Source organism: Hemiscyllium ocellatum, chromosome 16 (genome assembly GCF_020745735.1).
Source record: "Hemiscyllium ocellatum isolate sHemOce1 chromosome 16, sHemOce1.pat.X.cur, whole genome shotgun sequence".
NCBI classification, from domain to species: Eukaryota; Metazoa; Chordata; class Chondrichthyes; order Orectolobiformes; family Hemiscylliidae; genus Hemiscyllium; species Hemiscyllium ocellatum.
The window spans coordinates 58,855,753-59,372,016 of NC_083416.1; the positions used below are offsets into that span (position 1 = coordinate 58,855,753).

The 516,264-nt window shown below is 40.1% G+C and overlaps 2 protein-coding genes across 8 annotated transcripts; both read right to left on the reverse strand.

Annotated features, from left to right (window-relative positions):
• Window positions 1–34,648: 34,648 nt before the first annotated feature.
• Window positions 34,649–149,809, reverse strand: LOC132823229 (sorbin and SH3 domain-containing protein 1-like). Of its 5 annotated transcripts, XM_060836861.1 has the most exons (20): window positions 149,721–149,809; window positions 126,908–126,986; window positions 123,787–123,822; window positions 119,814–119,923; window positions 114,591–114,870; window positions 113,709–113,869; window positions 96,655–96,727; window positions 91,132–91,332; window positions 90,888–91,038; window positions 86,329–86,443; window positions 84,526–84,575; window positions 80,743–80,894; window positions 69,457–69,563; window positions 66,115–66,161; window positions 58,277–58,391; window positions 58,071–58,175; window positions 56,624–56,827; window positions 49,049–49,098; window positions 41,100–41,206; window positions 34,649–37,769 (listed from the first exon to the last, which is right to left on the reverse strand). In XM_060836861.1, exons 3-20 carry the CDS (start codon window positions 123,794–123,796, stop codon window positions 37,702–37,704), a joined length of 2,106 nt encoding a protein of 701 aa, XP_060692844.1. In that variant the 5' UTR covers window positions 123,797–123,822; window positions 126,908–126,986; window positions 149,721–149,809; the 3' UTR covers window positions 34,649–37,701. The 5 variants fall into 5 exon arrangements, with proteins under 5 accessions (XP_060692844.1, XP_060692843.1, XP_060692841.1 ...); XM_060836860.1 differs by having other exon boundaries at window positions 69,457–69,560; window positions 90,888–91,332; XM_060836858.1 differs by having other exon boundaries at window positions 90,888–91,332.
• A 61,271-nt stretch (window positions 149,810–211,080) lies between these two features.
• Window positions 211,081–464,483, reverse strand: atp10b (ATPase phospholipid transporting 10B). 3 transcript variants are annotated; one of them, XM_060836863.1, is made up of 23 exons: window positions 464,424–464,483; window positions 308,231–308,549; window positions 306,777–306,971; window positions 280,120–280,324; window positions 279,689–279,774; window positions 278,852–278,955; window positions 277,603–277,734; window positions 275,437–275,564; window positions 274,171–274,423; window positions 273,305–273,537; window positions 258,450–258,635; window positions 252,559–253,153; window positions 246,930–247,021; window positions 243,482–243,608; window positions 240,227–240,411; window positions 224,316–224,619; window positions 222,382–222,458; window positions 221,550–221,675; window positions 220,228–220,428; window positions 216,226–216,306; window positions 215,342–215,446; window positions 213,224–213,411; window positions 211,081–212,128 (listed from the first exon to the last, which is right to left on the reverse strand). In XM_060836863.1, exons 2-23 carry the CDS (start codon window positions 308,509–308,511, stop codon window positions 211,855–211,857), a joined length of 4,158 nt encoding a protein of 1,385 aa, XP_060692846.1. In that variant the 5' UTR covers window positions 308,512–308,549; window positions 464,424–464,483; the 3' UTR covers window positions 211,081–211,854. The 3 variants fall into 3 exon arrangements, with proteins under 3 accessions (XP_060692846.1, XP_060692847.1, XP_060692848.1); XM_060836864.1 differs by lacking the exon at window positions 464,424–464,483 and adding an exon at window positions 419,692–419,751; XM_060836865.1 differs by lacking the exons at window positions 211,081–212,128; window positions 213,224–213,411 and having other exon boundaries at window positions 215,361–215,446; window positions 220,228–220,289.
• Between the last annotated feature and the right edge of the window lie 51,781 nt (window positions 464,484–516,264).

The following is a 516,264-nucleotide window of genomic DNA, read 5'->3' on the forward strand; positions in this document are numbered from 1 at the left end:
ACAATCCCTGTCACAATCCTCTTTCATAACTCTCAGAATCCTGTCACGATCCTCTTGCATAACCATTTTACAATCCCTGTTACAATCCTTTTACATAACTGCCTTACAATCCCTGTTACAATGCTCTTACAAAACCCTGTTACAATCCTCTTATGTAACCCACTTACAATCCCTGTTACAATCCTTTTAAGTAACCCTTTTATAATCCCTGTTACAAATTCTTACATAATCCTTTTATAATCCCTGTTACAATCCTTTTACATAACCCTCTTCCAATCCCTGTTACCACTCAAACAACTGCTTCACAACTTTCCTTGCAGAGCTGCAGACATCATCCACATGACCCTTTTACAATCCTGTTGCTACTCAAACTACCTCACACCCTTGCTCCCAGAGCTGCAGACATCACCCACATAACCCACTTCCAATCACCAATCCCTGGGGCTGCTCAAACAATGCCTCACAACTTCCCTCCCTTTGCATCAGCAGAGTAGGTGGAGGACTCGTTGTGCCCATTGTCAGAAGTGTGCAAAGCCAGAGAACATAATTATGAATAAAAACCTGAAAGAACTGCAGATGCTGTAAATCAGAAACAAAAACAGAAATTGCTGGTAAAGATCAACAGGACTGGCAGCATCTGTGAATTGAAATCAGAGTCAATGTTTTAGGTCTGGTGACTCTGCCTAACTGAGATAGGGTCACTGGACCGAAACGTTAGCTCTGATTTCTCTTGCTGAGCTTTTCCTTCAATTTCTGTTTTTGTTTTTGAACATAATTATAAAGCAAGTGACACTAATGCAAATGCAAAAATTACTGCAGGCACTGGAAGTTTCTGTAGAAATGAGCAGAATTAATGTTTCAGGTTGATCATCTGTGATCAGAACTGCCAGTCAATGAAGATGTTGCCTGTACTGCTGAAATTTTCCAGCTTTTATGTTGTTCATTACAGTCTTCAAGTGACTGGCAAATAAACTAAAGGCAATATTATCTTGCAAACATAGAAATTAGAAGCAGAAGTAGGCCACTTGGCCCCTCGACATGGGTGTGTTTTTTATGCAATAATTGGTTACAATCTGCAGCATATTGCCTGAAGATATGGTGGAGACAAATTCATAGACACATAGAGTCAAACTGTAGTTTCCAGAAGAGAATTGAATAACATGTGAAGAAATAATGAAAAGGTATTGGGAACAGCAGAAAACTGGGACTAAATAGTCTCTGTCTGTGCAGTGAATATTTTCTGATTCCAGGGGAACAGTTTTACAACTGAATTGATGACAGGGGTATTTGTAAAATGCAATGAACATCTAAATGCCCATCCTTGTCTCTCTCCTATTTTATGCCAGGCAGTGGAACCATTAGATGGTCCATTTGCGTTTGGGTTCATTGATCCCCTTAAGTGACAGGTTAATGGTCATGGTCTAATCCCACCACTTCTACTATTCTAACCATGGCACATGCCAGGCAGGTAGCCTGGCTACACAGACTGGTATTAGCAAGGTGGTCCTCCTCTTTTGGGATCTCTTATAGGAGGTAACCCCAGAGTAATACATGTAAGTAGTTCCCAGCTCTAGCCTCATAAATACAGTCTGTAAATTCCATCTGTCCTGTCACTGCGGCCTTCCAGCTGGACCCCACCAAACCACAAAGTTACTTTCAATTCAATCTCAATTAGAAATCTGACACATCAGATTGGCTGGCACCACTATAATGTTGAAAATCCTCCACAGATGTCTTAGTAACTTGATGCCTCTTCAAATGTTAAAGGAATGTGGGGTGGTTGGTACCACCAATGATGCATTCCCTGTTAACTTTTCACAACTATGTCTCACAAATTTGATTGAAGTTTTTGAAAAAGTAACAATGAGGATTGATGAGGGCAGGACTTCAGTAAGGCATTCGACAAGGTTCCTCATGGGAGACTGATTAGCAAGGTTAGATCTCATGGAATACAGGCAGAACTAGCCATTTGGATATAGAACTGGCTCAAAGGTAAAAGACAGAGGGTGGTGGTGGAGGGTTGTTTTTCAGACTGGAGGTCTGTGACCATTGGAGTGCCACAAGGATTGGTGCTGGATCCGCTACTTTTCATCATTTATATAAATGATTTGAGTGTGAGCAAGTGAGGTATAGTTAGTAAGTTTGCAGATGACACCAAAATTGGAAATGTAGTGGATAGCGAAGAAGGTTACTTCAGATTACAACAGGATCTTGATCAGATGGGCCAATGGGCTGAGAAGTGGCAGATGCAATTTAATTGAGATAAATGCGAGGTGCTGCATTTTGGGAAAGCAAATCTTAGCAGGACTTATACACTTAATGGTAAGATCCTAGGGCGTATTGCTGAACAAAGAGACCTTGGAGTGTAGGTTCATAGCTCCTTGGAAGTAAAGTCACAGGTAGATAGGATAGTGAAGAAGGCATTAGGTATGCTTTCCTTTATTGGTCAGAGTATTGAGTATAGAAGTTGGGAGGACTCTATGACTCTATGAAGAATACAAGCAGCCAATGCATGGGAATGCCAACATCTGTAGGTCCTCCCTCCAATCACATATCATCCAGTTACGAAGATTGTAATGTTATCATGGCTTGGAACTACTTCTCTGATTTATTATAAAGTGGAGGAATGAAGTGGGTCTGTGACCTATTCAAAATTCAGCACAACAACAAGCTTAGTGGCTGATTTATTAAAGGTTAAAGGGGGACTTTGATTGTTTTACTTGGAAGAAGGTGCAGAATGTTCACACTTCCAACCAGTGATCTTGGCAGCTGTGCTGATGGTTCGTAGACCATTAGGAATGGACTTTTCTAACCTAGATGGGTGGCTTGATTCAGGAATTTCCTGACTTGGCACAATCGCTTCAGTTTACAGAGTCCATTAAGTGTAATTTTCACTCTAGGGAGGTTTGCGGCAAGATCAAATTAGGCCTGCTAATCCCAGAAGCAAATCCAAGACAGCCATCAAGGAAGGCAAGTGCCAATGTGAGATTGTTATAAGACCTGCCTCAGTTCTCTGAGATTTCAGCCCAATCTTCACAGAAAAGTCTGACTTCTCTTACACCTGAAAACCATCTCTCTTTGCCTTTGTTGTCATTTCTGAGCTGAAAATGTGTTGCTGGTTAAAGCACAGCAGGTTAGGCAGCATCCAAGGAACAGGAAATTCGACGTTTCGGGCCAGAGCCCTTCATCATTTGTTGTCATTTCTCCAAGTTCATTCAGAGATTAAATTTTATCTAAATGTAAAAAACAAAGGGAAGTAAGCTTTTAGGAGCTGAGTACCTTTGGACACGATGCATTCTCCTTTTGAAAAATAGTTTGTTTTTTTCTCTTCAACTTTAGACTTCCATGTTCAATAATCCATCATTAAACACATTCATAGAACTAGCCAGAATACGGAAGAGAGCTTATTCATCAAATGGTCTTCCTTACTGTCAAGGCATGCTTAAATTCTAAGACATGCTACCAGCTTAAATTTATATCCTATCATCCCTTAAATTCAGTTATTAATATCAATATGTTATGCAATGAAACTGAGTTGTCATATAAACCTTGTTAATAAAGGTGAACATTTAGTCTCCTGACCTGTATTGGCTACAGCGTGGATTGTTTATTATTTATAATAGTGTAATTTATGAGAAACTGCTATACACTTCTAAATTCCAGAATAAATATACTTACCTTATACTTACACCCATGAAATATTCCAGAAAAAAATCATTATTCTCTGTTAATAGTTATACACTTCTTTTCAGTTTCTAAGAATTATTTGTCTAACGATATTCAGTAATTTTCATGGTTCAGTGAAGATTATAAATATAAAATGTCAAACCATTACTTGGACAGCTATTAACTTCAGACCAGTACCAGCAGTGAGATTTTATGAGCATTGACTGAGACAGATTCCAATCCATTTAAAACACAGAGACTTCTGTTTATTTTCAAAAGAATGAGACACAAAGGAGCATGTTACGTTTTCAGTCAGAAAGTTGTACTTGAAAAGACAAGAGACATAGCAGAACAGTGTCTGGGCCACTGGCATGCATCAAATCAAATATATTAGATTTAGATAAATCCTCTGGTTGCCATTTTCTGATTTAATGTTATTTTAATGCGAGTATCACCTCATTTAATTTAGAAGGTTATCAATGGTGTTAAAATAAAATTTTTGGAAATCTCTTTTTATATATTAATTTAAGAAACAGGCTTTAGAATATATCATTCATAATTTAAGAAATGTAATGGCTAAGATCCCCGATTGTTCACTGGATAAATGTACTACACACTTTTTCACTGATGTCCATTGAGAAAGCCCTAACCTCGATTCATGATCCTGAAGATTCTAAGCAGTGTTGGAACTGCTTTGGAAAACAGTAAGGGTTCCTTTTATGTTAACTATGACCTACATTAGAATATCTTCTTGCTTTTTTCATGCATGAGAACCAGCCAGACCCATTTTATTACCCATTACCCTTTGTCTTAGAAGGTAGTGAGCACTATTTCTGAACTGCCGCGAGCATTTTAACATGTATGGAAAGTTGAGAATGCCATTAATACAGTCTAGTAATCTATGATATGTCAACAACAGCTCAATTAGTAACACTTATTTCTGAGTTAGAAGGTTGTGGGTTCAAGGACTTGAAGCCTGGCACTCGATGAAGAATTGAGAAAGTATTATACTATTGGAAGTGCCATCTTCAGATGACATGGTTCCTTCTGCCCACTCAGTTGGTGACAAAAAAAATTAATTGCACTATTTCAAAGAGGATTGGGGAATTTTGCCTAGTCTCCTGACCAATAATTAAATTTCAATAACCATCGTGAAGTCAACATTTTGGGTCAATATTACAGTGCTTTTTAAGGGAGCTTGCTGTGCCCCATTTGAAAATCTAAGAGAAATAATCCTTAGCTGAATGAAGAGGGACAATGTCATTCAGGGGGGCCACCACACCCAGTCAAGGAAATTGCCTGATCTCAATCCAGAAAGTTGACCATAGTCACTTGGGTGCTTGGTGTGATCAAGGGATCCATGTCCTTGCAATCTGGGTATTGAGCCATGGTCAGTTCTGTAGATCAAGTCCAACTAGCCCAGGAAGTCCAGGTGAGTCAGCCAAGAAGATGGAGTGACATCAGTTTAGGTTTGACCTTGGGGATGATCCAAGTAAATCCTGAGATTTCATTAATAGTTGTCAAGTCAGGTTATCAGGCAGTCAATCCATGCTGTGCTGAGAAAAGTAGGAAACACATGCATTCAAATTTGAGTCATTACACTGGGTTGGAGTAGGTATATCGAATGTGAAAATTCCCTCTTCATAGACAAAGGTTGAATCTGATACGGTTTGGGGAGCGTGCAGGGTACTGAGAGAGGGGGGGTTTGATAAGTCAACACAACTTTGGCTTCAATGGGTGAAATGGTGGCAGTGGATAACATTAGTAGGCATGGTTATCTATGTTCCTTCTCATGTTTCCTGCAGCTGTTTGAATCTCTGAGGTCTACGCATAGCAGCAAATGCTGAAACTGGCAGTAAATGCATGGCAATCATCATGCATGGAGAACCCTCTGAGTGGCTACACAGCTGAGAGAATGTTGATGATAATGCAGTAGTCCAGCAGCTAAGAGGGTAAAAGGAGACATTAATATGACCAGACATTGTGCGGTGATGGTTAAGGTTGAAGATAACAGGAACTGACATGAACTGATAACAGGCTTAACAAGGTGCTGCTATATGAATGGAAGTACACTGAGTCAGTCAGGTCTGTTAAGAGTTAAAACTGCAGGAAATCAGGAACTGCTGTCAAGTATACATTTGGACAAAACATTTGAGATTGCTCATGTGCATGGATAAGCTCAAATATGGCATGCATTTGGCCAAAGTGTTCAGGATTGGTCACGTGCACTGATTATTCTAAATAAGGCACACACTTGACGCAGACACTTGTATATAAAGAGCGGGAAGAAATCCTTTTGTTCCGCAACACTTTGAAGATTAACGTTGTGCAAGAAGTATCCTAAGTCAGGAGGCGTGGTGAAGACATCGAGCAGAGCTTTAGCTGGCCAGCAGCAAACTTTCCTGGTGAGAACATTTGGGGTTCGTTACAGAAATCAGGGTAGTGAAAGACAGTGATTGAGATATCTTGAGTAGTAAAAAGTGTATGCTATTTGTTTAAGTACGTAATAAATGAATTGTGATTTTATAGAGCTCTAAGCGCCTCCACTATTTCTTCGTCTATATGTATGCTGTTGTCTCTCAGAGACAGGCAATAGCAGGGTTCCCTAATTCATTATGATTTCAGACCAGATTTCCTATAATTTTAAGATCCCAGGTGAGAAGGAATATGCTACTTCCCCTCCTTTATTCACTCCTTTTTTTATTCACCCCCTCAGTTTATTGCAGCAAGATTAATTTTAAAACGGGGTAACTGGTGACTTTGATGTTGACCGTTGAAGAGTCAATTTCACAATCTTTAGTTTTGCAGATTGGTTGAGATTCGGTAGTTCTGATTCATTTTGATCGTGGTTAAATTCCAGAGAGAGTTGTTTGTGGTCCTTCATCCTCTTATCTGGTTTGTTGTACTCAATGAGCGAGGGCTTTCCTTTACTTGCAGCAAAGACAGGGGTTAGTTCTTAGACTGTGATTTTCACAGCATGCTAACATGTGACCCCAGGCTGGTATCTCACCGAGGGTCAAAGGGCCTGTTCTGTGCTGTATTGTATGTACAAGAATGTTCAGACCCACTAGTATTCTCCAGTAGATTTGATACTAGTTCTTCAACCCTTGTCCTTGTATATACTTAATAGGGGGAAAAAAACACAAAATGTGCCTGAAATTTGAAGGGAATCTGCTAGGTGCCTTGCTGTTGAGCAGGAGGTTTCAGCCTCTTGTTACATTTGTAGTCATAAGAAATCACAGTCCAGTCTGGTATAACTTGCCTCTCTCCTCAACTTTGAAGGGCTGTTGCTTGATATTCACTTTGCAGCTGTATTTTTTCATAAAATCCCTACAGTATGGAAACAGGCCATTCAGCCGAGCAGCTCCTCGGATGCTGCCTGAACTGCTGTGCTCTTCCAGCACCACTAATCCAGAATCCACCTCTCATGTCCTATTCACACTAACATGTGCCATTTCATGCCCTGTACTCATCTCGAATCAAATAACACCTTCCATGTGAACCTATATCCCTCAGTCCTCAACTTGGCCCCATACTGTCAACAGCAAACTATGCCATCTAGTCACTCTATGGACTTTTACAAGCTCTATGTCAATTTAGTGCTAGCTATGCCTTCTACCTACCTCCACCTTTTAACCTTATATCAACCATGGCAAATCACCTAGTATCCAGCATGGAAAACCAGATGTCAGGATTCTTGTAGAGAATAGATAAAATAACATTTTGATGTACATTTCTAAGTATATATTGCAGACCATAGTAGTGTTCAAATAATTTAAATAATGCTGTTTCTATTACTTCAAAAAAATTCAGTGAAATTGCTCAAATATGACTTTCCCTTTTGAAAGAAAAACTGATTATTCCTTGAAGAAACTCAGCAGGTGTGTGAGCAGTAAGCAGAATTAACATTTTGAGATTTATATTTATTGGAATTTTTTACATTGTTTTGCATAATTCTCCACAACTGAAAATGTGTTGCTGGTTAAAGCACAACAGGTTAGGCAGCATCTCAGGAATAGGGAATTCGACGTTTCGAGCATAAGCCCTACATCAGGATTCATAATTCTCCACAATTCAATTTTGTGGCTTCTTTCTGCCTTCCAAGATGATTTTATAATATATTTGCGAACTTTATTTCAACCTCCCTTTGTGATTGCAAACCTGGTATAGTAGCTTAGTTTTTTTAAAAATCATCCATGATGTGCTATTACTGGCTAGTTTGTTCTTACCATTTTGGTGGGATATATTCTCCTGGGCTCTTCTGATTCACTTAAGTTTAGAAATCCTTGGAGGTTTTTTGGAATCAAGGCCAACCGATAGTTCTACTGTCTTTCAGAAATAGAAACTCTGTTCTTGCAATATTATCTAACACATGGATTTTATTTGATTTGTCATTGTCACGTATATCAAGTACAGTGATAAATGTTGTCGTGCGTGCTTTACAGGCAGATTGTCCTATAAGAGGTACAACAGAGTAACAGAACAGAGTGCAGGATACATGATGTATTACTCAACAGCTGAATTGCAATAATCCAAAAGTGACTGCAGGCAATACTATAATTGTAGTTGTCAGGTCACTTATACATTGACTAAAAGATAGACATTCAGAATTATGGATGCCTGCACAACTCAGACTGTTAATCCACAGAGTTTAATCCACCCTTTCTCCTCATGTAAAGACACTGAGTTATAAATGATATTAACTTGTCTTTTATATTGGATACCAGGAAATTATATATCTTTGACATAGATAAGGTGAAATAAACTCTTATTTACCACAATTATTGTTTCTGTAAATGGTCAGTCCTGTCAGTATGAAACCAAAGAGTACTATATCAAAATTTTGCTCAAGGGACAACATGTAGAAATGAACAAAGCAGGGTCCCAAGGTTAGATCCTCCAGGGTCTCTGTAGATTGCAGCATAGTGGCTGGAAAGAGATTATCTGGTTGTGACTGGATGGGTACAAGTGGAACCAATCATGGCCAATTCCCCTGACCACAGAATGGAGGAATGAAGTTGTGATCGATCATGGCAAAAGCAGAAGAGAGCTTGTGAAGAATGAAAAAGTGCATTGTCAAGTGATCTTTGTTGTGAAGTGTGTATTAATGATTGACAGGTGAGGACAAGATAGACTTAGGTTCAATGACAACCAAATGTTCCTGTTAAGGTGTACATCTGAAGAATTGCCATTTGGATAAATTGCTAAAGGCTGTGAGCATCTAAGGAATTGGAACAATTATGAAGTTTTTAAGTTGTCTGTAGAGAAACACATCACACTAAGTTAGAGGGTTGGATCTGGGATAAGGTGGGGGAGGGGAGATCAGGAAACTGGTGACATTGACATTGATCCAATATGATTAGAGGGTACCAAGATGGTAAATGAAGTGTTCTTCCTCCAGGCGTTGGGAGCCTAGAATTTGGCAGTAGAGGAGGCTCAGGGCTTGCATGTCCTTGGAGGAATGGGAGGGAAAGTTTAACTGTTCAGCCACAAGGCAGTGGGTTAATTGGTGTCTGTGTCCTGGAGATGTTCTCTGAAGCATTCCACAAGTTGGCGTCCTGTCTCCACGACCATATCGAGAGCAATGGACACAGTTGATGACGAGTGTGGAAGTACAGATAAATCTTTGTTGGATGTGGAAGGTTCCTTTGGGGCCTTGGACAGAGGTGAGGGGAGAGGTGTGTGTGCCCACACTTCCCCCCTCACCTCTGTCCATGGCCCCAAAGGGTCCTTCCAGATCAGGCAGAGACTTTCCTGCGCCTCTAAACACCTCATCAACTGTGTCTGTTGGTCTTGATGTGGTTTCCTCAACGTCGGGGAGACAGGATGCTGACCTGCAGAACATTTTAAACAACATCTCTGGGATACACGCACCAATCAATCCCACCGCTCTGTGGCTGAACACTTTAACGCCACCTCCCACTCCACCAAGGACATGCAAGTCTTGGGCCTCCTCCACTGCCGAATTCAAGCCACCCAACGCCTGCAAGTAAAACATCTCACCTTTTGCCTTGGACCCCTCAAATCACACTGTAATTTTCACCAGTTTCCTGATAGCTGCTCCCCCTCTCAGATCTTATCCCAAATCCAGCCCTCCAACTTGGTACAGCCCTCATGGACTGTCCTATCAATCCATCTTGCTTCCCACCTATCCACTCCACCCTCTTCTCCAAACTACCACCATCATCCCCCACCTTCATTTACTTATCGTATTCCCAGCTACCTTCCCCCCAGACCAACCCCCCTCCCATTTATCTCCTAGCTCTCTTGGGCACTCCTACCAACATTCCAGATGAAGAGCTTATGCTCGAAACATCAACTCTCCTGCTCCTCAGATGCTGCCTGACCGGCTGTGCTTTTCCAGCACCACACGTTTTGACTATGGTTTCACTCCCCACGAAAAACAAACAATTTGCCATGTGTGATCCTTGAGATTTAAGTGCTAACAGATTATAGGAGCATTATAACTCAATTTGATTATTTCCTATACTAACATCCATGCATAAATCTAGCAGGGAGCAGCCAGGAGCAGAAACCCTCACGAATTTCCTCTTCCTAACCCACGAGCAATGTAAACTTTAAAGCACCCCAAACACTGTTCCAGCTGGGATTAGTTAATTCAGCACCGGTTTTGGATTGAATCAATATACATATGAAATTGAGGGACAGAGAAGAAGGACAGGCAGACCACAAAAAATAAACTTGGAAAGTTAATTGTCAACTTACCAAACTAGCCACTGGATAAACTTGCCAAGTTTCAGGACAGCTTTAAAATTAATTGATTTAGCATCACAGCTAGATGTGAATAGAAATCCACCTCCCTCACCACCCCCCCACCCAAAACTGTATTCACTTCCATATATTTTCCATATTTAGGAAGCACTTCTACATACAAAGTGTGATAGATGTTTAGAAGTCTCTACCACAGACAGTAAATTCTGGATCAGTTGTTAATTTAAAATCTGAGACAGATAAGTTTTGAACAACAGAGGTATTAAAGGATTTAAGCCAGAGTCATATGGAGTTAAGTCCCAGATCAATCATTGAATGGCTGAACAAGATGAAGGCACTGAATGGTCTACTCCTGTCCCAATGTTCCTTTTCTTAAGTTCTGTTTCTCTTAAAAGTAGAGAATCCTACTGGATGAATGAAATGACCAAGACTAACCAGCTGATCATAATTCCAGAAGCTTCTGAACCAGCGACATTGTATAACTAAAGCCAAAACAAAGGATTCACTGCCTGCATTCACCCAGCTCTATAAACATCAAGGCCCATTATACTAAAATAAGTGCTAACCTTTCTATAATTACCTCAGCACTCACAGTGGAATCTCTAATGAGGAGGTAAAGTACAACCGGAGTGGAGTAAGAGTTGAAAGTAGCTACGGAAGACTGTCTGAGACAGCAAGATACTGAAAAATATCGCCAGAGGGCTGTGAGAGTGCACTCCCAGGTACTCCAAAGCAGCAACTGGGATCTTGGTATTGGAAGTGAACAGGAAGAGAGTTTCTCAGGTGACAGGGAACTATGGGAACCTGCATTTAGACACTGTGGAGCAGTTAATTGCAGTGGGTAATGCTAGTTATATAACACTAAGGACAGGATGCAGTGTGCAAGGCATTCGATGGCTTGACCTGAGTGTTCAAGGTCAGAATTTATTTTCAAATACCATATCACATTATCTACTCCCTTAGCATCACACTGCTCAATTTATCACCACCCTTTCATACACATAAATATGATCTATATAACTAATTCCTTACATTCCTGACTGCACTTAACCAAAGAATACAACTTGCACATGATGCCAACAACTCAGTGATGTCATCCACCTCACCCAAACAGATTGCAACATACCCGCTGACACATTTTCCCTGTCTCTTGCAGGACAGGACAGGGCCAGACCTAAGGCAGCAGCACTGAGCTAGCAGTGGACAGACAAAGCTGCATATCCTCATCCCAAATTCAGAGATGTTACTCACCATCATTGGAGCAACCAGGACTGATATTGTGGTCAGCAAGAGGGTTGAAAACATTGAAGATGATGATGTGGTCAAACTTAATCCTCTTTCTTATGTTCCATATACTCTGATTTATAAATCTAAGCTGGTGCAGGTATTGTTTTGCTTACTTTTCTCACTGTGCCAGTAACTTTTGCACTGAAATTGCATGTGCAGTTTCAAGCACGCAGCCACCCACCCAACCAAATGCTGAGCCTAAAACCTTCATGCATCTCTTTGCCACTTGAACAATGTCACTGAAACAGCTAACAGAAGGTAAGGGTCCACAATGTCCCAACATGAACATCCAAGACAAAAGACAAGGCTGAAGCATTTTCATCTATACGTAACCAAAAAGGGCCAAGGAGATAATCCACCTTGGCCATCACCTGAGGTTCCCAGTATCACATTGGTATTTCATTGGCCAAAAAAGAGACTCCAGGATGATATATTGTCTCCCTGGTACCAGGGTCAGGAATGTCGCTGAGTGACTGCAAGGCATTCTGAAGGAGGAAAGCAAATTAAAGACGATTGTGGAGCACATTGGTTCCAATGGCATCGGTAGAAAAAAAAGAGCTCCTGAAAACAGTACAGTGCTCCTGGGGCAGCACGATGACTCAGTGATTAGCACTGCTGCCTCACAGGGACCCAGGTTTGATTCCAGCCTCAGGTGACTGTCTGTGTGGAATTTGCACATTGTCCTTGTGTCTGCGCAGGTTTCCTGTGGGTGCTCCGGCTTCCTCCCATAATTGAAAGCTCTGCATGTGAGGTGAATTGGCTGTGCTAAATTGTCCATAATGTTCAGGGGTGAATTTAGAATAGGAGAATAGGTCTGGGTGGGTTACTCTTTGGTGGGTCAGTGTGGACTTGTTGGGCTGAAGGGTCTGTTTCTACACTGTAGGTATTCTATTTTAAAATAAAATTTAGGGAGCTGGGAAGTGGATTACAAAGTAGAACTCAAACAAGAATCATTTCTAGATTACTTGCATTGCAAATTGCAGGTGAGAATAGCAATAGGAGGTAGTCTAGATGAATGCATGGCTGGAGAGATGGTGTAGGAGGGAGATCTTTTGGGACGATGGGACAATTTAGGAGTTGAAAAATGTGTTGCTGGAAAAGCACAACACGTCAGGCAGCATCGACGTTTCGGGCATAAGCCCTTCTTTAGGACGATCCTGAAACATCGATTCTCCTGCTCCTTGGATGCTGCCTGACCTGCTGCGCATTTCCAGCAACACATTTTTCAGCTCTGATCTCCAGTATCTGCAGTCCTCGCTCTCTCCTACACAATTTAAGAGTTGGATACAAGGTGGGCATGATGTACCTGAACCATTATGGGACCAGCACCTTGTGTGGTTGTGTTGACCCATAGTTAACTCATTGGTAAATAGTGTTTTTCCTCTTTACAATTTCACTGCCAGACAATAATAACATTTTTGTAACTTGATCAAGAAAGTTTATTGCATATTGGGAACAATAATGAAGACAAACTGCCACTGAATGATTGATAGGAAATGTTTCATGATATCATCATGCACTGGGCATGCTTATAAGTATGAACACAGGTAATGTGTTAAAGTGAAACAGTGTATTGCAATCTAAAGGGGAAATATGTAATGAACATTTTTTAAAACAACCAAACTTTCAAATTTTTGTATATTACAGTTCTTTCAATAACTGCAGAATTATTCATTTAAACTGAGCCTGTGAGAATAGCAGTACCTATTTTCCAGAAGATTTCCAAGATTCTGTTCAAAATATCATATATCAAGAAAACACTGTCTTCAGTGGCTTCCCACTGCTTTTACTTTTAGCTCCACAATATTATGGTGCTGCAGTTAAGGAACACGTTTATCTCTCTCCCAATAGAGATTCTTATTTTAACACACCCCTTATGAGTGATCAACAAGATGAACATTTGTACTTGGCAAAATGACAACAAGCTCTTTTTCTCTTTAATTTATGTCTATAAATTAAGGCTAAAGACTGTTTAATATATATTCTGTGACTGATGTTCGGTACCTCAACACTTTGATTACATGGGCAGGGATTATTTTTGGGATGGGTCTCATGAAATGTAATTTTTTAAATACCACTTGTTATTTTCTATTTCATGAATAAATGATGTTTTAATTAAAAGAATGAAAGGCTGTCAGCAAACGCTAGTTTAGCAAACTGTTTCTGTACTTTATCATTGTGTTATATTGAAGTAGGAACAGCTCTTTGGGATAAGACTCACTGAGCATTCTGTAAATATGTCAACAAGCTTCCATTTCTTCTTGTGTAATTTTAACCAGCCTAAATATGACCAGATTTTCCATCTATGGACGCATGTAAACAACATTGCTCACCTAGTGTGAATCTGAGTGTGCAACAATTTTCAAGGTTTTGCTGGAGTCCAAAGGAAGGGTTCATTGTCATGATGACGTGCTGGCATTGTAGGTGTGCATGACTAAGTTTCTCCTGTCAAAAAGATCACTTGCCAGCGCTGCATCACACAATATAACAATATTCCTTTTGTGCAAAAATGAACCCATTAAGCATTCAATCATTCAACTGCCACATAAAGACAGCATTGTTAAACATTTCCTATTCTGGCATTCTGACAATTATTGCAAGAGATAAGAGGCATAAAATAGAAAGGTGAACAATATAATGCATAATTGCCATAACAGCAATCACAACAGTAACAAACAACGCATTGTTAGTGTTTCCTCTGTAGCATTGGTTTTCAGCTGTCAGTAAAAGACCCTAAAAGTGTTGAAAATCACAGCTTCGTAATTTATTGAAGGTTTACCGGGTCCAGGTTGGGTTTCTGCAGCATGAATTTTGATAGTTCCAATTCACTGGCCTTTCCCAGTAGTCCTGCAAGTTGTTTCCCTTCAGATTTTTATTCAAATTCTTTATATAAGGCCACAATTGAATTTGCATCTGCCCTTTCATTCCAGATCTTAACCCAGATACTTCAAAATATGTTTTTCCATATAATGTCTTTGTATCTTTGCCAATTTCTTCAAATCTGAGACCATTGATTCTTACTCTATCAATTGACACAGATTCTTTTTATCTATTTGGTCTAGTCTCTCATGATTTTGAACACCTCAATCCAATCTCCTGCCAACTTTGTCTTCTGTGAGGAGGACTACCCCAACTTCACTAATTGAATCACCGTACTGAAGACTCTCATTCCTGGAATCATTCTCCTGAACATTTCCTGCACCTTCTGTAAATCCTTCACATTGTTCACAATGATTTGCGCCTAGAATTGGACACAATGGATGAATATTAAAGTTTTTTAAGCGAAGTTTGAGTTGCATGGAGCTTCTATGGTGGTCATTTGCCATGAGGTCTATTGAGGTATTTATACATTACTTTAACAAACCTGCCTGATTAACTACATGCCCTGCCTCTATGGAATCTCTCATGTTTGATTTCTGCCTCATTTTACCATTCACCACTCCCACAGGATCTCACCTCACATTGGATATCTGCCAAAAGATGGCATTCCTTGCACCAGGTCACTTTTGAAAGGCTGCTGTGCACCTGGACAAGTTTTGGCAATCCAGTGGTGCCCCTCATTGGCAGTATCATGGCACAGCAGCTCCAGATCTATGCTGCACATGGCACATACCTGGCAAGACTGGCACTCACTAAAACGCCAATCTTAGTCACTGGTTATCCACGAGGTCACATTCTTCAGCTACATAAAAACAAGGACTGAAGATGCTGGAAAAAAGAGTCTAGATTAGAGTGGTGTTGGAAAAGCATAGCAGGTCAGGCAGCATCTGAGAAGCTGGAAAATCGGCTTTTCAGGCAAAAGCCATTCATCAGGAATAGAGGCAGTGTGCCTGCAGAGTGGAGAGATAAACAGCCAGGGGGTGGGGGTGGGGAGAAAGTAGCATAGAGTACAATAGGTGAATGGGGGTGGGATGGAGGTGATAGGTCAGAGAGGAGGGTGGGGGAAGGTAGCAAAGAGTACAATGGGTGAATGGGGGTGGGGATGAAGGTGATAGGTCAGAGAGGAGGGTGGAGTGGATAGGCGTAAAGGAAGATAGGCAGGTAGGACGGGTCATGGGAGTGGTGCTGAGCTGAAAGGTTGGAAGTGGGGGAAGGGGCAATGAGGAAACTGGTGAAATCCACATTGATGCCCTGGCATTGAAGTATTCCGAGACGGAAGATGAGATGTTCTTCTTCCTGTCATTGGATGGGGAGGGAGCGGCAGTGGTGGAGGCACAGGACCTGCATGTCCTCGGCAGAGTGGGAGGGGGAGTTGAAATGTTGGGCTACAGGGTGGTGGGATTGATTGGTGCGTGTGTCCTGGAGATGTTCCTTAAAGCACTCTGCTAGGAGGCATCCTGTCTCCCCAATGTAGAGGAGACCGCATCGGGAGCAATGGATACAATAAATGTTATTGGTGGATGTACAGGTAAAACTTTGATGGATGTGGAAAGCTCCTTTGGTGCCTTGGATGGAGGTGAGGGAGGAGGTGTGGGCGCAGATTTTGCAATTCCTGCGGTGGCAGGGGAAGTTGCCAGGAAGGGAGGGCGGGTTGTTGGGGTGTGTGGACCTGATCAGGTAGTCATGGAGGAAACGGTCTTTGCAGAAAGCAGAAATGGGTGAGGAGGGAAATATATCCCTGGTGGTGGGGTCCGTTTGGAGGTGGCGGAAATATCAATTTTCCTGCTCCTTGGATGCTGCATGACCTGCTGTGCTTTTCCAGCACCACTCTAATCTAGACCCACATTCTTCAGCTATCTGTTGCTACATTTAGTTTGCATACCCTCTGTAAATCACTGCTTCTCTGTGCCAATACCACTTGGACACCCACACCTTGTTATTGTCCAGTAGGAGAACATCACATGCAGGCATCCAAGCGAATAAATACAAAGAGAAACATGAGCTTCTGTTTACAGAAAGGAAGAGAGAACACAAACAAAGCCAATAGAAGCTGAACATCATGCCCATAATCCAAATGAAAATCCAGTATTATGAACAAAGTTACTTTATGGTCAACAATTGTCTATTGCACTCAGCTCTCATTATTTGGAAATGGATATCAATTAGGCTCTGTCTGCAGAACATTGCACACCAACATGATGCAGCACATTCTGTCCAGGCTATATGGCCTTTCCAGATCAGTCCAATCAATGGAGTCATATGTTCATTAGTCCCATTGTCTGCTTCACTACGTTCCTGGTTGAGGCACAAACGGCAATAAACCTCTGCTCTGTAGCATTCAGTAAGTTGTGCAAAGGTGCCATGAGTCCTGGTTGCAATGGGTTGGCCCTTGCCCCCAATAACCAGCTTTTTAAGATACCCTGACCCATAAAAACACCAAGTATGTGAAAGTGTTATAAAAGGAATTCTGGTTAATCCAAGATGGAGGACAGAAAAAATTGTGCTTCTAAGAGCTGATCCTTTCTTGATGTGTTTTAGGCATTGGAGATGATTTCCTTGAATTCAGGAAGCAGTAATTACTGTTTTATATATTGTTGTATTGTTTTGGAACTTTGAGGAGAAAAGATCAAAACAATGGCACTTTCAAAAGGAGGAACACAGACAAAAAGCAGCAACCACATGGTCAGTGCAGGAGAAAGAGAGAAAAAGGCGTACATTGCTAACTGACCCAGCATTGAATCTGCAGTTACTGCCTTTTCTGACATCGGAGTGCATTGAGGAAAAATGAACAAACAGTGAAATTTACAGTGGACCTTAGAGGAACCTGTGTGGGAGAGCTCACAGTACAGAAACAAATAAGTGAATAGGTTTTATGTGTAACCTTGCTGTCCAGAGGAAGTGGTGGAGGCTGGTAAAATTGCAACAATTAAAAGGCAACTGGATGGGTTTATGAATAGGAAGGGTTTAGAGGAATATGGGCCAAATGTGGGCAAATGGGACTACATTAGGTTAGGGTTTCTAGTCAGCATGGACAAGTTGGACCAGAGGGTCTGTTTCCATGCTGTACATCTCTATGACTCTAACATATGAGACCGGGTAGCTGCCAGTGTAGTGGGCACTTCCAGGAGATGGTAGATCAGCTCATGATTAATTGAATAGATGCATTCCTTTTGATGAATTAGGGGTCAGTTAGCTCAACTGACTACTCAACTGATTTGCAACGAAGAGTGATGCTAAGAATATGGGTTGAATTCCTGCAATGGCAGAGATAACCATGAAGGTTGCTCCTTCTCAACCTTGCCCCTCACCTCAGATTAAACCACAACCAGTTTTGTCTCTCCAAAGAGAGTAGCCCTATAGTCTAGTAAGACTATGCAAGTCAGGTCCTTTGTGCTGCTTGTGAAGACCAGATAGTGGAACATTGATAGTTGAATAGTTGGTTTTTGGATTCTTGTCTTGACAGTTTAGTGCAGATCCTTTTCATGGTGGCTAGCTTGCAACATTCAGAGCAAGATAATCCTTCTTTCAGCCTATTTCTATTTGACTGTCTTGCTGGATCATTGTCTTTTAGCACGAAGAGTGATAGTGTCCTTTACTTGCAATGAAAAAAGTGACAAGTGACTTCAACTGTGACTGTCACTCAAGCTCAAACCTAAGTTAGAACATATGTGTACCTCAGTCCACTGACATACATGTACACCTCAGCTCAGTAGCCCACCTTCTTTCACACAGACCAGGGCTGAACTAGCTTTTAATTTCTGTGCATAAATATTCTTGAAAGGGGAAGACAGAAACATATCGTTCACTTAGACTGTGAAGTTTACACCCTGGATGTTCACATTTTAAAATAATTCCCAGGAGGTTTCGATCCTTCTGAAACTTCCTTGACACCTTGTCAGGTGTGACCTTCTGGGATCTCTCTGTCATCGCACAGCCACTGAATTTACATCCGCAATCATGTAATTTTCTGTAGCCATCTATTTTTAAAAACAAAATATGTTAGAATTAAAAGTTTGATGCTCCTGTGGCTGATTCAGCGTCATAAAGCATGGTCATGACAATTGTTTGGGAGTGTTGGAGAGGAATTGAGCAATGTGTGAGGCGAATGATGAACTTGTTTGAATGTGACTTTTCAAAGTCCATTTACTAACTTTGACCACTTTTTTGAGGTCACTGAATTTCTTTTGCCATTGCATTCAGGTCCTCAGTGCAATACTCAAATTGGTCATGATGACTATCTACTCCTAATAACTTATCAAAATATGTTTGGGGTCTTCTGTTTCATTTGAGATGGGGAAGATCTTTCATTCTGTTGGCCTCCTGCACTGAGTACATCAAACAAATAGGGTGGCTAATCATGCAGTACAACTCTTGCAACTGCTTTCGAGTCTTCTTCTGCCTTTCTCTCTTTAAAGTAATGCAATAACAGGAAAAAGACTGTCTGAAAAGTTCGAGTCATTGTATTAAATTTCTGTCCTTGGAGTTTCCCAAGTAAGTTTTAACCATTTCCTGCCAGTCGGCAGAAGTAGATAATCAGTTATCATCATTCAATGTTATTATCATTGAATCCCTGGCTATCAACATCTTTGGGGTTACTATTGAAATCAACTGTACTCACCACTTAAACACAACAGCTACAAGACCATGTCAGAATCTAAGAACTCTGCAGCGAATAACTCACCTCCTGACTCCTCAAAACTATCTACAAGGCAAAAGTCAGGAGTGTGATGGAATATTCTCCACTTGACTAGATGGGGGCATCTCCAACAACACTTAAGAAGCTTGATACCATGCAGGACAAAGCAACCCGCTTGATTGGTATCACATCCACAAGCATCCAATCCCTCCACTATGATGCTCAGTAGCAGCAGTGTGTACTATCTACAAGATGCACTGCAGAAATTCACCACAGATCCTTAGACAGCACCTTCCAAACTGATGACTACTTCCATCTAGGAGGGAGTAAATACATGGCAACATCACCACTGACAAGTGCCCCTCCAAGTCATTCACCATCCTGAGTTGGAAATCTATCTCTGTTCCTTCACTGTCGCTGGGTCAAAATCCTGGAATTCTGTCTGTAAGGGCATTGTTGGTCAACCTACAATGTCTGGACTGCAAAGGTTAAAAAAGACAGTGCACCATCTCCTTCTTAAGGGTAACTAGGGACAGTAGTAAATGCTGTCCAGCCAGCAAAGCCCACATCCCACGAATGAACATAAAACAAAGTTACACAAACCTTACTGTCAACAAGGAGTCTTAGTTTATGCATCACAATCAACAACCGGTGGTACTCAGAAAGAGAACTACTTCTACCTTGCTAAGGTAAGCTGTTTCAGATTCAAATCAGCTACACACAGACCTTTCTTTGACCAGAGAGTAAGAGACAGAGAGAGAGAACCAAAAACTGAACCTTCGTTTGGAGACAAGAATTGACTCATCAAGTTGGCAAGACTGCCACCATAAACCTGTCTTTTTTTGGAAATCACATTGCTTAATGATTTATGCTGTACTGGCACCTCTGAATGGAAACAAATGAATGAAACCAATCCAACTTTAAAGGTGTAACCATGGCTGAACCTCTATCTCAAACAAATCTGGAATGAAAGGAATAAAATTCTGTTAACTCCATCATCTCATAACTCATTAAACTGACACATCAGCATTTTTATTGCTATAATTTAACTTTCTTATGGTCCAATAGCAATATGATAACACATAGTAACCTGAAGATCCTTTTAGATCATATAGAATAAAATCCTCGTAATGTTGCATTTTTAAAGAGTATGTAATAAGGTGAGCATGCAGAACAATTATCTCAGTTGGATAGGTAACGATTGTGAGGATCAGATTAATATCAATAGCACTTAGGTCCCCATTCTGCTTGAGGTAGACCTGCTTTCTCACACTGCCCATGACTAAAGTTAACAGTACTTTGCCCTGGACTGACTAATCACCAAGGACTTGCTTTCATACAGGAAACTCAAGAAGAATAAGCTTGGGATGTGAATGTAATTATGATGCCAGCTGTCTCTTAAGTTTCTGGTTTACTTCAAAACGATTGGACAGAATCTCTGAAGCATTTGAGAGGATGGTTTTATTTATAAGACAGCTGGGTTACAAAACAAATAAAGATTTATAAAGGATTTATACCTCATGGATAGATATTAAAGATTGCATGACATTACTGGAAGAAGAGCTGCGTACTTCACTGGTGACCTGACCAATATTTATCCCTCAAACAACACCAACAATCAATGATTTGTTTGAAGGATCTATCTATACAAAAATTGGCTACTGGATTGCTGTATTGCAACATTAAATATATTAAAAAATAAAACATTTTGAGTTACATACAGTTATGATAGCTGCAATAAATGAGCAATCTTTCTTCAAGCAATAGTATGTTTCAACCTAGGAGACCCGACAGAGCATTCACTTAATACTTCATCTGAAAGACAGAGCACCTTTAACAACACATTATTCTATCAGCTGGATTTTATTGTTAGGCTCTGCAGTGGGATTTGAAGCTATAAATAATTCAATCAGATTTTATCTGGTATATGAGAGCAGATTTCAATATGAGGACAATTTTTTTCAAACATTACGAACACAGATTGTAAAGGCATCCAGGGTTATAAAGAGAGGAAGTGGGAATATGATATTGAGATAGATTATCAATCATGATCATACTGAATGGCAGAGCAGGGCCAAGTATTGAAAGCTGAAAATGTGTTGCTGGTTAAAGCACAGCAGGTTAGGCAGCACCCAAGGAATAGGAAATTCGACGTTTCGGGCATAAGCCCTTCATCAGGAATTCCTGATGAAGGGCTTATGCCCGAAACGTCGAATTTCCTATTTCCTGATGAAGGGCTTATGCCCGAAACGTTGAATTTCCTATATTCCTGATGAAGGGCTTATGCCCGAAACGTCAAATTTCCTATTCCTTGGATGCTGCCTAACCTGCTGTGCTTTAACCAGCAACACATTTTCAGCTGTGATCTCCAGCATCTGCAGACCTCATTTTTTACCCCAAGTATTGAAAGGCCTACTCCCGCTCCTAGTTTCAATGTTTCCACAACACAGAACTAGAATGAGTAATTTAAATCCTTTGACACCCAAAACTTTGAATGTAAATTTATATTTTTTTAGAATAGGGTGCAAGACTTGTATTTTCTAGTGCTTTGCATGTGGGGTAAATCTATATCAATTGGGTGTTCAAACAAATGTTTGAGAAAATTTGCAAATAGCTAATACTGATAAATAGCTATAATGAGCAAATATTACTTAAATGAGAATCTCCTTGGAAAGACTTTCTGTTTTGGCACCAGGAATGAATAGGAAATTCTGGACCATTTTTGGAAGGAAGACTGATTTTGAAACTGAGTGGTGAATCAAGTTTTATTTGGAACTGTGTTTACCATTTTTAGAATGACTGTAAGGCAGATAAAGGGTTAGACTTTAGTTTCAGGCAACCAAGAGATATGGTGGAAATTAATTCCAACCCTCCACTAACATAATCAGGAATATGCAGATGTATTGCCAGGCCACACACACGCACTGCAATAACAAAGAACATCTGGTTCAACAACTTTACAACAGATAAGTATGTGTTTAAGCATGCTCCTTAGTATTCAAAATAATATTGTTTTCATTTACTATGTATCGCACTGTAATGGAATAAATTGGAAATTAGTTCTTCAAGACTTATCTTATACAGTGCTTCATTGTGCAAGCAATAAATCAAGCTATTGGTTTCAGATGTTGCAGCTTTCAAATTATGCATGAAAAACCTTCATAAACATGGACTTTATATAGATCGTTTATTTTTAAAAATAGAAGTCACTGGTTCATTAAAATTACAAAGACTTAAGTAGTGATTTTAAACTCCAGGGCAGAAAACAGGGAAATGGTGCTAAACCTCTCACTTGGGAGTTGTTGTGAATGGCTGGGCTGATTTTAGCAGCCAGGCATCATTAACATTTTGTTGGCAAATTGCCTGCGTAAAACAATCATTGAGAAGTAACAGGCCAACTGCCTGCCTGAAACAGTCGGAGAGAGGAAACAGACAAACTGCCTGCCTGAAGCATAGAGTGTCAGGCTTTCAGCTACCTCTTCACAGAGGGCTGAAATTTTCACATGTAGAAACAGTCCAGCACCTCCTGGCTGCAAAATCTTTTACATTGGCAAGGGTCATTTTTTTCCCAGTGTAGTCTTTGGGAGTCCAGCTGGTGGAATGAGCTTTCTAGCTAGGGACAGAATTTAGCAAACACTGAAACATGAAAATAGGATCATAGAAATAAGAGTAGGCCATTTAGCCTCTTGGGGCTGCACTTCCATTCAATATGATCATGATTAATCATCCAACTCAGTACCCTGTTGCTATTTTCTCCCCATTCCCTTTCATCTCTTCAGTAGGAAGAACAATATCTAACTCCTTCTTGAAAGCATTTAATGTTTTGCACAGAATCCCACAGGCTCACCTGACCCTGGGTGAAGCAATTTCTCCTCATCTCCATCTTAAATATTCTATCCAATATCATTTAACTGTGATGCTTTGTTCTGGATTTCCTAGTACGTTGGAACATCCTTCCTTCATTTTCCCTGACTAGGCCTGTTAGAACTTTGCAGGCTTCTAACGACATCCCCTGTCCTTCTTATTTCTGATGCAGTCTGTCTTCATATGATAGTCCTGTCATCATAGGAATCGCTCTGATCTGGTAAACCTTCATCGCACTCCCTCCATAACCAGAACATCCTTCTTCAGAGAAGGGGTCTGAAATGACACACAATAGTCCAGGAGAGATCTCACCAAGGCCCTGGACAATTTCAACAAGATATCCCTGCTCCAAAATGTTAATCTATTTGCAATAATGGACTATGTAACGTTTGCTTTTTTCATTGCCTGCTCCACTGCATGCATAATTTCAGCAATTGGTGTACAAAGATACTTAGGTCTCATTGCACCACCCCCTTTCCCAATCTATCGGTATTCAGATAACAACCTGCCTTGCTGTTTTTGCTAACAAAGTGGATGACCTTACATCTATTTGCATTGTACTTTATTTGCCATGCATTTTCTCCTTCACACAATGTGTCCAAATCACATCAAGCCTCACTGTCCCACCCAGCTTTTTGCTGCTTGCAAACTTGACTAAGTTACATCTATTCTCTTATCCAAATCATTAATACATATTATGAATAGCTGGGATTCAAGAACTAAAACTTTCAGCACCCCGCTAGTAACTGCCTGCCATAAAGAAAAAGACCCATTTATTCCTAGTTCTTGTTTCCTGCCTGACACGCGTTCTTTATCCATGTCAGTATACATGCCCCAATTCCATGCAACTTAATGTTAAACATGAAAGGGCTTAGAATAGATTTACTAGGATGTTGCCAGGATTGGAGGGTTTGAGTGATAGGGAAAGGCTGAACCGATTGGGGCATTTTTTCTCTGGAGCATCCAAGGCTGAGGGGTGACCTTATTGAGATTTATAAAATCATGAGGGGTATAGAGTATAGAGTATAGAGTCTTTCAAGTTCATTAGCTGCTGTTTTAATGTGTTGGTGTGTTTGTGGGCTAGCATGATGCCAAGGCACCTGAGTAGTCTGGCAAAAATACCCTACACAGACAACAAGCAAAACTAATGTAATTTATAATACCTTGCAAGAACTGTAGGAAACACTACATTGGACAAACAAGCAGAAAACTAGCTACCTGGATACATGAACATCAATTAGCCACAAAAAGATATGACCCACTCTCACCAGGATCTTTACATACAGATGAGGAAGAACGCCACTTTGACTGGGCCAACACATCCATCCTAGGACAAGTCAAACAGAAACATGCACAAGATTTCCTAAAAGCATGGCATTCCAACCGGAACTCTATCAACAAACACATTGACTTAGATCTCATTCACTACTCCCAAGAAAAAGCACAAGAAATTACATCACCACAGGAAATGGCATCACTACAGGAAATCTCATCACCAGCCCAAGGAAACATAAACACATAAATAAAAAGCAGGCCATACCACCAATGCTTCACCGGAGGCCCACTGATATTGTTACCTGGCATGGTGACAAAACGTCTAAAAATGAACCTTCCAACTCAGTGAGCAAGCTTACCCAGAACTTTAACCTGAGCTACAAATCTTCTCAAAGCTTGCTAATGAGTGTGATGGCTTAAATAAATCTCACTCCAATTTTGTTTAGTGGCATGAGCAATTTAAAATTACAATCATCAGCAGGAGAGTATGAGGTTAGTTAGTAGTTCTACTGATCTGTTTTATCTGCCAAATGGTATGAGAATTAAAGTTTTCACAATTTCCCTTGCCAGACGGCCTCTCTTCAGCCAGGATTAACCCTTTGCAGGTATCTCTTCTGGCAACATATAAAATAATGTGACATTACATTGGACTGTTCTTCAATTGCCCTTTCATTTTATTTTTACTGGGTGCAAAGGAAAGCAGCAATTTCCCTCGATTCAGTCAGAAAACACTTGACCCACTAGATAACAACAGCTGTATAAAAACAACTTTTAACATAATCTAAGAGGAACTGTTGTAGACTTTTAATTTATTTTGAGGTGGACATAATCAGAAACCCCTTCCCAGTTCCAGTAACAAAACAAGGAAGTTGCTCTTTCATCTATTAGAAACAATTTAAACAGAAAACTTTCTGTTGTGACTAAGTAAAAAGAGATGAGTCGGCTCTTTTTTTAACACCCTTGGCTGACTGCAAGAAAGATTTTAAATTATTCTTAGCATGCAGCTTTATCACACTTAAAAATTAGTACTTGTCAAAATTAAGCAGTCGATTACAAAGTTTTTTGAGTGAATTTTATTATCTGCTAAACCAAAGAATATTAAAAGAATGTAACATCAAGTAAGAAACATATTTACAATGTTAAACAAGGGAGAATTCCTTATACACAAAAGATCAAAAATTAACAATTTAAGAAAGTATACTTGAAGTTTTATGTTTTAAGCTGAGACCATGTTTGTTTAATTGATAACTTGTATCCTCAGATTTATGTGGAAATTTATGTTCTCGGTGAATGAATCTTTCTCTAATTTGTTGTTTTAAAGGAACATCATTTTCGAGGGACTGAGGGACACAAGAGAGAGCAAACCTTCCATTTCTGCTATTATGGGTTTGGTTTTTTTTTTGCCCCCTCTTTTTCTCTCTGTTATAGCTGTTGCCTGAAATACAGTCCAATGTGCACTCTCACATATGCCTTCATCGACTTTTTCAAACTAACCAGTCTGCAGGTGATTTTTATCCTATATATGAAAATTTTAGGAAGGTATGAATTAAATAGGAGATGTAGATTTGAGTCACTGCTTTCGAGCAGTTCTAGAAGATGTTAGATTCAGTTGAGATAGGGTCTTGTATACAAACTGGCTCAACCTATTAGTGGGTGATAATTGCAGCCATCTATATTCAACACTTCTTCGTTTTTTAAAAATGAATGTAAATTCAGGGTTCAAGGTATTGATATCAATTATTGAAGTTTAATAAAAGCAAAATTCTATGGATACTGGAAATCTGAAATAAAAATAGAATTTCCTGGAAAAACTCAGCAGACTGGGCAGAAGCTGTGGAAAGAGAAAGAGAGTTCACATTTCCAATCTGACATGAATCTTCTCCAGAGACTGGAAAATGATCATTTGTATTCAGTTGAAGACGAGGGAAGATGAGCTAGTGGAACAGATAGTGAGGGTACCCAAAGTAAATATTGAAGTGTGTGGTGCTGGACGGGCAGCACCTGAGAATCAGGAGAGTCAACATTTCAGGCATAAGCCCTTCATCAGGACAAGGGAATACTATTGATAGTAACGGAGTGGTAGAAATATAAATTAGATGTAATTGAGATGTATAAGGAAAAGATGGGCGCACTCCACTGAAAACTATATCAACAAGACACAAACATGACTTGGGCTTAGCAAATTTTGAGAAGATTTGTAGCTCAGGTTGAGGTTCTGGATGTAGGCTTGCTCGCTGAGCTGGGAGGTTCATTTCCAGATGTTTCATCATCCTAATAGGTAACATCTTCAGTGGGCCTCCAGGCGAAGTACTGTTGATAATTCCTGCTTTCTATTTATATGTTCGGGTTTTGTTGAGTTGGTGATGTCATTTCCTGTTCTTTTTTCTCAGGGGGTGGTAGATGACGTTTAACTCGATGTGTTTGTTGATAGAGTTCCGGTTGGAATGCTATACTTCTAGGAATTCTTGTGCATGTCTCTGTTTGGCTTATCCTAGGATGGATGTGTTGTCCCAATCCAAGTGGTGTCCTTCCTTATCTGTATGTAAGGATACTAGTGAGAGAGAGTCATGTTGTTTTGTAGCTAATTGATGTTCATGTATCTTGGTGGCTAGTTTTCTGCCTGTTTGTCCAATGTAGTGTTTGTTACAGTCCATGCAGGATATTTTGTAAATAACATTTAGTTTTATTTGTTGTCGGTATAGGGTCTTTCAAGTTCATTAGCTGCTCTTTTAGTGTTTTGGTACATTTGTGGGCTACCATGAAGCCAAGGCATCTGAGTAGTCTGGCAGTCATTTCTGAGATGTCTTTGAGGTAGGAAAGAGTGGCTAGGATTTCTGGATGCATTTAGTCAGCTTGTTTGGGTTTGTTGCTGAGAAATCTGTGGACTGTGTTCATTGGGTACCCGTTCTTTTTGAATGCACTGTATAGGTGATTTTCCTTTGCTCTGTGTATTCCTCGATGCTACAGTGTATGGTAGCTCATTGGAATAATGTTCTGATGCAGCTTCCTTTTTAGATGCTGGGGTGATTGCTTCTGTAGTTCAACATTTGGTCTGTATGTGTTGTTTTCCTGTAGATGCTGGTTTGAAGTTGCCCACTGGCTGTTTGCTCTACTGTGACACCTAGTAATGATAGTTTGAAGTTTCCTCCTCTTTAGTGAGTTTTATGCCAGTTAGAGTATTATTGATGGTCTTGAAGGTTTCCTCTAATTGGTTTCATTTAATGATGACAAAGGTGTCATCCACGTAGCGGACCCAAAATTTGGGTTGGATGGTTGTCAGAGCTGTTTGTTCAAGCATGGCATTCCAACAGGAACTCTATCAACAAACACATTGAGTTAGACCCCATCTACCAACCCCTGAGAAAAAGAACAGGAAATGTCATCACCACAGAAAATGATGTCACCACAGGAAATGACATCACCAACCCAAAGAAATCCAAAAATATAAATGGAAAGCAGGAATTATCAACAGTGCTTTGCATAGAGGCCCACTGAAGATGTTAGCTAGTAGGGTGATGAACCGTCTGGAAATGAACGTTTCCTGCTCAGCAAGCAAACCTACATCCAGATGACTTGGTCAGACAAAGGATGGAAGGGTGAAATAAAAATGGAGGACATTCATCATCCTCTAAAACAAAGATAGAAATTGCTGGAAAACTCAGCGGCCTGCTAGCAACTGTGGAGAGAAAGCAAAGTTAACAATTCAAGTCCAATAACTCTTCCTCAGAACTGATTTTAGCTAGGAAAACTTCGCACATATGCTGAAATTGGGTGAGGGAGTGGAATAAATGATAGTTGGAAATGTTAATGGGTACTATTAGTGGCTAATAATGGTTATTTTGTGGTAGCAGCCCATGTGATGACAAGGTCTGGTGTGTGGGGTTTGGGGTAAGGACATGAGAGAAGATACTCAGGCTCTAAAATCATGGAACTCATTATTGAATTCTGACGGCTGCAGGGTCTCAAAGCAGAAAAAGAGATACTGCCCCTTCAGTTTATGCTGAGCTTCACCGAACAGAAACTTTCTCCAGCCATGACTCAGCACCAGGAAGAACCAATCTGATGCACCTATGTGTAACTTAAAACCTGTTGTGTTTCTATCTATAAGGATGTCCAGTAGAATCCAATTGGTTCCTTGATCTCACTGAGGAAAGATATTTCTATATCACTATTTCACAGACCTTTCAATTTGTTGAGGCTTCACTTTTTGCTGATTCTGTACAGGCTACTTGTTGTGATATGTAATTTGGATATGATGCTTCTCTTAAAATTTGAAGTTGACTTCTTTGAAGCAACAATTTTTTTTCTGCAAAATTGATAATTGTTAGCTGGGGTAGATGATGCACACCCTTCCATTTTTGCAAATACAGTTCTGTGCTTTTGAAGTATAGATACTGTACTAATTCAGTAATTTAGAATCCCTACAGTGTGGCAGCAGGTCATTTTGCCCATTGAGTCCACACCAATCCTCTGAAGAGCACTCCTCCCACACCCATCCTTCCCACCCTACCCCTGTAATCCTGCATTTCCTACCAGCTTGCACATTCCTGGATACTATGACGATTTAGCATGGCAAATCTTTTAACATGCACATCTTTGCACTGTGGGAGGAAACTAGAGCACCAGGAGGAAACCCACACAGACCCAGGGAGAATGTGCAAGCGCCACACAGACTATTGCCTGAGGATGGAATCAAACCTGGATCCCTGGCGCTGTAAGCAGCTGTGTTAATTGCTGAGCTACCATGCCAGCCATTGTAATCTGTGTTACACTGAATCACTTTTCATTTTGCTCCCTGACCTCAGGTTCTGAGTTCAGTTGAATTGCCTTGTTAATGTGCAGTGAGAAATTTAGAGTTTATTTTTAATTTAGTTGGAATGTGGAGTTTAGTCTATGTGTTTGCGAGCGTTAAAGACTAACTAGTCAGCATTTCAAGCGCCATGATTTTCCTTAAATAGTAGTGTGACAGAAGGAGTTCCTGGCGTGATAATTGGAGGTTTTTTTTGCATGAGGAGAGCTTTACAAGTGGACACATTAGACATTGAAAAACCTTAGTTCATTTCCATTAGTTCATTTCCATTCCAGGGCAGCATTTACTAAATAAGAAGAAACAGAATTTGTTTGTTGTTAAGCTGTTAGATGAAAACAAAACAAAGCTTGACATATCAAATCAAATTTCAGACTGGGATCGGACTTGTCCATTAATAATATCAACTGCGATGGTAACACCTAACTCCCTCGTGTTGGTCCATCATATACAAGCCACAAGTCATGAGTATGGTGGAATACTCTCCACTTGAATGTGGCTCCAACAAGACTCAAGAAGCTTGACACTTTCTTGGACAAAACAGCCTGCTTGATTGCCACCTGATCCAGCACCTTTAACATTCACTCAATTCACCATCAAAACGCACAGTGACAGCAACGTGTACCAACGCCAAGAAACATTGCAACAACGAAGCCAACATTCTTACAAATTGCCTTTCAAAAGGCATGACCTCTAACACTTAAGGGACAATGGCAGGAGATGCACTGGAACATTACCACCTGCAAATACCCTTTAACTCTCTCATCATTCTAACTTTGAATGATATCACTGCTCCTTCATTGTCACTGTGTCCAAATTCCTGAACCCTGTGCACCTATAAAACAAGAACTGCAGTCGTTCACTCACTACTGCCTTCTCCCGGGCAGATGTGGATGGGCTGTGACCAGTCAGTTGCCCTGGTCCCATGAATGAGTAAGGAAAATAAATTAGTTGGTACAATTGGCTTCCTTCATCTGCAACACATACAAATCATGTTAAAGATTTCGACAACAAGTCAGTGGTAACCTTTTATTATTTGGGTTAAAAGAAATTGAGAAAGTAATGGTTTTTCCACTTCTGGTAGTTTCAAACCTTCTGCATTGGTAGTATGTTTTAATTTACAAAGCTGTGCATGAATTGGCTGACTTATATTTTCCCATACCCCCCAAAAAACCAAAAGAAACATAATGACAAGGTTACAATCCTCACTGAGTACTGTATTTTGCTGGCATAGAGGAAGAGAAGTCTATTACTCCAGATGGTGTTCCTGCAAAGTGCACAAAAAATTCTGCAACAAGCAATGGAGAATGGCTGAAAATGGAAAGAAACCAGTCCATTTGTCTTTGTACTGCCGTTATGGACATTTTAATATCCTAGAAGCCAATGAAGGAGGGATATTTTTTAACAGTGTTGTCAGTGTAAGCCCTGACATTCAAACAATTCCAGAAAAGAAATCATAATAGCAATTTGTTTTTCTATGAAGCCTTAAGGCCAAATTAATTTTTGAGGTAAAAAAAGGGTAGTTCACACAAAGAGTTTTTTTTCATCCTTCTGAACACAGTATGATATTGAGCTATAATCCCTTTTATTGAATCTTGATGTTGAAATGACATTCATTGTTACATAAAAAATTAATTTGCAGCAACACCCAATAGTATTGTTTTCTGGAATTCTCTGATCATTGTCAGTTGTAGGCCTGCTTTCTCCTTGAAATAAAGGGACATTCAAAAAGAGAATCATGTGGGCATTGTTAGCTAGCCAGCATTAATTGCCTGTAACAAAAATAGAAATTGCTGGAAAAACGTAGCAGGTGTGGCAAAATCTATGGGAAAGAAAGCAGAGATAACATTTCAAGTTCGGTAAATGTCTTCATCAGAGTCAACAAACTCAAAATGATAACTCTGCTTTCTTCCCACTGATGTTGCCACACCTGCTGAGTTTTTTCAGCAATTTCTGCTTTTGTTTCAGGTTTCCAGCATCAGCAATTCTTTGTTTTAATTTATTGCCTGTCTCTATTTGCCCTTGAAAGGATGGTGGCCAGCTGCCTTCTTGCCCATATGTTGTAAGTAGACCCACAATGGTATTAAGGAGGTAGGTGTATCGGGTTACATAGAAATTGAAAATAGAAATAAGGCGATCAGCCCCATTGGCCTGTATAACTGGTTATTCATCACTTTATTCACTGTGGCATTCTCAAATACAGAGGAACTTCAATTATCTGAACGGGATGAGCGGGCACTGTTTCACTTAGATAATTGATTATTTGGTTAATTGATTCAATGCCTCTCCTCTGGGGCTCGGAGTTTTCGGAAGTTTCCTTTTTCCTCGCTCTGCCTGCCTTGCTCCCTCTCTCTGTCCCAGAGTTTGTTTCTGAGCAGTATTACTGAAGCCCCCTCCCCACCCCCATCTGTTCAATGGGATTGACACAATGAACACTTACTAAGTCCGTTCCCCGGTTAGGAGGCGAGGCAGAAGCACAGCGCATGCAAGTTCCCACAACTCCCCCCTCCATCCGAACACTCATCACCATCCAACCCCGCTCCCTGTCTGACCCCCCACAACCCCGCTCTCCATCCGACCCTCCCCAACCCCGTCCCTGTCCGACCTCCCCAACCCCGCTCCCCATCCAACCCTCCCCAACTCCGCTCCCTGTCTGACCTCCCCCAACCCCGCTCCCCGTCTGACCCCCCCACCCTGCTCCCCATCCGACCCTCCCCAACCCCGTCCTTGACTGACCACCCCCAACACTGCACCCCGTCCGACCTCCTCAAACCCTGTCGCCGTCCGCCCCCCCAACCCCGTCCCCGTCCGACCACCCCAAACCCCGCTCCCTGTCTGACCTTCCCAACCCTGTCCCTGTCCGACCAGCCCCAACTCCACTCCCTGTCTGATCCCCCTGACCCCGTCCCCGCCCGAATCCCCCAACCCCACTCCCCGTCTGAACCCCACAACCCAGCTCCCTGTCTGACCCCCCTAACCTCGTCCCCGTCTGACCACCCCCCAACCCCATCAGACACCCCTCAACTCCGCTCCCTGTCCGACCCCCCCCCAACCCCGGCCCCATCTGAACCCCACTCCTAACCCCGTCCCCGACCGACTACCACCAAACCTGTCCACGCCCAAACCCCCAACCCCGGCCCCGTCTGACCACCCCTCAACCCCAACCCCGTCCCCGACCGACCCCCCAACCCCACTCCCTATCTGACCCACTCATCTTCATCCCCGACCGACACCCCCCAACCCCGTCCCCTTCCAACCCCCACAACCCTGCTCCCTGTCTGACCCCCCAACCCCATCCCCGATCGACCCTCCCAACCCTGCTCCCCGTCTGACCTCCCCAACTCTGTACCCGACCGACCCCCCCCAACCCCGCTCTCTGTCTGACGCCCCCAACCCCGTCCTTGACCGACCCCCCCCAAGCCCGCTCCCTGTCCAACCCCCCCCAACCCCGCTCCCTGTCTGATTCCCCCCAACCCCAACCCCCGTCCGACTCCTCCCAAACCCATCCCCGACCGACCCCCCCCAACCCCGCTCCCTGTCTGACCCCCCAACCCCTTCCTCATCCATTCCCCCCAACCCCGCTCCCTGTCTGACCCCCTCAACCCCATCCCCGTCTGACTCCACCCAACCCTGTCCCCATCCTCCCCACCAAGCCAGTCCCCGTCCGCCCCCCTCTGGACCCCGTCCTGTCCGATACCCCTCAACCCCGTCCCCGACCAACCACCACAACCCCACTCCCCGTCCGACCCCTCCCAACCCCGCTCCCTGCCTGACCCCCCCCAACCTCACTCCTCGTCCGACCCCTCCCAACCCCGCTCCCTGCTTGACCCCCCCAACCCCACTCCTCGTCCGACCCCTCCCAACCCCGCTCCCTGTCTGACGCTCCCAACTCCGCTCCCTGACACCCCAACCCCGCTCCCTGTCTGACCCCCCCAACCCTGCTCCCTGTCTGACCCCCCCAACCCCGCTCCCTGTCTGACCCCTCCCAACCCCGCTCCCTGTCTGACCCCTCCCAACCCCGCTCCCTGTCTGACTCCCCCAACCCCAATCCATGTCTGACCCCCCAACCCCGCTCCCTGTCTGACCCCTCCCAACCCCGCTCCCTGTCTGACCCCTCAAGCCCGCTCCCTGTCCGACCCCCCCAACCCCGCTCCCTGTCTGACCCCTCCCAACCCCGCTCCCTGTCTGACCCCTCCCAACCCCGCTCCCTGTCTGACCCCTCAAGCCCGCTCCCTGTCCGACCCCCCCAACCCCGCTCCCTGTCTGACCCCCCCAACCCCGCTCCCTGTCTGACCCCCCCAACCCCGCTCCCTGTCTGACCCCTCAAGCCCGCTCCCTGTCCGATCCCCTCCAACCCTGCTCCCGGTCTGACCCCCCCAACTCCGTTCCCGACCGACCCCCCCCCAACCCCGCTCCCTGTCTGACCCCCCCATCCCGTCCCTGTCCCCGTCCGACCCTCCCAACCCTGCTCCCTGTCTGACCCCCCCCAACACCACTCCCTGTCCGATCCCCCTGAACCCTGCTCCCAGTCTGACCCCCCCAACCCTGCTCCCTGTCTGACCCCCCCAACCCTGCTCCCTGTCTGACCCCCCCAACCCTGTCCCCGTCCGACCCCCCCAACTCCGCTCCCCGTCTGACCACCCCAACCCTGTCCGACCCCCCCCAACTCCGTCCACGTTCGACTCCCCCCAACCCTGTCTCCGTCTGACCCTCCCAACCCCGCTCCCCGTCTGACCCCCCCAACCCCGTCCCCATCTGACCCCACGGCGCCTCCAGCCCCCTGCTTCCCCCCCACCGTCCACTGCCCTCCATCTATGCCACTGTGCACCCCCCCCACCCCCATCCTCCCTCCACCTTCAGGGCAGCCAGACCAGACACCAACAGTAGGACTGATGTTGCCTTTGTGGGGGGTGGGGTGAGTCTTCAAATAGCACACACACACGTGCGCAGCCACACACACAACTTTTTACTGCAACATTTTGCCAAGTTCCACCATTGCCTTGTACAGGACAATATTGGAGAGATTATCTGGGGAAGGAGGAGTTAAGGGTATATCCTGTGTAGAACTCCAGGAAAGTGTGTGAAGGGGGAAAGGGAGAGGGTGGGGATGGGGGGGGGGGGGTGGAGAGAGAGAGAGAGAGAGAGAGACAGTGCCTGGGCTCCCATCGATGTCCAGGACTGTTCTCGGCAGCATTTCAGTAAGCTGAGTTCACATTTAATAACTGTAAACAAAAGACACGATCAGTGTTGGAAACAGCTCTTTGATGTAATGTTTCTATCAGGACTTGGAGATCGCCTTCAGATAATCCGTTATTCAGATAATTGATATTCGAATAATCAAGGTTCCTCTACATTTTTAAAATATAGATCTTTGTCTCATAAAATTGACAATTTCACTACATGTACAAACAAAATCACACTGTTTGAAATTGTAAGCACTCAATATACTTTTCTCTTTCCTGTTTTTTATTAAGAAACAATGTTAGTTATAAATTACACTCATCATTGCCTAATACAGATTACATCTAGTGACAAGGAAATTGCAATCAATGCAAATGATGTGATTTCCACAATTTATAAATACAATGCATCTTCACAAATAAAGTACAGATTCTTTATCATTCACTGAAGTATTTGGGACAGGCAGCCTTATGTAAATATTTTGCTAATAAGTGCCTGCTCTGAAGAAGTAGAGCTTGAGGGAGATAGCTATGGAACGAGTCCATCTCCATGGGATAGCAACTTGAGTTAGGTCTGTTTGAACAAGTATCCAACTCTACAGTTGAAAATGTAATGTTTAAGGGTGCGTTAATCTGTATGACTCTGGTGTACATTAGAAACTATTAACATTTGAGATTTGAATTGTGAAATAAAGTTAAATAGATTCATTAGTTCTGTGAATGCAGTTTGGTTTTGTTAGGTCAGAAATTTATTTGGAACATGTTATCATATTCCGAGAGATAGGAGAAGGCATAAAATGGTCTATTAAGGATATTTCAATTTAATTTCCTGAAGTACATTGATATGAAATTGAGTAAAAACTCATGTTAGATGAACAGAATCAACACAAAAGGTCAGAGCCTGAGGAAGTTACAGAATATTTTCCTACTTTCTTCTTTAAGTCATTTTTAATGTTATTGTGAAAACTAAATTGAAAGGCATCAAACTATCCCTTTTGCACATTAAACACTGTTTTTTAAAGAAAATACAATTGCTCCCAAAACATATTCAGAGATATAATGCTCTTGGAAAAGATGAGATGAAGCACTTTGGAAGTTGTAGTAAGACAATGGAATACTCAATGAATGGCACCCATCGAGAACCAAACCGAAACACCAGCCGCGTCACTTTCCCTCCTGTGGACACAGCCAAAAGCCCCACTTCTGTCCCCTTTGTGAGTGTCACTTTTGTTGGTGGCGTCAATCCTGACCGTATAATCATGCCCACTCAAGCAACTGTCTCCACCCCACCTCCAGGTCCAGCCCCACTCCAGGTCCTAGCTCCCAGCTTGTGTGTTCACCATTCCCCCAGACCTCCCCCTCACTGAGGATAAATGTTTAGTCCTCAGCAAAGCCCACACCTTTATGCCTCTATGCTCCCAGATTAATGAGATTGATAAACACTGCAATCTTGAATGTTTTTCCGCTGCCTCTGCCTCCGGGCCTACTTTTTCAACCAGGACACCCGCCCACCCACCAAGGATCCCTTCGTCCGCCTCCAACACACCCAATCCACCTGGACACCCGGTGCCGGTCTGTTCTCTGCTCTTGACCTCTTCATCTCAAACTGTCGCTGTGACATCGATCACTTCAACCTGTCCTCCCCCCTTACCCACTCCAACTTCCTGCCCTCACAATGCGCAGCCCTTCACTCCCTCTGCTCTAACCCCAACCTCACCATCAAACCAGACAAGAGGGTGCCATAGTAGTATGGCTCACTGGCCTCTACACCACTGAAGCCAGGCGCCAACTCTCAGATACCTCCACCTACTGCCCCCTTGACCACAACCCCACCTCCCATCACCAAACTATCATCTCTCAGACTATCTCTCATCACCGCTGGGGATCTCCCATCTACAGTATCCAATCTTATTGTCTGTGAACCCTGCACACCCCGATTCTACCTCCTTCCTCTACATGGGATAAATATGGATTTCAACATTTCCCCTCCCCCCACATTATCCCAGTCCCAAGACTCCAACTTGGCACCACCCTCTGGACCTATCCATCACTCTCCCTTCTGACCTATCACCTTCTCCCTCACCTTCATCCACCTGTTGCTTTCTCAGCTACCCAGCCCCACCCCCTACCATTTACTTTCAGCACCCTGGCCCACAAGCTTCATTCCTGATGAAGGGCTTATGCCCGAAACATGGATTCTCCTGCTCCTCGGATGCTGCCTGACTTGCCGTGCTTTCCCAGCAACACGCTCACAACTCAAAGAAAGGCAGCATATTCAGAAGCTAAGAAGTTCAGAGGAACAGAAGAATTTGGAGTTCTTGTCCACAAAGTCACAAAGGTTGAAGGACAAGTTATTAGGATAGTTAAGAAGTCATAGTGGACACTTGCTTTTATCAGTTGTGGCTTTGATTGGAAGAATAGGGAGACAATGTTGAAGCTGTGCAAAACTTTGGTTAGGCCACAGCATGAGTACTGTGTGGAGTTCAGGTCAGCATATTATAGTAAGGACGTGATTGCACTGGAGGGGATGCAGAGGAGATTCAACAAGATGTCACCTGGTTTGGAGCATTTTAACATGGAAGAAAGGCTGGATAAACTCAGGTTGTTTTCTTTATTGCAGCAAGGTCTGATGGAGGACCTGATTGAGGTGGATATTATTATGAGGAGCATGGACAGGATGATAGAAAGCAGCTATCAAAGGGAACAAAAACAAGGGGCATAATTTTAAAGTGAAAGACAGGAGGTTCGGAGGGATTTTGAGGAAACATTATTTCACCAAGAGGGTGGTGAAAATCACTTAGAAGAGTGGGAGAAGAGGAAGATCTCATAACCTTTCAAGCACACATGGATAAGCCCTTGAAATGTGGTCACATTCAAAACTATGGGTCACATGCTGGAAAGTGGGATTCAATCAGGTCTCAATAAGAAAGAATAACTTTTAAAACTTTTAAAAACTTTTAAAAATAAATTGTTAAAGAATTACAATCAAGGCATGATTTCAGTTCCAGCTGTTCCCAAAGTTTTGCATCGAAGCTTATGTCTGGAGAACTTAGGAAAATGTAACAATTCCTGTTTCCTGATATTTTGCACAGCCATTAATGAGTGAAGTGATATTGCAGTGAATGTAACATGGAAGCTTTCATATAGCCGTGACTTGAGATAAGGGACAGCATAAATCAAATGGATCTAGACTTCTTTAAAGAAAAACATATGCATCAACCAAAATCTTCCAGTTAATTCTGGGCCAAATTAATCTACCACTGGGACTTCACTTTGCCTACAGAATGTTCACTTCAGTGCATGTCCTGACCCATTTAGACTTGGAATTCACCCAGGATATTATCTTGGTTGAATTGGAGAATCAGTTCTGTTGGTCATAAACACAATTTTTCCACATAGTTTCCTGGGAAAGTGCCAAACTTCTTGGTTCTTCTGGATGTACCTATAAAATATAGATATCAATGCAATGAATAATTTAGGCAGTACACTCTTCAGTTAAGGTTAGGTATGCAGTGAAGCATGCGTATTATTATTTAAATAATACAGTTGAATAAATATTGCCTGCTACATAAATATGGTGACATTGTAATTTAAAAAAACAAATAAAGTTGATGTGACCAACTATAACTCAAAAACATTCCATTGGCTATTCATTGACTTACACCCCCTCATAACCAAGTGTGCTGTAAAAATATTGTAAATTAATGACCAGACATTTTTTAACATTGAGCCAACTATGCTCTACACTTTAAAAAAACCCCATAAAATAGTCCTTGTTTATGAGGGGTTTATTAAAATTACGGTAATAGCATAACTATAATAAGAGGCTTTCAGTTAACATTGACAAACATTCCACTCTTGTGTCTATTTCATCTTAAATAAATGACCATGATGATAGATTATTGCACTTTAATACAACTAATGCAACATGACTTAAAATATCTAGTTCAATAATATAGAAGATACAGTATCTTACTTTTTCACCAGTTAGGATTTTTTTTTACAAGCAATGCTCAAGTTCAGTTTTCTCTTCCTTGTATTTGGATGTTACTATGAGTTTTAGTTGACTGACACATAACCTATTGTTAACCATTTGAAAATATTACTTCAGGAAAGCAATGATTATCTACAAACTGCCTCCCTGTTAATGAATTTGGCTGCATAAAAGGGGATTTCAATGCTGCCAGTACGTTTTTGTGTAAAAAATTGAGTAAGTGCTGTGTAGCATATAGTAGGTGTCCTGGATGCTATTTTGCTAAGATCTAAATAAGGAAGACAAATATGTGCAATAAAGGTGTTTAATGCATGCTCTGCTCCATTTTGTAACTTCAACTTGCTCCTGAGGCCAAAACCATTGCTGATATTCCTCATCCAAAGTTTCAAGGTCTCTAAACCTTAGCATAATTCTGACTCTGACTTCCAGGTAACAATGCATTCCACACATGCAGCTCGCAATCACTCCGTCTATCTTTTTCCAAGTCCCCAGTCTCACTTCTCACCAACGATATTCTTCTTCTGAGGTCCAGCCAACAAAACTACAGACTGATTTTATTTTCCTGGATTCCTCAACCTCACAAAATCAAACTGAAGCCCCAGCAAGCAACAATACTGCAGACCCCCAGTAATATTTTTCATGGAACTCACCCCCAAGGTACCCACCACCATCTTTCTCCACGACCACTCTTTTGCAGTCACTCCTCCGGCTGATTACTTCAAACTTACCTAAACAAATAGCTGAACCCAGTCAAGGTCCTACTGTCTCACCTTCCAGACAAAAGTGAACACTGAAGCCAGACATTGCATGTTTCTTTGAGTCCAATTTGAGCATGGAGTGTTAGTGCTCTGGGTGTGCATGTCACTAAATCTCTTACCGCAGTTCTAGCAAGAACATTTGAGTGAGTAAGACCCAACATCTGTTCCATGGAAGGCAGCCCAATTGTAAGATATTTATTGTATTTATTTCCAATTATTTTGGGGCACTGGACACACAAAAAGTAATTTGGCCCTTTATGCCTTTTCTTTTGCCAATTAGGATAATTGTCACCAATTGATACTCACTTTCTCCCCTCTTATTTACCCTTTACACAGTAAATGGTAGCTTAAATTAACTTTTGTGCCCGAACTACAGTGCATCAGTTCTGAGAATCTGCAGGTGACACAATGTACTGACTCAGAGTCAATCTCCAAACTAAATAATTAGATGTTGTTACAATATATTGAAATAAAAGAAGAAAGTGAAGAAATGTTCAACAGGACCTTGAGCCTATCATCGATCTTCCTCTTTGTTCTTTCTCTTTCTCAGTCTTTTCAATGTTATAAAACATTTCAGCCATGTATAACTCAAAATGTTAATGCTCTTTCTCTGTCAACAGATCTGCTGAATATTTCGAGCACTTCATGGTTTTATTTCTGATTTCCAGCATCTGCTGTACTTTTCTTTAATTTTTATTAGATGCTATTGTTTTCTATTTGTTAACTTTTCAGTGTCATGGCAGAAAATTGCAAAAAAAAGGGGCTGCTAATTTCCTCCCTTACTTCTATTCAAATTAGCTTTCAATCCGATATCACTTGGGATTCAACTGATTTAGTAGTTAATTAAATTGAGTTTTTCTCTTCAGTTATTGAACATGTCACAAAATTCCAGTCATACGAGAGTATTAGTGTACAGTTGTAATCAATGTAATTGCACGTACCCAATGTGAAAAATATGTAATTATTTAAACCAGGAAATGAAGGGAAAGGTGAAGGGAAATAAAGGCCGCATATGTGGAGAGAGAAACAGAGTTAACACTTCAAGTCCAGAATGACTCTTCTTTGAGAACTTGGGATTGAACTTCTGGACTTAAACATTTGCCTTGTTTCTCTTTCCACTGTTGCTGCCTGACATGCTGGGTTCCTCTTATACTTCCTGTTTTTTATTTCAGATTTCCAGCAGGGTGTTAGTTGGAGCCCTGAGCTCCAAAATGGTAGCACTGCATGAAATCATCATTCCATGATTACCATCATCATTGGTCATTCTGTTCATACTTCAAGTCAGCTCTGAAGCAGAGTCACTAGACTTGAACCATTAGCTTGCTCTCTCTCCACAGATGCTGCCTGACCCACTGTGATTTCCAGCAATATTTGTTTTCAGTACAGCATCTGCAGTAATTTGTTCCTAATTCTGGCATATTTTCCCTTATCACAACAGTGCTCCTCCCATTTAGTATCAGAAGCATGCATGCAAATATCATGGTCCCCATTATGAGGGCAAAGTGAAAAGGTGGGTTTATAGTCAAAGTTCTTGGCCTTATTTCATGAACATTATTATTCAAATTGTCACAGTATGCTAAATACCACAACAGAAACAAGTATCAGCATAGATAGAACATATGTAATGTTCAATGTGATATACAGGATATAACCTACTCTGTAAGTAGTATTTTGACATTCATAAAGTGCTGATTAATTTCAGCGTTCCGTTGGTGAAACAATGTACTTTAATTCTTTTGAGGAAAATATGAAATCAATTTTGATATTTCCATTTTCATGTTTTGTAGATGCATAGGGAGCACATAAGGAAATTTGGATTACACTGGAAGAATAATGAAAGACATAGTGAAGTTAACTGGAGATCTCCACAGTGTGAAGCATTTATGAAAGGCATCGACAACATCATGTAGACACCATTTGTCTCGTATTGTATCACTCATGTCAGAATGAGTGAGATCTTCTGAATTTAACTTGAATAACACACTGAAGTATAGGTGACATTTCTTATTTTGTAACATACCGAAGTACCAACCATCACCACATTTCTTCACAACGTTAATGATGTCTCCTTGTTTGACCTCCAGTTCATCTTCCTTGTTGGGAGAAAATGAATATAAAGCCAAATATCTGTAATAAAACATCAGCTTTACTATTTGTGTTGACATTACCAATTATTGAGGTTTCAAAATAAATTTCTTATTTCATTTGTCTTAATGGTCTAGAGGAATGTGGCAACAACTTAAATCTCTATATCATTTCTGAGCTATCAAGAGCTCACTTAGTTGTGTTGTATGTTGTGGTATCAACCACATATTGTAACTGGGTGGAGTGCTGCCACCAATCCTCCTTTCTATTCTGTGTCTGAGAACCTAAATTATTAACAATGGTTGATGATAAACAATCATTGAGTCTTAATAGAAAGAACTCCTCCAGTCTATAACATAATGCAATTTAACGCATGACACCGTAAGGTATGAGTTATATTGGCTAGTTAGGAATAATTATGAAGTTTACGAGAGAGATTTAGTCCATCAGGACTTTGTGTATGAATCCTTGTTTGCCCAAAGACAATGTGATACTATCAGATCAGATGGATTTCATGAAGCTTCTTACAGATCTATACCTTGTTCAACAAGTAGCATTCTTGCCTTTCAGTCAAAGTTTTCCATACAAATTCATTCCAGAATTAGACACAAAAGTCAAAGCTGATACTATTAGGTGCTGACGAAGTGCTTTGCTGTCACTTTACCATCTTTAACTGAGATGTAGATTGAGGATCTGGTTGCCCAATCAGGTACATGTAACATTCTGTGACACTATTTTGAAGAAAAGATTGAGACTTATTATGATGTTTTGGCCTCAATCAACATCTTAAAAAAGAATATCAGGCTATTATGATATTATTGTACTGGGAATTTGCTGTGCACGAAATGGCTGTTACATTTCCTAAACTGCAACAATAAACTGCACTGTACAAACACTTGAATTTATTTTTTCATGAGACCTATTATCCTATTATCCATCCCTTCCTGATGAAAAGTGCTGTGGACTTCCCTCTAATTTTACCATGTGATAAATTTGTAAGCTTAAATTCACCTTCTTTCACACTGTGGCATGACATGTTATTATATCAGCTTGGGAATTTAGTAATACATGAACCAAAACAATTGTTGAATCTCCATATGTTAGTTAAGCTAGTTTCAGAGTGGGAACTGTATTGTCAGCAGAAAGAGTAGGATTACTATACACTGTACCACAACACGCCTGGGTCTTACACCACAAGCATTCTCTGTCATCTCTCAGTCATCTATCTTCCCATCTCATCGCTATGCGCATTGCTATTTACACAATTCCTAATAATACACCATATGCTGTATTTTGAAGATACATGGATTTGTTTTTATGAGATTATAAACAGGTCCACAATTTAGTAACACAGACAAGAAGTGCAGACATTTTATTTGTCAACGGGGAGTAAAAAATGAGGTCTGCAGATGCTGGAGATCACAGCTGAAAATGTGTTGCTGGTCAAAGCACATCAGGTCAGGCAGCATCTCAGGAATAGGGAATTCGACGTTTCGAGCATAAGCCCTTCATCAGGGCTTATGCTCGAAACGTCGAATTCCCTATTCCTGAGATGCTGCCTGACCTGCTGTGCTTTGACCAGCAACACATTTTCAGCTGTCAACGGGGAGGCCAGGATGTGAAAATCCTCATTGTAAAAATTGTTGGCAGGTTTTCCTGTTGAAAAAAACATGCGAAAGAGGTTCAGTAAAATTGCAGAGTCAAACTGGCAAAACTTCAGTTATACTGAAATTGTTAGCCCTTCACATGTAAGAATAGGAAATCCAGTAAACGGAAGCCTGCTTTAAAAATGGTCTCAGATTTAAATTTAACAATTGAATTAGCTTGGAGAAAGTGAGGACAGCAGATGCTGGAGATCAGAATTGGAAGTGTGGTGCTGGAAAAGCACAGCAGGTCAGACAGCAACCAAAGAGCAGGAGGATCGATGTTTCAAGCATAAGTTCTTCATCAAGAATGAGGCTTGTGAGCTGAGGGGGTGGAGAGATAAATGACAGTGGGTGGGGTGGGGGAAGATAGCTAACAGTGTGATAGGTAGAGGTCAGGGTAATGCTGATATGTCGGAGAAGAAGGTGGACTGGATAGGTGGGAAGGAAGATGGACAGGTAGGACAGGTCATGAGGACAGTGCTGAGTTGGAAGATTAGAGCTGGGATAAGGTGGAGGAGAGGAAATGAGGAAACTGGTGAAATCTACATTGATGCTGGGGGTTGGAGGTTGACAAGGTGGAAAATGAGGTGTTCTTCCTCCAGGAGTTAGGTGGCAAGGGTGTGGTGATGGAGGAGGCCAAGGACCTGCATGTCGAGGCTGAATAGGAGGGGGAGAGTTGAAGTGTTCAGCCACAGGGCATTGGGTTGGTTGGTGCAGGTGTCCTGGAGATGTTCTCTGAAGTGCTCTACAAGTAATTGTCCTGTCTCCCCAGTGTAGAGGAGACCACATCGGGAGCTTAAGATACACGGAATCAAATGTGCAAGTGCAGGTAAAACTCTGATGGATGTGGAAGGCTCCTTTGGGGCCTTGGACCAAAATGAGGAGGGAGGTGTGGGGCAGGTTTTGCAATTCCTGTGGTGGCAGGGGACGGTGCTGGGAGGGGAGGGTGGGTTGGGGAACGGCGTGGATCTGACAAGAGAGTTGCGGAGGAGATGTTCTTTATGGAAAGCGGACGGGGAGGGAAGAGAAATATATCTTTGGTGGTAGGGTCTGTTTGTTGGTGGCAGAAATGGTGGAGGATGATGCGATGTATGTGGAGGTTGGTAGGGTGGAAGGTAAGAACCAAGGGGGATTTGGCCTTGTTCTGGTTAGGGGTGGGGTTTGAGGGTGGCAATGCAGGAAATGGATGAGATGCACTGGATGGCATCTTTGATCACATGGGAGGGGTAATTGTGGTCTTTGAAGAAGGAGGCCATCTTGTGTGTTCTGTGGTGGAATTGGTCCTCCTGGGAGCAGATGTGGTGGAGGTGGAGGAATTGGGAATAAGGGATAGCATTTTTACAGGTGATAAGATGGGACGAGGTGTAGTCCAGGTAGCCGTGGGTGTCGGCAGGTTTGTAGAAGATATCCATGTTGAGTTGGTCACCATTGATGGAAAAGGAGAGGTCCAGCAAGGGGAGGGAGGTGTTTGAGATGATCCAAGTGAACTTGAGGTCATGGTGGAATGTGTTGGTGAAGTTGACGAACTGTTCAACCTCTGATACAGTTATCAATGTTGCAGAAGAAAAGGTAGGGAATGGTACTGGTGTAACTACAGAAAATGGACTGTTCCACATAACCGACAAAGGGACAGGCATAACTGGAGCCCTTGCGGGTGGGCCATGGAAGTGGGAGGATTCAAAGGAGAAGTTATTGAGGGTGAGGACCAGTTCAGCCAAACGAATGCGAATGTCATTGGAAGGGTACTGGTGGAGGTGCCGGGAGAGGAAGAAACGAAGGGCTTGGATGCCTCATTATGATGGTTAGAGGTGTATAGATGAAGATGAAGCATTGGGGGCCAGTGAAATGAAAGTCTTTGAGGAGGGGAGGGCTGGGTTGTGTCCCAAACATATGTGGGGAGTTCCTGGACTGGGGTGGGGGAGGCGGGCAGTGTGGGGGAGGTTAGGACAGTATCAAGGTATGTGGGGTTGTAGTGCAGGGTTCCTGAACAGGTTGGAAGCTGTGGGTGGGAGATCCCCTGAGGTGATGAGGCTGTGTACTGTTGAATTAGGTTGAATTAGCTTGACCACTATTTGAAGAGGACAGTTCCAAACCTCCACTACTCTTTGCACGTTCAATAGCCTTCAATAGTTGAAGTGTTGAGACAGAGAACACCTCTGGGACACCTGGACCAACCAACCCAACTACCCCATGGCTCAACACTTCAACCCCCCCTATCACTCCACCAAGGACATGCAGGTCCTTGGACTCCTCCATCGCCAGACCATAGCAACACGACGGCTGGAGGAAGAGCACCTCATCTTCCGCCTAGGAACCCTCCAACCACAAGGGATGAACTCAGATTTCTCCAGTTTCCTCATTTCCCCTCCCCCCACCTGATCTCAGTCAAATCCCTCAAACTCAGCACCGCCTTCCTAACCTGCAATCTTCTTCCTGACCTCTCCGTCCCCACTCCCACTCTGGCCTATCACCGTCACCTTGACCTCCTTCCACCTATCGCATTTCCAATGCCCCTCCCCCAATCCCTCCTCCCTACCTTTTATCTTAGCCTGCTGGACACACTTTCCTCATTCCTGAAGAAGGGCTCATGCCCGAAACATCGACTATCCTGCTCCTTGGATGCTGCCTGACCTCCTGCGCTTTTCCAGCAACACATTTTCAGCTCATACCTTAACCTTCTAAATTCAATAGAATAAAGGTCTGCTTTGTCTAAACTCTCCTCATAATGTAATCCCTGAAGTCCAGATATCTTCTTTGTAAACCTGCATTAAACTCCTTTCATGACCAACATATTCCCCCCTAAGGTGTAGTGCCCAGATCTGTTCACAGTACTCCAAGTGGGGTTGAACCAGGGCTTTGTATAACTGCAGCATAACTTCTGCATCCTTACATTCCAGCTTCTTTGATAGGAAGGTCAATGTTCCATTAACCTCCTTGTCTATTTTCTGTACCACTTCATGGTATTGTATAGAGTGATGCACCTGTATTCCCGAATCTCATTGGACATCGGCTGTTTTTAATTTTGTGCCTTCTAAAGAAGTACCCAGACCTATCCTTTTTGGTCTGAAATGGAGATCAGTATCCTGTTGCAATTTTGTGCTGTCATCAACACTGTCGACAATACTGCCCGATTTAATGTAGATATTGCTTTATTAAAAACTTGCTACATTCAGTTCTCCTCAAATCTAAGTGTAATTTTCTTGGCTGACACAGCAGCGAAGTGGCCAACCAGGGCCATTTCTTCTCGCGCATGAGTGCCTCTCTCTTCCTTCAAAGCTTTCCCTCTTGCCTTGTCTTTTCTGTGTCTCGGCACAATTACTACTGGATTCAGCGACATACTTGCTGTATGGGGACACAGAATTAAAGTCATCTTTTTTACAGTCTAAATGGTTTTAATGAGGGTGCCTTAAAAACCAGTTGCAAGAAATGTTCAACATACAGTGTTTTCATGAAAATGATTTGCCATATCATCTGTGTGAAACAGACTTCATGACCACATTACTTATGCATGAAATCATCAGAACTACAATGACGCAGTTCTGGCTTATTTCCCTGTCTGAATAAATAAAGGTTTGTCAAACATTTCTTTGTGGTGACAGTGTGCTTCCTTAGCAACAACTTGCGAGTTAGATAGTGCTGATGATTCATTCGGGAGTATAGACATGGAAAAGTAATATGGTTAGACTTGCAATATATCTGAATTAGCAACCACAGTCAGTACTGAAAATTCCTGTCTTTATGATTATTTTCCCATTAATGATAATTTAGTACCTTGACAATTTAATTGATGCCTTCAAGCGAGGAAATATCATAAGATAATTAACAATCCATATGTATATAGATTTTGATAAACAAAATGGATGGGAAAAAATTAAAAAGAGATCTACGTGAATCATATTTATTGGTAAAGTAATTTGCTTTTATAATGATCAAAACAGTGAATTTCACTTTTCAGCAAAATGTAATAGAATTGGCAGTGTACTTGGTTCCTCATTCAGTTTGGAAGAACAACCAAGTTGACTTGGAGAAGATGGCTTTATATAGAAGGTGACTTTTTGACTGTTGTGCTAGCATTTTGAAAGAACTATCCAATCAGACCAAGTCACCTGCATTTCTACCATAATTGACATTTTGGTTGATCATTCTGGTAATTAATGAAAATAGCTAATTGTTATGTCATGCATAGAACTTATGCCCTTACTTATTGTCGGTCATCACTATTTGAATTTCTATAGAATGTACCTAAAGTTAAAGGTCTCTATTGCTTCTTAGCTCTCACCAAATAAATTCTTCCCTTGAGCCCTTTAGGATATCCTGTCTTCCATTACTTTAATATATTCCTTAATTAACACTGCTACCACATCGGGAGAAAGTGAGGACTGCAGATGCTGGAGTACCAGACTTGAAAAATGTGGTGCTGGAAAAACACAGCAGGCCAGGCAGCATCTGAGGAGCAGGAGAATCGACATTTCGGGCATAATCCCTTCTTCAACACATTTTTTAACACTGCTACCACATTGTCTTTCTTTCCTTTCTTATACTTCTTGATACCTTGTACCCAGAAAGATTTTGTACCTAGGTCCACCATTTATTTTAAGTTAGATGTCTATTATCATAATGATATCATATTCCCAGAGAAAAATCAGAAGCTGCAGCTCACCAATCAAATATAGCATAACATTCACTCACATATATTCATAGGAAACTCAATTTAGGTCTTTTTGTGTTCCTTCTTATTTCATCCAATGACTAACTATTGCTAACTGTTGTGCTTCTCATGTTAGATTAAAATGTCCACAATGGAACATTAAGACAACCTACAAGGGCATTGATACCCTCTTGATGTAAGTATAATCTACATACTTTTCTTAGAATGACTCCCAATGTCCAAGGAATCAGAAGCCCTCCTTCATGCTTCAGCTATGCATTCATCTTCTTTAAGCTCCTTTTTTGTACTCTTTAGTATGTGGCATAGGAAGTAACCTTGAGTTTACTATCTTTTCAGTACGCTTGCTCGTTTCTTGTGTGGATCCTATTTTTCTACCTGAAAGGTCACATCCCTCTTTCAACATATGTGTACATAGCAATATGAATGATAATTGCTGAACATTTACTCCATTCCACCTTCAGAATGATCTGCAAACACGCCATAAACATTTGATCCAGGAACCAAAAAGGCGACATGTAATTCTGGATTCATGTCAGTCACCACCGAATTGCTTATTTTTTACCTGAACTATAACGTTCCCTATCAACATTGATTTTCAAATCTTCTTCCTGCTTTTGTCCAGTTGAGTTACTGATAGTGTTGTGATCTTGACTATGTCTGTACTCCCCAAAAGAAGCATTATTCTCAACAGTGTTACCATCCAGGGAAGAATGCTGTCAGGTAATTGTTGCATTAAATATCTGGTCCTCTTTGACTGGTTGGTGCCAATCATTTCTATTCCACCAGCAAACTCCTAAATCTGGTGTTAACACATGCAGGGACTTCTGAAGTACATAGCTCTTGACCTCATGGATACACCAAAGTGATGTCAGCTGTCAGAATCAAGAGCTCAAGCATCTCCAGATGTAGCTACTTCCTGTTTCTCCATTTGTCTAAGATCTTCAAAATATGAGAAACATTCGAAGTTTTCACACATTACAGATGTGTATTCCACACAATCAAAATTACCAGCCAAAACTCAGTTTTTTAAACTAAATAAGCTTAACAATTATGGGAAATTATTTTTAAATAGAAGATCACCAGTCAGCACCCTCCCTTGGTAAAAGATGAATTTAGAATTTTTTTAAAAACTATAGTCCTTGATGCTTATACTCACTCTGCTCTGCTGTTCAGAGGTGAGGCTATTTTCCTATTATGTTTACCACTTACAGTTGCCTAGATATTTACAGACTGGTTGATCTTATCATCTCAACCAAAGTGGACAGCATTGATCCATGGGTAAGAGGAATGTTCCCAACTTCTGTCAGAAAAGGCACATGATGACCTGGTCAGTTTGCTATGCTTCCTAATCATATCCAGCTGTTTAACATCATTGATGATTAGGAGATTATCAAATTTCTTCCCCATTACCTACATGTGAGTGTTTGAAACATGAAATAAAGTTATATTTTTTTGTTAAGAAGCAATGTTGCTAATAATTCCTGAGGTAAAACTAACTAGGTGCTCATGCAGATCACTCAGTGAGTTTTATGCACTGTATGTGATTTCCTGAGGAAATTAAGTACTCACATTTCTTCACCAGACTGAATGTTCTCATTATTCATGCTCCTTTGCTGAAGCTGCAGCAAAAAAGAAGCATATGATCCTTTAATGTCTTGGACAGGCAGATGAGGACTGATTTAATTAACAATCAGATTTATCTTATAAAAATGTCATATCTGCATTTTATTAATTCACTTTGAATAACATGTTTCGATAAGATTGCGCTCTGAAATTGTCTGCATTACTATGAGAACCATCAGTGTACATGCCAGTGAATCAAAAGGTTTTTTTTTATTATCCCTCGAGATCTCAGTGAGAAATTTGATAGATTGTAGCAATCTCACAAATATTTCAAATTCTCTGTCAAAATCCAAGAAATTATGTGGCAACGGTTTAGGCCAAGTGACCTGTACAACACTGACGTTTGACTAATCAAAGTCTACAGCCTTCTTTAACATGTCAGAATATTCAATTTTATGTATTTGCACTGAGTCCCAGGTGGAATCATGTTTTGATGTCTATTAAATTGTGTTGAGTTATGACCCCAAAGAATTAAGTGCAGCCATTTATCTCTTCTGCAGAGTTGGGGAGTTTTATTCTTGTTCAAAGGGAAAGCACATTCTATTGATCTTAACATGAGTAATGGAAATCACTTACATATTTATTGGTACCAAAGCAAAATAATATGATTGCTGGAAATCTGAAATATACAGTAGAAAATGCTGGAAACATTTAGTATGGCTGACAGCATCTGTGGACAGAATACTCGCAGATCAACGGTAATTTTTTTTTCCCTCCAAAATGTTTCTTGCCCTTTTGAGTATTTCTCCCATTTACTGTTTTGATTTTAGTTTTCCATTACTTGCAATGTATTGATTTTGAATGATTGTTTAATTCAATGGCACTGTTTTTTCAGGAATTTCATCTTGAAGTTCTACTCTTCTTGCCAGTTAGATTTCAGTGTGTCTCTTTAGAACTATGTCATTTGGTCCACCAAGTCCACACTGACCCTCTTAAGAGTACCCCCCCTCCCCCTCTCATTCTTGCAACACCACATTTTCAATGGCTAATCTATGTGGCCTGCACATCCCAGGACACTATGGACAACTTAGTATGGCCAATCCACCTAACCTGAACATCTTTGGAGCACCCTGAGGAATCCCATGCCGACAGGGGAGAACATGTGAACTCCACGCAGTTGCCCGAGTCTGTGATTGAACCTGTATCCCTGGAACTGTGAGGCAGCAGTGCTAACCACTGAGCCATTGTGCTGCCCTATCTTCTATCTTGTTCATCTCCATTGCTTTCTACTTCCAATCTCATATTTGATAAGGTAGCTTAAAAAACACCCTCCTCAGCCACATCCCCTTCCTTAGCAACTGTCCACATCTGAAACCTTTTCCCTGTGGATTCCAACTGAATTTCCACCCTTGATAGCCATACATGATTGTAAACATCTTCCAGACATGTAGCATTCCTCACTCTGCTGTTCTCGCTATATTCTCAAATCTCAATGCAGTGTATTACCCAATACAAACTCTTGATCTCTCTTGTAAACAGCACTGACTCACTTTATCTCAAAACAGTCTGAGTCCTCAGTTTCATTTCACCTTTCATTGCATGTGGTGCTTTAACACTTCTTTTCCTTTTAGGTGTAAACAATTGCAAGATTGAATAACTCATAGATACCAACACCCCTTTGATATATCTTCTACTTCACTTTCCTCAGTGCCCATCTTTTTCAATATCTTCCTCTTTTCAAGTATCCACAGAACCTTCTGATCTTCCCCTCTCTGACTCTGGATTATCTCTCCTCAGCAAAGGCTGTACCTTTATGCCCACGTCAATAAGTTTTGAATTTGTCAGTGGTCAGAGTATTGAGTACAGGAGTTGGGAGGTCATGTTGCGGCTATACAGGACATTGGTTAGGCCACTGTTGGAATATTGCATGCAATCCTTCCTATCAGAAAGATGTTGTGAAACTTGAAAGTGTTCAGAAAAGATTTACAAGGATGTTGCCAGGGTTGGAGGATTTGAGCTATAGGGAGAGGCTGAACAGGCTGAGGCTGTTTTCCCTGGAGCATCGGAGGCTGAGGGGTGACCTTATAGAGGTTTACAAAATTATGAGGGACACGGATAGGATAAATAGACAAAGTCTTTTCCCTGGGGTGGTGGAGTCCAGGACTAGAGGGCATAAGTTTAGGGTGAGAGGGGCAAGATATAAAAAAGACCTAAGGGGCAACTTTTTCACAAGAGGGTGGTAGATGTATGGAATGAGCTGCCAGAAGATGTGGTGGAGGCTGGTACAATTGCAACATTTAAGAGGCACTTGGATGGGTATATGAATAGGAAGAGTTTGGAGGGATATGGGCCGGGTGCTGACAGGTGGGACTAGATTGGGTTGGGATATCTGGTCAGCATGGACAGGTTGGACCGAAGGGTCTGTTTCCATGCTGTACATCTCTATGAATCTACGAATCTATGTTGACACCTTCGTTCATCATCTCTACCTTTTTTGCCCACTTCTTTGGCTTGGAGACTTTCCCGAACACAGCAAAATCTTTTACTCATCTACAAAATTCTTGATATACCTCTACCACTCCTTAATTTCTTAACATCTCTAGATCTTTTCATTAAAAACTGTGTTGTGGCATTGGTGTATTATCAATTCTGCTGCAAATGTGTTGCTGGTCAAAGCACAGCAGGTTAGGCAGCATCTCAGGAATAGAGAATTCGACGTTTCGAGCATAAGCCCTTATTCCTGATGAAGGGCTTATGCTCGAAACGTCGAATTCTCTATTCCTGAGATGCTGCCTAACCTGCTGTGCTTTGACCAGCAACACATTTGCAGCTGTGATCTCCAGCATCTGCAGACCTCATTTTTTACTCACTGTATTATCAATTCCTCTGTTCTCCTCGCTCAACCTAATTCTGAAGTGAATCTCTTTCTAGATTCACAAGTTCTGCTTGATCTGTTGAGTTTTTTCAGTGCTCTGTGTTCTTAATTACAGATTTAATGATGTTGAACTCCTTTGCTGGAGTTCTCATGGTTCACGAAAGATAACTGCAATTTAAATGTTCATATTGCTTCGCATGACAGAACACGAAATTCCACTCCAACAGTATTACATTTGGGAATAATCAGCTGTGGGCAGAGGTTTCCAGTATGGTATGTTCTATAATCTTTAACAATACAATCCAATTTCGACACAAGGGCTCAAAGAGTCTTTGCACCTTCAATTTGCTTGTACAATGAATCTAATCCTAGTTTAAGGAGCAGGCAATGGAAACATACTGACTACTCGTAATCAGGATGGCAGACAATGTTGAATGGTGAACTTCAAGCCACCTTCTTACAGGCAAAGGGCAATCCAATATTCTAGACCATAATGGTTTATTTATTAAATTATTGGTGGCAAAAAAGTTTTCTATCTACTAAAATTGTAGAGTTTTTGAATGAAGGAAAAATAAGACTGGCATACAGTGCATTTACGGTCAAAACTGCTGATTTAAAAAAAAATCTAATGTTGCTGTCACCCATGAGAGTAAAACACAATACCCTCTAATCACCGGATGAGAGAGAGAGCTATGATGGCTTCATGAATGATGTAATGACGTCATGTTTGTTAAAAAACCGCTCTTGAGTTTCTCAGCACACAAAATATAAGCAGTTCACTGACAGTTGCCAATGGTTTTCATGGTTATAACCACAACTGGGTTGAAAATGTATTTATGGCTCATGATTTTTTTTCTTAGATTAAAATCTGAATTAACTGTTCAACAGCTTGTATGATAGAAAGATTTGCAGACTGTCTTAGCTTTGTCTGCAGTTTACAACAATCTAACACTATTGAAGCAGAATGTTTCTTGGCGTAAATCTGTATTTATCATGATTAGGCTGCAGGCACAGCACATATCAGCTTTATTTTGCTTGAACTTGTATAGACAGTAGTTCAGTTCTGCGAGATTGTAGACATAGGTTCAACATTAATGCATTAGCAATGTACTGCTATAACATAACACAAGTTACAAACCATCATAAGAATGAGAATTATATTATGGAGCAGACCAGGCCCCCCTCAAAACATATTGAGAAGATAGCCTAGATCCTCATGTTTTCTTATTTTAAAAGCAATTGCCAGTCAATTTAGTCTGGATGCAATTTAATTGGTCAAACTACCAGACTCGAAGCAAAACATACTTTTTTTGAATAGAGTATAGTTAAAATGCAACAGAAGAATTAAAAAAAAGGAAAGAATTGCCTTAGCTGTAACTCTATTACAAAATGTAACAGAGTAAAGACTATGTTACTACTAAACAGTAACTGTTCCAATATAATAACATCCCATAAATACTCTCTTCAAAAGGTAAGTTCAGAAAAACAAATTGTCTCGCATGCAACCTCAGCAACAGGAAGAGAACTCCCAGCTTTTAGCTGAAATTTAGAGAGGGAAAAACAGCTTTCACTTCTTCAAGAACCCAGCAGGAACTGAGAACAATAACTAAAAATCCTGGTTCTGCTTGACCACACCCATTCAGGCTGCTTGAATTGTTCCAACTTAAAAAAACTTCAAGGCCTCACTAACTATTTACTCTGGCTTTGCTTAGACTGCTCACTAACTCTGTCTTAAAATTTCTTTTAAAAAAAGGACAAAATATATCTCTTAAAGATATTATATCATCACCATTATTCCTAAGAATCATGTACGTCTGTAAGGAGCCTTAGTCCACAAGAAGCTACAGGTATCCCTCTCAATCAGAGAGACAATTAGTTCTGCACAGCTTAAGGGTAACCCCTCCACAAATATTGGGTACTCTGATGTGGCAGGCTTCCAACAACTACCACAGCTAGTACTGGGATTGAACCTGCACTGTTGGCTTTAATTTGCACCACATTCTAGTCATCCAGCTAACTGATTCACATTCTAAGAATAATTATATCATGGAAACACATGGTATTTGTCTGTTAGGCAGGAAGAAGTGATCCAAAATGCCCTTGAAAATAGTGATAATGCACAAGTCCTATGAGACTCGCAGAAACTCATTGAGATGCCCATAGGAACTAAAAATTAACTTACATTTTCATACACGTAGTGGTACAAATTTAGAATGATTAGATAATTTTTTTTGGGATAGGAAGGCTGTGTTCCAAGCCGGTTCTACAATTGGATGACAATCACTCAAACATAAGTCATGTCCACACGGGATAGAAGCCTATAACAATCAGCCAATATCAGGGTAGAATGGTTTGAATAAAGAGAGCTCTGAGGGACGTGGAGGGAAATGAAACGGTTACAGGATAACAGGTTCATATAAACATGATGAGCTGTCATGGTTAGTGAAAGCAAGTATAGACTTTGTTGCACAGCCCTCATTTTCCCTTCAAAACCTTTCAATTTATGTTGCCATGGACCATGACAACATAAAAAAGGAGTGTGAGCATCTCTGACTAAACCAGAATTATTGTCCATCTCCAGCTGATCGAAGGGTGAGATTTGTGAAGGTCAGATCGGAAACCAGATGGAGGGGAGAAGTTCTTGCAGAGGATGTCAGAGACTTTGATGGGAATGAAGGTCACTAGGGACCTTCAAGCCTGAGGGTGAGCATGGTGGGGGTGGAGATCAGAGGCCTTCAGGCAGCGGATTTTGAGAACTGGGTGTGAGGAGAGGATGGGGTTATTGAGGGTCTCAGACGTGTCTATCAGAGACTGGAAGGGATGGATTGGTGGATTCAGAGGGAAATGGACTCCTCTGGGAAGATCAGAAGCTTGAAGTGTGGAGAGAAGGTGAGGAGAACTGCTTGTCTGTGGTGAGCATGGTGTACTGTTGGAAGCAGAAAGGTAGGATGGAAGAAATCAAAGACCTCATGAGAGGGGACAATATGAAGACTTGTGTGTAAGGGGGAGGGTGGGTGAAGCACAAAGTAACGAGAAGGCTTGTGGAGGAAGGGTGGAGGAAGGGTGGAGGAAGGATGGAGGAGCACTCCAATGGGAAATTTCTGTCAGCTATTATGGTGGTTCAAGGAAGGAGATGAAAAGGAACTCACTTCAAGGATCCACCAACTTTTCACCTGGATATTGCTGCTATGTTTTCTAAAGTTTAGAAAATGCTGTTATTTTCTGCATTATGTGGAATTGTATGGAAATAACTTGAAATTGTGTGAGAATTATTTTTAGATATTGCTCGATTAGTTCATATATCGCTTACCAAATAAGTAAGGCAAATCATTTATAATTAATATCACCACACCAATATGTTCATTAAATTGTCCATTGAACAACTTGACAAGTGAAGGGGGATTACAGTATCTGCTTTCTAAAACAAGTGGTTACATTGTTTTGATTTCAATACACATTATTGTGGGCCTAGATACTGGCAGTAAAGAGAAGCTCATGAATTATTTAATTGCCTTTTCTTTTGTGGCAGTATTGACAGATATCAAAAATATAGCCGTAAACTTAACTCTCTGCTGAATAATGAAAATGCCTTATCTACAAATACAAGGCAGCAGCAGCCTGACACCTGTTGCCAAATCCGACTTATTGAACAATATAGCTACAGCGAAGGGAATCTATGATATAGTGATAGATGTTATTGAAATGGTGGTGAAAAAAAATGAGTTGGCCATTAATTGGGGCATTAGACACTCTGAAAATGAGAGGGTAACAAAGGAAATGGAAGTTGAACAACCCTTGGTCAAATAGTCTCAGAAAGTAACTAAAGAAGTCGTGGGACTGAAATTAAATGCTAAATTATACCTTTTGCACATTAGTCTTGAGAGCAATTTTGTAAATTACTATAGCATTTCAAAAAGAAAGAACTTGCGCATATACCGTGCTGTATATCGTTCAAATAAACTGTACAGTATTACGCAAATGCCGAATTAAAGTTGCCGAATTAAAGTTGCAATTATTATGATAAATCATGTCCCATTTAGTTTTGCAAAGTCTAGTTCACAATGACACCAGAGGTAAAAATATAAATAAGGTTGCATCACCTCAGATGTTTGGCACACATACCTACTTAGATGACACTAAGTGTTATGACATTAACCATCATGTGCATAGATGTTTTATTAACATTTCTGTCCTCGCCTTTTCACTTTTTGTTTAGAAAGAAGGGTCCCACTGAAGGGTATACACCTCATTTCTTTTCCTTACTGTTCAAAAATCTGACTAAAATCTTCCATGATAAGTTGGGAGGCCTAGATGGCTTTATTCTAGATTTGTACAAATGTTGTTTTCTAGCTAGCAACATACAATAATTTAAAGGTAACAGTCTCAACTACTTTGTTGCTTCACTTAACAGGAATACAGTGTTCCTCATTTGACAGTTTGATGTAATTCAGTCTTGTCTTGAAGGAAGGGGCAAGGGTTTGTGGAGAGTGGTGGGTGTGTGAGTGTGGGGATTAAACAATCTCCCCCTTATCTGTCAGTGCTGTCTGTCAGTGATCCAATGCTCAGTGAGTTTCAATCTTACTTTAGGTGCATTGGTACACCAGCACTGGAAGGTAATAAAGTGCCTCTTGTCACAATCACACTCTCTCTTTTATTTCAATTAACATCCTGAAAATCAAGTAAAATCAGCCCCTGTGCTATCTTACCTGTTGAACAGGCCTCTGGGAAGTCATTTTTATTTTCAAATCATTCTCAGATGTTGGAAGATGTTGGTGGAAGACAGGCACATCAGTTGATTTACCAATGACTTCAACATATGTGACAGGAAATATCCCTTTCCGATTTGTCCCTGGATATTTTCCTTCATACCAGTTCTCATCTATTCTCCTGAGCAGGACGACTGACTGGTTCTGAAACAAATCATCATTATTTAAAGCTTCAGTACAGTATATGGACCTTTATGACAGATTTCAATAACTTGATTCATGGCATTTATAGCCAAAATAATATTCTCTTTCCTCCCCATCTCCTTGTGACTGTTGTAAGCACGCCCTAGTCAATTTAACATCTCTGAATTCAAATGCATTCTGTGAAGAAGAGCATTGCACACAAGTGACCTGCTGTGTTTCAGTAAAATACACTTATACTCCAGTAGGCAAAACCACTAAGCTGGATTGGTATTGGACGCAATATTGCAATTCAAGCTATCACTATAATCATGATGTTTCTCTCGAAGTATGAAACCCATGTTTAGCTACCATTTGTTTCACAATTTAAGCAGTGAAAACGTAATGGTCATTTAACAGTTTAACATAAATTAATTATAATTTGACCATATGTGTGCACAATGTCTCATCTTTTCACTTTTGACCAATAATATACTGTCACAATTGTGATGTCTATGTGAGATGGTCTGGTATTTTAAATAGGGTTCTCACTGTGACTAAGGGATAACATATCTGTATACATGGTGCAGCTAGTTATAAAGGACAGGCTGGCAGAACTGCAGAGTATAGAATTGATAGCTATATGTTAATAATGGTCAGGTGGAGGAAATGCTAAGCCATAAGTTTATACATTATTGTTGAATGGAATTCTACTGCTACTGATGGCCCACAGACTCTCATGGATGTCCAGTTTTGAGTTGCCAGAACTGTTCAATGTCTGGCCTATCCAGAACGGCGGTCGTATCTCCACAAGACTATGTGAGGTGCTCATTCCTGTCATCTAGGATCTACACATCAGATGAGGTCAAGTATGTTTGCCCCTCTTATTGGTTCCCTTACCAACTGTCACAGATATAAGCTAGTAGCCATGTCCTTTTAGAAATGGGCCAGCTCTACCAGTAGAGGTGTTACTGAGCCACTCTTTGTGATGGACATTGAAGTTACCCACCCAGAGTACATTCTGTGTCCTTGCCACCTTTATTTCTTTCTCCAAGTGGTATTAAACGTAACAGAATAATGATTCATTAGCTGAGGGTGGGCAGTAGGTGCTCATCTACTGGAGATAAGGACAAATTTCCTTCCCTAAAGTGCATTTATGAAACTGCTGCATTTTTAATATCTTCATTTATACCAGGTTTAATTCCATAAAACTTTATAAATTAATCAAGACCTTTGGTTAAAAGCTTGATCGACATGGGTAGTTTACCTTTTCCAATGGCAGTTCTATGTTAGTCAAGGCAGCAAATCTGAATCTAGCAATGGCAATTTCATCAAGTGCTTTTTGTTCATCTCTCTGTGGGTCAGAAGCAGACTGACAAAAAAAATGTTGCAATCAGTAATATCTTAATAAGAATAAAGCCTGTTACTGAAATTTGTTTTCAAAAAAAATGAATGCATTAAATTTTCTCCAACCTCTACGTAGCAAATTGGGATTAAGCCACTCTTTCCATTACATTGGCCTTCATACCAGTTGTGATCCCTCTGTCTGTGGATGAAGATGATGTCTCCCTTTCTGACAGGCAATTCTCTGTGGAAATATTATTGAGTTTCATGTGATTGTGCAACTGACCCTTAAAAATTATCATGTTACCACATCAAAAGAATCCATTATTTAGAGATGGACTCTCTCAGATGTGTTTGCCAGCAATTAAAGAATGAAACTATTTCAATATAACTTCCCTAATGTGAAAAGCTTGTGTGCTGTCCTGGAATGTTATTATGTGATCCAATGAAAAGCAAAATGGCCATATATCTGATTAAAATGTGTGGATGGGTGGCCAAAGTCTGATTTTATAAGTAGTCTTAGGCGCTCTTGCAGAGTATTAACAGAGCTAAAACTGTTCAATGTTATTCCATATATGGCCTCTGCAGTTACCCTAAGAGAGTGAAGGTATTTTCATTTTGTTTCAACTGAGCAGGTAGGAACAGAGGTGAGGGAATTGAAAATCTAATAAAAGAATTATGTTCCGAACTAAACATCAGCCCTTTTAGAGAGTTGAAAAGAATTGATAAATGAGGTATTCATAGAATCCCTACAGTGTGGAAACAGGCCATTTGGCCCAACAAGTTCACCGAAGAGTATCCCACCCAGGCACTTTCCCCAGTTCTATTACTTTACATTTCCCTTGACTAATGCATCAAGACAGAAGTGGATACTACAGATGCTGAAGATTAGAGTCAAGATTAGAGTGGTGCTGGAAAAGCACAGGAGGTCAGGCAGCATCCGAGGAGCAGGAAAATTGACATTTCGGCCAAAACCGACACATCCCTGAACACTATGGGCAATGTAGCATGGCCAATTCACCTAACATGCATATCTTTGGACTGTGGGAGGAAACCTGGAGGAATCCCATGCAGACACGAGGAGAATGTGTAAACTCCACATAGATAGTCATCCAAGGGTGGAATCGATTCCGACCCTGGCACTGTGAGGCAGTAATGCTAACCACTGAGTCACCATTCTTTGTCTCATTTCTACTGCACATTCAGGATCAATCAATGGCAGTGGAAATATTTATTTTTTAGTTAAATGAAGATGCATAAAATTCTATATCTCTTTAACTTTAATCTACTCTGTTAAAATAATACCTCAATGATGACAGTGCAGATCAAATTTAATAAACAAACGTTTTATATATTTTGGGTTGAATTATTCCAGTTGCTGAGCCACATGGGCATTGGCAAGAAAGTTAGGCAATAAGGAGATTCCAGACGTTGAGAACAAAATGCTCCATTTTACAACCAAGTGTTGAACATTGAGACAAGATTTTCACTAGTGACCAGTGAGAGGTTCATTTGCATGTGTTAGCATTAGCATGTGCCTCGTTATTAATGTCATCTCGCTTTATTGATAAGCATATACCCATGACTATCTGCATTCAGGGTATTTTACCAGTGACAAGGAAGGTGGTCAATCTATCCTGAGTCTAACTTAATCTCTACTGCAATCTCAATTATTTGTCATTTAAGTGCCTCTTTCCTTTGTTGCTGGAACTTTACCACTGGTTGGTCAACTGGGATGGGCACCCAGTAAAACCAGACACCATCCCTGCAGACATGGTTGGGGGTAACTCCAGATCAGACATTCTCTGACCCATGGAGGGGTATGGGTTGACCTTTCTTGGTAAAGCTCTTCACAACATCCTGGTCATCTGCCCAACCTTGCCTGGACCTGCCTCATTGGCCCCAGTGAGCCCTGAAACCCACTCCTGTTCTCCATGTTTCCGTGATGGCCATGCATCGGACGTTTTCTGTGATCCAAGCAGTGTTCACCACTTCCAGAGGTGCTGCTGGGGACCAAAGAGCTACTGAATGTCTAATTGGCAGATTTTGGAGGCTAGATATTCTTTCTCAACTGGTCCACAGTTTTACATTAAACAATGTAAAATTTGAGTTTGAGTCGCAAGGACAGCAGAGCAGGGCTTGGCCTTGACTTCCTGGCTGTGGCATAGAGTCATCACTTCTACATAAAATCACAGTCTGTGTCTCTAGTCTTTCCTTGATTCGAATTGGTTTCAGTGAGCTCATTGTTCAGTCATGTGAACACAGATAAAAATAGAAGAATGCCTGAAACATTTGCCTTAGGCTCAATTCTGGTTTCTCCAAAATGGATATGATGTCCTTGCATGAACTTTTTGAGGGATTGTAGAGTGGATGTTCTATCTACTATTTTGACAGGAGCATGAGATCCCCACTCTGGTGTAAAATTTAGCAGCAGACCTCTCTTTGGCCAACTCAACACCTCCCCACCCATGCTAGTTTCTGGCCCCTTGCCCACTAATCGACTTGAAGGGTGGCTTCTGCCTCTTTCTGAGAGATAGCCCTTCCTTTGAAAGCGGCTGACCAATTAAATTGCTGGCAGTTCTCTTCTTGCTGTGAGGCACTCAGAAATGGTAACTCCAGGGAGCCCAAAGAGGAGTTGCCGCACACCAGGGCTTTTAAATCAGGATTGAAAATGTGTTGCTGGAAAAGGCAGCATTCAAGGAGCAGGAGAATCGACGTTTCGGGCATGAACCTTTCTTCATGAGCTCCTGAAGAAGGGCTCATGCCTGAAACATTGATTCTCCTGCTCCTTGGATGCTGCCTGACCTGCAGTGCTTTTCCAGCAACACATTTTCAACTCTGATCTCCAGCATCTGCAGTCCTCACTTCCTCCTTTTAAACAGGATGGCAGCTTCTGGCAAGTGTAGGATGGATGGGGTGTGGGGGTGGAGATGATGGGATCACACGCTTAGGGTGAAGGGTGGATGGGGGGGGTATTGTAGGCAGCATTCAATGGGCATGGAAGTCCTGAACAGCAGGTAGCCCCTGCCCTGTAACAGTGCATCCAGGTGAAACCTGGTAAGTCTGACACTTGACAATGAGCATTTTGTTCTCAATGTCTGGAATCTCCTTATTACCTAACTTTCTTGCCAATGCCCATGTGACTCAGCAACTGGAATAACTCAACCCAAAATATAGAGACACTTCTGGCAAAAAATAAAACTCCATCCTGGGCTGGAGGAGCCCTTTCCCTGGTAATTTGGGCCTCAATTTGTCCATGGTCAGCCTGGTACCCTCTCTCGCCGGTAGTAAAATATCCATGGGGAGGAAAGGTAATCCACAATAGTCTGCTATAATTTGATATCTAGCCCACCCATCCAGTTCTATCCCATCTTCAGGGCATAAAACAATCAGGGAACTAAACAATCAGTACTTACTAATAAATCAATTCCAGCAACTTTATCAACAAACTAAATCTTTAAAACATTTTATAAGGCTTACTGTTACATTAATCATTGCTGATGAACATTTAAAACTCTAAGTTTATGCCAAAGTAAATCTCTGAGCTAATTTTTACCTCTCATCTGGTCAGTCAGTCCTCTTTCAATTTGTTTTAATCGCCTGAAGGAATGGACTCAAACCTAAAATATTGCATCAGCTTGGAATTTGGATTAAAACGTTTGGTTTATCCACTGTTTCAAGATCAGCATTTAACAGGAGTAGACAAATCACAATGTCAGGCAAACAATCTATGGGTTTCTACTGACCACTGTTATGGGGATTTCCAGCACAAGGACTGCAGAAGTTCAAAGCTAAAGCTCACCAATATCTCCTCAGGGCAGATACTGATGGACAATGGGTGGAACTTTGTGTTTTATAGATAGCAGGAGATGCATTGAATAGGGAAGGAGGATGACACATAGGGACCTGCCACCTCCCATCTCCACTCTTAGCCTATGGCAGGTAGGTCTGTAACCAGCCTTCCTCTCCCACTGTCAGTTCAGATTTTTACATAGCTGGTTAATGCCTAGTCCAGGTTGATATCCTGCAGCCACTGGTACTAACTCAGTGGAGGGCAGGAGAGGCTTGCCATATGGGGAATATGATAAGCAAAGACTGGAATGTTTTCTTTCAGGCTCCTGAGGCAATGTGGATATTGACTGGTGGATCCATTTAAACATCGAAAATAAGAACAGAAGTAGGTTCATTTAATCCTTCCAGCTTGCTGCGCCATTAAATGTGATCAAGGCTGGTCATCCAAATTAGTAACCTGCTCCCACTTATGTCACATAATATTTAACCCCTTAGCCCTAAGAGCTGTATCTTTCCAATTCTTGAAAGCATTCAATGTTTTGGCCTCAAACACTTCCTGTGGCAATGAATTCCACAGACTCACCATTCTGTGGATGAAAAGATTTCTCCTCACCTCAGTCCTAAATGGCTTACCCTGTATGCTTAGACAGTGACCCCTGGTCTGAACTTCTCAATTATTGAGAACATCCTTCATGCATTTACTCTGTCTTGTCCCTTTAGGGTTTTGTAGGTTTCTTTGAGATACTGCCTCATTCTTCAAAACTCCAACGAATAAAGTCTTAACCAATCCAATCTTTCTTCATATGTCAGTCCAACTATCCCAGGAATCAGTCTTTTAAATCTTCATGACACTCTCTGCAGAGCCAAAAACATCCTTCCTCACATAAAGCTGACCAATGCTGCACACAATACTCCAGGTGTGGTCTCACCAAGGCCCCAGTTGCACCAAGACATCCTTATTCCTATATTTAAATCCTCTTGCTATGAAGATCAACACACTATTTCTTCCTTCACTACCTGCTGCATCTACTTGCATATTTTTAGCAATTGGCCTACCCTGTATGCTTAGACAGTGACCCCTGGTCTGAACTTCTCAGTTATTGAGAACATCCTTCATGCATTTACTCTGTCTTGTCCCTTCAGGATTTTATAGGTTTCTATGAGATACAAGGACACCCAGGCCTCATTGCACATCTCCCTGTCCCAATGTGTTGTCATCAGGTAATAAATTGCCTTTTTTTTTGAACAAATTGAATAAGCTCCCATTTATCCACATTTTGTCTCATCTGCTGTGCACATGCCCACTCACTCAATTTGTTCAAATCATCCAAGTTCAAAGGCTCTAACTTCCTGATCAAGGGACCTAGTATTGGGGAGCGGGGCTCTGTTGAAAAGTACTTCTGCTCAACCCCACCCTGATCCAATCCCACCTCCTTATAGGTCTTTTGAAATGCAAATTCCAATGCCGATAACAATTATCATGTTATTGTATTGGCGAGCCACCACTCCCCGGACAGAGCATAGCTTACAGTGAAATACCGTCCCTGCTGTCTGCTGTGTGAATTCACATCCACCATCCTGACAGCAGTCTACATCCCACCCCTATGTGGATGTGAAGAATGCCTTGGATGAAATTTACACCACTACAAAAACTCTGAAATTCCCCAAGGTCATGTTTATCGTGGTCGGTAACTTCAACCAGACCAACCTCAAGAGGGTGCTTCCAAAGTACCACCAACACATTTACTGCCCCACCAGAGGACTGAACAGCCTGGACCACTGCTACACAACTATTAAAGACGCCTACCGCTCCATCCCCCATCCACACTTCAGAAAATCAGATCACAACACTGTGTTCCCCCTCCCAGTTTACAAGCAGAAGCTGAAATAGGAAGATCCTTCACAGAAGGAAATACAATGCTGGTCTAAGGCAGTGGAACAGTCTCTGAATTGCTTGGAATCGTTATACTGGACCGTGTTAAAGTACTCAGCAGAAAACCTAAACAAATATGCCACCACTGTCACGGACTTCATTAGCAAGTGCATAGAGGACTGCATGACAAACAAGTCAATCCGGGTATTCTCCAAGCAGAAACCCTGGATGAACCAGGAAATCCACTCTCTACTGAACACCACACATGCAGCAGTCAAGTCGGATGATCCAGACTTCACGGGAAATTCAGATATAACCTCAGCAAAGCCATAAGAGATACCAAAAAGCTGTACTGGACCAAGTTAGAAGCCCAAACAAACCAGCAGACTTCTGGTCCTGTGGCTAGGTCTAAATAACATAACAGGATACAAAATGAAGCATAACAAGATAGCAGACAAAAACACATCCCTCCCTGATGCGCTTAATGCTTCCTATGCTCAGTTCGAGCAGAATGTCAGTGGAGCGGTTTTACCTGCCCCAACAGCCCCAGACGCACCTGTTCCCCTCTGTCACCGCTGTAGATGTTGGACCGATCTTCCTAGGAGTCAACCCAAGGAAAGAAACGGGCCCAGATGGAGTCCCCGGCTGTGCACTCAGATCCTGTGCGGACCAGCCGGTGAAGGTATTCGCTGACATCTTCAACCTCTCCTTGCTGCAATGTGAAGTCCCCACCTGCTTCAAGGAGACCACCATCGTCCCAATACCAAAGAAAACACAGGCAGCGTGCTTCAACAGCTACCGCCTGGTGGCTCTAACCTCCATAATCATGAAGTGCTTCAAGAAACTGGTCATGGCCTACATCACCTCAAGCCTCCCAGCTTGTCTCATTCCCCTGCAATTGCCTATCAATACAACAGGTCCACAGGGGATGCCATTTCCCTAGCCTGCTCTCATCTCTGGAACATCTGGACAACAAGGACACCTACGTTAGATTCCTGCTCATCATCTACAGCTCTGCCTTCAACACCATTATCCCCTCTAGACTGATCTCAAAACTTCGTCCTCTGCAACTGGATCGTAAGCTTTCTAACCCACAGACCGCTATCAGTGAGGATAGACAACTGCACTTCCTCCATGATAACACTCAACACTGGAGCCCTTCCGGGATGTGTTCTCAGCCCCCTAATGTACTTCCTCTATACCCATGACTGTGTAGGCAAATTCCAAATCAATGCCATCTGCAAGTCTGCTGACGATATCACTGTGTTAGGCTGGATATGAAACAACAATGAGTCAGAATACAGAGAGGGCTTATTATTATGCTGCAGAGATAACAACCGCTCTCTTAATGCTACCAAAACTGAAAGAATTGATCATTGACTTCAGAAAGAAAGGAGGAGAACATCGAGTAGAGGTTGAGAGAGTCAAATTCACAGGAGTGTCAATAACTGACACCCTGTCCTGGATTTCCAAAGGAGATGCGACAGTCAAGAAGGTACAATAACACTTCTTATTCGTCAGGCAGCTGAGGAAATTTGGTATGTCCATAAGGACCCTCACCAACATTTACAGATGCACCATAGAAAGCATTCTATCTGGCTGCATAATGGCCTAATATGGCAACTGATCTGCCCAGGAATACAAAAAGTTGTGTGTACAGCCCAGACCATCACAGAAACCAACCCCCTGCCCACTTCCCCCCTATGACATGGGCTCCATTTACATTTCTTGTTGCCATGGAGAGATTGCTAACATCATCAAAGACCCATCCTCCCCTGGTAATGCCCTCCTACCAGCTCGTCCGTCAGGCAGAAGACACAGAAGCTTGGACAAAGTTCAAGAACAACTTCTTTGCTGCCATTATTAAACTGACGAATAGACTTTCTGACTTCAAGTAATGCTGATCTTGTTAATGTTGTTATTACCTCACGCACGTGTGCAGTGTCACCTGTGTGTCTCACTCTGTCTAAGATCTTTGCACCCTATGATCTGTATCTCCTTGCTTACTATGATCTGCCTGTACTCTTCACAAACAACGTTTTTCACTGTACTGAGGTACACTTGAAAATAAATCAAAACAAATCAAATATTGCTTTGAATTTCTGTGAGTGAAGAGCTGAAAAAGGAAATGGTAATACATAAAATATTTTTGACACACCGTTAGGCAGTTGTACAAAATCTTTGTTGAATGTTTACTGAAAAGGAGGTTAGCTTCATTCTCTGCAGATACATATATATGTCAATACATGTAAAAATTATGCTAGACATTTTCTGATTAATAAAAAAATGAATTAAAACTCACTTTGACGTTTGACCATGGAAGTCATACTTCGCTCTTACAGTCAATTCCTAGAAGAATAAAATTCAAAAATAAAAGATATCGTTGGTCTGATTAACTGGTCTAGTAATTAATCTGGAGTGGTGACACATCATCAACATGTGTGGAACAAGTCAAGGAATAATGGCCAGTCATCACAGGTAACCCATCTGTGCAAAGACATCAATGCTGGGTGTCCTGTTTCCCTGGCAGAGGGCCTTAAGGATGTCATGAGATGAGGGACTGGAGTGATCTAGGAGACCAGGAGCCTCCCCTCCTCACTCAAGAAGTGGTATTTGAGTGATCATATTGAATGACGGTGCAGGCTCGAAGGGCTGAATGGCCTACTCCTGCACCTATTGTCTATTGTCTATTGTCTATTTTACTGAACTGGTGTTGGCAGCTGTGGGAGTAGGGAATGGTGCTGGACAATCCTCAACTGGGCCAGCCTGACACCTACCCTGCTTATTTTCAGCGAGTTGCTTGAAGGGCCCCATTGTTATGCAATAGATGTTTAAATATTTAATAAGAATAAAATTTGCTTGGGAAATCTGAATGAAGATCCACAACTGGGAGAAATTGTGCTAGGTTTAATTAAGACAGTGCATTGCTAAATTAGTGTGCTTTGTTCCTCTTTTCTCCCCTGACAAGTTAGGTACAACAAATATCACTTTCTATTCTGCTTATTTTTGTTTTTGGTCATTCAGAACTGTAAGAATCACAAGAGTCAAGTAGTACTCTGGGAAATTATAATACTGTACATTATTTGATCTTCTATCTAGTCACCTTTTCTTCTTGATTATCAAAGAAGTGTGTAATTATTAAGACCTGCTTAATGCAATACTATAATAGTTATGGATATCACTAAAAGGGAATCATGCTTATTGTAGTAATTTTTAAGTTGCTGTTTTAATGGTTCTCCCATACATCCACTTCAAATTGACCTTCAACACAAAAAGCTGCAATAGACTTCCTAGTTTACACCTTCAATAGTTATTGAGAATTAATCCTTAAATTATTTGAGTGAGAATCCAAAATTAATGACTTTTCTATCTGAAGTGTGACTGACAGCTTCTAAACTCTAACAGTACAGTTTATTAGACATAGATAATTGAATCATATCTGAACTTATGTTTCATATTCCATTGCCTGGGTGCTTAAAATATCTGCTTTCAGAGATGATTTGGAGACGTTGGTGTTGGACTGGGGTGTACAAAGTTAAAAATCACACAACACCAAGTTATAGCCCAACAGATTTATTTGGAAGCATTAGATGAAGGAGCAGTGCTTTGAAAGCCAGTGCTTCCAAACAAAACTGTTGGACTATAACCTGGTGTTGTGTGACTTTTAACTCTACTTTCAGAGAAGTTGCTTCTGGGAGATATGTCTACCATTGGAACAGTACGATCTACAGGCACCAGCAAGTTGAAATATATTCATACAAGAAATTAATTGTAGCTTCACTGAATTTCCATTGGTGTATGTGTATGTGCTCTGCATTGAACATTCTTGGACACTTCTGTCATAAATGAATCAGTATGTCTTTGAACTAACAAATTACATCATAAAGTGGTATGTTTATAGGGTGAGGCTGGATAGTTCACTGGAGGGTAGGCAAAGCCAAAAAAAGTTGACTCAATTGCATTCATGTAATTGTTTCCTCATTGGAAAGTACAGAAAATTATCAAGCTTCAATGAAAATAGGATTACATGGAAATCACTGCTGCATGGGACTGTGTTATAAAATACGATTCTAACCTTGGGATTTTGATGGTGACATGAACTTCACTGGGATCTCAAACTCCCAGATTTTTGAGATGTGTCTTTGAGTGTAGCACTCTTTGGGATTCCAGTACTGTACCAACTTGCCAAATCTTAACAAAGGTTGGGCTTCAACATCACTAAATTGTATTTCATGCTGTTATGATGGCATTTGCATTATGAAAGTTTTTGAAGACTCATACTGAGAAGATTGTGAAATCTGATTCATTTGGAATATGAGGATATCCCATGACAAAGTGTGGCAAAGTATCCTTTCATTGACTTTTTCTAAATAAATGTTACAGAAACAACACTTTGGGTCACCATGTTTAAAGTCTATTTCTGGAAGTCACATGACTTAATCTAATTGCTTGAACTTGTTTAGTGGAATTTATGTGGTTTCAGTTAACTATTCGGACTGACTGGAAGTCACATGACTGAATTTATGGCTGTCAGGAGTTGTGGTTGTTTGGTATGGTTTTGGTGTTCAGTTGAAGTATAACCTACAAAGTGATAAAACAGCCAACTCAGCCTTTGTTAATTATCAGAGAAATCCTCTTGTGGATTCTCAATGAGAGCTGAAGAGTGAAAACAGCTATTCTGCCTGAAAGGTTTCTGAAAGATTGCTTCTCATCATTTCCTGAATGAACTGTATCTGAAAAGATCCTAGTGACAACCATATCTGTCTAGTAAAAAAAAATCAGTATCTCGTGACACCCATCCAAATGTGCAAGGATGCCCAACTGAAAGCCATTTGGAACATTTCTTATCTTATCCTTTATTATCTGAGAATTAATACCTGTGTGTTAATGTATTTGGCCAATGTGCTCTTTTCCAAAATTAATTTTTGCAAAATGTCTCTTACTTTTTGCTTTAATCAGGAAAATTGTGTGATCAGTGATTTGTTGGGTATAAGTTCAAGGGAGGAAGACGTGGGCCTGAAATGAAAGTTTTAAAATGATCAAAACTATTGAAACACTTTTGGCCTTTGATTTGGCTCCCAGAAGATAGGATCTGATCGAATTCAATCTGATCTGAATATAGAAGGAAAGATCCCACTGTCTTCTTGCTGTTGTCTATTTGACTGTTCAACATCTGTCTGATCAGGAAGGCAGCATCATCAAAGGCGCTGAGTCTCTGGTCTCATTCAAACTGGTGTAAACCCAGGAGAGTAATGCAACTTTAAAGTTGAATCACTGTCTGTAATCATGGGCAATTTAGCTAAAATATTTTAACTTGTAGGATGCGGTTTAAAAAAAACTTCCACATTGCTGCCATACTTCCCATTCTCTCAATAAATCAAAAGAATATTAAGATTACAATGCAAAGTGACATAGAACCTCAGAAAAATTGGGTGATTTGAGATCCCATGAATTTTCATTTATCCTGAATAATATAATTCAAGGATAATGTGCAATGTGTTCATTTTTCAACTTGGAGAAAGCACAGAATAAATTATTTACACAAAATGCCTTTTGTAGCAATTATGACAAACAGCAACTGGCAAATAATGTGAAAGCAGCTAAAGATATTCAATCTAAAAAGGTTTGAGTGAGCATCAATTACCATTTTTAGTTGCTGTCTTTGATCACGTGTCTCCTCTGTCACCTTTGGCTTTTGGGACTGGAAATGCTGATCTGAAGGTTTGGGTGCATCAGCCAGGGGCAGTTCTGCTTGATGAGGAAATAACATAAAGTCGATTGTACTTTAATTATAGTGGCATGGATGAAAATCCACTTGAGTTATTAAAAATGTTACTAATTAGGAAAATTCTGTAAGGAAGTTCACTTTGCCATGATCTCAGCTCCCTCCGTCTGCTGGGAATTTCATTCTGTGGAGAGGAAGTTGATTGAATGTTAACAGCTAACAGTTTGATGAAATGCTGAAAGTATCAAGTTCAAGTTCAATCATCAGCAATGATCTTGCTCTAATATTCCCGAAATTTCAGGCAGTTTAAATATATGATTTTGCAGTCACTAGATTTTGGGTTATATGTATTACAGAAAAAAAAACTGAGCATCTGGTTCCATTTGCTCTGTTTTCAGGGGGCAGAAAGAAAAATAAGAGAGACAGAAGCAATTTCTGGGAGAAATCTTTCTTCTTCAACTGGGCTAGCTGCCAAATGCAGTTTGCACTTTTTTTTTGATGCTTAAAATTAACTGCTGGATTCAATATTGAGGCAGGAGAAACAGGAGTCTTATGGGTTGGTGCCAGACTTCACTAAGTTTTTTTCCTGTTCATCTCCAACCGCACCTGGGGACAGCTAACCTTGTACAGAAGCCAACAGGAATTCCCAGGAATCTGACCGAATAGTTACATCAGATTGCCTGACTTGCATCACAGCTCACCTGTTTATGTACCTACAGCCCGAAATAGACACAACTCAAATCACATCTTTGAGGGCCCACTTTAAATATGCTGCACATTTGCAACAGTTTTCGGTACAAAATTAATGTTTGGCCCTCATGCTTTCAGGATTTGTGGTCACTGATGTTAATGAAAAGGTCCAAGTGGGCGGCACGGTGGCACAGTGGTGGGCGGCACGGTGGCACAGTGGTGGGCGGCACGGTGGCACAGTGGTTAGCACTGCTGCCTCACAGCGCCTGAGACCCGGGTTCAATTCCCGACTCAGGCGACTGACTGTGTGGAGTTTGCACGTTCTCCCCGTGTCTGCGTGGGTTTCCTCCGGGTGCTCCGGTTTCCTCCCACAGTCCAAAAATGTGCGGGTCAGGTGAATTGGCCATGCTCAATTGCCCGTAGTGTTAGGTAAGGGGTAAATGTAGGGGTATGGGTGGGTTTCGCTTCGGCGGGTCGGTGTGGACTTGTTGGGCCGAAGGGCCTGTTTCCACACTGTAAATCTAATCTAATTACAACTAACTACAAATCCAATTTCTACATTTCCCACTGGCACCAATTTTATTGGTCACATCAGGAGCTGGAAGAAAATATATCTTTTTGTGACTTGAGACCTTTGTTCCTAACGATATTATGTTCTTGCCAACTGTACTTTGCAAATGACTCTCTTCTTCTACCATCCCTAAGGTGCCAATTCATTGGCAGAGTATGGATTCTCAGCCACCAGCTATCCTATGATACAAACAAACACAGAAATTGTTGGAGGATCTCAGCGGGTGTGACAGCACCTGTGGAGAGAACACAGAAATAACTTTTCAGGTCCAGCAACATTTCTTCAGAACTGAAAGCAGCTAGGAAAAGGTAGTATTTATGCTGATGATGGGGGAAGGGGGTGGAAGGAGTGAGTGCATAGTTGGAGAGAGAAGAGAGAAAAAGAAGGTTGGGCAAAGAGGTTATTGACAGTAAGCCAGGAAAGAAGAGAAGCTAGATAGGTGATAATGGAGACCATGAGTGCGTCAAAATAAATTCGTTGGTCCTGTCATGACATGGGTTGCTTTCAGCATCTAACGAATCAAGGCACTGACTCATGGAATGGTAGTTAGTATGAAGACAGACTGGATTATTTGGGACTATATTTACTGGAGGTTAGAAAACATAATTCCAACAGAACTAGGCAGGGTAAACACAGGAAGGATGTTTCTGATGACTGGAGAGTTCAGGACCAAAGGTGATAGCGTAAGCGGATGGAGGAGGACTGAGATGAGAAGAAATGTCTCCATCTGGAGAGTGGTAAACCTGTGGAATTCACTGCCACTGAAAGCAGTTGAGGCCAAAACATTGAATGTTTACAAGAAGGAAAGAAATGCAATTCTTAGGACTAAAGGATCAAAGAGTGTGGGGAGAAAGTGGGAACAGGGTACTGAGTTGGATAATCACTCAGGGTGAAGCAGATTTGAAGGACCCTATTCCTATTTTCTGTTTCTTTCTCTGAAATTGCACCTGCAATTAGCTAGTATCAGCAAGTACTGCAGCAACCACACGTCACTCCCACTATAGATTGACCGATGTGAGAGCTCCATCCACAGACCCCCTCATTGCCAACAACAGTGCAGTACAAGTTGAAGTGTCAGGATTTAGCAGAATATAAACAAGAGAAATGACAGATCTTTACTACAACTATAAGGTTTGTTTGCTGCATGATAGACTGTTGTAAATTATCCACCCAAGGAGATACAAAATAATACTTGTCATCTTGAAGTATTAGCCATGAATCATTCCAACACTAGCACTTAAAAAGCTTGACAGCATTCAAGATAAAGTAGCCCACTTAATTCCCTTCCCAAAAACCATCTTCAACTTTCACTTCCTCCATTGTTCACACAAAGTGGCAAAATGTACCATCTACAAGATGCACTGCAGCAACACACCAAGTCTCCTTCAACAACATCTTCCAAAGGTGCAATGGTCAGCTTCTAAAAGGACAAGTCTTGATGATGCATGGGAGCAGCACCACCCATACTGTACATTGGTAACAAGCTAAAGCCAGGGATCAGTCCTTGCATTTCAGCAAGTAGGCATAAAGCATCCTTGATTCTGTAGTTCATGTCTTAGTTCAATTATATTGGTGAGATCTGGGCACCTACTGCACATGCCCAGGCAACTATAGGAACAAAGAGCTTTTGTGTTCAAAGTAAGTTTTTAAAAGGGCAGGGAACTGGGAAGTGAAGTTCAATCAAGATTGGGAGGGAGACAATTGTATAGAGCCAACTGGGTGAGGGTAGAGGTGCCAATTTGAGATGAGTGCCATGTAAATTCACATGATGAATGGTGGTCCTCAGTACCCAGTGATACTACTCCACTCCGATTGCATAAATGTGAAATTTCAGATCACAATAAACAATTAAAATATTGCTGTAGCATAGTTTGCTTGATTTCAGTTTCACATAATTCTCCCATCTTTATTGTAACTGGAATTTAGATATAATAATAGGAAAGTAGGAAGGCAACTTAAGTTTTTAATTATTATTTTCACTTTGGATTCAAGTCAAAGTCTGTTTCAATTTGGAAACAGAGCATTTGGCCCAACATGTTTATGCCTGTCAAGTTTCCTTGCCCTCACTATTCCCCCAAAGAGCTAATTTAGAAGCACTGAGATCACAAAATGCTAGCATGTTCACTTTTTAGGCCAACTCTAACTGGCCATTATCAGTAAGAAGTCCCAGTTCTGAAACTAAAAAATATACTTGATTTCTCGAGGAGTTTGCCCATATCACTTTGCTTGCTGCAACTTGCTGAAAACCACTCCTGCCTTGAGCAAAACACCCTTGCTACCTTTTGCTCCCCACTCTGCAAGTAAAATCTTACTCAGATCCTGTTTGGTAACTCCCTGCTATGCCCCAGCCACTGCTAAATATTAGTTCCATGTCACACTCAGCACTGGTTCTGTACCACTGAAAACCCTGCTCCCACAGGAAATGGCACTTCCCACATTCTGAGTGTGGGTGGTTGAACTGTTATTGTATGAAACATTTCAGGAACCATATTTGTGCAATCCAAGAGCCATAAGTTTATTAACATCAATCTTAAAACAAATCTGTGAAAAGCTGAGGCTCAAACAATCTGCTTTTAAAAATTCAATTACAAAATTAAATCTCTAATTGTGTTACTGCTAATAAAATTACACATTTTAAATCACATTAAAACTCTCTCTCAGAGACTATACCTCTTTCTGAAATATTATCTGGCATTTGGTATTAACGTGACAAAGAACCAGTGTCAAAGGACTGCAAACTGCAAATATATTTTATGATTTCAAGAAGAGACATGGAGAAACAGATGAATTAACTAACGTCAGAGCCAGGGAAAATAATTGAATAGAAATGAAAAGAAACACAAAAACATAGAGCCAGAAAATAAAACTAAACATTGCCAGCGGAGATCTTCAAAGAAATTTCATAGTCAATCGAACTGACTGAATTCTTTGAAGAAAATGGATGTTTTATATGTGACCTTCAGAAAATCTTTGGTAAGATGTCATGTGAGACACTGAATTGTGTGGATTCAGCTGCCAGATTGCATTGAAAGATGTTTACGAAGCAGAATCAAGAGGATGACATTGAGCGAGGTTTTTGCATCAGTTGAGCAGAAAGTGAGCTGTGCTAGAAACTCAGTTCCCCGTATGCAAAATGATTCAGAGAGCATGTAGACGATGCAAAAATTAGGAAATGATAATAAGGCCTGGCCCTCAGAATGGACTGGGCATCATGTAGGCATAGGCAAAAGTGAGGACTGCAGATGCTGGAAATCAGAATCTAGATTAGAGTGGTGCTGGAAAAGCACAGCAGGTCTGGCAGCATCCGAGGAGCAGGAAAATTGACGTTTCGGACAAAAGCCCTTCATCAGAAAATTCCGCGCTCAATGTCATCCTCTTGATTCTGCTTCATAAACATCTTTCAATGAAATCTGGCAGCTGAATACACACAATTCAGTGTCTTACATGACATCTTACCAAAGATTTTCGGAAGGTCACATATAAAACATCCATTTTCTTCAGGAATTTCCTGATGAAGGGTTTTGCCCGAAACATTGATTTTCCTGCTCCCGACTGCTGCCTGAACTGCAGTGCTTTTCCAGCACCACACTCTTGACTCTAACCTCCAGCATCTGCAGTACTCACTTTCGCCGCATAACTAAAGCATATCTAGTGTAATTCTTCAATTGGATTACACAAGCTGTTGTGTTATGTCTGATGATCAATGTTTCAGTACGCCTTTGAGAGAAATACTCATATATCATCACTTTATCAGAGCATGTAACCTGAGGGTAAAAAGATCTAACACACCATCTTATCCCAAGAATCATTCAAAGCATAATATGCAATTGGAAGCATGCTATTTGTATTGCTATGTCTAATTTACTAGCTTAATACTAGTCCAGACAGTTATGCGCCTGGGAGTATATAATTGTAGCAGCAATAAATGTCTGTTGGATATTTCAATACCCAGCATAGTCTTGTTTCTTATGTTATGAGTGATAACATAAGCACTACCATGTCAGGTTAAATATTCTGCTGGAGGCAAAATCACATCATGAATTGTTCCTACCTAAACAAATCCACAAAGATCAGACACATTCTTCCCATGCAGAATCTTAGCCTCCTCCCAGGAACAAAAGGAAGGGGCTGTGGGGGATTCAATTATACAAAAAGCCAAGAATCAGGTTCCTGACTACAGGATGAAAGCTTGTAATTAAATTTTTGGAATTTTAAAGGTGCATTATGCTAACTGATAGTAACGTTTTTGCATATAACACATGCTAATTAAAAGTCCCCTTTGCCAGAATTAAGTTTCCTTTCCCAATTGCGTTCACTATATGTTTTAGTTTCCAACTGCATAGGAGAGACTCAATTGAGTGAAGTGCAAGTAAATCTGAAAGGATCATAGCCACTGCTTCCCTACCTTCATTGGGATGCCATCAGCAGACACATACTTGCCTCCCTTCCCTTGTGAACCTCATGACCCCTAGTAGTAGTTTGCTTTCTACTCGGTTCACCATTATGCTTTGTCTTGCTCAACTGCTAATTTCTCTCCAACTACTTGTTTACTCCTTTCTTTCTCTCCAACCTCCTGTCTTTAGCAGAAATACCATCTTTTCCTAGCTACTTTGAATTCTGAAAAAGGGCAAATGGTCTTGAAACATTGACTGTGCTTTCACACCATGGATGTTGCCAGACCTGCTGAGTTTCTCCAGCAATTTATGTTTTTGTTTTCAATGTGTGAACTTCAGATTTCACACTCTGAGATTATCAGGATTTCACTTCCATGAATTCAGCTGATCATTTTAATGGATATCTGCCTCTATGAACTGCATATACATTAATCCAGACTCAGTCTCATTCTTGACCCTGCAAAAAATGGGAACAGCCATGATCAGTGGGGGATACTTACGCTTCCCAGCTACTTCAGCCATCTTCACCACGAAGGAGAGGCTGTCTATTTGACTAAACTCCAGGCCAATATTTCCATTTATAAAGCCCAAGATCTCAGGATATGCTTTGCTAAATGCTCCCTCAAAACATTCTGCCACCTTCAAAGATCTAAGTTATCTGAAAAATTCAAAGACTACTATTTGTATACACCATCATGTTATCATCCTGATACTTATAGTAAGGAAATAAGTCTGAGTGCGTGACAGCAATGAGAAATCTATTATTGGCTTTAAAAGTCACCTTGAAAACTAACTGAACTAGTTTGACTTGCCAAAGGATAACATAGTGATCCAAATCAGTGTAGGTTGCCAGACTGCATTTTCTTTGTAATAGAACATCTTTTAAATATATTAGAAAGACATATACTGTAAGTGTCATTGCTTTTCTGGAAATAACCCATCTAAAATTAGTTTCCTGGTTACAGAGTATGTGTGGAGAATGAGTTCCCACATTCTGGGTCAACTTCTAATGGGCTTAAGGATGAAAAGATGCAATGAGCAGCAGATAAATAAAGAGGTAAAGGTTGTAAAGACAGCTTTCCTTCTTCAACTATTTCTTTGTCTTCTCTGTTCTCTTCCTCATCTGATCCACACTTGTCTTCTTGTTCTATCTCTGTAAGCCATACTGTACGTCAATTTTGTGAAATATGCAGTGGATCACAAGGATGCAGACAATTCTTTGTGGGGAATTTTACAAGGAGACCCTAAATCTGTCCAGGTTCCTGAACATGTGATTTTACAATGTTATGATATATTCAATAATCAATATAATTGGCCAACAGTATTGGTTTTGCATAATTTTGCCTTTAAGCAGTTAATAAGTATCAAATATTGGTAAGATTTCCTGGAATAAAAAGTGAGGTCTGCTGATGCTGGAGATCAGAGCTGAAAATGTGTTGCTGGTTAAAGCACAGCAGGTCAGGCAGCATCCAAGGAACAGGAAATTCGACGTTTTGGGCCAGAGCCCTTCATCAGGAATGGGAATCTGTTATATCAAATATTGAGAAATCGAAATACGATGCAGAAAAGTGATCCATTTATGGCCAAACAGAAAGATTAAGGATAGTGTAAGATGATGACTGGAAAATAACAGAGATGTTAAACAAATATTTTCTGTCTCTCCTGACACAGGAAACAACCCAGAGATAATAGCATTCAAAGAGTGAAGAACTTAATGTAATTAAAATGAGTAAGAAGTAAAGTCTTGGCAAGATTAATGGCCATAAAAGCCAAGAGATCCCTGAGAGCTACATTTTAAGGTCTTAAAAAAGCTGACTGCATAAAGAATTAGTTGTGACATCTTCCAAAACGCTTTAGATTGTTGGTTGACTCCAATGAAGTAAAATCCAGCAAACTATATACTTACATTCACAAAATGATGGATAGAGAAAATGGGGAACTTCAAACACAACAGCCTTATTTCAGTGTTCAGGAAAATACAGGACCCATTATTAAAGAAGTGGCACCAGGGCACTTAGAAAATCATAACATGATTATGCATAGCCATTGTGATTTTAGGAAAGAGAGAAGCTGTACTTAACAAATTTATTAGCTTTTTTTTGAGGATGTAACTAGTAGTTAAAGAGAAAACAGTGGATTCAGGGTATTTGGACTTCCAAAAGCATTCAACATTTTAGGTGTGACCTAAAAGTTTATTACAGAAGATAAAAGTTTATTGAGCTAAGGGATAATATGTCAGCATATGGATTAGGCTGGTTAATGGACTGAAGGGAGTAGGGATAAACAAAGCAGTTTCAGGTTGGCAAGGCCTGTCTCTATGAACCATGCTGTACAGGTTGCTTTAAGGATCAGTGCAGAAGCCTCAGCTATTTGTAATCTGTGGTGTTGATTCAGAGGAAGGAAGTGGAAAGGATCCTTGTTGTGCAGTGGTAATGTCCCTACCTTTGAGCCAGGAGGCCTGGGTTTAAGTCCCATCTACAACATGAGGTGCATAATAACATTTCTAAACAGGTTGATTCGAAAATATCTGGAGGAAAAGACTAAGTGCCATATGGCACAGTGTGGTGTCTCTACCTCTGGTATGAAAGTCCTCAGTTTAAGTCCTACCTGTCCCAAATATGAGCCATGGAATGTCTGAACACACTGATTAAAAGTATATTTAGAGGAAGGGACTAGGGGTTCTTGTGCAATAGAGATGGTGTCCCTGCAACAGAGTCAGAAGATCTGGGTTCAAATTCCAACTGCACTGGAAGTGTTTCACAGCATGTCCAATATAAGCAGCAAGTTGCAAATTTGAGATTCTATAAGAAATGCGCAGTGATCCTACAACCAACAGATCAGATCTAAGATCTGCAGTCCTGCCACATACAGTTGTGATTGGTGGTGGGCACCACACTCAATGAGGAGAATTCACAAATATCACCATCTTCAACTCTAGGGTCACCCAACACATCAGATTTTCAAAAATCTTCAGCCAGAGATGTCATCTCGGCCTCCTCTAGTGGTCCCTAGATTTATAGATGCCAATCTTCAACCAATTCAATTCACCCAATGTGATATCAAGAAATGATTGGAGACACCGGGTACTGCAAAACCCAATGGCTCCTGACAAGATTCTGGCAATATAACTGAAAATTTGTGTTCCAGTACTTGCCACCCCCCGTAAGTCAAGCTGTTCCAGTACAGCTCCAAACATCAATGCACTCGATAATGTGGAAAGTTGCCCAGGTATGTTCTATAGGTGAAAATCATGACAAATCCAAACAAGCTACTTATTGCCCAATCAGTCTAGTCTCAATCATTAGTAAAGTGATGGAAGTGTCATCAACAGTACGATCAAGTAGCACTTAATTAACATTAAACTACTCACCTGATGCTTGGTTTTGGTTCAATCAGGACCATTCTGCACCTGAATTCAGTTTAGACTTAGCTCAAATATGGACAAAAGTGATGAATTGCAGAGAAGAGCTGAGAGTAATAGCTGTTTACCTCAAAGTTGCATTTGATTGAGTATGGCATTAAAGAAGCTAGAATCAAAGAGAATCAGGATTAACTCTCCAGTGGTAGGAGTCAAACCTCGGACAAAGAAAACTGTTTGTGGTTGTTGGATGTCAGCTATCTCAATTCCAGGACACCTCTATAGGGATTCCTCAGGGTAGTGTTCTTGGCTCAATCATCTTCACTTGCTTCATCAATGACCTTCCCTCCATTATAAAGTCAGAAGTAGGATGATCACTGATTATTGCACAATATTCAGCACCATTCACAACCCTTCAGATACTGAAGCAATCATATTTAAATGCACAAAAATCTGAACAGTATCTAGGCTTCAGCTAAAAAGTAGCAATAAATATGTGCACCACACAATTGCCTGGCAAAGACCATTTCTAACAAAAAAGAACCTAACCATCATCCCTTGACATTCAACAGCAAAATCATTGTTGCATCCTCCACTGTCAACATCCCTAGGTATTATCATTGACCAGAAACAGATCTAAACTTGCATGTAAATACAATGGCTTCAAGGGCAAGTCAGAGTCAGAATCCTACAACAAGTAACTCACATCCTGACTGTCCAAAAATTGTTCCCCATCCAAAAGGCACAAATCAGAACTGTGAATGAAATATTTCCTAGTTGTCTGAATGAGTGCAACTCCAAGAGCATTCAAGAGGCTTGACACCATCAAAGACAAAGGAACACATTTCATTAGCACATATCCACATATTTCCAATCCCACCCCCATCAATGCCAGCTGCAGCAGTGTGTACTGTCTACAAGATACACCACAGAAATTCACCCAGGGTCCTTAGATAGCATCTTCCAAACCCACCACCACTTCCATCTAGAAGGACAAGAGTATCTGCCAGTTCTCCTTCAAATGACTCACCATCCTGAGTTGGAAACATTAGGAATCCTTTACTGTGGCTGGACCAAAATCCTGGAACTCTCTCCCTAAAAGCAATGTGAGTCTACCTGAAACACAGATTGCAGGCTTTCAAGAAGGCATCTCTTCACCACTTTCTCAAGGGCAATTAGAAATGGGTAAAAATGCTGGCCCAGTCAGTGCCTCCTACTTCCCATTAATGAATAAAAACAACATACTCAGAATGGTCTGTGTCTTTTAGAGGAACTTGAAGTTGATGGCATTCCCATGCATGTTTCTAAGTGGTAGAAATTGTAAGTTTGGAATTTGCAGTCGAAAATGCCTTGATGAGTTGTTGCATTACATCTTGTACATGACACACACTACTGCCACTGTGTTTCAATAGTCACAGAAGGATGAATAATTAAGGTGGTGGATGTGGTGTCAGTCAAGTGGACTGCTTTGTCCTGTATTTTACCAAACACTTTGAATATTGTTGGAGCTAAACTCATTCAGGCAAGTGAACAGTACTCATCACACTCCTTTGTAGATGGTGGTCTGTCTTTGGTGAGTCTGGAAGTGAGTTCCGCAACACAATTCTCGGTCTTCCCTAATCTCATTACCTCAACATTTATAAGGCTGATCCAGTTATGGTTTTGTTTAATGATTACCAACAGAATATTGATGGTGGATGGTTTAGTTGAAGGACAGGCTTGAAGGACTGTATTCTGGATCAGTGGTGCTGGAAGAGCACAGCAGTTCAGGCAGCCATCCAACGAGCAGCGAAATGTGCTGCTCATTGGATGCTGCCTGAACTGCTGTGCTCTTCCAGCACCACTGATCCAGAATCTGGTTTCCAGAATCTGCAGTCATTGTTTTTACCTCACTGAAGTACTGTATAGTTTATGCCTGCCCTAACATCTTGTGTCATTATGTTCTTGCAAGTACTTTTTGAGTTGGTGGTAGAGTACAAAGGCTGTAGTACTACTGGAAAACAGACAGGTTTTTAAAGTCATGCTAATGTGATCTCTGGCAACACCAGACACATCAATCTGTAACTTCAGACACAGCCACATTTGAAACCACACACACAAAATGTAACACTCTATCACTTTCACTGAACATGAATTTGGCTATTTGTTTTTATCTTGACTTTATCCTTTTTATTAGAATAATGTTATTTTACCATTTTCACTGTTTATGGAGATTTGATCAGCAGATGAATAGCGTTGGATTTCCATGAACTTCAGCTGAGGTAGATCTATGTCTGAACCATTGCATCGCCTGGTTTCATTGATAGTCAGCTGACCAGCTGATTCTGCCAACATCGGGAGTGATCTAGGGAAATCAACACAAAAGCACCATTCTGTTTTAGCAAAATAAGCAACTATGTTTTCAAATGTAAACTGTTAGGATTGAAAGTTAAATATTTGGTCTATGACCCATGAATAATGAAATAACTTTACTCCTAGTTCAGAAGTTACAAGTCATCATCTATTGTCTGTACAACAGCTAAGAATAAGAAATATTTCAGCTTTGAACCCAAATAACTCAAGGGACAGCACAGGTGTAATGTGAGACTGTGCAAGTGAACAGTTCAGCCTCAGCAATGAACAGTTGCCTATTACAGAAAGTTAGAGGGAAACTGGAGCACAGATCAATTGGCATTTATATTTCTAGCTCTCAGATTTTGATTTCTAATGGAACTCTTGTAATTCACAGTTGAAAATATAATAATAGAGATTAAAGTGGCAATCAAGAAGTGAGGATCATAAAAAATACAAACTGAAACAAAATTGAAGATGAACATATGTAAGTCAATATTCTAAATGACTAATTTTTCTATGTACAAACTAAATTTCTGCATCAAACCAAGTTAAACATGGCAAATATTAAGTAAATATCAATCAAACTGGAATCCAAAGCACATTGAAACAACTCTAACCAAATAAAGCATATTTAGCTCCAAGTCCAAAAATAAGATTCAGGATGGATTCTTATAAGGTTCTGAATGATATGCGTTTTGGGAAGAAATTTACAACAATCATGTGAGAAATCCACCAAGGCCTTGCTTGATGTCAGGAAAACCACAGTACATTTTCCAGAGCTATTGGTGTGAGACAAGGTTCTCACATGTGACAACATGCCAATTAGTGTGGATTATTGCTTGTTGTCACCCTCACAAACTGCCCCATAAATATGCCATGTCTGATTCTTCCATCCAACATGAGGACAATAGACGCTGAGAATTCTCAACATGAATATCTGAGCAAGTACCTAGTGACTCCAACTCTGAAGTGCTTCCACCTTCAGACCTTGAACACCCAGTACCAGCATCCAAGGGCATTCTCCATGGGCAGCAGCTGTGCACGCCCCTTGTCTACATCTGTCAGTCTCTCTGCATCATCAAAGCACATCTTTGATATATTTCAGCCTCACTGCTGCATGGCTATGCTGCACCAAAGGGCAGACCAGTAACTAACATTGCAATGCTGCTGCAAGGACACTTTGTGCACAGGGACTGACTCCAAGTTCTGGATTGGACTCGGCTGCATGTCAAGGCAGCTCATGTGCTCCCTTAGTGCTCACTCCTGAGAGCCGACCTGAATGCTCCCAGTCTTGGTATCTTGCTTTGTCTTTTTGCAATTTGCTCCCTTAGCCACAGGTACGAGGTTGACAGTACTTCTGTCTTCCCTTGTCATTTAGCACAAAGATCAAACCAGAAAGCTAACATTCCTTACCAGACAAGTTTGTCCCTTCCCCCAAAATATTGGGGTCTACCTGTCAATCACCTAACTTTTAAGGATTTAAAAAAAACATTCAAAGGGTATGTAGAACTAGTTGCAAAGGTGGAAAGTATCAATTTAGGGGGGTAGTTCAGGAGTGGGTAGGGTGAAACTACTGAGCATGGTGACCCAGTATCAATGATCTCAGCTCAGAAATATAATGTGTATATATAATATATAATATAATGTACATAAGAACATAAGAATTAGGAGCAGGAGTAGGTCATCTAGCTCCCTCGATCCTGCTCTGCCATTTAATAAGACCATGACTGAACCTTTTGTGGCCTCAGCTCCACGTACCCGACCTCTCACCATAGCCCATAATTCCTTTATTGTTCAAAAACAATAACTTTAAAAACATTTACTGAAGTAGCGTCAATTACTTCACTGGGCAGGGCATTCCACAGATTCACCACTCGCTGGGTGTAGAAGTTCCTTCTCAATTCAGTGCTAAATCTGCTCCCTCTAATTTTGAGGCAATGCCCTCTTGTCAGTGGAAACATCCGCTCTATGTCTATCTCATTTATTCCCTTCATAACTGTATATGTTTTGCTAAGATCCCCCCTCATTATTCTGAATTCCAATGAATTTAATCCCAGTATACTTAATCTCTCCTCATAAACCGACCCCCTCAACTCCGGAATCAATCTGATGAACCTTCTCTGCACCCCCTCCACTGCCAGTACATGTTTTCTCAAGTAAGGAGACCAAAACTGCACACAATATTCCAGCTGTGGCCTCACCAGCACCCTGTACAGCTGCAACATAACTGCCATGCTTTTAAACTCAATCCCTTTTGCAATGAAGGACAAAATTCCATTTGCCTTCCTAATTACTTGTTGTTCCTGCAGACCAACCTTCTGTGATTCATGCACAAGGACACCCAGGTCCCTTTGCACAGCAGCAGGCTGCAACTTTTTGCCATTCAAGTAATAAACCTCTGCCAAAGTTTTCTGCTTGCACAAAATTAGGAGAGGAAACTAAGAGGGAGCATCTTTAAAGTTACAGAATGATCTGGACAAGGTAAGTTTTTGGACAGAAAGCAAATAATTTGAAGCCAAAGTGAAAAGATTTGAAAATGGGAGTTCTGAAAAGCAACACACATATTCTGTGAATAGCATTGCAAATACCTAAACATTATATAGAAAGAAACCAAGGAATCTGAAAAGATTCTGCGCTTAATAGATGGAAACATGCAGCTATCAACAAAAAGAAACTAAAGAAATGCTGAACTACACAATCAAAATAGTTGAATATGAATCAGAAGCACTCATGGTCAATCTGTAAAATGTTTTGGTCAAACCCAGAGGTAGCTAGAGAAATAAAGGAAATCGGCAGGTCTGGCAGCATCTGTGGAAAGAGAAACAGAGTTAACATTTCGAGTCCAATGACTTGTCTTCAGAACTAAGTTCGGGGTCACTGAACCCGAATCATTACCCTGTTTCACTCTCCTCAGATGCTGCCAGACCTGCTGAGTTTCTCCAGCATTATGTGCATTAGTTTCAAATTTTCAGTATCTGCAGTATTTTATCTTTATTTCAGAATTAATACCCCCCACCCCCACCCCCACGTGGTTCACTGTGGTTCCTGGCCCCCAGCTTCACAACTGTCCCTCCACCTGAGCATAGAGGTCCCACTCCTAACCCCAAGCACAGAAAGCCCCCAGGAGTTAAAGATTTGATGTAAGTTTTAAAAATTATGAAGTTCTGGAATGAGTAGATGGAGAGAAATTGTTTGTCTTCACTATTGAATAGAGAACCAGAGGACACAGTTTTAAAATGCTCTGCAAAAAAAACAAATGAAAACAGTGTGGAAGTGTGGTGGAGACAGGTTCAATTGATGTGTTCGAGAGAGCATTGGATTATTATTTAAATAGAGATACTGTGCAGGTTAAGGGGAAAAAGCAGGAGACTGGCACTAAGATAAAACGATCAGAAAACTCGTAGAGATTCAATGGGCTAAATGGCCTCCTTTTATACTGTAACAATTCTGTGATTCTTGATCTAGAGCTTTGAATTTAACTGCCACCAACAACACAAACCTTTTATCTATAAATTGAACTTGCAACAAGATTACATTTACCAATGATTACACATCAAATATACTCTGTCTACAAATTTGTAGAGTACTACAAAACTGAATATATAAGTTACCTTTTTATAAACAAATGAACAATTACATACCTAGATTTACTGAGAAATGCAGCTCCTGAAGTGTTGCTGTGTATTGGTCTCTGAAATCACAATAAATACAGGCTTAAGGACAATACCAGCGTACTATTGTGTTCAAGGACAAAGGATTACACTCCATAGCCTTTAAACACCCTTGATGCTAAGATTGACATGTTAACAGCAGTTATTTCTGTCTTCTGAGGTTCAAAATTATGTTGGAGGATCTTGGAGCAGGTTTAGTTCCGAAAGAGCCAGCATAGGCTTGCGTGAAGATTTTGTAATCATAATTTCATGCTGTTAATGAGCAGGATTCCTGCCATTCCAAGAGGAAAGGGTTTGCCTCATCCTGCAGGTTTTTTCTCTTGTTCAGTGGAAAGTTACTCATTTCGGCTGATCATTGGGATGTGTGTGTCCATGGATATCTATGTGAGTAAGGGATACTGCCAAGCTTAGATTGAATGCTCAGTGGCTGAATAATCAGATAACAGCAACTAAATGGTGCTGGGATAAGAGGACATTAGGCAAAGTGGCTGTGATCACTGATCATTTTTGTGAATTTCATAAAGGTACATGCCTGCCCTTTTCCTGACCATAAAAATAAATGAAAACTTGCACTCCAGCTCGATCATCAAGTAAACTGATCAGAGCGTGTTTAGCATGTGTTCTGACTAATTTGGATAGATGTATGTTACTTACTCATTGAGAGTGATGTATTACTTCACACAGACTTTGCTTTGATACCCAATGGTAAGTGCCTTTAAACGTGACTTGTAATCCCATTCATATTTATGATGTCAAATTAATATTGAACTCCTGTTGTAACATCTGAAGAATCTAAGTCTCTCTTTGGTAATTATTTTTATCAAATGGGTGGTACAGTGGCTCAGTGGTTAGCACTGCTGCCTCACAGCACCAGGGTCCTAGGTTCGATTCCAGCCTCGAGTGATTGACTGTGTGGAGTTTGCACATTCTCCCTGTGTCTGTGTGGGTTTCCTCCAGGTGTTCCGGTTTCCTCCCACAGTCCAAAGATGTGCAGATCAGGTGAATTGGCCATGCTAAATTATCCCACAGTGTTAGGTCAATTAGTCAGAGGGAAATGGGTCTGGGTGGGTTACTCTTCGGAGGGTGAGTGTGAACTTGTTGGGCTGAAGGGCCTGTTTCCACACTGCAGGGAATCTAATCAAATCTAAAATAATAGTAACAGGAGATAATTGTTTTGACTTTCTCTCTACCAGTTTCATTGCTCTTCACAAGGATACAGTAACATTTGTATTATCTCCTTCATTAACAGTCCTGGTGCAAACTGAATACCCTTATGCAATTGAGAAGAAAGTGAGGACTGCAGATGCTGGAGATCAGAGCTGAAAATGGGTTGTTGGAAAAGCGCAGCAGGTCAGGCAGCATCCGAGGAACAGGAGATTCGACGTTTCGGGCATAAGCCTTCCTTCAGGAAGCCCTTCCCTTTCAAATCTCCTGTTCCTTGGATGCTGCCTGACCTGCTGCGCTTTTCCATCAATACATTTTCAACCCTTATGCAATTGACATTCTCAAGGCAGGAAAATGTTTTGGAAATAAATAGGAATTCCAATCAAAAATATTTTGTTCTCTTATTGCTTTTACTTATTCCACGTGTCTATAAATCTCTGGTTAAACTAGGTAAATACTTTGACTAGAATACAGATTTGTAATTGTTTCCACTTATACATTAATTATGATATTTACCATCCGACCCTCTCCCAGAACTGTTTCCAAATATCTATGCCTTGGATATGATTTGCTTCTTTTCAACAGACAACTTATACAGAAAGCACTTACTGAATGGTCATGATCTAAAATGGATGACTTTCCAGGCTTGTAATCAAATACACTTTTTGGTTCAACGTGATAGCCACAGGTATCAAATTTTGTATTTGGTTGTGACCGATTGCACCTAATGAAAACAAAAAATGAAATATTAACAACAGACATCTCAGATTACATGTTCAGTTTTAAAGCAAGTTTTGCATTGGTATTGTCAGTACACTACAATGATGTCATGTTGGTGCACAGTTTAGCAACCCAACACACTATGATCAATAATTTGACGTAGCCAAAGTTATCATTCTTGGTTGTACTACAGGGAAAAGCAGAGAAGGTTTAATAGATCCTAGGTCTTTCCCAAAAGTGGAATGTCAGGAAGGCTGAATCTTTTTCTTGTCTTTGGAACAGATAGAAATTCAATAGTTGAATGTGTTGGTAGAGGGCTTAAGGGAAGGAATTGGAAGGTGGTACTGCTTTTCAGATTTCTGTAGTTGGTAAGTGTTTAATTGTTTTAATTAGTAGAGCAGTGTTATTATCACTCCAACAAAAGCCATGTAATACTTTTGATGACCTTCAAGACTGAACCAATGAAATTGGCAAAGGTGTCCTGGAAGATGAGTTTGGAGATTCCCTTCCTGACAGTGGGTGGAATCAATCAGGGATGATTCTGGTGTACTGCTATCCTTACTACCACCGTTTTCAATTAAAAATATGAGAACATGGATGTATGTCATGGAAGATTAAAGTACCTCTGGTCACATAGGGGCTTGAATGAAATGAACTGGGTCAGCATAAACTCAATCTAGTGAATGTGGTTTTTCAGTGTAAAAATACTTATACTGTGTTAAATTGGCAATATGCTTCAGGCAATAGAGAAGCATAGCTAATGTAGGAAGTTGGAAACTTTATGTTGACATAATGTTGAACCAATACTTTAGTTGGCCTTTGGGGTCTTGATGATCACATTGTTTGGAAGAAATGTTTTAACAATGGTTCTCATACAACTTTCTCTCATACAATTTGATCAGCAAATAATGTCATAAAACCCTCTCAAAATTATAAATTAATAGATAATAGTAACCAAGTATTAAAAATGATTCCATCATTTTTTCATGAATAATTTGGCCATTGCAAGGTTGCTTCAAATAATACATTTTTTTCACAATATGTCATGGCTGCTCACTCTACATCAGTGCTCGATTAAACAGATATGATTGTAATGGAAATAACCCACTCCAAACTCCTTTCGCTAATACTGCAAACAATTAACATGATGCTTGTCTGATCTGAACTTGTCTGATCTGAGTCATGTTTGATCTTGAACTGAGCATCCAACTTCAGACTTATGCATCCAATAAAGTCAACTTTCACCTCCATAACATCACTTGGGTTTCTTGAGTCTTGTGGAGGTGCTGATGTTGGACTGAGATTAGAGTCTGGTACATGTATTTAGCATGAAAGTATAATAAATAGTGTTACTTTAAAGTTTAAACCTTGAAGATTGTTCTTGATTTGCCATCATGTCAACCTGTCTGTGTCAAATTTAACTCATGGGAGGCATCAAATCACATGACTCAAGGTCAGATGTCACACGACACCAGTTATAGTCCAACAGGATTTTTTTGAAATCACAAGCCTTCAGAGCACTGCTCCTTCATCAGGTGAAGTGAAATGAAGATACACTTCATCAAATGAAGGATCAGCGCACTGAAAGCTTGTGATTTCAAATAAACCAGTTGGACTATAACCTGGTGTCATGTGACTTCTGACCTTGAGTCATGTGATTTGATGTCTCCCATGAGTTTAAATTTGACACAGTAATGGCAAATCAAGAACAATCTTCCAACAACTTTAAAGTAACACTATTTATTATACTTTCATGCTAAATACATGTACCAGACTCTAATCTCATAGTTACATTAGGTAAGGACTAATTTAGCTTCTTTGTATGTTAGGTCCATGTGCTCTCAAGATTCTAACATTCTCCTCCAGTTAGTAGTATACTTCTTGTCGAGTGTACTTGACTATTATTTATGGTCAATAATGGGCAGCTACATTACATTGCCTCGATTGTTCCAGAGTCCTGAAGCCCTTACATGACTGATTTTGCCCCTGTTTCATTCATATGTGTTACCTGTAGACCCAACTATTGCAATGCATCCCTGGCCAGTCTTTCTTGTGCTACTCTCCACAAACCTACAGAAATACAAAACTTTTCTGACTGTGAGTAAACTGTCAGCAAATCCTTTTCCTCTATTATTCCTCACTGACTTACTATGACTCCCAGTCAAAAATGTATTGATTTTAAAATGGTAATCCTCATTTTCAAATTCCTCCCTAGCCTTATCCATCCCATTTACCAGACCATCGGCTCTGGAATACCTCCACACTCTCTGAAACCTATTTCATTGCTTGGACTTCAGATAACACAGGTTATTCTGATTGTGATTCTAATCTGATCTAATATTTCCATATGTGGCTTGGTGTCATATTCTGTTTTATAATACACCAGTGAAGAATCTTGGGATATTTCATTGTGTGAGGATACAAAACAAAATAAGCTAAGGTTGTTGTTATAGTACTAAAATGGAGGAAGACATTTCAAAGTTTTCTACATTAAGGAGGACAAAATGAAGCAAGTGTTAGAAAGGAAGGATTAAAGTAGAAAGTGATAGGTATGATAGATTAAACAGATTTTGATGAAACTTTTGAAAAGGGATCCATGTGGAGTAAATAGACCAAAGGACAGGATCACAGTAGTGTAATAACAGCCTATGGTGAAATGAAGTAAAGAAGCCTAAACCATAATCTAGGAGCACCCAACAGACATTTCAATGTTTTAAATTCCAACATGTCTTTTTTAAAAAAATTGATCTCATCCAGCCAAAATGACTATGCATGTGCACTTCATGGCAGTCTGGACAGGGTATCAAGGAGGATTTGAAGGGAAAAGTACACTACAAACTGAATTGTAATCCATTGTGAGCATTTCATATTGTGGACATGATGGTAAAAACAAGGAATCTGGGCAAGTGATACATTTACAATTTCCCCTTTTCAGAACTCAAAAGTAGAAGGACGAAAAGCAAGTTTCAACTCTGGTCTGTGTGCGTCAGTGACCAGATGACCTGTGTGGAATTGTTACTGAGAACACTCATCAAAATGTCCCTGCAATAGATTTACCACTGAACATTTTTTGGAACTTTTAGTTCCTATAAAAATGAAGCTTAAAGCATTTTCAAACTGAGTTGCTTCATATATTTACCATGTTCACTATATCTCCTAAATTAAGCAATTCCAGACAAACCATTGTCTACCTACCCTAGACAGTTCTTTCACTAAAATCTGGTAAAATTGGCCAAGCCATCGAGAATAAAAGCATGCACAGCAATTAAAACCAAGTCCAACCTCAGCTCTTCCATCTGCAAACTGGCCTACCAATCTGGAGCCATAATCAATTTCATTATTGATGAAATGAATTAACCTAATCTTGGTATTTTAAACCAAACATGGACACATTTGTAGGAAAAGATAGGATAGCATATTGACTGAATGTTGTAAAATCATAATTGAAATTGATGACTCAACTCAAAGAGCATTGATCCTTAACCATGCTCTTAACAATAATGAAGTTACAGCATAAAGTTTGAGAGCCATTTCAATGTTTGAATCTGTACAGTCAGACAATGTAATATTCAGCTCCAAATATTTATTTCAGTGTGTATTAACCCACTCTAAGTAAATAGGTTCTCTCTTAAATGTCAGTGAACACTGGTAATGAATGGACACCACTCCTTCACTAGAATCAAGTTAATTAAAATGAAAAAAAAACTTCATTACATGACTACATTTATAGGACATGGACAATCAAACATCGCCATAAATCCATTTGCTTCTTCTGTCTTCATCAACTGGCTTGAAAAATTTAAATGCATATATCTACTTCCCCATCAGATGCTTGAGTTTAAAATAATCAAAGCTTAAAAATGTGTTGCTGGAAAAGCACAGCAGGTCAGGCAGCACCAAAGGAACAGGAGAATCGACATTTTGGGCATAAGCCCTTCTTTAGGAATGAGGAGGGTGTGCCAAGCAGGCTAAGATAAAAGGTAGGGAGGAGGGACTTGGGGTAGGGGCGTTGAGAATACAGTAGGTGGAAGGAGGTTAAGGTGAGAGTGATAGGCCGGAGAGGGAGTGGGGGCGGAGAGGTCGGGAAGAAGATTGCCGGTCAAGAAGGTGGTGCTGAGTCTGAGGGTTGGGACTGAGAAAAGGTGAGGGGAGAGGAGATGAGAAAGCTGGAGAAATCTGCATTCGTCCCTTGTGGTTGGAGGGTTCCTAGGCGGAAGATGAGGCACTCTTCTGCATGCACAGTTGCAGCAGATGATAATTTCCCCTCAGTCCCAACCCTATACCCACCAGTCCCATAACACCAATGTGGTGCAGGAACTTATGAGATATTAAAAATGGTGATAGGAAGATGTCACTCTTCCCCTGTGCATGGCCTATGATCTAATCAGCTTGTAATACCTAAGTCTCCTGCTCAATAAGTTATTTAGTGCAAGGGATATAGAACTCACTCTTCAGCAGTAGCTTCAGTAGAACAGAGAGAATAAAGTTCTTTTGCTGCCAAAAGATTGCAGGGTACTTCTGTAGATTTTGTAGCCTGATAATCGCTTGCAGGGGTCGCATAATTTTTCAAATTCCAATCCCAGGAATCATGAAGGTTGTCTGAGAAAGGGATGGAGTAATTTTGAACATTTTCGCTATTAGGAATGCTGGAAGGTAGATATTGTGATTGAGGGTTACAATGTTGCTTTTCACCATTAGAACTGCTGAGTGGTTCTGATGAAAGTGCCTGTTTAATTGTGCAGTTATTCCTTGTTGATGAATTATAGGGCAGTGGTCCGGTTAGTTGAGATCTTGATGGATAGCCTGTGGTAGAATTGAAAAAAGGCTGTTTTGATGAATTGGGCTCCCATGTCTTCTTCCTGGCATCAACTATAGGAGATACCCCAGATTTATCTACAATGAGGAGGCAAAACATAATTAATAATTTCATTTAATTGCAGAATCTCCAAACACTTCTACATACCACTCAAAAAATTTGAACATAAAAACTACAATTTTCAAGGAAACGAGCTTTGACAATTTAAAGACAAAACTGCATTACATTATTATATTTTTGAATGTTTCCAAGTAAACTGCAAACATGATCACTTCACTTCTATATGGGAGTGAAAATAATTATTCTGGAATTGGGAGTTTTTTGAATATTACCTTCATTGAACAGCATGAAGTGGGAGGAGGTGGAGTACTGATAATATCACTGGACTAGTAATCCAGAGGAAGGGTTATGCCTGAAACAGTTTCTCTGATGCAGCTTGACCTGCTGAGCTTTTTCCAGCTTCACATTTTATCGACTTTGACTTTCCAGCGTCTGTAGGCCTCACTTTCTCCTTGTAATCTAGAAGCCCAGGCTAATGCTCTGGGGACATGGGCTGCAATCTTACCATAGTAACTGTCAGAATTTGAACTCAATTAGTAAAACTCAGAATGGAAACCGAATCTCAACAATAGTGACCATGAGGTTATCATCAATTGTTGTAAAAACACACTTGGTTCACAAATGTTCTTTAGAGAACGAAATCTGCCATTTATTACCCAGTCTGATCTACATGTGATTCCAGATTCACACTAATGTGGTTGATCCATAACTGCTCTTAACTAGCCACTCTGTTCATGCACAATTAGGCATCAGCTACAAATTGGACCCTGTCAATGTTGCCCAAAACACATGAAAGAATTAATTGAGGAAATATAGGCACAAACAAGTCCAGAATTCTAAAGCAAAGAAATCCCTGAGTGGAATTACCCCCTACTTTGTGTGGTGCAAGCTCAGTGAGAAAGCTGGGAAAGTATGGTGAGAATAAAAATTACAGATTCTCGACATCAAGAGATTTTCTTCTCAAGCATTAAATGTAACTTCAGAATCTTACCATTGAGAGGCAATTACCTGAGTTCTATACATTTGCAATTCATTATGCCCCAACTTCCCTTATACTTTGCCTTTGCCAATTGTTTCTTCACAATGTCCTAATTTCTTCATGGCCAATATCCTCCTTGATGCATGTGGCAGTGGCAAACCACCACTTCAACGGATCAATACGCCTGCTCCCAGAACAACTCAAATGCCACTTCAGCCCTTCAGCACTTTACTTGGAGCTCAGTGATGTCTATGACATGCATGTTTCTGCCAGATTGTGAAATAACTTCGCAGTGGGCCATCATTCCATCATCAGTCACCCTTTATTCACAAATGCATAGCCTTTGACAATAGCACTGCCTCTCACCAAGTCAAGCATTCAGGGAGCCCAATATCCCTGGCATTCATCCTTTTATGTTGCCACGTCTTCCTGATTGGACCAGTGTAAGAGCCCCAATCAAACACCCATCTTCTTTGAGGGCCAGCTGGCTGACCTCATTGAAATCACTATAGGTTGCTTTGAGTGCCAAGCCTCACATGTGTCTAACGTTTCTGAACAGAATGCCAATCCTGGCTCTTAGCTTGCTTTCTTAGCATTTAGTCATATTGTACTTACTTGGAAACTGACAGCCTCTGTACAGTTCACATAGAGTCATATAGCATGAAGCCAAGCCCTTCGATTCAATTTGTCCATGTTAACCAAATTTCCTAAACTGAATTAATCCCATTTGCCAAAATCAGGTGTTTATCCCTCTACACCTTTCCTCATCATGTTCTTGTCTAAATGATGTTTAAATGTTGTAACTCTACTTGTCTCTACCACTTCCTCTGGCAGTTCATTCCATTTATACACTACCGTCTATGAAAATTTGCCTCTCAGATCCTTTTAAAATCTTTCCCCTCTCGTTTTAAACCTATGCCCTCCATTTTTCAACTCCCCTACCATACAGAAAAGACCTTTGCTGTTCACCTTCACCCTTCATGATTTTATAAACCTCTATAAGGTTTATAAACCTCAATCACCTTTGCTCCAAGGAAAACCATCCCAATCTATCCAGCCTCTCCTTTTCACTCAAATTATCCCATCTTGGTAACATCCTTGTAAATCTTTTTTTACACCATTTCCAATTTAATAATGTCCTTCCTATAGCAGGGCAACCAGAACTGTATGCTGCACTCCAAAAGTGGCCCTAAAATGTCCTATACAGACACAAGAATGATGACCAAACTCCTATACTCAATACTCTGAGCAATGAAAACAAACATGCTTTCTTCATGCAAACTCACTGGGTTTAAGACTAAGTTAACTGTTGCCACTGTCAGTGGTCTGCATCACTTCTTAGTGCAGGGAGATTAACAGGCAGCTTGTGACAGTGGGGAGTTCTGAACAGCCAAGTGGGTGCACATGACGCGGTATGTTACTGTGCTGTACCAATGTTACACCTGCAGCATATGTCAACATTTTATATGGCAAACACACTGCGTGAGCTCTATGAAAATGTCTGTATGTGAAAGCCAAAGGGAGCAAAGCTTAGTGGTGCGAAAATACAGTCAATTATGGTGCACTGCCACAGTCAGTCATGGAGCTTGTCTTATACTAGCCTAGGGGGTTGATAATGGTCCTGCTTGAAACTATGTCACAGAGTCACAGTCATATAGCATCGAAACAGACACTTCGGTCCAACTAGTCCATGCCGACCATGTTCCCAAACTAAACGAGGTGCACTTGTCTCCGTCTGCCCCATGTCCCTCCAAACCTTTCCTAATCATGCACGTATCCAAATGTTTTTTAAACATTGTAACTGTACTTTCATCCATCACTCCCTCTGACAGTTCGTTCCACACACTAACCACTGTCTGTGTAAATAATTAGCCTCTTATGTACTTTTTAAATCTTTTTCCTCTCACCTTAAAAATATGCCCCCTAGTTTTGAACTCCCCCACTTTCAGGAAAATACCTTTGCTAATCACCTTATCTATGCCTTTCATGATTTTATACATCTCCATAAGGCCACTCCTCAAACTGCTACACTCCGGTGAGAAAGGTTCCAGCCTAAATGTCTTTTCAGTCCAGGGAATTGGCCATGCTCAGTTCTTGAGGTCAAGTATAATCAGCCATCTGTCCAAGGGTTGGGATGTCTTGCTAAGTATTACAACTGGTCTCCAGATAATGGCTCTTATTCGACTCTAAACATGCACACAGATTAAAAGTGTGAATTGAACAAAATGAGAACAGTTACAAAAGATATACTAATCTGTCTCTCGATTCTGTGAAGGTATGTTGCGCTGTTAAGCTGGAAGATCACTATAATGCTGACAATTGTGGTGAAGCAGTTGATTTCAAGATTCTTGGCTCTCAAACGTAGCTGGGGGGCTTTTGTCCTGTTTCCTTTATAATGGTGACTTCACTGTCTTGTCAAACCACTAGTACACATAGGCCAGCATTTGCAGTTGGTTATTATCTCATTATTTAAAAATTCCTAGAATCATAAAACAGAAACATGTCTGCATTTGGGTCTTAAGCCATGGGAGATGGCTTTCTACTGAGAGGAGTAGTCAGTCCCTTGTTACCTCTGTCATCACATGAGATTGCAGCCTACGTTTTGGTTTTTATTGTAACTCTCCATTTGAAGGAATGGTTACTGTTTGAATTTTCCCTGGTACTTCCCTGATATTCCATAGATCCTCTCAGGATTTTGCCAGACAATCACTGAAGCACACAACAAGTTGTCCTTTGTGCTATGCCTTGAATGTTCAGGAGGTGACATTCCTGGCTGGCAGCTTCTAAAGTCGTGTTCAGCTGTTTTAAATTTGGTGCTGGTGATGTGTCCACCTGAATGCTGGTGGCAAGCACTTCCACCTCTCTGGCTGCACGATTGCATGAGAATCACATCCAAGATTCTGGGTGCATAATTAAGAAGGTGAAGAGTGGAAGATTGTGTGAGAAAAGTCACTCCAAATCATTGTGGACCAGGCACCACTAAACTTTCATCAAAATAACTGAAAATGGGAATATTTCACCCAATATATCTTTGGACCGTAAACTAGTGGGCTGGGTAAAATGTGAAATAAGTCTTATGTGCTGCTCATAAGCACACTGCCTTGAGCAGACAATGTGCTCCAGATCACTCCAATATATGAACATTCCACACACTGACAGATTATATCTGGCAGACTCTGTACATTAAGTTTATTTAAAAAAGATTAAACAGAAGCAAGACTAGGCTGCAGCAAAACAGAATACTTTAGGTGATTCCAAAGTTCCTTCGAAAATAATGAAAGTCAGGAAACTGTTAACAGTTTTCTGCTTAATGTAAACAATTTGTGTTTTTGATTGAATGTTTCTTGCCTCCACCCGAATGGTAAAGCCCAGAAAAAAGAGTTGGTGAACTGGGAATTGTTGTAGTTTATTCTTTTGTCAGACAGGCTCTAACTATGACATTGTCAATCAACACCAGCTCCAGACACCAAGGCTGAAATGCCGAGTGGAATAGACTCATAACCCCTGGTGAGTCAGCGTTAACACATAGCTCTGAGCCTCTGGTGCTGCCTGATATTCACATTTTTAAACAATGACATCTTTCTGAACAGGCACTGCATGAACATTATTCTCTTACCCCTGAACCAATAATTCCCATCTGAAATGAACAAGTATTGCGGTAGCAACTTGCAAACAACTTAGTAAAAATGTTTCCCTCTGCCATGTATAGTTTTTGTCCGTGCATGTTTGAAGTGTACTGGAATTTATCTGAGATGAGAAGACTATCTCAGACACCTTATTTATATAACAACAAAGTAAAGACCGTATGTTTTGAAAATGATTAACTAGTGTTCAGTCAAAGCAATGATCAATTTAAAGTAGTCACAGATATAAATCCGTATAAAATGTATTCACGTAAAGTTTATTATCATAAAAAGAACAGACCTCTGATCTATTATAACCATCATAATAAACGTGATTGTTTTTCATTGTTAGTGATAAATTATGCGCCATCAAATGTGAATGGAACAAGCTGGCTTGGCAGCTATAAGAATACAGTATTGAGCCTCTCTGCTAAGAGATCAGAGTTCATATTCCAGCCAGGGTTGACATTTGCACAAAAGGTGTTCTCCAATCTGTCTCTCACGGCTGAGCAGATGAAAATGCAGGCCAGGGATTGGGAATGGGGGAGGGGGAAGGAAAATTAAAGAAAGAATGGAAGATATATTTGCAACATTAATATTGAGTATAAATTCCCATCTCAAAGATGAGAATATTCAGTTTTGGGAGATATGACATTGAACCATAATTCTGTCTTTCGTCAATATTCACAAATGCAATAGTAATTAGGTGGAATACGATAAAGTAAAATGTTGTTTACCTGCTTTCAGTGCATTGTAATCATCTTTAAACATCGATTTATACCAGGTCTTTGGTTCATCTTCAACTAAAACCTGAAACAGGTTAGATTACATTAGTATTTATATGGTTATTTTATTGTATAAATATAAAACATAGGAAAGATTTGCTGGGTATGCTATTTAGCTTCTGTTAGATTGTTATAGTATTTATTATAGTCACTGAAGAATTTGGGGCAGTGTAATAGTTGTTTAATAGCTGATAGTAAAAAGATAACATAGAACATGACTGGCTGCATTATTATCACATTGACCAGCTCCTTTTAACAGACCAGGTTCGATTTCTAGATCAGTGGTGCTGGAAGAGCACAGCAGTTCAGGCAGCATCCAACGAGCAGCAAAATCGACGTTTCGGGCAAAAGCCCTTCCTGGGTTGGATTAGGGCAGGGTTGGATGCTGCCTGAACTGCTGTGCTCTTCCAGCACCACTGATCCAGAATCTGGTTTCCAGCATCTGCAGTCATTGTTTTTACCAGGTTCAATTTCTATTCCTGATGAAGGGCTTATGCCCGAAACATCGAATTTCCTGTTCCTTGGATGCTGCCTGACCTGCTGCGCTTTAACCAGCAACACATTTTCAGCTCAATTTCTATTCCAGTCAGTTCCAACATAAACAAGACAATGTAATGAATGTATGTTGTCTTCTAAAATCAAGCATTTAACAAAGATATGGATATTGGTCTTTTTGCATAAGAAATTGATTGAATCAAGGCAGAATTCAGGTAACATTATGGTTTTCAAATAAAACTCTTGTACCTAGCAAGGTTGGATAGAACCTTGATAGTCATGTTTTATCAACCATCATCCACCTTCCTTCACCCATCCGGCAGAGTTTTCCCACTCACCTGACACAGGTACACACTGGCTTCTCTGCCCTGTGCCAAACCCTGGAATGGGACTGGAATCTAGAGACCTCTTGCTCAGAGACACAAGAGCTACCCAGTGGGTTACACCAGTTCTTTCTACTTCACAGTGGGACAATTTCTGGGGAGAAATATTTTCTTCCAATTCGGTGACAACTGCATTTTCAAAGTTTAATTTACATAGTCAGCTTAGTTGGCTCTGGTATACATTTGCTTTTCTTCTCAGGCTTGCCTGTATATTGGTGAGGTCAGAGGTGAAGGGTGGGGTCAGAGGTGGAAGGTGGGTTAGAGATGGAGAGTGGGTTGGAGATAGAGAGTGGGGTCAGAAGTAGGGGGTGGAGTTGGAGGTTGAGGGTGGGGCCAGAGGTAGAGGGTGGGGTTGGAGGTAGAGGGCAGGGTGGGAAGGTTGAAGAGTGCTTTGTGAGCAGTCTGCCCTTTCTGATCCCAAATTGAACTTGTACGTGTTTGCCTCATCTCAGATATTTTCAAAAATCACTCTAATCACTCCTTTCAATAAAGCAATTTCGAACACTTTCTCTCTGCTCTGTTTCCAACCCTGTCTTCCTCTCCAAAAATCCTTGACATCCTTCCACTTCCCAAATCTATTTCCATCTCTCCTACAGGTTTGAATACCTTCATTCAGGGTCACAGGACCCAAAACATTAACTCAAATTTTTCTTCACAGATGCTGCCAGACCTGCGGGACTTTTCCAACAACTTTTGCTTTTCTTCCTGATTTACAACATCTGCAGTTCCTTTGGTTTTTATTTTTCCAAGGAATGCATTGATCAATAAGCCAGCATCATATGACTGATTCCTCCACTGCATAAGTGCTGCCCAGTTGTTGAGTTAAGACCCAGTCTTAAGTAAGACATAATTCCTCCAGAAAAACTCTTGAAATTCCAGATACCAATCTGTAGCTCCCGATACAACTCAACATCTGTGCCATTGATTCCATTCTCCTCCCTGTTGCAGTCTCATTCTGAATCAGACTGTTTGCAACATTAATAAATCTGTCAAAACAGAGCATCACTTCTGTCCCTGTAACTTCGCCATCATAATATCATTGGCAATGGGTGCTGACATTTGTGTACAAACATCACTGAAAAGTTTTATGTCTTAATACTCAGTAAGTGCCAGGACTCTAAAATTACACAAAAATGTAGTTCAAAGAATCATGGAAATCAAATAGAAGGAGGCCAGTGGCCTTTGAAATCTATGTCAGTGCTTTCAAAGAATAGTCCAGTTAGTCATTCTTCCCAAACCCTCGCAATAATTCTCTTTCAAGTACTTATCAAGTACTTTTTATCACGTTCAAATTGTGTCCTCTCATTATCCATCCTTCAGTCACTGGAAACAATTTGTCTTTATTTACTCTGTTTAGCCCCATCATAATGATAAGTACCTCTATCTAATCTCCTTCTAGCCTGTATCGCTTTAAGGAGAACAAACCAAACCTCATCCCATCTATTCATGTATCTGTAATTCTTCAATTTCAAAACCTTTTGAATAAATCGATTCTCTACCTTCTCCAAAGCCTTTATGATTTTCCTGAAGTGTGGAACTCAAATTTGGTTACAATACTCCAGCCAAGGCTGAACCAACGGTTTATAAAGATCTGGCATAACTTCCTCATTTTTGCTTTATTGACTTATATTTTAACTGTTTTATTACTTTCAAAGATTGTTGCACATGAACCCCTAGATGTCTATTCACATGTTCTTTAAGATTGCATTTTGTTTATTCCCTCACGGAATATAGCTGTGGCTATCTGAGCCAGCCTTTACTGCCTATCCCTAGTTGCCCTTGAGGAAGTCGTGACGACATGCCTTCTTGAAGTACAATGTCTTTTGAGAGAGAGTTCTAGGATTTCGGCGCAGCAAGACAGAAGGAAGTCTGGATGGTGAGTGCCTTGCAAGGGAGATTGCAGTTGGTAGTGTAATTGCTGCCCTTGTCCTTCTAGATGGGAAAGACTGGACTGTGTGCTGTCTAAGGAGTCTTATGAATTTCTGCAGTGCATCTTGTAGATGGTACACATTGGAACTGCTGAGTATTGGTAGCAGAGGGAGTGGATATCTGTGGATGTGGTCCCAATCAAGCAGACTGCTTTGCCTTGGGATGATTTCAAGCTTCTTCAATGTTGTTGGAACTGCTCCCATCCAGACAAGTGGGGAGTATTCCTTCTCAATCTTGATTTATGCCTTGTAAATGTGGACAGGATTTGTGTAGTCAAGAGGGGAGTTATTCACCTCAGGACACTTAGCCTCTGACTTGTGTTTGTAGCCATATGGCTAGTCCAGTTCATGTGCTAGTCAATGGTAACCTCCAGAATGCTGATAGAAGGGTATAATGATGGTGATAGCATTCAATGCCAAGTGGCAATGGTTAGATTTTTGATCTTTCTGGATATTGTAATTGCCTAGAACCTATGTGACATCAATGTTACTTGCCATTTGTCAGTCCAAAGCTTGATAGTGTCTAGGTCTTGGACATGGACTTTTTCAGTATTTGAGGAGTCACAAATGGTGCTGAACATCATACAAAGATCCCTACTTCATGATGGAGGGAAGATCATTGATGAAGCAGTTGATGTTGGTTTGGCCTAAGGTACTCACAGAGGAACTTCTGTAGAAATATTCTGGATTTGAGATGATAAATCTTCAATAACCACAATCACCTTTCTTTGTCTAAGTACGAGTTCAATCAGGAGGAAGTTTTATGTCTGAGTTCCATTGACTCCAGTTTTGTCATGATCCTTGGTGCCACATGCTATTAAGTACAGCCTTGATTCTCCCTCAATACATGTCTGGAATTCAGGCCTTTCATCCACATTTGAACATAAGCTATAATGAGCTGTGTGGCGCTGGTAGTACCCAACTGAACACCAGTGAACAGGTCATTGCTAAGCAAGTGCTATTTAATAACATTATTTATGAATCTTTCCATCATTTTACAGATAATTGAAAGCAGTCTGATGGGGGTAGTAATTGACAGGGTTGGATTTGTCCTCCTAGTTATGTACCTGGGCACTCCTCCACATTGTTGTACCAATTCTAATGCTGCAGTTCAACTAGTACAGTTTAGTTTAGGGCATGGCAAGTTCTGGAGCACACATTTTCTTGTCCATGTTTGACCTGATGCAGTGAGACCTCATGGAGTCAAGAATCAATGTTGAGGATTCCCACAGCAATCTGCTCCCAACTGTGTATCACTGTTTCGCCACCTCTGCTAGGTCTGTCCTGCCAATGGAAAAAAACTTACCGAGGGATGGCGATGGTGTTTTTTGGAGTATTGTGTGTAAGATATAATCCTGATTGTTGTTGTTTGATGTGTGTGCGTCAATTCTCCCAATATTGGCACTCATCCCAGATGTTGGTAGGGTGAAAGTTGCAGGTTTGACAGAATTGTATTTTCTACTTTTGTTCCCAATGCCTTTGTTGATGTTAGGTTGTATGTCTAGTTTCATTCCTTTTTTGAGACTATCTAGCAGTTGATAAAACTGAGTGCTTTGCGAGGCCATTTCAGAGTGCAGGTAGAGTCAACCACATTGTAGGCTAGACCAGGTCAGGCCAGGAGATATCCTTCCTTATTGGGCATTAATGAGGTAGATAAGTTTATATAACAAGCAACAAGGGTTTTAGGATCATCAGTAGACATTTAATTTTAGATATTTATTTTATTTAAATTTGAACCCAAGTCCCCAGGACATTACCTAGGTCCCTAGATCACTAAACATCAACACTATCACTTTGCCAATGCCTCTCCTTGTAACTTTGCCTTGTCTCATTGTAGTTGAAAAATGTGTTCAGGAATGAAGAAGGGCTTATGCCCGAAACATCGATTCTCCTGCTCCTTGGATGCTGCCTGACCAGCTGCGCTTTCCAGCAACACATTTTTCAGCTCTGATCTCCAGCATCTGCATTTTCTCATTGTAGTGCTTGATCAAAATCACCTTGCACTTTTCTGTCTTGAATTTCATCTACCTATTTTTCTGACTGTAAGAAATGAGCAATAAAACTTGTGTGCCATTTGCAAATATGCAACCTGCATAAATTACAGCTAAATAAATTACCATATCACAGAACCTTAAAGTGAGGTTCAGCATCTTTTCTCAAAGAAGCACATGATTCTAAACAATTTCCCGATTGAACTCTGTGCCCATTCCATTTTATTAAGATGATTGAATGTAAATGAAATGAAACACATCTGTCAAAAATGACTTAGAACCTGTAACAACTGAACAGAGAGTTTTTACACATCAAGTCCTCTTGTTAAAAAGAAAATTTGACACCTCACTGAAGAGTTTCCATCACTAGTACCTGTTCAAAAGAATCAAATAGTTTTAAAAAGCACGTTATATTGATGGTATCACACTGATCTATATCAGCATGTTAATATCATGAATCATCATGGTGGTTTTGAATAGCACATTATACTGTGTGGTAAAGATGAAGTGCAAAGTATTTCTTTGTCACAGTTTTGACCCAGGACAGCATGTTATGTTGCACAGTAACATATTGACCTTAAACAGTATATTGTGTGGAAGAGTATCACATCAGTCCAGAACAATGGACTATCTGATTAATCTAGAACATTATGTTACAGTACAGGATATCCCAAGGAGTAGATTTAAAAGGTATAGATGGAGAACATACCTTAAGCAGCTGTTTTTAAAGAGAAAGCAATTCTAAAAATATAATATTTATTTCAAAATGCCCTGCCGGTGTACAGTCAGCCAATATCCAGTTAGTGTTTTCAATTTTCCCTTTCTGTCCATAATTATTAAAATTTTAACCCTATAATTCTATAAATTCTTTCCATGTCTTGGTTCAGTGTAAGTAGCATACCTAACTTTTTCTTTCTGCTCTGGAAGTTCAAAATAACTGTACCATTTTTTAACATTTTCTTTTCCTGAAATAAAATAACTTAGATTTATACCTACCATGTCCTTAACATGCCTAGTTCAATTCATCCATATTACCAAAGCCCTTTATGCTTTCCTCCTCTTGGTCACTGTAACCTCCTCCAGTACTACATCCCTCCAAGATATGTTTATTCTTCTAATGCCAACGTTTTATGTGATCTTGCTTTCAATGACTTAATCAATGGTAGTCATATATTCAGATACATAGTCTATAAACTCCAGAAATTATTCCCTAAACCTCTTTCTCCTCATTTAAGATGCTCCCTCAAATAATATCCTCTCATGTGCCCTACCTTTAAAGACTGGGGAAAAAGTCTGGGCTACCTGATGATAAAAGAGATAGAAATTAAAATGAAGCAAAAGTGTGCTTCCGACAGCTGTGAATTGAATCATACTGCAGGCATGGCGAAAAGAGAAGGTTCCGAGGGGAAGCGATAAAGAAAATACAAGAAGCAAATGGAGAATATGAACAAAAAACACTGGTAGCAAAACATAAAAAGGAAACTCAAAATCTTCTTTGACAAATAATAGAAGTAGGAATTGAGCTAAGACAACCAAAAAGGAGAATTACATGCACAGAGGGAATAGCTGAGGTATAAAATGAATATTTTCCATCTGTCTTTAACAATGATGAAGATGTTACCCAGGTGCATATGAAAGAGGAGGTACTTAATACACTAGGCGGATTTAAAGTTGATAAGACAAAGGTGTTAGACTAGCTGTCTGGCCTTGATAAAGTATCTTGCATGCAAAGTTAGTGCCAGAAGTGAGATTGGAAATTGTGAAGCTACTGCCATAATTTTCCAGTCTTCCTTATATTCACACATGATGCCAGAAGAGCACTGAACTGCAGTCACACCCTTGATCAGAAAAGGGTGCAAAGATAAGCCCAGCAAATACAGGCCAGTCTGTTCATCTTCATTGGTGGGGATACTTCCAGTAGTAATAATTCAGAACAAAACAAATAGTCACGTGGACAAATGCAGAATAATTAAGCAAAGCCAGCATAGATTTTCAAAGGCAAAAACATGTTCAAATAACTTACTAGAATTTGATTGATGTGATGAGTTAATGTATTATACATGGGCTTCCAAAATTTAGATGGTACAGTGTCATACAACAGACTTGTAAACAAATTTATAACTCATGGAATTAAAGTTTCAGTAGCAATATGATAGGAAATTGACTAAGTGCCAGGAACCAGAGGGTAGTGGTTAATGGATTTGTTTGGCGAGGAGAAGAATTGGCATGGTGCTCGCTGGGTCACTGTTGAGGCACTTGTTTTATAACTTTGACCTTGACCTTGGTGTGCAAGGCATCATTTCAAAATTTGTGAATGATATGAAATTTAGAAGCACAAAAAACAGTAAGAAGACAATAATGTAGACCTTCAAAAGAAAATGGACAATTTGACGGAATGGGCAATTTTGTGGCAGATTAAGTTTAAGTGAAGAAATTCATTTTGGTAGAAAATACATGGAGAGACAATAAGGAGTGGAACTCTCAAGGGGTATAAAAGCAAATGAACTTGGGTGCATATATGAATAAATCAATGAAGGTAGCAGAATAAGATGAAGGAAAAGAGGCTTTATTAATGTCACCACTGCCTCAAGCAACCATAAGGTTGCTCTTTTGTGAGAGAAAGATGATTGGTGGTGATTTAATCTGAAGGTCACCATGCCTCAGGTTAAGGTCAAGGTTGAGAAGGTGGAACCCATCACAGTGGCCTTAGCTGGTGTGGGAACTCAACCCTTGCTGTTGGTATCACTCTGCATTGCAAACTAGCTTATCCATCCCATTCAGGATTTATTAATTGGGGAATTGTGTAAAGATCAGAGTTATGTTGAACTTGTATAATATACTAGTTCAGTTGCAGGTGGAGTATTTCATCCAATCCGGAATTCCACGTTTTCAGAAAGATATGGAGGTGGTTGAACTTCTTTGTCCTTGGAAAGTTAGAAAAATAGGTTGGAGAAATTGGGACTGTATTCCTTGATGAAAAGAAGGCTGAGCGAGTAATTCATAGAGGTATTTAGAATCATTCAATCATTTTTGGACAGAGAGGAGAAATTGTAGCAACTTGTAAAATGAGCGCGGTTGTGATTAGCGAAAGAACTAAAAAAATTGCCATGATGAGAAATCCTTTCACGCATTGAGTGATTAAGGACTGGAGTGTAATACCTGAGCCTGTGATAGAGCCAGTTCAACATATGCATTCTAAAGCAGATTTATTAGGGGATAACAGACAGGGTAAAGTGGAGAACGCACTAAGTGAGATGATCATTTAAAGAAATGGTATAGGCATGATGAGTCAAATAGCCTCCTTCCTAATTCTAATAATTTTGTGATTTTGCAGCTTGTTGACAAACCCGTCCCTGTGGAGCATCTTGGGGATGTTTACTTTATTATATACGCTATATAAATGAAAAAGTGGAATTTAGCTTAATTGGCTAGATGGCTAGAGTTTGGTAAAAAAGCTTGGTTTTAACCTCCATACTGGCTCTTCCAGCTCATGGAGGGCTACAGCATTGCTTTGCCTATGTTTAATGTGACAAGGTGTCCTTCAAACTATGTAACCAGTAGATTTCTCTAATGGTAAGGTAATAGGAGCTTGCATAGTCCAATGGGTATGGAATAAAAGCAGAATTGTTGGAGAATCTCAGCAGGTCTGCCAGCTTCTGTGAAGAGAAAGAAGTGTCTACGCTTTGAGTCCAATGGCCCTTCTTCAGAACCACTCTTCAAACAGAAGCCCCAATGGGTATGGTTCCTGCCTCTGAGTCAGGTCAAGTCCCTGTCTAGGATTTCATGGAAAGGAATTTGCATCTATAATATGACCAAATGGGTTGAACATCAACTTATAAATCTTTCCAATATATGCTAAAGGTAATGGCAAACATTCTGGATCATTCACATGATGAAAAGATTATAGGTATCTCTATGATCACCATCTTGATTTCCAGGTTACCACACACACATGTAAAAATGCATATTGCCATCATCTGCAAAAAATCAGAATGGTGTGTTGCCTTCCTGGTGCCAGGATCAAGGATGTCTCAGAGAGGGTGCAGAATATTCTCAAAGGGGAGCGGAACCAGCAGGAGGTCATTGTCCACATTGGACCTAATGACACAGGAAAAGAGATTCTGAAGGGAGAATATAGAAAGTTAGTCAGGAATTTCAAAAGGACATCCTTGAGCGTAGTAATATCTGGATTACTACTGGTGTGTCAAGCTAGTGAGAATAGGAATAGAAGGATAGAGCAGATGGATGCGTGGCTTAAAAACTGGTGCATGGGAGAAGGATTCACATTTTTGGATCTTTGGACTCTCTTTTGCAGTAGAAGTGACTTGTACAAGAAGGACGGATTGCACCTGAGTTGGAAGGGGGCTAATATACTGGCAGGGAGATTTGCAAGAGCTCGGGAGGATTTAAAGAGGGGGGTGGGGGGGGTGGGACGCAGGGAGATAGTGAGGCAAGAGATCAATCTGAGACTGGTACAGTTGAGAAAAGAAGCGATTCAGTCAGGGTAGGCAGGAACAAAGCAGAGAACAAGGCGGGACTGATAAATTATACTGCATTTATTTCAATGCAAGAGGCCTAACAGGGAAGGCAGATGAACTCAGGGCCTGGTTAGGAACATGGAACTGGGATATCATAGCAATTACAGAAACATGGCTCAGGGATAGGCTGGCAGCTTGATGTTCCAGGATACAAATGCTATAGGAAGGATAGAAAGGGAGGTAATAGAGGAGGGGGAGTGGCGTTTTTGATAAGGGATAGCATTACAGTTGTACTAGGGAGGATATTCCCAGAAATACATCCAAGGAAGTTATTTGGGTGGAACTGAGAAGCAAGAATGGGATGATCATTTTATTATAGATCCCCTAATAGTCAGTGGGAAATTGAGAAAAAATTATAAGGAGAATTCAGTTATCTATAAGAATAACAGGGTGGTTATGGTAGGGGATTTTAACTTTCCAAACATAGACTGGGACTGCAGTAGTGTTAAGGGTTTAGATGGAGAGGAATTTATTCAATGTGACCAAGAAAATTTTCTGTGTCAGTTTGGAGATGTACTGACTACAGAAGGTGCAATACTTGACTTACTCTTGGGAAATAAGGCAGGGCAGATGACTGAAGTGTCAGTGGGGGAGGGGGGCACTTTGGGCCAGCACCCATAATTCTATTAACTTTAAAATAGTGATGGAAAAAGATAGATCAAATATAACAGTTAAGTTCTAAAATGGAGGAAGGTCAGTTTTGACGGCATTAGGCAAGAACTTTCAAAAGATGATTGGGGACAGATGTTCGCAGGCAAGGAGGTGTCTGGAAAATGGGAAGCCTTCAGAAATGAGATAACGAGAATCCAGAGACAGTATATTCCTGTTAGCATGAAAGGAAAGACTGGTAGGTGTAGGGAATGCTGGATAACTAGAGAAATTATGGGTTCGGTTAAGAAAAAGAAGGAAACATATGTCAGGTAAAGACAGGACAAATCAAGTGAATCTTTAGAAGTGTATCAAGGCAGGAGGAGTTTACTTCAGGACAGCAAAAAGGGGTCATGAAATAACTTTGGCAAATAGGGTTAAGGAGAATCCATAGGTTTTTTACAAATACACTAGGGACAAAAAGGTATCTAGGGTGCGAATAGGGCCCCTCAAAGATCAGCAAGGCAGCCTTAGTGTGGAGCCACAGGAGATGGAAGATACTAAACAAGTATTTTGCATCAGTTTTGACTGTGGAGAAGGACATGGAAGATATAGAATGTGGGGAAATAGATGGTGACATCTTGAAAAATGCCCATATTACAGAGGAGGAAGTGCTGGATGTCATGAAACGCATAAAGGTGGATAAATCCCACGACCTGATCAGGCGTACACTAGAACTCTGTGGGAAGCTAGGGAAATGATTGCTGGGCCCCTTGCTGAGATATTTGTCTCATTGATAGTCAAAGGTGAGGTGTCAGAAGACTGGAGGTTGGCTAACATGGTACCATTATTGAAGAAAGATGGTAAGGACAAGCCAGGAACTATAGACCAGTGAGCCTGACATCAGTTGTGGGCAAGTTGTTGGAGGGAATCATGAGAGACAGGATTTACATGTATTTGGAAAGGCAAGGTCTGATTAGGTATAGTCAACATGGCTTTGTGCTGGAAAATCATATCTCACGAATTTGACTGAAAAAGTAACAAAGAGGATTGATGAGGGTAGAGTGGTGGAAGTGATCTATGATAAGATAGTGAAGAAGGCATTTGGTATGCTTTCCTTTGTCGGTCAGAGTATTGAGTGCAGGAGTTAGGAGGTCACGTTGCGGCTGTACAGGACATTGGTTAGGCCACTGTTGGAATATTGCGTGCAATTCTGGTCTCCTTCCTATCGGAAAGATGTTGTGAAACTTGAAAGAGTTCAGAAAAGATTTACAAGGATGTTGCCAGCGTTGGAGGATGTGAGCTATAGTGAGAGGCTGAACAGGATGGGGCTGTTTTCCCTGGAGCATCGGAGGCTGAGGGATGACCTTATAGAGGTTTACAAAATTATGAGGGGCGTGGATACTGTAAATAGACAAAGTCAGAGTGTGGTGGCGGAGGGTTGCTTTTCAGACTGGAGGCCTGTGACCAGTGGAGTGCCACAAGGATTGGTGCTGGGTCCTTTACTTTTCATCATATATATAAATGATTTGGATGTGAGCATAACAGATATAGTTAGGAAGTTTGCAGGTGACACCAAAATTGGAGGGGTAGTGCACAGCGAAGAAGGTTACCTCAGATTACAACATGATCTTGATCAGATGGGCCAATGGGGTGAGGAATGGCAGATGGAGTTTAATTTAGGTAAATGCGAGGTGCTGCATTTTGGGAAAGTAAATCTTAGCAGGACTTACACACTTATTGTTAAGGTCCTAGGGAGTGTTGCTAAACAAAGAGACCTTGGAGTGCAGGTTCATAGCTCCTTGAAAGTGGAATTGCAGGTAGATAGGATAGTGAAGAAGCATTTGGTATGCTTTCCTTTATTAGTCAGAGCATTGAGTACAAGAGTTGGGAGGTCATTGAGTACAAGAGTTGGGCTAGGTTGGTTAGGCCATTAGGAACATTGCATGCAATTCTGGTCTCCTTCCTATCGGAAAGATGTTGTGAAACTTGAAAGGATTCAGAAAAGATTTACAAGGATGTTGCCAGGGTTGGAAGATTTGAGCTGTAGGGAGAAGCTGAATAGGCTGGGACTGTTTTCTCTAGAGCATCAAAGGCTGAGGGGTGTCCTCATAGAGGTTTATAAAATCATGAAGAGTGTGGATAAGATAAATAGACAAAATCTTTTCCCTGGGGTTGGGGAGTCAAGAACTAAAGGGCGCAGGTTTAGGGTGAGAGGAGAAAGACACAAAAAAGGGACCTTAGGGGCAACTTTTTCAAGCAGAGGGTGGTGCATGTTTGGAATGAGCTGCCAGAGGAAGTGGTGGAGGCTAGTACAAATGCAACATTTAAAAGGCATCTGGATGGGTATATGATAGGAAGAGTTTGGAGGGTTATGGGCCGGGTGCTGGCAGGTGGGACTAGATTGGGTTGGGATATCTGTTCGACATGGATAAGTTGGACCGAAGGGTCTGTTTCCATGCTGTATATCTTTATAACTCTATGGCTCTAAATCAGGAAGTCAGTTGCATCAATTGACTGGTTAACTGTTGTCGATCAGATTGGTCCCACCAGCATGGGGTTTGTTCCCTGGTCTCACTGGGAAGGATTCAGGGATGCTACGCACAGTGCCAAAAGACTTCCGCAGAGCAGTTTTTTACTTACCACACAAACAAACCTGAACCAAATCATATAAAAATGAACAGGCTCAATAATGAGAGAAAAACTTTCTGTTCTTGCTGTCTTAATCACAGCTCAGTGTTTATGTCTCCTGGGCTCAAAATAAAAAAAAAGCAAATTTTCATAAAATAATGGAAATTATAACAGAGCAAACCTTTGAGTAATCGGAACTCTCTCCTGCAGCTCCACTTGACTTCATACCCTTTTAAGTTCCTTTTTTTCAAATATTTGTCCTTTTAAGCCTTAGTTTTTATTCCAGTCAACCACTCCATATTCAGCTTTGACAACAGAATCAAGAACTTTCTAACCCATGGTGTAAAAGCTTTTCTGCTCCTTTTCCTCTTAGTGCCATCCCTGTCACTCACCATTGGAAAGAGTTCTTTTTTTACCTATTTTTCCCTGGTAAAGTCCCTTTGTTTCACTCATTCCTCTGTTGCTGCTCCTTGCTCAACATTGCTCTTTTTCCCAACTTTGTTTGCTTGTCTCTCTGCCCCATTACTCAAGCCTAAAAGCCCTCTTTGTCTTCTCCCCACTTTCTTCATCTTCTAACCCAGTATCCTGATGCCCAATCAGCCACCTTTGCTTAAGTTCACATCCTCAACTCGATTTCCCCTTTCTCTGCCTTTTTGCAGTGTGGGTAGGTGTGAAAGGATTTCTTGGGTAGGAATGACATCACCATGAGCCAGCCATTTCCCTGTAGTTACATGTTACAGAAGCAGAGATCATCTAGTGGACAGAAAATGTAAAGCATGGAGGTCTCCCAGGATACAAGACATATCCATTCCACGAAGCACCCATCCAATCTAGGAGAATTAGCAACCCCAGTTAAGAGTCACAATGTATTTGCAGTTTGCGACAGCTAGTCAATGGATAGTACTGCATATGTAAAGAATATACTAGCTAAGCGTACAAAAAGTGGAAATTCAGATCTAATTACATGCAGCAGGATTGCCTTCTGGTATAATCTTCAAAAATTACATTTGGCTATGACTAGATTAGATTAGATTAAATTTTATTACCACGTGTACTAAGTACAATATACAGGAGTACAGTGAAAGGTGTACAGAGTTACCACTCTCCGGCTCCATCTTAGATTATGATAGTTAGAATTAAAAACGCGAGCTGAAATTAAGGGAACAGAAAGAAGAGGAGAAGAAAGTGTCAGATCACTGCTGCTGCTGCCAGGAGTCTAGAGCTGGGCTCACCAATGCCACCTGCGACAGACCACCAATGTCGAAGTTACCATGCTACAGCACCATCACTTGCCAACGCCATCTTGGAATCAATTGAAGTATCAGAATTCACAAGCTTCCTGAACAAATGCAGGAGTGTAGCCAGTGCTAACATAAGAGCTGCAGTCGATACCAATGTCACTGCCACCATCACTACTTCAAGTTCTGCGCTGGGCCCACCAGCATTGAAGTTGCCACACTTCAGCACCGTCTCTCACTGCTGGGCCCATACTTGCTGCTGTCACTGATGCCAGTGGTTCTGCTACAGTCAAGCTCCCCAAGGGCAAAAGGTAAGAGAGAACAGTAGAGAGAGGAAAATTGGAAGAAAAGAAGAAAGAAAAATCACACAACACCAGGTTATAGTCCAACAGGTTTATTTGGAAACACTAGCTTTCAGTGCACTACTCCTTCATCAGGTGGTTGTCAGCAACGCTCCGAAAGCTAGTGCTTTCACATAAACCTGTTGGACTACAACTTGGTGTTGTGTGATTTTTGACTTTATCCACCTCAGTCCAATACTGGCCATTTTACATCAAGAAAAAATGAAATAGAGAAATGGACGGAAGAAAGCAGTGGATGAGTGAACACTGCTACTCCATCACCACCATCCTTGATGAAATGTGTTTACAATTCAGAGCAATACATTAGCTTCAAAGTGTTTTGAGATATCCCAATTAACTAAAAGGCATTCCGTAAACACAAACCATTTGATTCTCTAAGCACTGTTGAGGTAAATTGATGCTTTACTTCCCTCTAGTGGTTTTACACAGTCTATCACTGTGAACTGAAACCTGGAGTTATTATTTTCCCACCAATAATTTTGTCATAAAGTAATGAGGCTGAAATTGTGCTATATTAGTAGAAATTGCCTTTGGATTATTAGACTATATGAATCACTTCCCCAAGCATAATTATAACTTTGTTAAAAGGCAGCCATTGTTAGTTTGTGCAGAATTGAGTCACAAAACAAACAAAGAACTTGGATAATTAACTTCTAAGTTAGATCCAATATTTGCAAGTTAAATAAAGAACAAGATATTGAAATGTGTAATATGGGAAGAAGAGAGAATAGGGTGGAAGGGTCGGAGGGAAGAAAGGAGGGAGGAAAAAAGGTCCTTTTTGTAATTTACAAATGAACATTAGTGATTTAAGTAGCTGGTGGGCATCTCGGTGCCATAATATGAAGAAGAAAACAGCCTGAGAGTGAACAAAGTATTGAGTCTTGGTCAGTCTTTATCAGAAGTGGCTGAGTTCAATTTTAGCCATTGTTCCACAGGCCAGATCGTGAACTTAGGATGCCACGGATTTATCTAACCAGGGACTTTATAGGATAGAAAAAGTAAAAAAAAAACTAATTTCCCCTGGAAAGTGAAATGGGGAAGGAAGTGGTGTCAGGGAAGTCCTCAAAAAGTGGGAAATAATCTTAAACTCATAGCCAGGCTAGGTAGGAGTGAAATTGAAAGAGATCTTGTTGTGGTTCTGTTCGCCGAGCTGGGAATTTGTGTTGCAGACGTTTCGTCCCCTGTCTAGATGACATCCTCATTGCTTGGGAGCCTCCTGTGAAGCGCTTCTGTGATGTTTCCTCCGGCATTTATAGTGGTTTGAATCTGCCGCTTCCGGTTGTCAGTTCCAGCTGTCCGTTGCAGTGGTCGGTATATTGGGTCCAGGTCGATGTGCTTATTGATTGAATCTGTGGATGAGTGCCATGCCTCTAGGAATTCCCTGGCTGTTCTCTGTTTGGCTTGTCCTATAATAGTAGCGTTGTCCCAGTCAAATTCATGTTGTTTGTCATCTGCATGTGTGGCTACTAAGGATAGCTGGTCGTGTCATTTCATGGCTAGTTGGTGTTCATGGATGCAGATTGTTAGCTGTCTTCCTGTTTGTCCTATGCAGTGTTTTGTGCAGTCCTTGCATGGGATTTTGTACGCTACATTGGTTTTGCTCATGATGGGTATCAGGTCCTTTGTTCTGGTAAGTTGTTGTCTGAGAGTGGCTGTTGGTTTGTGTGCTGTTATGAGTCCTAGTGGTCGCAGTAGTCTGGCTGTCAGTTCGGAACATAGGAACATAGGACAAACAGGAAGACAGCTAACGATCCGCATCCATGAACACCAACTAGCCATGAAACGACACAACCAGCTATCCTTAGTAGCCACACATGCAGATGACAAACAACATGAATTTGACTGGGACAACGCTACTATTATAGGACAAGCCAAACAGAGAACAGCCAGGGAATTCCTAGAGGCATGGCACTCATCCACAGATTCAATCAATAAGCACATCGACCTGGACCCAATATACCGACCACTGCAACGGACAGCTGGAACTGACAACCGGAAGCGGCAGATTCAAACCACTTTCAATGAGGGAGGAAATATCACATAATCGCTTCACAGGAGGCTCCCAAGCACTGAGGATGTCACCTAGACAGGGGCGAAATGTCTGCAACACAAATTCCCAGCTCGGCGAACAGAACCACAACAACGAGCACCCGAGCTAACAAATCTTCTCACAAACTTTGAAAGAGATCTTTGCGTGCAAAAAAACATGCATACTTAAATAGCCACCCTAGAAAATGCTGTGGGTGAATTGACATTTTCCAGTTTGAGTGATGGATTTTTTTCATTTCAAAACATCAACAGGTATGAACAAAGGTGGGTAAATAGGTTTGAGATACAGCATAACCATGAAGGGCAGAAGAGTTCTGAGGTTGAAAGACCTATATTCCTGTTCCTAGGTCCCTATTTACCAGAAAGGAAATAAAAACAAAAGAATTGTGGATGCTGGAAATCAGAAACAAAAACAGAACTTGTTGAAAAAACTAAATGACTCTGGCAGCATCTGTATAGAGAAAACAGATTTTATGTTATGGGTCCGGTGACCCTTCCTCAGCCATTTATGTTTTTCTTCCTATTTATCACTCCCACTTCCATAGGTTTCGTCAATGAAAGTGGTGAAAAAGTGTGACCAAGTCAGTTAGTGGCTAGCTGCACTGACTGCCATGCATCCCTTTCACCATCTCTCAGGGAAATCAATGTAAGGTATTCCAAGGTGTTACATAAAGAATGTTTGGAGAACTTTCATATGTTTAAGTTCAAATCAAAAGGTTGACAACACAGCTGAACATCAATACCTAAGCATACATCACATTATTTCAAAAATATTAATTTTACCAAATATACATAATTCTTACTTTTTTTGCTATTAAAGGTGGTGATCTTTTCTCTTCTGAAGTCAACAGAGCATTAGAAGACGACCTGATGATCATCTTTTCACTAACTGTTCGCAGGTTGTCTTTGTAGACTGAATCTACATCGATATCAAGTGAATCGATCTCTGTGATCTGCAGTCCTTCTAGAATGAAATATGCCAGTGGTAGCTAGAAATTATAATTATTTGCTTATAAGACAAATAAAGAGCATAAAGCAATTAGCACGCATGTTTGAGTCAGCTAATGGTTACAAATGTGGCCTGAGTGTCAAAACAAATTCCTTTGAAGTAAGTCATTATTTACTTCCTTTGATTCCTCTCACTTTCATTCACAATGACAAATAATCATTGTAGCACCACAAGAAAATCTTTAAAGATTTTAGGAGAAATCAAATTAAAAAGCCTTTCATTGGTTGTTAGTTAAGTATTACGTTTTCCAATTTCCTTGTAATCTATTATCAGGCATTTACAAGTACCATGTTGGAACAGTTACAGGAACCTGGAATTACGTGTTAATTTCTTATCTTTTTTGTGAGTTGTGGTGTCACTCACTGCTTTCTTGGATTTCACATCTAGCTCACTAGTTTATGCTCTTTAGGGAAAGAGATCTGCTAAACTAACTTAGTCAAGTAAGGTTAATGTGATCAACAATGTAGTTGATTCTTAATGATCCTCCATTGTGGATTAGCTCGCCCCAGTTCAAGGGAACACAACAAATGGTGACTTTGCAAGTGAAATCCAAATCCCATTAAATGATAAAATAAAATAATTGCATATGGAAGGTAGCATGTGAGGAATTCTGAAGATGAACCACTGGGGCACCAGTCCAACTTGTCTTAATTTACAGTTCATTAGAAAGGCTTACCTGTCTTGGTGCCTCCTAGTTGCCTAGGCTCAGCTGAAGATGCAGAGTTGTCTATGTGTGTGTTACGGAAGATCTTGCATGATGGGCTGACTGGAGTAGGTTGGCTTTCACTTTCCGAAATGCAAGGCACATTGAGATTAGGACCAAAAGCAGAAGGTACATCTTCTGTTTCAGTACCACATGGGATGTTGGATTGAGATATTGCTGAAAAGCAAGCCTCTTTTGACCTTGCATTATGGTTGTTTTTTCTGATCTCCACCATCCCATTGTTGATTGAAGGCTGGAATTGACAAAGATGTAAGCCAAGTGTTTTATTCAGTAGACGTTTAAATCCAAGAGTTAACATAACTCAGAAAACATTAAGATTAGAGTTGGAATTAGATTTCTTGACCCATTGCAGTTGCATAGGTTAAAAGATCCACTCCATATATATTTTTCATTATAGAGTGATGCCATAGTCTAAGTAGAGTCAAGTTTGCTGTGCTCCCCTGGATTTTTGGCCAGTTGTTTAGAAGCTATTAGGCTCTCTAGTCCTCAGCCTTTATATCCTCTCAACTCCATCCCCACTTAATGCCCCTCACAAGCTTCAAGTAACTCACCATTTTTCCTACCATTTCCATGTTCACTTATAGTCCTCATGTCATCTGCATAGCTACTCACCATGTATTCATCGCAGACAGATATCAGGGGTCACATGGAGCTAAAAAAAATCTTCAAACAATCTAAGATAGCTCTCAGTCATATATGATTAAAAATGAAAAATATCATATTTGTGATACCTATTCAATTATTTTCAACCCCATAACTTTGCAGTCTATTTCAAATGTGAGCAAATTTCTGTTCAGATTTCACACCAAAGAAAATAATCCTTTCATAGCCTTTATAAACTGTCAACCAAACTCTGAACTCTGAACTCCAAACTCCATGCTGAGTTTGTTGTAGCTTTTGAAATTGAACCAATCAATCTTAATGCTGTAATAATAGCCCTTGGAGAAATGTCGACAAATAACTCGATTGAAACTGTATGGCCAGATGAGGCTTTATTTCTAGCATACTGCAGATGCTACTTTGTCAATGCATTCTAGCTGAAGATCTTTTTTAACTTGTACTGATAGCTGTAGACTGTTATTATTAATTTTTGTAGAGCAGTGAATTTTTAAAAATCTTCAGTTTATGACACTTAAACCATTTGTATTATCCTTCAAGAAGGATTACATCTACTCCATTAATTCATGATTTCCCATATTGTAAGTTCAGGCCCTTTCAGCAGCCAAAGTAGGATCAGTTTGAACTCAGTATTAAGCTCAAATGGTTATGCTGAATTTGATTTTGCTTATTTGTGAATCACAACAATCTTTTTTTCCCAGGCAAACAGGATTGAGACTTCCTTATCCAGATTCCACAAGTGACTTTACAGGGTCTGTGGAGTTTTCCCAATTCAGCGTAATTCCAACAGATAGTGTAAATCCTGGGCCATGCCCCCCTAGAACCTTCAGCTATTACATCCACTACCATACCTACTCATATAAGACCATCGACTATTTTAGAATTGGAAAGACGTTGGCCTGGTGGTGTAATCACTGGACCCAGGTAATGTTCTGGGGACCTGGGTTCGAGGCCCACAGTGGCAGACGGTTGAATTTGAATTCAATAAAAAAAAATCTGGAATTAAGAATTTAATAATCAACGTATGGGAAAAGCATAGCTGGTTCACTACTGCCTTTTAAGGAAGGAAATCTGCCATCCTTACATACATGTGACTCCAGACCCATAGCAATGTGGTTGACTCTTAACTGCCCTCTAGGCAATTAGTTGTGGTACAACTAGTGATACCCACATCCCATGAATAAATAGCAAAGAAATCAACTTGGAGGGTAAAAATGCAATTTTTCTGTATGATCCACATTCTTAAAAACAGTCCCCTGTTTCCTCCATACGCATCTCTTAGACCAACAATGCAATACTCATGGATTTCTTTGTAAACAAACTAGACTATCATTCATCTGCCTCTTTGTACATTCCTTTTTTCTGATAAGCTATATCCTGTCAATCTCCTCCCTACCCCTCAATTGTAATCTCCATATTTTGTCCCCAGTTGTCACTTGCTCTTCTAGTTTGAGCTACAAAAACCTCATCCCTTGAAACCATTCCCACCAAATTCCTAACCATCCATTTTCCTTTACCGGACCACATTTTAAATAGATCCCTTTTCTCAGGCACTGGCCCGTACTTTTGAATAAATATTGTCACTTTTTCCCATAAGTTAGCGTTGGATTCTAGTCCAGCCACCTTTTCTACCAAAATACTAAAAGAGCTAAAATGTTCTTAGATGTTCAGATTCACAGTTCTCAATGGCAACTATGAATGGGCAATAAATGCTGTTCCAGTCAGTGATGCCCAAATTCTATGAATGAATAAAAAAGAAAATATTTTCATCCATTAATACTGTACTTGCTGTGCTACATTGGCTCTTAAAGTGTAAAACGTAACTTTCTTATTTCAGTGTGTACAGGCCCATATCTCTTCCTATATCTGGAAATCCTACCAAACCCTCTGAATTTCTTGAGTCTGTGACTGTAGTCACTTGTGCATCCCACCTTCCCAAGATCCCACTTCCTGGAATTTCCTCCAAAATTCTTTTCGCCTTGATACAACCTTTTCCTTTTTCTCAGCCAACTTTACGGTCACCTTGTCTGATTTCTAATTTATTGGCTTGATCTTGTTTTTCCCAAGCTTTGGTGTGGCATTTTTCTCTGTTGAAGTTTCCATAATCCAAGATATTGATGCAAAGGAGTGCTACCTGTGTGGTCTATAGTGAAGATGTTGACCAACTGAAGCACCGTGACCATCAACTTAGCACAGACACAGTATACAAGCATTTATCTGAAATAACATGCCTTTTTAAAAACCTGTTGTTGTTATTTTAGCAGATCCATTGAACTGAATGACTTAATTTCTTCGCTAAAATTGAGCTTGCTATTAAAAGAATCATTCATGTGCTGGTATCCTAATGTAATTTGTGAGACTATACTTTTATCATCTTTTATAATTCATTTGGAGTCATTAGAAATTACAGTATTTATTGCTCATCCCTTACTGTCATGGGAAATGTGATGATAAGCCATATTCCTGAATCCAACAGGCACTGAATTCACTGAGTTTCCAGGCACATTTTTGCATATCTGGGATAACATATATGCCACAAAAAAGTAAGAGCAGCAGATTTCCTTCCCAAACTTGAAAGGTTTTTAAAATGACCTGACCAGTCACCATTTATGATAATAATTTTGATTTATTTTAGATATTAACTATTTAATTTCTTTAGTCAGGGATGCAATGGCCTAGTGGTATTATCACCGGACCATGAATCCAGAGATCCAGGTAATATTCTGAGGATATGGGTTTGAATCTTGCACAGCAGATTATGGAATTTAAATTCAATAAATATTTGGAATTAATGATATCCCATGAATCCATTGTCAATGATCAGAAAAATCCATCTGGTTTACTAATGTCCTTTAGGGAAGGAAATTGTCATTCTTACCTGGTCTGGTCGACATGTGATTCCAGTCTTATAACAATGTGATTGAATCTTAACTATCCTCCGGGCAATTAGGGACGGACAATAAATGCTGGCCAAGTAAGTGACACCCTCAACTCATGAATGAACAAGCAAAAAACATAGAGGGATAGTCTATTGTATTATTAATGAAGTAACGTAAATATGATAGTATTATTAATAAAGTAACATAAATATGATACTATCATACTCCGTAAAATAAACAAATATTTTGGCTGGAATTATCAGCACCTGAGCAACATGGGCTGTGATGAAAACGTTGGAAAAATCAATAAGATTTTGAGCAAATACATTTTTAATGTTGAGACCAATAATTCCCATTACCAACAAAAGTTTAAAAGCTCCAGATTCTGCCTTGCTTCACCCTTCACCACAGATACAAAGCCAAGCAGCTTATCATGGTTGTCAGGACTCGTCAGTCAAGGAGGTGGGCATGTTGCTGTATGGCACCTTGGTATACCATTCTTATATCTCCACCATTGACCAACTACATACATGTCAAATGCATTACACGTGCTTCAACTGAATGGCCATGTTTCAAAGTCTAAGAGGAGTAATACTCACTCAAGTTAAGAGAGAGATCCTACAGCCGGAGGGAGGGTGGAAGGGCAGCACAATAAGTCAAAGACATCATCTGACATCAGGTATGGGACACTGGGCACAATCAGTCCAATGTTTGGGTGATCATAGTTAGGAATTTTCCCCTGTAAGGGTGAGGAACCAAATGTTGAATTCTCCACCACCCTGGCCCTTTCTGCCATATAGTTGGCGGTGTTCTCCTGGAGTGAGGGAAAGGGAGGTTTGGGTGAGATGAAAGTGGGTAGCATGGATGTTGGTGCTGATGCAGTCATGGGAAAATACTAGGGTGCCCCAAGTGAGTGAATAAGAGATATTCAAGCCAGGTTAAGAGTCTGGAGGGGTTAGGTTCGGTGATAGAAAGTGAGGGAAGATGTTGCTTGCAACAGTCAGGGTGTTAGACCGTGGGTCTTGATGGGAGGTCTGTAAAGTAGCAGTGATAGAACAGCATGAAGTAGCAGACAGAAGATGACAGCACTTCCCTGTTGAAGCAGAGAAGTTCATAAACTTCCCCTTATACTGCTGAGAATTCCTTCAGTCTGTGGAGACGACACTGCCCAGATGACAATCTTGGACAAGGCTGGCAGGGTCTGGTGTGTGGTCACCTTTGTTTGTTCTTGGCAAAGAGGATGACTCCGTTCTGCACCACCTCATCCACCAGGAACTGCAGTTCCCTGTCTCTAAAGTGAGTCATCAGTTTCCCTCTGTCTGCCATATCCAGGACAAATGTCACAAAACATGCAGGGCAGCTCCAGACTGCCAGCACTTGCCTGGATGGACAAGGATATCCTGGCAGTAGTGAGTACCTCTACTTACAGTGTGTGGGTGAATCAGGCTAACATTGGCAAGTGGGGGTCTGGTACAGAGTTAATGATGCATGGTTGGGATGATTGCATGAGAAAATCCACGAAAGCATTGTGAACAGAAACTCTCTATGAAATTCAACAAAAATGACACTTAGGTAATTAGGGCGAAATATTCTTTTTCCAATGAGTAGGGTGTCGAGTGATGTTGTCTGGTTACTGTAACAAACCATTTCGGTTAATAAGCAGATTGTTACTCTTTACCTGCACTGGTGATTTGCTGCTCGGTCTAAGGAATTTTGGTCGGACACTACGGAATCCTTTTGCTGCAAGACTGTTTTGGGGTTTACCTTCCGGAAAACGGGGATTCCAAACTGCAAAATAAAGAGAAAATGAAAAATGGAAGTGGGCACATTGGTTTGAACACCATACCTGAACAAGCCTTCACTGGGTAAACTGAACAAACCATCAGCTACCAATATATTTCTCAATAGCCTTCTTTTCAAAGGTTTTTCCAATAGCACTTGCTCAAATATGAATTAAGACTTGTTACATTGTATACAGATTCTCCGCAGCACAACTGCTGATACTAATATGAATTCAGGACTAATTTGAAAACCAGTATTGAATGAATATCTTAAATCCATTATGGTTACTATGAATGTTAAATGTAAAATCATTGAAAGATTTATAAAGGAGACCATTATCCTATTGTTTACACGACAGCCAGTAATGAGCCAATCAATTAGCTTGACCCTACAATTCTTGATTCAGGCTAAGCATCTCAAGATATTGCTTTAAAATGCATTAAGGGTTTCTGCTTCTACTATCATTTCAAGCATTGAATCCCTGATCTTCTATAGCCTCTGATTGAAAAAAAATCATATTTATTGCTTTTTAATACTTCCATCAATAGCTTTAAATCTATACCGCTTGTTATTATTTTCTGCACCACAAAAAATGGGTCTTTCTTCTTCATTTTATCTAGATCTGTCATAATTCTGCATATTTTGTTGAATCTGTCCTCAGTCTTCTCTTTCCAAAGAAACCAACACTAATCTAATCAATCTTTTCTCAAATATTTTAAAATAATCTTTAAGGATAACTTAGTTACTTGCCACAGGGAGAGAAAAGTTATATGTATTTCTACAGTGACTAAGATGATGGCTATAAAAATTTGCAAGATGAGAGATAAGTCTTGCAATGCTTGCTGACGCCAACCTCACTCTCAAGGGAATATGTTTTTCCTTTGTTTTTATACCATGTTATCCAGATGCCTTGAGGCCCAGTCAGCTCTGTTCCATCATGATCAAGCAGATAATCCCAATTTTGCTGATTGATTTACTTAATTCAAGGGGCATTGCACGTTCTTGTGTTTGTTAATTACTATTCTCAAATGTCAGTGCAATTACACTTCAACCAGATGGTCAGTATTAAGTCTGGAAGGAACTTTTAAGTCCACTTGTGCAGGGACAAATCAGCTAGGGTGAATAAGAAAGAATAAAGTGATGGCTAGAGAGTCAACAGAGTACAACGTATAAACTCTACGTCCTATACTATTAACAACCTGTGATATGTTCTATACCATTAACAACATAGTACAAACTGTGATAGGTCACACTGTGTACAAATGTTACAGCTAATGTGGAATTCAAAGATACTTTTAAACTGCATTGCATCTGTAGAAATTGAACCTCTAATTATGGTTCAATTTCTACAGATGCAATACAGTTTATGAGTATCTTTGAATTCCACAATAGCTGTAATATTTGTACACAGTGTGACCTATCACAGTTTGTACTATGTTGTTAATGGTACAGAACATAGAGTTTATACTTTGTACTCTGTTGATTCTCTAGTCATCAAATCATTAAATTAATTTCTGGGATAGAAGTTAGTTTTGTTCATTTTTAGATCAGAACCATGCAGTGCATGAAGAGCAAGTGACATTTTGCATTAAAAAATTGAACACTTGGGTGATAGTTAGGAGTTAGAGATCTGTAAGGCTGCATCCTGGGAATAAATCTATTAGCAAGGAAAGAAAACATGAGACAGCAGCTGGAGACCCAAATCCCAACTGAAACAGAGATTCCAACCTCATCTGCATAATGCTAGTAATTTACAGGCACCAATCCTGATTCCACTTAAGGATCAGTTGGACCAGTTGCTTCTGTGGCATTTAGGTAAGTCCTGTGAGGTGGGGAAAGCCATAACTTGGAAAAGGAATGAGCAAAGAATGGCAATGCCTACTCCAACCTCTGGGCAAGTAATCTTGTAAAGAATTACACCTTTATTGGTGCTGCCTTCCTGTAGTCATTTTAAAGATTCCTGGTTAGACTGGATAGAGTCAATAATAGAGTCATAGAACATAGAAACAGACCGTTCAGTCCACTATGTCTAAGATGACCAATAAACACCAAGCTACACTAATCTTATTTACTTGCACTTGATCCATAGCATACTATGCCCTGGCCTTCAAGTGCTCAGCCAGATGCGTCATATATGTTGCGAAGATACCTGCCTCCACCACACTCCCAGCCAGTTTCATATTTCCAACACTTCCTGGGCAAACATAAAAAAAGCCCTCAGATCTCTTTTAGTCCTCACCTTAAACTTATGTCACTGGCCTTAGACACGTCTGCCATGGGGAAAATACTCTCATGATCTACCCTGTCTATGTCTCTCATAATTTTGTATACTTCACTCAGATCTCCCCTCAGCCTTCTCTGCTGCAGGGAAACAAACCCAACCTAACCACTCTCTCCTCATAACTCCGACTTTCCATTCCAGGCAACTTCCTGGTGAATCTCCTTTCACTCTCTCCAGTGCAATTTCCAATACTGTGGTGATCAGAACTGCACACAGTATGTCTAACCAAAGTTTTATAAAAGTGTAACAGTTGTAAAGACGTTTTTGTTTCTATTTTCTATTCCCTGGCTAATGAAGGAAAGCATCCCGTATGCCTTCTTTCCCAAATTGTCTACTTGTGCTGACACCATCAGGGATCCATGGGCTTGTACACCGACATGCATTTGTTCCTCAGTAATCTCTAGACACCTACCATTCATTGTGTAAACTTCTCTTATTCGACCTCCCAAAATACATCACCTCCCTCTTATCAGATTTAAATTCCATCTGCCATTGCTCTGCCCAATTTAGCAGCTGATCCAGATCGCTGTGGCCTGAAACCATACTCCTCATTCTCATCAGCTCCCCAAATTTTGTGTTGTCAGCAAATTTACAAATTAAACCATCTACATTCACATCCAAGTTGTTAATGTACAAACTGGGGATTCCAGCACCGAACTCTGTGGTGCACTGCTGGTCACAGTCTTCCAATTATAAAAACTTCCCTCCACCATCACAATTTGCCTCTTATTTGTAAGCCAATTTTGGATCCATTTTACAAACTTGCCTTGGATCCCATGGGTTCCTTACCTTTTGAACAAGTGCTCCATGTGTGTCCCTGTCAAAGCCCTTAAATCCATGTAAATCACACCCACTACATTACCCTCATCAATATATTTAATTACCATTTTGGAAAGCTCAACTAAATTAGTCAGACAAGATCTCCCTCTAACAAATCTGTGTGGACTAACACTGATCAATCCCTGCCTTTGCAAGTATTGATTAATCCTGTCCCTCAGAATTTGTTTCAACAATTCCTTACCACTGACATCAGACTAACTGGTCTGTAATTGCCTGGCCTATTTCTGCTGCTCTTCTTGAACAAAGAAACCACATAATATATCCTCGAGTCATCTCGTCCCTTATCTGTGGCCAGCAAAGTGTTAAATATCTCCATAAGGGCCCCACAATCCCCTCCTTTGCCTGTCACAGCAGTGTGGGTTACATCTCCAGAGGCCCTGAGGATTTATGCACCTTTCTATTCACTAAGACACCTAATAGCCCCTTGTATTTGATCTTAATATATTCTAGAACTTCACTTTCCCAATTAAAGTCCCCAGCTGCAATGTGTTTCTTCTTTGGTAATACAGTTGAAAAATATTATTTGAAGTCCTCATCCACATACTCAGGTTCAATGCACAGAATGTTCCTTTAATATTTGCACATGGAATTGATTATCCTGAGTGTATCAGACCCACTTTTGATTAAAATGAAAACATTCAGTGCATGGAGTATAAAAACAGAACAACACTAAATGAATATAAATGTATTAATACAGCAAGATAATAGTGAGAGGAGCAGGTTAAATTTATAACAACAATAAACACACCTGATTGCATCTTGTCACCTCAACGTTCAGCTTCACCTGTATTAGCAAGATGTTACAAAATAAAATTAATGCTTATTCTTCTGAATCCTTACATGTATACAACTTAAAAAGATCCATCTCAGATATCCCAAAACCCCTCCCTGAACACATTCATATACACACAAACATCCCCATTTACACTTTAGTAATATCAGTACATGAGAATTTACTCATTTGTTGAGAGAAGACAGCAATCTTAAAAATAAATAACATATGGTAATTCAATGCTTTTCACAATCTTTGACATTCAACAGTGTTTAACGACTAATTAAGTGCTTTTGAAATGTTGGATTGTTGGAATGTAGGATAAGTGGCAGCTGACCTGCTCCCAGCAATATTCATCAAACAGGCATCAGATAACTGCTCAAATCATCTATTTTTGAGAGTTTTGCCTGCAGGATCAATATTGGTCAGGAGAGCAGGAAAACTCCCACAGACTTTCTCAGAATGTGTCATGGGACCTTTTTGTTTTTATCCGAGAAGTTAAAATACATTCCCCAGGATTGCAGCAACCCTTAGGCCACTGTACAAGGCAATAGTGGCATAGTGCTTGGGTTCACAGAGAGTAACCTAGAAGTGTGGACTAGTAATCTGGAGAAATGAGAACAAGTACCTTGATTGACATTGCAAACTTTAAATTTAGTGAATTAAATAACTCTAGAATAAAAATCTTGTTTTAGTTACTGATAGATTGTTGCAAATATATATTTGATTTTCTGTCCTTGCCGAGTGTTGCTATAATGTGAATTCAGACCCATTGCAAAGTAGTTTACTCTTAATTGCCTCCTGTAATGGGTTAGCAAACCATTCAGTTCGGTCAATTAGGAATGAGTGATAAATACTAGCCTTACTGGCGCTGTAGGAGAAAGTGAGGACTGCAGAAGCTGGAGATCAGAGCTGAAAGTGTGTTGCTGGAAAAGCACAGCAGGTCAGGCAGCATCCAAGGAACAGGAGATTCGACGTTTCGGGCATGGCTCATGCCCGAAATGTTGATTCTCCTTCTCCTTGGATGCTGCCTGACCTGCTGCGCTTTACTGGCGTTGTGTAAATCTCGAGAGCAAACACAAGAAAAACTGAACTAATAGCATAAATCACATACTGTAGTTTCTGAAGTGAAGTTTGAACCCGTGACTTTGAGGATTCAGAGCGACCACTGAACCATGACAAGCAGCTCGACAATCGATTACTGAAACTATAACAGCAGCGCATATGACATGCAAACAGTTAATGTTACAACACTCGATAACAAATACCAATAATTTCCTGAATGCATTGGTGCAGTTGCTGAAATAACTATCTTGGAAACATGAATACATAAATACCATTTTATCAATAACTAAAACCAAGATAGAATAATATAATTTGGCTCCCGGGGGCTCATTCTCCTGGGTCTTGTAAGTCTCCCAAAAAGCTGATCTGAAATGTGTAACATCTAAGATGACCTCTGGAACAGTTTTATAATTTGAGCTCTATAATTAATACTTCAGATTTTTCTGAGTCAATCCTACAGTGTAACTGTGGAAATTTGAAATGTGGAATACCTGCTTATATGAAAGGATTACTATCAATAGAAGCAGTTGGGGAAGGCAACTCCACTGGAACAGTAATCTTGAACTGTCAGGCTGAAGTTATGGGGTCTTGGGTTTAAGTCCCACCATAGTAGATGGTGAAATTTGAGTTTAATAAAAAACAGTTGTTAATATCAAGATGGTAACACTTTTGATTGTCATGAAAATCCATCTGGTTCACTGAAGTCCTTCATGTGACTCTAGACCTACAGCAATGTCATTGACTCTTAATTGGCTTCTGAAATGATCCTGACAAGCCACTGAGATCAAGGTTTACTTCGGGATGGGCAATAAATTCTGGCCCAAACAGTGATGTACATGATCCATGAATGAATAAAACAGAAACAGATTGGTAATTAGGTTTTAGATAGATGTAAAATTATACAGATGTGCCTGAGTCCTGAACCATTGAATTTGATGGCATGCACAATGTTGCTGACTGAGGATGTGGTGCTTGATATATACGTGAGGCTAAAAAATGGCATGTCTGTCCTTTCAGGTGTAAGTACAGGAACCCATGGCCCAGTTTTGCAACAATGGCCATTAGTCATCCATCACCATCAAAACTGTTAATTACGATAGATTGCTGTACAAAGCAAAACAGCTGCTTCCTTTACCTACACAACAGTGGAGCACACTTCAAAATTATTTCATTGTTTATAAATAATTTGGGGCATTTTGAAATTGTGAAAACTACCATATAAATAAGTCCTACTTTAGGAGATTCTAATCACTGAACTGACACAAAAAACCAGGTACTGTGTAACATTTCAGTTATTGGTTAAATAGTGATGGTTTGAGTTCCACTTACTGATTGACTGCAATTTCTACACTCTAATGTCTTTATGCACTCAAGGTTGCAATGACTGTAACCTCTATTTATTAAAGTAAAGAACCACCCAGAAGTCAAAGTAAACCAGGAATATTGTCACAAGGCCCTTTCAGTGCTGTTGCCCAAATCTGGACCTGGTTCAAATGAAAATGACCATAGTTTTAAGTGAGATGCAATAATATGAGTAGTATATATGAATTTTATATCTTCATTAATTTAATCTTTGAATGCAAAATTTATGCATATATAGCTGACTGTTTAGAGAGATAGGATTTAGAAGCAGGTATATACTTATCAAGCCTGCTCTGTTATTCGATAAGCTGACTGTTTAATCTGACTGTGGACTGAACTCCACTTTCCTGTTTGCTTCCTAAATCCACAAATTTACATTTCTAATGCAATTTGTGATGGTAACTGAAATCAGAAAAGCTGAAAGGTCTTGTAAAGTCAGGTACAGTATCCATGGAGACCAACAAATCCACAATTCAGACACCCTATTCAGGAGAAGGATTTCTGGTGAAAGACAAAGCATGGAATGTTGATTTGACAATTCTGTTTAGTTGTTTTCCTGGAAGCTTCATCAAATAACATCTTCATATTTTCAATTCAGACAAACAACACCAATATCAATATTTATAAATGTTAATTTTTTTTTAATATAAATGTTACAGTGATTTTTCACCTGTGTTTCAGTCAGAAGCATCCAGGAGATTAAACTTCAATTCACGGAGATGCCAGAATAATTCTGAAAGCATTGGCGTCTGTAAGAAAGTAAGATTTAAAACATAGCAGCATTAAGAGAATGGCCATGAATAAGTGAATTTGAGTCACTTTTCTGTTTGGGTGTTTTGCCCTAAGCTGTTGTAGAATTCTTTTTTAAAACAAACTTAAGTCTGTCAGCCTGCAGCACATTTTCAACTTACCCCAAACTTCACAGCAATTAACTTTTACAGAATTTAAAACCTTGAATTAAATGCTGTAATCTAAGATAGTGAGTGACTGGAGTTCAGATCTCAAGTTTTCTCTGTGGTTACACAATACTTATTACAGTTGTTTTGAAGTGTGCATCGGTATTCAAACATTTGAGTAGGATAGAAAGAAAGGGAAGATAAAAAGAGAGTAAATATAAAACTCAAAATATACATAGAAAATACTACTTGGTTATCTTTAGTTTTGATACCTTATTTAGAACTATCAGGAACAACAATATTGCAATCATGTTTCAATTGAAGATCATGGATTAACAAAATTACTTTTTGATATATTGTAAGTACAAAACATAACATGAATCTAAAATCTGTGTAAATGGTGATGGTTTGTTCTTGCATTTTCACAGTTTGTCCTTGTCAAGATATAACCAAATCTATTATTACTTTACATTCCACCTTCCCAAACACAATGATTGAGTCAAACATTATTAGAAATAAATGTAAAATTTTAAGCTTACCAACATTTGATTCAGGTTTAAAAACACCAGCAGAGATTATTACTCCTTCCTTTCCTTACACCAAATTCCAAGAGTAAATCAGTTCCTATATACAATCATTTACTGTACTTAAAAGCCATTTGCAGTCATGGGAATAAAGTCAATGAAAGTTAGATAAACAACACGTGTAAACATGGTCAAGGTAGGACGTTTTGACAGGACTTGCAAGCCAGGTATATTAGAGAAGAATGTCAGCATAAATTCCAACAATAGTACTCATCATTCTTAGATAATTAAGTCCATTTTTCCTATTCCCTTTCTTTGCTAAGATTACAATAACATATACCATAGCTGAATCAATTGGATGAATGAAATTATATGATGTTAGTCATATTTGGGAGAAATTACAAAGCTTTTGAAAAGTTGAAATTATCAACCAGGACAGTTTAACCGAAGCAGTTTTTGGCTTTCTTGAGTATTCTAACAAATTACGAAAGAACAATGGAACAAGACGATGTTGTTTAGCTCCTTGAACCTATTCCACCATTCAATTAAATTATAACTGATTTGATTCTAACTATCCACCCTTGCTCCATATCCCTTAATAATGTTGGCTTACAAAAATTAATACAGCTTAATTTTTAAACTCAATACAAATAGATTTGACGTTATTCTATTTTGAGACTATGGGTTGAATCTTAGTATTTGAAATTAAATGTGAGTTGTATCAAATATTTTGAAGGGAATCTTGCCACGCAAGACAAATTTCATATAATATCTTATCAAACTCAGCTCATGACCAACCTGCCCAACTGCTATATTAGCTCCTCCATCCAATTATATCCCTATTTTGCAACACACCATTTCCCAGAACAACTCATCGCTCAGCAGATATCTGCTGAAAATAAAGCACCCTAGCATTCACAGCATGTTTGAGAAACTCTACATCCAGACAAATAGTTGAAATTTAGTGTTGCTCTTCAACAAAGTTGCTCTGGCCATTTCACATAGATCACTCCTCACATATCCAACGCCATTTGCTCACCCTAATCACTGTTTAACCAACGGCCCAAATAGTTCACCTATTTTTAGAAACATCCCATCTAAATACTCTCTTTGAGGCCTAATACCCATTCTCCAGTACCTCGCGATCACTTGAATCGTGTCCAGGGTAGCATCACATACAGGCACAATTTTGGACACATCCAAACAAAACATCTATTTTCAGCCAGTGAAAATGAGCACAAAGGGCATGATTAGGGTCTGCTGATCTCCCCTACCATACAAACAAATGTTGGCACATTGATCTTGACAGTCCATGATGCTATTTTATACCCACATCCTGTCAATTCGAACTGGGGTATTAACCACGTCCCCTCTGTCACTTGGCACCTAATATAGCTGAGCTCTGTCATCAATAACTTGATATTTTTCCAGCTCAATGTCCTCATCCTCCTACTTGGGTGACTGCTCCCATTCTCCAGGCTCCTCAGTATCTTTTACAATGCATCATTGGTTGCTTCAATTATGAAAAGCAAGGAGGGTGTGACACATTCTAGAGGTACCTATACTATACAAGAGGGATCCCCCGAGACCTTCTCCAAGCTATGGAACTAGACCTTCAGCAGCCTTGTTGCCAGCTCTACCATGGCCCTGGCCAGAGCAAGTGCACAAACCTAGTGAAGGTGTCACACTAACTGAGTGATCAATATATTACAATAAAATTGAGTTCCTACAGCACTCCAACTCCACTTTCCATTCCGTTCCATCAATCATTCCATTTTTCATTACATTTATTACAGTCTATCATCATAGTTACATGAAATATGAGTTAACACTGTCACCTCTGTGATGCGGAAGACAGGGGAAATGATTAAAAATAGACAAATAATAGTCAAACGTGTCCCAGCACTTGTGGAACTTCTCAAAGGTGCTGTGGAATAAGGAGAACCTTGTTAACTCACATGTCATGTAACTGTAATGATGGCCTCTAATGAATAGACTAGGAAGTGGAAGATGGAAGTCTACACAATGTTTTATGTTCCCTTATTCAGCCACGATAAAGCTTCCTGCTTGTATGTCACAATGAACAGGATAGCTTTCACTCAGACGGAGTTAGAGTATCATGAGGCACTAAGGGTGTTGACTCTCTGTATCTCCACTCCTGTCGTTGCTACTAAAATAATATTCACTTCCAAGGCTGATGATTAAAAATGAGCACATATTTACAAATGCACGACCATTTTCACAACATTCTATGGAAGACAAGTGACTGTGGCTTTTCTGCATCTCTGATACATCATGGCGCTGAGGGCCAATGGTTAAGGTGAGGAAGTGCAACTGTCTGCATACATCCAGTAGAACCTGAGGATGCTGGACCTGGCTACCCTTGGCAGGCACCAACCTGTCCATGGAGGCAGCCAAACGTCTGCTTATTATCTATATATTCTCACATGCATAATGAAGGTGCAATATATTCAGATGTTAGTGAAAGGCTGTTAATGTTATTGGCTTTTATATTTCCAGTGTTCCCACATTAAGTGTTTATTTCCCCAGGTTACCCCCTGAGCCCCAGGCATACTGCGTAGCCATACTAGACAGTCGTGCATAGTCCACCCATCAAATACAGGGTGGTGCTATTGATGACCTCCCTCTCCCAAAGTATTGCTTTCTTGTCTATGTTCTATTGCCTTCCCACCTTATATGGAAGTCATCCAGCTTCAGAAGTATTATCACTATTGTGTCCTAGAATTATATCTACAATCCCCACAACTGAGTTCCCTAGCTCCCCTGCCACAGCAAGGGGTCTCTGATAAACTCTTTGAACTTTCACAACCGGTCTGACTTAGAGAGATCTCACAAATGATGAATGAACAGACCTCTAACTGATTTCAGTGCACATTTTCAATTGACATAACAGCCAATGGGAAGGCTAGTTGCATTGGACCTGCAGAACTGACTGTGGCCCACTCCCCAGATTCCAGTGATATGGAACCGCTGACCCTGGTTCATTCCCAAATCCCCAAACTGAAATCAGATGATGTCTTGACTTACGGTGCTAATATTCCTGACTGAAGACTATCTTGGTTGATACGAGTGAGGAGTGGTCCTTTCGGTTTTGTGACATCACTGTTTGATTAAAGTATAAGAAATGTATTTGTCCTCTATGCTGCTGGCACATGCTGTAGGTATAAAATTGATGTAGCATGTTGTCGTGCAACAACATGTCCATCCCTTTGACTGATCACTGCTGACAATCATTACAAACTGTCTGGCTTTATGTCTGCAATAAAGAGGAAGGCTTAGCAGTACTGCAAACCTTTAAACTTTGGCTGAGGGAGCAGCACACTAAAAAGAAAGGCAAGGCAGAAACCTTATGAGCATCCAGGTGGACAGAAAGTGAGTGAGTGCCATGAGATTAAGTGAGGAGTGGTGAACTGTATTGTAAGTGTGGTGGAGACATATCATGAAACTGCAAAGAGGCCACTATGTGTCCAGTATTGATGTCCATGGATAGTACCACGTGAGCAGTCTCTGCCCTTAGACTGTGCTAAAATGCTTGTGACTTCAATCCAAGGTAGAGGCCCAGAGGAATAAGTGGCGAGCTGGAGATGACAGGTACCTGCTCTGACATTCCAAGTTGGGAATTGTCACTGTTTTTTTTCTCTGGTGCATGGGAGAATTGGAAACAGCATGTCAATCAGGCAGGATTTGGTGGTAATAGCATGAAAATGCATGTAGATATTCTTCTCACAACAGTAATTCTCATCTTGCTTTTCAAAGTTTGATTGCAGAATCAAACTTTCTCTTCTTAACATTGAAAATTACATTTTTGCCAAACTCACCACAATTTCCCAACTGACTCACCATTGCTCCTGTCATCTATGGGTTGGAAAGTTTGTATCCAATGCTTCAAAGCAGCTACATTCTCACACTCAACTATAAGTATGCAAGGACATGGTCTGTGATATTAAAATATGGCATATGTTTTGGGAGGGGATGCTACTGGGTTAGGTATCTGTCTGAATTCCACTCGTCTACAGTAGCATTAGCACTTTGGACCTGCAACACGCATCTGTATAAGGCTACATAGCTCAACTCAGCCCTATACGACTTCTGCAACACACATTGTATCAAAGCACAACTTGTCCAGTTCACTGTGATTGATGCATGGGATCAGGAGTACTATTAATATGACGCTCAATTCTGACATTCCCCACACATATTTGAGATGGCACCTGCGGCTGAAGTAATCGTTGTGGTCCTGTTGGAAATCCAGAAGTGAGAATTAAAGCATTGTCCTCCATTCCAGTGTGATATCCAATAGCTGGCTCTCAAGGACTTGCAGCAGGTGAAGATCCTCCAAGGAGGCAATGGAGATTGATCAGACACTGAATCAATCAGCTTCACTTCTATTATCTAGCCCTTGGAACCCTGTGTCAATGGAGACTGAAGTACCACCAGTACATCACCAATGCTCTTTTCTCCAGGTGACTCTGGTCTATATCCTTCTCCATGATGAGTGTCAAGCTGTGCAGCCAATGAGATTCTGTGACATCTCTGGATTTCCCATGGAATAGGATGTTATAGACTACATCCGTATCGCATAGGAGTACACTCTCACCAATCTGCTAGTGCTTATAAAGCTCAAAGACTTCCATTTGATCAATGTCCTGCTTATCTGTGACCATTGGTGCCAGGATTTAGAGAAGTGTGCTAGATATTCTAGGAGTTGCTATGATGTGTATGTTCTAAGGAAGTCCTGTTGGCAAGTTTCTGCCTCTTCCAAGTTCTTTGGGTCATACTACTGGACATTGAGTTTGACCCTGGAGACCACACTAACATTGGCCACTACCTTTGTCCAGCCTCGCTGCCTCTGATGCTGTGTCTGTCTTTGGTGATCTGGAGGAAAATGCCCATCTTTTGAAAACTTGATCCACCAGTCCTCCAGGGTCCTGTTGGTAAATCAGGGGTGCCAGCTTTCCTTTCTGAGCTGGTTACTGAGTTAGAGTGGTACAGGATCACTGTGTAAGGGACAGTTCCTGGTTTGCAGCATCTGAGGTGCTGTGGAGCTGGAGTTCACATCCTGCTCCATTGGTGAGAGCACGCCAAGACTCAGCAGTGGCAAGTCCTTCCTCCTCTCTTTCTGCCCAATTCTATCCAATAGATGTACGGAGGTTGGTTGCATACTTAATGAGGATGTGGGCACCTGTGTGAGAAAAGTTGCCATGTGCTATAGTGGATCACTCTCCATGAATTTCACCAAAATAAATATTTTGCCAAAAAAATGGGAAAGTTCAACCCTTAATGTCTTTTAGAATTGTGCATGAAGGAGTCACTGGTAATTTAACTTTTGGAAATAATTAGCAAATTTGGCAGCATCATTGGAGAGACAAAAAAGTTAGTTTTTTAGAATCTTTACAGTGTGGAAGAAGACCATTCAGCCCATTGAGTCTGCAAGACACTTCAAAGATTATTCCACCCAGACCTACCTAGAGTTGAATATAACTTGACTTACGATTTGATATTTTACCATCTTTTAATGTTCCTTGCCAAAAATGATGACTTTCTATGTCCTAAAAAGGGATTTCAAGGGATCTCTGTTGTTAAAAATGTCAGTTGCACTTCTGCCACTGAACTAGAGATATGTAGAGTCATGCCCATCTTCAGTGACTTCAGATTAAATTCCACATAATGAGGCAATGCTACACTGTCAGGGTACTGCTTTTACATGAAATACTCAATTGAGACCTTGTCCCCTCTTTCAGATAGACATTTATAAAACCCCAAGGCACTAAAACTAGCCATAATCAACACCAGTTTGAAATTTAACTTGAAGGCAGCATGCATGGTCACTGTACAAAATTAAAGCATACACTTCTGAGGTTTGATAGAAAGCAAAATCCTTTAGCAAAGTACATGCAGCATAAGTTGTGCCCTGCTTCACTGGATGTGGGCTTGTTGGTGATATTATGTGTCTGAAATGGAAACGCCTCTAATTGGTCAATGCAACAATCACTGGAAAATGTCAAATTTAGTCAAAACTGTAATACAGTAAATGAAGCTTGTTCAAAAAATACACCTCCTTTAAATATTCTAGCACATTTACATTTAGTGTAACAAGAAACCAACATTTCTCTCACTGTCCCACCCTTCATATCTGTGGAATCTTGTTATATAATGACTGGTTTTACAATCTACTCCCTTGTTTACTTCACAGTTGATAGTGTTTCCTTTTATCATAGCAGATTGAAATGTGCCTGAGTTTCCCAATCAAGGACACACCTTTTCATGTCTCTCATTATCTATAGCAATCACTGAAAACAAGTCTTCACATTTCTTGGCAATGATTTTGACATTTGGACGGCATGAAGTCATAACTGGTTCAAAACTCAAATTCCAATTCAATTCCAATTGTGACACATTCTAAATCAGAATGCTTAGTTTTTCGCACCCTTACAATTTTATTTTTGACAGCTACGTTCTTTTTTTGATTTGTTTTCTTATTCATTCAGAGGATGTGGGAAATGCTAGCTGGGCCAACATATGTTCTCTGTCCCTAATTGCCCAATAGAATGTGGTATTACGGTGTCTTCTTGCAGTCAAACAATTAAGCACTCACAGTACAAAAATAAGCTTTAACAGATCAACAACTATATCAGATAAGCTGGCCTGGGGGCCACAAAATGCATAGTTTTGTCTCATGCTGATAAAAAAAAGTAAGCATTTGCTATGCTACCTCATGAAATAGACTATCTCCAAAAGAATTAAAGCATAACTTTGTCAAGGTTAATTCAATGACCTGAATCCCTTTACACCATTACCAAATTCTCAAGAATATTAGCTGCAATAATACTTTAAATGGTTTAGGTGATGTCATGGACTATGAAAGAACAAATTAATACAAACTCTCAGCTACTGACATGGGGCTGAATCTGACTCTTTTGGCTCAAGGTTAAAAATCGCACAACACCAGGTTAGAGTCCAACAGATTTATTTGGAAACACTAGCTTTCAGAGCACTGCTCCTTCATCAGGCATTGTGTGGCTCAGTGTGAGTTGTGCTGAGAGTTTTGGTGAGTATTTCATTGCAAGGCTAAAAGAGATTTCTTCGTAACTTTTACCAAAATTTCTTCATTAATGGGCTTCTCCAAATGATTGGCAGATTTGCTCTTTCTGTAAAAGGCTACTGTGCACCTGGAAAAAAGTGTCAGCGTTTCCCCTTACTGGCAACATAATGGCCCAGCAGCCACAAAGTCGATTTGCTCATGGCATATCGGCAGTAAGAAGGATGGACAACGGTCATCAACCTCATTTCATCAGGTGCTTACCCCTCACTGCCTCCAAGCTGATAGTCTCCCAACCCCTATACAACTTGCTTCTACTTCCTTCCGAAAATTCACAAAAAGGGACTGCCTGGGCAGACCCATTACTTCATCCTGCTCCTGCCCCACTGAATTTATCTCTTCCTACCTTGACTCAGTCTTTTCTCCCCAGGTCCAGTCCCTGCCCACATACATCTGCGATTCCTCAGATGTTTGATGTGTGTTTCAGAATTTCAAGCTTGCGGGGTCCAGCCACCTTCTTTTTACCTTCTTACACATCCAACCCCCACCAGGATAGTATCAGGGCTCTCTGCTTCTTCCTGAACCATCTCCATCCACCACCAATCTCTTCCGCCTGGCCGAGCTCGTCCTTACCTTCAACAACTTCTCTTGAACATTTCTCATTTTCTTCAGGTCAGAGGTGTGACCATAGGTACCTGCATTGGCATCAGTTATGCCTGTCTCTTTGTGGGGTATGTGAAACATTTCTTGTTCCAGTCCCATTCTGGCTCCCTACCCACACCTCTTTCTCCACTATATCGATGATAGCATCAGTGCTGCCTTCCTGTGTGTCCAGAATTAGAGCTGCAAATGTGTTGCTGGTCAAAGCACAGCAGGTTAGGCAGCATCTCAGGAATAGAGAATTCGACGTTTCGAGCATAAGCCCTTCATCAGGAATAAGAGAGAGAGAGCCAAGCAGGCTGAGATAAAAGGTAGGGAGGAGGGACTAGGGGGAGGGGCGATGGAGGTGGGATAGGTGGAAGGAGGTCAAGGTGAGGGTGATAGGCCGGAGTGGGGTGGGGGCGGAGAGGTCAGGAAGAGGATTGCAGGTTAGGAGGGCGGTGCTGAGTTGAGGGAACCGACTGAGACAAGGTGGGGGGAGGGGAAATGAGGAAGCTGGAGAAATCTGAATTCATACCTTGTGGTTGGAGGGTTCCCAGGCGGAAGATGAGGCGCTCCTCCTCCAGCCGTCGTGTAGTTGTGTTCTGCCGGTGGAGGAGTCCAAGGACCTGCATGTCCTCGGTGGAGTGGGAGGGGGAGTTAAAGTGTTGAGCCACGGGGTGATTGGGTTGGTTGGTTCGGGCGGCCCAGAGGTGTTCTCTGAAGCGTTCCGCAAGTAAGCGGCCTGTCTCACCAATATAGAGGAACACAACTACACGACGGCTGGAGGAGGAGCGCCTCATCTTCCGCCTGGGAACCCTCCAACCACAAGGTATGAATTCAGATTTCTCCAGCTTCCTCATTTCCCCTCCCCCCACCTTGTCTCAGTCGGTTCCCTCAACTCAGCACCGCCCTCCTAACCTGCAATCCTCTTCCTGACCTCTCCGCCCCCACCCCACTCCGGCCTATCACCCTCACCTTGACCTCCTTCCACCTATCCCACCTCCATCGCCCCTCCCCCTAGTCCCTCCTCCCTACCTTTTATCTCAGCCTGCTTGGCTCTCTCTCTCTTATTCCTGATGAAGGGCTTATGCTCGAAACGTCGAATTCTCTATTCCTGAGATGCTGCCTAACCTGCTGTGCTTTGACCAGCAACACATTTGCAGCTGTGATCTCCAGCATCTGCAGACCTCATTATATTTATCGATTTCACTTCCAATTTCCACCCCATTCTCACCTTCACCTGGTCTATCTCTGAATTCTCCCTTCAATTCTTCGGTAGCACTGTTTCCATTTCTGGGGATTGACTGGCCATCAATATCCTTTATAAACCCACAACTCCCACAGCTAGCTGGATTAGGCATCCTCACAGTCTGATTCCTGTAAAGACTCTATTCCATTATCCCTGTTCCTCCATCTCCTTGGCATTTTTCCAATAATGACAACTTCAACAAGAAAGCCTCCTAAATGCTCACCCTCTTCCTCAAACGAAGATTCCCCAGCACTGTTGTTGACAGGGCCCTCAGCCGAGTCAGACCAATATCCTGCACTTCCACTCTCATCCCCTCTCTTCCTTCCGGCAACAGTGATAGGGACCCCTTGCCCTTCCCTACCATCCCCCCAGCATCCACATCCAGAGCATCATTAGCTGTCATTTCTGCCACCTTCAGCGAGATACCACCAGCACACTCATATCCCACTTTCCTCCCTTGTCAGCCTTCCATAGGGACTGTTCTCTCCGGGACACCATGATCCATTCTTCTTTCACTTCCAACTTAATCCTCCCAACAGCCTCATGGCACCTTCTGCTACGATCACAGAAAGTGTAACACCTGCCCATTTACTTCCTGCCTCCTCGCTATCCAAGAGCACAAACATATCTTCCAGGTGAAGCAGCACTTTACCTGCACTTTACACAATCTAGTCTACTGCATTCGCTGCTCACAATGTGCTCTCCTCTACATTGGGGGAACGACACATAGACTGGGTGATGGCTTTGCAGAACACTTGTGTTCTATTTGAAAAAAGGCCATGAACTTCCAGTTCCCTGACCAACATCCCTATCTCAGGCTTGCTGTAGTGCTCCAGCAAAACACTGTGCAAGCTGGAAGAACAGGAACTCACTTTCCTCCTGGGGACCCAATATTGAGTTTGATAATATCAGGTTTGAGCTGTCCTCTATCCTTACCCCAATCCCCACCACCAGACCTTGTTATCACATAGCGTCCTGTTAAATACCACTATTATTAGTCACCTAAAAGTCCCCATTGATAAGACCATAAGGCCATAAGACCTAGGAACAGAAATTAGGCCATTCAGCCTGTCCACTCTGCTCCGCCATTTAATCATCTAGGAGAAAGTGAGGACTGCCGATGCTGGAGATCAGAGTGGCTCTGGAAAAGCACAGCAAATCAGGAGGCAATCAAGGAGCAGGAGAATCAACATTTTGGGTATAAGCCCTTCATCAGGAAGGGGCTGGGGGTCTGAGAGACAAATGGGAGGGGCGCTGGGGTTGGGGGGAAGGGAGCTGAGAATGTAATAGGTAGATGAAGGTGGGGGAGAACCGCATGGAATCAATGTAGATTTCAGCAGTTTCCTCACTTCCCCTCCCCCCCAAGCCTCCAACTTGGCACCACCCTCCTGACCTGTCCATTATCTTTCCCATCGATCCGTTCCACCATCCCCTCTGACCCATCACCTTCTCTCCCTCCTTCATCGACCTACTGCATTCTCTGCTACCTTCCCTCAAACCCATCCCCCTCCCATTTATCTCTCAGCCCCCTGACCCACAAGCCTATTCTTGATTAAGGGCTTGATTAACGTCGATTCTCTTGCTCCTCAGGATGCTGCCTGACCTGCTATGCTTTTCCAGCGCCACACTCTCGCCATTTAATCATGGCTAATAAGTTTCTCTATTCTCCCTCTTTCTCCCTGTAACCCTTGATTCGCCCTAACAATTCAGAACCTATCTACCTTTGTTTTAAATATATTCAATGTCCTGGTCTCCACAGCCTTCTGTGGCAGAGAATTCCATAGATTCACCACTCTCCTGCTAAATACGTTTCTCTGTTCTAAAAGGTCTTCCCTTACTCTAACAGCTATTCACTCTCCTAGCATGATTGTTATGCACTTCTTTGTCTGTCTTACTGCATTTCTCTCTTTCTGGGCTCTATCCACACCTAACATTTACTCCCTACCCCCTCCTCATATCCTATCTTCTGCATATAAACTAACGTTTTCCTAGCTACCGTCAGTTCTGATGAAGTGAAACTCAACTTGACTCATTAACTCTGATTTCTCACCACAATGCTGCTAAACCTACTGAGATTTTCCAACAATTTCAATTTTCGTTTCTGATTTACAATATCTGATTTGCTTTCGGTTTTAATTTAAGGCTGACATATAGCCTCATTCTCTCAATCTAGTCACTTTTAACCAGACCACGTAGCTTGCTTGTCTTTAGCTATATCCCTCCCAAACATCCTCTCTAAGCAACCACTACTTTGTTCCTAATGCCAATTGGACACCTGTGTCTTGTCATAGTCCAATGGGGGAGCATCACGTACAGTAAGACAATTCCAAACAATAGCTTTTCTCACCTCCATAATACAAACCAATGCTGGCATGTGACCAATGACTAATTAATGTTCTGTGATTGTCTGTTGCATCCTCCTCTCATCTATCAGTCCAGTTCTCTCTGGCTTATAATGCCCATCACAAGGTGATTATTTACAAGAGGAGCTTCATCCTCCCCAGTGGCCTCCTCCTTCTCCTTATCAGAAGACTTTTCCTGGCTTCAAATATCTACCACATGATCTTGTTGCCTGCTCCAGGTTACAGAGCAAGGATGATGCGGCATATTCTGCCTGGACATGACTGGAGGGCTCCCACAGGCTGGATCGAGCAGCAGCACCATATTTTTGATTGGCCTAGCACCTGCTGTGTCATGGCCCAGGTGGCAGATTCACTGTGAAGGTAAATGTGCCACGCCAGTTGAGAGACAAGTACATTATGTCAAAAAGGGACTGCCTGTTGTGTTCCAAACACCTTCTCATCCCAGATCCTCACCAACCTTTAACTTGCTTTCAGTAAGGTCTATAGGCATTCTTATGTCACATATAATGAAGCAATGTTTCCTTTGTCACACAGCACCTTTGGAAATGTTATTATCAGTGACTAGCATTCATCTCCTTTTAAGTCATTGTTGCTAACTTAGTTAAACGAAGAATTCCAAGGTGAAGAAAGAGGCCATTCAGCCCATTGAGCCTGCACCGCCCCTCCGAAGAACATCCCATCCACATCAAGCCTTCTCACCCTATCACCTCACCTGCCTTTTATCGTGGCTAACCCAGCTAGCCTGCACGTCCCCAGACACAGTGGGACAATTTACCATGGTGACTCCACTTAACTGTATAACTTTAAACTTGGGGAGGAAACTGGAACACTCAGTGGAACCCATGCAGACACTGTGAGAATGTGCAAATTCCACATAGTAACTTGAGGCTGGAATCAAACGCAGGTCCCTGTCTCCATGATGCAACAATGCTAACCACTGAACCAGTTTGATGCCCACATTAAGATCCTAATGTTATATTTGCAAGTATTAACAGAATGGGTGCAATTTGCTTTTGACTAGTGTTTGAAGTTTAGGGACTTTAACTCTGCATGCATTGCAAATGGCCAAAGAGATAATTCTAAATAAAATATAGCTCAAGTTTGCAAATGCATTCACGTGTTTGCCTCTCCAGTATCCAACAGACCTAAATCCTGCACTCTCAGCTATCAAACTGACATTGACCATGGTACTTACTGCCAATTAATTCCCCTCCTGCAGCCTACAATGCACTTTAATGCTGTTTTACCTATCATGTCCCCTCAATATACTTTGAGTTTCACTCCATCTCTGCCCTTGTCACCATCTAAAATCATGTCTCCAGCAACACACACACACACACACACACACACCTTGACAACGCTACCCCTTTTGGTTGTGACCCCCAGTCTGTCCTTACAGGCACTATTGGACCATACTTAACAGACCCACAGGACTGTGATCGCTCAGAACTGTCACCGACTTAATTAAGCAACCCCTAGACATGACTGACCAGGTCCCAAACTGACAATATGCATTGCACCTGCCTGCTTGTGATGGCCTTACAGGCCTCACCATTTCCCAATGTGCTCAGACCCATAACCTGACCGTGCCCAACCTGAACAGATGACTGACCAGCCCTGGACTGCATGCAGACAGTGCCTATGACAGATGGTACCAGGACTCGCTGAACAGTTGACTGGACTGAGGATGAACACCTACCTACCTTCTGCTATGTTCAACTGGTTGAATGAACATGCAGTAAGCTTATTGTGCAGATAGCTGGTACTTGCTGTTGGTGTTAGATTCACCTCTTAGTATATTGTAGAGCAAGGTACCATTGCCATCGCCATATCCCATCCCCTCCCCAGTCAGATCTCTCTGGACATACACAGCAAGTAGCCTGTCTGTGTGACTGCACAAAAGAACATGTTGTTACAGAAGTACTGATAACATGTTTATGGCCAGAATCCAAGACTAACTGGCATGGTGCAGTGAGGCAAAGCAAAGCGAGGAATGAATGCTGCGAGCATTCCCAAAGGAGTTAAGTAAGTCCAATCTGTGAGCTATCTGTCTCTGCTTGCAAAGTGTACTTGCTTCAGTCTTTTCAATACTAGTGCAGCCTGCAATGCTGGTCTTTACTTCCAAAATGTCCTGTAAGTGGATTGAAGAAATATCATGAGGATCGTATGGGATTCGCCAATGTCAGATGCCACTGGATGAAGGGTGTGTGAGGCTGGAGTCCATGGATTATACCCTGAGATGCTGGTGGCTGCTGAGCAAGCGAATGTGTCTAAGTATAGGCTCTGATTTCCATGTCGAGTATTCTCGAGGTTTATCCTGTTGGTGCACTTGGCAAGATAGGCAGCTGAATATTGATGAGGAGAATTGTGGTGATGTTATGACATTGAACAAGGTATGATTCCCCCTTAATTGATAATCACTGCTGCCTAGTAACTCACCATGCTGCCCAGCAGATGCATAAAAGATGCAGTGAGTTGTTATAGAGTCAGAGTCAGAGTCAGATAGCACAGAAACAGACTCTTTGGTCCACCTCATCCATGCTAACAAAGTTTCCCAAAACTAAACAAGTCCCATTTGCCTACATTTGGCCTATACCCTTCTAAACCTTTCCTATTCATGTTCCTGTCCAAACATCTTTTAAATGTTGTAACTGTACCTGCATCCATCACTTCCTCTGGCAGTTCCATCTTCTGTGTGTAAAAGTTGCCCTCAGGTCCTTTTTAATTTTTTCTCCTCTCACCTTGAAAATATGCCCCCTGGTTTTTAACACTCCCAACCTCGGGTAAAGACAGTTGCTGTTCACCTTAACTATGCCCCTCATGATACTATAAACCTTTTGTAAAGTCACCTCTTAACTTCCTACGCTCCAGTAAAAAATGTTCCAGCCTATCCAGCCTCTCCTTAGCACTCAAACCCTCCAGTCCCTGCAATATCCTTGTCATTCTTTTCTGAGCGCTCTTCAATTTAATAATATCCTTCCTAAAGCAGGGCAACCTGAACTGTACACAGTACTCCAAAAGTAGCCTCACTAACAACCACAACATGATGTCCCAACTCCTGTATTCAACACTTTCTTAACCACTGTGTCTACCTGTGATGCAAGTTGCAAAGAACAATGCACCTGAGGTCTCTATGTTTGACAACACGACCAGGGCCTTACCATTAACTGAATAAGTCCTGCCCTTGTTCATCTCACCAAAATGTAACAACTCACATTTAGCCAAATTAAACACCATCTGCCATTCCTCAGCCCATTGAACCAATTGATCAAGATCACTTTGTAATCTTAGATAATCTTCACTGTCCAATATACCACCAATTTTGGTGTCAGCTGCAAACTTACTAATGATGCATCCTAACTTCCCATCCACATTGTTTCTATAAATGACGAGTAACAGCACCAATCCCTGCAGGACACCACTAATCACAGGCCTCCAATCCGAGAATCAATCCCTCCATCAGCACCCCGTCTCCCATTGAAAAGCCATTTTTTAATCCAACTGGTAAGCTCTCCCTGAATCCCATGTAATCTAGCTTTATTAACAAGTCCACCATTCAGAACCTTGTAAAGGGCTTTCCTAAAGTCCTTTCCTGATATTGACATAGGTGTTACCAGACCTCTGGCATGATTCTGCCAGAATTCTCACCCACATTGTTCAGGTCCCATATAAGATCCCAGCAATAGGATTTAACAACTAATAATGACTATTAGTTTTTCAAGGTCTTAGCCAGATAATGAATCTTAATAATTTGGTATTTTAGATAAAGCCCATATTATTTTGCTGAGTATTAATCAAATGCTTCAAATAATATAAAGCCCAATTTCCTTAAAGTATAAAGTATCAACATATTATCTTCATGGAATTACAAACTATTGTTTTGTTAAGTTGATTTTCACATACCAACTAGGGCTTCTTTTTCCTTGTCTCTGAATTTACTTCAAGACTTACATTCCACTCTATCATTCCTTTGATCTATTTTGATCCTTTTTCCCAAACACCCCATTCCTCAACAACACCCTGGCATCGTTTCTAGTTCAAGGACTTCAAGGCCTTTTTCTTAATACCCTTGATGCTGGGAAGGGAAGGGATGACAATGGACTAGTATCTTGTTTTACACAGCAGGCAATTTTTTTCGCTATTGGAAGGAAAGATCAGAGGATATTCAAAAAACAGCTGAAGGAATGACATTTGGTCACTGGCCATGGAACCTGTTAAAACTAGCCTTAAACTATAAATCAAACCTTGAGTTCATGTGGTGCGCTGGCAGTTTCCCAACATTTGCATCATGAAGGTCAGGGTTCAAGTCCCACCTACTCCCAGCATATTGCATCGGAATAGGTTAATTAAAAGTGTAAATAAAGAAAGCCTCTTACTGCTGCTGCAAAGTACTGAGTTCCATTTACCTCAAAGGGTATGGGTTACATGTGTGCAAGGGCCAGTAAACAGAAGATTTTTTTAAAATCAAAAACTACTTATCATTAATTGAAATTTTGAAAGCTTTCCAAAGAGCAAATATATTTCAATAAGAAACTGGTCAACTTTTGAACATTGTGCTAAGAAGTAACTTCAAATATTGAATGTGTCACGGGGAGAATGCCATTTAAATTTTTATGTACGCAAATAATTTGAAAGGACTTGTCTGGTTGATTTTTCACTTCTTGTCCCTCACATTTATTTTAAATAAGGTTACACAAGTGAAAATGAAGAGTAGTTTTTAAGTTTTTTTTATTCTCTAAAGATTGTGAAAAGCAATCAGGAACTGGTAAATGTCTTTCATCTATAATATTGGGAAACATGGAGTTCAGCACTTAGAATCCTGAATGATTTAGCTGCTGGTTTCTTAGTGACCATTGACCAATCAACATCAGTGTAACATCAAATGAGTTGATGCCATTTGCCAAGATCAAAAGGAACAATCACTAGAACTCAGATACGTTACAGGATGGAAAGTTTGCCTTGCAAAGTGACTGAGGTAGAGGAACCTGGGTCAGGTGCATCCTAAATACCACTGCTTTCTGAAGAAAAATAGATACAATGCCAAATACCTTGGCACATAGATCTTTAATGGCATACACCTTCTATGCTTCCTGTTATCCTAACCTAGTAGGACAAACTCAATGGCATTCCAATTCAAGCCATGAGTTAAAATTGTAGTGTGGGGCTCAATGGCAATTTTAGAGCAGGTAGGATTAAGGAAAACCCTAAGGTGTTCTACACTTATATGAGGAACAAGAGGATAGTCAGAATGAGTGTATGACCAATCAAGGATAGTGGAGGGAACTTGTGCCCTGAGTCAGAGGAGATAAGGGAGGTCCTTAATGACTACTTTGCGTCAGTATTCATTACTGAGACAGACCTTGATATTTCTGGAACAGCGTGAAACAGACTAATATGCTAGGACAGGTTGATGTTAGGAAGGAGAATGTGATGAAATTTTGAAAAACACAAGGATAGATAAATCCCCTGTGCCAGACAGGATATAATCAAGGTTAATATAGGAAGAGAGGGAAGAGATTGCTGTGCCTTTGGCAATGATCTTTACAGCCTTACTGTCCACTGGATTAATGCCAAATGATTGGAGGTTCACAAATGTTAATCCCTTGTTCAAGAAAGGGAATAGGGACAATCCTGAGAATTACAGACCAGTCAGTCTCATGTCAGTGGTGGAAAATGTATTAGAGAGGATTCTGAGAGACAGGATTTATAGTTACTAGGAAACTATACTTTGATTAGAAATGGTCAGCATGGCATTGTGAGGGGTAGGTCATGCTTCACATACCTTATTAAATTCTTTGAGGGTGTGATAATACATGATGAAGGTAGAACAGTGAATGTGGTGTACATGGTTTTTAGCAAGTGTTTGATAAGGTTCCCCTTTGTAGGCTCATTCAGAAAGTGAGGAGGCCTGGGATACAGGGAAACCTGTCTGTCTGGATACAGAACTGACTGGCTGAAAGAAGACAGAGGGTGGTGACATATGTAAAGTATTCAGCCTCGAGCTCAGTGACCAGTGGAGAGCTGTTGTAGGTGGCAACGAAACATTGACAGGATGCAGAACTGGGCCGGTAAGTGGCAGATGGAGTTCAACCTGGAAAAGTGTAAAGTAATTCACTTTGAATTTGAATGCAGAATACAGGGTTAAAGGCAGGATTCTTGGTAGTGTGGATAAACAAAGGTATCTTGGCATCCATGTCCATAAATCCCTCAAAGTTGCCACCCAGGTTGATAGGGCTATTAAGAAGGTGTATGGTATGTCGGTTTTCATTAGCTGATGGTGGTGGTGGTGGTGGGGGGGGCGGGGGGGAGGTGGGGGGGGGTTACGTTTAAGAGCCGCAAGGTTATGCTGCAGCTCTATGGAGTCCTGGTTAGACCACACTTGGAATATTGTGTTCAGTTCTGGTCACCTCATTTTGGGAATGACATGGAAACTTTAGAGAGGGTGCAGAGGAAATTTACCAGGATGCTGCCTGGACTGAGGGCACGTCTTATGAAGAAAGGTTGAGGGAGCTAGGGCTTTTCTCATTGGAGTGAAGAAAGATGAGAGGTGACTTGATAGAGGTGTACAAGGTGTTGAAAGGTATAGATAGAGTGGTTAGCCAGGACGTTTTCCTACGGCGGAAACTTCTATGATGAGGGGGCATAATTTTAAGGTAATTGGAGGAAGGTTTAGGGGAGATGTCAGAGATAGGTTCTTTATTCAGAGCGTGGTGGGTGTGTGGAATGCACTGTGAGCAGTGATAGTAAAGTCAGATACAATAGGGACATTTAAGCGACTCTTGGATAGGCACGTGGAAATTAGTACAATGAAGGGTATGTAGGTTAGTCTGATCTTAGAGCAGGATAAAAGGCCAGTACAACATCGAGGGCCAAAGGGCCAAAGGGCTAAAGGACTGTATTGTGCTATGTTCTATGTCTATGTTCTATGTAGACCCCTCCCTGCCCTATGGATTTGTAAGCAAGGACTCCCTCAGTTTCAGTCTGGGGTCCTTACCGATTCTGAAATAAGGAAGTGAAAATTGAAGATTGTAGGAATCATGCCAATTTAAGATGTCTGATCATCTTTATTTTTATAAAATTAATTTATATGATGTCAGCATTGCTTGCTGGATCAATATATATCGCCCATCCTGAATTGACAATCATGTTGCCATGGATCTGGAGTCACACATAAGCTCAATCCAGGTAACAATGTCATTCTCAAAGATTTGGCTATTTCTTTATTTTCTGTTTGCTGCCTGTACTCACAGTAGAAGATCTAGAAAACTTCCCAAAGATATTTGAAAATCAAGAGATGATAGGGAAAGATGAGCTTCAAACAAACCCTGGAAAAGTCTGGACAAATCACTTGGATCTAATGTCTGTCAAATCCCTAAGAATAGATCGGCTGCTTTCTGGGATCTTAAAAAAATTGTTTACCCAGGTAGCAAATATGTTGATTTTAATCTTCTAAAATACCTTAGATCTTTGAAGAGTCCAAGGTGATTGGGAAATAGCAAATAAAACATTTTACTCAAGATAAAATTGAATCAAGAAACTACCTGTGAGGTGATGTACTTTGGAAGAAGTAACAAGACAAGAGAGTACTCCATAAATGATGGAATACTGAGATAGCTCAGAGGAATGGAGGAATTTTGGGTTCTTGTCCACAGATCCCTGCAGGCAGTAGGACAGGCTAATATGGTGGTTAAGAAGGCATACCAGAACCTTGTCTTTAGTAATTGTGGCATAGATTATTAAAGCAGGGAAGTTATGTTGGAGCTGTTCAGAATTTGGGTTAAGCCATTGCTGGAGTAATGTACACAGTTCTGGTTCGTTCACTATAGGATTGCACTGGAGAGGGTGAAGAGGCAATTCACTTGGAAATTGCCTTGATTGGAACATATTAGCTCTGAAGAAAGGCTGGATAAGCTCCTGTTGTTCTGTTTAAAGCAGAGAAGGTTGAAGGAGGACCTGATGGGAGTGAATAGGATTATGAGGGCTATGACAGGATGGGCAAAAAACAGCTGTTCCCCTTTGTTAAAGGGTCAACAATGAGGGGGCATAATTTTAGGGTGAAGGGTAGGAGGTTTTGAGTGAATTTGGGAAAATCTTTTTCATCCAGAGGAAGGTGGGAATCTGGGATGCACTGTCTGGGAGATTAATAGAGGAGAAAATCTTCACAACCTTTAAAATGTTCTTGGATGAGCACGTGAAATGTCAGAAAATTCAAACTTTAGGTCAAGTGCAGGAAAGTGGGATAGGTGTAAAATGGCAGTGTAGATTCAAAAATAATCAATATAATCAAGATAATCAATGGAGCTAATGGAAATCTGTCCTTTTTATCATGAGGACTGGAACACAAGGATGCAAAAGTTATTCTGCAGTTGCACAAAACCTGCTTAGACCCTACTTGAACAATTCTGGACATCATACCTTTGAAAAGGATATATTCACCTTGGAGGGATAACAACATAGGATTCCAAGAATGATCTTCCATGCTGAATGACTGATTCAGCATCCACTGGCATTTGTGAATGAGAGTTCCAAACATCTACTGCCTTTTCTATCCATAAGGGTTTACAAACATCTCTCCTGAATGGTGTGGTCCTAATACTCACGTTATGACCTTCAGTTCTACTATCCCAACAGGTGGAAATAGATTATCGTTATCTACCCTGTCTCTTCCTATTAATATCATGAAAACTTTGAACAGATCACTACTTAGCTTTCTAAAGTATAGAGAAAACAGGCCTAATTTGTATAATCTCTCCTCATACCTTAACCCCTGATATCCAGGTATCATTCTTGCAATCAAGTCAGTGACTGCAATTAGCCTCATCTGTCAGGGATGCTTGAATTCCAACTTCAAGGATGGTAGGCAAGGCATTGCATGTTAATATGGCTAACACTAGGTGTAAAAATGATGTAAAAGAAAGATTTCAGGGCCTGTCCTCAACACATTGTTCAATATATCTCATAGAGAAATGTTCTGGATTAAAAAGGCCTACACAGTGCTAACATTTGCAGTTAAACACCAGCATAGAGAATTGTCAGGCATATCAAGGCTATATTAAAGTCACAGCGCATACTGGAAGATTGCAGAGAGACAGCTAAAGGAAGGATCAAAAGGATGTGTATTAATCTGGCATCTCTGATCAGGAAGTGGACTACAGATCAGGCATTTGTCATAGCCTCGTGGATAGATTCACAGCCAAATAACTTTAGATCCAAGTGATGCACTATCTTACTGTTGCCTTTTATCCCTAAAGCTAATGTAGGGCAGTTTATGCATAGCTAATTTTACATTGGTTTGACTGATAATTTCATTCAGACATCAAAAAGAATAATTTATTATGGAATACCAAATGTGAAGAACAGCAATAAAACCAATTAGTTCTTTCATATTTAGAATGTAAGGTGCCTGCTTGAAGAGCAACTTCCATGTAGAAAGAAGTCCCAACTCAGTTCAGTCATCCTGGAAATGAATGGTAATTAAGCTGTGTCTGACTATTTAGGGTCTCCAAAATATTTCTGTTTCTGCTTCTCTTGAATGGTTGTCCTGGACATTCTATAGATTCTCAGCCTTATCTTTATCTTCAGAGGATAACTCTCATTCCCTGATTTCAACCATATCCAAGCTATCTGGCAGCTTGTTCCAAACACACACACCAACTTCTGCATGAAAAAGTTGCCCCTTAGATCCCTTTTAAATCTTTCCCCTCTCACCTTAAACGTATGCCCTCTAGCTGTGGACTCCCCACTCCTGGGTAAAAGACCTTGTCTATTTACCCTATCCATGCCCCTCATAATTTTATAAACCTCTATAAGGTCACCCCTCAGCCTCCAATGTTCCAGAGAAAATAGCTCCAGCCTACTCAGCCCCTTCCTAAAGCTTAAACCCTCCCAACCTGGGAACATCCTTGTAAATCTTTTCTGAACCCTTACAACATCCTTCCTGTAGCGAGAGACCAGAATTGCACACAGTATTCAAAATGTGGCCTAATCAATGTCTTGTATAGCTGTAACATGACCTCCCAACTCCTATATCCAATGCACTGACAACGTAGGCAATCATACCAAATGCCTTCTTCACTATCCTATCAACCTTGGACTCCAATTTCAAGGAACTATGAATTTTCACACCAAAGTTATTTTGTTCAACAACGCTCCTCAGGACCTTGCCATTAAGTGTAAAAGTCCTGCTCTAATTTGCCTTTCCAAAATGCAGCACCTCACATTTATCTCAATTAGACTCCATCTGACACTCGTTGGCCCATCCGATCAAAGTCCTGTTGTATGCTGAGGTAAAATTTATCGCTGTCCACTTCACCTCCAATTTTGGGGTCACTGTGAATTCACTAACCATACCTTCTATGTTCACATCCAAATAATTTATTTATATGATGAAAAGCAGTGGACTCAGTACCAATCCTTGTGGCACACCACTGGTCACAGGCCTCTAATTGAAAAACAACTCTCCGCCACCATTGAGCCAGTTCTGTATCCAAATGGTTGGGTCCCCCTGGATTCCATGTGATCTAACCTTGCTGACCAGCCTACCATGCAGAACCTTTTTGAATGCCTTACTGAAGTCCATATTCTGAACATTTACAACACCTTTGGCAATATGACTTTCTTCATAATTTATTTGGCTGGAATGACCATGTCATAATAAATCTGATGTTAAGAACTGTAAAATATTATTGACAGTGTATGATGTAGTAGAGCCAGAGGCATCATGTCACGTAAGAAGTAATGGCCACTTACCTTACAATGTTAAGTATGTTTCCAAAGAGGAGCAAAGAATGTTTCTTTCAAAGATAAAAGATATGGAAACTTGAGGTGATTGTTTCAACAGTCTGGGATTCTGTATAATATCTAATTTTGTTTTCCCCCTAAGTTCAAATAAGTAAGCTTTTCTGTGAAAGTAGAAAAATTCATGTGCTTGGTTCTTCCGGGTGCTTGCGTGAGATCTGAATTGCTTTGATTGCGAAAACCAAAGTAGTATTTCCGGATTGCTTAGAGGCAAAGTTCAACCTTTTTTACGATGTGTAAATATTAGAATCATTCTCTTTGCTGAAACAAATTACCTGTGGAAAATCTCCCAGCAACATTTCAGCCAATAGATTCCTTGGAACATTGCAACAAACGTTGATGGATAGCTATGTCTGTGTTTAAGAACTTATTAACAATTTTAGCGTTGATTGTCCTTCATTGTTGTTCAAAATATCTGTACTCACTTTTTCCCATTAGATTTGATGGAGTTTCCATGTAAAAATGTTACAAAATAAACATACAGGAATGTGGTGCATTAAGCCATAGGCAGATGATAGGAATTTACAAGTATAAACTTGAGTTTTGAGCATGCTATTAGGTTAGTAAGGAAGTGAGAATACATTCAGCTTTTCACTAAAGGGAACTGAGCAGCTTACACAAAAAAAAGGAGCAGAAATGGACCTTTCAGTTCTTTGAGCTTACTCTGGTATTTAATATGTTCAGTCAACTCAGTACCTTGTTCCCGTTTTCTCCATGTACCCATTGATCTTTTAGACCTAAGAACTTTAAGTAACTCCTTCTTAAAAACATTCAATGTTTGGCAGAGAATTCCACAGGCTCACTACTCTCTGGATTAAATGATTTCTCCTCATATCAGTCCCAAATGGCCTACCCCTTATCCTTAGATTGTGATCCCTGGTTTTGGGCTCCTGGCCAGCGCGAATATTCTTCCCCCTTTTACTCTGTCTAGTACTGTTAGAATTTTCTAGTTTTCTATGTGATCTTCCTTCAAGCTTCTAAACTCCAGTGAATAGAATCCTAACTGACCTGCCTGTTCTTTCTTATACCAGTCCTGGTATAGTCTCGTGAACAATTGCAACAAGACATCTCTTCTCCTGCACTTGAATCCTCTCACTGTGAAGGGTAACACAACATTTGCCTTCTTCACTGCCTGCTGCACCTGAATGCTTACTTTAAATACAAGGAGCACACCCCTCTAGGTCTCATTTCGATTCCCTCTTTCCCAATCTATCACCATTCTAATAATAATCTGCCTTCCTGTTTTTAATACAAAACTGGTTAACCTCGTATTTATCCATATTATCCTTCTTCTGCCATGCATTTCCCTACTCACTCAACTTGTTCAAATCACACTGAAGCATCCCTGCATCCCCCTCATAGTTCATTCTCTCACTCAGCTTTGTGTTGTGGATAGAAACAGAGGTAACAGGTAAATCATTCAGGAACAGCTACTGTTTGTCCTCTTCTTTTCTCTTCTTTGTAAATGTACTTATTAGCTTCTCACCTGATAGGTGGTGGACAGAGCTGTTCTTTCATGATGACTTTCAGGCTGTGCAACTGTTCATTGTATGACCACCAATCTAAAGATGCACGTAGTCAAGCACTGCAGAGTAGTGTACACAATGGAATTGATTGTCCAGCAAGCAAAGGTCTGCCTATCAGGTTTTCTCTGGTAATATACAGGCTGTGCATGTATTATCACACAATTTCCCTTGTGAAATAACTCCAAGGAGGTAGGTACCCATCATTGTCACCCCTTATTTACATCTGCAGAGTACATAGGTTCTGACCAGCCAGCTCTGTGCCAGTCTCTTTGACAAGAAAGAAGGAATGAATACAGAGTCTCTGTGTCCTGCTGTAAGCATCAAGGCATGTCAAACTGCAAGCTGTTATGATACTTTGAGCAGCAGCCTAGAAGGAATCTCCATCACAACTGGGAGTGTAGCCCTTGGCTTGTTCTGAGGTCACAATTGTAGTTGCTGTAGGTGTTAGATTTCAGTGACATTGTCCTTAGTAATACACAGACATCACAAACATTGCTGTCATTGAGGTATCTAGGCATGGAATGACAAGTGAGCTTTTCTCTTAGAAGACTGAGTCTTTGGAATTCCCATCCTCTAAAGGCAATGGATGCAGAATCTCAAAATATTTTAAGGGAGAGGTTGGTAGATTTTTAATTACCAATGCAATGAAAGATTATTAAGGATATATGGGAGTATAGAGTGAAGGTTAAAATCAGGCCAGCCTTGATTTTATTGACAGGTGAAGCAGGCTGAAGGGGCTGGCCTCCTCTTGTTCTTTATTCATATGTGAGACAAGACTTGATCTAACTATGTTGTATCCTGAAGGCTCTTGATGAGACAGGTTTAAAAAGGGCTACCTGTAGTTCCTCTCCAAATGGACTACAGCTGTTCAATAAGGCTGTTTGTCACTATCTTCTCAAGGGCAATTAGGAATTGGCAATTTATTTGGTCTCTCAATGCTCTGGTGAGTGATGGCTGCCTGCTGATAGATTTTCCTCACCCTTCCTCCTCCCTGTTTTTGTATGACCTGGTCATACCCCCAGACACGGAGTCCATGGGGAGACAGGCCGCCTACTTGCAGAACGTTTCAGAGAACACCTCTGGGACACCAGCACCAACCAATCCAACCACCCTGTGGCTGAACACTTTAACTTCCCCTCCCACTCCGCCAAGGACATGCAGGTCCTTGGCCTTCTCCATCACCAGACCATGACAACATGATGCCTGGAGGAAGAGCGCCTCATCTTCCACCTAGGAACCCTCCAACCATGAGGGATGAATGCAGATTTCTCCAAATTCTTCATTTCCCCTCCCCCCACCTTTTCTCAGTCCCAACCCTCAGACTCAGCACCAGCTTCTTGACCTGCAATCTTCTTCCCGACCTCTCTGCCCCCACCCCCTCTCCGGCCTATCACCTTCACCTTAACCTCCTTCCACCTATCGCATTCCCAACACCCGTCCCCCAAGTCCCTCCTCCCTACCTTTTATCTTAGCCTGCTTGGCACACCTTCCTCATTCCTGAAGAACGGCTTATGCCCGAAATGTCGATTCTCCTGCTCCTTGGATGCTGCCTGACTTGATGCGCTTTTCCAGTGACACATTTTTCAGCTCATACCACCAGACACACTTAGTTCCAAGAGAAAGGCCTGTTTCAGCACCCAATGTTGGGAACAACAGATTTGTTTAGAAACCATGAATTCAGCAATAAAGTGTTTCTGCTTCTGCTTGAGGAAAGGATGCAACTGTGTTAGATGTAGGTGGGTGAAAGTTTAGTCAAGAGATAGCCTAAATAATTGGGTTGGTTTATGAGGATGGGTTTGACAGACTGAGCTAATATCTGTTGGAGTTTAGAATAGTAAGAGATGATTTCATTGAAACGTATTGGATCCTGAGTGTTCTTGATAGGGTGGATGCTGAAAGAATAGTATTGTCATTGAAAAACATGGGGGAGTGGGGAGGATGAAACTGGGAAAGTGTGAAATGATTCACTTTGGAAGATTGAATTAAATGCTAATTACAGGGTTAAAGGCAGGATTCTTGGCAGTGTGGAGGAACAGATGGATCTTGGGGTCCACATCCATAAATCCCTCAAAGTTCCCACCCAAGTTGATAGGGTTGTTAAGAAAGCACATAATGTGTTGGCTTTCATTAGCAGGGGGATTGAATTTAAGAACCACAAAGTTATGCTGCAGCTCTATAAAGTCCTGATTGGACCATGTGTGGAATATTTTGTTCAGTTCTGGTCAACTCATTATAAGAAGCATGTGGAAGCTTTAGAGAGGGTGCAGAGGAGATTTACCAAGATGCTGCCTGAACTGGAGAACATATCTTATGAAGAAAGTTGAGAGAGCTAGGGCTTTTCTAATTGGAGTGAATAAGGATAAGAGGTGGCTTGATAGAGGTGTACAAGATGATGAGAGGCATTGACAGAGTGGATATCCAGAGCAGAAATGTCTATCATGAGGGGGCATAATTTTAAGGTTATTGGAGGAAAGTTTAAGGAAGGTATCAGATGTAGGTTCTTTACAGAGAGTGGTGGGCATGTGAAATGCACTGCCAGCAGTGGTGGTAGAGTCAGATACATTAGGGACATTTAAGCAACTCTTGGATAGTCACATGGATGATCGTAAAGTGTGGGATATGTGGACTAGTCCGATCTTAGAGTAGGATAAAAGATCAGCAAAACATTGAGGGAAAAAGGGCCTGTACTGTACTGTTCTATGTTCTTTCACTTACTTACACGTTTAACAGATTACGAGGTGAGGCGAGCTTTTATGGGTGTTTGGTTTTAATTAACAGAGGAGTTTGACCTCTGTGTAGTAACAAATAGCACTGCAGGGAGTTTCCTTCATGCTTTTTAAAATCATACCCAACTTTGCAAGGTTAAAAATCAGCATTAGCAGCTGTAGGGAGCTCTAAAATGGTGGAGCTGATGTCAGGTTATTGTTGTAGATATTTTCTAATTAACCAGTTCAGAGATGCTATTATTCACCTTTGAAATAGCTGGGACTTGAACCAGGCGTCATGGCTCAAAGATAGGGGCAGTACCACAAGATATATGCTGATGAATATTATAATGTGCCTATGGAGGTAATCTGAGCATACACTTCCCTTTATGAATATGGTGCTGTAGGAAGATTTCTTTCAATGTCACAAGATGGCTATTATGGAGCATCAGGATGCCTTTTACTAAAAAAAACAATAGGAATATTTGAGCCCAATTTCATCCTCACCATTCCCCCATGTTTTCCAATGACAATACTACGCTACAAAGTTTCTAACTATCTTTGGTGGATGCATGAAGTCAATTCATTTGTGTCAAACTTATTCATCTGGAACCTTTGCAACAAAGAAATGATATCAACAATTGCCACTAATTGTAGTTGAGAAATAAACAAAATTTCACAGTAGAAATGGTTCATACTTGGACAGCTATTTTGAATAGAAAAATGTGAAGTTTATCAGTTTTGATTGAATTGGAAACACAACTCAAAACAAGGAAGAAACAAATCAATTGACTTGTTATTTAACATGTATGAGAGACGTTGCCAAGTAAAATTATTCCTCCTTCACTTCAATGCTTATGTAGTAAACTATTTTCTAAGTACTTGTCTGTGAAGGAAGCAAATGTCAATGGCGCATTTGTCACTACATTGACATAAACTGAGCACAAATGGAAAGTGACAGGCATTAGCTTGTGTATACATTTGTGAATAACGACACAATTGAATTAGATTTATTGTCACATGCGCCTGCATGAGTACAATGAAAAGTTTACAAGTCACCAATTATGGTGTCATCTTAGGTACAAAAGTACCTAGATATAGAATCTAAGGCAACATATCTTAATGGTAAAAAGTTCAATCTCTGCACCAATCACCAAGCCTTGATTACATTTGGTAACCACATCATAGAACATAAAAAAGCACAGCACAGAAAGGCCATTTGGCCCATGATGTTATGCCAAGATTGAATCCTAATGCAAAATATAGTAACAACCTACACACTCCTCAACTCACTGCTATCCATGTGCATGTCCAGCAGTCACTTAAATGTCCCTGATGACTCTGCTTCCACTACCATCACTGGTAACGCATTCCATGCATTCACAACTCTCTGTGTAAAAAAAAACTATCTCTGATGTCTTCTTTATACCTTCCTCCTAATATCTTCAAACTATGACTTCTCGTACCAGTCTATCCTGCCCTGGGAAAAAGTCTCTGGCTATTGACTCTATCTGTTCCTCTCATTATTTTGTACACCTCGATCAGGTGGGACAGTTCAAGATTGCAGTGCCAAGCTGGAGGATTGGATCTGTGATGAGGTGGGGGGGGGGTGGGGGTGGAGATGAGGAAACTGGTGAATGCAACATTGATGTCATGTAGTTTGAGGGTCCCTAGGCGGAAGATGAGGCATTCTTTCTCCATATATCAGGCGACTAGGATTTGGAGGTGGAGGAGGCCCAGGACTTGCATGTTCATGGAGGAGTGGGAGGGGAAGTTGAAGTGGTTGGCCACAGGATGGTGGGGTTGTTTAGTGCATGTGTCCTCAGACATATTCTCTGAAATATTCCGTGAGTTGGCCTCCTGTCTCCCCAGTGTAGAGGAGACTGCATCGAGAGCAACAGACATAGTAAATGAGGTGTTTGGATATGCAGGAAAGTCTATGCTGGATGTGGAAAGATGGTGGTGGAGGAGGCCCAGGGCTTTCTTGTCCTTGGAAGAATTGAAGTGGTTGGCAATGGGGTGGTGGCATTGTTTGGTGTGTGTCCCAGAGATGTTTGGAGAATTGTAAGCAATCCTTAATAACTAACTTTTATTTTTGCTTGTTATTCATGATCTACATAGTAAAATGGCTGGAAATTGTGGCAACAAATAATTACCATTTTGGTCATTGACATTTTACACAAACAGTTTACAAGGTAGGGCTTTTTGGAATCCATTGCTGTGGACAACTGATCATATTTTGTTCCAGTCAGTTTAATCACTAAATGTTAGTGAGTTCATCACCATCTGACATTGCAAAACAATCCACGATTGAATGGTGGCATACAATGGTGATGACTGTTAACTATTCTTTTTATCTATGCTGAATATTTAAGCCTGAGTATGGTTTGAGAAAGAGAAATTAACTGAGTTAACAGGCTGTAAACATGGGATAAGCAGACATTTTAAAAATATTTTAAATAAAGTTCCTGTTCAGACCATACAAACTGTTGTCATCACAAGGTATCTGTGCCTGCATCTTGAGGCACAGAACACAAAACTTCCCACGCATATGATAATAGTACAGTCATTATTAACTATCAAAAGCATTCACAAGCCTTTCAGATTCTGTGCTGTGCTTTGACAAGCAAATTCATCTAAATTCAGCTAGGGGTCAGTAAGGTTCTTTTGTAAAATTTTAAAGTGATGACACGAGTTAATGAAATAACAACAAATAACAATCTTGTACTTTGTGTACATCAAAATCTACATTAATAATTGTTACTAATAAGAGATATGTTGTCTTCAGAGCTAAGCAGCATTTTTAATAGGCAAAAAATAGGAAACCCCTGCACTTAAGGGTATATGTAAAGACCTTGTAGCTCACTTTCTTTTATTCCTTTCCATCACAGCAGAATGTAACTAACCACCAACTCTGCATAAAGTTCCTATGAACCATCCACTAAATTGAACTTGCCTAATTGGGTCACAGATTAGCTTTAAAAGAGAACACTTCATTATTTGTTCTTCTGAAGATTCAGTATGTGGTGAAAAAGATATATTATGTATCTGGGTCAAAACAGTTAACGGAGACAATGGAGCTAAGCATTTTATGCATTTTATTTTTCTTTAAATGTCCTGGTCTATGCTTAAGCCTTGTCAAGTGCCTTTCTAAACTGACCTCTGGTGTGACCTACTATTCTGGTTTGTTTACTAAGGTTCCACTCTACTAATTACTTAAAATAGAAAAATATTTGGCAGCATTTGTTTCATTATTTAATTTTACGGGTGCAGTTATCGAAGTGAGTGATGAGCCTCTGAGAATCATAATGCTTCTCCTTGTGTACAAAGTGCCATTCTGAAGTAAGAGAAAGTGAGGACTGCAGATGCTGGAGATCAGAGCTGAAAATGTGATAAAATTGCAGCAGGTCAGGCAGCATCCAAGGAGCAGGAGAATCGACGTTTCGGGCATGAGCCCTTTTTCAAGAATGAGGAATTTGTGCCAAGCAGGCTAAGATAAAAGGTAGGGAGGAGGGACTTGGGGGAGGGATGTTGAAAATGCGATAGGTGGAAGGAGGTTAAGGTGAGGGTGATAAGCCGGAGTTGGGGTGGGGGCTGAGAGGTTAGGTTAGGAAGGTGGTGCTGATTTCGAGGGTTAGGACTTATCACCCTCACCTTAACCTCCTTCCACCTATCGCATTTCCAACACCCCTCCCCCAAGTCCCACCTCCCTACCTTTCATCTTATCCTGCTTTGCACACTTTCCTCATTCCTGAAGAAGGGCTCATGTCCGAAACGTTGATTCTCCTGATCCTTGGATGCTGCCTGACCTGCTGTGCTTTTCCAGCAACACATTTTCAGCCATTCTGAAGTAGTCCAAGGTCAGATAAAAACCAGGTTAAAAACAATTCAGAATCTCCCTCCCTGCTCTCTACCTCCAGCAACTACCCAATTCATTATGAGCAATAGTCATGCGACATTCACAGGACGTCATAGTGAGACTGGCAAATTGTTGCCAAATCATGGACAATTTTGCGTTTTGTGTTATCTCAAACAAAGAAGAAGCAAAACTGAAACAGTCCAAGAAAAAGTGATTTAGGGATCTTGACGCAGCAATCCGCAAATTAGAAGATGTGATTTTGTTTTGGTGAGGCTTTCAGTGTGGTTTTGGAGAAGCTTTCCCTGTCTTTGACACAGAAAGAGTCCAGTGGACCCAAATATTTGCTTTATTTTTTGCTGTAACACAAAAAATGATTATCCCAGATCCAGAGTCAAAATGATGTAGAATACTAACCTAAACCATTTGTTTTGAATCAATTCTATGTCATTACTATGGAAACAGAAATTCTACTCAAATCTTTTTCACCTGCACAATAATGACTGCACTTGAAAGAAATTCATTGCATGCAGAATGCTTGAGGTTATTTCAGAGACACAATCATATGTTACTTTTTAACTGTACACTCCTGTTATTTTAAATTTAATATTTGTTCAGTAAGTGCACTGGGTATTATGATGCATGCATTGGGCTTTATTTGATCTTGACAGTTCAGTTGATTTTTGTTGCGTCCAAGATATATCTTACCTGAATATGTTTATTGCAGTGCACAGAAGATGTAAATAGGTCATGGATTTTGACAATAATGGAAATGCTATGCTGTTATACAATTTTAATTCTGTTATTTCATACTATCCAGTTGCAGCTCCAAGCACACATTGAGACTTCTGCGTTAGACAAAATGCAAACATTAAATGAAGTCCAGTTTCATTTTCAATATCATCAGATATAGGGAAATAGGCCAAATCATTACGTAGAGTACGAGGTGAGGCTGACAACCCTCTCATTCAAAGATTAATGGGAATTGTCATCAGTGACAAATTAATTGGTCTTTTTTAGATCTATTACTTTATTGATCTTGCTTTTTTTATTCCTGGAGCTTGTCTTCATCATCTGTTGCCCTGAGGCCAGGGTTCTGTAGTCCTATCACTCAGTTTCTTGCCAGACCTTAACAGGATGCAGGAAAAACCTGTGTACGACGTGACAGCTGTCCCGAGAGAAATCCTGCTGTGTCCCATCTATTAGATGAGCAGTTGCTCAGGTACTTTGTGAAGCCATCTGCGCTGGTAGGTGACATTGAACTGAGCACAAATGGTACTTGTTTATCTGTTTGTGAGCACAGGGAGAAAGGGAATTGAGAGCTTTATTCCAAGAATAGGTGAATCCATAGCTTTCAAAAGAGATTTACTCAAGTAATTTCAGTTGAAGTGAATTATTAATTTAAAAGGTGGCCCATGTATAGTATTTATTGATGGTTTGTGAAATTTCAGCAAGCTGACCTGGATTTTCAGTCATAATCTACAAATCTTAATGCCTTTCATTGCAGAACACTCTCTGAGTATTTAAATATTATTCAATGTCAATATATGAATACTTAGACCATAATATTTACGTCCTTTGAATCTATTTTTTCAGCACTAGATCTTCAAAATGGCACCTTCATCATGCATACACACGTCTAGTACTACCCATATTAGATGCTATGCCTGTAAGTGTGTTAGTGTGTCTGAAGGATATGTTCTTCAATTGTATACAGAGTAGACAGGTCATTGCCAATCAGAGTGTAGTGCTGGCTTGATGCCAGTAATACCATTTTTTTCTCAATTCGCTAATATCTTTGTCTTTCCTAACACAGCCTCACATTCAGTGAAAGGAGTGAACTTCGGCAATGCTGGTTAAAGAATTGATCAGGTTATTTCAAATTATTTGCTGACAGATTTTTTTTCTGTTTCTATGAGTGCCAAAGTTTTTGTGGTTTCCAGTGATGTTTAAAGTTGTTTAATCCAACGGGAATGATGGTATATGCTGAAAGGCTTTGTCCTAACTTCAAAATTATGCACAAACTTGGTATAGGCTTAGAATACAACATGACAGGGAGAATGAGTAGAGGCAAAACTGAGCAGGACATACTGATGGAAGAAGGAGGTGGAGATTGCGGAGAAGGCTTCATGTAGATTGCAGGCTTTCCCTATATTGCAAGGGTGTCAATAATTGCACACTTTCTTTGCAAGTGCTGCATGTCAGCTCTGAAACTTATTGCAACCAGAAATAATGCCACTTGTAATTATCCAGCTGGTATGATCCCATCTGAAATATACCACATAGATCAATACCAAGTATCCAGCAAGCAATGCTTTCCCATTGTGGTGCTCCACTTTGTATTTGCATTAGAGTGATCGTAACAAATCAGAGGGTGGTCACTTAGTGCCAAGCACAACCCTTTTACAAAGTGGCTTAACTCATGCACACATGGGCAACATGTAATTAGCAAAAATCATGCTGCCACACACATTTCCGATTCCACTACTAGCTGTCAGATTGCAGCTTTTGGGGATGGGAAATGGGGAAGGTTTGTGGTGATGGATGGGGACATAGTGATACTGCATTTCTAAACTATCTGCGGCCAGTATCTTAGACGGAGTTCAGTGTTGAAGGGTAACAGAGAATGAGAACAACTATTAGACATTGGGACTTTGTCTTCAAATGTTTCAATTGCATGCTCGTCCCAATCTCAGCAATGGCCTTTCCAATGAGAGTGACTACTGTCTCTGCCGATAGTTTTAGGACCAGCAGTTGTGCCTCTAAGTGTGGGTCACGTGTCCTGCAAAAACAAAACACAGATTGTGTCAGTGAACATGAAGCTATAAATTCAAGATATAGACTGTGACTGAGAGAGATTGTGAATAGGTGAGTGATAGGTGTCTGTTGTATTGATCAGTGTGGTAAACTACTGATATATTTGATGGGAGAGAGCATTTGAAGATGCATATACTGACTTTGATTATTCGTGAGATATCATAGAATTTCTGTGGTACTGGAAAGAGGATATTGAGGCTAGGCGGCTAGATTGAGGAGCTTGATATCTGTTGCCATTGTCTTACCCAGGTTGTCTGGAGGATATCTGGGGTATCTGCAGATACAGGACATCTTTCTCCTGTCCATCCCTGCCACCAAACCATGCACAGCAGCATCAGAGAACCTTGCAACATGATCTCTGTCCTGTTATTCCATAGTTCAATATTTTCCAAACTCATGATCACTTAATCAGTTACAGTACTGGTTGGCTTTACGTAACACAGGGGAAGGGCTGCACAATGGTTAGCATTGCTGCCTCACAACAGCCAGGATCCAGGTTCAATTCCAGCCTCGGGCAACTGTCTGTGTGGAGTTTGCACATTCTCCCCAAGTCTGCGTGCGTTTCTGCAGAGTGTTCTGGTTTCCTCCCACAGTCCAAAGATGTGCATGTTATGCGGATTGGCCAATGTAAATTGCCCATAGTGTTCAACGATGTGTTGGTTAGGTGCATTAGCCATGGGAAAAATGCAGGGGTATAGGGATAGGGTCTGGGTGGAATTTTCTTTGAAGGGTCAATGTGGACTTGTTGAGCTGAATGGGCCATTTTCACACTGTAGGGCTTCTATTCTATGGTATTTTTAACTGGTGCTAAGATTACATAAAATTGGGCCCCTGTTGATGCAGCAGGTATTCATCAACATGTCTTGCGCTCACTGTAAGTTAACAAGTAACAAGTAAACCAGCAGACAAAGGGAGTAGAATATTCATGGTGACACTTGCTCTTTTAACACGCCCTGTCTAATTTTGCAGAAATTGGACATGATATCAAAATATGAGTAAGAACATCAAAGTCTTAAATATATAACTTCGAACAATAATCGGAAATATTCAACCTAGGGTTATCAGATATATAATACTGTACTACTGTCCAACTATAAAAAACTGAAAGGTCATTTTTCAATGAATTAAAGAATTGTGCATAATTGCCATCCTGGGTTGCATAAGTTAATCATAGACAAGGTACCAGTAGGTACTTTCTACCATTGGTTTTCATGCCCTGAGCTTGATTTGAAAATCAATGCTTTTGTTTCTAATTTTGATGGAAGTATATGAATATTTGGTGAAGGCTGATTGGCTCAAGCTCTGACACCTCTTCCATCCAAATATGTATTATTAACTCCTAATTTGAATAATGGCTAATTGTCCAATGTTCCACAGAGAATCTGTGTCATAAGAAATGATATCCAGTTAATCAGGCAGCACAGTGGCTCAGTGGTTAGCATTGCTGCCTCACAGTGCCAGGGGCCTGCATTTGATTCCATCTTCAGGCGACTGTCTATGTAGAATTTGCACGTTCTTTTTGTGTCTGCATGGATTTTCCTCCATTTCCTCTAGTTTCCTCCCATAGTCCAAAGTTATGCAGGTTTGGTGGATTGGCCTTGCAAAATTTCCCATAGCATCCAGGGAAATGTAGGTTAGGTGGATTATTTATTGAAAATGCAGGGTTACAGAGATAGGATGGGCATGTGTGGAAGGATCGGTTTGGGCTCTCTGAGCTGAATGGCCTGCTTCCACACTGTAGGGGTTCTATGATTCAATAACACAAAGGAATTAGTAACAAAGATCAAATGCATTAAAAAAAAACAAATCAAACTTTCAATCATATTCTGCACTCAGGGAAGACAGGGAACAGCATTTTCAGTGGTATGTTTATTTAATCACAGAAAGTACCTCTGACATGCCCATAGACCTACTGTGCTTCCTTTTAAAAATTGGTTATAAAATAGGCCACTGACAGCTAGTTGAGCAATATGTTATTATTTTTATCATGGAGATGTTATTCATGACTTCGACGACAAATAGAATAACTCAAACCTCATCTCTGAAACACTGTTCAGTAGTGTGATATTTCCATTCCAAGTGATTATTATTTTAATCTTTGAAAGTAAGATTGATGCTATTACAGTGCATGATTCCAAATCTAAAAACAAATGTAACATTTTGTCTTCACCTTAAATTGGAAATTGGAGCAGAATCCAAATAAAATAGAAGACAAAATGAACTTTCAGTAAATAGAAAACTGATTTCTAATTAATTTCACCTTTTTTTTGTTTGAAGTATCCAATGCAGTAAAAACTTCTGAAATGCTGTGCATAGCACAAATGAAGTGGATATCATTGCCATGTGTCATGAGGATTGTAATATTATATTTTTTGCACAGTGTAAAAGGAAACTATGATAATGTACCTTAACGTATGACATTTTTCCACACCAAAATACATCAATTTCTGGTCTTAATATTCAGTGGGAGAGGTTTTACAAATTCACACATCCAGTGTTGTGGCTTGAGTCAAGTAAATTGGCCTAGGGCTGTGCAAAATTTGTTCATATGTCCTTGTTTACTGATATTTCCATGAAAGGGGAAAAATTGTAACATAAATGCTGTCATAAATATGTGATAAAACTTTAGCGCTTTGACATGATGGACATATGCTTAAATGCACAAGAAACCTTGCTTTCACTCCACTGCAACAATAAGTTTGATAACATTGTTGCAACCAGTGCTGTCCTCTTCTCCTGTTCAAGACAGGCACTTAAATGGAGTGGACTACACTGATTGTAGACTTTCATTCACTAGCAACTAGGATTGTCAAGAGATGTTTCACTTGGTGAGACTTTGCTTCCATCAGGAATTGGGTTTGACTCGCCTCAGGTGACTGACTGTGTGGAGTTTGCACATTCTCCCCGTGTCTGCATGGGTTTCCTCCGGGTGCTCCGGTTTCCTCCCACAGTCCAAAAATGTGCAGGTTAGGTGAATTGGCCATGCTAAATTGCCCTTAGTGTTAGGTGCAGGGGTCAATGTAGGGGAATGGGTCTGGGTGCGTGCGCTTCAGCGGGTCGGTGTGCACTTATTGGGTTGAAGGGCCTGTTTCCACACTGTAAGTAATCTATCTAATCTATCTAATGTCCCTAATAATCAAATGGACTGTTGACTGTCACTGTTTCTCTACACTGGCTTTACATTTGTAATGAAATTGACAATCAATATTCAGCCTTCAACATTTGAATTTAATACCTCAGACTTCCTTGAATTAAAAAATGCTTTTGAAAAGGGCAAGACTGACTTCAGCTGAAAATGTGTTGCTGGTTAAAGCACAGCAGGTCAGGCAGCATCCAAGGAACAGGAAATTCGACGTTTCGGGCCAGAGCCCTTCATCAGAAGGGCTCTGGCCCGAAACGTCGAATTTTGTGTTCCTTGGATGCTGCCTGACCTGCTGTGCTTTAACCAGCAACACATTTTCAGCTGTGATCTCCAGCATCTGCAGACCTCACTTTTTACTCCAAGACTGACTTCATCCCAGCTTAGTGGGAACATTGGCTATGATCTATTATCTTGAGATTACATGGCAGTGCCCAAGTAGTAAAAGGGTGCTGATGGAAAGCTGCTAATCTTCACTGGGGAGACAGCAGATAGAGTTGGAGAGCAATTTTGTGGAGCTCTAAGCCTAGCAGGCCCAGTTTCTGACTATGGCATGTTGACATTGATATAGATCCTAGTTGGTTGACTGAGAAGTAACAGCAAGGCCATTGACAGAGTAGCAGTGGTAGAAGAATGAATCCCATCATATTAGGAGAAGCTCGCAGTTTTTATGATATAAGGCATTGCCACACCCTTGATGTGCTGCTTCAGTAATCCCTGTAAGTCATGTTATACCAGACTGGTACTGGACTATTCCAGTGCTGCTTGACAATGACCGCTGTCCTGTCAATGGACCAGCTGTTCGTTGCACATATTTATTTAGCTTTTTCTGCAATTTTCATGTACTGACTGCACTGTGCTTGTCCCTGATGTCTCACCCTTGGACAGGTCCTACCTCTGTACTCACCTCTAAGACAATGTGGGAAAAGCCAAGATGAAGCCAAGTCACAGTACTGTGTTTTCATCATCATCCTATTTTGATGTTCTGCCAAATCTGGGGATGACTAAATGATTGACTATTGAAATACAAAAGGTAATTTTGTGTAAAGGGGAACAGAAGACGTTATGAATAGCACACATTTCATCAACTGCAGCTTGTAAACTGGAAATGATTGTGGGATGAGATGGTGCTGGTGAGTCAGGAACTGAATGTGATAGGAGAGAAAAACATTACGATGCAGTCATTAACAATATTTTCAGTGTGGGTGCTGGCGACAGCTTCAATTATGGCTGTTCTATAAAGAGCAACACTACCTCCTCCATGGGCATTAGGACATACAACCAAGCCTGTCCCCCTTGGTTGGCTCCAGGCAATCTCTGGTCATGTGCTACTTTGTCTTACTTGTAAAGAAGGATCAAAGCATGTCAGCAAGTGCTGTGGAATCTGTGGGGTTGTTATAATTTGGCATGTTATAAGTTGAAATGTGATGTGAGGCCTGCAGAAGTGCTACATTAATGAAGTGATTGGTGGAGAATATGAATCTTGGGTATCTGATTGATACGTTATTGGCAGATCAATGTCGGGAGTGTGGCAAATTGAAGAATTGCAAGGTCAGTAGTGGGATACGCACAAGTAGTGGATTGACAATGTGCAGAGGAAACACAACTATTGACTTTATCTAGCAAATGCTCATGCTTCTGTAGCATACACTTCAAGATGAGCTGACAAGATGTCAACCATACTTGAAAGTCTGGTCTAGAAAATAGAGTTTCAAAATACTAAGAGATCTTTCTTTTTCAGTGCACAAGAATTAAACATCTTTTCAAATTTGGTCAAAAAGACCACTTTCATAGATAATGGAGCTGAATTATTGTACTTTACAAACTGTGAACACTCACCCTAGTTTTAATTTGCTCAATTAAGTATGTTAACCACCAGCGACCAATTGACAAATGTCAAAGACACTTGACAGTGTTCAGATAAATGATTTTTACACTGCCGGTTCAACATCTTATCCAAAAAAGAATTTCATAGTGTCTTAGTATTGCACTGCGATGTCAGCCTGAATTTTTGTTCTCAAATCATGGAGTAGGACTTAAAGAATGAAGTTTGAATCAATCCATATTTTGGGTAAATGTCATTTTGGTTGCGTTTTGTAGAGGGCTTCTCTCTGCGATGCCTCTTGGATTTTCTCATGCTGTTATCCCAAACTCATCTCTTTAACTATCTACCATGATTCCTATGATATGTTTCATTCAATGCTAGCCCAATTTTCCCACTCACTGTACCAAAAGTATTTAACATTGCCAGGTTATCCCATTATACATTGGCATCCTTGGCACTGATGTCATCCTTGAGCCTGGCCATGCACCCAGTCAAGCATTGGATGTCCAGAGTTACCTTTTACTGTCAACGTAGTGGCAAAGCTGGCACAAACCAAGACTTCTCAAGGCACTTCAGTGGAAAGGCTGACAATTCCTTGCTCATACAATGTACACCTCTGGCCGTTTATGCACCAGGCCATGTAGCTCCCCAGTAACCAGCCACGCTTGCCTAAATGCCCACCATAGCCCACCACCTTATTAGTGACGAATGTTGGGCCATTGTGCCCAGGAAAACCATCAAACATTCTAGAAGATTAACCTTTATTTGCAATCATCAAAAGCAAGCCGAAATCAAACCAACAAAAGCCATATTTGTCCCTCGGAGCGTATGTTTAGCCCCAGTTTACATAATTGCCAACATTGGTATCTTCCCTCAGTTTTCCCCGACCGACAACAGATTCTGCCCCCACCTCTCCCATTCAGCTTTGAGATGTGGTCATTTGGTTGATGTGCTTGTAATGTTCTTGCTGTGCTTGCTCTTGGCAAATGCTGTAGGTGTGAGATTGACATAGTACAGTGCCATGCAGCAGCATGTCAACCACCTTGACTAATGTCTGCTGAGTATGACAAACTGCTTGGCTTTGTGTCTATGCTAAACAGTGAGGGATGACTGAATTCTGAGAGCCTTTAAAGTGCTGTTGAGGGGACAAAGCAATAAAGGGCAAGGCAGAGATACTGTGAGCATCGAGGTAGACATTATGTGAGTGAGTGAGTGTTAAAAGACCAAGACAACAGTCATTAAATGTGGCCTAGAGCAATCCCTGAGCTACACTTCTGTCACTGAAGTGTCCTTGCAGTAGCATCTCATCGCGAGGTACTGGTGTCTTCCAAACTGCAACATTAAAATATAAAAGCAGACTGTAAGTGGATTGGAGATGCACCATAATGGTGAGAAGAGGTTAGCATGAGTTTGATGCCTATGTCCATGGACATGGGGTACTTATGGCTGCAGCTCATTTCACATACCCTTAGACATTAGAGCCAGGTGGCCAAGATGGAGGTCCAGATGAGCAAGCAGTGAGCTAGATTCACCAGGTACCTTCTCCAACTTTCACGTCGGGAATGTTTGTTATCCAGTTTCTATCTCATGATTGGTAGAATGGGAACCTACAAGTCAATTAGGCAAAGTTAGGAAACAATGGAAATGATAGTGAGTTATAATCTCTGTTAAAAGTCCTTTTGCATAACAAGAAGACTCTAAGACCATAAGATACAGGAGAAGAATTAGGCCATTCGGCCCATCAAGAATGCTCCACCATTCGATCATGGCCTTACATTTCTCAACCCCTTTCACCTGCCTTCTCCCATAACTCTTGATCCTCTTACCAATCAAAAACCTATCTATGTCTTAAATGCACTTAATGACTTGACCTTCACAGCCCTCTGTGGCAATGAGTTCCACAGATTAATCACGTTCTGGCTGAAGACATTCTTCCTCAACTTAGTTCTAAAGGGTTGTCCCTTCACTCTGAAGCTGTGCCCTTGGGTTCTAGTCTCATCTACTCATCGAAACGTCTTCTCCATGTCCACTCTATCCAGACCTCACTGTCTTCTGTAAGTTTCAAACAGATCCCCTCCTTCATTTTCTTAATTCCAATGCTCCTCATATGACAAGTCTTTCATCCCTGGGAATCATTCTTGTAAACCTACTCTGGACCCCCTTTAGGGCTAGCACATCCTTCTTTAGATACAGGGCCCACAACTGCTCACAATATTCAAAATATGGTCTGACCAGAGCCTTATACAACATTCATGATTTTTCATTGTGATCCTTTTATTCAAATCACTATTTGAATGTCAAAACTAGATGTATAAATCTTAAGTGCATTCTGCAATGTGGATAAATGAGTTACAGCCATACTGCTCTGTAAATGTAGTGGAATATTTCTTTGTGATGCATGGGTATGTATTAAGGTTGATCTATTTTAAAGAAAATGTGCTGCTGTTCTTTAGGGATATATTTGTGCTATAGCTGCAAATCAACATCAACAGTACATTCCTGCTTTTGTATCTTTGCCCTCTTAAAAAGAACACTAAGACTGAATTTGCCTTCCTAACTGCCAATTGAACCTGCATGTTAAACTTAAGAGAATTCTAAACTAGGACTCCCAAGTGCCTTTGTGCTTCAGATGTCCAAAGCCTTTCCCTATTTTAAAATATGCCTCTATTCTTCCTACCAAACAGTATAACCTCACACTTTTCCACAGTGTATTCTAATCCTTTGCCCTCTCTCCTAGCCTGTCCGAGTTCTTCTGCAGTCTCCCGGCTTCCTTAACATTCCCTGCCCTATCACCTATCTTTGCGTCATCTGCAAACTTGGTCACAATTCTCTCAGTTTCTTCATTCAGATTGTTAATGTATAACGCAAATATTTGTGGGCCCAGTAGTGACCCCTGTGGAAGACCCCTAGTCATCAGGTGCCATCCTGAAATTCTCCCCACTTTTTTCCCTCTGCCAGTCAGCCAACCCTTGATCCATGCCAGTACCTTGCCCCTAATGCCATGGGCTCTTATCTTTTTAGATGGATATTTAGATGGATATTTAGATAGATATTAGATTTGTAGCGATCTAAATGAATCATGCACACTGATTCTTCCTTGTCCAACTTTGTTGTTACTTCCTCAAAGTATTCTCAGGAATGACATCTCCTTGACAAAGCTGTGCTGACTCAGCCTTATTTTACCATACACATCTAATTATTTTGCAATCTCATTCTTAATATTGGACTCCAAAATATTACCAACAATTGAGGTCAGGCCAAGTGGCCTATCGTTTCCTGTCTCCTGCCTGTCATCCTCCCTTCTGAAACAGGAGTGTTACATTAGCCATTTTCCAGCCCCCTGGAATCATCCCTGACTCAGATGATTCCTGAAAAATCACCTCCAAAGTCACTACAATCTCCTCAGATACCTCTTTCAGAACTCTGGGGTGTAGTCCATCTGATCTGGGTGATTTATCCACCTTCGGACCTTTCAGCTTCTCCAGCATCTCCCCATTATTGATGACAACTACACCCATTTCTGCCCCCTGACTCTCTTGAAGTTTTGGTATGCTCTGGTGTGTTCCACTGTAAAAACACCAGAAGCAATGTGCCTATTCAGTTCCTCTACCACTTCTTTAGTCCCAATTACTACTTTTCCAGCCTCATTTTCCAGCAGTCAATGGCCCCCTCTCTCTTACCTGTTAGATATCTAAAAAAACTCTTTTAATCTTCTTTTATGTTATAAGCCAGCTTACCTTCATATTTCACCTACTCCCTGTTTATTATTTTTTTATTAGTTATCCTCTGCTGACGTGTAGAGGCTTCCCAATTCTCTGGCTTCCCACTAGTCTTCACCATATTGTATGATTTTTCTTTTGTTTTTATGCTGTCCCTGACTTTCCCTGTCAGCCATGGTGGGCCTCGTCCATGTCTTAGTATGTTTCTTCTTCCTTGGGATGAATTTCTGCTGTGGCTCTCAAATTACCTCCAGAAACTTGTAAGACAAGAATCTTGTTTTGATGTCCAGAACTTAGTTAAAATAAGCGACTTGTTGCTCCCATCTTGGAGAAACGACTCACTTAGCATGTTGTAATTCTCTGGAATTTCACACTATTGTAGATGATGTTCATGGTCTGGGAAGATGCTGCTTTGAACCTCATGAATCAAAGATAAGAGCACAAGCAACTGAGCAAGAGATGACAGCATTAAAACAGTACAATACAAATTGAGCTTTCTGGTGGACTTGGGAGTTATTGCACAATAGCTTCATCATTATTGATTTAGTGTGATTTTTCGTGGTGATTTTTTTATTCCAATCACTATCTGAATGTCAAAACGAGGTGTATAAATCTTAACTGCATTCTGCAGTGTGGATAAATGAGTTAGAGCCATACTGCTCTGTAAATGTAGTGGAATTTTTTTTGTGATGTATGGGTATGTATTAAGGTTGACCTATTTTAAAGAAAATGTGCTGCTGTTCTTTAGGGATATATTTGTGTTGTAGCAGCAAAGGTCAATTCCAGAAATATGCAGATTGATTATTTAAAATCTTCTCACTGCTGGGTTTCTTTCAGTAAGTGGGTCCTCAGGGATGAGGTGCATGGTCAAAAGTGTGAAGGAATGAAATTCATGTCCTTTGTGCTGTCCTGTTATTTATGTTTTGTCCCTGTTTACTCAATTGCCATCACTGGCATATCCACCTTCCTTTCCCATAAAATCTGCTGATCCATTTTTTAAAGTTCTGATGACTAAAGCTGCTGGTTAACAAATATATGAAACAAATGAAGGCAAGAATAATGAATACTTTTACAGAACATCATCCAGGGTAATTTTTAAAAGAAATGAAATATTCAATTAAACATTTCTGCTCAGACCACACTGTTTGACCTTCTTTTGAATTAAAACAGAATTATAATATATTTCTGTTGCTTCATGTAATTATGTTAATGTTAGAACTTCAGTTTTTAATTTTTCTTCATTCCCTTTATCAGGGAGTGAAACTGTAAAAGTGTGAAAAACTGTGAAACTCTGAATGCTTGAGATGAATAAATCAGAAAGGATCCTTGCAGACACATAGATGAAAGATTATTTGGCACAGCTTGCAGTAACTATGCCTCTGGAAAATGTTCCAGGTGTGAGTCTCACTGCAGGATTTTTTGATCAAGGAACGTGCATTTACAACATTGTCAATAAAGTTGATTATCAATCAGCAGGTCCTTGCAACACACAACAATTGCAAACTTGAAGAATGAGAACGATTCCTGTTTAGCCATGGGACGGAAAGAAAGGTGGACCTTTGGCCATCAATATCCATAACTGCAAACCACAGCATGCCTGTAAAAGGACATGCTGCCATAGCCTCTTAGACTCCCTAAGTGATCTGCTGCTCTTAAACAAGGTCATCGTTGAAACTTTTGATTGAAAGTTAGCTTCTGTGATCCTTAGCTTACCTTCATTGCTGAACCGAGATTCTGGGCACAATTGTCAACGTGTGAGATTTAAACTCACAACCTATCCACAGTAAAAGCATCACAAATTGAGCCAAACTAACATGTAGAAATTCAAATTTGCATTGTTGTACTTATCAATTTACTAATGAAGTTATCAGTTTTTTCTTAATTAATCATTTTTCTCATGCTTTCTAGCTAATGATGTAGGCTGCTAACCCTGGACCATGTAACTGGTTTCTTTAGATACCAAGTGGTTTATTCGGTTATCATTAGCATGCAGTACCTGGTGACTCTCAGCTGGAAATACAATGCCTGCCATAGTACAAATCATTTGGAGATGCTGGTGTAGGACTGGGGCGTACAAAGTTAAAAATCACACAACACCAGGTTATAGTCCAACAGGTTTATTTGGGAGCACTAGCTTTCAGAGTGCTGCTCCTTCATCAGGTGTTTGTGGAATGTAAGATCATAGGACACAGAATTTATAGCTAAAGTTGAGTGTGATGCAACTGAAATTATATATTGACAATGTTTGTTAAGTCTCTCATCTTTTAGAATGGGTATGTTGGTTTCAATTCGTTCATATGTACATTCTCGAACTTTCTTAAAGTTACACTCTCAAGTGAACTTTAACAATAGGTGTCATGTTGGCCCAGATAATGCATTGAAGGTGCCCTGCATGAGACTGTCTGTGCCCCAATGTTCAGACTGATTCTAATCTAAAAAATGGATTTACAGAATCTTACATGGATTCATGCTGTTTTTGAGCAAAATGAAATGTAATTCTGCAAGTACAAATTCCCTCCACAAACCGATATGTGTGTGTGCATGTGGGTGTGCATATGCACAGGGTATGAGTGTCTGTGAGAGAGTGTGTATATGTGTGTGTGTATATGTGTAAGCATAAAGGGGTATAAGTCTATAAAAGGGTCCATGTGTGTGCGGAGTGTATGTATGAGTGTATGAGATGGTTGGACTATAATCTGGTATTGTGATTTTTAACATAATACAAACAAGCGTTGTCCTTCATCTCACCTGATGCAGACACTAGTCCTTTGCTTAAGCAAATAAAAGGTCGAACTTCTGTTTACTCTCCCCTTTCTAAGAGAACTTGTTCTGATGCAGACAGAAATTATCAGCTGTACTCAAAGTAAACCACCCCAGGAATCACCAACAACAAAGCAGCTTGCTGAATGCAGAACCAGGATGAGCAAATTTATCATCACAAGCCTTCTTTATACCAATGTGTTCCCATACACCCTCTGATCTTCCTCCCTCCATGCAGCCTTTTTATCTCAACTCCTGTCAGTGACACTCACGTTCCTCCTTAACACCCAGTCCACAATATGATCTCCTAGTGCCTCTTCTGCTGACCCCAAATCTGGACACATTTAGTTGAGGACCATTGCCAGCAATATGTCACTGGTCCACATTCGTGGTTGGTTAAGCAGTGTTACTTTCATAAAGGTAAAGTCAAAATCACCACATTCTTTAGAGACTGCTGACTGTTGGTGGTTTAATCTGAGGGCTTTCATTATACGGAGACCTGAGATCCAAAATCACCGTTTTGCATAATGATTGTAACACATGTCCACAAGTTAACATGCATGAAAATGTCCTACTGAAATGTTGCATCATTACCTTAGCCTGTAGTTTCTTTTGACATTTATGGCAGTACCCCTTTAACAATTAGAAGACATAATTTGACAGAGAATGCTGGTTGCACATTGATTTACATCAAGTGTACAGAACAGCATTTCACATCAGCTGGATGATGTATTACACTCCAGAACAAAATGCCTATCTGCCTCGAGCAATACCTATTTTGCAGGTGTTGTCATAGAATGACCAGTTAGTCATTCTGACAGTAAATAATTTTGTTGCACAAAAACACCCTAAAGAGACCAATAAGCAACATAAAAGAAACTCTCTGATAATATTGTAATGTTATAGAAATGTATAAGAAGTGCCATCTGTTGCTAGCTATTAAATTATTGTTCAATAAATATGTCACTAAATTATCTGAGCTCAGGTTGTTCACCAGCTGTTATTGAACATCAGCTTAATTTAAGGACCACTAAATGATAACACAATTCACAACAACATTCATCAATCAGCAGTTACAACTCTCTTCTTCTGTTGACTCTGGAATTAAAGTCGATAAGGAGCTGGATAGTGGAGCACTTCATTACCAGTACAACTAGCAATGTCGTACTGTCATATGCACCATCCTAACTTTCCCCACGTTTTCACATTTTTTGGTCGTAATCATGATGTAGAACCACTCTCGTTTATTGCACTCTTTAATTATCCTGAGAAAGTGCCACTTACCCTTTTTGAACTGTGCCTTAATGGAATGCTAGGTCACCAGAGAGGACTGCAAAGAGTCAGCCAAGTTGGTATGGAACTGGATAGATAAATTAATTAGGATAACAAAATACTTTCCCAATGGCAGTTGGTGAGTCAGTTATGTTAGCTTTGTGGGATTGTGTTCAAATAATGACCGGAATCAGTGAGTCCAAAAATAGCCTCTTTTATTCAGTTGTACAGCACAAGTTTGAGGTGGCAATAGAATCCCGAAATACAGTTCTTAAATGAGCCCCTTCATACACTGCTCTTGCGCGTATTAAAATTCCATCACGATGGTGTTACAGTGTTTTACCTATAAAACACAAAGGCTTGAAGAGCTTCTGTCTTGGGAGACAGGAGTTGGCTTAAACTATTCTAAATGCTGGTTGTTACTTCTGATAGGATGACGAGGGCCTGTCCGGCCTGCATGCATAACTAATGAGTGTTAGTCCTTTTGTCTTTTAAATGAGTAAATATTAGTGAAAATACAAGGCCGATATGCTGTAAATAAGTTATAAATTAATAAAAGATTAAAAGATATTAAAATGCTTATTGCAGCTGGGTTGTGAGTTTGGTTTACTATTTGCCAGTATGAGTTTCATTCATTCATGCAATTTCATGGAAGCGCTGTTTTGGCAGTTCGTTTCTTAAAAGGGTAATGGCCCAGTTAAAAGGTATTTAACAGGTACTTGCTGAATTGGGGTATCTATTCAGGTCCAGCAGATAATTGGTAAGGGCTGATTAATATTGCAATGCTTCATGGTGACTTGATGGGGATGGTATTGTTCTGTGTGTTACACTTATTCAGAGGTAAACAGTGCTTGTAGCAAGGCCTGATAAGGTGTAAAAATGCAGTACAGTAATGGGTTTGAAAGGGTTGTTTTGATTAGAAAGGATTGTTTTAAGTTTGGATAGTAAACTATTGTACAGAACCACGGTTTTATGAATAAATGAATGCAACCGTGTTGAAGTAAATAATGGGTTAGTTAAGGGGTATGAATGAATGAACAGGAACCTGGTATTAATGAATATAGCAAGCAGATGAGTGAGTTACTAAAAATAACCTAAAACACAATATCTCACAGCTTACAACAGTATTTTACTTGTTAGATATGTTTAACAAACTGAATTAAAATTCTCAAACTGTCACAGTGTGCTTCTACAGGAGAATTAGTTTAGACTTCTGCGTTACTAAATAAGCAGCATAACCATTACTCTTCTGTGGATGTTTTTGATCAACTTGCCCAAATCTGTTACAACACACTTCAAGAGCAGGTGGGACTTGAAAATAGGGAGAAAGTGAGGACTGCAGGTGCTGGAGATCAGAGTTGAAAAGTGTGGAAAAGCACAGCAGGTCAGGCAGCATCCGAGGAGCAGGAATTGATGTTTCAGGCATAGGCCCTTCACCGGGAATGTGATAATGAAGGGCTTACATCTGAAACGTTGACTCTCCTGCTCCTTGGATGCTGCCTGATATTTTGGGACTTGGAAACAGGCATTCTGGCCCAGAGGTAGGGGCATTACCAGTGCATCACAACAGCCCTTACTGCATTGCTGTATACTTGTATTCAATTCCAACTTACTTGATTCCTAACCAGAATAGCACCGAGCTCCTATTCAAGTTACTAATAAAATGATTATTAACCTTAGAGTCTACTGTAAATATAATAGCACAAACAATTATTTTGAAGATTTTAGTATCTTAGGACACTGCATGATTGGGAAGGTGGAACTAGAGATAATCAACACTCAATTTTGCCCTAAACTTTCAAACCAGGAACCCTACACCCTGGCATCATCTGGAAGTGGGGTGATTGAAGTATAAAATTCTCCCCAGACACCCTCATTTCCATGGTCATGGAGTGAAAAGCTGTGATTTCCATGCTTGCATTTTCTACATACTTTAGGAGAGCTCAGTTGGGTCCAGGGAGCCTTCCTTATTTGAAGGAACATCTCTTGGTAAAGAGCAATTACAGTAAAGCACAGGAGGCTGCTCAGTAATTGTCTTTGGCCACTGACAAAGAGAAGCTCTTTCACAGCAAGGAAAGGAAAATGATCTCATGTTTAACATCACTGCCAAGAGGTTCAGGCCGGGAAGGAAGCCATGTTTCTGCTGGGAACACAAAACCCTCCAAAGTGACCTGAAGAAGTGGGTGGAAGGGTTTGGAAAGAGTCCTAAATGCCCAGAGCATTGAATCATTAACTTGGCAACACTGCTGAATGAATTTTAAAGACATCATCTCTTGTTTGGTCAAGGTGAGTGAGTTGCCCATGGAAGCATAGAATTGTTGCAGTGCTGAAGAAGGTCATTCAAACCATTGTGTCTAGGATTGCTCTCCTAAAGACTGGTTCACGCATTGGTCATTCCCACCCTCTCTCCACAACTCTGCACAGTCCTCCTTCACAGGCACTCAGGCACCATGTTTGGAAAACATGGAAAAATTATGGCAGAGTAGGAGGCCACTCTACCCATTATACCTGCAACTCCTGAGAAGTGAACTACCCAGCTTAATCCCACTTTCCAACATGTAGTAAAATGGGCTCCAACTGCGACAACATTCAAGTTGAACAGACTAAGTGTACCATTGAGTAAAAGGATAGAATCCACGAGTACTGCATGCTCAGAAATAGAAGGAACAAATACATACAGTATACATTTGCAATCTCCAGCCGCATTTAATTTCCAATAATTTCTTTGCTCACTTACAATGCATGCAAAGTTAATGTGCTTCATGTTTGAATGCTGGTTCAAGCCAATTTACACCACTCCACTGGTGCTTGCAAATGTAACACTGATATCTTCATGCTCCAGAAGTTAACAGCGATAACTTTAAATAAGGCCAATGCTGAGCAAAGCAGCGTATTGGAAATGAAACTTCCAAGGATGATAGGAGAAGAAGAAATATTCTTGCACCATGTTATTATGGGCACAAATATGTTATGGAGATAGCCTAGACCCTAACTTTTATATTTCTATAAAGGCAGATGTAAGGCACTGTTTTCCAGATAGAATTTGATTATTTCACCACTAAGCTTTAATGAAAACACACTTTATTCTAAATAGTTAAAATACAGCAAAAAGAACTGGCATATCTTTATTAGAATATTTAACAAGATAGTGTATTATTTAACTAATTGCCAACTGTTCCAATATAGTCAGCATCCCATGAACACAACCTTGACAAAGGCATTTCAGCAATGCATCTGTTATTCTCACATTCTGTCTCGCTCCAGTCCAATAGAATAAAAAACCAAAAGGACCAATCTTCCCTTTTGATTTTTTTAGATGGAGCCTCCCTGCCTTAGATTTTACTCTAGCAGCAGCAAACTAAAACTTTCAGCTCCAATGTCCAGCGAAACCCACCAACTAACTGAAAGCAAAAGCAAAGTCCTTTTGGGTCTGTGTGAACCTAACCTTGCCCACTCATGATTGTTTTGTACAGCTTTGGTTTCCCTATTCAGCTGGGGATAAATTTACATTACATAAGCATTTCAGAGAAGCTTCACTATTTTGAATCTTGGGCTGGAGAGGTTGTGTGCTGAGGAAAGTTTGTGAAATTTGAGTCTGTATTTGTTGGAGTTCAGAGGAATGAGAGGTGATCTTATTCAAACACCTACGATTCTGGGTGTCGGCTTCACATTATAGATGCTACAAAGCTGTTTTCTCTCGAGAAGTAATCTAGAATTTGGGAACTAATCTAGAACAATTAAAATGGAAGATCTTTTATTTAGACAGAGATAAGAAGGAATCTTGTCCTTCAGAGGAGGAAAGAGAGACATGTTCATGTCAAGTATTTGTTTTCAATTTATTAGCTGGGGACAATGAATTTTTTTGACAAAGACAGTTTAATTGAAACAAGAAATTGAACTGAAAATGAAAACTTCATGCCAATTTGCGTTACTGTGTGATCCACATTCGACTTCCCCTGGATAGAGACATGGGATGCATGAGGATCTCACCAGAAATAATAAACCCCTGGTGAGGTGTAATCTGTTTCCTTCTTGACTTATCAAGTATGGGGATTCGCAGTATATAATGATTAGAAAAATGAACCATGCAGGAAATGAAACATTTTTATTTTTTCAATATCATTATGTAAATGTGAACTGATTGAAGCAACTTTTTGAAATACAGAGGAACCTCAATTATCAGTCATTCGATTACCCAAATTTTGGATTATGCAGCAAGATTGCAAGTCCTGAAGCTCGGCTAAACTATGTTATCCCGCATTCCATTATCTGGTATTTGAGTAACCGAGCGAAATACTCCCTGCCTGCGTCTTTGGATAATCGAGGTTCCTCTGTATATAATGGATTTGAAACTTTTGATAGCAGTAAGTTAGAACTCATGTGATCGCTTGAGCTTTGTGAATGTACTTGGACCAACAAAATATCACTATTAGCTATGTGAGGGAGCTATTTTCTCTCTTTCTCTCTCTCCCTCTCCCTCATCCTCTCTCTCTCCACTCTTCCATTCCCACACCTCCTACTCCACCCAGCTCAATTGAAGATAGCATCTTATTTGTTGAGTTTTATTCCACCTTTTTTTTTCTTTGACTAAGCGGTCTGGGTGTTGCTGGTTGGGCCAGCATTTATTACCTACTTCTTGTTGCTCTTAAGACAATGGTGGTGAGTTACCTTCCTGAAATGCTGCAGTCCATTTGGTGTAGGTAGATGCACAATGCTTTAGGGATGGAGTTCCAGGATATTGGCCTTGGGATACTGAAAGAACAACAAAATATTTCTACTTCTGTTTGCTGAGTGGATTGCAGATGAGTTTGCAGGTAGTGGTGTTCCTATAATCTCGAAAGCAGGTAGAGTACATTCAGAGAAAGACTTCTGTTTTTATTGTATCAATTCCAGAAGAAAAATACATCAGCGAAAGTTTAAATGACCAGCTTAGGATCACAGCCTTTGGATAGAAATAGCCAAACCAGAGAGCCGATTATAAGTAAGGAACTATCATTTAATTTTCTTTTTTTGTATTAAAAATTTAACTTGGCCAAAGTCATCTGTAAATTACATTACTTACAGTATGGAAACAGGCCCTTCGGCCCAACAAATCCACACCAACCCGCAACCCAACTAGACCCATTGCCCTATATTTACCCCTTCACCTAACACTATGGGTAATTTAGCATGGCCAATTCACCTAACCTGCACATTTTTGGACAGTGGGAGGAAACCCACGCAGACACAGGGAGAATGTGCAAACTCCACACAGTCAGTCGCCTGAGGCAGGAATTGAACCCGGGTCTCTGGCGCTGTGAGATAGCAGTGCTAACCACTATGCCATTGTGCTTGGTTCAAACATGTGCATTAGAACACAAGTTGTGGAAGTCAGAATATATTTTTATATTTTTAATATTTTAGCTGAATGGGTTTTAGCACAATAAAACTAATCCGTTACTTGTTGAACTCAAGAAATCCATCTAGTGATTTCTGTATTACCAGTGCAAAAATGTTGAGTACACATACTGAGTTGGCAAATGCATCCTTTCTAAATTCAAAATTCCGTCTACCATCAAATGAAGCGTTGCAAAGAGTGGAACCATTCCATTGTGCTTATGTGGTCATTAATCTTTGACATTCTGTTCCAAAAAAGTCAGTGCAGGTTGGATTGTTGAACATATTCAGAACTGGGTTAGATATATTTTTGTTGCTATGGGAGTTCAGAACCAGAGGGGACAGGCAAAAAAAAAATGGAGCTACGTTTGCAGTCAGGCATCGTCTTATTGATTTGGAGACGCCAATGTTGGACTGGGGTGTACAAAGTTACAAATCACACAACACCAGGTTATAGTCCAACAGGTTTAATTGGAAGCACTAGCTTTCAGAGCGCCTGATGAACCACCTGATGAAGGAGCGGCGCTCTGAAAGCTCGTGCTTCCAATTAAATCTGTTGGACTATAAACTGGTGTTGTGTGATTTTTAACATCATCTTATTGAATATTGAAGCAAGCTTGATGGGCCAAATGACATAATGCTGCTCCTAACTATCAGCTACAATATAGAGAATTAATTTTTAAAGAAATCAGATAGCTATGAATGTCACTTTGAAAGGAGATCAATTGAAGTTAACTTGCTTTGAAGGACTAGCTGATAGAGCTTATTAAATGCAAATGATTCAGAGATGCAATGACTTCTTCATTTCTTCAGAGTCTATTCAATTATCATTTCATAAATTTCTGTGCAAAACCTTAGCTGATTTCTTTGGTGTAGCAAGCTAGCTTAAGCACACTTTGGCTTCAAACATGGTATGCGTCAGACAATATCAGAAAAATGCCATCACCCTTTGAGGACCGACGTTTTGGGCATCAGCCCTTCATTAGGAATAATGCTCGAAACGTCGATTCTCCTGCTCCTCGGATGCTGCCTGACCTGCTGTGCTTTTCCAGCACTACATTCTTGACTCTGAACTCCAACATCTGCAGTCCTCACTTTCTCCATCACCCTTTGAGGAACTGATAAAGATTTACCTCTCAATACATTTTCCTTCAAGGTGCTGATAAGGTAACTCCCAAATATTCTGAAGAAAATATGGAATTAAATTTATTATTTTGCTTTATTTTAGAAGAATAATTTAGTTAAGCATATAAAGTTACACTTTAGTTATCTCAGAAACCATTTTTTCAATTTTACATTATAAAGCACACTGACAATCACTTGCATATTTGCAATTGTCTTGATGAAAAATGTATGGAACTAATTTCAAATGATAATAATCTAACAAAATACTTTATAACTGAAGGATGGAAGATATGAGAAGCTGATATTTTTCAAAAACTCTCTGGTTAATGTTGCATGATTTAATGGTTCTGGAAAAGTTAATGTTGAAGTTGCATTAGCTTTACACCAATTGAAGATTTCACAGTCTTTGGGCATAGAATTTGTTAATCTTTCTCAAAGGCCCAATGAAGTCAGATGTGCTATCCACACCTTATATGCCATATGTAGGGTAATGACTACTTTCACCTACAACCTCTTCCCCCTTCACATATTGTACCAAAGCACCCAAAAGAAAACATGGAGTTATATTTTTAATGGGTCTATCTCACAGACTACAATCTATTGAGAAAAACATTTTCATTCATAAAGAACATACTTTGTCAGTTCTTGACAGGTACTGCCACTTGGCGACATGTTGATATTTCTTTATGTTTCATGATGGATGGAGGCTTCCCTACACATCTCCAAACTTCCTGTAAGTTCTTGACAAGGTGAACAGTTTTAGTAGACTTACACACTTTTTATATAAAATCTTCTCAACCGTTTACTGTTCCAACAAACACCTGATCACACCTCCAAAAGAATACCTGACCCCCTTTTCCTGAGGATATCTGATGCCATGCCCCACCAATGGGTACATGTCCTGTGACAATATCAGCAGAGGTACTCTGACTATCCAAAAGAAATTCGTTTAGATCATATCTGTTTTTTTTCTGATCTGATCCCAGCTTCATCATGCATTTCTACCACAATGGAGACTCTCTCCATCATGGCAAAATTCAAATTCTAGGCCTGAAACTTGACAGATTAATACATTATTGTATTGATTAAGCCCTATAACAGATGACTTTATAAACAGCCAAACTATCAAAAATGGAACAGATATTTTTAACAATAGTTTAAATGTCTTTGATAATTACTTTAATGTGAGATCAATTAAAATTCTTTGAATGAGCAAGATTTAACAGAGGAGTTCAGCTTCCATGGAAATCTATACACAATTTCATTAACGGTCTCACAGATTAATAGAAATTGTTTGGAATTAGTGATGAATCTTTTTCAGATTTCTTACTGTTCAAAGAAGAGTTAACTTTGAAGAAACCCATTCAAATCATGCTGGAAGCAGAAACCAAAAAAAGCTCTTAAAGATCATCAGGAGAGAAGAATGATCTGATCTCAGGAGAATAATATAACTTATTCACTTTTTAAATTAAGGAGACTCTTAAGAGCCATGTGAGAAGTAAACATGGTGAGTAAGACAAATATTAATTATTAAGAGTTAATGTCAGTATTGTGGAATGACAAAGCCTTGCAGGCACAGGCATGGCCCAGCCTTGACACTTCCAGAAGTTGTGCAGAGTGTAGGACACAGTTTCAGAACATCAAAATCCAAATGCTTACTATTACAAAGAGGTTAATGCAGTTGGACTCTATCCCTTAGAAGATACCCACATTTGATGACACATCTCCATTAGAAAAAATTCCAGATGTCTGTGTTCAATCTAACATTAAGCTTGTTTACATCAATGAACATGATGTTATTTTAAGTTTGATACAGGGATGAATGTTATTATCTTATCAGAACGTGGCTGAAGAAATAGATGTTATAGCCTGCAAAGTTTAAACAATATGACCCAGGCAGAATAATTCCAAAAATTAAGCTGTGTTACAAGTGACACTGCAATACAAGTGAAGCAAGAATTCAAAATGGGCATGTGGTTTACAATCAACACTTCTCATATTTGAAACTACATGCACACCTTGGCTTCACAGTCTTCTAGTAGCAGAGAATTTCAACAGGCTTCAAGAAAACAACTGGTTCAGAAATAAACTGTTAACAACGAAGCTAGTGCGTTTTATTTGGCTTCCTTGACTCATGGCAGAACATAAATAGAAACACAATTTATTGAGATTACAAATGTTTGCATCAGAGAATTGGTTAAACAATCAACTGCAAGCAAGTTACAGAGTTGGTGGAAATATTTTTAATTCCTATCATCACTAAACAACTTTTCAACCTCTGTCACAATAGAATGGTCAATGCTTGTGACAAAGATAATGCTGAGAGAGCTACAAACCTGCAATAACGCGACTAAGGGTGTGAAAATGTTGAGTTCAGGAGAAAATCAATGATACAGCATGAATTACTGCATCCAGCCTAATCAATAAAGTGAAACAAACATGCATCAACTCAGCAGATTGAGAGTCAAGATTTCCTTGAACAAAATAGAGATGAGCTGCACATGATTTCTTGGAATTCAAACCAGGATCTACAGGCACATAAATTGCCTGATTTGAACATCCAGGTTAAAGCAAGGCATAAAAGGAAGTACCTGTTCAAATAAAAACAAAGTCGCAGCAAAAATTCTAGGATCCTACAAGAAAGAAAGTGCTTGTGACAAGAGAATAGCTATATTCCATGATTCTCTTTCATGTGAATAAAAGTGGATGTTGTGAGGAGTTAGCATAGAAAATTGCACCTGTAAAGTGAATTCCAGAGATTAAAGGTCCTCTAGATAATGTAATGGACCATCAGAGGGTTTAATAGGAAAAATAGCCTCCAGAAAGGATATCCAAGAGATAAAAGGTACTCCAGCAGAGAAATTATTCACTCAACCAATCATTGTCAAGAGTCCTCAAGCCAAAGACAAAGCAATCTTTCAAGTAAGAGGAGAATGCATTCAGGAAGAGTTGTCCAAACACCAAATTGCCTGCATTTGTGAAGCAGATAGTTGGGAGATGGAGCAATGATTTTGTAAGGTAGTTACATACACAAATGCATAAATGTTAACAACGGAGACAAAAATTGGGATTAAATGTTATATAATATAATAGATCTGAAAAAGTTAATGTTGAAGTTATATTCACTCTACCCAGCTTGATGGTTTCAGATTATCTTAGAGAATTGGTTAGCCTTACATAAGGTGGAGACTGATGTGACATATGTGGTTCTTGATAGCTGCAATTCTGCTTAACCAGTTAATGTTAATAGTACCTGCTGCTACATTGCAAGAAACTATATCTTATTACGAATTGAAAGTGCCTCTTCTTAAGTTGAATAATTGATTTTTGGAGTTTTGGTTTTGAAGTTAGTTGAAATCTTCTCATCTTGTTTACTTTTTATGATGTGACTGGCAAGATCTTTCTTCTGTTATCCTGCTTTTTTTTTAGCTTGGTTCAATCAATCAAAGTGAAAGAGTCCTTTAGTCTGCAATGCAGGGGTGACTAATGGTAGCACTTAAACTCAGGCCAATATACACAAGTGCCTCAGTTTAGTACCATTAATAGACACAGCCCACAGTTGCAGTCAGTTTTTATCTGTTTTTTTCGCATATTCCTGGAAGAGCAAAGCTCAAGAAATATCTATAAAATGGCTTCCTACTAAGAGGCAGAGACAATCAGCACTTCATCTCTTCTTGCTATGTTTCTCTCTTATTTTGTCTCTCATTGACATCTAACAGATACAGGCTGCTGTGGGTTCCGCACAGATTGTTGCCAGGCAGTGACTGAATTTGCATCCACAGTCTTTTATGTTTGAACCAGTCCTCTTAAAAAAAAATGTTTTGGAATAAGAAGTGAAAAATGTACATAATTTCTTGGGGTTATGATTCACTGTTGTGACAATAGAAACTTAGCAGAAATACTAGATCGTGGGATGATCAGTAGAAGTCAGAATCTGGGACCAATGCTTGGTGTTCTCCTTCCTTCAATGCAATCTATTTGCTGTTACTCCTCATCTACAGAATTTGTATCCTAAACACATGGGTTACACCATGCATAACGCAGATTTTCTGATTACTATTGGAACAGAATTGACTGACAGTAATCTTACTGAAGATTGCCCCCTTGCCTGACATTAACTTTACAGCCAGCTCTCCGAGCCTGAGCCATTCCAGATACTTCCATCATAGGAACACAGCAAGGAGGCTACTTAATACATGATCAGCAATGGAAGACCTTTTTGTCATTTTCCAGTAAGTGAAATGTTTAAGAGTTACAAAACATCTTAGACAGCTACTGAGAGAAGGTATGAGTGTGAATTAAATGAAAGAGGAAATAATGTGGCATGTGGTTGGGTAATGGTGTAGGGTGTTAGGTAAGAAGAAGAGGAGGATGGCTAGTGACAAGGGAAGTGGAAGAGTGGCAGATATGTGGTTGAAGGGTTGTATCCCAGGTAGGAGAAATTATGTGAAGGTGCCGGTGTTGGACTGGGGTGTACAAAGTTGAAAATCACACAACACCAGGTTATAGTCCAACAGGTTAAATTGGAAGCACTAGCTTACGGAGAACTGCTCCTTCATCAGGTGGGCGAAAGTGTAGGTCATCATGTGATTAAGGGAATACTGTGCCAGTTGGGTGAGGGAGCAGGGTGGCAGATGGATAAAGCAAAGAGGATGCCATGTGGGTCAAGGATTAGAGTGGTTGAAAATGTGTTGCTGGTTAAAGCACAGCAGGTTAGGCAGCATCCAAGGAATAGGAAATTCGACGTTTCGGGCATAAGCCCTTCATCAGGAATGAGGAGAGGGTGCCAGGCAGGCTAAGATAAAAGGTAGGGAGGAGGGACTTGGGGGAGGGGCGATGGAGATGTGATAGGTGGAAGGAGGTCAAGGTGAGGGTGATAGGCCGGAGTGGGGTGGGGGCGGAGAGGTTAGGAAGAAGATTGCAGGTTAGGAGGGCGGTGCTGAGTTGAGGGAACTGACTGAGACAAGGTGGGGGGAGGGGAAATGAGGAAACTGGAGAAATCTGAGTTCATCCCTTGTGGTTGGAGGGTTCCCAGGCGGAAGATGAGGCGCCCCCTTCCGATTACTTTTTTCTTCCACCTGGGAACCCTCCAACCACAAGCGCCTCATCTTCCGCCTGGGAACCCTCCAACCACGAGCGCCTCATCTTCCGCCTGGGAACCCTCCAACCACAGAGCGCCTCATCTTCCACCTGGGAACCCTCCAACCACAAGGGATGAACTCAGATTTATCCAGTTTCCTCATTTCCCCTCCCCCCACCTTGTCTCAGTCGGTTCCCTCAACTCAGCACCGCCCTCCTAACCTGCAATCTTCTTCCTAACCTCTCCGCCCCCACCCCACTCCGGCCTATCACCCTCACCTTGACCTCCTTCCACCTATCACATCTCCATCGCCCCTCCCCCAAGTCCCTCCTCCCTACCTTTTATCTTAGCCTGCCTGGCACCCTCTCCTCATTCCTGATGAAGGGCCTATGCCCGAAATGTCGAATTTCCTATTCCTTGGATGCTGCCTAACCTGCTGTGCTTTAACCAGCAACACATTTTCAACTGTGATCTCCAGCATCTGCAGACCTCATTTTTTACCCAACGATTAGAGTGGCAGACGAGTAACATGGCAGTTGAATGAGGGGTATGGCAGCTAATGGTTGATGGGTTAATATGAGTGATGGATGAGGGGGTACAAGTAGCATTAAGTGGGTGAGAGATGATCAGATGTTGGCTGTGGGATGATATACCTTGGAAAGGTTAAACCTGCTCAGCAATTCTCATGTAGTCCCTGTGATGGGATTTCCAAGAGGTCCCAATCTGCACCTTTCAGGATTTTTTTCAATCTCTGACTATCAAGAGATCAGAAGATCTGGGCCAATTTTCAATAAGAATGATTTTATTGATCAGTTAATAATATTGACATAAATATTGTAGTTGTGAATGAGCCATCTGCAAGATGATCTAATCGTTAAGAAGTGTTCTTCACTGACTAAGTAAAATATCAATCATTTGCTTTTTAACTACAGGAATTCTTTTCCACTGCAGACCTTAATCAGGGTAGTGATGTGCCAATGGATCTTTGATGTTTTTTGAGAGACTGGTGTGGAGGGATGTGGAGGAATGCTGCTTTCTCCTTTTTGAGTGTTAGCCATCCTGTTTGCAATCATCTTTTTAGGCACACTTAAGACTGTCAGTGCTAGAAATGCAGGTTCTTTTAACGATCAAACTAAACTGCTCCACACACGATTGAGAGCAATAGATACTCATTGGATATTGTATTTAAGAGCTGAGCTCTCATTTAAAGAGGGGTGAGCGTCACAGTGGGTGGAGTGACTTGTTTTCCCCTTCACCTCTATTTTGATATAGGTCTGTTCTCCTCTCCCTCAACTTTGGTAGTTTGCATCGATATGGCCAATCCAAACTATTCAGTTGGAAAACACAGGTGATTTATTGGTGGTGGCAATGGTTAAAGATGAAATAATACAATGTTGATTCAGTCATAGAAAGAAAATATAACATCCAGTTATGTGTAAGAGCTTTTGTGGATATAAAAAAGAGAGCTTTAGAGAGAGGTTGGCACTTCAGCAAGTGGAATGCCATGTTTCCCCATGCAGCTCCATTTTGATTTAGTCCACTCTCTCTCCCCCCCCTCACATGTCATGGTTTGTATTGCCTTTAACAGGCTTTGCATATAAATTGGAAACACAGATGATGCTAAACAAGGAAAGAAAAAGTAATGTGGCTGATTTAATGATGGAAAGAAAATAGTCAATTGTGCCTGAAAGCAGTTTTGGATTTAAAAAAGAGAAAATAAGAAATAAGTGCAAAAGAGCTGAGTTCCCTATCCTCCCCTGTATTTATTATTGTTGTGCTGCTCCTGATGGATAATGCTTGGTAATTGTTCTTTTAATTAGCGACAATAGTTGGTGGTAGAATAGAAAGTCTCTCTGATGTGTGCAATATCATCTCTGAACAGGAAACATACCATTGACTTCTCCTCTCTTTTGTAGTTTCATTTGTACCTGGATGTCCTTGAAGAGGGGCCACACAGTGTTTACTAGCACATTCAAAGTCCATCAGAGAGAAGCAGGCAAAGCAGGTGTTGGAATGCATTATTTCTCGCCTCCAATTAAATCTCCTATGCCTTTTTCGGCCTTTCACTGTTTTTGTTATTGTTATGCTGCCTCTAGTGGACAGCACTTGTTATTCAGTAACTGTTTAGTTGGTCACAAAGGTGATGGGTGGTGGTTTTATTAAATGAAAATCGAGTGCTGAGTTCTTCTATGGCTACATTTGTACCTGACATTCTTAGAAAGGGAGCATACGTTGTCCACCAATACCCTGGATGCAGTTAGGGAGAAGTGGGTGTCACAGGGGTTGGAGTGCATTACTTCACCCTCTAACTCAATTTTTCCTTACCCTTCCCTTTAGTTATTGTTGCACACTCCCTGATGGGATGAGCTTGTAATTCTTTAGTTTATTCAGTAACATGGAGTGATTTAGTGATGGTCTATCAATGACCTGATGGAGAAGCAGCATTCCGAAAGCTAGTGCTTCCAAATAAACCTGTTGGACTATAACCTGGTGGTGTGTGATTTTTAATTTTATCAAAAAAAAAAGTTGAATTCTGCACCACCAACTCCATTTTAATACAACCCGCTCCTTATCTTCTCACTCTTCGTATTTCTGTTGTTGGTGCTCAATGCCCATTGGGCAGTGCTTGCAAAGTGTTAGTTTACATTATGACATGAGTGAATTGGTGGTCGTTTAATTAAACCAAACAGAATTCTGATAGATGGACCTTATGTGTGCAGGGGTGCCTCATTTCTTTCTCAAACACTTCTGATTTAGCACTGCACATGACCACAAGAACTTACAGAGTTGTGAACACAGCCCAGTCCACCATTAAAACTCAGCTTCCTTCTATTGAATCCAACTATACTTCCTGCTGCCTCGGGAAAGCAACCAACATAATTAAAGACTAGTCCCATCCTGGTTATACTCTATTTCACGGTCTTCCACTGGGCAGGAGATGCAAAGGTTTGAAAACATTTACCAACAGATTCAAGAGCAACTTCTTCTCCATTGTTATCAGACTTATGAACGGACCTCTTATATTAGAGTTGATCTTTGTCTGCACCTTCTCTGTAGCTGTAATTCTGCATTCTGTTCTATTAGCCTGATGTAAGGTATGATTTACTAGATAGCGTGCAAAACAATATTTTTCACTGTATCTCAGCTCGTGACAATAATGAATCAAATAAATCAAATCAAATTTAAATCTCACTTCTGACTGTGTGGCTACAAGTTCATCATTTAATTTTAAAATGTTGGGAACAGGACATATCAATTGTTTTGAAATTTCTACAGCAAAGCTTCAAATTTCACAGCTTTTGGAGGAAAGGAAGCCTTAGAAAATGTAACCTACATGTTATTACCATGGCAACAATATCTCAATACAAGAAAACATTTACTTTTACAAGCATCAGTTTATAGCATAGCAGTTAAAAGCATTTGATTATTTAAAAAGAAAACTTGCAAATTGCCATTTCCCTGAGATCCCTTTTTAGGAATAAATGTAGAATGCACAGTATATGATTTTCACATAGTATATTCATTGGATACAAAAACACTTCATCACCTAGGGAGCATCTGTTTCACTGTCCTCCTGCCAGATGCTTGGAATATCCTTGGAGTTTCAAAAAAAAACTATAGGGCCTTCTTATCACTCACAAATTGCATTTCCATCTTTCAAGTATAGAATTTTTTCCCCCCAAGTTAGCTGTTTTCCACAGAATAGTCAGACAGTTTGTTTGAATGACAGGTTCCCTTTAAAATTGCCAGTTGATTACATCTGAATGATTCACGAAAACAGGGGCTACAACAAATTAATCAGAACTGTCAAATTTGTTCATTCTATCAATCAAGACCAAGGAAGTAAGGCTTGCAATACTCAATGACTCAAAAGAGAAATACACCTTCAAAATATGTCTGCAAGGTACATAATGACACTTTTACAAATCCTTTATTGATGCCAATTTTATTGCCTCCTGGCCTATTTGTTTATTTGTTGATGGATGTGACCACTGCTGCATGGACCAACTTTTCTTGCAAATCCTTAGTTGCCCTTGCTCATGAGCTGCCTTGAACTGTTGCAGTTATAGAGCCCTAGAGATGTCCAACACGGAAACAGGACACTTTGGTCCAACTCATCCATGCTGACCAGATATCCAAAATTAATCTAGTCTCATTTGCCAGCATTTTAAACTCTTCCTATTCATTTACCCATCCAGATGCCTTTTAAATGTTGTAACTGTACCAGCCTCCACCATCTCCTCTGGCATCTCATTCCATACATGCATCACCCACTGCGTGAAAACATTGCCCCTTACGTCCCTTTTAAATCGTTCAGTTCTCCAGGTGAAGCTATTACAGTGCTATTAGGGAGGGAGATTCAGGATTTTGACCCAGTGGTGGTGAAGGAATGGTGATATATTTCCAAGTCAGGGTGATGTGTGGCTTAGAGGAGAATTTGCAGGTGGTGGTATTGTCCCATTTTGCTATTCCAGTTCTTCTCGATGGTAGAGCTCATAGAAGCAACTATCAGAGAAGACTTTGGTGAGTTACTGTGGTGTATTTTGTAGCTGGTACTTACTGTTATCACTGTGTGATAATGGTTAGTAAAGGAATTGTTGAAGGTGCCAGATAGAATACCATTTAAGCTTTGTCATGTTTCTTGGTTTGTTATAATTGCATTCATCTCAGCAAGTGGACAGCATTCCATTACACCTCAGACTTGTATCTTATAGATGGTGGACACATATTAGGGAGACATGAGGTGAGTTACTTGCTAAGGAGTTCCTCGCTTCTGACCTGTTTTCGTGGACACTATATAGCTGATCCAGTTCAGTTTCTGGTCAATGATAAACCCAGGATGTTTGTAGTCGTGGATTCAGAGCTGTTATTACCATTGATTGTCAATGAGATGCTCATTGTTTTACCACATAAATAGCAAGTAACATTCGCATCACTCATCAGCCCAAGCCTTGATGTTCTCCAGGTCTTACTACATTTGGTCATGGACTACTTCAATATCTGAAAAGCTGCAAAGGATGTGCAATCATCAGCGAACATCTCCACTTCTGATCCAATGATGGAAGGAAGACCATAGGCCAAAGGAGCTGAATATAATTGTATCTAGGACATCACTCTGAGGAAATTCTACAGTGATGACTTCAGCTGATTGATCTCTGACATTCACAAGAGATCTGGATCATGCCCGAAGCACTTCTGACTGGGGATGGATGCAAATGCTTCTGGCTTGTCTTTTGCCCAGACGTGTTAGCGTTGCCCTCACATCTGTCCCTTATTGTCGAGGATGGAGGTATTTGTAGAGTATCTTTCTCCAGTAATTGTTTAATTGTTCACCACCATTCATAGATGTGGTGTGGCAGGATTGCAGGGCTTATGTCTGATCAGTTAGATGTGGGATTGATTAGCCCTGTCTATTGAATGCTGTTCCAGTTGTTTGGCATGCAAGTAGTCCTGTGCTGTAGCGTCTCCAGACTGATGCCTACTTTTCAGTTTTGGTTAGTGCTTTTAGCAAGTCCTCCTTTACTCATTGAACCTGAATGCTTGTAGCATTCGTAACAAAGCAGGTGAACTAATGGCACAGATCATGGTGAATGATTATGATATGGTAGGCATCACAGAGACGTGGTTACAGGGGGGTCAGACTGGCAGTTAAACCTCCAAGGATTTTCAACTTATCAAAAAGACAGGGAGGTCGGCAGAGGGGGTGGGGTTGCCTTGTTAGTTAAGAACAAAATTAAATCTATGGCACTGAATGACATAGTGTCAGATGATGTGGAGTCTGTGTGGGTGGAATTGAGGAGCCACAAAGACAAAAAAACCATAATTGGAGTTGTGTACAGACCTCCTAACAGTGGTCAGGACCAGGGGCGCAACATGTACTGGGAAATAGAGAAGGCATGTCAGAAAGGCAAGGTCACAGTGATCTTGGGAGACTTCAATATGCAGGTGGACTGGGTAAATAATGTTGCCCAGTGGATCCGAAGAAAGGGAATTCATGGAATGCTTACAGGATGGCTTTTTGGAACAGCTTGTCATGGAGCCAACAAGGGAGCAGGCTATTCTGGACCTAGTGCTTTGCAATGAACCAGACTTTATAAGAGATCTTAAAGTAAGGGAACCCTTAGGAAGCAGCGATCATAATATGGTAGAGTTCAGTCTGCAGTTTGAAAGAGAGAAGGCAAAATCGGATGTAATGGTGTTACAGTTAAATAAAGGTAATTATGAGGGCATGAGAGAGGAACTGACAAAAATAGACTGAAAGCAGAACCTAGCGGGGAAGACAGGAGAGCAAAAATGTCAGGAGTTTGTAGGTATAATTGAGGACACTGTACAGAGGTTCATCCCCAAGAAAAGAAAGATTATCTGGGGAGGGATTAGACAGCCATGGCTAACAAAGGAAGTCAGGAAATGTATTAAAGAAAAAGAGAGATCCTATAAAGTGGCCAAGAGCAGTGGGAAATCAGAAGATTGGGAAGGCTACAAAAACAAACAGAGGATAACAAAGAGAGTAATAAGAAAGGAGAGGATCAAATATGAAGGTAGGCTAGCCAGTAATATTAGAAATGATAGTAAAAGTTTCTTTCAATACATAAGAAACAAACGACAGGCAAAAGTAGACATTGGGCCACTTCAAACTGATGCAGGAAGCCTAGTGATGGGAGATAAGGAAATAGCAGGAGAACTTAACAAGTACTTTGTGTCAGTTTTCACAGTGGAAGACATGAGTAATATCCCAACAATTAAAGGGAGTCAGGGGGCTGAGTTGAGTATGGTTGCCATTACAAAAGAGAAAGTGCTAGAAAAGCTAAAAGATCTTAAAATTGATAAATCTCCTGACCCCGATGGGATACATCCTAGAGGTCTGAGAGACGTGGCTGAGGAAATAGCGGAGGCATTGGTTGAGATCTTTCAAGAGTCACTGGAATCAGGGAAAGTCCCGGATGATTGGAAGATCGCTGTTGTAAACCCCTTGTTCATGAAAGGATCAAGACAAAAGATGGAAAATTATAGGCCAATTAGCCTAACCTTGGTTGTTGGTAAATTCTAGAATCCATCATTAAGGATGAGGTTTCTAAATTCTTGGAAGAGCAGAGTCTGATTAGAACAAGTCAACATGGATTTAGTAAGGGGAGGTCGTGTCTGACAAAGCTGTTGGAATTCTTTGAAGAGGTGACAAGTAGGTTAGACCAAGGAAACCCAGTGGATGTGGTCTATCTAGACTTCCAAAAGGCTTTTGATAAGGTGCCACACGGGAGGCTGCTGAGCAAGGTGAGGGCCCATGGTGTTTGAGGTGAGCTACTGGGATGGATTGAGGATTGGCTGTCTGACGGAAGGCAGAGAGTTGGGATAAAAGGTTCTTTTTTGGAATGGCAGCCGGTGACAAGCGGTGTCCCGCAGGGTTCAGTGTTGGGGCCACAGTTGTTCGCATTATATATTAATGATCTGGATGAAGGGACTGGGGGCATTCTAGCGAAGTTTGCCGATGATACAAAGTTAGGTGGACAGACAGGTAGTACTGAGGAAGTGGGGAGGCTACAGAAGGATCTAGACAGTTTGGGAGAGTGCTCCAGCAAATGGCTGATGGAATTCAACGTGAGAAAATGCAAGGTATTGCACTTTGGCAAAAAGAATACAAGCATTGACTACTTTCTAAACGGTGAGAAAATTCGTAAAGCCAAAGTACAAAGGGATCTGGGAGTGCTAGTCGAGGATTCTCTAAAGGTAAACGTGCAGGTTGAGTCCGTGATTAAGAAAGCGAATGCAATGTTGTCTCTTATCTCAAGAGGGTTGGAATATAAAAGCATCGTTGTGCTACTGAGACTTTATAAAGCTCTGGTTAGGCCCCATTTGGAGTACTGTGTCCAGTTTTGGGTCCCCACACCTCAGGAAGGACATACTGGCACTGGAGCGTGTCCAGCGGAGATTCACACGGATGATCCCTGGAATCGTTGGTCTATCATACGAGGAATGGCTGAGGATCCTGGGATTGTATTCATTGGAGTTTAGAAGATTAAGGGGAGACTTAATAGAAACTTACAAGATAATACATGGCTTGGAAAGAGTGGACGCTAGGAAATTTTTTCCATTAGGCAAGGAGACTAGGACCCATGGACACAGCCTTAGAATTAGAGGGGGTCAATTCAGAACAGAAATGCGGAGACATTCCTTCAGCCAGCGAGTGGTGGGCCTGTGGAATTCATTGCTGCGGAGTGCAGTGGAGGCCAGGACGCTAAATGTCTTCAAGGCAGAAATTGATAGATTCTTGATGTCACGAGGAATTAAGGGCTACGGGGAGAATGCGGGTAGGTGGAGTTGAAATGCCCATCAGCCATGATTGAATGGCGGAGTGGACTCGATGGGCCAAATGGAATCCTATCTTGGAATCCTCTTAATCTTCTTTACTTCATGCCATGATGTATAGTCACTAGTAAATGCTTGGACAACTTAAAAGTGCAATGTTGACCCTTTTCTAGTTGCATAGCAGCAATCAGTAACTCATGAGTACCAAGTATAGCACTACAGTTCATTGTAAAATCTGAAAGGGCAAAGCTATCATCTCCCAATCAGAACATACACCATAATGCATCAAAAGGCAATTCCATCAGTTGGAGGTGAGGAGATTCAGCATTAGTTGTATTCTATTCTACTTTCAAATCATGGGAGACAACTGCAGAACCATGCTTATATATTCTGAGCATATTGACTTTGATTGTAATGTCCACACTACTATTAAATAAAATCACTAACCCAGACTGAGAATGTGACTTGGATTTTTTTCTATTCTGCAAACCGGAGCTCTTCATAAAATAAATCCATTAAACATTGCTGAAAAAAGACACATACAATGTTGAAGCCTTTTGTTTTTTATACAACTGAACGATTTGGAAGAACTACCAATAATAATGAAAACAACATTTTTTTTTCTGTATGAGAACAGACTGTTGATTGTTTGACATGTGGGCTATGGTTATAGAGGAACTGTCATTGAGACTGCAACACTTCATGATGACCAACATTTAATTAGCAAACATATTTTAAATTTTGAAACAAGCAGGTTAACTCTGGTCAGGGCATTACACTGAGAAATAAACCAAAGATTTTATAACCAATTAATTAAATCTAGTAACCTCAGATAAGATTTGTCCTACTAAAATCTTTGTAAAACTAACCTTATTTTCAATCTAATTTTTGCTTTTCTTCTTATTTAAAAAAAAATGCATTTTTTTTTGCTTGAGGTGCAATACTGAAAATTCATTGTCTGAGTTTGGTTCTTTTAACAGAATGAATTGCTCAATGTAGTCCAATTGAAATTAAACAGAGCAAGTAGTGGTTATAACTTTAATGCTATTATTTAGGGATGTGGTGGTTTGGTTCTGCTAATGTTGCTGGACCAGGAATCCAGAAATACAGGAAAATGCACTGGGAATGTGGAATCAAATCTCATTCTGAGGGCTGATGGAATTTAAATTCAATAAACTCTCTTAAGCAAAAGTAAGTTTCATGGTTACCATTACTGAAGCTATCATGAATTGTCGTAAAAACCCATCTGGTTTACTCAGGCCTTTTAGGGAAGTAAGGTTGGTCTTAACTCAGTGTGCCCTCATTCTGACACTAGACCCACACAACATGCTTAATTCTTAACTATCTTTGAAAATGGCCTGGCAAGCCACTCAATTGAAGGGCAATGCTGATGGGCAGCAAATTTAGGTTCTGCCTGTGATGTCCTCAACCCATCAAAGAATAAAAATAAATTATTTTTCAAATCTAAGTACAACAAAAGCACAATAATTTCTTCTCCATTTTTGAATTTTCTGTGGGCAGGGTGTTAAACTGTACATCAATCTGATCCCTCAAATGGATTTAGTAAAAACCAAGGTTCTATTTACAGTCATAGGTTCTTGGAGATGTACGGCACAGCCACAGATCCTTCAATCCAATTCATCCTGCCGAACAGATATCTTAACTTAATCTAGTTTCATTGCCAGCATTTGGCCCATATTCCTCTAAACCCATCCTATTCATAAATATATGCAGATGTCTTTTAAATATTGCAATTGTATCAGTCTCCACCACTTCATCTGGCAGCTCATTCTATACATGCACCACCTTTTGCATGAAAAGATTGACCCTTAGGTCCCTTTTATATCTTTCCCCTCTCACCTTAAATGCATGCCCTCTAGTTTTGGACTCCCTCACCCCAGGAAAAGGACCTTGTCTATTTACCCTATCCATGCCCCTCGTGACCTCTATTAGGTCACTTCTCAGCCTCTGACACTGCAGGGAAAATAACCCCATCTTAATCAGTCTCTCTCTATAGCTCAAACCCTCCAAGTCGAAAAGTGTGGTGTGTAAAAGCACTGCAGGTCAGGCAGCATCTGAAAAGCAGGTGAGTCAATGATTTGGGCATAACCCCTTCATCAGGAATGTTTCATTACTGATGAAGGGCTCATGCCGGAAACATCGAGTTTCCTGCTCCTCAGATGTTGCCTGACCTACTGTGCTTTTCCAGCACCACACTTTTCAACTCTGATCTCCAGCATTTGCAGTTCTCAAATCCTCCAACCTTGGCAATATCCTTGTAATTCTAATCAAATCCTCCAGTCCTGGCAGTAGCATGTCAATCTTTTCTGAACCCTTTCAAGTTTCACAACATCCTTCCTACTATGGGAACATCAGAATTGCACACAGTATTCCAAAAGTAGCCTAACCAATATCTTGCACAGTCACAACTTGACCTCCCAACTCCTATACTCAGTGCTCTGACCAATAAAGGAAAGCATACCAAACACCTTCTTCACTATCTCCCCTTCAACTCTACTTTCAAGGAAATATGAACTTGCACTCCAAGGTCTTTTTGTTCAGAAACACTTCCTAGGATGTATCATGAAGTGTGCAAGTCTTACCCTGATTTGCCTTTCCAAGCTAAAGCACCTCACATTTATCTAAATTGAACTCCATCTGCCATTCCTCAGCCCATTGGACAATCTGATCAAAATCCCATTGTACTCTGAGGTAATCTTCTTTACTGTCCACTACACCTCCAATTTTGGTGTCATCTGCAAACTTACTAACTGTACCTTTTATGTTCACATCCAAATCATTTATGTACTTGACAAAAAGCAGTGGACCCAGCATCAATTCTTGTAGCACACCACTGATCACAGGGCTCCAGTCTGAAAAGCAACTCTCCACCACCATCCTCTGTCTTCTATCTTCGAGCCAGTACTGTTTCCTAATAGTTAGTTCTTCTTGTATTCCATGTGACCTAACCTTGCTAACCAACCGACCGTGAGGAACCTTGTTGAATGCCTTACTGAAGTCCATATAAATCAAGTCCACCAGTCTGCCCTCAACAAGCCTCTTCATTACTTCTTCAAAAAGCTCAATCAAGTTTGTGAGACATGATTTCCCACACACAAAGCCATGTTGACTATCCCTAATCAGTCCTTGCCTTTCCAAATACATTTAAATCCCGTCCCTCAGGATTCCCTCCAACAACTTGCCCATTACCGTTGTCAGGGTCCCTGGCTTTTCCTTACCAACTTTCTCAAATAGTGGCATGACATTAGATAACCTCCAGTCTTCCAGCACCTCACCTATCGATGGTACAAATATCTTAGCAATGGCCTAGAAATCATTTCCCTAGCTTCCCTCACAGTTCTAGAATACATCTGATGAGGTATTGAGGATTTATCCACCTTAATGAATTTTAAGATATCCAGCACCTCCTCCTCTGTAATATGGACATTTTTCAAGATGTTGCTAATTATATTCCCACATTCCCTATCCTCCATATCCTTCTTTACGTAAATTCAAAATACTCGTTTAGTATCTTCCCCACCTGCTGCAGTTCCACATGTAGGAAGCCTTGCTGATCTTTAAAAGGCATTATTCTCTCCTCAGTGACCCATTTGTACTTAATGTATTTGTAGAATCCTTTTGCGTTCTCCTTAACCCTATTTGCCAAAGCTATCTCATGTCCCCTTCTTGCACTCCTGATTTCCTTCTTAAGTATACTCCTACTGCCTTTATACTCTTCTAGAGAGTCACTCGATCTCTGCTGTCTACACCTGACATGTGCTTCGTTCTTTTTCATGACCGAAACTTCAGGTTCTCCAGTCATCCAGCATTTCCTCCATCTATACCAGCGTTGCCTTTCACGCTAACAGGAACATACTGTCTCTGGACTCTCGTTATCTCATTTCTGAAGGCTTCCCATTTTCTAGCGGTCCCTTCACCTACAAACATCTGTAACCAATCAACTTTTGAAAGTTCTTGTTATTTTGAAGAAGACCATGGATTCTCTCCCAGGTATCTAAGTTAATCTTGATTCCTTGATCAGCATCATTGACCATACTATCTCATATAAACATTATAATTTTTATTTTTAATTGTGGGTTGTTTTTGGAAAAGGGCTATCTTAGTAATCAAGTACTGTGGAAAAGGATTACTGCTCTTCTTAAAAGTAAGTTATCTGACACTCATTGTAAATGTTGTCAATGCTGCTGCTTGTTCAAGCAGTGAAGATGGACTGTAGATGGGCTGGAGTTTGGGGATGTGTACAAAGAGATAATTGGCCAGCAACAAATGTGAAATGATGACAGTTGTCTATGACAAAGGCCTTCTGTCTGCCAGCAATTATGCCACTGACTTCCACGTAGCTGAACAAATTACAGGGGTGAATGGTCAAAAAGCATTAAACCTCTTGAAGGGAGGTTTTTTTTCTCTGCTGTCAAAACTGTCTCAGGTCTGTAGAAAGATAGTGTATTTCCCATCATCAGGCTGTGGCTTTTAACCAATCACCAAGTGTGAACTGGCTTTGCTGCACCTCCTGCAAGCAAGTGAAATACCTAAAGAAGGAAAATACCTAAAGAAGGAAAAGCTTGTTGTGGTTCTGTTCGCCGAGCTGGGAATTTGTGTTGCAGACGTTTCGTCCCCTGTCTAGGTGACATCCTCAGTGCTTGGGAGCATCCTGTGAAGCGCTTCTGTGATCTTTCCTCTGGCATTTGTAGTGGTTTGAATCTGCCGCTTCCAGTTGTCAGTTCCAGCTGTCCGTTGCAGTGGCCGGTATATTGGGTCCAGGTCGATGTGCTTATTGACTGAATCTGTGGATGAGTGCCATGCCTCTAGGAATTCCCTGGATGTTCTCTGTTTGTCTTGTCCTATAATAGTAGTGTTGTCCCAGTCGAATTCATGTTGCTTGTCATCTGCGTGTGTGGCAACTAAGGATAGCTGGTCGTGTTATTTTGTGGCTAGTTGGTGTTCATGGATGTGGATCATTAGCTGTTTTTCTGTTTGTCCTATGTAATGTTTTGTGCAGTCCTTGCATGGGATTTTGTACACTACATTGGTTTTGCTCATGCTGGGTATCAGGTCCTTTGTTCTGGTGAGTTGTCTGAGAGTGGCTGTTGGTTTGTGTGCTGTTATGAGTCCTACTGGTTGCAGTAGTCTGACTGTCAGTTCGGAAATGCTCTTGGTGTATGGTAGTGTGGCCAGTCCTTTGGGTTGCGGCATGGCCTCATTCCGTTGTCTTTCCCTTAGGCATCTGTTGATGAAATTGCGGGGGTATCCGTTTTTGGTGAATATATTGTATAGGTGTTCTTCTTCCTCTTTTTGCAGTTCTGGTGTACTGCAGTGTGTTGTGGCTCTTTTGAATAGTGTCTTGATGCAACTTCTTTTGTGTGTGTTGGGGTGGTTGCTTTCGTAGTTCAGGACTTGGTCTGTGTGTGTGGCTTTCCTGTATACCTTTGTGGTGAATTCTCCGTTCGGTGTTCTCTGTAGCAAAGCTTGACACAGCAAAAAGAATCAACTCAGTGAAGAAGGGGCACCTGAACTTGAAACATTGACTCTACTTTCTCTCCACAATGTGCTGCCAGACCCACTGAGTTCCTCCAGCAATTTCAGTTTTTTGGATTATTAAAGGGTCTGAAGAATGCTGAGTATTTCTACTAATTTTCCAAGATGTAGGAGAGATCTTGCATTAACTCAACAAAGTGATTTGCCCAGTTACCTCTCCAACTTCTTATTCTTTAGGCAGAATCAGGCAAAATTTTGATCATTGCATTAGCAGATACAGACTCTCTCTACATCACAATATTAAGCAGAAAAAAGGTTTCAAAATTAATGTTCATGACTTGCTGCATCCACAGGGACTGATTAAAAGCAAAGTATGATGAGCTATGGGCTAGATTTATTATACCTTCCCTGCACACTTGGTAAATGAGCTTGCAACAAGACTGAATCAAAATGTTCTTCTCAGCATTCTGTTCCTGCAAGATAGGGGTTTTGATGATCTAATCAGATTCCTTGTGGGATATGATCTCTCAGTACAAAAAACTGTGCACAATTCAGCAACAATTGATATTTTATTTAAAGGAGCAGTAGAAACATTTCTGGCCTTAAATGCAGATAGTTCTGCAATAACACATGTTTCCTCAATGCAAACTCATTGTAATGCAATTGACGAATTGGGGGCGCTATTTGTAAAGGTTAGATTAGGTTAGATTCCCTACAGTGTGGAAACAGGCCCTTCAGCCCAACAAGTCCACACCGACTCTCCAAAGAGCAACCCACCCCTCTCTTTCGTAAAATGCAAACTTTTAAAACCTGTGTCAGCTGTAACCTGATTACATCACCAATACTTTAAGTGCTGTTCCCAAAGCATGTTTTTTTCTATAACATGGAGTTGCACAAGAACGCAATCATCGCGTTACAGAAAAACTGACTATAGGTCAATGTCCTAGTAAACCAATTACTGCAACATAATATCAAAGCGTGGATGAATGCAATAGGAACTCGGCCAAATCAAGTGGTAAGCAAAATTATATGATGGCCTGCTAGAGTTTTAAAGCACTTAAAGGAAGGAATGAGGAAAGTACAAGAGATTTCACAGTTTTGAGGTAATATGGAAGAATATGTTACAAAATAGATGGTGCAATACAATAGATGAAACAACAAGAATATTTCTACAAAATGACATTTCTCTAGGGAGGAAAAATACATAAAACTATGCCTTCAGCGATCAAGGGTAGAAGACAATTAGGTGTTACTTTAAACTATAAGATGGAGGTGCAGTAATAGGGTATTGATCCCATCGAGGTCATTCAATGAGATCATATCCAATTTGATAGTTCTCAAGTCCACTTTCCTGCCTTTCCCCCATAGCTCTTGAATGCCTTATTAATTAAAACCCTGCCTATCTCATTAATATACTTAATGACCCAACCTCTATTGCCCACTGCAGTAAAGAATCTCTGAGAGAAAAGAAGTCCTTTATCACTGTCTTCAATTAGCGACAGCCTGCTCTGAGATTATACTCTCTGGCTCCAAATTCTCTCACAAGGAGAAACAACCCCAATGCTTCTACCCTCTCTAACCACTTAAGAATCTTATTCGTTTCCATCAGGTCACCTGTTGTCCCTTGATATGCCATGGCTACATAGTTATGTTTACAGATGAATAATAAAAAAATAAAGAAAGCCAAGAATTGAGAAGGTGGGAAGAGATTGAAAGCTATTGAGGTGGGAATAGACAGGTGATTTGAAAACAAAACTCTGGATACAGCAACAGTATCAAATACTCATGCTGGAGATAAGAATTTACAGGTTTGTCATTCAGTTATCTTCCAATGCTAGGTGTTAAGAAGTAGTTTTCCTGGGTTGGGAACCTTTGAACTAGGGGACACAGCACCAGAATGAAAGTACAATATGGACAAACTTTAAAGAATTTAAAATATTCAAAGCTGTAGTTGAGAGACTACAATCTTCTCAGAAATCAAAAGATTGAGGTCAAAATCAATTACTCCTCCTTGTTCCTCACCCCTAGGAATGAGCAGGAAGCTGCAGCATGGGGACCCAACTTCTTTCTTACTTCCGGTATATAAACTCAGAATGATCGGTGGACTTCCTGCCAGGAACCCAATTAAAACGCTGAAGTACCCATCACTGCTGATATTCAGCCAATAGGTTTGCCAGAGATAAAGAACACTGGAGAGGGCACCCTTGCTGAAAGCCAGTTGCCTGCTGTTGTTGGTAAAACCCACTCTTCCCCACAGCCAGTTACCCTCATTCTTGTCCTGAGCCCCACCTAAGGATACCTTGTCAACTCAAACTGTGGGACAAGATTTAGACTAAACCTATGGATATATGATATAGGAGCAGAATTAGCTCTCTAAGCCCCTGAGCCTGCTCTATCATTCAATAAATTCATGGTTGATCTGTTTGTGTTTTGAATTCCACACTCTACCTCAATCACCTATTTCAATAGCCTTTTGATCCCTGGCCTAACAAGAACCTCGGCCTTAAAAATATTCAATAGCTTCAACTTTCATAATTTTCTGTGGCAACAAGTTTCAAAGTTGCACAACTCTCTGAGAGAAACAAAAATCTCCCCACCACTGCCTTAAAAGGTCAACCACTATTTTAAGATGGTGCCTCTTAGTTTTGGACTGACTCAAAAGAGGGAACACCTTTTGGATATCTATCTTGTCGAGATCATAGGATCTTATATGCTTCAATTATGTCACCCCCTCATTCTAAACTCCAGTGGAAACAAGCTCAGCCTGTCCAATGCTTCGTCAGACCAGAGTCATTCCAGGTATCAATCTAGTAAATCCCCTCAAAACCACATCCAATGCATTTAAATTATTCATTAAATATAGAGACAAAAACTGCACAGAATATTCAAGATATAGTGTCACCAATGCCATGTATAATGGAAGGATAACATCCTCAATTTTATGCTCAATTCCTGCTGTAAAATATGATGTATCCACAAACTTACTTTTTTATGGTTCATGAACTAGAACACCTAGCACCTCAGAATTCTATAGTTGTTCTCCATTTAACTAATACTCTGGGCTGTGTCTTACATTTCAGTATCGATTTTGCCGAATTCCATAGAGGGTTTCTCTCCACGAGGGCTCGTGAATTATCACCCAAATTCACTATATATTTTGGCTACATGGTGGCCCTCATGACTGATAGGAGCTGGATTTTACCACTGTTTGGATATCCAGAAACAATACTGGCAGCCCTTGGGCTGACACCATCTTTAAAATGCTGTGTTGACATTCCAAAGCTTCCCTGTGTAGTTGCAGACACTAGCAGAGGGCAGAGTAGATAAAAGGAAATTCACAAAAACGCTCCAATCTTATCTTCATGGGCTCTGAATAATCTGTCTTAACAAAGGACTTAGTTTTATCCCTTTACCCTCTCACCTTAATTAATCATGTGCTTGGTATAATTTTAAACTTTTCTTCTGTTGCCTTTAGGTCCGATTCTACTTCTTTGGTTGGAAGCTTTTGCACACACAGTGGAACCCTTTGTCATTTACCAATATCCTCTCTATTCCTGGACTCCTCTCTCAGGTCTTTTACATGCATCTAATCCTTTTTTTTGAGAACTCCCAATGTAATACCAGCAATCTCCATTTCTCAGCTCCCACCCCCCACTCACTGTAGCCAGTCTCATTCTAAGCATGCTACATTCTGTTCTCTCAGGTGTTGGAGATACTGGTGCTGTTCTCTCTCCCTGGTGTTGTCATCAAACTCACTGACGGGAAGTGCCAGGGTGGGGTGCTGTTATTGCTGCATGAGCTGACCTCAACTTAGCTGGTGCTGAACGCCAACTTTCTGACATCATTGTCAACCCTCCCTGGACCAGCACCCCACTATGAATATCAAGTCATCACTTCCAGTACAGTATTGACTTTGTATTCTTTTGTTACTTTCCCTTCATGGCTTCCAAGATCCTTGAACAGAACTGCCCTGGTAGACCTGTCAACTCAGGACAGTGGATCCACCCTCTGGCCTCAGGGAAAATCACAGGTCAATGAACATTTCCTATCCACTAGTGTTTCAGATCCCCAATTAATTTTGATGGTGAGGTCCTGAAGCCAAGCAAATATTTTGCCTCAGATGACAGATGAAAGGTGAACATGCTTAACTCTGTTCTTATTTTTCTTGTTTTGTGAAATTACTCAGATAACACGTGATCATCTCAATATGACCGTCTTTATATTTTCTGGACTAGGTCAGAGAAGAAGCTACTTTCATTTGTATAAAGTGAACTTAAAGGCATGAACAATGGGACAAAGTACGTAACCCGTCCAGGAGAGTTAAGAAACAGGCAGAACCCCTTCAGCCTGAGGATGGGAACCTTCCTGTTCAGTAGGACAAATTGGGAGTTAACAAATTGGAAATGAGAATCAGTTTGGAAACAAGGCAGTCGATTCAAAATTGCCCGTTCTGGTTGAGTAATTTCACCCCAACCTTTCCAACCATTCAACAAAGAAAAGGGTTAACTGTTTTACCTTCATAAAACCTGCATACCTTGTCAGTATGTACTTGAACACTTATTGTACTCTCAGAAACAAGATCCAGAAGCTCCTGAAACTGAGGACATTCTGCATTTCATTTTTCTTAAGTGACTGAAATTGTTGAATTGGCAAGCTGACCCACCGTTAATAACTCACCAACATTTCAGTTACTGTTTCTGATTGCTACAATTTCAACAGTGAAGGTCAATTTAAATTACAATTCTGTTAAAGAAACTTATTTTTCAATACCGTAAACAGCTTGTTTTGTTCTTTCAATCTCAACAAAATAAATTAAACAATCTAAGCCAGATAAATTGATCACACAAGTTAAAAATTGAAACCTTGTTTCCCCTGTGAATAATATTTCTTTATTTACTTCTTCATTCATGATGTTACTTAGCTGCATAGATTACTAGTGAATTTATTTTTGAATTTGCTCCAAATTTGATTTGGAAAACATTGTTCAATTTCAGAGGTAATTTGCAGGAATATTTTGAATAATTATGAGCTTACATGTCTTTATTTTTAAAGAAACAGGTTGAATGAAGAAAAACAGTGAAATAAAATAAATGTTTTGGAAAGGAAAGCAACTCCAGACCAGTTATGATGCTAGTCACTGTCAACATTGTGTGATGCCAAGAATGAGTGTGACTAACTGTTATGTACTAGGCCAGACCCCCTCAAAACATTTGAAGAAAGTAGCCCAGACCTTAACTTTGCTAGTTGTTTTCATCAGATGCAACGCTGATATTCCAGGAGGGATGTAGCAGGTCAAACCACTTAGTTTTAAATAAAACAGAATTTATTTGCAAGATTACCAAATAAAACGCAAACAAAAGAGAACAGAGCACAGAATAATTTAACCTATCCGAAAACTTGGCAGATCATCCCAACTTATTGATGCTGTTCCAAATAATTGCAAGAATCCCCATAAACACCCCTTGGCACAAAAAGGTAAAATCAACATAGAGTCTTACAGGAGAAATGCCAGAGAGAGAGTGGGTCAGCATGGACCAGCTTCTTTGGGTCCAACAGCTTTTCAACTGCCTGACTGCTTTCAGTGAATACACAGATAGCCAAAAACCAAATCAAACCAGAAAACCTTTTGCTTGAGGAAGTATCTGTTAGCTATAATCAACTTGGCCCTAGAACCATCCAAGCCCAGACTTTTTGGAATCTGTGTCTTTTACGACCCCCTGAAAAAGAAACCAAAGACAATTGTATGCAGTTCTGGTTTCCCTCCTATAGGAAGGATGTTGTGAAACTTGAAAGGGTTCAGAAAAGATTGGGTTGGAGGATTTGAGCTATAAGGAGAGGCTGAATAGGTTGAGGCTGCTTTCCCTGGAGCTAGGGGTGACCTTAATGGTTTATAAAATCATGAGGCATGGATAGGGTAAAAACACAAGGTCAGGATTAGAGTGGTGCTGGAAAATCACAGCAGGTCAGGCAGCATCTGAGGAGCAGGAAAATCGACATTTCGGGCAAAAGCCCTTCATCAGGAAGGGGTCCAGGAAGGGAAGGGAGGTGTCAAAGATAGTCCAGGTGAATTTAAGGTCGGGGTGGAATGTGTGGTTAAGTTGATGAACTGCTCAACCTCCTCGCGGGAGCACGATTGGCGCTGATGCACCTCTTCAATGTAGTGGAGGAAGAGGTGGGTACTGATGCCAGTGTAACTACAGAAGATAGACTCTTCTACCTAGCCAACGAAGAGACAGGCATAGCTGAGGCCTATGCAGGTGCCAATAACTACCACTTTTGTCTGGAGGAAGTGGAAAGATTCGAAGGAGAAATTGTTAAAGGTGAGGACCAGTTCAGCCAAACGAATAAGAGTGTCAGTGGAAGGGTACTGTTGGGGACGTTGGGAGAGGAAGAAATGGAGGGCTTGGTGGCCCTGGTCATGGCAGATGGAGGTGTAGAGGGATTGAATGTCCATTGTGAAGATGAGGTGTTGGGGCCAGGGAAACGGACATCTTAGAGGAGGTGGAGGGCATGGGTGGTGTCTCAAATGTATGTGGGGAGTTCCTGGACTAAGGGGATAGTACAGTCTTGAAGTAGGTGGAGATCAGTTCAGTGGGGCAGGAGTGGGCTGAGACAATGGGTCAACCGGGGTGGCCAGGCTTGTAGATCTTAGGAAGGAGGTAGAATCGGGCGGTGCTTCGTCCCCGAACTATGAGGTTGAAAGCTGTGGGTGAGAGTTCTCCTGAGGTGATGAGATTGTAAATGGTCTGAAGATGATGGTTTAGTGATGGGGGGGGAGGTGAGGTCATGGTCAAGAGGGTGATAGGAGGATGTGTCTTTGTGTTGGCGCCTGGCTTCAGCGGTGTAGAGGTCAGTGTGCCAAACTATGACTGCACCCCCCTTGTCTGTTGGTTTGATGGTGAGGTTGGAATTGGAGCAGTGGGAGTGAAGGGCTGCACGTTGTGAGGGTGAGAGGTTGGAGTGGGTGAGGGGGTAGACAGGTTGAGGCAGATAATGTCTCGGCGGCAGTTGGAAATGAAGAGATTGAGGGCAGGTAATAGACTAGCATGGAGTGTCCAGGTGGATAGGGCGTGTTGGAGGCGGGTGAAGGGGTCCTCGGCAGGTGGGAGTCCTGATTGTAAAAGTAAGCTTGGAGGCGGAAGCGGTGGAAGAAGCGTTCAAAGTCACTGTTCGGCGTATGGAATTCATTGATGTGTGGATGAAGGGATGTGAAGGTAAGGCCTTTGCTGAGGACTGATTGTGCATCCTCAGTGAGGGGGAGGTCTGGGGGGATAGTGAAAACTTGGCAGGGCTAGGATCTAGGACCTGGTATATGTGTAGAGATGGGAGTGGGGGCGGAGCCTGTAACTGGAATGGGCGTGGTGGTAGTGGAATGGGGGTGGAGTCATTAGCAGGGGTGATGTTCCACTCAGGGTTCTGAGGAGGGGGATGGTGACAGTGGTATCCATGTGGAGGGGGCATGTCAGCAGTATGCAGGTGTTTGGGGGGGTGGAAGTGGTGGCGACGACAGCAGAAGAGGACGCAGAAGTCGCAGAACACGTGATGTCAGTGATGACGTGAGGGGCAGAAGTGATGTCACGCGTGGTGCACTTGAAATCATTAGGGGCGGAAGTGGCTGCCGAGCAGTTCCGAAAGCCGGGGGAACCTTCTGGAATTTTTGAGGAGTGCAGGTTATGGAGGTGTCTATATTAAAGTTTGCTCTACTTACAGTTTTTGATGTTTGAGATGGTGTAGAAATACTGTTTGTTGAGAGCATGAATTCTTCTTAGGATATTGTACAGAAAGGGTCCTTTGCAGTTCTGAGAGAGTGTGGCCCTTAGTTGGGGCATAGCTGACTGTAGAGAGGTTAGGTGGTGGTGCATGGCTGTGAGTGTGGAGTGGAGGATCCTGAAGGAGAACCGTTGCTGGTGGTTTTGAATTTGTAGTCTGTACTGATTGTCCTGTTCGGATCCAACGTGCTGGTTTGAATGTAATCTGAAGTCCATGTGGGATCAGTTGGTTGCAGAGGCAAGTACTGAGGAAACAATGTGGCTGTGGTAGCGAGTCTGTTTCAGGACATGGTTGAAGAGCTTCAGGGCAGAGGAGATGACTTGGGGGTTGCAGTGAGAAAGAGACTCACTGAGATCTTTGTAGAGAGAGGAGAACTTCTTCAAGGTAGGCATCCTTGCAAGAGGATTTGCAGTAAGGTTAAAATCAACTAGGTGGAAGTGAGGATTGCAGATGCTGGAAATCAGAGTCAAGATTAGAGTAATGCTAGGAAAATCACAGCAGGTCAGGCAGCATCCGAGGAGCAGGAAATTTGACATTTCGGGCAAAAGCCCTTCATCAGGAATAGACAAGGTGTTTTCTCTGGGTTGGGGGAGTCCAGAACTAAGGCCATAGGTTTAGGGTGAGAGGGGAAACATTTAAAAGGGACCTTAGGGGCAATGTTTTCACGCAGAGGGTGGTGCGTGTATGGAATGAGCTGCCAGAGGAAGTGGTGGAGGCTCGTTCAATTATAACATTTAATGGACATCTGGATGGTATATGAATGGGAAGGTTTTTGAGTATATGGACCAAGTGCTGGCAAATGGAACTAGATTAGGTTAGGATATCTGGGTGGCATGGGTGTGTTGGATCGAAGGGTCTGTTTCTGTGCTGTATGTCTCTATGACTCTATGACAACATAATCTTGTTAAAGGACCAGCATCATCACACTAACACAGCAATGTTAATGAGTGGGGCAGGGAATACATAACATTAACAGCTACAGCTTCAGCAGTTAATCAGAGAATGGACAACATTCGTGACACTGTTCCAACTCTAGTTTGATTTAACCCCAACCCACTCCCCCTCATCTTTGATGGTTTGCATTGCCCTTAACACACCTTGTCCACAGGTTCATTAATTGGAAAGTTTGAGTAATCTACTGGTGGTAATGAAAAAAAAAGTACTACGTGTGATTTGGTGATGGGGGAAATGTATTGTTTAGCTGTGTGTGAGATCACTTCTGGATATAAAAGAAAAAGACAAATGTACAAGGTTCTTGACCCCTACTGATTCAATTTTGATTTAGCCCTCTCTCACCTTTGATGATCTGCATTGTTCTTAATGGGCTCTGCATGTAAACTAATTAATTAGAAAACACAAGTAATTTATTGGTGGTGGTTAATAGATGAAAAAAAACACAAAGGTGATTTGAAGATGGGCAAAAAAAATTGTGCGTAACAGTACTTCTGAATGTTAAGAAAAGAAACATGAGGCTCTTGATGATCTGTTTTGCCCTTGTCAGGCATCACGCACAATTTAATTCATGGGAAGATATGGGTGATTTAGTGGTGGATTACAGTTGAAAAGTACCATGGTCAATTTGGTTGTGTGAATAAAAAGCCACTCAGTTATGTGTGATAACCTTTCAGCACATAGAGAAAAAAAAATGGCTCTTGTTTTACCAGCCTCGTGAAATTCTCTGGATTGCCTCAATGGCAAGATATTTTTTCATATATGAGGGCCCTAAATCTGCTCAAGGTCTGACTAGTGCTTTGTAGAGGTTTGGCAAAACCTGGCACTTTCGTATTGTATTTCATTTGAAAACATTCCCAAAATTCTACTTGGCTTCCCTATAACGTGTTGATCTCGGATGCTAGTTTTTTTGTGGTCCATTGAAGAGGACTCTCAAATTCCCCTGTTTTGCAGTTTTCTGCATGCTTTCTCCATTTAAATGACATGCAGTCCCTCTATTCTTCCTGTCAAAATGCATGATCTCAGAGTTTCCCACACGTTAAAATGGTGCAGAAAATAATCAAGAAACCCAACAGAATGTTTGTCTGGGGATGGGAGTATAAGGATACAGCAATGATGCTGCAGTTATGCAAAACCCTGGTTAGACCCCACTTGGAGTACTGTGAACAGATCTGGGCACCAAATTTTAGGAAGTCTTGGATATTGGATATATCAGCTTTCAAGAAAGTACTATGTAGGTTTACAAGAATGATCGCTGGACTTCAAGGGTTAAGTTATGTGGAGTGATCATACAAATTAAGCTTATTTTCTCTTGAATTTAGAAGGTCATAAAATGATCTGCTTGAAGTCGTCAAGATATTAACAGGAAAACACAGGCTAGATGAAGATAAACTATTTCTAGAATTTGGGTGGAGGTGTGCATAGTCCAAAAATTAAGGCCTGACTTTTCAGGAGAGATGTTCAGAAGCAATTCTACACACAAAGATCAGTAGATGTTTGGATCTCTCTTCCACAAATGGCAGCAGATGCTAGATCAATTTTAATTTTAAATCTGAGATAGATAAATTTTTGTTCCACAAACTTACTAAGGAACTTGGGCCAAAGGCAAGTATATGGAGTTAGACCACAGATCATCCATGGTTTCATTAAATGGTGGAACAGGCTCAAGGGGTTGAATGGCCTACTCCTATTCCTATTAAATTCAATCTGCCAAGTTTCTGGTTACTCACTTAACCTGTCTATATCCATCTGCAAGTAAAAAGTGAGGTCTGCAGATGCTGGAGATCACAGCTGAAAATGTGTTACTGGTCAAAGCATAGCAGGTCAGGCAGCATCCAAGGAACAGGAAATTCGACGTTTCGGGCCAGAGCCCTTCATCAGGAATGAGGAGAGGGTGCCAGGCAGGCTAAGATAAGAGGTAGGGAGGAGGGACTTGGGGGAGGGGCGATGGAGATGCGATAGGTGGAAGGAGGTCAAGGTGAGGGTGATAGGCCGGAGTGGGGTGGGGGCGGAGAGGTCAGGAAGAAGATTGCAGGTTAGGAGGGCGGTGCTGAGTTCAAGGGAATCGACTGAGACAAAGTAGGGGAGGGGAAATGAGGAAACTGGAGAAATCTGTGAAGGCAGATGCAAAATATTTATTCATCTCCTCTGCCATTTCCTTATTCCCCATTATTATTTCCCCAGTACTATTCGCTAAGCAGCAATGCTCACTTTTACATCTTTCTTCCTTTCCATGTATTATATAAACTCATTTTTATTCCTTTTGATATTACTTGTAAGTTTTACGTTCAAAGTTTATCTATGTTTTAGCTCATTTTTTGTTGTTTTTTAAAACTCTCTGAATCCTTTAGCTTACCACTAATGTTTGCCAAACTCTATGATTTTTCTTTCAATTATTCTTCCTGTTTCACTAGATTGATCCCAGGGATGAGGGGTTTGTCGTACGAAGAGAGGTTGACCAGTTTAGGCCTATACTCTCTGGAATTTAGAAGAATGAGGGAAGATCAAATTGAGGATTCAAGATGATAAAAGGTGTGGATAACATAGTCTGGAGCGGATGTTTCCTCTTGTGGGGCATGCTAGGATGAGAGGTCATAGTCTTAGGATAAGAGGTCGCAAATTTAAAACAGAGTTGAGGAGAAATTACTTCTCCCAAAGGGTTGTGAATCTGTGGAATTTACTACCTCAAAGCGCAGTAGATGCTGAGACAGTGAGCAAATTTAAGGAGGAGTCAGACAGATTTTGAATTGATAATGGGTTGAAGGGTTATGGAGAGAAGGCAGGAAAATGGGGTTGAGGAGCATATCAGCCATGATCGAATGGCGGAGCAGACTTGATGGGCCACATCTGCTCCTACATGTTATGAACGTAACATCCTTGGTTAACCATGGATAGCTTATCACCTCCTAGAATAATTCATCCTCACCGGAATACTTCTTTGCTGTGAGCCATGAACTATGTTTCCTGTCCTGGGGGCCCCAAGAGAAGGCTATCCTCCCGGACTTAACTGAAGCTTGCTGATGATCGTGACAAGCTTCCTGGCTTTGTGTCTGCACTAAGCTGAAAGAAAAGACAGAAGTCTTATGAGCCTCGGAGCTCTGGCTAAAGTGGCAAAGTACACAAAGGCAGGCCAGCAAGGCAATACAAAGCAGAGATGCTGTGAGCATTCAGGCAGTCTCGCAGTGGGGAGTGCACACTATGACAGCAAGTGCAAAGCCCAGACTTTCAGTCTGGTTCAGTTCATGAGCTGTGTGCGTATCCCTGAGTGCAGGCAGTGTCCTGTATGCAGATTGGAGATGTGACATGAGAGTTCTTAGATGCTGGCACATAACTGATGCCAAAGTCTATAGATATGGGATTTGTTTGAGTGATGCCCATGAGGCATGTACTGAGTTGTTCATGCTCCATGTCCAAAATGGTGACTCTTTGGAGCAAGCAAGGAGCTGAAGTTGTCAGGTGCCGATATTGAATTTCCATGTTGAGAATATTTGATATCAAGTTTGTTTGGCACACTTGGCAAAATAGGAAGCAGAATATTAATGAGACAAGTTGAGACATTAACACGCAATAATCCCCTTTAATTTATTAACTCAATACTATCTTGTGAGAATCTCACCACCCTGCTTGTGAAAAGCTTAAATGGCATCACATTTTGCTTCCACCATAGAGGCTGACTTTACTGGACCCTTACCATGATTTGGTCACAAATCTTTCAATAAAGCATGTCACTCAGTCCATGATAATATTTCCCTCACTGAGTTCACATTTCTTGAGTGTGACTTTACCTCAGAACCAGAACATGAAGCATTGACTCTGCTCCCCATGCAATAGGTACTATCAACCTGCTCAGTATTTCCAACACTTTTTGTTCTTGTTTCAGATTTTATTATCCACAGTCATGTGCATTTCAATGATCCTGCTTATTTAAGTTCTTATGAAATCAATGAACTTGCACTTAATTACTTTGGGCAGAGTGTTAAACAAAATAATTTAAATTTGCACAGTTAAGAACCAGTTGACTGTCATAAAGACAAACAAATATTAATGGCACATTTGGTTGATCAATTCAGTTCATGTTATCTTCTTTACATGAAAAGATAGAGAAAACTCAGACTCGCAGATTAGGTCTTTCGAAACTTTGCATGTGGGCTGAATGTTTTGTTCATTTGACACAATGACAGTTCTTCTAAAAAGGCAAAATGTTCTTTAAAGGTTTGTAGCTGTTTTTATTCCCTATACAACACTGACTGAGAGGGAGGAGAAAGAGTTTCTCTTCTTTCCAAAGGTATTTGTGAATGCGTAGCTTCATTAGAATCCACATCATTTCCATTTCGTTATCTTTCTCCTATGACACCTGATCTTCACATGCTATTGGTAGAATTCTGCATTTTCGCTCTCCCCTGGACTGGAAGAAATAAACTGAGGATCATAATTACTTGACGTTGGAAAAGGGTGGTTGATATTTTCAATTGGTGATTGATCTGCAGAACCTGTTGAAGACGAAGTATCATTTTCTGAGGTGTAAAGGCCTTTCCACTGTTTAATGGTTCGAATGCATTGTTCCCAGTCCAATTTGTCCAGTTGACGAGCTTTGAAAATGCAAGACGTAAACAATGTCCCTTGAAGGCTACGAAATAAATACCTGACAATATAAAGACACACATTAAAATTGTTTCTTACGTTTAAGAGGAGAGCTACTAACATGTCATCCAAGTTTAATCCAACCGCTATAAATTCATGAAGCTTACACTAGCAATTTTTTTCACTGTCAAAAAAAGTTCCTTTTTATAAAAGCATTAAACATATAATTCCGTGACAAATGTGATAAAGCCCAGCAGATCTGGATATATATGGGGTAATTTTAATCACCAAAATGGGTGAGTTTGGATCAAGTGGGAAGTTAAAAAAGATTAAAAATCTGAAACAGGAACCCAGCCTGCTTTCAAAAGGGTCTGGGTATTAATGGGGAAACTGACCCACTCACTGGAAATTGTCAGTCAGGTGTCTGTGTGTTTCTAGTTATGTAGCATTTCTTCTGCAAACTTGTGCCAACTAAACTCCCCATGCCTTGAGAATCTCAACAGGTAAAATGCATGTAAAATAATATATTACATTGGGTTCATTAAGCAAGTGCCATCTCATTGTGGGTCAAAGTGAAATTTCAGGCCCAACAAAGCTGTCAATAAACATTGCCCAGTTCTGCCATCTCTCTATGACAGCCGTCCAACATATCTCTGTGTCCCTGTAAATACTGGCCCCTACTGTGATTGCTGAAGTTCATATCGCTTCTGAATTCCCCACAACTTCCGGCTCTACCTGATTCTTCACATCTTCAATCTACAATCCCGCCATTAAGGCAAAATCTTGCATCTCCCCACATAATCTCTGACTTTGCTAAAATTACACCCAACAACATTCTCACCCCTAACCATGAATCCTCCAAACCCACACCTCATCAACCTTCAACATGTCACAATCTACTCAGATGCAAAACAATTAGCTGGATTCACTTTTATGGAGAATTTCATGGCTGGTTATTTAGGCCAGTTTCCCAGAAGGGAATCTGTTTTTTAAAAAAAAATGTTCCATGGCATTCAGAGTTACAAAGCACTGTCGCCGTGCATTGTTGGAGATGTAAAGTAGCTAAGTTAGAAACTTCCTATCAGATTTTGAACATTCCTCTGTTGGTTATTCATCCGCTAACAATGTCCCCATCATGAATTCCTAAATAGATTACCTTGGTAGCAGGGCTAGAACCGGTGTGATGAGACAGATGAGGTAAAAGAGTGGATCGGTCATCTGACGTTGCATTATCCAGTAGGGATTAGATGGAGGGTTGCAGATCACACATTTGGCACAGTATACAAGAGTGACCAAAAAGTAGAATGCGATACTCCCAATTATTGAACTCCAATGCAGCCAAGTCTGTCGGAAAATGGTTAAAAATGTAAGATGTAAAATAGTCTAAAGGATACAGACATAGATTTTCCTGACCTTATCTCTGGTAAAAGCCTGAATCATCAATCGAAAACGACAGAAAAATTACATTGAGGCTTATTTCACTGAATTTCTGTGCTCTTATTTTGTCTCAGAATTTCTAAAGTTGTCCAAAGGAGGATAGAGCTAATAATGTTATGATCCCTGATCCCATATCAATCAATGGTCCACAACTTTTCCACAATAACCCAAAATTATCTGTACAATTATTCTTTTTCAATTGTTCAAATCCCTCCAACATAAATGGATGAAATTCCAATGGAAGCTAGCAGACTTGATCATAGTGGCCTAACATGCATTGTATTTATATATGTGGTTGATACAGCGTGGCATTGGAAAAAACACAGCAGGTCAGACAGCATCCAAGGAGCAAAAGAGTCGACATTTCAGGTATAACCCTTCTTCAAGACTGGGGAGGGGGAAGAGGGCTGAGAGATAAATGGCGGGGGGCGGGGGGGGGGGAGAGGGAGGGGGGTTTCTAGGGGAAAGGTAGTTGGGACAGCGATAGGTGGATGAAGGTTGGAGGTGATGGTGATAGGTCAATGGGAAGTCTGAGGTGGATAGATGGGAAGGAAGATGGACAGACAAATCAGGTTATGAGGGCGCATCTGAGTCAAAGGCTTAGATTTGGGATGTGTTGAGGGAGGGGAGATTTGGAAACTGGTGAATTCAATGTTCAATCCATGTGGTTGTCAGCTCCTGAGGTTGAAGATGAGGTGTTCCTCTTCCAGTCTGTGGGTACATGACCTAGCCACTGGTCAGCCTGCTAAATCGTTAGAACAGGAGAAAAATAACTTACATACCTGACCTAGACAGATGCAATGCACATTTGGTGCTCTGTTTCCTCTCATGAAGATAATCACTCCACTGTACTTATTTAGTGATCAACAAGGTACAGTGGTTCAATAGAAAATAAAAATAATTTTGCCTTTTTGTTAATTTTTCAGAATTTACATTTACTCTATTCACTTTAAATTATTTTTGCATTTTCACAGTCTTTGGACAATATATATTGAACAAAACCGTTAAAGTAAATATTTCACTCTTTACATAACCTGTATTTATACATTCTGCTCCTTTATTTCTCCTTCCTTAGGTTTGGAATGCAACGTTCCTACATAGGGACAGACAGAAAGCTGCCAGGGTCCAATTGGGTGAAATCAATGGAAAACAATATGAGGCAGTTGGAATATTGTTTGATCCCATCTTGATAACTTCATGGTGTTTTGGTTCAGGTTACGGTGGCTGAAACCAGCATCCACATTGATTAACAAAAGGCTTCACTTGATCAATGTAAAAATTGGAATGGTTACTTTCTCTCTCATACAATCTACAGATTTAAAATCAAACTCAAAAGTCCTTAATAATTACTTTTTGATTCTTCCGTAATTCAATTTTAGTTTAATATGGATGGTGATCATCAGATGCAGCTAAGTTCTTAAAAATAAAAAGTCCAAACGTCAATACCTCAATTATCAACTTCATTATCCTCTTCACTCTTATAGTCTCTCCCAAACATGACCCAGCACATCATCAGATAACCTCCTTCCACAGAAAATATTAAGGCTTAATAACTTTAAAAGCTATTAATTATTACTCAGTTTCTGTTGCATTCTACATTTGCAGAACGAACAGTGATTATCTTCATTAATTATAATTATTTCTCAAAACTAAAGCCTGGAACTAAAATCTGTTTAGACATCCTGACGGTAAAACTAATTTCATATTCATATCCTGTGCTAGTATGACAGACAATGTTTGCTTCTATCATAGCAAGGAGATTTACTGGAAAATACTCAATGCATTTTTCCACTAGTTGAAGGACGATATAGTACGTATTTCTGAAATCTGTACTTACCCATGTTTTGGTTTCAATTGCCAGATGTGCTAGGATTGTAAAGATGGACAGAGTATTCATGGGTATTCCAAATGTAAAGACATCAATATTTGAATCACGATAAGTCTTAAAAGAAAAGATTAATACAGTTATTGAGTCATACAGTCTGAAAATTGACCCTTCATTCCAATCAGTCCATGTGGAACATAATAATGCGGAACAAACTAAACTAATTCCACCTGCCTGCTCCTGCCCTAATCCAATAAACCTCTCCTATTCATGTACTTATCCAAATGTCTTTTAAATATTGTAATTGAACCCATATCCAACATGTCTCAGGAAGTTCATACCACAAGTAAACCACACTCAACGTAAAATATTTTTCCCTCAGGTCTTTTTTTAAATCTCTCTCTTCTCACCTTAAAAATGTGCTCCCCAGTCTTAAAGCTCCTTGTCATGTGGAAATGACAACTATAATTTAACCCTATCCAGTCTTTCTTGATAACTCAAATCTTCCCTACCTGGCAACTCCCTGATAAATCTCTTCTAAATCCTGTCCAGCTTAATAATATCCTCCCTATAACTGTGTGACCAGAACTGGACACAGTATTCCAGAAGAGGCCTCATCAATGGCCGATACAAACTCAATATGACTTCCCAACTCCTAAACTCAAAGGACTGATAAAGGCAAGTGTGTTTTTATGTGACACAAACTTAAAGCAATTATGCACCTACACCCCTAGGTCCTTCTGCTCGTCAATACTACCCAAGGGTCCTGCTATTAATTGATTAATTCCTACTGTTAGTTGTACCAAAATGCAATTAATGTTTAAAAAAGTTTATGGAGAAGATAAAATGTAAATCTGATCAAAGTTAGCAATGAGTAGGTTGGCTCAAATACTTACAAAGTATGGAATGAAGAAGCAGACGAGACTCTGATAAAAGGCATCCATCATGTTGATCCCAAAAATACAGAGATTGGAGACCTGGAAAGAAGATGGGTTTGAGATGAAATTAACTTTGTTTTTCTGTGTGTTTTGAAGTTAGCAGTTTTGGAAAAGTGGTCAGCTGCAGATTGTAACAGTCAGGGGACAGTGTATTGCAATAACTGTTACATTTGATCCTGTCTAGAAACAAGGCAGGACACTAGAATACTTTGATAAGGTAACCAGATCCGATCAAGGGCCAGCCAGTCAGTGGGAAAAAGGGGCAGCCAAAGAAGGTGGCTTCATACAGCAATGTACCGCTGTTAGCTCTGAGAAGCTGCAGGCAGACTGATGTTTTAAGAGTCATTCAACACAGCTCAAGTTGGGGCTTAAAGAAAGCTCTGACCAGCTGTTGCTTGGTGTATCTTGAAAGACTGGAGTTTGGAAAAACTGAGAGGCAGTGCCAGCTTGGTGTGGCTAGCCATCAGTGAAAGAAGCTGAGATTGTGCCTTTAATAAATATTGGAAGCAGTTTAGAGAATATTGAGGGACTTAGTCTCATAAGTAGGGATTGATTTACCAGAATCAATAAGTATTTTTGAAACAGTCTGGGTTGAAGCAGCTTTGAGGGGTTATAAAGGACTGATCATCAAAAGTAAAGAATTGAGATGTTTGTCATGAAAATGATAGTGTTTTAATAATCACCACTAATGTTTTTCTGAATTGCTAAGAAATCAATGGGATTGTCTTGACTGTAATTGCCATTTGATGTGTTTTGTGTGGTGTTTGGTGCTGTTAATCTGTACTTACCTCATGTTGATTCTGGATTTTGGATTGTTTTATACACATGTATTTAGTAAATGGTTCTATTTTTATAATGTAATGTAGTAAAATTTATTTCATTCAAAACTATGAATTCTTATGGCTCTATTCTCTTAATAAGTGCATTGTATTTTAGACTTTGTCTATTTTAGACAAAAGTATTACTGGTTCCCAATGAGATTATAATATCAGTTTGGCAGACTTGTTGAGGATCATAATGGATAGTAAATGTTTCTACAATTTTGTTTTTATAAGTATCACATGTTGCTCATTAATCATTAACAATTAAATGGAGTCATAGAGATGTACAGCATGGAAATAGACCTTTTGGTCCAACCCGTCTTTGCCAACCAGATATCTCAACCCAATCTAGACCCACCTGCCAGCATCCTGTCCATATCCCTCCAAACCCTTCCTATTCCTATACCCATCCAAATGCCTTTTAAATGTTGCAATTGTACCAGCCTCCACCACTTCCTCTGGCAGCCCATTCCATTCACTGTCTGTGTGAAAAAGTTGCCCCTGAGGTCCCTTTTATATCTTTCCCATGTCACCCTAAACCTATGCCCTCTAGTTCTGGACTCCCCTACCCCAGGGAAATGACTTTGTCTATTTATCCTGTCCATGTCCCTCATAATTTTGTAAACCTCTATAAGGTCACCCCACAGCCTCCGACGCTCCAGTGAAAAAATCCTCAGCCTGTTCAGCCTCTCCCCATAGCTCAAATCCTCCAACCCCTTGCAACATCCTTGTAAATCTTTCCTGAACCCTTTCAAGTTTCACAGCATCTTTCTGATAGAATGGAAACCAGAATTGCACACGATATTCCAACAAAAATTGAACTCAAATTTCTCCAGTTTCCTCATTTCCCCTCTCCCCACCTTGTCTTAGTCCCAACCCTCGAACTCAGCACCACCTTCCTAACCTGCAATCTTCTTCCTGACCTCTCCGCCCCCACCCCCACTCCGGCCTATCACCCTCACCTTAACCTCCTTCCACCTATCACATTTCCAACGCCCCTCCCCCAAGTCCCTCCTCCCTACCTTTTACCTTAACCTGCTTGGCACACTTTCCTCATTCCTGAAGAAGGGCTCATGCCCGAAACGTCGATTCTCCTGATCCTTGGATGCTGCCTGACCTGCTGCGCTTTTCCATCAACACATTTTCAGCTCTGATCTCCAGCATCTGCTGTCCTCACTTTCTCCATCTGATCAAGATCCTGTTGTAATCTGAGTAAGCTTTTTCACTGTCTACTACAATTTTGGTGTCATCTGCAAACTTACTAACTGTATCTCTTATGCTTGCATCCAAATCATTTGTTTAAATGACAAAACGTAGAGGACCCAGCACCGATCCTTGTGGCACTCCACTGGTCACTGGCCTCCAGTCTGAAAAACAACTCTCTACCAACACCCTCTGCCTTCTACATTTGAGCCAGTTCTGTATCCAAACGGCTAGTTCTCCCTGTATTCCATGAGATCTAACCTTGCTAACCAGTCTCCCATGGGGAACCTTGTCGAACGCCTTACTGAAGTCCATATAGATCACATCTACCACTCTGCCCTCATCAATCCTCTTTGTTACTTCTTTAAAAAACTCAATCAAGTTTGTGACAATGATTTCCCAGCACAAAGCCATGTTGACTATCCCTAATCAGTCCTTGCCTTTCCAAATACATGCACATTCTGTCCCTCAGGATTCCCATCAATAACTTGCCACCACCGACATCAGGCTCACTGGTCTATAGTTCCCGGGCTTGTCCTTACTCCCCTTCTTAAAGAGTGGCACCACGTTAGCCGACCTCCACTCTTCCGACACCTCACATATGACTATCGATGATACAAATATCTCAGCAAGAGGCCCAGCAATCACCTCTCTAGATTCTCACAGAGCTCTAGGCTTCTAACTGTCTGTCTAACTGATCCATGCAATCTGATAAGATTCACAACCAACAGCATTTATTGCCAATATAATCCACAGCAACCCTTAAACTCTATTTAAACTCCCACATCTGACAAGAAGCGCATATCACTCTACTAAAGGCCATTTTTGCACCTTCACAATCTACAGACCCAGAAAATAATACCGTTTTATTCCTCTCCAAAACAATGCCCCAAATTAAATTAATAGTTATGGCTTATATTTTAAGTTTAATCAAGAGACATATCTCAAAAAACATATAATCAAGAAAGAACCCACTCTACTCACTACTGCAGATTTCTGTAGGTCCCATTTAAAAACAAACACTTATCTGTTTTTATGCTATGAACTTCATCCAAACAGTTCCTCCAAGATTAGTTGTGAATTTCCCTGTTTGTTAGTTTTCCCAGATACACTCCGATGTCCAGCGATACATGAATTCAAATAGCAAAGGCAGTGACTGTGCAGATTCACTGCTGTGTCAGTTTCTCTCTCTCTCTGTCCTGCACTGACCTCACCATGTGCTTCCTTTGTCTGTACTTCTCCCTTTTAATACTGCTGTTGTTTTGACTTTTTTTCCCAAAGTTCCAGAACAATGCAACAGCATATAAAACAGCAATCGCTGCTCCTAGAATTTGAGGAAATCACCTCCAACACCTAAAATATCTCAATAAAGGAACAGTTGTTACAGCCAGAAATTTGGATTACCCAGAAATGTTCTTTTTACACATTGATATCCTCTAACACCTTTACTTTCCCTCAACATTATTTGATTGCACTGTAATACAGTATCTTAGAAAAATAATGCACAATGAAATGATTCACGCAACCCAATGCTCCTCTGAAAAATAACCCAGATATAATTTCTGGAGCATTTGAGAGATCCTAATTCACCCTACGACTCACCCACACAAAGTAAGACCAGGTTTAAAATTGATTCAGAATCTTTTAATAACTATTTTCACAGCATGCAAAATTTTGGCTTCCTTCTCCAGAACATCTTAAAGGTACATTGTTAAGCTTTGGTTTTGATCTTGAGTCCAAAATAGTTCTAGACTTTCTTTTTGAGAAACAATGCATATGACAATAAGATGTGTAATTCATTTGGTAAATTAATTTTTACAAGTGAAAAACTATCAAATAACATTCAGGACTCAATACACTTAAATGAATTTTAGCACAGACTTTACTTATGATTTTTACATATAGTAGGCAATCATACTATAAGTGTTAACTTTACCGCAGACTGCTGACCACTTTTATACAGCTCAGGGAATTCCAAAAGCAGTCCTGCAGAAATATCTTTGTCCAGTATTCCACACAGTAATGGAGGCAGGGAAGTGAAGAAAAGATTGAAAAAAATCATCAACCAATAGTCAATCATTGTTGTCCCAGTAAATCCACAGAAAAACTGGTACCAGAATAAGAGATTCACATAGGCCTGAAGGGATGAAGAAATGGGAAACAAAATCAGAACATAAACATTATTGAAAAAGTGATACAAAACTACTAGAATTTTAAAATATAATTTTATGGGAAACTGCGGAAGTGAAAAGTTAACATGTTAATATTCAGTGACACATAATGATGCTTGAAAAAGATATTGCCAGTTTGATTGTACTGAACTTCAACGTTAGGGGCTCCAACAATTTACATAGTGATCTAGATGCAAGGTGAAGTCCCCATCACTCTGTTTGAATAGTTTCACTTCAATCTAACTTCAATGCACTTCTTGCATCACTCTACCATTTCTATTGCTAACACAACTATAATGTTTGTTTTAATTGCTCCAGCTTTCCCTGAACTGCGTTTTCATTCTAATTTGTCTCAGAGTTGTCTTCGATTGTGGCTTACCATAATTCTTCACATGTCAATTCAATGCTGTCTATCAGGTTCGGTGAACTGACCATGCTAAATTGCCCGTAGTGTTAGGTGCATTAGTCAGGGGTAAATGGAGGGGAACGGGTCTGGGACGGTTTCTCTTCAGTGGGTTGGTGTGGACTTGTTGGGCCGAAGGGCCTGTTTCCACACTGTAGGGAACCTAATCTAATCTAAAAAGAGGCCTTCATGGGAAAACATTTAAGCAGCAGCCACAAAGTATGCACTCAGTTGTTTTTTTTCATGATGCTGAAACATGAAATGATGCCATGCAAAAGTTCCTCGAGTTGTCATAACAGCTATGAAACTGGTTTCACAATTTTATGAAAGTGTGTTTAAATATATGGAAACAATTGGATAAACAAGCACTAAAGTGCAGTGTTACACTGCCTTCTTAGTGATAACGGCTTCATGTTTTTACTTCTGCTGTCTGAGGGCAATTTTGAAATTCTATCATCTCTGTGTTTATTTAAAACTGGCAACAGAATTTCTGATACACTTATATATTTAAAAGTTTGAGGTTGACTCTGCCAGAACTGTCATGATGGGACCTGAAGTTTAATGTTTTGGTCGATGATATCAATAACCAAATAACTGTGAGCACAAAATGCAAAAGGCTTCTGATGGACAATGGACTGGTATGTTTGGGAGGGATATGGAAAAAGGTTAACTTTATTCACTTACCACATTCTTGTAAAAGAAATAAATAGTCATGTTGGACAATCGAGTGTAGCACCAATGACCATGCACCAGGAGCAGCTTTTTTAGATGTTTGAAGTGAGAGATTGAAAAATCACTGGCCATCACAGCCTATCAATACAGAATACGAGTGGAATGTCAGTGTTTGTTAGGTACCATGCAGAACTGCACAGCATACGCAGCAGAGATATGCAATTCAACACAGCCATGTCCAAACCAGTTTATGCTCCACTCCCGCCCTTCCTCACTGAACTCTATCAACATTGCTTTTTGTTCTCTTTTCCCTCACATCTAACTGCCCTGAAAAAGCATGTCATCCACCATCATTGTGGTCACGAGTTTCATATTCTAAACATTTCTTATTTGATTTCCTGATGCCTACCCTATATTGATCTTCTCTAGTTTTTCTCTTCACAAGTGGAAATATTCTATCTGTGTCTACCCTATGAAAACTTCTAATAAGATTAAAATCCTCATTTTGGTCACCCCTCAGCCATCTCTTCTCAAAAAAAGAGAAATAATCTGTTCACCCTTTCCTCATAGATATAACTGCATTACTACATACATCTACATAAATCATGTTTCACCTTCTCTTGTGTCTCTAAATCCTTCTTATTAAATGATCAAGATCTGTGCAAAATATTCCAAAGTGTTATTAAAGGAGGACAATTCAGCATGAATGTACAGACTAATTTGGGGAGTAATTCATACCATTATGGAGTTGGAAGGGTGTTATGCTAAACCACTGTACCAACCAACTTTTCAGCAGTATCCATTTTTGATTTGATTAGCACAGGGAATTTAGGAAATACTGTACCTGCATTCCTTCTTGACCGAAGAGTCCAACACCCACATCAGCAGCTTGGATCATGCTGACATCATTGGCCCCATCACCTGGAAGGTGAAATATATTGTTGCAGAGTTTATTCGTTATGCACAGAATGATCAATAATTACATATGCTTTTGCCCTGCATTTTCAGTATTTCCAATAACAGCAAACAATGAAAGGTGTACAAATTCAGAGATTGTGTTTTGCACAGCTTTCATTGGGTAACATGATTTAATAAGATACTAAACTTGTTCACTGTGATACAGAACAGAATTTCTCAAAATTACATGAATAAACTTGAGTTAGGATTGACTTCCCACACAACTAATTCTGATTTTTAATTTAATAATGGTATTTAGATTCAAGAGGTAAATAGATATTTTACAAACATTTTTCACATTGATTAGCATAAAGTAATAAAGATAGCCAGGAGCAAGTCACTTGCACATGCTCTCATTGAGAAATGTATGTTATGTTGGGATGAATTTTCAATGTCTTTAACATTTGCAAACATTGAGAAATGCATACATATAGACTCTTGTTTTAATTAGTCACCACTTGAGCCATATTAACTAGATTCATCAGGATTTTGGTCCAAAACACAAAACTATCTTCAATTTACCACCAAGTGGCAGCCTTACTCAGAGGCCAGATGATTGCTGGTGTGGGAAGTTGAAAAGTACTAAAGTACTCCTGACAGAACTACAATAGGATCTCAAGTTGAGTTGGTAGATTTTTATTCAATAGCAGGTTAGAAATATCTTTTGCTAATATTGTGTTGTGGAATGGTTAATTCAAGTCAAATTGTATGTTTTTAACCTCATGAATTTTAACCAATTAATTGCAGTGTTGAGTATTATACATTGCTAAGTGCTCTGACAACATGATTTTATTAAAACAAGGAACTGTGGATTGCTGGAGGTCTGGAACATACTAAAACAGAAATTTCTAGAGAAACTCAGCTGGTCTGGCAGCATATGTGAAGAGAAAGAAGAGTTCTTGCTTCAAATCATAGAATCACCCCAGTGATCGAGGCCATTTGACTCATTGCGTCTGCACTGACCCTCTGAAGAGCATCCCACTCAATCTCTGTGATAACACATATATCATGATTTATCCACCCAGCCTGCAGATCCTGGACACTACAGAGCTACTTTTAGAATGGCCAATTCACCTTAGCTGCACACCTTTCAACTGGGGGAGGAAACCGGAGTGCCTGATGAAAACCTACACACACACAGACAGAATGTCAAACACCACACAAACAGTTATTGGAATTGAACCTAGGCCCTTGGTGCTGTGAGGCAGCAGAGCTAACTGCTGTGCCACCATACTGCACCTGTTTCAGAAAGATTTTGAAGAATGATTCAGACTTGAAACGTTACTTCTGTTTCTCTCCTCACAGATGCTGCCAGACCTGCTGAATTTCTCTAGCAATTTCTGTTTATTTGTTATATGATTTTATTTAAGATTTGAAAAAATCTGAATTTAATTATTTAGAAGACTTTCATTTAAAAGGAAAGAATTGTAAGCGTAAAAATGCATAAAACATAATCATTGGCAATTTCACAAACTTGCTAAAGCTAATGATGGTTTATATTGTACTTTGATTTTGATACCAATCATCTTATTTGGGAATCCAAAAACGCCATTATATTGGCCCAAAGGATGTTTGTTTGGTAGTTTTGCTTAGATTGATCACATGTGAAAAACTATAAAATGCAGGCATTCACATAATTCCCAGTGTGCAATGGGGCTAATTTTATTCACAAAATGAGAAGGGGGAGGGATGGGAACAGTTAGGGGACATAAAACATTCAGATCTGATTGCATTAAGGAAAGCATTAATTTCAAAAATAGCAATTAAAAATGTGCATATTTTTACCATTTATTTAAGGAATAACAATAAAATGACACATACCTATTGCTAATGTCATGACATTTAGGTGAGCACGGACAAGCTTGACCACTATGCTTTTCTGCAGAGGAGTGCAACGACAACACAGCACAGATTGGCAACACTTTACAAGATCCAGGAACTTCTTCTGCAGATTTCCATGGAAGATTACACTCAAAGTCTTTCCATCAATCACTAGACCAAAGCTGGGTTTGAGTACAGAGGAAACAGGTGCAAAGTCCATTGGTACATTGGATGTGGTGCTATTTACTTCTTTATACATTCTCATTTTGTCCAAGATGCAATCCAGTGAAGATTCACAGGTCTCCTGATAATTAAAGAACATACAGATGAAAAAGTAGAATATTTGAATGAGCTATTGTCAGGGATATGCAGCTAATGCCTGTTCATCTCCAACACACTGCAGGACAGGGCTATAAGCTATTGCTAAGTATTCAATACAATATTTGATAGATCATTACAAATAGGGATGATATAACCAAGCTTGGTTAAGCTTTCATTTTCACAGATAAATCTACAAACACTCCTGGGACAAACTGAAGTTTGGAGAGACAAAGTCCTGGGTGCCCTAGATATAAAACCCGCAGGTGACATATACGCTACTATGGCGTCAGTGTATATCCTTTCAACCTCGTGATGGCAGACCATAGCTACAAGACATCCATCAAACTGATTAGGTCAGTTTCTTTTCCTTTCTTTCATTTGATTTCAAGGCATCACCACACTTCACACTAATGTGGACAGCTAAGCAAATATCGCTTCAAATTGCACTCTAAGGAAGGTGCTAACCCAAGTGATTAAATTATGCATACCCTATTCACCACATGGTAACTGTTTGCATACACAGCTCCTTTTGTCTATTTTACCAGGATAGTACCAACACATCTGAAGACATCTGTTCCCCATCACCTGACACACACACTTGTCCTGTGGTTTCCTTCAGATTTACACAACATGGTTGCAGAAAATGGCATCCCCAAAAGGAAAGATCTCTCCTCCACCAACAATAATCCTCATAATCTATGTCAGAATATATGTGTTTCAGGTATAATGTACCTAGCAACTAAATAATATCTAGCAAATCTATTTATTGTTCAGCAAGATTGAACCATCTTCTGCTGAAGATTGCAAATGGGCATCTTTTTCCACCTGGTATCAGTTGCTTTATAATAGCAGCAAGATGGATTGATGGCAGTGAATTTACTCAAAACATCCCAGATGATTCCAGCAGAAACTAACACAGACAAGCATGTTTTGTTTTTTTATTCTGTGGTCAGGTGGCCAGCAGCAGAAATGGTTAAGAGCTATAGTAAAGCATGCTGTGAATTTGGGTCAAGCTAGTTTAAACTCTGCCCTTGATTAAAACTACAGCCAGGACATGTTGTGACATGGTGTGACCTGTTTTGTAAGCTATGACCTGCAATTTCCAAATAAACCATGTGTCATTGCAGTCAGCTAGACAGACTGGAACCTATCACCTTGTATAGAATATGGAATGTGACTATTTAACATTTAGGAAGTTTTTTAATCATTAATAGTCCATTAGCGTAGATAGAACACCATGATCAAGGTTTTGGTCAATTAATTGGCGGAGTGCCAAAGGTATTTCTGCGAGGACACATTTTTTTGTAATAAAAGACAATAGAACAAAAGATTCTCAGGAGAAACCTTCAAGACCAACATGTGAGAAGTACATGTCCTGAAATGATCTTCAGAGAAGACAAAGAATCATGAGGTAAGATCAATATTGAGAACAAAGTTGACCATTTCACTTAAACTGGGGTAGTATTTGTTTGAAGCCCAACTTATGGAGTTAAAGTTAAGGATAGGGTTAAATGTGAATTAGTCAAAGCTAAGGTTAAGTTAAGTTAAATGAAGTGAGTTAAAGTTGAAGTTATGCTAGATGAAGTAAGAAATAAATATTGCATTGAATGTATGTTTTATAAAAGGGCGAACGAACTGTGGATGCTGGAAATCAGAAGCTAATACAGAAATTGCTGGTAAATCTCTGGCCGTGTCCATGGAGAGAAATAGAGTTAACGTTTTGGGTCCAGTGATCCTCTTTCAGAACATGGAGTGCAAAAGGCAAAGACACATGGAAAATGAACTATATCATGTTGCAGTGTCCGAGTAACTTGTTGAAGTAGTGGAATATATGTTTTATATTGAGTATTGAGGATTAAATAAAGATGGGTTTGTTGAATCAATTTGAGTTGTCTGTCGTTTGTCAAATAAAGGATGTGTACCTGGATAAAAGGTTGAAGTATTCCTTTTGGGCAACAATTCACAAAAGTTACAGCATTTGCCAATAGGATACAACTTATTAGAACTGTTTAATTAAATTATGTGATTCTTGTGACACTGTTGGTGTATGGGCAACAGGTTTGATATACTGTTATGGTGTAGGATGGGTACTGGATTGAAGGGCTACTTCTTTACTTGAGGCTGAGAGAGATGGACTAGGCAGAGTACAAATAAAAATACATTAAATCTAATTAAAACAAACACTTCGGTGACATTGCCTTCTCCGCCAGCAGTCATAGGAGAGTTCATAGTATCAACCATCATGCTGCTTTCATCCGAGGAGTTCTGTTTTTAGAATTGTCCCTCCCCAGGCAATTATGGAGCAAAACTGTGGAGTGCAACAAGTAAAAACACATGGAAAATATTGTGTTGCAGTGTTCTAGTCAACTTGTCAAGGCAGTGGAAGTGTCATTTTAAACTGTGAAGGTCTTTTTGATAATAATAGCTCTGAGGCTCATGTCACATTGTAACATTCAGTGCTGTTTTCTGGGCCACTTACAATTAGGGTCATTATCCATGCATGTAAAGGTCGACTTAGTTACAACAATCCTGTTTTTACCAACTTATTTCTTAAAGAGGTGGGGTGGGGGGGGGTGGGGGTGGAGTAGGTACATGTTTAAAAATGAATGCACTTTGAGGATATTTAGTATATCATCTGTTCATAGATTGTGTGGTTTCCATGTCGACATACACTTTATACTTTTAAGGTGTAGAAGCTTTCCTGGTACAAGAAGTGGAAGGGATGGTCTGTGAAAACTTTAGGGAGCATCATGGGTGGCCCCCACCCCATTACATCCTGGACGTTGGCTAGATCTCCACAGAATTCACATGGAGAAGCATTCGGTGATACAGTTTGACTTCAAGGACATGGATAGACAATATAAATGAAACAATCCACAAATCTAAACAGGATGCAGGAGCAGAGAGACCTAAGTGTGTATGTGCTTAAGTCATTAAAGGGGTGAGGACAGATTGACATAGCAGATAGCACACCAGACAGTATTCTAGGATTATTAAGAGGAGAATAGTGTAAGATTAAGGAGAGTTTGGCCAACTTACACAAAATATTGGTTTACAAGAATGGTTGCAGGGATGATCAGTTTAGTTATGAAGATAAATTGGAAAAGTTGAGATTGTTTTCCTTGGAGCAGAGAAGGCCAAGAGAAAATCTGATTAACTGCTCAAAATCAACAAAATTCTGACAACCACCTGATGAAGGAGCAGCGCTTCAAAAGCTAGTGCTTCCAAATAAACCTGTTGGACTATAACCTGGTGTTGTGTGATTTTCAACAGAATTCTGGATGCAGTAAGTAGACAGAAAATGTTCCAAATCAGAAAGGAATTGAGAATGAGAGAGCACAGGTTTAAACTAATTAATAAAAGAGACAAAAGTGACAGGAGGATGAAGTTTTCCACGCAGAGAGTAGCCGGGGTATAGAATGTACTGCTTGAGAGTGTGATAGAGGCAGGTTCAATCAAGGCATTGGAAAGGGAAGCAAATGGTTGTTTGAAAATGAAAGAATGTGTAGAGTTACAAACAAACAGGAGAATGGCATGACATGATGACCGGATAGTGTCCTTCTATGCTGTAAGTATCTGTAATTCTATGAATTAGATGGTTTTATTCCATTATTACTTTGCAGTGAAATCACATCGGATGAATTCCCCAGGTGTAAGTTAAAATAAATTAAGAAACTAACAATTGCAGATGAGCTGATATTACAGAGATCCTCTGTGGCTGACTGAAATATCCTAATGCCATTAAAGTGGAGTATAATCATTATCTTTATAGCTGCAGCGATAACAATGCAGGCAGATAACTTGCGAGAAGTCAATATTCACCACTTGGCAGAAACTCTGATTTGCCTCTTTGATAAATGCTCTTTGCTTACTTGCATGGGACTTGCAAATCTACATATTCTTCAGGAGACAGTATTATCTTAAATAGATTTGGGCACAATCAGTTTAAGTGCTGTCTCAATCCTGTTCCTTTTTCACAATGGCATATGAAAGGTATGTCCATGAAGAATGCTGTCAAGAGGCCTGTCTACACCTATCACAAGTAACCACTAATTTCTTAAGAGGCTAATTATGAGAAAAATGACTTAAATCCTGTACTTTCCTGGTTTAGTCAAGTTCCACATCATCTAGCTACAAAATCTATTGCAAAGGTCAACTTAACTCTAAAAAACAAATACATAATCTGCTGCTACTGCTCAAAGTTGGAGCTGCAAAGTTTCCAAGTACATTTACCCCATTGGTTTGACATTTACGAGAGACCAGGAACCACAAATTAAACTGTAATATGAAGCAGAAAGGAAAGGTTAGAAAAATGCCAAACACTTATTTGAAAATGTCAACAGTTTTTAGGTTAGAAATTACTTTGCTTTAAAATAACCTGGTTGCCACTTTCTGCGGTAATCTGTCAATGTGTACTTTTAAAGAAAAAGATTTGATGGAGCCAAATATTTCGATATGTGTTCATTTGGTGTAACTTCCTATCAAAGTCAGAATGCGTTTTCTCTCACTATTGATAGTGGGGAATAAAATAAATAAAATAAAATCCTTGGCTTCTTCTCTGACAGATAGTATGAGATACTGTGCAGGTTCCTGTACTCTTTCAGCACCTTCAGTCGTGTAAATGTGCTAGATCCACCAGGTTGGAACTGGACATGTTTGTCCATATTCTAATGATGAAAGAAACACATTCATCAAGGTGTTCGGTCTTTTTTTAAATCATGGAATGGCACATAGTTATAAAGAGGGAGAAAGGAGGGTAGTTTGAGGGTTGGGGCTGAGAGACATGGAAGTGAGGGTAATGAAATGTCCTGTCAAATTTAATGGTCTTTTTTCCTCTATTTCCAAAATGACAGTCAACCAAATTGATTAACTGGTTCTATCCTGCATGAGAACATGTGCATGAGAAGGCCACAGCTGGGGGATTACGTGTATGCCTGTGTCACTGTGCGCCTGTGTCATTGTATGCCTGTGTCGCTGTGTGCCTGTGTCACTGCACACCTGTGTCTAGGTGCAAAAGACATTGGAGCAGAATTAGACCATTCAGTCCATTGAATCTACTCTGCCATTTGATCATGACTGATATATTTCTCAACCCCGTGGTCCTGCCTTCTCCCCATAAGCCTTGAAAATCAAAACAGCTCACAATATTCCAAATACAGTCTTCTACTGCCTCAGCAGGAGATCCCTGTTGTTGTAATCTAGCCCTCTCAAAATTAATGCGAACATTGCATTTGCCTTCTTGACTGCCAAATGAGCTGAAAATGTGTTGCTGGAAAAGCGCAGCAGGTCAGGCAGCATCCAAGGAGCAGGAGATTCGACGTTTTGGGCATAAGCCCTTCTTCAAGAATCCTGACTGCCAAGTGAGCCTGCATATTAACCTTAAGAGAATCCTAAACCAGGACTCTGAAGTCCCTTTGTGCTTCAGATTTCTAAAGCCTTTCCCAGTTTAGAAAGCAGTCCATGCCTGTAGTCTTCCAACACATAGTAGCCAATGCATGGACAACTGTGCCATTTGTATCCTAGCTAATACTAATCTTTCATCAAACAATTGGATAAGTATCCCAATTTGAAAATAATTTTGCAACATACATAGCTGCTCATCTCCTAGACTGATGTTTTTTTCTTTTCTGACTTGGAGTAGTTGATCACAATTATCTGCATTTCAATGTATGATGCTTCTCAGCAGGTTGTTGAGATGCCTTATCAAGCTTTACACAATTTATTATTTCTGAACTGCACAATTATTATGGATCTGCACAATTACCTGTGGTGTTTCTTATTGGCATGTGTGTGACTGATGCTAGCTCAGTGCTTCCCTGCTGAGTGTGCATCAAATCATTTCTTCCAACTAATTTTTTGTTTGGAATAATTTTAATGTTACACAACTTTATTAGGAACGAGGAGATGTTGAGTGGAATCTTTGAGGGATCTGAAAGACATGGTTTGTGCAGTATTGGTGAGAAGTCCAGTGAGGACTATCTTGACGATGGGGGCAGCCTACTTCATCTCTGATCTTTTTGCTGAGCGGACACTGGCAAATTTCCAATTCGAGGGATTGTTGGTTTTTCATGCCTTACTAACACTGCAACTCACCTCATTAATCTTTAGCTAGCTCTCTTGCCAGATGCACTGAACAAGCTAGACATCAAGAAATGGCCACAAGGGAAATTGACACCAAGTATGAAACTCGAGACAAGGTGAAAGGAGGACCTACCCAATGCCTCCCTCATCCTGAAGGCCACCTTTTTTTGTGTGGCTGCAGCAGGGGGGTAGAGACTGTCAAACATCTTCTGCTGCAATTTGCCTTTGCAAAGAAAATCTGCAGAGAGATGCAGCAGTTTTTGTCGATGTTTGTCCTAAGCAACTCTGTGACGTATGCCTCTTTGCACTATAGGCTGTTCCTCAGGATGCACAGGGAGACAAACATTGACTGTGCCTAGAAGAACATCAACTCAGTGAAAGTGCTCTTTGTTCTATCCAAAACTTGTTGGTCTTCCACTGTAAACTGTTGACCCTGACCAAGTGTTGCATATGGTCACATTCTGAGGTCCAGGGCTATGTGCTGAGCGACACAGTAAAGCCTGGGACAGCTGCTGCCAAGACGCAATGGGGAAAGACCATCATCTAATGTCATTCTGCCAAAATATAACTAGGATCTGTTCAGCTGTCAGACCCTGCTGGTGTTTCTAAAGAAACATAAGTTTCCTGTATAAGAATAAAATATCTTTTTTGTTGCAACTGTGGAGAATGTTTAGGAAATGTCAAAATTCTAATTTTTTTTCTACAAAGTCTGTACATAACTTGTTTCCAACATTTGTATGCACTTATAGATGATTTTATGAATAAAGAATACTTCTTAAGTATCAAAAGAAGGTCTTTGAATCTGCTAACTTCTCATCATGAAGATGGCACCTTACCAATACACTGGCAGGCAGCTTTGAAAGTACAAACTTGCATTTCAACATACACCGGCAAATAGCATTGAAAGGCTGAAGCAGCATAATTTTGCAGGTGGGGACAGCACTCATGGATTGGACCAGGCTGCATTATAGGACTGTTCACTTGCTCTCTTAGTGTTTGCTCACTCAGCACGTATGTACATGCTTGCAGCCTTTATGCCTTGCCTGCCATGCCATGCCAACCAATTAGTGCATTAACACTTCAACCTGAACTGAAGTCTATCAGGACTGCCATATTGATAAGCTAATTGGTGCACACACACAGCCAGGAGGAATTCTTCACAATGGTGGGGACATCTTACCGGACAACCTAACCCCTACAGCATGTGGCAGCTGCCTGTGTAGTAATCACCCACCACTCATTTATTTGACCAAATGTCAATGTCGTAAACTGGGTCAGAGCTGGTCCTCAGTCCATTAAAATGGGGCCAACTCTTGGTCAGGGAATCCCCGTATGATTGGGCATGGGCATATTTCATGCATAGTACAGGGACATAACCACAACCAGTCAACTTGGGATGTTCACTGTCAGAGGACAGATCTAACTATAGTCCAGGAAGTGGGCAATAGTTTGTTGTTAGAACTGCTTTGATTGACACGCATAGGTTAGAAAAGATGCAACACCTGCTTGCAAATTCATTAGAGCTCTTTGTTGGCATTTCCCTGAAAGTTTATGAATATGCCATTGTGAATGCTTGACAGAGTTTCAAAAGCCAAAACATAATGTCAACAAGAGGCTTTGAGATCACCATTTGATTTTGAGTTTAAAGCGTCAATTAAAGGATTTGCTATCTTTGATGTGAGGTTTTATTCACAGATTGGCCACTTGAAATTTAAAAACAGTGAATATGTTCTATAAATGAGAAGTTTTTTTTAAAGTTCAGTGCCTAGAACTGAGAGCTGTAATGAAATGTTACAATTTTTTTTGATCTTAGGTTTCTGAGATCAGTGCATGGTGAATATTAGGTGTGTGGTTATGGAAGTGATGTGGAAGGAATGAGGCAGATGTTAAAGAGGGAGTAAGGGGGTGTTGGGTGAGGACTAGGGGTGTAACAAGTCCTAAAAAAAAGCAGGAAGACAAGTCTTCGAGAACTGAGGAGGCCACTTGCTCACACCAATTGCTACATTAGAGTGGTGCAGTGTCTTCGTTTCCCCTCCCCCCACTTTACCCCAGTTCCAACCTTCCAGCTCAGCACCATCCTCATGACCGGTCCTACCGGCCAATCTTCCTTCCCACCTATCCATTCCACCCTCTTCTCTGTCCTATCACCTTCATCCCCACCCCCATCCATCCATTGTACTCTTTGCTACCCTCCCCCACTCTCCTCTCTGACCTATCACCTTCATCCCCACCCCCAAAAACCTACTGTACTCTTTGCTACTGTTTCCTCAGCTTCACCCCCCTCCCATTTATCTCTCCACCCTGAGGCTCCCTGCCTTCAATCCCGATGAAGGGCTTTTGCCCGAAATGTTGATTTTCCTGCTCCTTGGATGCTGCCTGACTGGCTGTGCTTTTCCAGCGCCACTCTAATGTAGACTCTGATTTCCAGCATCTGCAGGCCTCACTTGTGCCACACCTATTGCTACTAACACTCTATTTCATGATCAGCAGGCCCGAAACTTTCCTGCACCTGAAGCCAAATCCCCTATTCTGCAGCAAATGTTATACTTTTTTGGATACTTTTTAACCAAGGCAGGTCAGGAAATTTCCCAATCTGAGCTACCTGCTTTGTTAGCCAAAGTCCAACCCTGAGATTCTTCTGATGTCACAATACTGACAGAGCCTGTAATCTCAGATTGGAGCATACAAAAGCACAATGAAGGTAAAATGCTTGCTCTGAACTCTTCAATCTAAAAATCTTTTGTTTTATAAAAATCATCATTCATTGGGGAATAAATAAATCTATATCTATATAAGTTAAAATAATTGACAGGAGAATCATTAGGCAGTTGGGAAATTTGTTTTACTTTCAAGAATTTCAAAACCAGATGATGCTAGGAGTTGACAAGCTACTAGCCTGATGAAAGGCTCACTTCTCCGTGGTACAATCATTCAGTTCTTTATTTGGCATGTTCACTGAGACTCTTTGATGTGACACATAACATCAAAATGGTACAGTACAAAATATCAAAGGTGTGCTTCAATTAAAAGTAGCTTACAAAGCTTTGTGAGCTCTTTTCAAGGCAAGAGCAAGTTGGCATACATTAGAACAGGAATGTAAATGTAAGCAGTTTAATCTGCAGCACTGCTGGTGAAGGCAGCCCTTGGCTCAGCTGTAGAGTTAAAATAATGATTCACATCTATGTAGAATTGTTCACAATGTCAGGACATCCTCAGATACTTTACAACCAATGAAGTTCTTTTGAATTATAGTAACTGTTCCACAAGCTTGTAAGATGGGTTCAAGAGATGCCTGAGGCCTTTTTGTTTGGATTCCTTGAAACTTGACAGAAATACGAAGCTCTTCATTAGGCTGAAGACTGTTTTCTTGCCTGCCTGTGAACATGCAGACTATTGAGGCATCCTGAGGAATTGATGCAGTTTCAACATTACAAAAAAGACCTGTGGCTTATACCTTCATTACAGCAGAATCGTGTATGTGCATTTTCTTAAACACAGAAAATTGTGGCAGAGAAGGAGCCCATTTAGCCCACACTATCTGTGCCATCTGAAAAAGCAAATAAGTCTTAGCCACTCTCCACCTCTTGCTCTGTCACCCTGTGGCATATTGGCACCTCCAGTGTATGTCTAAATATTTTTACTATGATGTCTCTGTTGGCCTTGACCATCTTGTTTTGCAGTGGGTTCTAGACAGCTACGAGTAAAACAAATTTCCCAACTGCCTACTGATTCTTCTATCAATTATTTTAAATTATATGAGAGAATATAAGGAGCAGGAGTAGACCATTAAGTCCCTAAAATCTAATCTACTATTCGATAAAACTGGCTGATCTGATTCAAGCTTCAACACCTCCTGAGTGCACCTTTCATTGATTTTTGAAATATTGAGGAGATGAGGGCGACTTTAAAAACTTCCAGTGATCTAGTATCCACAACTCACTGGTGTCGAGGCATTTATTACCCTCTAAGGGAAGGAACTGTTTCATTGCTCATTTTTAAATAAGAGTCCCATTATACTGTGACAATGGGTGGAACCTTATGAGCAATACAAAGAGATTGATGGCAGAATTGGTGGGAAGATCCAGCAAAGCCCATTTTGACGTGGAGAGCAACTCACCTTATCTTTCCACAAGCTGTGAGGCAAGATTCTTTGCTGGAGAATGCTGGTTTGCCAATTATGAGGAATCATTCTGCATTAAATGTCTTGTTTACAATCCAACACTCTCATTAACATTAAGCTTTATGTCATACAAAACTTGCCAAACAAGCCAGAGTTTGAGAAAGCATGGGATGGAAAAAAATCAGGTACCTAATGCTTGTTCCAAATGACTTCCATGTTGCATTCAATCAAAGTGCAGATCTGGCAACAATTCACAGGCATCAGACACACCCACCCCATTCACAGACTGGTATCCAGGATCTGCCAAGCCCCATGACTATCATAAGTCTCTGACATATTGGCTGGGCACTCTGGAAGCACAGGCACTCTGGAAGCTCTGCAGGGTGCACTGGCAACTAGCTGGAAGATTGAGATGGTACATTTTGTGTGCAGGATCAGGTTGAAACTCAGAAGCCCTCACTTGCTCTCCTAACATTCATTGCCTAGCTGGATACTTGCAGGTTCCCTGGAAGGAGGAGTGGAGGAGGAGGGAGAGGGTGACAGCTTGCTGGCAGATTATAAAGATGCACATTCCAAAAGACCTGACGACGCTAAAAAACATTGTACACAGCCTTAAATTGACATTTATGGTTGAGTAAAACCTGGCTACTTGGCTGGCTGAATTTTCTTGCTGCACTGAAATTCAAACTTTAAGAAACTGGTAGAAATTCAGTGTGTGAAGTGCATGCTGTTAAGATCTTTACCATTATTTTTCAAACCAATGGGAGAGCAAATAATTTTTTATTCATATTGGGTCAAAACTCAGTTGTACTAGATACATTAATCAATTTAAACTTGGAAAGACTGTGAACAGTGATATAGTGAATCAGCTGTGTTGTACGTAAAGGGCCACAGATGGTTGGGCTAATAAAGTTATTGGGAAAAGACAGGCAGTTAAAGAAAAGAATGGAAAACAAAATAAAAATATATTGCATTGATTAAAGCATTGTGGTTTGATCAAACAATGTTTGAAATAATTTTGATTCTCTTCATTTGGGTTACATTAAGTGACACCTGAGTGAAAGTACTGCCTTACAGCTGCAATCCATCCCATTAATATTGGTAAAGTGTATTTGTTTTGTGGAATGTATACAGTTACAAAAGCATCATCATGCCTGTTTCTCCACTTCAAAAGAAGCTGTAACAATCAGTCTCCCCTCCCATTCCACCATCCCCCACCCTTGCTGTTTCTCACAACCCTCCACGTACTGCATCTTCAAATATTTCTCCAGTTCTCATTGCAAAATTATCATTGATTCCACTTCAACTATCATTTCAAACAGCACATAAAAAAACATATTTTTTTCCGCATATTTATTTTGGTAATTTTCTTAGTTGCTTTAAGTCTATGCCCCTGGATGTTAATCTTTAAACCAGTACAAAATGGTTCCCCCATATTGACTCTACTTAAATAACACAAAATATTAAACACCTTTATTTCAAATTAACTGACTCTACTCTAGGGAAAGCAACATAAGTACCTCCAATCTCTCCACATAACTTTCGTAGTATTTCATCATTGTTACCATTCTTGGCGACATGTTGGCTCAGTGGTTAGCACTGCTGCCTCATAGTGCCAGGGACCCAGGTTCAATTCCAGCCTTGGTGAAGTTTGCACATTCTCCCTCTGTCTGTGTGGGTTTTACCCGGGTGCTCTGGTTTCCTCCCACTGTCCAAAGATGTGCAGGCCAGGTGAATTGGCTGTGCTAAATTGCCCATAGTATTTGGTGCATTAGTCAGAGGGAAATGAATCTGGCTGAGTTACTCTTCGGAGGGTTGGTGTGGGCTCGTGGGGCCAAAGAGCCTGTTTCCACACTGTAGGGAATCTAATCTTCTCCCCTCATGAAGACCTGGAACACAGTAGCCCAGTTCCATAGCACCTAATTAGTGCTTTACAAAAGTTATAACTTCAACTACTTTGTAGTCTACCTGAATATGAGATCTTCTCAACATGTTGTACCATGTTTAAAAGCCTTGTATATAAACAAGTGTTATCTTTTTTCTTTTGCAGCACTTCATAATTCCACCACTTCATTCTAATAGCGCTCCTCATTCTCCTTACCAAAATGATTTCCCATTGCATAGAATCTCTATAGTGCAGAAAGAGACCATATGGCCCATCGCGTTTGCACCGATCCTCCAAAGAGAATCCCACCCAGAGCCACATCCCTGTATTAAATGTACGTAGCGAGCCAAGGGATGAGATTTGAGAGGTCCCTTAAATAATTGTTGAAGCTGAGAAACTATGTTGGAAAGTCTAGGCAGACTTTCCTGAACACAGAGAAAGATTCATTCGCACCTATGCAATTGTAACTACACTCAGCCTCATCAGCCCTCTATGTTACATAATCAAAGTAGAGTGCATTATAACATTGTGTTAATTTAGAAAAATGTGAACAAAATACCAGCAAACAAAAATACAAAACACCTCCAGACATTGTTTCATATGAATATGAAATATTCTCTCACTTTACTTGACTGCCTCCAACTTTATCCCTTCTGTACAGAAAAGTAAATACATTTTAGGCTTTGGTGACAATTACACTGGTAAATGCTTGGCCATAAAAAAGGAAAAACATTTGTTTCATAGTTGTTGTCAGGTAGGCAGGAATAAAGAAAATATGGAAAAATAAATGGAAATGGTTTTTACAGCCCTTATCAAGTATCACATGCTGCTGAAGGTGGAAAATACCATAAGGCACCAGTAATGATCGTCTGGGAAAATACTACAGAATTGAGACTGGGAAAAATGCCCGCAGTTTATGTTCCTGATTGTGCAGCATATATTTGTAGCTGCCAGGCAAGGACAGCAACAAGCTCCAATCAAACATCAATGGGGTCAATGGTCTAAAGAGTTGCGGATGGAGTATAATTTGGATAAACGCGAGGTTTTGCATTTTGGTAAAACAAACAAGGGAAGGACTTATACAATTAAAAGTAGGACCTTGGTAGTGTTGTAGAACAGAGAGACCGAGGAGTTCAAGTATGTAACTCTGTAAAGTTTGCATCACATATAAATAGGATGGTTAAGAAAGCATTTAGCATGCTTGCCTTCATTACTCAGACCTTTGAGTATAGGATTTTGAGTTATATTGAGGTTGTACTGGAGTACTGTGCCCATTTCTGATTGCCCTAACATAGGAAGGAGCTTGAAAGGATAAAGTGGAGATTTATCATGATGTTGCCGGGAGTGGAGAGTTTAAGGTTGGATAGCCTGGATGTTTTTTTAACTGAAGCGTAGGACGTTAAGGAGTGACCATATAGAGTTCTATAAAATCATAAAGGGTATAGACAAAGTGAATGGCAGGTGTCTTTTCCCTAGATTTGGGGATTTCAAGACGACAGGGCATATTTTTAAGGTGAGAGGAGAAAGATTGAAAAAAGATTTGAGGGGTTTTTTTTTACACAAGGTGGTTCATGTGTGGAATGAACTTAGAGGAAATAGTGGAAACGGGTGCAGTTACAACAGTTTAAAAAATAAGGACATGCAGAAGAAATGTTTGGAGGGACTTGGGCCAAGCTCAGGCAGGTGGGACAAGTTTAGTTTGGGATGATGGTTAGCATGGACTGGTTGGACCAAAGGGTCTGTTTCCATGCTGTGTGACTCTATGGCTCCACTATAACTTCTATTATTAATAGACTTGCTGGAATTGATGACTCAGGATGGAGAGTGCAAATACTCAGTTAAGTGAATTATCAGAAGCTTTGTAGACACCATGGAACTATATTGCACTAAGCAGTGTAATAGAATGATGAAAGAACAATTTTAGTTGTGGATTAAGAAGCAGTTTTAAAAATAGAGATCACCACCAATTTCTGCTGCATGCTATGAATTGTCTGCTACTATCATAGCACAATTTTCTTTGGATCTCTCTCTTTGCAAGGATGATCAAATATAAATTCAGAAACATTATTTCCTTGATGTTGCTCTTTTCAACTGTATCCTACTTCATCGTTAAATATTCCCTTCAGAAAATGAAAATCCCTGCATAATGATCAGCCTCAGGTTAAACTATCAATATGAAGTGACCTGTTTGTGTCACTTTGAATCTGGAAAATACATGCCTTTGATTCACTTCAGACAACTTTGCTTTGAATGGTGCTTGCCAGTTTGGAAAGATGCCTTTCTAAATGTTTGATAAGACCTATGTTTTCAATATTCTGTCAAGATTCTAAAATGTGGTTAGAAGATCGCTGTGATGTCTATGCTGTTGCCTTAATACATATTGCTTATTAAGTTTGTAGCTGAAAATGTGTTGCTGGAAAAGCGCAGCAGGTCAGGCAGCATCCAAGGAGCAGGAGAATCGACGTTTTGGGCATGAGCTCTTCTTCAGGAATGAGGAAAGTGTGCCAAGCAGGCTAAGATAAAAGGTAGAGAGGAGGGACTTGGGGGAGGGGCGTTGGAGATGCGATAGGTGGAAGGAGGTTAAGGTGAGGGTGATAGGCCAGAGTGGGGGTGGAGGCGGAGAGGTCAGGAAGAAGATTGCAGGTTAGGAAGGTAGTGCTGAGTTCGAGGGTTGGGACTGATGACCTGGGGTGTACAGTGAGAGAGAGAGAGAGACTCACTGAAATCCTTGTAGAGGGAGGAAGAGAGCTTCTTCAAGGAAGGCATCCTTGCAAGAGGATTTGCAGTAGGTTAAAATCTTCTAGGAGAAAGTGAGGACTGTAGATGCTGGAGATCAGAGCTGAAAATGTGTTGCTGGAAAAGTGCAGCAGATCAGGCAGCATCCAAGGAGCAGGAGAATCGACGTTTCAGGCATGAGCTCTTCTTCAGGAATGAGGAAAGTGTGCCAGGCAGGCTAAGATAAAAGGTAGGGAGGAGGGACTTGGGGGAAGGGCATTGGAAGCACGATAGGTGGAAGGAGGTTAAGGTGAGGGTGATAGGCCGGAGTGGGGGTGGGGGCGGAGAGGTCATCAGTCCCAACCCTCAAACTCAGCACCACCTTCCTAACCTGCAATCTTCTTCCTGACCTCTCCGCCCCACCCCCCACTCTAGCCTATCACCCTCACCTTAACCTCCTTCTATCTATCGGACTTCCAACTCCCCTCTCCCAAGTCCCTCCTCCCTACCTTTTATCTTAGCCTACTTAACACACTCTCCTCATTCCTGAAGAAGGGCTCATGCCCGAAACGTCGATTCTCCTGCTCCTTGGATGCTGCCTGACCTGCTGCACCTTTTTTAACTTTGTATGCTTATTTTTTCCATGTCTGTGCAGAAATACCAAAAGAACTAAGAAAATATTTCTAAAAGTGAACTGTAGCTGAATAAAATCTTTTACATTTCTGCAATCTATGAGGAATTTTGATCATTCTGTTTTGTTGCGAGAATGTTACTACTCTCTGTACTCACCTGGTTTTCATTACTTAGAGTGAAGATAAAGTCCTTTGAATTCAGAAGCTTACATGCATAAGCGATATTAACAGCAGTCTCCTGCTTATCTCCTGTCAGGACCCAAATCAAAATTCCAGCTTCACGAAGGGCTTCAATGGTATCTGGCACACCATCTTGCAGACGATCCTCAATACCTGTTGCCCCTTTCATCACCAAAAATAAATAATTAAAATAAATATTTCAAAAGTTCTGAGAATTGATAAGAAAAACCCAATTTGGGATTTTTAGCATTAATGTTTCAATTCCTATAATCATAATTACACTGTAATGTAACTAAATACAGGCTCATATTCATAAAGCAGCATTCTGCAGATACTAAAGATCACCTGCCTTGCTGTGTTTATAGTGCTAATATCTCCAGTCTTCCTGTGTTTATAGTCTTATTATTTAAACAGATTGTCTATTTACCCTGATTGAAATACCTTTGTTAAAATAAATAGAAATTGTTAATTATCCTATCTAATTTGCTTTACTACTTTTTAGTAAACTAAAGTTATAGTTATGGGAATTACATAGATTTTCAAAAGTAAACAAGGGAAATAATCACCATGCAATAAACTATCTGTTTTCCTGTGGTGTCACACTTGATTTTCTCATAACTTGGCCAGTCTGCTCTGGACCCACCAACTGGCATGGACTGGACTGCACAAGACGTTGCTTTTTTCACTCTTTCTTTCATTTAAGTGCGATTATCTGTCTCCAAGTCCTCTCCTATCCATTGAAGTTTTGCAGTCTATTTCCAGGTCCTTCTCCTTTCTTGCTTTTTTGGGTGTTACTGTCTATTCTGGATTCTCCTTCCTCTTGCTGCAATCTGTCCCTATGTTCTCTTCTCTCACTCTCTTTTTTAGTGCTGCTTGCCTGCTTACAGATCCCCTCCTCATGCATTCTTTTAGCTGTGGCTATTTCCCTGGGTTCCCTGATTCTTACTTTTCTTAAACAAAAAGCGTTATCAGTGTTTCATAATAGTACTTCAATATGTGAGTAATAATCATTTCTAAGTTTGAATGAAATCAAATTTTTCACTTTGAGTGGGCAAAGGAAATTAAAACAATAACATTGGTTGCGTTACTATGGACATTGGAAGCTTAAAGGCTTTTTTAAAAGTGCTTAAAAAGCCATTTTTATAAAGATAATTTCACTGAAGATCATTGATGGAAGTTCAGATTAGCAGCATAGCTGGGAACAGACAGAGAACAATAACAGTGTGGCACTGTTTACAAAGATTGTCGAAGACAAAAAAAACCTTGCTTTTATAATAGCAACTTTCATGATGTCAAGATATCCCAAAGTATTTCCCAAATGAATTGTTGTGAAATGCAATTACTACTGTGAGGTAAGAAATGCAGCAGCTAAACAATGCACAGCAAGGCCCAACAAACAGTAATTAAATAAATTAACTGATTAAATACATACATCTGGGAAATAGTTCTGATAAACTGCTAAGGGGCTAGTTGTGTGTCACCACTCTGTTATTTGACATCCTTCTCATTATCTCTCTAAAGGTTAAAACTTTCAAGTATGCTCGTTCTCATTGAATTTTCCCCAAGTTCGAGTAGAAGACTTTCTGAGCAGGCTACAGCCCTGCTGTGTCTGATTATACAAAGTTATCTCATGGGAATGCCTGAGTACTTAATATATTTGTGGGAAAACAAACTCAGAATAAGAGTCATTCATAACTAAACCTGCAGACTAAATGTCATGTTCCCTAGATACAATTTTGGCAACAGTATAAACATAACTTATAAAAATGCGTTTATGGAAGATGGGCAATACTGGCTAGGCCAGCATTTTTGGCTCATTTTGAATTGGCCAGATGCAGTTAAGAGTCAGCCACATTGCAGTGCTTCTGGAATCACGTCAACTTGATGAGATAAATTTGGCAGATTAGATTACCTACAGGCCCTTTGGCCCAACAAGTCCATGCCAACCCTCTGAAGAGTAATCCACCCCTACCCTACATTTACCCCTGACTAATGCACCTAACACTATAGGCAATTTAGCATGGCCAATTCACCTGGCCTGCACATCTTTGGATTGTGGGAGTAAACTGGAGCAAACCCACACAGACACGGGGAGAATGTGCAAACTCCACACAGACAGTTGCCCAAGGCAGGAATTGAACCCAGGTCCCTGGTACTGTGAGGCAGCAGTGCTCACCACTAAGCCACCGTGCCGCCCCAGATTTCCTTCCCTGTTGGATATTAGTGAACGCAATGGATTTTCACAACAATTGATGAAGATTACATGGTCACCATTAGGCCATTTTTAAAAATTCAATTAAAATTTCATCATCTGCCATGGTGGGATTTAAACTCCTGGCTGTAGAACAGTAACCTGACTTTCTGGGTACTAGTCTAGTGACATTACCACCTCTCCTTTGAAGTCAGTCAATCTATCAGAAACATAACTACAAAATAAGAGCTTTTTTTTTGCTTAGATGCACCAATATGTTTTGAATGAATATCTCAGAAAACTCTATTATCTCATTATTTGAATCAGCTTAACCAAGGATTTAGCATCTGGTTCATAATGGTCATATTTTATTGTCAGAAAATAAAATGTTTTTTTGTGAGTAATAGGGATTTGGATTGAGTCTAATCTCATTGGGAAAGAGATTAGCACTGTGTATTTATGTTGGACTGTCAGTTTAACAATCCAATCATGTAACATGATGATGACATTTAAGAAGGTAATCACTCAGTCTCAACTTGCTGCCTTCTAGAGTGAGCACCTCGTAAACAAAGCTCTTGTTTAAGTGCTATGGCCTCCTCTCCTTGAAACATTACACGTTTAATATTTCAGCCAGTGATGCCTACAATTGAAGAAGGCATAGCAACATAAATTCAGCCAAGTTTGGATAAAACCACCTTGTTAGTGCAATGTAGGAGGAATTTTATACAATTGGTAGTTGGTAATACTGACACTATGGTCTACAAGTGAAATAAATGTGTAGTTGTCTGTAACCTCAAACAAAATAATTCACCTAATTGCTGTTGAGGTCTGGAATTCAAAGACACGTGAACATTACTTCAACACTATTAATTATGTTTCTAGATCACAGGATTAGAAGTTTTATTGCTCAAAATGTGGAGTAAAACTGAGGACATTCCAAGTTTTTCAGACCATTGTAAGATTGACTAAATCAACTTCAACTGTTGAATCAAACCATTGTTACTACAGAACAGTGCATTTATTGATAATCAAAGAAATTACCCAATAATTGAAGATCTGTTTCCAATCGTAGTGTTGTCTCTAGAATCAATGCTTCTCTGTGATCAATACTGGTCTCTGCCTCATGCCTTAAATCAGCCCATTTTTTGTATTCACTCGTGCTTAAGACCTAAACAAAATTAAGAAGCAAATGGAAAATAAAAATAGAATGAAAATGTTGATATCAATGTAAAACAGGGTATAAAAATTAACTAGAACCAAAACATTCCTGGCTACTTTAATAATTTTTGCTATTTGAAAGAATTTCCCAATAGTTAATGTATACTGCACCATATAGTGTTATGTGACTCAGCAATCGTATATCAGATATTGCTATGCATAGCTCCCTCTTTGTTCCTTATGTGTAATCTATAAGGCAGTAGCTTTCTTCTACTTATGGACAGCTCATCTGGAATGAGCTTATTTTTGCATGTCCTCCTCCCTTGGCACACTTCCTATTGCTTGTGCCCCAATTCCAGTCATGCTGCACTTATGCTAACTCTGTAGCTGCAAAGGTAGGCAAAAGGACATCATCATGAAAATGGAGACTGGCCCTTTAAATAACGGTAGTAGGTTAGCCCTATGGTATGAAACAAACTCCTTATGCCAACATAAATAATCTCAATGAAACCTACTTTTGTTAAGATTCTGTCCTGAGACAAAGGAATCATGAAAAATATTCTCCGAGCTGACTTTTGACTGGATATTCGTTAACTTCATACAGTTTAATTCCTTCTGCCATTTGAATAAAATTAAGTTAAAGTGTCTGTTCCAACTCAAGAGTGAGAATTCTTGATTATGAAGTTTGTTCAGATTCTCTATTATTGGGCCTCCCTAATATTGGAGAATTAATAATAGCATATCTTTAACCTTAAGTGGTATGTCTCCTGGAACTGTTACATTATTATTGGTTGTAGATTGTTTTCTTAACCGTGGCTCACTACCTGATAATATAGTGACACTTGCCTTGATGCCTAACTTGAAATGTGAGGTGACCATTGACATAAATACCTCACTGCTAAAATATAAAGCATTAATCACCAATTTCCACTCAGAACATTTAATGTCTTTCTGATACCCAAGCATTGGTAGTCCAGAGTTGCACTGCACATGTTGGGCAGTGATAAACTGGCACTACACATTGCTGATGTGGGCCTGGAAGTCCTGGTAGACATGGAGTGCATGCAGTTGCTGTCCATGGAGCAACCTGAAAGGTTGGTGACTGATGGAGGGCTATAGGAGCAAATGGCAAACTAGAGATACAAGGTTACCTCTCTGAGTTTCATGTCAGGAATTGCCACTATCTAGTTACAATCCAGTGCGTGGGAGAATGGGAAACTGCAAATTAATGAGGGAGGTGATGACATAATGTGGATGCTAATGCATGTCAATGAATGCAATAGGACTGTGGTTGCTCACTTGTGAAAATCTCATCATGCCATTCAACAATTGGTTTGAAAATGAGACATTTTGCTTTCAGTAAGAGGCTATCTTAAGCCATTCGGTCCATCGAGTCTGCTCTGCCATTTAATCATGGTCAATCATCTCATGCGATACTCCCAAGTTTGTCATGGTCTTCCACGTCATTCAAGGGTTGAGAAGAGACCACCAGGTGTCTGATGTTTTTCTACACACTGTACTAGTTTCACAATTGTCCATTGTGGTTTTGTACCTTAAGAATTGTACAATTTCTTCACATTCTCTGTGTCAAGAGTCATCTCTTCCTTTTAGGATGGTTTTGTGTTGCTTTGGGACTCACTAATCTGAATGATTATCTGTATAGTCAGGTTTCTTGGGACTGTAATAAATCTGACAAATATTAGAATCATCAATTGTTTTTACGAATTTTGACTTGAGGTCGCCATTGTTGCATTTCATCACCAATCATTTGTGGAGTCCCCTGGCTACTTAAGAAAGACTTTTATTTCACAGTGATAGCAGTTCTGCTGCACATTGTTAATGTAATGGAAGTTTATGCACTCCTCAAATGGAGGATTCCTACCCTTTCTCCAGCTGCATTACAAGTTTTAACAAACAATTTATGATTTAATGACTAGTTCACTGAATTATTTCCATTTCTTGGAAATGATTCTCACTTTCTTACGGTTCTTACAAAGGATCTCCTGCCTGAACAAAGTCTCCCAAACTTGCTTTGCCCATTAGACCAGATCTGCTTAGGCTTGTAATCTGTTGAACATGATTGCTTTACTGGCTTGGTATTTATTTTGTGACATGTTACTTCCCTTTCTGTAGCTGGTACTTTGTGCTGCCTGCACACTATGTGGCGATGACACTCGATTGGAGCTAGAAGTAATATTTCCAGCCTGTATTAATCTGCATCTTTAAAGGTTCCCCTGCCTCACCACGGATGTTAAGCTTTAGTCACAGAGCTTTGCTGTTCACCCTGTTTCTGCTTTGGAGTTAGTAATTTTCCTTCCAACTTTCCTGTTGCAGTAAGTCTCTAGCCAGGTACGAAATGCTTTTACCATTCACTGGAATATTCCGTCTCACTGAGGATTGCAGTTAAAGTTTCTTTTTCACTGTAGGGTTCTCAAATTCCATCCTCCCCCTCTCCTGACTATGCTGCATGACAGGCATCTGAAAGCTGAGTCTGAAGATCTCACACCACCGAACTCCATGTGTTATATGAACACATATACACTACACTGCCGCCTATCATACTGTATGAATCTGCCAGATTGTGATGCTGTATGAACTGCTGCTTTTGATGCAAGTTGCTGTCAACATCTCCTTTAAGTCTGGGAAACTACAGAATCTGCTGGTCAAGAATGGTCATGGAAAACAGCTTCCTGGTTTGAACAGAAGAGCCTTTTGTAGTTAAGAATATATAGTCTAATGTATAGTAGCAAGCAGTTCCAGATTGCATTGATATGATAAATATTGTCACAGAAACTTTGAAGAGGACCAAATGCTAAATCTTAGTTTTTCAAGATCCTAAACTGTTTTGACCGCATGATGTATGATATCATCAGAGTGTCGGTGTTTATGATACTCCTCAGTATTAACGCCTTTCAACCTATATACAACTGATCCCTTATGTAGCTGTCCTCAGGTGGGAGTGCTGAAGAAATGTTGTTAATTGCACTGCATGCTTCACAATAGCATGAAGCACATCAGTGTTAGAGGCTAATTGGTGATTTGTCCATTTGTATATGCTTTCAATGCAAGTAGATAGCTTCTGGCAGGGTCCAGGCCAGCAATGCAGTGAGAGAGAGCTGAGCTTTGTGGTTATGCCTCTTGAAGTATGTTTAGGTATTTTCAATGTTCAAGGCATTTAAATGAAAATCATTATTATAGAGAATGTGCATGGTAATATACAAACAAAGATTAAAGTGAATGAAAGAGGAGACACTGGTATTGAAGTTAAAACTTAGATGTTTAAAATGTGGTATTGATGTAGACATTTTGTCTTTAAGAGTTCACATTTTACCTTCTTTGCGATGCATAGTGTTCGCAGACCATCATTTGCATACATGTCCAGATACTTCTGTGTTTCCAGAGTTATTTGTCTATGCTTTTCCTCTTCAAAGTTGTCAAAAATGAAAGGCAAAAGAAAAGAAAATCTGTCAGACAGCTGTGCTCAGTGAAGTCAAATCTCACAACTGAAGCCACAACCTCAAAAAAGGAAAATTTTTTAGAGCTCATAGCTAGAGCATTTCAATACTTTACAGAAATCTATGATAATTATGTACTTAATAAAACAGTAACAGTGAAATTTATGACAAAAGTTAAAAAACTGAAGATATGAGACTATCACAATAGTAATTAAGAATTGTTAGCTCAAGCAAAAAGTCATTACACTCTGACAATTAATTCCTTCAAAACATTAATGATTTTTCACATCTCCATCTTTCTTCTCATTGTATTTTTCCGATAGTTTCCTGCTCACAAGCCCAGCAAATTCATCCCTGAACAATTAAACTGTCAGTTTCAGTGTCCTTTCTGACAATTTGTTCTCCAGTTCCACTGCCTTACTCCTTTCTCCTACTTAATAACATTTCCCATCGGATTTGAACTTTTTGCCAGTAGGTAATTTATTTGGATTTGCCAAATAATCTCAAAAATGTAAATATATCCACATCTGTTTTTCCAATGAAAACAAGCCCAACTTCCTGAACAGGTTAAATCTTTAATACTTCTATACCTCAAGAGGTAAATGGCTGTCAACTTTTATAGTGCAATGTCTTATTTTTAGTCTGCATCTGAATGATAGAATTCAATTTGCTGCAACATTTCCAGATTTTATCATATTTTGCTAAGTATATATAGAGTCATACAGCATGGAAACAGACCCTTCAGTCCAACTCATTTGCGTCAACCAGACATCCCAATCTGACCGAGTCGCATATGTCAGCATTGGCCCATATCCCTCCAAACCGTTCCTATTCATGTACCCACCCAGATACCTTTTTAAAGGTTATAATTATACCCTCCTCCACTACTTCCTCCAGCAGCTTGTTTCATACTTGCACCATCCTCTGTGTGAAAAAGTTAGCCCTCAGGTCCTTTTTAAATCTTTACCCTCTCACCTTAAACCAATGCCCTGTAAGTTTGAGCCTTCTCCACCCTAGGAAAAAAGACATTGGCCATTCACCCTATCCATGCCCCTCATGATTTTATAAACCTCTACATGATTACCCCTCAGCTGCGACATTCCACTCCATTCAGTTTTTCCCTGTAACTCTAATGCTCCAGGTCTGGCAACATCCTTGTAAATCTTTTCTCTATCTCAAGTTTAACAACATCCTTATATGAGGACTGAGGGCTCCCCGAAGGCAGAATGAAGATAATCTCAAGTTAACTTGATTGCAACTCCAGAAAATGACCCAAACAGCTTTACTGGCACAATTGTAAGAATGGATTTTCAATCCTATTCTTTCAATCTAAATCAATGAATGGATATTTTAAAACACGTAATAGAAAGACAACAGATCATATCATAACCTTCTGGCATATTTTATGCTGATTGGTTTAATCCAAGTACTACATGTCCATATCCCTAGATCAGCTCCATCTGAAGTTCTCCATACATTCTCATTTATCCTCAACACTTTATCTTATGCTCAATCTTTAAGCTGGAAGAATAGGTGAAAAGAAATCTGACATCTTCATAAAATTCCACAAGATTGTAGGACACTGTTGCCATATGTTTTAGGATCATTGAGTTAAAAAAACAGGGCTGTCATTATTTTTTAAACTCTCATGGACGTGGGTGTGGCTAGCTGGTCAGAATTTATTGCACACCCCTGCCTGCCCTTACTGGTAGTGAGCTGCCTTGTTGAATCTCTGAGCATTGCATGGAGCTCTAAGTTGATTCACAATGCATCTGAGGAAACATTTCTGGGGCGGACCATTGTGAAATCATTAGTGAACAACACCACTTCATAATTTATGATGAAGGGAAGTTCATTGTTGAAGCAGATGAAGATGTTTGGGCCTAGGACACAACCCTGAGGAACTCCTGCAGAGTTGTCCTGGAACTGAGATGACTGACTTCCAACAACCATCTTCCGAAGTGCCAGGTATAACTCCAAATAGCAGAAAGTTTGCCCCTGATACCCATTGATTCCAGTCTTGCCATGGTGCTTTGATGCCACACTCAGTCAAATGCAGCTTTGATATCAAGCACTGTCACTCTCACCTCTGGAATTCAGCTCTTTTGTCCATACTCATGCCGAGGCTAGAATAAGGTCAAGAGCTGAGTAGCCCTGGTGGAACTCAAACTGAGTGTCACTGAGCAGGTTATTGCTGAGCAGGTGCTGCTTTATGGCACTGTTGATGAGCCCTTCCATCACTTTGCTGATGACTGATAGTAAATTGATGGGGCAGCAACTGGCCGTGTTGGAGTTGTTATGCTTTTGTGTACAGGACATATCTGGGCAATTTTCCACATTGTCAGATAGAAACCAGTGTTGTAACTGTACTGGAAGAGCTTGGCTTGGGGTGTGGCAAGTTCTGGACATATGTATTCAATATTATTGCTGTAATGCTGTCAGAGCACATTGCCTTTGAAGTATCCAATGTCTCCGACTGTTTCTTGATATTACATGGAATGAATTGAATTGGTTGAAGAATGGTTCTGTGATGCTGAGGACCACAGTGACTTGGCTACATGGATTCAGAATTGGCTTGCACATTGAACGCAGAGGGTAGTGGTCTTTCAGACTGGAGGTCTGTGACTAGTGGTGTTCTTCAGGGATCTGTACTGGGATCTGTGCTGTTTGTGATATGTAGAAATGATATGAATGAAAATGTAGATGGGTGGGTTAGTAGGTTTATAGAGGACACAAAGTTGTGGATACTTTAGAAGGTTGCAAAAACAATGTCTGCAGATGCTGGAAACCAGATTCTGGATTAGTGGTGCTGGAAGAGCACAGCAATTCAGGCAGTATCCAAAGTGCAGCAAAATCGACGTTTCGGGCAAAAGCCCTTCATCAGGAATCATAAAACCTAAACATACTTTAGAAGATTGTCAATAGATGCAGCAGGATATAGATCAGTTGTATATATGGGCAGAGAAATTTAATCCTGCTAAGTGTGAGATGCTGCACTTTGGGAGATCAAATGTTAATGGCAGGACCTGGATCAGCATTGATTGGCAGAGGGATTTTGAAGTTCATGTTCGTAGTGCTCTGAAAGTGGCCACACAAGTAGATAGGGTGGTAAAGAAGGCATATGGAATACTTGTCTTTATTGACCAGAGAACTGAGTACAAGAATCAGGATGTCTTGCTGCACTTTTGGTTAGGCTACACTTAAAGTATTGTGTTCACTTCTGGTTATTATATTACAGGAAGGATATGGGGGCTTTGGAGAGAGTGCAGAAGAGGTTTACCAGGTTGCTGCCTAGATTAGAGGGTATAAGTTATAAGGACAGGCTAGAAAAACTCGGGTTGTTTTCTCTAGTGGCGGAGGCTGAGGGGAGACTTGATAAAAGTCTATCAAATTGTAAGATGCAAAGATCAGGTTGACAGTCAGAATCCTTTTCCCAGAGTTGAAATGTCTAAAACTAGGGAGCATGCATTTAAGGTGAGAGGGGAAATTTCGAAGGATATGTGAGGTGCAAGTTTTTACACAGAGGGTAATTGGAATCTGGAACATGTGGTCAGGGTGATGATGGAGGCAGATATTATTGGGGCATTTAAGAGACCTTTAGATAAGCACATGAATATGTAAGGAATAGAGGGTGATGGACCAAGGACAGGCAGGAGGGATTAATTTAACTTAGTGTCATGTTTGGCATAACATCATGGACTGAAGGGCCCATTCCAGTTTTATGTTATATGTTCTACCATTAGAGATGGCCAAAAAATCTGTAGCTATTATGAGGAATGGGACTTGCACTGACAAGTATCAGTAAAAGAATTCTATCAATTCCTTTCAAGTGCACTGCAATGTTTATCCAGGATAAGATAGTCTAGGACCAAACAGAGAATTTTAAACCAATTAAAAAGATGGATGGGATAAGTCTGTGACAGAAGTGAAATTAAAATAGCCTGTTTTAAAAATGGCAGCACAGTGCGAAAGGTAAAATAAATACTTCAAGTTTAGAAAAAAATATGAAATGACCAAATAATTGATCAAAATACAACAGAAATGATTGAAAGAAAAAACAAATCATGAGTTAAAACAAATGTTAAGAACAGTTATCATGGTCTAATGCCAAATTAAAACTTCCATTCGCTCATGCATGTAACATAAGAAATGAAACAATTCAATTTGAATTGTAAATTCAGACAAAATGTCATCACTGAGAGTTGACTACAATCTGGTCTGATTCAAGCTGTAAGATCTTTAAAAAGAACAGTGCAATTGGGAAAGGTGGAGGAATAGCAATGTACAACAGTATTGTGACAGTGTTAGATTGGTATGATACTAGTGTGAGCAGACAGTTGAAACACCACAAGTGGAATTGATTAATTTTGATAAAAAGTCAGCAAGCCTTTTGTTGAAGTACTTTATAGACCACGACATAACAGTGATAAACTATGACATATACGAATGTTTGTTGCAGAAGCAAAATGGCTGCAAAGGGAAACTGTAACTTGCACAGACAGGCTAAAGTGCATCTTGAATGTAATTGAGAGTTTTCTGGAATTGGGCTGGAATTTGTTTTCAGCCACTTGCCACAGTTACCTGCAGCTTTGATACGGGATATCACACTGGAATATAAAGTAAATAGAGAGCTAATATGACTTGTTAACCTCTGTGTGGAATCTCAAACCTGCATGAACAGGACATGCAAATAAAGAGTTTAAACCAATGAGATCAAAAATGATTATTAAGCAGTGCAGAATGAACCAGGATGTATCAGTTAGAATAGTTCATTCAATACCAGTCAGGTACAAGAAACAAAAATAAAGGAGTTGAGGCAGAAAGATAACATTTTTTAAAACTTTAATTATTTTATTTATAATGTATTTCCATGGGAGTGGGAATGTGACCAGCATTATTGCTGTTTGGAAGAGTTGGATAAGTGAAATAATTTTTGGAGTTGTAAGATTATTTTTGAAAATGCAAATTCTTTCTACTGACCTCCAGCTCATGGTTCTTCCTGTTTCCTGATCCTTTGGCTCACGACTTCTCCTGTGGCCTGAGCCTCCCAGTCACTGCTAATCCTGGTCTCAGACTTCCTGGTTTGCTATGCATCCTCCTTCCTGACTCTTGCTTTCACTGAACCTCCACCAATTTGCCTTTCTCTCCCAAGCACTCGCTGTGAGCAAGAGCTCAAGATGACTGGCAAAAGACAGGAAGAGCAGTTTCAAGTTACAGCAGGTAAGTGCAATAATTGAAAGGTGGTGAGAGGGAGGACCAAGGTGCAAAAGAGGTTATGAGCCAATGGGTCAGCAGTGATTACAAAGGTCTGACAGAGGGAGAGGCTGGCCCAAAATGGGGTCAGTCTGATCACACAAACTGATGTTAAGCTCCAAATGAAACAAAATTCCCAATCCTAGATGTAAATATATTCACGTTCAGCTGGCTGATATTGCAATTAAAAGGGGGAAATTAAAAAGAGGGAAATCTTATATAAGAGAGAAGGGAAAAAGATGTTTCTGTTACCTTTGGCTGATACCGCTAATAAATCCATGATAGCAGAATCTGCTCCCTTTGTGTACATGATAATCTCTTCAGTGAGGGGATGTTTGACTATTACAGACATCCTTTTCCTTGTTGAATCAAATGCTAATGTATGTAATACTTCAAAAGTGAGAAGATCCCCTTGAGGTAACTTCACAGTCACTTGGTTGGGAGTTCGAGACCATAATGTGAAATTGTAAGCTCGAGCAGCGTGCACAAGGGCTGCTTCATCTGGGCTTTCAGCTTCATAGCAGAACTCTAAATTGCTTTGATTTTTATCAGCTTCTTCAAGAATACTGTGATCTTCTCCGTCAACACTGTTAGCCATTTCATGTACATTATTGATGAGATCAGACCTAGAAACAGCATCATCTGTTACAGTCTCCGCACTATATGAAGAAGTTGGACTAACTTCAGAGGACAGCGATGTTTTATTGCAGAAATGCCCTGGTTCATCAGAGTCCGATTGATTTGGTGTGGAAATGGAACTTGTTCTTGTCAGCTTAAGCTTCTGAAATAGCTGCTGTAGCTTCTCCTGGGAATTTGTGGAAGTTTTTGACAAGGGTGAAGATAATACCTAGAAGTTTAAAACAACTGATCAGAATGTTGCCTTTGACAGCATGATCTACTTTGAACAGATAAAACAGCTAGTTAATTGTGTAACCTATGGCAATTTATCTTTGATATTTTGTCCTCTGACCATGGGTTTATACCATTGCAAAATATATACATGGGTGACCTACTTCCTTGTCTCTGCCACTGGAAAAAAATCTGTCTGCATACATGAAAACTGATTCAGTAGTGTAGGAAAGAGGGAGAGGTACGACACATTTTTGGATCTATTAGGACCAGTGGAGTGCAATTATGCACAGGAGATTAGAAAAGTGGAGTTTTCCAGATGATACGCTACTTTAACTCTGTGTGTACCATCACAGAGAGGTTCCCTGCACAGGCATCAACCTGATTACCAGGGGTTAACAGTTTGTCAGGTACTTGGGGGCTTCGAGAAAGGTCTTCTGAATGTACTTAAGAGATGGAAGAAGGTGCTTACAACCCTGGATCCTGAAAGGTTTGCTTTCCAGTAGTTGTCAGGTTTCTAAAGATGTATGAAACATAATCATCAAGAATTAAATAAGAAATGGTGAATCACAATGAGGCACAACATTTCTCCCCAACTTGCTCCTGTTAAAAGCAGAAGTGGTGGTTTGGATTGTGAATAGATTTTTAACATGTTGACTACTGTTAGCAGCGTACAAATAATCCCATGATTTAAGACGCACAAAAGAAGAAATTGCTGGAAAAATTCAGCATGTCTGGCAGCATCTTTGGAGGGAAAACAGACTCAGCACTTCAGGTCCACTCACCCATCTTCAGAATAGATTACATGTAGGAAAAGGTTAGTACATATGCTGAAGATTAGGGGGAAGGGAAAGGTAGAGGTGAAGGTCAGAGAGGGAGAAAACAGTTGGGTAGACAAAGGAATGGATAATGGTGGCGAAGCCTGTGAGAAAGAAAAGCTACTAATGGGGACGTATGTACAGGACATTGGTTTGGAATATTGCGTGCAATTCTGGTCTGCTTCCTATCAGAAGGATGTTACGAAACTTGAAAGGGTTCAGAAAAGATTTCCAAGGATGTTGCCAGCATTGGAGAATTTGAGCTACAGGGAGAGGCTGAATAGACTAGGGTTGTTTTCCCTAGAGCGTTGAAGGCCAAGGGGTGACCTTATTGAGGTTTATAAAATCATGAGGGGCATGGATAGGATAAATAGATAAAGTATTTTCCCTGGGGTGGGGGAGTCCAGAACTAGAGGGCATAGATTTAGGATGAGAGAGGAAAGATATAAAAGGAACATAAGGGGCAACTTTTTCATGCAAAGGGTGGTGCGTGTATGGAATGAGGAACCACAGGAAGTGTTGGAGGCTGGTAAAATTGCAATATTTAAAAGGCATCTGGATGGGTATATGAATAGGAAGGGTTTAGAGGGATATGAGCCAAGTACTGGCAAATGGGACTAGATTAGGTTGGGATATCTAGTCAGCGTGGTATATGGGGATTGGGGTAAGGACAAAAGAGAAGGTACTCAAGCTCTAAAATTATTGAACTTGATATTGATGCTTGAAGGTTGCAGGGTCCCCAAACAGTGAGATGTGGAGGAGAGTGGCGATGGATAGAAATGGTTCAGGAACAAGCAGATGTTGGGGAACCATCCTGATGGGGGTTGGGCACGCAAAGGGGATTGCACATCCATTGTGAAGAGGAGGTGGCTGGATCCCAGGACTGTAAATTCTGAAACTTGCATCAAAAGTCAGAAGAATCATTTATGTAAATGGGAAGGGATTGGACAAGGCAAGAAAAACCTTGAGTCATGGTAGGATGAGATGCATTCTGTGGAGTAGGAGCAATTGACCTGCCTGGGCAGCCCTGGTTTCGATTTTGGGAAGGAGGGAGAAGTGGGCTATGCAGGACTCGGGAAAATGAGCTTGAAAATAGTGAAGAGAGACATCACAAGATTAGTCACCACTGTCGACGCAATAGCCTGGTATTTGATGGTGACATCATGATCCAGGAGGAAACTGAAGGAGGTGCCTGAGAGGTGGTGCTCAGCCTCTGCAATGTAGAGGTCATTATGCCAAAAAACAATGTACACACACCCCCTCGCATCAGCCATAATGAGGAGGACTTACAATTTACAAAAGGCTGGATGAGATAAATAAATCTCAATTTAAAAAGTTGATTTCTCCAAAGAATTTTCAACAAAGTTAAGATTTACCCAGCTCTCACATCAATTATAAAATGATTGATATGTCTTTTTGCTTACCTTAGACATTTGGTAAATTATGGTGGAAATATAGAGATGAAAGCATGTAACATTAAAGAAGTGGAAGTTGTCATGATTGTTGATGAATCAGAATTGGAGTTTAGAAGTAAGTTCAGGGTTGAACAGAATAGAAATGTGGTACATCTCTTGAGTTAAACCTGGACAGGAAGCCAGGGATTTAAAAAGCTGGAAATTCTCAGCAGGTCAGTGATGTCTGTGGAGAAGGACACAAAATTAATATTTTGGTTCTGTAATCTTTCATCAGAACAGTAAACGGTTAAGTTGTAATAGACTTTGTGCAAGGGAAGGTATAGAAAGATTAGAAGAACAAAACGGAAGATCATGATAGGCTGGATAGCAGAAGAAAACAAGTAACAAAAATATCATGCAGAAAAAAACCAAAGGGTGTAGTAACAAGATAAGTAAAGATGTGCCTGCAAAGGGTGTAATTGATAGAATGGCAGTTGTTCAAATGTAACGGCAAGGAATTGAGGAAGAAATAAGAGAAGAAAAAAGAACTATCAAAAATAAGCACAAAGAGGAGTTATGATCTTCTGTTTAATTGTCATTTCAGTTTGGTCTGTCAGGAAGCTGGATTTTCTAAAACTTGTTGTACAGTGTTAGGATGAAATAGCAATTGACAGCTCTGGAGTCAGTCATGGTGGTGGTGTTTGTGTCATCTGTATACTTATAAACTGGATTCTGTGCCTAAGATGATTACACTAAAGGTTAGGAGGGGACGATTAGCTATTATCACCTAGGTACAAGCAGCAAAACTGCAAAAGGATGTGGCAATCAAGTTGGTGGGAACAAAAATGTAACACCATGAGGTGAATAATATTTTTGTGCAATATTTCATTGACTGCAGACTTTCTGAATTTCCAAATGTTGAATGAATTCACATCTTTGTCAAATTTATTACTGAAGGGAAAATGGTCCTAGTGCTGAAAAGAGGTTGTAGATCACACAGAAAGCAGAAAATGTCTGATCTATCTTCCTGATTAAGAGATAGCAGATATCATTTAACAAGATAGGAACTCAGACTTGATTTATATAACTGCTTCATGGGGTGAAGACAGATGGAGTCAACTCCTCCAGATTCAGCGTCACTGCCTCTGTTAACTTCTACATAATCTATCAAATAGCACTCTAAGGCTAAAAGCAATTTCCTGAAGAATAGCTTTTTATGAAGGATGATCAAATTGAGAAGCAAACTTCCTTCAACAGTAAGAGGGAACAAAGGAATCAGTATTGGGGCCACTGTTGCTTGTGACATTCATAAATGATCTTGAAGAGGGCACTGTTGGTATGATCAGCAAGTTTGCACGTAACATGAAGATTGGTGGAGTAGCAGAAAGCATAAGGAACTGTAAAAGAATACAGAAGAATATAGACAGACTGGAGAGTTGGGTGGAGAAGTGGCAGATGAAGTTCAATCCAGGCAAATGTGAAGTGATGCATTTTGGGAAGTCTAATTCTAGAGCGAATTATACAGTAAATGGAAGAGCCTTGGGAAAAGTTGACGAGCAGAGAGATCTGGGAGTTCAGGTCCACTGTACCCTAAAGGTTGCTGCACAGGTGGATAGAGTGGTCAAGGAGGCATATAGTATGCTTGCCTTCATCGGACGGGATATTGAGTATATCAGCTGGCAGGTCATGTCAAAATTGTACTCGACGTTGGTCCAGCAGCATTTAGAATACTGTGGTCAGTTCTGGTCACAACATTACTAAAAGGATGTGGATGCTTTGGAGAGGGTGCAGAGAAGGTTTACAAGGATGTTGCCTGGCATGGAAGGTACTCGCTATGAAGAAAGGTTGAGTAGGTTAGGTTTGTTTTGATTAGAAAATAGGAGATTGAGTGGGGGGGGGGGGGACCTTATTGAGGTCTACAAAATAATGAAGGCTATAGACAGGGTAGATAGAGATAAGCTTCTTCCCAGGGTGAAGGATTCAATAACAAGAAGTCACACTTTCAAGGTGAGAGGTGGAAAGTTTAAGGGGGATACACGCGGCAGGTACTTTACACAGAGGGTGGTGGTTGTCTGGAAGGTGTTGCCAGCAGAGGTGGTAGGGGCAGGCACGGTAGATTCATTTAAGATGCGTCTGGACAGATGCATGAGTAGGTGGGGAGCAGAGGGATACAGATGCTTAGGAATTGGGCGACAGTAGATTTGGATCGGCTCAGGCTTGGAGGGCCAGAGGGCCTGTTTCTGAGCTATGAATTTTTTTTGTTCTTTGTTTTTTCCCTTTGTATGTAAATTCTAAATGTGAAGCTGTATACTAAAGTTAACACAAAATTCCAAATCTAAATTGTTGTCAACCAGGTTACAGAAGTCAGCACTATAAAACTTTTAATGGTGCTCTGAAAGATCAGCTTGGGGATTTAAAAATGTATCTAATTTGATGCAGATCTTTAAGGATGACTACATTTTCATGGGAAAAGTGTCAAGGAGGAAACCTTGATCTCAATTGACAAGATTACACTTGACATTTGCAGCTAAGAAAGAGAGATAAAAAGATAAGTCCTAAGATTCAGAGACAATGCATGGAAATTAAAGTTTCTGACCAGTGCAAACCAATAGAAAATGACCAATTATTTAGACCTAGCCACTACAAAGTACACCACAAAGTGGAAACAAAGAGAATTCAGATGTCAACTGCAAGAGGACAGCTTGAACTACCTTGTTAAAATCTGAACCAAGTTTTCTCATGTCTTGAAATGTAATTCAGTCTACCTTCTTAAAAAGTGGTTAATTTTACTCAGACTAACAATGCACAATGTAATCAAGTGGCTGAAAATGAAGTGCTACTTTACCATTTGGTTTGAATTGCAGACATTAGAATTTAGTATATTGCTTATTCTGGAGGCACAATGCGTTCAGAACATGTTATATTGGGCCATTTACTGTTAAATCCAATCTTCAATTTTCAACAGAATATTCAGGTTATTTGCAGTGTCCATAGAAACCAAACACCTTTTTATCTTTTTCCTCCTGCTAAATGCATCTATAGAATAAACTGTAGCAAATTAACCAAAATAGAATCGACTTACTCGTTGCCTTGGTTGTGTTGCTGTGGAAACCATAACTGTGTTACACAATGTCAAAGCCAGAAAGAAATCTATGATACATGCATTTTCCAACTCAGTGCTGTCTTTAAGTCGAGTCCATGTGTCCATATGAACAACAGCATCTTGAATTCTGTTCAGCAAGGATTCGTCAGGGATGATTTCTTTCTCCTAAGGCACAAACACAAAATAAAAGCACACAAATAGTACATTCTTTGAATTATGAATTGGGTCATTAGGACTTGAGGGTAGATCCTGCATTCATTTCCTGAGAATAACTCTTATCACTTACTTCACTCAGATATTTGGGTTAATTCCGTAAATGCATTTCATGAACTTCTAATCAGTCACATTTGCAATTGCTTGGTCAGTGAAAATGAGTAAATTACTTGTATCCAAAGTTAAGCTCATATCTATAAATTTCAGAGATGCACTGCTCTCTCTGCTCATGAAGTTTTATTGTACTGTAATTCTATACTCATGCTTTCTTACATGTGACGGTGTTAATGTTGGCATGATTCCAATACCTCAGTAGTTAGCTGAACATCTAACAATCACTGCAACCATTATGACATATACATTATCAGTAACTGCTGCTGTGTCCACTCTTGGCACAGTGTTGTATAAAACTGTTTTGATATTCAACAACCCTTATAAAGTTAAGTCTTTAGGGTTGGGAAAGAGTTTGCTAGAAAGAATGTGGAATAGACATTGCTGATTGTGATTTAATGAAGATTCTCATATCATGACGGTGGAAACTGATAAGCAAAGTAATACATAGTTACCAACTGTTTTGTTTCATTTTGCCTCTTTGAAACCATTATTTTGATTTCACTGCTCAGTGTTAGCAATCAAGTTTCATTCAGACTGATTTATTGAAGACATAATGGCCATGTGCCTTACCAACTGGGCAGGTGCCCAAGTAGGGGAATAAACACTTGTCTCCAGCCCAGACAAATGGCATTCAGGACTTTCCCCATGAATTTTATGAGTGGCAGACAATTATGCAGCTTTTGCTGGCCCGTTCTCCTATTTAAGGATGAAAGTCTGTCGCAAGTGCCGCTGTTCCAACCAGAAAGCTGGTAGCCCAGCAGTACCACCAGGAAAATAGAATTGTCTGGTGTGGTGGAATTGAAGCTCTGCAACTTTCAGCTGGTGGAGAAAAAGAGAATCAGTGCTGGGATGCAAATTCTCATCTGGAGTAATACTGCTGTTGATGAGGCTGTTTTTCCTTGACTGAGACCCCCTTTACTTTGTAAAGCCAATTGGGTATGCCATTGGGCTGCCATTTGAGATGTGGAGAATTTTCTTCACTTAGAGCAATGTTGCCTCTAAACAGTATATCTGCCCACATATGAAGCTGCTCCAAAATTCTGCAAATGATGATCAACATAAGCATGCCAATCATCCCATTGACTTCAGTTCTGGAAGTTGCTAAACCACTCAGGACTCTGAGGCCCATTCTGCCAAATAGAAAATTAGAAAGATTGCTGTAGAAAGACTGTTAAGTCTTTAGAAATCTCTACCACGGAAAGCTCTAAATGCTTGCTCGATTATATTTTTCAATTAGATATTGACAGACTTTTAGATACTCTTGGATTCACAGTATATGGAAGGAATAGTTCAGGTTTGATCTTATTGAATGGCAGAGCAACTTTGATGGATTATTTATGTTCCCATTGGTATTCACTCTGGAATATCATTCTGTTAGTAACTTGAATAAAAGATCTCAGAGGTCAAAACAGAGCTGCCTGAAACTAGAACATATTGACTGTAAAAAAACTTTGAACTTTGCAGCTGGAGGCAATGTCTTTGAAACAATTTCACGATGAGAATTTTGGAATTATCGAAGAGTTAAAGAGGAAACAGATGTCAATTTTAAGAGGCTATAACCACACATTCAGACACGCATTTAAATAATTCTTTGTTTCAGTTTCTTTGCTTCTTGAGAGAAAAAAAAATGGACTGAGTGGACAAGGTCTGGCATAGGAACCTTACACTGCTGCCATCAATTAGAGAGAGATGATTGCTGGTGGTTTAACCTGAGGGTCACCACACCTCAGACAAGATGAGAATTTGTAAAGGAAAGTCCTGCATGGCACCCTCAGCCAGTACAGGAACTGAACCCACACTGTTGCTGTTACTCTATCACAAAGTAACTCACAAACTAAATGTGCTAATCAACCCATACTGAACAGAGCACAAAATCGGAATGATGCTTTAATACCTTACTGGTTGAATATGCAACAACAAAAAAACTCCAATAAATTTCCTTTCTTAAAACCATATTAATATTCTTGAAAGATGTTTGGGATTGGGGATGAGTTTAGCTAAGTTGACTGGATGGTTGGTTTGCAAGTTCTGTGTTATTCCAACACTGTGGGTTCAATTCCCACACTATGGTGGCCAGGTAAGACTTTAGAACTTGACTTGATATTTGGGATTTCCAAATATTCTTTAATAGATTCTAAAACTTGTCTGACTAATGATGTCAGAATCGAGGATTTTTGAAAGATATTCGCTCAGGGGAAGCAGGCATCACTGGTGGGATCTTGCCCATCCCTAGTTGCCCATGAGAAGGTAAGGCAGAGCCTTCTTTGCCCTTCTTGACCTGCTGCAGTCCATGAAAGATTCTGAAAGATTAAAACCAATGCATCAACTCTCTTTCCAGTTCCCTCTGAAAATCGTAAAATAAGATCATCAGGTCCTGGAAAGTTTTTGTGCATATTGTCCTATCCATTTCTCCAATATTTTGTCTTTACGAATATTAATTATTCTGAGTTTGGAGAATGTTGATTTCTGTCTATGGCTGTTTAAAACAGTCAGTTGTCACTGATCCTTTCGATACAAAACCAGCCTGCACTGACACTGACCACTAATAATGCTACAGAAACTGATATTGAAGTTTGATTTTTTTGGGGAAGGCCAAAATCAAAGACTTTCCTTTCCAAGCCCTAGTTTCTCACAGTGAATGTATTTGGGGGGTGGTTTCCCATCTGTCTCCAATCTGATTCCCTCATTTCACAGTCGAGTTAGTTTTGTCTTCTTTGCTTGGCCTTCCTTTTCCCTTCAAATTGTCTCTGGGCATTTACCTCTTCTTTAACTCTTCTTGGTCTGTGACAGATACCAAACCTAAGCTTTCCTAAATTTATGGGTTTGTCTGTTAACACATAGCTATCAGCCAGAATTGTTACCTATCAGAGATCCACTACTGTCTGTTCCTCAATAGAAATCCGCATTGAAAATGGTATGGAATTTTTGAACACCTCAAGGAAAATTATCTTTATACAAGATTGTGTTGGCTTCAGTTGTAAGTGTACATAGCCACTTGGCAAAAGGTAATTGCTTAAGCCATATATATACTAGATATGTCTGATCAGGTTTTTTCTTGAGGGTTTTTTTTTGCTTTTTCACCTCTGGCACTAAATGATACATACTTAAAATGTCATTTTTGTTACCCTACTGTTTGTGACATTTTCCTCAGGTAAGGAGTAAACATCATGAACTTTCCCTATCAGCTTGCTCTGCAATAGAATTGCCCAACTGGACTGAACATTTTAACTACTGTGGCAACCTTTCAAAAGAGATAAGCTATCAAGATAGCTGTTAGGTGTTTGATTCCAAAAGAACAGTGACCGCTGACTGCTTTAAACAGTCAGAGAGGGAAATCAGCATTCTCTAAACTTCGAGCATTTATTATTAGTCATGACTGGAGAAATGAACAGGACAAGGCATGAACAATTCCATTGATCATCTTCATTTCAGGGTTTTAAAAGAGGTGACATGAGAAAAGAGTGTGGATGCTTTGGTTTTAATCTTCAAAATCTTCTAGATTCTAGAATGTTCCGAGTGTATTGGAAAATTAGCCTAATATCAATGGTCAGAAAAATTTTATAATGTCATTGGATAATTTCGCGATGTTATTGAAGAATAATTTTCTTCTTTTTTCAAAAAAAAATACCTGCTCCAAGACAGTTTTTAAAAACATAATACAGAGGCACAGTTGACTAAGAGGCACCAGCAAATGGACTCATTAACATTTTGCACAAAGGTCTGAATCAGATGACTGCTGCAATTCCCTTCCTTGCTGCTAAAAGGTTGAAGGTGGAGGGGGAGGGGAGTTACCTCACAAACTTGACAGCTACTCAGCAGCAGTTCAACTGTGGGAACAGGGTTAATTGCTTTTAGAAGAGAGTTTAGCCTCTAGCGACTGTGGATTGTTCAGCAATGCCAGCTCACACATAGGAAAAGCCCAGGGTAAATCTGTGTTGAGGGTCTCAGGGAAGTGGGGGGAGGGTGCAGGAGTTGGGGGGGGGGGTAGCAAGTGGAGGGCTGGCTTCAAGAGACTGAGAGAGGGTGTGATTGACTTTGAGAATCAAGTACCTCCAGTGGGCCTGTGAACCACAGAGAACGTCCCCTTCCCACTCTATCCCACCTAATACTAGTCTTTCCAGCTGAGGCTACCAGGTTTCCCACATGGAATCCATCATTCCCCCAAAAACATGAATAAACTATCAGTGTCAGTGGGAAGAAACCCTTAGTAGATCATTAATTTGAGTTTCAATCAGCCCAAGGAATGGTAGGCCACCATCTCGGGCAGCACGATGGCACGGATGGCATGGTGGCACAGTGGTTAGCACTGCTGCCTTACAGTGCCAGAGACCTGGGTTCAACTCCCGCCTCAGACAGTGTGGAGTTTGCACATTCTCCGGTTTACTCCCACAGTCCAAACATGCTAAATTGCCCATAGTGTTAGGTGAAGGGGTAAATGTAGAGGAATGGGCCTGGTTAGATTGCTTTTCGGAGGGTTGGTGTGGACTTGTTGGGCAGAAGGGCCTGTTTCCACACTGTAAGTAATCTAATCTCCCTAGTCCTTGGTGAAATTCCAGATGGTTCAGAATTGGGTGCGTGGGCTGCAGACAGACGATCGGATGGACTTTATACATCCCCACGATGTTAAAATCTGCTATGAGAGAAGTGTGAAATCCTGTCCTGTGTTTAGTGAAATGCAGGAATTTAGTTGACTGCAATACTTCACTTTCCATTCTTTACATTCACTGGAAACTCTGACAATAAAAAATAATATTGTTCTCTTGGATTATGTGGGAATGGCTGTTTTCCAAGTTTAAGGGAGATGTGTGAATGAGTGGTAATCAAATTTGATGGGGAAGTCAAATATCAAAACTGAAGCTGTCAGAAATTTTGATTGCCAAAACAGTAAAATTTCCTCATACAGAATAGTAGGTAGTACTAGAATAATAATTCTCCCAGCTACTGCAAATGTAATTATATCAATTACAGATACCTGCTGCTGCACCCTTGGTAGTTATTACAATTCTGTAGTGGGTTTATCAGGCAGTTTCAGTCAGAAGTATTTAGAACTGTAAATTGATTTTAACTCCACTGTAATTGAAATCTGTGGATACGTGATCTGAATTATATGTTTTCATTAAAATAAAATTTCATATATCACAATGAAAGATAGAAGTCTGACTTATCTTTTTTCAGCAAATATGTAGCAAAGAGAGAGAGAAAGAAAGACAAAAAAAAAGCGAAAGTAGATTCAATCAATTTCCTCAATTAGGGAACACGATAATTCTCTGCAAATTGCCAAGTTTCAATTCTTTATGGAATTTCATCCTTACTGCCTTAGGTATACTGTCAAACAGTTGGAATGGGCATATTAGTAATATGCAAGCTTATCTATCAATCACAGAATATATTGCTGTAGATTAGTGGGCTATTTGATTATCTGGCATACACTGAGTTGGGTTATTGAATGCATACATCAGAATTCACAACTCATTCCAGAGTTTTGTGGTCAAAGATGTCATGCTATCATAAATCACCTTGTTTGGTGACATGGCATATACTGATTGTGCTGTTCCTTGATTATTATCTGCTCAGCAACAATCAGTATTAGATTAGGTTCCCTACAGTGTGGAAACAGGCCCTTCAGCCCAACCACTCCACACCGACCCTCCGAAGAGTAACCCACCCAGACCCATTTCCCTCTGGCTAATGCACCTAACACTATGGGCAATTTAGCATGGCAAATTCACCTGGCCTGCACATCTTTTGGATTGTGGGAGGAAACCGGAGCACCTGGAGGAAACCCATGCAGACACGGGGAGAATGTGCAAACTTCACACAGACAGTCACTCGAGGCTGGAATCAAACCTGGGATCCTGGTGCTGAGAGGCTGCAGTGCTAACCACTGAGCCACCATGCCACTCCTTACAAAGTGGAACAACGCATTTTCGAACCAGCTGATAGGCCCTGCTGGGATTATTTCAGGAATTATACTGTAATTATTAAACTTTTAGTACGATAACATTGTTAACACATGTAACAAAAACTGGACTTTATAAAATGATTATGTTTTAATTTAATTCAAACTAAACGGAAGCAGTCCAGAGTATGTCAATGTTCTACTACATTGGCCCAGGACAACCAATCTGACCTAATTTACTTGCAGGTATTACCATGTGATCTATTTGCCATGGAGAGAGGGGCTCTCAGCAAAATGTATTGAAAGTAAGGTGCAACTTTGAACTCCTGGAGACAGATGTGGAGGCACTTGTTGTTGCTGTGTAGAGACTCACAGAAATTTAGGATCAACAAAGAAATTTGGGAAAGAACATTTATAACAAGAGTTGCTATGAACACAGAACTCTTTCTGAGTTAATAACCTCAAAGTGCAGTGAAGCTGAATCCCTATTCAAAGAGCTTTTGATGAGTAAAGGACCAAAGAGTTTTTGTTTGATGCATTGCTACTCCAAAGTTTGTGAGAAGATTTGTAGCTCGGGTGCTCGTTGTTGTGGCATGTCAACCCAAAGGACTGGCCACACTCCCATACACCAGGTGCATTTCTGAACTGACAGCCAGACTGCTGCGACCACTAGGACTCATAACAGCACACAAACCAACAGCCACTCTCAGACAACTCACCAGGACAAAGGACCCGATATCCAGCATGAGCAAAACCAAAGTAGTGTACAAAATCCCATGCAAGAACTGCACACACTACATAGGACAAACAGGAAGACAGCTAACAACCCGCATCCATGAACCAACTAGTCACGAAATGACACGACCAGCTATCCCTAGTAGCCATACACTCAGATGACAAACAAGATGAATTCAATTGGGACAACACCACTATTATAGGGCAGGCCAAACAGAGAACAGCCAGGGAATTCCTAGAGGCATGGCACTCATCCACAAATTCTATCAATAGACACATCGACCTAGACCCTATATACCGGCCACTGCAGCGGACAGCAACTGACAACCGGAAGCGGCAGATTCAAACCACTTAAATGCCGGAGGAATCAGCACAGAAGCGCTTCACAGGAGGCTCCCAAGCACTGAAGATGTCACCTAGAAAGGGGACGAAACGTTTGCAACAAAACCTCCCAGCTCGGCGAACAGAACCACAACAATGCATTGCTACTGGAAGTCCATGAATGAATGGGACTTTGTTGAAAAGTACACTTGAAGACTTATCCATGTGAAAATGGGGAAAAAGTATCCTAAGAGGAGCTTAGGGACTTTGAACACAAAACTGCATTTCTACTGAGAATGCAGCGTCATGTCTAAATGCAGCATGGGTTTTTCAGATGTATTAAGAAGCTAATAAGGCATAACTTTGCTCTAGTTTAATATATTACTTGAGTATACATATTTTCTAACTTTAACAATGATAGGGCATTATTAATCTAATAGACCCACCACCTTCACATTTTTGGTATTGATTCATGGGGTAGATGTATCATTGGCAAGATTAGCATCTTTACGAGCCCTAATTTTTATCAAGTTAAAACTGAACAAATTGCTAGGTCACTTCAGATGGTAGGTAAGAGTCAACCATGTTGCTGATAGTCTGTGGTCACATATGGGCTAAACCAGGTAAAGCCACCAAATCTCATTTTCTAAAGGGCATAACTGAACCTAATGAGTTTTAAGAACAATCAATTTGTTTCATCAGCATGACACATGTAAGCTATTTAAAAATCTCATAATTTGATATTGTATTTGATTTATTGAGCTTAAACTCCCTGGCTACTGTGATAGGATTTAAACTTAAGTCTCCAGTACATTAGCCCATCACATTTTTAAAACTCTTTTTAGACATTTACCACATTCAAGCCCAGTGCATTTTGTGTGTCAATTCATAATTCACACTTGAAAGAGTTCACTGAGTAAATCTTATCAGGAAAAAGAGACCTATTTACATTGAGCAAAGACAATGTTAAACCAACCTTTCTGATTGGAACAGATTGAAGTTCTATTTTATACCTAATTGGATTTTAATGTAATGAATCAGAGGGTCAGGTTCAAAATGCATCTACGATCAGAATTCTAGCCAGTTCAATTAAAGTTTGTGTTCAGCTACTGACTTCTGTAATAGGAGCTATTGGGAAAGGACTATATTCATCACCATTTTTCCATGGAATTCGGAGGAGAAGCAGAATGATAGTAAAGTCATCCTACATTCTCTTTCACATCTCTTGAAGAAATACATTAACATTGAAATAGATCATTATCCATCACACAGTGTTTGAATCAAAGGGAGAGATGTGAAAGCATTAGAAGCTCAATCCATTTAAGTCACAAAATTGAACGAAGATTAATGGAAAAGGAAAGTGTATAATTGCAGAATAATTGCTCCTACTTTGGGTCTTAAGTCGAAATTCTAGCCATCAGTTAGACAAAAAACATGGAGAAGAAATTATAATCAGTTTCAATCATAACATTATGATAATTGAGGTCACTACTTCCACATTCTTATGCATTTATGACAGTGCAATATGAGAAAGTTTCATTTTTATCTGTCACAAACGTGAATTTCTAATCTGCTAAAACTACTTTGAGGAAAGGCAGAGTGAATAGTTAGCCATATTGGTAAAACTTTTCAGAGCGATGGCAACTTTACCTCGTGAACATATCTTCTGTACTTTTCCAATTTGTTGTGCAGATGGTCAGGAGGAACTGAATATAATATTCAGTTATACAATATAATATGAAATAAAACGGTGTTTAAACAACTGATGACAAGATCTGAAAAATACTTTTCTTTTTAGTGGGAAAGAAGGATGACTAATGAATTATACAGGGCACAAAATACTTTGACCAGTTAAGTAGAAGGAAAAGAAAGATTGTCCAGAGCTATTTTCTGTCTTCTGTAATCAGTACTAGACTTAAAGTTTATTAGTTACGTAAATTTAAAAGGAATGGATAATTTAGTTATTTGACTTGGTACGTTTCATTGCTATTTCATTCCTCAATTTCTCCTGTGAGAAGAGATTAGTTTGACTGGGCTTGTATTTGCTAGAGTTTAGAAGAATGAGAAGGAAGCTGATCGAAATGTACAAAGTTCGAATAGGGCTGGACAGGTTAGGTGCAGTTGGGGAATCTAGAACCAAAGAACCCAGTCTCAGGATATGGGATAAACTATTTAAGAAGGAGATGAGGAAAAATGTCTTCATTTAATGGATGGTGAGCCTGTGGAATTCTCTACCACGCAAGGCTGTGAAGGCCAAATCATTGAATATATTCAAGATCGATACGTTTTTAGATATTAAAGGCAAAAAGGGGAATGGGAAGAATGTGGAGATAATGGATCAGCCATTATCATATTGAATGGCAGAGCAGGCTCAAAGGGCCAACTTCTGTTCATAGTTTCTATATTTCTATTACCCTGCTTTTAACTGAATGTGCAGCAGCTTTAGCCTCCAGGCTTAATGAATAAATGAAGCTTTCTAAAAAGCCAAAGGATAGATCAAAAGAGAACTTTAACCGCAAGTATTACATGTAAAATAAACCCCTGTACATGTCTCACGGATGTATAAATAAAAGGTTTCTTTAGGATGGCTACGTCTGCAATCAAGTTGTTATCTTTGCTGCAAGTCTGAGGCTTATCAACTGTCAGCAGCTAGCTCTCCATTACATTAAATCCTTTAGCTGCATGCCCCACCTTTGCATTCAATCTACAACAATGGATGCTGAAAGTTAAATTTCAAAGAGAATCCCAAATCACAGAATTTTGAAAATGTAGGGAGTGTGGCAGTTCCAATAGGAAGAGCAATTCATTGATTATTAAACTTGAAGAAACAAAATTTGCTTGAAAGGGTGTGTTTTACAGATAAATACTGCTGCATCTGCCCAACAAGACAATTTCTAACTAGCTGCCTTACTATTTCTTCCTCCATAATAAATTCAAGCATCTTGCCCACTACAGAGGTTAAAGTAACCGGACTATAGTTCCCCACCTTCTGTCTATCTCCCTTTTTTAAATAGTGGCATCATATTTACTGATTTCCAATCTGCTGGAACTGCCCCAGAGTTTAGTGAACTTTGAACAATGAAGGAATTAAAAGATGCAGTGATTGCGTGGGTAAGTGGAGCTGTGTCCATGAAAAGATCAGCCAGGATCTCATTAAATGGCAGAGTAGGCTTAAAGGGTCAGATGGCCTACTCCTGCTCTTAATTTCTGTATTCTATGTTCTTATGTTTTTATGTAAGTTTGATTTGTATGTCTGAAAATGTGTTGCTGGAAAGGCGCAGCAGGTCAGGCAGCACCCAAAGAGCAGGAGAATCGTTTCAGACATGAGTCCTTCTTCAGGAATGAGAAAAGTGTGTCCAGCAGGCTAAGATAAAAGGTAGGGAGGAGGGACTTTGGGGAGGGGCGTTGGAAATGTGATAGGTGGAAGGAGGTCAAGGTGAGGGTGATAGGCCGGAGAGGGGGTGGGGGCGGAGAGGTCAGGAAGAAGATTGCAGGTTAGGAAGGTGGTGCTGAGTTCAAGGGATTTGACTGAGACAAGGTGCGGGGAGGGGAAATGAGGACACTGGAGAAATCTGAGTTCATTCCTTGTGGTTGGAGGGTTCCTAGGCGGAAGATGAGGCGCTCTTCCTCCAGCCGTCGTGATGCTATGGTCTGGCGATGGAGGAGTCCAAAGACCTGCATGTCTTTGGTGGAGTGGGAGGGGGAGTTGAAGTGTTGAGCTACGGGGTGGTTAGGTTGGTTGGTCCGGGTGTCCCAGAGGTATTCTCTGAAACGTTCCGCAAGTAGACGGTCTGTCTCCCCAGTATAGAGGAGGCCACATCGAGTGCAGCAGATGCAGTAAATGATGTTTGTGGAAGTGCAGGTGAATTTGTGGTGGATATGGAAGGATCCCTTGGGGCCTTGGAGGGAAGTAAGGGGGGAGGTTTGGGCACAAGTTTTGCATTTCTTACGGTTGCAGGGGATGGTACCAGGAGTGGAGGTTGGGTTAGTGGGGGGTGTGGACCTGACGAGAGAGTCATGGAGGGAATGGTCATTTTGGAATGCTGATAGGGGAGGGGAGGGAAATATATCCCTGGTGGTGGGGTCCATTTGGAGGTGGCGGAAATGATGACAGATGATATGATGTATATGGAGGTTGGTGGGGTGGTAGGTGAGGACCAGCGGGTTTCTGTTCTGGTGGCGATTGGAGGGGTGGGGCTCAAGGGCGGAGGAGCAGGAAGTGGAGGAGATGCAGTGGAGGGCATCGTCGATCACGTCTGGGGGAAAATTGCAGTCTTTGAAGAAGGAGGCCATCTGGGTTGTACGGTATTGGAACTGGTCCTCCTGGGAGCAGATGCGGCGGAGACGAAGGAATTGGGAATATAGGATGGCGGTTTTACAGGGGGCAGGGTGGGAGGAGGTGTAGTCTAGGTAGCTGTGGGAGTCAGTCGGTTTATAGTAAATGTCCATGTTGATTCGTTGTACTTCTGCCAATACAAAAATATCTGACACCTTTATTATTCAGAGCGTTGAGTTTAGGAGTTGGGAAGTCAAGTTGTGGCTGTACAGGACTTTGGTTAGGCCACTTTTGGAATATTACGTGCAGTTCTGGTCTCCCTCCTATTGGAAAGTTGTTGTGAAACTTGAAAGGGTTCAGAAAAGATTTACAAAGATGTTGATGGGTTTGGAATGTCTGAATTATAAGGAGAGACTGTATAGGCTGGGGCTGTTTTCCCTGGAGGGTCAGAGGCTAAGGAGTGACCTAATAGAGGTTTTTTTAACCCATGAAGTGCATGGGTAGGATAAATAGATAATGTCTTTTTCCTGGGTGGGGGAATCCAGAACGAGAGGGCATAAGTTTAGGGTGAGAGGGTAAAGTTTTAAAAGGGACATAAGGGACAACCTTTTCACATAGAGGGTGGTACGCTCGTGGAATGAGCTGCCAGAGGAAGTGGTGGAGGCTGGTATAATTACAATATTTGAAAGGCATTTGGATAAGTATCTGAAAAGGAAGGGTTTAGAGGGATATGGGCCAAGTGCTGGCAAATGGGACTAGATTAGGATATTTGTTTGGCATGGACGAGTTGGACCGAAGGGTCTGTTTCTGTGCTGTGCATCTATCGGACTCTATGACTCTAACTCAAAAACCCCTAAGAAAGCAAAGTGGACTCCACAAATCTTATTGGTTCATATTTTCTTCCAGAAGAGCCTTTAAAATAGTTGTGTCATTTGTTAGATTTGCCCTTACACATTTAAGTTTTCATCTTTTTTAATAGCACGATCCTGAAAGTGTGACTTGATACGAGTGCAACATAGAAAACAGGGCATCCTAAAATTTGAGTAAACAGGATGAAACCAAATGTGTACTTCCTTAACCAGTCAGATTAATAGATCATGAAATAAACAATAGATGGATTGACAAGGATTTGTGAATAATGGACACTGAAGTTGAAGTCAAATCAAGGGGATGTTTGTGAGGGACATCATACCGAGTAGCACACTGAGTCATCAAGCCGTCCTGTAGCATGTGCTAGCTGGCTGGGTAGCAAATATATTGAATGTTCATTTAGCAGTACACACACAATTATAGTCCAGGGGTTTCAAACAAACATCATCTACTTAGGAGGCTCATAGTCAAGAGATCTGTCCTAATACAGTCCAGCAGGTGTTCAACAGTCAGTCATGAAGGGCCTGCAAAATCAGTCAGGGGAATTACGTATTGTCTGTTGGTGAGCTGCATACACGGCAGTCAGTGGTCGAACCAGATATATCCAGGGGCTGCTCGTCAATGTCACTCAGACGTTGAGCCACTATCCATTTGATCATTCAGGAGCGTTCATGACTATCGGACTTGCATGAGCTGAAGTGGAATATGGATGGCTAATCCCCCATCAGCTGCATTTAGCAAATATTACAAATCAATAGGTTAATGACAGACTTTCTTTGTATGTAATTTCATTTCTTAATCAAATAATGTTCATATTCTGAATATAAACACTAACAATCTACCATGAACAGTAAGCACTCTTATGTAAGTCAGAAGGTTATAGATCTGCATTCCCTCCCACTTAAATAAACATAAATGACCCAATGGCATTATTTTGTAGAAGGGTAGAACAGTCTTTCCTTATGGTGCACTTAAATCAAAATATTATAGATACAGATTTTCTGATTAGTATCACATTTTTGTGGGATTTTCTTTGCACATATTATTTGCCATGTTTCCTAGATTACAACAGATTACATTTTACAGCCACTTTATTCATTCTAAAGTGCTTAGGGCATTTGGTGGTCAGGAAAGGTGCCTCAAAAATTCAAGTTTTTTTCTTTCTCTTTAAAGGGGACATAATAGAAAAGTAAAACAAAATATAAAGGGGCAACATTTTCACACAGAGGATGGTACGTGTATGCAATGTGCTGCCAGAGGAAGTGGTGGAGGTTGGTACAATTGCAACATTTAAGAAGCATTTGGATGAGTTAATGAATAGGAAGGGTTTGGAGGGATATGGGCCAGTGGGACTAGATTGGGTTGGGATATCTGGTCAGCATGGATGGGTTGGACCAAAGGGTCTGTTTCTATGCTGTACATCTCTCTGACTATGACTCTATACAGATATAGAATAATATTATTTTTAAAAGATTCTAATTACAATATCTAAGAGAACAAGACTTCACTATTATAACTTAATTTTCAGAATCATAAAGATTGATTGAGTAATTAACACATTGCATTAACACTTAATTTTGGTAAGAATGTGATTAGTTTTACACATGGTAAAGAGTTAGGCTCTTGAATGTACTTTCTGGATTTATGGTGGAGGCAGATTCAGTTAAGACATTCAAGAGGACATGGGATAATTCTTTTAAAAAGGCAAGGAAAAAGATAGGATATCAGCACTGAGTTCAAAAGCTTAAAGAGGCAGTAGCAGCATGATGAGTTGAATAGCCTGCTTCTGCCCTGTAACAGTTCTGTGAATCTGTGAATCTAAACCATGGCTACATATTCCGGATCTCTTGTAGGCCAACCTGCCACAAGTGCATGGCAATTTATGTGTTTGTAAATTTGCCTGTAGCTTTAAAATCAATTTGAGTCCTCTCCTGTCTAGAAAACCTTATTACTTGCAAAGGGCACGATCTCATCGGCATGGTTACCTTCTAATATTTCAAGTACGACTCTTCATTCTTGATAAAGAGCTTATGCTGCTCTCCTGCTTCTCGGATGCTGCCTGACCAGCTGTGCTTTTCCAGTGCCACACGTTTTGACTCTCATAAATGTCTACTAATTGAACAATGGAGTGTCTCACAAAAACACAATTCTGTTTGTTTCTTAATGTTATTTTAAAATGATATAATTTTTAAATTTCAGCAGGATTTACTGGACTACAATGAGATCACCTCTCAGTTCCATGAGCACTGAGGCCACACCTGTACTGCTGCCTGGAACGGGAATAGCTCACTCAGCACAGATTCTCACTGAACAAATTCATAGGAACTCTAATCAAAAGTACTGATTCTTATAAGACTTAGATCATAAAAATGCTGAGGATGGAAGAACAATAAAACAGATACTTACTATTGGGCTGTTGAATGCCACCTTCTGGGTTGAGAAACTATCACAATTCATCCCAGATTGCTGACCATACTTCTGTTGCGAATGTATGCCTTGCGAATGTTGCATTGACATTATACTCTTTTGCTTTGGATGGGGCATGGTACTCTGAATGTTGGTTACATCATCTGTGCTCTGCAAAAGTGGCCTTTCTTCATCAAAAGAGACCAGTCCCCTCTGTGTAGATAATCGCCTTGCTAAGTGAAAAGACAGGATGAAAATAATTTTGAAGTATTACAGTTAAACAGTGGACAGTTCAGTTTAATTAAACACTAAAGACTGGAATGAGTGGAGTAATAAATTAGTACATTGAGACCTGTCTAATTCAGGGGACTGGGATGAATGTATTCTCCATTTCCTATTTCCTTATGTGAACCACATTTGGATAAGTTTTAATGTGGTTAACAATGTCTTGGCTGAACTGTACAAATTTGTCACAATATGAGCCACATTAGCACCAAATTGGAAATGCCCCTTTAACATATGTTGACTGAAGCATGAACTAAAATATGCAATACCAGTAAAGCAATGGGGACACCAACTTATCACAGATTTGGAAGGAGGGAGAAATGCTAGCTCATTTGTCTGCAAATTATTCTAAATGATGCATACCACTATTAAAAACCTATATACATTATGGCATCATCACTAAAATTGGCTTAATATATCAAAATATATCAGCGAATCATGAGCAGTCTACTTTATCGTGAACTATTTGCAACCCATTTAATTTCCTGAGGAACAGAGATTAAATTTAAAAAGAACATGTACTTTTAATCTCTGTTCTAGTTCATTGATTATGTTGATGATTACATGGCTGTAATCCTCACTATTTTCAGCATGTCGAAACTCTGTGCCGAAGATGGTGCAACGACGGAAGGCCATTCTGTTTTCAGTGAGGGTTCCTGTCTTATCGGAGAAGATATACTGGATCTGACCAAGGTCCTCAGTGATATTCAGAGCACGACACTGCACACGGGTGTTGGTACTTTCGTCGTACAGATCAATATCATTGTGTATGAAGAATATTTGACCCAACTTTACAACCTCAATGGAAACATATAAAGAAATAGGGATAAAGACCTGCCAATAGAAACAAAATAAATAAGGCCAGAATTTTTACTTTTGAAATAAAGGGAACATTATGAAATAGTCAATGTGAATAATCTGTGTATGAAGGTAATACAATCACATATTTTTAAATTTATTTTAAGATTTTTACCTTATGGTATCTCCAGAATTCACAGTTGAGGTAACACTCTGGTCTCCCACTCAATTCTCATTTGACATTTAGTATTGTTCTGAAATCTGCCTAGATCTCACAAGATTCTGCTTGTAGTTGAAGAAGAAAGGCAATAACCTTGGAAAGCTTACTTCACCTTGCTTATTGCTCTATGCATTCCTAACCCCTTTCTCCATCAGGCATGAACCTGATAGTTTAGCATGCTAATTTTATTTGCTCACTATATACTAAACTGTACATCATTTGTTCACATTACACTCATCATAAATATATTTGCAGTGCAGGCAATAAGGCATGTCTTCAGAATTTATAGTCAGACTCTTATTTTCAACAGAGCCATTCAGCAGAGCAAGATGTGCAAGTAATGATGGTTACTATGTTAACAAGTAACATTTACTGTTGTCAGATTGCCTGGATGATGCTGATACCAGCACACACTTCAATAACTTCCTAACTAAAACCAAAGCATTAGAAAGTAGAGAAAATGATGATGTAACTCTACAATATATTTTCTATAACCAGAAGCATAAATCTTCATTGCCTGTTTGAGGCAAGGTCCTCAGCCCTACAGCATATAGTGTAAAAAAAACTACTCTATTTATTAATGCATTCTCTATCAATTTAAATCTGATTTTATATTAGCTAACTGAGATAAATGCTTGAATTAAAATTGATGTTTTAGTTACACATTGCAATCATGCAACTAACATAATCAGCAACATAACAAAATACATAGGTATTTTGAATCTTAAGAAAATGCTTGTTTGAGAACCTTTATGATTAAATGTCCCTGAACATGATGTCAAGGATGTAAACAGATGCAGGCAATATGATAGTGATTGATCTGATTTACCTGTAATAGTATCACCATTGTCAGGAACATGTAACACCCAGATACAGCAGCTGACATGAAGCTGCCATTGCTGTCTGGAGGTTCAAATGGAGGCCACGAAGGGAAGGTTCCAACCCAAATACTGTGGCCTGTGGATAAAATATGAAAAAAAAACTGTTACAGAAAACCAGTATCTAAACAAATGGCATTGATTTTCCTATGAAAGAAATGAAGTACACAAAAACAAAAATGGCACAGTGCATCCACAATCACTTTGAGGATGAAAATAAACAAGTCATAATGTATGCTGTCAATATTACCTTTTTCATGGTCTACATTCTCTGTTGCATTTTCATAAGACCAGCCTCTGCACTGCCAAAGTGTTCAATCAAAGTAATCTGCTGCCATGGTTTCCTTTCTACTTCAAATCAAATTCCTTCAGTGTGAAGATATATCTGGCGAATGAGATGCATTCACCCTCATATCAGTCCTCAGTGTCAGGGTAAATACAGTAATTCTTCCTGACACTGGAAGCAAAGTGTCAGATTTAATTTCCTTTAAAGAAGGTTCATCTGTAATTTTTGAACATTGGAATCAAATGTTGGGAAATTTATCCTGTTTAATATGTTTTTTGAGTCTCCATAATCAAACAGGCAAAATTTATTCACTGCAGTCGGTTTTAACTTAATAAAACCCATCTGGATGACCATTCAAACAGCATCCACTCTGCAAAATGGCATAGCCTGATCTTTGAACATTGAACTTATGAACTATCTCAGAATTTATTGAATTAGTGTAGTAGCAAATTATGCTTAGTTCCAAAGGACAACCTAAGATATGGAGACTTTACATTCTTCCACTGTATATAAACATACGTCTATAAATGTGGAATGGTTCGAGAATCTGCTTCACTGGAAACAAGCAGGCCAGTTAATTTCAGCAGTGTCGATATTGGTAATTGTATAAAAGGCAATAAAAGAAATGAAAACATATAGACAATAAAAGATGCAGACAAATGAGAATGCCTTGCCGTGATAAAATAAGAATTATACAGCAAATAATTTATTTCATATTTTAATCCAACTCTGTAAAGGAACTACCTATGTTAGAAATTCATGTACAAATTTTACATGGCCATGAGAAATTTTGCTGGAACACACACTAAACACAACAACTTGGATTTGCACATATCTGTTAATGAAATAAGACATCAGTGTTTTATAGAGAAATCATTCAACAAAATGTGGTACTGAACCATTTAAGGAGACAATGGGTTCAGTGACCAAAACCTGATCAAAGAGTGAGATTTTAAGAACTGTCTTATAAGGTAGGATGGCCGGCATTGGAGGTTACCAGAACTGGACACCTGCACAATGTGGGTGACACCAACTCAGTCTTCAGGTTCTGAGATGCTGTGCCATTGGAGAGATGACATGGGTGTCGAAGGACACAGTGGTGTAGAGGTAATAGAAAAGAGTAAAAAATTATCAAAGAAAACTTGAATTTCTGGATTCTGTACCAGATGAGGCAAAGCAACTAGTATAGGCCTCTGTCAGTGCTTTAGTGAGGTAAATGGACGACAGATCAGAACTCAGATATGAATTTACACGGTACCTGAATGCCCAAAATGTCTTGAAAAACCCACATTTTCCAGTATAAAGCTAGATGCTTGATTACTCTACTTAAAGGAAGAAAAAGAGGCAGGGATCTACAGAGGTTTAGGGAGAGAATTCCAGAGCTTCCAACTCAGGCAATAGGCAGCATGGCAACCAATGGTAAAATGATTGAAATTGGGGATGTAAAGAAAACCAGAATTAGGGGAGCACAAATGTCATAAAGTTGTGGAGCTAGAGATTACAGAGTCAGCCAGAAAATAGCAGGGATACCACAAACTTGGTGCTTTCATATTAGGAAGGTAAGCCACAGAGAGGTTTAAAAACAAAGGTGATAAGTTCAAAATCGAAGCTTTGTTTAAACAGATGCCAGTCCAGAAATGCAGGGAAAGGAATAGTGGGTGATTGGAACTTGGAGAGAGTTAGGACACAGTGAATGATAAACATGATTACTCATTGTAGTAAATGATTTATTCAATCAATTGCTACAATTTAAATTTTAACAGAGCATTTTTGCTTGCACAATTTCAGTTATAACAGTAAAGTTGAACATTTCTACTCTTACACATCTTACCCAAGGCTCCAAGAAAACACATAATCACCATGAGAACAACAGAGCAGAGGACATTGGTGTTCATTCTCCTCTCCAATTTACTCCGTTTGTAGCGAGGTCCATTATTATTAAGCATTGCCTTGGTTTCATGACCTAAAAATATGTAATTGAAAAATTGCTACGACCCATTATACATTTCAGTACATAATCCACTTGCAATCTGCATACTGAATGTTATTTTAAGATTTCAGAATTGTCCAAACCTATAAGTCTTAGTTAATTCTGTCAATCATTCACAGCATTTGGCTTTGGTATCTCTGTATTGTTTCCATAGCCTTCAAAGGAGTTTTTCATTCTTTCAGTACTGAAGGGCCATCCATTGCCTCTCTGGTGTTGGTAGTGCACCCACCTTCATTAATGGGATAGTAAGCCACCCTCTGTCACTGAATAACCATTTTCTTCACAATACAGTTGCATATCAGATGATGGCATGGGGGTGACGAGGGGTTGGTGGGAGGTATTGGACCAGAAATATTCTCAACACTGGGGTTCCAAGCAAAAAAACAACTTTATCCCCAAACATCAACTTCCAATGACTTACTCATAAAATCCCTCTCAAGGTGTGGGTGCAATGGCAAGATTGTAAATCTTTTCTGAAGCCTTTCAAATTTCACAACAGGTTTCCTAAAGCTTTCCAAATGTGGCCAGATGGATCTCAGTCTATTTTAGAGGACAGGCACCAACAGGTTGGTGTAAAAGTAGAGTTGCGTAGATGGGATTGTGGAAGGAAATTAAGTTTCTTTCCCTTAAGAATAATAACGAGCCAGTCATGTTTCTTCAATAATCTTTCAGCTTTATGATCACTCTCATAAAAGCTTTTAATTTCCAGATTTATTTACATTTTCAAAATAATTTTTATTGTGACAAATTTTTGGGGAGGTAGATTAAATTTATTACTTCTGAAGTTCAATTCTCAAACTGTTACAGTGGGATTTGAAATCTTTCTCCCTGATTTAATATTTTGCACATCCCAAGCTTGAAAAGCCCCATACGGAAGAAAATATTTTTTTGATTTAGTAATTTCTGATTTAGTAATTTTTCAATAAGAATCTGCCAAGACTTGTTCAAATTTACATTTTTGGACGAGATCCTTTACTGCTGCCACAGTAGTCTCCCTTCACTTTGTTTATTGGTGATCCCACCTCTTGCTTATGAGGGATCACCAATAGCAGAAAAACTTCATAGGAATAATGAATAACATACTACAGACCTGCATATATAACTATTCCCACAATAACTTTAGTGTTCCGGATAGTGCATCCTCGAAGTAAGAGGCTGTCTTTATTGAAGCCGATCTTATTTTCAGGATTTTCCCTGAAAAACAAAACCACCCACAATTAATTTATTTTAACCATCCTTTATGTCCTTCTTAAAATTCACCTCAAACTGAAGCGAAAGGTCAACTGTGAAACTTCAGCTCAGAGAAAACCTCACAGTTTCAAAAAGCATGTTTTGTTTAGATCCACCTCTTGAATTTAGCCTATTAATTTTATCTAATCTATGTACTCAATTTATGCCATACTAACATAGTAGCTAATGCAAATCTCTCCACCAACTTATTTTAATTGGACAATTACCCAGTGGCAATAATATGATGGCTTTAAGAATCTCAAGTCCATAAATTTATAGGGGTGAATACAAACACACCATGAAGATTCAATCAATGTTCCTCTCTCTGAGGAGAAGATACCTAGCTTCTTAGAACTCATAGCAGCTCAGTTGAAAACAGGAATTCACTGTCTGCAGAATTCCAGAAACAAATCTGCATCCTATTGATCACTATTGAGAATGTATTAACCAGTAAAAGTCAAAACTCAGAAAAGTAACCTCACTAAACTCAGGATCCTCTCAGACTCATCACTGACCTTTGCAAAAATGTGATTAGATTATTAAATTCTGTATCATGCTCACGAATGTTAAAACACTCGCAATATGATTAAGGTTAGGGTTGGGGTTAGTATTAGTAACAAAGCATTAATTTGTTAAAATAAAGCTAAGTCATAGACCAGCAAAAGTATTGATGCAACACAAGCAATTTCCTACTTACATAATGCCCTCAAATTTGTTGAGATCATTGTTGGGGTTTTCACAGGTTATAGTGCAGTTGAAGGTCTCTGGTTCAAAACTCGAATGCTGGAAAACAGTCAACATGGCAACCAAGTATAGTCTTATGAATGACAGATTTTGTAAAAATCACAGTATGCTTTATGAACAGCAACATGATTTAATGGTAAAGTAACAGATTAATTTCTAAATTGCTCAGTTGGAAACAGTGAGATCAATTTACATTTTCACCAAGCTGTTTTTCTGCCAAGAGGTTTTAATATCTCAGGTAAGGTTGGCACGTTATGAATATCATAATCACGTATTTGTAAAAAACAAATCTTAGGTGTTGTCTGAGCAACTTCATACAAAATGTTTATGCTAATGTTTCCTTTGAACAGCAAGTCAAACAAACGAAGGAAAACACCATCTTACAGGATTTGTAAACCCTTTAACTGCAAGTCTTTGTTTGAGGTTTGTTTCTCCATCGAGGTTAAAAGTCTCAATGTGACAGATTCCATTTTGTTCTGATGAGTGCAATAGGAGCATATCAGCTGGGATTATTTCATTGCATGAGAGCTGCACAAAGTCACCCACTTGAACATCTTTCCAGCATTTTTTAACATACTGCTGCTGTTTCCTGGAGAAGAAAACATTTATGTAGTCACATGCATGTTCAAAATAACTTCTTTCCACATTATTAATTTTGTTTTATTTGTATAGACTCAGATTTTTCACTGTGCATCAGAATGAGAGGACCAAAAAATATTTTTACATTAGAGGAATACTGCTGACTACAAATGAATACTGTTTTCACATTCAATGCTTGTGTATGAAGCACAACTCTGGAACCAAGAGTTTTAATGTCCACATGCACTTGGAGCTACAAACTAATTGGAAAGTAAATGTGAAAATATGAAGTGGATATTTCTCCTTCTTGCCAGTTCAGTCGCCACAAGGTAAATCTTACAATAACAAATGGCAAAGATCTCATTCTGCTTTTAACTTAATCAGTTCAACAAGACACCCATGCAATCAACTAACTCCATTCAATGTACATTTCTGATTGATCCTGTTCAATCAGTTTCCTGTCACATGGGTAACGATAAAATGATCCCTTCTGTCAATGCAACAAAAGAGAATAGCCAAAGAAAGACAGAGAACTGTGAGATGCTGGAAATCAGAAGCAGAAACAGAAAATGCTGGAAAGACTCAGCAAATCTGGCAGAATCTATGGAGAGAAAGCAGAATTGACATTTGGGACCAATGTCTGTTCTTCAGACCTGGGAAAAGATTGCTATACATGCTGAGGAGGAAAGGAGTAAGTGATAGATGGAGATGGAGCCCAGAGAGAGAGAGAAAAACAGTTGGGCAGTGTCATGGACTAGGCCAGACCACTCAAAGCATTCTTAAGCAGGCAGCCCAGACCATAACTTTGCAATTTGTTTTGATAAGTGTACAGTGAAAATTATGCAGAGTTAGGTAGCTAGATTGACTACTAGAATTTAAAACAGAGAAAAATTTATTCACAAAATGACACAACGAAACACAAAGAACAGAATAAAGAACCCCTACAGAATTCAGTCTATCCAAAACAGACTTGATTATGCTGTTCCAAATATACACAAAAGTTCCAATAAGCAAACCCACTTAAAAACCAGTACAAATGGAACACATGCTTACAGGTTGAAATTAGAAGGAGAGAGAGAGTTTCCACACAGCTCCCTGTTGAACTCCCAACCAGTTCTGGATTGAACTAAATGCTCAGCTAGAGAGCTAACCACTCCACTTTCATTCTACAGATCACTTCTAAAGCATGACCACTCTGGCCTGAAGTCTCATCTATTTATATATAAACAAAAGACCTCTCAAAATTCTTTTCATCTCTGTACCAAACCAGCCTGATCAGAGCCTGGCCTGGTTTATTACCCCTCTGAAAAAAAATCAAGGAACAGCTTTAAGAAAAAAAGAAAAGGACTAGCTTTGTGACAGCAGACAAAAGAATGGGTAAAGGATAGTGTGGGAGAATGAATAGCTGTTTTTGGGGACCATTAGTGGCTGATAATTTGTGGTAGCAGGCCATGTGATGACGAGGTCTGGTGTGTGGGGGTTGGGATAAGGATATGGGAGAAGGTGCTCCAGCCTTAAAATTGTTGAACTAGATAAAGAGGAATCTTGATTATCCAAACGAGATGGTGGGCAGTATTTTGTTCAGATCAATGATTATTTGGTTAATTAATACAATGACTCTCCTCTGGGCTCCGAGTTTTCTGAAGTTTCCTTTGTCTTCTCTCTGCCTGCCCTTGCTCCCTCTCTCTTTCTCCGGGATTGTTTCTGAGTAGATACAAACTTGTGTGTAAGGGATCTGCAGCATTACTAAAGCCTTTCACCCCCACTGCTTCATTTCAATGGGATTGACAGAGTGAAAACTTGCTATGTCCGCGCCCCGTTCAGGAGACTAGGCAGCAGCACACTTCGCAGTGTGCCCTCATCCCCGCAATGGAGACAGCAGCCGGACTGGACACCAACAACAAGACTGTTGCTGCCTTTGGAGGGGTGAGTCTCAAAATAGCGTATATAAACACACACACACACACAAAACACACCATGTAGACCTCCTGGGAAAGCGTGGGGAGAGAGAGAGGTCGGGTGCTCAGTCATTTGGAGACAGTGCCTGGACTCCCACCAGTGTCCAGGACTGTTCTCGGCAGCACTTCAGTAAGCCGAATTCACTTTTAATCGTTGTAAGCAAAAGGCGCAATCAGTGTTGGAAACACCTCTTTGATGTAATGTTTCCATTGGGAACTTGAGATCTTCTTTGGATCATCCGAAATTCGGATAATTGATATTTGGATAATCGAGGTTCCTCTGTATTGAGTCCAGAAGGTTGCAGGGTTCCCAAGTGGAAAATGAGGTGCTATTTTTCCAGATTGTGATGAGCTTCACTGAAGCACTGCAGCAAGCCCCAGACAGAGATTTTGGCCAGGTCAACCAATCTCTGTTTCATCTCCCCAGCGTAGAGGGGACCAGATTGTGAGCAGCAAATATAGTAAACTAGATTGAGTGAAGTGCTCTAAGTTATAAATTTTGGAGTGAAACTCTATGAACCAGGCCAATAATAATTACTGTGACTTTAAGCAAGAGTCAGATGATAGGAAAATGATCTAATTAGAGAAGGAAGCAAACTAATTAACAAATAAACAATTTTAAATGTAAGTAAGGTGCAGATGCTGGACATCCGAAGTAACACAGAAAGTGCAAGAAAACTCAGCAGGTTTGGTATCATCTGTGGGGAGAGAAGCAAAGTTAACATTTTCAGTCCAATTTGACTCTTCTTTGGGAACAGCCTTCAGCATTCAATTAGTTCAACTGGAAGCAGTTTGTCTTGAACTCAATAGATTGTGGATTCAACTCCATTACTAATGCAACTACAATAAGCTCCTCAGTTGCTGTCAGTTTAGATGTTGGAATTTCTGCAACTTATACCAGATCACTGCTGAACTGGAGTGCTCTTTTTTATATAAGTTTTACGTTGCAGCTGGAAATATTCTGCTGCTATCTGGACAAACCTCCTTAAAGTAGCCTCGCAAATGCAGACGAGGCAGAGCCCCTGGACTGGTTTGGTACCAAAGAGACACTGACAGGAATTTGGTAAAATCATGGCAGGGCCTTTTCTGTATGCTTCCTATCAGCAAGCTTTCAATGCTGACGTAGCTAACTTGGATGACTTGAAATGACTTTTTTCCACCCTGTTTTTGTTTGATCTTTCAGGCCTTTCTACATACCAGAACATTTCTGGTATGCCAGGGTGGAGCTCATCACTCAATTCAAGTTCAGCTCCTGTGGTGCCATAGGTACTAGCTGCTGGATTATACTCAGGGTTTTCCTCTCTCTGGTCCAATTTTTGAGAAGCCTCAAAGTCTTTCACCTGCTCATCTCTGTTGCTGCTGTGCTTTTCTTATGCTTTTTCTTGCTGGTTAACATTGCTTTTGTGGGTTGGTTCACTACTCAACCCCATGTATAAATGTCACTGGCAGCATCTGGATGCTTAGTAAGATGGTGACTGGACACAATGTTACTGCAACCCCCATGTCATCTCTCTCCACAAGAATCTCAATGAGTCTCTCTCTCACTGCAACCCCCAGGTCATCGCCATCTCTCTCCACAAGAATCTCAATGAGTCTCTCTCACTGCAACCCCCAGGTCATCGCCATCTCTCTCCACAAGAATCTCAATGAGTCTCTCTCACTGCAACCCCCAGGTCATCTCCTCTTATCATCTTCATCCCTACCCCCATCCACCCATTGTACTCTTTGCTACCTTCTCCCTACCCCAACCCCCTCCCATTTATCTCTCCACCCTGGAGGCTCCCTGCCTTCATTCCTGATGAAGGGCTTTTGTCTGAAACGTCGATTTTCCTGCTCCTTGGATGCTGCCTGACCTGTTGTGCTGTTCTAGCACCACTCTAATCTAGACTCTGATTTCCAGCATCTGCAGTCCTCATTTTTGCCAACAATATTACTGCAAATAAGTAACATTCATTATAAACTATATAAAGAGGCACAGTACTTTCCAGTGCTTTCTTCCTTCAGGTCTTCATCCATCATGATTTGACATCATAGTGAAACCATGGATAATACAGTCTAGCTGTTGGCATAGAGGTTATTACTCCACATACCTCTCTGATATAAACTCCAGAGCCCTCACAAGCAGTAACCCAGAAACCTGTGCAGCTTTGCAGCATTAGCTCCATTATACTTGTACAGCGAATGTAACCATTGTTTTCAGCTTCATAACCTCTAATTATGTTCTTAACTGAAGTTAAACAATTCTCATGTTAAAGTCATTGGGGAACACACTCACCATCAATAAACCAATGTGAATCAGTTTGTTTTACACAGTGACAGATTCATGGAATCCTTCTGTTGCCTTAAAATAGTTGCCAAACTGAGGCAGTCTGCTCTCAAGGGGGCAAAAAAAAAGGTATGAAATAACAGGGGAGTTCTCCAGATGTTTTGGAAAACATTTACTTCTCCATTGACATCAAACAAAATAAGAATACATTGTCATTTAATATCACTGCTGTTAGTGAGCCTCTGCTGCACTTACATTTAGAAACGTGGCAACCAGCATTATACAGGGACTACATTTGATTGGCTACAAAGTACCTTGAACACCTGAGGGCATGAATAGATGCCATATTAAAGGAAATTTCTTATCTTTTAAAGACTGGTTTTCTTTATTGGAAAATTATTGTGCCTGTAATTTTTACATCATAACATTGTCTATAATATTTCATAATTTGATGGTTTTTAGTTAATTTCACAAGAGCATCAAGCTTGACTGGAATCACATTAGAAAGAAAAGTAACAACATAGGATTATTTTTAATTTACAAGGTGTCTCCAGAGTCTCCAGAGAGAGTTGGGATATATATGTCAGCATACAGCTACAAGGAAATGATTTGATGAAAACTATTAATTTTCAACATCTTTGACTGATCTGACATTGCTTTATTCAGCAGTTGCACTAATTATAGAAAGACAAATTAGACTGTCAGGATTGCTTTTGTTGTTCAAATGCATAAATGTCATATTGGCAGGATGTTGTCAATATAGCTTTGACGGCCAGTCAATATTGCCTTCATATCCATACGCATTTCGTTGTCTAATGAAATTGATGCATGTTAAAGTCTAGAGTTTTCATCAGTTATATAAAGGAAAAGCACATTTTGTTCGCATCCTTTCACCAAATAACACAGTGGACTTGCAGCTAATCAAATTCATTAGGATATTTGCTGATCTGAAAATTCAATTGTTTAGTTTGCTAAATAAATGACAGCATCATCATACAACAGCAAGCTGAGTTAATGCAGCATATCGTGGTGGGAAGCAAAATAACTGGGCCAACTTAAACATGAAAGACACGCTACATCAGTCTCCTGGCAACGAAAAAACATCAGCCAAGTAAGAGCTGGGAAGGAATGATGTGGAAATTTGTAACTTGCAGCAACGGAATGTCAATTCACAATCACAGAACTGTTCTGGCACAGCAGGGCATCATTCAGCCCATCAATACGTGGACCAGCTCTGCAAAGAGCATCATTGTCTATTATCAATTGCTGAATTTATCCCTGCACACTATTTCTGTCCAAATGATCACCCAATACCCTCTTGAATGCCTCAAATGAACCTACCTGCACCACACTTCCAGGCAGTGCATTCTATACTCTAACTACTCACTGCGTGAAATTATTTTTGCTCACTTCATTCTTGCTGCTTGTACACATCACTTTAAATTTATGCCTTCTCCCTCTTGTTTCTTTTGCAAGCAGGAACAGGTTCTCTATCCAATTTGTCCAATGTGCTCAAATTAAAAGGGAGAAATGAGGAAATGCTTGATCTGTGAATGCTGTAGCCTAGATTTTGGGTTATAATCGTGGTGAAATTGTAGGTGGCCACTGTTATTATTCATTGAAACTGGCAGCAAAATTTGGCATTCATACATGTGCAGTTCAAAGGCGAACTCCAGATGTCATTGTTGGTAATTTCCATTCTTCCATGGTGTGTACTGGAGACGTCTTCACAATTGGAACCTTAGGAGTCACTTGATAAGGCCTGAACTCCTACCTTTTACACTTTTAATAACACTAGAAAGCAATAAATGAGGTACAATTTTGCCTTTACAGGCTTACTAAGTCATAATTACTATGGAACAACTCTAGCTCTGAAATTAAATTTAACTGTGGAATATCAAGATTTTTTATTTGGATTAAAACATTTAAAGATTTTAAAAATATTTTATCAAGTCAATCACATTTCAGCGATCACCATAACCTCATGTGCAGGTGCCATCACAGATAATCCTTGTATTTTGTTTCTTTTGGATGACGGAGAAAATCTGTCACCATGATTGACTGCTTGGTCTGCTTAAAGACATCACTGTTAATAAATGTTTGAGATCTCTAATTGCTGATGTTGGAACAAAATTAAGATTAGAAAGGAATGGAAATCATGTCACACTACTTGATTTTTGTGTCAACTTTCTTTGAGGTCAGCTACAGATGATAAAATCCTGCCCTTTTACGTTTTCCAATCACAGCAGTAATACTTTTAATCAAGCATTTATTAAGAGGAAAAGAACGTTCAGTCAATCAAGTTAAGATGGACAGATGAAGTGAACCCAATCTCAACACATGACCTTTGCAGTTAATTATCCTCAATTAATTGACATTTTAAAACACATTGCTTAAAATATTTGCATACAAATCGATTGTTTTTGTCCAAAGCTTTGCAAATAAACAATTGGCATAATGATATATGGAAAGATTTCAAAGACAGTTGATGAGATGGTTTAAGAATGACATTGCCTGAAATGTGAAGTAATTAATGTATATTTCTGTTCTGCTTGTATAGAACAGACAAGAACTGTAAGTGGCTGCCCAACCTGAAGCATCAGGCAGACATTTAGCCTAATTTACCTGCTTCAGTTCTGGATAATCTTGTGAAAGGTGCATGGACCCCACCCCCCAACATCGTGTCAGCATTTCCACCAACAAGTTCTCCATCCATGGAAGGTAAAGGGAGAGAGCATCACAGCAGGAGGTAGAAGCACCAATTATGGCCTGTGCAGAAGGGTTGAGGGGCAATAAATGGCAGCTGCTTGCCGATTCATCAGAAGCCCTCAGAAGTGCTCTCACTGGTCTTGTGGTGAGGGCTTCTTACACCAGTGAGTTCCCATGTTTCTAGCATTTCTGTTTCAGGGGTCAGCCCACTATCCTTAACTGGACAGTAAACATTGAGGTGGCTTCATTATTGGCCATCCCTCATTAAGAATCAATATGGATGCATCTCCAATCTTTGTGGGGACTGGATCCAGTAATGGTCCCATCATTTGAAAAATTTTCTTCAATCAGGAGAAACAACCCCATAGCTTTACAATATGTGTACTAAGAAGATCTTTTATATGGAATAGATAGAATCTATTATTCTCTCAAAGGACTATCCACATACTGTTTCAAAAAGTCCTCCTGAAAACACCTATCAAATTGCTTCTTATCCAAACCCTTGACATTAAGGGAGTCCCAAGGAGAAAGTGAGGACCGCAGATGCTGGAGATCAGAGTCAAGAACGTGGTACTGGAATTCCTGATAAAGAGCTTATACACAAATGATCAATTCTCCTGCTCCTTGGATGCTGCCTGACCAGCTGTGCTTTTCCAGCACCACAATCTTCAACTTGATTAAGGGAGTTCCAGTCAATATAGGGTAGTTAAAATCACCCACCACAATAACCCTGTTACTGTCACATCTTTATAGAGTCTGACTACGTATCTCTTCCTCTAGTTCCATCAATGGAATCCCAGTGCTCTTATTTGACTAGTGCCATGGAATATTTTTATATTCATCTCAAAGAGTACCTGGACCATGTCCTTAAGGTTTCATCTGAAAGATGGCAGCACTGACAGCACAACGCCAACCTAGATTTTTGTTGCCAAGTCTCTGGAATGAAACTTCAACTCTCGATCTTTTGACTCAGAAACCTGAGTGCAACTGAGCCACTGAAGGCACTACTACTACAGGCGTGATATAGTTATGTTCCCACTGAATGTCAAATGTCAGAAATGTTTGGATAATTCGACAAATAAATAGAATTTTCCATTTTTCATGAATCACACAAACCCCAGAGCTTTAGAATAAAGTAAAAGCATGGCATATACTGCACAGGGAATCAGTTGGTCAGTGAGCCTGTGAGAATATTCAATCGTCACCAGGAGCAGTCAACTCAAAATTCCTTTTGACACCATTTCCTGATATATATTGAATCATAAATTCATGGGACATGAATTATCAACTTAGCTTATTGAGCTTGTGAAAGCTCCACTCTTCCCAAACTAATCCCAGTGCTCTCATATCTCCTTTTGGCTCTCCATCTTTTTTCTGGTTCAAATATTCATTCAATTATCTCTTAAGGTTTAACAGTGCCTGTCTCAATTATTCCTTGCAACAAAACAGTCCAAGCTTCAATGACATTCTGTATAAATAATTTTCTTTTAACTCGTTTGCAAACTCTCAGTGGAAGTGTAGAGGCCCGGGAATCAATTTAAATGCTCGTGAAAAAGACCTCCTCCAGGTTTTTCAAAGCAAAGGAGATACAAATGACACATGATTTATTGAATACCGCAGAGCCTTCCAAGTTTGAACTGGTGTGGCAAGGGTGTGGGATCGGAAACACTGGTCAGTAAGTACAGGGACTGGGGAAGGAGCTTGAGACGAAGGCAAATGTAGCTAAGAGGAAGAGCAGTCAGGAAGAGTTTGCTGAGCTCAGTGGAACTGAAGGCTTGGACTGTATTTGCCTTAATGCAAGAAGTATATCAGCTAAAATGGATGAACTAAGAATCTGGATTAATACATGCAATTGTGATGTTGTTGCTAGCACGGGGTTGAAATAAGGATAGGATTGGCAATGTTCTGGAATATTGAAGCTTTCGAAGAGACAGAGGAGGAAGCAAAGGAGGTGGGTGAGTTGCATTACAGGCTAGGGAGCATATCACAGCTGTGTTGAGGGAGGACACCCTGGAGGGATCTCGTAGTGAGGCATTATATGTATGGTTCAGGAACAGGAAGGATTCAATCACAATGCTAGGATTGTACTACAGCCCTCCCAGCTGCTACAGGGAGATAGAGGAAAAGGTACATAGTCAGATTCTGGAAGGATGTGGTGTTGTGGTGAGTGTTTTTAACTTTCCCCATATTGACTCCCTTTGCGCCGAGGGTTTAGATGAGAAGCAATTTGATAGGTGCATCCAAGGGGTTTTTTGAAATAGTATGTGGATAATCTAATAGTATTAGGAGGTGAACCTGGCCAGGTGATCAAAATTTCAGGAGGGAGCGTTTTGGGAATAGTGACAATAATTCTGTAAATTTTTGGATACTTATGGATAAGGACACGAGTGGACCTCAGATGAAGATGTTAAATTGGGCAAGACTAACTTTTTGGTATAAACTGGAGAATGTGGATTGGGAGCGACTGGTTGAGGGTAAGTCCACATTTGACATGTAGGAGTCTTTTAAAGACTAGGTGATTAGTGTGCAGGACAGGCTTGTTTGTCAGAAAATGAAGGATAGGAATCACAAGATTTGGGAACCTTGAATGACAGGGGAAATCATCAGCTCAGTCAAAAAGAAGGAAACATACCTAAGGTTTAGGCATCAAAAAACAGATGTAGTTCTTGAAGAATATAGCGAAAGTAGGAAGGCGGACTGGGGAGTTAGGAATGCTGAAAGGGGCTATGAAATATTGTTGGTCAGCAAGGTTAAGGAGAATCCCAAGGCATCGTGTACATATATTAGGAGCAGGAAGTTAGCTAGGGAAAGAGTATGCTCAGTCAAAAATAAAGAGGAGCCAGAAGAAATGGGTGAGATCCTTATTGAATATTTTACATTTATATTCACCAAAACGTGGGACGTGAGGGATGTTGAGGTTGGGGAAAGGTGTATGAATACTCTTGGGCAGGTCAACATAATAAAGGAGGAAGTGGCGGGTGTCTTGAAATACATTAGGGTAGACAAGTCCCCAGGGCCAGTTGGGATCTATCCCAGGATATTGTGGGAAACAAGAGAGGAAATAGCTGGGGTCCTAACAGATATCTTTGCATCCTATTTGGCTTCATGTGAGATTCCAGAGGACTGGAGAATGGCTAATGCTATTCCTTTATTTAAGAAGGGAAACAGAGATAATCCAGGTAATTATAGACTGGTGAGCCTGACACCAATGGTGGGAAAGCTGTTGGTGAAAATACTGAAAGATAGGAATTATTCACATTTGGAAGCAAATGGGATTTGTTAGTGATAGGTGGCATGGGTTTGTGTGGTCATGTCTTACCAACTTCATTGAATTTTTTGAGGAGGTTACAAGAAATACTGATGAGAGAAGGACAGTGAATGTTGTCTACATGTACTTTAGTAATGCATTAGATAAGGTCCTCATAGCAGGCTGGTCCAGAAGGCAGAGTCTCATGGAAGAGACTCTGGTGAGATAGCTAGATGGTACAAAACTGGTTTGGTCATAGAAGATAGAGAGAAGTAGAAGGGTGTTTTTCAGAGATCAGCAACAAGTGGTGGTCCACAGAGATCAATGGTGGGACCTTTGTTGTTTGTAATATATATAAATGATCTGGAAGAAAATTTAGGTAGTCTGATTAGTAAGTTTGTGGATGACATCAAAATTGGTGGAGTTGCGGATAGTGAAGAGGATTGTCGAATAATTCAATGGGGTATACCATATATACTCATGTATAAGCCAATCCCTTGTATAAGCTGATTCCTTATTTTTGGCCAAGTAATTTTGTATTTTCTATATATCTCACGTATATGTCAACCCTAGTTCTTCACAGTTACAGATCAACATTTATGAGTCAGCAAGGCTGCCCTTTGTGATCCACTTCAGCTTTCTAATCTGCTACCCATACTGCTTCATTCCAGGTTTTCCAGTCCACCAGCTGTCATGCTCTGCTCCAGGTTTTCAGAATTACTGTAATGATACAACAGTACAGAGCGACCACCGTATCTGCGGAGTCGGTTTCAGTTACCCACAGCCCAAACATATTACAGGGGGACCTTGATTGTCTGAATGACACAGGCAGCGAGTATTTTGTTCGGATAATCGAATGGTTGGATAACTGAATGCCGGATAACAGAGTTTAGCCAAGCTTTGTGACCTTGCAATCTTGTTTAGATAATTCGAAATTTGGATAATTGAATGCCAGATAATCAAGGTTCCTCTGTACAGGGAACGTTCCAGAACCAGGGACCAAGGGAAGGTAAATTGGACCTATACACAAGTATATATGGTAGATTGATTAGAAATTTGAGCAGACAAATAGCAGATGGAGTTTAATCCAGACAAATGCAAAATAATGTGTTTTAGAAGATCAGATTCAGGTGTGAATTATATAATGAATGGCAGAACCCTTAGGACCATTGACAAAAATCACAATAATTTTGTCCACCCTGTCCAACACTGGCATCTTCAAATCATGACTGCCAGTGGAGTTGGTGGAAGCAGATATGTTAGCAGCATTTAAAGGGCGTATCTTGACAGACATATGAACTAGAGGGAAACAGCAGGATAGAAACCACATACGGGCTATAAATAGTCCAAATAATGACTAGGAATTTGCACAGGCTTGTTGGGCCAAAGGGCCTGTTCCTACGCTGTATTGTACTGTTATATTATTTAATTTATGCAGCAAAAGCATTCTTTTAAGAGCTAATGGTGTCTCAATAACTAAACTAGAAGATATTTGATTGTGGAACTTGTCTACTGTTGTTCATATCATTCAGTAGGTCCATAATCATCAGGAAAGATTTTATCACCCATAGGACATGATTTGTTTTATTTTTTGGGAGTAAAATCAGAGCAAAGAGCTGAGTTCTGAATGTTGACAGCTTGCAACATATCCCATATTGAAGTTGCTCAAGGGACTTTCTCTAAGAGACCAGAAAGAAACATATGTATTATTGATTGCATTTTGGACTTGAGGAAAATCAGCTACCCAGTAAAACTGACCGACTATGTTGTTGTCGCCTTGCCATGATGGGAAACAGGATTTCGCCACTATTGCTATAAAGTGTTTCAGGCAGTTGTCAAATGCATTTCCATACAGTATTTCAACTAATATTAGAAATTTTTGTGACTGCCAGAAGTGATCCACAGCCATAAAAGCTGAATGAATTAGTCTTATGGACAGGGGTGAACAATGCAGTCAGCTGACTAAGCTTGCAAGTTTGCATTATTCCTTATTGTCTCTTTGGTAAAGTGTACTAATGATACTCATAGACATCCTTGGTGAGTGTGTAGGAAGAGGGAAGTGGGTAAGAAACTGGAAAGGCATTCAGTCCTCCTTCCCTCCATGATAAAAAGCAGACAAGGATATGATAGGGTTGCTCTTCAGGGGGTTGGTGTGGACTTGTTGGGCCAAAAGGCCTGTTTTCACACTGTAAGGAACCTAATCAATTCCAAGAAGTCCTTACTGGGAAGGTTAGACATCTCACCACGGTCTCACACTTATTAGACATAAGAGAAACTGACCGAAAGACTGTGCTGGTGGATTGACAGACAGAAGTTGCAAATATGGCTCACGCACACTTCAAGATTAGAAACATTGCAATTGCTCCTCTCTCAATTAATTGTGGAAAAAGCAACATCTTCTTTATTCTGTTGTAACTTATGAGCTTGAAGAGATAAAAGTAGGAAACTCTAACCTTCAGCATCACTGACAATCATGATAATTTATTGAAACGAGCTTGCATGTGACTCAATGGGAGTGGAGTGGGTGGAATTTACAGGAAGAGACTAAAGGCAAGATAATTTGTGAGACCATAGAGCACACCTGGCCAATTGAAAGAAAACATTATTTCAGTTTGAATTCTATCTCATTGACATTCCTCAAGCCAATTTCACTTTTCTTAACTTTCAAATATATCTCAGGTGTGATGCCTAAGCATTATTAAACCCATATATTCCCTTTGTTTGCAAATTTTCTCAAGAAAAATGAAAAAAATTAGCCTGATCTTTAAAAGCCCATGCCAAATGTTCTTAATCAGTCCATGCATTTCTAAGTGTTCACTCAGCCACAGATAAAGTCTAATTGACTTGTTTTCCACGCTTACCCTTTTACCCCTATTTCAACATCAATGTAATATTTTCCAATTGCAGAGATTTGGAGAAATGGTAGTTAATGTTTTTTGTATGAAAATTAAGTTTTGTTTTAAAATGAGTCTTATTTCAGAGGTTGTCCTTTACAACTCTATTTCAACAAGGCTTTTATTTTTTTTCCCAAGTTTTGTTGTGGTGTATATTGCATCACTGTGGTAAATTGATTTGAGCCAGATATCCACATGATCAGCTGTGGGCAGTTATTATTGAATTAACTGATTTTCCATCTCCTTAATAGAGTAAGTAGCAGAGATGAGAATATGAACAAAGTACTCACATTTTGCAAAATACTACTCTCTGGGAAAAAGTACTGCAGATGCTGGAATCTGTACTGAAAACTAAAAATGCTGGAAATCACAACGGGTCAGGCAGCATCCATGGAAAGAGAGCAAGTTCACGTTTCAAGTCTTCATCAGATGTGAAGTGCGGATGGGACAGCATTTATGCAATAGTTGGGGGACAGTGCACTGTTGATAGTGCAGGTTAATTGATTAGAAAGTGTGAATGGACTTCACGTCAGCTCTGATGAGGAGTCATCACAACTCGGAACCTTAGCTTACACTCTCTCCATGGATGCTGCCTGACCCACTGTATGCTACACTCTTACCCCACTTTAAAAAAAAGACATCAAATTGTTGTTTGGTCGTGCACAGGGAAATTGCTGAAAAAGTATACATTTTGTCAAACATTTTTGTCTTGCACTCATCAGGACAGTTGACAAAAATACCAATTCTATTGCATTTGCTACACCCAATGATGTCTACTCTACATTGGAGAAATCAAACACAGACTGGGTGACCACTTTGCTGAACACCTCCAGTCCATGCACAAGCATGATCCCGACCTTCCTTTAGCTGGTCATTCTAACATAGCAACCTGCTCGTATGCCCATTTGTCCTCAGCATACTGCAATGCTCCAGCCATAGTGCAAACTGGAGAAACAACATCTCATCTTCAGACTAGGCACTATACAACCTTCTGGACTCAATATTGAGCTCAACATCTTCACACTGTGAAACCCACTCCCATTCCTTCCTTTTCGTTTAGATTTACTTGGTGCATTTGCTGTCACCAGGTACTCTCTCCCCTCTTCCCTCTCCAGTGGGACAGCTGTCCTTTCCGGTCTGGAAGTTAGACACACTATTGTTCTACCATTCCCACATTCCGATCACTTAATCTGCACTATCAGCAGCCTTTCTCCCCCAGAACTCCATGCCTCCCCACCCCACTATTGAATAAATTCTGGACCCTCCGCATTTCAGATCAGTTCTGATGAAGAGTCATTTAGACTTGAAACGTTAGCTTACACTCTCTGCAAGGATATTGTCTGATCCATTGCAATACTACACTCTCTCCACTTTAAAAAAATACCAAATTATCATTTGCTAATAGACAAGAAGATTGCTGAAAAATATACATTTTGTTAAAGCTTTTCATCTTGCATTCATTAGAATAGTTAACAAAATACAAATTTAAGGTGTAAACCAACTTTATAGTGCACTAATGAAGTGTACAGATTGATTCATAATTGGACTATGACCCGTAGAGACATTGCCATTTAAGATGTACCAATTAATGATGATTGGCAGTTAACTGCCAAGATTTGTTTCAATTTTAGGTTAGGGAAGTTGATTCTGACCGGTGAGGGTATTGCCCTGAGAAATGAAGCTGTGAATGGTGTCACCCACTTTGCTGAGTTGAAGCAGGCATAATGCATACACACGTTTGGTTTACAAAGGACAGAGCCCTGTGTATTTCTGGTACACACAAGTGTGCAATAGTATGAGCCTGATTGAAAATCCTAAATTGGTTAAATGTGTAACTCTTCACATGCTCAGGATTATCCGGCAAATGTTGTCAAAGCAGTGCAGGCTGAATGAACACTGTCAATGCCTTGTTTGTTGTGAGTGGTTGAACTGATCTGCTGTTGAATATGATCTACCATATTAGGATGTATGGTCTACATACTTGACATCGACCAGTATTTAAGGTTATCCATCACATTATTAATTTGTGTGATACTTCTTTTGGAATGCCTTTTTGGCTTGACAGCAGTAACCTGTTGGGGGTGAATGCAACTCCTGTTGCTCCTCCAGTCTACCTGTTGCTCAACTTTTAAGATACCTTACCATCAGGGTAATCTGAGGCAGACTAGGGACAAAGAGAAACAACCTTAGGGCCTTTCATACATTTTGCACAATATACAGCGAGAAATAATCTCATCTGGGTAGCCATTATCCTGCAGATGGCCTTGATAAAACCTATTTCACAATTACATTTGTGTGGTGAACAAATAGCTGGCCCTTATTTAGGAGGTTACTGATAAGGTCAAAATTATAGAATGTAAAACTGTAGGAATCCCAATATGCAGAGTGATAAAATGCCTCAAAATGTGTCCCTTTTCTCTGTGATGCTTAAAAAAATTTCAACATTAAAATGTAAAATTATACCCGATCAAAAATTACAACACTGCAAAACTAACATCACCACTACTTCAAAATTCACATTTTGAGTTGCTGACTTGCTTTAACAGTAATTACAAATGAAGCATGTATGGTGGACGTTGCCAGAATAATTCATGTTAAAACAAAAGCTTTTCCTTAACACCAATACATACTTTTTAAAAATTAAAAATAAACACTAGAGAACAACTTAGTTATTCTTTCTTAAATACATTCAAATACCATGTCTGTATCTCCTCCTATTAGCATGACTCTGCTGTCTGACCATGTCAAACACGACCTTTGATTTTGACTACCAATTCTTTTTAATGGTTGGAGCTGTGGCATTGATTGATCTGTTTTAATCAAAAATCTTGACTCATTTTGCTGCCTCAGTCGATTCCATAATATTGGAAAAATCTAAATTTATTTTGAATTTCACTAACTTTCTGACTTTTCCTTGGCTCCATAGTAGGAAATTGGACTATCAGAGGTTTCTCATGTGATTTCTTTCTCTGACTGTCTCTTTCAATGAAATGATGTACATGATCCTCATTCTCTAATCTTTATTAGATATGTAAACATACTTGGACTGGAATCATATCGTAGTGAGATGCCAATTGATAGAGATTAACACTTTTAAAATATCCTGTTGTCAGACCAACTCGCCTTATTAAAACTTTCCCTCCCATCTTACCAAACTCGCCTCACAAGTTCAACAGTAGGAGAGGCAACATGGAAAGCAGAATGCTTACCTGGTGGATTCAGCTAAAATGATTTACATGTTAAAACAAAAGCTTTTCCTTAACACCAATACAAACAAAAATATGAACCAAGTACTCACATCATGCAACATACTACACTCTCTCCCCAATTTGAAAAAAAAGGAAAATCAAGAAAATTGTGCTGAAAAAAATACATTGTTCCAAGCACTTCCACATTAGCAATGAACAAACCATAGCTCACAGCACAAGCCCCAATCAACTTTCCTCCACGGACACTTGCATGTGGCATCCTGCAGCCTCTCATCACCATAGTTGCACCTCTCTCGTACACTGACAGACCACTTATTAAGAACAATCTTGCATTGCAGGGCACACTGGTAGTCAGCACTGGAAAGTCGCAGCAGGGAAACTTTGTTGACGGAGACAGGCAACAAGTTCATGGTTCAGGCTAAATATATCTTAGGGCTACTTTTAAGTTGGCTCTTTGAACAATGGCCTCCAGAAGGAAAGCGTAGAAGAACAGGGTGGTATCATCAAGTTGTAAGGGGTTAGGGAGGACATCTGAATGGGAGGTTCAATGTGATGGGTCTCCACTTTGTGGGATGGATAGAAATTATTTGATGGGATAGGGTGAGGTTAAAGTGGACATGAAAGCTTTGAATGGATTGGTGTGGATGTTGGTTATGTAGCAATGGTCTGTACTGAATGCAGTGAGAAGTGGAATGGTTAATGTGGGTTTGGGATTAGATTAGATTACGTACAGTATGGAAACAGGTCCTTCGGCCCAACAAGTCCACACCGACCCACCGAAGCGCAAGCCACCCATACCCCTACATTTACCCCTTGCCTAACACTACGGGCAATTTAGCATGGCCAATTCACCTAACCTGCACATCTTTGGAATGTGGAAGGAAATCGGAGCACCTGAAGGAAACCCACGCAGACACTGGGAGAACGTGCAAACTCCACACAGTCAATCGCTTGAGGCGGGAAATGAACCCGGGTCTCTGACGCTGTGAGGCAGAAGTGCTAACCACTGTACCACCGTGCTGCCCACAAAAGGATGTGAAGGGTGACAAAGTGTGGCAGGCACTCCCTCCTCAGTGACACTGGGGGACTATCAGTCAGCAAGGCTTCTTTCTCAAGTTGCCAGATCTGCTGATGCTGAATATCGGTGAGTAAAAGGGATAATCCACCACCGTCCCCCACCCCCCCCGCACCCCCCGTTATCCATGTACAGCCTGTCTCAATGTGTAGTGATGTGTGCTCAGGCCTCTTCTCTAGAGCATGCTATTGCAAACTGTTCTGACATCTAAGGATCCTTTTTGCTCCTCATGTCCTCAATGTAGGTCCTTTTCACTGAGAATGATTGGCCTGCTGCTGGTGGCAGTCTTTGTAGCTGCTTACCTAAAAGGGTGAAGATAGATATGGGAGGAACAGGATTAATAGTAAGCTCTGAAGCAGTTCTAAGCTGGCACAGGGATGCAAAACACAGAGCTCAGTGTGAGGTCCTTAATTTTGCATATCTGGCACATTTACGGATCTGGGTGTTTTACAAGGCTGGTCACTGAGGAACTGTGACCATGGTGCATAATACCATTGTGTAACTCCCTGATGGATGTGGATCACAGGTTTAATACAAGGGCATGGTGGAGCAGACCATAGGGTCCCTGAAGATGTACTTCCACTAACTAGGACTTTCTGATGAGGGTGCGTCTAGTACAGTCCAGACAACTGTGCCTCAACTTCCTGGCTTGATGTGCACTGCACAGTTGAAACAGTCAATGAGGCGACACTCTGGATGCTGAGGAACTGGATGAATGAAGATCTTAGAGAAATGGAGGCTGTCCTTGTCTATAAGTCCTCAGCTGAGTTGGGTGCTACAAATCAGACAGAACCTAATAATAAATAAGACCGGTCATAGCAGACAATCAAGGAACGTAAAATATTTGTTGGTGATGATGCTAAAATCTGCTTTGTATTTTTGGTTTAACCTCAGGCTCTATTGGTTTTGGCTGTGTTCACTTTTAGCAGCTATCAATAAAAGCTCAAATCTGTATATGGCCAATTACTTGCTTGTGTGTGATATTCCTCCATTAGAAAATATCAAGCTACAGGGTTTGCAATGGACACTGGGGACAGTACAACTCTGACTTAGAGAGGGTTTCTAAAAAGAATGGTGTAACAAATTGATAAACTCTGGTGCCTGAAGGGTAAGCATTGACTAGGGTGAGAGAATAGGATTTTATGTGCAAGGAGGTGTCAGCCATTGCAATGGGCAATAGATCTTTCTGGCCGCTATGCTGATGTAGCCACTGAGAGGCAATGTTGGTTTCTCAATACTTATCAATATAGTAGCTTTTCAAAAATAGTGCAGGGACAAATGATATTGGTGGCTGGGTGGAAATCTCTGGTTGGCATGGGATGACCGAGGACGCTGTCAGGGTGGGCAGTGAGAGCCTTTTTCTTCGGATAGTGATGGCTAGCACAAGGGGACGTGGCTTTAAATTGAGGGGTGATAGATACAGGGCAGATGTTAGAGGTAGTTTCTTTACTCAGAGAATAGTAGGGGCGTGGAACATACTGTCTGCAACAGTAGTAGACTAGCCAACTTTAAGGATATTTTTTGGTCATTGGATAAACATATGGATGAAAATGGAATAGTGTAGGTTAGATGGGCTTCAGATTGGTTTCACAGGTTGGTGCAACATTGAGGGCTGTAGGGTCTGTACTGTTTTGTAAAGTTCTATGTTCTATGAGAAGATGGGGCAGAAGTTGGACATGAGAGATGGGATAGGATAAGTTAAGTTTGGTAAGATACAATGAGAAAACTCATTCGGTTTTAAAATGCCTATCCCTCCAAACATTTGGTATCACTCAGCCAAAACAAAATGCAAGACTCAGCTTATGTTCTCTTTTATAAAATCACACAACACCAAGTTATAGTCCAACAGGTTTATTTGGAAGCACTAGCTTTTGTGGCGCTGCTCCTTCATCAGGTATAATTGTCTTTATAACAATTCCACACCCTTCAGAACAACGGTGAACATGGTAAGTTTCATGCACTGGAATTATGACTCATCGCATTGCCTTGCTTTTCTCTTACTTTGCTCTTCATGTTAAGCTTAAGCAGACTAAACTTTTTTTTAAGAATGTGTTTAGTTACCACAGTAACTTATAAGGTGATCAAACTGTCATATATGATTACTCTGAAGGAAAACAGAAAAGTTTCTAGTCCATGTCAAAGAAAAACGTGGAACAGAATTTTATAGGGGCGTGAACAATACTGACTCTGGAAGGATTTGTGTCTGAATCATGTGAGTAGTCTGGCAAGGGCCACGTAGGCAATGGGAGCACTTTGCACCACTTGTTATGCTTTTCATGAGCACTGTGACAAGTTTCTCACTAGTTAATGGCAAGATTCTGATTAGGAGGGATTATTATATGTTGAACACCTTGTGGATAGGTCAATTCATCTCATTAATATTCATCTTTCCGTCTTAACAATTTCTAAAATGTGTTGCCCGGTGTTCAACATGGATGTGGTTCGGAGCAGGCGGTGAGCTGAATCTGTCAGGTTTCTGCTCTGGCTTCCTTGTTAAGTTTTCCTAATGTCAAGTTGGGTTGGCGAGTATGGTGAATGGGGAATCCAAATATTAAAGAGAGGGGTTATGATGTAAAACAATTGTTGAACAATCAAAAATGAGTGTCAATTGGCATCTCACCACTGCCTGATGAGAATCTCCCCACACGAGAGTCATAGAGATATACAGCACGGGAAAAAAAACCCTTCAGTCCAACTTATCCATGCTGACCAGATATCCTAACCCAATCTAGTCCCACCTGCCAGCACGCGGCCCATTTCCCTCCAAACCATCCCTATTCATATACCCACTCATATATATACACACATATATTTTAAGATGTCTCTTAAATTTTGCAATTGTACTAGCCTCCACCACTTCCTCAGGCAGCTTATTCCATACATATACCACCCTCAGCATGAAAAAGTTGCCCCTTAGGTCTCTTTTATACCTCTCACCTCTCACCCTAAACCTATGCCCTCTAGTTCTGGACTCCCCCACCCCAGGGAAGAGACCTTGTCTATTTATCCTATTCATGATTTTAAAAACCTCTGATAAGGTCATCCCTCAACATCCGGCGCTCCAGGGAAAACAGCCCCAGCCTATAAAAACATGAAAGATGGGGCAAAGTATTGTCAACATCAGGATGGACCTCTCTGCACTTGTCATCTGATTCTGTCAGACATTTCACCATAATCCATGCTGGTCAGAGCCCTATAAGATTCCAAACTAATTGCTCAGTAAGATTATGCAGATTGACAGCTTCTTCCTAGGCACAAACCGGATCAGGAATCTCCTGGCAGCTTAACCTGCTCTTCTGGTTTAATTTTTGCAGGAAGCCCATTTATATTATCAAAACAAATAACTTCTCTTTTTCATACATATTTTGGAAATGTGTGCATGCACCTTGTTTTTTTTTCTCTCAGAGACTCATTCCCTGGACTCACTGCCATCTTTACTTAGTTTAAAATGAAATGCTTGACAATATTTTCCAAATCAACAGAAAAAAAAACTGGCTCAGTTGGAATAGGCATAGGATTTACTACACTTTGTTTCATTGGCATAAGTTAATTTGACCTTGTAAGTGACTGTTGTGAATTCCCAGAGTGGATTCTCAATGATGTTGTTGGTAAATCAGTGACTATTGTGTTTCATAAACACAGGATTAAAACACAACAAGATAAATTACCCTTCTAATGTGCTGATAACATGCTATTGTAGGGTTACATGATTTAATTGTTAAGTATTGTGAAAAGAAGGATGCTAGCTGAGGTTGGTGTATAGTTCCTCTTTAAGCTGTCAAAAGGGTGAAACAATTTGCTTCCATTTTTTTAAGAAAAAGTGATTGGCAACATTTTCTTTTTTAAAAAAATCCCATTCTAGACACATTACAAAACATGAAAAATTTGCACTTATATTTGCACTTAAACATAAACTTAACATTTTTATAGACATCAAAATAACTGAATGTGTTTCTGAGCTTTCAAAAACATTTCATATTGGTGAATGAGATCTGATCTCAACTCCAAATTTCAAAACACCTGCCTTTTGTTTAATTTTGTTTTGAAAGACAGGAAGATATATTAACTCAATATTTATACAAACTACGCTTAAAATAAGTGTTCACATGAAGTGCATTGTGATGAATCCAGCACATCTACCTCTGACGCTTATGTAGGCAATTCCACAGGAAATGGCAAGTATTTTTGCTAAAACGGCTAATGTCACTCCTTCATCCATTTGGCCTTGACACTCCACATTGTTGTGGCCCAAATCAGACCCCCTCAAAATATTTTAAGAAGGTAGCCTCGGCATGAATTTTTCTGAATTTAAAGGAAAGTGTAAATAGACAATAGACAATAGGTGCAGGAGTAGGCCATTCAGCCCTTCGAGCCTGCACCGCCATTCAATATGATCATGGCTGATCATTCCTAATCAGTATCCGCTCCCTGCCTTATCTCCATAACCCTTGATTCCACTATCTTTGAGAGCTCTATCCAACTCTTTCTTAAATGAATCCAGAGACTGGGCCTCCACTGTCCTCTGGGGCAGAGCATTCCACACAGCCCCCACTCTCTGGGTGAAGAAGTTTCTCCTCATCTCTGTCGTAAATGGTCTACTCCGTATTTTTAAGCTGTGTCCTCTGGTTCGGCACTCACCCATCAGCGGAAACATGTTTCCTGCTGCCAGAGTGTCCGATCCTTTCATAATCTTATACATCTCAATCATATCCCCTCTCAGTCTTCTAAACTCAAGAGTGTTCCTGATACAGGGTGATTGGTCAAACTACTTGATTTAAGCAAAACAATTTATTTAAACACTGGAGTTAAAATACAACCAGAGAAAGAGGAATTTAGAATAATGTAAATCAATTGGAAAATTTAACAGAATAACAGATACTATAACTATGACTAATTAACTGTTTCAATATACAAGTCATTCTGCTATAACACACCTTTTGTCAACACGAATTGGCTATAACGTGCTTGATGAATTGTGGATGTTGTTTGGATTATGTGAACTTTCTACTGAACGGGTATAGTGATTTTCTATTGGCGATCTTCTGCAGTGCAAAATCCTGTAGCATGATTTTCTATAGCGCAAAGTTGCAGAGGAACACGACTATTGTGTCATAGCAGAACGATCCATAGTAATAGCCCATTAACACACCCCTTGGCAAAGAAAACAAAAATTCAGACACAGGTTTTCACATGCAGTTCTCCAATCCAGGATGAAAAACATGCCAAGAGAAAATTCAGAGAGAGTAGTAGCTAGGAGACATTCTCTGAAGCCTCCAATTCTTTTGAGACCCCAATAGCTTCTGCTAAACCTACACCTAAAACTAAAAACTAAAAAAAGCCTACAAAGCCACAACCGGGCTGCTTCTGTTGTTTCAACTTAAAAAAGAGCCACTAGGCCTCAGAAGCTATTTATACACATGAAGTTCAGTAGATGGCTCGGGACCTCTGCCTTATAGCCTCTCTTCAAAAAAATCATGACAAAAAAGCCTCTTGAAAGTCACAGCATCATCACAATGTAATGTGGTAGACCGGTTGGTTAAACTAAGTATTAATGAAATGTTGACAGGGAATGGGGATTAACAGCCTTTGGTGAGGAGCGGAGTGCATCTCCCATTTTTATTATAAAGCAATATCATAGCAATCTTTATCAGGGTTAAAGACTTATGATTTTAAATTATAGCTTCAATTGAACAACTATTTTTCTAAAAAATATTTCAATTTAGCAGATTGTTAATATTCTAAACAAGTCAAATGATGTTATACCAAAACAGCATTTACATTTTTTATATTCATTCAAGCACAAATTAATGACTATGCAAAAAAAACCTTTAAAATGTGCAAGTGTTTTTCTAGTTTCTAGGTGTTTAAAAAACATTAATTTTTACTACAAGCCAGAACTAAGTTGATAAGCTTAGTATAACCATCTTCTAATCAGACTGAATCAATTATTCTTTTTCAGCAAAATACATCTGGATGTTGGATGTGCAATCATTGGCAGGTTTAAAGTTAGTTAAGGTTTAAAACTTTTGTCATATAATTAGTAACGAGAAGTATTTGATACCTAACAGGCAAGGCATCTAGACTGTCCACTTTCACAGCTAAAAACCATGCAATCAAGGACCTTGGGTGAGGAACAGACTACCCAACAAAGACTGTGGGAAACAAAGATAAAATGGAACACATGGTTGTTGCGTGTGGGAATTGTAATAGGCATCCTGTAATCTGTATAAAACTTGAAGGTGTTTTATAATTCAGCAGAATGAGCTCTCCATGTCAGCATACAAAATAAGCAATCATTACCTGTTCTTCTTGAGTACCTATCAATTTGTCAAGAACCTTTACAATACTAATCATAATCTTTATATAGCTCCTTGGTTCTTCAATACTAAGGTGACATCAGAAATCCTCATTTATAAGCAATCTTTCTTTTAACAAGTTGTAACTTTTCTCACATTTGGATAGATTTCAACCAGTAAATGTATCCTTCCATGCTTCATCCAGAATGGTCACTTGCCCTGCGTTAGCCCAAGCAATGAATAACAGCAGTTTCTGCTTCACAGAGACTAATAAGGTTACGCTCGAACCTATCCTTATTAGCACCAGGAAAAAAGACGGATGTTTTCTCCAATAAGGATTGGACAACAGCAATGAGGAACAGAAGCCTGTCATATTTCCTTCCTTTCTTCTAGCCTACCTTACGATTCCCCATAAATACCCTCTTATATCCTCTTCTGCCTACACATCCCCCATATACTCTCCAGATGGAGATAATAGTTAAGATCCCTGTAGTATCAATGACATGATTTTAAGGAATGAATTTTGCAGTAACCAATGGAAAGAATTCCAGGACAGGGTTTGAAGTTTTACAATCTTTGTGCAGCAAAACCTAAATCAATTTAACTAAACATTATTTAACATTCAATATATACTCCAAGCTGAAGAAAAGGTGCCTTTGCATTAGCTAACACAACTGAAATATGCTCATTAAACATTTTTACTTACATTACATGGAATATCGTTACATTTTTTAATTAATAGATATGTTGCATTCAAAATTGAATCCTAAGTTACTCCCAGCTTTCCACCAGGCTCATTTCTCTTGTCCCACCAGATTAAATCACCCAGGGTCCTTGAATATTGTCCTACTCATTCTGAGTATCCCAGAATGGTTCACATACATAGCTGACCTGAAAGGTTTGATAGGGAGGATTAAAATGGGGTGCAAGGAGAATAGGGAGCCAGGAATATGCAAAACATCAGAGTGCATGATTTCTCTTACTGGCTTTGTATGCCTCGACCAATACTCATGGACAATTTAACCCCTATGCCAACTTGGAAGCAATATATGTTTATTCTCTCACTTCATGGACTCAGGGCTTATGTTCGGATGAAATACAATAAAGGACAAAATATCCATTCCAGGGACATCCATACCTCCATACCTCCATAAAATCCATACCTACATACCTCCCATGATTGAATGACCATTCAACAGATTTAACTCTCTTCAAGTTGTTAGACCCTTATAAAACAAGCATTTGTCTACATTGCACTGCATCCAAAACAACTAATCTTTTAATAACATCTTTAAGATGTCAATCAACCCCCTTCTTAAAAATTGATTCATGGTCTATAGACAACATTGGGCCAGCATTTTTGCATATCACCAGCTGTCCTGAGAAAGTCGTGGTAAGCTGTCTTGGTGAACCAGTGCAGTGTATTTGGTGTAGATAGTTCCAAAATGTCATAGGGAGGGAGTTCAAGGATTTTGACCTGGCAACACAAAAGGAATGATGATATATATCCAAGTTAGGGTGGTGAGTAGCTTGGAGTGGAGCTTGCAAGTGTTAGTGTTCCATGTATCAGCTGCTCTTATACTGTAGATGGAGTGGTTGTGGATTTTGGAAGTTGCTGTCAAAAGAGCCTTGGTGGAATTTCTGGATGGTACACACCATTGCTACTGAGTGTCAGTGGTACAGGTATTGAATGTTATCAATACAGTGCATGTCAAGCAGGCTGCTTTGTCATGATGGTGTCAAGTTCCTTGAGTATTATTGAAGCTTCACTAATCTAGACAAATATTCCATCATACCTTGTGTATGGCTTTAGGGAGTCAAGAGGTGAATAAATCACTGCAGGATTCCTAACTCTGTGACCCCCAAGCTTGTTGATAGCTGGGGATTCAGTGATGGTAATGCCACTGAATATGAAGGGATATGTGATGCATATTTAATTTGCCACTTATCTGCCCAACCTGGATAATGACCAGGCGAAAGTGAAGACTGCGGATGCTGGAGATCAGAGTCAAGATTAGAGTGATGCTGGAAAAGCACAGCAGGTCAACCAGCATCCGAGGAGCAGGAAAATCGACCATTTCGGGCAAAAGCCCTTCCTGATGAAGGGCGTTTGCCCAAAATATCGATGTTCCTACTCCTTGGATGCTGCCTGACCTGCTGTGCTTTTCCAGCATAACTCTAATCTTGGACAATGTCCAGGTCTTGCTGCATTTGTATATGTATTGCTTCAGTATTTGAGGAGTTACAACTGGTGTTGATCATTATGCAATCATCAGTGAACAACTCCATTTCTGACCTTATAATGGTAAGGAACTCAACCCCAACTCTCACTGTCATAATAATATTCCACAGAGAACAGCTGAGCATTAATAATGTTGGCTGATAACAAAAAGATCTATTAAATCTGCTAGGAAAGATTTTTGCAACTCTTAGACACTCTGTAACCGAGTTTCAATGCCTTTGCCACATTTGCGCTTTCTAAAAGGGCAAGTCATTTTCTGCTGTAATGTTTCTGCCAGATATGTGCATGTGAACTCAAGGTCCAGGGTCTACCTGCCTTTTTAGATGCAACATGGTTGCTATGTGATTCCAGGAAAATTCAGAGCTCTATCTTAGATCCTCATCCCTTCCATTGGCAAAAATAAGCTTTAGTGTTATATCCTTCATTTTTTTGTCATACAACAACCAACCATTAAATCATATTTTACCACCCTTCAACATCTAGTGCAAAGTACCAATAAATTGTGTCATGCAAAAATCTTCCAATAATCCTGAGACTTACCTTGCATTGAATCGCAAGTTACATACCAATCAAATACCTTTGTCTTGGCTTGATTTATCTTTTTATCAAATCTGTATCTCTTGTAGTCTTCAACTCCATCTTTAATAGCAGTAGTGGACATCACAATAATCAGGGGTAACATGGTTATCTCTTTCTGGAAAACTCCAATGAATGGGACCCAGTTCAGAAGTGCCAGGAACAGAAAGTAAATATTAGCAAACCTAGGATGTGGAAGGGGATGGAAAAACAAAACTTCATATTTTTTCCTTTCTCGAATCTTTGCCACAACGTATCTGAGAAATCAGACAACCAGTGTTACTACATTAAAAAAAAATCAATAATCCAATCTGCATAGAGTGGTATATTCAATAGCATTTGATTATTTGCTAAATGCGTCCTCTGGATAAATAATTAATGAGTCAGATGAAAACAATTGAAAGAAAGGAGTTTGCTCTATAATTTCCATTACTTTAAGATTTAATTTGCATATCAGCATAATTCGAAACAAATGTTCAGATATCAAAAATCAATTTCCAAAATGTAAGTAGATGACAAATAATTTGCTCCAAAACCAGAGAAAAGGACTGTGGTGAAATAACTCCACAGAGGCCGGTATCCCATCACCATGTTACCATATATTTACAGTTTAGTAGTATGTGACACTGGAATGGTTTCCAGAGTAAACAGAAATTATGACACTTTAGATTTTATCTGTCAGCCAGGGCTCTCTGATTGGGCCAAATTAACAACCCCAGTCAGGGAACTCATATTCTATAAGGCTGATCTTGTTACAAGTCAAAAAGTGTTTTTGACTCTAATCTCCAGCATCTGCAGTGCTCATTTCTTGTGACCTCTTAACAATCACTACATGTGGAAACTGAAAATCTGAAATAAAAATAGAAAGTATTGGAAATGCTCAGAAGATCAGGCAGCATCACTGAAGAGAGAAGCAGAGCTAACATCTGAGGTCAATAATTTTTCATCAGAATTCAGTGCAGACTGTGTTCTAATGAAGAATTGGATCTGCTGATATTTTGAAAATTGGAACCAGTGCAAAGTTCGAAAGTTCAATGTGATAATTAAGGTATACATCCTGGAGTCAAATACATTTAAAATTCATTTGAAATATATTAAGCCTTTTTCAATTTAACTAGTAGGAAACAAATATATCGGTTCAGGAAATATTTCTCCAATTACACCTGGTAGTGAAAACTAAACCCTTTACACTGAGAATCAAAATCAAGAATTGACAAGAAGTGAATAGTGAGAGAAAGCCAAGGAAAACAGGTGCCAAGCTGTACCACACAGGACAGAGGAAGTGCCAAGCTGGCCAATGCAGCAAAATAAGCCATTGGTGACACATTTAAATACTTAAAAAAAGCTTAGCCACGTGATTGTAATCAAGGTTTATATTAAACACTCCTGGCAAATCCTTGTGTTGTCATGAAGAATGCTGAGCGAATTAAACTGAGGTGTTTACCTGTAAAACTGTTCAAAAATGTTCTTTGGAAGGAAGTTGATGAAGGTATACTTTGTGGTTCTTATTTTGTTGCTCAAGTAGCTTTTCATTAGCTTTTCTGAGTTTCTGGGAAACTTTCCATTATTTGGAATGATAATTCTTTGGTTGCTTAAACCAGCTGACTTTTGTGTCCTGACTGGAGAATTCCGTGATGAAGGTGATAACAATGGTGTTGTTTCAGAGACATTATGGGGTCGTTGCTGCTGGAAGCGGAATCGAATCCATTCTATCGAGTGTGCCATTATTCACTGGGTCACTTTTCCATCTTCAGGTGTTTGGTCTGATATTGGAATAGAACAACAAACCTTTTATTGAGACAGAAACTATATTATGTAATCAGTATAAGAAATAAATGATATGAGAGTACTTTAATGAGAAAACAAAAGGTCATATTATTAATCTGACTATAATTGCAGAAATTCTACAGTAAATACAAAAAGTGTTTAGTACAGCTGGAGTCTTATTGAATTGAAGTGAGGCCCAACTAATAAAATATTTCAATCTCATAACATCATAGAAATCCTACAGTGTGAAAGCAGGCCATTCAACCCATCGCATCCACATCAACTCTCTGAAGAGCAACCCAGTCAGACCCACCATCCCCCCTCTCCAGACCCAATCCATGTAAGTCTGCATTTCCCATGGCCAGTCCACCTAACCTGCACACCTTTGGACTGTGGGAGGAAACCGGAGCACCTGGAGGAAACACACACACACACACACACACACACACACACACACACACACACACACACCTCCACATAAATAGTTGCCTAAGGTGGAATCAAACCTGGGTTCCTGGTGCTGTGAGGCAGCAGTGCTAACCACTGAGCCATCAGATGGGCTGCATTTCAAGTCATATACAAATGAATCCTGTTATTTAACAAAGGTGGAAGATGACATTACCAAGAATTTAATATCGTTTCTTGCTCTTCCTATTTAACATGTAGTATTAAGAATTGTAACATCAAGGAGTTGTGAGGTGTCAAATTTCTTCTCTTGTAAACCAATTTCAAAATATTTTTTAATCATAAGGAACATTTTACATCTTTTGTAGTTCCCTGGATTGAAACTTGAAATGATGATTGATAGGAAAAGCATAGGTTATCACTGCACAATTGTGTTTCTTTAGTCCGGAGTTTACACGTTCCAGGACCATGTTCAGATAATTTTAAGCATCCTGCCAACATTGTGAGGTTCCTCATGTTACCTTACCAGACTAACCATTCACATTTGAGAAATAAAAAGCTAATGGAAGAATGGGGTTCATAACAGAGGTTCAACCTATTTTTTTTTGCCAAAAATGGAACAGATTTTCTTTCCTGAGAAACAGGGATGGTAAGGTCAGATCTAAGAAGCATTATGTTACATCCTATTATTACAGCATAGGCCAGGAAATAAATGATCCATATGTACTTATTACATCCTGACCCTAAAGCCAGCGCACAATACTTCTGTAGATAAATCATCCTCATAAAATATAGTGCAATGTTGGACAATTTTTAACTCCACAACAAAGCAAAATATTGCAAAACGCTTATTTGTCTGCTGCTCTCCTTGAAATAAAATTGACTTAAAAAGTAATTGTAGAACACTATGAAAGGTTTCAATTTATGCAAACGAATGTCTGTGGAGTAGAACCAAGAGTAGCTTATACTAAAATGAAGAAAATTCAATTTTCAAGCTTGAATTGAATTCTCAGAATCTAGTAACTGTTGAATACTGTTTTCTGACTAATTATGTGAAGCTAATTCTCTTTTACAAGCATGGATAACCTGAAGCATTTTTCAATAAGGTTGGCTCTTCTGATAATTCAGGACTCTACAAATCACAATATTAGAAATTATGGAATGGTAACAGTCTGAAAAATTCATTATCTGCAAACAATTCAACATGTTTTGGATGCAGTTATATTGGAGACAGCAATACATAGTTGCAAGAGGGTCATAGATCTTTTTAGATCTTGTGCAAAGAATCCACATGGGAATTGATTCTTTTTTACCATTGAGGCAGGGTCAGTTTCAATATTTTGCAACATCAGTGTCAACTATAGTACAACTACATATAGTCAACCATTGTATCACAAAACCTTAATGATGTCAAATTTCCGCTGCCTGTGAACATGATTGTACTATTGAGTTAATTGAAACTTCACTGTGGGGTACTTTCCACCTCAGAGGGGGCTAAAGATCATGCGTAGTTAACATCTTTTAAAGGAAGACCTTTAGACCGCAGAAAAGGTTTACCAGAATGTTGCCTGTTTTGGGGGATTTTAGCAATGAAGAAAGGTTGGATAGACTGTGTTTGTTTTCACTGGATTGCAGGAAGTTGAGGGGCAACCTGATAAAAGTTTGCAAGATTGTGAATGACATGGATAGAGTGGAAAGTATGAGGCCTTTTCCCCGGGGTGGAGGTGTCAATTACTAGGGGACACAGGTTCAAGGTGTGGGGAGCGGAAATTTAAAAGAGATGTGCGAGGTAATTATTTCACACAAAAGGTGGTGAGTGTCTGAAACACACCCTGCCAGAGGAGGTGGTGGAAGGAGACACAATAGATGCATTCCAGAAGTGCCTGGATGAATACATGAACAGGAAGGGAATAGCCAGATACAGATCTTATAAATAAAGACAGTTTTGTCATAGAATCACTACAGTACAGAAACAGGCCATTTGGCCCAACTAGTTCACACCGACCCTCTGAAAAGCATCCCACCCAAACCCATTCCCCATTACTCCAAATTACCCTTGACTAATGCACCTAACCTAAACGTGCCTGAACACTATGAGCAATTTTAGCACGGCCAATTCATTTAACCTGCATGTCTTTAGACTGTAGGAGGAAACCAGAACACCCAGAAGAAGCCTATGCAGACACAGGGAAAATGTGCAAACTCAACACAGGTACCTGAGGCTGGAATTTGACCTGGATCCCTGGTACTGTAAGACAGCAGTGCTAACCACTGCGCCACATTTGGTACGTGAAGACCAAATGTGTCAGCACAGGTTTGGAAGGCCAAAGGATCTGTTCCTGTGCTATATTGTTCTTTGTTCAAATGGAAAGGCATATCTGACTAGATCAGTTACTGAATGATATTTACAACCAATTCTGGCCTATAAAGTACTCAGCTATAAAGCAATGTGGGAGCAACCGAGATGCAAGTTTCTCTGTTGCACCACTGAAGACCTTGCTTACGAGGTTGTGGAGGATGAAAAATGTGCTCTATCCACGTGGGATCATCAGTTCTCCCTCAAGTCCACCAACTCCAAGTAAACTCTCAGAAGACAGAGAGACAGATGCCCATGGCAATCAACGACAGGAGTCAAATCCCCAGTGCCTGGATTCAGTGCTGCAAACGAGTATCAGGCAGTGATCAATGAGTAAACTTCAATAATTTAAATCAATCAACAACTCATATGTAACATATATAGCTCCATCTGAACCTTATATACTGAAAAGTGCAGCAAGTGTCACAGTGCTCTCCCACTCTCAGTGGGACAGACACTATTTTTTTGCGAACTGCAATCAAAAAATTTGATGAATAGTATGGTTTGGCCTTACATTCACTGGTACATGCTTTCATTTAATGGGAAAGCAATTCTTAAACAAATGCAAATTTGTGAATTCAAAAGAAAATGATAGGGTAAATCTACCACTCCCATGTCATTGCTGATGGGAGGCTCTGCTGGAAGAGTTGGAGATATGCAACAAGCCAGAAATACTGATTCTCCAATTACTTTCTATTTCAGCAAAGTCATCTTCTGGGATCATGTCGCCAGTGAAACAACTGAGCGAATTAATGAATGCTGTGCAGAGTTAAATGTGGGTGTCAAAAGAAAATATGTGCAGCACTACAGTAAAGAGATAATGAATATTTGGGGAGTTAGGAGTTAACAAAATGACATCTAACATTAATAGCTAACAGAACAATATCCATTCTTTTCTTCTACCCCATCTCCAAGACCAAAAATAACATAATATAAATGTCATTATTAATTAATAGTGATAATATTATTTCAAATATCAATTGCTTTGCACTATATCAGACAATTTTAAAGATTGTTTATCAAGGTTAAATACTGCTGTACTAATTGCTGTCTAGAGGTAGCTCAGTGAAACGAGTTACTGGTCAAACTTTAATGGTGAGTCAGGAAGATTGCATGCTCTCTGGAAGGGAAGGCAGTGACGAGACAACAAACTGATAAGAAGCATGACTAACTCACCATAATGTTCTAAATGATAGGCTAACATTGTGCAGAGTGGGACTTTTACCCTCAGTTGGAGGAAGTCCTATTCTCTGGAGCTGACTGACCAACAGCAGTTCTGGCATCACTGAGAGCTTGGTACATTAGATTACTTCCAGTGATGAACTGTTTGTTTTATGAGGAGTGACTGAGCAGTTTAGGTCTGTATTCATTAAATTTTAGAAGAATGAGGAGATAGAATTTACATACATAAGATGTTCAAGGGAATTGAACAGAGTGGGAGTTGAAAGGATGTTACCCTTGTGGGTCAAGCAAGAACAAGTGGTCATGACTTTACACTAAGGGTTGGCCAGATTTAAAACAGAGAGGAGGAGGAATTATTCCTCCCAAAGTGTCATGAATTTGTCGAATACACTACTCCAAAGTGTGATGGATGATAGGTCCCTGAATAAACTGAGGAAGGAGATAGATTGATAATTTATAATGGGTGAAAGAGTTATAGGAAGTGGGCAGGAAAGTGGAGTTGAGGCCATGATGAGATCAGCCATGATCGTATTAAGTGGTGGAGCAGGTTCAAGGGCCAGAATTGCCTATTCCTGTTCTTAGTTCTTACATTCATATGTTCTTAGTACTGAGCAGATCCTGGACTGAAAGCAATCCAGGATGGAAGTTTCAATGGATCTCCAAACTCAAGGAAGTTGGGCCTATTGAGTGGGAAGGATTCAAGCATACTGGAAGGAGGGTGAAAGGGATTGGAGGTTTATGATTTAAAGTTCAAGCAGGAGAAAAAGAATGGGTTATTTTACCTCCTGGAATTGTACCCCTGGTGCACAAAGGGCACTCACCGAAGATAATAATCCCTCCTTCGTTCCTTATTAAAAAAACGTATTAAGAAAATTGGCTGCCTATCCCACATACCTGTCTACATTAATTTGTTTAAGCATGGGCAAGATCATATTTGGATCAACTGAGCCATTGACATGCTCAACTAATCCTGAGTTATTTATTTAAATAAGGAAGCCAGGCTGTTGATTTGGCACCCAACCACCACCACCATGATCTCCACTCCCCACTCCAACCCACTCACTCCCAACCCATAACATCTACTCCGTATTACATGGATCAGCTTGAGGATGGGTGGAACGTTTCTGGTTAAAACATGCCCAGTGAGGACACATAAAGTCCAGTTCACTATGTGGAAGGCCCTTTTATATTTCTTCCAGTATTTAAGATGGAGATGCTGGTGTATTGGTGATGCCAGTGAACTGGTAATCCAGAACATCACGCCAATGTACTGGCACTATGAGCTTAACTTCCACCTTGCTGAATGGTGATATTTAAATTCAATATGAGTATGGAATTAAAGGCAGATCTAATGGAGACCATGGTGGCAAAACACCATCTTGTTCACTCTTGTCCTTTATAGAAGGAAATCTGTCATCCTTAACTGGTTTGATCGCCATCTGACTTCATTCTATTAGCAATCTGGTTGACCTTAATTGCCCTTAAGAGAGAATCAATCAAATCAAGGACAAGTAGGGACTCCCACAGCCTATATAAGAATAAAGGAGAAAACAAAAGTTCCAAGGGTGTGAGACAAACAGTTTCTTTATGTTGGATATGTAGAGTAAACTTTCCATTTTTGGTGGATTTTTACTGGGGAACTACAAGGAGTGAAGAGGAAAGCATACATATCAATAAGTTGGAAGATGCCATGAGTTTGTAGGAATTATTTGCTGAGAAAACAAAGGGAATTTCAAATTATGAAAATCCCCATAAATGTGTCCTCCTCTTCTAGAAGGCATTTATCACTTTTATATCTGGTTTCAGGGGACAGTATTAATCTATAAGCTGTGTTTTTCACATTATGCAGCACTTACAATGATATTGTCATGGGAAAGCTACTGTGTATAAAATGTAGATTTACATTATATTCATGAGATCCCTCATGGTTTAATTGGTAAAGTCACTACATGAGGTAATGCATTATAGGAAGTTATGTTCATGTGGATTTTACATTCCTGTATGAAGCTGCCTGTAATGCATACTCATCTTCTGAAAATAATGAAACATAAATGTTATTTGTCAATAATAATTGACAATGCCAATATACATTAAGGAGTTGTTCTACTTCAGCAATTTTTTTTCATAAGAATGAAGCAAACTGGATTTAAAATATTTTAAAGATTTTAAATTTTAAACATCTGCGATATGGAAAATGTTAGAAGCCATTATTACAGACTTTAAAACAGAGCACTTAGATAGGTTCAATGTAATCAGGCAGAGCCATCATAGCTATCCTAATGCATAAATTGCAAAAGGTTAGCATGCAGGTACAGCAAGCAATCAGGAAATCTAATAGAACATTATGTTTTATTGTGAGGGGAATTGAATGCAAGAGTAGGGAGGTTATGCTTCAGTTGTACAGAGCATTGGTGAGACTGCATTTGGAGTACTATGTAGAGTACTAGTCCTTACTTATGGAAGGATGTTAATATGTTTGATTCAGTTAAGATTAACTCCATATACTTGGAATAAGCTTACTTCCAGATGAGGAAAGGCTAGAATGGCTAGGCCTGTCTCCTCTGGAGATTAGAAGAGTCAGAGATAACTTAATTGAAATATCTAAGATCCTAACAGAGTCAAAAGCAGAAGTTGCTGGAAAAGCTCAGTAACTTTGATTTCTCTTCGCAGATGCTGCCAGATCTAAAGTTTCAGCTCCAGTGATCCTTCCACGGTTTTTTGGGGTTTTATTTAAGATCTTAATGGAACTTGACCGGTACAAATGCTACCCAATCATGGAATCACATCTAACATTGGAAAATACATTATATATTGTCCAAGCATGGGCTGGTTGGTGACGGTCAACACCTTGCTTGTTGCAAACAGCTGAAAGGATATGCTATGGCATATGACCATCCATCCTTTGGGACGTATGGCTTTATAGCTGGCATTACAAAACAAGATGTGATAAGATGAGGATTAGAGTTAGGGTTAAATGCAAACATTCTGTATCTGATTACTGCTTTTCTAAATTTGCACTAACCACGATTGATCTGCAGCTTGCTAGCTGTGTGCACTATGAGAAAAGTAAGACATTGAAATCTGGAAAGGATTCCCGATACCGTCATTCCCCCCATTTCCTGAGTAAGGCATAAATTCATATAACAGCATGCTGAAAAATTTGTACAGATCAAGTTTGGTTCAGCTTCATGTCCTTGGAGACTTTGTACTGTCTGTAACTACTTCTGCCTCATAGAGGCCTAGAGTCCTAGAGAAGTCCTAGAGAAGTAGAGGATAATATTGCGAGGATGATTCAGGAAAAGAGTGAAGGTAGCAGGGTGGTTGTTATGGGGGACTTTAACTTCCCAGATATTGACTGGGAGAGCTATAGCTCGAGTTCATTAGATGGGTCGGTGTTTGTCCAATGTGTGCAGGAGGGTTTCCTGACACAATATGTAGACAGGCCAACAAGAGGTGAGGCTATACTGGATTTGGTTCTAGGTAATGAACCTGGCCAGGTGTTAGACTTGGAGGTAGGTGAGCACTTCGGGGACAGTGACCACAACTCGGTGACTTTTACTTTAGTGATGGAGAGGGATAAGTGTGCGCTGCAGGGCAAGAGTTATAGCTGGGGGCAGGGAAATTATGATGCAGTGAGGCATGACTTAGGATGTGTGGATTGGAAAAACAGGCTTCAAGAGAAGAACACTAATGAGATGTGGGGATTGTTCAAGGAGCAGCTACTACGTGTCCTCGATAAGTATGTACCAGTCAGGCATGGTGTAAAGGGCCTTGTGAGGCAGCCGTGGTTTAGTAAGGAATTGGAATCCCTTGTGAAAGGGAAGAAGGCGGCATATGTAAAGATGAGGCATAAAGGTTCAGTTGGGGCGATAGAGAGTTATAAGGTAGCCAGGAAGGATCTAAAGAGAGAGCTAAGAGAAGCAAGAAGGGGACATGAAAAGTCTTTAGCTGGTAGGATTAGGGAAAACCCAAAGGCTTTCTATAGGTATGTCAGGAATAAAAGGATGACTAGGGTAGGTATCGGTCCAGTCAAGGATAGTAGTGGGAAGTTGTGTGTGGAGGCGGAGGAGATTGGAGAGACACTAAATCAATACTTTTCATCAGTATTCACTCAGGAACAGGACACTGTTGCTGATGTGAATATGGAGTCACACATGATTAGAATGGATGGCCTGGAAATATGCAGGGAAGAGGTTCTGGGAATATTGGAGAGGATGAAAATAGATAAGTCTCCTGGGCCTGATGGCATTTACCCTAGGATCCTATGGGAAGCTAGGGAGGAGATAGCAGAGCCATTGGCCTGGATTTTTATGTCGTCATTGTCAACGGGAATAGTACCAGAGGACTGGAGGATAGCGAATGTGGTCCCCTTGTTCAAGAAAGGGAGTAGGGATAGCCCTAGTAACTATAGGCCAGTGAGTCTGACTTCAGTGGTGGGCAAAGTCTTAGAGAGAATGGTAAGGGATAAGATTTATGAACATCTGGATAGGAATAACGTGATCAAGGATAGCCAGCATGGTTTTGTGAAGGGCAGGTCGTGCCTCACAAACCTTATTGAGTTCTTTGAGAAGGTGACTAAGGAAGTGGACGAGGGTAAAGCAGTAGATGTTGTGTATATGGATTTTAGTAAGGCGTTCGATAAGGTTCCCCATGGTAGGCTAATGCTAAAACTACGGAGGTATGGCATTGAGGATACATTAGAGGTTTGGATTAGGAATTGGCTGGCTGGAAGGAGACAGAGGGTAGTAGTTGATGGACTATGTTCATCTTGGAGTGCAGTTACTAGCGGTGTACCACAAGGATCTGTTTTGGGACCATTGCTTTTTGTTATCTTTATAAATGATCTAGAGGAAGGGCTTGAAAGCTGGGTAAGCAAGTTTGCAGATGACACAAAAGTCGGTGGAGTTGTGGATAGTGAGGAAGGAAGTGGTAGGTTACAGCGGGATATAGATAAGTTGCAGAGCTGGGCAGAAATGTGGCAAATGGAATTCAATGTAGCTAAGTGTGAAGTCATTCACTTTGGTAGGAGTTACAAGATGATGGATTACTGGGCTAATGGTAGGCTACTTGGTAGTGTGGATGAGCAGAGGGATCTTGGTGTCCATGTACACAGATCTCTGAAAGTTGCCACCCAGGTAAATAGTGCTGTGAGGAAGGCATATGGTGTACTGGGCTTTATTGGTAGAGGAATTGAGTTCCGGAGTCCTGAGGTCATGTTGCAACTGTATAAGACTCTGGTGCGGCCTCATCTGGAGTATTGTGTGCAGTTTTGGTCGCCATACTATAGGAAGGATGTGGAGGCATTGGAACGAGTGCAGAGGAGGTTTACCAGGATGTTGCCTGGAATGGTAGGAAAATCTTATGAGGAAAGGCTGAGGCACTTGGGGCTGTTCTCATTGGAGAAGAGAAGGTTTAGGGGAGATTTGATAGAGGTGTATAAGATGATTAGGGGTTTAGATAGCGTCGACACTGAGAACCTTTTACCGCTAATGGAGTCAGGTGTTACTAGGGGACACAGCTTTAAATTAAGGGGTGGTAGGTATAGGACAGATGTTAGGGGTAGATTCTTTACACAGCGGGTTGTGAGTTCATGGAATGCCCTGCCAGTAGCAGTGGTGAACTCTCCTTCTTTATGGTCATTTAAGCGGGCATTGGATAGGCATTTGGAAGTTATTGGGCTAGTGTAGGTTAGGTAGGATTCGGTCGGCGCAACATCGAGGGCCGAAGGGCCTGTACTGCGCTGTATCTTTCTATGTTCTATGTTCTATGTTCTATGAGATGAACTTGTTCGATATGTAATGACCAATGACATAATTGAGATATTCATGCTCAGTAAGCTGCACATGTGTGTGGCCGCAACCAGGAAAACAAAGTACGCACACACCCCATGAACCACTGTGCATCCATCCCACTGTGCATGCCCACGATCAATCCTCCATGTGGAACATACCTGATGTCTGCATGCCCCATGAATCCCATGATTCTCCACATGCTGCATACCTTGAGCCTTTGGTGCTGTATTTTGGAAAGGCAAATCAGTGCAAGACTTATACCCTTAATGATTAGGCGTGGGGAGTGTTGCGCAACCTTGGAGTGCAGGTTCATAGTTCCTTGAAAGTGGAGTCACAGGTAGATAGAATAGTGAAGAAGGAATTTGGTATGCTTTCCTTTATTGGTCAGAGCTCTGAGTACAGGAGTTGGGAGGTCATGTTACAGCTGTTTAGGACATTTGTTAAGCCACTGTTGGAATATTGTATGCAGTTCTGGTCTACTTCCTATTGGAAGGATGTTGTGAAACCTGAAAGGGTTTAGAGATAGTGGGAGGATTTAAAGGAGAAATTGTTAAGGGTGAGGACCAGTTCGGCCAAACGAATGAGAGTGTCAGTGGCAGGGTACTGTTGGGGACATCTGGAGAGGAAACAATGGACGGCTTGGAGGCCCTGGTCATGGTGGATGAAGGTGTAGAGGGATTGGACCGGGGAAACGGAGATCTTGGAGGAGGCGGAGGGCGTGGGTGGTGTCTCGAACATATGTGGGGAGTTCCTGGACTGGGGGGATAGGAAAGTGTCGAGGTAGGTAGAGATGAGTTCAGTGGGGCAGGAGCATGCTGAGACAATGGGTTGGCCAGGGTGGTCAGGCTTGTGGATCTTGGGAAGGAGGTAGAACCGGGCAGTGTGGGGTTCCCGGACTATGAGGTTGGAAGCTGTGGGTGGGAGATCTCCTGAGGTGATGAGGTTCTGTATGGTCTGGGAGATGATGGTTTGATGATGGGGCAGTAGGAAGAGGTGTCCTCGAGTTGGCGTTTGGCTTCAATGGTGTAGAGGTCAGTGCGCCAGACTACCACTGCGCCCCCTTTATCCGCTGGCTTGATGGTGAGGTTTGGTATCTAATGTTGAGCTATAAGAAAAGAAATTCATAGCTTTGTAGAAGGAATAAGGGTGGCACAATGGCACAGTGGTCAGCATTGCTGCCTCACTGCACCAGATTCAGTTCCAGCCTTGGGTGTCTATCTAGTGGACTTTGCATGTTTGCCCTGTGTCTATGTGGGTTTCCACTGGGTGGCCTGATTTCCTCCCACAGTCCGAAGATCTGCAGGCTATGTGGATTTTCCATGCTAAATTGCCCTATAGTGTCCAGGGATGTGCTATCTAGGTGGATTAGCCACATGCAGAGTTATGGGGGATAAGGTGGGGGCATTGGGTCTGAGTGAGATACTCTTTGGATGATTAGCCTAGACTCAATAGGCTGAATGGCCTCTTTCGTGACTTTCAATCCAAGGTAACAAGATTAAGGTAGTCATGTAAAGATCTTGTTGAGTAGCAGCAAGTAGGCAGTTACTGATGCTTGTACAGAGACAGTTAGTTAAGGAGGTCAGCACTGAGGAAAAATGGCAGGACTGGATGTTTGAGTATGTAAAGTGACATTTGAACCAAAGGTGCAAGGGGTACTTTATTAGTTTACAAAACCTAAATGAACATGGAATTTTACAAATGCTTACCAAAACATCAGGCAGTCATGAGCTCAGGTTGTAATATACAATTCACAAAAAGAACAGTCCCAACAGAGTGAAAGTTCGCACTGATAATGTCACTCTTGCAGTAAAGATGCATGTTTTCCATGCAAGAGATTCATGATCATGTGGCAACATATACATGCAATCAATGAGAGCTGCTGCAGCTAGAATTATACAATGAAATTTTTGAAGCATATTGGCTTTGTCACACAGGAACAATTCCTGGATGAATGCACAAAATGTGCTTTCATATATTGATAGCAGATGGGAGTACAGACATTTCGGTGAATGGTGAATTCTTACATCAAAATTTGACAAGAATCTGAACCTCCTTATAAGATTCTTTTTGCAGAAATTTTGAAATTGACTGCTTTTGATAGTATCTCCAATGCAACATCAATCAAACAATTTTATGTAAATAGTAAGCTCGATTTACAGAAGATGGTGATGTTTACACCATACCGAGTATGTGTTATGCTGGGAAAGGAAAACGGACTAGCTGGAATCTTGTGATATAAAAACAAACATTTACCAGAACAGCTTTGCGTTACAGAGAAGATTGAGGACGAGGTGTTGTTTGGATGCAGGTGTCAGTTAAGAAAGATATTGAAATGTTTCTAAGAACAGTGAATACTATGTTCATCCGGTCAACTGTGAATAAAGGACAATTTGAGAAATTTGCCAAGGTCACACATTGTGATGCAGTGCCATTTCTATCTTTGAATGAAATCAGGTGACTGTTGAGACATTTTGCAGTGAGTGCACTCATGAGAAACTAATGGCTTGACTGAGTACTGCACAGGGAGAAAGTGAGGACTGCAAATGTTGGATATCACAGTCAAAGAGTGTGATGCTGTAAAAGCACAACCAGGCAGGCAGCAGCCAAGGAGCAGGAGAGTCGACATTTTGAGCATAAGCTCTTGATCAGGAATGAGGGGGTGGACAAAGGAGGCTGAGAGATAAATGGGAAAGGGGGTAGGTCTGGGGGGAAAGGTAACTGAAAATGTGATAGGCAGATGAAGCTGGGGGTGAAGGTGATAGGTCGGAGAGGAGGGTGGAGCTGATAATGGGAAGGAGGATGGACAGGTAGGACAGTTCAAGAGGGCGGTGCCAAATTGGAAGGTTGGATCTGGGATAAGGTGAGGGGAGGGGAAAAGAAGAAACTGGTGAAATCCACCCATATGGTGAAACTCACCCATATTGATCCCATATGGTTGGAGGGTCCCAAGGCGGACGATGTGGTGTTTTTCCTCTAGGCGTTGGGTGGCAAGAGTTTGGCGGTGGAGGATGCCCAGGACTTGCATGTCTTTGGCAGAGTGGGAGGGGGAGTTAAAGTGTTTGGCCACAGGGTGGTGAAGTTGCTTAGTGCATGTGTCCCAGAGATGTTCTCTGAAACATTCCGCAGATTGATGCCCTGTCTCCCCAATGCAGAGGAGAGGACATCAAGAGCAACGGACACAGTACTGCACAGAGCAAGTGAATAAGTGCAGTGATCCAAAAAGCACCAACATCATGTTGCTTTGACAGCTTTGAACAATGCTGTCAGTGAACTGGAATCACTGTACAAATTCTTGTGGAGACGTTGTTTGACAACAATTGAAGCTATGCAATTACCAACGCCAAGATCAATAAACTGAAGACGCAGTGAGCGTACTTGTTGGAGTGATGAAGTAAAAGAAGGGCCTGACTGTTCCAGACAGTGATTTGTGCACTGCTGTAACCTTCACTTATTCACCTGTTTTGTGACTGCATGGAAAGCAGATTTTCAGAAGAGGAATTATTGGAGTGGCATACATTTGTTCAAGTTGTAATCACCAGTATAACCATTTATAAATTTGGTACTAATATCAAAATATTCCACTTTTGTACCAAATTATAAAGAGAGTGTGGCCTAAAAGATCTGCGAGGAATACTCCAATTTCAAATTGATGGTTGTCAAAAATGTCAAGATAAGTTCCATTCAGACATTCAGTGATTTGGTGGACGGTGCTCTAAAAGACAACCAATTTCAAAAGACGTCTGTTTCTCTGATCATTTGTGCAACATTTCAGGCATGAAGTGCTGACTGTGAAGGTAAATTTAGCCTCATGAACTTGATTAAGTTTAAATCCAAAAATGGTTTAGAAATAGATCACTTGGACAAGTTGAATGTGTATTAAGTCACACATTTCATTTGGGAAAAATATTAACATGAATGTGATGTACAACCATTGGGCAGCAAATAAAGATAGGCACAAAAAGCTGCCAACAAACAAGTGAATACATTATTAGGGTCCTCTTTCGGTCAAGTGGTACATGTGGTGTACATGGCACCACACTAACTTATATGAAGAGTTCTGAGCCCAGAAAACAACTTTATTTATTTTAGCAGGTTGAACACTTGTAAATGTAAAATAATATAAATATATGTTTTAAATAGTTAACACTAAGAATACATAGGAGAAAATGAGGACTGCAGATGCTGGAGATCAGAGCTGAAAATTTGTTGCTGGAAAAGCGCAGCAGGTCAGGCAGCATCCAAGGAGCAGGAGAATCGACGTTTCGGGCATTCCTGAAGAAGGGCTCATGCCCGAAACGTCGATTCTCCTGCTCCTTGGATGCTGTCCGACCTGCTGCGCTTTTCCAGCAACACATTTTCAGCACTGAGAATACATAACTGTATGCAGGTAGAATACCTGCAGCTGTAAAAGATTATAAATGCACAATTTTAATAGTTACTAAATAAACTACAAAAAAATGTCATACTACTTATGCTTAATGGATGTAATGTGCTGCTGAGATTATGCCAAGTTCCGTACAGGCGCGAAAAAGATTAGAAGGAACACTGGTCAAGACTGCTTCTGCCCAGAATTTGTATCTGACATGGTTGGTTGCCGCATAAAATTCACATAGAGACTTCTATGATTAAATATGGCTTTAACCTGTAGTTAACAAATGCCTCACCAATATCATTGTCACTTAAAGAATCTCATGAGCCCTCATGGTCAGACAGAGAAAAATATATATTTCAGTGATGACATCTACTTTTCATGTCCATTACACATTGGCAATTCAGATGAGGATGAAAGGCAACACAGATCATGCTTTTTAGAGTGAGTCTATCAAACGAGGTGACGCCCCAAACTAAAAGCTAAACCAAATTCTTCCTTGCGTTCATCATTGACTCTGTAATTTCAAACTTCCTCATGTTCCTGCCAACTCTTATCTATTTCTATCTTTATTTATCTTTATCTCACCCCTACCTCCCCAACCTACTCTGATCCTCAGGCCTACAACTTAGCTTTGTCAGTCATCATGATGAAAGCCAGGGCAGTAGCGATTATTGATGACCTTCTTTTCTACAGTAACACATACTCTCCAATGCTCTACAGTTTCCCACTCTTCTGTAATACGTTGCCTCCTCCATAATTACTATTCCTTCTACATCCTAGCATGCTGCCTCCAGTCCTTCTCCCCATCATAAGGTCAGAAGTGGGAATGTTTATATGATTGCAACTCTTCAAATACTGAAGTAGCCATGTCCATATGCTACAAAATGAGACAACATTAAGGCTTGGGCTGATAAGTGGCATATAACATATACATCATACAAGTGTCACACCAAGTTCCCTCACAGTCACTTACCATTGTCACTGCTGATTTGAAATATATCGCCATTCCTTCAGTGTATTGAGGTTAAAATCCTGGAATTTCCTCCATAACAGAGTTATGAGTCGAACCATGTGAAATGGACTGCAGAAATACAATCTCAGAGCCAACTGGAGATGGGCAATAAATCCTGACCCAGACACTTCCCGTGAAAATAAATGAAACAACTGAGTTCCCAACATGCCCATCATAGCAGTGGGCCCTGATGATCACCTTGAATTTTAGTGGACACAACCCCAAAACTGAATGTGATCCAGGCATCTGATAGCATTTAAAGGACATTCCTGACTGATGTGTGACCAGATTCCTGACTGATTGCTGTCCAATACTCTGAAAAACCTACCTCTAATCCTTGATAGCTATGTCCCTGTCAGGCAGGGAGGAAGTGACAAGGTAAGGGAACCATGGTTTACTAAAGAAATTGTATCTCTTGTTAAGCGGAAGAAGGAGGCTTATGTGATGTTGAGACAAGATGATTCAGATGAGGCAATGGAGAGTTACAGATTAGCTAAGAAGGATTTAAAGAGAGAGTTAAGAAGAGCAAGGAAAGGACATGAGAAGTATTCAGCAGATATAATAAAGGACAATCCTAAAGTTTTCTATAGGTATGTGAGGAATAAAAGGATGACTAGAGTAGGAATAGGGCCAAAAGTGCAGCAGGTCAGGCAGCATCTAAGGAGCAGGAGAATCGACATTTCAGGCATGAGCCTTTCTTTAGGAATGAGGAAAGTGTGCCAAGCAGGCTAAAATAAAAGGTAGGGAGGAGGGACTTGGGGGAGGGGCATTGGAAATGCGATAGGTGGAAAGAGGTTAAGGTGAGGGCGATAGGTGAGAGTGATAGGCCGGAGTGGGGGTGGGGGCGGAGAGGTCAGGAAGAAGATTGCAGGTTAGGAAGGTGATGCTGAGTTCGAGGGTTGGGACTGAGCGCATCATATTCCACCTAGGAACCCTGCAACCACAAGGGATGAACTCAGATTTCTCCAGTTTCCTCATTTCCCCTCCCCCCACCTTGTCTCAGTCCCAACCCTCTAACTCAGCACCACCTTCCTAACCTGCAATCTTCTTCCTGACCTCTCCGCCCCCACCCCCACTCCGGCCTATCACCCTCACCTTATCAACCTCACCTTAACCTCCTTCAACCTATCGCATTTCCAACACCCCTCCCCAAGTCCCTTCTCCCTACCATTTATCTTAGCCTGCTTGGCACACTTTCCTCATTCCTGAAGAAGGGCTCGTGCCCGAAACGTCGATTCTCTTGCTCCTTGGATGGCCTGACCTGCTGCATTTTTCCAGCAACACATTTTCAGCTCAGATCTCCAGCATCTGCAGTCCTCACTTTCTCCTAGGAATAGGGTCAGTCAAAAACAGTAGTGGGAAGTTGTGTGTGGAGATCAGAGAGGTGCTAAACGAATATTACTAATCGTTTTTCACTCAAGAAAAGGAGAATATTGTGAAGGAGAAGAATGAGATATGGGATATCACATTAGAAACAATCGAGATTAGTAAGGAAGAGGTGTTATCAATTCTAGAAGGAGTGAAAATAGCCAAGTCCCCAGGATGGAGTTTATCCAAGGATTCTCTGGGAAGGCAGAGAGGAGATGTTGAAGCTTTTAGCCTTGAACTTTGAATCATCATTGTCGAAAGGTTTAATACTAGAGGACTGGAGGATTGCAAATATTGTGCCCTTGTTCAAGAAGGGCAGTAGAGATGACCCAGGTAATTACACACCAGTGCGCCTTACGTCTGTTGTAGGAAAAGTTTGGAAAGGATTATAAGAGATAGGATTTATAATCCTATTTATAATCCTGCAATTTTATTGCAGTAGTCAACATGGTTTTGTCAAGGGCAGGTCATGTCTCACAAACCTCACTGAGTTTTTTGAGAAGGTGACCAAACATGTGGACGAGGGTAGGGCCATTGATGTGGTATACATGGACTTCAGTAAAGCCTTTTATAAGGTTCTACATGGTAGGCTGTTGAGGAAAATGCAGAGGCATGGGATTGAGGGTGATTTAGTAGTTTGGATTAGAAACTGACTTTCTTAAGATGACAGCGAGTGGTGGTTTTTGGAAAACTGGAGTCTGGTTATTCGTGGTGTGCCACAAGGATCTGTTTTGGGACCACTGCTGTTTGTCATAGGCACATGGGTGAGTAAGTTTGCAGATGACACTAAAGTCGATGGAGTAGTAGACAGTGTGGAAGAATGCTGTAGGTTCAGGGGGACTTGGATAAACTCAGGATTGGGCTGAGAGGTGGCAAATAGAGTTCAATGCAGATAATTGTGAAGTGATTCACTTGGGAAGAATAACAGGAAGGCAGAATACTGGGTCAATGGAAAGATTCTTAGTAGTACGGATGTGCAGAGGGATCTTGGAATCCATGTACATAGATCACTGAAAGTTGCCACCCAAGTTGATAGTGCTATTAAGAAGGCATACAGTTTGTTAGGTTTCATTGGTAGTTCCAGAGCCGTGATGTCATGCTGCAACTATACAAAACACTAGTGCGGTCGCACTTGGAATATTTTGTACAGTTCTGGTCGCCCCATTATAGGAAGGATGTGGAAGCATTGGAAAAGATGCAGAGGAGATTTACCAGGATATTGCCTAGACTAGAGGGAAGGTCTTGTGAGGAAAGGCTGGGCATAGGTTTAGGGTGAGAGGGGAAAGATATAAAAGAGACCTAAGGGGCAACCTTTTCATGCAGATGGTGGTATGTGTATGGAATGAGCTGCCAGAAGAAGTAGTGGAGGCTGGTACAATTGTAACATTTAAGAGGCATTTGGATGGGTATATGAATAGGAAAGGTTTGGAGGGATATGGGCCACGTGCTGGCAGGTGGGACTAGATTGGATTGGTATATCTAGTCGGCATGGACGGGTTTCCATGCTGTACATCTCTATGACTCTAAGGCTAAGAGGGGATTTGACAGAGACATACACGATGATCAGTGGATTAGATAGGGTAGACAGTGAAAGCCTTTTACCTAGAAGAATGATGTCAACTTGTACGAGGGGGCATAGCCCCAAATTGAGGGGTGATAGATTTAAGACAGATGTCAGAGGAAGGTTCTTTCCTCAGAGAGTGTTAAGGGTGTGGAATGCCCTGTCTGCCATTGTAGTTAACTCAGCCACAGTCATGAGATTTAAACAATCCTTGGATAAGCACATGGAAGATGATGGGATAGTGCAGGGGGATGCACTTAGATTAGTTCACAGGTCAGCACAACATTGAGGGCCGAAGGGCCTGTTCTGCACTATATTGTTCTATGTAATCCTGGGACTGGTTTCACTGGACATCTAGGAGTGAACAAGACTCACTCCTACCCCGTAATGAAGCAGCATCTCTGACCCTAAATGCCCCAGCCTTTGTCAACACTGTTTGGCTGACAAGGGCACACCTAAGCCCCTGGATTGAGATCAGATGATCCCCTTGACTTATTGCATTAAAGGCATGGCAAGATATAAATACTGCTGGACTTTAAGTTTCAAATGAAGTATCAAAACACAAAAAGGCAAAGCAGCGATTCTGTGATTATCCAAGTACCTGCAATGTCAGCGAACGCTGAGAGACTTCAGTAATGACTTCCCAAGGGCTGTTATTAGGTTTGCCAGTAACAATTGCAATACCGATGCAATAGAAAAATCAGCAGATTAAAATCAAAAGTAATGAAAACCTACAGCATCATCCAATCAATGAAAATAGCAAATCAGAAGTATAAACATAACATATTTATTTTATCCAAATGCACAACTGGTAAAGTTGCTGTTGGAATGATTTTTTAAACTTGTATTTCTCTAAATTGCCTGGCTAGTTCCTCTTGCACTGTTCTTTCTCTTCGATGTTGAAAACAAGGAACATTTCAGGAAGTCAGAGACAATAAAACTGCAAGTCAGAATTTGTTGGGAAAGGAATCAGGTGAAACATAATCCAGGTACAACTGGTCGCAAACAAGATGCAGTTTTGTTGGCCATGGAGTATTAACACAGAGTCAGGTTGGATGAAACTGTAAAGCAGGCTTCGTTTGGCATATCAGCCTCTGTTGAGACATTTCTACCTTCAATTTTAACCCATTAAAATGACATATTTTAAAATCAAAAATAGATTACAAACATTTGCTGAGAAGCAATGAGGTATACATATTTGTATTGCTGTGTTGCAGAGGAATCCAAATTCTCAATTTCATGTCTCCATGTCTTCAACAATTATAAAATGAAAAATGATAAGACACATAAATAGGCTTTTTTGCCTTTGTGTGTTGTCTCTTTTTTAAAGAGATCAAATTAATTCCACTTGTATGCTTAATCCCCAGCCCTACTTTTCCTTTGCAGATATATAATTTCATACATACGTGTGTAATTTTCCTCCAAATGCTTGAATTTTCTTCCACTTGATTAGATTACTTACAGTGTGGAAACAGGCCCTTCGGCCCAACAAGTCCGCACCGACCCATACCCCTACAGCTACCACTATGGGCAACTTAGCATGGCCAATTCACCTGGCCTGCGGGAGGAAACCAGAGCAAACCCATGCAGACACGGGGAGCATGTGCAAACTCCACAGTCAGTTCACCTGAAGCAGGAATTGAACCCAGGTCTCTGGCGCTGTGAGGTAGCAGTGCTAACCACTATGCCACCGTGCCACCTGTTTCTTTTTCAGGCAGTGCATTCCAGATCAATGCAATTTGCTGTATAAAAGGATGTTTCCTTATACCAATGCTGTTTTTTTATGAAACATTTTAAATTGACACGGACTGGGAAGTTGCCACCATAACAGTTTCTCTGCAATTATTCATATACACTTTTGGGACTGTAAACATTTTTGTTATGAGCACATTTGCCCCGCACACAGTGAAATAAAATTTACCAGACATTATGTGCTGAAGTCAATATGAATTGTCATTTACTCAGCATCAAGGTGTTAGAAGATTAACTGTAAGGAGGGTAAATACATGAAGCACTTATAATGAATGTGACATTCACTAATGACAAATGGAGCTCTCGACTCTGCATAAATTAACTTGACCTTTTCAAGAGAAGAGTAAATGTTTGAAGGAAAACACATCTGTCCGCATTAATCATTTCATCAATCAGAGCTCAAATAGTTGTATTGTAATAGTTCACTCCTGCACAAGAGGTTGCTCTACTAACACAAGGCTAACATATTTCACTTGAAATGCTAAATCTGAAGTGAGTATTTTTATTATTGCTGCACTAGGAGCAAGTTCAGTTTAATTTAGCTGAAGGTTTATGTTGAAATTAGTCCTCATGTAATTACGTTTAAGATGAAGAGTGGCTTAAAATTTTATTCTAAGGTACATTTAATCTTTCTTAAGGAAAAAAGGCAGATCCTAATTTGTTCTCCTGAACAGTGCAGTACACTAAACATCATTATACAGAGTACTTGTATAACTAGAATTTCAGTTTAAGTATAGTATTTTAAGGTTCAGAGGCTAATTTCATAGGCATTATTTGAAAAGCAGGCTGTTGTCAGAGTCCAGGATTCTAATTACCCATGGGAGCCAGAATGGGAGTAACTGTTCTTTCAGTGTTCGCAGAGATAATGTCCAATGCTTTGGGAATGCAGAAAGGAGAATATGGGGAGTTAGATACTCACTCTTCACCTATGCCTGAATAACTAGGTAAAAACAAGGACTGCAGATGCTGGAAACCCGAGTCTGGATTAGAGTGATACTGGAAAAGCACAGCAGGTCAGGCAACATCCAAGGAGCAGGAAAATCGACGTTTTAGGCAAAAGCTCTTATTCCTGATGAAAGGCTTTTGCCCTAAACATCGATTTTCCTGCTCCTTGGATGCTGCCTGACCTGCTGTGCTTTTCCAGCACACTCTAATCCACACTATGCTTGAATAGCTGGTTACCAGACTAGGAAAGATGAACAGGTAATTTTCAATTTGTGGATTGCAGACTGCACCCTAATACTCAGGTGGACCCGAGGGCACAGCTGTTGGGGTTAAAGCAGAAAGAAGTTAAACATTGCTGAAAGATTTTTAGAAACTTTATTCAAGACACCTGCATTGGTCTGTAGTATGTGGTGAGGGAATCAATTCATTGGAAAAATTTACTTCACCCTCACCAATCCACCTGTCATAGCTACATTTGCCTGTTGCAGAATTTATTGGAGAAGGTTCAGAAGGGAAGTGAAAAAGTAAACAGAAAAAACAAAGAAGATTTACGAAGATGACTAGCAACCAAACAGAGGGAATCTATAGGCACATCAATAGGAAAAGTGTGATAAAAGGAGGAATGTGTTAGGTTAGATACCAAAAGGTGGATTAACCTAGAGACAAGAGGCATGGTTGAGATTTTAAAAATATATTTTGCGTTTGCCTTTACCTATGAGGCAGATGCTACCCAAGCACTGGCAAAAGTAGAGAAAATTCAGACGATAGAATGAATTAAAATTGTTAAGGGGGAGGTAATGGCTGAGCTATTTGTACTTAAAGTTGATAAGGTACCTAGACTGTTTGAGATACATCCAAACATATTGAAGAAAATTAAAGTGATGATTGCAGAGGCATTGGCAATTATCTTTCAATCGTCAATGGATTCCAGGGTACATCTGGAGGATCGGAAGTTACAAACTCTTTTCTAAAATGGTTACAAAGATTGACCGAGTCAGTTTAACTTTGGTGTTGGGGAAATCTCAGGAGCAACAATTCAGCTTTGAATTAATATTTACGTGGGAAAAGATGGATCGATTTGGAAGAGTAAATATTGACTTGCGAAAGGAAAATATTGTCTAACTAACTTGCTGGAGACTTTTGAAGAAGTAACAGAGAGGGTTGTTGAAGAGAAGTCTGTTGAAGTGGTGTATACAGATTTCCAAAACACATTGTAATAAAGGAGATAGTGATCAAGAAATCATGCTCAGCACACATCTCAGCAAGAGAAGCCTTTTCTATTCCAACTGCCAATCCTATTGTTACTGATGCTTCATTCCCATGTTGATTATTGATCTAAACCAATTCTTGCATTGAACTCATTTATTTGACCTTTAACAGTAGCAATCAAGGACTGGAGATCACTTTAGAATTCATCCTCGAATTCACCAAGGTTAATCACATTATGGGCGTAAACATCAAAGATAGTTGCTTGCCTGTTGCCATGCAGACTAAGTTTAAATACCATCAGATGCACATCAACACTCTTAACACTAGGCAGGCCAACTTACTGATGCAATAATTTATGACGGCAAAGTCTATGCTAGCTTCTTACAACTCTTATTTTACACATCGACTCCAAAGGAATCCACAACCTTCACTGACTTTATTGAGTCGGTCCTCTTCCTTAAAAGATTTTCAATCAGGTTAGCTGAGCACTATTGGCCTTCAATGCAATTCAAGACAATGCACTGCAATGGATCAGTTTCCTGATTTGTTCAATTAATCTTTGTCAGCAACAATCCTTTCTAGCACACTAGCAGAATTTATATTTGCATAGCACTTTTAAATGCAAATGTACCTCGTCCAATCAAGAAACCCTGGCTAACCTTTATAAACAGGAGTGTCAGAGGTTCTGTTCACTCTGACAGCTGGATCTGTGGATGCTGTATCAGTGTATAGTACTCCCTACATGTAAATAAAAGGAGACTTAATGATGGGACACTGGCCTCTGGAGAATTAGTTTCACTCTATTGTATCACATTAAGAATTAGTTGTATTGCTAAAATCTGTGTTTATCTTGAACTCAAAAGGATATGTTATTTCTGCTTTCTATCTATTTGCTGCTAATTTTCAGAAACTTTGCCTGTTTTTTTACAAGATAATGAGAAAAATGGTGAAAGAGATGGAAAGTGAGCAAAAGGCGTGAGAGAAAAGAAAGAACAAAGTAAAAGAAACCAGAAAATGCAATGACTTTGGCGTGAGAGTGAAGAAGGATACAGTAGAGAAACATCATTTACTAGTCTGGAAAATAACAAGTCCCAAAGGTAAAAGTGTAATATTTTATTCAGATCTTCAAAATTAATTTGCATGTACTTGCAATGGTCATATGTATAATGAAAATGCGCATACAACATATCTAAGTTAATTTACAAATATTTATCTGCTCAGTGGGCATAAAATTAAATTATAATATATTTATGAAAGTATTCCAGATGGAGCAACCACAATATGATTGAAGTTTACATACAACTGGAGGGAGAGAAGAATGAGTCCAAGTCTAGTATTTTAAATTTAAGAAAGTAATTATATTCTAAATTTAAGTAACACCAATTGTGAAGGTATGATAGAAGAGCTGACTAAAGTGAACAGACAAACAACGTGAAGCGATAAATCAATAGAAATGTAGTGACTGACATTTAATGTAATATGTTAGAATACTGAGAATAGACACGCTCCAATGAGAAAGAAATGTTCCAGAATGAGAAATCACCAATCATAGTTAGCTATAAAGATTAACAATAAACCAAACTTAAAGAAAATTCATATATAATGACCAGGGTGGCACTGTCAGAAAATAGGATAGAACATAAAACAACAGCAAAGAGCAACTAATAAATTAATAAGGAACATAAATTAGAGTATGAGAGAAAACTTAGAGGAAATATAAAAGGATTGTAAAAATTTCTGTAGACAGTGAAAAGCAAAAACACCTAAAATAATTATTAGCCCTCTGGAATTTGAGTCTGAGGGAACTAATTATAGCAACATAATAACAGGAATAGACCATTTAGTCTTGCAAGCTTGTTCTGCCATTCAATGAGATCATGACTAATTTGTGGTCTAACTCCATGCCTTTGGTCCAAATCCTTTCACACCTTAGTTAACATTTTGTCAACTAATCTCAGATTTAACATTAACAACTGATCTAACATCAACTGCTGTTTGTGAAAGGGAGTTCCAAACATTTGCCATCCTTTGCATGTAGGAATGCTTCCTAACATCTCCCCTGAATGGTCTGGCCCTAATTTTTCGACAATGTCTCCTGGTTCTAGAATCCCCAAGCAATGGAAACAGTTTATCTTTATCCATCATTTATATTTTGAGGACTTCAATCAGATCACCCATTAATCTTCTAAATGCTAAAGAAAACTGGCCAAATTTATATAATTTATAACTTAACCACTGAAATCTGGGTATCATTCTTGTAGACCTATGTTGTACTCCCTTCAAAGCTATATATCCTTCCTAACGTGTGATGATCAGATCTAGTCATCTCGTCAAAACATTTTATGAGTTTTGGCAGACATGACTACCTGTTAAGAATCTATACTGACTGTCCCAAATTAAATAAAAAAATTCAAGATGTTCAGCTACCTTATCCTCGATAATAGATTCCAACAATTTCCCCATCACAGATGTTAAGCTAACTGGTCTGTCACTCTGTGATTTTCCACTTTCGCTTTTCTTTAAAAAATGGAATGGCATACAAATTTTTAATCCAGAGGGATAACTCCTGAATCTACAAAACTCCGAAAGATTATAGTTAGGGCATCTACAACACGGTCCCCCTACCTGCTAACACCCTCAGATGGAAACTGTAAGGTCCTGGGGATTTGTCACTCTTTAATCATATTAGTTTCCATTAATGAAAACTAAGGACACAGAAGATGAATTGAACAAATTTTTGACATCAGTCTTAACTATAGAATAAATAAGTGACATTTCAGAGCTTACAGTAGATTAGGAAATGGGAGGGAGGAAATGTGAAAAAATAGTTATCACCAAGGAATGAACTGCAGGAGAAGTGGTTGAGGCGGGTACATTAACACCATTAACAAGGCATTTGGATAAGTATATAGACAGGAAATATTTAGAAGGCCATGGACCAAATGCAGGGAAATGGGGTTCATGTGGATGGCCATTTTGGTCAGCATGGACCAGTTTGAGCCAAAGGGCATGTACCTGTGCTGTAGGACTCTATGATTCTAAGTGGTACTAAATAAATTATTCGACCTATGAGTTAACAAGTCTCTGGTTTTGAGAATTTGATCTTGGGGTATTAAAAGAAATAAGAGGTGAGATAGTTGATGCAAGAGTTTTAACTTTTCAAACTTTTTCAACTTGTTCAATTACATTGTAAAATAACAAAAGTAACTCCATTATTCAAAAAGAAAGCTCGACAACAGCAGTAAACTACAGGTCTGTTTATTTAACATCTGTCATAAAGAAGATGTTAGAAATGATTTTGAAAGAGTTAACAAAAGGATGCTTAGAGGTTTCAAGATAATCAGGCAGAATTATTATCGTTTTGTTCAAGGGAAATCCTATTTAATGAAGTTATTAGAGTTATTTGAAGAAGTAATCTGTAGTACAGATAAAGGGGAACCAGTGGATATCCTGCACTTAGATTACCTGAAAAGCATCTTAAAAGATGCCATGTCAAAGATTATTGCAGTAAATAAAATTTAATGGTATAGAGATAATAAGTTAGCATTGATAAAAGATTGACTTGCTAATATAAAAGTCTATTATGTAAATAGTGAGTCACTGCAGAGCTCTGAGATGCAGAGTTGCTTTGGTGCCCTAGTGCTTGAATTGCAAATGGTAATTAGGCAATTACGGTCAGTGAATAAGAAAGCTTTTAGAATGCCATTGTTATTGTGAGGGGATTTAGTTGAATAGGTCAGGAGGTTACGCTTCAATTGTAGAAGACTTTGTTGAGACCACATCTAGAATACGGTGTATAATATTGATCTCTTTATTTAGGGAAGACTGTAACTGCTTTGGTTTCAGTTCAACGAAGCTTCACGGGGTGATATATGATCAGGTAGATGGGAATGTAATCAGATCAGCCATGATCTCATTAAATATTAGAGAAGGCCTGTAGAGCTGACTGGCCTACTTCTGCTCTTATTCAATCTAAACTCAAAAATTATCAGTAAAACCATTGAATCCTGCCTATCAACTTCCAGGGGTTACTAATGAATAGAAACTGAACTTGACTCGCCATTTAAGTACTGTGGCTACAAAAGTAGGTCAGATGCTCGGAATCCTGCAGTGATTAACTCACATCCTGATTCCCAAAGCCTGTCCACCAGTTCACCATCTACAAGCAGAAGTCAGAAGAATGATGCAATATCCCTCCACTTACTTGAATAAATGCAGCTTCTATGATATGCAAGAAACTTATTGGTGGTATGATAGCTCAGTGGTTAACACTGCTGCCTCACAGCACCATGGACCTGGGTTTGATTCTGTCCATGGGCAAGTGTCTGTGTGGAGTTTGCACATTCTCCCATGTCTATGTGCGTTTCCTCTGGGTGCTCCAGTTACTTCCCACAGTCCAAAGGTTAGTTGGATTGGTCGTGATAAATTGTCCACAATGTGCAGGATAGGTGTATTAGCCGTGGGAAATGCAGAGTTACAGGGATAGGGTAGGTGGGGTGTTGGGTGTGGGTGGGATGATGTTCAGAGGGTCAGTGTGGACTCAGTGGGCCAACCAATCTTAATTCCACACTTTAGGAATTCTACAATACAGGATAAATCATCCATTTGACTGGGACCACATCCACAACCATTCACTCGTTCTACCACTGATATGCAAGAGCAGTGAGGTGCATGTCAACAAGATGCACCACGATAATTCACCAAGATTCCTTAGACAGAACTCTCCAAACCCATGACTACTCCCATTTGAAAGACATGGTAAGCAGATATATTGAAATACCACCACCTAAAAGTTCCGCTCCAAGCCACTCACCATCCTCACTTGGTCATTCCCCAGTGCCACTGGGTTAAAATCTTGATGCCTCCATAACAACATTGTGGGTGTACCTACACTGAATGGATTGTAGCAGTTCAAGAGCCAGCTCACCCTCACTTCTTAAGGGCAATTAGGGATAGACAATAAATGCTGGCCAAACCAACAAAACCCAAATCCCATGGATGACATTTCTAATTAAAAAAATCCAACACAGTTTTTTCAATTGAATTTGAATACATATCTTAATATAGAGCTTTTCATTTCTCTGAGCAAAAAGAAAGCATGTTTGATTCGGGCAGATAAATAACGTCAATATTTTTAATAATGGTATGAAATCAAGTTTTCTTTCTTACCAATTCTACAATTTACAGTTTGTTTAGCTATTATGTAATTGGTTATAATGAAACATAGGCTGTTGTTCATAGTTTGAAATATTCTCATTCTGTAAAGTCTCTGTGAAGTCAGAATTTATGTGATCTCGATGTGACCAAATTGAAAACAAATGCTTTAGCTGATTTTTGACACAAATCATTTTTCTCTATTAGGTAACTGCAACATTAACCAAGAAAACTGAAACTCTTCTATCTGTTGTATTGGTCAAGTGGTAGAGTTTTCACCTGCCACATGGGTAGGCAATATTTGATTCCTGGCCAATGCATTGCATCCTTGGATAGGGTCTTGTGATAAAATAGTGTCCATATCTCAGGTCCATAGATCCCATTTTGAAGTTCTACCTCAAGATATGATGACCATCACACTTTCAAACAGGTTGATTTTAAATACTTCAGTCGATAATGATTCCGGAAAGGGCAATACTGGACAGTGCAGGATTGGTCTTAGACTGACATAATGAATATGACCCTAAGTGAGATTTTGTAAGTCATTTGTTTTTTACTCTGTATACTTAATAATGGCCCTAATATCAACTTGTTTTTCACATTTCATGTGAACTCACAATTTGTGCATAATGTCAACAAAGTTCAATGTAAATACGAAAGTGCAGAAAATAGGAGAAACACATGGAAAACCTGAAGTTGCAGTTTAAAGCAATTTTTGTAAAGATTTCAGTGAAATAAATTCATCAGTGATATCAATCATCATGGATATTATTTTCAGCAAGTCTGGGTGAGATACAGCAATATTTTTCAGCTAAAACTCTCCAAATGAATGTGGCTGATTCTTAGTTAGTCAGTTTGTTTATATAGTTAATTTAGCTGTAGACGTATTTCCATTTCAAGAGATTCTGTTCTATTATGTCACCAAAATTGGCCTTTTAGAGAATCTATATCAAAGCATGCCTGCAGGCACAGTTATGTACCCAACATTTGAAATATATATTTTAACTTGTTCCTATTTCCAAGCACAATGACATTCAGTCGTGGAGTGACAGACAATGATTAACATTTAGAATGAATTTGGGGTAAAAGATATATAGCCTTTGGGTTGCAAGTCCATTTGTACACAAGTTGGAAACACAATGCAGGACAATTTAAAGGAGCCACTTATAAGTACAGAAAATGTTCATTTGTCAGATCATTAAAATTACAACCCTGCAAGGGAACACAATTGTAAGTCACACATTTGTAACTTGGGGACCCCTGTATAACCATGGATTCCAAACAGTGTGAAAAGAGGTAATTTGGCCTATTGAGTTTGCACTCACCCTCTGAAGAGCATCACACACAGACGCAGCCCCCCCCCCCCGCCCCCCCACTTTCAATGTAACCCTGCATCTAACCTGCATATCCGTGGACATATGGAGCAATTTTAGCATGACCAATCCATCTAGTCTGCATATCTTTGGACCATAGATGGAAACTGGAGCACCCAGAAGAAAACCACACAGACACGAGGAGAATAAGCAAATTCCACACAGACAGTCACCCAAGGCTGGAAGCAAATCTAGGCCCCTGGCATTGTGAGACAGCAGTGCTAACCACTGAGCCGCCATATTGCCCCTTGTTACAACCAACTGAGGTATAAGTTGAGCCCCACAATTTACAGAGTTGTACCAAATGTTAAAGTTTTTTATTAAAAGTATGCACAGTACTGTTCAACTCATCCACAATGGCCAGACATCCTAGTTTGACGTAGTCCTATTTGATAGCATTTGGACTATCCGTCTACACCCATCCTATTCATATACCCATATCGATGTCTGTTAAATGTTGGAATTATATCCTCCTCCACCACTTCCTTTGACAGCATGTTCCATACACATACCGTCTCTCTGCATTAAAAAGTTACCCTTCTGGATCTTTCACCTCTCACCTTAAACCAATGCCCTCCCCTACTCTAAGAAAAATACTTTGGATATTCATCTTATACTGTCATGATTTTATAAATCTCTATCAGGTCACCCCTCAGTCTCCAGTGCTCTAGCGAGAAAAGTCCCATCCTATTCAACCTCTCCCTATAGCTCAAACCTCCAGACATGGCAACATCCTTGTCAATCTTTTCTGCACTCTCTCAAGTTTGACAAAATCCTTCCTATAGAAGGGCAACCAGATTTGTATGCAGCATTCCAAAAGTGGCCTCACCAATGTCCTGCAACAGGAGATAAAATTAGATTTTCCTTCAGTGCAGTGAGTTATGATCCAGAATGCCTGAAAGGGTGGAAAAAACAATTTCAATAATAATGTACAAGAGGAAATATTTTTACAGCAATGATAAGGTAATGAGGAAAAAAAAACAGAATGGTCTTAATTGGACAGGTCTACCAAAGAACAGAACATGCACTATGAGCTAAATGGCTTCCTTCAAGGTTTCATGCAATTCCTTACAATTTCTTACAATTCTAGACATGTGTATTGTATGTCTGCTATGTTTTAAGTCATAGCAGGAAATGCAATTTGAAAAACATGCTATTTCCAAGAATAAAGTGGAACAATAAATAGCTAGATTAAAAAAAACTGCTGTTTATTATTTCAAAGATGACTGATAATTGGCCTATCATGTTTTTCATTACAGCCAAAATGAGTTTAACAAGAGTTATGTTGGTTCTGAAGCTACTGTTAGATTATTGCTTCTGAAAAAAAAACTGATGTTAACATAACCCATTTGGGATAAAGTAAGACAAATGATCGAGCATCTCCTCAAGCTGTATAACAAGAAGACTTGTTTTACTGGCTAAATAAGCCTTTCAAATGCATCTGAATATTCTGTAGTATGACATTTCTAATCACTTCGCTGGGCTAACCTCAGTTGCACCAACAATCTAATTCTTCAACTGTGAACATATGTTCGCAATCTCAACACGAAAGTTAGTGACTTGTACCCTGACCTTAGGTTTAAATCAAATGAACTTGAGTTTTTAATTCTTATGCTGAAATGTCCATTCCTCCAAACTGTGAAGAACTTTTGCAGACAAACTGTGATCACGTGGATAAGTTATTCTGCAGCTTACTTTTAATTAAGTGATAATTCTGCATTGTTTATAAAAATGAGCTTTCGTTTCTCCCCATGGTTTCAGTTGTAATAAGCAATTTAAACAAAAAATGTCCATTTAACTATTCAGAAATTAATTGCTCCTAAAATGTCAGATGAACACAACACGAATCATCTCCGGGTGATCTGGAGACCAGGGAATCAGAAAGTTCACTGAAGTATTAGTCCTCCATATGCTTTGACAGCATGTCATATTTTTGGTCTGATCATTCTCCATACAATGATATTCTGCTTTCAGGTATGACCTCTAGTTGAAATGGTTTCCCAACAGAAGGGTGGAGATGGTACTCAGGGAACAATGAATTAAGTTGATATCAGTTTGCCATGTTTTTAACATGGTTTAGGATGTGGATCCTAATTTCAGCATTACACTTATCTCCTAGCTGATGTTTCCCTGCCTTGCATACAGCAATGCATTAAAATAAAACTGCTAATTGGATAGTCATGCTCCAAGAAGCTATAATAAAACAGAACTCTCAATGGCTATATCACAACGATGTGCATCAAATTTCTCATAGGTAAAGCAACAGCCAGGGAGAAGAGTGTGATCAGCTCCATTTAAACTAGAAGAATTCAGGTTTCTTTTAAACTCGAAAAAACACTGTTGCAATTTCCTAAGTGAAATGGCCACAAACTGCCCTATTGACTTTAGTCAGCTAGAAATCCAATAGATACACCATACAGCTTAACTGAATCCATGGAACTGTGAATGTTAACTGTTTTTATTGAAGACACACTTGACCCTTCACTTTGCAGCACATCAAAATTGCAAGACTGCCTTGTGCTAGAAATTTACAATAATTTGGTTCAGGGCTAGCTGCAGTTGTCCATCAGAAATTCATGACAATGTGCAAGGTGATGGAACTTTTAGAAAGATTGTCAGGCAGGTGAAAGAATTCAAAGGTGAAATTAAATCCATTCCCACCAATGTGTTTAGTTTGGTATCAAGTACATTCAAATCAGGTATAATATTGGACTGATAGTTAAACTCTCCTGCACAACATCAAAAACAATTGCATTAACCCAATTGAAGAAGGTCACCTGTGAAGAAAGAAGCAGAGTAAACATTCCAAGTCCAGTGTCATTTCTCTTCAGAACTGAGTTCCAATAAAGAGTTATTCTGGATTCAAAACATTAACTGTTTCTCTCTCTGTAGATGCTGCCAGACCTGCTAAGATTCTCTAGCACTTCCTGGTTTTATTTCAGACTTCCAGCATCAGAATTTTGCTTGTATAAGAAGGTCATTTTCCTAATTTACTCAACGTTCAGAACCTATCTTCAAGCAGAAGTGAAGAGTGGATAACCCATCCCAACCTCCTCTTGCAATCCCAACCATTACTCATGCCAGTCCTCACATCCTATACGATATCAAGAAAGAATTCATTGCACTGGACACAACAAAAGCCAGGGCTGAATAACATACTAGAGTCAAGATTAGAGTGGTGCTGGAAAAGACCTGCTGTGCTTTTCCAGCACCACTCTAATCTCAACTCTGATTTCCTGCATCTGCAGTCCTCACTTTCACCTAATAACACACTAATTGTAGTGGTGGTAACTTCAGAACAATTACACTTCTGTTGAAGCTGTTTTAGTACAACTTCAAAACTAACATTACTCAACAGTGTGAAATTATCCAAGTAAGAAGGACAGGTCTAACTAAACCAATTCCTGTCTCAACAGCCTGCTTTCAGTCATTAGCAAAGTGTTGTAAGCAAAGTCATTGACAAAGCTATCAAGCGGCAATTATTCATCTGTAACTTAATCACTAATGCTCCTTTTAGAATTTACTAGGACCACTAGGGTGGCATGGTGGTTCAATGGTTAGCACTGCTGCCACCTCATAGTGCCAAGGACCTGGGTTCAATCCCATCCTTGGGTGGCAGTCTGTGAGGAGTTTGCATATTCTCCCTGTGCCTGCGTGGGTTTCCTCCGGGTGCTCTAGTTTTCTCCCACATTCCAAGGATGCGCAGTTTTAGTGGATTGGCCATGCTAACTTCACAAAGTGTCCAGGGATATGTAGGCTCGATGGATTAGCCATGAGAAATGCAGGGTTTTGGAGGGTAGAGGGATGGGTTGGGTGGGAAGCTCTTCAGAAGATCAGTGTGGACCTGATGGACTGAATGGCCTGTTTCCACACTGTAAGGATTCAATGATTCTATTGATACTGTGATACTCAGTTCTAGATGAGTAGCAGTTAGCAGCGGATAGCAGTTTCAGTCCAAACATGGTCAAGTTTGTTGAATTCTACAGGTATGAAGGTTGTCCTGACATCAATGACAGCACTTGACCAAGTGTAGGATCAAAGAAACTGAGTGAAACTGAAAGTATGGGAATTGTTAATATATATTTTTGTTTACAATACACCTAATTCTGTCAGGTGTACGTTTCTGGATGAAACAGTAACTGTGTAACTTTACATGTTTTTATTAAAATCATATTCTACAAAGATAAATAAAATGTTAGGGCAAAATAATTTACAAGACAACCTTTCTGTGCAGTGATGAGGCTTTACTTACATCATGCAAAAGCCTTTCTATTGTAAAGAAAAATATACATCATTATTATTGCAAATTATATCGAATTGAAAAAATGTTTCTGAAATTATTATAAAAAGAAATGAATAAATCCAAGTAAACCAGATTAATAATATTAACTGGATACAAACATATGGGTAAATTTGAAAATAAAACAGATGTTCATTTGGATGGAGAATTAATTACTGAATTGAGCTCTCCCCCCTGTCCCAGCTGCTCCCTTTTTTACATATACAAATATTTTACAATCAAGCTGCTCAGAGATGCCAATACACACTTCTGGAGCAGGTGGGACTTGAACCCAGGCCTCCTGGCTCAGAGGTAGGAACACTATTGTTACGACATGGGGTAAACACACCTGCTTAATTTAAAACAGCAACACAGAAAAGATTTATTCCATGCAATAATCTATGAAAATTTGAGGACAAGCATTATTTAAAGTAAAAATTAGCAAGTTTATTTCTTAAAGTATAACAGAGAATAATTGACTAACAACTATTTACAAGTCTTTCCTCAAACTTATATTTTTACCTTCCCCTTCCACAATACTAGTCCGATAAAGCCCAATTAAGATTTATAAAATAAAACTTCTAATCTCAAAACCAGGCAGTTTTTCAATATTCTTGTCTTCTTTTCTTTTTCTTGGGGATTCTGTTTAACAATTTACTGATTGATAAAGGTACTTTTAAGAGAGCTATTTTTCAGACTGTTTTTACACACTGGTAGCTTGGCAGTTCTCCTCTCAACTGTTCAGTTTTCCCTGGTCTTATACCTCCAAAGTATCGGATTGTGTCATTTGTTTCTAAGATTGTCAATATATTAAATTCAAACTGGATTGGAGTTTGGTATTTTTCTCAGAGTATAATTTTAAACTGATTGGCCTAATTCAAATCTGTTTTATCATTTCCAGGCAACTAGCCATCCTAGCTACCCCAGTAGCTGGAGCACATGTTACATTGTATCTTATTGAGAACACTTGGTGCTGTCACTGTTACTTAAAGGTCCAGTACACCCACATCTTCAGAACAACTCCCCACTTGAGGAAAAGTGAACCATCATAATGAAAAGATAGCCTTTTTTTTCTATTTTTTAAAAACATTACCCTAACATACAGATAACTTTAGGTTAAGTTCACCTTAACCTCTTCCCATATACTTGTACATATATAACATTAAATAAATACAAGTCTCATCTAAACTCTATCAGTTAAATTCATGATAACGCATCTGCAATTACATTTTTACAACTCACATGTATGATTTTTAAATTAAAAGTCTGTAACATAAGACTCAAACAAAATAGTCTTACATTCTTGTCTTTAAGCTTTCTAAGGATACAAGCGAATTGTGATTCATGTGCACAAATGTCTCCGAAACATTGTTCATGACAAACACATTAAATGTTGTAAGACCAGTACCAACTGTACCATGTGATCTTTCCATGACTTACTAAAGATAACTGCGTCGTCCAAATTGGCTGCACAGTTTGCTAATCCAACTACAACTCTGTTCACGAGTCTTTGGAATGTGGTGGGTGCATTCGTCATTCCAAAGGGCGTCACTTTAAACTGATATAGCCCATTTTGGGTCACAAACACAGAAATCTTCTTCACCGTTTCTGATAAAGGTACCTGCCAGTAACCACACATTAAGTCCAACTTGGTGATGTAATTTGCTTGTCCTACTTTCTCTATACAGTCCTCCAATCTAGGAATTGGATATGTCCAATTTAGTAACAGCGTTGACCTTCCGATAATCCACACTACCCATTACCTCCTTAAACAGCCTAGCAGTAAAATTTGGCCCTTGGTCCAACTGAATCTCACTGGGTAGCCCATATCTTGTGAAGAAAGCTATTAACTCCTTTACCACTTTCTTTGCCTTAATACTCTGTAATGGAAATGCCTTCGGAAATCTGGTAGACTCATCCGCTATGGTTAACAAGTACTGGTTTCCACTTTTAGTTCTCAGGCGGGACCTACACAATCAGTTATAACTCGTATGAAAGGTTCTTCAAATGTGGGAATTGGCAACAAAGATCCTGGTATTATGACTGCCTGTGGCTTACCTACCATTTGACATGTGTGACAAATATGGCAAAAGTTAACCACATCCTTGTGCATTACAGGTCAACAAAATATTTTTGTACCTTAGTCTGAGTCTTTCGCGCCTTGGGTGACCTCCTACAGGTAGTTCATGCACTACCGGCAACACAATCTGGTGCACTTTGGCCCATTTCTCCTCTGTACTAACCTGCCAAGGTCTCCATTTCCATCTTAGGAACCCTCTGGAATATTGTCTGCTTCCTTTTCGGAGTACACATCCACATACATATCTTTTATTGTCCTTTCTTGCTGTTGCAAGTCTCTTAGCCTTTCAGGACAAAACACTTCTGTCTGACCATCTGCCTGTTCAGGGTTTTTCCAGCACTATTACGTCAAACAGGGTATGTGCTAACTGAACCTCAACTCCTTCATCTTTACTTTTTACTTCATGCTGTGACTTATGATAGTGGCATCTGATTACCACAGAATCTGAGAAAATACCAGGATATTTCTGTTTTAACTTCTCAGTTTCTTGGTCTTCCTTGGGCTTTTCTACAACAAGGGGTGTCACCCCCACCTTGGATCCTGCTAACTCATTCCCAATAACAAATTGAATTCCTGGAACTGACACTCCCACTGTAATGTCCCTAGTCTTGAGTTGGCACTCCATGCTGAGCTTACATAGGGGAATGCTAAATTTCTGTCCATCTAATGCACAAATTACCACACTCTCCGGTTACAGATCAGAAAGAGTGCATATCTCTTACTATCTGCAACTGGTTAGAACCTGTACCTCTCAAAATTATCACTTTTTGTCATTCTCCCCCTATTCTGTTTGAGTAAACCTTACCTGCAGAGGGGAATGTTTTGTAGAGATCAGGTACTAACTCCATACCCAGCCCTTGCCTAGGCTGTGCACTCTCCTGTAGCTCCTCAGCTCATCTTGAGGTCTCCTTTATTACCTTCACTAATGCCACTGGCTTAGCTTCTTTTACCACATCTTTTCCCACCGGGCCTTTCTTAAATGACCAGTGCAGTGACTCTATGTGTCCCATCAGTGAATACATCTTTTCCCAGTGCTCTTCTGAAACCACCAGCACTGCAATTTTCTGTGTCCCACTCCATTACAGTGAAAACATGTAAAGCCTTTCACCTCCTGTCTACCCTCTTGGGCTTTTGTTTTATCCTGCGGTAAACTCTTATTAGTGCTCTCTACTCTTGGTTTAGTCATGAAGGATTTCCCCTTCTCCTAACTTGCATCCTTCAAAGGACAAAATTCTGGCCAGAAGCTTGTCTTATGCACCAACATACTCATCTGCTAATTCTGCTGCCCTTCTCACTTCTTGAACTTTCTGTTCCTCCATGTGAATTCTTACCATCTTTGGAAGTGAAGTTTTAAACTCCTCCAGCAGATTAATCTCTCCTAGCGCCTCACAAGTCTTATCTATTTCCAAAGCACATACCCATCGATCAAAATGACTATGTTTAAATCATTTGAATTCAGCATAAGTCTGACCTGGTTCCTTCTTCGTATTTCTGAACTGCTGTCTATATACTTCTGGTACCAATTCATAAGCACTTAAAATAGCCTGTTTAACCTCTATATAATGTCGTGAATTCTCATCTAGCAGTGCAGCAAGTACCTCACTAGCTCTGCCTTCCAGTTTAGTCTGAATTACCATTACCCATAAATCCCTGGACCACGCCATCTGCCTGGCCAATTTTTCAAATTAAATAAAGAAGGCTTCAACATCTTTCTCATCAAAATATGGCAGAATTTTGGCATATTTATTTATATCACTACCTTCTCTTTGAATCTTCATCCTGTTAACTGACTTTGCTGATTAACGTCTTAGGCAATTTTAAGAGCCATTTCTCTCACTTCTAATTTACTCAACCACAAGTCACTGAAAGTAAACAAATTGCCTCACCTACATTTTATTTAAAGATCAAGGATACTAACCGGCAAATGTTTAAATCTGCTGGGAAATTTTTGTATCCCTAAGTCTATTCAAATCTGTCTAAAACAGTTCAAATCGCAGACCCGAGCCCCCAAACTGTTACGACACCGGGTAAACGCTTCTGCTTAATTTAAAACAGCAGCTCAGAAAAGATTTATCCTGTGCAATGTGTGAAAATTCAAGAGGTCATGCACTACTTAAAGTAAAAATTACCAATTTTACTTCTTAAAATATAACAGAGAATAATTAACTAACAACTATTTGCAAGTCCTTCTTCTAAACTATCTTTTAACTTCCTCTTCTGCAATACTAGTCTGATAAAATCCTTGATTAAGATTTACAAAACAAAACTTCTGATCTCAAAATCAGGCAGCTTTCAGGTTTCTCTGTATTCCTGTCTTCTTTTCTTCTTCTTAGGCATTCTGCTTCGCAGGTTACTGGTCAATAAAGAGAGCTATTTTTCAGACCATCTTGACATGTTGGCAACTTGGCAGTTCTCCTCTCAACTGTTCAATTTTTCCTGGTCTTACAAGCTTAAAGCATCAGATTGTGTCATTGGCTTTTAAGATTGTCAATACACTAAATTCAAACTGGATTCAAGTTTGGTATTATTTTTGGGATATAATTTTAACTGATTGGCCTAATTTGAATCTGTTTTGTCATTTCCAGGCAACCAGCCACCCTAGCTACCCCAGTAGCTGGAGCATATGTTACATTGTATCTTATTGAGAACACTTGGTGCTGTCGCTGCTAGCTTTTAACTCTCTTGAAGTACACCCATATGTTCATAACACTACCATGAACCTTAAGAATCCTTTGTTATGTATACTGATGATAAGAATAACATTCATCATCTGTTTCCCTTTTGAACTTAACAATTTGATATTAACTAACTCATCTGTTTGTTCCTTTCAGTGAACTGCTTCACTCTGTAGAATTTCATTAGACAGCATGCCCTATAAGCTGTCACTGTAAGCTTCTACTCACAATACTGTAAGGTGAGCAAGCTATCTGACACTTGTAACAGTGGGGTAATTGTTTGTGAGAGAAATCAAATTGTGAAATCATGTTATTTTAATCCCAGGACAGGACATAGATGAAACACCAACAAATATATGCACATCTTGTGCATGTATGCACATGAGTACCAGCACCTCTCTATTACTTCACCCAGCTGTGAGTTCTTCACATTCAAACATAAGCAGTGGATGCTATGAAGCTATTAGAATGCAAGGACATTGCAGCTAAACTTGACATTGCAATTCCATTCACTTTCCTCACAGGACGTTGATGAGATGCATAAACTGTGGCTGCTTCATTCTGTCACTCGTCCGGGGAAGCAGTTGCAATGCCCCACAACAGAATAGATTGTCGAAAATTGAGGGTCAGAAATGAAAATGTGTTGTTTGTGTTATTTAGTACCTGTGCCATGAATTGACTGTGGATTCATTTTTACTCAGAATCTATTACAATGGTCCTTCTATTAACCATTTCCAAAAGGAAGGTACAAACAAACAACTATAATACAATTCATAAATGTCTCTGTGTAGTTGATTTTAAAAATATATTATTACTTGAACTGTAGCATCGCAAATGCAATACCTAACTGCTAGTGATCATACAGTTTCAAATTTCATTTACAATGAAAATAATGCTTTCCTTCGTTTAAATACATTTTAAGTTAAACTTTACTAAACTTCTTGTGGATTTTCAGTACTAGGTACACTTATTAGGTGATGGGATTATTTGAAAGAGTCCGCAATTTGTAGGTGTGATGCAGTTAAAGCGTCAATTGTCCAACTGAAAATATGGTGGGCCAAGATGTCACAGCTCCACTGAAATGCATCATACATTGAATTCGGGTATATTTCTCCCAATACCATCTCACCTCATTTCTGTGTGCATTTCACTAATTTTTCATTTGTCACCTTCCCATGGGCAGGTAGGACATTCCACTATCCATACAACTGAAAACTGGTAAAGTTGTTAAAACTTTCACCAAAAATCCGAGTTTCCTTTCTGTGTAAAACACTTACTTTCACTTAAACCTCACCAAAACTGAAGATACACTGAACTTGAAACATTAACTCTTTCGTCCCACTATATATTTTTTCTTTGATGTCTCATTACAATCAAGGCTTTTAACTGACCTCTGACCTTTCCTGGAGCTTATATGTCTGATTTCAGGTTGTGAGTTAGATGGACTAGAATGGATCCTGTCCATCACATTTTGTGAAAAGATATAGCATCTTCCAACAAAACATCCTTAACCAAGATACAAAATATAAACAGAGGGAACTATCATAACTTTCAGACTTTTGAAGCAAAAGTGGACTTAACTCCCCATTCAGTTCACCACATCTCTTCCTGTGCCCTGAAACCAGTTTTCTGATGTCATGCAATTAGAGTGTTAACAGAATAATGACCAATTCCAACATAGCGAAACGGAAACCTTGAAAGTGAATACTGATAAGCTGTTTGAGATCATAGTCGAAGCCAATTCTATTCTCATCTGAACAGTAATCTGACTGAATTCACCTTCCCAAGGATAATCAAATCCATTGTGATATTCTGGCCAGTAAATTCAATCAGTTTACAGAAACTCAGCATTAATTTTATCCTTCATTCTTTTCAGCTGTGTTCACTTAATAGCAGCTACTTCTTTAAATCAGAAGAAATGGGTTCAAACAGCACTACAAGACTTGAGGATGTAACCAAAATGACATTGAAGTTTATCAATGCAGTGCTGAGAGATTACCAAAATGTCAGAGGCACAGTTCTTTTGTCATGACACTCAACTAAGGCTCTGTCAGTTTTCTCAGGAGCAAAGAAAACATCCAACAGCATTAACTAAAAGAGTGCAAGCAATCCTTTTACTATTCTGGCCAATATTTATTCTTCAAACATCAGCAATACAAAATAATTTGTCAGTCATCTGATGGTGGTGGCATCTGATATATAATTACATCATGAATTAGCCCAATGTCCCTCTAATTCAATATCAATGCTTCTAGCCGACATGCTTCCTCACAGCTTTCTTCACCAAACAGAATTTCCTTCTGTTCCCTTCTCACACCTCAGATTGAATTTTGCCAGAAATTGGCTCTGTCAAGTTTGGAGGGGGTTTCATGTAGGAAGATCTCTCTACGAAGCCTAATGAGATTTCTCATACCATTTTCTGAAACATATTAATTGCCTCTGTACCATGTTGTCTGGCAGCCTGCTCATCATATCTTCCCCCACACCAAGGACACTGTCCTGGAATTCCTGGTGCTATATTTAAAACACAGCAATGCACCAAGTCAAGCACTGTCAGTCCAGAGATGCCCTGCACAGTTTGTGACAATTGCCCCAGAGATACAAGGCAAACAGAAATTGGCACCTGGCCTTTCTGCCAAAGCCCTTGTGGATGGGATGGTGTAGAAGAGGGCCATCTTCTTCCCTCAGAACTGGGCAGAGGATACCACACCATGACATGTTCCCAGCCTGGTCTGGGGTTGACAGTCAGTCAGTGCTGTTTCCATGGTCCAGAGGACACTCAGCAATACAGGAAGAATATCAATGATCATCTCAGTTCTGTGAGAATATATGCCACCATCTTCTCCTTGCTACCTTACACTCATTTTGTCTCTACTACTGCTCCCACCTTCCATCAAGTCTCATATTCTACCACTCTCAGTATTGCAAGCAACATCTTCTGTCATTCACTCCCGCCCATCCACCACCTCTACATTACTAACCCTGCATGGCCTCTGTGCTACCTAGTCACTTACTCACGACACCTCCTCCACCTGCACCAACACTTACAGCTGTGCCTTAAATTTTCATTTCATGCAATCCTTCCCTTATTTCAGGAGACAATGGACAACAATAGAATGAAGGATCATGTCATGTGGTGGGGTGCCCAGCCATTGGGTCCTGACACTCAACATCGTTTTGGCAGTGTGGACCATAACTGCTCATCTAGTGATGCTCAATCGTCCATATCCTGGCAACGAAGTAGGAATCATTGTAAAATGCTGTGCTGCTCTCCTATTACTGCTATTATGAGCATACTTTTAGCATGCCAACTCTACCCCTTTCTCGCAATGCATTCCCTCTTTTGTCTCCTGCAGACACAGCAGCAGCAGGCAGGGTTGTCAGAGACACAGGGTGAACTGACTCAAAAGTTGGAGGACTCCTATAATGCTTTCTGCAGCATACTGCCTCTAGCATGCAAACATCTGGTTACCTCCATGAAAAAGGTGGCAGCACAAGCTGAGAGACCTTGGTCCAGTATACTCAGTGCTGAGTCCATGAGTTGGGTGCCTATGTGTAGTGTCCCAGCAGCAGCATTCTAATGAAAGATATAGCACTTGGAGAATCCGACTTTTTGCTCTCAACATCAACAATCTGTTCACTGCTGATCTCATGTTATTTTACCTTGTCATTCAGGGGCTAGCAAGATTCCACCCTTAGTGTTTCTCTAGCTTCTCTTTGAATGCTTCTATTATGGTTGTCTCAATCTTTTGTGGTACCAAGTTGCACATTCTCAACATTCTAGGAAGATTTTTTTTCTGCATCCCCTCTCTCATTTAATTGTGACAATCCTTTAGTGCAGAAACTGACTGTGGCATTTGATCAGTTGTTGCATTTTGAAACAAAGTGTGTTAAACATTGAGGTTCTCCTTCACAGTCATAACAAAGTAATTTATAAATGCAAGTCTTCCTTTCAAGCTTGAGGGCTTTAATCCTCCACTTTCATTGCTTAGTGCATAAGAAAACAACATTATGGACAAACCATTATTTCTGCTTATGCACAGGCCAGTGGGGGATTTTAACATATTGTTCTCTGTATCACATGGCTTTTAGAATACAGCTGGCACTGGGCACTCAACGTATAAATATCAGTTTAGAACTTCATGTGATAGAGACCAATTTATGCATCACAGGCCTTCTGTCCCATTTCAAATCATAAACCTATTATCTGTATATGAGATGAGGCTGGTTACTTCAGCTTGGATTAGTGAATGTCAAGAATGAATGTTTCAGCTGTCTTTTTGTTGACATGTTTTCTACATAGTGGAAAAGATACACTTTGCACACTGATATGAAAAATGTCACTGTAAAGTTATTATCGCTATGCAAATGTATTTTGATTCCAAAGTAGAAGCCACTTAACAAGAACTGCTTGTTTTATCCTGAGATCAATCAATTTACAGCTAATGTATTTGACAGTATGAGCAAATAATGTGTTTCAATTGAATGGATTTTAACTGTGGAAAGCAAACTGCTTCTTCTGTGTTCTAGATTTGAGATGTAAGAGAGCGTAAAAGGCAAATCCAAAAAAGCAAACTCCCAGATCAGCATTGTCTCTTTTCTATAATTTGCACATCTAAGGAGGTGCAATTATATTGTGATGTTACTATGGTTTTAAGAGGTGTATCCTGTCCTGATTGTTTTTATGAAGCAAGGTTGAGACACAGGTGCTGAGAAATCCGCTAAAAATCGCCACAAAAGGAGGCCTTTCTTTCTAAAGTTGGAACAATAGAAGTTGCCTGAATGGGTGGAATTAAGCTCCCACAAAACTAGAGTTTTTAGTTTTAGCTTGTATCTGGGGTCATGAAGCTGGATGTGGACGCACTTATTCCTCCCTCTGTAACAGCTAAAAACTGGTGTTCTTATCCAGCTGCTCGAATTGAATGTGAGACAATCTGTTTTACCGCATTTACCTTCACCAAGGGTGTGTTTATAAGATGTTACTATATTGGACTGGTTAATTAAGCATTTTAATAAGAGCTAAGTTAAGCCATTTTTTTTAGTTTTATTTTGTTGGTATTTTAACTGCTATGCAAAATTAATTTGGAGCTGTCAGTGTTGGACTTGGGCAGGCAAAGTTGCGTGATTTTTATCTGTGTAAAATTAAGTGTGTTTTACTTAAAGTCAAGTAGTTTGACCATTCGAATTGCATTTCTTATCTTTAAAATAAGAAAAAGTTAGTATCTAGGCTATCTTCTTAATATATTTTGATGAGGTTGGTTTGATCCATAACAAAACATTTTGCAATAAAATGAGCTTTGCTGCACTGAATTCGTACAGGAGAATCCAAGGATGATGCAAGTACCATTTAATAAATCCACAACTATTTTCACTCACCTCTGCAATTTCTCATAGATCTAATCCCTAGACTGGTGTTGTCATTTGAATGTGTTCTCATGCCTTTGCTGTATTGTGCGTGGACTGCTTATATTAAAAAGTCACAAAATGTTATACTCCACAGAGGTGTACAATTTAGTCAGTTTAGACAGCTGCAAAGTTCTAAATTTTACTTTCTTACAACCTCTCATTATTTAGCTTTGTCATCTCCTCAGTGTAGCCAATACTTGCAGCTAGTATAGCAAGTGATCGACTTCTTTTTATTCATTTATGTGTTGTGGTCATTGCTGGCAGTTCCAGCATTTATTGTTCACCTCTAATTGTTGTGGAGAAACTGGTGGTGATTGGCTTTCTTAAGATGTTGCAGTCCTTGGTGTCTAGGAACACTTATAATGCAGTTAGGGAGAGAGTTCCAGCGTAGTGAACTAGTACTGGTTAAAGAACAATAATATAGCTCCAAATCAGGAGTTTTGTGACTTGCAGAGAAGTCTAGATTCCAATTTTGTTAGAATTCCTTCATGTCATACATGTGCTGCTTTAATGTCAAGAGCACACTCCCTTCACCCCAGGAATTCAGCCCTCTTGTTTAAGTCTGTACCAAAACTGGTAACGCGTTCAAGAGCCAAGTGATCCTGGTGGAATCCAAACTGAATGTCTGTGAACATGTTATTCCTTTGCAAGTGCTGCTCGGTAGCATTGTGGATGACCCCTTCCATCAATTTGCTCATGATCAGTAACTGGCAGATTTGGATTTGCCTTGCTTTTTTGTGGATAGGACAGAGCTGGACAATTTTCCACATTGCCAGGCAGATGCCTGTATTAGAGCTGTACTGGAGCAACTTGGCTAAAGGTATGGTTAGTTCTGGAATACACATCTTTAGTACTATCAATGAAACATTGTCAGAACGAATAGCCAATATACTGTCACTTCAGCCATTTCTTGATATCATGTGGACTGAATCCAATTGGTTAACAGCTCCAAACTGTGACACTTGAATTATCAGGAGGACACCGAGATGGATCATCCACTCAGCACTTCTGGGTGAAGATGAATGTAAATATTTCAACTTTGTCCCTTTCAGTGATGTGCTGGGCATCCATCTCCATTGTTCTAGATACATAGTTCTGAGGAATCTCTACATCCTGTTAGATGGCTAATTGGACACCACCATTCATGGTTGTATCTAGCAAGACTACAGAGCTAAGATCCTATCTGTTATTTGTGGACTCAGATAGCCTTGTCTATTGCAAGCTGCTTTTGCTATTTAACTTGCGAGTACTCCTGTGTTGTAACGACACCAGTTTGACTTGTGATTTATGGGAATGCCCATAGCTCCTTGCACTCATTATTGAACCAGATCGACCCCTGGCCTGATGGTAATAGTAGAGTGGGGAATATGTTGCGTCATCCATACAGATTGTGGTGGAATACAATTCTGCGGGTGCTGATGGTCCACAGAGTCTCATGGATGCCAGTTTTGCGTTGTTTAATTATTTTCAAAACTGCTCTGTTTAGCATGGTGGTATTGCCATAAATCACAATGAAGGATATCCTCAATGTAAAGAATAAGATTTTGTCACCACAGTGACTGTGTGATGGTCTCTGCTACTGATAGTGTAATGGACAGATACATCTGCAGCAGGCAGATTGGTGAGGATGAGGTCAAGTGCGTTCTTTCCTCCTGTTGGTTCCGTGACCAACTGCCACAGACTCAGTCTAGCAACTATGTCCTTTAGGTCTTGGCTAGTTTGATCAGTGATACCAGTCTTGGTGATAAACATTGAAGTGTCCCTTCCAGGGTATACTCTGTGCCCTTGACACCTTCTGTGTTTCCTCTGAGTGGCATTCAACACAAAATATGACTGATTTATCTGCCAAAGGGAGAAGATGGATGCTAGACCAGCTGGTGGCTTCCTTGCTTATTTTTGACCTATTCTTTGAGGTTTCACAGGATCTGAAGTGAACTTCCATGGCAACTCCTTCCTAACTGTAGAGATGTAGTCCTGGTAGGATAAAGGATATACAGGGATAGTGATGATGGGTGTGTGGGACACAGTCTGTAAGAACAGAATTTTGTGAAAATGGCAAAGACTAGTCATTGGAACTGGTCTCTAAATTTTGACACAAGCCCTCAGTTACTGCTAAGGAGAATTTTAGATTTATGACAGAGCTGTGTTTGCCATCATTCCTCCAGGAACCTTGGTTGATACGAAGTAGTCTGCCTGGTTTCATTGCTACCTTTAGGCTTAGTAGCTGTTTGAGACTAGTGAGTGTCTTGTTAGGACTTTTTCAGTGATATTTAAAAGTCAATCATATTGCTTTGGATCTGGTGTCAACTGTAAGCTTGTCAAGGTAAGGATGGTATATTTCCTTCCCTAAAGAACATCAGTGAATCACATAGGTTTTTAAAACAATTGACAATGATTGTCACTGGGCTAGCTTTTAATTTCAGACAGTTACTGATTTCAAATTTCACATCTGTAAAAAGGGAACCCCTTCAGTGACATTATCACTATACCACTGTATCCAAATGTTGATGCTAGTCTTCCATTAATTTGACTATATTAGCTCTTACAAGCTAAGGATAGCAGCCTAGTTTATGATTCCTCTTCTCATTTTTGGTTTATAATAATAATTTACTCCTAGGAATAATAATTTATTCCTACTTGCTCTGGAAAGGCCCAGACTATAGTGAATGTGTACTGAGCGGTTGAGATTATCAATTCAAAACAGGAGATGATGCTAACGTGGATCCTATCGCCTTTCATACTATGTATTGTTTCTATAACACGTGTGTACTCCACACAGACTTTCCAACAACAACACTCACTCACTGTTGATTCAATATTTTTGACTAGCATTACAAAGAACAACAGAAATGCAACAAAGTCATCAAACTTGTCGAACCCGGCATTCACGTTCGTAAGACTCTGCTGAAAAGACAAACCATTTGAATGTTTATTTTGGGTTTATCCAAATGTTCTTTTGAGCACATCATCATATGTGGTTCATTGATGAGAAGAAGACTATAGGGATTCTGACTTGCCCTGAATCAGCCACTTTCAGGGTCGTCACTTTTTAATTTCTGGATAACATGTGTCTCTCTGTAGTATTGTGTACAGTAAGATACAATGTATATTGCACACTAACATTCTGAATGTAAGCAAATAGGTCTGCCATGTAGTTACTCATGTTCAATGTGCACTAACTGCACTTTGCAATTCCACCAGAACTGAACTCCTCTCTCTCTGATGCTTGAATCAGGATCAATCTCCCTTCCTTCCACCCTGAATTGAGAAATGGAGAACCAGTTTCTTTGCTTTCCTCTTATTATGAATAAATTAAGTGGCAACACCAATACTTGCATTTCTGTTGGTACATTTTAATGAACGTGAAATGTAAATCAAACAGCAATCTTCATGCATTCCAAACCTAATGATCAAATGTAAATAATTTAACAGAGGAGAGGAAGATCATAAGGCAAACACAATAAGAAAAAGTGATCATAATCTAATATGATTCTTTATTGGGAGAGAACGTGAAGCAATCCAATCCGAAATGAAACAAAGTAAATTTAGGTATAAGGTGAGAGTTGCCTGTACTAGACTGGGTGACTGCATTAAAAGTCATAACAGTGGACAGGCAAGATTAACGTATCAGAAACAAATGCATGCATTGCAGCAGTTTATATTCCTTTCAGGCAAAGAAGCACAAATGGAAAAGTGGCCTAACTATAGCCAACAAAAGAAATTAAGGATGGTTTGGCTCTAAAAGGAAATTGTATAAATTTGCTGGAAAATGTAGAATGCCTGAGGATTGGTAGTAATTTTGAACTGAACAAAAGAGGACCAAGGGGTTAATTAAGATGGAACAAATAGAATATGAATAACCTTACAAGGATCATAAAGCATACCATACAAGCTTCCATAAGTGTGTAAATAGAAAAAGATTAATGCAGATAAATATAGCTCCTTACAGTCTGAAACAGAAGATTGATAATTGATAATTGAATTACTGTTTTGAGTCTAGTATTTCTCTTCTTCAAACAGAACTAAAGAAGGCTGTGGAGACCATCATTGATTATATTTAAGAAATAAATAGATTGATTCACAGAAGATGTCAAGTAATATGAAGCTATTGGATTGAGATGGAGGATTAGCCATGATCATGTTGAATGGTGAGCCTGATGATATTAAGTAGATGGGTTGCATGGCCAAATCCTGCCCTTATTTTCTATGTTTCTAAGTTAGCTGCAATTCAATTAATCTTTTCTCTTCCCTAACTTCATTAATTTATGCAATTTATTGGATTGTTCAGATGCACAGTGGGATCTATTCAAATCACTTTCATCTGCTTCATGTCACAGTGCAAAGATCACACTCTTTCCCATGATTCATGCTATTGTCTCAATTAATGGTACTAATTGCTGGTATTAATACTGAATAGACTAAGAGTCAACTCTTTCTTTAAAAAGAAAGATTTTTGTATTAGTTAAAGCATGTGTCAACTGTGAATTTGGGAGAAAAATTGTGATTTGCTCTCAGGTAAGCAAGCATTTATTTGTGCTCATTTTTAAAAAAAAAGTCCTGAGATTTTTGAACAAATGCTAAAGTACTAAATTTGAAAGCTTTTGTTGTTCATTAATTATTCATTTGTAGTCATTAAAGTGGAAATGAAAAATTACTTTAATCCTATATACTAATGTTCCTACTTAAGGAAGGCATTCAAGTACGAAAGGGAATTGGCAAAGTTCTACTGCTGAGCAGAGCAAGTAGCAGCACAGAGAAAGGTGCAGTTTTTCATCAATCTGATAGCATGAGTGCCACAAAGTACATTAATGCCTCACACTTTCAAAAAGAACAAATGGCAACAGCAGGAGTCCAATAAACAAGAGCTTTAAGATCGCAGAAAATGAATATTCAGTGCTCAATACTGTACTACCCAATGTAGAATGCGTCCTGATTCTAGTCACTAACTTCAGGGACAGGAGTAAGCAGGTCGGTCATTCTTTAACAGGTCTATCATCTCAAACCTAGATAAACACTTCCAATTGTCTTGTATGAGGTGCCTTATTTTGAGTGTCATATTAAAACTGCATTTTTCTAATCCAGTGTAACCCATAGCTCTAGTTATTTGGCAATGGAAAATTGCACTTCATTTTACTGAATGCAATAATACTAGAAGGAAATTAGGGTTATAATTTAGAGTGTTCACCACCTGCAATACAATTAAACCTATCGGCTTTTGTGAAAGCACCAACTACTTTGGGAGAAAAGAAAACAACTTTCACAGAGATGTGTAGTCTCCTAAAGTACCAGGACACTGGGGTTACTGACATTTGTTTCATTCTGTCCTCACTGAAGGAAGGAATGCAATTGAACATTGCATCATCAAACCACTCAAACATTTGATAGCATTTCAGATGCAATTAATTAAATATTTGCATAACTATTGCATAAACAGCATTTTGCTCACAGCAGAGTCCCTCAAACAGGAATAACCAGCCATCATATTTTCATTTGATTGTGAAAAAATATTAGCTGGTGCGCTAGAATAATTCTCTTCTCTTAAACTAATGCTATGAGTTTCATAGGATTAGACAAATGAAGATATAACTTGATATCTCATCCAAACAACGGCACCTCAACAATGCAACACACTCTTAGTACAGAACTTAAGTGTTAACATAGAAGATGTAACCAGTTTTTATATTCATTCATTGGATTTGGGCATTGCTGGCTGGGTAATATTTTGGCCCAATTAGTGATACCAAATCTCATGAATTAATTTTTAAAAATTATTACATAATCCACATTTTAAGTTCTATACCTAAAGTTAAACACTGAAAGTAGTTAAACACTTCCAATTGTCTTGTATGAGGTGCCATATTTTGGGTGTCAAATTAAAGATGTATTTTTCTAATCCAATGTAACCCATAGCTCTAGTTATTTGGCAATGGAAAATTGTGCTTCATTTTACTGAATACAATAACACTAGAAGGAAACTGGGGTTATAATTTAGAGTGTTCATCACCTGCACCTTAGAGACGAGAAACATCCTACATTTGATGTACTTCCTACTTTAAATTAACAGCATTCAGTGTTGATTTACTTTCTTATTGAGAAACAACACATTTTGGCAACGATTTTCATCTTGCACTCATCAGGACAATTCACTAGAATACTAATTCATTGAGAGAAAAAAAAATGAGAGGACATTGCTAATTGGTTGGCAAGTAGATTCTAATTGGTACAGGGACTGTCATGGAGTTTATATCCAATAATAATGAATGATAATTAACTGCCAAGATATGTTTAAACTTTAAACCAAAGCTGTGATGCGGTGATAGACTCCCTACCTCTGAGCTGTGAGACCTGGGTTCAGGTCCCACCTGCTGTGAAGGTGTGCAATACATCCTTCAGTAGTTTGATCACGTAATATTTATATTGGCTCTGATTGGTCAGGGAATTGCCTTGAGAAATGAACCAGCAAGTACCTGTCACTGAGGAAGGCGAAAATCTATTGTTTCTCTCCCGATCTGCTGAGTATTGGCATCAACTTGTATCTATATCTGAAATTGTACATTTATGTAGCTTTGGTGAATGGATCTGCCCATTATAAGATGATCATGTATTTTTAAAAGTTACAACCAATAGGCCAGTACTAATTGATCATACGGTCCAAAATCCAAGCACATATTCAAGCAGGCCTTTTCAGAAGGGCAGTAATGTTCAATTAAAACATGCATGTGTAGTTGCTACAGGATGAAATTTGCAATTGTTAAGTCACGGCAAATGAAATCTAATTTGAACAGTACAAATTCATGTTTTTAAAAACCTTGCACGTGTGCACAGCTCTAGTGATCCCCCTGGGGAAGTAGATGTCCTCTGCTTGTGGCCTGCGCTGGAGGATCAAAAACTTGCCATATACTAGATCGCAGACCCACACCATTGTATTGCCAAGTTGCTTCATGCAGAAAATTAAAAATAGCCTCTTATGAATCACATTGTTCTTATAAGTTAGCGTAATTTCTCTGAACAGACTAGAATACTGCAGAGTCCAACAACAAAGCAATAAAGTCATTTAGGTTGTATAATGCAGAATCTATTATTTCATTGACCAAACAACTGACACAAGACTTTGTTAAATGATTGTAATGATTGTTACAAAGTAAGCCAGATGCACCTCATAGAATACGAGTTCCCTGATTGGGGCTGTTAATCTGGTCCAATCAGGGAGCCCTGGCTGACAGATAAGAACAGGAATGTAACCCAGGTATCTCTGGAGAAGGAGCATGCGATGTCCAGCAATACCCTTGAGCTCTTCAGGGAGAGTTGGGCACTGCAGGGAGTGGAGTGCATTATTTCCCCCTCCAACTCTATTTTAATTTAATCCCTGCCCTCCCCTTCACTGTCTGATCACACAGCATTGCCCTTTGATGTGAAGGGCACTGCTTGTCACAGGCCACTCGGGTGTTTCCTTTCTTCCTGGTGGTAGAAACTGAATAAAGATTCGTGCACTTTGTGTCTTTCAAAAAAGAAGAAAAAAATAAAAAAAATAGAGAAAAAAAACAGGAATGTCACCCAGGTATCTCTGGAGAAGGAACACGCGATGTCCAGCAACACCCTTGAGCTGTTCAGGGAGAGGTGGGTACTGCAGGGAGTGGAGTGCATTATTTCCCCCTCCAACTCTATTTTGATTTAATCCCTGCCCTCCCATTCACTGTTTGATCACACAGCATTGCCCTTTGATGTGAATGGCACTGTTTGTCACTGGTGACTTGGGTGTTTCTTTTCTTCCTGGTGGTGGAAATTGAATAAAGATTCATTTAAAAAAAAAGAACAGGAACAATATCAAGAGTGATGTAGGGTTTAAAAAATAAAGAAATGGGAGAAACAAAAGGGGAAAGAAAGAAAAAAAGAACAACCATCTCAAAAATTCAAGTTACTCTAGGGGCTGACTCCGAACTAAGACAAAAACAATATTGTTTTGAAAATAAGCAGGAGATTCAGAAGGTCTCCATAGTCTAGGGACTGTTCCTGACCTGGCTGGCCATAGTCAGTGCACATAGTGGAGTTCCTGTTGGACAGACTAAAAAAAAACATAGGTGCGTCAGACATTCTATTCATTGAGAGACAGCTCTGATGGAGCTGGATAAGTGTTGAGTATTCTCCATGAGTAAATAATCAGTGACTTGGTGAGGGATACCAGCCTCTGTGGAGTTATTTCAGTTCTGATGAGAGCAAAGCACATTCCTGTAGAAATTCGCTCACAACAGTTGTTTTGGAGTTGGCATAAGCATTTCTGGCACTTTGCCATTACTTGGGAAGTTTGACTCGTTCAATCCTGCCGTCGAAGACTAGGGCTAAGTTGATGGAAAGAATGCAATATTTTTTCGAGGCAAATACATTGGGGCAGATATACAGCAATGACAGCTTATGGACCCGCAGCTTTTTTGGTTTTTAGGAGCCTAACTTTCCCTGAAGTACCAGATACTAAAACCTTTCAAGTGTTGATGTGTTCAATTAAGGAATATTACAACCACAAATCTCCTCTAATTCTGTGATGTGATTGTTTTTTCACTCTGTAATTCAAGAACCAGGGGAATCCATTCAGGATTTTTGTCCATGCTCAGATGACTGACAGAGGCATGTGACTTTGGTTGAACTCTTTATGAGATACTGAAAGACTATTTGGTAAATGGGATTAATGATATAGCCATGCAAAAGTGCGTACTAGCTGAAGCTTCAAACAGGCACTAAAACGGGTTTTATCACTGGAAAATACAGCAATAGAGTGTATGTGTTGTAGGGTATTCGATGGAAACACCACTAAAGTGAAGGCAATTGCATAGCCTCTCTCAGGACATATCCTGAACAGAGGGACTCTAGGTCAGTCCACAGTAAAACTACAAGACAAAGCCAAACCTGGGCCAAATGGTTAAAATTTTCTTCAGGATCCTTGCCAGCAAGCCATTGCAGTTGCTGCTGGTATGTGGACTTGACATATCAAAAGACTTAAATTGAGTAAGAGAACTCATAGGCCAGTATCCAGAAGAGTGCACACCCATGAAAGTCCACTTACATCTGACTTTGAATAGTTAAATTGCTTAGCAACATCCAAATCAGAACCAATCAAAATATGCATCTGCATAAATGGTCACCCAATCCTAATGAATTGAAACAGCATCAGGAACGCCAATGCCAGACACAAGACTCCACTAAGTTAGAGAGGCAGTTTACTTCAGGGGATCAAAGTTTAGCAGAGGAACCACGGGAATGGCCTGGAAAGGGTAAGAGACATGGTTGATGTAAGGTTAGGTCCAGTGACAAATGGAGTTTGGTAGATGTGATGGTCCTGAACAAGCACATGGACCATGTGAAAAGCTGCAAACTCTTAAACAATGCAGGAGCACAATGTGGAAAGACTCTTCAACAATCTTTCCAACTGTTCTGGAACCCATGTGTTGTCCCTTTCCGTCAAGTGTTGGAGATACCTTGGAATCTGACATGGACACGGCAGATGTTGCTACCTTTGCCTGAAGAAGAGAACAAGTTTCTTCTGAGATGCTCTGGGCACAAGAGATGAGCTACTGAGCGTTACACTTGGCCCATATCAGAGGCAGAGTCAGAGGAACTCAACCCAGGGGAGCCACAAAAGAACCAGCCCTATGTCCTTGGATTCAAGGCGTTGGGGTGGGAGATGTAATGATTGTCATGAGGTTAGAATATGAGTTCCCTGATTGGGGCTGTTAATCAGATCCAATCAGGGAGCCCTGGCTGTTAGATATAAACAGAAGCGTCTCACACCCTGTTCACTCTGAGAGCAGGCTCTGAGGGAGCTGGTTCATTGCCAACGCCTCTCCACATGTACTAAATGATGACTTGGTGACAGGATACCAGCCTCTTTGGAGTTACTTGAACGATGTAGAATTTCAGTGGAAGTAAAAGGTACAATAAATCAGACCCAGTGATACAGAATAGATACAGAGCTAGAATAAATCTTCAGCACAGTTTAAAATACACAATACAGTCCTCACCTACAGTACTCAACAGTCGATTCTCAAACGTTTCTTAAGTATGATCTGATACAGTGGGATTTTTTTTAATCGGTGACACAAACCGATAGCTTAATCGAGAAACGCAACAATGTATAAATTTAACGACAGTTGTGTTAGCCTCTGCGCAGCGCCTCAAGTTTTAACGTGTGGAAATGTCACCGTGCCCAGAAGGAGGCGCTCTGTACACACCAAGGCGATTGTGCCTTTAGACAGTCAGCAGCTGAGATCCCAAAATCGGAATGCAGGCGCCTTCAGGAATTTTAAATGATTTATTATATTCCTTTCATCTTAAACAATATTTGACGTCAACTGATCCAAAGGAGGAAAACATTCCGCATTGCTGAAATAAACGTGATTACATTTAGGATTATGGTTTGAAAAGTCCATTTGAAATCGGGGGGAAACTGAACTTGAATTAATATAAAGATCTAATAAAATTCTTAACCTTCAAAAAGAACTTGTCGACGCCGAACCCTCATCTAGTGAAAAGATTTACTAAACGTACCATAGTCCAATGCTGAGGGTTACCGGTATAATTTAAAATTTCTTCTTCGTATTTAATGGAGCTGTCAAACTTTACTTCAGCCTGATTTTATATCTCCTTTTGAGTAATAATTTATGATGGAGCAAGTAAACGCATCGCCCTTTTTTTCCCCTATTATCCCAATCTCCGTTGTAATTATCAGGAAAAGGGTTTCACATTGACAGGGAGTTTGCAGTATTCACAGGGGGGTGTCAGTGACTTCATTCTGAACACATGGGATACCGAATCTCATCAAACTTTACGTAATTAACAATCTCTCACTCTCAATTTCACATTGTAATGAACGAGTTGCAGTGAATTCACCCACCCCCACCCACCTTTCCCGGCGCTATTACAGCTCTTTCTGGGAGAGCTGGTTTACTTACAGCCAAATGCGAGACAAACGCGTCACTGTTCTGTGTTCTGTACCTAATCCTATCTTGGGTTCTTTGTCATTGTCAACCGAGCAATTATTTCAGGGAGAGTGTCAAAAGATCCCGCTGCCTCTGTAAGAAGCAGCAAGGGGTTGTTGGGACCCTTGCTTCAGTTTACCATACACTTTGTGGACAATGTGTCGTTTTCATAACATTCCTCTGAACGGCTCGAACTCGACCAAATGTCAAAAAGAAGCTTTGCACTCCCATAGCATTCAGTCATTCCTCTTCCGTATTTTCAGAAGCAAAGTATTTTGTAATTAAATACTCCTCATGTTTGTCTGTTTGAAGAAATGTTGTAAATATTTCCATTTAAATCTTTTTATTTAGAATTGCAAATTCCTTTGTTAATGAATTTACGCGTTTGCAACATTCTCTCGCTTATTTAGGATCGGAAGAATAACTCTTGGATAATCCTGCAAACTCGTTCAAAACCGTTTGAGTTGGACGTCTGAAAAATAGATATTATTCCCTTCTATCCCGATCCGTCACTGGTACATCATTCCACTTCCACCAACCCAGCCTGCAAAGAATTGGTTAATAGTAGAAACTTAAAAGTTTTAGCTGGGAGGTGAAATTTATATCGTTTGAACAGCTCAAGGTTAAATTCTGATTTTAAAAAAAGTTGCAATTTTTGCTTAAGCGGATTCGAATATATAGGAAAATGCAAGGCTGGGAACTACCCGTTTATTAAAAAAAATCTGCAGCTGTAAAATATCAAATTTCGAGGACCTATTGTGCACTTCAACAACTGCTACAGTGCCGTATTACTTCTAGGATCCCGAAACTAGGTCTTTCTTGTGAGCTTGTCACTTCGGTAAAGCGAGTGGGATCACTACATTATACCTAAGGTTAAATTGTAGTGTTTCATCATGCTGCTGTCATGAGGAGGGTGATGAATTGGTTTACTCTTACAATGCACTAGTGACTTGCTCTTGTTTGTGTGTAGTGAATGTTCTGAAGTGGTGTCCTCAGTGGAATCCTGGAATGACCCTGCAGTTTGAAAGTTGAAGGTTATTACAACTTTTAAAGCTGTGCTGGAGATTCCACAGGTAGTCTTGAAATAGATTCATTGAAAACTTAGCTTGCATTTGTGTCTTCATGTCAAACGGTTTGGGTGTGAGCGGAGAACTAAGTAAGTTAAATGACATCAGGTATGATGATCAAAGCAATGAGAAATAAAACACCAACATTCTGAAACAAAATATTTTTGCAAGTCCGTGTTTTGACCTTTTAAAAGATATATAACATAAGCAGGTTGTGTACCCATGCAAGCATTCTAGACACAGAGTGTGCTGCATCTGGAAACTATCTGCAGATACATCTCCAAACAACAAAAATGCAGTACCCATGTGTGGAAGGGTATTTCCCTTATTTCAGTTGTATGCACTGGATAGTGTAACAAATTATAAACACAGTATTTCCAGCAGGGATGTTCACCAATTTTCTATGCGGCAAAAGTGAAAACTGTAGATTCTGGAAATCAGAGTCTAGATTAGAGTGGAGCTGGAAAAGCAAAGCAGGTCAGGTTGCATCCGAGGAGCAGGAAAATCGATGTTTTGGGCAAAACATTGGGACTGAAGGGCTTTTGCCCGAAACGTCGATTTTCCTGCTCCTCAGATGCAGCCTGACCTGCTGTGCTTTTCCAGCACCACTCTAATCTAGACACCAATTTTCTATGTCTAGTTACCTCAGTCGAGGAGACTGGTCACATGTTTGCAGTTAAATTTTGATTTACTGCATTTTCCAGTTTATATAATGTTCTGTACTTTTTATATTCATTTATGGAATGTAGGTGTCACTGTTTAGGTCAGCATTCATTACCCATCCTTAAAGTGGATGTTCAGTAAAGAGTCAGCCGTTTTCTGTTGATCTGGAGGCACATGTAGGCCAGGCCAGTTAAGAACAGCAGGTTCCCTCCCGAAAGAATATTAGTGAGCTATTGGTGCACTCTTCTGCTCTGATCAATCTTTTTACTTTAATCATTCCAATTCAGAACTAACCTCTCTTCCTAGGCTCAATTTCAACACATTTTTGTTTTCCAAAGCAATATGTAGTTGCTTAGCAACTAACACTAATTAGAAATCTCAACCAAGAGAAAACTTCATTTTATTATTTTTGAAAGGTTCAAAATAATCAGAAAGAAATGAAGTACAAATAAATCAGGAACCACTCAGTAGATGTAAAAGATCCCATCTCACTTTCTGGTGGAAATTGTGACAAATTGTGTATATTCATTCATTGCAATTACCATTGGTAGATGTTCAATGACTCCAGAACTATTTTCATAATCAAACCAACTAGCCTGATAAAAATGAAGATAGAAGGAAGCTCAGTGAGAGATCTATATTGCATATAGTCCACATTTCCTTTTGTTGTTCAGGATTAAGTATGAATTAATTGCGAAAAATCACTTGCATATTGATTGTTTAAAGTTTTTGGGAATATGTCATAACTATAAAAGAACATGAAAAATGACTACATGGGATTAAAAAAAAGCCCCTTTAACATGATGAGCTGATACAGCCAGTACAGTAATTCTGTATTTCAGCTTTCACAAAAATGTAGATTATTTGCAAGCAGATAATGGGTGAAAATTGAGGAAAGAAAAATGCCAAAAACATGGTAAAAGACAAGCTGGTACCATGCATAATACTGAAATGCAGAGAACTCAAAATATATTTAAATAGGCTGAGTTAAAAATATTACTGTCTCCAAAATGAGTCAATTGTAAGAATACCATCTGTTCATGTGGAAATTGTTTAATTTCAGCTCTCCGTTACTATCTTATATGTGAGTCATTTATTTTTAGATTGTCAAGGAAGAGGAAATTCATGTGTGCCAGATAACCCTTTTTTGTCAATGTCAGCTTCTACAAAGCTCCTGCTCAGTCTGTGAGCACGTCATGTGGAGTTCACATTCATCAACAGTGTGCATACCTGTCAAGTATTCTATATTTATAAAATCCGTCTATTCCACGAAGATTATAGAAAAATGAGGAAGGTTAATATGTCACAGCTGTTGGTCAACACTTAGAAATTGTGAAAATAAAGAATTGTCTTTTTCATTTCCTGTTTCCTTTTGGAGACTCTTCTTACAATTCAAAATGGTGAAGCTGATTGCTGCAATTGTATAGAGCTTCAATGAGACCTTAGTCGGTGTACAGTTTTGGTCCCATAATCTAAAGAGGGGTGTACTTGCCATTAAGGGAATATAACAGAGATTTAATAGATTAATCTCTGGCATGGTGGGATTGTTTTGTGAGGAGAAATTGATAAGGCTGGTCTGTATTCCCAGAGTTTTGAAGAATAAGGGATGATATTATTAAAACATACAACATTTTCAATGTGGTAGGGTAAATGAAGATTTGATGTTTCCATCAGGGAGTCTGTAATCAGAGGACATGATCTCAGAATAAGCTATGTGCCATTTAAGACTGAATTATGAAAGAATTTCTTCTAACGAAGGGTGATGAATCGTTGAAATTTTTTAACCCAGAGGACTATGGAAGTTCAACCATTGAGCATATTTAACATAGATTTCTAAAACTGATAATGTCAAGGTATATGAGGATGGTGTGGGAAGAGGCCATGATTGAACTGACTTCTGAATGGACCTTTCAAATTTGAAATCTAACGTTGATCTTGCTTTTTTGCACCTTCTTTGCAACTGTAACTTTGCATTCCTCGCTGTGTTTAATAATCCTACAAACATTGTATGGAATGATCTGCCTCTACTGCACACAAAACAAAACTTTTCACAGCACCTAGGTACATGCGACATTAATAAAACAAATCAAATCAACTCAACTGAATGGCAAAGCAAGTTCAATGTGCTGAATGGCCTCCTCTTGTTCCTATGATTAACACTGGAATAAAGAACAGAAAATTGTATTATCAAGCACTCCCAGATCAGTGTATTACAATGCTAAATTTGTTTTGCAAACAATCCTCTGCTCTTCTCAGATAGCTGCCCAGGACAAGGTCAAAATGTCACCTTGCTGCACTATGTTGAATTTTGCATTCTTGCATCAGTCATTCTTGCGTCATGTCATAAAACAGCTGAGTAAATCCTTAGTCTTCTGTAGGCTTGGCTTAATTCTGTTCAGACTATTATTAGAGGTTAAATGGTGTGTGGGGGCTAGTCTTTATATTAAATGCAAATTTTCATCCGTGCCTCATATGATTAGAATATGGTTCTATGGGAAATATATTGAAAAAGAAAAGTACTTGAAAGATCCTCACTGGTCAAGTTATCAAGAATGTTATGGGATATACTGTACTGTGCTTGCTGATCATTAAGGGAGATTAGAAACAATGTGCGTGCTAGAAAGACAATTTTCAGCAAGTGATTGTTAATTTTAAGACTTACAAATCTTTTCGCACTGACTCAATTCAACATGCAAAGTTGTCAACAAGGTAACTTAACTAGATCCAGCAAAAGATGAACTGATAATTATAGGTCTTCAGATGTGTTGGTTTCTGGGCTCATTTACAATGTACAACTTTAACCAAAGTTCCCAACCCACCCCAAAAGCCCGTGTAAGAAATCATCACTGTCCAACCCCTTCCAAAATGTAAAATAAAGGCCACTTTTTAAAATTATATTTGTTGTATTTTTGATCCTTGTTTTCAATTCCCTTCATGGCTTCCTCCTCTCCCTATCTCTATGATCTACTCCAGCATTATAACCCACTGAAATATCTATGCTTCTGTAATTCTGACCTCTTGTGCATCCTCATGTTAATTGCATCACAGTTGGTTGACATTGCCTATCCTCTTGGTTCAGGAGTTTTTTTCTATATTTGTTGGTTTTATTTTCTTTGTTTAAGACGTTCTTTAAAATCCACCTCTTTTATCAAGTTTTTTTACTTATCTGATATAATAACACCGTGGCTTAGTGTTGTACTTCAATTTAAAATACACCTGTGAAAGGCCTTGTAATGTTTCTTTACATTAAAGGTGCTTTATAATTTGCTGTTGTCTGGGGGGTGGTGGTGGGGGGATTGAGTTAAACAATTTTAGAAAAGAAGAACAGTATTTTCAAAAGGGACACATGTTAGGATTAAAATTATGGAAATTAATTTAATTCCTGATGTTACCTCCCTATTATTTAGTTTCCCAAACTTTAGGCTAGATTATATTCCCTACAGTGTGGAAACAGCCCCTTCAGCCCAACCAGCCCTCCAAAGAGTAACCCAGCCAGACCCACTTCCCTCTGACTAATGCACCTAACTCTATGGGCAATTTAGCATGGCCAATTCACCTGACCTGCACATCTTTGGACTGTGGGAGGAAATCGGAGCACCTGGAAGAAACCCATGCAGACACGGGGAGAATGTGCAAACTCCACACAGACAGTTGCCCAAGGCTGAAATCGAACCTGGGACCTTGGTGCTGTGAGGCAGCAGTGCTAACCACTGAGCCACCATGCCACCCTTTTTGTGGAAACAGGCTCTTTGGCCCAACCAGTCCACACCGACCCTCTGAAGAATAACCCAACCAGACCCAGTTCCCTCTCTTTCCTTGAAGACTGTGACCATCACCAGCTCTCCAGTACCTTTCAAGTTATTATATGATGTATTGATAATTTGATTGTGCTTTTACGTATACTCTGAGTCACTCGTTAAAAATCAGGATTAGAAACTCTAGCTTAATTGCTGTTTTTCTACCTTGCAAGAAACAAAATGGGCAAGACCGGTATAAATATTGAAATGAACAATGTAAGATTTCACAAAGAGTGAAGGCAAACCAGAAATAATGGGAGCAAAAGGACAGAAATATAGAGATATGAGAGAGTGGAACATGGCTGAGGTATCTTCTTATCATGAGTGATATCACAAAAGTTGGCTTAGCTTCCTTATTACAAACAATTTGGTAAGGTTGTTTACAGATTGATCCTATTTTTGAAACACACCAAGGGTAAATGTGGTGGTGATGCATTTCATTTATGAAGCAAGAAGTTAAGTTGTAGCTTACAGCTCCAACTGAAGTAATACTCTTCTTGTGAGAAAATATTTTGGAAATGCCATTTCCCTTTGGAAGGACTATCAAATAGAAAAAACAGTGCATTACCTTTATAACTAACGTTATCAGAAAGTGACAATGTTTTTCCATCAGTCAACTGAATAAAGTTCAGCAAACAGTTGTTTTGTCAAAACAAGCTTAAAATAATATATTCGACAAGTTGAAGAACAAAATTATTTCTTCACAATGGATCAGTCCCACTTTAAAATTTTCATAAGTATCAAAGGTTCAGCATGTCCAGTAAATCATCATAACACCACTTAATGATTATATTAAACCAAGCAGCATACAATTCCATTTGTAAATATGGTTAAGACAAGTAGCAACCTGAACTTAATTTGTTTGTTTCTCCTTAGCTGACAACACACCATCCTGCATAATAAAGATCTGAAGATGAATTATGTATTAGCAGCAATATGCGTCAAAAGCTGACAACTTTACATTTCAAAAGGAGGTGTCTGAACCACTTAATGACATATCGATAAGGTGTGTTTTACATTTTTCTGTATTTACACAGAGCTCTGGAGAAGCAATTTCAATAAATGTGAATGATACCATGTTAAACAGATTACCAAAACTAACTAGTAAGTTGTCACAATTAATTCATAAACCAATAAACAATATCTGCTCTACAGCTGCTGTTGACCTCCAATAAACCTCTTTTGCAAAGCAAAGTCATTCAGTTTAAAAGAGTTAGAGACCACAGTGTTTTAAGGTAAAGTCTAAATTTTGTTTGTATTCAATAATGGATTAATTTAATTGAGACAATTTGTCTGTCATCGTGCCAGAACCACCTGTATGAAACTAAAATTTCAGGCAGGATGGGCAGAATATGTAACAGATATTATTTTCCTGATTTGCCGGAATGGTCCAACCATCGAACACATGTATAGTTTGACAATAGCCTGATTTAGAGTAAAATTTCCCTGCAATAAGATTTTTGAATGCACTTTAAGAAACGCACCCCCATCTGCAATTGTGTGAAATTTCCACTTACAACACCATCTTCAACACTGCCCATTCGGCAAGGCTGTAAATCTGTGTGAGTTAAAATAACTGGGAAACTGCATTGAGAAAACTCCAAAGAAGAAAATGAAAAATAACCTGTAAACTAAAAGCAAAAATGATGATGCAGAAAATAAATACCGTGTATATCACTACTTAGAAATGGGTTAGTTAATGTCTGCATGTATAGCCTTTAATCAAAACTGGAAAATATTTAATAAAATTAAGAGTACAGCAACAATTGATACTCCAAGCAGAATGCAAACTGATAGTTCAATGACTTTGAATGGAATACAAGTCAAATGCTAAATAATTCTACTTAATAAATATTGATTATGACTTTACTAGCCATAAAATTATTGCAAAATTTGGATCCATATCAGCAACTTTTAATCAGATTTTCTGTAAATACAGTAAATATATGATGCAGTTCCTGATATATTGTAACTTCACCTGTAGCATCTGGGTAAATTGCATCCCAAAGTGAAATAATGAAAGTCTGCGATCTCTGTCAATCTCAATTCAACTGCTTGAGAGCACAGAGGAAGATGTTCACCAGCAATTAGCTTTGAACTGCAAGCTGCATTCAATGATGTCTCAAAGATTAAATGATGGAGGAAGCAAAATATCTTTTCCAGAAGGGGAGGTTCAAATGATTTCTGTGGAGCACTTTTCAGCAGCTATTTCCAGTGCAAGAAAATTCAAATTATTCCTATTCCTTTGCTTTCTGCCTTTTAGCCATTTTCTATCCTTGCAATTATATTATCTTTAATCTATCATTCTTACTAAAATTCATCTTCATTGATCTTCCAGCATTTTTGAGGCCCAGATCATAGAATCACACAGTGCAGGAGGAGGTCGTTCAGCCAACAAGCCCGTGACATTGCTTTCCTGCATTCCTGCAATATTTTCTCTTCAAGTATTTATTTAATCCCCTCCAGATAGTTACTATTGAATCTGTATCCACCACTCTAACAGGAAATCTTAATGTAAACAAGTTTTCTTCATGTGAACTTTTTTGTGGAAATTTTGATATTTTAGGATTTTGACATTTCAACCATTGTAGCCTTTATTTACAAATCTAAACCTTTAATGATTGTAAACACTTCTACCAAATTTCCACCTAGCCTTCTCTGCCCTAATGAAAACAAAATGCAAAACTTGTGCCCACACCTCCTCCCTTACTTCTCTCCAAGGCCCCAAGGGATCCTTCCATATCCGCCACAAATTCACCTGCACCTCCACACACATCATCTATTGCATCCGCTGCACCCGATGTGGCCTCCTCTATATGGGGGAGACGGGCCGCCTACTTGCGGAACGCTTCAGGGAACACCTCTGGGACGCCCAGACCAACCAACCCAACCACCCCGTGGCTCAACACTTTAACTCTCCCTCCCACTCCACCGAGGACATGCAGGTCCTTGGACTCCTCCATCGCCAGAACATAACAACACGACGGTTGGAGGAAGAGCGCCTCATCTTCCGCCTGGGAACCCTCCAACCACAAGGGATGAACTCAGATTTCTCCGGTTTCCTCATTTCCCCTCCCCCCATCTTGTCTCAGTCGATTCCCTTGAACTCAGCACCGCCCTCCTAACCTGCAATCTTCTTCCTGACCTCTCCGCCCCCACCCCACTCAGACATATCACCCTCACCTTGACCTCCTTCCGCCTATCACATCGCCATCGCCCCTCCCCCAAGTGTGGGCGGCACGGTGGCACAGTGGTTAGCACTGCTGCCTCACAGCGCCAGAGACCCGGGTTCAATTCCCGACTCAGGCGACTGACCGTGTGGAGTTTGCACGTTCTCCCCATATCTGCGTGGGTTTCCTCCGGGTGCTCCGGTTTCCTCCCACAGTCCAAAGATGTGCAGGTCAGGTGAATTGGCCATGCTAAATTGTCCGTAGTGTTAGGTAAGGGGGTAAATGTAGGGGTATGGGTGGGTTGCGCTTTGGCGGGTCGGTGTGGACTTGTTGGGCCGAAGGGCCTGTTTCCACACTGTAAGTAATCTAATCTAATCTAAGTCCCTCCTCCCTACTTTTTATCTTAGCCTGCCTGGCACACTGTCCTCATTCCTGATGATGGGCTCTGGCCCGAAACTTCGAATTTCCTGTTCCTTGGATGCTGCCTGACCTGCTGTGCTTTAACCAGCAACACATTTTCAGCCCTAATGAAAACAAGTTTGTTTCACTAATTTATTCATGTATTTGTAATCCTAGCACCTTTCTAGTAAATCTCTTCTGTAACTTCACCAAAGCCTCATCTGCTTGCTAAATCATGATGCCCAGAATTGGTCACAATACTTCATTTTGGGCCAGACTAATGTTCTATGTATTTTGATGACTAGATGAGAAGCGCTGAACCAGTTTCCTCCTTTCAAACTTCAGTTGATTGCAATAATGCTTCTTCTACACACAATAATATAACTCTATCCAGTTAAAGATCTAAAAGTCCCAGTTCTAAATTGGAGAAAGGCCAATTTTGACGGTATTAGACAAGAACTTTCAAAAGCTGATTAGGGGTAGATGTTCACAGGTACAGGGATGGCTGAAAATGGGTAGCCTTCAGAAATGAGATAACAAGAGTGCAGAGGCAGTATATTCCTGTCAGGGTGAAAGGAAAGACTGGTACGTATAGAGAATATGGGATGACTAAAGAAATTGAGGGTTTGGTTAAGAAAAAGAAGGAAGCATATGTCAGGTACAGACAGGATAGACAAGTGAATCCTTGGAAGAATATAAAGGCAGTAGGAGTATACTTAAGAGGGAAATCAGAAGGGAAAAAAGGGGACATGAGATAGCTTTGGCAAATAGAATTAAGGAGAATCCAAAGGGTCTTTACAAATACATTCAGGACAAAAGGGTAACCAGAGAGAGAATAGGGCCCCTTAAAGATCAGCAAGGTGGCCTTTGTGTGGAGCTGCAGGAGATGGGGAAGATACTAAATGAGTATTTTGTATCAGTATTCACTGTGGAAAAGGAAATGCAAGATATAGAATGTAGGGAAACAGATGGTGACATCTTGAAAAATGTCCATATTACAGCGGAGGAAGTGCTGAATGTCTTGAAATGTATAAAAGTGGATAAGTCCCCAGGACTTATTCAGGTGTACCCGAGAACTCTGTGGGAAGCTAGGGAAGTGATTGCTGAGCCTCTTGCTGAGATATTTGTATCAATAGTCACAGGTGAGGTGCCGGAAGACTGGAGGTTGGCGAACATGGTGCCACTATTTAAGAAAGGTGATAAGGACAAGCCAGGGAGCTGACTTCGATGGTGGGTAAGTTATTGGAGGGAATCCTGAAGGACAGGATGTACATGTATTTGGAAAGGCAAGGACTGATTAGGGATAGTCAACATGGCTTTGTGCTGGGAAATCATTGTCACAAACTTGATTGAGTTTTTTGAAGAAGTAACAAAGAGGACTGATGAGGGCAGAGCAGTAGATGTGATCTATATGGAGTTCAATAAGGTATTCAACAAGGTTCCCAATGGGACACTGATTAGCAAGGTTAGATCTCATGCAATACAGGGAGAACTAGCCATTTCGATACAGAACTGTCTCAAAGGTAGAAGACAGATGGTGGTGATGGAGGGTTGTTTTTCCAATTGGAGGCCTGTGACCAGTGGAGTGCCACAAGGATCGTTGCTGGGTCCACTATTTTTTGTCATTTACATAAATGATTTGGATGTGAGCATAAGAGGTACAGTTAGTAAGTTTGAAGATCACACCAAAATTGGAGGTGTAGTGGACAGCGAAGAAGGTTATCTCAGATTACACCAGGATCTGGACCAGATGGGCCATTGGGCTGAGGAATGGCAGATGGAGTTTAATAACATAAATGCGAGGTGCAGCATTTTGGGAAAGCAAATCTTATCAGGACTTATATACTTAATGGTAAGTTCCTAGGGAGTGTTGCTCAATGAAGAGACATTGGAGTGTAAGTTCATAGCTCCTTGAAAGTGGAGTCACAGGTAGATCGGATAGTGAAGGAGGCATTTGGTATGCATTTCTTTATTGGTCAGAACATTCAGTACAGGAGTTGGGAGGTCATTTTGCAGCTGTACAGGACTTTGGTTAGGCCACTTTTGGAACATTGTGTGCAATTCTGCTCTCCTTCCTATCAGAAGGATGTTGTGAAACTTGAAAGGGTTCAGAAATGATTTACAAGGATGTTGCCAGGGTTGGAGGATTTGAACTACATGGAGAGGTTGAATACGTTTGGACTGTTTTCCCTGGAGCGTCGGAGGCTGAGGCCAAAATCAAGAGGGGCAAGGATAGGATAAATAGGCATCTCCTTTCCCTGGGGTGGGGGAGTCCAGAACTAGAGGGCATATGAGTAGGGTGAGAGGGGAAAGATAGAAAAGAGACCTAAGGGGCAACGTTTTCACACAGAGGGTGGTGAATGTGTGGAATGGGCTGCCAGAGGAAGTGGTGGAGGCTGGTACAATTACAGCATTTAAAACGAATCTGGATGGTTATATAAATAGGAAGCGTTTAGAGGGAAAAGGGCTGGGTGCTGGCAGGTGGCACTAAATTGGTTTGGGATATCTGATCAGCATAGATGAGTTGGACCGAAAGGTTTGTTTTCATGCTGTACACCTCTAAGAGTCTAAGACTCTAAAATGTTGTTGACTATTCTTCAGTGTAATAAATAAAGATTCAATCACAATGTTTTCTGAGTAAAAGAAAGTGCAAGTTTATTGTTTGCTTACCATAAGAAAACTAATGTTACTTGGGTCCTTGCACACACGCACATATACATGTACAAAGTTCAAATGGAATAATACGGAGTTTAAAGATGAAAGAATCTACAGTTTTGAATCTTTTGGATGCCCTTGATGCATCAGGTCTTAATCTGAGACCACAACTGCAGTTCTCAGTTCTTTTATCTAGTCAGCGCTGTCCAAACTGGCTCTTTTCTTTTTCACAGAGAGACGAACGCAAGAGACAGCCTTCTTAGCCTGTTCAGTCCTATACTCTTAAACCCATCTTCTCTGGTCATCCAAACAATTAATCCAAGAAATTGCAACTTGTTTTTACATTCTACTTTGGCTGAGGGTATGTTTTCAGGTGTGATAATTGCGTGAGTGATGTTTTAACTGTAACATTAGAAGATTCTGATAATAGTGTAAGTCAAATAAGATATGAGGACCTTTTTATGCAACTCATAGGGCCTGGCTGACTGGTTTCATTGCACTTGGTGAAAATGTTAATTTCAGCTCAGATTGAACACAGCTCAGTCCATCACGCAAGCTAGCCTCCCATCTGTTGACTCCATCTATACTGCCCACTGCTTCAGGAAAGCAACCATCATAATCAAAGACACCTCCCACACTGGTTATACTCTCTTCCACCCTCTTCTATTGGGCAATAGATATAGAAGTTTGAATATAGATACAAATAAGTTCAAGAACAGTTTCTTCCTTACTGTTATCAGACTTTTGAATGGACCTCTCAAATTTTAATTCTGATCTCCCTCTCTGCACCTTCTCTGCAGTGTAACATTTTATTCTGCAGTCTGTCCTGCTTCCCTGATGCACTTTGTATGTTGCGATTTGCCTGCATAGGACAGAAAACACCACTTTTCACTGTATATCGGTACATGTGACAACAATAAATCAAACAAATGCTCAAATAGTCAAATCCATGCAAATTTCATGAATATTGCAAATCTGTGGCCATTCTAAGTAAATGCTTTGATCCCTTTTCAAATAATTTCTGCCCATAAGTCTCAGGTGTGGACTTTCTAGATGGAATTCAAAGACCAATAGTACATACTTTTTATCACCTTGACAGTAGGCTTAGCACAACATTGTTCTTTTTGTTTTCTGCCTTTCTGTATAAAATAGGATCCCACGTGCTTTTTACCACATTATATCACAAAATGATTTTCTACCACCTTTAAAGACTTGCTCATGGATAACATCCCATTCTATTTGTTCTTGCAGCTCTACTTGAAAATTTATAACGTTTTTTAGATTCCCTACAGTGTGGAAACAGGCCCTTCTGCCCAACCAGACCACACCGACCCTCCGAAGAGTAACCCAACCAGACCCACTTCCCTCTGACTAATGCACCTAACACTATGGGCAATTTAGCATGGCTAATTCACCTGACCTGCACATCTTTGGACTGTGGGAGGAAACCGGAACACCTGAAGGAAACCCACACAAGCACGAGGAGAATGTGCAAACTCCACACAGACAGTTGGCCGAGGCTAGAATCAAACCTAGGACCCTGGTGCTGAGGCAGCAGTGCTAACCACTGAGCCACCATGATATATTATAATTACTCATTCATTCCATTAAGATGTCTCAATTTTCTGCACTATGTTTTATCTACCACATGTCTTTACATTGCAGTCTGTCTAGATTCTTTGGAATTGTTTGTGATCTTCCACATTGTTTACTACACCTACTATTTATATATTATTGATTTCAAACTTGTGCTTTCTATCCTCCAAGTCCAAGATCTTAACATATATATCAAACATAACATAATGGTTGTAAATCTTCTTCCAATCTAAAAAGTAGTCATTCAACATAATTGCTAATTTCTCTTTTCAGAAATTTGCTGCTACTGCTGTTTTTATCCACAAACCTTATTTTTTCCTGATAAACCTGAAATGTGGCACTTCATTAAATGCATTTCAAAAAACCACCAAAACTGTACTGCCACATCCTCCACCCTCTTCATCACCTCATGAATGACCAATCAACTGGTTTCCATTTATTTATTTTATTTATCAAATAATTTCATAAGATTGATCAACTATAACCTGCCTTCAACAAATCTATGTTTTCTGCCTGTTTTAAATTAATTTATTCAAATTATGGCTTATTAGTCACATTGTAAAGAATCCATCCATCACAATAGCAGGAAATATTCATAATTATATCCAATAGTTCCATTATATCAAAGTTGTAGGAACATATTAACTCAATACCTACATAGCTGCCCATCTTTCTTTGGATGGCAAATTAATATTTCAAGTCACAAAGAACTCTTCCCATTGTTTAATACATATTGATTAATGTTAAGTCAAAAATCTTCTGGAATTTAACCCTTTGTAGACTGTGTAGCTCAACATAATTTTTAAACCATTTCTTACAGGCCCAAGCCAAAATATCATAGCTTGTTACTGCACTTCTACAAGTAAAATGAATTCCACTAATTGTTTGTGATTATTATTCCATCAAGATTCTTGACAGTCTACTTAGATTATCAATTTCAGGCAACTCATCTCTGTTCAATCCATCAGTCACGGCAAAAGTCATCTCACCAGAGAATAAGTTTCACCAGTGCCAATTATATAAGGGTTTTGCAGTAACAGATGTGTTTTGATGCAAGCCATTGTGATAATGGCATATCCCAATATGGTCCAAATGTGACATTGGCTGCAGGCCATTTTGAAACAGACAAGAGGATAGATCTTTGTTTCATGTTTAATCAGTAAATATATGAGGCCCAATGGTGTCTTGGCTTCTTCCAAGCTTTAATTATTCATAGGCCTAGATTTCAAAGTCAAGGTCATAATGGTTTATAGCATGGAAACAGGCCTTCTGGCCCAACTTGTCCATGCTGCTCCTTTTTTATAATTAAACTAGTCCCTAGTTGGTCCATATCCCTCTATACCTATCCCATCCATGTACCTGAAATGATAAAATTGTACTCGTCTCTATTGCTACATCTGGCAGTCAGTTCCAGACACTCACCACCCTCTCAGTGAAACAATTGCCCCCGGACCCTTTTGTATCTCTCCTCTCTCACCTTAAACCTTAAGCCATGGTGAGTCTTTGCCTCATTTAAAGCATCTTTAGGGTGAGAGGGGAGAGATTTAAAAGAGAACTAAGGGACAACTTTTTCATGCAGAGGGGGAGCATTGGGTGGAATGAACTGCTACAGGAGGTAGTGGAGGCTGGTACAATTACAACATTTGGATGGGTTTATGAACAGGAAGAGTTTAAAGGGATATGTGCCAAATACTGGCAAATGGGATTAGATTAACTTAGGACATCTGGTTGGCAGAGATAAGTTAGACCAAAAGGTGTGTTTCCATGCTGTTCAATTCTATGACCTCTGTGATTCTATGACTTGATGTCATGTGGAAGATGCAGTCAACGTTTGAAATGGCACATTGACATAATATGGATGGTGCTTCTGAAGCAGAGATTATAGCATATTGTTGTTATTCAAAGACATCTTTATAACGAACCTTGAACATGCTAATTTTGATCTGTTAGTACTTCTCTGTTCACAAAAATGCTACAGGGGCATGGTACAGCAGAAAGAAAATCTCATATGCAATGCCCTCACTTGGATGATTGGCAGTTCATTTCATGTTGGGCATGTTTATAAGCCCTTGGACAATATTTTGCTGGTTAGATTAAATAAAAAGGAATAAAAAGAGTTGTATGTGGAGCACAACATCAGATAGGCCAGCTGAACCTGATGACCTATCTCTGCGCTGCACATTTTATACAATTCTACAATATAATTGTAGCAAAGCTGTCATCAAACCAAGATGTTGTAATGCTATGTGCATAATTGCTTGTCAAATGAAAGCCTGTTCAGATATCTTCATGTTAACTCACAGATTTCCCTAGATAAATAAAACTATTTGCTCTGTAAACGTGAGAACTCTCACCTATTCAACACTTGACAAAAGATCTGAGGAGAATAAATAAACATCCTAAGTTGAAAATCCACACAACACCAGGTTATAGTCCAACAGTTTTATTTAGAAGCACTAGCTTTTGGAGCGCTGCTCCTTCATCAGGTGGTTTGCCTGATGAAGGAGCAGTGCTCTGAAAGATAGTGTTTCCAAATAAACCTGTTGGTCTATAACCTGGTATTGTGTGATTTTTAATTATGTACACCCCAGTCCAATACTGACATTTCCAAATCATAAACATCTGAACATCAACAACTGACACAGTAGTACCAAACTCAAGAACCATTGTTGGTACTGTCTCAGGTGTAAGTATTGAGATCAGAGAGAATTATCAGACTGATACATTTAACTGAGCTAATTTGTTAATGAGAGTAATGCAATTAACCGTGGTTTTTTTGAAAGAATAGATCATCAACCAGTGATGTAATCTTAAAAAAGCCATTGTGACCAGCTCACTAGGAGAAAGGGAGTTGATGCAGCAATGGCAGTTGCAGATAATGTTGCCCATCCTTCACAATTTTTTTCTGGTGGTTTAATTATGAGTATCCCACCTTCAACTGCCTATTGCTAAAAACATTTGCCTATATTTTCCATGAAAGTAAAAAAACTTCTGAGGAGTCTCAACCTGCGAAAGATTGCCACTCCTCTCCTTTTTTATGCAACATTCCACATTTTTGACAGAAGATTCTGATCAGGACTCCTTCAGAAATGTGACATTGTACTACATTCTGAAAGGTCCCTCATAACGTAGAGCAGAATAGAACACCACTGAACACAGGCTTTAAGTCACAAAAACAATCCTTGACCAGCACCCTCTTGGTCCTGCCATTAATACAGTTTGGGATCCAATTTGCCAAATTGCCCAAGGTCTCTTAAATTTCTTAACCAGTCATCCATATGACACCTCATCAGGAGCCTGACTGAAATCTAAGACTACATTGACTGCACAACTTCATTTGCAAACTGACTCACCTGCTTGAAAAACTCAATAAGGTTTGTTAGACATGATGTCTTTCTGACAGAACCAGCATGTTTATCCTTGAGTCATCCTTGAGTAAAAAATGAGGTCTGCAGATGCTGGAGATCACAGCTGCAAATGTGTTGCTGGTCAAAGCACAGCAGGTTAGGCAGCATCTCAGGAATAGAGAATTCCTGATGAAGGGCTTATGCTCGAAACGTCGAATTCTCTATTCCTGAGATGCTGCCTAACCTGCTGTGCTTTGACCAGCAACACATTTGCAGCCTTGAGTCATCCTTGCCTATCTAAGTGGTGATTAATTCTGTATTTCAGAACCTTTTTCCAAAACTGATGGTAGACTCATTGGCCTATGGTAGCTGGTTTATTGCTACCTACTGCTCTTCCTGTATAATGGCTCCACGTTGGCTGCCTTCTATTCCTCTGGCACCTCTCCTGCGACCATAGAGAATTTGAAAATTAATTTCCTGTAATATTCCTCCCTTATCTTCCACAGCAACCTAAGGTACTTCTCATCAGGGACTGGGGGTTTCTATAATTTTAAGTCCACAAAAATGCCTCCTTCTTATTTACCAATGATTTTCATGTCCTCTCTTCACTCAACCAGTCTCTATTTTAAGTAACATCACACTTTTTATTACTCACCTCGAGCTTCTCTGGTTTTTTAGCCCTCAGTATCTACCATAAGTTTATCTTTTTTCTCCTTGTATAATTCTGTATGGTCCTCAATATCCAGGGTTCTTAGGGTTTGTTGTTCCTAGCCTTCACCTTTGTGGTAATATTTTGACTCTACACTGACATTATCTCATTGTTTTTGAATGATTCTAACTGATCTGATGTAAATTTTCCTACTTTCCTAAGTAGACTCCATGTTCATAGAATCATACAATCTCCTCAGTGTGGAAACAGGCCCTTCGGGCCAACAAGCCCATACCGACCCTCCGAAGAGTAACTCACCCAGACCCATTCCCCTACCCTATTACTCTATGTTTACCCCTGACTAATGCACCTAACCCACACATCCCTGAACACTATGGGCAGCGTGGTATGACCAACCCAGCTCCCTGGTGCTGTGAGGCAACAGTGCTAACCACTGAGCCACCATGCTGCCTTTAAGTTCACTTTCAGCAGATCCTATTATATTAAAATCAGCCTTTTCCTGACTCAGAAGTTTTATTTCAAATAAAACTTTGTCCTTTTTCTTAAGCAAATTAAGTCTTCCAGAGTTACTGTCACTATCAATGGATTGCTTCCCCCCCACCTCTTGCCCAGCTTCATTCCATAAAATTCAATACAGCACTGTCCATCTCTTATAGACTTTCTATAAACCTACTTAAAAAGGCTTTCCCAGATCATTTTAATAATTCTACCCCCTTCTAAACTTGTCACACTACCTGTCTCAGTTAGCATTGTGGATGTTGAAATTATCCACATAACTGGTATTCTGTTTCTCGCTGACTATTTGAATCCATAATGCATTCCCATCAATTTTATTGCCTACTTTTTGATTTTTTTTATGTTCTACCCATATGGTTTCAATTGAGGAACCTTCTAAGATATAATCCCCCCTTAATTTAGTAATTGACTCCTTGATCAATATTGTGACATCACGTCTTTTTCACATTCTTCCCCGTCTCACCTGAAGATTCTATACGCTGTAATGTTGAGCTGCCAGCCCTGTCTTTCTCTCAACCATGCTCTTGAAACATGTTCTCGAGAATGATGACCCTCAAGTGGCTAAAACATTCTTTGTTTTAAAAGCGCATGTATCTGTGGTCATTCAAGAGGTGAAGGGGCTGGGGGCAGGTGGGGATGGGGGGGGTGGGGTTGGGTGTGGTGAATCATCCCACCATCTCTGTCCTGTCTGTAGCTGTCAGAATTACTGTTTTCTGATATAATTTACAGGTTAAGGAATTGAAAACTTTGATTTTTTTTTGCAAGCAGTGACAATTGAGGCATGTGTTTGTTCAGATCGATGATGTCTCACACACTGCATCATGGGGTTTTTGGGCTCAAGTTTGGTGCTTGCTATTTCCCAGATGGTGAGTTCATGATCTCTGCTGTTCTGCTAGCAGGAAGCACCAAGTGGAAGTGCAACTCATATCCAAATCAGCCTCGGTAATCTATCACAAGGTCTGTCTGCTGACTGAGCCATCACTGCAGCAGATGATTATCGTTTTAGTTTGAAAAGGAAATACAGAAAAATTGAGTGAGAACTGAAAATACTCTGCTTCATAGGTAATTGAATGAATAGAGAACTTACCTTCATTATATCTTTATGTAGAGATAAAAGTAAATAATGTCCCCTATTGTGTGAACTGTAATGTAATAAATAGTGGGCGATGGTATCATAGTAATTGTGTTATTGAAATAGTAGTAGAGAACGTTCATTTGCATATATCAGCTATGGACTTTCAAGTTTAATTAATGAGATATGAATACGAAATTAGAACAAAAACTAGCATCAGCAACGTTCACCCTGAAACTATTGGATTGTTGTATTAAAAAATCTGGTTTACTAATATCCTTTCCCCTGTCCAGACCAATGACAATTTGATTGACTCTAATTGCCCTCTGAAGTGGCTGAGCAAACAAATTGCTTTCATGACAATGACTCAACAAAGGCAAAGAAATTTTCTCAAAGATGTGGAAATAGCTATCATGACATTCAAAATCAGGCAAGAGTGGTTTAGAGGGAGGGGTCATTGGCTGTATAATTTAGGGCTGTTAAAGATGGTTTAATGCCATAAATAAATTATAACTTTTATACCACTCCTGGAGTTGTATCATTGCAAAATGCACAAGAGCATCAATAAACCAATTAAAAATAACTTCTGCCATTTGAAAGTTCAGAATGTGAACAGATCTTTATTCTGTAACATTTGTTCTTTATATGATGTATCTTGAGACAGTACAAAAGCACAAAAATTAAATCTAGAGTGTATGATCCAGCCTCTCAAGCCTAATCTGCCATTCAGTAAGATAACTTTATATCAACTGTACTTTCCTCTTCTACCTCCACAATCCTCAACAATTCTAATGCCAAAACAATTGAAGCCATCTCAGTCTTGAGTATTCAATGACTAAGCATGCACAACTCTGGGTCAGAAAATGTCACAACTTCTGACTGAAGGATTTCAGCACTCCCGTATTAATCCGCTAGAGGGTGAAAATGAGATTGATGGAGAATGTAAAGATCCTAAATATTTTCCATCTTCAGCATACTGGTGGAAGTTTACTTGCAGGCAGTTCTTTTGATTTCTCTGAGTTTCTATGAAATATTTTGCCACATTCTAATCCAGCTTTGTCTTGAACTTATACATACAAATCAGCCCTCACTTCTCCACCAACTGCTTATTATACACGTACAGCACTCTGAGTAAAATAATTTGGTCTCAATGAATGGGCAGACCTCCAGATAAGGTCCCTCTTCATTTATTCCCTTGTTTGTGCCTTCTTAGCAACCCTGCTTTTAAGTATAAATATGGAAAACTTCCATCTTCCATTGTTGAGAAATTACATACCAAATAACCTTCATATCATTACCACAAAATTGCAGACAGTAGTGTTCTGTTTACTTTAGCTGCATTTAGACATGCACTGCTTCAGTGCCTAAGAAGTCATAAACAGTGCTGAGCATTAAGTAATCAGCAGCAAACATCTCAACATCTGTCCTTATGACAGAGAAAGGTCATTGATGAAGCAGCTGGATTTCGAACCTTTCCCCATGGAACTCCTGCAGAGATGTCCTGCAGCTGAGGTGATTGACCTCCAAAGATCACGACTATCTTCCTTTGTGTCAGGTGTGACTTTAACCAGCAGAATAGTCTTCCCTAATTCACACTGCCTGTAATTTTGCTGAGACTTCTTCATACCACACCTGGTAAAATGTGGCCTTGATATCAAGGGCAGTCACTTTCACCTCATCTCTGGTATTCACTTCTTCTGTCTATATTTGAATTAAAATTGCAATGAACTCAGGAGCTGAATAGCTCTGGCAGAACCCAAACTGAGCATCACTGAGCAGTCATGATTTGGAGGTGCCAGTTTTGGACTGGGGTGTACAAAGTTAAAAATCACACAACCCCAGGTTATAGTCCAACAGGTTTATTTGGAAGCACTGGCTTTCGGAGTGCTGCTCCTTCATCGGCCAACCACCTGATAAAGGAGCAGCACTCCGAAAGCTAGTGCTTCCAAATAAACCTGTTGTACTATTACTGAGTAGGGCATTGTTAAGTAAGTACCGCTTAAAAGCAATGTTTATGAAATTTTCTATCATTTTACTGATGATTGAGAGTCAAATGATGGTTAGTAATTGGTCACATTGGGTTTGTCTTACTTTTTGAATGTAGAAAGTACAGGGGACTTTTCCACATTGTCTAATACATATCAATGCTTTTGGCGTATTTGAACAGGGTGAGTTATGCCTTCAATTATTACTGCATGCAGAATTTAGTTTGGTGTTGTACAGTTTACCTTTGCTATGTAATTAATATATTGATAAAGTCCAGCCATGTTAAGGTTTTTAAACAAATTATATCAAGTACAAAATAAAAGCAAATTACTGTGGATGCTGGAATCTGAAACCAAAGGGTTAGTTAGACTCGAAACATCAGCTCTTTTCTCTCCTTACAGATGCTGCTGAGATTTTCCAGCATTTTCTCTTTTGTTATCAAGTACAAAGGTGATCTGTCATGTCACAAGAGCATTGGAGCATTAGCCTAGCATTTAATTCAAGACAACTTCCACGTTAGGTAATGAGAGAACAAAATAAAATATATATTTGAGATATTTCTGCTGGCCTTTCTCCAAGCCTATCTTACAATTCATACATCATATTGCACTAAATGTCATTATATTTCTACCCATCTGCTCCTTAATCTGTAAAAATCCATTGGAAATATTACTGCTTTCCTCTGATAGGACATTAAGACCATAAAAGTTAGAAACAGGAATAGCCCAGAAAATCATAAATTGTTGGATAAGGTCAGCAGGTCTGGCAGCATCTGTGGAGGAAAACAGTTAACGTTTTGAGTCAAGTGACTCTTTAGCTCCTCAAGCCTGCTTTGCCATTCAATGGGGATCATGGTTGATCCAGTGCTCCTCACATATATATTCCTGTGTTTCCTCCACAAACAAGTAAGATGTGAAGGAATTAAGGAGGTGTATGTTACTTTATGGCCACTGTAAATCTATAAATAATGTTTAGTAACTGTTTTTAAAAGTATAAATAACCTCCCACCAAGGAGTTCAACTTTTAGATTGCACAGACCCATGATTATTTCTGTAATTATGTTGCTGGGTACCGCTCAGCTGAATTTGCATCAATCCCACCAAGCAATGATCCATCAAATTCATGGTGCCTTTGAGTTGAAAAACGTGTTGCTGGAAAAGTGCAGTAGGTCAGGCAATCTGAAGAAGGGCTTATGCCCGAAACATTGATTCTCCTGCTCTGTTGCTGCCTCACCTGCTGCACTTTTCCAGCAACACATTTTTCAGCTCAGATCTCCAGCATCTGCAGTCCTTACTTTCTCCTCCATAGTACCTTTGAATGCCAAGTTTTGTAGTAGCCTCTGAAAATCGCTTCACAAATATGTATTATTTTGTACAGATCTGCAGCCTTTTGCAACAAACAACTAATGTGGAACAGAAGATAAAAAAATTGGAGCACTTAGAATATATATATATAGCACACACATCGGGGAATGCAGATATACATATATTAATCATAGCCTGTAGCTTTAAAAGTTAAGAGATTTTTTTCTAGCAGTGATCGCTGACAGGTCGACATGTTTGATGATAATAAATGCACCAAGGGTGGGGGCTCCTGACTTTGAAAAGTGACTGAACCCAACTGTGTAAGAGCATTGAACTAACAGGTGGATAATCAGTCAGAAACACAAGTATCTGGCTGCAAGGAAAGGCTAAGCCCAATTATCAAGGGAATTGGATTAACATCAGCATTAATACACTTATTAACAAGGCAAGTTTCAGCTTCAACAGTGCAGTTTCATTCAATGCCTGCTTATCCTCAGGCTCAGTAACCTTTCTGAGTCAGGACATCTGATGAGACCTTCATCATTCACAGTACCAGCAAAAAATCTATGATGAGACAGATACACAAGAATTCGTCAGTCCTTTCAAATGAACTTTAAAGAAAGGAACTGTGATGTTATTATTCACGCTGTGCCTGTCTAAAAGAAACTATAAAATTGCTTTTGAGCTCCACTGCTTCTGCTAGTTTTTGCAAGGGGATTGCTTTGAATAATTTGTCTTAAGCTGCTTGGGTGTGCAAAGGTTAACTTTAAGACATTTTCCACCCATTGTATTTCTGTTGCATCAATCCCCTTTCTTAAACAAGAAAAATCCAATATTGGTTATATAAATATCCTTGGATCATAGGATTAATCACAGGATTTAATTTTTACTATCTAAATTAGTCACTGCAGCAGTATTACCATTTAAACAAATTCTAGTTGCAGAACAGGATGCATACTGATTAACGTAGTTTAACTTTAATCTACCCTTCATTTCTCATCATACACTTGTGGTTTTTCATGCCATTTTATGATTTACTTGTGGGTGCTGAGGGTACTTTTAGTGACATAAATAGGAGAAGAAGGCAGTTTGGAAACACCTTTGATTTGTTTTAAAAACACTTTTCTCTATGATGGTGCACATAGACAGTGGAAGTCAAACCTGACCACATTGCAGCTTGGCCCTCATTTAAATGCTCATGCAAGAGAGCAGAAGATTCTGGATAGGTGCCTCATGCAGTTCACCTATTAGAGGCATAGTCATAAAGCACAGAAACAGACCCTTTGGTCCAAGCCAGTCCATGCTGAACACAATCCCAAACTAACCTAGTCCCACCTGCCTGCTCCTGGCCCATAGCACTCCAAATGTTATTCATCTATCTATCCAAATATCTTTTAAACATTGTAATTGTACCTACATCCACCACTTTCTCTGCAAGTTCATTCCACACGCGAACTACCCTCCGTGTGAAATATTTGCCTCTCATGTCTTTTTAAAATATTTCTCCTCTAAAAGGGAAACTGACCAGTCACACTCTGAAATAGTTGACAGATCAAGTCTGAGTGTTGAGTGAAACCAGATGGGGACTTAAAAAAGAAGGAGAGTTACTTTTGTGGGCTGAGGCAGACTATTCTAAATTTCAAAAGTTTTTTTGCACCAAAAATGATTTGTTCAAAACTTCATTTTCAGGATCAATGTTTAGTCCACTCAATGCTTGCTTCTACTAAGCAATTGTATGCAGAGTCCAACAGTCATTTATTCAAATCTGAGATTTGGAAGTCAAGGTTTAAAAACAGGAGCAGAAATTTACAAAACCCTGAGGGAGGTTTGGAGGCAAGAAGGCCCATTTAATTCCATGTGTACCTTCCCCACTGGCTACCTACCTGATCTTGATTTGGTGACTATTTAGTGGGCAGCGGACAAGATTTTGGCTGGCCTTCCTACTCTCACACACGATTGAAGTCCTGAGGTCTCCAAACTAATGGCCACTGAAGGACCATTTCCCACCAATAGAATTTCTTTGGCATTTGGACATTTCACCTAATTACAAACCTGCCACAAAATTGCAACAGGTTGGCCACAGGTATCAATGAGGTCAGTAAGATTCATGTTCCCACAATTTTTAGATGAAAACTACAATTTTCAGAGTTGATAGTTAGCCAAACAGGCAATAGATTTAAGGAGAAAGACCAACAATAAAAAAAAATACAATTTAAATATATGTTGATACGTTTGAATGAATTCAAGAGCCTTTTCTAAAAGAAAAGCTTTGGTGAAGGCAACAACTTAATATCATTAATGAGCAGGTTTCAAAGCTGTTGGATAGAAAAATAAAGATTTCTGCTTTATATTGAAAGTCTGTTCTGCAGCATGGTCGAGTAAAACACCAACTTATGATGACATGGAGCAACAGGACATAAATCAATTGTGCATCAATCAATTGAAGGAAAATATTGGACACTCAGTTGACCACTCATGTATGGGGCAGCCTCGATTATCCGAACAGCACGGGCAGGGAGTACTTTGTTCGGATAATCAAATGTTCAGATAATCAAATGTTTGGAAATCACAGTTTAACCAAGCATTGGGACATTGAGATCTTGTTTGGATAATCCGATATTCAGGATAATAAATGTTTGGATATTTGAGGTTGTGCATTACTCCCCCTGTAGGCTAGGTCAGCAATGAGATTGAAAGAGCATTAGAAGCAGATGCTAACATTTTCCAGGCTAAAACTAATGAGCAAAAAGCCTCTACTCAAAAATTCAACCTTCTCTATGCTCAAGAAAACAGCCATTTCTACCTTCTTTTTGTGAAGTTTATAAATTGCACATGGGGTGCTCAAGGTGGATATAACAATAATATATTTCAATGAATACTTCAATTATAGCAAGCAGCGTATCCATACATTTAAAACAATTATAAACCTACATTTTTTTATTTTGTCTGCCAACTGTAATCTCTTCATTCAAGTATTCAGATTCATAGAGTCATAGAGACGTACAGCATGAAAACAGACCCTTCGGTCCAATTGTCTATGCCAACCAGATATCCCAACCTAATCTAGTCCCACCGGCCAGCACCCGGCCCATATCCCTCCAAACCCTTCCTATTCATATACCCATCCAAATGCCTCTTAAATGTTGTATCACTCCCTCTGGCAGCTCATTCCATACATGTACCACCCTCTGCACGAAAACGTTGCCCCTTAGGTCTCTCTTATATCTTTCTCCTCTCACCCTAAACTTATGCCCTCTAGTTCTGGACTCCCCAACCCCAGCGAAAAGACTTCGTCTATTTATCCTATCCATGCCCCTCATGATTTTGTAAACCTCTATAAGGTCACCCGGTAGCCTCCGACGTTCCAGGGAAAACAGCCACTGCCTGTTCAGCGTCTCCCTATAGCTCAAAACCTCCAACCCTGGCAACATCCTTGTAAATCTTTTCAGAACCCTTTCAAATTTCACAAGATCTTTCCGATAGGAAGGAGACCAAATTGCATGCAATATTCCAACAGTGGCCTAACCAATGTCCTGTACAGCCTCAACATGACATCCCAACTCCTGTACTCAATACTCTGACCAATAAAGGAAAGCATACTAAACGCCTTCTTCACTATCCTTTCTACCTGCGACTCCACTTTCAAGGAGCTATGAACCTGCACTCCAAGGTCTCTTTGTTCAGCAACACTCCCTAGGACTTTAACATTAAGTGTATAAGTCCTGCTAGGATTTGTTTTTCCAAAATGCAGCACCTCGCATTTATCTGAATTAATCTCCATCTGCTACTTCTCAGTCCAATGGCCCATCTGGTCCAGATCCTATTGTAATCTGAGGTAACCCTCTTTGCTGTCCACTACACCTCCAATTTTGGTCTCATCTGCAAACTTACTAACTATATCTCTTATGCTCACATCCAAATTATTTATGTAAATGATAAAAAGTAGAGGTCCCAGCAATGAACCTTGTGGCACTCCACTGGTCACAGGCCTCCAGTCTGAAAAACAACCCTCCACCCCCACCCTGTGGCTTTTACTATTGAACCAGTTCTGTATCCAAATGTCTAGTTCTCCCTGTATTTCACGAGATCTAACCTTGCTAATCAGTTTCCCATGGGGAACCTTGTCGAATGCATTACTGAAGTCCATATAGATCACACCTACTGCTCTGCCCTCATCAGTCCTCTTTGCTACTTCTTCAGAAAACTCAATCAAGTTTATGAGACATGATTTCCCACACACAAAGCAATATTGACTATCCATAATCAGTCCTTGCCTTTCCAAATATATATACATCCTATCCCTCAGGATTCCCTACGACAACCTGCCCACCACCGAGATCAGGCTCACTGGTCTATAGTTCCCTGGCTTGTCTTTACTGCGCTTCTTAAACAGTGGCACCACGTTAGCCAACCTCCAGTCTTCCAGCACGTCACCTGTGACTATCGATGATACAAATATCTCAGCAAGAGACCCAGCAACCACTTCTCTAGCTTCCGACAGAGTTCTAGGGTACACCTGATCAGTTCCTGGGGATGTATCCACCTTCAATCATTTCAAGACATCCAGCACTTCCTCCTCTGTAATCTGGACATTTCTTCAAGATGTCACCATCTATTTCCCTACAGTCTATATCTTACATATCATTTTCCACAGTAAATACTGATGCAAAATATTCATTTAGCATTGCCCCCATTTTCTGTGGCTCCACACAAAGGCCACCTTGCTGTTCTTTGAGGGGCCCTATTCTCTCCCTAGTTGCCCTTTTGTCCTTCATATATTTGTAAAAACCCTTTGGATTCTCCTTAATCCTATTTGCCAAAGCTATCTCGTGTCCCCATTTTGCCCTCCTGATTTCCCTCTTAAGTCTACTCCTACTTCTTTTATACTCTTCTAAGGATTCACTTGATCTATCCTGTCTAAACCTGACATCTGCTTCCTTCCTTTTCTTAACCAAACCCTCAATTTCTTTAGTCATCCAACATTCCCTATACACACCAGCCTTTCCTTTCACCCTGACAGGAATATACTTTCTCTGGATTCTTATTGTCTCATTTCTGAAGGCTTCCCATTCTCTAGCTGTCCCTTTACCTGTGAACATCTGCCTCCAATCAGCTTTCAAAAGTTCTTGCCTAATACCATCAACATTAGCCTTTCTCCAATTTACAACTTCAACTTTTAGATCCAGTCTATCCTTTTCCATCACTATTTTAAAATGGATAGAATTATGGTCGCTGGCCCCAAAGTGCTCCCCCACTGACACCTCGGTCACCTGCCCTGCCTTATTTCCCAAGAGTAGGTCAAGCTTTGCACTTTCTCTAGTAGGTAGATCCACATACTGAATCAGAAAATTGTCTTGTATGCACTAAACAAATTCCTCTCCATCTAAACCTTTAACACTATGGCAGTCCCAGTCAATGTTTGGAAAGTTAAATTCCCCTTCCGTAACTACCCTATTATTCTTATAGAGAGCTGAGATCTCCTTACAAGTTTGTTTCTCAATTTCCCTCTGACTATTAGGGGGTCTATAATTTCCCTCAGACTATTATGGGGTCCTTTGGATTTTATCATGCCATCAGATAACCCCTTGCAATCAAACAACACATAGGTTCTATGTGTTTATCTGTAGAGAGAAAAGACATCCAATAAGAAGATACTTCTCAATCATATTTCATCTTAATTCAAACTGAGATATTTAGTTTGAGATACATCCAGCACAGAATCTCTCCAAATATTATTATCACTTCACTTCCAGGAAAAAATGAGAACCTAGCTTAAATGTAAAATAAGCTATATTTTTCAAAGTTGCCTTTGTTATCAATGGAGAGAGCTTAAACTCACTGGAGTCTCTCACTCACTTTTCTGATTCTGTATTTTCATATTTTAAAAGGGAAAAGCTGTTATTCATCCTTTCCTTCAAACATGACTGATTTTAAAGCTAATCACTTTAATACAGCTCACTGGGGTAACCTTGTAAATTGAGGCCCACTAGTCTGGCAGTCATACCAAATGTTAAAGTTGATTTTTAATGTGTGCATAGTGCCCCAATTTACCTGATTTTCAGAACAAGGTGGCTAGAAAGCATGGACCTGGTTTCTTACTGAACAGGAATTATTATCTATTATTAGTCATTAAAATAAACAGATATAAACCAACAGCAGGGATATATAACACCAGTAACTAAAACTCAAATCCCATTATAAATTTTCCTCTACGCTCACATACTCAGACAAACAAATAGGGAAAATAGATATTGGGTGGAAGTAGAAAGGAATTTAGAAAGTAGGTTCAATGGTATTTGCTTCTTGATTCCATTGTTGAGATGATTCTCTTTGATTAGCCAGGCTCATGGTGTTCTATTGTTTTTTTTCTGGAAATTTCCACTGTCGTTTAAGAAGTACAGACCCATTGATTCAATTGGAAATTGTCTCTGATTTATTATTTCAAGAGCCGCAACTCACAGCAACCGCCCAAGGTAACTGGTTTTCTTCAAGTTTAGAACTGAGATTTTGTTTTACTGCAGAGAACAGGTAGCTTCTGCTGGACAGATCAACATCAGAGCCAACTATGCCTTTGCTTATGAAACCTGTGTCTCTGAAATTTATTTCCATTTCCAACCTGCACAAATAGCTGTGAAATACTTAGCTTCATTAGTTGTTGACTCCTCAGCAAATTGCAGGAGCCCATAACCACAGAAGCAAGAGTTCACAATAGGTATCAAATCCCTTACTGTAAAATTATGCAGCCATCTTGGTAAGTCACTATCTCTTTCATTTTAAAATGTCTTTTTGAATTCCACAGTTTGCAAAGACAAAGTAAAAGGCATAATTCATATAACATCAGCACTACATAGACACCATATATAACTACTGAGGATAATAAATAGTTTTATTATTTTGATAAAATTCAAATTGTGAGTGTAATATTACCATGATTATAAAGTATGGATTGCAACAAATTTTTGAATGAAGCCTATCATTAAACTCAAGAAAATGTCCAATCATTTGCATGGTTTATGTAATGGAGCCCATGTTGGTTTCACACTAGCTTTGGATACAACTTAGATCTACCACTTACTGACAAAACTATTAACATGGTACAGTTTTAAAATGGAGCCTGATTCTCCTTTCTGCATTCAGCTAGGTTTTTAAAGACCTTACCTGCCCAGAGACTGCTGGTTAAACATTATAAAACTAAAAGACTTGCTGAGCATTGTGAAATGTAAGCTCAAGTGTAATTTTAATCAACTTGTCACACATGTTTTGCAATAGTTGCAAGAACGTTTATGGTTTAATTAAGATTCCGACTGCTTTCAGGCAGTGACCAGTGATCCCTGAAAACAATATAGTCCAGAATGGCAGCTATCATGCCAGCAGACTTTGTTGGACACAAGGTACACGATATTAGAACAATGAACATCTGTTCAATGACTAACGTCACTGCAGATACAGTTGATGCAATTGCCAAACCTTAAACAAGCCAATCAACTGTCTAATCTACTTTTAGCATCTTAAGGCCAGTGATGATTACATTGCTCCTCAACCAAAATTCAAATCAAGACAGTCATGGTGCCGTTCATTTTATTTTGGTTGACTTCAGAAGCTTTCAAATTATAGGAAGTGAACTATTTGAGTCTTTGCATAACTATTAATCTTCCCTGTCAAGTTACCATTCTGCTGTGGCTTTAATTTCAGTGGCAAATTCCATCAAGCCTGAGCAATAATGGACTCATCAGAAAATTTTAAAGTCTATTGAAATTGTACTCCTCTTGAACAATTGGCACATATTTTTATGTAAGTCAGTTCACCTGAGCATATTTAATTCAACCATTTAGTAACCAAAGCCTCAAAATTAAATACAGACATTGGCAAGTTAGAGTTAGCATCTGGAAAAGCAATATTTTGCCAACATTAAAATTACACACTCAACTAAAGCACCATGTTCCACCATGTTAAAATTTCTCTCATCTGTCAATGGTATAAAACATATTTGAATAGAACAGACACCAGGAAGAATTTACAATGCTTAAAATAAATAGAATATGGCTGGAAGCAAAGACTTGTTTTGTTGAAACCTTTGTCTTTGTACCAATTGGGACAATTTAAAAATAAAACCAAACTAAAGAGAAAAAACTTTTAGACTGTATAATAATTGTGAATGTGTGAAGAACCTTGCTGACAAACAACTTAGTATTTGCAGGTAGGTCAATAATGTGGCACATCCCTGCATACTGGAAGCTACAGACAGAACAACTTTGGTATCCGTACATCAATTATCCAAACATAAATACACAGGGCACAGTTCCTTACGGGCAGGTTAATCATTTACATGCACGGTTTCAACTCAGCCAAATAGTGACAGCTATTCTCTAGTTTGTTTCTCAGGGCAATGCCCTGACCAATCAGACTCAGCCTGCTTTGTTCAAAATTTAAACAAAGTGATTCTTCAGGACAATGCCTCCACAAATCAGAGTTCACTTGTCAACCAATCAGCACTCTCCTCTCATACAATTTAAAAGTTGTTCTCCAGGTGGTTTTTCTTGTGAATTGTGGTGATGAGCACAAGGGGAAAAACTGCAACAAATGTGTCATTTACCATTAATACTTAAGTTCTGCAAAACTAAACAACTATTTGAGGTTTTTGATGAGGTGGCTGAAATAGTTCATGACAGTGATGCTGTTAATGTTCTGTGCGAGGACTTGCAAAAGGATTTCAATACAGATTTCCACAACATATTGTCAAAAATAAAACTCATATAAAAGGGACAGTAGTAACATGAACATGAAATTAGCTGAGTGACAGGGAACAGGGAGTACTGGTGAATATTGAAATTGCTTTTTGAATTGGAGGATTAGGATCACTGCTTATTTTGATGCATATTAATGAGTTAGACTTTGGTGTACAGGACACGTTGCAAAATTTGCAGATGGCATGGAACTTGGAAATATTGTGAACTGCAAGGAGGATTGAGTCGAATGTCAAAAAGGATAGTCTGTGTGGATCTATCTGATGTGATGTGATCTTACTGAACTTGACAAAGTTTATGCAGTTTTCCCTGATTTGGAGGCTCCAGGATTAGGGCCCAGGTCAGTGTACTGGGATTAGCAGTCAGTCATTTAGGACAGAGTTTAGAATTATTTTCTTTTTGAAGGTTGTGAATATTTGGAATCTCTGTTCCAGATGCTCAGTCTTTGATGATATTCAGACTGAGTTTAATTCCCCTCTCAGACAAATATGTTAGAGATGTGAGGATAGAGTAGAAAAATTGAGTAAACCTCAAAATATTAACCTTAGTATTATAAAACAATAGTGGAATGGACTCAAGGTCTGTGTGGCTACTCCCTGTTTCCATTTCATTTCTGACTTTCCTGAAATTCTCCTTAAAAACTACCCTATATATTTTAACGTCTCCATATGCATCTCAATGTAACTTTTGTCTGATTAATTTTCTTGAAAAGCCTTGTTCTACAACATTAAGAGACATTATATAAATGCACATTGTTATGCACTCATTTGCCCAAACTGAAACTCAAGACAGTACAGCGTTAACTACCATCTTTCAGTGTAGTTACATTCAATTTTAGGAATTTAAAAATACAGTGATTCACATATTATTATATAATGAAAATCAATATGTTGCTTTTACATGCAGTAGTATAAGCTCAGAGATTGTTTCTATGTGTTGTTAATGGTATAGTGGGGAAAGAAAGAAAGGATAAATAGGAAAATGGCACGGCAGATATAATTCAAAATAATTTGCTGAAAATATCAGTTTACCCTGTGGTTGTTTATTTTATTCAGAATATGAAGACAGCCTTAGCTATATGGTTTGCCACCAATAAACAGTATCATTTTTATCTCACTTTGCTAGAATTGAATATTAGTAGCTTTTCTGATTACTCTCACACATTCTCAATATGAAAGGAAAAACTGAATAATGTATGTATCCTTAGTTACAGCATTATTTGAAATGCAAACTGTAATGTGGCTTTGAACAGTGTATATTAATTTCAGATTCGGTGTTATGCCATTTAGAAGCCTGATCATTTAGAACAATTGGCAATTTGACCTGTTCTCAATTTTAGTAACTGCATTGAACTGCATTATTCGATTTAGCATTTGATGAATAATATGTAGCCAATTTATCTTTCAGTCCATTTACTTTTAGCAAGCATTCTCTTTAATTTTACTATTCAGGTCATATACAATCTTGAAGATGATATGAGTAATCTCCTCCATGGTCAACAAGAGATACAGGCACTTGGTAAAATGGGTGAATATGGATGAACCTTGAACAGATTTTTTTGGCTGTATAGTATCAATTCAGACACCCCTTTGGGTTACACTTATTCTTCCCCACAATTTTTCTATTGACTGGGATAGAGTGATTGGAAATCCATTTCAGTGTTACACTTGCTATAGAGTATCAGAAAGCAACTGTGAATTTCCTAAGTGGATTAAAAAATTCTTAATTCGCAGTGTAGAGTCCAAATCCAGAAGTGCATGCTTAAATAATTAACTCAATACTAAATTGTGTACAGAAGTCAAAATCAAGAGAGATATAGAAAAATGAAGAACAAAAACGATGGAGAAACTCAACAAGTTTGGTTGTGTATAAAGAGAGAAGCAGTGTTCATATTTTGAGTGCAAAGTCTCTCTCCTTTTGACAGATAAAGGTGTTTGAAAGAAGGTGAGACACATGCAATTCAAATCAAAAGGTATCTGATTGCACAATTGTTACAGAATATTTCTAGTGCCAGAGAAGTTCATTGACAGTAATTAAAAACATTTGGGAACATAAGACTTTGGAGTAGCAATAGGTCATTCAGCACTTTCAGCCTGCTCCACCATTCATTAATATAGTAGTTGATTTGATTGTGTTCTCGACTCCATGTTAATAACCCCTGAATCTGAGATGTCCTTTGCATTAAAAATATGTTTAACTCAGGTCTGAATAAATTTGTTGACAAAACTCTGCCACCATTTGTGGATGAGAATTCCACATACTAATAATAATCTCAGAGAGAAAATACAGTCTCCACACATCTGTCTTAAAAGGTATTTCTAATAGTGTAAATTCCCCCCTCAATAAGAAAGACCTTCCTAGTATCCATCTTTGAAGTCCCATCAAGACTTTCCTCAATAAAATTTCCTCATTCTTTGAAACTCCAATAGGTAAAGCCAAACCTTTTCAACCATTCTTCATAACATTAGCACTTCATTTTAGGGAGGAGTGGAGTAAACGTTCTCTAACTTGCTTCTCTTAAAGTTAAATTCTCTTTCAAATAAGGAGAATACACTGTACAGAGAACACCAGATGTAGTCACACCAAGGCCTATCATAATGCCAGAATTGAGGATATTTCCTGTTGATTGCACAAAGTTCTGCTCTGTTCACAACTACTCAGTTCATAAAGCAGTCTGTATCCAATTCCTGAATAACATTTAGGGTTGGGCTGAGAAGTGGCACATAACATTCATGCCTCAAAAGTGCAGGGCAAAGGCCATCTTCAACAAGAGAGCAATCGACCATCATATGGTGACATTCAACAGCATTACAATAACAGAATATGCCATTATCAACATTTTGAAGGTGACCATTGAGCAGAAACTGAAATATGCCAGAAAAATAAAAAATGGTGGCTACAAGAGCAGATCAAAATCTGGGAATTCTCCTGACACCCGAAACCTGTTCACCATCTACAAACTCTGAAGTGTGATGCAGTACTCTCCATTTGCCTGGATGAGTACAGCTCCAACAACACTCAGGAAGTTCAACACCATTCAGGACAAAGTAGTCCATTTGACTGACACCCCACCTACTACATTCACTATTTACTCACTCCATTATCTGCACAATGGCAATAGTGTGAACATCTACAAGATGTATTCAAGTTATTCACCAAGGTTCCTTAGATAACACCTTGTACACCCATGACCTCTACCACCTAGAAGGACAAGAGCAACTGATATATGGGAACACCATTTGCATATTTCCTTGCAAACGATTCACCATCTTGATTTGGAATTGTATTTCTGTTCTTTCATTGTTGCTGGGACAAAATCCTGCAACATCCTGCTAACAGCATTGTGTATGTCCCTACATTGCATGGACTATAGCGGTTCAGAAGGGCAGCTGACCACCTGAGTGCCAAGAGCAATTATGAATCAGCAGCAAATGGTGGCCAGGCTGCATCACATGAGTGAATCCAAAAGATCACTCACTTTTACGAAGAATATCCCCATTTACGCTTGAGAAGCCTGCGTGTTTTTTAGATGCATTTGGTAGGTATCCAGTAGATAAGTAAGCAACCTCATCAGTTCCATGTATTTCAAATGAAAAGTCCTTGTAAAATAATGTTATAGTGAAGAGAGGCAAAGCATTTCAAACTATAATATCCCAATTTGTACATTTATCTGTGCATTTGTAGATACACAGTCCAACTTACTCATTGTTAAGTGCTGATAGCCTCATCCATTTTATTTCACTACAAATCCAGGCCAATTAAAACATAACATTCTTCAGAAGTTTTTCGTTTAACTAGATTAGAATTTGAGGTAAAACAATGCTTCCATTTCAAAATTCCTTGGTTTAACTGTTTCAAAAATTTGACCTAGTCATAATTTGTGTAATTTACTACTCTCTTTAAACTTTGATTCTAAGAAGTGTAGATTCAAATAGTTGTTTGTGTAGAATTCTGATTTTTACGTGGTTCAAATCACCCTCAGATCCCTGGAACTAGACACTGCACTTACTTAGGGAATATGAAATGAAGAGGGCAGTAGACAGATGATTCAGGGCAAAAGAATCTGAGTTTATTTACAATACAAAAGTTAAGTGTAATACAAGAAATACAGATAAATGCAATAAACAGGCAAACTGACACAATCAACTATGCAGAGGACAGTAATACTTTTAAATATGCTATTAGTCACATCAAACATTATTAGAACCTAAAGACAGCAGTCTTAGTCACAGAAATTTTAATCAGGCTTCCTGCCCTTGGGGTCCTATGTACTGTCACCACCCTCCTTCCCTTCCCTGTTAGCTAAGTTAGAACTTTTGGAGTCTCAGGAGTTTCAGCTCACCACTGAGGAAAATGCAAATTTAAAGTACAATTGGCTGTTCCCACTTGCCGCACCTGGGGGAAGACTTCAGTCTGCATAGGCCCGTCTGTCTGGATTGAGTCTACTAATGTGGTAAGGTGCTTAATGGATTTATTGGCTAAGTGCTTGGTTTTCTTTCCTTTCTGCTGGTTTTGCCAGCCAAGTTTTCACCTCAGGATGTGCCTGAGCCTTTTTGGTGTTGGTTGGGTCAGTCATTCTCAGAGTTTGTCAGTTCTAAGTACTGCTGGTCATGGTCAGTTGCCATTGGCTCCACTGTTTTGGAACAGGCCAGTGGTTGGTAGCTCTTGGATTTGGTGTTGGGATCCGCCTTCTGGAGCTAGCTCTTGGAAATAGTGGCTGAAAATTACTCTCGGAAAAACAGCTGCTGGAATTAGCTGTGGGAATTTTTCTTCTGGGGATAGCTCTTTGGACCACTCCAGGGATATCTCCTTGAAACATTTTTGGAGATCGCTACCTCAGATGAGATCGGGGCCTGCAATTATACTGGTAGTGAGTCCGTTATTTTCATGTCAAATCTATGCCTCCCATTGTATTTCTGGTGTTCCTTTTGAAATCAAATGGTTTTCCGATAGTTAGCAATATGTGTGAATGGATTTTGTTTGAAGTTGAATGTTCTGTATCTCTGCCAGCTCCATCCTGTTTGTGTTGGGTAGTCCAAGATGGAGAAGTTTGTTTTGGTCTGGAGTTTTAGGTTTGGTTGATTGTTCACTTACAGTGGAGGTGTAACTTGGAATTCCAAGCTGAACAATAGTCCCAGACAGAAATCATTCTGGTCCTTTTGTGTGTTTGCAACCTGAGTGCAGGATTTTTTACAGTATGTTAGATGTTAGAAAAATCCAGGGTCTTGTCCAGTATTTCAGATGATGGGGATTTTTGCTTAATCCTACATCAGAATTCGAATATCGTTGAGAAATGACATTTCATTGAAGCTTTGCATTTTGCAGTCATCAGCACAATCCATAACAATTACCAAAGTAAAGAAAAAAAACATTGATATTGTAAGGGAGGAGAGTGCTGGTTGGCTAGCCAATAGAATCTGGCTGGGATAGATGCTGCCATTAAAGTGGACTAGTTAATAAAGACCAATAATTAGCTACTAAATTCTGTTAAAATTTTTGGGAAGGCAGGTTGATTTTGATTCTTCAAGGTGTTGATTTGAATCATTATACAGCTGTCCCCCATTTTGCCAAGCTGAAATAGCTGCTATGTGCATATATGTTCTTTGTTGCCACATATGCATGGTGAAAGATTCCTTCACTTTTTATGAGGGTGGCACAGACTTGTATGTTGATGGCAATACATTGTCCATGTGCTCATTTGACATTGGTTTAAGGCATAGCTGTTTGCACTGCAGTACAATACCATTGTTACTATCATTGTGACATGCTAATGTTGTGTGAATCACGAAAGCATGAACTCAGCAACATCAGGTTAGACAAATAGTTAGTGCTGACATAAGATGTCCATTGGACCTAATTGTCACAAACATCTTTGTTGGGTTTCATAAGAACTGTGTCTTTGATAAAAATTACATAACGTCCAAGCTCCAAGCCACTCACCATCCTGACTTGAAAATATATTGTCGATGTTCCTTCAGTGTTATTCGGTCAAAATCCTGGAATTCTCTCTCTAACGGTATTCTGGTCTACCTAGAGCACATGGACAGCAGCAGTTAAAAAAGGCAGCTCACCACTACCTTCTCAAGGGAATCTAGGGATGAGCAATAAATGCTGACCTGGCTAGCAGTGTCCACGATCCACAAATAAATAAAAAGAACACTTGCATATTAGCGATATTGTCCATATAAACTTTGGGATTACTACGCTTCCATTTGCTGAAATTCAGGACATATTGGCAGTTCAGAGGCCAGAGTCATTTGTTCAATGTACAAACTAGGTGCTGAAATATGGCACATGAAAGCTATCCTATTGAATAATGGCTACTCTGATCAGATCATGAACAGGCCAAAGGCCATCTCTTTTGATCTTCAAAGTGAGCCACCCATCTCAGATTACTCTGAAAGGTTCAGATATCTTAAACGCTTGAGCAACAGGTGGAGCTTCTATTGAGTTGCAAAATGAGTAGCATTCCCAGCCAACAAGATAGTGCTGTCAAGCTAAAACAAAACATTATTAATGGATCCTATTCAGAGGAATGACACTCAGTACGTGGAGCTCTTAGCTGAATACTAGTACTTGTGTTTTTTGCTGAACAGGCAGAAACAGTGTTAATATAGTGTCTTGTCTGTATGATGGCCTTCTGGCTTTAGAATGTCACTCAAGCATTAGCCTAGATTATTGATCAAATTCTACATTGTGGTTAGTTGGAACCCACAAACACCTGACTGAGGTCAAAAAGCTATAAACTCAACCAGGCTTAAAATTTAGTTTTTCATTCAAAATGTACTGAAGCATTCAGTTTGTGCAAACAAATAACACTTCTATCAAATCTATGTCTAAAACTGAATTTCAAATATACCAAAAAGATAGGAACTTAGCTCGGTCACTTTAAGTGGAAGTCATTTATTTAATATGACAGTCCTATCTAAAGTTCAAGAAGTGGCAACAAAATTATTATAAAGGTTAATGATGCAAACATTTGTATAAATCAGGAACAATTTTTCACGTTACAAACCGTCAAGGAACTGATGTTTCTTGTACTTTTAATTGGTAATAAAAAAGTTTCATATTTCCACAAAAAGCTAGCTAGGAAATAACACAGTCCATGTATGTAAGAACTGATAGCCATTGACAAATATGCTACAGCTTAAAAATGTATTTTGCCTTACAGTGAAAGTAAATCTTATCCCTGATCTATCCTCTATCATCCAGAAGCTAATGTAAGGCAAAACTGAAAACTTCCTAGGGGCAGGAAACCCACATTCTGACATTACTTACCATAAGGAATTTCAAGAATTGAGAGTCATATAATCCAAGATCGGGCTTGTACAAATTGAAAACATGTCCTGTGTTAACTCAAAACTGAAGCTGGGTATTAAACTTATCACCTGTGAATCTCCCATGATGGCAATAATTCACTACAATACATTTCATCTCCTGATAAATTGATGATTCAACGTTTTACAATGTCAACAGTCATAGTCTACTGTGTTACAAGGAACAGATTATTCTACTAATCAGGCAAGGTTGTGTTTATTATTGGCAATTCCTTAAAAACATAATGTCTTGTATTATAACTTTAATTTCAAAAACTATAGTTTGCCAGATGTTTGCATATTCCTAGCTACAATTCAAATTGTAAATTTTATTCATGAGAGCCAATTAACCAGGAATCAATTTAAGCATAAAAGTATTGCTTTGTTCCTTTCTGTTTTTATACTTGACATTCTAAATTATGATGTCTCAGCTGCAATAGAGGTTTAGAGTTTCATTTCAGAAAATAAGGATCACCAACCTGCAAAGGTAGTTTAGGTCAGAACACATTCTACCAGCTATAGTTGTGTTCATAGAATCAAGGAATGATTATAGCACAGAAGGCCATTCAGTCCATTATCTTTGCTGGTCCTTTGAAGGAACCTGTTGCTATTTCCCTGCCTTTTCTCCATACCTAGCACTTTTATTTCCTTTTTGGATAATAAGCCTCACTCGACCTTCTGCCAAATTTCTTTTTACCTTCTCTTGCTGGAAGAACTGGTACAATGTTTCCAATCTTTCTACATAACTGAAACCACTTTTTCTTGGTTCCTTTTGGCACCATAATTCACACTCTCTTAAATGTTGCTCTGTCATTAGCTTTATGCTTCTCTCAGCCTTATTCTTTTTCTGATTCTCTTTCAATCATCTTCTACTACTTCAACTGTCTGTTAATCACCTTTCTATCCAGGTTGGAGGTGATGATGGTAGAGATGGAAGGTGCTGAAGTTTGCAGCCTGTATCTTTTTGGTGGTCAGTGCAGGCAACATGTATCATGCTATCTTTGACAGCTACTTTTTCGTCTCATACTATGCTCTTGTTTTCATTCATCAACTATTCTCTCTCACTGTTCCTTCCTCTGCTCACAACAATTTTATTTATATTATCTCCCCTAAACATTTGGTTCACTTCATTTCCTCCCAACATTGTCACTACATTGCTCCAGTCATATTCTTCCTCCTATAACATGAGTTACCTCCTGGCTGCACTAATTTCCTTGCAATGAGAAATGACTTAGACCTTTTCATATCAGGCTGGTTCTATTTTTACCTTCGCCAAACATCTCATCTTCCATTACTCATCTGCTTGGAACTCAATACCTATCTATCTGCTTCTAATTAAACTACATCCAATCTTCCTATTTTCTCCTAATCATGGTTGAAGCACTCATGTGGGAAGGAGGGCTTACAATTCCCAGGGCATTGGGACCAATTCTGGACAAGAGGGCCAAATGATAGCAACTGAACAGGACACTGACCAAAATTCTCAGGGGGTGCTGTGAGGGAGGATTTACACAAATTTGATAGGGGTGAGGTGCCAGTAAAAAAAAATGCAGCAGAGAGAAGAGATAAATAGTGATGAAAACTGAAATTGGATGGAGGAAAAATACAAAGTAGATTAGCACAGTGCGGGAATAAGGAAGTGTTAGTAAAAGCAGGGGGAGAGTTAAAGGTTGAGGAACTATAGGCACAGGTTTCCACACAACGTTATGGAATAACACTTAAACCTATAAAATTGTAACGAGATGAGACAGGGTCGATACAGGAAGTATGTTCCTGATGACAGGGGAGACTAGAACCACTGGTCACTGTCCCAAGGATATAAGGTAAACAATTTACAACTGTGACAAGGAGAAATTTCTTCACCCTGAGTGCAGTGAACATGTGAAATTTCCTACAGCAGAAAGCAGATGAGGCCAAACCACTGTATGATTTCAAGAAGAAGTGGCATAAGTGGGGTTAAAGGGATCAAAGAATATGGGGAAAAGCAGGTTACATATTTTACTGTGGAAATTATTGAGTTGGAGTTGAAAAGGGTGGCGCTGGAAAAGCACAGCAGGTCAAGCAGCATCCAAGGAGTGGGAGAGTCGACATTTTGGATATAAGCCCTTCATCGGGAATGTGGTGGGCAAGGGGGATGAGAGATAAATAGGGAGTAGAGGTGGGGCTGGAGGGAAGGTAGGTGGGGAGGCGATAGGTTGATATAGGTGGGAAGTAATTGCGGTAGGTCAGTGGGAAGTAATTGTGGTAGGTCGATGGGAATGGTGGAACAGATAGTGGGAAGGAAGATGGACAGGTAGGACAGATCAAGAGACAGTGTTGAGTTGGAGAGTTGGATCTGGGATGAGGTGAGGGAGGGGAGATTTGTAAACTAGTGAAGTCGATGGTGATGCTGGTGTGGTGGAAGGGTCCCAAGGTGAAGATGAGGTGTGCTTCCTCCAGTCGGCAGGTGGATTTGATTTACCAGTGGAGGAGGCCCAGGATTTGCAAGTCTTTGAGTAGTGGGAAGGGGAGTTGAAGTGGTCAGCCACAGTGCAGTGGGGTTGTTTGGTGCATGTCCCAGTAATGTTCTCTGAAACTCTCCGCGAGTTAGGTGATCAGCTATGATCATAATGAATGTTGGAACAGTCACAAAGGGCCAAATAGTCTGCTCCTTCTATTTTCTATGTTTCTTAAAATGAAAATTTAGTTATTACATGGACAGCATAGGAATTACATATTCCAGTCTATCATTCAGGTGAGATATGGAAGAAAAAAATAAGGACAGGGTGGCAATATTGATCAAGAATAATAGTTGTTCAGCGGACATATACAAGAGGGTCCAAAGACTAAAATAGTTTGATTTGTTTTAAGCAAAAGAAAGGATTTGTTGCACTGCTAAGTGTTTACCACAGATCCCAAAATAGTAAGGAGGCGTTAGAGGAGCAGATCTGTCATTAAAATCCAATGTAGAATGTATAACTATATGTGTAGGATTGATCAAGTTATTGAAGTGTGCAAAAACACTGCAGAGAATTGTAACAAGAGCAATCCGAGACCATTAAATTGCTGATCCAATCAGCCAGGCTTTATAACATTAGGTTTCCTCAGGGACTAGGCTACTCAGAAAACTAAGCAGTTAACATTTGCCATAGCATCTAATCTATATGAAAATCAGGATGATCAATCATAAGGGTCACAAATGTTAATATTTAATCAACATTTGTTGATTAAATCAATTAATTAATTGTCAATGAAAATAAAAGGGGTGAAATATCCATCAGAAGCATAGAAGATACAACAAGCTAAATACAAAGGGGAAAATATTTGTAGGTTTGGTGTTACAAAACCTGAAAATTGCAGAAGAAAACTTTTGTTGAAGTCTTCCATCATGCACTAATCTGTACAATTGACAGGAATACCAGTTTAAAGGGAAATCAACATTTCTACTTAATAAAAGGACCATGCTGACATTTTGGCAAGTAGTCTCTATTTGCCAGAGGCATTGCCATCAAGAATGCAGTAGTTAATGATGACTGATAATGTATTTTTTATTCACTCATAGGGCATGGACATTGCTGGCTTGCCAGCATTTATTGCCTATCCCTAATTGGCTGTGACAAGGTGGTGGTGATCTGCATCCTTGAACCGCTGCAGTCCATTCAGTGTAGGTGGATCCACAATGCTGTTAGAGAGGGAATTCCAGAATTTTGTCGCAATGACAGTGAAGGGACAGTGATATCTTTCCAAGTCAGAACTATAAAATGATTAGAGGGGAACTTGCAGTTGTTGTGTTCCCATGTATCTGCTGCCCTGGTCCTTCCAGATGGAAATGGTCGTTAATGGCATTTAACTGCCAGGTTTTGATTAAACTTTACATCAGTCAGGTTGACTCTGATTGGTGAATCCAGTTCATATTGTTAGAGCAGTAAGAAATGATCAGAAAGATGTTATTAGTGTTTACAACAATGTTCATGGTGTTATGCATTTATTTGATTCAACAAAAGAGATTCTTTCCTCAAAATGTTCATTCTCCCGCCATCTACAGTTGTTGTCGCCAAAATTCAAAATAGACAGCAACTGTCCAGGGAATGGTAGAATTGGTTTGGAAGACAAGGAAAAGTATGAGTGTATCTTTTACTGTGGACATTATTTGGTGTGGGGTGAAAAGGTGAGTGGAGACTTAAACATTTATGATTACACTGTCATATAGCCTGATACATTCAAACAATAAAAAAGTACCTTTATGAAGTTATTGTGAATTCTTTTGATAGCAGATAAATGACTGCAGAAATGTTTGCCAATCAAGCTTCTTGATAATGCTGAGTGACTTGTACAGGGATTCCCAATTTCATAAGATCTAACATATGCGCATTTCCTGTACTTACGAACAGCTACTTTATATTGACCTGTATTGTGTTCTGAGTTATGTACAAATCAAGTTATAAATGAACTTGAGAATGGAAACCATTCACAACCAAGGAGTTGCCTGTATCTTCCTCGTTCTACAGTTTCATTACTCACTTAAGGGCAAATATTGGAGAGGCAAAGCAACCCACATAGAAACATAGAAATACAAAGGAACTAAAGCAGGTCATTTGGCCTTCTGTGGTGTAAACCTTTGAGCCTGCTCTGTCATTCAATATGATAATCCAATTCAGTAACTTAATCCTGCTTTCTCCAAAGGAATTTGTCCTTCAAACTATGTCTATGTCTTTCTAGAACGTCTTCAATATTTTTGTCTCAGCAGTTCCCTGTTGCATAGAATTCCATATGTTCAGCACTCCCTAGGTGAAGCAATTCTTCCACATCTCTGTTCAAAAAGGCCAGCCCTCATCCTTAGGTTCTTAATTTGCTGCTCATCGAGAACATCCTTCCTGCATCAACACTGTCTAATCCTGTTAAAATCTTATGTTTCAATGAGATCTCCTAATCCTTCTAAATGGCACTGAATGACATAGTGTCGGATGATGTGGAGTCTGTGTGGGTGGAATTGAGGAACCACAAAGGCAAAAAAACCATAATGGGAGTTATGTATAGACCTCCTAACAGTGGTCAGGACCAGGGCGCAACATGTACCGGGAAATAGAGAAGGCATGGCAGAAAGACAAGGTCACGGTGATCATGGGAGACTTCAATATGCAGGTGGACTGGGTAAATAATGTTGCCAGTGGATCCAAAGAAAGGGAATTCAAGGAATGCTTACAGGATGGCTTTTTGGAACAGCTTATCATGGAGCCCACAAGGGAGCAGGCTATTCTCGACCTAGTGCTATGTAATGAACCAGACTTTATAAAAAATCTTAAAGTAAGGGAACACTTAGGAAGCAGCGATCATAAGATGATTGAGTTCAGTCTGCAGTTTGAAAGAGAGAAGGCAAAATCGGATGTAATGGAGTTACAGTTAAATAAAGGTAATTATGAGGGCATGAGAGAGGAACTGACAAAAATAGACTGGAAGCAGAGCCTAGCGGGCAACAGTAGAACAAAAATGGCAGGAGTTTGTAGGTACAATTGAGGACGCTGTACTGAGGTTCATCCCCAAGAAAAGAAAGATTATCAGGGGAGGGATTAGATAGCCATGGCTGACAAAGGAAGTCAGGAAATGTATTAAAGAAAAAGAGAGATCCTATAAAGTGGCCAAGAGCAGTGGGAAATCAGAAGATTGGGAAGGCTACAAAAACAAACAGAGGATAACAAAGAGAGAAGTAAGGAAGGAGAGGATCAAATATGAAGGTAGGCTAGCCAGTAATATTAGAAATGATAGTAAAAGTTTCTTTCAATACATAAGAAACAAACGACAGGCAATTGGGCCTCTTCAAACTGATGCTGGAAGTCTAGTGATGGGAGATAAGGAAATAGCTGGAGAACTTAATAAGTACTTTGCATCAGTCTTCACAGTGGAAGACATGAGTAATATCTCAACAATTAAAGGGAGTCAGGGGGCTGAGTTGAGTATGGTTGCCATTGCAAAAGAGAAAGTGCTAGAAAAGCTAAAAGGTCTTAAAATTGATAAATCTCCTGGCCCCAATGGGCTACATCCTAGAGTTTTGAGGGAGGTGGCTGAGGAAATAACGGAGGTGTTGGTTGAGATCTTTCAAAAGCCACTGGAGTCAGGGAAAGTCCCGGATGATTGGAAGATCGCTGTTGTAACCCCCTTGATCAAGATAAAAGATGGAAAGTTATAGTCCAATTAGCCTAACCTCAGTTGTTGGTAAAATTCTAGAATCCATCATTAAGGATGAGGTTTCTAAATTCTTGGAAGAGCAGGGTCGAATTAGAACAAGTCAACATGGATTTAGTAAGGGGAGGTCACGCCTGACAAACTTGTTGGAATTCTTTGAAGAGCTGACAAGTAGGTTAGACCAGGGAAACCCAGTGGATGTGGTCTATCTAGACTTCCAAAAGGCCTTTGATAAGGTGCCACATGGGAGGCTGCTGAGTAAGGTGAGGGCCCATGGTGTTCGAGGTGAGCTACTGGGATGGATTGAGGATTGGCTGTCTGACAGAAGGCAGAGAGTTGGGATAAACGGTTCTTTTTCGGAATGGCAGCCAGTGACAAGCGATGTCCCGAAGGGTTCAGTGTTGGGGCTGCAGCTTTTCACCTTATATATTAATGATCTGGATGAAGGGACTGGGGGCATTCTAGCGAAGTTTGCCAATGATATGAAGTTAGGTGGACAAGCAGGTAGTACTGATGAAGTGGGGAGGCTGCAGAAGGATCTAGACAGTTTGGGAGAGTGGTCCAGAAAATGGCTGATGGAATTCAATGTGAGCAAATGCGAGGTCTTGCACTTTGGAAAAAAGAATACAAGCATAGACTACTTTCTAAACGGTGAGAAAATTTGTAAAGCCAAGGTACAAAGGGATCTGAGAGTGCTAGTCGAGGATTCTCTAAAGGTAAACATGCAGGTTGAGTCCGTGATTAAGAAAGCGAATACAACGTTGTCATTTATCTCAAGTGTGTTGGAATATAAAAGCACCGTTGTGCTACTGAGACTTTATAAAGCTCTGGTTAGGCCCCATTTGGAGTACTGTGTACAGTTTTGATCCCCACACCTCAGGAAGGACATATTGGCACTGGAGCGTGTCCAGCGGAGATTCACACGGATGATCCCTGGAATGGTAGGTCTAACATACGAGGAACGGCTGAGGACCCTGGAATTGTATTCATTGGAGGTTAGAAGATTAAGGGGAGATCTAATAGTAACTTACAAGAAGGCTTGTGAAGGGTGGACGCTAGGAAATTGTTTCCGTTAGGTGAGGAGACTAGGACCCGTGGACACAGCCTTAGAATTAGAGGGGGTAAATTCAGAACAGAAACGCGGAGACATTTCTTCACCAGAGGGTGGTGGGCCTGTGGAATTCATTGCTGCGGAGTGTAGTGGAGGCCAGGATGCCAAATGTCTTCAAGGCAGAGATTGATAGATTCTTGATGTCACAAGGAATTAAGGGCTACGGGGAAAATGCGGGTAAGTGGAGTTGAAATGCCCATCAGTCATGATTGAATGGCAGAGTGGACTCGATGGGCCGAATGGCCTCACTTCCACTCCTATGTCTTATGGTCTTAAATGACAGGTACATAGACCTTACCAATCCAGTCTTTCCCAATGTGTCAATCTTGCTATTACAGGATTTTGTTGATATGTATTTTGATCATCTTTACTGATATATCCCCAGACCTGACAAGGTACCTGAATCACTCTTCGGTGACCTAGATAATGACTTGTCCAACAATCTTACTGCATTCCCATATTGTGGTCATGTGACTCTCAAGTTGCCCTCTCTACCTCAGTAATTGGGATCCTCACAGGAGTTGTCTGACATTAGCCTCATCTGCAAGAGGCATCCACACATGCCATGTAAAGGTTTAAAAACTTGTATGAGTTGTAACCATTGCAAAATGAAGGAATTATGGGCAGATTCAAAGATATCTTCCATGGACATACACACCAATATTTTTGTGGCTGCATGGGAGTTCAACAATGGTAGAATGGATTCTCTTCCACTGAGATAGATATATCAAGCTGACCTGAAAATGTCTTAATTTGCACAAGAGTGTATTCAGTGACTCCTGGCGTCTGTGTGAACGCAACGTGTCTGACTGGCTTCACCACATCAGTGGACTTAGGTTGAGTTCTGTCAAACATGACACCAACCAAATAGGAGGTATCCTTTGGGTACAAAATTATGAAATTCTTCACTGTCACTGGACCAAATCCTGGAACTCCATACCAACAGCATTTTGGGTTTACATAGAGCTCATGGACTGCAGCAGTTCAAGAAGGAGAAAGTGAGGACTGCAGATGCTGGAGAGTCAGAGTCGAAAAGTGTGGCACTGGAAAAGGACAGCAGGCCAGGCAGCATCTGAGAGCAGGAGAGTTGACATTTCGGGCATAAGCCCTTCATCAGCCATTCCTGATGATGGAATTATGCCCAAAACATTGATTCTCCTGCTCCTCAGATGCTGCTTGACCTGCTGCGCCTTTCCAGCAGTTCAAAAAGGCAACTCATCATCAACCTTTTAAACACAACTAGGGATGAGCAATACATGCTGGCCAACCAGTGACATCTACATCCCATAAGAAAATTGAAAAAAGATGTCTTCAGCGGATTTAAAAGACTCTGAAAACATTAATAGCTACAGGCATTACATTTCCACCTGGGTCTTTTGATGGAAGGCTTTGTTCAGCAATTATCAGTGACTTGCTACAAAGGCCTGAGTTAATTTTGATCCTTCTTGTCAGGGAGGTTAACTCTTCACCTGGAGATTATAATGTTGAGCTGTGTCTACATCCCTTATCTGTCCTATAGAGCAATATGTAGAGAACACAGCTCCTGTTGCTCTGGCTCCTAGTCCAATTAGTTTGGCTCCTTGTGTTAGTGTGGTTGCTCCTGTTGCTCTTTATCAATTATGACTTGAAGCCTGACAGCAGAGTAGACCAGGTCAAGTTGAGCAAAGCCCAAAGTTGTAAATCACCAATAAAAACAATGTCCCAGAAAACATCCAGTGAGCACGAGCCTTTCACATAGGCGGAGTAGACAACAGCTGTGCAGTCTTGCTGTTTAATGGTTTTCCAGCTCATCAATTTCATTGAGCAATTACTTCCTGCTGAACTTGTATCTTAATGAGCCTGGTAAATTTCAGACAGCTTGGGAAAGCATTGTTGGCTGTTGAAATAACTACACAGAGGCCAGTGTCCCATCACTAAGTCACCTGTTTTATTTATACATGGAGAGTCCTTGACACTTATCCAGCTCCCTCAGAGCCAGCTCTCTGGGTGAACAGGATGTCGGACACTCCTGTTTTTATCTGTCAGCCAGGGCTCCCTAATTGGACCAGATTAACAGCCCCAATCAGGGAACTCCTTTGAGGTCCATCTGGATGACCTTGTTACAATCACTACAGCTGTTAAGTTCAGAGTCCTGTATTTAAACCATATTTAATTAGTTGCTTTCAAAATGCAGTCACTGAGTGGGCAGCTCCATAGGAGGTTTCCATTCACTTTAAACAGGGCTCCAGTAGAATATAAAATGTTGTGGGATAATGTCAGGATCCTGTGACATTTCTCAGCCCATTAGCTTCCTCCTACCCTACCACCATGGCTGGTAGTCAGATTTCAGGCCATTGGTTTTCATTTTACATATTGGCTGAAGTTAAGTAAGCCGATTCCAATATTTTATGTTTTGAAATCAGGTAATAATTTGACTGCTTTTTTTCTTAACTTGGTATTTTTTGTTGTAAATTGAAACTTTTGGCATCTTTTCTTTTCCTGCAAGGAGGTTTATTCCCCTTCCAGCTAAACACTTTGGATTTGCTCTTAAATTTATCCACTGAGAAAGCAGGCAGATAGGCAGCTGAAATCAGACTACCCAGATGCCAACATCCATCATTTTTGTCTCAGTCTCTGCAGAGACAGCCAAGCTATCTGAACAAAGCTGATAGAGGCCTGAGTAAACGGAAGCCTGATACCATTATTGGGGTCCAAGTGGAGACATTTCTACGAATTTCATCCCAAACTCAAAAAGCTCAAATTTGCCAGAGAGCCAAACACACAAGTCTACCTAAACACTCAAAATATTGTAAAATTAGGAAGAGCAGGACTTTTCCTCAGGACTCAACAAGAAGCGTTTAGGCCACCTGACCATCTTTACATCTGTAACACCATCCTGACGGTTCCTAATCCACACATTTTTTAAAATGCACACATGCAACATGGGCATTGCTGGCTGGCCAGCATTTATTTCATGTCCCTAGTTGCCTCTGAATTGAGTGGCTTGCTGGCCATTTCAGAGGGCACTTGAGAGTTAATCACATTGCGTGGGTCTGGAGTTACATGTAGGCCACACCAGGTAAGTTTAACAGTTTCCTCCCCTAAACGACAGTAGTGAACCAGATGGGTTTTGTTGACAATGGCCATCAGTGGATCCTTAATTCCAGATTTATTGAATTCAAATTCCACCATCTACCATGGTGGGATTTGAACCCAGGTCCCCAGAACATTAACTGAGATTCTGGGTTAATAATCTCTTTGTAATATCACGAGACCATCACCTCCACTTAATTGAGTGAATTCACGCCTCATCACCTACTCACCCAAAGTGCACTTGGAGCTGAAATCCTGATGGCAAGTCATCTTGGGCAGCATGAAAATCAACTATTCCCAACATTATTGGCAGTGGATAGGCATGTAGCAATCTGATGACAAACACCAATTAAAAGTGGAGATTCTAAGTTGAGAAGATCTGAAAATAAAATTTGTTTTCTTCACATCTCACCACTTCCTCTCATTCTCAATAATATTCTCGAAAAGATTGGGGGTTACTGTGCTGTAAGTTACACATACAGTTGTCAAGGACTTCTTTGTGGTTGGACAGAACCAACACAATGTAAGGACTACATGCAAGATACATTAAATAGGAAAGCATGCAAGGGGTGGAGCAAATTACAATAGGAATAGAAAGATTATAAAGTTCACAGCAATTCAGAATAAAACATGGCACTTTATTTGAACTTCATTCTAAAACGTAGATATAACTATTCCAGAGGTTTCTCTGGTGTCAAAGATGCATATTGGAAAGTTAAAGAAGGCTTCAGCAGGCATACCAATGTCAAAATTTAAAGTCAACACACTGCAGCAGATTTTAATCAATGTTGTACAGTCAAATGAGTCGTAACTAGCATCTCCCATCAGTCGATGAGCCATGTCAATATGAAACAAGAAATTCATCTCATAACAAGGGTCATAAGCAAAAAGTAATTAAATCTTGCTAACAAGCTCAGTTATCGAGGGATTGATTTGTTTTTAAAACAGCAAATAAGCAAACTAGAAGCATCTTGCTCTTGCAAATTCAAACAATCTACATTGAAGGTCACTGCACATTAAGTTTTGAGGGAACTTCAACATCTGAATAATTTCTGTAAGAGGAAACTGGATATAAAATGTCTCAAAAGCTGATTTTTAAAAAATTACAGTTTAGCACTGTTTTGTAATCTGACTAGAACTAAGGCAAATAAAATAAATTTACATTTGTCCTTTGTCAGTTCCTTAATGGACAATGATATAATGGACACTATTTGTATGGCATCTTCAGCCTTGTGAAATCTTTCAAGATGCTTCACAGAAAAATTACAAAATAAAATTCCACAGAAAACCACATTAGGTGTTATTAAGGTAAGTGATCAAATGTCTGATCAAAGAGTTTGTATCAAGAAGTGTCTTAAATGGGGAGAAATATTCTATCTTCTATCCATCTACTATCTATAGAATCCATCTACCAGGCCAGCTGTCAAGGAAAGGCCGCTAGCATTCTCAAAGATCCATCCCACCCTGGCAATGTTTTTCTACAACCTCTACCATCAGGGAGAAGGTACAGAAGCCTGAACACACGCACCAGTTGGTTTGGTAACAGTTTCCACCCTACTGTTGTTATAATACTGAATGGACTCACAAACTCTTAACATTTGCCAAAACCTGTGTTTTCGTTTTTACCAATCCACACATGAAGCTATCAGGTTGGGGGTTGCTTTTCTTAAAAGGATCAGTGTGTGCTACCAAGCTGCTGTAGCTACTGATCATCATAATGGTCCACACCAGACCAATGCAGCAGACACAATTTCCATGCTATCAGCTAGTGACTCTCAGATTGATAAAATAATGTTAAAGACCTTCATGTCATGTTTACAACATTCTTGAAGCAGCCATTTGAATGTATATTTGTTTGTTTGGCCTGAGTCAATGAAGCCACCATTGTTCATTGAGTGCTGATTAATGAGACACTTCATATAGAGAAGATCATGTCTGCAGTAGATCTATCAGCACAAAAACTCCACTTTGTTTCCAAGTACACTTGATCTGCAAATTAAGTATGAAACTCGCAAAGGCCTTTCCTGTGACAATAAAGGGTGAAATGTCACTATAGTTTCTGCAGACTCCCAGCAAGGAGAAGTTGGCCTTTTGGCCCATTGTCTTATTAAATGGCAGAGCAGACTCAGTAACTGATCTGATAATCCTCAACTGCACTTACCTGTGTTTTCCCCCAACAATCTACAACTATCTACAGATTAAAAATCTGCCTATTTCATGATTTGGAGATGCCAGTGTTGGACTGGATGGACAAAGTTAAAAATCACTCAACATCAGGTTATAGTCCAACAGGTATATTTGGAAGTACAAGCTTTTGGAGCGCCGTTGACAACCACCTGATGAAGGCGCAGTGCTCCGAAAGCTAGTGCTTCCAAATAAACCTGTTGGACTGTAATCTGGTGTTGTCTGATCTTTAACTCTATCTGTTCCAGTCTTGAACATACTTAATGACCCAGCCTTTACAACTCTTTGTAGTAAAAAATTCCACAGATTCATTTACCATAATGTTGAGAGAAAAAAATTCCACCTCATTTCTGTCTTAACTGAATGTCTTTATCTGAGATTATGCTCCTCTGGTCTTAAATTTTCCCACAAGGGAAAACAACCTCGCTACATCTACTGTGGGAAGATCCTAAGAATCTGATGTTTTAATAAGCTCTTCCTTCATTCCCCTAAATGTCAGTGTGTCCAGGCCTCACCTATTCCACTTCTCCTTAAAATAAAATCCCTCAGATCAGAGGATGAACCGAGTGAACTGTCTCTGGATCAGGATTGGAACAGTTTCGTTATGAAGAGAGGTGGGTAAGCTTAGGTAAAGCAGAGAAGGCTGAGTGGGTAACCTGATTGAGGTGGAGAGGATAATGTGGGGCATGGATAGGGTGGATAGAAAGTAGGGTAATTTCCTTAGTTTAAGGGAAAATAACAAAGGGACATAATGATAAGGTGAGCAGCAGGAGGATTGGACGGGATTTGAGGAAAGCTTTTTTTCACTGAGAGGATGATGGGAATGTGAAATGCTCTGCCTGGGAGGGCAGTTGAAGTAGGAAATCTCACAATCAAAAAAATCTTGGATGAGCAATTGAAATGTCATAACATTCAAGATCAAGTGCAGAAAAGTGGGACTAATATGAATTTAGGGTAATATTTTATCAGTGTAGACTGCTTGGCCAAAGGACCTTTTCTACACAGGTTGATTCTATGATTGTATGATATTCCCATTACTGTGTTTAGCTTATTCTTGTACCATACAGTGATAACATTTCATCCCAAATGCCCTGTTGTTGCACTGTAGAATTCCAAATAGTTGTAACCTCATTTGACTCTCTGACCTCAAAGTAAACCTGCAATGGGTTGTTTCTTTGTGTTCTTCTATCTTAGCATATTATTATTCAACATCCACTGGGTACTGAAGGAACAAGTTTGATTCATTTCGAACTGTACAATTCCAAATGGTTGATGGTAATTTTTTTCTTTCTCGGTGGCAGTTGGAGTGGGAGGAGCGACTGCGAGGACCAGTGGCCTGATGGGAAGGTAATTTTTAAATATATAAATTTACCTCAGGAGTTTTCAGGTACATATTTTGGCAGTGGCCAATTCCCAAGACACTACATGTGCAGAGTCTCCCACCCGCCCTCCTCCTCTAACCAAAAAAAGGACTCTCCAGTCTTGTTCAGGTTAGGCATTTCAATTGATATTTCTTTTGTTTCGTGTGATTGATTCCTAGTTTACTATTAGTTGGTTAATTGAGTAAGACAACAGAGGTACTAGAATTTATTTAACTCATAAATTTGTACAAATTAATTAAGTAAGTAGAGATAGGTGGACAGGTGATGTGCTGTAGCTGTATGATGTGGGAGCTGGCTGATCCCATTGTGACCGGCAATGACCACATCTGCAGCAAGTGTTGGTTGCTGGAAGAAGTCCGGATCAGAATTGTTGATCTGGAATCTGAGCTTCATACACTGGTGGCACATCTGGGAGAGGGAGAGTTACCTGGACGCTTTGTTTCAGGAGACAGTCACACCCGGTACTTTAAGTAATTCAAATTCAGTTAGTGATCAGGGACAACAGGGTGTGAGTGAGGCAGGTAGGAGGTTCCTGAGTTCAGGAGTGGAGGAGCCCAGCCCTTGTCCAACAGGTATGAGATTTTTGCTCCTTGTATGGATGAGGAAAAGGGCTGTGGACAGGATGAGCCAGCTGACACAGCACCATGGTGCAGAAGGCCATTCAAGAGGGGGAAACAACAAGGCAAGCAGTTGTTATAGGGATTCTATAATTAGGGGGACAGATAGTATCCTTTATGAGCCAGATCGGAAGTCCCACGTGGTGTGTTGCCTGCCCAGGGTTAGGGTGCAGGACATCTCCGAATGGCTTGAAAGGATATTGGAGCGGGAGGGAGGGATCCAGTTGTTGTGGTCCATGTTGGCACAAACAACAAAGGTAAGGCTAAGAAGGAGGACCTGTTTGGGGAGTATTAAGCACTAGGAAGGAAATTGAAGAACAGGTCCTCGAGGGTCATAATCTTTGGATTGTTGCCCGAGCCACATACTAATTGGCATAAAGATAAGAAAATTAGGGAAGTAAACACCTGGCTAAGAGATTGGTGTGGGAAAGAGGGATTCCATTTCATGGGACATTGGCATCACTTTTGGAACCGGGGGATCTATACCGATGGGAAGGTCTCCACCTGAACCAATCTGGAACCAGTGTTCGAGCGAAAAGGAGAAATGAGGTGGTCACTAAGACTTTAAACTAGTGAGTCGGGAGGGGAAGGGAGAACGAAAGCAACAGAGAGCATGGAGTCAAGTAGAAAGTTAAGCAGCAGGTAAGCATGTGTGCAGGGTTTAAGTTTGAGGCAGACTAGGAACGAAGCAAAAAGAAAGGATAGCTTAGGACATCATTCTAAAGGTGATGGAAATCATGAGGATAAGAAAATTAGCATTAAGATGCTTTACCTGAATGCCCGTAGAATTCGTAACAAAGTAAATGAATTAACAGCACAAATCATCGTGAATATTATGATGTGGTAGGCATCACAGAGACATAGTTGCAGGCAGTTCAGGACTGGCAGTTAAACATCAAAGGATTTATAACTTATCAAAAAGACAGGGAGGTGGGCAGAGGGGGTGAGGTTGCCTTGTTAGTTCAGAATGAAATTAAATCTATGGCACTGAATGACATAGGGTCAGATGATGTGGAGTCTGTGTGGGTGGAGTTGAGGAACCACAAAGACAAAAATACCATCATGGGAGTTATGTACGGACCTCCCAACAGTGGTCAGGACCAGGGGCACAAGAGGTATGAGGAAATGGATAGGGCATGTTAGAAAGGCAAGGTCACAGTAATCATACGAGGCTTAAATATACAGGTGGACTGGGTGAATAATGTTGCCGGAGGTTCCAAAGAAAGGGAATTCATGGAATGCTTACAGGATGGCTTTTTGGAAAAGCCTGTGATGGATCCCACAAGGGAGCAGGCTATTCTGGACTTAATGGTATCTAACAAACCAGATTTTATAAAAGATCTTAAAGTCAGGGGACACTTAGGAGGCAGCAATCAAAATCAAAATCAGAGTTCAGTCTGCAGTTTGAAAGAAAGAAGGCAAAATTGGATGTAATGGTGTTACAGTTAAATAAAATTAATGACAGGGGCATGAGAGAGGAACTGACCAAAATCAACTGGAAGCAGAGCCTAGCAGGGAAGACAGTAGGGCAACAATGGCAGGAATTTCTGGGTGTAATTGAGAACATAGTACAGAGGTTCTTTCCAAAGAAAAGAAAGATTACCCGAGGGGGAATTAGACAGCCATGGCTGACAAAGGAAGTCAGGAAATGTATCATGGAAAAGAGAGAGCACACAAAGTGGCCAGGAGCACTAGGAAATCAGAAGATTGGGAAAGCTACAAAAACAAACAGAGGATAACAAAGAAAGAAATAAGGAAGGAGAGGATCAAATATGAAGGTAGGCTAGCCAGTAATATTAGAAATGGTAGTAAAAGTCTCTTTCAATACATAAGAAGCAAATGAGAGGCAAAAGTAGAGATTAAGCCATTCTAATTGATGCACGAAGGCTAGTGCTGGGAGTTAAGGAAATAGCTGAAGAACTTAATAGATACAGTGGAAGACACGAGTAATATCCCAACAATTAATGAGAGTCAAGGGGCAGAGCTGAGTATGGTAGCCATTGCAAAAGAGAAAGTACTTGAAAAGCTAGAAGGTCTAAAAATTGATAAATCTCCTGGCCCGGATGGGCTACATCCTACAGTTCTGAGGGAAGTGGCTGAAGAAATAGTGGAGGCATTGGTTGTAATCTTTCAAAAATCACTGAAATCAGGGAAAATCCCAGATGATTGGAAAATCACTGTTGCAATCCCCTCATTCCAGAAAGGATCAAGACAAAAGATGGAAAATTATAGGCCGATTAGCCTAACCTTGATTGTAGGTAAAATTCTAGAATCCCTCGTTAAGGATGAGATTTCTAAATTCTTAGAAGTGCAGGGTCAGATTGAAACAAGTTAGCATGGATTTAGTAATGGGACATTGTGCCTGACAAACCTGTTAGAATTCTTTGAAGAAGTAACAAGTAGGTTAGACCAGGGAAATCCAGTGGATGTTATCTACCTAGACTTCCAAAAGGCCTTTGATAAGGTGCCTCATGGGAGGCTGCTGAGTAATGTGAGTGGCCATGGTGTTCGAGGTGAGCTACTGGCATGGATTGAAGATTGGCTGTCTGACAGAAGGCAGAGAGTTGGGATAAAAGGTTCTTTTTCAGAACGGCAGCTGGTGGCAAGTGGCGTCCTGCAGGGTTCAGTGTTGGGGCCACAGCTGTTCCCGTTATATATTAATGATATGGATGAAGGGACTGGGAGCATTCTGGCGAAGGTCACCGATGGTACAAAGTTAGGTAGACAGGCAGATAACACTGAGGCGGCAGAGAGGCTACAGAAAGATTTAGACAGTGTAGGAGAGTGGTCCATGAAGTGGCTGATGAATTTCAACATGAGCAAATGCAAGGTTTTGTACTTTGGAAAGAAGAACACAGGCATGGACTATTTGCTAAACAGTGAGAAAATTCATAAAGCCAAAGTACAAAGGGATCACGGAATGCTAGTTCAGGATTCTCTAAAGGTTGACTTGCAGGGTTGAGTCCATGATTAAGAAAGCAAATGTAATGTTGTCATTTATCTCAAAAGGGTTGAAATGTAAAAGCAGTGATGTGTTTCTGAGACTTTATAAAGCTCTGGTTGGGCCCCATTTAGAATACTCTGTCCAGTTTTGGGCCCCGCACCTCAGGAAGAACATACTGGCAATGGAGCGTGTCAAGCGGAGATTCACATGGATGATCCCTGGAATGGTAGGTCTAACATCTGATGAACGGCTGAGGACCCTGGGATTGTATTCATTAGCATTTAGAAGATTGAGGGAGATCTAAAAGAAATTTACAAGCTAATTCATGGCTTACAAAGGGTGACTGTTGGGAATTTGTTTCCAACAGGCGGGGATACTAGGACTCGTGGGCACAGCCTCAGAATTAGAGGGGGTCAAATCAGAATGGAAATGAGGAGACATTTCTTCAGCCAGAGAGAGTGGGCCTGTGGAATTCATTACCACGGAATTCAGTGGAGGCGGGTGTGTTAAATGTCTCCAAGGCAGAGATTGATAAATTCTTAATCTTGCAAGGAATTAAGGGATGTGGGGAGAGAGTGGTAGGTGGCGTTGAAATGCCCATCAGCCACGATTGAATGGTGGAGAGGAATCGATAGGTCTAGTGGCCTTACTTCCACTCCTATTTTATATGGTCTTCTTGTGGTCTTATGAGAATCATTTGGTATGTAAAAGGACAATTTTACTATATTCACTAGTCAATGCCTTGCAAGATACTTCATTATGTTTGGAAAGAGGATATTGGCCTCAAAGACTAATCCACAAATGCAATGTAAAAATTGAGCAAAGGTTCCAAAGGTTTGGTCAGAGAAGAATTACCTTCAAATATAAGAACAGATAGGTATTGGAGGAGCCAAAATGATTAGTGTTATGGAAGCTTGGAAGGATTTAAGGAAAGATACAGAGTCAACATCTCAGGTCTAGTAACTCTTCTTCAGATTCACCAAAGGGTCACTGGACTCAAATCATTAACTCTACTTTCTCTCCACAGATATTGCCTGTAATATTTTGCAAAAATCCCCGGTATTGGAAATAAATGGACAGAGCTCTGAATTTTAAAAACTTTTTAAAAAAACTGCTGGGTTTGCAGGGTGGTACATAAATGACCAAAGGAATGACTGTCAGAGAGGAACATTGTATCGATCCAACATCTTGCATTTGCAATTTACACCTTGCATCTGAGACAATCAATCTGAAACCAAAGGAATCCAGCCACCTCTGGCCACATTGCCTCTAGAAGATAGATTCATGGAGACAGTGTGGAACCAAGTGGATTATTGTGACAATTACCAGCATTCAGCATCAGGAAAGGCATCAATTCTTTGTCAAACATCAGAAATCTGGTTAAACCAATCAAGCACTCAAAGAGAGCATTAGAAGTACAACTGAGGTGAAGACTGAGCTCAACAAATCAGCAAAAGCAAAGAAAATCTAAGTACTTACCTAATAATCCAATTTGCACATAACCACATCAGTGGACTCAACCTAGTGCAGCTGGAAGTCCCTTCATGCGTTTGGAATACAGGTAACCAGAGCAACCACATCAGGTGAACTTCAAAACTGTCTTCAGAGTAGTGAGTATAATCTCGAGACCTCAGAATACCAACTTAGTCAGGGGAGGAAGGCAAACAGTATCAATGCATTGTGATTCTAAATATTAGTATATTTTAAATAATAGTGCATTTTTAATAATAGTGTATAGTTGTGTTAGTTTTTCTTGTATTATAGAGTACCCTTTTCTTATTGAGTAACTTTTCAGTGCATAAATAAATGCAGAGATTCTTTGCACTCAAACATTTGTCTGCTGCCTTTTCATCACATCCTGATCAATAAGTCCACAGTGTCTAGGACCAGGAATTGGGAGCAATTCAAACCATTTAGAAGTCAGGTGTATAACAGCCTGAAAACCAAAGCCTGCACACCCAGACCTGCTGAATTTCTCCAGCAATTTCTTCTTTTGTTTCAGATTTCCAACATTTGCAATTCTATGTTTTATATTATTGCAGTTAAAAGTAGCCAGGTTTCCAAGTACAACTAATTTATTCACCCCATCTCAATGTAAATGGGACAAAACTGAGCAATTGCAAATGACATGGCATTCTTGTGCCAAACTAATTGAACTCTTTCAAGTAAGTGGCTGGCTTTACATGAAAATCTGTCAAAAATTAGAGTAGCACTGAGGAATATTATACAAATCCCTTGTTTTTCACATTAGTTGTGTCTTAAAAATCTGTGATGTTTACAGGATTTGACAAACTCGAGTCATGGCCATTTTGTTCCTCTCTCATCTCATAATTCCCACCTCCATCTCTTAAACCAGATTATTCTGAAACATTTTCAAAGTTATATTTGAAAAGGGATTGTTATGCTCCAAAGTTGAGCATTGTATGCATTCATAAAATGCTTATCTGAAAGGCAGTAATTTGGAAAATGTCAAGCCATCTTTGGATATTGTTGCCTAAAGCAAAAATTAAAATTCCATCATCTTGTTTGAAAGTATTTTGAAACAGTAGCTAAGTAAGTATGACGCACACTTTGATCCAATTTTACAAAATAACTTTTTATTCAACATTAAAAGTCTACATTTCTAACTCATGCTGGCATACTGTTGTACACCTTCAAGATTTTTTAACATGTTAAAACATGGTGACGCCTATTATACTTTGTCCTCATTATCTGCTGCTGTGCTACTCGTGGATGTATCCACTCTGTGTCCCTTAGCTCTGCAGATTACAACAACAAAGTATATTGCCAAAATATGCCAGAAGAGACATTGAGGTATTAAATTAGGCAAAATTAAATAGACAGTTTATGTTGCACCATTCCCAGTTCTTTTCCACTGACTTCTAAAGGAAGACACAAGTGTTTATGTTGCCCCTGTTTCTTGTACCTTAATATCAAGAAAATTACTAGCCATGAGCATTGTTCTTGCAAGAATGGTCTTTTTTTAGATTCATGAAAATGTTTAATGCACAGCTTGAAGGTGTGTAAGGTGTCAAAATACCGCTCAATGTACTTTTCCTTTTCAACCTTGGAAAGTATTTTGAAATTGGAGCAATGCACTTACTTTTGTTAAAAGTATAAGGGATAGTCATTCTTGGGAGAATTCTTATGGCAAAGACTTGATCAGTCAGAGTCAAAGATAATAAAGAGCATGTCTAGACATTACACCTTTCTCAACCAAATAAACGCTTGGGGGACAACTGCTACCTACAAAACTGATTGCATCTGGAAAGTATTTCAAATTTATGAGATGTTTTGAAATGTTTTGAACACATGGTGGATGTGATATAAATGTGAGTTCTTTCTTCCTGTTAGGTGGTAAATTTGATGAAGTTTGGGTGTTAGGAAGAGCTTGGATAATGAAAGCAAGCTAATTGTGAGCTTTTCTCATAAGTGCATTTTTCTACATAAAATCTTTTGTTCAATGATATAGAGAATGCATGACCAGTAATGACAAAAGAGTGAGATGAATAATTATGAAATATAGCAATTCCCTGTTTATGATGTGAAGTGAAATCTTTGAACAATGTTGTGTGAGTGTCTCCTCTCCATTCAGGAGGTTATTGGTGAAAGATGGTGATTTTTCTTTTTTTGACCAGTTCATGCACAAACTTTAAATTTATTTCTGGTTTTTTTTGTGATACAGGTTCATAAATAGAAGCATGTCATGAATAGGAATGGCTTAGAGGGATATGGACCAAATGCTGGCCAATGGACTAGATCAGTTTAGAGTATGTGTTTTCCACAGACAAGTTGGACCAAAGGATTTGTTTCCATGCTGTATAACTCTATGACTCTATGGCAGGGTACTCAAGTCTTGCTTAATATTACACCCTGTGCCTTGTGGTTCTTGTATCTTGGACAAATGCATGTGCAGGAAATGTCAGCAGCTGGTGGAGATTGATCTCTCATCTTTAGAGCTTGAACAATAACTTTTATTACCAGCTGCCATCAGCAGAGCTAAGACTGCTACATAGGTTTCAAATTTATGAGGTGATCACCCTGCAACCTAAGGTTATTGTCACTGATAAAATGTATGTTTTCTCTTAGTCCTGTAGTAAGTATGTTTTGTATGGAAAGAAGTGTGTATTCCTATTAAATAATTCAGCAGCAAGCTTTCGTAAGTTCAAACTAAACAGTAATTTATTCTCATAAACTTATTCTGAACACACACACACACACACACACACACACACACACACACACACACACACACACACACACACACACTCGATAGGGATAAAGCTGGTGCACTTTCACAGTTAACTTAAGCTTCAGTTTACAATTCCCAGTTTCACATGTATAAGTCCTACAGTCTCCAGAATGGATTTGATTGTATAAACTTGAAATTTGACTTAAACATATGAAGCAAAGGTTGCAACGTTTCTTGTCATTGAAATTTTAGGAGGTTGGTTCTCAAGTGAACTTTGAAACTAAAACAGTTAAGCATCTTGGCTCCTTGATATTATGCAGTTATGTTCCAAGTTTAATTGACAAGTTGGCTTATGATTTGGTAGTTTGATGGTCTGAGGAAGGGTTACCAGACCCGAAACATTAACATTGATTTCTCTTCACAGATGTTGCTGAACCTGATGAGCTTTCCCAGCAATTTCTGTTTTTGCTTGTATTTGTTGGTTCTGTTGGATTTATCTGCTAACAGTTTTTTTTACATTGACAAAGAAAACAGAAATGGGAACAGTGTAAGTTGCACAGGCTAAGCATCAACAAGGCCAGGAACTAGATTATCCCATTTTCTCATGCTTTTACAGAGAGTTTAAACTAGCTTGGCAGTTGGGCAGTTGAAGATAGATTCCGACATAAAAAATATAAGATGGAAATGGAAGGCAGAAAATTCTTCTGCAGATGTGGAATTTAGAGGAAACAAAGACTGGAAGATAGACATTAAAACATTTATGAATGCTTAATATTATACAGGTTAATGTGAGAAGACTGGTAAACAGAGGAAAGAGCTTGGTGCACAGATAGCTCTGATATCATACTCCCAAATGGCTATTATCAAACCTGGATTTTGAAAAAAAAACTGAAATAACTGCTTAATATTGTTGGTGACAGGGTTTTCAGAGAAGTTAGGTCAAAGATTGAAAAGAAAGAGGAAGGGGTCATGTTTTCCCTCTCAAGTAATCATAAAATATTCCATGTAATGATTTTCAAGAAAGTTAAGAACACTCTTTGGAGTCCTGGTCAATACATATTGTTCAACTCACATCATTAGAAACAAAACTATTTATTCAAATTGCTACTTGTGTGACCTTGCTGTACACAAGTCAAAATGACTACACTTATAAAGTACTTAATTTGGCTATAAGGTGCTGAGGGATATTCTGAGATCTTGACAGGTGCTTGTAAAAGTGAGTCTTCCTTTCCTTCTGTTTTAAAACATATGGTATTAGGCATATTTCAAAATAATCACTGAGACAAAGGGTGTAAGATTAGGTGGTGTAATTTTCTTCTAAAGGTATTGCTGACATCCATTTTAAACTGTTCATCTCTTGTAGTAACAGGAGAAGTACCAAATTCCATAAGACTGTGCCCTTTGCACTATCCCCACAATGTAATAAAGCAGTATTATTGTCAAAGGTTTTTTTAAAAAAAGGACTTCAAATTTCACAGGCAAAATAGTATAGTACAAAAAGACAAATAATTGCTTTATCCTTGAGCGACCGAATGAGAAAACTATGGCTCTTACGTAGAAGGATGTACTTGAAGATTGTATTTGAACCAACAGCTCATTCCATATGAAATACCATGAACAAGGGAGTTAGAGAGAGTTGCTATGATGAGCCAGCTCTAATGAAAGCTGTGCTATCAGTAAGCTGCAGCTAGCGGTTTGACGTTCACACTTCACTTCAAAACACATTAAAATGCATTGCTTTTCAGACATTTATCTCGCATCAGCCAAAATTGGAACAAACAGTGTATTTTGTGAAAAATTTCAAATTTAACACTTTAAGTACTGACTTTGTTTCATTTTTATTACAAAGAAACAAGAAAACAATAAGACTTCCTTTATCATATTGACATCTTTTCAGGAAGGTTTCTTTTAATTAAAATCGCATAGGTTACCTTAGAAAGCTTTTCTTAATGTTTCTATAAGTAACAGGATTAAATTCCTTACCATATTTATAATGCAGTGACAATCAGTTTGAGAGGAAATCAATTATCCTATCTCTCCAGCCACTGCAACAACTACTGCTAAGGGGTGCAGGCAACTACCATCAGCTGAAGTAAACATAGGTGAGCTCATTGGCTCTCATAATTTTCTTGACCTACCTTTTACTAGTAGGGAAGATGACAGACCTCTGCTCACCATCACCCAGTAACAAAGCAGATGGGATCAACAAAAGTCAAGCTGCAAACCTACCAATGTCCTCTGTTGTTATGTGGTGTTTTGATGTTATACCCCCTACCATAGCTGTGAGGCTTTTCAATGTTCCCACATATTTGGATCTTTATCAATATTAACCAATTTAGCCCTAAATATATTATTGGTCATCTCACACAGTAAGTCTATAATAATTCATAGGTGGTTTGAGGATGCAGACTTAAAAGTTAGCCACCTAGAAGTGGGGAGAGAGAAAACTTTCATTCTGGATTTAAACCAGCTGCAAGAGTTCTTATGATGTGGCACAAATGTGTTATACCTAAAGTAAATATAAATAAGAAATTACATAAGAAATAGAAACAGAAGTAGGCCACTTGGTCCCTCAAGCCTGCCTTGAGATTCAACAAAATTGTGGTTGATTTGCCTTGAACCTCAACCCTTCTTTCATATCAGCTCATCATAGCCCTCAACTCCTGATATTTCAAACTCTATCTATCTCCTCTTTCAGTGATCTAGTCTCCACAACTCTCCAAGGTAGAGAATTCCAGATAATCTCTACCATCTCCAAGAAATAAATTCCCTCAGATCTCAGTTTTAAGTTAATGTCGTCTCATTCTGTTACGTTGTCCTCTCCTGTGAGATTTCCCTACTAGTAGAAAGATCTTAACATCTCCCCTGTCAAGTTTCCTCAGATTTTTTATCTTTCAATATAATCACCCCTCATTCTTCTAAATGCCGAAGAAAGGCCTAACCCGTGTAGCTGCTCTTGATGAGTAAACCCCTTCGTACTAAGAATCAGACGAATGAATCTCCTTTGATCTGCCTCTACTGGCAACACATTCTTTCTTAAATATATGGGGGCTATCATTTAATAATGTACTCCAGGTGCAATGTCACCAACACCCCATAGAGTTTTAGCAAGGAAATTAAAACAGGGCTAATGAAGAAAGCTGGCACTTCAATCTTATGGAGACAGAGTGCAATTGTTCATTTGAAAGAGTTGTAAAGTAGAGTTACTCTCCCTCAGTGTGATAGGAGCTGTCATCAGCAGCACTATCATGCAACAATGGCAAAGGAAGAACCACTTTCTGATACTCAATTTGGTTCTGCAAAGGCCACTCAGGTCCTAACTTGATTATACTTGGGCTGAACATTGACAAAGTACTTGAATCCCAGAAGTGACATGAGAGTGACTGCTCTCAACTTCAAGTCTGCTTTTGACCAAGGTTGGCATAAAGGAGCTCCAGCAAAACTGGAGTCATTGAAAATCAGGAGGAATGTTCTCCATTGGTTGGAGTTATACCTAGCCATACCGAGATGGTTGTACTTATTTGGAGTCAATCATCTCAATAATGGGACGTTACTGTAGGCATTTCTTAGAGGAGAATCCTAGACCTGACCTTCTTAAGCTGCTCCATCATAAGGTCAGAAGTGAGGATGTTCACTCCTAAATGCAAAATGTTATGCAATGATGCTGCTCCTTTAACAAGGTTATTGTGTCCTTAGCATTTTTTTTCAAAAAGGTCGTAAGTGTAGCGATTCCGAGAAGTCTAGGTTTGAAGGTTTTGGGATCAGTTTGATTTGAGCTGGCAGGTGCTGCCTCAGGCAAAAGGCTTTCAAGTTTTGGATAAAAAAAAACATGTGTTCAATGAAAGGGGAGTGACCAGTTATCCCAGCTCAGCTTTTCTCTGGTTTGGTTTTAGCAAGTAGAGTTGTTGTGAAGCTGCTGGACATAAAGAAGCAGTTCCATGCTGATCCTTCCTCTCTCTGACATCTCTCCTGTAAGACCCAGTATTTGATTTTACCTTTGGTGCCAAGGGATGTTTATGGGGATTTTTGCAGGAATTTAGAACAGCATCATTAAGTTGGGATAATCTACTGGGTTTTCAGATAGGTTAAATTATTTTATATTCTGTTCTCTCTTGTTTATGTTTCATTTGGTAATCTTGTAAATAAATCCTGTTTTGTTGAAAACCTAATGGTTTGACCAGCAGCATCACTCCTGGAATATCCACGTCACACCAGCTTAAAACAACGAGCAAAGTTAGGGTCTGGGCTACCTTCTTGAAATGTTTTAAAGGGGTCTGGTCTGGTCTGTAACAGTTAAGCACACTTTGCAACACCTTACATCCAGCACCCAGAAATGTTCACAATATTCCAAATGTAGTCTTACTAGAGCTTTATACAGGTTCAGTAGTATGTCTCTGCTTTTGTATTCTAGCCCTCTTGAAATGAATGCTAACATTGCATTTGCTCTCCCAACCTTAATAGAATTTTACATTCGGACTCCTACATTTCTTTGAGCTTCAGATTTTTGAAGCCTTTTCCAACCCCCACATACCTGGTTGCTACCATATGATTTGCTACCACAAACAGCCCTTACTTGCAGCTATTCATTGACTAAGGCTGACCTTTACCCATTCCTTTGTCTACCCAACTATTATTTCTCTCTCTGTGCTTATCTCCATGAATCATTTATTCTTCTCCTCTCCCCTCATCCCAACTTAAGCGTATATATCAATCTGTTCCTAGCTACAACCAGTTTAGAATTGCATGAATTCAAATTTCACGAATTGCCATGTTAGGATTATGAATCCATATCGCTCAGGATATTAGCTGGAATTCTAGATCGCTGGTCCAGTTAAATTTCCACTGTGCCACTGCCTCTCTTTGGTGATTTATGCCAAAAGCATTTTTGATTCTAAATTAAGGTCTGCTATTGATCTCCGAAATGCCTCAACAGAACAAGCAACATTTATTAAAAAACGAAAGAAATGTGGATGCTGGCAATCAGAAAGCAAAACAAAAATTGGTGGAAAACCTCAGCAGATCTGGCAGCATCTGTGGAGAGAAATCAGAGTTAACATTTTGGCTTCAGCGATTCTCTGATTAATTTTTCAAGACAATGCCTTGACCAAAGAGAATCAACCTGTCTGGTTTAAAATTAAAGGCAGTTAACTGTCAAGTATCAGCCAACTGATGTATTCTCTATTTCCAAGATCTTTATTAGTCAGAATCCATTAGCCAACAGATCAGTGCTCCCTTCTCATATGTTTTGTTTTATATTGGTACTTCTTACAAATTGTCCTAAGGAATGCAAAACAAAAAATTGTCAACAAAATATACCTTTTTCCAGCAATGATAAACCTTTATTAAGTTAAACTATTTAAAATAAATGATAAGAGAAAACAGTTCTGGATTCTGATGCAGCACCCAATTTCATGTGATCTGATGCCATTGTGATATTGTTCTTTACTTATTTCTAGAGTAAAGGTACATTTAACCTTTTGCACCACATAAATGCTTGTTTAGATTCTGGAAAAAAACTGTAACTAAAATTTGGCTATTTCTAACCTGAACCATTTTAGATATTTCATGCAGTTGTGGGCAACATACTTTTAAGTGGTTTTGATACATTTGTTGAATAAGGATAACGAAAACATGGACTTCGTACAAGAAGCAAATTTTTAAAAAATGGAATTGATTTTATGAGAAGTGATGTCTGTGATGTAAACAAATGATACAAATTGTCAAATGCTGCATAAAAACAGTGAATGTTATAGAATGCTTTGAAACTTGGACTGACCACTGAGTTAGCACACAAAAGCAGAGAAACAGGTGTGAAATTTACTTATGGAATTTTTAAAAAAGTTTGCGAACTCGATTCCCCAGATTCTCAGAACATGGACAGTTAAAATAGATTGAAAGGAAATGTGCGTTTTTAATATAGTTAGAGATTAGTTTGATGTGTACCTAAAAGGAAAACAACTTCTTTTCCAGATACCTACTCAACTTCCTGAGGGATTATTGAACTTATGCTGCAATATATAAGGAGGCAGACTCAAAGGCTACCTAACCTGGAATGGAACCAAGCTCTGCATTATTCTCAGCCACTAACCATTCAACCAATTGAACTATTTGCCTCCCCCATAGAAGGAATACTTAAGATTCTTTCATAAGAGCAGTGAGGGGTAATGGGGATGATAAGAAGTGTGTAGTACTTGGAAAAAGCATGCAACAAGGAAAAATGCAAAAGGTAAAGAGAACACAATCTTTCTGAAGCTGTTTGGTATGGAAAGAAGCAAATCAAAACACAAATTATAACTTTGAAGGTCAAATTAATACTATGGACTTTTCTTCAATTACCTTTACTGAGGAAATGAAGAAGCTTGCAAAGCTTTCAAGAGATTAAATGAATTGGTTTATTCATGAAGCTACATGTCTACCCCATACATGGTGCCTTATGCTAATCTCATCAACTCAAATAAAAAAAGGAAGGCAAAAAAATGATATACAGGAATGAATATTTAGAACATTGTTTCTTGTGTTTTTCCTTTGGGAGATTAAGCCACAATCATTTTGTTAACAAACAGTAAATACAATGGACAAACAGTTTTGAGACAAGACTCAATGAGTTGTAACCTCCTGTTACTCTTGCTTTTCCCACCCACTCCCATTCCCAGCATATTCCAAATAATATTACAATAGTAGCTGTTAATTTAAAATAAACGTGTTAAAACTTGCAATTCTAACAACACAGTATGATTTTAAACATCAAGTCACACTTTATTTTCATTTCAATGTTTAATAAAACTTTTTTTATTGAATAAAGGAAATTATCAAAATTTGATACATTGAACACAGCATCTCCCAGGCTTTGCGCAGCTATTAGCTATTGAAATTTATACAGGTCAGCTCAATGTTTGAAATAGCAGGAAATATGGTTACTGATACAGAATTTGATTTAAGTAAAAGGTACAATGCTTTTGAAAGTATGTCCCTTTCAGTCTCCATCAGTTTTGTTGAACTAAATGTACAAATTGCATTTTATTCTTTGAAAAATCTTAAGAGTTATAATTGCTTTAGGCTGACTAGCCATATAATAGAAACAAGCAGTTTACTTCATCAAGAAGGTCAGAACAACTCAGTGTATAGTTGTATAGAGTAATCTCTTAGTAAGATAATAATTGATGAAAGACTAACTTGAGCTTCTAATTTTCTCTCCATTTGCCTAAAGCTATGTCAAAGTGCAGCATATTAAGCCTTTCCACTTTCTACCGAAGTCATGAAATGTAAGATTGGATTTTATGGAGTGCTCCCAGGAGGACCAATTCCAATACCGTACAACCCACATGGCCTCCTTTTTCAAAGACCGCAATTTCCCCACAGACGTGATCGACGATGCCCTCCACCGCATGTCCTCCACTTCCCACTCCTCCGCCCTTGAGCCCCGCCCCTCCAACCACCACCAGGACAGAACCCCACTGGTTCTCACCTAACACCCCACCAACCTCCATATACAGCGTATCATCCGCCATCATTTTCGCCACCTCCAAACGGACCCCACCACCAGGGATATAATTCCCTCCCCTCCCCTATCAGCGTTCTGAAAAGACCACTCTCTCTGTGACTCCCTCATCAGGTCCACACCCCCCATCAACCCAACCTCCACTCCCGGCACCTTCCCCTGCAATCGCAAGAAATGTAAAACTTGCGCCCACACCTCCTCCCTTACTTCTCGCCAAGGCCCCAAGGGATCCTTCCATATCCGCCACAAATTCACCTGCACCTCCACACACATCATTTATTGCATCTGCTGCACCCGATGTGACCTCCTCTATGTTGGGGAGACAGGCCGCCTACTTGCGGAACGTTTCAGAGAACACCTTTGGGACACCCGGACCAACCGGCCCAGCCACCCCGTGGCTCAACACTTCAACTCCCCCTCCCACTCCACCAAGGACATGCAGGTCCTTGGACTCCTCCATCGCCAGACCATAGCAACACGACGGTTGGAGGAAGAGCGCCTCATCTTCCACCTAGGAACCCTCCAACCACAAGGGATGAACTCAGATTTCTCCAGTTTCCTCATTTCTCCTCCTCCCACCTTGTCTCAGTCAAATCCCTCGAACTCAGCACCATCTTCCTAACCTGCAATCTTCTTCCTGACCTCTCCGCCCCCAACCCACTCTGGCCTATCACCCTCACCTTGACCTCGTTCCACCTATCGCATCTCCAACGCCCCTCCCCCAAGTCCCTCCTTCCTACCTTTTATCTTAGCCTGCTGGACACACTTTCTTCATTCCTGAAGAAGGGCTTATGCCCAAAACGTCAATTCTCCTGCTCCTTGGATGCTGCCTGACCTGCTGCGCTTTTCCAGCAACACATTTTCAGCTTTTATGGAGTGCCCCTGCCACGCTCCCACACCCCGTCTAAAACGCAGCAGTGTTAATTAGTTGAAAGTTAAAATTCTACCTTATTGAAGCAGGAAGCATTGCTTTGGAAAATTGCTGGGCAATCCTATGGCCAACAATTCTGTGGACCCAGCACTGTTGATCAAGAGCAGTGACATTATCCTGAAAAGTGAGGTGAATTCAGGATCAGGGAGTTACTGACTATGGTGGGTGCGGGAACCCCACAAGAGGAGGTTTCCTCCCCCTTTTCCAACAGTAGACTGTACACCTTCTTGCATGGCATGGGCCTCCCCCTGTTGTGGGAAAATTACTGAGGGAGGCAGAATGAAGTATTTAAGTGACCATTAATAAACCATTTAAAAGGCCTGAGCAGGCTCAAGGGCAGGTTTGCCATCTAACAACTCCCCTACTTGGTATGAAACTTGATTGTAGACTAATGCTTTTAAAAAGCCGATCACTCGTATAAAACCTTTATTTTGCGTTTTACTTTCAGTGAGTGTTTAATTTATCTCCCCATCATACAATTTGTGATTCAGAGAATTGCTTGCTAAACTAACCATTGAGCTTCTTTCACACACCATTCCAGTCATAAAACTGTGAGGAAACATCACTTTTACTACAGCAGCAAAATGTATTTCTATTGTGGCTCCTTCTCAGTTTATAAACAGCTAAAGGTGATCTGGACAATCTAATAATATGGACAAATGACTTCAAAACCTTTCACAGCATTTTTAAAATTCAAGCTTGGTTGAATGAAAACATTACAATGCAATCACTTCCATTACTAAAGAATAGTAAATAACTTTAACCTTTCCGTGGTATTTAGCAACTGGTACTTTCAGCCTTCACCTTCTCAATAGACTGTCATTTGCAAACAATATTCCTCCTTTACTCAAAATATAAAGACTTGGGAAACCTGATAGTAAACACAGAAATGGGGAGGTTTTTAAATTTTTACTTTTGTTTATGATGTGTGATGTATGGCTAATTAACTTCAATCTAATTGCACACACTGACAATATATAGACTCTCAAGTATTGTTAATGTAAGAAGCTTCATTCTTATGTTCATATAGCTGTGCTTAAACATGTCAGAGCAAATAGGCACAGTGCTGTCAAAGGATTTAGAGTGCTAGAATTGTTTACATTTGAATGACTTTAGTTACAAATGAACATTTCCAATGGAGTTATTGAATAATATCATTGTACAGTGCTTGTGGCATATTGATCCATGAGAATCAATGCTGTAACTGTATAGTGGCAAAGTGGATACACATATTTATCAGTTGTAGTTATTTAGACAATGTGAGTTTTGACCTTAGCTCACTTGGTAACATTCTTGAACATGAAGCTGGTGAGTAAGAGGCTAATCCCAATCCAGGGCTTGAGAACAAAAACAAAGACTAACACTTGAGTGTAAGACTGAGGGAGTACAGCACTGATGATGGTCTGGTCTTTCAGTTAAGACATTAAACATCCTGTTTGGACTGATGTAAATGATTCCTTGCTATTGCAGTGAAGACCATGGGAGTTATTACTGGGATGATAGCCAATATCTATCCTTCGACCAATATTGCAAAAAACAGATTATCATTATCAAGAGGCTGTTTGTGGGGACTTGCTGAGCATAAATTGGCTGCTGCAATTCTTACATTAAAACAAGGTACTTCAGAGTAGTGTTTTAGGCCCAATGATCTTCAGCTGCATCATCAGTGATCTTCCCTCCATCATAAGGTCAGAACTGGGGATGTTCACTAACAGTTAGACAATGTTAGCAGCATTTGAGCATGACTCAGTGGTTAGCATTGTTTCCTCAAAGTGCCAGGGACCCAAGCTTGATTCCAGTCTCCGGTGACTGTGTGGAGTTTGCACATTCACCCCCGTCTGCTTGGGTTTCTTCCGGGGTCTCTGGTTTCCTCCCACATTCCAAAAGATGTGTAGGTCAGGTGAATGGGCCATGCTAAATTGACCATAGTATTAGGTAAATATAGGAAAATGAGTCTGGATGGGTTACTCTTCGGAGGGTCGGTGTGGACTTGTTGGGCCAAAGGACCTGTTCCCACACTGTAGAGAATCTAATCATTTGTGACTCCTCAGACACTGATGTAGTTCATGTCCATATCAGTAAAACTTGAACAATGTCCAGATTTGGCAAAGTGACATGTAGGAAATACCATGCAAATACCAGCCAATAACGATCACCAATAAGAGAGAATCTAACCATTGCCATTTGACATGTAATTGTATTATCATTACTGAATCCGAGGGTTATCAACATCCTGAAAGTTATTATTGGCCAGAAAGTGAACTGGACCAGCCACATAAATAATATGTCTACAAGAATAGATCAGAAGCTCAGAATTCTGCAGCAAGCAACTGACCTCCCAATCTCTTGTCCAACATTAAGTTGGCACAAGTCAGGAGTCTGATCCAAGATTCTACATTTGCCTAGATGAGTGAAGCCCCAACAAAATCCATCTAGAATGAAGCACCCCATTTATTTGGCAACTTCACCACTTTCAACATTCATTAATTTCATCACTGAACCTCAGTGGCAGCAATATGTACTATCTATAGGATGCACTGCAGGAACTCATCAATGCTGCTTTGACAGTACTTTCCAAACTCATGGCCTCTGCCATCTAGGAGAAGTGCAGCAGAAGCATGAAAGTGCCATTGACTGTCGGTTCTCCTCCAACTCGTTCATCATCCAGACTTGAAAATATAACGTTGTTCATTCACTGTCTCTGGGTAAATATTCTGGATTTTATCCCTAACAGCACTATGGTTGTTCCTGCTCCCCAAGTAATGGAGTAATTCAAGAAGACAGCTCAGCACTACCCTTTCAGGGTGATTAGGAATGGGCAATAATTGTTTGCTTAACCAATAATGCCCATATTCCATGAATGAATAAAATAAAATAGTGCCACACGTCAAAATTACTTCATTGGCCATAAAGCATCAGAGACATCTAATGATCTTAAAAATGCTGTGGTGAAAGGAAGCAGCTCATATCATCTTGGAACAGAAAATCTCAGCTGTTCAGTGCTCCTATTAATCAGCAGATCCAGACACTCTATATAGTCAACACAGGAATTCTTTGACATCATCAGAAATATACACATAGACAAGGAAGAAACTATGGTCTCATTCGATGTAACAGCACTGTTCACCTCTATTGACAAAACCCTAGCCAGAGAAACAATAACCAACCTGCTGGACATACAGAATAGACAACAAGACAGGGAACCTATCAACAAAGACTGCATTTTCAAACTACTGGACCTGTGCCTCACAACACACTTCACATTCAATGGCTCACCTATGGGCTCACCCATCTCTGGACTCATAGCAGAAGCTGTAATGCAAAGATTAGAACAAACAGTCTGACGGCAAATTCAACTCAAACTCTGGGTCAGATATGTGGATGACACCTTTGTAATCATTAAAAACACAGAAATAGAAAACATACACCAGATCATCAATGCCACACTCACAGGAATCCGATTCACTAGAGAGGAAGAAAAGGACAACCAACTCCCATTCCTAGATGTGATGGTACAGAGAACACCGAACGGAGAATTCACCACAAAGGTATACAAGAAAGCCACACACACAGACCAAATCCTGAACTACGAAAGCAACCACCCCAACACACACAAAAGAAGTTGCATCAAGACACTGTTCAAAAGAGCCACAACACGCTGCAGCACACCAGAACTGCAAAAAGAGGAAGAAGAACACCTCCACAATGTATTCGTCAAAAACGGATATCCCTGCAATTTCATCAACAGATGCCTAAGGGAAAGACAACGGGTACAACCCAAAGGACTAGCCACACTACTATACATCAAGAACATTTCTGTACTGACAACCAGACTACTACGACCACTAGGACTCATAACAGCACACAAACCAACAGACACCCTCAGAAAACAACAACTCAGCAGAACGAAGGACCCGATACCCAGCATGAGCAAAACCAACTGAGTGTACAAAGTCCCATGCAAGAACTGCATAAAACACTACATAGGACAAACAGGAAGACAGCTAAAGATCCGCATCCATGAACACCAACTAGCCCCAAAACGACACGATCAGCTATCCTTTGTAGCCACACACGCAGATGACAAGCAACATGGGTTCGACTGGGACAACACTACTATTATAGGGCAAGCCAAACAGAGAACAGCCAGGGAATTCCTAGAGGCATGGCACTCCTCCACAGATTCTATCAACAAACACATCGACCTGGACCCAATATACTGGCCACTGCACCGGACAACTGGAACTGACAACCGGAAGTGGCAGAGACAAACCACTATAAATGCCAGAGGAAACAACAAAGAAGCGCTTCACAGGAGGCTCCCAAGCACTGAGGATGTCACCTAAACAGGGGATGAAATGTCTGCAACACAAATTCCCAGCTTGGCGAACAGAACCACAACAACGAGCACCCGAACTACAAATTTTCTCACAAATATTGAATCCCTAGTATTATGCTTTTCGGGATCAATGCTTCCTCTAGTAATTCCTTGCTAAAGTTCTCAAATTTCTTCACGTACAGACTTCCATTTTCAATGAAATGTATCTTTGTTAAGAGTTTTGAACTGTTGTTGTAAATCTGCCCCTGAACTGGCTCCATTATTTAATAAGATCATGGCTGACCTGCTTGTGTTTACTGAAAGAAAATGAATAGATTGTTTTGGAGACACCACAGGTACAATATGAACATCAGATGCAACATGTCAGACTCTCACCAATTAGATTTTCATCCCTGGCACTGGATCAATATTGCCCGAAGCAATGTCACAATGACGGACTTCATGACTATGCTTTGTTAAAATTCTCCTCTTCTCCTCTGTTGCTGCTGATAAATCTGTCACATGTCAACTAAAATGAATAATTCTAAACTCAAGTGTATTTGTTATTCCCTGGACATGGGTATAGAAGGAGATGAAGCCACGGTAGTTAGATGAAAGTAGAACACAGATCAGTGCTGAATGATGGAATACAACTGATGGGCTGAACCAGCTGCTCCTGTTCTTCCAATCTTGTTATTTAGCTCTTTTAAGAATGCTGGAATATCTTCGTCACTTAGAAAATTATGGCATTTTTGGGGTTAACATTTTTTGGCAAAAATCTAAGGATTTCACAGATTAAGGACAGGAAGAAACATCAAAAACACAGACACTGCACGAAATCCTACCAAATTGGATGTTAGGGCTTTATAATACATTTTACCTTCTAGCTGTAAGCTTTATTGAGTCCCTTATAGCTTTACTATTGTAAAGAGAATTGCCAGTAATAAAGTGTAATAAGATAGCTAATGTGCTGAAATTGAGATTAATCTCAATTAAACGATGCCAGTGGGAAGTAATATTATTGAAGGACTGCAAAATAGGGCAACCATTGTTCCTTATTCTTGGAATTCACATCAATGAAAGAATGCAGCCTGGGAAAAAATACACAGAAAAAAAAAGATTGGATGCCAAAATGCCTGTATGTACCACGTGTAAGGATTCAACAGAAAGGATTCAGAACGATCAACCTTTATTTTAACTTTAACGAGAATTGAATATATATTGAGGGCTTTTTAAAATGAAAACTCTATTTAAGATTCCCTCTCACTCTATTGCGAATTGAACACGAATTGTGTTTAATTGCAACAAGGGAGTTGGGCATCAACTGAAGATTTACTGTGCCCTTATAAAATGTACAGATTAGCAGTTTTATGGCACAGTGGTAGAATCCCTACCTCTGGCCCCAAAGGTTCAGGTTCAAGTCCCACCTCTCCAATGTGTGCCATAACATGCCAGAACAGGTCAATTACTTCATTACAAACAGATTGAAACCGTGATTATAAGGCTAGACTGTGTGTGCTTGTAATCTATAGCTGTGTAAATAAGAAGCCTTAAAATTGTATAAAATTTATCTCCAGTTATATCTTTAACCAACTGGCTTTCTGGAAAGGGACACCTACGATATAACTATAGGAACAGGAGAAGGTGATTCAATCTCTCCAACTAGGTCTTCAATTCTAAAACATGGCTGATCACCTGCCTCAATATCATTTCCCCACATTGTCTCTATATCCTTTGATGTGACCAGTAACTAGAAATGTATCAAGTACTTTCTTTAAGTTGTTAATATCCGAACAGCCTCAGTCCTCTGGAGTAGAACATTTTAAGACTCACCAACCTCTGAGAGAAGACCTTCCTCAGCTTCATCTTAAATAGTCTGCTTTTTATTCTGGGACTATGTCCCCCATTGCCTTATAGCCAGAGTCAAAACCCTTTCTCATCTATTCTCTTTGCCTTTAACAATTTAGTACGTTTTGATGAAATCACCTCTTATCAAATGCCAGACATTCTTTTCAAACGCCAGAGAATACTGACTGCCCACACAACCTGTCCTCAATCGGGCAGTCCCACCATCCCAGGAATCAGGCTGGTGAGCCTTAGTTATATTCCCTCTGTGGTAGTTTGCCCTTTTTTAAGCAAAGGGACTTCACAGAACTCCAGGTGCATACTCACCAATATTCTGCACATCTGAAACAAAATTTCTTAGCTTCAGTTTTCAATTCCTCTTGTGAGGAAAGCTAACATACCATTTGCCTTCTTAATTTCTTCACTTGGAGGTTGCCACTGATGATGTTAACTAGTCAGGTAATGAAACATCTGGATATCAAACCTACAGCTCAGTGAGCAAACCTATACCCTAAACCTCAACCTGAGCTACAAACCTTCACAAACCTTCTTAATTTCTTGCTGCACTTGACTTCTGAACAAACGTACCTAGAATGCCTTGGATACCAACACTTTCTAATCTCTCACCATTTAAGAAATAGTGTGCACATTTGTTCCTCCTACCAAAATGTAAAATCATACACTTATCTACTTTATATTCCGCCTGCCATTCTCTTGCCCATACATCCAGCCAGTCTCAATCCCTTTGCATTCTCTTCAGAAATCACATTTCTATCATGTTTTATATTATCTGTAAACTTGGAAATATTACAACTGGTTGTCACATCCAAATCATTGATATAGATTATGAACAGCTGGGGCCCAAACCTTAATCCTGGCATTACCCCATGCAAATATGTTACACCAATCCTTTGTGTATAAAATTGTGTTTACAAACCTTTGTGCCTTCTGAAAATCCAAATCCATCACATCCACTGAATCCCATTTAATAACTATAATAATTACTTGAGGATGTTACAATTAAACATGAATTCCCCTTCATAAATCTACGTTGATTCTGCTAAGTAAGGTAATTATTTTATAAATATCTGGTAATCACATCCTCTCTTATAAAGTCTCCTATATTTCACAATACTTTCATCAGACTACCAGGCATAAAGTGAATTATTAAACCATTTCATAATCATGAATTTCAGTCAAAATTAAAAAAAAATTTTTACCTAATATTTACGTTCAGCTTGTGGAGTTTGAATGTGAACCACTTTGTGGTACACTTTAGGAAGCTAATACTGTCGGCTAAAGTTCAAGTCTGCCTATAAGAACAAAAGAGCAAAGAACAAACAAAATTACAGCACAGCAACAGGCCCTTTGGCTGTCTAAGCTTGTTCTGAATCCAGATCCTCTATCTAAACCTGTAGCCTATTTTCTAAGGACCTGTATCCCTATGCTCCATGCCCATTCATGTCTCGGATAAATACATCTTTAATGACTTTCCAAGCAGCCCCTGGTCCCTGCTTCTCACTCCTCCCACTGCTGCTGAAAATGGAGGCTGCTGACTCTCGAGGTCAGCCCTTTTAGAGGGAAATTGTTTTACCCAGATAAATAAGAATTACACTTCAACAAATAAAAAAGATAAATTGAATGTTTAGCAAATTAAGAACTTCTGAGGAGAAAAAATGCCACATAGTTACAAATTCATTGATACTTCTTATGACCTCTGAAAACCAGTTGGCAATTTTCAAATTGACATATTTATGTGATGGTAGTTAGCTCAATAAGTATGCTTTGAAAGTTATTGTTTTACAAATAATCCTAATGAGCAACAACATTCATTCTTACATTTTATTCCTACACACATCTTCCTAAAGACTTTACAAGTCTCAAATCAGTTAGAAAACATGGCTGTAAGATATAATGGGAGAAAGTGAGGACTGCAGATGCTGGAGATCAGAGCTGAAAATGTGTTGCTAGAAAGGTGCAGCAGGTCAGGCAGCATCCAAGGAGCAGGAGAATCGACGTTTCGGGCATGAGCCGAAGAAGGACTCATGCCCGAAACGTCGATTCTCCTGCTCCTTGGATGCTCCCTGTCCTGCTGCGCCTTTCCAGCAACACATTTTCAGCTGTAAAATATAATGGCTTACTGCAAACTCAGTTTCAGATACTAGTAATCAACATTGCACATATTAGTTGGAATCTTATAGGAGCTTAAATGAGCTTAAGTACAGGTGGTATGGTAAGGTTTGTGGCAGAATCATGTGACAAGTCCAATGAGGAGAAAGTGAGGTCTGCAGATGCTGGAGATCAGAGCTGAAAATGTGTTGCTGGAAAAGCGCAGCAGGTCAGGCAGCATCCAAGGAGCAGGAGAATCGACTTATGAAGGGCTTATGCCCGAAACGTCGAATTTCCTGTTCCTTGGATGCTGCCTGACTTGCTGCGCTTTTCCAGCAACACATTTTCAGCACAAGTCCAATGAGGACTACCTCAACACTGAGAGCAACTCACCGCATTTTTTTTAAGCCAGTTCTGGTTCAGGCAGGATATTCACAAGGCTGCAATGATTTGCCAATTTAACAAGATTATTACTTGTTAATAAACTTATTCACTCCACAGCTTTCTTCATTAATATGCAGCTTCCAATCCTATCAAACTCACTGAGTAAACTAGATGTTGAGGTTTCTTGACATGAGTGTCTGACAGACTTGCTCAAAAGGAACCTCCATTTTGGACACCAGCATCTCAGAATACACCCCATGGACACTCTAACCCACTCAGTAGGTTTCTATACTTCAATACAGCACCTCCGGCTGCTTCCCTGGCTGTTCATTTCCTGTCATAGGACTTACTCTGTCTGAGCCTACCGAGATGCCCACAGCATTCTGCCTTGCCTTGTCTTTCCTTGCCTTGCCTTTTTTGCACCTTGCCCCTCAGGCAGGGAGACCAAGCTCAAAGTACTGCTGACACAAAGCTTATCATGGTTGTCAGCAGTTCTCAGTTAAGTCAGGGGGGATAGCCTTCAGTAAGGGGGTCCTGGCACAGTAAGTCAAGGGTAGCCTCTGATACCAGTCCAAGGACTTGGATACAGTTAGTCAGCTCTTGCAGACAGTCACATTCAGGGTCTTCTCCTCATAGAGTCATAGAGATGTACAGCATGGAAACAGACCCTTCGGTCCAACCTGTCCATGCCAACCAGATATCCCAACCCAATATAGTCCCACCTGCCAGCATCCGGCCCATATCCCTCCAAACCCTTCCTATTCATATACCCATCCAACTGCCTTTTAAATGTTGCAATTGCACCAGCCTCCACCACTTCCTCTGGCAGCTCATTCCATACAAGTACCACCCTCTGCGTGAAAAGGTTGCCCCTGAGGTCTCTTTTATATCTTTCCCCTCTCACCCTAAACCTATGCCCTCTAGTTCTGGATTCCCCACCCCAAGGAAAAGACTTTGTCTATTATCCTATCCATGTCCCTCATAATTTTGTAAACACCTATAAGGTCACCCCTTAGCCTCCGATGCTCCAAGGAAAACAGCCCCAGCCTGTTCAGCCTCTCCCTGTATCTCAAATCCTCCAACACTGGCAACATCCTTGTAAATCTTTTCTGAACCTTTTCAAGTTTCACAACAATTTTCCAATAGGAAGGAGACCAGAATTGCATGCAATATTCCAACAGTGGCCTAACCAATGTCCTGTACAGCCTCAACATGATGTCCCAACTCCTGTACTCAATACTCTGACCAATAAAGGAAAGCATACCAAATGCCTTCTTCACTATCCTATCTACCTGTGACTCCACTTTTAAGGAGCTATGAACCTGCACTCCAAGGTCTCTTTGTTCATAAACGGTAAGAAGCTGAATGTCTGGCAATGTCTTGACTCTGTTTATCCTATTAGGGGCTGATTTCCTCTTGGAATGAGAGGTATTAAAATGGGTGGCTTAGTTGTTGTTTATACTGCAATTTGGGAGAATTCAGAAATAAATGAGTAGACAGCACAGAGGGCATGTGGGGGGAGTGGTGTTGAGGGTTGTGCTGGGTTACAGCAAATGAAGACATGTAGTGAGAGAGGTAGAGTGCAAGCTTTGGTGGGTGCTGGTTACATTGGCAGAGATAGAGTGAGTGAGATGTAACAGAGAGAAGATGGTGGCATTTACTCAGACAGAGTGGGGCAGATTATTGACCTTCATCTTACAGTGCTGGGCGTTGCTCCCGGTGACTTGAAGCAGACAAGTATGATCACATGTCATCGAGTAAAAAATGAGGTCTGCAAATGCTGGAGATCACAGCTGCAAATGTGTTGCTGGTCAAAGCACAGCAGGCCAGGCAGCATCTCCGGAATAGAGAATTCGACGTTTCGAGCATAAGCCCTTCATCAGGAATAAGAGAGAGAGCCAAGCAGGCTAAGATAAAAGGTAGGGAGGAGGGACTAGGGGGAGGGGCGATGGAGGTGGGATAGGTGGAAGGAGGTCAAGGTGAGGGTGATAGGCCGGAGTGGGGTGGGGGCGGAGAGGTCAGGAAGAGGATTGCAGGTTAGGAGGGCGGTGCTGAGTTGAGGGAACCGACTGAGACAAGGTGGGGGGAGGGGAAATGAGGAAACTGGAGAAATCTGAATTCATACCTTGTGGTTGGAGGGTTCCCAGGCAGAAGATGAGGCGCTCCTCCTCCAGCCGTCGTGTTGTTGTGTTCTGCCGGTGGAGGAGTCCAAGGACCTGCATGTCCTCGGTGGAGTGGGAGGGAGAGTTAAAGTGTTGAGCCACGGGGTGATTGGGTTGGTTGGTTCGGGCGGCCCGGAGGTGTTCTCTGAAGCGTTCCGCAAGTAAGCGGCCCGTCTCCCCAATATAGAGGAGGCCACATCGGGTGCAGCGGATGCAATAGATGATGTGTGTGGAGGTACAGGTGAACTTGTGGCGGATATGCAGATGTGATCACATGTCATGGCCATGCTGCCAGTATTGGGAGAAGACGATGTCCTATTTCTGCACCATACTGTCCAGCAGGGCCTCCAGGTCCCTTCTTGCAGACTGAGGCACCAATTTTCCTTGGTTTGTCTTATCCCCCATCGCATAAGTTGTAGGACAGCTCCAGACTCTCAGTATTTGTCTGGTATGCAACAGATTTTTAATGATGGCGCTGGCACCAGGGGTGTCAGCCAGTCCTGGGATATGATGGCCACTGTGATTTGTTCCAGGAATGGCTCCCGGTAAGACAGGACTAGAGGAGTGCAATAGGGGTGGGTAATTATTCAGGTGACTTTAGTAAGATATGGTGGCAGGCCTCATGACAAGAAACCCTCCATGAAACTTGACAAAGTCACCTGTGAAGAAAGCTAAGATTCAGCCCATTATCTTTAACTATATGCATGATGAGCAACTTTGAATTGAAAATGCTTTTGATTTCCTGTATTGCAGAATTACCCAAAGAGCTTGCTCTTGAATTCAAGTTTCTTACTTCCAACTCCATTAACACTTCTGATGCCAGCAAAAACAAATGTAGGAATCTCTCTCTCTCTGGAGGATGAAATCAAGAGCTACATGTGAACTTGTTAGGACTTGACGAAGGCCGACAGTTCAGCCCAGCACTGTCAGCGCTTGCACTGTTACCCATACAATAATGTTAATGTGAGATTGAATTTGAAAGTTCAGTTGCCTGCCTATTCAGGTGGACATAAAAGATTTCCTGTATACTCAGAGAAAGACAAGGCACTCTCTGATGTTCTATCCAGGACAAATTTTGAAATATTCAACACAGGGAAATGTCAAATCAGGTATAAGCAGCATCAGATTTTCTTGACAGTGGCAGTCAGTAGGTGGAACTAATCCTGCCATCCTGATCCCATCGCTGGAAGATTGTAGAAACCCATTTGAGAATTCCACTGAGATGAGAGCAGGGTTGAGCCAAGTCCAGAATTGACTCCATTTGCAAAAATATTTTGTCTTGGTGCTTTTGAAGTAGAGAGTGGCTTGCATATATAATTGAACATTCTGACCACTTTAATTATTACACCCTAATTTCATTCTTTCATCCAATATCTACTTAATGAGCTGAGACCCTATTGTAACTGCTGGAAGTCACTAAATACCCAGTAAGATTCCATGAGTAATAAGATTCATCATTGCTCTCACAACAGACCCTGACTGAGAATATAAAGACAATGGAAACAGATGAAGATTTACAGTTTAGCTATCTTTTCAATAGTGTCACACGTACTCGATATCTTTTGCCATTCAAGGAACATGGATTCATTTGGAGACTTTTCCATATTTTATTTTGCTATTTGCACTGTGAGTCTGATTCGACAAAACACTTTAACAGAAAATGGGAAAATTCTGCCTGCTAAATTCAATGTACCTGCACAGTAGATCAGTGCCGTTGATATTATTACATTGTGTATTCACTTGGTGTAGAATTTGGAACTGGAACTGGGAGTATTGCACCATTGTTGCTGCTTTATCCTTGCTTATTGTTGCTCCCTTTCCATTCCCTCTGATTGCTCTCCACATTGACCCACCAACCCACTGACCTCCATTTCTCCTTCACTGCTGCCCTTGCCTCCCCACTGGTCATCACTTTTGCTGCCCCCCTCACTTTCAACTGGCCACCTCCCTCACCCTCCTGCTGGCCACCTCCCTCACCCTCCTGCTGGCCACCTCATCACTGTATTATTGTCCATCCCTCTTATCCTCCTGTGACCACCCCTCATCATGCCTCTGTCTGCCCCCTTCACTTTTCCACACTACAACCCTTCACTATGACAATGACCAAGATCTCTGCCTCAGGTTCCTGCTAAGCACCACCTCAATGCTGCTTTCATTACCTTGTCCAAGGAATGGGATAGTTACTGAGATGGCATATGGCTTTGAAACTCTCCCTGAATGCTGCTCTGGATCACCAGGTTTGTAATTATTATTGGGGCACTGGCTTTTACATGAAGTGTCCAACATGAAGCCAATATACAAGTCCTGCGGCATAGCTGCAGTGATGTCACATGATGTCACTATATGGGCTGTGAATGCACCCTCTGCATTTGTGTGTCAGTAAGTAAAGCCGAAATTTAAAAGCCTGTAGTATTCAAATGAAAATGTGCCTCATTACCATGTACTAATGATACTAACAGCTGTGCTAATTCCCGATCTGGCTGCCTAATGAATGTGCTACCTCAGGCAAACAGGTAGCTCTCATACATCCAAATATATCTCCAGTTAGGTATAAAATGGGCACATTGGGGGCATTTACTTGAGGTTCCTGAAATTTTCTCTTCCAATCTAAACCATTCTTGGGAATTAAAAAACTCCCCCTTCACATCATGTACAGACTCAGTACGACACTGAAATCAAAGAAAGCATTTCTTCATATCGTATTTCTAACATACCTTAAAGACACATTTAAGGCCTATAGCTGTTAGATACAACTAACAGAGAACTCAAATGAACCATGAAATCTTGCTGGCTTTTAATTGAAGAAAGGGACGTTTAAGTCTATTGATATCCTGTTAGATGGCACCCAGAGATCATTAGATACTGCTTTAATTGCTGGACTGAAAAGGTCATAATATGTAATTAACACAAGTACGCAAACCGTAATGAAGTTCAGAAAATGGTACAAGGCAGTAAAGAAGTTATTGAGCAATCAGTGAATAAAAATATCAATTGAGTCCTGATAATCACGATATGTTTCATCAAATTGCTTATATAACAGTCTGTGAGATTGAACAAACTTGAGAAAATTAAACCACAAAATGTAGGCAGTACAACCAGACATATGAGATTGATATTTCCAACAGTCCAATAGAGGGTGCTGTTGTCAGCTTCATCAACATTAGAGGGTTTTGAAAACATTGATCACCGCAAATAATCAAGTACCCAGTAGATTATTAAACACAGGGAGTTGTGTTGAATTTAGTGACAAGCTTTCTCATCAAAAGAAATATTGATGAATGGAGAAGCTTCATAGTAATCAAATTTCTAGCACAAAATGCTTGAATAATCAGAGATAATCTGTTTTTTTCACTAGCTAACTGAAGAAGGAGCAGGGTTCTGAAAGCTTGTGGGTTTAAAAAAAACCTATTGGACTATAACCTGGAGTCATGTGATTTTTGACTTTGTCCACTCCAATCTGACGCCTCACATTAAGTTTATCATTTGAGTTTTGGAGGTCACATAATTTGGTGGGGTGCTATAAATGAAATTCTGGATCAGTGATGCTGGAAGAGCACAGCAGTTCAGGCAGCATCCAACGAGCAGCAAAATCGACGTTTTGGGCAAAAGCCCTTCATCAGGAATAAAAATCAGATTAATTTCCATCCCATAGATTACCATTGAGCAGACAGAAAATATTTATTTATATTGTATTTCTTTAAATGTATGGAAGCACTAAAATTGTTGTCTTAAACTCTCAGTTTTATCATCTCACATTGTTTTAGAATTCATTCAGACATGCTCAAGCTAATATGGAGATACTACAATTGTTGAATAAAAGAAGGCATTTGTTATCTTCTTCAGGCAAAAAAAAGGTGTTGAGGCAGTGACAACGGATGTGTCCGTCTCAGATTTTGAGGTGCCTTCGACACTTGATGGAGAAAGAGAAACCATGAGCTCCAGAACAGTCTGAAGGGCTGTTGAGGAGCCAGGCAAGGAACGCTCCTTCACCATTTGCGAGTTTTCAGCTTTCATATGGTCCACAAGCTTGTTTAGCACCATCGTACCTACTCAAACTTTATTCACCACTGGACCTGACTTCATGTCAACCATGCCTCTTACCGATGCAGGGCCAGTCCTGTGATTTCTACACCAAACTTTGTCATCTAAAGAAAGCTGTCTTTCTCACTTAGCGGAGTCTTATATCCAGCATTGGCCTTCTAAATGCCTCCCTCCACTCACCTCCTACCGAGTCTAGAAAGATCAGACTTAACCTGGTACAGAGTCTTCTCCCCATTAGCAACTCTGCTGGAACTATCCTTGCAGTTGCATGGGGTGTGGTCCTATAATCAAATAGGAACCGGAAGTTTGGTATCCAGCAAAGCTCTATGCTGTTTCTTTAAGCCTGCCTTCCAAGTTTGGACTGCTCTTTCTGCCAGACTAATAGATGATGGATAGTAGAGAACTGTCCTTAGATACCGAATACCATTTGACTTGAGGAAATACTCAAACTACCTGCCAGGAATCCATGTGTGGCAAAAGATGCGTGCAGATTTTCTATCATTGTCACTGTGCTTCACAAATGAGCTGTATGAACTTCCAGTCCCTTTTTGAGAGTGCCCACAATGACTAAGAACATTGAGTCCATGAAGCAACCTGTGTAGCTGATGTGTAACCAAGTCCAGGGTTTCCCTGCCATTCCCACAAATGTTTTGCTAGGACTGGATCTTTCAGTGTCCAAAGTTTGAAATGGTTAGCTGTGACTTTAAGTGTGTCCACAAAATTCAAAACAATTATGGAATCTTCCTCTGGCCGTACCACTGGTGGTGTATCTGCCAATGGGAGGCAAGTTAATGTATCCACATTCTGTACTTGGCATCCCGGATGGCATTCTAACTTGTAATTATATAAATTAAGTAATAGAGCCCACCACAGAATTTGACCTGAAACAATGGGCAGCACTGCCCTGTCCTCTTTAAGTAGGCCTCAAAGGGGTTTTTATTATTACAAATTTACGTCCCTAAAGTTATTAGTGGAATTTCCTGTCTCCAAATATGACCACCAAACCTTCCTTCTCTATCTGGGTGTATTTACAGTCTGCATTGCCAAAGTCTTGGATGCACATACTATTGGGCATTCCTCTCCATTGGGCTATCCATGAGCTAATACCACCCCGATGCCGTATGGAAAGGTATCACTTGTTAATACCAGATCTTTCTTGGGATTACAGTGTGCCAAAATTTTACAGGATATTAACTGTTTCTTCACTACCCTGAAGGTTAAGGCTTGGCTACTTGACAATTTCCACGGCTGACCTGTTTTTAAGAGTTGATGCAAAGGTGCCAGGATGGAGGTCACATTATGAAATTTCCATAATAATGGGGATGGCACGCTGACTCAGTGGTTAGCACTACTGCCTTACAGTGCCAGGGATTCAGGTTCAATTCCGTCCTCGGGCAACTGTCTGTATGGAGTTTGCACATTCTCCTTGTTTCTGAGTGGGTTTCCTCCAGTTTCCAACCACAGTCGAAAGATGTACAGATTAGACGGATTGCTATCGTAAATTGCCCATAGTTACATAGTAGGCTAGGTGTATTAGCCTTGGAAAATGTATGTTATAAGGTAGGGGAATGGATCTGGGTGTGATAATCTTTGGCATATTGGCATGGGCTAAGTGGCCTGCTTCCACAGTGCAGGGATTCTATAATTTATCAGCTCAAGGAAAGATCTGAGCTCTACAGCTGTGAGGGCTGGGCCACGCTTGATCATCCTCACTTTATTTTCTATGGGGTGTAATCCAGTCTTGTTGACTCTGTAGCCAAAGTAGGTCACTTTTGTTGCCTGGAATACACATCTTTCCCTTTTAAGGTGTATGCCCACTTGGGAGAAACGTCGATGGATTATGTCCAAGTTCTGTCAATGCTCTTTACTGGTCTTCCCAGTTATTAGCACGTCAAATGGCAACCTGGGGTAAATGTTCTCCATTATTTGCTGAAATATTGCATAGGCTGACAATATCCCCATTCTCGCACATTAGCACAAACCCTTGTGGGTATCAATTGTACCATACCTCTGGAAATCCTTACCTAATTGCAATTGCAAGTACACTTGGCTCATGGCAAGCTTCCTGAAGGAAAACCCTCCCTGTCAGCTCTAGGTATATATCCTCTATGTGAAGGACTGCGCATCTATCCAGCTGTGAGAAATGGTTTACCATTTGTTTAAAATCTCCTCAAAGGCTTCACAATCGCTATGATTGGTGCTGCCCATTCTGTAAACTAGATGGTTTGATGATTCCTTTGCTTTCCGATCTCCTGATTTCTGCCTCTACTTTTTGCCCGTAAGGCAAATGGTACTGCGTGGGCCTTGCAGAATCATAGAATGGCTTCCTGGTCAACATGTAAGGTGGCCTTGTCTCCTTTGATAGTCCCTGGACCTTGCTGAAAAACCTCCAGGTATTTAATTAGGACTTCATTCAGGCAGGCATTTTCTAATCGCAAGATGTTGAGCCAATCTAGGTGAATCTTTCTCAACCAATTTCACCCCATCAGGGTTTGGTGTGAGCTTTTTTACTACAATCAGTGGTAACTGAAACAAAGTTTTCTCATAACACACCTGAACCAAAGTTGCACCCTTAATCTGTAGTGGTTTGCTGGTATAGGTTCTCAGTCTAGCCGAGGTCTTACATAAACTTACGTGTTGGAGTCCAAAGCAAATTTTGTTAAAATTTGGTTCTGCGATCACTGAAAAGGCCACATCACTATTGACCTCTATTAAGAATTGGGTGACCATTTAATCAGATGTTTATTTTAATTGGATCTCATTTGGACATGGCTAAGCAATTTAACTGTTCGAAACCATGATTTGGAAGTGCAGGTGTTGGACTGGGGTGGACAAAGTTAAAATTCACAGAATAGGAATTGGAAGCATTAACTTTTGGAGCGCTGCTCCTTCATCAGGTAGCTTTGGAAGACAATTATCCTCCTCAGGTAGCTTTGGAAGACGCAACATTGCAGAGTGGCCGAGCAGAGGCTGATAGCCAAGTTTGATCCCATGAGGGTACCTCAACTGGGACCTTGCGTTCATGTCATACTACAGGTGACCCCACTACACTATACACTCTCTCACACACACACAGACACAAGCACACATCCACACACTCTTACATACTCACACACTCACACAGACCTTCTCTCATACGCGTTCTCTCTCTTACACACATATATCCTCCACAGTCACACTCACGCACACACCCTCTCACAGGTGTATACTCCATCACACTGACACACACACACTTTACCAAACATACACACACTCTGTCAGATGCACTCACACACACACACGCACATACTCACACTCTCTGGTAAAATGCTCAGGGCACAGTAACTTTGAGAAAAGAACCAGCTTTGTGACAACATCATTTCAGGTGCATGTCACTGTAATCTTTTGCTATAAATTTTGTGTCTTATGATCTTCTTCCAAAGCTACCTGATGAAGGAACAGCACTGTGAAAGTTAGTGCTTCCAAATAAACCTGTTGGATTATAACCTGGCATTGTGTGATTTTTAACTTTGTTCTAACCAGATATAGGTGGACTTTCCAGGGTGTGCACTCTCCTGGATACCAGTCTATGAGTTCTCTAACTCAGTTTAGGCCTAATGGCACTCTTTTGCTGTCTTGAAACAGCATGTCGGTAGCAACTACAAAAGCTTGCTGGCCTGGATACTGAAGAAAATTTTTAACGTTAGACTGAGGCTTGGCTTTGTTTTGGGATTTTGCTGTTGGCTGACCGAGAGTCCCTCTGTTCAGAATATGTTCTGAATGAGGCTATGCAATTGCCTTCACTCAACTGGTGTTCCCCAAGTTCTGTCGGATTGGCAAGGATGTCCACTTCCATTGGAATACCCTGCAACTCACATGTTACACTTGCCGCATTTTCCACTGAGAAAGCTGGTTTTAGTCCCTGTTTGAATATCAGTTGGGCTTCAATTACTAGGCAGTTTGGATGGTTGCATCATTAATCCCACATTCCAAATGATCCCTCAGCATCTCATTAAGGGCTAAACCAAAGTCATGTGCTTCTGCCAGTTATCTTAACTGAGTCAAAAATCCATATAGAAATTCCCAAAGTTCTTGAATTATCGAGTAAAACCAATAATATCTCAGAATTAGAGGAGGCTTGGGATTGTAATACTCCTGAACTAAATCTCATGCCTCAGAGAAAATTGGGGTACTAACAACCAAAAAAACTATGGGTCCACAAGCTTTCAGAGGAATTACTTGTTGCATTTCATCTGCCCCAGTGTCATTTGCCCTGAAACTATAAGGCATTCTTTCCACATACTAAGCCCTGTATTTGACAGCAGGAAAGAATGAGACAAGTCCCAAAAAACAGCATGATGCCAGTATTACTTACCCATACATAAAGATGACTGTTGTGGGTGATTTTCTTCAGGAACATGCTTTTCTCTCATTGCCACTGAAATAACTCCACACAAACCAGTATCCTTTCATCAAGTCACCCATTATTGGGTCCCTGACACTGATATTGCTGCCTCAGAGCCAGCTCTCAGACCAAACAGAACCTCTTACACTCCTGCTTTGTCTGTCAGCCAGGCTCCTTGATTGGACCGGATTAACGGCCCCAATCAGGGAACTCATATTCCATGGTTGACTTCGTTACAATGACTACAATGATTACCTAATTTTTTAAGAAAAAAATTGATTAATATACTTATGAAGGCCTACATGTAGAACCAGATTTTGATGATTAGCCCTTCAGCATTTTGAATTATTTCCCATTCACCTGTAGTTCAGTCATAGCTACAGAGCATTAGATTTTGCAATTCACAGAGAAATTCAATGGCAACAGAACAAAGCTTTTCAGCCAAAATGTTGAGTTGAAGGTATGATTGGCCCAGTGCCAAACATGGTCGGTCTATCTGTCTCACTGGCTGCATCAAATGTTCCAGAAACTTTCCATACAAAGGAAATAAATGTCGTGAAAACAAGCTAATGGAAAAAAAAACACATTGATTTTTGTAGCATTTTCCAACACAATGAACATGAATGAAGTTTAATGTCATATAATTTTTGTGGAAGCTGTAGAATAGATGATGTAATGTGGCTTTGTGTAGATGAGGGACATGATTCACTTAGGAGATAAAGCACTTTGGAAATGGAAAAGTATTAAGTGGGGCAGACACTATACATCGGGTGTTAAATGGAGGTAATAGTGGTCTCACCCTCAGCTGGAAAGCTGGTGAGAGCACATGTCACCTCTTTTAAGGAAGGCTCACCAATTTAAGTGCCATTCAGACACTGGATAATGGCAGGCCTTTCCCAGGATCAAGAATCCTGGAACCAAAGTCCTGTTAGGCAATTAGAGACACACAGTTCTGAACTGCAATACCATTGGAGAAGCAATGGCTATTGACAATACAACTTCAGACAAGGTCTGGTATCATCAGTAGTCATGGGTCAAACAATGAGTGATGGTAGAAGGAGAGATAAGGAATGGATGTAACTGGCAAAGAGAGTGAAGTCAGTGAAGTCAGTCAATTGCCTTCACTCAACTGGTGTTCCCCAAGTTCTGTCGGATTGGCAAGGAAATCCACTTCCATTGGAATACCCTGCAACTCATATGCTACACTTGCCACATTTTCCAGTGAGAAAGCCAGTTTTAGTGCCTGTTTGCATTTTAGTTGGGCTTCAATTACTAGGCAGTTTGGATGGTTACATCATTAATCCCACATTCCAAATGGTCCCTCAGCATCTTATTAAGGGCTAAACCAAAGTCACATGCTTCTGCCAGTTATCATAACTGAGTTAAAAATCCATATAGAAATTCCCAAAGTTCTTGAATTGTCGAGTAAAACCAATAATATCTCAGAATTAGAGGAGGCTTGGGATTGTAATACTCCTGAACTAAATTTCATGCCTCAGAGAAAATTGGGGTACTAACAACCAAAAAAACTATGGGTCCACAAGCTTTCAGAGGAATTACTTGTTGCATTTCATCTGCCCCAGTGTCATTTGCCCTGAAAATATAAGGCATTCTTTCCACATACTAAGCCCTGTATTTGACAGCAGGAAAGAATGAGACAAGTCCCAAAAAACAGCATGATGCCAGTATTACTTACCCATATATAAAGATGACTGTTGTGGGTGATTTTCTTCAGGAACATGCTTTTCTCTCATTGCCACTGAAATAACTCCACACAAATCAGTATCCTTTCATCAAATCACCTATCAGTGAAGTCCCCCTTCCTTCCTCCAGGACTTTTAATCGGGTATGAAGCAGTTTTGTAGGAGGGGCTCTTTGGGCAGCCTTCAAGGAAACACACATGGGTTTGCTGATCATGCTCCCCACATAGCGAGACTCCTACCTGATGTGGGGTGATAGCAGCAGCAGCAGCAGCAGCAGCAGCAGCAGCAGAATGTGCCAGAGCTCAATTGATGGCAGGGCAAGAAGGTGGAGATGGTATACCCCCAACTTTCCCATTTGATTAAATACACCCCTCCCCACCAAACCATCACAGGGAGAGCATTGGATTCAGTTGAGTACTGTTGGATTTATTTGAAGATCTGAATGAATGGTTAAATGTGTTGTGGGAATAAAATTTGCAATTTGCTTGTTTCCATCAGTGGGAAATATGAATTTTGTGATGCCAATGCTACATATAGCTACACATTCAATAGGGTCTTTTCATTAAAGCCAATGCTACATATAGCTACACATTCAATAGGTTCTTTTCATTAAATTTAAATTATGTGAATGCCAAGTTTGAATGACAGTCATGATTTGGAGGAGCCGGTGTTGGACTGGGGTGGACAAAGTTAAAAATCACACAACACAGGTTATACTCGAACAGATTTACTTGGACACTCTAGCTTTCGGAGCGCTATTCCTTCATCAGGTGGTTGTTAAGACTATAAACCTGTTGGACTATAACCTGGTGTTGTGTGATTTTTAACTTTGAATGAATTAGGGCATTATTGGTGAAGAGATAGCACAGTACTTAAGAAAATGAACCAATGATTAAATCAATATTTGTACAAGAGGATTCTTCTGCTTTCATTGTCTTAAATCTAATTAACTTCGTAATTCCAAATGGAAACAGGTCACAGCACAAGTTTTTCTGAGAACTAAACTAAGGCACATAATAGGTAGTTATGAGAAATGAAAATAAAAGACTTTTGAACAGAAGAAATTAACAGAATAATATAATTGAGGTATTTACAAATAGAAATGAAATAGGACAAGGATGAACTATTTCAAGTTGTAATAGATTTGTATTAAGATGCATATATTCCCAAGATCAGATGTAAAGGATTTAAGGCAGATTGCAGAAGTTGTTTATAGCAACCCTGTTGAGAGGCCATGCCTTGAAGTTACTGATTGAATCCAAAACAATGCCAGCAGTGAAAAACAATAAGACTTTACCATCAAATATTTTTGTGTCTGCAAAATACTGTGGTTAAAAAAAGTTTCTTGCATCAATTTACACCATTCACACCTTAGACCAATTCTTACTTCAAAGTGCTATAAAACTTGGTGTAGTTTTGTTGTGAAAGAATTAAGATATGTAGTTGCATAATGCTTAATAAATCTGATTACTCATCCCTCACTCACCAACTGAATAAGTACCAATTAAAAATGGGCTGTCAACTCCCACCCACCTACATTCTAATGGCATTATGACTTGCGCAGAGTAATTTTGGAGTCAATTGATCTCCAAATAAGCTAGGTTGGCCATTAATTATTTCTTTACATGTAGTGTGCAGGCAGCTGATCTCGCCGTCTGCCCTATATTATACAAGCGAGCTCAGTGATTGTTAAGAAGGTGGGAGCTGGTACTGACTCTATTTTACTTGCCTCCTCTCCAGTCTGTAGGGCATGTAAAAAACATCCTCAACTTCCTTTTGAAATGGCCACTCAGTTGCATCACAACCATGATGACAGGTTGCAGCAATTAAAACTTGTCTAAAAACACCATCTTTTCAAAGGCAATGAATATTAGTCTTCCCAGAGATATCCATGTCTCATGAATTAACATATTTTAAAAAGTTGTGTTGTGAGGCCAGAAAAGCAGAAAAGAAAATACTTCTTGAAAATTGCAGATGTATATCGCAAACAACATTGCTGGTTTGGGATGAGAGCCCTTGTCACCTGGTTGGAGGCAAAACTAGCTGTGCTAGACAGGTTAGTAATGTGGTCAATTTTACTGCCACCTATGCAACGTATAGGATAAGATCAAACACCACTATCCTCCTGCATCTTCATTTATATCATATATTGTGAACATTCAAGTCAAAGGATTCTTTAGTTTTAAGATGTACCTTTGAATTTTACACATGCTGCATGGTGGATCAGTGGTTAGCACTGCTGCCTTACAGCACTCGGGTCTCAGGTTCAATTCCAGCCTCGGGTGACTGTCTGTGTGGAGTTTGCATATTCTCCCTGTGTTTGCATGAGTTTCCTCCGGGTGCTCTGGTTTCCTCCCACCGTCCAAAGATGTGCAGGTCAGGTGAATTGGCCATGCTAAATTGCCCATAGTTTTAGGTGCATTAGTCAAGGGTAAATGGGTCTGGGTGGGGGAGGGTCGGTGTTGGGCGGAAGGGCCTGTTTCCACACTGTAGGTAATCTAATCTAACATGTAGTCTTGTACTATTAAATACTCAAACAGAATTCTAAAATGTCTCATCTTTATGGATCATGTAGTTTGGTTGCTGTCATAAATATCATCAAACATTTTTGCAGATCAATATGTAAAAGGACGCGACAGGGAAAAATTCTTTCTTCCTGGGAGAAATACAAGTGAAATCTAGGAGCATTTGTACAAATGTCATTGCTGGAAATGTAAAAGTCTAAAATTGAGTAATTAGGAGGAAACAAAGAACGAAAAAGGTGATCTCTTCACATCTGCTTCACTGAACAATTAGCAAATAGCATTCAACAAGGAAGTTTAGTGACGAAAGTAAATTTTTGTCGACAGAGAGCAATTTTGTGCACTAGAAGGATCCATGTAATGAGAAAAAAAGTCAAAGCTTTAACCTGTGTGAGAAGTGTATAAATTTACAAATCAATGTCAGCTTACACACAATATCTAAGCATTGCAAAACAGTGTGGAGTTAGACAAATTAGATACAGAAAAAACAACTAAAGATACTCATTCAGAATTGTTATCTTGGGAGACCTGATGGAAATAGCACAATTCGGAAAGGAAAATAATGCACAAGGATGTCCATAGTCTGTGTGTCCATGACTTATTGGTGAAGAGTGGCTACAGAGAATTGACATCTCCTCTGAAGTAAATAAAGAGTGAGAAGGGAGACTGAGATGACAAAATAAAATTACGTATCAAATATTCGGAAAACAATGAGCAAACCCTTTGTCCTCTTTGCTCAATCAGCTCACCATCCCCACAACAGTTCTGTTTTTGAACAGCATAAGCTAAAAATTGTAACCTCATCATTGGAAACATCAAACTTTGAAGCTCAATGTGACTTTTAAAACTACTTTGTATTTTAAGAGATTAATGTGTATTGAACCAAACAGAAGTACTGATGGCAGTAAACAGCCTTCATCACAGTTTGTATTCTCTACCACTGGGCTGGAGAATCTGATCTTCTGATCTCAACGTTTAAGTTGCTCCAAACAGACAGACGGAGCAAGAATAATCCCAATGCACAGTGGATCAGTGTGCTTTTAAAAATAGAAACATCAAGTCAACTTTAAATTTCAATCAGGGAATTTGCATATGCAATCACTTTTGATCTTTTGCTTAGATTTCAGAAAGCTTTACTCACTTGAGTCATAAGGAAACACATCAGCAGCATTGAAAAACTGTTTTCTTATCAAAATTACTTTGCAGAGCCACAACTGCTATAGTCTTAAAATATCCAGAAAATCTTCTCTAACAAATTTCAGCCATAATGTATTAAAATACCTGAGCTGCAAACTTACTGGAGTAGCATTTTTCTTCCACCTGGGGATGCATCAAATGATGAATAATTGAGTTGGTGGGAGGCTGGGGTTGTGGAGATGGGGCTGTGGAGCATGAACAATATCTTCAAAGAATACATAAAATGGGCAGAACTTAAGGGACCCACCCTGTGCTACTGCTGTTAACCTAGCAACAGGCAGCAGCTCATTCTGGGGGAAACAGAATGAGGAATTCCAGGTAGCTTTGCTCTTGGGTGCAGAGATGAGGGTGAGTTGTTCCCTGATTCAAAGGCACTCAGTGAGAGCTAGCATCAGGAAGGTGGGGAGCTACCTCTCTGCCCATCTTGCTGTTTACCCCCCCCACTCCTCCATGAATCCCACGCCAATGATCCCCTCTCCCAAAATCACTCAGTTGTACCTTGGATCCATCCACGATTCTAGGCCTCAAGTTGTTGCATAAGGTGTTAGGTTTTGAAAGGTTGAAGGTGAGGAATGATTAAGCATCATCCAATAGGATGATATCATGTGGACGTGGTTGAGGGAACTCTGGATCTCTAAGTAGACAGGCAGACTTAACAACTAGGTCGCCCTCATAGTTTTGGTTACAATTCAACTTGTGTTTGGTTGTTCTGATATAATAAATTGTAGCTTGTTTAAGATGAAAGTCTCTTGGTTAGAAGGCAAAGCAAGTTCTTCAGATCCAACCTAAATGAGAGGATTGTTGCAGCAAGTCTACTTTATGGAGAACAAGAGGTCAGATAGCATACACAAAAGTATGAGCAGAGATGAGAATGCATTATAGGACATGGTGATCAGAGGAATAGATTCCAGTGACCTTCAAATATACTTCAACTTTTGCCTTGTGTCAACAAACATCTCTCTTAAGTGTTTAGTATCTCATACCATCAAACCTTTCAATGTAAGTAGCTGTTGGAGCTATCCAGCAATGTGTACCGTATTGTAAAAATAATGCCTTGGGATTTCTGTAATGCGGCAGCAATTTCATAATGCCACTATATAGTCAAGCACTCTGAAATAGCAAACAATGTTTTTCTTTTTAACTCCACTTTTTTTTCTAGTTTCTTGGTGGCATTGCCAAACTATATGGGTTTATGCACTTTTAGACACAAGCACAAACTCAAAGCCTTACCACTTCCAAAAAATGCCTTTCCTCCAGCAAAGACATTCTTGGAACAGATCCAAAGATATACCTAATCTCCTTGAAAGGGAAAAGTACAAGATGTCCCTATAGTCCTCACATAGACTCACTTCTTCTCAGTCCATTCCTCTTTTACATACCATGCCAACTCATTGAGTATCCCGAGGTATACATGAACACATTGAAAAATCAATTGATCTATTACTTCAATTTTTGTTTTGCAGTCTACACTCTACCAAGAAAAGCTATCTCATGCATACACATTTGACATATGCCACCTGCTCTTGAGAGGTTGAACAAGTCCAAAGTATTTAAACATTGCTTATGCACAAACTTCTCCACAATTAACTATGCTAAAGTATACCAGGTACCCCTGAAAGAATCCCTGATATGCATCTCTCCCATGAACAATATCTGGTAATAACTGATACCTAATCCCCCAAAGGACCTAGATCCCCAACTTCAAATTTTCCAACAGAGATACCAAAGCTCTCCAAAGAAATACACTTTGGTTACCTAAAAGAAATACACTTAGAACAGTGACATTGACCAATCTCGAAACTCTGGGTTCAAACACCAGTGAGTTCAACTGGCATGGTGGTTCAATGGTTAGCAATGCTGCCTCATAGCGCCAGGGACCCGGGTTTGATTCCTGCTTTGGGCGGCTGTCTGTGTGGAATTTGCACATTCTCGCTCTGTGGGTTTCCTTTGGGTGCTCCGGTTTCCTCCCACAATCCAAGGTAGTGCAGGTTAGGTGAATTGGCCATGCTAAATTGCCCATAGTATAAGGTGCATTAGTCAGGGGTAAATATAGGATAGGGGAATGAGTGTGGATGCATTACTGTTTGGAGGGTCGGTGTGGACTTGTTGGGCCAAAGGGCCTGTGTTCATACTGTAGAGAATCTAATCTAATCTTTGCTTTCCATGGAAACAGCTGGTCAGTGAAATGACTATCCATCTTGGAGAACTGTACATGTTCAAAATATGACCTGCCCCCTCCTCCCAACACCAACCACCCTCCAATCCCATCCCTGTAAATATGAGACATGAGAAATGCCAAATTCAAGAGTGAAATTTGGAGTTCTTGTCTTATTCTGACATTCTCACCTTAAAAGATGCTCTATGACTTAGTATCAAGTGTGAGTGAGGAAACCTAGCACAGAAGGAATCCTTTACCTGTTAGATGATAAGTCATTTGCAGAAGATTTATAGAAATAGGACATAGTCACAGAGCAGCAAGAAGTCAAATAACTACTCACAAAGATATTAATGAGGTGAAATAGGTTGGAATTGAAGAGAAACAAAAATGATTCCAGGGGAAATGTGCAATCGAAACCAAGCTTCTTTGCAACTATTTATATCAATGGACAAGTAACTAATTTTAAGTTTGATTTGGAGGCAAGTGTCTCTATATTATTAAATAATGCACCACGAATGGATAAATAGTGCTTACAGTTTACAGCAGTGAAACTATATAGTCCAGGAGTTAGAGCTTTTGAGATATGCTATAGACAACTCCAGTGAGGTGAGAGCGACTGCCCTACACCTCAAGTCAGCTTTTGACTGAGTATAGCGTTAAAGAACCCTCACAAACAGGAATCAATGGGAATCAATAAAAATTCTCTACTGGGTAGCAGTCATGCCAAGCACAAATGAAAATAATTGTAGTTAGTGGAAGTCAATTAACTCAGTTAAGATACCACTATAGGAGTTCCTTAGGGTAGTGTCTAAAGCACAAATATATTTACTTTTGTCATCAATTAATTTCTCACCTCACAAGGTTAGAGGTGGGAATGCTTTTTGAAAACGGCACAATATTCAGCACTATTTGGCTCAGAAATAGCAAAGCCGAAACGTGCTTGCACAGACAATTGTACATTCTTACATCTATCGCCTTTTAGGCACTGGGCCATGCAGATTTGTATGTTGTTATGCACACCTTATCTTACAACCCTCTCTAAGTATGCACAAGTGGACATGAAGATGATATTTCCACAAGTAGGAGAATATAATCTGAGAGTACAACCTCAGCGTGTAGGGATGACCCTTTAGAACAAAGATGAGGACGAATTTCTTCAATCAGAGGGTAGTGAATTGGTGGAACTCATTGCCTCCACAGGTTTCTGTGGCAAAGTCATTGAATGCATTTAGGACAGAGATAGGTTCTTGAATACTAAGAGGATCAAGGGTAACGGAGAGAAGGCAGGAGAATACGGGTTAAGAAAAATATCAACCATGATCACATGGTGGAGTAGACTTGGTGGTCAAATGGCCTAATTCTGCCCTTTTATCTTACGGTCTTACAGTCTCATAGAAGCATTTTGTAGTGCATTGGAGAAATGCCATGATAGTGTGGTGAGGCTGGCACATATTGGATGCCAGCACTTGTGAAAATGGAGTGCTTCCAACCTCTGCCCGTGGTTTGTCCTCTGAGACGTTGGTGCAGGGTGTCCAAGATGAGGTCTCCAGGAGAAATCAGCAAGATGGAGTCAACAGGGACTTTCTCTGACTCTCAGATTAGGAATTCTCAACATCTAGTTGCTGTCTGGTTGCTGGCAGCATATTAATGAGGCAAGGTTAACCAATAAGCCCCCATTAATAGTAAGTCCCCGTTAATAGATCACATGCTGCTCATTCACGAAAATCTCATCTCAACATCCAGAATCTAAATAGTAAATGTAACTTGTTGCTCCCATGTTGAGAAAGGCCTTGCTCAATTGTTCAAGCAATTCTTCCAAATTTCTTGTCACAGCTCACATTATTCAGGGCCTGGGATGATTCCACCCAAATTCGCACTTAGAGCTTTGAAGTTTCTTCTTTTTCTCAGGTTAGTAACCATCATATTTTCAAACAAAAGCAAGGTGTATCAATAGTGAACTATTTCATGTTGCCATCTGAAGCAAACATTTTCAAAATGCCTACAGCAATATAATTGACCAAAGTAATGATACAATGTCACTGACCCAGTCAGTCTTTCTTGCTGCTATCTGACACTCCCTCATGCAACTGGTACTCTTGTACTCTAAAATTATCCAGGAGATAATATAATGATCAATGCCTGATTGAGCTTACATTAAGCAATAAAAGTAATCAAATCAAGCTTCTGGCTATAGCATTCTTTTCAATTCTTGTTTTCACTAAATAACTTGGCTATTTATTACAATAAATCGAATCAAAATACCTCATGGCTTTACCCTCTTTTTGCGCATAAGTTGCATGATCCCAATTCAACCAAACCCAAATATCATTGTTGACCTGATGATGTCTCTCATCATGATAAATGCTTCAATCGATTATTCAAATATAATAACCAGTGTCTGTTGTGCTCAGTTCAAGTGTTGGACCACTATATGCAGTTCAGCAGCAGGACCCTTCTACCCAGGTAGGGGGTGTGGGGTGGGCAGTGCCAACACCTCTCATTTCTTATCCAATCCCTGCTTCTCAGTGGATATAGTTGTCAGTAGATCTTTTTGAACAACTGGTTTTTAAATGTTATATCACACCTCTTGAGGAGGTGGGGCTTGAACTAGAGTTGGAGACATTACTACTTTGCAACCGAAGCCTTCTAAATATGCTGCCATAAATTAAACGTGTCAGTAAGATCCTAAATTTTGTCTGCACTGCTACTAACTTCAAGGGTTAAAAAGTCCCATGTGGCCATGTCAAGAGCACAAAAATCAGTCAAGGCTCCTCTTCCAGCATGCTGTTCAATTACTTATTTTGAGATAAGGTATACATGAAGTAAGAAGTACTCCTCATAGGTAAATATTTTGCTAACGCATTTTCTAAACTCACGTTAAAAAAATGGCTACTTGGATGAGATATTGGAGAATAGCCACGTGATGTCTAAATGCAGGTTTCCAAAAAGACACAAAATTCAATCAGAGTTTGATTAAAATAAATCATACCAACTAAAATGTTACATAGAACGGACTCTGACACACACACACACACACACGCACACACACACACACACACACACACACATACATACACACACACGCGCGAATCAAATGATCTATGACATGATGATTTAATCACACATGCTGCTGGGTTTACCCTGTTTAACAAAATACTGAAGTTAGCATGGCTGAAGGAAGCACGGTTGTCAGTACAGCAAAAAATTCAACTGCACTTCTCTTTTCATGGATGCTTGCTTTTTATTTTTGCCAAAGACATTCAGCTGGAACTGCCGATGAGATCTCCTGATGAATTCACAAAAGTATATTATTCCACATGTGAATGCACACACCCGTCATGGGTATTCATCAATTTATTTTTATTGTAGTTCAGGGTGCATTTTGATGCAGGCAACTGAAAAAAATCTAATTCAATCTGAAGGCATTAGAATGCAGCCAGAGTCAGGGATTATTTACAATCATGACTTTACAATTTTTCCTCAGAGCACAGTTTACAATTTCCATTTATTCATCATGTTTAGGCTCCTAGAATGAACAAGCTGCTCCACCATTATGTAAGCCAATTTGTAATTACATTTCAGCAGCTCAGACCTGTGTTTGTTTCTCATTGTTGGGAAAAGAAATCTTTAAATATTTAATTTGAAAAATAAGTAACAAAGTTCAACTGTTATGTGTAGGAGGAGGGAGACTTGTTCAAGGAACTATGTCAGGCTGCATAGTCAGAAATGTTTGAGCTGACGGGGAGTCACAGGCAGGGAATTTTCATCAGTGACAAAATGACCACTTCACAATAGTACAAAATCTATGTAAGACTGAATAAAAATTAATGATGGGCACCTAACAAAGAGGAATGTTCGCATAAAGTAAAATGCACAGTGAAAACTGCATACTTGTTTCCTTCCAGTAGAAAGTGTTATTTACAATGTAACAGGCTCCTTCACTGTTAAATCTTTAAGAACCTAAAGTGTTTCCTCAATCTTCAAAACATGTCCAAATCAAATCAATACAACATCAACTATGACAAAGATTTGTTCAACCTTCACTGGCTGCATTTCAATGATGACATTATTTTGATCCCAGCAGGATCAGAATTATCATGTTGCACAGAATTTTCATCTCATACACCTATACCTATTCATGTAACCTCACATTTCAGGTTGAACCGCTCAGCTTGGTTTTTAAAGCATGTTCTAAGATAACATTGCCTGGATGTGAACTCCACACAACTATTTCCCTCTTCAGAAATTGTGGCAAAAGTTCTAACACTGAATAGTTTCACATAAAGAAGTATTGGACTCAATGGAATCAAATATTTGTGGCCTTCAATTCTAATGCAGTTACACAGGATTTAAATTAGGCCAGAGGCAGAAGTTATATTGAAGTTTGTCACACTTTAAGAACTTTTCAATTAAATGGGTACTGTAAAGGCATCAGTGGATTTTTTTTGAAGACAATGAACAATAAATACTTTGTCAAGAAGAGATTGAAATGAAGGCATACATAAGCCAAGTAATAATTAACAAGGAAAGGAGATATGCTGGGCAGAGTGAATATTGACTTGCTGACTCACTGGAAACAGAGTGGTAATTCAGTTACGCATGCAAATTCTTGAAGTCTGGCTTTCCTCACATGCAAAGAATTTGGCATATGTCAGAAGGTGGAGGGAGTTCAGGGAACTGGCAGAAAACACCCCTGCTGCTCTTGCTCCTCCAGGTCCATAGCAGTGCCACATTGGAGGTACTGGCCTTTGCCTTGAAACTTTCCTCACAGTAACTGCCCGTCCTCCCCGAGGCACATAACCACATTCCCCGAACCACATTCAAATCTTCCCAGTGAGTTACAGCTGAGAATTGAAACCTCACTGAAGTATTTATTAAAGTGCCAAACATTCTCTGAGGAGCAGGCTGATTCCCTGTCTCCTGTCAAAACACGCTTGGTAGTCAGTCAGTTGGAGCCAACTGCCTAAAGCACATGCTATTTTTGCTCATATAAAATCCACCTGCATCCAATCTAACCATTCAGAATTTTAACCGACCAGAAACTAAAATATCCTGGGCCTCAATGGATGAATTTTGAAATGAAACCAAAGCTAACATGCCAAACTTGGTAAGTAGTTTGAGAATCTGATTCCAAAACAATAATAATGCTTCTGGCATGTCCTACATTTTTCACGGAACCAAGGTTGATTCCTACCTTGTTAATAATGAGGGAGTGGGGAATATGCCAGGCCATGAAGTTGGAGATTGTTTTGGAGAACAATTCTGCTACTGATGATGGTATACGTGCCTCATGGGTGTACAGGTTTGGTGTTTGGTCTGTTTGAAATCTATTCTATTTAGCATAGTCATAGAGCCTCACAATATTATGGGGAGTGTCTTCAATGTGAAGGCAGAACTTTGCCTTCACAAAGGCCGAGTGGTGGTCACTATGACCAAAACTGTCATGGACAGATTCATTCAGAACAGGCAGATTGTTGAGGATGAAATCAAATAAGCTTTTCTCCGTTAAGAGATCCCTCATCACCTGCCACAGTGACAGTTTAGCAGTTATGTCCTTTCGAACTTAGACAACTCAGTCAGAACTGAGGCTACCAAGCCATTCTTGATGATGAACAGAGCACATTCTGTGCCTTTGCTGCCCTCAGTGCTTCTTGTTCAAAATCGTATTCTCAAAACAATAGCCTGGGTCTCTGGATTACTTGTCTCTTGAAAAGACCACTTATGTCACTGCCTTAAGTTAAGCTATTAGTTGCCTTCTCATTAACCCAGACAATCATGGGGAAAGTGAGGACTGCAGATATTGGAGATCAGAGTTATAAGGTGTGGTGCTGGAAAAGCAGAATGGGTCAGGCACCATCCAAGGAGCAGGAAAATCGACATTTCGGTCATAAGCCCTTCATTAGGAATGTGGACCCAAGGAGGAAAATAGGTAAAAAAGTCAACACATTCATTGACATGGAGTAACAAAAATATCATAATTACTTATCAAATGCAACATGATAGAAGATATATTGTGTTGAGCCATGCAAGTTTGTTGTCAAGTAAATATGATATATTGCGATTTACAAAGAAATGTAAATCCACAGAAAAATACCCTCCAACAGACAATTGGACCTATTTATAAAGAAAAACTTTATGAATGTTTGAAGCAGAGCCAGAGAGAATGCTCCCTATCCAATCAGTCCAGCAAAATTAATCCTCGAGTATAACTTCTGCAATGAAATCAAACGTGGCTGATTACATTCCATAAGTAATGTGGAACCAGTTCCTGTTTTAAAGTGAGGCAAAACCTCATATTCTTTCCCCAGCGGTTTGTATTACTTCTTTTTATTTCCAAGCTATATGCACATTGGATATAATTTCATAAAAATATTGCAGAGTTTCACAATGAATCAAACTCATCTCACTGGAAACATAATTCACAAGAATTAATAGGAATGCAGAGTAGCAATAAATATATTTTACAAAGTTTTTTTAAAAAGTTGTTTGGAGTGAAGTCAATACATTGATTCATGATGGCAGATACTAAGAATTCCATCTCTTTAGATTTTCTCTTTGTGCTCCAAATAACTTTCAAGGATTTTCTATTGTATAAAAGCATTCGCCCGTAGATTTCATTTAAGCTTTGATAAAGGTATCATTGGTTTACTAATTCTACAGCAGCTTTGCTGATTACAGAGCTCATTTTTCCTTCCTCTTTAATTTACTTACAAAAGGACTGCCCATCCTTCCCAAGGAAGTCCCAAGAAGTGAAAAGGTTTACTCACCTTTAGTTGTTAAGAGTTGAGTTTCATCTTCTTTGATAAATAGGATGTCTTCAATAAATTCTGCACATTTACAATACCTACTCCACTGTAACATGTCATTTGAAAACAAGGAAATCTTGGCAGTAAATAAAGAAGGCAGACAAACCAGTTTAGACAAACAGAACAGCTTCGATGAGTCATTGACCAAGGGTAGTTAATCAATTGCTGACCCAACAATGTAAATGTTTATTTCATTCTATTCTTAAATGTAACACAAAAGGGCCCAGAGCATTTAAAATTTAGGATACTGAAGCAGTTTTGAAGTTTTGGACTTAATCTGCTTAGAAATTGGTACTCCGTATATTTATTTGGTTTTGTGAATAATGCTTACTGAAACAGTAGGACCAGTAGCAGGTTTGCAACCTGTTGAGGCCTTCTGCTTTATTTCTAAAGCAATTAGAAACTGTCAGGATAAGAAGCTGAATTTTTTTTAAAGAAAGATTCCTAATTAAAAGGTTCTTGGCATAGGTCAGAAAGGCTTAAGTGGACTTGAATTTTTCAAATTGCAGAAACTGCAGAAAAGCACAGAAGTATGAAGGCTGACTCTCTCTCTCTCTCTCTCTCTCTCAGACACACCTGTTGGACTTGCTGGAAATCTGACAAAACTGCAGTGAAATGACATTTGCCAAGGGTGGAAAGAAGAGCACAGCTTCTTAAACCAAACAGGAGTGTATTGAAGAGGCCAAGGAAATCAGCTGCTGGAATATGTCCCTCCAAATTGGAGACAGGAGTACACCAAGAAACTTCAACAAAAAAAATGGGTGGCTCAGTGGTTAACACTGCTGCCTCACAGCACCAGGGTCCTGGGTTCGATTCCAGCTTCTGTGTGGAGTTTGCCAATTCTCCCTGTCTCTGTGTGGCTTGATGTGCAGGTTAGGTGAATTGGTCATAGTGTCAGCGGTAAATATGGGGAATAGGTCTGGGTGGGTTACTCTTCAGATGGTCAATGTGGACTAGTTGAGCCAAAGAGCCTGTTTCCACACTGTAGGAAATCTAATCTCACTTCAGCAGCGCAGAGAGGGTGATTGGTTCAACATTTTCAGGTACTATGTCCCAGCGTATGACTTTCCCAGCATTCTCTTGCACAGCACTCCTCAGAACACATATTGTATCTAAACTCACTTCTCTCACTGGAGAAAAGCTAACACCAACTACAGCTCCAGCAGGCAGCTCCATCTGGGGGGTATGGTTGATGTTAGCTTTGCTGTTGCCCTTTTCCTTAATGGTGGGGCCAGCTAATCTGCATAAGCTACTCCCATACTGTGATGAAGGCTGACAACAAGGAGGTGCATCTCGAAGTGAGTGAAGTATACAATAGGAATACTGACTTCCGAAAAGTTGGAAATCACTTGTTAAGCAGTGAAGATGCTGTCTGCAAAGTACTGTGAGTATCATACTCTCACTGAGGCATGGCTGGAGCTCCTCAGTATAGCTGACCTAAGTCTTCTTGACCTGTCACATTTCATTGAAGACGTTCAGCCAAGTGGACACTTAGCTGGTTGCCCCTGGCAAGTTGCTAGCTCAGGAAATTGATGACAGAAAATCCTGTCTGAAGAATTGACTACATGTACATATGCTTGTTGTTTCGGGTAGTTCGATTTTGAATTTTATTTTACACAGGAGGAAAATGCAGAATGTTCAAATGTTCAGGGTTGATTACAAAAATATTTACTGTTGATGCTCATAGTGCTTGATTGATTAGGTCTGGGTGCAAACTCAAGGAAAAGGAAATACATTTTAAAAAAGCCAGGAGATGAAAGCAAGTCTTTGACATTTTAAAGCACTGTCAATAAATCTACTACAGTCGGTTCTAATATAACGTGATAGTTCCGTTCCCATGCGACCTCGTGTTATAAGAAAATTGCACAATACCATTTAAATTAATAGGGCCAGAATCATGTTACAGACAATACAGGGAAGGTAAGCTTGTGTTCTATAAATAATGGTCAAAATTCTTCAATCACATTGTAGCCAATTCACATTGAAGAAAAGCACTTTACAGTAGAACCAACTGTAACTCTGTAGAAAACTGGAACATCTTTGCAGAGATCCAATGTATAAAATATATGACACCACTAATAAACTAATGCTATCCTGAAACCCTGCTGCCAGGCATTTAGTTCAAGCTGTAAAATACTTTGGAAAAAATATTGTCAGCGTTGTCTGCTCTGTCAGTGTTGGTGTTGTCATTGTGTTTTCAACATTTTGATTTAGCCTTTAAAGAAGCATTGGTATAAATCTTTATGAAAGGAGACTTTTTCTTTTGATCTGTTTCCATAAGAAAGCAACGAGCCAGCTTATTCAATTGCTCCAGTGTTGTCTGTTTCATGCAAATTTTACTAACTTTATAAAGCATTCATTTAATGATTTGTAGCCTTAACTCATATTGAAATTCTTTAGGGAGGCAAAAGACATGGACTTATAGGATAGTTAGTCTGACCACAGTCATTGATAAGATTTTAGAATGCATTATTAGGGGTGAGATTGTAGAATATTTGAAAGTACATGATAAAATAGCATGGCTTCATCAAGGGGATTTCATGCCTGATAGAATTGTTAGAATTCTTTGAGGAGTTACTTGGATTTTCAAAGCCTTTGACAAAGCCCAGACATGAGAATACATGGAATCCCTGCAGTGTGAAAGCAGGCCATTCATTCCATCAAGAGCACATGGACCCTGTGAAGATCATCCCATCCTTATTCTTGCAACTCTGCACCTCTCACGGCTCATCAAGCTAGCGAACTCATTTTTGGACTGTTAGAGGAAATCCATGCAAACACTGGGAGAATATGTAAACTGCACAGACAGTCATCTGAGGTTGGGATTGAACCCATGTTTTTGGCGTTGTGAGGTAACAGTGTTAACCACTGAGCCACCATACCGCCCTTTCCTAAAAGAAATCGCTAAACAGGATAAGAGACCATGGCATGATGGATAAGATTCTGGCATAGAAAGAGGATTAACTGAAGGTAGAGATTGGAGAATAAAGGCATCTTTTTCAGAAAAGCAGCCAGTGATTAATGGAGTTCCGCAGGGGCCTGTGTTGGGACCACACTATTCGCATTATATATTAATGATCTAGACGAAGGAACTGAGGACATTGTTGCTGAGTTTGCAGTTGAAAACAACATAGATGGTGGGACAAGTCGTGTTGAGGAAGCAGGGAAGCTGCAGAAGAACTTAGACTGGCAGTTGGAATTTAATGTGGCATAGTATGAGGTTATGTACTTTGCTAGGAAAAATAAAGAAAAATATTCCTAAATTAGGAAGGGCTTCATAAATCTAAAACACTAAAAGATTCAGGAGTCCTGGTTCAGGGTTCTTTGAAGATTAACATGATTTGGAGATGATTTGGAGACAACCACCTGATGCAGGAGCAGTGCTCCAAAAGCTAGTGCTTCCAAATAAACCTATTGGACTATAACCTGGTGTTGTGTGATTTTTAAGGTTAACATGGGTCAGGTGACAGTTAAAAAGGCAAATGCAATGATAGTGTTCATTTCAAGAAGGTTGGAATACAAGTTGTACTATTGAGGTTGTAGGGTGTAGGTTTGCTTGCTGAGCTGTAGGTTTGATATCCAGACGTTTCATTACCTGGCTAGGTAACATCATCAGTGGCGACCTCCAAGTGAAGCGAAGCTGTTGTCTCCTGCTTTCTATTTATATCTTTCTCCTGGATGGGGTTCCTGGGGTTGTGGTGATGTAATTTCCTGTTCGTTTTCTGAGGGGTTGATAGATGGTATCAAGATCTATATGTTTGTTTATGGCGTTGTGGTTGGAGTGCCAGGCCTCTAGGAATTCTCTGGTGTGTCTTTGCTTAACCTGTCCCAGGATAGATGTGTTGTCCCAGTCGAAATAGTGCTTTTTTATCCGTGTGTAGGGCTACGAGGGAGAGAGGGTCGTGTCTTTTTGTGGCTAGCTGGTGTTAGAACATAGAACATAGAAAAATACAGAGCAGTACAGGCCTGCGGCCCTCGATGTTGCACCGATCCAAGCCCACCTAACCTACACTAGCCCACTTTCCTCCATATGCCTATTCAATGCCCGTTTAAATGCCCATAAAGAGGGAGAGCCCACCCCTGTTACTGGCAGGGCATTCCATGAACTCACGACTCGCTAAGTAAAGAATCTACCCCTAACATCTGTCCTATACTTACCACCCCTTAATTTAAAGCTATGCCCCCTCGTAATATCTGACTCCATACATGGAAAAAAGTTCTCATGCTCAACCCTATCTAAACTCCTAATCATCTTGTACACCTCTATCAAGTCACCCCTAAACCTTCTCTTCTCCAATGAAAACAGCCCCAGGTGCCTCAGCCTTTCCTCATACAATCTTCCTACCATACCAGGCAACATCCTGGTAAACCTCCTCTGCACCCGTTCCAGTGCCTCCACATCCTTCCTATAGTATGGCGACCAAAACTGCACACAATATTTCAGATGCGGCCGCACCAGAGTCTTATACAACTGCAACATGACCTCAGGACTCCGGAACTCAATTCCTCTATCAATAAAAGCCAGTACGCCATATGCCTTCTTCACTGCACTATTTACCTGGGTGGCAACTTTCAGAGATCTGTGTACATGGACACCAAGATCCCTCCGCTCATCCACACTACCAAGTATCTGACCATTAGCCCAGTACTCCATCTTCTTGTTACTCTTACCAAAGTGAATCACTTCACACTTAGCTACATTGAACTCCATTTGCCACCTTTCTGCCCAGCTCTGCAGCTTATCTATATCCCGCTGTAACTTGCCACATCCTTCCTCACTGTCAACAACTCCACCGACTTTCTTATTATCCGCAAACTTGGTCACCCAACCTTCTAGCCCCTCCTCCAGGTCACTTATAAAAATGACAAACAGCAATGGTCCCAAAACAGATCTTTGCGGAACACTGCTGGTAACTGCACTCCAAGATGAACCTTTACCATCAACTACTACCCTCTGTCTTCTTCCATCCAGCCAATTCCTAATCCAAACCTCCAACTCACCCTCAATCCCATACCTCCGTATTTTTTGCAGTAGCCTACCATGGGGAACCTTATCAAATGCCTTACTAAAATCCATATACACCACATCTACCGCTTTACCCTCGTCCACCTCCTTAGTCAACTTCTCAAAGAATTCAATAAGGTTTGTGAGGCACGACCTGCCCTTCACAAAACCATGCTGACTATCCTTGATCACATTATTCCTATCCAGATGTTCATAAATCCTATCCCTTACATTTCTCTCTAAGATTTTGCCCACAACAGAGGTAAGACTCACCAGCCTATAGTTACTAGGGTTATCCCTACTCCCCTTCTTGAACAAGGGAACCACATTTGCTATCCTCCAGTCTTCTGATACTATTCCTGTAGACAACGAGGACATAAAAATCAAGGCCAATGGCTCTGAAATCTCCTCCCTTGCTTCCCAGAGAATCCTAGGATAAATGCCATCAGGCCCAGGGGACTTATCTACATTCACCCTTTCCAGAATTTCCAACACCTCTTCCCTACATATCTCAAAGCCATCCATTCTAATTAATTGTGACTCAATATTCACATCGACAACAATGTCCTGTTCCTGAGTGAATACTAACGAAAAGTATTCATTCAGTGTCTCCCCAATTTCTTCAGCCTCCACACGCAACTTCCCACTACTATCCTTGACTGGACCTATTCCTACCCTAGTCATTCTTTTATTCCTGACATACCTATAGAAAGCCTTTGGGTTTTCCCTAATCCTACCAACCAAGGACTTTTCATGTCCTCTCCTTGCTGCTCTTAGCTCTCTCTTTAGATCCTTCCTGGCTACCTTATAACTCTCCATCACCCCAATTGAACCTTCACGCCTCATCTTTACATAGGCCGCCCTCTTCCCTTTAACAAGGGATTCCAATTCCTTATTAAACCATGGTTCCCTCACACGACCCTTTCCTCCCTGCCTGACATACTTATCAAGGACATTCAGTAGTTGCTCCTTGAACAAGCTCCACATATAGATTGCACCCTTCCCTTGAAGCCTACTTTTCCAAGCCAAGCATCCTAAGTCATGCCACACCGCATCATAATTTCCCTGCCCCCAGCTATAACTCTTGCCCTGTAGTGCACACTTATCCCTCTCCATCACTAGAGTAAAAGTCACTGAATTGTGGTCACTGTCCCCAAAGTGCTCACCTACCTCCAATTCTAACACCTGGCCTGGTTCGTTATCCAGAACCAAATCCAGTATGGCCTCACCTCTTGTTGGCCTGTCTACATATTGTGTCAGGAAACCCTCCTGCACACATTGGACAAACACCGACCCATCTAACATATTCGAGCTATAGCTTTCCCAGTCAATATCTGGAAAGTTAAAGCCCCCATAACAACCACCCTATTACTTTCACTCTTCTCCTGAATCATCCTCGCAATCCTTTCTTTTACATCTCTAGGGCTATTAAGAGGCCTGTAGAAAACTCCTAACAGGGTGACCTCACCTTTCCTATTTCTAAGCTCAGCCCAAACTACCTCAGATGGCGAGTTTTCATCCATTGTCCTTTCCACTGCTGTAATACTATCTTTGACAAGCAATGCCACACCCCCCCTGTTTTACCCCCACCTCTGACCCTACTAAGACATTTAAACCCTGGAACCTGCAACAACCAATCCTGTCCCTGTTCTACCCATGTCTCCGTAATAGCCACAACATCGAACTCCCAAGTACCAACCCACGCTGCAAGTTCACCTACCTTATTTCGTATACTTCTCGCATTAAAGTATACACACTTCAAGCCACCTTCCTGTTTACAGGCATCCTCCTTCGAGATTGATGCCATGTTTCTAACCTCCCTACACTCCAGGTCCTGCACCTTAAAACTACAGTCTAGATTCCCATGCCCCTGCAGAGTTAGTTTAAACCCCCCAAAAGAGCACTAGCAAACCTCCCCCCAAGGATACTGGTGCCCCTCAGGTTCAGGTGTAGACCATCCTGTTTATAGAGGTCCCACCTTCCCCAGAAAGAACCCCAGTTATCCAGAAACTGGAATCTCTCCCTCATGCACCATCCCTGTAGCCACGCATTTAACTGCTCTCTCTCCCTATTCCTCGACTCTCTATCACGTGGCACGGGTAACAAACCAGAGACAACAACTCTGTTTGTTCTAACTCTGAGCTTCCAACCTAGCTCCCTGAAAGCCTGCCTAACATCCTCATCCCTCTTCCTACCTATGTTGTTGGTGCCAATGTGGACCACGACTTCGGGCTGCTCCCCCTCCCCCTTAAGGACCCGGAAAACACAATCAGAGATATCACGTACCCTTGCACCTGGGAGGCAACATACCAAACGTGAGTCTCTCTCACCCCCACAAAACCACCTATCTGTGTCCCGAACTATCGAGTCTCCAATAACTATTGCTCTGCTCTTCTCCACCCTTCCCTTCTAAGCAACAGGGATAGGCTCCGTGCCAGAGGCCTGAACCGCATTGCTTACCCCTGGTAAGTCCCCCCCCCCCCCCCCGACAAGTATCCAAAAAGGTATACTTGTTCTTGAGGGGAATGGCCGCAGGGGGTCCCTGTACTGGCTGCTTCCTCCCAGTCCCCCTCACTGTCACCCATCTGTCTACAATCTTTGGAGTTACTACTTCCCTAAAGCTCTGATCTATGACCCCCTCTGCCTCCCGAATGATCCTAAGTTCATCCAACTCCAGCTCCAGTTCCCTAACATGGTCTTGGAGGAGCTGGAGATGGGTGCACTTCCTGCACGTGTAATCAGCAGGGACGACCATGACATCCCTCACCTCAAACATGTTGCAAGAGGAACATTGCACTGCCTTCACTGCCATCCCTCTAAAAGTAACCTTTATAAAAAAAACTAAGTCTAAACACTAGAATAAGCAAAATGCGGCACTTACCTTCTTACCACAACGGGTCTTATTATTAGGTGAGAGGAGGAAGGCGGGTGGGAGGCTCTACCTCTGTAGTGCCTCGGGTTCCTCTCCTGCGCGCCTTTATAGGAAAACAACTTACCCAGGTAAGCTTGCGCTACACCAGCTTCCGGGTCCGCTCCGCGCTTTTTTTAAAAAAAAAATTCAAATTTAAACCATTAAACAAACGTCACCGAGCCTTCAAGCAGCCACTGCCAAACAGCCCTTACCTGCTCCGCTGTTCGTGTATCTTGGTGGCTAACTTTCTTCCTGTTTGTCCTATGTAGTGTTTGTGGCAGTCCTTGCATGGAAGTTTGGAGATGACGTTGGTTTTGACCATGGGTTTTACTGGGTCTTTTAAGTTTGTTAGTTTTTGTTTGAGAGCGTCAGTGGGTTTGTGTGCTACTAGGATTCTGAGGGGTCTTAGTAGTCTGGCTGTCATTTCTGAGACTTCTTTGATGTATGGTAAGGTGGTTAGGGTTTCTGGCTGTGTTTGGTCTGCTTGTCATGGTTTGTTCCTGAGGAATCTGTGGACTGTATTTTTTGAGTATCCGTTCTTCTTGAATACGTTGTACAGGTGGTTCTCCTCTGTTTTCCAAAGTTCGTCTGCGCTGCAGTGTGTGGTGGCTCGTTGGAATAGTGTTCTGATACAGCTTCGTTTGTATGTGTTGGGATGGTTGCTGCTGTAGTTAAGTATTTGGTCAGTGTTTGTCAGTTTTCTGTATATGCAGGTTTGTAGTTCTCCGTTGTACTTTCTTTCAACTGCGACATCCAAAAATGCGAGTTTGTTGTCGGTTTCTTCCTTCTTGGTGAACTTTATGCCTGTGAGGGTGTTGTTGATGATGTTAAATATTACTTCAATCTTGTTTCATTTTTTGATGACAAAGGTATCATCTACGTAGTGGACACAGATTTTTGGTTTGATGGTTGGTAGGGCTGTTTGTTCTAGTCTTTGCATTACCGCTTCTGCTATGAATCCTGATAGCAGAGATCCCATGGGTGTGCCGTTGGTTTGTTTGTAGATTATGTTGTTGAAGGTGAAGTGGGTAGTGAGGCACAGGTCCACTAGCTTCATAATGTTTTCGCTGGTAATGTGATTGGTGGTGGTTGGGGTGTGTGTGATGGTCTCTTCTAAAAGTGTGGTAAGTATTTCCTTTGCCAGGTCGATGTTGATGGAGGTGAACAGTGCTGTTACGTCAAATGAGATCATTGTTTCGTCTTCCTCTATTTTGGTGTTTTTGATGATTTTTAGGAATTCCTGGGTGGAGTGGCTGGAGTGCTGTGACTCATCTACTAGGTATTTCAGTCTTGCGCGTAGTTCTTTGGCCAGTCTGTAAGTTGGTGTTCCGGGTAGTGAGACTATGGGTCTGAGGGGTCTCCTGATTTATGGATTTTTGGTAGTCCGCAGAATCGTGGGGTGTTGGTCACATCTGCTTGCATTTTCTGGAATTCTGTCTTGTGCAATTGTCCGGACTTGTGTAATTTTCTTAGGTTATATGTAGGATAAAGTGAGGACTGCAGATGCTGGAGATCAGAGCTGAAAATGTGTTGCTGGAAAAGTGCAGCAGGTCAGGCAGCATCCAAGGAGCAGGAGAATTGACGTTTCGGGCATGACCCCTTCTTCAGGAATGAGGAAGGTATGCCAAACAGGCTAAGATAAAAGGTAGGGAGGAGGGACTTGGGGGAGGGGCGTTGGAAATGTGATAGGTGGAAGGAGGTAAAGGTGAGGGTGATAAGATGAGGGTGATAGGCTGGAGTGGGGGTGGGGGCGGAGAGGTCAGGAAGAAGATTGCAGGTTAGGAAGGTGGTGCTGAGTTCGAGGGTTGGGACTGAGACAAGGTGTGGGGTGGGGAAATGAGGAAACTGGAGAAATCTGTGTTCATCCCTTGTGGTTGGAGGGTTCCCAGGCGGAAGATGAGGTGCTCTTCTTCCAACCGTCGTGTTGCTATGGTCTGGCGATGGAGGAGTCCAAGGACTTACATGTCCTTGGTGGAGTGGGAGGGGGAGTTGAAGTGTTGAGCCACAGGGTGGTTAGGTTGGTTGGTCCGGATGTTCCAGAGGTGTTCTCTAAAACGTTCTGCAAGTAGGCGGCCTGTCTCCCCAATATAGAGGAGGCCACATCGGGTGCAGCGGATGCAGTAAATGATATGTGTGGAGGTGCAGGTGAATTTGTGGTGAATATGGAAGGATCCCTTGGAGCCTTGGAGGGAAGTAAGGGGGGAGGTGTCGACGCAAGTTTTGCATTTGTTGCGGTTGCAGGGGAAGGTGCTGGGAGTGGAGGTTGGGTTGGCGGTGGGTGTTGACCTGACGAGGGAGTCATGGAGGGAGTGGTCTTTTCGGAACGCTGATAGGGGAGGGGAGGGAAATATATCCCTGGTGGTGGGATCCGTTTGGAGGTGGCGGAAATGACGATGGATGATACAATGTGCATGGAGGTTGGTGGTGTGGTAGATGAGGACCAGTGGGGTTCTGTCCTGGTGGCGATTGTAGGGGCGGGGCCCAAGGGCGGAGGAGCAGGAAGTGGAGGAGATCACCCTCACCTGACCCTCCTTCCACCTAACGCATTTCCAATGCCCCTCCCCCAAGTCCCTCCTCTCTACCTTTTATCTTAGCCTGCTTAGCACACTTTCCTCATTTCTGAAGAAGGGCTCATGCCTGAAACGTTGATTCTCCTGCTCCTTGGATGCTGCCTGACCTGCTGCGCTTTTCCAGCAACACATTTTCAGCTTAGGTTATATGTAATTTTGTTTCCTAGTTGCAGGGTCAAGTCTAGCGCCACCTGTTGGTAGGTGTTGGTGTCTGCGAGTAGTGCATTGGCTTTCTCTATGTAGTCCCTTCTGTTCAGGATGACTGTGAGCCGACCCTTGTCTACAGGAAATATGACGATGTTTTTGTATTTTTTGAGGTTTTCTAAGGCTTTCTTTTCTTGTGTGTTCAGTTTGTTTCCTTCCCTCTTTCAGCTCAGAGTATGTTTAACAGCCTGTCTGATCGTTTGTTGTGTTTCTTCTGTGAGTTTGTTGTCCCTCAATGAGGTTTCTAATGCTGCTAGGAAATCCTTCTTGTCAGCGTCTCGGTAATTGAAATTTAGTCCTTTTACTAGTACCACTTTTTCTGTGTCTGATAGGATTCAGTCTGATAAGTTCTTTGTCCATGCCCTTGTGTTATCGGTTTTGTCTTTGTTTGTGAGTTTGTCAAGTTTTTTCTTCTGGTCTCAATTTTTCTTTATCTGTGTTTGTCGTTGTTTGGTGTTTATGGCTCATTCTACCGCGTCTGTCCATTCTTGATTTGTTGCTTGTTTGAATAACAGTTTTTGGCGCGCAATTTCCCCGTTGTATTTTGGGAGTCTGTGGTGGGCATCATTGATTAGTTCTCAGAGCATTCTGCGTCTGTTTCGTTCTGTTAAACTTCTAGCTTGAGGTGTTTTTATTGGCAGTTTGTATTGGAGACATTTTGGCAGTATCTGTTTTCTCAAACATTCATGCAGGAAGTACAGTTGTTTGCGGATGGAACTCTCTCAGATGGCATTCCTTTCCCATCTTCAGGCAAGTTGTAGTGTGTTGCGCCCATAGGTTGTAAAAGGCTCTGGTCAGATTGCATTTGGAATATTGTGAGTTTGGGCCTGATATCTCAGGAAGGATGTGCTTAACTTAGAGGGAGTGCAAAGGTGGTTCAGAACCTCAGGGCTGAAAATTTTGTTATTTGAGGAGCAGTTGAGGACTCTAGGGATGTACTCAATGGTGTTTCGAAGGATATTGGGGGGGGGTGTGGTGGGTGGATACATTTTCATTGAAACTTGTAGGATACTGCAAGATTTGAATGGAATGTATGGGGAAAAAATTATTCCACTAGTAGGAGAGGCTAGGATCCAAGGGCACAGCCTCAGAATGAAGGGGCAACTCTTTATTACTGAGATGAGAAGGACTTTCTCCAGCCAGAGAATTATGAATCTATTGAACTCATTGCCACAGAAGGCAATGAAGGCCAAATAGTTGATTGTATTTAAAACAGGGATCGATAATGTAAACAAAGAATATCAGACTTGGGAAATGGAACCATCACAGCAGTGTCTATGCTACTCCAAAGTTGGTTTAAAAAATTATTAATTAAGTCTCCAGAGATCTTCAATGATTTGGTCAGCAGAGCTGGTCACAGTATTACAAGTGAGCATACTTTGATACTGAGTCTGAGAAAAAACTGTGTAAACGTAAGACCGAACAACAGATATGTTGCATCTGTATATATATTTCTGTTATACATCGAGAGCTTTCAATTCTTTCATGATTCCATGGCATCAATAAAATTTGCTTAATTCAGATTTCGAAAATCAAAATTATGGCCCAACATGGAAATTTGCTGGCCATAGACAGTTGTGTACACCAATAGAAAGTGGCTTATTTCACATTTTTCTTTTCAGGCGGATGTTCTATTTTATTTCATGAACAAGTGTAATAGACCTGAACTTTTCTTTGACTAGTATCAGAAATGGTCAAAGATTTACATTGAGTGAATTGTCCAATTAGATTAGCTTAAAGAACAAATTTCAATTTCAAACACAAAAAAATGCTGGAGAAATTTAGCAGGTCAGGCAGCTTCTGTGGAGAGAAATAGAGTGAACATTTTGAGTCTGATATGACTTCTTCAGAACTAAAGAGGCATTCTCAATAAGTATTGTACCAGATTTGAAAAGTTAACAAAATTTTTCTCCATAGATGCTGACAGACCTGCTGAGTTTGTCCAGCATTCTCTATTTCATATTTCTAACATCCACAATATTTTCCTTTTATATGAATTTCTAAACATTTTGTTTGAACTTATCCTGGGACAGTTTTGATTTCTGATGGAAAATGATTTGATTTTTCAAATTTATGAGAATTCCATGATGGGACATCACATTACGTGCTTACAATGCACTGGAATATGATTAGATGGAAATTGTCAATAAAGATGGAAGTTCTATGCTTAATTAAATTTGATACTTCATTTAATTTGGCCAAGAAAACCATCCCTACTGCTTTGACCAAATTCCAAATTGCTGGTCATTGAGTTTCCCTTAAAGAAACTCCCAGAGAACTCCACTTTAATTAGAGATAGACTGGTGGTGAGCTTAACCTAAAGGTCACTGGGCCTCAGACAAAGGCGGGATTCTCATGGTGACTTCAACTGTTCAGGGAATTGAACCTGTGTTTTTGGTGACACTCTACGTTGCAAATCGGCCAACTAGGCTCACTCACCCCCTAAACTGTGGGACCCATGTTTATCATGCAGCGTTTATTACGATTGTCTTCCTACCTTTCAAATCTGCATTCATCATACTTCAACTTAATAAAATAATATACTTACTGTTTTATTACAAACCTTGCTTTGCTCTCCTAAGATGTACTTAAATGTGTTTTCATTTTCAAACTGTATCCCAGAATTCCATGTTTCACTCCCTCCAATAAGGTCTATAGCCCAGCCTGAATGCTGGAAGGGCTATGGTTAAAGGGCTCTTGTGGCACAGTGATAGTGTTCGTATGTCTGGGATGGGAGACCTGGGTTTACATCCCACCTGCTCCAGAGATATGTAATAACATCTCTGAACAGGTTGATTAGGAAAATATCTGAAAGTCACAAAAGTTATTCTTTCTCACTGTGGCAGTGATATCCTATCTCTTCTCATCTTCCTTGATCTGTTTACATTTGACACATTTGAGCACATCATTTTTTTCTGGATCCACCTTGCACATTCCTGCTGGCTGGAGATGCCCTTCTTTCTTCTCATTCTTACTGATATAAACATTACTGGAACATAACCTAAAATGTCTCCTCTTCCCATGCTTGCTCTGTTACCTCTAAAGTTACCCAAGTATGTAATCTTGGCCTTTTCCTATTTCTCATCTGCTGGGATATTATCTAAAAGTACAATATCAGGTTTCATGAGAATACCATTACATTCAGCTCTGGCATATCACCACCACTGACACCACCTTTGATCTCTCAATGGTCTCTAATTTGTCACAATTGTTGGTTGATCTCCAATATCGGAGGGGCAAAAATGTCCTTCCATTTAGCATAGAGAAGACTAAAGTCACACACTCTTTTCCATGTCCACCATTTCTATCCCTCACTGCATTCTTAATCTGTGTAAGACTACTGAAAACCTTAGTATTGTGTTTGAACTTGAATTGCATTTCTGGTCACATACCTGTGCAAGTACCAAGATTGCTTATATTTACATCCAGAATATCACTCACTCGCTGTTGAAGATTTCATTCATGCCTTCATTCTAACTATTTCAATGCATTCTATGTTAATATCCTCGATTTTGGTTTCAAATATCTCCATGTTTCCAGCACTCCCTACCTGTATAGTCAGTAGTTCCACAAACTTTGAGATCTCAAGAATGCTCCAATAGTGGCCTAGAATACATCCCTGATCTTAATTATTCATGTTTTAACCTGTCTTGCTCCTAAACTCTGGAAATCCTTCCATAAACCTCTGCATCTTGTGCATTTTAAGATGATCCTAAAACATACTTCTTTGGCAAAGACTTTCTGTCATTTTTCCTGCAAGGTCTCAGTGTGAAAGAATTATGCCAAAAATGCTTTCATTGACAGTACTGTTGTTAAGCACCTTGGGATGTTTTAACTTGTTTCAGTGCAATATGTAAATGTAGATCGTTGTTGATCATAGAAAACTTTAAACAATAAAATAATAACCTCTTTCCTAGACTCATCAGGATACTTAGAGAACATATAAACTTAAAGATGACAAGACTAAAGCCCTGATGAGGACAATCACTTTGCTGATTCCTCACACCCACCTCTCAATTGTTACTGAAATGATATTTCCATATGGAGCTTGATTCAAAACCAATACTGATCTAAAGATACATTCAAACTTTATGCAACAGGAGTTCAAAACGCTCCCATGGCAATAAAACACAAGACAAAGCCTCAGGCCAGCTTTTAGTTTCCCTTTTTCATTTATGAAATATTGTGGTGATCTCCTGAGTTTAATGCATTCTGCTAACCAACTTTCTGTGTCACCATGCTAAGGTAATTACTGCTGCCCATGTGAAAAATCAGCATTTTCATCAGTATTTTAATTTTCTGAAGTATGAACCCAGCATATTTAAGAAAGGATCTGGCCAAAACAGTAAATCCTAACTTAATGGTAGATCTGACTGTGCTTTGTATTAGAAAACATCTTCCAAGTTACTTTCCTAATCGGCAATATTAAAATTGAGTGCATTGAAATAGATGTAGTAAAGGCATGAAATGAAAGCTTCAAGAGGAAGTGAGCTGAGGACAGATTGCAGTCAGTGGATATTCATAGTCATTTTCTAAGGAAACTATTTTGGTTACTATTTTATTTATTTATCATTTGCCTAGGGCTTAGTAAATTATGATAATAGATTTAAGATATGGATTATCCTGATCCACAAAATAAAATGGAACTTTAGAGCTATTAAACAATTTGAACTCAATTGGTCTAGTTTGACATTATTGAGAATTTTTACGTCCTTAAGAAGAATTATCACTTATCATTTATTCATCAACCATTGTTAAGACGTTTTCATGAAAGCTGTTCATCGTTTTTCTTAATTTAACTTAGTTTTCCGAATCAAACTGTTCAGAGGTGTAATTATGCACCTGAGAAGCAGGTAGGGCTTAAATTCAGGCCTCCTGGTCTCAACATATGGACACAAGAGAGCTTATTCTTACAATTTCTGAGGAAATGACACATATTTTCGTGTCAATTTGCACCATACCCACGACTAGAAATTACTCAAACGATAAAGTTAGAAATGAATAAATCCTTGCTATAGCTAAACATTTGAGGCATTAACCAGCAGCATGTTGTAAGTAGGTGAGACACCCATTAAAATCACATGGGAGCTTTATATCCCTGTGAACATTGGGGTTCTATTATATCATAAGGGCACAGATCAACTTTCAACAAAAGTGGGAAACTGAAGCCATGGATCTTCAACTGGTATGAACCAGAAAAGGGCTTTTTTTATAAATGCAAAGCTATTTTATACGTGCAGACGATGCTGGAGTAACATCGCTCCAATGATTTCCTCTGTAGTGCATATCGTGTAATGCCTCAGTTTTAAACTGCATTCACAAAGTGGAGCATGAATGTAAAAGCAAAATACATCAGATGCTGGAAATCTAAAACAAATGTAGAAAAAGCGGGAAAAATATAGTAAATTTGCCAATTTACATGGAGTGAGAAACACAGTTGAGATTTAGGGTGAGGTAAGAGCTATTGCCCTCGACATCACGTTTGACTGAATGCAGCATCAAGGAGCCTTGGCAAAACTGAACTCAATGGAAATTAGAGGCTATGAATCCTGTAACAAATAACTCACTCCTAACTTCACAAAACCTGTCCACCATATCTTGAAAAATGTACATAATACAGAGGAGGAAGTGCTGGATATTTTGAAATGCATAAAGGTGGGTAAATTCTCAGGACTCTGTGGGAAGCTAGGGAAGTGATTGCTGGGCCCCTTGCTCAGATATTTGCATCATCGATAGTCACAGAAGAGGTGCCGGAAGGCCGGAAGTTGGTTAATGTGGTACCACCATTTAAGAAAGGTGGTAAGGATAAGCCAGGGTAAAATAAACCGGTGAGCCTGATGTTGATGGTGCACAAGTTGTTGGAGGGAATTCTGAGGGACAAGATGTACATGTATTTGGAAAGGCTAGGACTAATAAGGGATCATCAATATGTTTTTGTGTGTGAGAAATCGTGTCTCACAAACTTGCTTGAGTTTTTTTGAAAAAGTAACATAGAGGATTGATTAGGGCAGATCGGTAGATGTGACCTATATGGATTTCAGTAAAGCATTAGACAAGGTTCCCCATGGGTAGAGGACAGAAGGTGGTGGTGGAGGTTTTTTTTTCAGACTGTAGGCCTGTGACCAGTGGGATGCCACAAGGATCATTGCTGTGTCCACTATTTCATCATTTATATAAATGATTTGGATGTGAACATAGGAGGTATTGTTAGTAACTTTGCAGAAGACACCAAAATTGGAGGTGTAGTGGACAACGAAGAAGGTTACCTCAGATTACAACAGGATCTGGACCAGATGGACCAATGGGCTGAGGAATGGCAGATGGAGTTTAATTCAGATGAATGCGAGGTGCTGCATTTTGGGAAAGCAAATCTTAGCAGGACTTATACACTTAATGGTAAGGTCCTCAGGAGTGTTGCTGAACAAAGATACTTTGGAGTGCAGGTTCATAGCTCCTTGAAAGTAAAGTTGCACATAGATAGGATAGTGAAGAAGGTTGGTATGCTTTCCTTTATTGGTCAGAATATTAAGTATAGGAGTTGGGAGATCATGTTGCTGCTATAGAGGATGTCGGTTAGGCCACTTTTGGAGTATTGTGTACAATTCTGATGTCCTTCCTATTGGAAGGATGTTGTGAAACTTGAAAGGGTTCAGAAAGGATCTACAAGGCTGTTGCCAGAGCTGGAGGATTAAGGTATCGGGAGAGGTTGAATAGGCTGCGGATGTTTCCCTGGAGTGTCGGAGGCTGAGGGGTGACCTTATAGAGTTTTATAAAATTATGTGAGGCATAGATAGAATAAATAGACAAAGTCTTTTCCCTGGGGTGGGTGAGTCCAGAAATAGAGGGTATAGGTTTAGGGTGATAGGGGAAAGATATAAAAGAGACCTATGGGGCAACTTTTTCACACAGAAGGTGGTGTATGCGTGTATAGAATGAGCTGCCAGATGAAGTGGTGGAGACTGGTACAATTGCAACATTTAAAAGGCATCTGGATGGGTATATGAATAGGAAGGGTTTAGAGGGATATGGGCCAAGTGCTGGGAAGTGTGACTAGATTAGATTGGAATATCTGGTTGGCATGGACGAGTTGGACCGAAAGGTCTATTACTGTGCTGTACATCTTGATGACTCCATGACTCTCTCTACAAGGCACAAGTCAGGGGTGGATGAGTGCAGCAGCAACAACATTCAAGAAGTAATGACACCGTCCAGGGCAAAACAATGCCCATCCACATTATTTCCACAAGCATTCAATTCCCCAGTCATTGATGCTCAGTAGTCGCAGTATGTACTGTCTACAAGATGTACTGCAGAAGTTCACCAAAACTCCTTCAACAGTACCTTCTCAAGACCACCATTTCCATTTAGAAGGTCAATGATTGACACATTAGAACATCACCTGTAAGTTCCTCTTCAACTACTCACTAATCTGACTTCAGGTCATAGATGTGTACAGCAGGGAAACAGGCCTTTCAGTCCAATTCGTCCATGCTGACCAGATATCTTAAATTAATCTTGTCTCATTTTCCTGCACTTGGCCCATATCCCTCTAAACCCTTCCTAGTCATATACTCAGCCTTTGAGAAGTTCTAATTGTACCAGCATCCACCACATCCTCTGGCAGCTCATTCCATATACGCACCACATTCTGTGTGAAAGCTTGCCTCTTAGGTCCCTTTTAAATCTTTCCCCTCTCACCTTAAACCTGTGCCCACTAGTTCTGGACTCCCCCATCTCAGGGAAAAAACCTTGTCTATTTACCCGATACACGCCCCTCATGATTTTATGAGCCTCTGTAAGATTACTCCCTCAGCCTATGATGCTCCAGGGAAACAGCCCCTGCAGCTCAAACCCTCCAACCCTTAGCAACATGATTGTAAATCTTTTCTGAACTCTTTCAAGTTTCAAATCCAAAGCTGTTCTTTTAGGATTTTTGGGTTGAAATCCTGGAATTTCCTTCTTAACAATATTATGGGTTTATGTGCAGCAAATGGACCACTGTGGTCCACCTGATCAAGGGCAACTATGCAAGGCAATAAAAGCTGGCCCATCTAGAGGCAACCATATGCTATGAGTGAATGTTAAAAAAATTTGATCTGACTCTTCAGCAGAGTTCTGAAGAAAAAGAGATATTCAGACTTTTTAAAATTCATTTGACATTCTGAGGGCGTCATGTCTTTGTCCTGGAGCACTAATGGTCTACCAGTTCTCTTTCTCTCAAGATCAAACATATTTTAGTTTCCCTCCTCTCTATACATGTACACACTTGCTAAAAATATTGGAATTCATGTCCCTTCACACGCACTGACAAAATAAAAAGATTTTTGAGACATCTGTTGTGATCAAACATGCTGAAATTTCTCTCTACCTAGTTGTTGCACTCCTAAAGATTATATAACATAATGGTTTCACAGCCTTAAGAGAAAGAATACAAATCAGGAAGTTTCAAATGAATAACTATGAATTAAAAGGAAATTAATTATGTCAAAACTGAAGCATTCTGTCAATTACAAATTCATAAAAATGCATATCTGGTCCATAATGTTCAGTTATGCAAGACATTTTCACCTGCTCTGTAGCTAATACATGCTGTGCAAACCATGATTGCTGACCATAAAGTAGAAGTCCTGCAGCTTTGTTTGTAAGTCACTTTATAGCTTTGTACCATTTAGATTCAACTGCCATTTCAATTAGTAATCCTGTTTGGCTTCTCTTGATGCTTGCGATAAAAAAAACAAGATAACATAGACTGGATCAGGTGTTTATAAAGAATACTTCAAATTGCCTTGATGTATTTTACAACAAACTGAGTAATAACTAACATCTGTTTCATTGAAGCAACTGTTATAAACACAACATAACCATTATTCTCCCCAAACTTCTATTAAGCTGATACTGTAATAAAAGATAACACTTAATTTCATACTGCTGTTTTTTGGGAGCAGGTGTTTGATAACAAACTGTTCAACTACATCAAGGATTCAGTGCACGTGAAATTTCAAATTTTTTTTTAAAAATGCAACATTCTTTTCAGCAGGGATTGGCTGAGTAATGAAGTGCTGGAAAAAAATTAACCCTTTTTTGACCTAGCATTAGCAATAAATAACTTTGCGATGTCAAGGAAAGGAGTCTCCCTACTTTGGTCCAACAATATACTTAAAGACCAGCTTCAGGACAGAACCCTTATTTGTCCCATTCATTTTCATTTTGCAGAGTAGTTATCTTTCAGAGAAGTCTGAGTAAAACACGCAATCATAAAAGTAATTAATACCGAACATGGTTTATGCAAGTTGGAGGAAAAATCTGAAAATGCTGAAAGTGTGGAGGTTCAGCCAACACCTATGAGTTACTCATCATGTGTTTTTTTTTCCTTCCAATTCAGAGGTGGTCAAATTCCAAAGATGAACATAAAAATTATTAGTAGTAGATTGCAACAGGGGACAATTCTTGGCAATTGGGGAACATTACGGTTCCGTGTTGGGGTCGAGGCAGCCTGAGTTGGACTGGCAATCGAGGGAATTTGTGGGTAGAGGTAGAAGATAAAGAGTTTTCTTGTTGGGGTCAATTTGGATCATGAATCAGGAGGAAGGGATTTGGGAGAGAACAGTGTTGGATTCTCATGAACCTTTAAGAAATTACTCGTTCATGAAACATGGGCATCACTGGTAGAAATGTTAATCGAAACTAAATTCCCTCTTTTCTATGGTTATTTAACTGACTGTTTTAAATACAATAAACTCTGCTATAACCCACTGCATTGGGGCCAGACAATTTGTATTCTAAAACCATAGAGTGACTGACATTTATATAGAGCCTGCAGCAGTATTACTAAAAATGTAACTTTTGGATTTTACATTTATAACTTTCTATTGCAATACCTGCATATCTACAGTGTTGAAGTACATTTAACTGAATTAATTCTCTGTGTGCGATGGAGAGAACACATTAAACATGGAGCCAATGCTTGCCATAGGCATAAGAAGAAAATTAGCATTTACATCATTCAGGTCAGTCATGCTCATCTCCCAGTAACTGACTGAGCAACAGAATAGAAAAAGATTTAACAAAAGCTGCATGATGCATCTCAAAGAATGCTGAATGAATGATGATTTTATTCCCATATATTCTTTCTAAAGAATTTACTTAAGCATTGAATTTGTTGGAAGGCAGAACAGAAATAAAAACAGAAGGCTCAAATAATTTCTAAATTAAAACTGCAGAGAATTAACTGTTGTATAAAACTGGTAGCTGAAATGGTTACCTGATATCACAAAGTAGACTCCACCCAACAAGATGTAAAGAACAATTCAACAACACAAATTTCCAAAAGAAGGTTTGGTGCCAGGAATCTTCACAAGGCTTCTTAGTCACCCCATTTCAATGTATTAGCAGTTTGAAACATCCAACATTATAAGATGCTAGTGATAGTGGCACAGTCTGAAGAAATCTTCAATTCTACAAAATCCAAGGAGAATGAAGAAGAAAAAAAAGTTAGAAAACTGTGAACTGAACTTTTCCATATATTGGTTAAGTATTAATTCCTGCACTGTTTATAATGGATTTCTCTCTCCATGAGTTCTAGCAACCACTCGCATGCTATTCTCCAAACCTCCCCTCATTACCATGCAACATGCCATTATGGTGCCCCACTCATCCTAAAGCCCAGGAATTCCTTGCACTGGCACCATTTGTAAAGCCAAGCACTTGGTCGAGTGCTGTCTGTCAGGAGCTGCTCTTTTCTGTATTTCTAGTGGGAAGGTATTGGAAATTGGGATTTCTGAAAAACTGGATAACATGAGATTTCATTTAACAGCTATTACAGCAGTGATTAACTTTCCAAATTTCTAGCATATGAAACCAGAAGGGAAAATTTACAAGAAACACTGAGGTCACAGTGCCCCATTGAACTAACAACAGCAATTTATCTGGCACCAAGCACATCGTATTGTCAGTGTACTGTTTGATAAAATAATGTTCACTGAAGTGTCACTGAAATGCAGTGGGGTCACTATGTATAGGGACCTGCAATCAGTTGGCAGACAGGACCAGAATGTGACTTGGGCTGTTTGCTTGCTCTCTTAGTGCTCATGCATTTTTCACCTATATGCTTGCTCTCATAATCCCTGCCTTGCCTTTCCATGCCAATTTGTACACTGGCACAAACAGGCAGCTTGCATTGCTGCTTAGAAGTCCTCAGTCCATGAAGCACATATTTTGCTGTATGGCAGTGTTCTATGTCAATCTCCCATGTACTTCATGTGCCAGCAGCTTACATGGCAAAGACACTGCACACGAAGCATGGAGGCAGCTATGTAATAACCCTAAAGGGAGTAGTCAGCGATGAAGTTCATAGGGATTCCTGTCAGTCAGTAGGTTAACAACAACCTTCTATAACAGTCAAATGCACAGGCCACAATTAGGTGCCAGTCAGGAGTTCCCGGTGCATATCTCTGTATCCAAGAAGGGGGTCACCGTCAGTCTATTGACTCTGTGTTAGTGAATCCAGGGGTAGGGCTATTGCACTCGGGAAAATTCATCAGAATATCTGAAATCGATCAATGAATGCCTTGCCCTGGCTGTCCAGTCATATTAAGAAGGGAGTTGGGCCACATTCAGTCCATCATCATCTAAAGCGGTGTTGGTAGAGGACAATTGCAGGTATGTGTTACAAAATGTAAATGGGTTTGGGTAGAGACATGGGGAAATATGAATCCTGTGAAGTTGACTGGATGGGCTAATAGGAAGGTGAATAGGCTGAAGCTAGAAGCCACTGAAAGAGGAATTGACACTCTCACCTTCTATCGAACTGGAAACAAAAGTGTACAATGGGAGGAACACTTGGAGTGGCTCAACCTGTGAGGGAGGGGGCTGCACTGACAACTGCACAAAGGGTGTTTAACAGGGAACAAAACAGTCACAGCATGGAGGCTGCTTGCTCTGTGGCCATTTTACAGAACTGATCTTCTCTGGAAATGGCACCACCCTGGCATTGCCACTGCTGTGCCATCTCTCACAACTACATCTTTGAGCAAAGTGGAAACCAAGCATTAGGGATGTCATCAGTATTTAGTGTTCTGTGTTTATTGTTCCCCCTGCATGCAGATGTTGCAGTAGGCTGTTTGAGCAGACCAAGCATCTGTTAAGACTTATAAATGGTCATGCTCTGCTGTCAGCTGGTAGGAAATTGCATTGAGCACATACAATGAGAGACACAAAAACTAACGCAAAAAAGTTAAAATCATCAACATTTATGCACACATTTATATTTACAAAAGAGCCTTCTTTACCCATGCCACCAAAGTACCCTTTCTCTCCCTCCCACTATGTCTCAGTGCAGTTCCTGGTTCTGCTGTTGTGGTGGAGGTAGCTTATTCTGGCCATTTGCACAGCTGGCTTAGCAGGGAGATCCCAGGGGCCAGTGTGTGGGCCAGCATCTGAGTCTGTCATGTTGGGATCTTCTTTCCAGAGCAAGTTGACTCTGTTTAGCGTGAACATCCAAGGAACAATAGGGGCGGGGGTAAGTGGTGTTGGCGGCAGGCATCGTGATGGTGGATGGCTGAAACAAGTGCAGAGAACGTTGAGTTTGCAGGGTCTCGCCATCTCTTCATTGCCCTGAAAGGAAACCATTGAGGAGCCTGTCTGTGTTCTACCTCAAACTGGGTGCCTCCTGAATCTGTGAGAACAGGGCATCATAATGGGGTGAAGGCTCTCTGTCACCCTCAGGCCTTCAGTTCTGGTGACTAATGACTGAGATGATGGAGGGCATCATTCCAGTAGATCCTGAGGGTGCATGACCTGGCTTTCCAACGGCAGTCACCAAACTGTCCACAGAGGCAGATCTATGCAGGTCTTCTGAATTCGAGCATTTTTGGGCTGTTTCTTCCTCAGCCAGCTGTGGTGCTGTCGCTGTGAGGTGCTCACCAGATTGTGAACCCATAGTCTCTATGCCTATAGTTTCCACCAAGGTGCCTGCACATTGAAAGGTGGGTTGTGCAGGAGGCAACCTTGCTAATGCTTTCTCTGAGGCCTTGGTACTCATGTTCTTCGAAGCCTAAGAGAATAGTTTGTCTGCTGCTGGCTTCTTCCCTGCAGATATCATTGGGAGCCTTGTGGAACCTACAAGACCAAAGGGAATGAAAGCATTGCAGCAAGTGTTTGGGAGTGGTGTGCAATGCTTGAGAGTGATCATGTGGTTAATGGGAGAGGGATAGTGGCATGTAGAGAAATACTTAATCATTTTTCTCAGTCATAGATGCCTTGATATCCTCACAGAAGAAGTTTCCTGCGGGGGCTAGGGTGCTCTCCTCATAGCAGGTGACAACATGGATGTCAGGAAGCCCTCCATCAATAGATGCTCCCTTTGCCCTGGTAGGGGCTGTCTTCCTCTGCCATGTGAAAAAAGAGAGGATATCAGCAAGATCACTGGCAGGGTTATCAGCAAGATCACTGGCATGGTTGTCAGCAAGATCACTGGCAGGGTTGTCAGTGCTGGTGCATGTTGGAAAGATGTGGAGGAATTCCAGAAAACCGAGGAGGCAGATTGGATGGCATGCAGGATTAGTGGTATAGGAGGCTGATGGGGAAGAGTGAGTGATTTTCATAGCAGACACCAAAAAGAGAGAAGAGGCATGAGCTTTAGTGGGAGATGGGTGCTGTAGCATAGTTAGTTACTATGAGGTGGTAAAGTGCAGAGTTAGTCACTTATGCTGATGGAATGATAAGTTTCTGAGAATTAAGATATATATGCATTTGGAAATATAGGGTTTGATTAGGAATAGTCAACATGACTTTGTGCATGGGAGATCATGCCTCACAAATTTGTTAGAGTTCTTTGATGAAGTGACCAGGAAGGTTGACGAGGGCAGGAAGGTAGACATAGTCTATATGGATTTCAGTAAGGCCTTTGATAAGGTTCCACATGGTAGGCTGCTCTGGAAGTTTAGATTGCACAGAGTCCACAGGGAGCTGGGAAGTTGGATAGACAATTGGCTTGATGGTAGGAAGCAGAGGGTGATAGTGGAAGGATGCTTGTCAGACTGGAGGCCCATGACTAGTGGAGTGCGTCAGGGGCCAGTGCTGGGCCCATTACTGTTTATTATCTCATCAATGATTTGCTTGATTAGTAAGTTTGCAGATAACATTTAAATGAGCGGTATCATAGATTGTGAGGAAGGCTATCAGAAATTGCAGCAGGACCTTGATCAGCTGAGGAAATGGGTCGAGAAGTGACAAATTGAATTTAATATAGATAAGTGGAAGGTCTTGCATTTTGGAAAGTCAAATCAAGGTAGGAGTTTCATGGTGAATGGTAGGGACCTAAGGAGTATACTGGAGCAGAGGGACCTTGGCGTTCATATGCGCAGTTCTCTGAATGTGGAGTCACAGGTAGACAGGGCAGTGAAGAAATCTTTTGGCACACTGGCCTTCATCAGTCAGAGTATTGAGTATAGAACTTGGGAAGTTATGTTGCAGTGGTACAGAATGTTGGCGATGCCACACTCGAAATATCGTGTTTAGTTTTGGTCACCTTGCTATAGGAAGGATGTTATTAAACTGGAAAGAGTTCAGAAGAAATTTACAAGGAAATTGCCAGGACTCAAGGGTCTGAGTTGTAGGGACAGGTTGGACAAGCTTGGTCATTTTTCTTTCGTGTGCAGGAGACTGAGGGGGGGAGGGTGGGGGGGGGGGGGTAAGTCTTATAGAAGCACATAAGGTCATGAGAGGCATAGATAGGGTGAATGCACTCAGTCTTTTCCCAGGGTTGGGGAATCAAGGACAAGAAGGTATCAGTTTAAGGTTATCGGGGAAACAATAAAAGGAAGCCTGAGGGTCAACATTTTTACATGGAGGGTAGTACACATATGGAATGAGCTGCCAGCAGAAGTGGTTGATTTGGTTACATTAACAATATTTAAGAGGCATTTGGACAAATATATGGACAGGAAAGGTTTAGAAGGATATGGATCAAGTGCAGGGAAATGGAGTTAGTGTGGACAGACATTTTGGTCAGCATGGACCAGTTTGGGCCAAAACACCTGTCTCCATGCTGTAGGACTCTATGACTCCATGAGTCTATGAGTGGATCTTCTACCTGATTCACTGGCTATTTCTCCTCAGCCCTAAGGTGGCACTGACACGATTGAAGACCTCAGACCATGCTGGTACGGCTCAACTCTGCTGGTCCTCCAGGAAGATGTTCCTGCCAGGAAACACAATGCCATCTTACACTTCCCCAACATGTTTTAACTCTGGCCATCCTTAAACAAGGAAACACCCTGATGTACTGTGCATTTTAAAGATGGCACGGGCACAAGGGATGCTGGTCTTGGGACAGATTTTTACTGAGGGGTGAGTTGTTTCAGGAAAGGCATAAAAGCTGGAGCAGGAATTTGGTGTGTGAATTGTTGTAAGGCATAGTAGGTAATAAATAAGATGAATGTGGTAAAACAGGATGAGAAAACCTGTGAAGCTTCGCAGTGAAATATACTGCAAAGAATTCAATGGGATTGCATTTAGCCAAAAACAAAATGAATCAGCCAGTTGGGATTTTAACAGGTTAAAATATTCCAATGTTTTTCACAGGAGTATTACCATACAAAATTTGACAAAAGCCAGATAAGAACAAGAACGAATGACCAAAAAATTGGCCAAAGAGGTAGATTTTATCCAGGATCACCAAGAGGAAAGAGAAATGAAGATGTGGAGAATTTTGAGGAGGGAGTCCTATCACTTAAGACATCTGAAGGCAGGGCCACCAATGGGGCATGTGGGAAAGTCAGAGATGTAGCAGAAGCTATACTTGGAAGAAGGTAAAAATCCCTGAGGATTATTGTATTGGAGAAAATTACAGAGAAAGGGAATTACAAGAGGATTTGAAAATGAAGGATGAATACTTTAAAACTGAACTGCTGTTTAACCTGAAACTGATGTAAGTCAGTAGAGTCCCACAAAGTGACTGAGAATGGTAGTCGGTGCAAGTTAGTAATTGGATAGAAGAGTTACTTGTTAGCTCAAGTCTATGGTGGATGCTGGATATGAATGCAGCCAGTATAACCTTCGAATAATTGAATCTCGAACTAATGAGGGCAAGGGCAATGTTACACGAATGTCACTGAGTGCAACAGGTACATAAGAGGATGTGTGATCATATGTACATATTTAACAGTGCATTTGTACTTTCAGCTGTATGTAAGATTTAAAATCAAAGAGAGGTGATTTATTGTCCGTTGTAGATCCATAACTTATTGCTGATTATGTAATAGACCATTGATACAATTTAAACTTCCTACCTACAAAGTTTACAGACAATTTTTGTATGCATATTGATTAATCTCATCAAAGTTACTGCTCATTATTAATTATCATTTAGCAAGCATATGATTAATCTAAAAGTCTTTTCTCTACTTTGTTTGATGTGCTCAAAGCTTCTCATTAACTAGACCATTTTTCAATACTTGCAATAAGTGCTGTTTCATTAATGATTGGGAAAATGCTAAGAGATTTGAAAAGTCACGGTAAATGCTTACCTTATTATGCACAATGTACCATATGATTGCGAGAACCACAGTTATGTGATTAAAATTAGTCTGTTATATCATATCTTTATTCAGGAATGCATTTGATGCTGAATAAAGTCCTATGTTTAATTAAATGGTGCCAATAATAATAATACTTGATCCTGTACTGCTCATCAACATTTAGTTGACTGCAACAAAGGGTATCAAGGTCAACACATCACATGATATATATTGCTCAATATTAATCACCATCCCCCCACCCCCCCAACACTCATAATAATTATAGACATTTGAACTGGGCAGCACAAAAAAAACTGGGAATGACCAACTCACTGCAATCCACTGATCACTGCTTTTACAGTTATGAGTAGCATACTGCTTTGGTGACCCAACCTCAAGAGGAGGAAAACCTTGTTAGCATATTTAAATAAATCTCTGACAGTGCAATCAGGAGCCTGATTCAAAATTAAAAATGGCCAATTGAATTTCTCGAGGCTCAGGAAGCCCAGGGGTGAAATGGAGGTAGGAATGCCTGGTTTCACGAAATAAATGCTTTTCACAGCACTCCTTGTGGAGCAAAGGAAATAGGAATGCTCCCCCTGGTGTTCCAAAGAAGCTGTAAGTCTCTTCCAAACCACTGGCCTCTCACACTATGTGCCCTGATTGACAACATCCCTTGCTGCAGCCTCCTACTAGGTCAGGTTGGCCTAGTACCAGCAAAATATGGACAGCAAATATTACAAAGGGACTGCTGTTACATTTGTCAGGACCTCTGTGTCCTTAGTCTTTCTGGGTTTTCCTCTCTCTAATCTGCTTTCCCTCTGCAGTCCTCCTTTGGATATTGGAGTCATATTATCTGTTAGACTCATTCTGGCTCTGGGTAATATGCTGACTAGAAGATCTTTCCATAACACATATGGAGTGTTTAAATAATGGAATTGGTGTATCCTTTTGTCTGTTTGTCACAGCATGCTTTCTCAATACATTGGACTCAGGTAAGACAGATGTGGAGATTGAACCCCTGTCCAAGCATTAAATGTTGAGGTTGGCAGTGCAATTAAGGGGAAATATTCCTGCAATGCTTTCCTTTGATATTTGCAGTTTTGTTAGGTGCTCATGCAGCACTACACAGATGTGGGTCTTGGATTCTTCTACAGATTTCTCAGCAAAAATATCCCAGGGACTGTTTTTCAGTGACCGATGAACTCTTCTTTGTAACCTGTTTAAAGCCTTGCAATAAGGTCTTTCAGGGTAGAATTAATTAATGCCACTTAGCAACTTTTGGCATTGCTTCATCTGTCAAAGTCTCATTCTCACAGAATGTGAGGAATTGATTTCATTACAATAAATCTTGCTGAACTCAAGTAATATTTAGTTTTCCATCAGTTTAGCTGATTAACAGGTTTGAAGCAATATTATGGATGCATTTCACAGTCCTATAACATCATCAAAATCAGGTGCTGGCTAATTACTAAAGAATCGACTGTCACCATAAAACATCCTCTCAACAAGAAATTATGCAGAAAATGCATGGCAATCAAGAAAAGTGAGTGGTGTTGGAGTGGTCTTTGAAAGATTATAAGAATCTGTAATATAAACGCCTTAATAAGGGATGTGATGTTAAATTACTCATGAGTCTTCTGGCTGACAACCCTGTATACAACAGCTGTCATTGTGTGTTTAAAGTCAGTGGTACTGCATTGGCATCATATGACAGAAATGCAGATTTTGTATTAGTTATGATAAAAGAATATCTAAAAATATTGTGACAGTTGATAGGATTTTACTGGAACACAGCATAGAAAATACCACAGGAATTTTCAATAAAGTAGAACCTTATTGCTAGAATCTTTTGATGCTTCCATTAGAATAGTTTGAATAGGGGTTTGCGTAGATGAATGCTGTTTCTCAGTTGGGCTTCATAATGCTAACAACAAAGCTGCAAGATATCAATAATAAATCTGCTTGTATTGTACATTCTGGCTGTGATCCTTTCCTTGTGGAACAATGAAATGTTGGTACAACATCCAAACTGTTAAATCCATTATGTAATGCAATATGAATTGGGAACGATTTGTTTATTATAGCTTTTCTGGAGAGTGTGAGGGTCCTTAAGTGTGTATAAAGGTAATTTACTGAAATTTGTGCAGGGATAAAAGAAGCAACAAGACTAGGCCAGAATAGAAGTTCTCCTTGAAGTAGAAGAGCTTGAGGAATGATCTGTTAAAGATATGCATATGATGAAGGGCTTTGATAAGGTGAAAAATTAAGTTTGCTTCCATCAGTGACATGAAGACCATTAGACAAAGATTGAAGGTTACAGGTAAGAGTTACAAGGGGGAATGTAGGGAAGAAAGCCTGTGTGCAGTGAATACTAATGATTTGCTGCTCACAAGGGTAGAGATGATCATTGAGTTTTGAAAACAAAAGTTGGATGGGACTTGAGGAGTATAAACTTAAAGGGCTATGGGGTCAGGATGGGAAATGTGACTGTATGGATTCCTGTACAGAGAACTGACATGGACTTGATGGGCTGAATGACTTTCTTTGGTGCTATTCTGACTCTATGAGCTGGATTTGGTGAATCACCCTGCTCCAGAATATAGGTAGGTCAATAGATAAAATTGTATAGTGTGCCATGATGGCATGCACTTCTGTGATCTACCTTCCATCCATCTCTTCTATAAGTTTACAAATGGGTGGGGAAGCATTGTATTGGATTACTGCCCAGGGCCCACTTGAGGATCTTGAGTGGAAAATTAAGGCCAAGATTTAATAGATGGTGGGAAAAAGCTGCAGCCAACATATATGTAGCCCAATGAATTTGTCCCTGTGGACTGATAGCCAGTCAAAGAGCATACCTCCTTTCTCGGGGATCTTTGGGCCAATCAGAAGCAGTCCTCAACCACAATTTACTCTTCCTGTGTCCATGCACTCTTCCCTACCCTGTTCAACATGCCCCCTGAGTCCTTACCCTGATCAAACACTGGAGCTCGTGAGAGTATCCTAGTGAGATCCTAGACTTATTGAGAACTCTGGGTTCAACACTGAATGCCACATTCTTGGTCTAGTTGTGGTGGGAGTGGTCACCACTCCCTATTGCATTGTTGGTACTGCAGAGCTATTGACTTACAGTTGACCAGCTGTTGTATGAGCTTGAACTTCCTTTTGAATAGGGATGGATACCTCACCTCTTAACAGCCTCCATCAGCCAAAAAAACTTAAAGCGGGACTGAGATATTCAAGCGGAGGTGTACCCCACCATTAAAGTTGGAATATGGAGAGCATTTCCTGAGCATTAACCTAGCCCTACCACTTACAACAATATAAAAAATAGATGCAGGAGTAGGACCTTTGTCCCCTCAAGCCTGTCCTGCCATTTTATAAGACCATTGCTGATCAGTCTGAGGCTTCCACTTTTCTTTTGTGTCATTCATCCCAAATTTGAAAATCCTATCTTCCTTCTCTTTACAGATTGGGCAGCAGGGTCAGAAATGTACCAGCTCCCGAGCCCACCTGCTGCATCCTTCTTTCTTTCTATTTTTTAAATTATTTTCTTCATTTAGGTAAAACATCAAAATTGATCTTAATTTCTTTGGATGGCTTCAGTGGAGGATACATGTTTCGAGAAGCTGCTGCAGCAGCAAAAACTTTTTACTTTTTTTTAATGAAAATACAGGTGACAATAAATTATTGTTATATCTACTCAGTGATCCAACTTCCAATACTCTCTGGGCAAGAGAATTCCATATATTTACTACTCTTTGGAAGATGAAATACCTTTGCATCTCTGTTTTAAATTAATGTCCTAATATTCTGGAACTATGTCTCCTGTTTTGAGATTATTAGTGCAAACATCTTCTCAACATTTGCCCTTTCAAGCCCCTTCAAATCTTATTTGTTTCAATAAGATAACGGCTTGCACTTCTAAACTTCAATGATTTAGCCACTCTTGATAGCTCAACCACTCTTTCCTAGGACTCAGTCAGTGAATCTCTTTCAAACATTCTCCATACCAGGACAAGATAGGCAACCATTATCTATATGTCTGAAAACCAAAATGACCTTAAACGAAAGATCTTTTCAGAAGTAGACCTGTAGACAACTGAGTTCAAGTCGTTTTGATAAAGATTACACTTGACCCAAACAGACCAAAAAGCAAAAATCTTTCTCCCCCCAAAGAGCTGAACTCAGCGTGTCTGTAGGTCTGGTCAGGGTCATTTGGAAAAGCCTTTGCTTATAGGTCTGTTTGGGTCTGTTGGCTTTGAAGATTTGTTTTCCCCAAAGGACCCAAACAGACCCAAATACACTCAAGACGACTGTTGTGGACTCAAAAATCTGAGATCCAATTGATCCTGAAATGTTCAGATAAAGTATCCTCACCTGTATATCATTTTTAAAAAAATGCATCATATTTTTAAATAGAACATAGAACATAGAAAAGTACAGCACAGAACAGGCCCTTTGGCCCACGATGTTGTTCTGAGGTTTAATCCTAATGTAAAATATAATAACTTAACCTATGTACCCCTCAACTCACGGCTATCCATGTGCATATCCAGCAGTCGCTTAAATGTCCCCAATAACTCTGATCCCAGTACAACAGCTGGCAACGCATTCCATGCATTCACAACTCTCTGCATAAAAACTTACCTCTGATGTTTCCTTTATACCTTCCTCCTAATATCTTCAAACTATGACCAGTCAATCCTGCCCTGGGATTAAGTCTCTGGCTATTGACTCCATCTATTCCACTCATTATTTTGTACACCTCGATCAGGTCTCCTCTCTTCCTCCTTCTTTCCAGAGAGAAAAGTCTGAGCTTATTCAACCTTTCTTCATAAGCAAGCCCTCCAGCCCAGGCAGCATCCTGGTAAACCATCTTTGCACCCTGTCCAAAGCCTCTGTATCTTCCCTATAGTAGGGCAACCAGAACTGGACACAATATTCCAAGTGTGGAGACTAAAACCCGACACAATATTCCAAGTGCTGTGCCATGAGCACACTGTATACTTGTAACAAAGCTTCCCTTTAAACTTCAACCCTTAGCAACAATGACCAACATTCCGTTTACCTTCTTAATTACAAACTGCACCTGCATGCTAATGTTTTGTGTTTTATACACAAAAATACTCTGATTCCTCTATGTTGTACATTTTTGGAGTCTCTCTCCATTTAAGTAATAGTCTGCCTTTTGATTCTTCCTACCAAAGTGATTGACCTCATACATATCTACATTAAATTCCATCTGCCAAATGTTTGTCCATGCACTTAATCCATCTCTCTCTCTGCAGATTATTCATGTCCTCATTACAACATGTCCTTTCAGCTATGTAAATATCATCAGCAAATTTGGATGCATTTTAATCTGCTCCCTCCTCCAAGTTATTAATATAGATGGGAAAGAATTGTTGCCCTCAGCTGAACTTCCTGACAGGCCATTAGTCACATATTTACACCTGAAAAAGACATGCAAATCTCAACTTCCTGTCTTCTCAATGTTAAGCATTCCTCCTGTTAGATGTAATAACCTTTTGTCTGGGACCTCATTGAATATTTCTGGAAACCCAAACACAATACATCTGCCAAATTCCCTTTATCAATTCAGTTGTATCTTCAAAGAACTCTTAGAAAATTTGTTGAACACAATTTCCTTTTCAAAACCATGTTGACTCTGAATTTTTATTCCCTAATAATAGACACTAGCATTTTCTCAATAACTAATGTTAGGTTAAGTGACCAATGGTTTGCTGCTTTTGGTCTCCCCGCTTTCTTGAACAGGGAAGTCACATCAGCAATTTTAACATCCTATGAAACCTTGTCAGAATCCTGTGAGTTCTGGAATATTTCAATCAATGCCTTCTCTATCTCTGCAGAAACTACTTTTAAGACCTTAGGATGCAGGACATCAAGTTCTGGTGACTTGTCTGTCTCAGTCCCATTAATTTGTCAAGTAATTTGTCCCTCATGATAGAGTTGATTATGAGACATTTTCTCCCATTTTAGCACATGATTATCTATTATCTTTGGGATGTTTCCAATATTTTCCACCGAGAAGACAGATGTAAAATATTAGGTTAAATTATGTGCCATTTCTTTATACCTGTTCCCAATTCCTCAGTCATGTCACTTGAGAGCCCCATCCTCACTATAGTTATACTGTTTCTTTTTATATACCTGTAGGATCTCTTGCTTTTTAAAATATTTCTTGCTAATTTACTTTCATCATCAATTTTCTCCTTTTTTGTCATCAGTCAGCATGGTTTTGTACGTGGGAAATCATGTCTCACAAACTTGATTGAACTTTTTGAAGAAATAGCAAAGAGGATTGATGAGGGTAGAACAGTAGATATGATCTATATGGATTTCAGTAAAACATTTGACAAGGTTTCCCATGGGAGACTGGTTAGCAAGGTTAGATCTCATGGAATACAAGGAGAACGCAAAGGAAGAAGACAGAGGGTGATGGTGGAGGGTTGTTCTTCAGACTGGAGGCCTGTGACCAGGGGAGTGACACAAGGATTGGTGCTGGATCCTCTCCTTTTTGTCATTTACATGAGTAATTTGGATGGGAGCATAAGGGGTACAGTTAGTAAGTTTGCAGATGACATCAAAATTGGAGGTGTTGTGGACAGCGAAGAGGGCTACCTCAGATTACAACAGCATCTTGAGCAGATCGGCCAGTGAGTTGAGAAGTGGAAGATGGAGTTTAATTCAGATAAATGCAAGGTGCTGCAGTTTGGAAAAGCAAATCTTAGCAGGACTTATACAATTAATGGTAAGGTCCGAGGGAGTGTTACTGAACAAAGAGACCTTGGAGTGCAGGTTAATAGATCCTTAAAAGTGGAGTCACAGATAGATAGGATAGTGAAGAAGGCATTTGGTATGCTTTCCTTTATTGGACAGAGTACTGAGTACAGGAGTTGGGAGGTAATGTTGCGGCTGTACAGAACATTGGTTAGGCCACTGTTGGAATATTGCATGCAATTCTGGTCTCCTTCCTATCTGAAAGATGTTGTGAAACTTGAAAGGGTTCAGAAAAGATTTACAAGGATGTTGCCAGTGTTGAAGGATTTGAGCTATAGGGAGAGGGTGATTAGGTTGGGGCTGTTTTCCCTGGACCATCAGAGACTGAGGGATGACCTTATAGAGGTTTACAAAATTATGAGGGGCATGGATAGGGTAAATAGGCAAAGTGTTTTCCCTGGGGTCAGGGAGTCCAGAACTAGAGGGCATAGGTTTAGGGTGAGAGTGGAAAGATATAAAAGAGACCTAAGGGGCAACCTTTTCATGCTGAGTGTGGTACGTGTATGGAATGAGCTGCCAGAGGAAGTGGTGGAGGCTGGTACAATTGCAACACTTAAGAAGCATTTGGATGGGTATATAAATAGGAAGGGTTTGGAGGGATATGGGCCAGGTGGTGGCAGGTGGGACTAGATTGGGTTGGGATATCTGGTCGGCATGGACAGGTTGGACTGAAGGGTCTGTTTCCATGCTGTACATCTCTATGACTCTATAACTAGCCATTTGGATACAGAACTGGCTCAAAGATCGAAGACAGAGAGTGAAGGAAGAGGGTTGTTTTTCAGACTGGAGTCCTGTAATCAGTGGAGTGCCACAAGGATCAGTGCTGGGTCCTCTACTTTTCATCATTTATATAAATGAATTGGATGTGAGCATAAGAGGTATAGTTAGTAAGTTTGCAGATGACACCAAAATTGGAGGCATAGCGGACAGCGAAGAAGGTTACCTCAGATTACAACGAGATCTTGATCAGACGGGCCAATGGGCTAAGATGTGGTATATGGACTTTAGATAAATGTGAGGTGCTGCACTTTAGGAAATCAAATCTTGGCAGGACTTATACATTTCATGGTAAGGTCCTAGGGAGTGTTGCTGAAAAAAGAGAACTTGGAGTGCAGGTTCATAGCTCATTGAAAGTGGAGTTGCAGGTAGATAGGATAGTGACTAAGGCATTTGGTATGCTTTTCTTTATTGGTCAGAGCGTTGCATACTGGAGTTGGGAGGTCCTGTTGCGGTTGCACAGGACATTAGTTAGGCCACTGCTGGAATATTGCGTACAATTCTGGTCTCCTTCCTATTGGAAAGATGTTGTGAAATTTGAAAGGGTTTAGAAAAGATTTACAAGGATGTTGCTAGTGTTGGAGGATTTGAGCTAAAGGGAGAGTGTCGGAGGTTGAAGGGTGACCTTGTAGAGGTTTATAAAATCATGAGGGGCATGGATAGGATAAATAGACAAAGTATTTTCCCTGGGATGGAGGAGTCCAGAACTAGAGGGCATAGGCTTATGATGAGAGGTGAAATATATAGAAGAGACTTAAGGGGTAACTTTTTCACATAGAGGCTGGTACATGTATGGAATCAGCTGACAGAGGAAATGGTGGAGGCTGGTACAATTGCAACATTTAGAAGTCTTCTAGATGGGTATATGAATAGGAAGGGTTTGGAGTAATATGGGCCAGGTGCTGGCAGGTGGGACTAGATTAGGTTGGGATATCTCGTCAGCATGGACAACTTGGACCAAAGGGTCTGTTTCCATGCTGTATATCTCTATGACTCTGTGAGTCTATAAATATTGATTCCTAAAAGAATCCTTGAAAAAATCTCTGGCCTTTCATTAGTCTGTATGCCTTGGCATCTGTTTAGATACTCCACTGAACCGTTTTTGTTAACTATAAATAGGTCAGTGATCACATCAAATCTTTCTATATGATTGGAATACATGTTTGCTGAGCATTATGAAATATCTATTTAAACATCTTCCACTTTCATTTACTGATTTTCTTCTTAGTCTATTTACCAGCTCACTTATGATAGCTCTTCCTTCATATCTCTGCATTTGACTTTTTTTAATGTTCAGGATATTGTTTTGAGATCTGAGTTACACTGACACAAACTGAATTTGAAATTCAACCATACTGTAATCACTGCTCCCTAGAGGATCTGTACTTAGGAGGTCTTTTATTCATCCTACTTAAGTAAACATTACTGGATCTAAAAAGATCCATTCCCGGGTAGATTGTGCAATGTACTCCTTTCAGAAATAATTCAATACAGTGTACACATTTGTCTTTCATGTTGCCTTGCTCCTTTGATTTGTCCAGGCAATATGCAGATTAAAATCATAATAACAATTGTGGTTCCTTCTTATACACCTCCATTATTTTCTCACTTATACTCTATGGTAAATTGAAGCAACTCTTTGGGAGCCAATTGATGACTCCCAGCCATGACATCTTGGCCTTGCTATTCCTTATTATCACCCAAACTGATTGCATATCACAATCTAATATACCCATATTACTCCTCACTTCTTTAATACACTGTTGCTAAGAGGATTGGATGAACCATTATTGCTATGATATGCAATGGTTCCAGTCACTGGTGAGCTGGCTAGAGCGTTGCCAGAAATCTGACAGTTTTGTAATTTATAAATAACCAAGTTAAACAGAATTAATAATATAGATCCTGAGAAGTACCCTCTTTTCTATCCTGATTCTAAAGATCAATCTAATTAACAATGGTAGAGGATAAACCATCATTGAATCTTAACAAGAGGCATTTTGTCTTCACAATTAGATGTAGTTTATCATATGACAGAAATAGGTTAAAGTTACTCTGACTAATTATGCACAATTACAAAGATTTTCAAGAGCTAGGTATGACACCCTCCAACTACCATGTTAGACAGTTTCTTCTCCACCTCAAAATATTAGTTTGTTAGATTGAATGGAATCTGTGGTTTCAAAATTAACCATTTCTGAAGCAGTACTTTAGACCATAGGCATAAAGGTACTAACCCATTTAAAAGAAAACAAATTGCAATAGTAGTTAGATAAGTGCTTTATAGCTCATTTGCAGACATTTTCAAAAAAAACTTTAGACTTGTACTTGAATGTGCTAAATTCAGTTGAATTATTCCTCTTTTGCTGTAGTTTACATTGCAACTACAAAATATAATTGAAATTGATGATGGTACCAATTTGTTATTCATTTGTTTGAATTGTTTGTCACTGTTACAGGTTGTCATACTTTGTAAATAACATCAGCAACTACAGAGCTATAAACATAACATAAAGCTGTTTTGTTGCTTATAACAGCCTTAAAATTAAACTTGAAAAACTAAAACAAAAGTACATTTTGAACCTTGAGTATCATATATGAATATTTGGAACAGGATATTAGTTTACAAAGTAATTGAAAGATATTTCAGGCAGTTTTGTTTTACAAGGCTGACATAGTAAAGTGATGTATTTCATCAAATAATTAATCTATGAAGATTATTTAAATAAGAGTTAAAAGTGACAAAAGCTTTTACTTCTAAAAAGCAAATATAATATGGTACCAACATTAGAAAGAAAATAAACCTATATTGGTAAATATGATTTAATCACACATCCAGTACTTTTACAATTGACTTTGCCAAAATATAGATGACATCATGGATATTTTATCATACAATACTGTATGAAAAGCAAAAAGAGCAGTGAATGAGGCAAGAAGATGTGTATGCCACACTGCATCACAGCATTAAGCTGTGACTCTGAGAATTTGATTGGAAACAATCCCAGACTGTTCAAAGGGAAGAATCCTGTCTCAAATGAATTTAAAGTACCCAAGTGGAATAAGCTTGGCCAGCCACAACTCACTTCACAATTATCAATTCAAGTTTACCCACATATAGTACTAATTAAATGAAGTTGACTCAGAGAAGCATCTGGTGCTAAAGTATATTAAGGGTGTAAAGTAGAGGGATCTTCTCTATCTTAAGAGAATTTTTAAATTGTGAGGACAGTTTTCAATTTTCCTGATCCTTCTCCAACCACCTCATACCTATTCCCCTTGCACCAGAGAATGACAACTTATAATTTTTTGATTTTTGGATGTGAATATAGGAGGAATGGTTTCTTAAGTTTGCAGATGCCATCAAAATTGGTGGAGTAGTGGACAATGAAGAAGATTACCTCAGAGTATAACAGAAATCTGATAAGGTGGACTGATGGTCCGGGAAATGGCAGATAGGGCTTAATTTATATAAACGTTGCGCTTTGCTAAAGCAAATCATTATACACTTAATGGTAGGGTCCTGGGGAGTGTTGCCAAATAAAGAGCTATTGGGGTTCAGGCTCATATTTCCTTGAAAGTAAAGTCACAGGTAGACAGGGGTGGTGAGGAAGGTACTTGATACATTTGCTTTTATTGGTCAGTTAATTGAGTATAGGAGTTCAGATGTCATGGTGTGTACAGGTCATACAGGCTTCTTTTAGAATATTGCATTCAATTCTGGTCTCCATGCTATAGGAAAGATGTTGTTAAGCTTGAAAGTGTGCAGAAATGATTTACAAGGATTGGAGGGTTTGAGCTGCAGGGAGATGCTAAATAAGCATGGACTATTTTCGCTGAAGCATTGCAGACTGAGGCGTGACCTTATAGAGGTTATAAAATCATTAGAGACATGGATTAGGTGAATAATCAAGGTATTTTTTCCCAGAGTAGGGGAGTCCATAACTAGAGGACATAGGTTTAAAGTGAGTTGAGAAAAATATAAAACGGACATTGGTGTAATATTTTCATTAGGAGAGATGGTGATTTTATGGACTGAGCTGCCAGAAGAAGTGGAGGAGGCTGGTCCAATCACAACATTTAACAGGCATCTGAATGGATATATGAATAGGAAGGTTTTAGAAGGATATACGGCAAATCCTGGCAAATGGGACGAGATTAATTTAGGATATCTGGTCTGCATTGATGAGTCAGACCAAAGGGTCTATTTCCATGCAGTACACATATACATGTAATGGTAAAGTCCGAGGAAGTGTCGCTGAACAAAGAGACCTTGGAGTGCAAGTTCATAGCACATTGAAAGTGGAGTCGCAGATAGATAGGATAGTGATGAAGGCGTTTGGTATACTTTCTTTTATTGGTCAGAGTATTGAGTACAGGAGTTGGGAGGTCATGCTGCGGCTGTACAGGACATTGGTTAGACCGCTGTTAAATATTGCATGCAATTCTGGTGTCCTTCCTGTTGAAAAGATGTTGTGAAACTTGAAAGGATTCAGAAAAGATTTACAAGGATGTTGCCAGTGTTGGAGAATTTGAGCTATAGGAAGAGTGTGATTAGGCTAGGGCTGTTTTCCCTGCAGAGTCAGAGGTTGAGGGTTGACCTTACCGAGGTTTATAAAATCATGAGGGGCATGGATAGGGTAAATAGACAAAGTCTTTTCCCTGGTGTGGGAGAGTCCAGAACTAGAGGGCATAGATTTAGGTAGATATAAAAGAGACCTAAGAGGCAACTTTTTCACACAGATGATGGTACGTTTATGAAATGAGCTGCCAGAGGAAGTGGTGGAGGCTAGTACAACTGCAATATTTAAAAGGCATTTGGATGGGTATATGAACAAGAAGGGTTTGGAGAGATATGGGCCAGGTGCTAAAAGATGGGACTAGGTTGGGTTGGGATATCTGGTCGGCATGGACAAGTTAGACTGAAGGGTCTGTTTCTGTGCTGTACATCTCTATGACTCTATGACTCTATCTAAAGTATCCAAGACTCTTCCTCCAGCGACTCCACTAATCACCCAGTCCTACCACAAGAGAACAGGACAGGATGCTAGTTGCATGAGTGTCTGATCTATAACTAATTGGAAACTGAGTTAGATTAGATTAGATTAGATTACTTACAGTGTGGAAACAGGCCCTTCGGCCCAACAAGTCCACACCGACCCGCTGAAGCGCAACCCACCCATTCCCCTACATTTGCCCCTTCACCTAACACTACGGGCAATTTAGCATGGCCAATTCACCTGACCCGCACATCTTCAGACTGTGGGAGGAAACCGGAGCACCCGGAGGAAACCCACGCAGACACAGGGAGAACGTGCAAACTCCACACAGTCAGTCACCTGAGTCGGGAATTGAACCTGGATCTCAGGCGTTGTGAGGCAGCAGTGCTAACCACTGTGCCACAGTGCTGCCCACAAATGACAGAAGTATTGGGAAAAGTGATCAAGAATGGAGATAATGGCCTAAATATTTTGGTCTCTGGAGCGTGCACAACCCAATACGAGTGCAAAGACCTCCTGGAAATTCCATAGAGTTGACCTCTGTGGAAACTGTCCAGGAAGTTTGAATGTCCAATGGGGAATTCTCCTGCTTCCCAGGACTCTCTGTAAAAGTCTACAACTTAGCATTAGCATTGGAGATTTCAGACAGTTCCAATGTAATTGCCTGAGTGTCACCCATGAAATGTTGAGCATAAAAACCCTGGGTCACTTCATGAGTGCCAAACCATTATCACTTATGCTGATCCATTCATTTAAATTCATACTTGGCTGTCAAACTCACCCCCTGAAGATAGTGTTGTAAAAATAAGAACATGTCTAGCCTTTCTCCTCTTCCTCCTACTGCTTAAACTCTTGAATGGATGCTGTGCTTCGTCGTTCTGAAAAAAACAAGCTCAAATAACCCTACCCCCAGACCTAACCCTACTATGAATGTCTAACTCTATCAAGGGTATGGATTGAAGGATTTACTTTTGGACATGTACACAAGGGTAGGCTGTGCAAATAATGAAGTCATGATCACATGATGATGAAAAGATCATGAATAATGGCTAAACAGCTTAGACCTTGTGTTTAGATAGAATGTTTAGGGTTAGTATAATGTAAATAAAGAATTACTTTGAAAAGTTCTAAGACTCTCATCACACCACTTTGATAAAGTACTATTTATGAGTATTACTTACCTATAAAATATTTCCTACAAAATACTTAGATAAACAGATAATTGTACGTTAGATGGTTGTGGAGTCTAGAACCATGGGACACAATTTAAAGATAAGAAGAATGCCATTTAGGACCAAGATAAGGAGAAATTATTTTACTGAGAAGTTTTAAATCTTTGGCATTGTGCACCCCAGATGGCTTTGGAAGATCAGTCATTTAAGTTTTTTTAATGTTTATGTTTTATAAATTGCTGATGACTAATGGCATAAAGGGTTATGGAGATAATGTGGATTAAAGACATTGAAGTGTTCAATCAACCACAATCACATTAAATGGTGAAAACTGCCACTACAGTGTTATTTCCTTTATTTTAAGCTATTAAGATATTGTGGCTTGCAGTGGCTAACAGCCTTTTACTAGTCAAGTTACAAGAAAAAAGGTGTGGAACCAACAGTGAGAATCAGAATAGAGCATATAAGTGCTAGAGAAATGTGGGTGCTCGACAGTATAGCAGAGATAAATTACCACATTAGTTTGAATAGGGATTTGATATTTTCCTCAATTCCAGCCTGTTAGAAGTCCAGCAATTGAACTGAGATGAGGCATATAATTCTTAAAAGGATGGATTCTGAGGGGCAGATGTCTGTGTCTATCAACTGGGCAGGCCTCTCAAAGATCAAGTGAATACTTTCAAAATATTTTGTAGGTTTTTCATACCTATGGCTCCAATTTTTCAAAAAGAGAACAAAGGACAGATGTTTTCCAGGTCAGATGGTGGGCATGGCCAGGACTTTCTCCATAGATGGCTGCATATTTCAGAATTACAGCTCGATGGGGCAGACCAATATCCAAGATATATTTGTTGCGATGTAACTAGAGCCACAGAACTGAGAGGCTCCCTCTCTGATACTGCTTATGGTGATGAAGTCAATATTGGACAACACTATAGGCCATTTAAATGTAGGATTGTGAACTGTGAATTTTGGCTCAGTGTGAATAGGAGAAAAGAAGAATTGACAATAAGTCATTAATGCTGGAAGGATGTTTTTATGACTGGAGATCTGTGACCAGCGATGATCCGCAGGGATCAGTGCTGGGACCTCTGTCATTTGTAACATATGGCAAACATTTTATTAATCAGCACCTTTGGGACCAGGAGTGTGCTGGCTGATCAAATATTCTGGGTAATCATGAGGTATTTACAGCATAACCATGGTAAACCCTGACCAAGTGAACTTTGAGACATCAATGTCTCTCAAAATATTTATGTAAAAATATCTACACATCTCCTAAATTCAATGTAAAAACATACAGTAAGTAATAGAAGCATAATGCAGGGAATTACTTTATACTTGTTATACTTTATTTGCAGCACAAATACTAGGACATAGCGATAGATCACAGTATTAGAGGAACCTTGATTATCTGGCATTTGATTATCTGACTGAAATACTGCGTGCCTGTGTCTTTCAGGTAATTGAGGTTCCTCTGTATAAAATTTTTGCTGGTTTATTAAGGGTGCCAGTTGATAAGATGCTGGTTAAAACAAAGTTTATTGTAAATGATTTGAAAGATTGCCAGAGCATACAGCAGGATATAGATAGGCTAGAGACTTGGGCAGAGAAATGGCAGATGGAGTTTAATCTGGACAAATGTGCAATGATGCATTTTGGAACATCTAATGCAGGAGAGAAGTACACAGTAAAATGCCGAACACTTAGAAGCATTAACATTCAGAGAGATCTATGCATACAAGTCTTTCAGGTTTCCAAAAAGTGGCAACACAAATGGATAAGCTAGTCAAAAAGATATAGGGCATGCTTGCCTTCATCAGCCAGGTCATTGAGTATAAAAAATGACAAGTCACATTGCAGCATAGAACTTTATTTAGGCCACGTTTGGAATTCTGTGTACAGTTTTGCTCGCCAGAAGGATATGAATGCTTCGGAGATGGTAGAGAAAGCAGTTGAACAGGATGTTGCCTGGTTTGAAAGGTTTTAGCTATGAGAAAAGACTGGGCAAACTTGGTTTGTTTTCACTTGAATATTGAAGAATGAGGGGTGACCTGATAGAAGTTTACAAAATTATGAGAGACATGGATAGAATGGGTAGAAATGTCAATTATCAGATGCTATAGATTTAAGTTAAAAAGGAGAAAGATTAAAGGAGATGTGTGAGGCAATCTTTTTATACAGAGGGTGTTAAATGCCTGGAATGCGTAGCCATAGGAAGGGGGTGGTAGTAGACATAAGAGCAACATTAAAGCGACCTCTTGACGGACATATGAACAGGCAGGGAATATAGACCTCAGTTAGGCAATGGTCTTTAGTTTAGAAAGACATCATGTGTCAGTGCAGTCCTAGTGGGCCAAAGGACCCTGTTCCAGTCCTGTACTGATCTTTGTTCTTTCCATTTTCTATTTAAGTTGGAGACTGTGAAACACAGCTGTGAGCTGGAGCTGGAGAATAAGATGCAGGAGGTCAGTTGAATGTTGTCTAGAAAAATCAATAATTCCAAAAACAAAAGCAAATAGAAGAAAGAAATAAAATAGTTTTCTCAATATTCAGTAGAAGAAATCTCTGCTCATCCAAGCCTGGATGTCAGACAATCAGGCTGACGATTTAAAGAGAGTTTGAGAGAGATGGCGATGCCAATCTGTCAGAATTGACTGGAAAGCACCAATATGAGTGAACAGCTGCTGTTACAGAGCCATGGGATTTCAGACTGAAATGCCAAAAGATGTTTGTTTTTTAGCATGGAAATTTTTTTGGCAGTAACAGCTTGAAAGGATTATGTTGAAGTTTTAAAAGCTTACAAATATAGATAAGAATTAGACGTATACTTGTAATTATTTCAGAAGCTTTTTATAGTGGTAAAATATTTCTTTAATTATCTGTATCCACCTCTGTTTACTATTATATCAAGCTTTTTTTCCAAAGTCATTTGCATTTAACTAATTCACATTATAATAAACAACAAATTTAGTAGTCCTACAACTGACCATAACAAAACGATCAGCTTGAAATGTTCAGCACAGATATTTCCTGAATAAGCAAGTCTTTATGTAACTTTCTGTTCTTACCTTATATTTCTCGCATCCACAATATTTTGTTTTATTGCTTGAAAGAGTAGAAGATGCCAAGGTGTACAGCATGAGATGGTTGTCAGTTGTGGTAGAAAAGTCAGTGGTGAGGTGATGAGTTTAAAAAGACTGCTGTGTCGCAATAATATGCTTGGGGGAGGGGGTGATGGGAGGTGGCATTAATGAGCTGAAACTCTTCCATTTCCCAGAGATAAGACGTTCCTCACCAAAAGCTATTACAGAAGAAAGTAACAGGGTTACAAGGGACACCCAGAAGAAAGACAACATGGAGACAGGACTACAGTAATTCTGTGGTTTTTGGTGAGGAAAGGATCAGGCACTCTACAAAGTCAGGTAGGGGCTTGGGTTCTGGGGGTCGGGGTCAGGAGAGGAACAACTTGGGATTATAATTTTGAGGCTTGTGCACTCAATGGGCACAGAGCTCCCCCAAAAGCATAATCCATTTGTCCCTGCCTTTTAATCCAATGTCATGAAAATACCATCTGCCATCTTATACCACCTTCGCACCCACCTGAATACACTACACACACACACACACTCACTGACATCCTTCACCTCTCTTGCAGACAAAGCTGGGGCTTACCTTGAACATCAACAGTTAACTGATGGAACTCAGGAGCAGCTGCATGATCTTACACTGTTCCTGGAGCTAGAGAATAAAGATACAGGAAGTCAATAGGTCCAACTGACTGTTGTCTTGGAAAATCAATGGTTCCAAACACAAAAACAAATAGAAGAAAGAAATAAAATGGTTTTCTCAGTGTTCAGTTGAGGAAATCTCTGCTCATCCAAGCCTGGATGTCAAACAAGCAGTCTGATAATTTAAAGAGATGGGAGGTTTGAGAGAGACTGCTGTATCTCACAGTCTCAAACTTAAATAAAAAATACAAAAAACAAATTGTACAGAACAAGACAGGAACACTGTGGAGGAGACAATGCTCACCATCACTGGAGCGACCGTGAATACGACCATGGCAAGTGTAGGGTTGAAAGGAGTGAAGATGTTGGTATAGCCCTACCTAATGCTCCTTGTCAAACCCCAAGTCACTTTCATGACACATTCTCCCATGATTCCTGAACTGCAGATGGTCTAAACTTACACTTTGTTTTCGCTCTTTTGAAAAGGCCAGTTTGAACTTTTTTGTGATGGCTATATCAGCACAGTGGTGAAGAGGATGCTGCAATAGTCAGTTGTTGTGGATTTCAATGATACTGTAGATGAACAAACTGATTACAGTCAGTGCACACAAAGATGTAATGTAGTGGTTGCATGTTCTGTTTCTCCTCTTCCCACTCTTTCTTTTCCTTAGTTGCTCAGCATATGCTTGCTGGGAAAGACTGCCTGCACTTGGTGAGATTCCGTTGGACACAGTAGACGGCCAATGAATGGCACCACATGCTCTGGGCAGTACACAGGGATTCTTCAGAATGGTACAGGTAACAGAAGCATTGTTTAAGTACTTTAATAGTCCACTCAATGATATCTCTGTGGCAATATGACTTCAGACATGTGTCAGATGGTGTTTTAGCACTTGTTATTCTGTAGCCATCCCCCTTGTAGATTAAATACAGATGCTATACTTGACTAGTGTGGAACAAAAGCATTATGATTGTTGCCAGGATACAAGCTATGCGCCTGCATGAAGGTTTGAGCAGAGTTGCACAGAAACAGCAATTGACAATGAAAAGCTTTCAAGTTGCAGTATATCATTGTATATAGATGTGGCATCTGTAAGCAGCAGAAGAAGAGTCAATTGCACTTTGTACCATGGAGAGGTCTGGTGTTCTGTTGATGACATGGGCTCACTCACCTTGCTTCTCTTTGGTAAGAGAAAATGCAATGTATCCTCTTTGGGCATATCAATGACTTCCCTTCTTTACCACTAGATCGTGAACTGTGAGATTCCAGTTGTGAAAAACCGATGGAAATATCCCAAAATAAAGAAGTTCCTGGCCACCGTTACCTTTATCACCACTTGCAGTGCCAAGTCTGCCCTGCTCAGAAGCCTCAAGGTTGTTTACCATGGGTGATAGATTGTTTGTAAACAACTTCTTGGTAATGTGGAAATGTTACACACAGGAGCAGAAGGAACATAAAGGGAGCAGTGAGTATAAAGAGTAGGGCAAAGCAGAGCAATATTGGCAGACAGAACAGCAGGATTAGTGGTTTCAAATGGAGTGTTGAGCAGGGCCATCAATGGAAACATTGGGGATAAAGAGTTAGTGCAGCGCAGAATGAGACCAGGAGCAGGATATAATGATAGCAGTCAATATGAAGTACTTCAGTGGTTCAGAACCACCATGCTCAAAAAAACCAGAAAAATATCTAAATGCAAGATCACAAAAAAGATATGTCAGTGTTGTTCTGGTGTGGACAAAGTCAGAAATCACACAACAGCAGAAGACAGTCCCAACAGATTCATTTGTAAGCTTACTGAGCGTAACCTCTTCATCAGGTGAAACAAAAAAGCAGGTAGGTGACTGGTTATCAAGTAAGTATCTTTTCACTTCTAAGCTAGGGCATTCTTTGAAATCAGCAGCTAAGAAATTCATAATTTTAACCAAGCTAACTATATCAGAAAGTAAGTTAATAAGAGTGAAAGTGCAGAGTAGATATAAAGGCATTTATTAAAATTAGTAGTTTAAACAAAGTACTAACTAGATTGTAAATAATTTAAATTAGTGCTCAATTAGCCAACTTAATCTTAGGGACAGAGTTTAGGAATTAAATAAAAGGTGATTGTCAACGTAGTGTAGCCTGAACTAACAGTAAATTAAAATCTAACATTTTTAACCATTAAGAGTTACTTAAAAAAATCAGTTTGCTAAAAAATTCCACGACACCACTACAAGTGAAACATTTGCTTGAATATGGGTGAGTCCTTTCTTAAGCTGGTAAATTACTAGTCTAATAAATAGACGTCTGGATTCGTGGTGCTGGAAGAGCACGGCAGTTCAGGCAGCATCCAAGGTGCAGCGAAATCGACGTTTCGAGCAAAAGCTCTTCATCAGGAATGAATTGCTTTTTTACCTAAGAAATAGACAGATGATGTGGCAGATCAGGTGTGCACGGGTGCATCCTGCTCCACATGAGTACTGTGGGATGTTTCTCACATCCTGGATAACCACTTTTGCAAGAAGAGACGTCAGTTCAAGCTCCAGTGCTTTGAACTTTTACAGCAATTGGATAAACTGTGGTTAATCTGCAAGATTGAGTGTTCGGTGGAGAGCAGTGGTCACACAGCATCTTAAGGATATGCAGGCAAGAGAGGTCATGAGTTACTTCCAGAAAGTCAAGAAGGACTAGATTACACATGCAGGAGTCCCAAGAGTGCATTTCATTCCCTGACCATTATTCCATTCTGAATATGAGTGAGAATGATAGCTCCTTTATGCTGTACAGCCAAACCATATTCCATGGCCTGGTGACTGGCTCAGCTGTACAAGGAGTGGGGTGGGAGATTGGAAAATCAACAGTATTAGGGATTCAATAGTGAGCAAGTAGACAGATGGTCCTGGAGATGTGTAACTGAGTCCAACATAAGTTTGCCTATCCTGCCCTTGTCCATTGTGCCAGGCTAAAGCATATCAGTGAATGGCTACAAAACACTTTGAGTGAGTATATGAGGCCATGGCATCTCTGTACCAATTATTTTGCTAAAAGGAGGCATAAGATCTTCCAAGTGAAACAGAGGTTCACCTGCCTCTCTTCCAACCTAGTTTACTGCTCCCGATGTGGTCTTTTCTACATGGGGATACCAAACGTAAACTTAGGGAATGGTCCACCAAGCATCTCAGCCAGACCCACAGGGGCCAATCAGACCTCCCAATCACTGCCCATTTTAATTTGCCTTCCCATTTCCTTTCCAACATGACCATCCTTGGCCTCCACCATTGCCACTATGAACCAAACCACAAATTGGAGAACCAATACCTCATCTTCCACCTGGCAGCCTACAGCCCGAAGGACTCAACATTGAGTTCTCCAATTTCAAATAACCTCCCTTCCCATCCCCCAACTACCTTCCCAGTCACTCCCTCTTCCTTCCATTCCTCCCAGCCACTTACCAGATTCATTCATCCCATTGATGAACCAGGTCGTACCCTCTACCTGTCTTCACTTATCCCCACTTCGCCACCCTGCCCCTGCTACCCCCGTTATCTGCAGCTCCCCTTACACCCACTCCTAGTCCTGATGAAGGGTTACACCCTTTATGTACACTTCTCCACCTCCTGATGCTGCCTGACTTGCTGTTATCTTCCAGCCTCCTGCCTATCTACATGAGATCTAGCAAGCAGAGTTTAAGGAGTTAGAAAATAAACTAGCATACTCAAAGATAGTAATTTCAAGTTTTCCCTGACAACCACATGGAAATGAGCATAGAATTAGAAAGACAGAGGAGATCAATACAAAGTTGGAGAAATGGTACAAGAAGGAGAGCTTTTGATCCTTCGGACATTATGAGTATTCTGGGGAAACGGGACCCATACAGGCCTGATAGGTTCCATGTGTACAGTGTCCTTATCAGGTGACTTATTGGTGCTTTGGGGGATGGTTTGAGCTAAATTGGTAGTGCTACAGGAACAAGGAGATGATATTAACCTATTAGATAGAGCTGAAATAAGAGGGAGGGCAGTAAAGTCTAAATTAGAATATATTGTACATGCATATGAATGCAAATGGGATTGGTGAGCTGCAGGTGGATAGTTAAGTGGAAATATTAGCTTGGAGATCTGGTTCAAAAGAACAGGATGCATTCTAATTATTCTGCAAAACAAAGTTTTCAGTAAAGATAGAGAAAAAAAATGTTGCTGCAATGTATAAGGAGAATATTACAGAGCTGGAGAGAAAGGATATCATGGAGGGTCCAAGGATTAGTTAGAGCTCAGAAACAATTGAGGTGCCATTACTTTATCGAATGTAATTTATAGAACACAACTCATTTAAAAAACCTGGTCTATGAGCTGGGGCATTTATTCCTTGACCAGCTGTGGCAAATTGAAAATAATCTGCTTGCCAGACTGTACTCTTGTGTTTAATCTAGGAAGAGCAGCCAACAAGATAAAAGTCTCTGATTTGGTGGAGAGTGCAGATGAAAACCTTGCTGCCACATTCTCTGAGGGTTCAGTGACTTCTTCCTCTGAGATGAAGTTGGAGAACATAGTCAATTGGGCTGGCCTCTTTGTGGAGGTTTACAGGAGATGCTAGTGCCTGCAGATGAGAACAGCAGGCATAAACTATCAAACAGGGATAAACATTTGAGCAGATTGAGAATGACTAAACATTGTTGATATAGAAAGAGCAGTACAGCATAGTTCAGTTTAGATTACTGGGTGAGTTGGTGATTGAGAACCTTGCATCCACACATGAGTGACCCTGCTGTTCTCTGGCCAAATCCAGTATTTTCTCCTCATAAAGAGTGAGAAGCCTGATATCTCCAACCAACACCTCATAAGTCCTGGACCTCATGGCCCAGTTGTAGTGCAGTTTTCCCTGCTGTGAGACAAAGGGGGGAGTTCAGTATGATGGAAGTGGATGAAGGAGCAGTTAGTGGTGATACATCAGCAGGAGATATGTTGCGGGCTCCCCAGAGAGTGAGTAGGAAGAACAGAGGTCAAAAGGAGATCGTAATTTGGAAATATGGGATGGTTGTTGAGGTGAGAGGACCAATTTTTGACATGCAGTGTCTGAAATGACCAGATGAAGACAGAGCATTAAATGGAGAATCAGAGATAGAGTATTCAGCCCATCAAGTCTGCTCCATCATTCACTGAGGTCATAGCTAATCTGATGATCCTCAGCTCCATGTTCCTGCCCGATCCCCTGAGGTACAGCTGAGGTTTAAATGTGGTGCAGAGGTATGCATGCAAGAAGGCCGTAGCAATGGAGAGTATTTTCACCTCTCCAGCCACATAATTCCCTGAGAAAGGCATTCAAGACCCTGGTTGTAGAAGCAATATAAAAATGGATGAGGCACTGAGAGATTCACTTGCTAAAGCATTAAAACTGAAAAAATGAAAATTCTTCCCATTGATACAGCTGTTATGTAAGATCTACATCAGGAGAAAATGAAGATGCAAACAAATTATACATATATTTAATGAACCATAATTCCAGAATGATGACTAAAATACATTTTTACTCTCTAAATCATTTCAATATAGTTAATAAAATCAAGAGATTTACAAAGCTACTTATTACATATTATATTTATTGTAATTACAGTATTTATTGCACCATAATTAGTACTAGATTAAAACAAATAGTGAAAAGTTCCCAGAAACCTAATAATTTGTTAATTTCTTAGTTTAATTGTACTACAGAAATATCATCACCTGCAGAATGAGCTGTCATCTCCCAGGGGAGTTGGTATCTTCAAAATTGAAAAGAACTATATTTAAAAGCAATTGATTAAGTAGATGACTAAAAAATAAAAAAAAACATGCAGGCATAGAGCTTACTTGTAACTTAATAGCCTTAATCATAGCAAGACATTGCTAGCAGAGAATGTGTACTATAATTTCGGTTATTAATCCCACATCATCATTCAGTGAGTCTGGAGAATTTTTGCAGGGGCCCAGCTTTTCATAACATTCTAATTTATAATGATTACAAAAAAGTAAGTAATGATAAAAGATTACAACCACAGCTGCATTTAGAGAGAAACAAGGGATAAATCAAACTCATTCTGAATGCCTTAGTGAACTCAGGGTGAACAGAGCTTTTAAAATGCTCAATAACCATTTTCAACAGTCCTATTATGTTTGAAGAAAACCGTTAGAGATTAAATGTGTTCTTTTGATTCTAAAGCACCAACTGCATTTCTTTCATACGTAATGATAGTCACTTCATTTACTTGGGAAGATAACAATTTTCATAGGACATAGCATCACAGCAAATATTAGCATTTCTTGTCCATCCTTAGTTGTCCTTGAACTGAATGGTTTAATGGATCATTTCACAGGGCAGTTTAGAATTAACCATATTGCTATGGCTCTGGCTTGACCAATTCTAAGTGTGACATGGATATTGTTGTGCTCCTTAATGGCTTAATGTAATGGCAAATGTGACTTTGGATTGGCTTCTGACCCCTCAGGTCTTTGTCTTCTCATAGACTGTTAAAGTGAAATCCTGGTTATAAAGCCAGGGAAGTACAGAACAATTCTGGGTGGGGAAGGAGAGTGGGCTAGGGTTTGGGCTACCCAATCTGGAAAGGCAGACAATGAAAAAAGTGCCCGCCCAAGGCCTTTGCACACTAACCTTCTGGGCATTCTCCTCATTCCTTACCTCCTACTGAGCTCAGGGTAGGAAGCAGCTCTTCAATGGCCATCAATTGGCCTCTAGTGGCCATAATAGAGGAAAGGGTAAGTGAGTCACCACAGACTCCACAACACCTCCTTCATTAATTGTAGACAGGTCAGGTGTAAGTAGGAGGTTGAGGTGATGACCTAGGTTGATTATATAGGACCATAAACCAGGTGAGGATTTGTAAAAGTTGGTTTATGGATATATTTAAATTAAAGGTTAAACTCCAAACTTCAGCACATAAGCCTGAATATCACTGTAGTTTTATCATATGTGTTTAAACTGAATGAGAGTGGCCCAACTGAATAATGTCCATTTGTTAAGACCTCTGTTCCTGTTCTCCAAGGTTTACCATTTTTCCTTCTCCTTGCATGTCTGAACTGCAATTAATTTGACTTACCATTAGATTTCAATGTAGCTTTGTCTCTTTTTGCTGAAAGG

Excerpts from the sequence above, each read along its gene's own strand:
- LOC132823229 (XM_060836858.1), bottom strand. Across the intron at positions 86,444-90,887 it reads ACTGAAGCTACTGCTGAAGA|GTGCAATCGGTCACAACCAA; the intron begins GTGAGTTCTATA and ends TGTTTTCATTAG. Across the intron at positions 56,828-58,070 it reads TAGAACTGCCATTGGAAAAG|AACCAGTCAGTCGTCCTGCT; the intron begins GTAAACTACCCA and ends GATTTGTTTCAG.
- atp10b (XM_060836863.1), bottom strand. The coding sequence starts at position 308,511 with ATGGCACACTCGATAGAATGGATTCGATTCCGCTTCCAGCAGCAACGA. Across the intron at positions 258,636-273,304 it reads TGGCATTCAACAGCCCAATA|GAGAAAGAAATCATCCCTGA; the intron begins GTAAGTATCTGT and ends TTTGTGCCTTAG. Across the intron at positions 221,676-222,381 it reads TCGGTCAAGAAGGAATGCAG|GCTGTGATGGCCAGTGATTT; the intron begins GTACAGTATTTC and ends CTGTATTGATAG.